Source organism: Scardinius erythrophthalmus, assembly GCF_964197995.2.
Source record: "Scardinius erythrophthalmus genome assembly, chromosome: 17".
Taxonomy (NCBI): Eukaryota; Metazoa; Chordata; class Actinopteri; order Cypriniformes; family Leuciscidae; genus Scardinius; species Scardinius erythrophthalmus.
Genome location: NC_138237.1, coordinates 18627171 through 19203886, shown reverse-complemented (window position 1 = coordinate 19203886; position 576716 = coordinate 18627171). Strand labels below are relative to the sequence as shown.

Genomic DNA, 576716 nt, shown 5'->3' with positions numbered 1-576716 from the left:
GTTAATATTAATTTCACCATTTATTAATACGTTATTAAAATGAAAGGTTGTATTTGTTAACATTAATTAATGCACTGTGAACTAACATGAACAAACAATGAACAGCTGTATTTTTTATTAACTAACATTAAAAAAGATTAATAAATACTGTAACAAATGTATTTCTCATTGTTAGTTCATGTTAGTTAATACATTAACTAATGTTAACTAATTAACCTTATTGTAAAGTGTTAACTAGGCTTGTTGCGATAGTCGGTGTTACCGGTGATACACGGTGTTTAACCCACCTACCGGTCATAGCACTTGACCACCGGCACCGTCCCCATCGTGTTGAAGTTTTAGCCTATAGTAATAAAGCACTTAATTCAGTTAGTGACTACGTGCCTTCGTAATTTAGCGTAAGCGGAACGAGCGCCGCAGTAAAGCAGCAGGTGTCCGATTTCATTTATCATTTGAGGAGAGTGAGGCGAGCTAACTGGTAAAGGATGGCGGAAGATCTGGTTTCAAAGAGAAATGCAAACGTGAGTTTAATTTTTATATTAGTTTTTTTTTGCACTTAAGTGTCCAGTGATTATTCAGGTAGGCTACCTTATTTAACGAAGTTTTTGATGTTCGTTCGTTTCATATTCGATGGTTGTGCGGTGTTTTTTTTTTTTTTTTTTTTTGCTGAAAAAGGCAGGCACTTTATTTAACGAATAGTGATTTTTTTTATATATAATTTCTTGTTTGATACTTGCGCGATGTGTGCAGTGGTTCGTTTTGTTAATAAATGCACTTTAAAGGTGTTTCATAAGTGCTTTTGTTTAGTTTTTACATGGTGTGTTAAGTTATTATTCATTTTGCAATAAAGATGTGTGTAATACAAGCGAGTGTCTTATTGTTTTGTGTATTTTTATTAAGAATAAAATAAATTAACCCATGATTAATTCAAACAAATGCTACTGAATTGCCGCTAATTAAAGTGAAAGTAAATTGAGACGTGTGCACGTCCGCATTTTCGGCCACCCGAAATCCCCGACACGCAACCCCGGTGACACCGGGATTACCGTTTTTTTTACACGTCGATTAACCGGTGGAAAAAATCCGTCACCGCAACATCCCTAGTGTTAACGTGTCATTTTAATAAATGCAACACGTTCCCAAAATCATGTGAAACAATCATGTTACATAATCGTGATTTCAATACTGAACAAAATAATCGTGATTATGATTTTTTCCATAATCGAGCAGCCCTAGTATATAGGCCTATAGGCAACAGTGTATGTGTTATCATTTAACCTATATTCTTGAACACAAAAGGCTTTCATGGCAGCAAACTGCTGCTGCGCTGTACTCTAGGTAACAAACATAGTACCAAATATTTTGAAATGTTTTAATATATTGATTGAATACAAAAAAAATTGGATTGCCTTTTGATTTGTAATGTTATTCTGAATAAAGGTATTATAATATTACTAACTAACAGATTTATGTATATAATAACTATATTATATAATTATAATATCATTAGTAATTACTATAATTAGTAATATTTAGCACTAATGCATGAATATAGATATTACAATATAGTATAATCCAGAGTAGAAATAGCCTATTAAATTACAAACAGTAAAAATGTAGTTATACAGTACTGTTCTGTATACTGTAAATTGCATTACATTAATATATTTTTAATATTGCTGTCAATCGATAAAAAAGCTTATTTGTTTCATAACTAATGTCAAAGTTTTTAATATATTTTTATATTGTAATAATTGAATCTCCAAATTGATGTAAAAACAACATAAAGACGGTATATTTTAAATATTTGTTTAATGGCATCTTTTTATACGGATGAAGGCCAGTATCACCGATACCAATACTGATACTGATGTCTCATTGAATTAGATTTTTTTTTTCTCAATTGTAGCCATTAATAATAGCTGTTCAACATTACAGTATAATTGAAAGATATCAAATTTAATATTTATTAGGCTTAATATAACACCGTGTTTCCCATTCATTGATTCATCTGTGGCGGCCTGCCACAATATCAACTTTGTCCGCCACAAATAGATTTCAGTACTTCCCATTAACCTAGAATGTGGCGCCCGAAAATCTCATAATAACATAAAAGGTCTTATGTTGTGTTTTGCGTCATTGCTGTCAGTGAAACAAACTAAAATTGAAAGCACGATAAATCTTTTTGTCCTTATCAAAAGACTGTCTCTTTGAGCTGCGCAAAGAGAAGTGCGCACTTCACTCAAGTGATCAGCTCAGTTCACAGTGAATGAATGCAGTGAACTCCATGGCCCTGTCCCAAATGGCACCCTAAGCACTCACGGTCTTCCTACGAGTCCACACTTACGTTACGTAATGCCATTTTGACTCTCGGGAAGAAGTCTGCTGCAGTGCTCGCATCAGTGCGGGCTTGGAAAAGTGTGCATTGACGGCGCATATCGACCGCAAAGGGGGCGCTCGCAAGCACCCTTCTGAAACCTAAATTGAAAAGTTTTCATTGTTTTGACTCATGTAACCTTGTAAATGGTGCTTTAAGATTTTCAGGTAGTTCTAACAGGTAGGACATAAATATATATTTTTTTCCCTTTTGCTTTGATTAGTAATGACTGTCTGTCATTACTAATCAAAGCAAAAGGGAAAAAAAATATATATTTATCACAGCAGCAGGTTTATTAGGCTGCTGCCACTTTAAGACCTGCCGCTGCTGCACATCACACAGATCTGATATGCATCCCCTTTTCTCACAACTCTAAGTTAATTTAAGACTTCATTTAACTCATTTGAGATTGTGCATTCGAGGATACTAGACAAAATGGGAATTTTGGCATAATTTTTTGTTTTTGTCAGTTCAAGTGCTGTCTGAAGCTTAATTAAACTGTTAATGTTTTATGCATTCATTTGATTACCACCCTTTTGATATTTTTGTATTGAATCATAAATCCAGATAAATTAAAACAATTTCTGAAAACAACATTTCGTATTATTGTAAAAGTAATAATAATAAATTAAGTTGATCAAGTTTTACGAATTCAATTGATTAGAAATGCTTTTTGATTGTTGAAATGTAATTAAACTATTAAAATGAAATCCAGAAAAACGTAAAACACAGAATGTGGGGGAAAAAAAATTAACATTTCATCATAGGGCCCTAAAAAATTATTTTTGTTCAACTTTCAATACATTTTTAGTTAAATTGTATAAGTTTCATGATTTCAATTAATTAGGCATGCTTTCTTGATTTTTTAGGATTCTTTGAAGAATAGAATGTTCAAAAGAACAACATTTATTTGAAATAGATTAAAAAAAAAAAAAAAAAAGTGAATGTACTGTCACTTGATCAAATGCATCCTTGCTTAAAAATATATACACGAAAGCCATTTTCTCCAGCTTTGAAATGGTCCAAATGTTAAGAACCAAACCACTTTTATAACAAACTCAGTAGATAAATAAGCACGGCATGAACATTTCTACATTCCAATTTGCAGATCTGACTTGTGCGCCAATTCAGTGCTCGAGCATCGCTGTGAAATGAACATAACTACCCTCATAATAACCACACCACAAAAACGGAGCTGTAGCCAGAGACATTCACGCATTAAAGGTGACACTTGATTCTGGGGTCACAGAGCACACATAAAAGAAACTTCATAAGAAGCTCAGCAATAACTTTAATGCAGCATAGGACAGTTCATTCCTGCTCTAAAGGACACCCTGGGAATGCTATGCTGAAATAAACTATATCTCCCTAGGCCTAGAGTCTCTTCTTTATGTAAAAAGCACAATAACTGTCTTTGCTGATGGACAAATCTGACAGGGACATCAGTGGATGACAAAAATGACTGAAAGCAGCTTATTCCCAAACACTACTGCGAGTCCATCAATGTGCTCTGAGTGACCGGATTACTGAATATCTGTTCAGGGAGTGCATAAAAACACATGATTACAGGCATTTGGGGCTCGGTGTCTGCTATTCTATTTTAAAGACGAATAGATTATTTTACAACACTGTTTTAATGCATAAGAGTAACCATGTTTTTTTTTTCAATAAAATCCATGTTTTGTAGTTTTTGCTTCAGTTGGTTTTTATATTTGCTTCAGCGTAAAACTTCACTGTAATCAATGGCATAGCGTCTGGGCATGCACGTGCAAATGGGCCCGGGCGGATTGAGGGTCCGCCCAGGGGAACCTTTTAATTAAAACGAGAGAATTCCTTTTTAATTCATGGCCACGATAAATATATTTTTGTATTCATGTCATGTGCAGAAATTTCCAGTTTCTCCGTAATTTCTTGTGCATTTGTTATTTTTTGCACACCGTGGTTGCCGTAGAACTACGGCATCATTTTTTTTAACGAGTCGACGCTACATGACTGTGCCAAATTAAAAAAGAAAACATTGTGAGAGGTTAGTGGAGAGATACAACAAAGACTTCCACAACAGTTGTTCACATTCCATACAGCCTTTAAAAGACAAATCTCTAGGATGAAAACAGTTCAAGATTTGGCCAGTTTTTTTACTGTTGAACAACTATCACATTTAGCTTCAGCATCATGTGCACCGTTTTAGTTCTCTTTTTTACCATTCCGGTTCCTTCCACGAAGCGCTCATTTTCAAAGCTGAAGCTAATAAAAAATTATTTAAGGAGCACCATGTCGCAGAACAGACTACCGGGACTAGTAATTCTTTCCATTGAGAATGCACAAAGCCGTGAATTAAACACCAAGGACATCGTGGATGAATTTGCCTAAAGAAAGGCCTGGAGAATGCAACTAAAATTAGTGAGTAGTTTTGTGTTTTTACATTTTGGGCCACTGTGCTAAGATCGTTTGCATGTAGTAGTTTAGTATTAACATTGGCTGAGTCTTGGTTATTTTTGACTTTTTTGTAGTTCCATTCTAGGGTGTGTTTCCCAAAAGCATCATTGGCCAACTATGATCGCAATTTCCATTGAACTCTATTGGTAACGACGGAACTTGCGACCATAGTTGGCTTTGGGAAACGCACCCCAGGTTGTGAAAAGTTGTAGGGTAAAGTGTGTTTTATTTATGGTATTGTTCGGTATGGTATTTTCTTGATAGGCTACAGTGAACATCTATAAATGTAAATATTTTTGGCATATGGACCCGGGACTAACTTGCTATGCCACTGACTGCAATACTATGTAGATTTGCAATACTGGTTCTCTGCACATGCACAGTATCTACTTAACTAATGCGGCACTCTACACCCATCTGTCTAGCTCATTTGTACAAAACCCCTAACTGTAAACAGTCTGTGATTACTGACTATATTTTAGGGATGAGTCACAATAGTCCAACAACCACCTATTTAACACTATTTTGTTTCTTTCCCTGCCATGGACACAAGTAATAAACCACTTGACTTGACTTAAGATTTATAAGGTAAGGCTGCTCTGTTTTTTGGCACATATTGCACAAAAAAAAAATTTTATCCTAAAATGTTTCAAGGGAATCCAGATCATTAATAACAGTTAAATGCAATTCTAACCTGCCTTTGATACTTACATGAAAACTACAATCCCTGTGGCAAGTTAGCAAATACAAACACCATTTTTAATCTGATGTTGACCCAAGACATGCCACTTCCAGAGTACTGAGGAATTCTTGCCGTGTGGTTAGATGAATCGCAGATCACCCCAGCGGGCCACCGTACAGCATTTCACCAGACACAGAGATTACAGCCTGACCTATTTTGTTTTATTAGGAAAAACGAATCCTTTTGACATAGTAGGTCAGAGGAGCCAGTACAAATGGCTAAATTTGTTTCATTGTAAAACAAACATTGCCTGTATTCACTGCCTTTCACATTTGCTCTTCAAGTGTGACCTGATAAAATAATATTAATAAACACTAAGGTAGTGTGAAGGGGACAGAATGATGAGTGTCAGCCGTGCTGATATAAAGCCCCGGCGATCTTAAATAAGTAGATGAAACGGGGAGTGAGATACAAATTGTAATGTACCCAATGATTCAATGTCAGACCACAATAAAATGACAAGCACAAAAAATAGGCTAGCCAAGCGCTTGTGCATTGGCTGTAATGAATGGACTGAAACTCCAAAAGATTGCGTGCACATTTATCTTTTTGTCTGCATGCTGCGACTCAAAGCTACAAAAAGCTCTGAACAATACAAGCTGTGAACAAAGAGAACTATCAAAGAACAAATTGTTATCCAGAAAGAAGAGTCAACAATTTCCAAGCCATTTAACATCTTCAATGGATCCAACAAGTTCAATTCTTGCTGGATGGACTAAATATGTAATCCAGCGTCTTGAGATTTCCGAAAAATGAACAGACCAACCTCCAAGCATTTGACTGTAGTGATTTCTGAACCAAAGAGTCATCTTTTATCTTCATGTGTACTGCAAGAGGAAAAACTCATTGGTGCTTATCAGAGAGCACTAAATCCTTATTTGTACAGCTAGAAAATGAATGGATGTGCCTCCCAAGGGACCTTACTTTATGATAACATATACATTACATATCTCCTGTCTCTTGATGGGAATAGATATATTTTGAGAAAAGAGCAGCGATTAACCTTATACACAAGACATCTGAGTGGGTGAATTGGTCTTAATGGTAATGCTAATGGGTGCTAGTAATCTCTATTTAATGAGAACTTGCTCAGTGTGAGCTGCAATATAATGATGAGTTAAACTACTCCATCATCAGCAGCTCTCCAACAAAAGATGGGATGTGGGAAGTTGTGGTGGTGCTGTGTTTCAAAATTTGACCCTTTGGTTCATCAGCTGTCTGCAAAACAATTTAACAGTCACACTGAGCGTTAAAAAACAGTCTCAGCTTCCACCAAGCATCAAGGCGCAACTGCATAATGACATTAGAAATAATGTTCAATGAAACAACTCAATGATTGAAATAAATTGCTTTTTTGTCTGCCTCTAAAATTAAAGGAAACAAATAGATAGCCTAATACATAAATATGTAAAATGAATATTTAATATAATCTATTTATCTGATAATGTAGATTAAGATATGAATTAATAAAAAACTTGTCTGATGTCTGAGAACTGAGAAATGAACTGTCTGAGATCTACTAAAATGCAATTCAGTGTCTGAAGCATTTTTTAAAACATGTTTTGTTTGTTTTGGGAGATACATGGAGCGGCTGATTGCATGACAATGAATTCTTGGGGATTCTCTTACTCAGCAAAGAAGCATCCCAGTTTGGCCTCTGTACAATAAAGCATCCTTGTTGGATATTTCACCCAAACAAAGAGCAATTTAGAAGAAATTAGGATCAAACAACTCATATGCTGGTCAGCATGTATTTTGCCTTCGTGGCCTCCATTGTGCAGAAACAAGGGAATGTTAACAGAATTTTAATCAGGACACAACTGCCTTTATTTACTGAAATACAAACATAATTTAATCCATGAGCCATGTTCACAATGGGTTTGAATAGGGCTTTTGTCTTTGTCAAAGTCAATGAGTTCAATGATCATCTAGTGGTTGAGTTTTGTATTGTTTTTAGCATCTTGACTCATCAATCATTATCATCACGTCTGTCAAAGTGGTGTTTAGGCTGAGGCACAACCTGACCTTTGCTTAAAGTATATTTCTCCAATTCAAAACATCCAATCCAGACGACAATTTGTCTCTCCCTGATTTTCTATTCATGACACGCACAGTATTTCATTTTCAGTCACCAAATAATTGAGCCATGCCATAAACTTAGCAACTGAGCGAAATGGTATAATAGAAATATACACCATATGACACCATAAGAATGTGTCATCCACTCACACAAGTATAACAAAAACATTACCAATAACACCAGTAATCTCTCTAGATACAGTCCAAACTGAAAGAATTAAGAGAGCATAGTCTCTCCTTGTGCTGTCATTTTTACAGAGCAAAGCAACCAATCAATAGTGAGGCGGGCATGGCAGATTCCAGCCGTAATCCTCAAAATATTCTTATGTGGATTAGCTTCTCCCCCAGCCATTTTCATTTTCACTCTGTAAGGTATTAGTCTGACAGCCAAGTGGAGCAAAACAAATAATAGACACTTCAAATGGGAAGAAACGTCTAATAACAGCAACCTGGTTAAGCTGCTGCTTGCCTTTCCTCTATTTCCATATATACTTGTTTGCTGCAGGCCCTAAACAAATGATATGTGCTATACATTGTGTACCAAATGTTCATCTAATTTGAAAGCAGTATCACTAGCTAATGGAAAATTAAGGGATTCCTTGAAATTTGAGACTGTCACAGCAGGGCTGTTAAGCATAAATCTCTGTCCTTTACATTCAAAGACATTGTGTGGAAACACAAAAGCACAATTAAACAATGCTTTAAGCCTCCAAACAATGGGCACAGAAGAGATTCCAAGCATTTGGAGTCAGAGGGGTAGTAAGAGTAAATTGATGGAGATTTTGCACAAGTTTGGAAGCAACAGTGATGGTTAGCTGGTATATAGGAAATGCTAGTTGACACATTATAAAAGGCATTTAAGTAATTGTAAGGGTTTGTTTTCTCTAGAAGTGAGGGTGCTAATGCAAACACAGTTCAAACCCTTTATCATATATCATATCATAATATTTTGCTACAGTCATGTAAACACAATAAAACCACACTGTTATACATTCAGACAAGAGTCAACTGTTTAATGAGCATAGATATGCCCCCTACGTAATATGCCAGAGTTTTTGTAAGAAATATTGACTGCCACCTACACACAGTTGTTCAAGTAATGATAGACTAACCACAAAAGGTTTGCTGAAATAACTGTATTACTCATCATCACATTATACTAACTCCACACTACAGATCAAATAATAGACGATATTGTAACATGTCGATTTCAGAATGATTGCAAGATCGCAATAATAATGTGTCTATTGCGCAAAAATCATTCTATGAGAAAATCAAGAAACTTGATAAGAAAACCGGTTTTTCATGCTATAGCCTAGCCTATCTCTGTACGCTATCGCTGGCACCAAGCACAGCAACGAAACGCATAAAGAAAGGTAAGGGTGAAGAAAGTCCCTTGTTTTGACACGATGTGATTTTCCAATCACAGACTATTCCTACAAAAGTGAAAGCAGCTTTATGACTGCACACGTTGTCCGAGCATCGTTATCCGGAGGGATAATAGACACCTACACTGAATACGAGCGACTCCAAGTTACAATTGTCGCAAAGGGACAAAACTACGCTTCCGAAGCGATGCTTATTAGCCCATGCAGCATCTGAGCAGAGGCAGCACGAGCATCGACCAAGACGTTATTATTTTACCAAGCGAAAAGACCTGCACTTGTTGACTACGTTTGAACACTGCGACTTCTGTTGACAAGAATGAATAGCCTATAGCCTACTATATAAAGAATAGTATTCTATAAAGAAAGCGGACATAAAATATAAGAGCGGGTAAATCAAAGGTCAGTCTGTTACTTAGAGACTGCGTTGAGTGACGGAGGAAAATCTTGGCAGTGCCACGAGCAACAAAACATCTCCTAAGCAGCGAAGACCATGCGAATTATTCTAATGTTTTCCCAAAAGTGATGTGTTTGTTTTAACCACAGCCCCTAAAGTTTGGATATTTATGTATCGAGAAATGAGAACAGTACAGAGAAACAGCGCGCGGATGCAGCCAGTTTAGAGCGAGCGGTCACACTCATATGCGCTACTCTGACTTAAAGGGACAGTTCACACAAAAATGACATTTCTGTCATTTATTCACCCTCATGTTGTTCCATGTGGAGTCCCAAAGCTGTATGACTATCTTTCTTCCGTGGGGCACAGAAAAAGACGCAAAAAAAAATGTTAGACTGAGAGCCTCGCGTCATTCACTTTCATTGCATCTTTTTCCATAAAATAAAAGTGAATGGTGACTGAGGCTGTCATTCTGCCTAACATCTCCTTTTGTGTTCCACAGAAGACAGACGGATTTGAAAGAACATGAGGAACAGAAAATGACGACCATTTTAAATCTTAGGAGAACTGTCCCTTTAAAACAAAAACATAAGGTGATAAACAACGACGTTAATGCGTATTCCTAAACTTATTCCTTAAACTTAAAGGAACTTATTTACATGCTTATGCGAGCTGCATGAAGCCGAAGCATCGCGGTCCGTGATGCTGCAACTGCTCCATCTTTTCACAATCCATTCCAATGACTTGCAAACTCGCAAGGACTCAAAAAGACTGCAATAAAAAAAAAATGTGATTCGAGAACCACAAACAAGAACAATGTCACTTAAAGAAAGATACACTGATAAACAAATCCATTACAATAATCCACTGGAACAGAAGCTGTTATTTCAGAACGCTGCTTTGCGTTCAATAAAGCTCCGTGTATGTTCCGCTCTCCAAAAGGCTGCTAATAGTGATAACATCTTTACAATGTGTCTGGTTCTAGCTTTACCGCAACTAATTTGCTGGTGAAACAATCTCAGTTCATGTAAGGAAGAGAAACAACCCGCTTCCCCCGCACGAGAGAGAGACCCGCAGCAAAAGCAACTGCAGACTTTATCGCGTCAAAGTTAACAGAAATGACCAGAAAACCCACATTTCACACGACCGCTTCAGTTTCGACAACACGTATCTAACTTTGTAACCCGTCGGTACTTTGAACTATCACTTTCAATCAAGACGCCACACTGTGTACAAATCTCCACAGGCGGCGAATGTCCGTCGAGCTGGCTCAACCATTTTTGCCTTAAAATACAAGCAGATTAAAAGAAAACCACAGTTCCTACCTGTATGGATAGCTGCCGAAATGGTGAATAAAATGAGGAGAGTAGCGAGAGATCCGTTGCTCGTGTTCGCCATGTTGGACACCTGCTTCATTCTGAAGCTCCGGAGTGAGTTGAGCTTCACCTAGAGCAACGGGAGCTGCGCGTTATGAGATGCTGGGAAAGGGCGGGAACAAACACCCATTCAAAAAGAACGTCAATGCATTTAATACAATCTTTATAGCCTACTGTACCGGGTCTCTTGATGTTATTGAACAGATTTTTTAAAAGACAAATTTGTTTGTTTCTGTAAAAACACCCTGTTGATCAGAAGAAAGAGGCTTCCCTGCCCCTCAAAAAAGAAAGTGCAATTGTAACTATTATAGTTTTCGGCAGAATGCCATCAGTGCAGTTACTATACAGTTAGCCTACCGTGTTTATTGTTAATAAAACCATAACTTAAACATATTTACCATTGTATCAATATGTATATTTTGGATATCATTCAAACTCAAACTATCATAATAATAACATAGCCTAATACATTTTTCAGTTGTAGCCAACTAATACCACTGCAGCTAACTATAACACAATATTTAAGTAGGAACATGGTTACCATGGGTGTTCACAATGTGCAACAGTGTAAGGTCTTTAGAGAAAAAGGGTGCCTCTAGTGGCGTTACCTCTGTCTCTTTCGCTTTCTCTGAACATATGCACAGACATAAAAAATCTTGAATGGAAGATTGGAATGGAATATATATTCCATTAGAAATACATATATTTAGGATCAAGGATTAAATGTTAACCGTGTTAATTTGGAAAAAGGTGCTGTAAATGCACTCAACTTTTTGAATGACATTGGAATGTAAAAAATTATATGATCAATAAGTTATGGCAACATATGTTATTACATTGCTTTAACTCATCAAAATAAGTTAATCAATTTAATAACATAATCAATCAATATTTTTTAAAGACAGTTTAATGTAATTTAAGTTGAAATGACTTAAACATCCAAGTTGATTTTACTTAATTTAAGTAAAATCAGCAACATTTTTTTTTCAATGCAAGTAATGCAAGGGTTTGAAAAAATGAAAGAAAAGTAAAGAAATTGATAAAAAAAAAAAATTGGAAATAAAAGTGAAAGTCTTGACTATGACATTACTGGAAGCACTGTTATTAGGTGTAATCAGTTCAAAAGTATTCAGAGAAAAAAAACTTCCTGTTAGATATTTCTTCCCTCAATATGAAAGAGACTTCTCATCAACATAATTATGTTGACTTTTTAATATAAGTTAATTGGGTGCTTTCTCAAATTGACTCGCAGTTGGAGCCAGGGTTGCAAATTGATAAGGTAATCCAGGTAGCTCTACCCTTGGTGGCTCATTATGCTAATTCACTTGGAAGGCTCACAGGGCAAGTGCTTTGATTTTCTGGAGATGAACAGGAATTAAAGAAATGTTTATACAAGACTCACATTTTGATGATACACCCTAATACTTATGGCTGAACATGCTTTTCCGTGTCTTCCTGGCTCAAATTCTTAGGGCATAATGACTGATTGTTCCTGGAAAAAACAGATAAATTTAGAAAGACTAAAATAGATGAAGTGCTTCCTCTTGAAGATTTTCTCCCTTAAGTTTTATTTTATAAGCATATAGTTCACTCTTCTTTAGTAGACAAAAGATCAGGGAAAAGTTTCTAACATTAAGATTTCTAAAGTTTTGTTGTATGATTAAAGGTAGGATCAAAGCTAAAACTTAAAATGTTATGCAGTCATGAGATACATAAGCACTCTTTCATATAGCTATTTCATATATGCTCTGTTGTCAGTGATGTAAAATTAATTTTAGAGTACACCTTTCCTTTAAAAAATATCAAAGCCTGGGTTAGATGAAAGAAACCCCCAAGAGTGGACAACAGACTTCACAATCTTATGTCAGAGCCAAACAGTCATGTTTTGACATTGCTGTCCTATAGGTTCTTTTTCTTAAAAAAAAAAAAACAGAAAAAAAAAAAAAGAAATCAGTATGAAAGCTCTTTAGTTAATGAAATCTTCCTGTTATTTATTGATTTGCCCCAAGGGGTTTGTTCTTGCTTGCAAATAAGTGATATTCATTTGGTATCAACACTAGAGTGCACACATTGTCCCATGATACTGTCTCAGCAGGGCTCCTCTATAATTATTCATTTAACGACTTTCTCAAAGCACATGATTGTGACGGGAAAAAAGGTATTAACCCTGTAATACCCAAATATAGAAAAAAATGAGCAAAAATTTTTTTGACCTCCCAGATATTGTTTTAGGAGGCCTCTGATGTAGAAATGAAAGCGTTTTCCGATTTTTTACGTTTTAGTAAGTTTTTAGGAAAATGTTGTAAATTTGCAACGTTGGCCATTGTTGGGAGCAGAACTTCTGTGTTTGTACTCACTTTGTCTGAACAGATATACAGAACATTTAAGCATTCATTTGCAGGGTTGATTGCTTACTTAGCCCCATAACAGTATATATCATGAGTAATAACCACACAACAATCATAGTTTTATGAATAAGCATTTATTAATAAAAAATATTGGAAAAAAAATATTTACAAAACTTTTCGTAAAAAAAAAAAAAAAACTGTGGTTTGAAGGCAGTCTGTGTTCACTTGCAGTGATAGTCCCTAAAACAGTTTTTTTTCATCTGTTAAGCACAGGCGAACATTGCACTTGCTACACAGTGTGTTTGTGTATCCATCATAAAAGACCTTTCTGCGCTGGTGGCATTCTGAAATGGAAAAAGTAAAAAATAATGAAGTTAAATATGTGAATAATACATATGGGTCTTACATTGTAGTAGATAAACTGAAAGAATAGACAGGGTGGTAGACCATGTGGGTAGAAATCTAAGTATTCCCATTAGCATGCCCATAAGTATTATAATTTCAATGAAGTGATAATCAACATTTCCATTAGCATGCCCATAAGTATTATAATTTCAATGAAGTGATAATCAACATTTTACTACATTCAAACAATACTGTCTATTGCAGCCTATTATGCTCTCTACTTATCATACTAAAGGAACACATGCATCCCCCCAGAGCACTTACAGGTTCACATTCAAGACCATTTGCACCTGTCCGGACAATGCAACAGAAATTCCCAAGAATTCCAGAACATTCAGAATCTGTTTTTCTATCTCCTAATGCTACTAACTGCTGCTTGGGCAACACTGAGAAAAAATGGCTCAGGATCATTTAGAAGTTAAAAAACAAACAAAAAACTACAAAGATACAGGGAGTTTCAAATACTGCTATAGATGCTGAAGTTCCAAATATCCCATACAATTTATTCACGTGTTTAATAATGGTCTAAGCTAAACTAAGTAAAACAATTAACAGAAAAACACATTTAGAGCTTAGTTACAATGAATCACTACATTTCTACTAAAATTTTTTTTTTTTTTTCAATTTGTGATCATTTGAAAAGTGCAGTGTCCTTATGTAATGTGTAAGGTGCACAGGCTATTTTGACTACCACTCTGACCCAACGTTGTAGAATTACAACATAGACATAACAAGCTCTAAATCAAATTTGATGAAAGTTTTCCAAAATAACTAAATATGTACATGTTCTAGACATTGAAATAAACACCCAAAAAAATATTTAAGCAATTTTACTTACTTTAATCCTGACAAATCCAGTCATGCAAAAAAAGGAGATGAGCTCAGCGGGAAGTTTGCAGGTAGAGTGAGTTCATAGCCAGATGACCGAACCTATAAACACTTCTTCTATCCAATAGCATTGTGAGGACAAACAATAGGACCCATTAACTATGTAAATGTGGTTTTGAGAGAAAAAAACATTTGCAGGCATTTTTTCTGAATTGTTAAAAGTGATGTTGTAAATTTGCAACCGTGGGTCTTACAGGGTTAAGGATTTGTACAGTAGACACATTTGGCTTAGGGGTTGACTATATATTAAAAGGGGTTGACACACTATATTAAAATATACTATATATTACAAAGCAGTATTAGTCTAATAAATAGGCCTATGTGCAAGATAAAATATATTCTACCCTCATTAAAAAACTATAAAACAGTAGCCTATAAGGATTAATCTTAAGCTTCACATTGTAGCCTAGTGTTTATTAGTATAACTTTAATATAATTATCAGATTACCTAGTGAGAAACAGTAAAACAGTCATTTTTGGGGGCTCATCTAAAACATTTATACACTCTAAAAATGTTCCTTAAATGTTCTACAGAAATAGGCTATGTGGCATTGTATTGATTATCCCTGAAAATAATTAGCTGTAAAGTGGACTTTATTTTATTTTATTTATTTATTTGTGGTGGATGTTGCTTTGTGCACCGGAATAACTTTTAGTTATTCAACGTAATATAGGCGTTGCCAATAGTGTCAAGCACCTGTTCTCAGGTGAAACCGCCTAGTGCTTTTTTTAGACTGTTTCAGGCTCGGTTTTAGTTGATGGACTCTTGACATAATATGGAGACGGGAAAGAGCCCGACTGTTATTCTGATTATTTATTCTGCAAAATACTTGCTCAGCAAAATGCAAACAAGGACACAACGTCACCTCCCCTCTTGCGCGTACCTCGTGCCAACATTACCCCACGTACACTGTTGTAACCATCATGAAAACAACGTTGAAATATTGGTTATAACTTAACGCATATACCCAGCTAACACACTACACAACGTTGTCAGCCGAATTCCGAATCCAGGAATTTCACTTTTCCGGTTGCCACAACCTAACTACCTAAGTTCTGCTGCTTTACTTATGGCATGTATGCAGAAACAGAGTTTAAATTTGTTTGTTTAGTTACTATTTTAATGTTTATGATCACTTTAGTAAAGTATAGACTAGTACACTTAGGCTATAGTAGTTTAACTTCTGTAGGTCTTCAATGGTGTGTTAATGTTAAACATTTAGTCTATACTTCGTTCTAACATAATCAGAAAGATCTAGGCCTGGAATGTTTTTTGTAATAAAATCATTTAGCTACTTCTGTCATTCGGGTATTTATGCACAAGTGATATTATCAGTCTGAAGAGCAGACAGGAAATGCCAAAGCTTGGTGAATCTGATCCGAACATGTCTGTCCTCATCTTGTAGAAACTTAACTTGACTGGATAGGAGCAGGTTGGAAAGTTATGCCAGATTCCACTACGCACAGCATCTATTTCCTATACTGCTCTTGCTCTTAAAGTGCTTGGAGAAATGTGACAGAGACATACAGGCCCTTAAACGACAGCCATCGTTTAACACTGACTCAACTTGAAACAAGTTGGTTTCTGTTCAGGACTTGTGTCCCCAAAGGAATCTGAAAGGGAAGGCTAAAGTAACTGAGGTGATATCGGGAAGAAGGGGGGATCATAGAGGGAGAAAATGACAGTTTCCTCCTGATATGTGCTGTCTCCAATATGAGGACATGATTTAGGAAAGAATTGTGTCATTCAGTGATTTCTGCTCCAGTCAAAGTGTGTGACAAGTAGAACAAATTACCAAGGTGTAACAGAGAGTGTCTGGACACCTGCACATGCCACAACATTCATCACTGTCAGAGAGAACCAGTTTATTATGAAATGCACAAATCATTAATCTGTGGTGGGCACAAAGGTTTTCTGTACTGAGATAATGAGGATAACAGTCGCTGCCGTTGCGTAGTGTTTTACGGAAATCACAGCATCCTGTTGTTCATTCATTGCAGAAGCTTGTGATCGCACATCCGCATGGATCATTCTTCCACAAGTTTGATAATGCGCTGGGTGGAGGTGCCTGTTGTTAACCGCGTCCCCTGAGAAGTCTGACCAATGTCATTATTATTGTTTCTTTGCTCACTTTCCTTCTGTGTCCTTTTTTCGTCTCGAGCTATATACCCTATGTCAGAGTATGTGAATATGTGTCTTTATGGACCTTGTTAGGTTGCTTTTTGTCTTTCCTGTATTGTACACAACTGCCTGTGTAACTAGGCTGAGGGCTCAGGCTCCCTGTGGCATATTCACAGTGTGTCTGGAGGCTAGTTATCTAGGCAGCTTGTGGCTTTCTCATGATTGGCCCTGGTAAGCCTGACACTACTGTAATTTCACATTCTTAGCCTTATTAGTGCATGTAGAAGTTTTCTTGTTAGCTTGTTTTATTTGCATCATGTTAATTAACTTCATTCATGTGTGTTTGTGCATGCAATTTTCTAAGTGCCACTGTTTGGGACTTTGAAGAAACAGGCCTCATTAAATTAGTTGTTTGTCCAAGCTTAATTTCTGCTTAAAAGTCTTTATGTTGAGATTTAGATCATTCTTGTTAGCATTTATACTGCCTTTCAACATTTGTCCAAAATTCTGCTATTAAAGCAACCTTGCAGAATCCCACAGTCTAACTTTTTTTTTTTTTTTTATCTTTATGGACTTTTCCTCTTTATAGCATAGCAGGGTTGTGTGGTGTTCAGAATTTAATTTAGAATATAAATTAAAGCCTTTAATGAAACAACAAAAGACAAAGAGAAAATCCCTCACTGCTAATGAGTGAATAACTTTTGTAACTTTAATTGTAAGGATTGACCTGTATTTAATACAGTAAAGACAGTAATACAGTTCTGTTTTACATTTGATTACTTTCTTCATTTCCTGAAGTATTTTTAAATACTACTGTTAACTCTTCCTCCGGCACTGGTGAGGTTTTCCGTCATTTATGATTATGACACAACTCTTCTCCACCATTGTAAGTGTTTCCACTGCTATACGGTTGGGAGTGCTATTATCTCGATCCAAAAACAAGTGATTGAAGATCTAAGTTAACCCGATCATCAATCATTCAACAGCATAAATCAAAACTATAGCCTAGAAATCTAGAAACACCCTAGCGGCAGCAAAATTTATTTTGCAGCCAGTCTAGCAACTCTCTGTTGACTTTCGGAGCTGTAAAAACCTAAATTGGGTCAGGCCAATCACATCGATAGAGTAGGCAGGGCGGGCTTAACATAATGACGACAGAGTTGCGACGGTTCCCTGCTACTTGAAAACAAAGAAGAGCTGCTGCTGACGAACAGTCTTTCGAATCGGCTTTGGCCGCGACTCTGGAGGACTTGGAGTTAAGTTTTTCTTTGAGAAAGAGCAAAGAACGGCACTTAAGTCATTCTTAAAAAAGGAAGATGTGTTCATAGTTTTGCCGGCTAGATTCAAAAGTTGAATCTATCAACTAACGTTAGCTCCGCTGTTGGGAAAACGCTCTGGTTGGTTGAAGCGCTGTCCTATTCAGCGTGCAGAGTGAATTTGAAAGACAGCCGTTTATCCCGCCCCTCGAATTCAGCTGTGTCTATGGTGAGTTGCCAGACCTAACATCTTGATGTAGGTCTGGCTTGCCAAGCTATCAAAACTACCTAACATTACCGAATAAAATATCGAACCCATTAAATGCTGGTGAGGAAAGAGTTAAGCACTGTTCATTTGTATATTTAATCTGTTGTATTTATTATATATATATATGATAATAATGTGTGTATGTGTGAGTGTGATTCTTCAATTGTGTGTGAATTTTGTCCAACACTTTTTTTTTATAGGAAGAGAAATGATAGGGTGAAGGAGAGATCAGATTATGACACACATTTTCAAACTCAGAATGTGTTCTGTCATATGCATGGCTTTGAGCTACAAAACTTAAGTTAATTTTGATTCCTTATTTCTTAGGAATTAGTTACCAAGGTTGGCCTGTATCTCTTATAATTCTGTGCTGAATATGTTACTCAAATTTTCAGGTGTTTTGTTGCATAAAATAAATGTGGGTGGACTGTATAAAAGGGAAGACTATATAAAAAGGATTTAATAACCTCATAGGCGAGCACAGCTTAAGTGTTTGCATTGCTTTGGCAGAATGTGCCGTCCTTAGACATTGAAAAATAGTTACTGCTAAGATTACAGCTTGACAGCAAGAATTCAACCATTTTTTGAGCATACCTCAATTCTCAGAGCGTTGTAAACTTCAGATTCAATACAGGTTTGTTGGTCCTTGAGTCATATAATCTAGCAGTGTTGTGTCAGCGGTGTAAGAAAGTGAATACTATTCCTCAGAGGTTTCACTGCAGAATTTAAATGACCTTTTTGTCCTTTCCCTCAACTAGGTTAATTATTTTATAATAGTGTTGCAAAATGTAGAGCCAATAGAAATGTGAAATGTATTGATTCCCTGTCACTTTATCAGCTTTGCCGAGTTAAATTCATGCCTTATCAAAACACATCCCTGGTAGATTCATTTTCTGCTCCATATCTTATATTTTCACAGTTGCACCAAACTAAAATGAAATCATAATGCATGCTATTGTATTATAAGTATTGTTGCAAATAAATTCCACTCTCTCTGACTGTGCTGATGCACCTGCATTATTGACAGAGGGGTGAAGACATGTAGGTTGACCCACTGTCTCTGTAGAGGAGTAGTTCACAGTGTCCTCTTGTAATGTGGCGTTGTGAGGTCAGCAAAAGTGCAGGCCACTGTCACTCTGATGGGAGGTCAAACCACGCACGTGAACACCCCTGAGAGACTATGTGCTTCATGAACAGGTTTGTTGCACATTATGAACTCTGTGAGAACAGGATGAAAAACACTGCAGCAAAAGAGGGTGTTTCCACAGCTAGCTCTCGGAGCGGTTCAGCGTGTATGTGAACAAACCAAGTGATCTCAGACCCCCTAAAGGGAGTATACGGTTCGTTTGTGGGTCTGTTTGTGGTTCGATTACTTTGTGATATGTAAAAGTGATGAGGTCCCGGTCTACTTTGCGTTTTGTTTCAACATATCCTATACTGCTTTTGAAGAAATACCGTACTATCGTGCTACAGTGTAGCCTATGCAGATCTGGCGCCTCGGTCCCAACATACTGTACAACACGAAATACATTCACTTCACATTACGCTCACGTGACACTCACACTGCAGTTATTCGCAGTCATGAACGTGAATAATTTGCATGCATAACATTTAATTCGCGTGCTGTTCTAAGCGCGTACACACGAAGCGCGCACACTCTAGCTTGCAGCGCGGGAGTACTGAGCTAAGTTATCTTTCGCGTCTTGTTGGACTTAAACGGTCAAATACACACACAAAAATAGGCTACATAAACACAATCAGTTCTGTCTAAAGTGAAATGCATGCTGCGTGAGCTCTTAAAGTGACAGCAACCAAATAATACACATGCTGCCGCTAGTCAATTAAAACAACAAAAGAGAAAATCCCTCACTGATCTTCACTGAAAAACTTCAGTAGCTTAAATAAAAATCAATGTATCATTTTTATAGTGAAGTCTATGTAGCATTTTATTTTTTACATGGGTTTATTCAATTTCGTATTTGAATGGTGCTGTTATATAGCCTACTGTGGCTGAAAAAATAAAGCACTGTTTATTTAATTTGTATAGTATGTTTTGTATTTGTAATGTGCAGCTTTGTTGATGATGAAAATATGATGAAATAAAGATTTTTATCTTCACCCACTATAGCCTACATGCTCTGTTTTTCATTTTTCTGTTCAATTACCTTGCAAGGCTTAGTTTTAAAATAGGGACATAAGTGTGGCTGTACTGCTCAGTCACTTGCAAAATAAGTAAGTAAAAACAACATGAAAAGAATTGTAATAAAATCATGAATCGTGATTTTCCTGAAAAAAATCATGATATGATATTTTTTGCCATATCGGCCACCTGTAAAAGAGGGTATAACAGAAGAACAGCGTAACAGTGCCACGTAAAAGTAAAAATATATATATATATATATATAAACACAGAAGTAAATGAGCACCCGTGACAAAATGCGCTGAAGTGGGGAGTCTGATGAAATTAAGGATTCCTGTCCCTTCTACGACAACCTTGTGCTAGCGCATGTGCTTGTCTGACAGATGTTGTCAAAGGTGGAAGTGTGCACATGCAAAATGCAGAGAAAGCTGGGATCTGAGTTCTATTGAGGTTGTGGTGTGAACAAGAAAGGGTCAGAGATCACTTCAATGCAGAAGAGGATCAAAAAAGGAACCGGGTTTTCTTTTGAGTCCACTACATTGTGAACACCAAAAGGACTGAGGTCATTTTCGGCTGGTTCGCTTTCTGGTTCACTTCTTTTAAAACAAACTATATGTGAAAACACCCAGAGTGTCCAGGACTTCAGTGCAGAGTTCAGAGCCGTCCATAGTATAGCAGTCAAACGCAAATGTGATAAAAGTAGTGATATGCACTCACCCACTTTACTTTACCATGCGAAAATGCTAGCACCAAAAATCTAGATGGCCAAATGTATATTTATTTTAGAAGAGCTAAAACGATTCTGGAATTGCGAGCATTTATGTAAGTCTCACTTGACCTGGTCTTTCAAATCGAGTGGCTGCAGTCCACTTCACCCTCATCTTGAGTGTCAGTGTGAGAAGACATTTTGCTCTAATAGAGGGTCCACATAAAAGACAGTTCCTGACCTCCATTTGCCTCTAAAACCCACCGGACACTCTTTTAAATCAGAGAAGGTGCTGACCTCCTGTATGCCCTGACTTAAAGAGGCACTGTTACTGCTAATGCAACTGCTCAGTCACTCAAATATGTTTCTAGTCGGTGCATGGATGATGAAGCACACCTTTAATTGTAAGTCGCTTTGTGTTCAAATGCATACATATTTAATCGAAATTCTGTAGGCATTACTTACAGTAAATGTTTCAACCTGATTGCCAACTAGATTAAGGTATTCTTCTGGATATAATGAATTCATATTTTGAATACTTTGAATTATAAATTATATAATCCACATTGATTTCATTTATTAAATTAAAGCCTCCTGCCTAGAGAATGTTTTTTTTTTTTTTTTTTTTTTTTAATGAAAGGCTGCTAAATCTAAAGGGCTTTGTTTATTTCAGCCAATATTTTACTTGCCTTCATGTTCATGAACTTTGGAGAGGGTCAATCAAGTTTGGTGCTTCTCCATCCTGCAGTACACTTCAGAGACAGATCTAATAGACAAAGAGATGAAAAAACATTTTGTTCCTGCCACAGACTGTGTTGAGTGGCAAGCTGCTCCTCACAGCCTTCCGGTGCTAACAGCCAGATCCGTCAAGCCAGGCTGATTTCCACACCGGAAAAGAATGACAGTGTATGTAATTCCCAACAGGAGAGCGGGGACCAGGGGCCAGCGTGTACTCTGACTCCAAGTTTCAGGAGGAATTAATGCTTAAAAGACCCACAAATCGCTCAGACAGGATGCTCTGGCATCTCCAATTTGTCCAAAGTAAACAGGAAAATGAGAAGAGTGGCTGGGTGATCATGATCTTAATTATCATTCTGAGACTGACGTTTTATGATACTGTATGAAGCAATGAGTCGGTATCTGCTTTATAGTTTTTCAAATAATATTGTCAAACAGACACAAAGGTAATCATTATTGTTTCAGGACATGTATTCCTAACCCTAACCCTAACCCATGCAGGTTTTAAAAAGTATTATTATATTTCCCCCCAAGGTCCACTTAAAGGAGAACTCCGGTCAATTTTAACATTGAGCTCATTTTTTTGTACATTTGGAGTGCTGTCAGTACAGAGAACAACGACAAAAATCGGTGTTGCCTAAACTGTGTTATCCTCTTTTTAAAATTTGCACCCTGTTGACTTCAATGGGGCAAGTTTTAAATCTGCTTTTAGCCTCTTAACATCCTTGATGTGTCATTACAAGTGCACAGGTCATGTGAGTGATTCCTTCGGGGTGAACGCGGGTTAATCTGACTGCAGTAGATGTGAAAGATATGAATAAAAATGATGTTTATTCAGCCAGCGCACATACCTGTATTTACATCCTGTTTTTGGTCGAAGTCCATAGTAATCGATTGTCGAGTTCACGCGCATAGGTTTAGTACCTATGATCACGCGCGTGAACTCGACAATCGACTGCTGTGGCCTTCGACCCGAAAACAGGAAGAAAATACAGGTATGTGCGCTGGCTGAATAAACATCATTTTTATTCATATCTTTCACATCTACTGCAGTCAGATTAACCCGCGTTCACCCTGAAGGAATCACTCACATGACCTGTGCACTTGTAATGACACATCAAGGATGTTAAGAGGCTAAAAGCAGATTTAAAACTTGCCCCATTGAAGTCAACAGGGTGCAAATTTTAAAAAGAGGATAACACGGTGTAGGCAACACCGATTTTTGTCGTTGTTCTCTGTACTGACAGCACTCCAAATGTACAAAAAAATGAGCTCAATGTTAAAATTGACCGGAGTTCTCCTTTAATTGGAATCATTCACCAATAATAACTGTGTACAATTGCATTCTTATGTGTGGAGAAAAGGTTGTAATTTAGGATCACTATTTTATTTTGTCTACTCAAGTACTTGAAAGAAGCTCTCGCTAAGCCTAATTCTCTAAAATAAGTATAGGGTCACATAGTTATTCGATTTCTTTACATGTATAATATTATTTATATATTTCTGATATTTTTGACATGAAATTTGCGTTAGTTCTAAATGTTATCCTAAATTTATAAGTGCAAACCTATTGATGAATCATTATGCATTACTCTGTGCCCTAGTTTAAATATTTTCGGATGATTAGTGCATTCAATTTACTAAGTCTTTTTTTAAAAAAAGGCGCAAAAGTGATCTTCTCTTTATTAAGTGTATTTCTTATCTTGTAGCTCTGTTTGGTGCAACTAGTGGTGTAGACAATACACACTTTACCTTCAAACTCTGCAGTTAAGCACTTCTGTTCTGAGCTGTAGTGAGGTGGTTTGTGGGATTGTGATGTTATGCAATGTGATATATCTACCCCTCATAATCATAGTTTCTTTGAGACTATGGACCGTCACTCAGGCTTAATTTGACAACAAAGTAAAAATAGACAATGACTCAAAAGCAGTGCATCAGGGATCCTTTTTGTGATTGTGTGTAATAGGAGAGCTCTGATTTTAATTATGCGACTCATAGATGGGATCAATGGCTAAATCAGAGAAAGTATACAAATGGTGGAAATATCAAGAGACAAAAAAAAAAAACAGTATTGAAAAACTAAAGACAATTCTCATTATGTATTACGACACAAAACATTAAACTCTGCAACAATGTTTCATGAAAAGTAACATTATGCTACTATAGAAGTAATTACAGCAGTCATATAAAGCATCAGACAGTTTCTGAGCTAATTGATGCATTCATTACGTTCCTTTTGGAGGTATGAATGGGCCATCAGTATAAATTGACATTGCTTTTTTGGTAGGGCCTTTGCTAATTACATATCTACATTATCTAAGTCTTATAGACCAAGTTAGATTATTGTATTATTTATCAGGGAACAGCTTGTGAGGTTCTAAATTTAAAGCAAATGCAGTCTTTATAAATTGATGGAGCTGTAATCCTCAATGTAAAAGCATGCCTCTCTCCTTGTGGAAGCATTTTTTCCCTTTACTTGGAGTTCTGCTCTGTAATTGGCAGTGTAGTGTGAAAAAAAACATGTTTATTTAATGACTTTGTAGAAGGTTGAGAATCCCAGATCTATCCTTGATTATAATCCTAGTATACCATGAAAAATCTGTTATGTGATTCCTTACGGGAACAGAAATTTGTGTAGCGCGCAACGTAACTGACGTGCTACAGCCAGTAATGATGTTCAGTATGGGCCACAATGATCAGAAGTAAGGAACGTCTACTGGTGGGAGGAAATGGTGAAACAGCTAAGTGAATAGTCAACAATTTTGTTCTGATTCAGATAAAAGATTATATTGAAAGGAAGAAATTGTCCTCTTTGTAGTTTGTTTCAATTAGATTAACCACATTTGAACAATTAATCAATGACAGTCAGAAAATCTAAAACATTGTCATCAACTCTTTTGTTGTTTCTTCTAGGATGAAACATTCAACAGCTTAACAGCTTCAATTCAATTTGATGAAGTTTCACACTTTTCATTCAATGTGCAAATAAAGTAAACTCTCAAAAACCCATAATTGTGTCTTTCCCTTTCACCTTGACCAAAGTAAATTACAATAATAAAACAAAATATTACATTCAAAAACCCAAAATGTACAAAAATGAAATGTAATTATATATTCAATTTGACGAAACTTCCACTTTTCTTTTCAAAGCAAACAGAATTCATGAATCAAACGACTCAATTGATCAGAGTTCGCGAATCAAATGTCTCAGTTCAAACAGTTGTGTAACTCTCTTTCGATCATTTCAAGTTCCAAAAAATAAAGTCTCTCCTTTTCGAAAGCAAAAATCAAACAAATTCGACGAAATAGAGTCTTTCGTGTCCAAAAAAACAAGAAAAAAAATTTGATGGTTTCAAAGCACAGTTCAAAGTGGAAACGGTCCGTGGGCAGCTAGCTCGCCATTTGTGCACATATAGGCCTAATAGTGTTGTTTAATCAGACGATTCCTCTCCAGGAGATTATATTTGGCACAAAGCAGGAAACTCTCGCAGGAGATCAAGTTCACTAGAAAGAAACACAGAACACAAAACAAAAAAAAACCCAGCCAAAGCGAGATAGAATCACTATTTCACACAAGGAAGATTAATAATAGTGCTTCACTCATGAGATCCGCTCAATCTATTCTCCTCCGATTTCCACTTCACTCTTCTCTCTCTCCGACGACAACACTTCAGGCTGACACATCCAAAGTCCAACTTTCCAGCTGCACTCGATCACAATTTCTTAAAAGATTAACGTTTAGCGCAAAGAGTTTCTGGAGAAATACTCCGTAGCCTACTGCTGTTTCGTCTAATGGCTCGTTTCCACTGAGCGGTACGGTACGGTACAGTACAGTACAGTACGGTTCGGGTCGGTAAACCATGAATCGGCTAGCGTTTCCACTGCCAACAGTACCCTTATTTGATAGGCGTGGTGTAGCCTATTCCGGAAAGAAGCGATCGATCGTCATTTTCGCACGAAGAAGAAAGCAACATAAAAAACACTGGATGACATACAGCAGATCTTGTTCTTGCTTCTCGGCGTGTTTGTCACAAGAAGCCAAGCGCCGACATTAGGTGTTTCTCAATAGCCTGAACGTAAAGTTCGGACTTGCCAAGTCCGACTCAGGAGAATGAAGCCACCTTTCCACTGCACACGGCATTCGCATTCGATTGTCGCATTTCGCCCCCTGGTGTCAATCGCACAGAACTTTGAAATTGGTTGTGAAGCAACCGTTACCCTCGGCTATTCACAATTGTACAATGAATGATTTTAATGAATGTAATGCATGCATGCATGAATATAGCCACACAAAACAAATGACCCTCAATACATCTAATATAAAAATAGTCGATTTTATAGAGCTAATCAATATAAATACTGATTTAATAATGATACAAATATTTTTTTCAGCCATAATTCTTACTAACTGTCATTTTGCAGGAATAGCGTTTACATTAATGTATTAAAATATTGGTAATTCTAGCTTTGCGCTCATAGTTTTGATTAGAATACATCACATCCGGTTAACCGGTCGCATACGGTCTAGCCGCAGAGGTTCAGATATTTCAACGCACCCGAAGCTCAAATCGGATCCAAAATTTCCGCATACGCATATGATCGGAACTCCCCGCAGCTCCCGTACGACTCTCCATTGGAAATGAATGACTTCCTTGTAGCACGCGCAAGTGACGATCCTCTGTCAACCAATCAACGTTCTACAGTGAGTCTAGCTTCGCCCTTTAGTACCGTACCACTGTGCTAGGTACCCCAACGGAAGGGTACCTAAAAAGTGGTACGGTACGGTTCGGCATTTTGGTACCATTCACAACTTTTGACAGTGGAAACGGAAATAATTGCGTACCGTACCGTACTGTACTGTACCATACCGCTCAGTGGAAACGAGCCATAATAGGCTCTGATCTGACTCTCTGTCGTCTGCTCATTGCTGAAAGCAGCGCCGGTGCTACCTGTGCGCGGGCTTTATAAATGTGCTGCTACTGTCAAGCCACCCACTCACGGTCTTAAATACACAAACTATTTAACTATAAACTATTTAATAGAGTGGTATATAAACTGTCTTTACATGGTTTGCACGATGAAACCACTGTAGTTTACCGTTTCTTTTTTTTTTTTTTTTTTTTTTTTACAGTGAAAACATTTTTAGTAAAATACATAGCCTACTGTGAAACGTAGGCCCATTGTAAAATACATGCAATATTCGGTCATGTTTCGACCTCGTCTCAGTTTAGCTCAATAACATTCAAATGTAATTTCCTGTACACAGTTCTATTATCACCATTATCATTGGTTTCATTACAGATGCATCATGCACCATTCAATCATTTTAGTTTCTGAAAACCCCCTGGTACCACAGTGCACATCATGTTGCACTTTATATCACTGTAGACATGGACAGCTGAGTTTTCAGAGGACAGAATCGATGCTCTGGAAATGAGTGACATGCAAATGTTTCTTGCACATGTTGATGTCATGAAACTAAAGGTAAACTGTCAAACTGCATCAAAGGAAAGTAGGCTACATATAATGTGCCAATGTGTCTTTTGTTTTTAAATATGGAAGGGGTATAAAGGGTTTTCTTATTGTGCTATTTGTATATTGTCTATTTGTACATGTTAGTTAAATGTATATTGACATTTACAATAAAAAGAAAAAAATTGCATCATCTTAATGTTTTTTGTTTGTTTGTTTTTAAAATTGTATAGACCTGATAGTTCCTTTGAATCTTTGATGGTCATTAGCTTTGCTGTTATATTAAAACAGTCTTTGCCTACTTGAATGCCAAATAAATAATATAACATAATATTTTGATGAACGCAAGCTGCAAGATATAACTTTTGGGGTGAAATTTTGGTGGCGTTATATCACGCAAGTGCTTTAACAGCGTCAATACAATGCAAATGACCTGCTGGAAACATGTTTCCGGTTAATTTGTGTCGATTGCAAGTGGCGTCACAGGCAGAGGAAGCGCTGGTGTCTGAGTGTGCAAGTCTGAGGTCCTGTCCCAAATGGCGCACTTCATGAGGACTTTCGGTCTCCTGGACTTAAATTGCGCGTGCTCACTGAGTCTACGAGTCCGTATGGCTGTCCCATTCAGCATTTTAACGCTCTGAAGTGTGCTCAGCAGCGCCCCCTTTGTACCCTCGAAGCGGTCTTCCGCGAAGCCCGCATAGATGCAGGCTCCACACACTTTAACTACCCAGGAATCCTCGCGAAAGGCCAATCAGACAACGGATGGGAGAAGATTTCACTCACGGACAATTTTTGACATGGCTAAGAAGAAAATATTACGTTTTTTATGACCTAGATGTACATTTTACCAGTTGTAACCTACAGTTTATAAAAACATTATGGTCATCGAGCAGTGGTTGATATCTCAAACATAATAATAGCGCGTTGAATAATATTGCATTATGATTCATTAAATAAATAGAACCAATGTCAGGGCTTTACTGAGTCATATAAACACAGTATGAATATTGAAACCTGTAAATTCATCTGAAACTCATGCACATTTTCATGATGTGTTAAAATTGTAATCTTAGTGCAAATGGAACAATATGTATTATTATGTACAACTGTATACATCATTTATATAAGCATGATGTATCTATTGTCTAATGCCTAGGTGGCATGCATAATATCAAAATATAGAACTGTAAAATTAGGCTAGTGTAGTTGACATGGAGATAAGACGTCGGAGCACAAAAATGTGATTTCTCCTTTCCAACAACAACCAGACCGTAATTTCCGGCGTGACGCTCGTGTCTGTCCCAAAAATACCTCTCAATGTGCCCTCGTGGACTAGCGCCAAGGGCCCTATAGGTCTGCACTACATGACGTCACCAAAGTGTGGACTCTGAGGAAGTCCACAAGTCCGGAGTGTGCCATTTGAGACAGGGCCTGAGAGTGCAAGTGCAAGTCTGCAGCCAGACACTATTGCTACTGTTGGCTCACAGAGGTGTCAGTCACTGCAGCACAATGTGTGATTGGGTAAATCTCTTTTCCATCTAGAACACTTTTTGTTTCCTTTTTTTAACTTTTAACTTTTTATTGGTAGCCAGTGTTACCCGGGTTACACTTGCATTACATATGAAGTTGGTACAAATATTCAGTGATTCTAATTATTGTTGTTTTGGCAGAAATATTGACAATAAAACTCCAAAAGTGACTGAATTATTCACATCCAGAACAAAAGGAATTTAAAAACAATTTTGCTGACAAGTTGTGTATTTTCCAATGGAAAGAAAATAACAAATAATTACATTTCACATGCTTTATAGACTTTTTTTGTGTCACGTACTTGTGTCGCAAGGCTCGCTGTATTTGCTATTCATTATCCCCATTGCCTGAAGAAAGAAAGCATTCTGAATAGAGGTTTGTTGAATTTTGATGGCACCATCTGGAAAAGTGAATTTTAAACAGAGCACTGTTCATTTCAAAGGACAAAATGTAAAAATGAGTAGGGTTCGAGAGGAAGATAAGTCCTTCATTGTCAGACTAGATCTATCTAAATTAAATCAGTGCGTTCATTGGGAAATTCTTGTTGAAATGTGGAATGTGACATTTTCCTACTTTATAACAGCATGTTTCTAAGTTGGTGGGAACGGATCATGAATACAGAGCAAAGAGATGTTGAAATGAAACGGTCTTCCATGTCCAAGCTAAATGACTTGTCTTGTGTTATGAGATACTTGATGTTTGACAAAACTTTTTCTGTCACGACAGCGTAGTAGTAAGAGCCTTTATTGATGGATTTACATATATATATATAATAAATCATTAGATATTTATTTTAAATGCTTTGAATTCCTGTACTATTGTTCAAAATGTTTTGTTTTGTTTATATATATATATATACTATTGTTTAGAATGAATACATAACCAGAAAAACTAGTTTAATTACAGGGAGCCACTTTTTTTGGTCCCTATTACATGTACACTTGAAAAGAGCAACACACTTTTTGTTAGTTTTCAACTTTTGGAATCTGACAGCTCCTTAGCTCTTGTGGCCTCATGGGATAAAAAAAATGTCCATTGGTTCCACACTTCAGATTCTTAGCGGATGCAGTAGGTCATCCGGGTTTTGTTCACCTACTGTATCATGAATACTGAGCATTTTTGGATATTATGCAATATTAAATGGTGCAAAAGTAGTTACAAAAGTGTGATAATGAAAAGAAAACAGAAAAAAACATTTCCGAAGAGCTGGCACATTGTCTCAAACTCAGCTCCCAGTGGTGTTCACCTTTACAGTACAAGGTAAACCTAGCATGACTACCATCTTCTAGTTAAATCTGAGCACTGATATACTGTATAATATAAAAAGCTGTGTGTTGACAGTCACATCTTTTTCTTTTTATTCTGCAGCAGAGCTGCGGAACATAGAGACAAATGAAATGGTGGCTAACAGGAAGTTAAACAGGAATTTTTCTCAAGCCAATGGGCCTGTTTACACCTGGTCAGTTCATGCGTGTTCTCTGATTGGATAGCTATTCGTTTGTAAAAAGACCAGTTGTAAATGCCCTCCGAAACACTTTTAAATTCGATCACTCAAACTACTTCATGAGGTGGTTTGAGACGCATTACAGACTAAACTGGACTTTTGTGTAAAGTGTAAAGGCATCTGGTTGTTATCACCATGAACGAAACTTTACTAGTACCAGTTTGCAACAATTATTAGTTAACACTAAGTTGTTACCAACAAAATATTAGTGCATTCCTGGAACTGGGCGTCGTTACATCTTTATGCATCGCTTTCTGCCAGGACTTTTACGGGCTTTTCCCAAATCACGGAAGTGACCTCGACGTCTGGGTTAGCGGTAGCATAAGCCATCAGGCAAGTGTTATTTAAATAAACTCCTGATGTACTTAACTTTCCAATGCCTCGTTTTATGAGCACAGAGCCTATTTGTACTACTGTAGAAGTTTGGTACCATGTTTGGGCATTATTAGTGGGGTAATTTACGAGATACAGCCTAGGATCCATTAGCGCCTGCACTAAGTCATTCGGCTGATATCTCTAAATAAGCTCTAACTTTAATAATGTTCGACCAAGGGAAAAAAACGCTTCTGGGGGGGTGTTTGGCTCGAGGTCATGGTGCAAAGGACCCTAGGTTGAAATTACTCCGAACCATCCCTTTAAATAATAAGAATAGTTGTTGTTGTTGTTATTTGGCTTTTTGTGGCTGTTTATTGTTTTGATGGAAATTTAACCTAATTTAATGGAATATTTATCAATTTTTTTAAGAAAAACACATCAGGAATAAATAGGCATAATTAGGTCAAATTAATGATTTGATTTGAGTTATATATTGTCAAAAAACTGAATAATAAATGTGTTTGACTAAAGTCCCTTGTTTTTAATTTCTTTGAATTGTGATTCAGCAAATTCCTCTTCCTGTCATTTCAATTCCAAATAACATCCTGTGGAGCATGGAATATTCCAATTCTTGCTTATGAACTGAAAGGAAGCCAATTCTTACATTCTGAATATTGCTCAACTCTGCGTGACTGCTCTAATCAAGACTTTCAACAAACTAAAGATCTCTACAGTTCCACAACTGTTGTTTTGAGCTAAAGCCTGAAAGACAAGCACTTCAAACACTTTTTACAAACTAAATGCACTGATTCAAAACTTGCAGTAATGGGTTTCTCAGTTATTTGCTGAAGTTATATGAATCAAATTAGAATAAACAGTAAGTGAATGTACTTAAATGTAAAAGAAGAAAAAGACCGAAAGCAAACTGGCAGTCAGAAAGAACCCATCACCTCAAACTCATTAAAAACTAGGAACCAGCACACACGCCTGCACCAAAACATTCTTTTCATTATATCTGAGAACCTGTGGTAGCCTAGTAGGGGAGTTTTAGACAGCCTAGGTTGTTAACTTTATAGTTTTCACTTGGACCCCATTGCAGTTAATTACTCAAAACCAAAGTGTGGGTGAAAAAGCAAGAATATAATGTCAGAGAGTCCGTGTTTACAAGCATAGTGGTTTTAATAGCTGTAAATTTGGTCTAAGGTACTACACATTCCCTAGGTCCTGCTGTGTCAATTTGCATTAGCCTATAGAAATCAATATAGGAAGTACACAAAACCTGAAAAAAACATTACTGCTTGATTGTCTTCTAAGAAAATCTGAATATTTGCACTAGAAAGCTGTGGATTATCATTAACTTGAAATTATGTTTTCATAAATTAGATCTATAATGAGCCGTGTTTATAGAAGTTTATGTAAACACATGAGCAAAGAAGAACAGAATGTTTAGGAGCTAATTGGAAGGTCCTGGTTAGTGAGCATATCTGCGCCCACATCTAGTTATTAAAAGTTTAGTGTTTAACTTTAAGCAACTACTAATTAACTTTTTACACATTTGCTGAATTCAGCCCACATATTTATCTCTAATTCCATCTGCCAGTAGTGATCTAGCGTTCCCCCTTTGACCAGGTACATCTGTGCGCATGCCAGCATCGCCCCAGGCAATGGAAATGGCTCGGTCACTTTGCTAGCAGGACATATGAAATGATAACCTCTCAAGCCCAATCCAACAAACAATGCTTGCTACCCAGTAAGGGATGACAATTTCTCCTTATCCACACAAAACCTGAGATCACCCTCCCTTCAGCACTGCTCATCTTCTCCCTCCTTTCACATTAGTTGTCAATAAACCTCCCAATGGGGTAATTTGCACTTTAAGATCGGTTCCTCATTTTTTAGGAGAAGATGTTGATGCGAATCATTCCTGTGCATAAGTATTATTATGCATCCGTTAGTAAATTAGCTAGCGAGTCGGGAAACATTTAGAGCCAACATAATTCCCTTGTCAGTCATCTGCCGTTTTTTTACTATGCTAAAGACCCACAGTCCATTTTCCATCTGCCTCTCTGAGTCCTCATACAAAACAATGAGTCCCAGGGTAGCCCCACTGACTATGTTATCAAAGACGTACAGTATGCGAATGTAAATGCACAGTTCATTGCCGTTATGACAAAGCACAGAGCGGATTGTAAACAAATAAACCATGCGCGCACTGGTATTTTGGAAGAAGCAGGATTCTTGGTGTGATAGGGGTGTGGAACTGTGTTTGGAGTTTGTCTCATGTTTACTCTTGGGGCTTTTGTGCTTCTTGGACATCAGCCACAAAAATATGTGGCTATTGTTGGTGAGCTGCAGCCATTGTTCAAAAGCATTGTTTTGCTTATCCTTGCTCTTTCACCACTATGCTTCGTTTTCAGTGACCGTTTTTCTCAGATTTCAGTCCCTGGATCCATCCTGCTGTCTGTTCCTTTTTATCCGTTTAATTCCCTAGCCACTCTTCAGGACTTTGGAAATCTTGCTTCAGATAGGCCGTTTAATTAAAATCATAATTAAAGATGATCTAATCGAGAGAACGCACCTGCTGCACTTCAGGAACAGTGAGCATTGGATGGATTACAGTTGCTAGTGTTAAGTGGTACCTTGTTCCTAATTGGTTTTAATGGCAAATGCTCTGTGAGAATCCAACACCATTCTATGGATTAATTTATATCACTTGGAATCTTAATTTAATCTTGATCACAACACACTTGAAAGCACATCTGGGAGTTTGGATTTAAGTGAAAGTGCAGAATTATTATTTATTTATTTTTAAGGAACAGCCAAACAAGAAAACATATTGCTAGTCTAACTCTGTCCTCATATACAGTATGTGCATTTTATACTTAATGAAGTTTTTTTTATTTATATATACACTGCTCAAAAAAATAAAGGGAACACTTAAACAACACAATGTAACTCCAAGTCAATCACACTTCTGTGAAATCAAACTGTCCACTTAGGAAGCAACACTGATTGACAATCAATTTCACATGCTGTTGTGCAAATGGAATAGACAACAGGTTGAAATTATAGGCAATTAGCAAGACACCCCCAATAAAGGAGTGGTTCTGCAGGTGGTGACCACAAACCACTTCTCAATTCCTATGCTTCCTGGCTGATGTTTTGGTCACTTTTGAATGCTGGCGGTGCTTTCATTCTAGTAGTAGCATGAGACGGAGTCTACAACCCACACAAGTGGCTCAGGTAGTGCAGCTCATCCAGGATGGCACATCAATGCGAGCTGTGGCAAGAAGGTTTGCTGTGTCTGTCAGCGTAGTGTCCAGAGCATGGAGGCGCTACCAGGAGACAGGCCAGTACATCAGGAGACGTGGAGGAGGCCGTAGGAGGGCAACAACCCAGCAGCAGGACCGCTACCTCCGCCTTTGTGCAAGGAGGAGCAGGAGGAGAACTGCCAGAGCCCTGCAAAATGACCTCCAGCAGGCCAAAAATGTGCATGTGTCTGCTCAAACGGTCAGAAACAGACTCCATGAGGGTGGTATGAGGGCCCGACGTCCACAGGTGGGGGTTGTGCTTACAGCCCAACACCGTGCAGGACGTTTGGCATTTGCCAGAGAACACCAAGATTGGCAAAATCGCCACTGGGGCCCTGTGCTCTTCACAGATGTTGCAGGCAGCAGAACGTTCTCCATGGCGTCTCCAGACTCTGTCACGTCTGTCACATGTGATCAGTGTGAACCTGCTTTCATCTGTGAAGAACACAGGGCGCCAGTGGTGAATTTGCCAATCTTGGTGTTCTCCGGCAAATGCCAAACGTCCTGCACGGTGTTGGGCTGTAAGCACAACCCCCACCTGTGGACGTCGGGCCCTCATACCACCCTCATGGAGTCTGTTTCTGACCGTTTGAGCAGACACATGCACATTTGTGGCCTGTTGGAGGTCATTTTGCAGGGCTCTGGCAGTGCTCCTCCTGCTCCTCCTTGCACAAAGGCGGAGGTAGCGGTCCTGCTGCTGGGTTGTTGCCCTCCTACGGCCTCCTCCACATCTCCTGATGTACTGGCCTGTCTCCTGGTAGCGCCTCCATGCTCTGGACACTACGCTGACAGACACAGCAAACCTTCTTGCCACAGCTCGCATTGATGTGCCATCCTGGATGAGCTGCACTACCTGAGCCACTTGTGTGGGTTGTAGACTCCGTCTCATGCTACTACTAGAATGAAAGCACCGCCAGCATTCAAAAGTGACCAAAACATCAGCCAGGAAGCATAGGAACTGAGAAGTGGTCTGTGGTCACCACCTGCAGAACCACTCCTTTATTGGGGTGTCTTGCTAATTGCCAATAATTTCCACCTGTTGTCTATTCCATTTGCACAACAGCATGTGAAATTGATTGTCAGTCAGTGTTGCTTCCTAAGTGGACAGTTTGATTTCACATAAGTGTGATTGACTTGGAGTTGCATTGTGTTGTTTAAGTGTTCCCTTTATTTTTTTGAGCAGTGTATATATATATATATATATACACTATCATTTTGAAATGATTTTTCCCCAACCCAGGATCATTTTGGGTTACATATCTGCAAAATGATAATATTGCACTGATTCGTGCACATTTTGTGGGACTTTCAAAGCAAAATATTCAGTGAGTGCCTAGTGCTAAAAATGTGTTCAGATTTCTCCAAAACAGATGAACCTGAATGTGGAAAACTATATTACAATGGTTGTCGTACGTATTGCTAAAAGCTAAGAAATTAAATGTCTGGGCCCGTATTCATAAAGAATCTTAATGCAAAGAGTAGCTCCTAGTGACAAAATTCTAAGAAAATTCTTAGAAATGTGGGTGTTTACTCCCTAAAATTAAAGAAAAAATCCTAGTAAAGAAAAAAGTATTTCAGAAGGCATCTTAACCCTTAAAAGAGGTCTTAAGGTCAAAATTGTTAGGAGCACGGACGAGGACTTTTAAGAGGCTTAAGAGTTTCTTTAGCAGCGGAGAAAATAGCAGAAAGACGAAGAGGGAGAAGAAATGTGTTGCAGACAATGGATGACAGTGAGTGAATAAGACGCTATATATTAGATCGTGCAGGGATCATGTTTGTGACTGATCTTATTAGAGACGCGCTAACATCTCAGACACAGCGCAGAAATGCCATAGCGCCAGAAATGAAAGTAATCACTACATTACGATATTTGGCAACTGGGAAAATTCCATGTTTGATCCATTAAAACCAACATACAAACCACCACTTAAATAGACATGCCAGCAATCGGTGTAATTGGAAAGAGTGGAACATTTTTTATCATTCTAAGCCAATCAAATACCTTATAGGAAATGAACAGCATTGTAAATAAAATAAAAAAGGATTTATATACACATATATAATGTGTGTGTGTGTGTGTGTGTGTGTGTGTGTGTGTGTGTGTGTGTGTGTGTGTGTGTGTGTGTGTGTGTGTGTGTGTGAGAGAGAATGATCAAATAGGAAAAATTGGAAAGGCTTAGAATAGACCCTATACTTAAAATCACTTTTTTTTTCCTTCTTGGACAACCAACCAATCACAGTCTTCAAAAGATTGTGTCATACATAGCGACGGGGCAACCCCGCCTCCTTACTAAGATAAAAAAATGTGTCTTTTCCTTACTCAGAGTTGCTCTCAGATCGGTCTGAATCGCTTTTAAGCTAAGACTCCTACGTAAAAGTTTTTAAGCTAAATTAAGAGTTTTCTTAGAGGATTCTTAGAATCTATATAATGTGCGTGTCACTCGTAACTTTAGGACTCCTATTTTTTTTGACTAAGAGTAATTCACGAAGCATTTTAGCCCTAAAAGTAGCACCTAAGCCTGGGACAGCTTAAAAGAAGTCGAGAGGACTCCTAACTCACTAAGACCTATTCACAAACCGCTTTTTGTGGCATTTCACGTTGCGATGTTTTGAAATGCGTATGCATCGGCTACAGGAGCTTCCAATCGCGAGGGAACAATTTTGCATTGTAGGCATAACTAGGGATGCAATAACGCCACCAGCAACAACCAAAACTAGGCTACTCATTGCATGTAAACTAATTGTAACGTTTCATTGTGAATCAAATTAAAATGTTCTTCTCTTTGCAAACGTAGGCAGAGGCATATAGTGACAGATTAATTCAATAATGTTGCAAAGATATTGCATCAATCCATATGTTTCATTAGGCTACTAGGCTATTTGTTTTGCCTTACTCTTTATTCATTTAGGCTATTTATTCAGTTATTCATCATCTTCCGTCCTTCGCACTACTTGTGTAGTGCACGCATTCTCAGACCTGTCACCTGTCACTCATCATCGGAGGGGAGGTGTTTGGAATCATTCCCGCGTTACAATCATCAGCCAATCAAGGTGGTCACTTCAGTCAAGCTTGCGCATGAGTAATGACGTCATAAGGCGGGCGTAAACGGTGCGATTTTTGCTGTTTTTACGAGCTCGCAGATGATTTTTTTCACTCGGGAGAAATCGAGTGGAATCGGTGATGCTCGCATGGTCGCGGCTCGCAGCGTGTGAGAGGAATTACGAGCCGAGCCGAGCACGTTATGAGCACCTCCCCTCCCGATCATTTTTAAATATGTTTAACCCTCTGGGCTTCTTCGAAAACGGACGAAGCCTTAAAATTTTACTTTACTTTTTCCCAGGATAACCAATCAAATATATTTTTGTTTGTTATAATGTTTTCTGATTATTATTTCGATTTTTTTGAATTTTTTATGATACTTTGCATTAATTATATAATTTTTATGAGCTATTTTTTCCATAAGAATTAATATATATATTTTTATTTTATTTTATTTTATTTTTCAATAAATGCAACGTTTCACATCAAAATAGAGTGCAGGCCTAAAAAAAATATATATTTTCAAGTGAGAAGAGCGCCATCTAGTGGCTTCAAAATGTATAAATATGTGTCATGTCCTATAACCGCCTATAGGCGGCCTATAGCTTTTTTATTTTTTTATTTGATTTATTCCCATTCGGAAAGAAAAAAATTAATTACTAAGCAACCACTGAATGGAACAACACAAATTATATATCATTTTAAAGCTTAGGATCTCAGGCGCCACCTAGCTGCAAAAATATTCATTACCATATTTTTCAAAAATCTTGCCTTGATTAACACAAAGTTGATGTCATTTGAAAGCTTAGAGTCTGAACTTTACAGTGAATGTATTCAAAGAGTAAAAACTCTTAAGTATTGCTGAGTTATTTGCTGATAGATAGATTTTTTTTTTTATAATCTATAAAATAATGTACTGCAATGTGTCAAAAACATCATACAGCTCATGAAACATTCTCAGATAATTGAAAATGGCACTTCATTTTTTACAGCATATTATTACAATTAAAATGAGCCCAAAATTAACATAATCTATTGCTTTTATGACAAGATATTCTTCATGGAGAAAAAATTGCCCATGAGGGGGTGTCAAAGACTGTACAAAAAGGCTATCTCTTTTCCAAATGCTGTAACTTTTGATTCCTTTATCCAAAAATTATTTATTTTTTTATCCAGATGCAGCTAACATGTAGGGGGACTTCACTAAAAAAAGAATTTTCCTCCTACCTTATTTCCTTCCTGAGTTATTCCATGACAAATAAGAAAGATATGCAAAATCATAATAAAAATTATATATATATTGTCTTTTATCTGCCGTTTCTTGGCAGGACAATGTCCAAATGTAATGTAATTTATATTTTCAAAAAATTTAAAAAGAGTTCTTTCAAACGATACCTACCTTTTGACTCTCCTTGCTATAGTTTTGGTGTTATTATGATTATATAATTTTTATATAGTTTGTCTTATTTGCACTCTTGATGTTTTAGAGTGTCACCCCTTCATTGCTGTACACTTTTTTTCAGCACAGTGGCTGATCTGTAGCTTGTACCACCAAAAGTTTCTCTGAGTTTTCCTATTTTTTCGTATTTCCCATTCATTTCCTATGTCGCCCGTTTTTGACCGGGAGGAAGCTAAGTGTGACTTTTTTTTTTTACGACCCTTTAACATATCAGAATCATCTCCTTGATTTTTTTGTGTGTTCGTGTGTGTGTTTTGTAGGTAATACAACAAAAGTCACCAAGTTTCACCCCCATCCGATGAAGCAAAAAAAAAATGTAACAATTCGAACCTTTCAAGTTTTCGGTCGTTTTCGGACGAAGAAGCCCAGAGGGTTAAAAAATTCGGGGAGTCGGCCCGATTTTCACCAGCTGTCCCCTATTGCTAATCATACACAACCACGTGGGGCTATACCTCAGTGGCAGCAACCATACAGCGTGCGCATACACTGTCACACACACACACAACACACACCTCTCTCTCTAGTTTTTATGTTGAAAGGAATGTCTACTGTTCTCTGCTTTACAACAAATCTTTTGCACACACATTTCTGTCATTTTTTCTATCTGAAGCTTTGCCTACATGCAACATTGACGGTCTCTGTGTTTAGCGCGAAAGCTCACGTGATTGCTGCCGGCTCGGGATAAAATTCGTGCAGGACAGTCGTGCCATGTACCAGCTGCTTTGACGCGATAATCAGTTAAACTGACTCGCAACGTGTGCAATATCTCACGACCTCCCGAGTGTCCGATCCTGGTCCGAACTCGCACCGTGTACGCCCGCCTTTAGTTTAGTTGTCGTCATTTTTCTTTACTAAGAGTAGGTCTGAAAGGCGTTGCGAATAACTTTTAAGAGAAAGCTCCTAGCTAAAATCTTTTAGTGTGATTTAGGAGTACTCCTAGTGGTAAGATAAATTGCTTTGTGAATACGGCCCCTGGTGAGTGCCGCTAAAATGTTAACACTGGAATGTTATCACATTGTGTCTGGTTAGGACACAGTGACAAGCAATTTGTCGGCCCACACCAGACACGACTACGAGAAGCTGCAAAATCTATCAAAAATCACAGCCAATCAGAAGAGCGTGCACATGGGGGCGGGCTCTCTCTGCAAGCACACGTCTCTCAAAACCAAATGAATAAGTAGCCTACATGATCAAATTCATAAATATTACACCATTTTAACATTATTAAAAATACTGAGTGACTGAAACAATCTTTGTTATAGAATAATTTGTTCACACTGAGTTCACAAGATCTGAGATCCATATCCATTGTCGCTTTCAGTACAGCTATAAAAGGTGATGATATTCAAACTCACATTGCACGCTTTTTTAACATTACACAAAGCACATAAAAAGTACCTGAGATTATCAATGTCATAGGCCTACTTTGTGTGTTGTTCTACCCCAATGTAACAGAAAAATAGAAACTGTTTCTAAAATAGAATCATCGCGTATCACTGTCGTGGCTGGTTAGGACAAAAACTCTGATTGACATGGAATACATATATTTTGTCGCGGCGCGTCTGGTTAGGACACAGTGTAAAACCGGTACGTTAAACACTAAACCTAATCCTAAATGATAATGTTAACAAAAGCAAATGTGAGATGTAGCGCCCCCTACCCTTAACCTTTAATAGGGCAGAGCACCCAGGTTCTAAAAATGTCTCTGGACTTTATAATAATGTCCCTCCTATTACCCTAGTTGACTACTGTAACCCAGATTAAATATATTTATGCTCTTATAGTAATATTATTATACGGAATAGAAATTAACCCAACAGAGAAAAAACCTCAATCAACACAAAAGGTAGCCTAAAGGCCCGTACACACTGGGACGAATATCGGCGCGCGTTATTCGCCAGCGTTTCTCAACGCGTTTTTTGTGTTCACACCCAAGCGATTTTCGCTGACGATGAGCCGAGTGAACATGCAAATTCATTCCCTGACATTAGATGGCGCTTAATACCACTCCATAACAGTTCTGTTTTATCAAGATTTTTGTAGTCCCTGTCGCGTTTGTCACAGTTCTTTATGTTTCGACACCAACGAGACCAGCAGCTCTACATTCATCTTGCCTTGCATCTTCCTCGTCTTATTTCTTCCCGGCAGTGTTTAGACGCTACTCGGCATATATCTTCTTCACCATTACGTATGTGTGCTCGGCAAGACCGTTTAGTGTTTGAGCGCCCCCAAGTTGTGTTTTACTGTAACTTCAGAAGCTCCAGACACGTGAGCAAAAGCGCCAATCTCATTGGTCGGATAGTTTTTGACGCGGCGCGTCAAACCAAAATAACGAACCCGAGGCGTTTTTTAAAAAATGACGCTTTTACGCGTGGCGTTTTTCGCGTCGGTGTGCACACTCACATTGGCGCCCTTTGTTTAGTTACGAGGCGTTAAACGTCGGCGAATATCGCGCACGAAATTCGTCCCGGTGTGAACAGGCCTTAAGTTTAAAGAAGTTAACAATAAGATTTATTAAAACAAAAAAGGGAAAATAAATCAAATAAATGAATTGTGATTTAATAAAGACAGTAATGAAATAACAAAAGTCTGATGTGTATTTTACTTTTAATAAATACCTCTTAACAAAATACTCGTTAAGTGCTTTACAGTATAGAAAACAACATTTATTACCCTGCAATGAATGCAGTTCACCTTAAATATTATTTAATTACCAGAAATATCAGTAGACACTGTATGAATGAGATGGGGAAAATTAGTAGGCCAACCCCACGCCACACTTAGTTGGTTTCAATAACACTTAATAGTATACAACACCAACACTTAACTTAATAAAAATTAAGAATAACAGTAAATATAAAAGCGTGGGCGCACACACACACACACACACACACACACAAAAATTCGCGCTCAGCTGCTTCTGTGAACATAAAGCCCGCCTACTTTGCAGTGTTCAACACACACACATACACCAGTCAAAACAAACCCACTCCGTTGCAGGCCTGTAATGTTGCTGGGGAGCGTTGTGGCCTTGAAAACGGCAAATGGCCTTCACTCGAATGATCCAAAATACCATCACCTGAACGCCTGTCTTTTCAGGCAGATGAACTCCGCGATTTTCTCCGTGGAAAAGGCGGATCGTCTTGTAGTCTCACCGGTAGTCGGCCGAATGGCGGCGCGCTTCTCTCCACGATGGCAGCGGGGATATTTGGTGTGGCCTCGTCCAGTTGATCAGCTCTCAGAAATCAGTCTCATCCACGAATAAACTAAACTGAAATGACTCATTGCATTCAATAACCAGTTAGCCGTCTGGTTTTCTCGCTCTCGGTCACAAATAACAAACGAAGCTTTATGCTGCGCTTAGAAGCATAATAATATTGCATTAAACTCTTATACAGAGAATGAAATAAACTCAAACAAAACAAACCCTATATCACCTAACATGTAAAACAAACCCATCTTCAAAACCCCTAAACCACCTAACAAGTAAGTAGCCTATTAACACACGTGTTCAAGTCCTCCTAGGAAGTCGTGTTTACGACGGCAGGTGACTTGAACGCACCATTATTCAGCCGTTATATATCCTAATTTTAGTCTTAAACTCACAGCTAGAACTCTCTCTCACGATCGGCAAATCTTCCTAAAAAAAAAAAATCAATCAACAATAATGGGTCGGGGAGAGCGGGGCACAAAGTAACGCTTTTTGACTTTCTCAGTTTGTGTAAATCTACTTACAGTTCAGAGTATTTATTTTTTCCCACATTAATTTCCCACATGTCTAGTACAATTATGTGTTTTTGTTTTATTAATACAGTATATACTTTTTTTCTTGATATACCCCGAAAGAATGGAAGTGAAATGTGACAACATGCCCCATTGGTGGGGTACATTGTAACATGTGTGGGGCACATTGTAACATAACATATGACAGCTTAAAATGTTATCTGATCTAATAAAAAAAATATACAAAACAAACTAAAATATTTTCTAAATAAAATACAATTAAAATACTTTTTCATATAAAATAATGGCAATTTTTAATAATTAAATATAAACTCATTTTTGAGTTTTGACTACAAACACATGAAAACACAGCTATACAACATAGTTCAAAACAAATAAATAATTAGTAATTTCTGAACATTGACTCTCAGTCTTTATTCACCTTTTTCTCACGTTTTCTCAATAGAATTAATAAAAGTATAGAATATAATAGCATATTTCTAATAGGGGCACATTGTAACGCAGTGTTACAACATTCTTGTGGCCTGCGTATTCACAACAAGTACAAATTGCGATGCAGATTAACACTAGGTGATTTCCTATGCAGATATTGACTTGGGACTATATTAAGGGGAAGCACAGGCGAAGCACTGCTACTTGGGCGCAGAGATATCGCGCCCAAGTAGCAGTGCTTCGCCTGTGCTTCCCCCTAATATAGTCCTTAATATATAAGTCAATATCAATATCAAAATCTGCCTAGGAAATCGCCTAGTGTTAAACTGCATCGCTATTTATACTTGTTGTAAATACGCAGGCCACAAGAAGTAATTAGGTGGTTTTTTTTATTGTTTATATCACTTTTACTCAAGACATGCTGGCTGGCAACAAAGGATTCCATTCATTATGCTAAGCTAAGCTAGCGCCGACCCTGTCAAACTAAAACAATGCATGCACTGAGACAAAAATGCATTTGCCCACCTATCTAAATGTAGGAAAGAAGGTGAATAAGCCCTATTTCAAAAAACGGTGGAGTGTTCCTTTAAAAAAATAAATAATTTGAGCTTGTGCTATTTTGAACGCCAGTTATACACAGTCCGCTTATGTCCAGGCATTAGTGTGATCTCTTGGTTGTGACGGTGAGGGTTTCAACTGTATTCATATCTGGAAATCATCTTTGACTAACAAAGAGGACGTCAGTAAGGGGGTTTGTTTTTTTAGAGTTGATAGTGCCATTGTTGCATTGAATTCCATGATGGCCTGCTAACATTTAATCATTCTGATAACAAGAGAACATTTTGACCTTCAGCCTTCAGGAGAGGATTCCTATAAAACCTCATATTCAGCATAAAGTTCTCCAGTTAGCAAGCATGCAATTAAATGGCCTCACATTTCTGTCACAGTAACCTCTAAAAACATGCACTCAGTGAAAACAGTTCGCTGAAAGGAAACAAGGTTTCAGTGATTGGTACACCCATCAGCACACTTACTTGACAAACTCATGACTTTCATAGACAAGAAAGAAGAAAAAATAACACTTTTTCTTTTTTCTCAGCTGCATCCGAAATCGCATGCTTCCCTACTAAATGGTAGGTGAAAACATTATCTGATAAGAGAAGTATGTCTGAATTCACAGTATAAAACAGTAGGCAAAAAGTACCAGGATGGCCTACTACTTCTAGTGAGATTCTGAGTGTGCATACAATGTACACTTTACTATCCCATGAGGCCACGGGAGAGGATTTATGATTGACAGTGAAGCTGGTAGGTCACATGTTAATGACAGCATGGCGAATAGTATGTCCAGATTACATTCAAACTTCACACACTCATACTATATAGAATGTACTTTTTAGCGGTCGTGAAGTAATTACTTGTTCAAAATAAGTCCCTACTCGAGAGTAAGCAGTTTCTGATGCAGCATCTGCGTTACCTATGGTCAATGTTAAGATTACTTTTATTATGCAATAATAATATGCTGGCTTTCTTCAGGTTATCACTTTATTAAAATTAAGCAAAACAAATGGACAAATGTTTACTTTCACGCGCTGTCATGTATTTTTAGCTTGCAGTGGTAATCTCTTTAATGAGAACAAGAAGTTTAAAGCTTACAGGCTTCCATACGTCCACCACCTGCGGCATCTATTGGGATTTCTAACAGGTCTATTCTCTCAAGTCTGCATTCGATGTATCCTCAATATCAAGAACAAAACAGTACTTTCATACATCCTCTGTACTTGCTTTTTTGACTATTGGAATTGAACTTCGACGGTTGATGTAGTACAAGAACATAAGGGTGCAAGATCGCTTAAGAACACATAAGAAACGGCCAGTGTGATTTAATTCCTTTGTTTTAATAGCTATAAATAGCCAAGTATTGTGTTTGATTGGCAACATCCTGGTAAAAAAACTCCACTGCCCATAATTCTGAACATCATTGTCAGAATTTGCAGAAAGGAGAACTCCATTAAAAGAGCTCAGTGCCAGTAAAGTTTAAATATGTAGTATTTTATACCTAGTAACTATTAGTAAATATTTTTGATATTGCACCATTAAAGCGACAATATGTATTATTTTTTTCGCCTCTAGGGGTCGCTAACCTCTTACAATAACAAAGGTGTAGGTTGATGACGCATAAGCATTAAGCGGAATTATGGATCTTGTCGTCAAGATGATGGATCTAATAATGTTTATGGATGAGTGAATACATTGATGTTTTTAACATGACTGTGGTATGAGGGTCAATGACGTATAAGGATTTTCGACAGGCCAATTTTAGAATACAAAAAAATAAAAAAATACCTGTTGCAATTGTTCAAACATTAAGGATGTTGTGTACACAAATTCATATAAAAAATTAATTTAAGTGATTTTAGTGTCTTCATCTAGATGAATTGTCCGTAGCCTTAAAAAAATGTCATGTGGTGCGATCGTGATTTATCTTAAAATTAATTAATTTCCTTAACCTGCTTAGGCTACTTCTTTTTATTTTTCACAAGTTCTTAGTAATTAAAGTGTTTAGAAACCAAGTATTTGCATTTCTTTTGAGTTTTTGTAAATAATGATCTAATTTTGTGTTCTATAATTTGTGATTTGCTTTCTTAAATCTAGTTAACAGACTTATTTTTCCTGTAAATCACATAAAACTGATACAAATGTTTTAAAAATATCATTCACTAAAGCATACTGTATCAATAATTCATATTTCAGCCACAGAAATAAGATATTTTATTTTAAATTGAATACAGTGATTGCTTTTATTGGTCGCACCACATGATGAATGGTGGCTCCAAATGACACGAAGACCTTATATAGTTAAAAATCTGTTTAAAGAGATCAATGAACAATACATTTTATACAAAAAAATAGATTTAAACCAGATTTTATACAAATTTCACAGAATTTTCCTGAACACAAACATTTTATAATTTTTTTTATATATATAAAAATCACATCAAAAACACAAGTGCACCATTTCATTTAACTTGACTTAGAATTTCTATAAAAATTAGCATACATTTTTTTGCATAAAAATCTATTCCAAATGATACTAAATTAAAGTACTTTTTGTATACGTCAATTGAATATAAAAGCATAAAACTGCCAATCTAGGACATATCTATCATGGAAAACAGTCTGCAGTGGTCGGACCACATGATATTGATATTGACATGATATTGGCGCCATTGCTAATGAGAGACAGATATCAGCGCCACACGCGAGTCCCGCGGATGTAAAGGAATAAGGACAATTAATTCTACCAAACTATCCTGCGTTGTTTATTACTACTCACACAGGTCAGTTTATTAGACTAATTAAACTTGGGAGGTAATGCAGCGCTGTTTCACTTGGTCTAACAGTTACACCATCACACTAAACTGCATTTGAGTGTGTTGAATGTTATTCTATGTGTTAGTTTGTTGGCTGTATGAGACTAGCAGTAAGCTAGATCAACATTAGAATAACATACTGTACAGATCATATTCTAACATTTCATCATGTTGAACTATATAACATTGATTAGTTGTATGTAGCCTACATTTGCTCACCTGTCTAATAAAGTAGGCCTACATGTAACACTCTTGTGGCGCCTCTGTCAAGTCAGGTTAGTCGCGGACGTGGACCTCTCGGCATCTCGAAAACACCATGCTGATATTGATCCTCGTTTTAGTTTTCCTTTTGTCCAAAAGTCTGCTTGCCATGGTCCATAATGTTTGAACAAAACAACAACTGCGTGAGCGTGCCGCTATAGGCGTAACCCAGTTGTCCACGTATGTCACCATGGTTACTATGGCAGTAAGAGCAGAAACCGAGGGTAATGCCGATATGACACCATTGACTGGCGACTCCCACACACCTGCTCACACGTCCCGGTTCCTATGTGGCGGGGGGAAGAAATACGAGGGGTATAAGGGGGGTTTCCTAAAGGATTAAATAAATGAACAAGATTGTACAATTCACACTCCGACTACGCCACCCTGGGAATTTCACCCAAAGAATTAACATTAGCCCCTACAAAAGGCATACACAGGTTCGTATCACCAATATGAGTCAGAGAGAAGGGTCAACATACAAAAATATACTTTATTGACAATTCTTAAAAGAGAACAATAGTAAAATGGTTATGGAACACTTGTTCCAATTCAACAGGCTACTAGGGGTTTAAGATAACATCATGGCCAGGAACGAGGCTTACCAAGAGGCAGAAAGTCAAGCCACCCATGAATGAAGATCACTGCACTTCAAGGTGCACACACATACGCACACACACACACACACACACACACACACACACACACACACAGGTGTTAATACCAATCACAGCACATGGTGAGGTGGTCACAACACACGGTGAGGAAGATACCACCACCTAAATAAGCCAGTCCTCTGTCCCCGGTGCTCAAGTCCTGCCAACACAGAAAGATGTACATCAAAATACAATCACTTTAAGGCCGCGTTGCATAAACTCAATCCACTTAGTCAAGACAAAATAAAGAAAAATAATGTTGCCACTAATAAGTAAGAAAATTAAGTAGGCTAAATAACCAGTTGCTTAAAGCAAAGATAGATGGCAACAAAATACAAACAATTAGGCTATATTTCAAAAAGAGATCAATAAAGAAAACACCACAATTTATACAAAATTGCATATCAAATAAACAAATCTAATGCAATGGAAAAGAGCAAGTAAAATAAAACTAAAGAAAACCAAAAAGAAAAATGATCAGAATCAGAGAAAAAAGCAATAGACAATTCAGATCCCTAGGAACGATCCCAAGTCAAAAGGTCCACTACAAATAAAAAAAACATGAGTTGAAAACAAAAACAATAAACTGAAAACCCAAATCATTTTGGAAACAGAACAGCACTGCAGCCGTGAATGAACGCGAAGCACCCTGACTGGAATGCGGGCATGGGCCTTCACAAACCTACAGTACAAGCAAAACGAGACTGTTACTCTGCTAGATTCATTCTCAACCTAACGCATGAACACATAAAACTAATACCTACCGATCGTCGAGAAAACTAGTCAAAAGTCAATGCTTTATCTAGAGACAGTGAAACCGTAGCTCTCTCTGGCAAGGAACAGAGCAGAGAAACAACAGCAATCCAACTGCATTAGGTTCTCACAGCACAATGACTGAAACGACCAATTAAAAGGGCATTCTCTGATGATGTTCCAAGATGTTAAAAACGCTAAGCTGATCATAGACAAACAGAGGGAGAAATTAGTATCTACCGCACCGTCGGGTTTTTTTTTTCTTGTCTTCGTTCACAGTCTGACATATATTAGAAGCTATGTGTCTGTCATGGATTTGCACTGAATTGATTCTCAAAAATACGGAAACAAAGTGCGTTCCGTGTCAGTTCAATACGGAACAAGATTTTTATGTGTCAAATACGGGACGATTCCGTATTACGGAACGGTTGGCAACCCTACCCCATCATACAAATTTCAACCCATTTGTGAGCTCAACCTGGCAACCTACAACCCAGTTGTGCCGTCGATATCTGCGCAGGTATAGCCCATAGACTGTAGGTATAGCCTAGACGCGGGAAGTTGAATAAGCGTTACTGGTAGAAATGGGAAAAGACTCAGTGGTACGTAAATATTTAACGCAATTAAATATTTGGCTGCATGGCGTTACATTAGGCTATATGATGCGCTTATATTCTTGCTAATGCTTTCAAGCCATACCTTAGGCTCTTATTTTATAAAACTTTAAAAGCGGAAAGCGCATCACTCATTCCTGGGAATACATTTGACATCGCAGCATGACCTTGACGGAAATAAATTTCCTACGCCAAAAGAAGGCTACCAGAGAAAAAGTCTCAGCTGTGCTCAGATTTGTAAACCTTACAGTTGCTTTGGTTTTTCAATCCATACCCGTTTCACTCCAATTGGCTCAAAAGGGACACGACAAAAAATAGGGACACACGAGAAAGCCAAAATAGAATGCAAAATTTATTAACAAAATAGAACTATACAGAAAAAAAAAAACTACGTATAGCCTACAACGGTAACAGTGAACAAATTCATAATCCGTGCACGCTTTCGCAATCGTTGTTTTGTAAATCGTTCTTTCGCAATATAGTTGTTTGTAATATTCAGTTCATGTGAAAAAATGTGAAATACTGTTCCAATAGTTGAAGTTACACAACAATACTGATTGATTACATAACAATATTTGGATGTAATATTCAGTTCCAGCGAAAATCTGTTCCAGTTAATGGAGTATACACAGGTGATGTGTAATTCAGTACCAATAAACTCCACCCGCTGGAACAGTTTCTTACAGTAACTGAATATTACACAACATCACCTGTTCAGTTTTGAAAACTGTATCCTACTCACAGATTTGTGGACTATACCTTATTTTAGAAATCTGTTTTTCTGTATATTGATTTGTTGTGTATTGTTAAGATTAATACAACTGTATTAACTGAATTTTTCTATGATTTGGCGATGGGGTGTGTAATGTATAATGACATGAAACCGCATGTGGTTGAACTGAACCCCCCCCAGGCCTCCCGTATTTTGGTACCCAAATGTTGACAGTTATGAGTTATCTTGTACCTTTTGTATTTTTTTTTCTTAATTTTTCAAGTACTTTTTTTTTTTTTTTTTTTTGCTTTGAATCAACATTTGTAATGTTATAATTCATCTTAAAACTTGGTTTGAGCCATGGCTTAGAACTCACAAAGCAAAATGTTTTGAAATCCCTATGGAGAAAAAAAAACCTGAATACTGATACTGAATCAAATTTTCATATAGTTTGGTTCATGAACAACACAAGAAAAATAGGAACCATAACTATAGCCAATAGACCATGGCTTACTAATGATGTCAAATTAATGGGGAAATCTTTATTCTTTACTTGTCAGTATTCACTGTAATAAATGTCATATGATTAAACAAAAATGATTAAATTCCTTATCCCTGTTATATTAACTTTGAGTTTAAACCCTTCAGCTGTGCTTGACTCATTTTAATGATCACCTCGAGCAATTATCTTAAAACTTGTGCCATCTCTACCAGTCAATTAGGCTGCTGCTACAAAAACATTCCTGCGCGCTTCCCTGAACTCAAATTATAAGTGGATATTTGTTATAGACTTGAAGCTATGTGTGTTCAGTACAATTTCTTCCTTGTTCACACTCTTCAAAATACAAAATTGGCCCAGTGCGGCAGCTGAAACATTATTTTGGTTTTACAACAGTGACTTTTAAGCAAATTCCCTTCTGTGTAAAGTTGGTATGTGACAATAATTAAAATAGTCTCATATTAAGCTTTTTACCCAATGAGCTTTGCATGTTTCATTTTAACAGATTTTAAGTTTATTTTAATCATCAGTTTTTATTTATGATGAAAGTAGAGTCTGACAGTGTGCAAACTTCCCATGCTGTGTTTTTAAATCTTCTCTTTTTTCTTTTTTCTTTTTTTTCTGTTGAAAAGTGGAATGTGTAACTTTCTCATATCTCAATATTCAAAGACAGTTCTAATTTGACATTTGTAGATTTGTGGATCTGTGGCATTATAAAAACATGTCTTGTTTGGAAATCCTAATCAGCATAGCAACAGTGACTCAACCAATGACAGGAGTTTGGGGGCGGGACTGGCTGTTATGACTGACCATTATGACTGACCGAAGAACATACAAAGAGTTTATTTAAATAGCCTGTCAGCATAAGCTAATTATAAATTACAACAGATTTAACCTGAGATTAATATTAATAAATGTGAGTGAAATATACATGTTTTGTGTGAACGTGTGTGTGAAAGAAAAGGAAACAATGGCTGTGGAGGACAAAGTTGTATAAGAGCTTTTATTATAGATGACTCCATATTATCATTCAATGGCAATATTTTGTCTTCTGGATTTATTGAAAAGGCAGCCTCTCATCCCCGCATGGGGAGCATACATTCACAAACTCTGATACGGTTTGAAATAATCATTGCCAAAGGACTGGAGAAAATGAATTTTCTTTTACAATAAAACAGAATTTGAAGAGCCACACTCGAGTGAGGCATTTTAATACAGTATGGCTCATTAAACTCTGCTGACTTGGCCTGGGTGGCAGATGAACATTAGCTTCTCAACTCATAATGTGGAACTGCAGTCTTAAGGCAATTTGGGTGCTCTACAGACCCCATGAAGCTTCGAAACTACTTTTTTATTCTAGGCAGAACTGTCAATCATAATGCAAACTGAAAAGAGAATGACTTCTGACTGTAATTTACGCGCCACACTTCACTTCACGAGATGAAAATCCCATTTATGATTAATCCGTACAGTGGGAGAGATACTGTGTGTTTTGTCTGAGGATCTTTGAATAGAACGGTAAATATCACCGTAGTATGTCAACTCTTTTTCATCTGTCATATGGATTTAGATAAAAAAAGTTAGAAGTGACGGTTTTGGAAAGGAATATGACTCGTTTAACTACAAAAACACCTCATTTGTTGTCCTTATTCATGGGATGCTGCAAATGCATATCTGGATGAGGACACAGTCTGTTCTTGATCAATTAGCAAGAGCTTATTAACAAAACATTTTAGGTCAGTTTAATAATAATGTGGCTATTGTCAGCTTGTAGTGGACTATACACAAATATTTGATACTGTAAATAATTAACGGTCGGTCTTTGCACACTGTCCATCAAACAGTGTATTTGACAACAGAGAGCTGAACTTCGCTTTATTTACTGAAACCCTGGTGTTTAACTGAAGCCAATCCTTATCTCAAGTTAACATTTTATTATTGTGCAGATAATTGATCAATACAGACAGGCCTAATTGGTTCCACCGGAGCCAAGTTTCTATTCACATTAATGCCATTCTGTGTGAGTGATAGATTTTTTAAAACTTGCATGATCTTTCAATGAAAAAAATTGAAACCTAGTAAATAAAGATTATTTTTATGCCTCCCTAAATAAGTAAAGAGCTGAATTTCATTCTCCACCTGTTAGCTAACCCTATAAGGATTTAATTAAATGTGTGAAAGACAAATAATGGCTTGTAATTAATAATCAAATACTAAAATAAATTATTAAAAATGCATTTATTATGGCACACAAGCAATATAACATATTTTAACATGCTTGATTTGAACAGGGTTGCCATTTTTCTAAATGCAAAGATTATAACATGTATCCTTTGCAATTTCTCAAGCAGTTTGGCATTAAAGGGATCTTTCTATCTGAATGCTTTCAATCTGTTTTTATATCTCAGTATCAAAATGTGTCTCATCAAAAGACGCTGTAACATGAAGGAAAAAGTCTGTGTCATTTCACAACACGATAAAAATTTGATGTACACTGCCGTTCACTTTACAGATAGTCAAGGTTGGGCTGTTTACGAGTTTTAAGTCTATTTACTGTTGCATAACCAAATAAACAGTCAACTTTGAAATAAACTGTTTCCCGGAAGACTTGAGTCAGGCTTTAAGTACACAGAAATACTGTTTAATCCTATCTAAAGCACCGATTTAACATTACATTAACCCTGACACATTTACTGATTATTTTGGTTTTGAGTTATTGGAGGGAATGGAAGAGATCCAAGGACCAACACTAGAAATAGTTTCAATTAATGTTTTAAACAGACTTTGTGTTCTTTGTAGGAACTTAGCTTAATCCTAAATATGTGTGGAAAACTTCTCAATGTCCATAGTGGCGTCATGTTCTTGAATATCATAGGAAATCCAATTCGATAGCCAGCATGAAAGTCGTTATGCCAATTATGGCATGTTTTAGTTGACACCCAAGAGAATGAACTGTAATGAAACAGATGATGAATCTACCATCACGTCCTTATGTTCTAGTCATGCTTGTAAGCAGTGTTTTCTTTCAAGCTACAACTTATGTCACGCATCAAAAACCACAAGATATTTATATATAATGAAATGAGCTAAACATCCAATATATTTCAATGAATACAAGGACCACAATCATTTTTATTTTATTTTAGTCACATTTAAACTTCTTTGTTAAATGACAAATAGTTAGGCTTTTGTGTTGCTTTTTGTTTTGGGCTTTTTTTCACATAATTTTTATTTATGGAGGGGTTTTAGTATTTTGTGAGGAATTTCATGGAGGTTTCACTAATATGTAAAAAAAAAAAAAAAAAAACATTGATTAAAAGTCAGAAGAGTGACCTTGACCTAATCAAGAAATATTTTAGGAAAGGACAAATAATTCCACTTCTGTCAGTAGCCTAGCCACAGTCCCTGTGAGTTGCATGGCTTAGAGATATATTAGAGCTATTGATTCTTCATCCTTCACCAGCAGTATATGTGCAGTATTAATGCTAGAAGAATGACAGAGAACTACCTGGGCTATTTTGCAGGTATAAGAGTCTTTGTAATCATGAAAAAATAGGGCATCTAAGTCAAATAATCAATCATTCAACAACTAATTTTAAGCAGATTGTCATTACAGAGCACCGGCGGAGTGAAATGATGAATGAAGTTATAGTGCACTCAAGACAGTCACCATTAACTGTTTACAGATGAAATGTGTGCCGTATAGTTCCTGTTTAACCGTCTTGCTTCATTAAATTAATGTCTTGCATTACTTTGATAAAATCCTGTCATGTCCAATCTTTCATCATAGGGCTGAGAAGTTTACTCTAGCCACGCTTGCAGCCAGTATAAGGCCCCAGGAAGGCTTTATTGTGACATTTGGCTTGTTTATAAATCAAACTCTTCGCCTTGTGAGCACCCAATGTCCTTGTGGTGTCCGAAACAGCATAATGAAATACACCACTGGCTCTTTATCTTGTTCATAGACTCCAGTGGTGTCCTCCTTGTGTCATACGGTGTCAGTCTCAGAGACCTCCAATCATCAATACTGTCCTGCCAGAGAAATATAATAAAATAGTAGCATCCTGTGAGTACATTATACTCACTCCCCCTTCATCATTCATTCTACAAGTAATTCTGTAAATTACGGCATTAATTTAGACTAATTATGCCTGTTTATTCCTGACACATCTGATTAGATATGTTTCTTTATATATTTTTTTTTTGTTCAGCAGCGCTATCAAAAAAGTAGCACATGCAGCCATCAAAACATTTTTATTTTGCAATATAGCACAACCACCACTTCTCCATCATAATGAACATTTACAGCACTTAGAGCACTCTGGGAATTAAATGTTATTCCACCATTGTTCATTAATAAAAAAATGCCACTTAATATGGTGATATTTGTTATTCTTGGTACAAGGGACAATACTGGTGTGAAAATACTGGGAAACATGAATTAAGCGTATAAAATCAACAGCACCTATATCAGCAGCTTAACGAATAGGATAGCTTTAATTAATGTATAGTCGCTCACCTAATGAAGAGCTTGCGACCCATGATAAATTAACCTAAATGAGTGCACTGAAAGCCAGATGTTCTTTACTGAGTCAGTGTGTCATTACCCGGTTACACAGGGTAATACATCTTAAGTGTAACGTTAATATAGCGAACCCGCAAAGGTATCATCTAGCTGCAATTGGGATCCAAAATGATTACTGGAATGAACAAACAAACTAAACAATTCCGGTTTAATTTTAAAATAAATAAATAAAATTCAAAGTTTGGTGACATTATGAACCCTTTTCACATTTAGGGTCCTCAGAAGCGAAGTCATCATAGTTGGGCAAACTTCTAAAGTAATTGGAAACTATAATGCATAATATGTTTTTGTTCCCATTTGCTTCACTAACAAAAGAAACAAATCAACAATAACGATTCTATGGAAATAATATTGAGGGATTGATAACACTATACATTAATAAACAACATTAAAGAAAGACAAAGAACAGGAAAACAGAGGGCTTATATACAAAAGGAAGATCATTAAGGAATGGGGAACAGGTGAGACGCTAATAAGGACAAACAGGCAAATGGTGACAATGAAAACAAACAGAAGAAGATAATAAAACTAAACTGAACAGAACAAGACATGAATGTGACAATCGTGGTGGTCAGAGGAGAGAAAGATGTCAAATTTGCCATCAATCTCTCAGACGTTGTGTTAGAAACACCCTTGCAGCAGTTAATATAAGACAAAGGCCTGGTTTCACAGAGAGGGCTTACACTGTTAGAAAAATCTGTAGAAATTACAGTATTACTGGCAGCTACTTGCCAGTAACTTACTGTAGATTTAAAATTATGTTATTTACTGGCAACAATTTGTTCAAAATTAAATGAACATTAAACATTAACAAGTCTTTATCTTTACAGAATAAAACTAAAATAACATCCTCATGCAAAGCATTCTGGGAACCAAAATCTGAAGGAAAAAAACAGAAAAAGGTTGATGAAGATTTCTGGTTCCCAGAATGCTTTGCATTAGATTGTTATTTTACAATTTTATTCTTTAAAGACAAAGACTTGTTAATGTTTAATGTTCATTTAACTTTGAACAAACTGTTGCCAGTAAATAACATGAATTTAAATCTACAGTAAGTTACTGGCAAACAGCTGCAAAACTACAGCAAATTTTTTACAGTGTAGATTAAGCCAGGATTAGGCCTTAGTTAAATTAGGACATTTAAGTAGCTTTTAAAAAACATTAATGGTGCATCTTGAGACAAAACAATGGCACTGACATATTTTAAGATATGTCAGTGCAAGTTGCTTTCAGTTAAATCAGCTCAAACATGCATTTTAGTCTGGGACAAAGCTTTAGCCATGTCTGTAAAACTGAGGGAAAGTGTTTTAAATGTACAATATTTTTTAAGAAAATTAATTTCTAAAACTTTGCAAGATTTGCTAGATTTTATTTTCCATCGCTTTTCCATCATTGTTCATCGTTATTTTTTGCTTTTTGCTTGTCAGTTATCAGCAAATAATCAGTTTTCTGAGAAATACTCCATATGTTCTTTGCATTATAGTATTTATGTTTTGTTGCACTTGCTAATGTATTTTTTTATTACATTGTAATTTTACCTACTTTAAAGGTCCCATGACATGAAATTTTCACTTTCTGAGGTTTTTTAACATTAATATGAGTTCCCCTAGCCTGTATATGGTCCCCAAGTTTCTAGAAATTTCAATCGGTGTAAATCGAGCTTTTGCTATCTTTCTCTGCCTTTGAGAAAATGGAAGCTCAATCGCGCTGATCTTGAATCTCCTCCTTGTGACGTTATAAGGAGGAATGTTACCTCCCCTGTCTCTGCTTTGCCCGCCCAGAGAATATTTTCCGCCCATGAGAAAATGAGCTAGGAAGGAAGTAGGAACGCGCGCGCGCGATTTTAGATTGTCCACGAGAGATATCATGGCTTTTGAGCGAGCGAAGCATAACAATTGCTCAATAATTGGATGTACAAATGAACACCGAAGGGTCAATACAGAGCTGGGCTTGCTGAACGTCTGAAACTAAAGTCTGGATCACTCTCTTTGGCTCAGCTACACACCTCGGAACAGTAAGTCAACTAATGATATATAAGTGTGTTGCTTTACTGTTTATGTTTGCCTAGACTGTTACACGTAGAATGTGGCTGTCACATTAGCTATGCAGCTATGCAGTTTATGTGTGTGAATACACACACTGTAACGCGAGTGTTGTACACTTCTTTGTTATTTGGATAACCGTTTTCCTGTTGGTTATACGGCGCGCGCGATATCCGCATTGCAAGATCGCAGAGCTTGATGATGTAATTGTAATAAGATAAATTACAGATGTTACAGATCTCTCATGAAAAGCCAACAGTAGGTTAGCGTTAGCTACATGATAATAACTGTAAACCATCCGAATAAAGTACCGTATCCAGACATAATTTAAACTAACCATTCGGAAACGTCCTGCTGGAGCCGCTGAGTTGCAACTTCTTCATCCGTTGCTTCTCCATCTGGATCAGATTCTGGGTCAAACTGAAATGCTTGAAGGACTGCGTGTCTCCGTGCCATTGCAATATATCCAATGTAAACATGCATGGTCCACCGTTGCCGCAGATGGTCAAGGCCACACCCACCCTCCACCTTGCGCCGCCTTTCTCCTCCTCATTAGTATTTAAAGCTACAGACACCGAAACGGCCCGTCTGAAGGAAGCTCATTCTGGGACTGGCTTATAGTGGCTATAATTCTGCACCGAGGCTGAATTTTTGAAAAGAGATTTCAGATACAGTACTAGGGACCACTAAGGCCTATATTAAAGCCTACAAAAAATAGCATGTCATGGGACCTTTAAATTCAAGGTCTGTTTGCAACCACAATTCAAATTAAATTCAAATTCAGGAACTGAATTGATTTTTAAAATGCATTCTCAATTCAATTCTGTTGTTATTATGCATACATAACACCTGCATATCAGATCTTAGACCAGCAAACTACTATTGTCTTCCTAAGACGTTGTCAAAAATGAATCAAAGATGAATTTTGCCTGTGGTATTGCTAAAGAGCCTATTGATAAAAGACCCCTTTGGGCTTTGAATATTGATGCAAAAGTAGTGATGCAAAGGTAAATTAAAGACCGAGCATACTTCAGGAATCCTCAGCCCATCACTAATACATTACGACAAGAACAAAAAAAACTAAAAAAAGATGCACCATAATGCAGCCTTGAAATAGCTTTTTCAATGATTTAAAAAAGGCCTGTGTTGATGGTTCCCTGACAGAAAAAAACATGAGGCACCCATACCCCTTCCTACTTTCGCCTGGAGTGATTCTGGCCCCTTATAGAGCTGCTGCTGTCCATTCAGCCACAAGGCCGGCACATAGTCAGTCATTTTAATTAACAGCAGAGGATGTGATGTGTCATCTATGAACAGAGTTGGGGGTGCTGCGTTTGTTAGCGATGTGTGCTTGAGCTTTAGTCGTCACCGGCCCTGTGTGGTTAAGAAAAGAAAATTAACCCCAGGGGAAAAGGGGTGAGAAATGTGTGTGTGAACCCTGGTCTCAGATAAGCCTGTCGAGCAGTCTCAGTATAGGATAGTTCAGCATCAATATAAGAGGAACAAATCATAGCATTTTTAGATACCGATGTTCTACGCCAAATCTGCATCAAGCTGTTAAAACGGTCTAAATGAAATTATTGACCCCGTAATTGAAAGCTCACTCTTAGGAAACAGCTCAATAATTTGCAAGTGTGATTCTAGCATATTCTTCAAGGTTATTTGGAATTATGTATTATAACAAAGCTCTCGTCTGCTATTCAAGCAGTACAATTCTGAGGTTATTTCACAAAGACATTTTTGAAATGACTGGCATTTAGTGCATTCGGGTTCAAGGAAATATTTCAGACTAGAAATTCACATCCCCCCAAGTTAAGCAAATGGAAAGCTCATTAAGCATTCCAAAAGCCAATTCTAATAATCATTGTAAAAGTACATATTGTGAAGGGCTGAAGGCTTTTCCTGTGCATTTTCAGGCAAGCAAAAATTGCAGACGGTTTCGTAGATAAATATGTTTGTTTTTCTACAAAAACTTGTTCGGCAACACTTGCAAAAATATCTGAATAATTTATGTATCATTTTTAGAAGCAACAAAAGCATTCTGATGCTAGAAATGTCTTTCTCCCACTACGCTGCACGGTAAAACTGTCTTAAACTAAATGCCTCTGAAGAGGGAAAACTTTTATGGCCACAGCTGAGATGAGACTGAATTGGTGTCATAGCCCATCTGGACAGGTTGCTATCAAGGAGGCAGAGAACAACAAAGCGGTGCTAGTAAAATCCAAGAGAAAGATGACGAAATCGAGTGAAATTCCATTTTGATTGATATGTAATGCAGCATGTATTCCAGAAATGGAGAACGGAGCCTTTTTCTGCTCAATGTGCTGCCCATACAGCCTGGAGGCATCTGTCACTAAGCCATTACTGTCCGCTGACAATAGTGGGTGTACAGCCTGCAAATCACTAGCATTACTAGTCACACAATCCCCTCTCATTTATTAATAATAACAAGAAATCTCTTGTAATTCAGCAATAATGCCGTATTAATGCGTTTTATTGGCAGGCACGATGAAACCACATTAGGATTCAAATCTTAATTTTAAAAGGCTTTGAATCTTTAAATGTAGAAGTTATTAAGAGTAAGCCATCTATTTTTTACAATACGAGTGTCAATAACCCAATTAAATCTCTAAGTTAAAAACATAATTTATCAGAAAATCCAAAGGTTTCAAAGTTTCAGAAGCAAGTGAATTAGACAGCATTGCAGTTGTGTTATGGCATAAACAGAGACCTAGTTTTTTATGACTCATACATGTATGATGGCAGAAAATAGCTTTAAAATCTTGACTAACTTTTAAAAAATGAATGCAAAAAACGTTAACAGTTAACACCTCAGCAGTAGAGGTCAACCGATAGTGGATTTGACCAATACCAATAACTAGGTTGGACTGCACTGGCCGATAACCGATTAATCAACCGATAGTTTTTAAAATGGATTTACTGAATGAAAATAAAATAGTGCTGAACTTTATTTCCAAAAAACAAACAAACAAAAAAACAGTACTATGTACCATACTTTTTAAATGGAATCAGATTATACATATTATTATTAATTATACATTGATCAATAGTGTTAGTTCATAGTGCATTAACTAATGTTTAACAGATGCAACTTTAAAATTTGAAAATGTATTACTGAAGTTAACACTAACAACGAACAAAGCATTTATTAACCTTAGTTAAAAAAGCATTTCACCCATGGGAACATTAATCTTTATTGAAAGTGGGTCATATATGTAGTCGAAATGTAACACAAATTTCGAATTTGGTGAATTCTTGACCGAGGAAAGACAGAAAGTAACTTTAGGGCGCATTTGTATGGAAGACAACAACTCCCACAATGCACCACATTGCACAGCTCCGCAAGCCACTCACACTAATCCAGAACACCGCCTATGAGGTATCCGCCTATCACAGTAATCACTCTTCCGTCTACAAGCCTAGCTACCACCAGAGCTTGAAATTCATTTCACACAAAATTTCTAGTTAGTTGGCAAACTCATTAGTGAATTACTCCTCGCTTGTATTTCTTTCGAAATGGTGAATTATTGCATGGTACCAGGATGTTCAGTCCGCGTCTGCGATAGGCAGGTCTTCTGCCTCGGCTGCAGAAGCCACAGCAGCAGCCGTCTCCTGTTCCTCCATCAGCTTCAGTTGCTCTTCGCTATATTGCGTCTCGTAAAGGTAGCCACGAACATCTGATTCGAGCATCAGACTTTCGAAATCCTCTTCTTCTACCCTGGTAATCCAGAGTTCTCACGAGAGCACAAGTTGAATTTGCTCAGCGAGTTACTCTGGTGTCGAGTAATGATTCATTAAATATGCCCCTCGATCTGAGCTGCACCAATCACATCGGGTTATCTGATATAGGCGGGCCAGAGGCGAGCTAAACAGATGACGACAGCGATGTGACGTCGAAGTCATTAGTAAACATTGCAAGATGGCTATGGATGAATACCAGTTGTTTGAAACGGCTTTGGCCACTACAATGAACGAGTTAGAATTGGCTTTTTATCTAAAACAGGAACAGAAGACGCCGCTCGAATCGTTCCTTTGCAAGAAGGACGTTTTTGCTGTTTTGCCGACCAGATACGGTAAGAGTATAATCTACCAGTTAGCTCCGCTGGTAGCTAAGCTTATGGGGTTTATTGTTGTGATTGGTCATAATGTTATCCAGTTGCGTGCAGTGAGATTTTCAAATGCACGCTTGGTGCCGCCTTTCGAGCTGGGCGATTTTCATTAGTCGACGCCAGACCATTAATCTTTTAGATTTAGGTCTGGATTTCCAGGCTACTCTTCTTCCATATCATATTGAATACCTCCTGCCATTGTCGTAACTTCACATCTGGCTCCACAGCGCCTGTTAGCTTAGCTTCCAAACAAGATGGCGGATATTGCTTTTAGTTTCTACAAGTGAAGTCCCACCCACTGATCTGTAATAGGACCGTAGCGTGAGTGGGTCCCACCCCCTGGAAAAATGAGGAACGAGTGTTTGTAGTCTCAACCCCTCTACAACGATATGGGACTTCCTGCTTAGAATGACGCAAAATGACGATTTTTACATCATAAGCAGGAACTGCAACACTGAAATCTGTTTTTCTCTCGTCTCAGGGGAAAATGAGGGAATAATGCACGACCATTCAAAAATATGACTGGGTTTCTAACGATACAAAGCTTAATGCAAATGGATGAAGTGTCCTTTTTATATTAAAACTGGACTCTTATTGTGAAGTGCTGCCATTTCATATCAACAGTCATGCTTAAAGATGACCATCTTTAAATGTCTACAAAAAGGTCATAGCATTGAAATTACGCACATATGTATGTATTCTCTCACACTTTATTTGCTTCTATTTTGGAACACCTGATGATTATCTAATCAAAAAAATAACAAAATATGGTGGTTGCATGAAAGCTTGCTCTGCGATTTTCTTTTTCTCCAGATGGGCAGTCTCTTTCATTTTCAAGATCATACAAAGATTTGCTAGAGGTTATCAATCGTGCTGTGGCCAAATTACATGTGTGGCCCAACCAGAAAAGGGAAGTGCTTCATAGTAAGCTAGACGAGCGCTTTTTTACCAGCATTTGGGCCCAGCCACCGAAGCGTAACCTCTCCTTCTTTCCTGATCTTCATTGCAAATTCTCAAAGTTGTGGAAAGCCCCTCGTTCACAACCCTGGCCTGTGCCATCGGCTGTTCAATGGCTGATCTGGTGGCTACAGAGAGGCGTCTGTGGCTCAGCCTTTTGGGGATCAGGGAAAAAGAAAAATCCATTTTGCTGGACACCCCGATCTCACCCTCTGGCCTGTTCAGCGACGCTGTCAGTACAGTCGTCGACAGGTTTCAAGCTGCAAAGAAGCAATCCGAGGCGTTCCGGCAGTTCATCCCTCGCCAGGTCTAGCTGGCTGGCCCTTCTTCTTCCCATCCTGCGCCCAGCTCCAGGATGGAGCAGAAGGCCAGTGTTGCGACTCATGGCCCCCCTCATTGGAACCTGACCTCAGGACTGTAATAGCACCTAAGCGTGCTGAGAAGAAAAATAAGCCCTGACGTCAGGCACCCCCTAGGGGAAGAAAGAGGGATTTTTCTCCCCGGCTTGGGTGGATTTTATTCTCACCATGGTAGGCAGTCTGAGGTTAGGCCACGAGCTTTACGTCTGTCAATGCCAGGTTCTGATGGGTCTTATGGCTGCAGCCTCCAAATATTATTCCATTGGAACATGACTTGACACAACTTGCTGCACATGAGACCTTTCCAGTGGTGGCTCGAAAGCAGAGGGTTTCATCCCTTATTAAAACCTATGTTTATGGTATGAGTCTTGCGCAGAGCACTTTGTGCCCTTTCTATCTGGAGGAGTCCCTGGTTTTTCTCCTTGGGTCCCTCTCTAAGAGTGTGTTTCCGTCCCAAGATCATTTCGACGGATGTCTTGCTTAAGGGCCTGGAAAGCTGTCCAGCTCGGGGTCTTTGGGAGGGCCCTCATCTGTCTTGGCACATCAACTGCCTAGAGATCTTCCTCCCAGACCTGTGGGGCTATCATGTGTTGGTGCGAACAAACAACATATCATTAGTTTCCTACATAAATCACCAGGGTGGGATGCGTTCGCTGGATGCCATGGTATAGACGTAGCCTATCGCTCTGCTTTCGGGAGTCTTGGTGAGGGTCCTTAATATTGGTAGCCCCAATCTGGCCGGCCCAAGTATGGTTCGCGGACCTTGTGTCTTTCTTGAAAGGCACTCTTTGGCAGTCTTTCACCCCCCACCAGGAGATTTGGAAACTATAGATCTGGCCCCTGAGGGGTACAGGTTCATGGATTCTGGTCTGTCTACTGAAGTTTTCGATACCATTCTCAATGCTAGGACTCTACTAGAAAGCTTTACGTTCCTAAATGGCGTTTATTTTCTTCATAGTGTCAGCAACACCATCTGAACCATTTGACTAGCCGGTGGGTTCCATACTGGAGTTCCTTCTGGAGCATCTGTCAGCTAGGTTGACCCCGGGACTCTTAAGGTTTATGTGGCCATTATTTTGGCTTGTCACAACCAGATCAAGGGGATGTCAGTAGGTAAACATGTTTTGGTGTCCCATTTTCTGTGTGGTGCCAAACAGTTGAGGCTGATCTGCAAGACCACAGGTTCCATATTGGGAACTTTCTGTGGTACATGAAGGGTTGTCTACTGCTCCCTTAAAACCCCTTGAGTCAGCCTCTGTTAAGCAGCTTCTCTTAAAGTGGCTTTTCTTATTGCTATTACCTCTCTCAAAAGGGTAGGAGACCTGCAGCCATTGTCAGTCGCCTCCTCCTGCCTGTATTTTGCCCCTGGTCTGGTCAAGATGATTTTGCACCCTAGGCCAGATTGCGTCCCTAAGGTGCCTTTCACTGTTTCATCCTGTTGTTCTTCAGGCCTTCTCTCCTTCGCCATTTGAAACTAAGGAGCAAGAGAGGCTGAACAAGCTATGCTCAGTTAGAGCTCTTAATATTTGCGTCCACTGCTCAGGCCAGTGGCGTAATTCTGATCAACTTCTTGTCTGCTTTGGAGGATGCAACCAAGGTTCCACTGCCTCCAAACAGAAAATCTCATTGGGTTTCAAATGCGGTCAGTCTGGCCAGTCTGGCTTCACCTCTAGGAGTCGTGGCCCATTCTACCTGAAGTGTTGCTGCCTCTAAAGTGCTAGCAAGAGGTCATCTTTTTAGGGATGTTTGTGCTGCGGCAGGCTGGTCCTCTATAGTGTGAATGTGGACTCGAGACCTTTTGGGGAGTCCTTCCTGTACTACAGTGCTTGTGTAACTTTCCACAACCTGTATGCAGGCATCCTCTCAGTATGGTGATGTGGGTATTATCATTCCCATTGCGTCAACATCATGACACAGTGTCGATGTTCCCTCGAAAGGGAACATCTCAGGGTATAACCCGGTTCCCTGAGAATAGAAAAGAGACGCCGCGTTGTACGCCTCCACGACTTCTTCAGACAAGTGAATCTGGTGACACTCTCCCACAGGTGTTATTTATAGAAATGATTACGCACTGTGATGCTTGACTTGCGTCACCTGACTTTGTCCTAGGCCAATGCTTTGGCATGTTCTACACGTGACTCAGACACCAGCACTCTCCGAAGACGTTCCCATTGCGTCAACACCATGCCGCAGTGTCTCGTTCCCATTCTCAGGGAACCCGGTTATATACATAACCCTGGGACAATCTATGTGTAAGAGTAAAGACATAATATATAACTTAATGTCATAAAACCTTTGAAGCTCCAAAAAAGCTCCACAAAACCAAAAAAGCTCAAATTGCAAGAGCATTGGTTAAAAAGGCTGACAATTTGTTCAATTTTAACTCTCTGACCTCATGCATTGTTTTCATAGCATGTCTTCCATTTCCATGTCTTAGTTGCTAATGAATGCTGTTTCCAAAGAAAAGTATCGACTGGACTATGTGGTGCCTTTGAAGGTATGTCCAAACAATACACTGCAGGATCAGATTTTTTATTTTTAAACAATATTTTCTTTCTTTTTCTTCTTTTCTTTTAACTAGGCAGAACTGGTTACCTCATTAGTCACAATATAAAATTAAGATAAATAATCCTGTCATATATAAACTCAAACAATAGCAGTAGTGGTAATAGCAGTAGTAGTAATAGTAGTGTTGTTTAGGTTGGCCTCCTTTTTTTGTTATTTTCAATCATTTCACTGGAGATATTTATTTCATGGAGTGTTTACTTGTACAAGTGTTAATGATTTAATAAAGAAGCATTTAAAAGTGTGAATTGTAAATTGTGAATTTTGTGTTTATTCAAATGTCACAGGTCATTCAATATATGATGGTACTTTTTAAAATAACTGTTTGTGGCATGATGCTTTCTGTGCTTAATGAAAAAACACGCAAATTATCTTCGCAGAGCGAAGAAGAGACTTGAGAGTTGGCAGATCTAATCAAACTTAATTATATGAACTAGTAATCAAGAATATTATAATTTAAGCTAATTTAAGTGCAGACCATGACCTCAGCTTAATTTGTCATTTCTCTTTATTCACAAAAATGTTTAAAATTAAAAAATGCATAAATTACATTTTTTAGTTAGATTTTTGATGATGGACAGCTCAGTAAATTAGATTTAGTATATGAGATTTACATATTTTTAAATAAATGTCATGGTTTTATGTGGAAGTGTTTTTGTTCTGATCTAATGTAATAATTGCTTTTCAGCTGAGATGACTTTATTTGTGGATTGATCTTTAACCTGACAGAATGCTTTGCTTCTGAAACTCATCGGTATACCTTTCAGAAAGAAAAAAAATATTTTCAAAAAGAATGTGACGCCTTGAAGATTTTAACATCAGCTCAAATCAAGCACTGAAAAATGGATTGCTGCAGTTGCTGTTGTCTTGCCCAATTTGTTTTATGGCCTGCTCTGCTTCAAATATCGAAAAAAGATCCAGAACAATCCTATCCAATTTTGTCAAAAAGATCACGTTCAGGGCCTGTGGAAAAACAGAGACATGCGTTTTGAACCTCCTGTGATAGGAACAGCTGACGGAAAACTGTAATAAGTTTGAGGCATAGTTCATAGTTACTGGAGATGGCTTTTACAAGGATATGTGATACTTGCTTTGCAACAGGGAGGTTAACAGTGACACCCACAAATATTATAGCCGGTATGCTCTCCATATGAGAAAAAGCCAACCTCTCCATTTACAAACACTCTCTCATTTGTCACTGTCAGATTCAGCCAGATATTTATTTAACACCCAATTTCATTTCAATTTAACTAATCTCAGCATGGTGCATCAAACAGAGTAAGTAAGACATCAATCTACTCTGTGTTCTCAGCCCAGCCTGTTAATTTAAAGTCTCACCTAAGTGCTTGCGTGATATTCCTCCCTGTTGGGAATTCATCAGGTAAAAGTGCGCTCTGTCTTTTATACAGATGTGTGCATGTCCTCCCACTGACCTTGTGGAAAATTAAGCATTTCATAAACCATTTGGAGCGTTTTGACTAAATAACAACTGACTCCTTCAATGCCACTCATATTCTGAAATATAAGCAAGATAAATTAGAGTATCTAGAAATAGTACAACCCATTTGATCATTCTCTTTAGAGGGCTGTTGGATTCTGTACTCCACACCATTTTGCTGTTCTAATCCAAGAAGGAATGACAAAAAGAACACACCATTTTCATATGAAAAAGATGTGCAAATATGTTTGTTCAGCTTGCTAACAGATAGTTCTTTGAAAGGCTGGTGGTCTGTTAGCCATTCAAAACTCGTCTTTCTATTATGCCTTATTTTCCAGGGTGTAACTTGCAAATAGCAGCACATTAAAAGTAATTCCCTTTTCCATCTTTAATCTGATCTTCCATGCAATGTATTAAACCACAGTAATCAAGCAGTTTTGTTGCCACAGGTAATGTTGCATCGTGGATAGAAGGCTCAAATGTATGCAGTTAAATTATAATACATTTAATTTTTTTAAATGTATGCATATTTTATTGAATTAAGAATTTACACAACCTAAAAAAACGTATTAATAGTAGTAGTAATGATGATGATAATGTTTATTATAATTATTTGATTCTACATATGTTAAAATACATGTACAAGGGAAATTGTGTGTATTTCTTAAAGGGATACTCCACTCTAAAATGAAAATTCTGTCATCATTTACTCACCCTCATGTTGTTTCAAACCTGTATGAATTTCTTTCTTCTGCTGAACAGAAAGGAAGATATTTAGAAGAATGTCAGTAACCAGACACTTTTTGGTACCATTGACTTCCATATATTTTTTTCCTACTATGGAAGTCAATGTTACCAAAAACTTTCTGGTTACTGACATTCTTCTAAATATCTTCCTTTCTGTTCAGCAGAAGAAAGAAATGCATACAGGTTTGAAACAACATGAGGGTGAGTAAATGATGACAGAATTTTCATCCTTTAATTATACATAAAATATCTTAATTTATAAAACACTATTTTGTCTGAAAGTTCAAATATTTTAATTTCTGTTACATACAATATTTTTAAAGAATTATAAAAAATTTTTTTAGCAAAATGGTGATTAAAATAGTATTAGATGATGTTTAACATGATTACAGTAGAGGATAATTCAACTTTCTAAGAATTTCAGGATAGTGTATTCAACAAGTGTCAGTGAAAACACCTGTTAATCAAATTGTGCTTGGATTAATTCTTAAATGCAAGAGCATTATGGGCAGAGAATCCACAGTTCACGAAGAACTAATCATGCTAAAGCATAAACAGAAAATAAATGAAACCTATCCATGGAAGAGGACCCATCACAACACATCCAAACAAAATGCTGCTTGTATTTGTTCTTCCATAATAGATAGCAATTGCAGTTGAAAAGCATGGAATTTTGTGCAGATGGAGAGAAAACAAACAATTATGAATGGCTATTAAGTGTCCAAAGACACCAACCATGTCATTGCATTTGGGAGAGAGAAAGCCAGCTTCTCCTGCACTTGACTGCTCATAAATGTTTATGGTCTTTCTCACTGACCCTTTAAAAAGTTCATCACGGTAAATTTACTCTGTGATTATCAAGTTCTTGTTGTTTTCCCCAGGCACAGGATGCAATTACTTGTCTTAATGGCAATTTTGATGGTGACCTTTTGTGCACACAGAAAAGAGATGCACAAATGACTTTACAGCTTCTTTTGGACAGATAGCTGAGTAACTGAGATGAGTTTACTGAGGTCTTCACACACCGCACAGTTTTGTGTTACACCTCATTTTCACTTAAAACCACAAAAAAATTGACAATTACACATTTATATATTGAAGAAAAATCAAACACTTGTATGGCTTAATTTGTCCCATATTCACTCGTGCCTTGATATCTTTTGCAGTACAAGGTGCACAAATTTCAACACAGTGTTCGAACAAGGTGCTTAAAGCACTTGAAGTATTCAAATTTAAATTTTTTAAATTTAAGTCCTGGAAAACCTGTGACAACAGCCATATTTATGATGAGGAACTTGAAAGGTGCTTGAATTATGGAAAGACAAATTAGTCTTTAATTAAAAAAATTGCACAAATACCATCTTTTCACACAAAATGAATGCTGCAGCCTGTCTGACTCTGATATAGAGACATTTTGCATGGCTTTGAGTGTGATATATTACTCATACTGTATATGATACTGGTTTCATTCTTCAGGTCAATCATGTAGGCCTAAATGGAAAAAAAAGATCAGTTTGAATGAGAAAGATATCTTTGTCATAGTATCCTTTCATTGATCAAGGGGATTTTCCATGACTGACATCGCTGGTCAATGGATTGATCTTTATGAAGCGAAGCATCAGATTCGGCTTCACGCCGGAGCCGCTTTGCTTGTCGGTTGCACGTTATAAGGTGTTGTTCAAAGTTAAAATGATTTCCTTGTTTACAACATTGCTTCATTCCAGAATGAATCAGCGTTTTTTAACGAATGGTCTATTAACTCACTCCTAAAGTCAGTCCCTTGCCGCAACCTACTGGCGTAACATGTAACCAAACCCCCATCATTAACATAAGACCGTTTCTCAATATAGTAGACTACGGCAAAATTATAATACAAAATATTATTTATGGAACAATAATAACTTTGTTTTTAATATATATATACAGTAAATATATATATATATATACAGTAAATATATATATATATATATATATATATATATATATATATATATATATATATATATATATATATATATATATACAGTTCATATATATATATATAGTACCAGTCAATAGTTTGGAAACATTATTATTTTTAATGTTTTTGAAAGAAGTCTCTTATGCTCATCAAGCCTGCAGTTAAAAAAAAACAGTAATATTATGAAATATTATTACAATTTAAAATAATTGTTCTCTTTTTTAATATACTTTAAAATGTAATTTATTTTTGTGATGCAAAGCTGAATTTTCATCAGCAAGTACTCCGGTCTTTGGTGTCTTATGATCCTTCAGAAATCATTCTAATATGCTGATTTATGATCAATGATGGAAACAGTTGTGCTGCTTAATATTTTTTTTATAACCTGAGATACTTTTTTCAGGATTATTTGATGAATAAAAAGTTAAAAAGAACTGTATTAATTTAGAATAGAAATCTTTTGTAACAATATACACTACCGTTCAAAAGTTTGGGAACAATAACTATTTTTTTTTTTTAAGAAATTACACTCAAAAAAAGAATTTTGGCCTCTTGTTAAAATAATTATTTAAAATAAGCAAAAGTAACACGATTGTTTAATATTGTCACAACTTAATTTAATTGTGTTCAATCAACCTAATTCATTTGTGTGAAAACTACATGAATCATTGTTGTTGACATCTAACTGGGCAGTGGATCTGTAGTTCCCAGCATGCTTTGCAAGGGACTGCATTAAGAGGGTAAATTTAAGGAAAAAAGTGTTATTTTATGTGTTTTTCAGTAAATGGAAAGATGTTGTTAGTTAATGTTAGTGTTTAATGTTCAGTTATGTTAGAAACTTAGAGGACTTTCTGTAATGTTTTTGAATTTTGTGGTTACCATTATGCAGAAGAGTGGCGTGGTAAGCCACCCATTGGTGGTAATAATAGATGTATAAATAGATGGTAACGATTTATATTGTTAGAAATGTTTTTATTTTGAATAAATGCTGTTTTGATGAATAAATGCTGTTAACGTTTTACTCAATGAATCCTGAAAAAAGTAATCCAAAAAAATATATTAAACAGCACAACTGTTTCCATCATTGATAATAACTATGTATCAAATCATCATATTAGAATGATTTCTGAAGGATCATAAGACACCAAAGACTGGAGTACTTGCTGATGAAAATTCAGCTTTGCATCACAAAAATAAATTACATTTTAAAATATATTAAAAAAGAGAATCATTATTTTAAATTGTAATAATTGTAACGAGGAGGCAGTGTCGTGAGGATCCATATGCAGCTTTATTAAAACAGAATGCAAGTTTAACAGGCAGGGTTCAATCACGGGCTTCAAACACAATGTAGACAAGGCAGAATCAAAGTCAGAGTTCAGGCTGGAAATCAGGGCAGGCGGCAAACACACAGAATAATCAAATGACAAGGCAGATGGGATCAGAATAGGCAGGCGGCAAAGTATCAGAGTCCAGTAAACAGTCCAGGTCATACACGGGAAATCACACACGGGATAAACGCTCAGAAATGTTTGCATGGCAAGACAAGACTTCGCAATGAGGAAGCTGAGAGAACAGTTTAAATAGAGGAGAGTCAATGGGAAACACCTGTGAGTGAAATCAGCCACAGGTACGGGGCATATGGGAAATGAAGTCCATAGAGTCAGTACTCAGGTGATGCTGACCTCTGGTGGTGAGCGGAGGGAGCCACAGAGGCTGAATTCGTGACAGAGCCCCTCCCCTGTGAGCGGCTCCTGACGCGAGGAGGCAAACGACGCCGGGGTCTTCCTCGAGGTCTTGGGGCAGGTTTGTCCGGGTGGTCTCTATGGAAATCAGTAGTGAGTGAAGGGTCGAGAACATCAGCAGCATTGATCCAGGACCTCTCCTCCGGACCATATCCCTCCCAGTCCACGAGGTATTGGAGGAACCTGCCCCGACGACGAGAGTCCAGGATTTCGTGGACCCGGTAAGCCTCCTGGCCGTCGATGATGATGGGAGGAGCTCTCTGGTCACCAGCCTCATCTAGGACCTCCTCTCCACTCGGACCACCAGCGGGCTTGAGCAAGGAGACATGAAAAGTGGGTGAGATACGGTAATGGTTCGGTAAGGCTAATCTAAATGAAACTGGAGTGATTTGTCTAATGATTTTGAAAGGACCCACGTACCTGGGACTGAGCTTCTTGCAGGGTAACCGGAGCCGTATGTCACGGGTGGACAACCAAACCCTTTGCCCTGGTTGGTAGTTGGGATTGGTTCGCCGATGACGATTGGCCTGTTCTCTGGTGCGACGAATGGCTCTTTGTAGGTGGACATGAGCACTGTTCCACGTTTCCTCACTACGTTGAAACCATGTGTTAATTGCAGGTAAATCCGAAGGTTCCCCAGACCACGGAAACAATGGAGGTTGGTAACCAAGAATGCATTGGAAGGGGGTGAGACCTGTAGATGGCTTGCGGAGTGAGTTTTGAGCATATTCGGCCCATAGCAAATAGCGACTCCAGTCGGACTGATTCTTCTGGCAGTATGAGCGAAGGAAGCGGGTGAGTTCCTGGTTTAATCTTTCCACTTGACCGTTGGCTTCAGGATGGTATCCGGAGGTTAGGCTGACATTAATGTTCAGTAGCTGACAGAAAGCGGACCAGACTCGGGAGGTGAACTGCGGACCCCGATCGGAGACGACATCCTCCGGTAGACCATAGAATCTGAACACATTATTGCAGAGAACTTCAGCTGTTTCTAGGGCAGTGGGGAGTTTGGAAAGAGCTATCAGTCTGCAAGCTTTGGAGAAGCGATCAATTACCGTGAGGATGGTAGTGTGGCCCAGAGAGAGTGGTAAATCAGTCACGAAGTCAATGGCGATGTGTGACCATGGTCTTTGTGGGATGGGTAATGGATGAAGGAGGCCAGCCGGTAATTGACGCGGAGATTTGGAGGTATTGCAGACGGTGCAATTCTGAACGAACGTGATGGTGTCCGATCGTATAGAAGACCACCAGAACTTATTGTTGAGGAGTTGCATTGTAGCCGTTATACCTGGATGACCGGAACTTGGGTTATTGTGTACCATTTGCATAACTCTTTGTCTTAGGGCCCGTGGAACGTACGTGAGGTTTGGTGGGGTCTCGGCCGGTGGTGGCTCGGTGACCTGGGCTTCTGCGATTTCGGTTAGTATGTCCCACTGAACAGGTGCGAGAATGATAGTGGATGGGATGATGGGTTCTTGATCTGGCGAGAGGAGATCCGACTCATGAAGTCGAGAGAGAGCATCCGCCTTGGTATTTTGAGAGCCTGGACGATAAGTAACTTTGAAATCGAACCTGGTGAAAAAGAGTGACCATCTAGCTTGTCGGTGATTGAGTCGTTTGGCTGATTTCAGATACTCAAGATTACGGTGATCAGTGAGAACAGTGAACGGATGTTTAGCCCCCTCCAGCCAGTGACGCCACTCCTCGAATGCTGCCTTCATTGCGAGAAGTTCGCGGTTGCCAACGTCATAATTCTGTTCAGTGGAGTTCAGTTTACGGGAGAAGAATGCACAGGGGAAAAGTTTGGGAGGTTCACCCTGGCGTTGTGAAAGTACTGCCCCAATGCCTGTGCTGGAAGCATCTACTTCCACTACGAATTCACGTTCGGGGTCGGGATGGTGCAGGATGGGAGCGGTTGTGAATTTCTCCTTTAATGAATGGAACGCTGCTATAGCTGCTGAAGACCAGGTTAGACGTTGAATGCCCTTCTTGATCATGGATGTCATAGGGGCCGCGATACTGCTGAAGTTACGGATGAACCGCCGATAGAAATTGGCAAATCCTAAGAAGCGTTGTAGTTCCTTGAGAGTGGTAGGTTGGGGCCAGTGAACTACCGCCTGTACCTTCTTCTCGTCCATGGCAACCCCTCCAGAGCTGATCACATACCCGAGGAAGGAGATGGTTTCTTGGTGGAACTCACACTTCTCTGCCTTGGCGTACAGTTGATATTGAATGAGACGTTTCAGGACTGCTCTGACGTGTTTAACATGCTCTTCGTAAGTTTCGGAGTAAATCAGGATGTCATCTATGTAAACAATTACCCCTTGGTTCAGCATGTCTCTGAAAACATCATTGATGAAAGCCTGGAACACGGAAGGACTGTTGGACAGGCCGAAGGGCATAACCAGATATTCGTAGTGCCCCGTCGTGGTGGAGAATGCAGTCTTCCACTCGTCCCCTTCACGAATGCGAATGAGATTATAGGCACATCGAAGGTCCAGTTTGGTGAAATATCTTGCTTGTCTGAGTTGTTCAAGTGCAGCCGGGACGAGTGGTAGAGGATAACGGAACTTGATTGTGATGTCGTTGAGAGAACGATAGTCGATACAGGGACGAAGACCTCCATCCTTCTTCTTGACAAAGAAGAAGCCTGCTGATGCGGGTGACGAGGAGGGACGGATGAAACCTTTGGCGAGTTCCTCCTGAATGTAGGATTTCATAGCTTCTGCTTCGGGTTGTGACAGTGGAAAGACTCTGCCCTTGGGAGGTTGAGATCCGGGGAGGAGGTCTATGGCACAATCACTGGCTCGGTGAGGAGGTAAGTGTGAAGCTTTTTCCCTGCTGAACGCTTCGGTTAGATCCTGATAGACACTAGGCAGTGAATCTGTTAAAGAAGTCTCGCTTCGTTTCTTGACCGGCATGTTGTGAAGACAGTTGTGAAGGCAGAACTCTGACCATTGAGTGATTTGTTTCTCAGTCCATGAGATAGAAGGGTTGTGCAGCTCCAGCCAAGGAAGACCGAGGATGATGGGATTTTGTGGTGATTGAAAGACAAACAGACGGATGGTTTCAGTGTGAAGGACTCCGGTGCTCAACTGCAGATCTTTGGTGGTGAACTTGATACAACCGGAGCCCAGAGGTCGGCCATCTAGCGCTGCGACTGCCAAGTGAGAGTCATAGGGAACAAGGGGAATATCATTATTATTGGCGAAAGACATATCGATGAAATTTCCTGCGGCCCCCGAGTCAATCAAAGCTACTGTTTCAATGATTCTCCCATTTATCTCCAGAGTGACTGCAATCTCTAAGCTGGAAGTGGATTTGGGAATTGCACTCACCACTGTGGGATTGCGAGGTGGACGAGTAGGACAGGTTGCTCTTAGATGTCCCGGTAATCCACAGTACAAACATAAGCTCTGTCGAATGCGTCTCTCTCTCTCCTCCTCGCTGATGCGTGTGACGCCAATCTGCATGGGTTCTACATCTGAATTAATTGTTGAATGTGTCATGGAAGAAGTGGACAGACGGTTGGTGCGACGAGATCGGAGGAGATTGTCGATCTTGATGGACAGCTCGATGAATTGTTCCAGAGATTTTCCCTCGTCGCGGCAGGCAAGTTCAGACTGTAACTCCATAGATAAGCCTTTACGGTAGTGTAACTTGAGAGGATCATCTGGCCACCCCGTCTGCGCTGCGAGAGTGCGAAATGATAGAGCATAATCCGCCGCCGAACCCCTTCCTTGCCGGAGAGATAGCAATTGCTCACCTGCTTCCTTTCCTCCCACGGAATGCTCAAACACCTCCTTGAAGCGTTGAATGAAAGCTCTAAATGAGGGGAAGGTTGTTCTATCCTCACGCCATACTGCAGTAGCCCAATCCAACGCTCTCCCCGTGAGAAGCGAACACACAAAAGCGATGCGATTCTCATCTGCAGGGTACAACATGGGTTGTTGATTGACAAACATGGAACATTGAAGTAAAAATCCCTTACATTTGTCTGGAGATCCATCGAATTTTTCTGGGAAGGCGAGGCGAGGGCTGGTGGTATTGGGGGTAGCCTGCGCCTGAGGTGGAGTGGGGGGTGGAGCAGGATCGCTGGGTGCTTGGAGACGAAGTGTTTGCAATGCCTTTACCAGTTCCTCAGTAAGCGAGGTTAATCGGTTGAGTTGCTCCTGGTGTGTGGCCAGGACTGATGCTTGAGCCTTGACCTCGGTGGTGAAGTGGTAGAATGCTGCTGGATCGAGTTCTGGCGAAGTCTTCTGTAACGAGGAGGCAGTGTCGTGAGGATCCATATGCAGCTTTATTAAAACAGAATGCAAGTTTAACAGGCAGGGTTCAATCACGGGCTTCAAACACAATGTAGACAAGGCAGAATCAAAGTCAGAGTTCAGGCTGGAAATCAGGGCAGGCGGCAAACACACAGAATAATCAAATGACAAGGCAGATGGGATCAGAATAGGCAGGCGGCAAAGTATCAGAGTCCAGTAAACAGTCCAGGTCATACACGGGAAATCACACACGGGATAAACGCTCAGAAATGTTTGCATGGCAAGACAAGACTTCGCAATGAGGAAGCTGAGAGAACAGTTTAAATAGAGGAGAGTCAATGGGAAACACCTGTGAGTGAAATCAGCCACAGGTACGGGGCATATGGGAAATGAAGTCCATAGAGTCAGTACTCAGGTGATGCTGACCTCTGGTGGTGAGCGGAGGGAGCCACAGAGGCTGAATTCGTGACAATAATATTTCATAATATTACCGTTTTTTTCTTTTTTTTTTTAACTGCAGGCTTGATGAGCATTAAGAGACTTCTTTCAAAAACATTAAAAATAGTAATGTTTCCAAACTTTTGACTGGTACTGTATATATATATATATATATATATATATATATATATATATGAATTAGGTAATACAAATAGCAATCGATCACAAAACATGGTTAATTTTCTTAAGAAGCAGTGAAAAGCTTTACAAAAGCGAGAGCTTACAAAAGCAACAGAAATCAAGCTGTTCACAGAATAAACGTTGGGGTTATATTGTTCAGGAGCAGCGTTTAAAATAAATTGTAATTTATCATCCCCTTTTTTTGTGTGTATTCCATGGGCGCGGATTATTTATATGAGGAACATTATGACTTCATAAGATCTGGAAAAACGCGTTGTTGTCCAAACGAGCCATTCGTTGCAGCTCTTGAAAAGTGGATTCTGTTAAATAAAATATCTCCCTTTTTATGGTCAAACAGCAACATTACACACTAACTAAAGTTGAAAAAGTGGGAAAGCATAATAGGACCCCTTTAAAATAACTTTTATAATAACTGATTATATTTTTTAAATGTTATTTATTGCTGAATTATCAGTAGCCATTACTCCAGTCAAGCCTGGCTAACGTCAGACCTCTTTCTCATTGAGACGTGGTCTGGGAACCACATGTTCATTTTCTCGTATTTGAGGCGTGGTTTACGAATGCCCAGAGCTGTTTATTGGGCGCTACGAATGTCTATCAAATGCGCCTGTACGTAGCTCATAGCCAATCGTTTCAATTATACCAGATGACGTATGTAGAGCGGCAGAAATTCGACGAGGAAGAAGACGAAATACTTAGAACACTATCTAAGGCTGCATCGAAAGGTAACTTCGCGTCTGATGCCATGTTGGATCCATAGATATAAACAAACTGCTTCGGTGTGTCGCATTGACGTCGTCGTCAAGTATTTGTTGTTGCAATTGTTAGTCAAAACTCACTTCTGGTCACTCTGGGACACTTTTTGCCTTGAAACATGTAAAATTTCTGACTCTGCTTCATAGTAAATCCACGGAGTAGTGCACCTTTTCTGTGCTCGAGAATATGGAGGAAGGGTTGAGAGCATTGCCATGTTTTTGCACCCGTAAAGTAACTGTTAACAAGTTAAGAGGCATGCTCTAGGGCACAATGACCATGGGCAAAAGAGCAGCATGGATATAAATACCAGCAGCCCATAAAGGAAATATCCCTGGTGTTCCACCTGCCAGAATAACACTCGAATTGCAGGTGGGAAGTCTTTCCCCCGGTGCACCATTGCTTTATACACTAAACCTACAGCTAAATCTATAGGCCTGCTGCCATAAGGGTTCAAATGTATCCTACCAGGAACAGTCACAAACCTGTCAAATGTTTTATCAGTAGCATTATACCATTCATCCGATGTGCCCAAGGCAAGCATTTTGAATGTGATTCTGCATGCATTTTTATGGTTCAAGTTGTACTCGTATAATTTTATAAGCATGTTTATACTTGCCTTTGTATAAATTGAAAGTATTTTTAAGGTGTTGGAAAAGAAAAAGTACTTGAAGTCTTTGTAGGAGTCTTTTGGGCTGCATTGACCACTCTAATGTCAGTGCTAAAGTATGGATCATTTTCTTATTAAGATATGTTTATCTATAAAAGCCCAGCCTGTTCATTATAATCCCACATTAATTCCTGACCTTTAATGGGGCTCCTCTGTCACTGAAATACGGGTCAATATTAATATCCACGTATTGTAAGGATGATCAGGTTCCATTATTTAGATCTCCCTTATTAGGAAACCTTTCCCTCCCTGCTTTATTGCATCATAAACTTATAATTTCCACATTTATCATGCTTGAATGATTTCCACTCCTCTAATTCCCAGGAAGATCAGAGGGCAGAGACAGAAAGGGGTTGCAGGCATGAGCGACCGAGTGAACGAATGAGCGAGCAGGCAGCATCGTGCTCGCAAAGAACAGTGCGTGTCTGTTATGTGTGTGCTGAACGTGCTCACATGACTCGTGTGCTTTCTGCTTGGTTACACTCTCACAGGTGCTTCACATTTCGGCAGTAACAGGAGTGGACGCGTATTAACTGTGTGTCCTGAGTGCAGGCCCATCTCGTTTCCCCCGCATTTCAATTTCAGGAAGAAAGAATGCAATGATGGACACAGAATCGGACAGGTTGACAGTGCGAATGCAGAATGGTGTCATCGGGCACTCGCCCCGTGCATTCGGAAGGTTATCTGACACTCTGCAGACAAGATGTACTCTGTTTTTAACTGGAGTCTGGTCTGGCTGCCTGTCTCAGAGAAAGCAACTTGAAGATTCGTACTTGAGCGTAAAATCTATTAAAATGGAAGGAGTTCAATATGACCTGTTACAACCTGCTGCCTCCGCCTGTGGATAGATAGCGTCACATTTAAATGTATTGTTGGCTCACTAGCTCATCAAGCTCGGCCTGCTTGCTAAAGTTGCTGTGTCAAGTTGCTGTAATGCAAAAGATTGGTTTTAACATTGATAGGGACATTATCATATTACTATACAGATGCTCAGAACATTGAAATGTGAAAGTATCTGAATTTTGATTGAATTTTTAGAATCCAATTCACTTTAATATGCTCAGTTGGCTTCTCACGATGTCATGAAAGAAAGTAATTATTAGTGATTTCATTAAATGAGTTTATGAAGCGAATGTATGATATATGTAGCATATCAGATGTTTTCTGTTAATTTAATACTAATAAAAATAAATACTACTAATATTTCAATGCTTTTTTTCATTAAAAAAATCTATCGGTGTCGGTCGATAATTAATATTTAATTGTGCAGGATTATATCACCTGTTTTTACATTTTAAAAAACAACATACATTTTTCATACTCTACATTATAGATCTGAGGTGGTATATTTACTTTGACGTTTAAAACATTGTTTTTTATTTTTAAGGTTTTATTTTTCATTTTTTACACAAAATTGTATAGAATTTTTATTGATCACTAAACTGAATGTTTGAAGTTTTATTGTTCTGTCTTTTTACGATGCCACTAAACACAGAGGGCCCTATCGTGCACCCAACGCAATTGACTTTGTACACCGACGCATGTATCATTCCTATTTTGCACCCGATGCACAGTGGACTTTTCCCTCGACAGACGCACGTCGGTAAATTAGGGAATGAACTTGCGCTCCCGGGGGCGGTTCAGCAAAAAGAGGAGGCGTGTTCCAGTGCAAACATTCCCTGGTGCTATTTTGCAGTTCCAGAAAACAATTCCGCCACAGACCAGGAAAAACCTAGTCTAAAGTCAGTGGCGCGTTCAGATGCTATTTTAAGGGCTCATGCTTGGCCATAATGTAGCGTGTGCACAACGTGCATACACTTTGCTTCTCTCATCATCACAAACGCAGCAGTTGACATTTTTGCAAACCATAAATAATTACAAGGAAAAATATTCCACATGAGGGAAATCATTGTGGTGTCCATGAAAATGTGAAAAAATAGGCATAAATCTAGCTTACACAATTACTCAAATTATTATACGCCTGTTTAACCGAAGCTAATTTGGGTGGGTTTCTCCCATCCCCATACAATGTCACCTCTCTGTCTTTTACGGCCCTGACGAAAACGTCGGTCTCCTCGGCTGTGAACTGCTCCTGGCGTGTGCCTGGCAAATCCGCCGTTATAATAGCAAACCGACATGGAACAAGCGCGCCTGCTCTTAAAGGGAATGTGAGATGATGCTCTCATTGGTTTATTTCACGTTACGCCCAAACCACACCTATGAGTAATGTAGCTACATCAGACCAACCCATTTTAGATTTGCGAGATCCGCCTACAAAGTTACTCGCGTTTCGCGTTTGATACTTGCATTTCAGTTCGTTAAAATAGGGCCCAGATAGTTTACCTGGGTAGGTAATTGCAAAGTTCTGCAGGTTTACTTCTACTGCTCATTGCTGGCTCTTGCTGGTTCAGCTGATATTTTCTTAGCACTAGAATCTGTCTTATTCTGATGTAACTAAGAATGTAGTGAGTATAAATGCCTCAGCTTCAGCAAAGTCCCATTAGTCACAACTAAACTGCTATTGGTAAGCTGTTCTGCAGTCCTTTATTTAACTTTGATTTGTCCATAATTTGATCTATATTTATACTATAATATGACTCACTTAAACTCTTAAATCTTTTGTTTCTGCTTTCTCAGTCAACCTGTGTGAAATCATTGTAGAATTCTTTCATGTTCTTTTATCCTCAGTCTTGTCATATATATATTTCTTTGCGAAGAGAGCCTATTGATTCAAAGCATAAAAACACTTGATTTGACATATGAAGTAACTGAGATGAACCTCTTGAAATCTATGCATTGTGAATGAATCGTTATTTTGATGAATTAGCCCTCTGGCTGGAGCGATCGAGATCTGAGTTTACCGCTGTTGGGCAGAGAGCCGGCGTTAGTGTGAGTGTTTTTGTAGCATAATGAACCGAGCCGTGCAGTCGCTGCAAGGTCATTGATGCACCACGGAGAATAAAGAGGAACTCTTGGCATCCTGTCCTCCAACACTGCAAGGGTAAAAACCTCCATAATTTGGCCGTCTATGCTGCGAGTTTGGTCCATAAGCTCTCAGGGGTTCTTTAGACCACCTGTCCCCCCTTAAAGCTTTTGATGCTGACTGGCATTCTTACATGTGAAAGTCAAGCATTGAAATCCATAAGGACATAACAGGGGTTGATGGGCATGATTAAAATTCATGAATCTTATTTCCTTCTCACATGCAATGTACTTTGAACTTCAAACTCGTTAAAGGAGAACTCCGGTCAATTTTAACATTGAGCTAATTTTTTTGTACATTTGGAGTGCTGTCAGTACAGAGAACAACAACAAAAATCGGTGTTGCCTAAACCGTGTTATCCTCTTTTTAAAATTTGCACCCTGTTGACTTCAATGGGGCAAGTACTAAACCTGCTTTTAGCCTCTTAACATCCTTGATGTGTCATTACAAGTGCACAGGTCATGTGAGTGATTCCTTCGGAGTGATCACGGGTGAATCTGACTGCAGTAGATGTGAAAGATATGAATAAAAATGATGTTTATTCAGCCAGCGCACATACCTGTATTTACATCCTGTTTTCGGTCGAAGTCCATAGTAATCGATTGTCGAGTTCACGCGCGTGATCATAGGTACTAAACCAATGCGCGTGAACTCGACAATCGATTAAGAGGATAACACGGTGTAGGCAACACCGAATTTTGACATTGTTCTCTGTACTGACAGCACTCCAAATGTACAAAAAAATTAGCTCAATGTTAAAATTGACCGGAGTTCTCCTTTAAAGATATACCTTAAGTAAAAAATAAATAAATAAAAATTTATTTTAAATGAAATGATACTCAACAGGCTGTCATATATGTCTCCAGAATATTACACAATTTCACCAAACTAAAGAATAATAATAATAATAATAATAAATAAAAAAATTGTGTTTTATTCAGACATTTATCATATGGAGAAAAGTTGTTAGTGCTTCTATTTGAACTAGTTCCAAATATGAATTATGAGAGGCTGAGAGTCCATATTAAGATAAAATAGAATTGTAGCATGCCACTTTCATTTGATATATGTGACCCTGGATCACAAAACCATTCATATGTAGCACGGGTATATTTGTGGCAATAGCCAACAATACATTGTATGGGTCAAAATTATCGATTTTTCTTTTATGCCAAAAATCATTAGGATATCAAGTAGGCTAAATATCAGGTTCCATGAAGATATTTTGTAAATTTCCTACCATAAATACATAAAACATTTATTTTTGTGAGTGAATGCAGCACAATCGCAAACATAAATGGACAACTTTAATGGCCATTTTCTCAATGTTTCTCAATGTCAGATTTTCAAATAATTGTATCTCGGCCAAATACTGTCCTATCCTAACAAACCATACATCAATGGAAAGCATATTTATTCTTTTCCCTGTGTGGTCCGAACCAGAGTTTGATTAGATCCTCTCACCCCACAGGTCTCTGTTCACATTGTACTGTTTGGTTTTTACAGTGTGTTTGCATAATTAAAGTGAGTACCATCATGAGTAGGCTACTAGCTGCAGCTGTTCATCACAGTAGCCAGGTAACGACTCAGTAGGGGAAAATGCCAGTTTCACTGTTAGTGAAGTATTTGTCCCTTTGGATTAGCCAACAAAACCTTGCACGCAGATAACAGCATTTGCGTTTATCAGCGGATTCATTGCAAGAGGTGCAAAGATTGAGAGCTTCTCCAATTAATTCAGAGACTAGCATTTAATTTTTACATCTTTGCATGCTACTGGTCACATTTATTAAATAGTGCTTTAGTGTAGACTCAAGTCTGTTTGGCATCAGTTTGGTTTGTCTTATTGGCGTGAAAGCATTTCCCCCCCTCTAAACTCACTGTCAAAGACAAAGTGTCTTGTAACTGGTGCAGTACCCTCACAAATACTTCATTGTATGTTATCTACACTACCAAGTTTTAGGGTTCAACAGTTTTGATTAATGGTAAGAAATGCTTCTTGAGCAGCAAATCAGCCAATTAGAATGATTTTTGAAGGATCATGTGACACAAAAGACTAGAGTGATGGCTGCAAAAAAAAAAAAATCAGCTTTGCCATCATAATATTTCTTATATGATGAAAAAGAAATACATTTAAATAGAAAACACTTATTTAACACTTATTAAATAAATGTAAATAGAAAACACTTATTTTAAATTAAACAATATTGCTGTATTTTTGATCAAATAAATGTAGCCTTGGTGCGACTACTTTTAAAAATATTTAAAAATCTACTGTACCTTAGTGTACCTCTTAAAGGTATTACCTTAAGTACTACGTGATTTGTACAAAATACTTTTAAATAGACTTTTGAAAACAAATGTCTTCTAGCAGAGCAGTAATATCTGGAAATATCCATGCATGCATGCACAATGTAACTACACCAGTGTGAAAAATGTACATTTAGCATTCATAATGTGAGTAATGCACAGCTGATCAGATAGCTAGATATTAACTCTCAAATGCATGCTCTAGGTTTTTTACATAATGCCTATTGTCTACAGTCTGCTCTAAACAATTGAAAGCTCTTTGAAAATCTTCGCTGTGTTTGCATAGTCAAGCTGTTTTTTATTTCTTAAAAATAATGAGATGATTAAATAAGGAGAATTGTTTTTTCTAATTGTGAGAATTTCAGCTGCTGTGGCAGGTGTTTGTGAAGTTTAGCACTCTTATCTTTTGGCAAGGTGAATCTTGTCACTCAAACTGTGAGGAATACGAGGAGGGTATTAGTTGAGATGCCAGCTCTGCTTGCCAGTCAACACTGAACCTTCAAAAATATGTTCAAGACTTAATCAGACCTTGAAATCGATTACTAGTATTTGATACCCTACACTCTTTCTGTTTCTGTTATAGTTGCAGTCCTCACTTCTGATTTGCATCCTGGTTTATTGTGGAAAGATACACTTAATGGATTTGCTTAATAAATTAACAGTTTAAAGGGATAGTTCACTTTGAAAATAAATTTTGGTATGTTTTAGCTTACCTCAAGGGCAGATGTAGGTGTCTTTTTTTTCCGCAGTAGTTTCAATTTGGATATTTTTAGGTCAAACCGTTCTTGTCTGTCAGTCATATAATGCAGGTCGATGGTCACTGTATCAAAACACAAGCACAGAGTCCAAATTAAAACAATTCCCCGTCGTCCAAATTAAACAATTCCCCATCGTAAGTACACATTGATGGCCTAAGACACGAAACGAGCGGTTTGTGTGAGAAAATGTACAGTATTTATATCTTTTTTACCTCTTGTAACACAGCACACGTCCAAATGATCTGACGGCGCAGGCGGGTATAGATATATACATAGATGTCGCCTTGGCTACGGTTTCGTTCCAATGAACTGCAGTAGCAAAGGCGACATCTAGTGTATATATCTATACCCGCTCGCGGGCGGGTATAGATATATAGACTAGATGTCGCTTGGCTACAGTTTCGTTCCAATGAACTGCAGTAGCCAAGGCGACATATATATACCCGCCCGCGCCGTCAGATCATTTGGACGTGTGCTGTTTTCAAGAGATAACAACGATATAAATACTGTTCGTTTTCTCACACAAACCGCTCGTTTCGTGTCTTAGGCCATCAATGTGTACTTATGATGGGGAATTGTTTCATTTGGACGATGGGGAATTGTTTTAATTTGGACTCTGTGCTTGTGTTTTGATACAGTGACCATCGACCTGCATTATATGACTGAAAGACAAAAACGGTTTGACCTAAAAATATCAAAATTGAAACTACTGCGGAAACAAAGACACCTACATCTTGGATGCCCTTGAGGTAAGCTAAAACATATCAAAAATTAATTTCAAAGTGAACTATCCCTTTAATGAATATTTGTCCTGAGAATTTTAATTTGTCCATAATGTTTTTAGTATGTGAAGTGTTCTTTCATTTTGAGTCAGTAGGTGCAACAAGCCGTCTGAAAAGAAACATGATTTATATAAAAAAACACTTAATATAAGCAAGAAAGCAAAAAAACTATTGCAAGTCTCAGCCTTTGCATTATGCCAGTTGTATTACGAAATTCAAACGATACATTTTGAGTTTGACACTCTTTAATGTGGTGTGATAGATCTTGGTGCGCATTTGTTTTTATTCTATGCTTTAGTACGAATAAAATTGTACAAATTCATAAAAAAAAAATCGGCAACTTAGTACACTTGGTTTCCCGTGAGATCGGGTTGGTTCATGCAGCAGCATGAAGTGCGAGTGAAATGATCATTGCTTTTGTAGGAGCTAAAATAAGGATTATTTTTTGTGTTAAATAATTAACTATTTCACCCAATGTTATTTGAGTTGACACCACCTAGGGGTTGAAGCGGGAGATGTAAGGCCTCTGGGAATAAAGGACCTGTGACTTCACCTGAGGGCGTGGCCAGAACCGGAAGTGACAGTCTTTGACCTCATGGCCTGACTCCATGTGAAACAGATCGATTCAATCCACTTGATATCTTCTCAATCCTTTATTTACTTGAGATTTAGATTTTTTTTAAACAGACTATTTTGTAATAAATATTATTTCAGTTTGAAAATCTATCCTGTGGACAATGGAGTCTTTTGGAAAGTGAGCGTCAAGCCTTTTTTTTTGTTCAGCCACCAAAGTGGACCATTTATCTGCTACAGCTTTCTCTAAATACTAGTTAGAATGAAGTAAACATGCATGACTTCAGCTTGTATGTTGAATGATGCATGTTTGATCTCGCATGTAATTGCCCCAATAAGTGTTTCAACTGCTTCATTACAAAGGAAAAAAAAAATTAGATAAGAGCATAACGTTAAAATTATAAATGTATTATAAAAGCTTTATATTTTTACTTATCCTGACATTTTTTATGAATTTTCTGGGGCGAAATCCAGTAATTGTATTTGAAACCCACGATTTGTTTGTTTAAAATAGAGATCACAATTCTCCCACGATTGCTCACAGAACTAAACAAAATAACATGTATTTTACTAGAGGTTCTGACAAAGTGATAATTGCTTCATTCTATTTAAAAATGTTTAATTAATTTGAATGTATTTTTTTTTTTTTTTTTTATGGTTTGAATGAATGATTCAATGACTCACTCATTAGGAGGCTACTTGGGCCCTGTCCCAAATGGCACCCTAAGCACTCGTGGTCTTCCTACGAGTCCGCGCTTTCGTGACATAATGCCGCTTTGACTGTCGGGAAGAAGTCTGCTGCGGAGCCCGCATCAGTGCAGGCTCGGCAAAAGTGTGCATCGAGGGCGCATAGCGACCGCAAAGGAGGCGCTCGCGAGCACCCTTCTGAGGCTTAAAATGACAAATGGGACACCCTATGGTCTCACGGACTTAACGGACTTAACGCATGCGACAGCCATTGTAAGTCCACAAGAACAAAAGTGCATATGAAGTGTGCCATTTGGAACAGGGCCTATAATCAGCGTTTAGAAAGAATCTCTTGAATGAATGATTCAATGATAAATAATAGTTTTTTTAACAGTCACTTTTCACCACAATATTTGGACGTTTAATGAACCTTTGAAAAGACATACGTCCGACACGTCCCGCGATCCCGTCATGGTTGAAAAAAAAGTTGAACGGATGTCTTTCGTCCTCTGTTATGTGTTAAATATTTTTACCGATTTATGCCGTCCTACTGCTACTATTTTTGGCCAGGGACACAACGACCAATGTTTGCTGCATTTGCAAATGTAGACTTGTTGAGACTACTTTTAAAAACATTTAAAAATTGTGTGTACCTTAGTGTACCTCTAAACTATTTTGTGATTTGTACAAAATACTTTTAAATAGACTTTTGAAAACAACTGTATGTCTTCTAGCATGGCATGGACATCAGTGAACTATACACTTTTATCCCAGTACTTCTGTTATGATTTGAATTATTGTTACACATAATAATACTGTGTGGTTAAAAGAGCAAGTGTTTGTGAAGCTGTTTCATAAATAACAACTGCTCTCTCTGTCAGCGGCAGTGCCAAAGCAGATTTGAATGTTCGCTGTGATCGTACTTGTCAAAGGTTTAATAGACATAACCGGATCATTGTCATTTAGGAATAAGATCCCATGAGTGTTTGAATCGAGATTGTGATCTTTTAATGATTAATCGTGCAGCTCTAGTGCACATAGAAATCTTTCCCCACCCTTGATTTGCAATGGGTTCAAGTGGTCATGTGGATTTGCCACGCTGCCCAACATAAAGTGAAAGGGTCTGCTGGCACTCCAATGCATTGTACCAAACAACATCCATTAGCCTTGACTTCATTGTACTACTTAATTGTGTGTCTGGCTAAAACCAAATAGAATGCTTACTGTTCAGGGTTTAACTAAGCTAACGTTTTTGGTTCTCTGCATTCCTCTCATCTCAAGTTTAACTGTGACCCATGCGGAACAGTCCTTGCTGTCAAGCTGACAGTGTCCTCTTGCTGTCACCCTTTAATCTCTGCTCCAGGTCTCTGTGCCAAATTGGATTCCACCTACGCAGACCCACCACCTGTTCTGGCCAACCATGATGTTGTCCTCCAACACCTGCTGACCCCTCCAAGCACTCAGGTCTGTCTTCAGATTCATTTCTGCCCCATTACTGCACTAAAACTATGGCGTATTTCCACCCTCAGAGTGTCAATAATATCTCCCATGAGTATTTCAAGTTAACATTTTGTTTGTGTTTTTTTTTAAAGAAGGCACATTTGCATTTGACAGAATCAGCAAACGTATCGTTACACAAACATCACTGTTAAGAGTCTCAAATATTGTCGTTTTTTTTTTTTTGACAGGTTGTTATAAAAATGCAGAATGCGTGGAGCATGACATTGGGAAACAGGGATTTACTGTTGCAACAACATGCTCAGCCAGCTTTTTATGATATATGAATCATGAATATATTAATATGTAGCCGAGTTTCACCCAAGAATATGCAAACTCCAGTGTTGAGACGAGAGAGAACATCTTTGTCATTATAAATCTACCTCTGTGAGATCTGTGTATCGCTTGTATATTATTACAACTCAATTGTAGGATGGAACAAGCAACATCTACAATAACCCTGAAATGTCAGCTTAACTGCATGTTAAAACTGGCCATGCAGCTAATCATATGCATGCTGCAAGATTCAGGCACACAATTTCCGCATCTCAAATCTGTTAATTTGTCAATGTTGAACAGCAGTGTTAAGAAGGATGTTTATCAGCTGAGGGGTTTATATCATGCAGGTAATGAACCATGCAGTGTGATCATCAAACACATAGTGCTGCCTGACATTTTTCAAGTCAGACTCTCACTGTGTTACTGGAATACCACTAAAGAGCCCTGGATCATGCTTGAAATATACTATGAGATATTCATGCTTGTTCCTCTCACGTACATTGCAGTAGTTATCCATCTGTGTTGCATTAGAATGTTCAGCAGCCTTCTGCCATTTGATGTAATCACTGTAGCAATGGACCTCAGGCTACTGATGCTCACTGTATCGGCAGAAATGTTGTTTAACGTGCTCTGGCGTGACAGTTTTGGAGGGAACTTTATGGAACTACTGCAACATTTCTTGCACTGGGTAGTCAGTTATACAGTGTTGCCTCTGACAGGTCATTTTCAGAAATATTTGACTGCTGAATGCTGCAATTGATAACCAAGAATCCACTATTCTAGAGAGCTGTGTTATATTTAAACAGTTATAGTTCCATTTCTTGAATTTGATTGGCCAAGCTGTGTACTACAAGCCAAACAGTACTGGGACTTTTTACTGTCACTTCGCTTTTCTGTGTTCACATGCTTCGGACTCTCTGTGGTTTTGTAGTTAGGATTTTTTCCAGTAGGTTACAACAAAGAAGTCTTTCTTTATGAAAGTCATTGATTCAGATTCTCAGTCAATTTGTTCAAACACACTGATTCATTTAGGAATGTAACAAGTAACTATCCTTGTGAGTGAGTCGTTGAATCATTCGCTCAACTGCTTGGTTCAAAAACACTCATTCAGAAATAAAACACCACAACTGTGTTGCACTATTAATTGCAAGTGATCAAATAAGATTTGCGTGTCCAGACATAACCAACCTATCTGCATAGGTTGCTTTGGTAATGATGTAGGAATACCCATGTACTGTATTAGCCTGACTACGCCAGACTTCGTACTTCCGCTCAATTTCAGTTCGCTTCTGTACTCAGTCTGAGATAGTGACCGTTTTCCCCGTTTTCCTCCGGCCTCAAAACAGCCGGCCAATCAACGAACAGAGGGCGGGCTAAGAGCCGTGACGTAGACGCTGATTGTACCGTGGATGCGTAGATTTACTTCACATAATCTGCAAAAGTCGTTCACAGCCATGTTCACTCCGGTATTTCGCTCGGTGGTTTTGTTTTCGCATCATACATGTGTCTACAGTGGAAGTTAGATGCGGCTGAGCATGCGCATAACACACGCCATAACCAAAAGTTATGTGATTGGCTTACGGGTAACCAATGATTTTAAACTTCAGACAAGCGCCCCCCGCGAGAAAGAAAACGCTTTTCAATTATGCCATGCCAGACTCTGTCTACGAAGCAAAGCGAAGTAGCAGAGTTTGGTATTACCAGGCTAGTACTGTATGTAACGAGGCTTTCAAAATGGATGCAGGAAAAAGGCGCATCATCTCTCTCTCCAAATAAGCGCACTGTTGATTGGGGGTGCAGAACTCCTTCGTCGCACAAGAAAATGCATAAAAGTTTAGACATACCATTTAAACACCTTTTGAATGGTTCCGGGATTTCCATCACCAGTTTTGATATTATCGTTGAGTGTTGCGTTTAAGTGATGCAAAAGACAGTTTGAAATTGAGCAGCAAGAGCATCCGGACTGAGATGCATCTGTAAAAATGTTATCGCATTCCAAACTACTTCCATATGGGGTTTGAATCAGAAAAAAAAAAGAAAAAAAAAAATATATATATATATATATTCAGATTTCATGTTTTTGTTTTTGTTTTTTGCCGTCCAGACTTTCAAAAACCCTTCTGGATAAAATCTGGATATAAAAAAATAATCAGATTTTTGCTGGTTGTCTGAACAAGGCCCAAGATCTAAAAAGTCATCATGCAGTTTTGTGAGATACAAATCATTCACCCCCTGTGTTCAAAATATAGCCTTGAGCATCCAGCATTTCTGAATTGGACATATGGTTATGAAAAAAGAAAAGGAAAAAAAGAAGCCTTTTTAATTTATCAGGATTTCTGCATGAATGGATCCTAAAATGTGAACTGCTTTTCATCATTTTATATCTGAATTTTCCCTCAGGGAGTAATACATAAGGCCTGTCTGTCTGTCTGTCAATCTGTCTAGCACCAGATACATCTTTATTGAGAAAAAAAAAAAAATAATATACAAAAAAATAACAAGACACAAAAACAACCAAGGTCATTGGTGATGAAGGTAACCTTATATTATAAATTAGTTACTACTTGAAGCTGCTTCAGATTCTGCTATTTCATTTCAATGTGACACGGTAACTACTTCCCTTATTTCCGTTTGTGTTATTTTTCACTTTTGATAACTTTACTATTATTCTGAAATGTGAAAAATACATCATACAGATTAAGGAATGAGAATACGTGTCCAGACTCTTGCCTGGTACTGTATATAACCTGTTCAATATTTAAGCCAGAAGGTTCTCAGACCTGCTTCTGTTCTGAAGTTCTTGACTTTCTTCTCTTCCAATTTCATTCAAACATTCCTAAGTAGATTGTGAAAGATTTTGGGTTTGTTTAAAATTACAGGCGGTTGTGTCAGAGCAGGGTCATAACTGAGCTCTGAAGGAATGTAGAAGCAGAACTGTAGTATAATAGTGTGCTATTTCCATCATTGCCCATTATAGTTTCATCACCATAGATACCCCCCCACACACGCAACTGTTTTTGTATAAATGTGAATTATGTGCTTAATGTGTATATATGACTTGAGAGCTAGCTAAGTCATGTAGATTTATGGTATCTTTATGTACTAACATACACACTATTATTAGACGAGCAATTCTTTATAGTTTCTTTCTCTCGATTAAATATTCATCTCTATGACAGCGAAGGGATTGAACTTGAGTTCTTTATTATTTCACACATTGACAGCATGCTGGTTTTTGGCTCTGGGTCAATGGAAAACACACATGATTGGGAGAACAAAGGAGAGCCAGTAGGAAAGGGATTAAAGGCATAATTTATTTTGAAAATTGATGCTAAAAATGGGGGTGCAATAATGAAGTGTTAATCAGGTGTTATATATATTAAAACTCATTCATATCAGTTAAAAATGGGGACAAAACAATGTATGTATCTGTTGTGTTTGGCATGATACAGTATGTAAATGATCTTGATGCATGATGCAATATCTTCTTGACTGATGCCTGTGGTGCCAGTGTCTCTCAGAGACATGAATACTGTTCTTTCTCTAGTTGTACAATGCTGCCACCTGCTGGTTAAGAAAGGGTATTGCTTGTCAAATAGTTCAATAGCTTTGAAGGGTGCATTTGTTAAAGGGTTAGTTCACCCAAAAATGAAAATTCTGTCAGTAATTACTCACCCTCATGTTGTTCCAACCGCGTAAGACCTTCGTTCATCTTCGGAACATAAATTAAGATATTTTTTATTAAATCTGAGAGTTGTCTCCCTCCTCCATAGGCTTTCAGAGGGACCGAAACTTGCTTGCCCAGAAAAGTTATTAAAGAGATTGTTAATATAGTCCAAGTGACTACAGTGGCTCAATCTTAAGTTTATCAAGCGACGAGAATACTTTTTGTGCGCAAAAACAAACAAAAATAACGACTTTATTCCACTATTCATTTCCTTCTCTCTGGGCCTCTAGTTGGTTCACGTAGTGTTTTTGCGTATCGCGTCTGTGTTACACGTCACCACGTAGGCTCACAATTGGCCGAAGCGGCTCATGTGTGTGATGCGTGATGACGTGCAACACAGACGCGCAGCGCAAAAACACTACGAGGTCCAGAGAGAAGGAAATGAATAGTGGAATAAAGTCGTTATTTTTGTTTGTTTTTGCGCACAAAAAGTATTATCGTCGCTTGATATACTTAGGATTAAGCCACTGTAGACACTTGGACTATATTAACGATCTCTTTAATAACTTTTCTGGGCCAGCAAGTTTCGGTCCCTCTGAAAGCCTATGGAGGAGTGAGACAACTCTCAGATTTAATCAAAAATATCTTAATTTGTGTTCCGAAGATGAACGAAGGTCTTACGCGGTTGGAACAACATGAGGGTGAGTAATTACTGACAGAATTTTCATTTTTGGGTGAACTAACCCTTTAACATTAGTTATTGACATTTATTACCATTAACTGGCAATGAACAATACGTCTACATAACTTAGTAGTCTTATTACATTTTTATTTCAACATTTACTATTTTTATTTAATCAGAAGTTGTATTGTTAAAGGGATAGTTAACCCAAAAAATGAAAATTAGCCCATGATTTACTCACCCTCAAGTCATTGTATATGACATTCTTCTTACAGACGAATACAATCGGAGTTATATTAAAAAAATATCCTGGCTCTTCCAAGCTTTATAATGGCAGTGAATGGCGGTTTCTGTTTTGAAGTCCATAAAAGTGCATCTATTCATCATAAAAGTGCTCCACACTGCTCCGGGGGGTTAATGAAGGCCTTCTGAAGCAAAGCGATGAGTTTGTGTAAGAAAAAGGTTACAAAGTAAAATAACTAGCTTCCGGCCAAACGGCCATACGCAGTCTACTTGCGCTTAAAGCGCAACTTACGCAACTTGTGACATCAGAAGTAGCATAGTTTGTCATGGCGTACATGGCGTAAACATCAGCAGTACGTCGCATTACTCGCATAAAGTTGCGCTTTACACTTAAGTGAAATCCATATGTTCGTTTGGCCGGAAGCTAGTTATTTTACTTTATAAAGTTTTAAATATGGATATTTTAATTACACAAACTCATCACTTTGCTTCAGAAGGCCTTTATTAACCCCCCGGAGCCGTGTGGAGCCACTTTTATGATGGATAGATGCACTTTTATGGACTTCAAAACAGAAACACCCATTCACTGCCATTATAAAGCTTGGAAGAGCTAGGACATTTTTTTTAATATAACTCTGATTGTATTCATCTGAAGGAAGAATGTCATATACACATAGGATGACTTGAGGGTGAGTAAATCATGGGCTAATTTAAATTCTTTGGGTGAACAATCCCTTTAACTGCAGAAGTTTGTTTCTGCTACAGAATAAATAAAAGGTAATTGCGACTTTTTAATCTCACAGTTCAGAGTTTTTTCTTTCAATTGCGAGTTTATATCTCACAATTCTGAGGGGGGAAAAAGTCAGCATTGAGAGGTATAAACTTTTCAAGAAAATTGCTCGAAATAAAGTCAGAACAACTCGGAATTGTGAGAAAAAAGTCTGAATTGTGAGTCGCAATTTACATTTTGTAATTGTGAGTTTATTTTAATAATATAAGCGCATGGTCTATGGCGCAAGAGGTGCAGAGGTGTCAAAAGTATTCACATTCATTACTCAGGTAGAAGTATAGATACTAGGGTTTAAAAAGACTTCTGTAGAAGTTGAAGTATCAACTCAAGCTTTTTACTCAAGTTAAAGTATAAAAAATAATTATTTCAAAACTACTTAAAGTATAAAAGTAATGTAAGGAAAAAAATCTCTCTCTCTCTCTCTCTCTCTCTCTCTCTCTCTCTCTCTCTCTCTCTCTCTCTCTCTCTCTCTCTCTCTCTCTCTCTATATTTATATATATATATATATATATATTTGACGCGATTTGCCCCGATTTCTCCCTCTCAATTACCTGACGCGATTTGCCTCGATTTCTCCCTTGCTTACCTGACGCGATTTGCCCCGATTTCTCGTTTCAAGTTAGAAAGACACCACAACGCCAATCAGTTTAGCGATGTGTATTCAGGAGGCGGGAGTCAGGTCTAAACCGTTTGTGTAATTGGCCAATTTTTTATTTTTATTTTACGACGACAAGCCGAAATTAAATAGGAGTGACGAGGCTATTTTTAAAATGTAAGGAGTAGAAAGTACAGATAATTGCATCAAAATGTAAGGAGTAGAAGTAAAAATTCGACTTAAGTCGTCTGAAAAATAATTACTCCAGTAAAATAGATACCCCAAATTTCTACTTAAGTAAAGTAACGAAGTATTTGTACTTCGTTACTTGACACCTCTGAGGAAGTGAATTTGTAAAGCGATATAAAATGTCTATAAAAAATGTTTTATAAAAAAATTAAAAAAAATTAAACAGAATGAATATTTTGGAAGTGAAATCTGAGAAGTGAATATGGATTATTGAATTTTTGATAATGAAAATGTGTGAAAGTTTTGAATTAAAATTTAACATTTTTTGATGAATTTCAGCCCATAAAAATGCAAGCCCTAAAATTACAATGCATTAAAATGCAAGCACAGTTAATGCAATGCATATTTTTTTCAAGTAGTGCAATTCAACAAGCTATTTTGTTTCAAAAACATTTGCCATTTTTTTACTTTTAAACATTACAGAATGTCATGTGTTCTGGCTGTGTGAATCACATTGAAATAAACGACTCTTATTATATCTGATAGATTTTAAACAGTATGTGGTAAAAAAAAATATGTTGCTATCTTATTGTCTTATTGTGATTCTTTATAAAATGTGGAAACCACAATACATTGGCTTTTTTCAGGATTTTTACACAGTTTGAAGACCAGCATTTATTTAAAATTAATTTGTAATGTTGTAAATATACACTCACCTAAAGGATTATTAGGAACACCTGTTTTAAATTTCTCATTAATGCAATTATCTAATCAACCAATCACATGGCAGTTGCTTCAATGCATTTAGGGGTGTGGTCCTGGTCAAGACAATCTCCTGAACTCCAAACTGAATGTCAGAATGGGAAAGAAAGGTGATTTAAGCAATTTTGAGCGTGGCATGGTTGTTGGTGCCAGACGGGCCGGTCTGAGTATTTCACAATCTGCTCAGTTACTGGGATTTTCACGCACAACCATTTCTAGGGTTTACAAAGAATGGAGTGAAAAGGGAAAAACATCCAGTATGCGGCAGTCCTGTGGGTGAAAATGCCTTGTTGATGCTAGAGGTCAGAGGAGAATGGGCCGACTGATTCAAGCTGATAGAAGAGCAACTTTGACTGAAATAACCACTCGTTACAAACGAGGTATGCAGCAAAGCATTTGTGAAGCCACAACACGCACAACCTTGAGGCGGATGGGCTACAACAGCAGAAGACCCCACCGGGTACCACTCATCTCCACTACAAATAGGAAAAAACGGATACAATTTGGACGAGCTCACCAAAATTGGACAGTTGAAGACTGGAAAAATGTTGCCTGGTCTGATGAGTCTCGATTTCTGTTGAGACATTCAGATGGTAGAGTCAGAATTTGGCGTAAACAGAATGAGAACATGCAGGGCCGGAGTGGGGCCACTTTTCAGCCCGGGAGTTTCAGGCCCAAGTCCGGCCCACTTTTTCCATGGTGGAATTCCAAATTAGCACTTTTTCTAAATTGGATAAATGAAGCAACAGTTCAGCTCTTACTATTGTGTAGTTTGTATTAATACCATGGGTTAACAAATAATGTAAAGGTTAAATAATAATTCACTTAGACTTTATAAGAAGCAATTGCGACTTTATTTCACACAATTCTGACTTTATAACGCGACTTTATATCACAATTCTGACTCTATATCTTGCAGTTCTGACTTTATAAGAAGCAATTGCGATTTTATTTCACACAATTCTGACTTTATATCTCGCAATTCTGACTTTATAACACACAATTGCGACTTTATATCACACAATTCTGACTATATATCTTGCAGTTCTGACTTTATAAGCAATTGCGACTTTATTTCACGCAGTTCTGACTTTATATCTTGCAATTCTGACTTTATAAGAAGCAATTGCGACTTTATTTCACACAATTCTGAATTTATATCTCGCAATTCTGACTTTATAACACACAATTGCGACTTTATATCACGCAATTCTGACTTTATATCTCGCAATTCTGAGAAATAAAGTCAGAATTGCAAGATGTAAACTCGCAATTGTGAGATAAAAAGTCGCAATTATCTTTTTAAATGTTTTATTCTGTGGCGGAAACAAAGCTTCCATACCTCCTGGCCTCTTCCTCCCATCCATCCTCCCTGACGTGTACCGTTACGGTAGGGCCGGCCCAGCTATCGGTAGGCGCCGGCGGTGCCGCGGTAGCCTACCTACGTTTTGGAAAAGACGGGCTATGGACCCAACCAACTCTATAGGAGGGGAGGGGAGAACTCCCTCACATGGCACAACCCATGCAGAGGCTGTGCGCTGCGGTGTCAGAATGCGAAACGTGTGTGGCCTACTAACGTGACATTGAAATGTGAAGAAAAAAAGAAAAAGAACAAAAAAACAATCCTCGACCGGCCCAAAAGTGAAGCGGCCCACCGGGAATTCTCCTGTTTCTCCCGATTACCCACTTCGGGCCTGAGAACATGGATCCATCATGCCTTGTTACCACTGTGCAGGCTGGTGGTGGGGGTGTAATGGTGTGGGGGATGTTTTCTTGGCACACTTTAGGCCCCTTAGGGCCAATTGGGCATCGTTTAAATGCCACGGCCTACCTGAGCATTGTTTCTGACCATGTCCATCCCTTTATGACCACCATGTGCCCATCCTCTGATGGCTACTTCCAGCAGGATAATGCACCATGTCACAAAGCTCAAATCATTTCAAATTGGTTTCTTGAACATGACAATGAGTTCACTGTACAAAAATGGCCCCCACAGTCACCAGATCTCAACCCAATAGAGCATCTTTGGGATGTGGTGGAACGGGAGCTTTGTGCCCTGGATGTGTATCCCACAAATCTCCATCAACTGCAAGATGCTATCCTATCAATATGGGCCAACATTTCTAAAGAATGCTTTCAGCATCTTGTTGAATCAATGCCACGTAGAATTAAGGCAGTTCTGAAGGCGAAAGGGGGTCAAACACAGTATTAGTATGGTGTTCCTAATAATCCTTTAGGTGAGTGTATGTATAATATATTATAATCAATTTAATGTGTTATTTTAAACAAAATTATTCACTTTGTTCATTAAAAAGGTCACAGTAATTCTGAACGGTAATGTACATTATGGTCATAAACAAATTAACATGGATAAATAAATGTCAGATAAAAGCTCATAAAAGTTTTCATAAATGTAGATGCATTTTTCAAAGGCACTTTAGGCCAATATTTCCCTTTTCGCAACAGTCACAACACAATTTTCCCCCATCAGATGAGTAAATGAATGAGCATTTCAGGCTGTATCAGAGCTGGTCTTTGCAGCTTATCAAGGCAGGCCTCATTGGCTGAGTAGGTGTGTCCTGTCAGTCAAACACAAAGCTCAGACATATGGCTGCACGGAGGCGGGAACTGACTGAAAACAGCCTTCAGCAGTTCCCCTTTTCGGCTAATGAGAAGCTGAATGCACTGCAGTGAGCAGCTTACACACAATAACCACCATATGCACCTCAAGGGAGGCGTGTCTTTGCCATCTGCAAAACAGAATATCTTGTGATAAACAAGTACAGCATTACTATTAGGCTACTATCACTTTAAGACCGGCACACATCTAATATACATGCATATGACATGCACCCAATTTTCTCTCAAATGTTTGCTTTCATTTTAGACATACAGTAACCAACTGTGTTTATATAAACCTTGTGTGTATTGACAGTATTAACCTAATAAGTCTCAAAGATAATTAGTCCAGTAATCTGGCTCTGTTTGACAGGCTTTGAAGTAAAGTGCGCTTAGTGGGTAATGCGCTCAGAAAAGCGTATGTTAGAACAGGCACGGACACGCACACCGGCACGGACACGCACACCGGCACGGACACACAGACACCGGAATGGACAAACCGGCACGGACACCCCGACACGGACACCTCTGCGTTAACGTGATGTGAATGTACGTTGCATTGTACAGTATGTTGAGATGGAGGCGCCAGAACTGCAACTGATAGAATGCACTGCAGCACGATCCTACAATATTTCTTCAAAAGCAGATCGTGGAGACTTTATCATCGTCCAAGATCAAAACTTGTGCCGGTGTCCAGATACACAGACATGGACACCGGCACGGACAACAACACGGACACACGGCAGGGACACTCTATAGCGATCTCAAAATTCCGGCCAGTTGATAATACTTAGAATATCAAAATCGACTGCTTATTTAGCACCAAACCTAACATTGTCCGGGAAGCAGACACACTCTGTCAGTTCAAAGCTAGACTAAAAACACATCTCTTTGACCTAGCATACACATAACACAATGTTAGGCTGCATAGATTAGGTCAGCCGGAACCGGGCACACTTCCCATGAATCCTGATGTACTTGTTACATCATAAGAAGAATGGCATCTACGCTAATATTAGTCTCTCTGTTTATCCCGAGGTTTAATATTAGTCTCTCTGTTTATCCCGAGGTTTACCGCAGTCCGCCAGATCCAAGCTTTATCCAGATCTGATGAAGGACCTGCGCCTGGACACTGTGACAGTGCAGTCCTGAAGTGTCAACTAGTCTCTCCCCTGTGAAGAACTCCCTCCCCTCTACCTCTCTACAGATAAAGCGTTGTCGGGATAACTCCGGTTTGCGTGGCTAAGCGGAAGCAATAAAAATTCTGTATTATAAATTTTAAGGCCAGACAAGTAGTTTGTTGAGGGTTGGTTTGTAGGGAGGGACTACCTGTGCACATATATTCACGCCTGCACACATATATTCAAACGTGCATACCTATAGACTGAACTCGTAATACGCATGTGCACACCATCAGCGTTCTCACGGGTTCGTGTTTTTGAAGTTTATTGCGACGGAAGTGAATCAATCAAAACTAACTTTAGCTGGACAATAACTTTATTCTAGAGCTGCTATAAAGCCAAAACAATCTCTGTTACTTTAATTTCCTATTATCAATGTAAAGCCGCTTTGGAACAATCTGCATTGTTAAAAGCGCTATATAAATGAAGATGACTTGACTTGACTTGACCGACATGGACACGGGCACGGACACAGGCACTTACACACCGACATGGACACTGGCACAGATACTAACACCGGCATGGACACACTGACATGGACACCGGCACGGACACGAACACCGGCATGGACACACTGACACGGACACCACCACAGGTACAGACAGTGGCATGGACATACCAACATGTACACCGGCACGGACACTGACACACCAACATGGACACCAGCATGGGTATGGACACACTGGCACGGACACACCAGCATGGACACACCGGCACGGACACTGGCACGGACACACCAGCATGGACACACCGGCACGGACACTGGCACGGACATGAAAACTGACATGGACCGGCACGGACACACTGACATGGACCAACATGGACACCGGCACGGACACACCGACATGGACACCGGCATGGACACTGACACCGGCACGGACACACCAACATGGACATCGGCACGGACACATCGACATGGACACGGACACGGACACGAACACCGGCACAGACACCGGCACTGACATGAACACCGGCACAGACACCAGCACGGGCACCGGCATGGACACCGGCACAGACACGAACACCAGCACGGACACCGGCACGGACACAGGGACACCGGCACAGACACCAGCACGGGCACCGGCATGGACACCGGCACAGACACGAACACCAGCACGGGCACCGGCATGGACACCGGCACAGACACGAACACCAGCACGGACACCGGCACGGACACAGGGACACCGGCACAGACACCAGCACGGGCACGGGCATGGACACCGGCACAGACACGAACACCAGCACGGACACCGGCACGGACACAGGGACACCGGCACAGACACCAGCACGGGCACCGGCATGGACACCGGCACAGACACGAACACCAGCACGGGCACCGGCATGGACACCGGCACAGACACGAACACCAGCACGGACACCGGCACGGACACAGGGACACCGGCACAGACACCAGCACGGGCACCGGCATGGACACCGGCACAGACACGAACACCAGCACGGACACCGGCACGGACACAGGGACACAGGCACGGACACACCGACATGGACACCGGCACGGACACTGGCACGCACACAAACACCAGTATGGACACACCGACATGGACACCGGCACGGACACACCAACATGGACACCGGCACGGACACCGGCAAGCACACAAACACCAGTATGGACACACCGACATGGACACTGGCACGGACACTGGCCTCGGCACGGACACACTGGCACGTTTGACAGGCTTTTAAGCACGCAAATTAAATGTTTAACTGGCAAGGCTTTAAAGGGGTCATCGGATGCCCATTTTCCACAAGTTGGTATGATTCTTTAGGGTGTTCATGTAAAGTTTGTAATATACTTTGGTTAATATTCCTCAATGGTTGTGTAAAACAACACCCTTTTTACCTCCTCAAAAACAGCTTTGTTCACAGTGACCTGTTTTGGTGCATGGCTCTTTAAATGATAATGAGCTTACTGCTCACCCCACCCCTCTCTTCCATGGGGGGTGTCGAATGGCTGAGGGCATGACATCAAATGGCTGACATCATAGTGCTCAGAAAATCCAAACAGCTTGATTATTGAGAGTGTTTAGACTTTTTGCACAGACACCGGCATGGACACACCGACACAGACAACAGCACGAACACATGGACACAGGCACGGACACAAACACAGGCATGGACACACCAACATGGACACCACACGGACACGAGCACCGGCACGGACACACCCCGACATGGACTCCAGCACGGACACGAGCACCGGCACGGACACACACTGACATGGACTCCAGCACGGACACGAGCGCCGGCACAGACACACCGACATGGACACCAGCACGGACACGAACACCGGCACGGACACACCCTGACATGGACTCCAGCACGGACACGAACACCGGCACGGACACACCCCGACATGGACTCCAGCACAGACACCGGCACGGACATGAACACCGGCACGGACACGAACACCGGCACGGAAACCGGCACGGACACACCGACATGGACACCAGCACGGACACGACACACCAACATGGACACCGGCATGGACACCGGCACGGACGTGAACACCGGCACAGACACACCTGCACGGACACACGAACAACAGCAAGGACACACGGACACAGGCACAGACACACCAACATGGACATTGGCACGGACACGAACACCGGCACGGACACACCAACATGGACACCGGCACAGGGACAGACACCGGCACAGACACACCAGCACGGACACACCGGCACGGACACACTGGCACGGACACCGGCACAGACACGAAATCTGACATGGACCGGCACGGACACACTGACATGTACACCGGCACGGACACAAACACTTTTTGAAGGTAGTTGTGTCCACACACTGCAAAGACACATTTATATGCAAAGACCATATAAAATTTAGTTTTGCATCCGGTGACCCCTTTAAAGCACATGCAAATAATGAACTTTTGTGAATTGCAGTATCCTGTGAGTGTAACTCGACCTTTGCGTTAAAATGTGATGTGAATGTATGTCGCATTGTACACTATGTTGGGACGTAGGCGCCAGAAATTAAAGCTTTAGCATAAGTTCTGCCGGACCGTCCAATCATGTTCAAATACTTGTAGTATAAAAGATCTGTACTTACTCATGTCTGAGTTTGCAGATGCTGACGCTTCATTCACCTCCATCCTCCCCACCACCACCAAGATGGTTCTTTCCCCTCCATCCTCCCCACCACCACCAGGATGGTCCCTTCCCATACCTCACAGGGGGTCGGCTGCGCCCCTGCCTTCGTCTTCAGGCAGGACATGCAGAGTCCGGACCCTCGGATTGCGAGCTACGGATGGGGCCTACACCAAAGAACTTTATATCATAATATTGTTTGCTGGGCTGTTAATAAATGTATAGTTGTTACAGTATTTATTCTCCCGAGTCTTTCTGGTAGAACTGCAACTAATAGAATGCACTGTAGCACGATACTCGATATTTCTACAAAAGCAGATCTAGAGACATTTTAGGCAAGGCAAGACAAGGCAAGTTTATTTATATAGCACATTTCATACACTATGGACATTCAAAGTGCTTTACAGAAAGGAATTAAAATAATCACAAAAACAAAAGCAAGGAAAATGAAAACAGTTATAAAAGAAATGAAAAGAGATATATGGTACAGTTATAAAATTAATTAAAAGAGTAAAAAGATATAGATAAACAAGAGATTTTCCCATGGTGATTACACTGTTTCTGTGGTGTTCTTTTGGCGCGCCTAAGAAATCTATTGGACATCTCTGATGGACCCGATTTTTCCCTAAAATCGGACAGGATGAGCTCTAGAACTGACTCACAGGGTAACCTCGGGGTCACTGCCCCATCAGTCCAAACCTCAAAAACCCATTTGTTCGGAAACTCTAGGAATGGAATCTATCCAGTCTGCACTCCACAGAACCTCGAGTTTAATCACATCAAACTCACTACTCCAACATAGACCCAGGCCATCAGCATGGTTTCATCTCTCTTACCCAATTCTCAGTGCCATCTGAGTTCAGTTTAGAATTAAAAGGAGGATGCAAAATAAAACACAGTGTAATCAGTCGGACGTACAGTAGCACATTACTCATTCAGTAAATGCACAGCTAAACAGATGTGTTTTGAATCTGGATTTGAATGTCGTCCACGATCAAAAATCCTAATATCGCACACTCCTAGTTTGAAATTTCCTAATTTCATGATATCAGTGTCTGGGTGGAAATAAGTATATGGAAATTATGTGCAGATGAAGTTATGCATAATAAATATGTGTTGTAACTCCATGTATGGTTGCTTCATGGAGAAGAATGGACATAGATAATGTGCTTGTGCTCCCTGTGATTTATAAAGTAAACACTATATAAGCGATGTTTTTTGCGTAATAGTGACAGTAATAGAGAACTGCTATTGACAGGTGAGGCAGTGTGAACTATATATGTAGGGGAGACCGGGGATGGTTGTAACACGGGTCAGTTGTAACAATTCCAATCTGTCCAATCAGGAACTAGTTACAAATCACCTGATTCACTTCGCACATCCTCAGTTTAGTTCTTATTCCACATGTGAAAAAGTAGAGCCCTGTGGCAGACACAGCACATGTTAGAGTGGAAAAAAAAATTTGAGATAAAAAAGTAACTTTTTTTACTTTTTTTGTTTTTGTTATGGGAATTTCTGCTTTGTAGTTAAACTCATCAAACTTTTATTATGTTTATTGTGTGTCTGTGTAGATATTTTCCATGCAAGTTGTAAGTGCTAATGTTTTGCCTGTTAGCTGTAAGGTGAGCTAGTTCATGGCTACATGACTCTGGGTTAGTTGTAACAACAAGACTCTGGGTTAGTTGTAACAACAATGAAACAAAATTTTTTATGGCAAATACTATAGACTTACAGTAACAACCATGCTTACACAAATAGAATGTTCAAGTGTTCAAGTTCATTTTATTATGGTCAATTACTATGACAGAGAAACAACAGAGTCACGCACGCATGCACGCACGCACGCACACACGCACGCACGCACGCACACACACACACACACACACAAACACACACAATGTTCAAGTGTTACATTTTATTATGGCCAATACTAACACTGGCAGTAACAAAAATGCTTACAAACAAACAATGTTTGTTTATAACCATTATAAATTGTTCAAGTTCAATTTATAATGGTCAATTACTATGATTGAGAGTGACAAACACACTGAGACTAAGAGTGAAACACACATCAGTTATATTTAAAAGTCAGTGTTGAATAAAAACCTTTCATAATATTTTTTTTGTCAAAATCCTTATTTCATTATGTTACATATCACCCCGGTGGATATCATAATGTTACATCTCACCCCAGGGTATGTTACAACTAACCCAGACTATGGGGTGAATTGTAACATTTCACTCCTCGTGTTTGAAACTAAACCATGCATTTTCTGTTTGTGTTGCAAAGACAATAGCTATGTCATTTAATAGCAGACACTTGTAACTAGTTTGGATCACATTTTGAACACACTGACTTCAAAGTACTTCAAGCTATAGACAGAAAGGTCAAAATTGTTACAACCATCCCCGGTCTCCCCTAAATGACCTGACAGCAAATTATAAGTGTTGTTACTCATTTTAGATTTCAAGAGATTAGCCATTCATAACCGAGGACATTTACTGTGTTTCATCATTTATTATCTATGTCATCCCAATAAAACAGATCAGATGAATGTCAAACCTTTTTTTCCCCATAGCTTGATTACATTTCTTACCCACAGAACGCGGCAGAGCAATAAATTACTGTCACTTTTCACTAGATAACAGACGACATCACACCACATGACCTCAGTATCACAGCACAATCCTTCAACAGCTTTTTGACATTCTGACAGCATTTATTCACATGTCAAACTCTGAAATATTGCTGCAATTCTCACGTCATGATTCCTGTCTTGTCTTCCCTTGTCTTGAGTGGACTTTTATGTTATTTCCTGTTCTGTGCCATGTTTTGTAGTCCTTTGTAGTTTTTCTTGTTGATTAGTTCATGATTGTTCCCAGGTGTGTCTTGTTCACCAATCTCCCCTTGAGTGTATATATACCCAAGTGTTTCTCATGTTCTTTGTCTGGTGTTGTCCTTCTATGGATGTTATGTGTGTGCTGGTTGTCAGTTTTGTTTACCCTCCTTGCCTGTGTCTGCATTTATCAGTTTTTCCTGGATTTACTTTTATTATGTTTGTTTGAATAAATGGTTGCTGCATCTGGATCCCACTTTCGTTCCTCTGAAACAACCACTGTTACATAACAGCTGTGTCACAGAAAGTCAGCTCAAATCCTTCCAAGCCATCGGCTAAAAGACTGCAAATCATCATTTGAAACATTTGATTAAATCTAATTTGCAGGTCAAGCATTCAATAGAAAGTCTCCCAGAGAGCTCCACCATTAAAATATACTCAATTTCTTTTTGACTGACGTGATGTTATTGTGTTGAATTTGAGAATTTAACACTAGATGGCAGCATGAATCCACTATTGAAGTGTAGATAAACACTGTTCTGACTAACATATATTGTTAAATTACAGGAGTATAAGGCCGTATTTCTTCTGATGTGATCTTAGCTGACAGATTCCCACATGCAACACTTTAGATTAGTTTCATTTACAGTACTCACCCTTCAATATGATTTTGTTGATTGTGAAAAGAGGGCACGCTTTTGAAACTGTTGGCTTCTATTCACTTTCTGATTTATTGCAGAAAATGGAGATTTGTTATTATACAAACTGTATAATATTACAGAGAAAAACAGTAATATACATGAATAAACTTGGACTTGACACAAATAGTTGCTTTTTATGTAGAACATGATGCAGATTCATCATGTGATTTTGTCAGTTTAAGCCAACTTACATGAAATTAAATGGATAGTTCACGCAAAGATGAAAATTCTTTCATCATTTACTCACCTTCAAGTTGTTCCAAACCTGTATGAATTTATTTCTTCTGCTGAACACAAAAGAAGATATTGTGAAGAATGTTTGTAACCAAACAGTTGATGGGCCTCAAAATACTATGGAAGTCAATGGGGCCCATTAACTGTTTGGTTGGCTGAAACAAAGGCAACTACCGCTCAAATAATTTAAAACATTCTATTACAATAGTGTTCTCATTATGTTATGTATATGGCAGATTTGTGCTGCACATCTTGCACTTTACTCTATTTTCATGATAAAAGTGATTCCAGGCATCACTGCACGCTTTCAAATCCATAGTTTCACATTATTTTTCCAGTCCGGACTGTATGTTGACGTAATCAGACCTCAGGTACCGCCCTGCCGAAGTCAAGGCGATCATCGTTTTCATGATCAATCATCACTGTCATGTCTGAATACTTAAGTACTCGTGCACATCCCTAATTTTCCCTAATAGGATAGGATTCAGGTTGAGGAACTAGTTTCACAAGAACAAATGAGAAAAAAATATGGTAACTAGAAAGCTAAAAAAAAGTATATGAAAAGGAAGAGCAGTATCTTGTTTATCATGGAGATGGTGTCTCCTCGGGTCTCATGTCCTGCCCATGGTTATAACACAACACTGTCTATGAAAAGCTAAAGAGGGAATCTAATCTCCAGAGGCTTGTACCTCACAGACCCAATTATCTGCGCCTTCCTGCCTCTGTGTCCCTCAGCTGCAGATGAGCACAGTGCAGCTGCACTGGAGATGAAGCTCAGGGAAGGACAAAAGAGACAACTGAGCTCTATTCTGATTTTACACTTTCTATTCAGTGTGTTTGAAACACAATACGATTTTAAATTATCATGTTGGCCAACTGGCCCTTTTTTCCCCTCGACTTTCATTGTGTTCGTTTCACTGTTTGCTCCATTCACATGCGTATTGAGCAAAACAAAAAAACTGAATCAGCTTCAGCAATTCACACAGAGCAACAGGTAAAATTACAAGCACCTTTACATAGCTTAAAGGTATAGTTCGCTTCAAAATGACAATTCAGATGACGTGGCTCGTCTGTAAGGCCAGGTAAAAATATTAATCCAAAACATAGACCTCTATAAATTGAATCAATAATAGATTGTAAATGTGTTCAGAATACAAATATATTTTTCAGATTTTAAAGTTGGAAAGTGAGCAGGATATGTTAAAATTTAACGTATGGCTTTGGCAGGCGTGTATTATTATACTAAGCAGGGCAATCTGCATCTGTTCTTCCTAGTGTATCAAATTAATGAAGGTATAAATCCTTTAGTTTAAATGTGCTCATGTGAATAGGCTAACCTTTTTATAGTTCTGCTGTGTTTGTTTTATGTTTGAGAATAGACATGGCTTTCTTTTCCTCACTGGAATTCTTCCACAACTTGTAATATTTTAAACAACATTCAGAGGCATAAATAATACATTAAGGCAATTCTAAGATAGCATTTTATGTGTGTGTCATGTGTACTTCAAGCCTGTCAATCAACGTTAGAGTGCAACCCTCAGGCTAAATAACGCAAACCTCTTTCTGTATTCTGCGTGTGTTCAGTATTTACAATATAAAGCTTACAAAATGTTTATCATATAGCGCTAGGACCCAGATTCTGCCCTACCTAAATTTAAGCTTGAGAACTGCTATTGCAATTCAGTCAACATTCACTCACCCTTATGCAGCGACATGCTAAAAGCAGTTATTATGATATGAAAATGTATAGATACATCTTCCTAGCATTATTCCCAATCATTTGCAGGATCCACTTCACACACACTTGATTTGGCACAAGTTTTACACCAGATGCCCTTCCTGACACAACCCTGAGAGTGCTGGGACACATTCACACAATTTGGCATATCCAATCCACCTAACCTACATGTCTTTGGGGGGGAACCGGAGCACCCCTAGGAAACCCACGCTGACACGGGGAGAACATGCAAACTCCACCCAGAAAGGACTCCTGAACTCGAACCGGGGACCTTCTTGCTGTGAGGCGACAGTGCTACCCACTGAGCACTACCATTCTGATAGGTCAATCACACCATCCAGCGGTATGTTATTCCCTGATAACAACTGGTAAACTGGTGTGTAGCATGCTCCACTTGATCATCCAAATGTTTTATAAGGCAAATCTTCAGGTCCGGGCAGTTCTAGCAACTGATCATCAATCAAAACTCTAAGGTTCCTGGCTGTCCAGGATGGAGTTATGGTTGAGCCTAGCTGAATGGAGAAGTTGTGATGAAGTGTTGGGTTGGCTGAGAACACAAGCTGTTCTGTTTTTGCAAGGTTGAGTTGAAGGTGATGGTCCTTCATCCAGCAAGAAATGTCAGGGAAGCTAAGATGCAAGCAGCTACCATCAGATCATCTGGCTGGAATGAGAGGTAGAGTCGTGTGTCATCAGCATAGCACTAATAGGAAAAGCCATGTTTCTGAAAGACAAATCCTAGTGATGACATTTAGACGAAGAAGAGAAGTAGTCCAAGCACTGAACCCTGAGTCACCCCAGTAACTAGATGTTGTGACTTAGACACCTCACCCCTCCACAACACCCTAAAGGACCTACCTGAGAGGTAAGACTTGATCCATTGTAGTGCGGTTCCTGAGATGCCTTTCGTCATGAGGGTTGACAGGAAGATCAGGAGCAGCAAAAAGATCCAGCAAGATGAGCACTGAAGATTTGAAAGCTGCTCTCGCCAGTTTCAGAGCTTCAATTTCCAGGAGGTTGTTCTGTGTAAGAAAGGTAGAGACTTTGTTGAACACTCGTTCAGGTGTTTTAGAAGTGCTCAATGAATGGAAGAAGGCATACAGATCTGTAATTTTCTAAAAGTGCTGGATTTAGGGTGGCTTTCTTAAGCAGTGGGGTTATCTCCTGCTTAAATGCAGTGGGAAAGGTACCAGTGTTAAGGGAGGTGTTGATGATGTGAGTGCGGGTACAACTGAAGGTGAAATGACTTGAAGTAGATGAGTGAGGATAGATGGAAAGGACGAGTTTGGAGACTTCTGCCTCCAAGTGTGGTGAGAAGGAGGGGAGACTGTGTTTGCTGTTAAGATGTGTGTGTCCATTTGTGGTGTGGAAAATTGGCTGCTGATGGTGGTTGTTTATTTATGAAAAATTTGGCAAAGTCATCAGCTGTTACGGTTAATGAAGGAGGGTGAGGAGAAGGATTAAGAAGAGAGGAGATGGTTTTTAAAAGCGTGTGAGAATCAGAAGATTTGTTCATTTTGTTGTGGTAGTATGTCATTTTAGCTGTAGAGACATTAGCAGAGAAGGAAGAGAGGAGTGATTGATACAAAGCAAGGTCAGTGGGATCTTTCAATTTGCGCCACTTTCTCTCTGCAGCCCTGAGTTTAGAACAATGCTCTCGGAGAACATCAGATAACCAGGGGGAAGAGAGGGTGGCGCGGGCTGGCCTGAATGAGAGGGGGCAGACATTTTCTAAACAAGATGTTAGTGTGGAGAAAAGAGCATCAGTAGCACTGTTAGTATCTGATGAGAGCTGATTGGGGGAAAAGTGTGGATGAGACCAAAGAAGATAAGAGGGAGGGTGAGTGAGTATACGCCGAAGGGTGACCTGGTGATGTGTGTGTGTTGTTTCTTGAGACAGGTTGAGGTTAAGAGTGAAGAGGAAGGGATCTGAGGTGTGCAGTTGAGTAACCAGCATATGGTCAGTGGAGCAGTAGCACGTGTAAATAAGGTCCAATTGATTACCTGATTTGTGGGCAGCCGCAGTAGACACTCCCTTGAGGTCAAATTAGGCAAGCAGATTGTGGAAGTCAGCAGCCTATTTCTAGGTGGATGTTGAAGTCTTCGAGTACTTACAGAGGAGTACCATCCTCAGGGAAGGATGAGAGTAACACATTCCTCCAAGAAGTTACCTAGCAGACCTGGAGGACGATAAACTACTACAAAATGGATTTTAATAGGGCTGGAGATAGTAATTGCATGTGATTCAAAGGAGCTAACAGACACGGTAAATGATTAAATCAATGATATGCACTTCACACACTGTGTGTGTGTTATTTATATATAATTTTATATATTTATAATTATATGTAATTAAAGGAACACTCCGACTTTTTGGGACTTTAGCTTATTCACAGTATCCCCCAGAGTTAGATAAGTCCATACATACCTTTTTCATTTCTGTGCGTTCTGTAAGTGTTATTTGACGCACCCACCGCTAGCCTAGCTTAGCACAAAGACTGGATGTAAATGGATAAGGTAGCATACTAATCCCAATAAGTGACAAAATAATGCAAACATTTTCCTATTTACATGTTGTGATCTGTATAGTCACAGTGTGTACAAATAACAAGGCTGTATGAGACAGAGACCATTTTTAATCATATAAATACTGGGAACTATATTCTAGGCGTAGGAGCACAGCTACTTGGGCGGAGTGATTAGCGCAGCACACGAGACGCCCTGTTGATGGTTCCGTAAACAAAACAAACGTGACTAAGTAGCTAGTAGCGAACGTGACTCGTGATCATGGCTGACTTTGAGGAATTGTCAGAGGAATTTTACTGGGTATCAAACCAAGATCCAGAACCATATAGTTTTGAGCCAGAATACACAGACGAGGAGTTACAAACTTTGGAAGCTGTAAGACAAGATGCCGAACAGATTGATGTCGAGGGGAGAATCAGAACGAACACGGACTGGTGGTGTAAATGTGGAACATGCCAACCTATGCTGACAGAAACTGAGTGCCTTTGTTGTAATGAATGGGACCGGGTATTGCCATCAATGTCAAGGCTTGATGACAATCAAAATATTTGCGTCACTAATGTTACAGTCCTGAGAGTTACATTTAGCGCCGCTCATTTGTTATTGAGCGATACAGTGTGTTCATGACAACACAATAATAACAATAAAGGGGATACACGGAGCCCCTATTCACGTAATAGTGTCACTACTAAGGTTACATTACATTAGCATGGCACTGTTACAGTATGGCTAATGTTAGTCATCTCAAAACATAATGGAACACTTACCGCAGCAACAGGTGATCCAATTTGTCCTGTCTTTATTATCGATGGGATGGCTGTATACTTTAGCACACGTTTCATGGTCCGTGTGGCAACTTGCATTTTTTCAAAATAGTCGTCTATAGTAAAATGTTCAGAGCAAACGAAATACTTCTTGATGCTGTTTACAGGTGTGTTTGGATCTATACCCAGAACAAGTAGCCATCTATTCATCAGGTCAGCGTTTTTGGTTGGAATTCTATGAAACATCCTAGTATTACCTGGTCTCCCCTGTTTATTGTTGCAGCTCTTTACAATACAGCGAACACCCATGATTGTAAACTATAAATTTACTATCTAGTAATTGCTGACTCTATTACTCCAACTCTGAGCGAACTCTCTGCTCCTCACCACAGGGCGTCTCGTGTGCTGCGCTAATCACTCCGCCCAAGTAGCCACTCCGCCCAAGTAGCTGTGCTCCTACGCCTAGTGAGAATATAGTTCCCAGTATTTATACGATTAAAAATGGTCTCTGTCTCATACAGCCTTGTTATTTGTACACGCTGTGACTATACAGATCACAACATGTAAATAGGAAAATGTTTGCATTATTTTGTCACTTATTGGGATTAGTATGCTACCTTATCCATTTACATCCAGTCTTTGTGCTAAGCTAGGCTAGCGGTGGGTGCGTCAAATAACACTTACAGAACGCACAGAAATGAAAAAGGTATGTATGGACTTATCTAACTCTGGGGGATACTGTGAATAAGCTAAAGTCCCAAAAAGTCGGAGTGTTCCTTTAAATATATTTGCATATTTAAACATTAGGCCTATATGTTCAAATAGAAAAAAAATATTTTAAATTGTAATAATATTATACAAAATTCAGCACTGGTGAGAATAAGAGACTTCTTAAAAAAACAAACAAACATCTTATCAACCTCAAATATTTGAACGGTATGCTAAATTGCCCCAAAATTGTATTTATTATAAAAATGTATTTTATGTGTACACAGACAAAGTCATACAGGTTTGGAACAAAACCAATATGAGTAAAATATACTTTTCACTTCTGGATGAACAATCTTTTTCAGTTACTTAAGTTCAACATTGATTTGAAATTGTTCTGGAAGATTGACACGGAATAAAGAACTATAAAATGTGTTTTACCTCATCTGTAATTACAGTATGTTTCTATTTGCATATATATAGAAAAACATTCCAGCATAGGTGTTATAAATTGCACGTAACTTTTAGACAACAATGCTTTTTAAATATATTTAGTTAGTATGCAAGTCATTTTTTGTTTTTGTGGTACTTGCTGTTATGGATTACGCAACCTTCTAATTACAGGTATAGACATCGGTAAAGCAATAATTGCTGTACCAATTACAGTTAACATCTGATAACTGTTTAGTAGACAAGTGCAGTGGTTTGATAATTAGATGAGAAGGAACAATGGAGTTGCATTGTTCTGATGTGCTATCGCTGCACATTGGAACGCCACTTTCAGTCTTTTACCTGTAACTCATTAGCAGAGAGATTTCCATACAGATTAGACAATCATATGAAATCTAGTATGAAATTATTCTCCCGATGTGAGTTAACTACACTATGGCCCTTGTTTAACTTGAGTCTCACATAACGTATGATATTACCTCCGAAAATATGTCCAGAATTGAATTATATGTGTTTGGATACGTGAAAAATTCATTCTCCACAGCAAAGCGTCAACACAGAGCTAAATCTAACCAGCAACACATGCATCATGATATCTACCTATGATAACACCTGGAAAAAAAGTTTGGTACAGTCACAAGTAATGTGAAAAAATTCATTTTGACGGTACACAGTGTAGTCTAGATCAGTAAAAGATTGAGATGCTTCCTAGATTTGACACATTCTGCTCAACTGTTTCCAATTAAATATATGTCCTGTATGAATCCATCTGTGAAACTCTATTAACCGTGTGCATTTCACATCATCAGATTTGCTTACCGCTTTTACTGAAAACCCCTCTAGTCAAACCGCTGTGAGCTATGGATGCTGAAAAAGTTGTCATTGCACCGAATAAATTACCTATCAAACCCAGTACATTGCTTCCATAGCCCCTGTCACATCAAATCATCCTCATATAGACAAATCCCTGAACACACACCTTCTTTCATTCTGATGTGCGGCAGAATGTCCAAAATCTGATTTATTGGTGTAACTAAAGAGATGAATACTTACTGAGCAAGAACAAAGTCTTTTTAAGGAAAGTCAGTTCAGTTGGTGACCATCTTGGTAACACCCCTGGGCACTTGTTTCTTGGTAGCAGACAGTTCAGCCAAAGATCTGACCTGCATAGTTTATTTTGGACAAGTGAATTACCAGGGTTGTTGTTATAGCAAAGACTTAAAGATGTTTCTCATTAATTTCTCATTATAATTCACTGTGGTTTACTGTGTTAATTGTGGGTGTTGATAGCCAAGGGCCTCTTGCTGCTAATTATACAATGGCACTCTTACAAATGTGTATAAAGCCTATTCGTTTGATTCATTTGTAAAAAAAAAAAACAAGAGTCAGCTCTTGGAAACCACACCATCACATTCACCAGCATATGCAAGGTTTGTGTACATAAGTACACATACAAAATCAATAATGCTAGCTAATGTGAAAGAGTTTGGTCTCCAGCTGCAAGGGAAGCTGAGGATGCCTGGCTCATGTTATGATGCACATATGCAAAAAAAAAAAAAAACTTTCATCCAGGCTTTTGTTTGGTTTGTGTGTGTGTTGAACAGGTGCTGTCATTACAGGCCTGTCCTCAAATATCACAGCAGTGCACACTCTTGTCCAAATGTGGCAGGTGCTTTTTCACAGGTCACCCAGAAAGGTCCCGCAGTCTAATGGCAAACACGACCGGAATCCAAACACACAGAGACATGCACTTTTAACATGCATTTATGTCCTAAGAACATTTCCTCAGATGTAGAGCCACCTGTTAAGGGTTGTAAATATAGTGGAAGACATAAGTCATGCATAATAAACAAGTAGATTATATTCTTTTTCTTTTTTTATCGAGTTTTTGCATAGAAATGGACCATTTTCACAAAGTACTGATGCTATAAGCTACTTAACACTGGTGTCAGTCATGCATATTTTTTTTTTTGTTGTTGTTGTTTTAAATTGATGACAACTTATTAGCATTTTAGTCCATTTACACTAGCAAAATGTTTCTTGAGAATTAAAGATGAAGCAAATATACAGTGTATCAAGTATTTGTTTTGCATAATTATCTCATATCAAGCATATTCATTGTAGATAATGTGAATTGGGCAACGCTCCACTAGCTTGTGTTGTCCTTAATGGAGGGTTTTCAATTTGATGGGTGTTATTGCTGGAGTATAACACAGACTAAATGTCAAAAACAAAAAATTAAAATGTGTTTATTTGTTCTGATGCCTTTGTGGCAGCTGGTGTGTAAAAAAATATGAGCAGATTCAGAGAAATATGAGCTGTGAATCATGCAGTATGGTATTATTGAATGTTATTGATTGACAAAGTTAACAGCATAATGATGCATAGAAAGTAATTATACATTTTGTATAGACCCCTTCACGGTTGACGTCACAGGAAAATTCTAAGTTCGCAGTGCGCATGTCGGGGTCAGAAAGTTCATTCCATCCCATTGAATTGTGTGTTAACCAGAGAATTTCTCGTCAAGAAAAAAATGCCTACTTGTTGCGTCGTGGACTGTTAAAATCACACCGGTTGTGGAGTCAAGTTTTTTAGGATTCCTGCAGGATCTCATCCGTTTAAAAAAAAAAATAGACGATATCTGTTCAGATCTATTTTTTTTACAGTCTATGGTTCAGATAGATACTGCTAACGTTATCTGCTAAGTAGGCTAGCATGACACAGGTCACAATTAATGCCAGATATCGAACTTCACCTAACTATTAAACCAGTCTACAGTTTACAGAAAACATTTGTTTACTTACCAGCTTAACTAACTTATACTGTTGTTGTCACAATAACGTTAACTGTCAATAACACAATAACACTACAAACACGAACATCTTTGATCGTAGCATTGTCCCTGTCTGCCCGTTTATTATATAAAAAAATACACATACTTAACAGTGTTAAATTTGAAAAAGTACTGTTCGACAGAGCTGCTTGGTTTGTTACCACATATCTGCGTGGTTCCTTGGCGATGAAGATCCACATTTACGGCTATCCAACACGAAAATGCAGCAAGCATTTCACAATAATTTTCTTCAGATAACTCCAAATTTCTCCCACACACTGGACTTGATTTTTGATGACTGTCGACAACTTTACAATCTCCACTAGCTATTCTTCTCTTTAACTCCTCAGCATCCATCTCGACGACTGCAAGCAGATCGCGCGCGCGCGCGCGCGCAGTGATGAAATTTTAAAAGTGAAAGATCCTGGGAGGGCGTGGCGCGTGGGCAAATAAACTGATGTGGATTTTAAATTATTTTATCAACTTGAAATACAGGCATATTTTTGTAGACGTGTTCCTAAAAATATGAATATATTTTTACGTTTGCATGTGATAGTTTTAAACCCGTGTTTAGACCCGTATTTCCCCCGTGTCCGACCCGACACAGTTGGATATTTTTCACTCGTTTGAGCAAAATTTGCAGGTCACCCGTCCGAACCCGTGCAGGACTCGTATCAGGCAGACAATCGCCATTAGCTAAAACAAGTTTATTATGGTTCTGTTCCCGTTCCTGTGATGGCAAAGACAGTGCATACCCTTGACACAATATGCCGGTCTATTAGCCGCACCATTTTCTGACCCCATGCTGCGCGCGCACCCAACCTAGGCGTTCGATGTTTACAAACAATGAAGGGGTCTATAGAATAGCTGTCCAAACAACAAATAAATTGGTAAATAAAAGCAATATAGGCATTACTGCAAGAATCTCTTGCAATTCAAATTCACAAGCAACTGTATAATGCTGTGGTATAAATTATTGACTGACCTTGGAAACAATCAATGAACCATGATGATAACAATGAGGGAAAGTTCAATAATGATCCACCAACACAAAAATAGGATGCCAAACAATCTGATGTTTTCAGTTAAGTAAAAGGGCAAAAAGGGGTCATTGAACACATCACTTTTAGTTGAATGCCTGTTTACCTCAATTAGCTTCCTGAACAAAATCATATCTGTGAGTGTAAAGGTGATATTTATATTCAGAAAGCAATAACACAATATAGATGTTTATAGAGGTATATATTAAACAAGGTGGTGACCACAGACTGTTTTACACATAACTCTAAAATACATGCTGATAACAAACATCACCTCATTATAAAAACTAGACAGCGTAAAAAATGTGTTGTTTTCTGTGTTTATTGAGAACTGTCATAATCTTTGGTAAGTTTACAAGAAGGTTCAATTTATTAACATTATTAATGCATTAGATTTTTCTAATAATATTTTTTTGCAGCATTTATTAATCTAGATTAATATTAATTTATAAATTGTTTATGATTTATAAAGGGTACTTTTGTTCATTTGTTAATTAATGTTTGTTTTTAATATATTCTTATTAATTTATACAACTTAAAAATGTTACAAATGTATATGTGGAAATTAACATCAAATTAATAAATTCTGTAAATGCATTGATATTGTTATTGATTATCATTATACCTTATGCATTATCTCACCTTAGCTAATTGAACTTTGAGGTGTTACTGAATTATTCATGACTTTTGCTTGGATAAAGAACACCCTTTAAGGCATTTATACTTGTCATTTAGTTATTAAGCGTACGCATAAGAAGATTTATAAATTATGTAATTGTATACCAGGACATATGTTTGAATACTTCTATATCATGGCATGCACAGCCGTATGCTAGCATCAGTAATTGCAGTATCTCGGTGTGCATGCTTGCAGCAAAAGCGTTATATTTCATCAAAGAGACGTGCGGTTTATGAATAGAGTCCAATTAATTACTTTCATATTATTTCTCCTCCCACCCCCGAGCCCCCCTTGGTAAGTTATATCATTTGCACAGACGATGATGATATGCTTTTCATATCAAGGAGTGGCTAAATTGGATCTCTTCTCTAAAAGGTTTCTGGATTCAAATTCATTTGTGTGGAGGGGAGGACAGAAAGAGGGAGTGTAATATCTAATATAGATTCATGGGTCTCATTCTCCTAACACACACTGTAAAACTCACAATACCGTGTCCAGTCAACACACTCGTGATATTCACAGGGAAGTGATATTCATTGTGGAAATCGTGGCAAAAAAAAATCTTTGTCTTTTAACAAATGAGCAATACAGGCTGGGTTATGCGTTTTAGGATTTTCACATATTTTGACCTCTAGGAGAGAGAAACACATGATGTTCAGTTGTTATAATGAGAATGAGAATGAGAAATTATGTCAGGTGGTACAACCAAATATTTGTAAATATATAGATTCCTGTGTAATCTTAGCAAAGAGTGTCAGTGACTAACACTGTTATTTTGGGGTTGTATTTTATTCATATTATTTCATAATTATTGCATACTAGTGGCCAGGTATATAGTATCTTTAGCATCCAATTTTACTTTTAAGGACAGAAAAAAATCATATACCAGTAAATGCATTCAACAACATAACTCACAATCTAGTTTTCAGCCATTTGTTCACTTTGACCTATTATTTGTTGGTTTAAAACAATATTTTACATGGTTCCACCACCTGATGGTTATCAGTTGTGCCACCTGACAACATTAATAATTACAAGGAATATGCTGAATACTGGATCCCACCCATTTCAATTACATATACAAATAAAATACATATGTGTTTTAGTCAACAGTCTCTATTGAAGTAAAAAATAGTAAATTAATCAAGTAAGGAATAATTGACGACGGGCTGTTCCTGTTCCTGACCTCAGGTCAATTATTCATCTAATCCCAAGCATCCCTAACAGAGAGAGAGAGAGAGAGAGAGAGAGAGATTGATTAAGCATTTGTGAATTACCTCAGTTTGTGCGCCTCTCAACAGTTGTTCGCCAGCAGCGTCTCTAATAATAGCAAAACTGTAAGTTTATCTTCTTCAAGGACAACGCCATTATTACCTCGCTGGTGAGAAATGTCATGTAGCTTTTAACTGTTTTAATGACAAAATCAGAGCAGTACTGACGACATATTTCTGTGTGAGTGTGTCTGTACTGTATGTGTGTGTGCGCATTTGAGTGGGAGACAGAGCGGGAGAAAGAGTATGTGCTTTCCGTTCATAATAAAAACGTAATTTTGTGGTTAAAAACATGGAAATAATTTGTTGTTTTTATCCTATTGTTTACTGTATTTATTTGCTTGGTCAGTGTCGTTGTGGATTTTGGTTCTTTTGTTGTTGTAGCCTGTAAGGACCTTTGAAATAACTGAAATCATTATGGAACAATGGATATTGAACTGTAATCGGGTCAAGACCTGCCTGAAACTACTTTAGCCATGCGTCTCCCTGAAAATAATTGCACACCTTAGAACGTTCGCCAACCAATCAGATTCAATCATTCAACTGCCCCATAGTATAAAAACAGAATAAATCACATGACATCACATTCGGAAGGTAGGAACTTGAATAGGCTAGATACACTAGATACACTAATAGATTGTGATTGAATAACAACAAAGTCATGTTTTATATTGATACAAAAATAATCATCAGCTTAAGTCAGTTGAGAATTTTAAATTAAAATATCAAAAATGCATTCATTCAAATGTTTAAAACATTAGCCCCTTTCACACAGCAATCCCGGTAAATTACTGTAAAATTGCCAGAATGACTTTACCGGTGAATACACATGTTGTTCACACAAGCAGTGGCATTCTGGCTTTTTTTTTTACCGGTAAGAGACCATTCACACATCGGCTCCAAAATACTGGTAAATTCTGTAATGGCAGTCATCAGAAGTGATCTTTAAACACTGTGCCGTTGTCTTCATCCGCCCACATGGAGAAGCGCTTTATTTCCACTATCTCATCAATTTGACAGTATTTTTCACGTCTGAGTGAAAGGCATAAGGGGATGATCAAACAGAACGCATTTTTGCTCTTAAAGGTGCTCTAAGTCATTGTCACGCGTTTTTTAGGCCAAAACATTTTTTTGTCACAAACAGCAAACATCTCCTCACTATCCGCTAGCTGCCTGTCCCCTGAACACACTGTAAAAAAACGCCGTCTCTCTAGACACCACAGGCTCCACAAACGGCAACAAAAACAAACTGGGCTCACCCGCACTACGAAACATAACAAACAGTGCTCCAGCCAATCACTGGCAAGAAGTATTTGGGGGGGGGGGGTCTGGGGGGTTGTGCGCGTACACATGAAGGGGGTGTGGAGGAGAGAGAAGCATGAAGAGGGAAGTTTGAATTATGGCCGAAACACGACCAAAGAGACGACGTTCCGATGAACAGAACAACGGTGGGACAAGGATAAGGAACGCGCGAAGTCCCGAATTTACATCGGAAAAAACCTTTGAAAGGTGGCGAGAACTCCGCCGGCATTAGGGATTAGCTCAGAGGTGTAAAAAGTACTCAAAAATGTTACTCAAGTTAAAGTACAAGTACTGAGGGAAAATTTTACTCAATTAAAAGTAAAAGTATCTGGCCAGAATCATACTTGAGTAAAAGTAAAAAAGTACCACACTAAAATTGTACTTGAGTATTAAAGAAGTAAAAGTAAAAGCAAGAATGAAAACTAGAGATTCTTGTTTAAGCTTTAAATCTCTAAAAACATGAAGTGAATTAAACACATACAAGGTTTTATCCTGCTTTAGAACTGTTTGTATTTAATTGTATTTAATTATCAAACTATAAGACTAATGCCAGTATGCAACATGCTATAAACAATCCACTAAACATACTTTTACCACTAAAAGAAAATAATTCGCTACGGTACGGCCACGGGTTCGCAGCTGAATCACGTTCTTCCTCCATTTTCTTTCACTAATTGACTGTTATAATTTTTCTAATTTCCAGGTCAAGGTGCTGTGCATTGAGAGCCTAAGTCCCGCCCCTCCGCTTCCGGCTCATGGGACCTTATTTTGAAAAAAAAAAACATGTATGGTAGTCAATGGCGAGAGACAACTTATCTTGTTATGAACTGTGCCCTAAATTACACATATGATGTTTGTCAATTTAAAAGATAATTATGAAAGTCAAGAAAGTCGCATAAATTGTCATAAAACAGAAGAGTAACATTTAGTTTTATGTGAAAATCGCTCAATGAACTACATCTCTCGTCTCGCACTATGTACGTCACAAGATCCGTTGCTCGTATGTGTGCAGTCTGGTACAAAACACTCAGGCATGACGGCGTTACGTTACGATTATAATGTAAGACTACAGAAAAAATGTCAGACGTTAGCTTCAGTAAAGTTAGCTTCATTCATTGAGAGAAAAGGTATGACGTCACTTGTGCGCCTTTTGGGTTTGTAGTCTTTGTAATTACGTATTTTCACTCTTATACCTCAGCAGTTTTACATCAAGCTCTGACTTTCTTGACTTTAAAATGACAAACTTTAAAATTTTAAATTGACAAACATCATATGTGTAATTCAGGGCACAATTCAAACGAGATCAAAATATTTGTTGTCTCTCGCCATTGACTACCATACAATATTTTTCCGAAATAAGGTCCCATAGTGGTCAACCGGAAGGGGAGGGACTTAGGCCCTCTATAGATGCACGAAGTCACTCCCAAAGGACCGATGAACACAACCAATTTCATGGAATGTGAAAACGAATCTCATTGGCAGAATAAATGACATTTAAATTAAACTGGGCATGAGCGCAACTCAATTGGTTTGGTAATAGCAAGGGAAAATAGAATGAAGTGATCTCCAAAAAAAAAGTACTTTTTGACTATAAATAAAATTGTAAAGAGTAAAAAGTACTTTTTTTTCTTAAAAAATGTAATTAAGTAAAAGTAAAAGTATTGATTTTTAATTGTACTCAAGTAAAGTAAAAATCCCCCAAAATAATACTTAAGTACAGTAATCAAGTAAAATTACTCAAGTATTTTACACCTCTGGATTAGCTATCCGACATTCAGTTGCTCTGTTTTTGCAGAACAGGTAAATCCACTTTTCTTTCTAAACTGACGTTCATGTTTGCAAAACCAACACAAGGATGTAATTAGCTAGATCTATGCAGTCAGCGTTAACTTTGGTGAATACAACATGTATGTTTCTAGCAGCGATAAATCTCTATTGTAAATGATCAAGCAAATTCACAATAGGGCGACAATTTGTGTAAGTTAACGGTTGTTTTCACCCACGGTTTGTTATGAATTTGAATGTTCATATATAGGCTATTGACAACTTTGACTAAATTTGTTTACGACGCCGCCGTTGTTTATGCTCACTGGGAAACGCGAAGCTAACGTTATCTTGCTATCATTGCGTCCTTGTACGGGAGCTAACATAGTTATAACCTCAGGAGGCAAAACGATTTTAAGATAGCCTAATGTTTCTCCTTTTTTGTATTTTGTTCTGCAATATATAAAAGCATTTATCTAACTTGGCGACATTACACATTGAATGAAGTATCAGTAAAACTTAATTTTGTAGTGACTATTTTGACTTTCCTTTATGCCGGAAGGGAAGGGGAGGGGAGGAGACGGGATGAGGAGGAGGGAGGGTCTAGCCAGCCTCCGTTTTGTTTGACAACAATTCGAATGTCAACGTAAGAAGTAACGTCTCCCGACATCACTTAGAGAACCTTTAAAAACACGAAACGCGCATAATAGTATCCAACTGCAAAGCCGCAATGCTGATGAATGGAAAAGAAGGGTGGGTCTAGAGCGCAACTCGTTGAAAAAGCTGCGAGACATGGCACAACAGTCAAATATGATTATCTTGGTCATACTGAAATATAAAAACTATTAAAACACTTACTGTAAAATGCGCTGAGTAATCATGTCATCTCCATAATAACTTTATGATTGGCCCAAAGCAGACTTACGTCAGAATGTTCTGACTTTGTACATAATCATACCGGTAGTCTTCATTCCGCATTTACACAGAGCACATGACCAGTAATTTAGGCTACTGGTAATGTTACAACTTCCCTTACTGGTAAATTGCCAGAACCAATTTACCTGTATTTTTTTTTAAAGGTCCTGTTCACGCATGATCTCTTACCGGTAATTTACCGGCAAAGACCGCAGTGAAAGGAGCTATTGAAAACATATAACTTTAATGGAATACTATAATTACTAAACAAGATTCATCACCTCTCTTTTCTTTTTGGAAGAATTATTGCATACATTTTTTAAATATATAGTAAGTTTGATAAAATCGCATTTTCCTAGTTTTACTTTGGTTTTACCACCTGACATGGAAAGTGTACCAACCTACCCATACTTGAAAGTAGCTATTTTTTATCAGTATTTGTGAGAGATCTACAAACACTCTGGTCCTCTGGATGCTGCATTATCATGCTTACTGTTATTACCTTGTCAATTCATAATAAAAGAGCCATGTTTGCAGTTGTGCCTGACATTTGAGAATACACAAATTTAAAGCTACTGATATGTATAAAAATGTGTGTTTATATGAAAGGTCTCAAACATAAAATTATGCCATAGTATTTTATTTTGAATTTCTTATTATTAAAACACCATTTTAAATGGTTCTCTTAGTCTGTTAATTTGTGTGGGCGGTTGCACCATCTGACATTTTGGGGATTTAAGATACCAAAACAACAAGATAATAAAATAATATGTATTATTTGAATTTCCTGAAACTAATTCAAACTAAATATGTTTTATAGAATAAAGTGATACATGTCATGAATAATTTTAAAAGGAAATAATACACTTGGACACAAAAATATGCCCGTCATGTCATTGACCCAAGTACACTAGCAAAGAGTTATAAGTAAAGTTTTTATTAGTAAATGCATTTTTTCCATTTTTTTTGGTCCAGTAGGTTGCAGTGTGACTTTTGTAAATGGCAGCAATCGTCTTTTCTTAAACGTCCATTTTGAATGGACATAATTTGCAACCATAAAAACCTTTTGGCTCAAGCACCTGAGAAGAATATAAAGGAATACAAAGGTCCACAAGAGCTTACAAAGTAATGTCTTGTGAAAGTCTTCAAAAGGTTACAGTGTTAAAAAAAGAAACACAAAATGGCACTTATTTAGGCTGACTGGTGCTGTCTGAGCCCAGAAATGGTCTGAACTCACTCAAGTGTAAAATAACACAGGTAGGATTTCAAAATTGACTGAGAGAAACTCTCCTGTAAGAGCTGAGTGGAAGAGAAAAGTGCTCTTAAATTACACGTGTTTGCATGAAGAGTTAGTGAAGGGCTTGATGTCTCACTAGATATTGATTGCCAACTGTAATTATGAGTCTTGTTGGAGATTTGGGGGCCTTGTATTTGTGGTTTGGGACTTGTTCAGGTGGGTCAATTAGCATATTGGTAATTTATAAAAGAAGTTTAGATGAAAGTTAACCATGGTTTATTAGAAATGTTGAGAGGTCAACCCATTTACACTTATAAATTATAAGTTAATTACTGTAGATCACTTCCAGGTCAAAGGTTTGAATTGTATAATGTCAAAATATGGACAGTAAAATACACATTTTCTTATGTTCCTCTATTTTTCTTTTCATTTATTGCGTTTATATATTCAGAAGGAGGAGGAGGAGGAGGAGGAGGAGGAGGTTACTGTCTGCTTTGCTTCCTCAGCAAAAACTCCTGCAGTTGTAATGGTAATTAATTACTGTTAGCTATTTCCCAAGTGTCTAGTATCCAAAAAAATTACTTGCTAAACTAAAAAGGTGAGACAGCTTTGTTATCTTAGAGAGAATTATCTATCTCAAACACAATCCATCAGCTTTAGCTCTGACAGGGAAGTCACTACAGGATGGATTATTAGTCCTATTGTAGTTATTTTTGGCTATTCTTGATACTGTGAGGTTATAAAAGTAGATTAGCTATTTAACTCTTCCATCTCAGTTAATATTAATATTATTATTGACAATAAATTAGCCCACAAACAAGCTTGTGTTATTGTGAGTATCCTCACACAAGCACTTGTCCAAGTGTACATCCATTGTTGTTGTTTCCATCTTCAACTTCTGTTGTTTTTAGCAGTTTCAATCTTGTAGTTCTTATTCTGGGGCTGGATTCACTAAGTTGTTCCAAACCTATATACGTTTCTTTCTTCTGCTGAACACAAAAGAAGATATTTTGAAAAATGTCAGTAACCAAATATTTGATGGGCCCCATTGACTTCCACAGTATTTATTTTTTCTTCTGCCCATCAACTGTTTGGTGAATTTAATTTAATTTAATTTGGTGAGTTTGGTGAGCTCTGTCATGTATTCCCTGTGTTTGTGGACTCTTTGGTTATTTCCTGTCTTGTGCCATGTTTTGTAGTTCTTTGTAGTTGTTCATGTTGATTCGTTTCTCCAGGTGTTTCCTATTAGCCACTCCCCCTTGTTAAGCTTGTTTCCCTGTGTGTATATAGCACTTGTGTTTCTCTTCTGCTTTGTCAGCTGTTGATGGTGCTCGGTCGGGGGTGTTTGGATGTTCTTGTTTTCTCTGTGTGTTCTTTGGATTGCTGCTGTTATTCTCGTGTGGACGATTTACCCATTTCCCATTCTGGATTACAAATGTTTTTGTCTTTTATTATTAAAACTGTGTGCACTTAGAGTCTCTTTCTGCCTCATCCCTATGCACCTGTTACAAATAGAATATAATTTAAATAGGAAGCTCACTTCTTCCACCATCTTGGATACATTTTTTTCTGTAGCTTGTTGCAGTACATTACGAGATTATTTTACCATGAAGTTTTGGAAGAGGGGATCTACATAGGCAGCTCGTGAAATTTAGAAACCGAGCATGTGTGTGTTCTACTAGAAAAGCAGGAAGTTGAGAAAGTGTCTGGGTGAAATTCTATGAAATGTTGATCAAATCCCAGAGTAGCCCTCCAGCCCGGAGAAGGGAAATAAGCAAGGTTTTTGCCTTGAACCAGCCATCTCTTGAGTAATGACTCTGTCTTATTTGTAGCACTGGTAAAAAGGATTCACTGCAGGGCTCACGGTTAGCAGGGCAGAGGTTTTCTTTTGGGAATTTGTGCAAATGAATGTATATTATGATAATTCTTGAAGCTTTACTGTGTGCAGAGTTCTCACAGAGGGCTTGCCATTTGGAGGGATGATATCCAGCTCACTTCAATCGACTCTGTGTCAGCTTGCTGAATGTATTGTGAAAAATGTATCAGTGTTTGCATGCTTTTTTCTTGTTTATGTGCTCAACTTCCTGTTGAGTCATGGGCACAAAATGTATGTGAGGCAGCATTATTCTCATAAAATGTGGTCAGATCTGGTCAGCCCAGGTCAGGTGACCTCAAAAATACCCAACATAACCCATTGCTATACTTGTAGGTTTCTGAGTACCCAAGTGAGCAAAGTGAATGACCTTTCTGAGGCTTTGATAAATTGCTAACCATTCTTTTCCAGGAAAACCACCTAGTAAAAACACCATCTGTTTCAGGTGGGCTGCACAAAATCCTAAAATATGTGGTCAGCTTCTTGGATGCCAAAAATGACAGATTTACTTGATTTAAACCAAACAATAACCAAAAAAGAGATCAAATGAAGTAAGCACCCAGATACGTTGGAGGAGTTATTAGATAGTTGGAGAGATATTAGATAAGCCAAGGGAGATTTTAGCATAGGAAAAATAATGAAAATTTAGTTGAATATTATTAGGGAAAAAAAAAAACTTATACATTTCTCATAAAGAAAACTTAAGACGCACATTGTATAAAAATATGGCATATTGTGTATATATTATTGAAAAGTTTTCACAGTAAACACTTGTTATGCATTGCAATTGTCAGAAAATACTTGAGACAGTGAAAGAGAGAATTCTATGTCTGCCTATTGCATAATGTATGACGTTTCTAATTCAGTTTAAGTGCACTTGGCTGAATTGGCTGCGTTTTCGGCTCAAATCTGCCATCTTCTCCTACTTGAATCTCTCACACCTTGACTGCAACAGATTTTTATGACTTATGATTAAGATTTATGTGACCACTGAAGGGAGACGAACCAATACCGAATCCAAAACCAAGGTCAAGCCTTGCCAATCACACCAAGTTAAGCCAGAGGTTAGAGGTCTGTTTGCTGTTGTTTTATTTTTCAGTGCACTGACATCCATAATGTTCAGAACAGTTGCTTTAAATCACTTCATCCAGAATGAGGAATATTCTGCTTTCGCCGCTCCCATACATTATCTGGTTCTGCGCGGAAAGCTTTATCATGTCTACATGGTGGGTTGTTTGAAGTGAAAACACCTTGGAGAGAACTGTTTGTGATAACTCAGTGTTGAATAGATGTTTCCTTCCAGAATGATCTATTCACATGACCTCCTGAAGTGAGGTTTACCGATGGTTTATCAGGCTCGGCTGGGAACACATCCAATGTCTTTGAATGCGGAAAGGGATACGCGACCACCACAATAAATAAACATGGACATAGTTTCAGACATTTATCTTGCTATGTTAGACTTCATTTCCTAAACTCCCCTCCACTTCTGCAAGAAATATTGTGGAATATTCTACAGTGTCTTTGTCAAAAATGAATGTGAACTTCAAGTAATCTTATCTTGGCTCTGAAGATTTCCGTCCAGTGTTTGCTTTTGCGAGGTGAGATTACTGAGTGTACTGGTTCCTTGAAATGCAAACCGGTTTAAACTTTGTATTTCAAAGATCTGGAGGGCAGATATCTTGTGGATCTGGGGTAAATATTCTGCCTCCAGTTACTGTGGCTTTGGACTAACAATATTTTTCTCAATATGTTCACTCAACTTCACTAGCTTGAACAAGAAGAATCATTTTACTTGTAAATAAATATTAAGCAGTTTGGCTTGTTTTTGTTAATGTCCTATGCTGATGTCATTACAATAGTTTTAGCAGATTTAATAGTAGTTTGTATTAACAACCCCATTCAAAGACCCTTACTATGATTTATTGTTAATGAGATAGTATACCTCTTATTTGGGACACACACACACACACACATTTAAAGGGTAAGTTCGGTATTTTACACTTAAAGCCCTGTTTACAGATCGTTTCTGATGAAATAGAACGGTTAAGATTAAAAGTTGGACACATGCTGCTGTCCCGAGAATTTTAGGTTTCTTTCGCTTTCCCCAAAACCTCTAGAATGGGTGTATAGGTGCACTGGAACAATACTTCATAAAACGCATTAAACTTTCGTTTACAAAGACGTGAAACTCACCGAGTGGTCAGGGTGTTCACTGATATGCTCACACAAAAATCGCTGCAAAAGATGCTTTCCAACAGGTGTTTTACCATTCGTTGTAAAACTGTGGATCTATTTTTCCAAACGTCTCACACCCGTAGATTCTTCCGTTGAGAGCTTGAATAATAGACACTCCAGCCCAGTTGGTGGCGATAATGCACCTTTGCCAATTGCAAGCAAACCACTGGCATTTCATTGAATACACAGAAGAAGCAGAAGAAGAAGCGGCGGAGTAATACCGTACCTCACACAGCTCGTCCAATACAAGTCAATGGAGTTGGACACAAACTATGATAAAACCTGTTGGAAAGCATCTTTTGCAGCGATTTTTGTGTGAGCATATCAGTGAACACCCCTGACCACTCGGTGAGTTTCACGTCTTTGTAAACGAAAGTTTAATGCGTTTTATGAAGGATTGTTCCAGTGCACCTATACACCCATTCTAGAGGTTTTGGGGAAAGCGAAAGAAACCTAAAATTCTCGGGACAGCAGCATGTGTCCAAATTTTAATCTTAACCGTTCTATTTCATCAGAAACGATCTGTAAACAGGGCTTTAAGTGTAAAATACCGAACTTGTCCTTTAACCTTATTTTGGAGTGTCAACTGTTGTTGTTTTTATTGGTCATGTAATAACTATGATGTTTGACATTAACCCATTTAATGTCGAATTAATTTGACTACTGGAAGTCTCACTGACATGGATGTACATTATCCTGTTACCATGGTTACATCAAGTCCTTATGTTCTCATGGCCATGGGATGTAATGCTCTTTGTGAATTCTGGTGATCAGTAGTTGACCAGCAGTGAGTTTAATCTAACAGCCCACAGGAGTAGAGCTTGAATGTCATCAAAAACACCTAACTCACCAGATGACAGCAATTGCCCTTCTGTGACCTTTTCCAACATTGATTCCTGCGTAACTTTCTTTAGACAGGTTTTTATCACTCTGGCTTTGAGGCATGTGCTATCTCGCTATACTCTCCCACAAGCTGATCAATACAGAGATATATATTTTTGGTTCAGTGAGGAAAAGACCTTGTGGGCACAAAGAATATGTCAGACAAAGTACCATTTGAATAAGGGAAATGTGCGGTTGCAGTTATAATTGTCCAATCCATGTTTACAGTTAAACATAGCAGATTTGAACATTTCATAAACATTTCATAAACATTTCCAGTTTTCTCCCTGAACGTTGATGTGAGTGCCTATGGCAATTCTCGATGCGTCATGAATGACCTACAATGGTGACGTTTTTCACAATCACGACAGACAATCAAAATACTGCCCTAGCAGAAAGGATATAGCGTGATATAAACACGTCTTGACAGCTTCACATTCTCTATATCTATCGCCTCGATGGCAGGCAAGTATTCAGTAGAAAAATCGCTCCTCTTCATTCCATAAGGATCACATCCAACTATGTTGTGATTTTGTTTATACCTTTCTCTTGTAATAGGGTCTAAACCAGCACTGTACGGACTTTCGTCCACTCTGCTTTTCACTTCATACCCTTCATCTGAATTTCGCGCGTCCTCGGAATCACGTGACTGAAAACAAGCTATATGTCACCTGTGCTGGCAAAATGCGTCGCAATCTGCACAATTATATCTCTATTGAACATTCTCTATTAAAAAAAAAACTTCAAAATGATGTATGATCGGTTGGAATCAAACAAAAAAAATATAATTACACTTTAACTAGCGTATAATTACACTTTACAAATAAATTTATTATACTTAAAAAAAAAATTGTATAGTTAAACTTAAACAAATAAATGTATAATAACATTGTAATAAATTGATAATTAGACTTTAACAAATAAATGTATAATAACACTAATAAATGTGTAATTACACAAGAACTAATATATATTTACACTGTAACTAACGTATAATAACACTGTAAAAAAAAAATAATTACACTGTTATAAATGTATATTTACACTCTAACAAATGTATGATTACACTGTAACAAACATATACTTACATTGTAACAAATGTATAGTAACCCATTAATAAATGTATGATTACACTTTAATAAATATATAATTACACAAAACAAACATATATATTTACACTGTCACTAATGTATAATAACACTGTAAAAATGAATAATTACACTGTTATAAATGTATATTTACACTCTAACATATATAGGATTACACTGTAACAAACGTATACTTACACTGTAACAAATGTATAATAGCACATTAATAAATGTATGATTACACTGTAATAAATATATTATTACACAAACCAAACATGTAATTATTCTTTAACAAATGTTTCAGCACCACGGACAGATTCTGCACATTCAGATGCTCCCAATATAGCCTACTGTAACAAAGCTGCCAACATTGTAAACTCCGAACCCGTGCATGAGATAGACTATTCAAAGCAACGCAATTTCTTCATATGTTTGCGATATAACAAAATTTTAATTTTAATGACAATGGTCATGTTTGTGCTTTTTGATTAGGCCTATTTATTATGTGCAACATTTAAATTAATATTCAGAAATGGGTAAAGTTACTTCTACCGCTTGTTTTTCTGATTAACTTTTATTAGCCTGCAAACCAAAATAAAATGGGCCTAGGCTAGGCTACTTGATTATTATTATTATTATTATTATTATTAAATTGGATGGGCTATCTCTGCTATTCTGAATTAACAGGATAGTTATTTTTTTTCTTCTGCAGAACAAATTGTATAAAAACGAATAGCATACAAATAATAATTTTTAAAAAATCATATAAAGATCAAGAAATCCAGAAAAAATGTTTAACAAAATTACGAAAATAAGGATAAATTATGTTTGACAGGGAACGCATCTCAAGGTTGCATGCACAAGCTCATGTTGCAGTTGGAGCAGTCATCACCGAACAACAGGCAAATAAAATATTAAGCTAATTAAAAAGTTAGAAAAGTTTTCTTTTTTTTTGTTCTTTGATCAACATTAATGGTAGCAGCGAGTATATGCTGTCAGTGCACTGATTCAATAGACATACTGTTTTTCTTTCTCAACCATTTAAGACAAAACCGACTGTTTACGGGGATATTTGAACTTGAAAAAAAAGTTGAATTTCCGTGGTTGAAACAACAATTCTTCTAATGTTTATTCATGTTTATTTATTAAGGATAATTGTGAGATATAATTGTGTATGTGTCCGTGCACTATAAGAGAGACGGCTCTATTCGTGCTTTGTGAGTGCGCAGCACAGAAAACAGAGGGCATGCAGACGTGTTCTCTCATGTCTTGCGCTTAAAGAATGCTATCAAGATGAACACCGTTCCTGTCCAGTGACACAAGACGGCGGCAAGCACCCACGCTATCTCCACTACTGATCACAGCCCATTCCACCCGTCATTGTGTTCATGATATTATTTAAAAAAACAAAAATAAATTAAAATAAAAAAAAGGCTGAAAAATTATACAAAATAGCACCTAAGCCACAGTTCATTTCACAGTTCACAAATAGCAAGAGTAATTACATCTAGCCATTCATGCACAAACTGTTCATTGCACACTAGCAAAAGTGTTTGTTTTTCAGTAGATGGCAGCAATATTCCACTAAACTGTGGAACGTTTCACGTTTTCGCCATGAATGAAACTGAGAAATGTAGAACTTCTTTAACGTGAATTTTGCATAAATTGTTGCTATTTTAAATAAACCTGTACTATAAATATCATTACTAAATTTGGCAAATAAATGTTAAAAATGCCATATATCCCTCCAAATCTGCAAAACAGAGCAAAGACATTAATAAAAAGTTATATTGCATACATTTACAGTAAAAAAAAAACTGACATGATTGTTACAAAATCACACTGTTTGGGGCCTCTGGAGAACTCGGAGCAGCTGTTTGCTTAAAGTTTAAGGTAAAAATAACTACAATTAATTAGCGAACATTACTAGTATCTTACTATAGTATACTATGCAATTAGATAAACTGTTCATTAATTACATCACTTTACCTCTGTCTTTATCCTCTTCTCTTCTTCTTCCCTGCACCAGACACTGCAGCAGTAGGCAGTTAACAAACATATGATTACACTGCAAAAATGTATAATTAAACTAACTTGTGATTACACTTTATCAAAAGTATTATTACACTTTAAAATGTATAATTAAACTGTAATAAATGTCTAATTACACTAACGAACGTATAATTACACTGTAACCAATAATTACACTGTAACAAACATATAATTACACTGCAACAAATGTATAATTACACTTAATACACTGACAAATGTATAATTACTCTGTAAAAATTCCTAGTTACACTCTGTAACAAACGTATACATACAGTGTAACAAATATATAATTACACTTAATACACTGTAACAAACATATATAATACACTGTAACAAATGTATAATTACACTTAATACACAGTAAGAAGTGTATAAATACACTTTAACGAATGCATAATTACACTGTAACAAACATATAATTACACCAACAAATGTATCATTGCACTGAAATATGATTAATTAAACTGTAACAAATAAATAATTACATATAGATGCCTGATAATACATTTCTCTGCCGATACCGGTAGCCAGTTATTAAGAATGATATCGGCAGATGCCGATACTCCCAAATAATGCTGCAAACTATACAGGGAACCCTCTCATGTGGTACACTATAATATTAGAGGTTAAAATTAACAACAGAGCTATTATATTCAACTGCTATTTATTTCAGAAAAAATATTTACACTCAAATAAAAGATTAAATGTTTGTAAAAAACTCAGTTACACATAAGGTAGTTTTCATAAACATAAACAAATTTATTTAAACATACATATATAATTACCAGTAAGCTTTTCTCTTCTCTCGCTTCAGTGATCTGTCACATCACATTTAAGAGCGTCAAAACTTTGAATTTGGTGATAAAATGTACAGAATTTGAAAGCTGAGACTTTGTTTCTTATTAGAAGTAACAGAGCACAAAGCTCTTTGCGATTATTGGATGGGAGGCGTTACAAATAATGTTTGATGTAGGGAAAAACTGCAGATCTGGCAACCCTGGCTTGAACCACGTCTGATTTATAGGGTCAAATAAACCCTGCATTAACGTTGCTATTTTTTAACTGTTAAAGAATTATTGTCGAATTAACTTGCCCTTAATTCAACACAAGAGAGATTTTCTTCACACAGTATGAGTTGCAGTCTGACACGTTTTTCCCCACCCTTATAATTGACAGGATATAACTGGCACTGATCACCAGCTGTTTTTTAACAATCGGCCAATGGCCAATGGCCGATAACAAAAATAATAGCTTTAATTGGCCGATACTGATTATTGGCCGATACATCAGTGCATCTCTATTTAAAATATCTGCTGTTTATTTTTTCCTGAATTTTTAGCATCATTATTCCAGTCTTCAGTGTCACATGATCCTTCAGAAATCATTCTTATATGCTGATTTGCTGTTCAATAAGCACTTTTTTTATGTAAATGTAATGAAAAATGTAAATGTGATGTAAAAAAAAGTTGAATATATTTATATTCTTTAATAAACAGAAAGTTTTATTTGAAATAAAAGTCTTTTGTAACACTGATAATGTTTTTATGTCATGGATTCAACACCCTTCAGCTCCACCCAATGCATCACACCTGTCACCATCACAGTATTTAAGCAGTCACTTTCCACACAATCACTGTCTGGTCTTGTTGATCTCTACTGCTCAACTTACCCAACTACCTACCTGTTCTGCTCACCTGTTGAGATCCCTGTTCATCAGTCTTCTTCAGTTCAGCTTCATCATCCACGAGCTAAGTTATTAAACCAAACCTCAAACCTCTTCAACCATACCTGTTTCTCCCTGTTGGTCTCTGCTTCCTATAAACCATCAGTGTGATTGCATTACCTGTGTTGTCCACTGACACTTTACCGTCATTTTTGGTTAATTTAATGCTTTCTTGCTAAATTCATAAAAAATAAACTAGTAATTCTATATGTTTTACTGTATATAGACTACTATTCAAAAGTGTATGCATTTCTCAGATGCTTCTATCTAAAGAAAATGAAAAAAAAAATCTTCCAATTGCGACTTTTTATCTCATAATACAATGTGAATTTATATCTCTTTCTGACAGTTGTGACAATGTCACACAACATGGTGACCAGCAACACTTTTTTTTCCCTAGCTGGGAATATGTGTGTTGTGAAACAGGCCTTAAACATGTCAAGGTTTCTGCTCATCCTTGGATTGACAGATTGGCTGTCAGAAGGCTGCATGAGCAGTAATCAAACAGACTGCTCCTCTAGCTTTATAATTCACAGCTTTTTACCATATCTCAATGCCACGCTGTCCTTCCCAACCCTTAAACTGTGTGTGTGCCCTAAGGTAAAGAAGATATCAGCTCTTCTCCTCTGTAACATTCTCATAGTCTGCTGTCACAAACACACGCACACGCACACACACATGCAACCTGAGTCTTCACCCTCCTCTGCTCTCAGAGAGAGATGCTTGTTTACTGTGAGTTGCCAACTTGTCCGTGAAAGACTCTGTTGGGAGTTTGCTGTAAATATGGTGACAGGCTGGAAGCACTTCCCCAAGAGCTGTTCTGAATAAGGGGTAAAAGAGATTGCAGTGGGTGTGGACAGAAAACAAAGTGAAGCCTACCCTGATGTGATGCCATTTTTAGGGGGTTCATGGAGTGTATCCTTGGATGTTTTGCTATATACTGCAGTTTGTTTATTTATTTAGCATATTACTTATGTTAAGTAAAGCATCATTATAAGTATTGCTTGTACTGAGGGTACCCTTTCACGTTACTCAAATAGCCTCAGAGTTGCACTTTAAGTGACCTTAGTTCGAGTCCTGACTCATCCTGTCAGGGTCACGATTTGGTTTTGTTTCGTGCTCTTGTTTCATGTCTGTCATGTGATCCCCTGTTTTAGCCATGAGATCCTGCCATGTCTTCTGTGTTGTCATGTTGTCATTGGTTCATTGTTTCATTGTTCACAGATGTCCCTTGTCTAGTCATTAGTCTAGTGTATTTAAGCCCTCATGTTTGCCATGTTTCTTTGTTACCTCTGTTTGGTGAGAGTTTGCCACGTTAAAGGGGTGGTTCGGGATTTTTGACATCGGACCTCATTTTTAAGTCAGCCTGGTTGTTATTCATCAGTGGAGACATTTTTTTAAAAAAATTATCCAGTCCTTATATTTGGATAGTTAGCCGATGCTAGGCTAGCGCGAGTCAAGGGTAGATGTTAGCCAGCCATTAAATACCGTTTTACCCACTCCACAGTGCACCAAACGCAAATCAATTATAACACTAGACTATCGATGCAAATGTACGTTGAGAGAATAATGTTAGAAATCAAACTTACCTTTCATCTCAATGATCCCAAAGGAACTAGTTTCTCAGCAGCTGCGGAATTTTACTTTGCTCCAGTTAGTAATGCGGCAAAAAGTAAACACAGAACAGAAGCGCACTACAGTGTGTGTAGTACATGTGTGTACCGGCTCACTCGGTTGCCTAGGTAATCAATATCACTCCGCTGCTGCTGTAGACAAGGCTTATGATTACAGGGAACAAATTATAACTAATGCAATGTGATGAAAGGTAAGTTTGATTTCTAACATTATTCTCTCAACGGACATTTGCATCGATAGTCTAGTGTTATAATTGATTTGCGTTTGGTGCACTGTGGAGAGGGTAAAACGGTTTTTAATGGCTGGCTAACATCTACCCTTGACTCGCGCTAGCCTAGCATCGGCTAACTATCCAAATATAAGGACTGGATAATTTTTTTAAAAAAATGTCTCCACTGATGAATAACAACCAGGCTGACTTAAAAATGAGGTCCGATGTCAAAAATCCCGAACCACCCCTTTAAGCCTAGTCAAGTCTTTGTTTCATGTTTGATCTTGTATTGAATAAACTGCACTTGGGTTCTACAGCTTGCCTTCAGTGGACTAACTTACACCACCCCATCCCTCTCTTTCTCTTCCACATTGTTTCCTGTTCACTCTATTCTCTACTACTGTATCTAAGGTTAAAATGGCAAAAAAATAAATCATATATATTAAATGATTCAATGCTGTATATACAAAGACATGCAGAAAACAAGATTTATTCTACCAACTGAACTGCCCCGCCAACCACACATAAAAATGATAGCATTGTCGTTTTGCATGGACAAGCCAAGCTTTTTTTTTTCTTTAAAAAAAATCTTGTTTTTTATTACTGTATAATTTCAAATGAAGTATACCTGTTCGTCTCTCATGACTGTAGTATTGGGTAGCAAATGTGCAAGTAATGATTGAAGACAATGACTCTTTCAATCTGCGCTGAATCAGTTTCACTGAGCACTGAAAACAAATCACAGCAGGTCTGGCAGACACTGGTTTATGAAGAAATGTCTAAAATATGTTTGTGAAATATGCAGGCTCCTACTGGTAATATTTCACTGACAGTGGATGAGACGGCAGGGAATGTTAATGGAATTTTCAATGGAGAATGGACTATATAGGAAATAGAGAAGAGACAAATACCTCATTGGGCAGGGTGTAGACTGGGCTTAGACTGGCTTTATAGCTAGATTTGTGATGTTTATTTTAGCCTTTTAATATCCATCTTCATACTTATGTATTTCCTCTGAAACTGTTTTATGCAAAGTTTAAGTTTAAAATGTCCAAATGCATGTAACATAGGATTTGATGAATCATTTCATTATATTATAAACCAACAAACTGCTGTATTTACAGAAAAATATATTTCACTAAAACACTATTTGAATGTTTTATTCATTGACTATTGAAGTATTCATTGAATACTTGAAATTAAACCAAACCCACCAACTTTGCAACTTAAGTTGAAATCAAAGATGATATTAACATTCCAGTGCCTACATAAATGTGTTTAATGTTTGTTTTTGTTTTTTTGGTACTTTAGGTTTTTTTTAACTTAAATTGCATTATTGACAGTGTTGTTAATTATATCACTAGCAAAATAAGCTCTAGAAGGACAAGGGAGTAGTTTCTGCTTTCTGATTTCACTTATTTGTACCCCTTTCTGGGAGATATCCTGCAAACAAAATCAGGCACTTGGCCATAGGAAATCTTGTATCTCACATTGCTGTGCGTCTTTATTGCCTCTCAAGTTCACTCATATATCTTGGTCCACTCCTACATGGCTCCACAAGGTATCTATGTCAGTTCAGGACTCATCATGGAATTTAAGTTCTGCATTAATGCTTTAGCTTATAAAGCCAAGATAGAGATAAACATTAGCACAGTTATTTTTAATATATTTTTCTGTATGTATCACTCAGCTTAGCTATTCTGAGCATGTAGTTGCCCAACAGTAGATTAGTTTTGTCTTCTATTTGTTTACTTGCAGTTTCAGCACACTGTCTGTACGGACCTGTGTCTGATTACTGCAGATTTCTACTCCACTAATTTGAAAATAGTGTCTTTTTACAGCTTACACTGGGTACAGCTGATGAAATTCCAACCATATTATGTCATGTAATATTTAATATTTCCTAACATACCTAACATAAATACTGTTTATTGCTAATTGTAAATTCAACATCACATTATGTTTAATTACATGCATATAAATGAGACTAAATATGTGCCCGAACGTGATGCATAATCAAGGTGATTCAATTTGCATTTCATCATGGGAGTTTGTGACAGCACAACATTTTCAATTTTTTCCTCCAGTGCGGCAGATTGCGTTCAACTGGCTGTTGGCGGTCAGTGTTGCTCATTATATCAGAGTAAGCAATAACTGTAATGGAGTGGTAAAAACAAACAATTGGCCAAAGCGAAATGGATGTTGGCAGCGAGCATTGCATCCAAATCTTGCGCAGCTATCATGTTAACTGCATTGCGCCAGACACTGAAAGCTCTGACTGGGCTCAAATTGTACAATTTCAATTTAAAACATCCCGAATGCATGCCAGTAGTTTTATGGAACAATTCCCCAACTATTTTGATCAACCACCCGCTCCTCTTCGCATAAAACAACAACAATCGTCAGCAGGTTTGGTGTAGCTTTAAACTTTATATGCATCAGTGGACTGGTAAAGGCAGAAATAGTCATCTTAATGACTTACATTATCAGTTATTAATTCTGCTAATTGAGCTAGATTGAGTTGATGATATTTTATAGCCTGGTGCCCAAGGCCTGACCGCTGAATGTTTACCTCTGCTTCAATGTTAATGCATGATCCCTCGAGAGCTCCTCAGCTCTGCTTAGATCCATCACTCTGCAGGAGCACCACAGACCTGGAGTTGGTCCATGGAAACTCTGTGCTTCATCTACCATGCGCTGCATCAGTTTTGAAGTCATTGCAGCAAACAAGGTATTTACATAATTGTCTCAAATTATAGGCAATTTAGCTGTTACTAACTTTTCCCTGTAAATTTCTCTGACTCTGCCTAGACCAGCACCAGATTGAGTTTACTCAAAGTTATGACCCAGTCAGTAAAAGGGAAAATGCACTGCAGTGTTTAATTAAGTCTGTTGTTAAATGTTGAGCTCCTAACATAAATCACGGTCTTGTTTCATCAGGGCAAAATTCTTGCTTCCTCATGCTTACAACTCATTAATGTAGTGGTCAAATCTCGAAAGTCTTCCTTTGCTTTTGTTTAAGCCAGAAATATTTCCCATCGTACGTCATTAAACGTTGCTAAGTCACTATAATTCTTGAATCACAAAAGATTTTCAACTTTGCATTAGTTTCATCGTGACATGTTAAACAGCTTTCAGAATTTCATCAGATGTCGTGGGCAGATGAATCAGTCAATAAGGAAGATGCAACAAATGAGGCAATATGGAGGCCATGCAAACTCCACTGATTGCTATCCTGCTGAGTCGCATGACAAAAACCCTGCAGTCTTACTGCAACCTGTTATTAGTTTTGGTTGGGGTTTCCCTCAAGCCTCACAATGAAATGAATTGGAAAATGATCCAGATGTCTCTCTGAAAATGCTGAGGCTTCTTCTTTGTGTCCCTAAAGGTAAAGTGGGTCATTTTTTGAGCTATCAAGTTAAAATGGACAGACAGCAACAAAGAACCTTTTGTATTTTGATTTTCCTTGAAGGTTGTAGTCACTATATATATATATATATATATATATATATATATATATATATATATTTTTTTTTTTTTTTTTGACAAATAGTGTGAGTTAGGGGCAGGACTATCAAAGCTCTATTAGTTTCTTTTGTATGTGGAACACAAAAAATTAAGATATTTCAAAGAATGTTTTAACTGTTTTTGGTCCAGTCAATGAGTCCAATGTTGTTCATCATTTTATAGACAAAAACATTCTTCTAAATATATCCTTTGTGTACCACAGATGCAGAAATAAGGTATCTTGAGAAATGTTAGCCATGGTTACTATCCTCAACAGCAAAGCTAATAAACATTTGTTAATCTGCTATTATATTCATCTAAATATTGCATTTTGGGTTAAAATGTTGTCAAACATGTCTTGGTTCACCTATTCTTTCACTAAAATGAGGACGTCTGAGTAACATAAACAAACCGTGTAGTAATTTTTTCTAAAGCGGCTGTATTGAAGAAGCCACACTTCACTGATCTGTACTTCCAGACTATGGAGGGGGTTCCCTGGTGTTCCTGGATGTGCTTCACGTTGAGGATGGGATTACACTCAAGTCTGATGAATGGGCCCACTGGGACCAGGAACTTGAGACATCTGGCGGCGGGGGTGGGGTGGTCGTGTGGAGTAGTCCCACCCCCCATCAGGCACCCTGACAGCCCACTGACAGATAACAGCTGCGGGGAAAGCCCCCCACCGCTTCAAGCTACTGTTCCGTGAGTCTGCAGTGTCATTTCTTCAGCATCAAACTTACTCTTTTTCAGAAACCTGCTATCCTGATGCAAGAAAAGTCTCAGTACAAAAATTAATTTGCTTATTTCTTTAATTGCAGTCATTATGTTGATGACATACGGGTCACTAACAATGATTTAAAATGCATTTTAATTATTCAATGTGCATTCATTTTGTCACGGCTATTTTTTGCTGTTAGAGGAGAAAGGGTAGTTTATGGACCACCTTTATTTAGGTGAGTTTATGATTTCACTTTATGATTTGATTCATCAAATTCGATTAGCTTTGTTCCAAGAGTGCTAACAGCACTGGGATGCTTCACTGTTTGGATCACTGAGTTTGCAGCTTTCCAGACCAGAGTATGTGATCAGTGAAGAGTGGACACAGTGCCAAGAATGTGTTTTTTGGAAGTCTGGTGTCTGTTTTTTCCCCCACAAAGTTTCTCTTACCAGTGAAGATGGAGGAAATGGAAAACCTGGAGTGGATATTGAGCGATTACAGAGTGGGTGGAGAGATGAAACATAAAAATATACAAACTAACTAGCCATTTTTTGTCTAAAATTCATTAACGTATACTAAATAATTGCCAAGATTTCCACAAAAATATTAAGCAGCACAACTTTTTTTTTTTCAGCCTTGATGTTTCTTGAGCACCAAATCAGCAAATTGGAATGATTTGTAAAGGATCTGGAGTAATGGTTGCTGAAAACTTAGCTTTGCCATCATAGGGGAAAAAAAATTACATTCAAAATATATTAAAATAGAAAACTATAATAGCTTGTAATAATATTTCACATTATTAATGTTTTTACTGTAATTTAATCAAACAGATGCAGCCTTGGTAAGACTTCTTTCAAAAACATTAAAAAAAAACTTACCCAAACTTTTGAACACTAGTGTAAGTTCCTTGATGATTATGCTTAATCAGTTTATTTAACTGCTGTAAGACTGTTGTACAGTATAAAGCAAAATCATGTTCTCAACTGGGCTGCTGTACTTTTCAATAGTACAGCTGTTATTCAGGTGCAGGCCCGATAATACAGGCAGAGTGCTGCAGGTAATCGCAGGCCTACTAATATTAAAGCCATCTTTCTTGTGTGACACTGCTTCAATGTATCTCTTGTTAATTTTATTCTAGTCCTATCTGGTTATGGGTTTAGTGCCTTTGGAGATACTGGAGCCTCTGGAGATATAAACCTGTAGCTGCCAGCTATCTTTTTCCTGCTTTGTAACAAGTGAGTTTTGTTGAATGTGTAGCTAAAATCAACTCTAAAACCACTAAACTGGAAGAAACTCCAAAACTTGAAACCGTAATGCAGTATAGAGCTGTAAAATCTAACAAAGGGACTGACAAGTTATTGTAAATCCATTCTATTTGTTGTGTATATTATTATGTGGCAAGCAGGGCGAGGCTGAGAGCCGTGAGAGAACGGCCCGAGGCCGGTTGCGTGACTGATGATGAGCGACACCTGCGTGCTGCACCGGTCTCATATCTCTCACGGCGGAGCTTCGGAAGCATAAAAGGAGGAGCAACGACAGTAAAGGATGAGAGCGGACCAGGCCTGGACTATTTTTGTTATGTTTGTTTATATGTGCCTTTACTTTCTTTTTGTTGTTTGTTTATTTAACATTATTAAAGTCTTTAAAGGGGTCATATAATGGTACATGCACTTTTACAAGTTGATTGTACTGAAATGTGTGTTGGCAGTGCCTGTACACAACCATCATAAAATGATAAAAATCCATCCAGTGTTTTTTTTTTTTTTTAATCTTCTTATATGTTTTCCCCCATCTCAAATTAAGCCGTTCGATTTTGTGACGTCACAAAATCGACGCCCCTCCCACGACTGTTAATTGACAGCAGCGTTTCAACACAGAGCCCTCGCTCGTGAGCGAGCTGTCAATCATAGTCCACGTGGACCGGCGCGTTCATTGTTGATACGCTGGAGCACTGTCTATGAGCAGAATGGCGTCTAAGCGATTGTGGTGTTCTGTTCTTGGGTGTAATAAGGAACACAGCAGTCATTTTGATGTTCCTAAATCCGAACCGCTGAAGACGCAGTGGTTGAATTTGTTTTCGAAGGGAATATTCCCCACGATCAACGTCAATGCTTTCATGTTTGCGCGAATCATTTCACACACCAGACTGCTTTACAAACGAGGGTCAGTAACGCTATAAAGCTGGTTTTGCTAAGAAGTTGCTCCAAAAAAAAGGATCGGTACCAACTATTCGTGTTCCTGCTGCACCTCCAGAATAACTGAAGTGAGTGTAACGTTTTATTAACCTTTATATTAATATTTATATTAATCTTTGCAAATCGCTTGCTGCACGCTTCACGATGAATGCGGCTGTTTACACTCAGGGTACATTACGGCATGTTTTCGATGTACAACGTTCTCGATATAATTCATAATCCCACGTTTATAATGAAAAACGCGTTATGGTTATTGTGTTATTGTGTTACAAACGGTGTAGGCACAGAACAGAGAGGCGGGGTGAGAAAAGCTCATTATCATTTAAAGACGCATGCACTTAAATGGCGTGCTGAAAACAGAGCTGTTTTTGACCAGGTAAAATGAGTGTTTTCTTACAATACTAATGAGAATTTTTAATTAAAGTATATTACAAACTTTTAATTTAGACCCTAGAGAATCATATTAGCTTGTAAAAAAAATGGCATTATATGACCCCTTTAAATGTTCGCCAGTTCCCACCTCCTTCTTCCCACAACAAAATACCTTGCTACATAATCATTATTCAAATTGAGCACTTTAAATATATATATATTATATATATAAATGGTCAGCATTTGTTTGGTTTCATAGGATTTGATAAATATACCCTCATTCAAGTAAAAAAATAAAATAAAATCAGAAGATCAAAAATGAGTCAATTCTAATGCTACTTCTATAACCAGTAGGGGTTTATATAGAGAGTATGCAGTATAAATGGTAGAGTTCATTTCCAGTTTCAGATATATTCTGATAATACATTTTTTCTGAGATGGTCAAACTCATATTTGTCAGGATCCTCAAACTTTAATTTCCTGCTTAGTGAGAGCAATGCGCTAGAGCCTAGACTAAACAGCCCCCTAAAGTTAATTTATGGATTATGTAAAACATCCTCTCAGCTCCTCTTTAAATTCGCTTTAAAGTCTCTGATTTATTCTTTTGAGACCCCCAGAATTCCACTTGTGTGCTATGGCCGTTGTCCCTCTCCATCCATCTCCTGAGGAAGTTCATTCATTACCTCTGATGATTTGATGTCTTCCAGGATAAAACCAGCATCTGGATTTATGTGTCTACTGGAAGTGAAGAGTGAGCTTTTTCATCATACCTGCGCTGTGAATGGCTGCAAAAAGTACTATAATTCTAGTTCGTTTATTGTTTATGGTCATTCTAAATAAATGAGACTGTTCCTCATGCGAGTTCTGCATAACTCTAGACTATGAAATCTGCTATGTGCTCCGGCAGATTATAAAGGCCTCCATTTCCTCGATGAGACAGGAGCGCTTTCATCAGAGATCGGCCATTTAATAAACATGCCATTCATATTATTTCAGTTAGCTTAACAAGAGGCACGCTCGGTCTGTAGCCCTTTTGTTGGACCCGGCGGATGTCCACAGAAGCAAAGCTTTATATGAAGCCCAAACTTGTGAACCGGAGTATTATCCCGCAAAGCCAAACACAGTTCACTACACCGAGCGGAAAATTTCAATGCTCAGTTGTACCAGATTACAACAAAACAGACGCCACCAGCCATTCAAGACACAGATAAATGCGTTCATAATTACCGAAGTGACATACAAATGCCACGATGCTCAAGTGTGAGGATTATGGGGTAGAATCCCTGGCAGAGCATGCTGGGACAGAGAACATTAGTGACAGAAAGGAATCGATGGGTATGGGGTAGACACTCTGCAGCCTGGGAATGCAGTCAGATGGCTCTGATTTCACAGCCCAGTGAGCAGGTTCCCAACAAACACACACAAAGTCGGTGTAAGCAGGCTCAGAGAAACTGCTGTCCCCCCATAATTCATTCTAATTACCACCCTGTCAGGGATGGTTACTTATCAGTACAGTGAAAGCTTATTATTGCCTTTCTCTTTTATCTATTTCCCACTGGCATACTGATAGTCTCTAGAACATTTCTAGGAGTTTAGAAGCCTCACTGGCTAACACCCTCTGCTGATTTCTGTGTGACAGGTAATTAGTATATAAAGCGCTTTATTTGAGGGACTGGGTTGTGCTGCATTTTTTATTTTAAATGGGTGTTAATTGGGAAAATTGCCAATGGTCGATTTAAAGCCTGATTAACAGGCTCTTGGTCTAATAGAACGTTTAGCAGAGCTTATGGTGAGTCAGGCCAAGTTGCACCAATATAGACTGCATTGTTTTTTGCTGTGCTTGTAACATGTCTGTGGGTACAATAACTAAAAATGCTAATCTGATTTGGACCTATGAGAGAAAATATAGATTTTGGTTTGGAAAGATTTGGTTTTGGATGGATGGAGGGATGGCTATTTACAGATACACAGACAGACTGATAAATAAGTACTGTAGGTACTGTATGTATCTATAGACAGATAGAGAGGTAGATATATATAGAGAGGTAGTAGTAGTAGTAGACAACTTTATTGTCCCTGTGGGGCAATTGGGTTTGCAAGGCAGTCGCAAGGCACTTTTATGACAAAACATCAGACATATGACACAAACAAATACAATACAATGCAATACACTATACTATACACTCCTGCATCTATCCAGGCCAACTGGACGTCTAGCTTATTTTGACAGATTTAAGGCTTTTATGGCTTGTGGTACAAAAGAAAATTTGGATCTGTTCTTGATCATAAGGGGTGGGAAGAAATGACGCCTAGATGGCAATAATTTAAAATGAGATGCCAACGGGTGTGTGTAATCATGTACAATGTTATTGTCCTTTCTCACCATTCTGTCTTTGTAAATGTGTTCAATGCTCGGTAATGTTATCCCAAGTAACTTGCTGGCAGTAGTAACTGTTTTTCTGTTTGTTTGTTTTCTGAGATTCAGTGGCATTTCCAAACCAACAGATAATACAGCAAGTTAAGACACTTTCAATAAAAGCAGTATAACACATTTGAAGCATTTTGTTATTGACATTATTTTGTTATTGACATTGACATTGACCACCCTTATTTACAACAAACATAAACTCCCTTTGGGTAGAGCTGTGCACAACTGTAAACAATATTGCAGTACATACTGGAACTGAACATACAACATGTAGTACTGTAATCATTCATGCACATCCAGACGTTCCTCTCTGTCTGGCCACATAATTTCATCTACATCACAGTGAATATCATTGCTTTTATATAGTTTTATATAAAATATAATGATATATCGAATATCATAGCAATTTGCTTGACAGATTTTGACAACTAGTTCAACATTTTTGTATGTAATGACTCAAGCAATGAAATGAGGATTATTAGTTTTATATGGAATGACTATTTAGCATTCACAAGTATAGTTAATTTTGACTGACATGACATAAGCAAATGATAATGTTATAAAACAGCAGAGAGTTGTATGAAAGCAATTGATGCATGTCCAAAAGCATTTGCAATTTGTTGGAAGGAATGAGAAACTGCTACTATGATGCACACAAATGACTTAATGTTGTGGAGGTTGAACTAACTGTTGTGCAAATGTAAATAGTGATGTGAGAAATGCACCAAAGCGACTGAGAAAAACTGTAAAAACAAGCAGTTTCTTTAAAAAAATGCATTCTTTGCTGTTTCTTAGTGTGCAAAAGTCAGTCCATGAGTCCCATTTAAGCTTGTTGTCCAGTACAATGCCAAGGTATTTATAGTTTGTAACAACCTGAATAATCTCCCCATTGATAAAAGTGTTAGTGGGTTGCTGTGACTTTCTAAAATCTATGGACATTTCTTTGGTCTTACTGGTTTTTAAAATTAAGTGTGACTTATTGCACCATTCTAAAAAGGAGTCTAAAACTGGCCCATGATCTACCTCCCCATCCTGTAGCAGACTCACTAGAGCTGTGTCATCTGCATATTTAATAAAGTGCCTGTTATGAAAAGTGCTAGTGCATGAGTTTGTGTATAAAATAGATAGATAGATAGATAGATAGATAGATAGATAGATAGATAGATAGATAGATAGATAGATAGATAGATAGATAGATAGATAGATAGATAGATAGATAGATAGATAGATAGATAGATAGATAGATAGATAGATAGATATTTATAGAGAAATATCAGATGGATGGATGGATGGATGGATGGATGGATGGATGGATGGATGGATGGATGGATGGATGGATGGATGGATGGATGGATGGATGGGTATGTAGGTAAGTATTTATAGACAGATAGAGAGGTAGATATAGATGGAGAGGTAGATATGTATTTGTTGATAGGTAGATATTTATAGAGACATATCTAAGATGGATGGATGGATGGAGGGATAGATAGATAGATAGATAGATAGATAGATAGATAGATAGATAGATAGATAGATAGATAGATAGATAGATAGATAGATAGATAGATAGATAGATAGATAGATAGATAGATAGATAGATAGATAGATAGATAGATAGATAGATAGATAGATAGATAGATAGATAGATAGATAGACAAGAGAGTGTGTGTAAGCCACACATGTGTGAAAACACCTCAATCCAAACTGATTTTTTATTTGTATTTTTTGACTAGTTTTGGGGAAATTCACTGCTAAAATGCAAAATACAGATCAGAGTAAAAAATTTATACCACTACAATAGAATTTAGTTATTTTGAAGAGGTGCATGCATGCATCCTTGAGCATTTCTTTTAAGTTTGTACTTGCTGAAAAGTTATTAGTGACTTGCTAAAGCGCTTTATTTATAACCGGGGACACTTCCTATAACACCTGATGTACTCGTTACATCATAAGAAGAATGGCATCTACGCTAATGTCAGTCTTTCTGTTTATTCCGAGGTTTACTGAAGTCAGCCGGATCCGGCCCGTATCCAGATCAGATGGTGGACCTGCGCCTGGATCCATCCACAACACATCCCTGAAGTGCCAGCCTCATCAGCCCTGTGAAGGCCTCATCGACTCGACAGCCATCGGCACTGATCCTTAACAAACTCGTCTCCATGCCAGCGTGATGACTCCTATTTCCAACCAGATGGAACTGGATAATATTCTGAATGTGCTGATCCAATCTGTAATGCTGCCTGAATCATAATCATACACTGTTCGTTCGTTGGCCAGACGAGAACTGGCCCCTGACTGAGCCTGGTTTCTCCCAAGTTTTTTTTTTTTTCTCCATTCTGACACCTGATGGAGTTTTGCTTCCTTGCCACTGTTGCCTTGGCTTTTGACTTACTTAGTTGTGGACGTTTAATATTAAACTATAATATTGATCTGCCTTACTTCAATTTTCTTCTAGAAACAAACTTTGTTGTATTATTTTCATGTTATCACTGTGAAGCTGCTTTGACATAATCTGTATTGTAAAAAGCGCTATATAAATTAAGGTGACTTGACTTGACTTGACTTGCAAGTATAATGATGTTGTCACATGCTACGTCTTCACAAGTTAGTGTTAGACTTTAAAGGGGGGAGGGGGGGGGAAATGCTCATTTTCACTCAATCTCCTGTTAATCTTGAGTACCTATAGAGTAGTATTGCATCCTTCATATCTCCAAAAAGTCTTTAGTTTTATTATATTTATAAAAGAAAGATAGGCTGTACCGAGTCTTTCCGGAAAAAACGAGCGGCTGGAGGCGGGCCGTGTGGGCGGAGCTAAAGCTGTGCTAACGCGCTGAGCTAACAACACACAGAGACATTTGAGGCAGTTTTACTCACCGCCCGGTTCCAACGCACGACCGCGAACCTTTATCATTGTGACTGCTCGATCCTTAAGCATTAGACGATCTGCAAATCCGTCGATCTGGGCTTTGTTTATAAAACAAGCATCCTCGAAATGCAGGGAACAAACAGTCTTGCACAACCTCCGTTGATGCTCTGGAAAAAAAAACTCCATCCACTGGTCCCTTAACGCCGGGTTCTTTGGGAATCTGTGCAGGGCTGTCTTGCCCTGGCAACCAAAAACCCCATTCTTTGGTGACACTGACTTCCCTAAAGCCGAGCATAGCGCTTTGATGGGCGTACTGCTTTCGCTCTCTCGCTCTGGTCTACGGTTGCGCACGCGCCCGCGTCCTTCCGGAGAAGTGCCCTTAGGACCCGTATAAGGAAATTCCGCTACATCTGACGTCACACATGCCCACACTCGAAAAAAACTTTCCGAAACTTGTGACAAACCGGAAGGAGCATTTTTGGAACAGAAATACTCCTTCAAACGTACAATTTAATTTTTGAAACTTTGTCCATGTTTAGCATGGGAATCCAACTCTTTAACAGTGTAAAAAACTCAGTATACATGAAATAGCATTTCACCCCCTCTTTAAAGCAGATTCACTTCTTTATGCTGAACAAAAAACAAAATGAGATGAGCACATTGTTTTATGGACTGTGATGTAAGTGATGTTACACAAATGGATTTAGGAACATGCATAAAATCCATCCATCTGTCCGTCCGTCTGTCTTTCTGACCATAAATATATCTGTCCGTCTATCTATAGTTAAGAAAAAAAAAATTCTTGTAAATAGTTTCTATTTTGTAAGCCTAATAAATGCTTTGGGTTAGACTACATGTACAGTTATGTATTATAGCATTCGCAATTAATCAAAGCTACATTTAAGTTCTTAGTATCACAAAAATAAAGCTGTGTTTTGCTTGGTGTCATTTGGCACAGCTCAAGCATTTTAACATTAAGCATTTATGATCATACAGGGACTTGGAGCTCATGCCACAATGGTTTAGTGCATTATTACATGTGTAATTTAGCAGTTCAGAGTAATTAGATGAGCCAGAATATAATGCCTTGCCCCCATCTGCTCGACAGCCTGATAACTTCAGTGCTTAACTCATTTGCCTATGAGTTGGAACTGAAGTATACATATGTTTTCAAGAGCACTGAAATCTGTTACCAGCAACTTTCTGCACAATGATGATGTTTACAAGGATTTTTATTGGTTATGAATAAATGCTTTTATTGACATGAATGAGAATTAGAAGGCTATATGCCTGTGATGGAAGGCATGATTAGAAAATAATTTGTTCTGTACAAGGCTAAACTTTGATTATGCTCAAGTCTATTCAGCTGGTGGGCCATTGTACTTAAGACTCAAGGCCTTGTTAGCTCTGAGAGATGAGCAAATATTGAGAGAAACAAAAGTAGGGCCATCATTCATTACCAGCCCCTCAGTAGCTCTCTACTACTGGCTCTCATCTTGAAACGTCCCCTGCAGGCTGTGCCTTCAAACACCATGTTCCTTGTTTATTGAGAAAGGGACAAGTTTGAAATGACAAACAGAGGGGAACAAATAGGATCTCATAAAAGCGCAGTGATTAATCTTTACATCTGTGTTAGAGAACAAAATAAATCGAGCAATGACTTGACGGAGAGAGGCACAAGGAAGTGCATCTGTCAGTCTTATGTCCTGAGCATAGTGGAATCAGTCTCAGGATTAAGCGTGCTATTCAAATATATTGTGAATACTCAGACAGTTTCATTGCCTGTCTTTAAACTACTATTAGCTATAAATAAACAGTATACATAGTTCACAGCCTCTTCCAGTGAATGAGATTTGAGGTTAATGAGATTTTCTTTGGGTAGTGGTTTGTTAAATGTCACATTAAGGAATAAGACACGCACATGTATTAGGTGAGCATGCTGTTTTTGTTCTTTATTTCAGTATCAGAATGTACAAAATACGGATCAAGTACATCAAATAAAAATACAAATAAAAATAAATAAAAGGAGAGATGAACTGAGATGAAGTACGATGGTTATTCAACAAATATCTATTTGTCTGTCTGTCTGTCTGTTGTCCATCCACCCGTCTGTCCATACAGTAAATATCTTTCTACTTCTCCATCTATCTCTCCTTCTATCTCTCTGTCTATCTGTCTGTCATCCATCCACCCATCTGTCTGTCTATAAATATTGATCTACCTCTACCCCATCTATCTATCTATCTATCTATCTATCTATCTATCTATCTATCTATCTATCTATCTATCTATCTATCTATCTATCTATCTATCTATCTGTCTGTCTGTCTGTCTGTCTGTCTGTCTGTCTGTCTGTCTGTCTGTCTGTCCGTCCGTCCGTCCGTCCGTCCGTCCGTCCACTCAATATGTTTAAATAACTCAATAACATTAGCCTCTTATGCTTAAAGTATACGTTTATTTGATCAAATATACAGTAAGAACCATAATATTGTGAACTATTAATGAGTTCTAAGAAAAAAGTTTATTCCTGTGATGGCAAAGCTGTATTTTCAGCAGCAATTCCTCCAGTCTTCAGTGTCACATGATCCTTCAAAAATCATTCTAATATGCTAAATTGCCTTTTCCTCTCTGGGTAGTTCTGAAAATGTTGATTCCCCGTCATTAGAGGAACTGTACATCAAAGTGAAGTATAAACAGTATGTTTATTTTCTTAAAAACTGCCCTTAATGAGACGTTCTGAAGTTTAAAACATAAACAAATTTTTCCACTGAAGAGCTGTAAACTCGGGCTGCCGTTTTCCTCCCCCATCACTCTCTGTGATAAAAGAGGCTAACTATGTCTGCATTTTTCTCTTTTCTGTAGCGTGGAGATGGGCAATTTAAGTTCCCTATCCTTAAAAGCCTCATTCCATAGTGTATGTTGATCCACCATAGCAGTGTGTGGAAGAATTTGCAATGCTTTCACCTCGGCGGATAGAATTCTGATTGAAAACGGAGATGGAGGAGCCCTCTTCTCTCTAACCTCTGACAGTTCATGGAATGCAGTTTCACACTCGGCTACAAATTACTGAGACAAGTCTGAAACAATGCTCTCCTCATGCAACTCCTGTCTTGTCTGTAGGGAATTATTGTTATTGACCTTTTCACGGGACAAAATCAGGGCATTGGCAAATCACAAACCATCTATCTTTACTTTCACCTCTATCACCAAAAAGAGATCTGAAACCAACAATAAGAACATTGTTGAGTCTTTAGATTTCTCCAGACTCATTTATTCACATAAATAAATAAATAAATAAATAAATAAAGAAATAAATAAATAAATAAAGCAAAGTCAAATGAGATTAAATATTAAACCAAAATAAAGAAAAATAAATTTAGTTAGCCATTGTTTTTTAATTGGCTTCATTAAATTATATAATATTGTATTAATTATTTAAATATAAGCCTACTGTTAATTTTCTTAAGATTCTACTGCCCAGATTTCTTCAAAATATTTTCTTTTATGTTTTACATAAATAAGAAAGTCGTATGGGTTTGTAACAACTTGAGTAAATTATGACAGAATTTCCTTTTTTTAATTTTTGGGTGAACTATCTCTATATTTTCACTATCAGAATTTAATAAAGTTTAAGCACCAGCTTAAAAGAAATTTGTTAAACTTTCACGCAATATTTTGTACGTAGGTTATTTTTTGAACGTGAGCTATTTTTTTATTATTCTTATAAAAAACAAAATGCAGTATATGCAGCAAATCAAATTTAAGAGCGAAATAGGTTGCATTCTATTTTTTGACCTATTTTTTTCTTGTTGCAGTTGCTTGAGGACGCTTAATAAGTGAACATATTGCGATTAAAAATAGTACTACCATACAGCATCACACATTCGCTCATTATCTCATTAAATGAGTCTGGTTAAGGGAAACAAATCCCGCATTTGAATACCGGTAACCATTGTCAAGTTTATAAGAATTCTTAATCCAAATAACCCCGGCAGTCCATGTCGAGATTTCCAAGCGCACCATCTGCTGTTTGTGATTTGCAGCGGCACCACACCGAACCAAGTGCGCGCACTAGTTTATGCCTGTGTATCCTATCCAGTGCGCTCCATACGCTCGCGCCGGCGGATGAATTCGTGTTGCGTGTGCTGCGGCTCTTGTCACTCATTCGCTGTGCCGCTCGGAGCGCATTCTGTGTCAACGGCTGAGGACCAATTCATGATATCACAGCAACCTGAAACAGGGACAAAGCATCGTAGTCATTTAGATAATTACTGAACCAAACTCTCCTTACATATTCTACACGGAGCCTACCTTTGGAAGAGATTGCAATGCTTCAGATAAGGGATCTCATTTGGACACTGCTTTTCTTTGGTTATGCAGGTAAGATGCACTTGTTTCAGTTGCACTGTTAGACTGTATCCTTTCGCATCCTTGTTTCCCCCGCTATCCCGGCGCGTTGTCTCCACAGCACATAACAGTTATAGTGCGCGTAAGGATGAGGATGCAAGGTAGTTCGCGCTGGTTCTTTCAGTGATACAGCTTTACGAACTGCCTCGGTTTATATCTAGCAAGCCGTCCGTTTCATAAAACAAACTCTGTTATTATCATCCCTGCCAAACTGGTACATGTTTCCAAACTGGCTCCAGTTATGTGGGAAATGAAGTCTCGCATCTCTGCTTAAAAAGAATAATACTTTTAAGGGGTGATTCTTGACATCCTAAGTGCGCGGAATCGTGTCGTTTTTATGGTTGTGTGGTGTGGACATTACTGCGCACTGGCTCCTTTGAGATTTGTGTTGGGGAGACAGAAAAAAACAACCAGCTGGTGCGTTGTGTAAACATATCACCATCAACCCGTCACAATGGCCGTTCGAAGTTTATTGTTTGGTATTTTAATGTGTGTTTGTGTGTTAATCCGTGTGTTTATATTCGGGATGGTCGCGGTGGTGCTAAGAGCGCTCGTGTTAACTTGAGCGACTTGAACATCTCTGCATTACCCTTGCATGAGTATCCTCGTTATTAGAGTTCGATACAAACATTTTGAAAATTATGTTACTGATTCACCCTCAAGTTGTTCAATACCTGATTACTTTCTTCAATGGAACCATAAGGAGATATGAGGCAGAGTAACAGTCTCACTATTCAAGCTTAATTGTATGGAAAAAGATGCAATGTATAGTCACAAACATTTTTCCTAACCTCCCCTTTTGTGTCATACTGCAGAAAGTAAGTAGCCTAAATCAAGCGGGTTTGGAATAACATGAGGATGAATAAATGGTTGAACTGTCCCTTTAAAGACTGAAGTTACACTTCTCATGCACGTATAATGAAATATCCAGGCTGTATAAGCAGGCCAGGCAACCAATTACAAAACCAAGTGAAAGTTTAATTTATGAGTGCATGCATAAAGAAGAATGAAAATCTGTTAATGATTTGAAAGCATTGATGATCATTTCCAGCCAATCAGACACTATGGCTTGGGCGGGAATGAATTATATTGTCACCCCTCCCCCTTCCCTCCTCCCCCAACCTCCCCCTCTCTTTCTCATGGCAAAACAGAAGCTTTACTTGGCATTATGCATAGATATTTGCAGTATGCACAGCATTTAAAAATAATAACGTGGCAGTCATTAATCATACTATTTGCCCAGATGTTTATTGACATCATCAACAACAACAACATTCAGTACCTACAAAGTGCAGTGGTTTTATGACAGATATGGAATATATATTTTACAATATAGTTTAATAATGGACAATGTAAGTCCATAATATATTTAGTCAAGTGCATGGTGAAATGGAATGGGGTTTTGCAGTTGTAGCCATTAGTGTTATGAGTGTTTATGATTTGTATGCATGATGCACAGGGATGATGTTATGTTTCAGTCGGTGGTCCTGTCCCACTGGTTGCCCTTTTGTCATGGCAGGACTTCACAAACCTCGCAGCAGGTTTGAGGTTCCTCCTAGCAGCTGTGGGACTTTGTCCTGGTGTGTTTGGCGTGTTATAGAAGGTGTCCCTAATTTGTGTGTAATTAGGGCAGGATGTTAAATAGTGCAGTTCTGTACATGGTTGTACTCTCCTGTGTCCTATTTGAAGAATGATTGAGTTTATGAATTTACCATTAATGTCTAGTGTGTTTTACTTTTATTTACTGTACAGTTATAGTGTTGGGAGCATGTGTGGGTTTAAACAGTGCTGTTTTGAGGTGTAACGGTACTGAACACCTGCATCTGTCATTCATTTTTTTTCTTTCCCTCTACACCACTCCTTATCTTTACATATCACTAAGGGATTGTTGTAGTGTAGACTAGAGGCACATACTGTTGGATGGTGCTGACATGTTGATGTTGACAGAGAGCTGTTTGTGTGTGCTGACTACAGATAAATATCCATAAACCCACATCACAAATAACTGTTTCTTCAGGCTGTGCTTCCTTCAACATATTAAAAGTATAAAGAGCCAAATAGGGAGTCTTAAAACGTCAGCCTCTGAAGTACTTTAAAAATAAATAAATTAAGTTTGGTGAGCTTTAAATATTGCACATGCCCCTGACCTCAAGAGGAGGGCAAAGTAGAAGATTAGTTAACACTTGAAGAAAAATAAAGAAACAATTGCAAGATGGTGAACATCTGGAACTCCTCCTTCTGTGGCAAGTTCAAAGCTAGTATGAAAGTACTGGGAGAGATTAAAATTACTCTGCTCCTCACTCTCCATCTTTTGGCTGAGTTACAGTAACCATAAGGAATATATATATATATACTGTATATATATATATATATATATACTGTATATATATATATATAGTGGTTCACAGGCATACCGTAATTAAATAAACTGATTTCAACTCAAGGACTGAATGATGATTTGTTATATAATTCATTTAACACTACTCTTAAAAGTCTTATTAAAATTGACCAGATATTGTATCTCCATGGGTAGGGGTCCACCTCTGAACCTCTCCTCTGAGAAAAAAAGTCCTTCTGTATGGACATTACAGGGTGAATTGTATAGTGGTATTGCTTTACTAAGATTAAGGCCAATGAAAACATAAGCGTCAAATCAGAGCTGAAAGGAATTGTGGTCTGGTACAAAGATTTGCCCCCATGCTGTAGGATCTCTGGATGTTTCTTCATTTAAAACATTAGGTTTTTTTTATTCTTTCATTCTATACTGTTCACACTGTGACTCCTCGTTGTAAAATGTATTAATTGTATTCTGCGCAAGCTGACTGAAATCCAATCATCACAAATGTTCTCCAGTTGTTTTCTATTTTTTTGCTGTTTGATAAAGATGGGCAGTCTATGCATATTAATCACTCTCTGAAAGGGGCTCAGACTGATTTGCATTGTGTAAGCTCCGAAGGCGTCCTGTAGAGTGTTGGAGGGAAAAAAAGAAAAAAAAGGAGGGAAATGAGTTTGGTTTTGTCATGCTGAAAAGCCACCCCCTGATCCCTGCAGCCCATCTCTGAAAGGATTTCTCCTAATTCAAGTAGAAGGGCCTCCTAAAGTCGCAGGCTGAGAGGAAACTTCGTGGAGTGTAAACATTGTCTTACACCCCCCACATTTACCAGAAACACAACTTTTTGCCGCTCTTACTGTCTGCCTTGCTCGCTCTAGTTGAATTGTGGAACGTTTAAGTGTGTCATTTCTATACCACTAATGGCACCAAACAGAACTGTAAAAATAATTACTCTTTTCACACAACATACCCAACACTCTGCCCATCTGCTATTTCACAAACAAGTACACGCCCAAAACTCACTGCATTGGATGAGTCAATAAATACATTTAAATTCATTAAATGCATAAATTATAATCGAGCTACAGTAAGTTTTTGCATTGTTGAGACTAGACGTGCCGGTATAGGGTACAGTAATATGATATATCATGATAATGAACATGCATGATATTATTATCATGGGCACTTCAAAATACAGTGAACAATCCCATCAACTGGTTAAAACGACACTGCTGTATTATGCGTCATAGAGGCATTCACACTCTGATGTAAACAAGTGTAACAGAGGCCAGCTAGTAAGAGCTGTGCAGGTAAACCTCACTCCCCTGGCCTCAAGAGGCGCACTAGCGACTGACGCTAGAGACTGCAGACTTTAGCATCCTTGTTAACGCTCCAGGCTCCTATGCCGGAGAAGCCGGTTTGAGTCCCGCTCGTAGTGGGGCGAGTAGAACTGGAGGGCTTACACTGGTGCCGTGACCTGAATGGGGGTGAGGTTTAGGGGGGTGAGTGTAAAGAAGGCCAGCTAGTAAGAGCTGTGCTGGTAAACCTCACTCTCCTGGGCTCAAGAGGCACACTAATGACTGATGTTAGAGTCTGCAGTCTTTAGCATCTTTGCTAGCGCACACGCCTTTCATGACGGAAACATTGGTTTGAGTCCCACTCGGAGCGAGGCGAGTAGAACCGGAGGGGTTACACTGGTGCCGTGACCCGGATGGGAGTGAGGTTTACGGGGGTAAGTGTAACAGAGGCTAGCTCGTAAGAGCTTTATGAGTAAACCTCACTTCCCTGGCATCCAGAGGTGCACTAGTGACTGATGCTAGAGTCTGCAGTCTTTAGCATCCTTGTTAGCGTGCCCGCCGCAAATGCGCCGGTTCGAGTCCTGCTCGGAGCAGGGCGAGGGGTTACTCAAGCCCAACACGGATGAGAAGTGGTGGAACAAGTGAAGGAGACGTGCTGAATGAAAATGCACATTCAGTTTCTGAAAGTTATGGAACAGCAGACATGCAGCAACTTGTAACTTGTTTCAATATCATGATAATACCGTATACCGTGAAAGCTTCAGCAATTATCGCAACATGAAAATTCGAGCCTGGTTGAGACATGGTTGAATTTTGAAGCATTAAATACAGAACTAAAGTCCCCAGCCAGAACTGAGTGCCCATGAGCAAAGATGACTAGCTGAGAAACTGACATTGAGATGAATGGGAACGCTAAGCAAGCATGTTCAAACAAACAGATTGCAGTTCTGTTTGGTGTCTTCAGGGGTGCAGAAATTACACCCTTCACCTTTAAGGTGAAGCTTGAAAATCCTTTAATCCCATTGAATGACTCATCTGTTATGATGTAATGCGTAGCAAGGGTCATGACATCATCGAAAGGTGACTGTGTTATAATATAGACTGCTGTATTTGAATGCACCGCTGTTGGTTCTTTTGCATGATGCATTATTTTTGATTGCTAGAATTTTAGTCTTGTAAAAATTATATTTGTAATATAATATCATGCATTTTGCTGAACTTTAAACATGGTCTAGCTGTTCTGTAGGCTTTTGTAATGGTAATAACATTCAGATGTTGCTGCCCAGAGACGTTCGTATCTAAGATTCAACTTTATTGTACCCCACTTCAAGGAATTTGGAGTAGGTTTCCGGTTAAAACCACCAAAAACAAAGTATGCGCATACTTTGAGTTCCTTACCACACTGTGTTCAAACAAGAGCACTTTCACAAGGTTACAGTTTCCATCTATTTGCAGTAAGCAGAAGAATGATAGGATTATTTTCACAGCTTTATCCATTCACAGTCAACAACTTTAGTGAATTTCAAGATGAGATGTTGTAAAAGTTTTGTTCTAATTTTGTTATGCCAAATTAATGCAAAAAGCAAATCTTCAAAATGTCGGGATATCAGAATGATTTCTGAAGGATCATGTGCTGCTAAAGACTAGAGTAATGATGCTGAAAAATCAGTTTTTCCATCACAGGAATAAATTACATTTCAACATATTTAAATAGAAAACTGTTATTTTAAATTGTAATAACCAACCCCAAACATTTGAACGGTATAGATTACAATGCAAGAGAATATTGTGATGTAGTGCATCACAATGGTTAAGCAGTCTATGTGGTTTTCATAAGCAGTCTATGTGGTTTTTATTTTTCTGGGGAAAAAATACAGTAAAATAATAAAATCACTATGACACTACTCACATGAATTCAAGTGTTCTTTGTGGGATTTTGAAAACTGATTTTTAACTGATGTAAATAATGAATCGCTTGCCTGTGAGTTCATCTTCAAAAAAGAACATTCTGGAAACCCTACAAGCACTGGCCTAAATATAAAGAATAATAACCTGAGAAGAGACAAAAGAGAGAGTGCAGGGGGGGTTGGAGGCCGAGAGCAAATACACAGTATAAACACAGTAACTTTGAATTATAGACATGGCTTGAAGTCCAAATAAAGCGGCGTGATATGAATATTTTTAGCACTTTTCGGTCTTAATCTTCATTTGAAATCTAAAAATATCCTCCTTCTCACTGTGTTTCCTGTCCGGTTGAGTGTTTTAAGTTTGGACAAGGCTGCTTGTATGTCTCCCACTGCTTATCAAACGCAGTATTGCATCTGATTCTGCCACAGGCGTGCTGATGTAATCAGATCAGACAAACCTGATTCTAATTTAAACTGCAGAGATTTTACAGCCTTCAGACGTATACTTTACTCACAGACCACCATTCATTGCAAATGTGTACGGCATTCTAGTGGTACTGTACCCGCTCTCATTACTAATCGATGTTCCCGAGCTCTAAACTACATGCATCCACATATTTTCTCTCATAGGCATCAACACAGTGAAAATGATGGGATAGCTGATGAATCCACATGGAAAAGAGCATTCTGGTCTCCTGGGCATGTTGCAAGAAAATACCATATTTCAAGCACAAATATTTTCTGCCAAGATGCTTTTTTTGAAAGTTGTGGTCAGTTTATTGGCAAGCTTGATCCAATGCATTGTTGCCCAGCATGACAGTTTTCTCGAGGGGGGATGAATCTGCGTTCTCTCAGCTGTGTGAAACCTCTGTGTGTTTTGACTTTTAATTTGCATGTTTTTATCCATAAATCTAGTCACAGATTGCAAATGTAGTAAAACATGGCCTTGACATTTGATTTGCTACTTGTATGAAATCGTAGAAAGAGACTCGGGGCATTCAGAGTGGTTCCACTGTGCAGTAATTCATTTCCTGCCAACAGTTTCCCAGTACAAAGCCATGTGGCTGTTGACATAATCAATTGCTCCCATAGTAGGCAATTCAGTTGAATATGGAGAGTCTGATGTCGCCACTGTGATTGCCTCCTCACCTTTGATTGCTTTTCCTGTGCTTTCGTTGTTCTAGTCATCCGTCTCTCCTTTCACCTGAATCAAAGTGGTCCTGCTTCAATACCGCTGTTGGGGAAGCTGCTTTGAAACTGTAGTTGGCCAAGCTATAAGCAACACATTATTTAAGATAGTTAACCTACAGTCAAGACACCCTTTTAGAAAAGTAGATAACTATACTAGGTAAGGGGAGACACGGCAGGCAAAAACATCGTTTTTTTTTTTTTCACTGGTCAATTTTGAGATTTTGGGCTATTTGTCTTCAATAACATGTCTTCTTCCAGACTTGTGGTGAAATAAGTCCAAAATACACATTTAGGTTTTTATTTTACTACACTCTGCCTATTTGCGTCTGTGGATTTCCCCTAAATTCAACAAAAGTTGGCGTTCTAAATCAACATGCTGCTCCACGATACGCTGTCTGCACCCTGTCATCACATATACCATTGGAAAGCTCTCTCTCCCCTGTACAATGTTGTCGAATCCAAATATGGTCATTTCCTTTTTTATCAGCAACCAATCTTGAAAGTACAATGGGGCATTTAACTCTAAAAGCGAAATATCATAGGCTGATGTCAATTTCTGACAATGTGATTCCGTTTGTGTGTGTTTTTGACTGGGGTTCTGTTAAGTTGAAGGCCATAAATACTGTGTTATAAGTTTTGATGTGGTTTGTACTTTGTATTGTTGTTGCTAATGATTTGTTAATATATTGTGTCTGTAAATAGTTGTTTCCACTAAAAAAGTGGGAAAATTGGTTTAATAGTTGTAACAGTTTAACTGTAAATATTTGTTTCCACTAAAAAGTGTCAAAATGTTTTTTTTATCATACTCTGAGCCAGAAATCTCCACTTCAGCAGCACTTACATACACCAAACTTTCCAGTTGTAGGTTTTTACATAGGGGTTTGTTCATATATCATTCATATTCTGATATATACAACATTTTATACCTAAAAATGGGGCGAAATTTTTTTTCTTATGGCTGTTGACAGTTTTTTTTTCTGATAAATGGAGTGATAAAAAAAAGACATCCAAAATCCTCTCTGTAAAAACCTTTGACTCTAATATGTCAACAAAATGAAACAAGAATTTTGAATTTTTATCCAATGTTCAGATTTCTCTTCTGGAAATATAGCCTATGCAAATTAGTTAATATTTAATTAGATAATACCTAATTTGCTTATTTAAACATAAATATTCTAAAAACTTGTAATACAAAAGATATTAGTCTTAATGTCAGTAATCAACTAGGGAAGTTTCATGCTGATATCTATTAGTTATTTTTCTTTTCCTATTCATCTGGGGTGTCTCCCCTTATAAAAAAGTAGGCAATATTTACATTCGTTCAGACATGAACTGGTCCCGTTTTTATGTGCATAGCAAAATATGCATTAAAATAATGTGCTTATTTATATTTATATGCACAGTTAAATTCAATATATAAATTAAATTACTCTTAATTTATCGAACTAAATCATAAATATAAAAGTATAAAAGTATCATTTAGAATTTATACAATAAAAGTAGTATTTGGTATACTGTACATTAGCTACATTATGGGCTCAAATTAATCTGTGATTCATGTATTGAACCAGTTCATTTCTGAACGAATCAATGAATCACAATGAATCAGTGACATGAGTGAAAGAGGACCGCTCAGAAGAGATGTTATTGACTGTATTTCCTTACAATAGAGCAGTGACAATTTAAAAGTATAGTGTTTTGCCACATTAATTGTTGAAAAAGTATCTTGTTACTGGCAAAACTCCTTTTTTATTTTACAGTATTGTTACACTACTAAAAAATATAGAGGTTTTGCTGCTTTTAAGTCAGTTACTCTCCATCACTGTAAAATGTATGGGATTCAGTGTTAGGGAAAGAGGAACGTTAAATCTAACAGTATAGTTGCTGTTTTTGAAAAATGATCGATAGGTTTGTCTCTTTGATTGCAAGGCCACTAACAGCCTTGATGTGTGCTGCCAAACATCCATAATATTTACCCTATTAATCAAGCAAGGTGATTTATTCACCCATCCATTCATTGTGTCTTCTTGTTTTGACAGGATTGAGGACTGGGGCCTGTTGATAGGCTAACTCCTGTAAAAGTCACTGTCTTTTCCTAGGAGTTTAGAGGTTTTAAGTGATAAAGAACAAAAACAGTCTTCTCGTCCTTTGACTCGGCTGGAGCGTAGTGCTCTGATCAACAAAATTTAAGGATTTAAGCAACGACAAAAAAAAAGTGTCTGCTCTCTCAACACAGTCATTTTTCTTACTCCCCTTGATCATGGATGTATGAAATTACCTTTGCTGTGTATGGAAACATTACTGCGGATAATGAATTCGGAAAATATGTTTTTATAGCAAGAGTTTACATTCTTGTGTGTATCCTGTGGGTTACAGTAGCTGAAGGGGCATCTGTTAGATCACTAGCACAAACCCCTTGGTTTTAACATCTGTTTAGGTTTTAAGAACAAAGGAAAGAGAAGCCAGAGATAACCGATATATGTTCTCAGTTCTGGCAGCAATGCATACCAATTCTTGAGCCAGCATTCTTAAGAAGCCAGCATAGGGTCTAGGTTTTCTTTCACTGTTTTTTTGAAAGGGTTACTTCAGACAAAAATGAAAATACTGTCATTATTTACTCCATCCTGTTATTACAAACCTGAATGACTTAATTTCTTCTTCGGAACACAAAAGATGATATTCTGAAGAATTTTGGTAACTAAACCGTTTTGGTGATTATTGTCTTCCATTGTATGGATAAAAAAATATATTTTACATTCCACAGAAGAAAGAAATGACAGTTTATTTATGTAACTATTTCTTTGCTAGATTGCTAAATTGCCACACCCACCTTTTAATCACTTTGGTCCAAAATCCTTCTCTGTGTAAATGTATATTATTAAATACCTTCTCATTGGCTTAGATTGTGTCATGCCATGATGCAGTTATATTACATATACATTGGGCCCTATTTTAACGATCTGAAACGCAAGTGTCAAGCGCAAAGCGCAAGTAACTTTGTGGGCGGGTCTTGGGCGCTGTTGCTATTTTCCCGGAGGGATAAATGACTCTTGCGCCCGGCGCAAATCTAAAAGGGGTTGGTCTGAAGAGCTTCATTGTTCATAGGTGTGGTTTGGGCGTAACGTGAAATAAACCAATCAGAGCGTCATCTCACATTCCCTTTAAGAGCAGATGCGCTTTTTCCATAGCGGATTGCTATTGTAACGCCGGATTTGCCAGGCGCGCGCCAGGAGCGGTTCACAGCCAGGGAGAGCAACGCTCTTGTCACGGCCGTAAAAGAGAGAAGTTACATTGAAATGGAGAAACCCACCCAAATATGAATAACATGCGCAATGCGCCACTGACTTTAAACAAATTTTTCCTGGTTAGTGGCGCAATTGTTTTCTAAACCTGCAAAATAGCATGAAGGAACGTTTGCGCCGGAACACGCCTCCTCTTTGCGCTGAACCGCCCTGGGGAGCGCAAGTGTATTTCCTAACTTACCGACGTGCGTCTGTGGAGGGAAAAGTCCGCTTTGCGCGGGTGCAAAATAGGAATGATACATGCTTCGGTGTACAAAGTCAATTGCGCTGGGTGCAAAATAGTGCCCTATATCTTTTGTGTTGCAGTAGTTTCAAGTTCACTATGCTTTGTTGTTATGAAAGATTAATCATTGATTAATAGGAAAGATTAATAATTTAAAAAGGAAAAAGAAACATTTTATATGTATATGTAACCCCTGTACTCGAATGGTGTTTCCGGCCTGGGAGGCAGGCGCCATAACAAGGATGCTAAAGACTGCAGTCTCTAGCGTCAGTCGCTGGTACACCTCCTGAGGCCAGAGGAGTGAGGTTTACTCACACAGCTCTTACTAGCAGGCCCACGTTACATATATATGATTGATCTCGAAACTATATATTAATCTTGATTTATATATTATTTATTTGTTTTGGATGGGGAAGGGAAGAATCATGACATGTCCTCTAACCATTTCTGACTTTTAAACAACATTTTTCTATTTTTTATTTTTTACATTTCAGTCTGAAAGGTCAGATGCTAGTAGGTTCTTGCTCTTACTTTAGGACTAACGTGATATTTCCATTTTAAAAACTCCTTTTCAGCTACAGTATAAAAGATGTGTCCTATCTAAGCTTAGACAGCACAGAGGCAGATGGTTTTAGGGTGTATTGAACTGATTATTTTTAAACTTGGTCCAGGTGGGGGGAATCTATGACGATTGAAAACCATTTAGTGCAGCATCAATGGATGTGCAGCAGATTGCTGTAAAGGCTGAAGGAGGTGATTGTTGATCTCTGTAGCTAGGAGGCCTCCTCATTTGTTTGTCTGTCTCTGGCTGGGACAGATGGTGTGGAGTGGCTGCGATGTAGAGCCGTGTCAGTAGAGTAACAACTGTGAGTTTAGTGTTATTCACCTCATCTCTGAAGCATGCCGTTGAGAGGAAAGCACAGAGCAACATTCGTTTTAACCTTCCCGTGGTGCATAAACAAGGCTGTCTAACAGGTGCTGGGGTCTAAAATGAATTGCCCATTCAAATTTTTGCACTTCTGCACCTGGTGTATCAGCATACAGACAGAATTAGTAAGAAACAGTTCACCCAAAAATGTCAAAAATTTAGATTAGGATCCAATTGTCACTATTAACTAACTATTAACTATGACTTTTGCCTCAGTAAACTCCTAATTACTGCTTATTAATAGTTAGTTAGGCAGTTGGGTATTAAGTGATGTAGAATATGGGCATGCAAAATAAGGCATTAATATGTGCTTTACCAGTACTAATACACTGCCAATATCCTAATAATATGCATGCTAATAAACAACTAGTTAATAGTGAGAATTGGACCCTAAACTAAAGTGTTATGATGTTTTCTTTTTAGGATGAATAAAACTGGAACAATATGAAAGTGAGTAAATAATGACAGTTTTGTAAATAAACTAGCCTATTTGCTTGTTTATGTATTTAGTTAGTTGTTCTTGTTAAATAATTTTCATTTTGGGTTTTAAACTATTTAAATAACGACCCAAATATTTTCTTCCATTTTAAGTTGCCGTACCTGCTACAATGCAGTTATAATATAATATAGTCTGAAGAAAGCATCTTCATTTTGTCTCTTAGATGTGCAACAATTGCAGTGCCATAGCACTGAAACCTAGCCTGGTTTGAGACGGCTGTAATCTCTGTTTTTCGCAATCTCCACATCTAGAAGCCATGTAACCTTCATTAATCATTCTATTAGAACTGCAAGTTACAACCGGAACAATAATTAAACATCATAGAAAAATGATGGCATCCTTAGGAAGTAAGTGAAGTGAGTTTCTCAAAGAGCTTCCGCTAGGTTGATCACACCCCCGCCGTAACTGGTGAGAATTCAATGTTTGGCGGGTGTGGCGGCAGATGCGGCATGGCCAGCTTCCCATGGGCAGGCACTTTTGAAGGCCTCTCATTAGAAGAGCTGCTCCTATTGTTTATGGATCCTAATGAGCATCACAGCGAGCAGCCAGGGAAACAAAGAGGGGAGGCATGGAGAACACAGACCTCGCCGTCAGAACAGAGCATGTCTACTCTTCCAGAGGACCGAATACATGCTTTTGTAAAAAATGAAGGCTCCTCATGGCTCCCTAGATCTCTTCGTCTCATTACTGTTATTGGGAAAGACAGTCTCCAGACAGTATTTTTGCCCAAGATGTGGAAAAGCCTTAATTAGTTTCCTTCCTAATGTGCTAATGCACCTCGGTGATGTCCAACAGCGACTTGAAAACCGTGCCTCATATACACAAATATAGTCAAGAGGCGGACACAGTTTCTGCAGTAATTAGTTTGTTTTAAAGCCAACAAACAAGCACTCACATTAGGTTGAAATAAATGTTTAATGTCGTTTGTTCTTCTCTGGAGACAGATTTGGTGAGACAGTGAGATTCTGGGGACAAGCAAAGACCGATTCAGTCAGATAGAATGCAAGTAATTTGGAGAAGTGAATTTTTGACAGAGATGTTAGAGGTTTGGTTGAGTTTTGTGACTTCAAATTAATTGAGAAATCGTAAAACACTGACTTAGGCAGTCATGCATAGTGCGCGACAGATTGATGCTATCAAATATTCTCCAGCCTCTAAGGAGCAGTTGGTATTACAAGAATTGTAGGGTAGGGAATATATTCACTAATTTCTTTTTAAATAACAAACAACATTATGATTTAAATGCACTTACATTAGGCCATAACATTTCCTAAAGAGCGTTTTAATATATTTGTTTTATGATCCGTCTTCATCTTGTGACAAGAATGGTGTTAGAGTTGAAAAGTTCAGATTTGTACAAACTATCTATTTCAAATTGATTCAACTCTGATTCAATGATTTATTTGAAAACAAATGTTCACTGAAGATGTGCCTTTCAAAAAGTTTTATTAAAAAAAAAAACATGTATACATATAAAATTATATATATTATGGTCATTTGGTAAACGATATGCATTATTTTTTTATTTTTTTATTAATTCAGTTTTTTTTACTAAACATTTTGCAATGATTGCTGTTTGGTCAGAACGATTTAATCAGATTTCTCACATTAAAAAAAAATATTTATGCTTTTTCAGAGCAAATGCACAAAAAGCAATAAATAAATAATATATATATATTTAGCTATATCACCCTGGACAGCCTGTTGTTGTATTAGGTTTCAGTGTGATTCATGATATGATCATCATTATTCTATTATTCATGACAGCTTTTCATCTATAAGCACTTAATGGTGCCAAATGAAATTTAGCCACTAACAAAATTGTTGATTTGGCCGCCTGGCTTCAATGCGTCTGGGAAATCTGTCTTGTGCACGGACCAGATGACCTCATGGTCAGAACTGCCCATCTATTGTGAGATTGAAAAGCGTCTGCGTAGATATTAGGTTTCTGGGCAACAGAGTGACAGCTGTGCATTTCTTTGTAATGGAGGGTATGCAGATAAAAGGGGTGAGTGAGAGAGAGACCAAGGGCTCAGGGTATGGATGCAGCTGTGTTTGAACACTCACATTACTGTTTCATCACTGAGAAGACTCCACCATAAGAAAAGTTCACTTTCATCTGTGCATTAATTGTTCCTGGGCTCATTTGAAATGCATTGTGAAGTTTTCCAGGAATATATTGTTACAATACTGTACATGTAAGCACTGACTTATTGTCAACAACGGTTGCAGGAAGAACAAAACCAACCGCTATGTGGAAACGTGACCGGACAAATGAACACTGAAAAGACTGCAAATTAAACCAAATGTTTTTAATTTGTTTTTCTATTTATTTATTAAATATATATATTTAAACATTATTATTATTATGGTTTTTGATTTTTCATATATCTGTATTTTCTAGGGCCACTGTTTTTGCGTATATAAGAACTGGGCTGTCGCCCCCTATACCCTTATTCACTATTCCCTAATCCCTACATTAGTCCACTAATATAGTTCACTTGAGGGGGTGAATGAAATGAGTAAGCGAATTCGGAAACTGTACTGGAAGGGCTGCCGCTTTTGCATAGTTTGTACTTGCGGTTTAATAATTATTTGAAACTTAGCAAACTGGCAGCTCCAGTAGTAAAATGAAAATATTTATCTTTAACTCTGTCATGGAAACTATGTATAAAACTTAATTAAGTTAATAATCAATTAAAAAAGGAATTTATACTGTATGATATTACGCTGTAGCCACATTTGACCAGCGATTTGGAAAATGGATGGATGATCCAGCTGCGGGCGCAATCTTCTGGTCAGATGCGGACTCTCACAGTACATTAAGGGTATTCTCTAGCCGTTGAGTGTACATCGGTTGGACACTCGTGCATTGGTGCATTGTGGGATTAAATGAGTGCCCTTGATAATGTCCACTATGGTTTCGGATACCACTACAAATTGCTGTCCCCTTCGAATAGTGCCCTATTGAAGGATATAGGGGGTGATTTTGGAGCCCTTGATTACCTGGTTCAGATCTGAACTCAGTTGGCCTCCCAGATTTACACTCATGATTTAATGCAAATAACAAAATATGCATCAAAGTGAGGATAAAAATGAATATATTGCCAGCCATTATTTAGACACAACAAACCCTCGCCAGGAAACTTTGCAGCGCCTCCCATGGGAGAACAACTAACTGCGTTAATTTTTTCCTGTCATTTGCTCCGATTAATTGGCAAAAAAAGATGTTCAACTTCTAATATATTCATTCATATTGTCTTGCAGTGGCTCCAGTGGAACAGCTAGTTTGGGCAGGTTGTTTTAGTGTATGAGAAGGTGGCTGCTCTTCCATGATTGATCACGGGGGCTCTTTGTCAATGCCACAGCGCATTGACAGCTCACATTTCATATGAAAGGACAGTATTCCCATTTCAGAGTGATAATAGATGGCTAGGAGATTAAGAATGACTGTCTTGTGCACCCTAAGCTTAATACTTTTTCTTTGAAAACAAACTGCGTCGTTTGTCAGTAATCTGTCATTAGAGCAGTCCGGCTCTAATGGACTTGGAGAGGGTTGGACTGCAGAGCACACAGGCCTTTCACCACAAATAACCTCATTAATCGTTGACCCTCGATTTATACCGGAGCTGGCAGGGGACTTTAAAGCTTTTCTAGGAGACTCCACGGTTGTCCTTCATTCAACTGTGTCATTAGGCAAACTCCTGGTTTCTAATCAGTATCCAGTGATGCACATTATCTGTTTGCCACTGTACTGTTTGTGTGTAGGTGTGGCTGTGTGTGGGAGTGTGGATGCTGCTGTGTAGGTGTGACTCTAGGTTACTATAGTAACCAAACAGGCATGCTGGCTCCATTGACTTGTGACATCATTCTTAAAGCAGAAGATGCTGATATAAATGCCACAAAATTACATTAGTTATTCTTTTTTGAGGCTTAGTTTGTAGTTATAAGTAAAGTCTTATGGAAGACAATAGTACGATTAAAACACTTTTTTTATTACAATGCAAAGCAGTTAATGCAAATAAAATAAAATAAAACTTAAATCAGCTTAGGCTAAAAAGTTCAATAATCTAGCCTTTAACCAGCAATATTGGAGATCACCCCTCGTTAGGGTATCAGGTACCATCTGAGAGGCGCTTACTCCTCAGTCTCTTATACTTATTTTTGGGGAATCCCAAATCCATTTCTTCCATCACCTTTCGCTGTCGCTTACACTGTTGTCTTCTTCTAAGCGCTTCTCCCCTTCTTCGCTGTAGATTTCATTACTTTAACCTCTGCTTGTGGTTTTAACTCTTTCTCTTCACCCCCGTGTGCCTCCTGTGCCGCGTCACCTCCTGGCTGGTTTCTACCGCGACCACGTAACTCTATCTTGGTCACAAGCCACTTCCTCTATTTATATTACTCAACTTCTGTAAAAGGTCTACCTTTATAGATTCAGAAGGAGTCAGGTAGGCATATAATATTCTCTTTTACGATTATATTATCTCAGGGTCTACTCTGATCACTACCATGCCCCCTAGGCCTACGGTTCAGGGGTGGGTTCGCCTTCCGTTCAGTGCACCACAGCTGGCTCTTCGCCCTCAGAGGACAGCTTATGCCTGCTCATGCACTCCCACGGCCCACACTATTTCGACTGGTTGGCAACCTTGACTGACTTTGTGAAATCCGCCAGGATATCGCTATACAAATTTATCTTTTTCAGACAGTAATTTCATGATACCCCAAAAGGATTCTTACTCTACAACAATAAAAAGACTGGAATAATACTATTCAGAGTTTTGAGGGCAGTCCTCATTCTTAATTTATTATTTCTTGCAGAGGCAATAGCTAAATACACCACTCTATGCCAGCTAAGCTGGAAGTTCCATGGGCCAGATACACAATTACATTTTAAGGCTTACCCTGTCTTTGTTCAATATATGCCCTCTCTCTAAGAAAATCAGGTGTCTTCTGAAAATCTGAAATCAGATTTTCCAAGATATGCAATTCTCTGCTTTTTATTATATCTTTTCTTATAATTTAGATCTTTTTCTAATGGTTTAGAAGAGAACACTCCAATTGACACCCTTCATTGACCTTTGGTTGTTGGTTACAAACAGTAAGCACATGCACTTAAGTTTCACAGATTTTACAACACGAATTTCACTCTTTTTTCTTTGTTCACACCATAATAAACAAAGGAAGTCAAATGGAGTTGTGCATACCCTACATATATGCCACTGATTATTTTAAGTACTTTCCACTCATATAACATTCAAACATTTTATATTTAAGCATATATGGCATTACTTTAAAAGCAAGCACAATAACATTTCTTTGAAACAGGCAAATAGCAATATCAATATCCAAAACATCATTAATGTCTTATGTTCCCTCACATTACTAATTATTACATTACATTATGTAAATTATAGGCCTATTTTCAATTACAGACAAAATTACCTTAGACAAAAGGTTATTAGTTTGCCTGTTTAATTTTTTCAGTCTTTTAACATTTCTATCCTAAAACAGCTGTAAAATATGAAATGTTTAGTTTAGCTACTTACCTCACACTTTATGACTGAAGCGTGGCACTGCTCTGGAATTTGTGTTCAACAGCTTCTGTGAACATAAGGCCCGCCTACTTTGATTTAATTGGTCTTCACGAATATTTTGACATTGTCGAGCGGTGATAGACCACTGAGGCAGCTCAGATGAAAAGATGTTCAATATACTTGCAGCACTAAAGTAGAGTTAATACTATATTAGTAAATTATTTCACAACCTTTATTTTGTACTCGACAGAAAAATTCTGTCAGAAGAGTTCTGGACCTCGGTGACCTCATAGCTGGCTACGGCCATGGGTATAAAACTGTAAAGAGCAAATACAGATCTTTCTAGATCAATACACTCCTTCCAACTGCAACTTCAAAAACGCTCATTGTATTCATTGTGAAGGATGACACAGCTGCTACACACTTATCATGGTCATGCTAAAAAGAAAGCAAATCAATGTATTCTTCTTTAAATCCCTGTTGCTCTGGAGATAAAAAATACATCATAAATGTATGAAATGCGTAATTGGAGAATTCAACTTTACAAGCACCAGCAGAGCTTAATCCACCTGCTTACATTCAAACAAAAACATGCATCACTGTTGACATTTTGCTAGAAAACATTGCACAGTATGAAATATTGTAGACACCGAATGCATTAGGAAAAATAAGCGAGAAATATCGCTTCCCTCAAGGATCAGGTTGCCGGCGCCAACTAACCTGTGCGTTACGCAGAGGTGCTTCTCTGCCAGTGCCTGGAGAGTACACAGACTCATGTGAGGATGAATAATTAACTGTTTTTTTCAGACCATCGACTGGGATGGCGTACAGACAGGGAGTCCTGCTGGGTCTGGGTGTGGCTTTGGGTAGAGGAAGGAACAGCCCTGTGGTTATGATAGTGGCAGGTGAGACTGTGGCATATGGCCTGGCGCCAGACTAGCGGGTGAGATTTACTCTCTGGGAGATTTACTTCGACTGCTCCGCAGGGAGATAGCGCAGACTGCTAGACCCGAGTCATGACCCCATATGGCCCAAAGGCTTTCACCAAACCTCACCTGCGACACACTGTCTGTTTGGCCCAGTTTGAGATGAGCAAAACACTGAACTTTGACACAGCGTGCAATAATACATGAACATGCAAATTTTTCAGTTTCATTTTTTTTAAAGAGGCTACATGCGATTTTCTGAAATTTAAACTCGCGACTGACACCTGTGGCCAAAAAACGGAACTGCTCTTCCTTTCTGCTCGCTCTCGTACGTGCACACTTCACAAGTCATCCGCTGCAAAGAAGTCAACATTATGTTTACAGAGGTAAGAACAGTCAAATACATATATTGTTTGAGAAACTAAGTTTGTTTGCTGACTAGCGGTGGTGGCAGAGTGATCTGAAACGTTTAACATGAACGCGCTTGACGTCACATCCGCAGACAGCGCGCGAAAAATCCAACCTGACCGAAAATAGGAAAAATGGGATACAGGCTTATAGGTGCACCCACTGTGAGCTGACAAGGTGTCAGTATGCTCATCAGGAGATGTTTGAGTCATAAATGGTCAAATAAAAATGTTATTGTTATGTTTATTTTGGGGAAAAAGTTGCATATAGCCTCTTTAAGACTATAAAAAATATCTAATAAGATTTAAGAAAGCAGAGAATGTAAATAGACACTTTACTTTTAACTTTATTAAAATAATACATTGTTAATGGTCTTTTTATGCATGTTTTATCAGTGAGGGCTTCTGTATTGGAAAGAAGGATAATAAAGTTGAATTAAAACATAATAATAATAGTAATCATCATCATCATTATCATTATCATATTCATAGTAAAATTTCAAATAATCATAGCCATAATAATTATTGTAATCATCATAATTTTATGTATTATTATAGTAGCTATAAATAATAATAATAATACATTTATTAATATGACTTAAATATTAATAATAGCCATCATCATAGTCATTATATATTACAATTTCAAATAATAATTACCATAATAATTATCATAATATTTATTTATTTATTATGTGGTTTTAGTTTTGTCAGCTTTTCAGAAGTGACTAACTGTAATACATAATAATAATAATACATTTATTAATTTGACTTGAATATTAATATTCACAATAATACTAATAATCATCATCATTATAGTCATATATATTAAATTACAAATCATAATAATAATCACTAATGCTATATTATTATGATGGTATTATTTTTAATTATATAGTTATTTTCAGCATTTCAGAAGTTCAAAATTAATAGTAATCATAAATGTATTAGTGTGACTATTTAAATATTACACTAATACATAATATTTTGTTGTATCATAGTTTTCTTTTTGCAGTCCAATCAAACCCCAAGCTTAAAATCAAGTCCTATCCTACATAATTTTCTTAAATATTCATTCCATTATGGAATATGACATTTAAATGCATTTAAATGCCATTTCATTTTGTCTTTAACTTTATGTATGATTGATTCCCATCATCCTAGATGGCTGGCTTTTGGGAGCACCGATGGGGAGCGAGAAAGCTCAGTGGCGGCACAGAGGCTGCCTGGCGCGGGCGGCACATTCTGAGTGTGCATGAGTTGTCTCATAGGGACAGCACACTCTCTCGGGCATTGCTTAGTGGGCATGTTTGCCCTGGCTTCTCACGCTACCTGTTATTAGAAGATACAATCAGCCCTCAGACTTTGAGCTCCAGCTTTATCGCTCTCTCTTAAGTCCATCTCTCAGTGGCAACCTTTCCAGCTTTCTCTACTAAGGGCTGGAAAAAAGAGGAATAAAACAGAAGATCTGGTGCAGAAAGCAAGATAGAAAGTCAAAGGGAGAGAAATTGAGTTGTTTGTTGATCAGGGACATAGAAACGATTTTTAAGGCAATGTAGAAATATCATATTAGGGCATGGGTATTGATTATCTTTCAACAAAGATGAACATTGAAGTTTTTGGATTTCAGAATAGGTAACAATGTCAGTATCGACTGCTTGAGGTAGACATGGTTGGTCTAATGTAGCTTCTATTGGAAGCAGATTATATCAGGGTTTATTTTTTCACCAGCAAATTTCTTTCTGTACCATGTTATAAAAATACTAAACTGATATTTTTTATTGTACAAAAAAAGTGTTTCAATGTCCAAATTTACTTGACGTTTGTAAAAAAAAAGAAAAAAAAAAAGAATTGGAACAAGATATTAATCATCATTTCATCATATTGATCCCTACTGTATATATGGTAGCAGGTGAAAATAATGATTAAACAATTATCAAAAATATGTATTTGATGATATATGTATATGATGATTTATTTCTAAATAGATTAGTCTAATCAGGCCAGACAAACATAAATTTCCCTGCTGGCCTGGCTTGGATTTTGCTGGTTAGTCCTATTCAAGAAAAAGTTGTCTGGTTAAGATCGTTGACCAGCATGATCTTTCTCATGGGATACTTATGATCAGGAAAGTCTTGACGGTTAACCTGGTTAGGAAGCCTGCTGGGTAAACCAGCATCCTATGATAGAGACCAAGGGATGTATGTATGTATTACAGAAACTTCCTATCTCAAGCCTTAAGTTATGAGAAGTTTACTGTTTTATATGAGATCTTACCTGAAATCCCCATGGTTACTAAACAGATAAGGTACGATTCTGAGTTAGGGTGTTTCTGTTCCCTAGATATTTGAAATTGTGTTTGCTATTATGATAGTTAAGCCCCAGTGCTGGATACATGGTACGATGGTTATTGAATCAACTGTGCCTGGCATCTCTTGGTGTGGAGATCTGGGGGTCTGAATCACGTCTTATCTCATATGAGGTTGATGAGCAGTTTATCCACAAACACTCAATGCGATCTGTGTCTAAACTAATTAAGTTGTCTGGCTTAATCAAATGTTTTGCCAATTTTGTGTCCTGCAGGAAAGCTGAGCACATTAACAGTGCTGATAAATCAGATGTTCAGCTGAGATACTGTTGTACAAGTACTCATTTTTACAGAAAAATCTACTCAGCGGGTCACTGTTTACCTTTTTGAAATGACTCACAATATGACGTGCAGCATCAGCGGTCTTTGCTGTTTGGAGAGAATGTTGAGATGACTGAGAGAATATCCGGATGGCTAAGAATATCTCCTTTGACATATTTATGCTGCTTGCATTGTCACGAACGGTGTAAAAATATATTTTAGAGACTCGTGTCTCGCTTATAGTTTCCCTCAGCCTGTTGAGTGAAGATTTCAAATTCCATTCAAAGTTTGGTGTCGGTGAGATTTATTTAAAGTGCCCCATTATGCTTTTTCGCATATTACCTTTCCGGCAGTGTGTAATATATAGCTGTTTGTGAATGTAAAATTTCTGCCAAGTTTTAAAGATCAAAGTGCATCTTGTCTTCTAAAAGAAAGGATCAATTCTAAACTGCTGAAACGAGTCGTCAGCTATTCCAGTTTCACTTCCTGGTAGGGATGCAACGATACCATTTTTTCAGAACCGATCCGATCCGATACCAAAAATTCTGAGTATCGGCCGATACCGATCCGTACCGATACCAGCGCAGTTTTTTTTAATCAAGTAGAATTTCTATAACTCTGTGTTGAACTGATAATAAGAACTGAAAAAAAAAACAAAAAAAAACAACTACAACAAAAAATATATGATCATAATATGACATAAATGCTATTATAAACTAGATTAGTGGATAATTCAGCAGTAATTAATCTAGATTTAATCTAGAAAAATCACGAGTGCACAATAATTGTATAAAATCTGAACATTTTGTGAAAAAAAAAAAAAAAGTTTAATGGGGAACAAATTAGAGACAATAAGTGTAACACTAAATCTGGTAAAACTTAGCAATTAATAGCAATATAGCAAAAATAGCAATTATTTTATATCCTACTATAAAATTGAGACATTTTTTAAATGTATAGCACAGCTGTTTAATGAGGTAACAACATAATAGATAGGACAGAACAAGAACGGCTATTGATAATCTTTCATTTCGTCACTGTATTATGATATGAAAGGCTCCAATACAGAGCGGCACAAAGCGCTTATGCGCATCCCGAGCGCAGAATGATGTGCTTGAAGCAACATGAGTCGCAGTGCGCAGCACGTCGAGTCCGCATTGAAAAGTTTAAAGCACAAAGAAAATACATATTGATGCGTAGTGTATTATACAGTATATTCAGTATAAGGTACAGCAATAAAGTCCAGCAAGATAAAGTTGTTTTATGCGAAACCATAAACCTTTATCTACAGATCAAGTATAATAATAGTAACATTGAATCATCTTGGAGAGAGTTTCATCGTGTTAACTGTCGTAACCGAACGCGCTGTTTGATGCTGAATGAAGAATGATTGACAGCCGCAGCTGAGGGAAACGTTTACATGATCTTGAATTTAACGACTTAAATATTAATTTATATCTCACATTATACTATATAATGGCTAATATTGTGCACGAAAACTTATGGTGCTTTATAATGTTTGTGTGCCTTTTGTGGGGCTTAAAGGGTAAGTTCACCCAAAAATTAAAATTCTGTCAGTAATTACTCACCCTCATGTTGTTCCAACCGCGTAAGACCTTCCTTCATCTTCGGAACACAAATTAAGATATTTTTGATGAAATCTGAGCCATGTTTCACTCCTCCATAGGCTTCTATGTGACCGAAACTTGCTGGCCCAGAAAAGTTATTAAAGAGATCGTTAATATAGTCCAAGTGACTCCAGTGGCTCAATCTTAAGTATATCAAGCGACGAGAATACTTTTTGTGCGCAAAAACAAACAAAAATAACGACTTTATTCCACTATTCATTTCCTTCTCTCTGGGCCTCGTAGTGTTTTTGCGCAGCGCGTCTGTGTTACACGTCACCACGTAGGCTCACTATTGGCCGACGCCGGTCATGTGTGTGTTGCGTGATGACGTGCAACACAGACGCGCAGCGCAAAAACACTACGAGGCCCAGAGAGAAGGAAATGAAAAGTGGAATAAAGTCGTTATTTTTGTTTGTTTTTGCGCACAAAAAGTATTCTCGTCGCATGATAAACTTAATGTAGTGCCACTGTAGTTACTTGGACTATTTTAACGATGTTTTAATAACTATTCTGGGCCGGTGAGTTTCGGTCACACTGGAAGCCTATGGAGGAGTCAAAATTCTGTCAGATTTCATCAAAAATATCTTAATTTGTGTTCCGAAGATGAACGAAAGACTTACATGGTTGGAACAACATGAGGGTGAGTAATTACTGACAGAATTTTCATTTTTGGGTGAACTAACCCTTTAACAATAACACAGAATAGTATAAGCACAATATCGGATTTGGATCGGCCTTGTCTGACGGATACCCGATCCGCCAAAAATGGCAGTATCGGAGCCGATACCGATACTGAGTATCGTATCAGTGCATTCCTACTTCCTGTTACATACCTATATGTAACAATGTCAAAAATTAGCATAATTCCAGCCTATAGTCTTCATTGGTTGCCAGTAAATAACATCTGACCCGCCCTCAAACATTGTAGTTAGCTGAGGCCTGAAAGAGTTTGGTTTGTGGTTTTGTCGAAAATACACCGTTTTCTGCTAATCCACTTTGCCAGCACTTCCAATGGATAAGGACTCACACTAGAATTGATACAAAAGGAAAATTGATACGGCATTGTTCGTATCACTGTGTATTAAGCGCTGAGAATGCCTCCAGAGCTGTAATTCAGGCATATAGGTGCCTTATATATAAATAATAGGCGCTTTGTTTCATACACGTGTTGTAAGCGGTAGACCAATCAAAACAGACTGTGCTGTCTGACCGAGAGAGTAAATCTTCAAGCGAACCATTTTCAGACTCTTTGAACGAGGTGATGTGCAATATATTATGAGAAAATTAAAGTGTTTTTGATCTTTGATACATGTAAACATATTATAGGAGAACTCCAAAACAAAATTAGGAGCCTTTAAAACAGCATAATATGGGGCACTCTTTTTAGAAGAAGTCTCCAATGTGCATCAAGCCTGCATGAACTGTGATGCATCTTTTTAGGATTCTTTGATGAATAGAAAGCATTAATTTTAAATAGATTATTTTTGTAACATTATAAATGTCTGTTGTCACTTGTAATCAATTTAATACATCCCTTTCTGAACAAAAGTATTAATTTCTTTTCTTTCTTTTTTTAAAAAAAAACCTTAAAGACCCCATACTTTTGAACTGTATTATATACGTATTGTATATGAACTCTAAAATTCAAGAATGTCCAATCTTGCTCATGGAGGGCCGCTTTCCTGCAGGGTTTAGCTTCAACCCTTATTAAACACACCTCAACTAGCTAATCAAGGTCTTCAGGATTACCGAAATCTCCCGGCAGGTGTCTCGGAGCAGGTTGGATCTGAACTCTGCTGGAAAGTGGCCCTCAAGTTAGCTCAGACCATCTCCAATGATTAATTATGCATGCTCATTTTCACTACTTTTACATTCAGGTTTCCTTTGCCGCCATCTAACTCACTTAAAGTTAACCTTTAAAGACTCTAATACTTTAATAACACTGTTAAATGCAATCTTTAGAAAATCTCAAAATGAATATGCATTTTTCATACTGTACATTATAATGTTGTAATGCCTAAATTCACTTGTAGTTGTTTTTTTTGGGGCGTGAAAACAATTATCGTTAGAATTTTAATATTTGTACATCCCTGGAGTCATGTGATCCATAACTAGTTGGCACAAACCCAGCGTAGCAGAACTAATCTAGTTGGTGCAACCCCCTAGGATGTGATAGAGTAGGTGTGACTCTGTTCTCTATCTTCTATACCTCTTTTTTCATGTCTCCCAGGAGTGTTGAACTGCATCAGGTTCTGTCCTAGCTTCTCGCTCCACTCCTAAAATAGCGACAAGGAGAAAACAGGAAAATGTGTCAAGGTTAGAGTGAAGAGATTAGCATACATGACTCTACTCCACTTTTAGTGGAAGTGATGAAGCATTCACAGCAGAAACAGAGCAGAGAAATTAAAAGCTGGAGCTTCAGATGAGATTTAACCTGGTTTTTAAGGAATTGAAAAAAGGAAAAGGAAGTGTGAGTCATCAGCACTCTGTGTCTTATTGTCGAGCAGGATAAACAGTATTAGCAAAGGGTTCATGTGGTTAGCAAGATCCAGTTAGCCCCTGCTGGTGTTGTCGATGTTGAAACTATGGCACAAATTACACACTGCAAATGTTCTCTGTGAGAAGAATAGATTGTATTTTGCTCAAGGTGTGCCGATAATGGAGTCCACATACGTGTGATACTCGCTCCTTGTGTGGTCTTAAGTCCCGCCACAAGTGTTTTGCTCTGAAAAGCGAGCCAAGGGAGTGTATATTCCTGCGGCCAGCCTGTTTGGACTGTGTGGAAAAGTTACAACTGTCAGCCGGATTTATTTTTCATTTGGGCTTTTGTGTCGGTCTTGGGAATTACTAGCTGTTTTTGCTTCAATTGCAGCTACTTTTTTAGCTTGACAACGCTTTGTTTTTGAGAGGTGACATTTATTCTCTGTTAGAAAATATACAAAGAAACTAGTGAAGTCTGATTTCCCCACGGTTTCCCTCTGTCTGTCTTTCCCTGATCTCTCTCGCTCTTTCTCTGACTCTCACTTTTGTGTTTGTGTGCCGATGTTAACCGGCATCTCCCTCTGGAAATGGAAGCCTGTTGGTCCTCCTGGGTCACAGTGGGTTGCCTGCACCCGTAATGACATTTTCATGGCTATTGTTCTTTTATGACCAGATGTATTTGGAGATCTTGTACTTTGAGATTTGAACTTATCCAGTAGAAGATAGTCTACATAGTCTCTGTAATACTGCTCTGAAAGAACTCTACTATTTAACATTTCATGCTCAGAGAACAAGAATAAACATTATTTATTTATTCTGTGAATGGGATAAACGCAGTTTTAACCATGTACATAAGGAGACAGTGTGCTGTGTGCATAAGCAACGGAGGCTTACAGTAATGACTTTCTTCTGAACTGCTTTCATGTGTGGCGAATGGGATTGGCTAGATGTCAAAATTTTGGCTTTGGTGCAATACCAGCCCCTGGTATCTTGGTAACAACTCCATTTATTAATCATGATAGATTTGCATATCATGCAGGGGAAATTTTATTCTATGTTTTATCTATTTACAATGGTATGATATATATATATTAAGTAATTTTAACCTTAGTACCACACTTTTCTGAGTTTTTTCCTTCTAATTCTTTCTGGTTTTCATTATCCTTGTACTCTACTAAAGCATTTTTATTGATTCTGGGCATCTTTAAGCAATCATATATTTTTAGACTGCTTGACTGGAGTCAATCTACACGCAAATTACTTCCCTGAGGCGTCAATAAAGTTGCCGGGTCAGAGTTACTCACCCGGTTGAATGGGATGGCTTATTTGTCTAGACTTGTGTAAGCAGAGTCCATATTCTAAAGACGTCACTTAGCAACATTAGTTCGGTGAAATTGTACGACTAGAATGAGAGGAAGGTAGTCTGTGGTTAAGGAACTGATTCTCGGCATGTGTTTATGGTCCCGGTGAATGTATACAGGGAGGGCCGTGCTCATAGTTGCGACGGAGGGGATTAAGTTGCTTTTTGGAATGTTTTGGAAAGATTTACGATTATTTGTGCAGCACGTTCAGATAGGTAGTTTAATCACTTTGTCTCTATTTGTGTTACTTTTTTTGCAGAGATTTAATTTCCCCCATGGCAGAGGAATTAGCTGCATGTATACTTGTGTTTTATGGACACTGTCCATGCACATATACCAAGGTGGGATTTTGCTTAGCAGGCAAAAATTGCTGCCAAATGCAATATATAGAAAATGAGGAAAAAATATGTCAGTGTCCACTATCATTACATTATTTCAGAGCAGCCACGGCAGACAGTGACTTTGCGGGAATACTAATGTCAAATTTTTGCGGTCAAAGTAATGGTCTGCTTATCTGTCTTTACTATGCTTACACAGTTTAAATGCATTGTGTAAAAGCACTTGTGATATTCTAAACTCGTTCTCAAATATCTGTCCACTCCTTCAGCAGTTGTTGTGCTGCTAGAACAGTACATAAGGATGCCTTTGAGGGCCTGGACAACAAGACGACCATTGAAAAGCAATTGGAAAGGACAGTCTTCATGCAGCTGTTGGCGAGACTGCTGGTGGTTGTCAGTGGCAGGCCTTGAACATGCCTCCCCCTGTGTTCACATTTTAGCCATTTTAGCTTTTCATTTCTGTACCTTGACATGGCGGTCACAACACTGTCACACATTGTCCATTAACAGTCTCACTGGAAGACACAAAGGGTACCTACGGTCTCAGAAGGACACAATGACTAAACTTTAAGTGAATGTTTTTTGCTCTTCTTTTTGTGTACTGGAGTGAAACAAGATAGGACTCTATTCCCTCGAAATCGGCCAATAGTAAGTGCTCAATAAGCAAAATCTATGGAAAAGAGTAATCACAAATTAGATCTTTTAATATTTCAAATATGTTTTCAGAGAGCTGTGGGATCAAGTTGAGAGAGCAAATGGAGTCTTAAGTTCCTAGATTTTCCTCAGTAATCTCGCATGTCTCTCCTATGGAGATTCTTAAAAAAACAGAAAAATGTGCGATATATATATATATATATATATATATATATATATATATATATATATATATACTGTATATATACTGTATATATACATATATATAGTGCTGTCAATCGATTAAAAACATTAACGAATTAATCGTACATTTTTCTGTAATTAATCGTGATTAATCGCACCTAACATTAAAGTTTTTTTATATATTTATTGTAATTTCACATTTAAACTTCAAATCAATATAAAAACAACATAAAGACCCTAGTGTAAAAAACCTACACCAAAATGTATTTAAAAATATATTTATTTCATACTAAGTGTGCTACAAATCCATTAATGATTCACGATTAACTGATTTGACAGCACTCATATATTGTATTATATTTTATGTGCGTGTGTGTATTTGTGTGTTATACATATTATTACTTAAAGCTGCATTCCATGTTGACTTTTAATGACATATAACTTAATACATCATTAAGTCCTGCATTGACCTTTGAGCAATAAACTTTTCCTGTAGGTCAATATTCAGAATTGCAGTACTAGCAGGTTTTCGGTTTGCTGCATCTGTCATTTTTCTCCAGATTGTTTTTGCTTTGCATTGCATTGCTTTACATTTACGCTCAGTGAATTTTAGTGTTGTTAGAACAATAATTTATCATTTCCCCAGTCAGGCAGGGCAGCCTTTTCATTTGCCAGAATTGTTATCTTCTATCTGATTTTCTCCCAGTGATGGATGGCAAGCCAATGCATACATTTGTTTTTGTATACTGTATTTTTTTTTTCAAATGCTTGAGGAGTTTACATACATATATATTTATAAGCTCATTGATGATGTTGAGAGCTCTATTCAGCTTGTAGGAATTACCGGCTCTTTCTAACAGAGTCAAAAGTTTAGATTGGCTCTGGGTTTCAAGGTTTCCGGGGCTATAAAAAAATACTCCAGTTCCTGCTGCGTAACCCAAAAAAATGGTCAGAGTTGATCTACACTTTTCTAGGTGCAGATGAGATTGATGGCATCTCAGTTTTCAGCCTTGTGTTTCAGTAAGAATTAATTTATAAAGGCATCTGAACTTTCTTTGCACCACTGTTGATCAGCATGACTTCAGTCTGATAGGACATACAGTATGTGCAGCACTCTCTGGATGTTAGTGCTCTGCTCTCCACAGGAAACTCAGTGTGAAAGGTGTTATGTAACCTGGCCGCCACAAAGGGTCACTTTAGCAGAAGTCTTTGCATGATAGGTCATTCACTGACATAGAATTAGGCACAGCTCTTCTTACAGGATGAAACAAGCACTGGTACTTGTTTTCACTTTCACAAATATATTACAACATTTTATATTGTGTATACATACATACTCCGCATATCTTGTCACCTAATTTGTTTAAATTATTTATGTTCTAAAATATGAACCAAAACTTTAGGCCAAGGTGCCACAATGCTCCAATTCCCTTTCTGCTTTTAAAACTATTTGTGTACTTTCTTTTATTTTAACATGGTGTTTCCACAGTGTGCTGGAGAACTGTGATAAATGCTGTAGAAGTCCTGGCGTTTAATCAGCACTTTAGAACTCCAGGGGCTGATCGGAGTCATCGGACCCCTGTCAGCCTCTTGCACTAGACCCTCTGTTAAAACGCACTCTGCGTTCAAGTGTGGTGTTCTGTGTCAGAAATGACCCATAAAGGTCCTGAGGGATGCCACATATGAGGTCTATGAACCGGACGGTGATGTGACACTGAGGTCCAGGGGATTCACAGTCTGACTGCTTTCTCTTACCCATTGCTGAGTGGGCTACGGTCATGCTATGAGAAAAGGATAAGTGCAGGAGAATTTCTTTTCTGGGTGAGTGAGGAGGTAGTTACTTCTTTGGCCTTCTCTTAAACACTGTTTCATTTTCGATGGACTCAGCTATTCTGCCCATCCAGTGTTCTGGCAAGCCACAATCAGCACTTTTCAAGGACAAGATCTACTGGTCTTTTTAGATGACAGGGGTCAAAGACCTCATTTGACAGCAGGTTTCAAAGCCTTTTCTGTCTGAAGATGTATGTCAGCCTCTGTATCCTCAGCATCACTGTTTTCAATCAAGTTTTCCTATATAGACACTCCCCCTGTCTGTCATTGGTCAGGAAAACAGACTTCCATCCCAAACTAACACTATAGTCATATAGTCATAATCATATATGTATGTATGTATGCATGTGTGTGTACAAATATAAGTATATTTTTTTATATATGTTTACATTGGGGGGGGGGGACCTCACAACATAGTTCAGTTCAAACTAACCAGGTACTCTATATAGAGAAAAACTCACACCATTGGTTGAGTCAAACTAACCAGGTATTTTTTATTTTTATAGATTATTTTTATGTTTATAAATGCAAGTAAAGTTAGCATTTTTTCTATATGTGTAAAAAGTTGCACTATTTATTTATACATTGTTTAATTTTTTTTTTACGTTTAAAAAAAAAATGTATTTAGTTATTTTTGCCTTTTTTATCAATTTATGGAAGCTTAAATAGGAAATGATAGGAAGAAGGGACAGGAACGTCATCTGGACACGATGTGGACCAGATCTGAACCTGTTTCCCCCTGCATAAGTACCATTGCTCATTGTGTCTGGATCATGTGTGCTAACCACTAGTTTTGACCCAGCATGCATTTTTAAAGGATGAATTACAATAATTGACAAACTGTTTTTGCATAATTGCACAATCTGAGCTTTTCACAAAGTGCAGCGTTAATCTATTATTTCTGGCAGTCCTCAAACTCTTAATAGCACTCGACATGTGGACCGGCCTGCTCAGACAGCAACAGAGATCGTCCAATTATAAGTAAAACAACGGAAGCTCTATTATAGCTCCTCAATTTGATTGAGTCCAGTTGCCATCTCACGCATAGTAATAGGTTAGGAGGCATTACTCCTAGTAGCTGCAAGTCAATAGGTCCAGTGAACTACAGCTTTTGCTGCCGCCCTCATGGTGTTGAGAATGACAGTGAAGTGTTCTAGCTCATGCTAATCAGTAGTATATTGCCGTGCTTTGCTGTGTGACATGACTGCCCTTGTGTTACCCTTCCCCTCCTCCCTCTCTACACCTCGTCAGTCTCTCTGAGACTCTAGTTGGCAGTTGCTCAGTGATTAATGGCAAAAATCTTCATCCACTCAGGGGCGCCTCATCATTTTCCGGCAAGGGTGGGGAAAAAGCCACTAACATGAATAAGTAGTTTTCAGTTAGTTAGTCTAATTATTCCATAAAACCTCTGAGGTTTCAGGGATGCGTATTAAAGAGAGACGCTTGGAACTTATTAAAAATTTAAGCTTACTTATCTCAACAGGAGTGACTTGAGCGGAGTGCTTAATTTGCAGGCCTTAATGAGGAAATGATTCGACTCTTGTCACTTAAAGTGCCTGTCAGCCTTCTTAATGGCCTTGTTTTCCGGAGGGCTTGAAGAGGACTCAAATTAAACGATGGGACCATCATGGTTCTTTGCCTTTTAATGAAATGGTGGCGGGTTGCTTTGCACAGCCAGCTTGCATTCAGGGATATCTGTTCATGCTAAAAACATGCGCTTGATGTATTTAACCCTTTAACACGTAAGTTCAAAATATTCTGGCTGCCCCCCCAGCGTGAGTTTTTCAAGGTGACCGTTATTTAGAACGTGTCACTTTATGGTTTCCATGGTGACACGTCATCGCTTGTCACGTGACACACTGCAGCCAAAACAGCGCTGAATTAATGATGATCTGCTTTAATGTCATTTTTCCTTTTTTATTCAAAATATTCGCAAATTTGTTAGCTAACCCAGAAAGAATACAAGAAGACTCCACAAACAATAAAAAAATTTAAACAAAGAAATCCCCATACAAAGTCAGTCAACTGGGTTCAGTGTTGTTTTGGACCCCATTGACTTTCATTGTATGCACAAAAACAGATGAAATATTCTTCAGAATATCATCTTTTATGTTCCACAGAAAAAAAGTCAGCCATAGGTTTAGAACGACCTGAGGGAAGACATTTTTTTATGTGAACTGTCCCTTTAAAGGCACAATATGTAACTGTTTTGCTTTAAAAATAGCAAAAATCACTATATCTATGTTACATATATTTTTTAGTTGTGTACTTACATTATCCCGACTGTTTCCAACAACTGTCAAACCAGGAGAAATTTTAAATTAATTCGAAGACACGGCACGTGTTTCCGTTTCTTTATTTCTGTTTTGTCGCAGTCAATGGCGTCATATCTGCGTTGTCCCTGGTTTCCGCTCGTACTGCCATGGTAACCAGAGCTATGAACCAGAGCCCTCTGATAGTAACCAAGGCGACAGACGTGGACCACTGTGTAGTTCGCAATGTCTATTTGCACGTTGTTTTTGTTTCGTTCAAACATTATGGACTATGGCAAGAAGACTTTGGATAAAAAATGAGAACTAAAACGAGAATCAATGTCAGCGCGGTGTTTTCGAGATGCCGAGAGCTCCCATAGACAGTATATAAACGAGAGCTCCACGTCCGAGACTTCGACCGCTCCTACATGTACTTTATTAAACAGGTGAGCACATTTAGCCTACATAAAACTAATCAATGTTATATAGTTCAACAATGATAAAATGTCAGAATATGATCTGTATGTTATTCTAATGTTGATCTAGTTTACTGCTAGTTTCATACAGACAAACTAACACATACATTTCAACACATTCAAATGCAGTTTAGTGTGCTAGTGTAATGTTAGACCAAGTGAAACAGCGCTGCGTTACCTCACAAGTTTAATTTGTCTAATAAACTGACCTGTGAGTAGTAATTCTGCACTTACGTGTTGTTCGGTAGAATGAAATGTCCATATTCCTTTTATATCCGCGGGACTCGCGTTGCGTGTGGAGCTGATAGCTGTCTCTTAGCAATCCCGAACTGCTTCATATCACAGTCATGATAAAAGCATTGATGTATTCAGTCATCCATAAACATTGTTAAATGACGCTGACGACAAGATCCATAATTCTTAGCAAATGTTGCGTCATCAAACTACGCCTTTGTTATTGTAAGAGGTTAGCGACCCCTAGCGGTGAAAAAAAATTACATACTGTACGTTTAACTCTACCAAATTCTCCAAGTGTGTATTATGGCTACTAAATCAACATTTCAGCCTGTTCTGCACTGCATGGCCAGGTTTGTCCCTCTGTAAATAACCTTTCAAAACATTCCATCCTTCCTGATTGGTTATGATTAGTCTGGAACTCGTAACATGCCAGCTCCTCTGTAATGAATTATACCAGGCAAACAGAAAAGGATATTAACTTGTATTGAAATTTTTATTTGCGGTCTGGAGTTCCCCCCCACCAATGCTGCTTCAGATTTGAATGACTGATCTCAGCATCTGGAAGCTTTTATAAATACATTTTTTTCCATTCATTTTTTGTTATTTAGAAATTTACTGAACTGTACAATTGTAAAAGATGTGGAATATCTGAATCGAAGGCATTCTCCAGTGGTTTGTTGTAAAGCTGGTTGCATGTGCAGAATCAAATGCAATATTTTTCGCTGTATTCTCTTTGCGTCTCAGAGGATATCACAGGATCAGTAGTCTGTGTTTCGGTTTTACTGGCTTCTGCTCTGCAGGCTCTCGTATTTATTTTCGGAGTGGATCAGAGGAAAAAACATCTGCGAGTCATTGAGACAAAAACGAGAGAGCCCTTTAAGTCCTTTAGACATTACACACACCATAGCTTCTGCTTTACTGCAGGAGCATGAATTTAAATATAGGCTAGTTCGTCCCAGGCTGATGCTAATGACCCTTACATTTTTTGAAGACTACAACCATTGTGGCACTGAAATTATTACTCTATTTTGCACGAATGGTTTCTTATTTTCTGAAACCAGAGCTTGTTGACAGGTGCTATTTAAGGGACGTTTGGAGGAATCTAGAGAAAGTTCATTGAATTGGCATTGGGCTGTGTGGGCCACGTAAGCAGTCATTTTCACCCCAGAAATGAAAATTGACATTATTCACTCATCCTTGTGTTGGTTCGAAGATGACTGACATTCTTTCCTTGGTGAAAACATGAATTTTGTTAGAATATCCTTGGGGATTTTTTTTAATAAATGGGGACCAATACTATCAAGCTCCAAACATGGCAAAAAAGTAATATAAAAATATCATAAAAGTCATCAATTTGAGTCATACACTATATTTCAAGTCTTCTTAAAGGTGCATTGCGCAAGTCTCTGAGTTTTTGCAGAACTATGCCCCCTCTGGCAGCAGGCGAAACTGCAACCAGAAGTGTGCACGCTCACGGACAAAAGTTTTCTTTTTTTATCTTACTTGGAGTTTGCGTTGGTGTTTGAAATGAACTACAAGCCGGTCTCTTAGAATCCATCTTCTACGGAGAATGGCGGCGAATACACAAACCTGCCAGACATAGCCAGGCGAGCGTGCCGTGAACGCGCATGACGTCACGCCCAGTCTAAAATTCCGGCCCGAATCCCTCTTATTTATTTTACTTTACAGGATTATAGAGACAATCTCAGTGATCAGAGAAGGGCTCATTCAGCCCATCAGGCAATTGTTTAAGCATGTATGGGTTAGAAAACGGGTATTTTTAACATGAAAAGTTGCTTAATGCACCTTTAAGCCACTCAGTAGCTTTAAGTGAAGATATTAATTCTAAAAAAAATTCGGTGTGCTGCATGTAGTTCACAAATCAAATCTGACACCAATGGCATTTTGTCACAAGACACACGAAAGCCACAGATATTAGATGTTGATTGTGTCAAATGGCTTCTGTGCATCATGTTTGTTGTCCATACAACTTTAGTTACCAATGTCAGAGCTTCAGAAAAGGAAGGTAGTCAATGAATCACATAGAAACTGAATTAATTGCAGGCTGTTTGGTCATGTCAACCATTTATTGTGCTTTTTTTTTTTTTGTCATTTTGGAGCCTGATAGACCCAGTCCTCATTTAATTTCATTATACTGAAAAGAGCTAGGATATTCCTCGGAAAATCACCTTTTTTGTTCCACAAAACAGTGAGTCATTCAGGTTTGGAACAAGTGAGTGAGTGAATTGATGTTGAGAGTGTGCAGTGTGAGCTTATTTGGTGTTGAATCGTGTCTCAGCAAAAATTACTGTCCGACGAGTGACCTTACTGTACTAAAGATTTCACAGATATGCTACCAGAGGATAATAGACAACAGGAAATCTAAAGTTTGTGTGGATTGCAAAAACATGGTCTTTTTCAAGGCACTTTTTATCCTCTATTTTCGCTGAGGGTCATCTGAGCCATTAAGGTGCACAAGTTCCAGCCCCAATGTCTCTTTATAGAACCATGACAGCTCTCTATTTTTAAACTAAAAACTTGTTTTAATAAAGACTAAACAGGCTGAAATTTACCTCCGAAGAGTAACAGGTCACCAAAAGCATAAGTTTCACTCCATTATTTCACCATTATTTGGTCATCTTCATTTTCTATTTATAATTAGGACACAGGGCATAAAGCTTTCTCTTTTAGGCAGTTTGTTATCAAATGTAAACCCGGAACACTGTTCTACATGACAGCTGTCTGATGGCAATCACAGGCATCCCTGATGGCAATCACAGGCATCCCTGTCTCAACACAAGCGGGATAAAAGACCTCAACACCTTTATTTTGTTTATTTATTTATTTTGCCACTATTCTCACCAATGGCCAATTCATTTCCATAAGTCTTGGTCTCCAACGGATTTCTGACAGTGAAATTTGGACTGTCTGCCTTGGCTTTTACCCAAGATCTCACTAGGATCATATCATGCAATCTGTTAAGCAACAGTCTTAAAATGCAGTCAGCATGAACTCTCTCCCGTAGGCTAGCAGCAGGGTGTTGTGCATGTTTGTCCCATCCCTTTGTAATACAGTCTTCTCTCTTTCTGTTGACTTAAATTGCATCAGTGTACACCAAGTTCTTCAACTAAATAAACTTTAAAAGTGCGGCGAGCATGTTCACTTTCATCCACCGGAGAAACAAACGTTTCATTTAGCTTCCTAAGACATTCAGCAAATTTAAAACTGCTGTTATTTGTGTTCTCAAGTGATACAGTTCAGAGTTAGAGTTGACATGCTGACCACATGAGGTCTTTTTAGATTTTGAAGAATGTTGAACTGTTTTTGTCAATACAGTTTAAGTCCAAAACCATAGTTAACCCCAAAGACTTTCTTTGTATGGACAATTTATTAGATTTTTTTTCCTCAAAATATCCTCTTTTGTTTTTCACAGAACAAAGAAGTCATACAGGTTTGGAACGACTTTAAGTAAAAGATGACAGATTTTCAATTTTTGGGTGAACTATTCATTTAAATATGAGCATTAACAGCCTTTAATAATGTAGAATGTCTCTCTAAAAACATGAAGTTTGATTTGACTTCAATAAATTAGATCGATTGTCTGTTTTGGGTGCTTGATGTCATGGTGGATTACTTTTTCAAGGATCATTTACCAGATCATATGTATATATCAATTTCAAAGTGACCAGATCTGCCCATATCTGCATAATACAAAGATAAACATTTACTATAACTGGGATATTGAAGTGTGAGAAGGATTTTAACTAAGATAAGTAAGACAGAGTGTGTCCATTAGGCGGTTGGCAGTCTGTTGAATATATTGTTTTGGGTAAGTGACTTGAAGAATTAAATTCATTGGCACAGGCCTGTTTAAAGAACCTCCATTACCCTTATCAGAGAGGAATGATTGCAATGTCTTTTCAAATGATTTAATTGAGTGATTCTTGTTGGATGGCGACAGAGAGATAATGGTTAAAAGTTTACGATTATGAATTAAAGAAATCTCTTTAATTAACTTAATCAAAAAGAGGAAAGTGTGCCTCTGTAAAGTTTGTCTTCAAACATCCATTAATTTTCACTCTCCAAGGAAATTTTTTGTTAATAAAAGTGCTCATATTTCAGAAGATCATTTATTTTCACTTTGGCATTCATGAACTTTTTATTTTGGCACCCAGAGTTCATTAATTATTGAGATGCTGGAGCACCAGCATGGCACAGTTCGATCAAAAGCACTCTGGACTGAAATCAGAAGAGCACCACCGATATCTTGCCGTCCCTTCCCCCTGTTCATTTACAGAGCTGATTATTAATCGTGATAACTAATTAGCGGCTCTCTCCCGTCTCGTTTCTCTGAAATCTGCCATCTTGTGTGGTGTCAGACCTCCAAATGAGGTCGGCTAAAACAGACGGGCTTGTTTAGCTCTTTATTGACCACTGATTTAAAAGAACAAGATTATCCACTACTGAGATTTGACTGCGCCGACAGCGGACCTCACGAAATCCATGCAAAGTTTATCATGGAGAGAGACTGGAGTCAAAAGAACACAGCCTGTTTGTTCTTACAATATGGAGTCAAGAATAATTATGATTAGAAATTATTTTGAGTGCAAAATGTAGCCGTTTTGTACGTTTGGACATTGTAAGAGCTGGCACCACTTCAAAACAGCGTCTGATGCGAACAGAGGAAGTTAACCCAGTTTGGTGCATGTGTACAGATTGCTTTTGTTGACATCAAAAACATTGTGTTTTATTCCAGATATACAGGCCGCATGTTCACAGAGCTCTCATAAAACACTACCTCTGCGGTTTTCATTGTTTGCTGTTTCAATAAACCTCCTGGTACTGTGTGATATGAGCGTTGTTGTATTACTATGGCAAAGCAGCTATTCTTTTTATTCCTTGTAGGTTGACTAAAATGGCATTAATGGTACATTTTATAGTGGTCTAAAACCCTTCCCTTCCTAGCTTTGGAGCCTAGCGGCTTTGAATCATATTTTTTCAAACATTTTCAATGCTACACCTGTGAATTATTTTTCTTCCTCCCTACTTAGGGTTTTCTGCCAAAATCTCCCATTTTCCCAGGCTCTTTTTCTTAGAGACAAATAATCACCCAGACTCCTGAGATGCACAATTATTCAGACCCCAGTGTTAAAGAAGCTACATTGAAACTGTGGTTTGCCAAGCTAGAAAGCTAATCATAATTCACAGGTGCTCTTTTCAAAAAATTATTTACTACACTATGAGGGTTCTGAGTGAATGAACAATCTAGGTGACTTATTTAACTTGAACAAATACATTCATAAATACATTTTTAACCATTTTTTTTATTATTAAAAACATACTGTATTAGTATGTAAGCCAGTGTGTACACCGCCGAGTAACAAACAAGTAATTCTTGTTTTTGTACTTGTAATTGACTCTATAATTTGACTTAATTTTCCACAATTGTATCTTTATATCTCAAAATATGACTTCATATCTCATAATTGCAACTTGATTTCTTTTAATTGAGCTTTTATTTCTCACAGTACAATCTCATAGTGACTATTTTACCTCACAAATTATGTTTTTGTTTTTTTTAAATAATTGTTTAGGTGGAAATGAGCCTAAACAAGTGTTATAAATCTGAAGTACTGTATGTAATTATTATAAAAGATGATGTAGATGACACACAGGAAGTCAAATCAGTAATTTTTTCAGAACACAGAATAAGATATTTTGAAGATTATGGGTAACAAAACAGTTGATGTTACCCATTGACTTCCATATATTATTTTTTTCCATACTATGGAAGTCAATGGGGCCTATCAACTGTTTGGTTACCGACATTCTTCAAAATATCTTCTTTTATGCTTTGCAGAAAAAAAAATTCATACAGGTGTGGAGCAACTTGAGGGTGAGTAAATTATGACAGAATTGAATTTGTTGGCTGAACTATCACTTTAAGGATGCTTAATTCAAAGTGGGACCACAATCCCTAATCCCAGTTATCACACTCCAGTTTGACCTCAACATATGGTGGCCTACTTTAAGAAAAAAGATTCTAGCAGGCATCAGGGACGGATACTTGTGGTCCGAGTCACTGCTGTGCAGCTGTCACAATGAACTATCAAAGTGAAGCACGTCTTGTGTCTCGACCAACGGCGCATCTGCATCCGCTCCATGAGGTCGCACAGAACCTGAGTATGCACACCGAGCTTGGGTTAGAGATGCTTGAGGATGGCTTTCATCCTGATTCAGTGTCCTCATCTCACTCTTCTTTTGAATGGAGAGTGTCTCTTAGCTCCGGTGGGGCCACGCACCTGAATTACAATTGAAATCTTTTAAAGCACTGGGTTTTATGAAAGACCCTTTATCTTTATCCAGCAGTTTTTATAATGAAGAAAGATATGAATAATAATAGCAGCAGAAAGTGTTATTTATTTCCAGCGTCCTTTCTGAGTCCATAGTTGAGTTGGTTCTCCATATGTCATGACACACGAAAGGAAATTCTTCATGTCAAATACAATGTTTAATTGAAGTGCTTTACCAACTTTTCCGCGTTCGCAGATTAGGCTATGTTGTGTAATTTCCCCAAATCTTGAACCTCTTTTGAACTTACCAGCACGTCCATTTCCCTGATAAAGTTGTTGTTACTTTATGCACATTGCTTTGAGTATGTTAACAAGTAGGGTTGTTAGACTGGTACAAAAAAATCAGGAGAACCAAAGATTTAAAACGCCACAAATTTTACACATATCTGTATCTGAATCCGATTTCTATTCAACACACTTCACCAGTTAAAAAATGTTCATTAAGGGCACCAACACTTAATTTGAGAATAAAAATGTAATGTTTTGATCAAGGAATTTATATATTTATTGAATTTATAAGATTTAGAATTAATGTATTTCATGAATTTAATTAATGTAAATAATATTTCATTAATTGGATGAATATTTTGAATGATTTAATCTAGCATTTCTATTAATAGATGAAATATTCCATCTCAGATTCTTGCATCTGATGCTGAGCATGTGAGACTAAAAAAGATTAAGAAAGCGCTTTTTGATCTCAGTGTCATTATTCATATTCACATAGCCTATATATTTGAGCAACATAGTTGTTATTTTCCTGTTTATTTATAATGTTTATGATTTGGAATTTTTGGAGAATTTATTTGTAAATGCCTTGTGTGATAACTTGTATATGCCGTTGGATGGTTAGTTGAAGTTATATCTGTCTGTACATGATAGATTTTGTGCATATTTCAGTTATAAGTTAGGTAAATGCTCCTGTTACACGTTATGCACAATTATTATGCATATTTGATGGTCAAACTATCATCTGTGTGTATTGAAGGGTTCATTTAGTGTCAGTGCAAGGTAACAATGCATTTTTTTATATATGTAATGGCAACATGTGTTGTCCGAAACTCTTTCAGGTCATGTTTATCCCATACAGGCCTCTTTGTGCGAACTTTGTCCCCTGCCCTTTTGCACTGCACATATTCACCAATGCTGTACTAATTACAGCTTGTGCACCGGGTCACATGTATGACATTCTCACATGGACCTGATCACCCCTCACATTTATTATGACCTGCTGCTCTGAAAATGTCCCTTGATGGACTAGCTGTGCTTTCTTTCCCCCCTTCTGTTTTCTGCCTGGTTACCCCCATCGCTCCTCCATTCATTCTGACTTCATTAGATGAATGAGGAAGTGTTTTGTGCTGTTGTCGGTTGGAATTCTCTGTGTGGTCCGTGATTGGTTTTGGGGCTCTGGATTCGTGTGGCCTCTTCATCACGTACTTGGCCCTTGTGTTCGATTGTGCTTTTTTTACTCATTCGATTGTTCAGCACACATATTGTTGAAATATGGTAAAATATTAAATATTAAAAATATTAGAGAGACTTGGAGGGACAGTATGGTCACAGCTAGGAACACAAAGAATTTAATCTATTTCTGTGCTCATGGGTCTGATAATTGTGTGACCTTTGTGCAGAAAGGTTGAGATGTAAGCTGAGATAGTGATAATCTTTTAAGCCAACACAAATTTAATTACTGACGGGCAAACAGCCTGGTTCTTCTCCTGACAATGTTCTGAATGCCTGCTGACAATAAAAGCATAACGATACCCTTGAAACTTTTTTAAAAAATACCGGAACTTCACTTTTATATTCGTCTGTCATGGTTGATCAGCCCGTCCTTTTCATCAGGATGGCGATGAATGTGATTATATGATTACTTTGCTTGAAAGCCATGTGTCTTGTTTTCACTTCTGTTCTCGTTGAGAGTGATTTATTGCCATGAATTATACATGAAAGATATCTCCTTGGGGTACCTCTGAGTGCAAGATCAAGACAACTGTTTAATTTCCTGTAGGCTAAGGTTTTGTCTACGTGAGGATTAGGGAACATAGCATGTTATTTTCACTGTATAATGTTTCATGTGGCAGCATATCAATTAATGTTTTTGTTCTTTCTTTGTCTCTTTTTCTTTTTCCGGCCTGGCCTCCCCCTGTGAAACACCTCTTCGGTGACTTACCTCTTTTAAGGTAAGGTATTAAAGTTCTCAATAATTGTACAAAAGCTAAATTATCACCATGTTTCTGTTGCTACTGGATAAAATATGTATGTATTAATCTTTAAATCCATCTTTAAAAAATGTCCAGAGCTCTTTTGGCTCTAAAATCAAAATAAATAAAATAACAAGTTACTGTATATTTTGAAGAGGAATATAAAGACTGTTTTAGGATCAGATGTTTTTTTTTTTTTTTTAGTTTTTTTTTTTTTTTTTGCATTGAGGCATTTAAGAACAGCACATTTTCCCCAGATTATCATTGCCTCCAGATTTAAAAAACAAAACAAAACAAAAAAACCTCTATATAAAATAAATGTTTTTATTTAATTCAACATAAAGACATTTTGACGAATTCGACTATCATGTATCATCTTTTCAGTTTAAATACATACAAAATAGTTTTTTTGGCATTAAAAAAAAGAGAAGGGATTTTTTTTTGGGGGGGGGGGGGGTTGCTATAATGAGAATAAGACTTTTTTTATTACTATTATTTGTTTGTTTATTTTTGCATAACACTAATGTGATTATTTTAAATTTCATTTAGTTTAGTTTTAATAATTTTGTGCATTACAGATAATAATCTAATTTTCTGTAAAATATGCAAATTTCATTTGACATTTTGGGATGAAATGTAACCTGGATGTGTGAGATTCACTCGTGTGCTGCACTTTTTTTCAGTGCTCATGACATATGGATTTTTAATTTAATTTAATTTTTTAATTAATTTTTTTAATGGAACTAACATCACAATGACCACATTGTGACATATTCTCTCACACACAGACGAACAGAGACAGACAGATCCGAGTAGCATAAAGTTTACGAACTCCCAGAGTTTTGTCTCTGTTTTAATGCTGCAAATCTGGTTGTGATTAACCAGCTCAGTGAGTATCTTGGATGCTGTCCATTAGCTGCCTGTCTTTCTAAACATAAGCATCTGCAAGTTGCATGGCCAGAGCCCTGCTCCCCTAGAGAGCAAGAGCAGAGGCCCACCACGCTGTCTGCTGACCGGGGTCAAGGGCAGGCCTGGAAAACAGTGGCAGCTACCTGTCATTCACCTGATATGTCACATTAGGCAGGAGCTGATGCATTAGAGTGAAGCAAAAGGCCTAATGAGAGAGAAACATGACCTTTAGTACACTCCCTTTACTCTGGAGGTTTCACTGGGGAGTTGGCGTCTTTTTTCAGCACTACATGCCTTGAGGGAAATGCTGATTTGCTGTTGAAACCATTTATTTATTGGTATTGTATCTTTAGTTATATCTGAATTCCTAGTTAAAGAAACAGAAAGGAGACAAATAGGTGAATATATTCCCGTAATCCTGTAAGCTAGTTCCTGTCAGCGATGATAAGTACGGGCATGTTAAGTACAATACTCCAGTAGACATGCACGATTGTACGTATTATGACAGTAATTAACCCTCTGAGGTCTGAGCTGTTTTCTGGGTCCTGGAGGTGTTCTGACATGCTCTGACATTTGTGCTTATTTCTGTTACTTGTGTGACATTTTCATGGCTAAAGTCTAATTACACTGTATTCAGCACAAACTCTGCTACAATAATATATCAGCAGCATGTATGTAAAAGTTTGTAGTTTTGAGATAATGACATTTATGCGTGGTTTGTGAAAATACAAAAAAAAATTCTCACTGAAATAAGGTCATGAAACCCATACTGATTATTTCTTCACAAGACTTTTGAAAATTGTATGACGTAGCCTAGAATATTTGCTCCAAAACTATGTGAAAATCACCCTGACTGCTCATTCAGATAAGACAATATATTGATTTAAATATATATTGGTTTTGTGTTAGAAAGCTTTATGCGGGAGCTCATTAATATGTAAGCTTTTCTCACCTGAGAAAGACAAAGAACCTCCCCTAACGGCCCTATTAGGAGCTATCAGGCCCCGATCATTCTGAGCAAGCTTGCACAAAGAATAAGGAGATTTAAAAAAGAATGGCTTTTAGATTTTTTAGATTTTTTGGATTTATTTACAACACAACATAATCCAAAGATACAAAACAAATGACAAAAAAGCACTCATTGAAAACAATTATCCAAAGACAGAGACCTTTGTGCCATTCCTAAAAACATTGTACATACCTTTCATTTCCAAGGTTTTGGATTTTCACTTTACCATGTTCATGTACAAACTCATGTGAATGTTGAAGTTAGCAGGAGTGGCATCTGGGCCCTGAAAGAAAAAAAAAAAAAAGTGAACAAACTGATATCAGGAGAAACTATAGGCCTGCACGATTTTGGGAATAAATTTGAGATTTTTCTGGTTAAAATTGCTTTTTAAAATTCACAGAATACACACATACACACACACATAAATGTTTCCAACAATATATAATGAACACCAGGTTTGTTGTGCCTTGTAGGCATAGTCTATGCACAGTGCTGCATAAAATAATAATAACAATAACCATATCAGCCTATAAATCTTCCAAAATATTTCAGTAACAACTAAGCTAGAGAAAAATATATTGATTATCATGTTACTTCTAATGTTTCCATTCGTTATGGTGATATGAAATGAGATAATAGTAAAAACATGAAGCCGTTTGGTGCTTTTCAAACGCGATCGCGATCCAAAATATGATACATTCAAACGCGATCACGCTCAAATATAAAACATTATGGTTAACTTACCATATACATATCTACATTTGAGCAGATATCCACAAACACAGTAACGGTAAACACGGGTCTAAATATTATAATATTCACCATATATCTAGCAACAGTTCAACTGCAATGTGAAATTTATGCAACAATAACAAACTAATATGTAAGAATTTCTTACCTTACATCTTTCTTGTCTTCAAATCGCGTTCTTCTTCTTCTGAGGTAATTCCAATGTAAGCTCACGGCGTGTCTTTCAAACTCGACGAAAAGCAGAGACTTGTGAAGTGTTTTGGTGTTTTGTTTCTGAGGTAACGAGCTACGTTCGTTTCCATGTGGAGATTTGCATGTGAATATCTTTTGCGCGAGTGGGCGTGTTCAAATTAAAAAATAATTAGGAAGCGTTTGAGAAGCTGGACATCTTGTTGGTTTTATACAAATTACTTAAACAGAGAATATTTGTTTTCAGTTTGAATCCGATCATTTAAAAGTGCACACTTAAATGTTTATAAAGGTATATGGCTCATAAATGTGTGACAAGTATTCGCTGAGTTTTGTTTCAGTTTATAGACGTGCTCAAGAAAAAAAAGTTTACCGCGACGGAGAGGCAGAACGCACACCCTGTTTATTTTCTTTATTTTACAAAAGCACAATGTTTTGATTTGATTGTAAGTGGACACCTACAAAAGTAAACATATCACAGATTATTTTTTTTATATTTCTTTTTTCTGTATGACCATAAATGACGGAGAAATTTAAGTTTATAGTGCTACAATGTGAAGAAAATACGGCAAAACGCGCCGACGCGTTTGCCGACCTCAGAGGGTTAATGCTCTTTGATAGAGGATTGGTGATTATTTGTAATTTCCAAGCACTCAAGGACTTGTGTCCATGCCTATCTCTCTTTGCTATCTATCTATCTATCTATCTATCTATCTATCTATCTATCTATCTATCTATCTATCTATCTATCTATCTATCTATCTATCTATCTATCTATCTATCTATCTATCTATCTATCCATCCATCCATCCATCCATCCATCCATCCATCCATCCATCCATCCATCCATCCATCCATCCATCCATCCATCCATCCATCCATCCATCCATCCATCCATCCATCCATCCATCCATCCATCCATCCATCCATCCATCCATCCATCCATCCATCCATCCATCCATCCATCCATTGTACTATCTATCGTATGCATTCCCTCTCTGTCTTTGTTAACAATCTGTTTCAGACTGTGCTGCCCAGATTGCTCTGAATCATCCTACTCACTGTTAGACAGTAATGGATAGGTTGGACTAGAGCCTTATATGTTTAACTTGTTCCAGAGCTGTGGAGGTGCTTGTTTTCGATAGTGTTTTTTTTTACCACAGGTTGAAGCACAGTGTCAGAGTCATCCTCAGTGTAAGATGCCACCTGAAAACGGCCGCCAAGTTCAGGAACAAACAACTGCACTAACGGCACTGAGCCAGACAAGCGCTGATTTGTCATCAACACACGCCTGTCTACGAGCCGCGCTGCCTGATGCTGGCTCTGCTGTATGTCACATTTGATAAAAATGCATTTTAAGCCGCTTGCCATCAGCTGCCACTTGCAGCTACCATCGAACCCTTGTTTTTTTTCAGTTTTTTTTCCCTACTGTATCAGTGTTCATTCAAATGCACCTAAAAAGTACTAGAACATTGAGTGGCCCTTGTAAAAGCTCTATAAGCTGCATGAATTTGTTTAATGATACCTGATGGCAAATCCTGGCTGCTAGCTGTTATTATTGTAGGCCAAATTGAAGAAAACTAAATAAGGCTACATAGGAAATCCAATAGCGTTTCTTATCCTATCCTGCACTTTTGAGCATTAGGTTTGCTAAAATGAGAGTCATTTGCTAAATTAAAAAAAAACACCAGACCTAGCATTTGAATTGTGTGTTTTTGTAGACCAAACGCTTAGTGGCATGTGACATATTGATCTCACATTTTCAAAAAGCTCACAGATGCATTTCCCTGTGGCAGATGCCTGTGGGTGTCTGGCAGCCATGTTATCAAGCACTTTCAGCAGCGAGAGTTCTCTAATTGGTATAGACATTTTAATTTGGCTTGTGACAGAACGTGAAGGCTATGGCATGGTCATTGGAGTTGTCACTGTTTGTACTGTGGTCTCTGTTAGTGATGCACTTACAAAATGAACACTTGTGTACCCCATAATATCACAAACCAGTGAAGTCTGTATGGGACTATAACAAATGAGGCTGATCAAGGACATTTGATGGGAGAGTGACTGTTTGAAAGAAGGTGACTCTGCCGATGTAAACACATGGATGTTGTTTATTACAACTCCAATTGTGTTTGGCTAAAAGAATAAAGTCCTATACACCTAGAATGGCTTAAGGGTGAGTACATTATGGGATAATTTTCATTTTTGGGTGAACTAACCCTTGAATTAATGCATTAATTATCAATACATTTAAGTAAATACACTAACTTACACAACCTAACCCAAACCAGTTTAATTGACCCTTCGCAAAGACCCGCCCCCCTTAGTTACTGTCGCTATGTCCGACAAGCTACGCTGCTCTCACGCCACACCATGTTCTCACGCAGTGAAAAATACATCACGGAGCAGAGAGGAGACTGACAACACGCTGACAGACAGGACAGACCAGGTTACTTTTCGGTTACTTTTGATATTAAACATATTAAACAAAGTCTCACCTTTCAAATTTGGTCATTTTTTAAAATAAATGTAAACGATACATACGTTTTTGTGGCTCTAAAATGTGTCTGACAGATCGCTGTGGAGCATCAGTTAAAGCTGCTCGTGAACCGATCATCTCTTCCTTCTAGTTAATTTATAGCATCAAATAAACATGAATGAACATAAGAAGGAATGTTGTTTTAAACCGCAGAAAGGCGTGAACATTCCGTTTTTCAAGTTCAAATCCTCCCATGTTAATCTGCTATCTCTCCTGACTGCTTTGTCGGACAAAATGGCAGATGGCGGATTATGATTGGTTAGATCGCCTGTCAATCAAGCTCCCTGCGAAGGGTCAATTGGTTTTGGTGGATTAGTCGACTAGTTCAGGCAAACCAGAAACTAGTTGATTTTACAAAAATGTCGTTTTGCACATCACTGGTATATTCCTTACACTTTCCACCTTGACAATGCTCAGAAATGAGAGATCCCTTGGGTGGTTGTTTTCTGCCATAGCCTACGCTCTTCTCTACTGATGACTATTATTTCACACTGTGCTCTGTGGAACTTCCAAATTGTCTCACTGAATACAAATAGAGAAATTTCAGAGAGCTCCAAATAGTTGACTTAAGTGTCAGTGCTACCCGGTTCTCTAATTTGACGTGTCAAAAGGCTTGCAATTGGTTGTGTAGAACGTCAGAGAGAGTGAAGGACGAGAATATTTAATGGCTCTGTCTGCTCGCAGAAGGATCCGCAGCACTGACATCCATCTATTTTTACAAGCTGTCCTCCAATTGGCCGCTGGGGGCTCGGTATCGGCTGGCTGGGACTTGTGCTAGTGTATGCCATATGTCGAGCAATTTTTGAAAGCAGGGTGACCTCTTTATAGCGAGCCGAGCTAATGACTCTTCTCCCTTACGGTGTGACACTTTCAGACATTTATTGCGGCCCTATTCCCGCCCTTTTATACCCTGCCCTAGCTCACCTGCCATTGAGAGCCCTGAGATAGAGGTCAGACATATAAAGAGTCTATAGTGTCCGCAAAACACAGCCTCACTGACATATATAAGCAGAGCTTTGGTTCAAAGACGACCACACTCGTGTTCCCAAAAACAAGAACCATAGTCCTACCCTCGAAATTACACAACAGCCCACAATTACAACCCTGAGAAAGCTTGAGTTTTAAAAAGAATTATGGGCGGAGTACTGCGTGAGGGAAGGAGTCCAGTAAAATCTGCTTGAGTCACGGATTTCACTAGCCTCGATTTGGCTTTCATCTCCATGCCATTTTTAGATCATGTTATTACTGGGGCAGTTCATAAGTTGCGCTCGCAGAAGACGGGCTTAAAGAAAATTAATATTCACCACAAGGTTTTGTCGCATTTTACCGCACAGGAATAAAAACAGCTTGCACGTTTTCCGTACGGCTGCCATTGGTGTCTCAGAAATCAAATTAATTACAATAAAGATGTGATTTATCGGACCATTTGATGTTGTGGCATCTATTTCATATTGTGGAACAGGATTCCTAAGTACAGAATGTGATTAAATGGTGGGGGGATGAAATGTAATTGTTTTACACATGGAGTATTAATATCTCGGCTTTAGCTCTGCCAGTGTTTTAATCTTCTTGCCGTTAAAATATTCTTAATGTAAGCCTGTACACTGTACATTATAGCTGAGCTTATGATAGGCCAGCATCCCAGACCCCCTTTATATTTGACATTAGCATATGTTTTTGGATTATAATCGGATAACATTTGATCATATTAGAAGCCATATGTAAATGCACCCCAGACAGATTGTGATTGGCTCAGTGAAAGCACATTCGATATAAGGTATAAATACTAATGCATTGTCAATTATTCGCATACAACTAGGCAATATGTAATACAGAGAATGTATTGAATGTATGTAATACAGAGAATGTACAAATAACTATTATCTGTGACTTTTGATGCAATGGATAGTAAGTTACTTGGACTCTATTTTTATGAATGAATGAATGTAACTAAAGACAACAGACATTGATAAATAATTTACACGTGGTCTGTTTTCACCAGGTGCTTAAATATTTCCCCCCCTCTTTTTCTGTATTTTTAGTCCCTATTAGAAAGATTAGATATTTAGACTATAATTTACTGTGGGGATTAGTAAATTAATTTATTTATTTATTTATACACAATACACCAGATGCATTCCTTCTATATTTTCCTCTATCCTTTTACTTAAAGAAGGCAGTTGTTCTGTTAATATGCATCAACTTTTGTAAAAAAAAACAAAAAAACATTGTAAACAAATAGTTTACAATATTGGTGATTGAGCACGTTTTACATGTATTCCTCCTTATTTCTGGTGTTGAGCACCTCTCCCTTTTGATTTTTTTTTTAATCCAAGGAAGCAATCTTTAATTTTTTTCCCTGACTTATTTTTTTAAACATTTATTTCTTTTGTATTTTTTAAAACTTGGTAAATGGCATATTTACATTTAGCAGATGCATTTACAGTAAGCGATATATTATGATAACGTAGTCTCTATGTACAGTAAGTGTTGTTTTTCATTTTGCATGAGTAAGTGCAATCGAATCTCAATCCTATTTGAGCCATGTATACCCTGACCAGAAACATTGAATTGTGTCTCTGCCTTTAAATAGCTGCGGTTCAGCCTATTCCTGGCGTGTCTGGAGCTACAAGTTTAAGCCTTTAGCAAGACCTGTTCAACCTGCCTTTATATTGTAGCAACATGTCAAATTATTCTCTCTATACTCTCCACACTCTTAGTTTTATGATACATGGTGTTTCTGATATTGTTATTTGTGGGGAATGTTTTACCTGGTTGCACACATGGATATTTTTCAGTTCTAATAGGTTTTGCCTCTTTAAACACTGACAGCAGACTTGATGACAGCACAGCACTGATGACTGATTTCACTACCGCCGTTTTTTCAGCATAATCATATATGCACATGTTTAATGCGTTTTTAACTAGAGGCCAGCTCGATACGAGAGGTGGAGAGAGTGGTTTCGAACATACGTGCTAGTGCACACCAAAGAGAGTGCAGCTTGGTTTAATTGCATCAAGGCTTTTATCAGACTAATAGAAAGCAGCTGCCTACAGGCTTGACAGGCAGAAAACTGTTTGACATTAACTGCTTGGTTGCCTGACATGGAAAGCTTAGACTGCTACGGGCTAGGTTATTCAGCGCCGCGGTTTGTCATTGCTCAGGCAAAGAGCATTACTCCAGAACAGCATCCAAAGAAAGCTGGAAGTCTTTAGTTCTTTATGTGTCACTGTGTGAAATCTTTCGAAGTTAAAATTTTCTCCTATCCCAGTTGGGATTGAAAGGGCTCGAAGGGATTCTGTCATCATTTATTCACCCTCACGTAGTTTTAAACCTGTGTGACTTCTTTCTTGTGTGGAAAAGAAAAGAAGATATTTTGTAAAATGTTTCAGTTTTTCTTGTCCATACAATAAAAGTAAGTGTGGTACATGTTGTTTTTGACCCCACTGAGTTTCATTGTATGGACAAAAACAGTTCTTCAAAATATCCTATTTTATCATTTTCATTTTTTTTGTTACTCTACACTATGCTTTTTGGTAAGCAGTTTGTACGTTGATTCCCCTGAAAACTGTGGACACTGAGCTTCTTAACTCTTTGGCTTTCCAATGCATTTACATGAGAATGTATGAACTTGTTTTTCAGCACACTTCTTAGGCAACTGCTAGTCTAGTTGATGGTTCATGTAAACATATGGTACTTGACTGAGGTGTCTGGGATCAGTCATCACAGATTAGCCCTTTCAGTAATGGTTTGAGAGGCTTCCACTCCTTTCAGATCAAAATACGACCTGTCAATGAATGGCTGGATGCTTCAGTGAACACTTAAATAAAGCTACACACATGGGTTAGACTGAAAGAGAAGGAGAAATCGAAGGAGAATGAGGTGGATGCTGGAGGTCCTGAGGGGTCTGCAGCCGTATGGTTTGAGCTAGGTAATGGTAGAGATCAATGTGTTGAAGGAGAGTCTGTTCTGCCATTTTGCACAGTGCTGAGAGGAAGTGGGAGAGACCGCCTCATCCATCACAGCTCTCCCCTCTGCACCTAATCAGATCCCCCCATCCCAATCCTGCTGAAACTCAATTACACTTCTGACAGAGGCTTTTACTGGTTCTCTTACACTCCCCTGCTTTGCTTTTGTCTGCTCCTGAAACACTATCCTTTACCGTAATGTTTATTCATGCATTTATTGTCGATACTTTGATCCATTAAGCCTTGGATCTGCACCTTCACCCCCTCTTTTATGATATTGTCATAAACAGATTTGCCATTAGCACCTTACAGACAGTACACTGAGAAAGATAACGTCACACTACGTCCTAACTACTAGATGTGAAGCGATAATCAAGTGATCAGATCTTATTTTATTTAAATATGTTGTTTTTGTCCTTACCAACGTATGTTATGTCAGTCAACATTTTTAGTTTAATTTTAAGTTACATTTTTACATTTAATATGTGTTTTATTTTATTCCGACTTTATTTCAATGAACAAAAACAATTTGTATTAGTTGTAGATTTAGTTTAAGGAACAATAATAACAATACAGTACACATAGTTGTTTAGCTGTTTTTCTTTCTCAATAAGCCTGGTGAAATATCTCATTCAATAGACATTTAAGAACCGTTACCAGTATGTTCCTTACAAATAATGGTCATTTTTGTTCTGTCACAATTTAGCTTGCAATATTGAGCAACATTTATCTTCCTTTCAAAGTGTTTTTTATAGGTTTCGAACCTCAGCGAAGACATTGTTTTGAGGGGACAAAGAAACAGACATGTGGTTAGTGATTGTCAGAGTGACCGTGGAAAGCTATAAATTTTCATTTGAAGGCAAAACAAGATCAGAATTTAGCTTTTCACAGCCTCCCACCAACAAACCACAACATAAAACTGATCTTTGCAGAATCAGTAAAGTCAAACAATGGAGAATAGGGAGTCAACACAACCGAACACGCAATGTTATAAAAGTAACGTCAACTCAGGATTCAGGATTCTTACCAAACTATGACTTTTTGTACTTGTTAATGTGCAAGAGGATTTCTAAGTATATTTTTGTGGCTAACAGTGCCACTGTATTTCTCAGAGTGAATAACAATGCTTTTAAGTGGAAATGGAGTTATTCGATAAACAAGTAAGAACAAGAAGAACTCCCACAAGTAGAAAATCATTCTCACTTTAATTTTCACCCTACATCAAGTTGCCTTATTCTAATAGTCTCAATTAATCTCTCGAAAGGTAATCCACCAACTATTGTCAGCACTCGCTAAACCTGCTTATTCAAGAGGAACGTTTTGCATGACTTCCATTGACTTTGTACCATTAACACTCACAGGGAGCAAATGCATTTTTTAAAACAGCAGTTTATTTATTTCCAGTACGATGAATAGAGCTGGAGCTCAGGGTGGGAAGGCATTTGCATGGAGTAAGATTAGGTTAAGCCACAGAATTGTGTTCATGAAGAAAAACTGAAAGCTGTTCCATTACTGAGTGAGATTTCATTAGCGTGATTCACGCTCGCCACATCACATGCTGAGAATCCAAGAAAATGAAGAACTTTCAGAGGTTCAAAATACAGGTTCTCAAGTGAGATGCCTGCAAACATGTAATTAGACTTTCAGCTTTTAAAAGTACAGAGAATAAACCAGAAAAATGTGCAACTTAGAGCACCTTCCTTCTTCAGACCTACAAGGAGAAAGCTGATAGACGATTACCTCATTCAGCTCCCTATGGTCTCAGTGAGAATTCGCTAATGTGAAATGCAGACGTGCAATAATGAAAGAATGACTATTTGAGGATGTATATTAGACGTTTTTCATATGCTTAGTACATCTCAGGAACATAGTTTTGGCAGGTGCAGTGATTTTAGCTGAAAATCGTGCGTATCGAGCATGCAGATCATTTAAAGTGCAAAACAGTAGAGCATTCCTTCATCCTGAATCATTCTGCTCCTTGGAGAACACATGGATCACTTTCCTGGATGCGGCTCAACAAATACACATCAGCCTATTTTAGCATCGACGTTCCACTTACAGTGGTCATCTGCATTGTGTTTTTTTCCAGCTGTGGTCTTGACCGTGGCACTGTGTCAGTTTTCCTACTCTTGTGCACGTTTAAAACATTTTAGTGCTCTTTTTTATCATCTTTTTGTTGGCTTGGAGAACAAAGCACTGAAATCTCAGTTTACGGACCTTAAGGTAACCCAAGCGGCTGTGCCCTCCCTTCTTTTTTTGTGTGTGTCTAAAGAAATTATACAAATACAAAGACAACCTTTTATCCTGGACAAATGTTAATTCTGTGGTCGACAATGTGCTGCATGTACTTTTTAAAATAAATGACAGATTAATATAACAATAAATATGTAGCCAGTCTTCAAAATGGACCAAAGCACCAAATGGAAATGAAATTTTAATTTTTTTTAGGATCTGCTGCATAATTTAAATAGTCTGACACTCAAAGGGCCCTATTTTAATGATCTAAGCGCACGGTCTAAAGCGCATGGCGCAAGTTCACTTAGGGTGTATCCAAATCCACTTTTGCTAGTTTAACGTCGGCACGCCAGGCGCACGGTCTAAAAGGGTTGTCCCTATTCTCATAATGAGTAATGAGTAAATGGCCATGGCAGATTTGCTATTTGCATGACGGAATTTGATAGTGGAAAGACTGAACGCGTCTTTAGAGTGCAAACGGAACTGCTCAAGCAGACCATCTACGGGACAAGCCGGATTCCACCATATCTTTATGTACACAATAATCTTTTACATTGTAATCCTTTTATTTTAAATATTTGCCATGTTTGTGTGCTGCTGTGTGTCCCTGTGTGTTTAATGAGCAGAGTGTACGCTCGTTGTATAGGCGCACATTAGGCCTACTAACGCGCTCTTTAAATAACAAAACAAATATTGCACCATTGGCTTTAGACCAGGTTTCAGTTGGTCAATGGCGCAGTCTATTTCTGTTGCCTCAAAATAGCAACGTGCCAACAATGCACCAGAACACACCTCGTTTTCAGACCAGCATGCCCATGGGCAAATGCATTCGCTATTTAAACAACTTGGCACAGGACTTGAAAATGATAACTGTGTCGGACTGACACTAGCAAAAGACTTATGCTTGGCGCTGCATTGCGCCGAGTGTATGATAGGGCCCACAGTTTTTTTACCTGACATAAGTGAACAAAATCAAATGAAGCCATATTAGCACTTTACATCTAACATTGATAGAAGTGTCTGTTACTGTACATACAGAGTTCTTCTCCTCTTTTTTTTTATTTTTTTTTTTATTCTGTCATAAGCCCATCAGGTAACTGTCAGAAATTGTGTTTTCTAAAAGCATTTAACCTACCTCAGAGGAAATTTAACCATTAGAAGTTTATCAAGTGTGAGTAACTTTTTTATAGTTGTAAACTAATCACAATAGCAACCAAAATATGTCAAAATTCATGTTTTATGTGAGGTAATATTTCACATAGATACAAGTGACACAATGATCTAATGTGCAAGAAAAAACAAAAAAAATGTATATTTATGTAATAGATTTATAAAAATCTATTTATTTAAAAAATATATGAATTGGAAATTGTATTTAAAAAAATATTAAAATATTGATTCAAATAATGATATTAATTATTTTAAGAATTAGCCATTCTAATTATGCTAAATGTTATTGTTTATAATCATTATATTTAGCTAGTAAAAATTGTCAAATCACCTGCTAAAGTTTTTGTGTGCACATTTATGGCTGTAACCACCTTTTGTAAATTTCATTGGGCCAAGTACACACACTTGAGCCACTCCATTAATGGAGAGACATTCCTGCCAGCAGCTTGGAAGACGTTACCTCAGTTGGATCACTCATCAATGACTTAAAACAGATTGGTGGGGTTTAGTTCAAGACTAATCTAATGAAAAGTCATGTAAGTGCATTATTGACCCCTGACCATTTTACTGATTTCCATTGTCTCTGACCAGAACACCATGGCCAATCTAATTACAGAGGAAGCGTAATGGACTTACATGCAGGGATTACCCTCTTAACACGATCAGCAGTATGGATTACCTTTTCTACATCTGTGCATCCTTGAAATTTTATACTGAATGGAACTGGATCTACCAGCATTTAAATTACCATTGCAGAGCGTCAAGATGTCCAGTCACTCAATTGTGAGCCATATTTGTGGTAAAAAGGTCAATTCAATACTTCTAAGTGGCTCGCCAGCTGTACAACGGTCCAGTAACTTTTCTGAACACAGCAAGGATAGATCTGCTGTTGTAGGCTTCTATTGAGCAATTGTTTTGCGTTAGTTTGGTTTTAGTAGAGCAATCATTAAGCATGAGTACAACTATTCTCTTGTCCTCATTTGCTGTCCTCTCAGATGGGTCTCTCATATTTATTAACGTCGGAGGCTGAACTGTAACTCTTAAATGCACAGGCAACACCAATTAATCCCAGCCTCTGACTGTTTTGCTGCACTATAAAATACAGCCAAAGTCAGATTTACTCTGACTCATGGAGACTGTCACCAAACTCCTATTTGTACTGTACTCTTCTTTTTACCCATAAATTTCTAAGCTGAGAGCATCTATAGCGTTCACCTTTGCTCTATTTACCTCCCTCTCTCTTATTTCCCGCTTTTTTCTTCTGGTGTCTGGACAGCTGTATGCAGCTGGTCTCTTTGTGTTTTTGCTAAGCTCAAAACGTTAGTCTGCAGAGAGTCAGACGGACCGTCATATCCGACCAGCTGTCAGACACATTGCTCAAGCTATTGTGGGGTTTAAAGGCAGAATCTGAGCCTTTGGTGAGTATAGCAGTCTCAGCAACCTTATGAAGCGGCCTTATGATACTTTGAGTTTTCCCAAAAACTTCCTCTACTCTTTTTTTTTGGCACAGCGATTTTTTTCTGTCATTTGATGATCTTCTTTTGAGCTTTTTTACAAAAATAGTACAGTATTTCAGCTTTGATGATTACATTCCGCTATTCATGAGTACAAATGACTTTATATTTGTTAAACTTTCCGTTTGGGTTTGATTTATAGTTACATTACAGAATTAAACTGTTATATTATCAAATTCTGTAAATCTGTTAAATATATTGGTCCCACTTTATATTAAGTGGCGTTAAATACTATGTACTTACATCAAAAAATAAGTACAATGTACTTATTGTGTTCATGTTGTATTGTAAAACACTTTTTCTGCTATTGAGGTTTGATACGGGTAAGGTTAGGGACAGGTGTGGTGGATTGGGTAGGTTTAAGGTGTAAGGGAAGGGTCAACTGTGTAATTACAAATGTAATTATATAAATTAATTAAAGCTGTAATTACATGCAGGAATTTTTAAAATGTAAGTACAATGTAAAAACATGTAGTTACACAATAAGTACATTTTATCAAATTATTAATTTCAATGTAAGTACATGCAAGTACATAGTACTTAAAGCCACTTAATATAAAGTGGGACCATCATTACATTTTGTTGTGGTACTTAGTCCTGGTATAATGCACAACATTTTAGTTGATGGTCGTTTATATATCCTTGTGTTGTAATTGACAGAACTAGGTGCTCCCAAATGTTTGTGTAAAACATCCTACGCTCTACAGCGACTGACGTATATTTCATTTAGAAACTTTTAGGACTTGGCTCATAACTATTGTCAATAGTTTGTGTCTCGTGCTGTATGTCTATTCTCTCTCCTTTCAGTCTTTTCAGAAGCACAAAGACATGTCTTTTTATTTATGGGTCCGGGTGGGCTGTTTAACTGAGGCAGTGATTTGAAGTCTTACTAGAGAGGGGAGTTAACCATGACTCTCTCTCTCCCTGGGCACATGCTGTCTGCTTTCTACAATCTTGAGAGCTACTGAGTGCCTGGTCAGCTCAGCGTATAGCAGAGGAAGCCGTCTTAGACATTTTTCCGTCATTTATTTACACCCCAGAAGATGTCAGATTAGAAGTTATGCCTTTGCATATTTCATGACCTCACGGCTTTTTCTAGGTTAGATTCAAGATTGAATTGCCCTGCTTTTCCTTCAGTTTATTACCAAAAGAATGTAAAATGACAGGGAAGATATAAGACGTAAGACAATCCCAGTGTGCATCTCATTGTTATGATAATGTCCAGCATTGTCCGGCTGTGGCCCCGGTAATTTTGAGGCTTCCTTGGCAACAGGCTGAATTTTATTGAATTGTTTTTTTGTTCCTCACACAAAGTTCTCATGTGGATTCAGAAGAATGTAGCTGAATATAGTGGAATATAGTGCATAAAGATAACTATTATGATACTTTTGTTTTGTTTTGTTTAATAGCCCCATATAGTTGCTATATGATTTCATTGTATATATTATATATTTTAAAATAATTTATTTTGTGTTCACACAAGAACGTCATGCAGGTTTGGAACAACATGAGGATGAGTCAATGATTTTCTTTCGATTTTTCACTTTTGAAATAGTATTTTTATATGGAGGACAGCATTATATATAGCCCTAAAATATGGCAAGATGTTTTGCAGTGATTCCAACTATTCTGACTTTTTCCAAATGTGAGAATTTGTTACCTTAGAATTTCCTAGGTTCGACAGCTTTGCAGCCCAGACTCTACTTGGGAATGGGTTTGATTCGAGCTGTCTGCCAGCAGCAGACAGAATACTGAGACTGAGTCTATTTGATCTTTGACTGCAAGGATACTGTTGAGTTTTTTTTATGAGTTTCCGCTGTCGTTTCAACTTTACAGCTGCAGATAGTTACCAGTTTCAGCGTCACCCAGATGTGGGTTATATTACGGAAGAATCCAACTGGAATAAATGTGTCAGGACTAGAGTAGTATGAGGATTTTAGCAGATGACACATGGAAATAAAATATGTGTCTGCTGCTGTGGTCTGGGAACTTGAAATGAGACGTTCCTAATCATTTCTCCAGCACACGATCTGAACGACCAGCCACTGCGTGGGCCGCTCTGAGTGCTTACCCTACGGGAACCCAGGCATATGAATGAAGTGGCATAGACTAGGCTGGTATCAAGGACTCAGGGAGACAGGACGTCATCCGAAGAGACTTGAAAACCCAGAGTCTCTTAACATCTGTCTAGATAGCATTAAAATTCCTGGGTACTAGCCTGATATAAGAGTGTCATCTGAAATACACACAGACATGCTCATGAATTTGAAGGTAATAGATCTAGATATAGGTCATATTAACTGGATAAAATAGAATAGTTCAGTTGAAAATGAAAATGATTTACTCACTCATGATGTTCCAAACCTGTATGACATTATTTTTGTTCAGTGGAATACAAAAGGAGAAACAATATTTTCTAAGCTCTATTCCATCAAATTACAGTGAATTGGGACTCCAGCTTTCATGCTTCAAAAATGGGGCAAAAGCATCATAAAAGTGGCCCATATGACTCTTCCGAAGTCATATGACAGCTTTATGTGGGGAACGGACTGAAATTGAAGTAATTGAAGAAAACAAATCTTGTGTCTGCTCTCCTTGGCAGAGTACATAGCAAGAAAGTGGCTATGTCTGATTTACAAACAAATAATTCTTTTGAGTCAGATCTTCTCAACGAAACCCTTTTGCAGGTGTACAGGGGCTTGAGCATTCAAGCTTCAAAAATTGTGCAAAAGCTTCATAAAAATGGCCCATATGACTCTTCAGGAGACGGACATAATATCTTTGTGTGAGGAACAGACTAAAATTTAAGTAATTAAGACCCGGTTTCACTAAGGGGGCTTAGACTAAGCCACGATTAGGCCTTATTTCAATTAGGGCATTTAAGTAGCTTTTATAAACATGCCCTAGAACTGGTGTGCATCTTGAGACAAAACAATGGCAGTGACATGTTTTAAGATATGTCAGTGCAATTTGCTTTCAGTTAAAACAGCTCAAACATGCATTTTAGTCTTGGTCTAGGCTTAAGCCTTGTCTGTGAAACTGGGGTTAAAATCTTAGAAGTGGCAAAGTAGCAATGTATAATTTATGAATGAATCATTCCTTTGAGTCAGATCTTTTCAGTGAATCTGTTAATCTGATAAATGATTCATTCACAAAACATTCTGGTTCATTAGTTCAAATCACTTGCAGGGGTTAAATGCTCAGTGATTATTGTCAGTCTTTCAGTCAAATTTCAGTCTGAAAGTTATTGTATGACTTTAGAAGGCTTGGAATATAGTGCACAAGTCATGTTGACCCCTTTTATGGAGCTTTTGTGAAGCTTTGAAAGCTTTAATCCACATTCATTGTGATTGCGTGGAAAAGAATAACCAGAGGTGCGTTTCCCGAAAGCATCGTTAGCCAACTATGGTTGCAAGTTCCGTCATTATCAACATAGTTCAACAAATCGGTGTTTCCCAAAACCATATTTCCAATGCACACTTGCAAACAGCATCACAAAGTTGTGTGGTTGGAACGACAGATCTTGACCTGTGGTTAGTATCTTGTTTGCGTGACATCCTAATAGGGCTGGGTATTGACATTGACATAATTTCACAATTCGATTCGATTTCGATTCACAAGCTTGCAATTCGATTCGATTTCGATTCGATTCGATTCAATATGGATTATTTTGGATATCAGGTACAATACATGGCAATTTTTCACAAGGAAAACAAATCTCTTAACTAATGCTGTAAACTATGGGAGTCAGTGATAGCCTACTAGGCTTCGTTTATAATATTGAAGGTAAAAATGAATTTGTACACAAACACTTAAATTACACTTTTATTTATTTTTATAATAATAAAGTTATATGAAATATAAACATTTAAATGGTGGCTGTCATAAAAACCTGCCAGAATTATTCAAACATGCATTACAAATTGAAGAATATTAAAAATTATAATGAATTTGTAATATGGTGCATATATTTAGCAAAATGCTCCTCTCTACAGTTCATTTTTCTAGGTGACTAATGAGTTTATGGTCACTGGATATGGTTTTTCTGAGGTAAATGTGACATTACATGACATTGTTTACAAGCTGATTTACTGACGTCTTTCCACAGTTGAAACACTGATTGAGCGATTTCATGTCACATGATACGGATTTCGATAATTTGTACTCTACCTTTTAACACACTTTCAGATGCTCATTCATGTTTATTTCGCGCGGTAACTGGTATTAAGGCGGAAGAGAAGATCACGTGCGCTCCGTGCTGCTGCTGCTCTTGAGCTGAGCTGCGCCAGAGCGATCTCACGCCACAGCGCCAAACGGTATTTATGTTTTTGAATTTCGTAAGAAAATGGACATAATTTGAAATCTGAGACTTTATTGGATGGGATGCGCTCTACAATGTTACATTCATTCATCAGCTGAAAACAGGATGACTAATCGATTCTTGGGATTTAATAATCAATATCGGTTCGTAAAAATGAGAATCGATTAAAATCGAGAAATCGATATTTTTTACCCAGCCCTACATCCTAATCTTGAGCCAAATAAGCAAGCTGACATTCAGTATATCTTTTATATCGAACATATACAAATGTCATTTAAATCTTTTAGTTTGTCAAGAGATTTAAATCACCTTTTTTGAATAGTGCTCATGTGTGCGTACCTGCTCTAGTACGTAAGAACGAGCCTACGATTGAATCTGGAAATAAAGCAAAATAAATGAGAAAACTTTGAATTAGTCATCAGATGCCATGTCCCAAATTATAGCAAAACATCTAGCATTAATTCAATCTGAAACTGATTCATTGAAAGAAGTTATTACTATTACATCATTAACCAACGTGGATGAACAACAAATTTGCGACAATAAGGTTTAGGGCAACAGTCGTGACTAGCTAGCTGATTTCTTCAACGATGCGTTGTACTATAGTTAAGCAGCGACTTATGTCGTTGTACAGGAAACACATCCGAGTTCAGTTTTCAGAATGCCCTTTTGTATTTTGAAAAAAATAATATGAGATTAAGTAAATGATGAACAAATTATCATTTTTGTGTGTACTGTTCTTTTAAAATGGTTCCTTTGCCTTGCGTTCCAAACATTCTTTCTCTTGCTGCCTTGTAGTCTAGTCAGCTTGAATTTGGATCACATCTTGTGACCACTGCATTTGCTGCTCTGCAATTTGTCAGCTATGTTTCTTCGATAGTATCACCTGATAATCATTTACAGCATGAAAGCAACGTGTCCTTCCTTTCCACTGAAGGACCCAAAGAGCTTGATCCCTAAACTGCAGGATAATTTGCATTTTTGCAACACACCTACAGTGTAGCACATCGTTCATTTTCTCAGAAGATAACAGCACAGAGGACTTAGATCGTTACATTCCTCACCCTGAATTTGATGTGTCTCCTTCAGGAGGACTTTATCGTACGACAACAGATAAAGAGGTCAGACAGATCCCAGAAGCACACAGCGTACAATTCTTGACCTTCAAGTGTAGCATTTTGCCAGAGCACAGTGTTAAATGAAAGTGTATAGGTGAGTGTGTGTGTGTGTGTTTGTACGGCTTCTGCTTCTGGACATTTCTTTTGTCTGTGTGGTACAGAAAAGGGGAAGGCATCTTCAAAAGCTCTCAGAGAAACCATTAGCTGGGTCATCTAAGGGTCAATAAACCCAGGACGCCCAGGAACCCCTCCGAATAAGGCAGTCACACTTGAACAAGGAAAAAGGGAGTAGTGATGGTAAAAACATCACAGCCATGAATTATTTTTGACCTGGCGCGATTCCATTTTCATTTGCAGTTTTCGTTAGCCTCGATTCCATTTTCATTTGCAGTTTTCGTTAGCCTTCGCTCTAGCGGTCAGAGTAAACTGTTTCATTCTCAAGCGGAGATATCATACAACGTTATTCTTGAATGGGCAATTTGGCATCATGAGCGTCTTTTGATTTCTAACTCCCATGCTTCCTGCAAAGGTTTTTGAAGCATGGCTTGTTCAGATTATACAAACTGAATAAAAAGCCTCATGAATTGTTAGTGCAGTTTGCAGGCAAAGCATCCCTGAATACACTGGGACCAAAGTGTTGTTCGATTCTCGGCTTACATTGTTCAGTATGAAAAGCCCAAAGCCGGGGTAACTCAAATAGAGACACCCTAGATTGGAGTAACTCCCCAGAGCATGCTTGACCAATTTGCTACATGTCTGGTTACATATGTAGCCATGAAATCATGGATTCTTCTTTTGCTAATCCACTGGAATGGCCATTTCCTTTAAATGGTTGTTAAACCCGGAAAATCATTACAGCACATACAGACTGGCACATGTGAATACAGATTCTGTACAGCAGAGCCAGCTGACGAGTGGACAGCATGTTCAGCCTCAGAGCAGACACGAGACACAAAGTAGGCCAATTCTCTGTGGAAAAGCTCTGTCTCTATCTGAAGCCTTGCTGACCATTTCATCTGCGTTATGCTGACAAGAGTCTTGAAGTGTCCACTCTATTTACATTAACATGAAGAAGCTAGCTCATCTGATTTCTTCTTGTTATTTCTGTTTTTAAACTTTTGGACTGGATATTACCTAATGTTTATATATAATTTTGTTGAATTAATAAGAACTAAATGTATTGTGTTGTCTGATACATCTTCATTTTGGATAACATTTTATTTTATTTTTAACATTTGATTGTATCCATATAATTAGTTAATGCAATGTTGATTTTCTACATAATATGCTAAAACATTTTTACATTTAGTTTATAAATAAAGTTCTATTTACTTTTTATAATATGTAGCAATATTACATATAACTGTTTTATTAGTTCATAATACCTAATGAATTTATCTTAACAAATTGAACTTAAAGTGCTATACATGTGCCAAGAAAATAAATTAAAGTACCTCTATTATAGATTTTTGAAAATGACCTTTCATATAGTGTGTAACATAGCTCTAAGTGAATGAAAACATCCTGCAAAGTTTTAAATTTGAAAGTGTGCCGTATATAAAGTTATTGTCTTTCAAATGTAAGAGTCGACTCTGAGTATAATCCTAAACTTGTGCTGTGTTCCCTTTATTTTACTGACGACTGCTTCTCAAATCTCGGCGTTCAATGCAGGATTCGCACACTGCTTGCTATTGAAAGATGATGTTCAAAATACTTCGTTTTGAGTTTTATATTGTTTTGGTTTCCTGCTAACTCTGTTAGCTCACATTATTACTGTCTTACTGAAATACTTCTGCTTATAAGTTGTGGGCCACTATTACCTAAAATTGTGTCTATTAATGCAGATTGTCTGTCGTTCTCACTACTTTGAGGAAAGATTAAGCATGGAGCAAGATTTGTTTTACCAACGTTTATGTTACATCAGTCATTCACGCTCGAGCTTGGCTAATGTATGCACTGTTATTGATGCAGTTTCCACATGTTCACCGAAATGAATTAAAAAATACAAAGTACAAGTGAAGTAATCAGTTTGTTGATGGAAATGCTCTTGTTAATGCTGATGGTGACGAATTACAGTTGCAACATCTCATAATGTACTTAAAACTGAGTTGTGTATCACTGAGAAACGTCCTGCTCGTTGGTAGAATCGACGCCATTGTTCGTTACTGTGTTTAGTTTACGGTGTAGGAAGCCTCAGGACAAGCAGAGCTGACGTTGTTATGGCAATGGGCGTTTTTGTTGCCGTACACGGTAGACCAATCATAACAAACTTAACTGTCTGGCCAATCAGAGCAGAGTAGCTCGCGGAAAGGAGGGATTTAGAGAGATTGATTCATCTGACGAGTCGTTTGAGAATCATTGAACATGTGGTGATGTGCAAATGTATATTATGATAAAATTAAACCGTTTTTTTACCTTTGATGCATGTAAACCTGTTGTAGGAGACTCCAAAACAACACTTTAAATAAAAAGAGCTCCAATCTGTGAATGCTCATAACAGACATTGTAGTAGCAGCATCAGATATAATCATATTAAACGATTAAATTGCCTTTATATTGCCTTTATTATACAATCAGTTACATATATAGGTTGCATATTAGTACCTTAAAGGTACATATGATTAAATAAAGTGTACATATTAGTATTTAAATGGCACATATTATTACCAGTGAATTACAAACATTCTGCCATCATTTGCTCACCCTCTTGATGTTCTTGTATGACAAACTTGTAATCTCTGTGGAACACAAAATAACATATTTTGTGAAGATCTTTTTTTTTTTTTACTCATTACATAAACACAATTTTTTTTCAAAATATCTTCTTTTGTATTCCACAAGAGATTCATACAGGTTTGGAACAACATGAGGGAGAGAATATTTTTTTTTTATTATTAGATTAACTATCCCTTTAAATAAACTTTAAATATAAAAGAAAAGTTTTTGCTTTCACGTATATTTAAGTCTGGACATTGACCAGATCATAACCATTTCCATGTGTTCGAGTAAACAAATAAATTCTACTAGATATCATCAGCACCTGCCTCTGAGGTTTTCATGGACATTGTAATCAACATGGAAAAATAAATTATCTCAATAGACTTAGTATGATATATCAGAAACCACAATGAGGAAAAAAGCTGCCCAGAGAAACGATTTGCACAAAGTACAGCTCACAGCTATTGGCTATTTTCCAGGAAAGCTCAGACAACTGCTTGTGTCTTAGTCGGCGTGTATCTTGTGGATCTGACTGTGCTCTATCCTACTCTACTTTTATGTTTCCTTATTTCAGAGACTGAACATTGTGTTTGCCTACCATCACAAAAGTGCAAACAACACTTACAGAGACTTTAGACAGGGGTTGTGGCAGTTGTCAGGCTTTTGACTTGACATTCTGATCCATGAATTCAGATTAGATCTCAACTGTGCTCAGATGAACAATATGCCGATCACAGGGATCCACTTAAAATCCTGCATAGAATTCAAATAGGAAATGTCATTAGTAATTGGGTATGCCGTGACCTTTTTTATCGGCAAGGTGTGCCATGGTTCTCTCCTTTTGCTGCATCCCTAATTGCCTTCTAGGGGTTTTTTTTTTCTTCCTGAACACCCACTCCAGAACAAGACAGTTAGAGATACCTGTTGAAGAAGCTGCTCAATGGATTTGGATTTTCCCAGGCTTCTTGTTTCATCGTATAGTCGCCATTCCCAGATTCTACAGGACTAGGGAATGGATGACATCCTGCTGCTTTATAAATTGTAATGTTAGCTGGAGGTATGAATAATGTTTGACACGTATGCTGTGTTTCAGCACACTGGTAGTGCATTATGGACTAGCAGTGATGTTGAAAGAGAACTTGAAGACAGATCCATCTTTACTGACAGGTCGGATCTGGATGGGTGAACCGTGATGGAGGCTTTGGGCTTAAGCTCACAGTCCTGTCTGGGTTGGATGTTGGCCAGTTAATACATTTACATTCAGAGAGTCTTTGAGTGAGTTTGAGTCTGAAATGTTGAATTTTCAGCCGTTTATCATCAGTTTTCTGGGGGGGGTTAGTGTTGCTTTTATTATTTCCCTCCATTCTTTATACTGTTTGCCAATTTGCACCTGATGCCACATATTGATTTTTTTGTAAGAACATTCAGAAAAAAATAGATGTGTTAGTGTGCAAATCGTGTGCAATTCAAATACAATATACAATACAAATTCAAATACAATACCTAACATTAACCAATAATAGAATTTTTGAATCATAAAAACAAGTAGAACGACAGTAACTGTGCATTATACAAAACATCTGTGTATTGGCAAAGCAGTACCATGTCCACGTTATACACACAAATGCTTACAAATCTGGATATGGCAGCATTTGTAAGTTTGACATTTTGTGGATCCACCACTTTTATTCATCTCAGGCTGCCTAGGGGTCATGACGCCCTTTCTAACATTGCTGAACCATTGACCTCTGCTAACCAGTGACCTCCATAAAACCTCATATTCGGCCTTACTTGTTGGCTTTCACAATATTTTTGTGTGTCCTCCTTGTTAATTTGAAAGAAATCAATGTTTAGATACTTTAAAATTCTTGCTGTATTCACCATTTATCATGTACTTGGTAAACAAAGTCTGTTTCCGAGTTCAAGGAACCCCTCTCATTTATTTGAAAGATAAAAAATCACTATTTATGCACATTCCTAAATTTAAAAAAGTCTGAGCATAACAATCGCCAGATTTAATCAGCAACCCTTGGACAGCCTTTAAAATAACTGAGGTTGGAAACTTGAGCCAAAGAAAGCATTTTTTATTTTATTTTTATACTAAAATTTTATCTCAGGAATGCATAAAAATAATAATAACTTAAACTTTCTTAAAATAATAGTGTAATCACAGTTGGTAATGGGGTGAGTCTGTAATTACGAGGCCCCCGTTCTAACTCACTGAATTGCAAACAATAGTATTAAATTAGTCCAATTTATTTTTGGTTTTCATCCAAGCATTATTTGAGGCTTTAATTGCCAAAAGAGAAAGCAAATCTTGAGAAATGCTGTTTTTTTCACTTTAGTTCTGCAGATGCTCAAAGGTATCTGCATTTTTGCTATTTAAATGGTGTGTAGATTGAAGTAGTTTCATATTATGATTTTGGGAAATGCATTTTATTGTACACTAAAGGACCAACAACACCTCCGTGTCTCTTTAAGGGCTGATAATCTACTTTGAATTAGAGCAGATTGGCCAATCGCAGTTTGTGTCATTGTGTCTTGGATGTAATTATCTGTGACAGGTGAGAGGCAGATGTGGCAGCAATGTCTCACTCTCTGGCTGTGTCTGAAACCTGAAAAAAAAAATTCTCAGGCTGGAGGATGGATGAGATCAGTGCACATCCGAATTCAATGTTTGTGAAACATCCTGTCTCCTGTCATCTGGTTGATTTTTGCTGCCGTTATGTTTCTAAAAATTCCTAGAAATAAGCCCTGTAGTCATTAAATTTTGGCTTGTTTTTTTTCTTCTAAAAATTAAATGATTTTCCTTCAGATCATTAGATTGATGTGATTATATAGTGCATTGTAAATCAGTCTAAAACATTTTTTTGAGTAAGACCATTAACACTTATTTCTAAACTAAAGAAATGCATGAGAAAAAGTCTAGATACATTATTTACTAGCCAGTCATCAAAGATTGTGACCCCTAAAGCTTTCCTTTCTACACCACTCCCTTTTTATATTGGTAGGAACTGCAGTGTTCTGTATTTCAAATGAGCACCTCACAGTAGTTATGGTACTGTTCAACTGGCTATGTATGTGTCGATAGATGAGTTTCATTTCTACATCACAATTTGAGGTTCTTCATGGCCAGATGTACTTCAGCATCTCCATTCAGTGCATATCACTTAGAGTGGTGTTTCTTATTCATTTAAGCCAGTCAGTAGAGTGTTTGCTCTGTAATAAAACACATGCCAGTGTTAATAAAGGTGCGTGTTGGAGACATTCTGTGGGAAGTTGTTTTGGTTGCTGACTGAGCGCCATGAACAGAGCAGATGGAGCGTATCTGTAAAGCAGATGAATGCGTCATATCGACAGTAGTAGATGTGTCTTCATTATAGTATTAAAACGTTGAAACATCATGAGGTGAGCATGTCTGTTTCTGGTTGACCGTTTCTCCAGTCAATTGCAAATATTATGACTACTTTATTGTGCTTTTGTGTTCTTTTTAATGCTTGAAAGTAGGGATGGACCATTATCAGAATTGTCTTCCACACAGATAAGATAATAATTGTTATACATGTTATGGCAAATAACAGATAAACAGAATAAATGGGCAGTATTAAATTGTGCACTATTATGTCTAAATAAAACAATAAAATCTTTAAATCCTATAAGCAAATTTACACATCACATTAGTATGAACGTAATAAATGAGATTTTTTTTATTTTTTGTAAAACATTCTCCAGTAATTGATATTGAAGATTAACTTGAGTGAGTCTTAGAAGAAAGAAAGAAAGAAAGAAAGAAAGAAAGAAAGAAAGAAAGAAAGAAAGAAAGAAAGAAAGAAAGAAAGAAAGAAAGAAAGAAAGAAAGAAAGAAAGAAAGAAAGAAAGAAAGAGAATGACATGAGAGTGGCCCTTGCCTGAACATCGGTCTGTTCTGTTTTTGTTACTTTGAGAGGCTGTATTTCAATCCGATCCATTAAAGCAAACAAACAAGAGACCAGATAATGAGAAACAGAAGATAGAGACAAACACTCAGGACACATTTGTCTGTCCTTGATAGTGATCATGTCATTTAGAAAAGTCTGTACCACTGGGGAAATGGCTGTTGAATTAAAGTGTAACCTGGAGAGCAGGCTGTGACCCTGGGGTCAAAGTAAAGGAAACACATTAGTAAGGGTCTGTTCTCTTTCACTGTTTCTAAACACAAAACATGTCCTGGGAATTAGTAACCTGATGGTTTGTGTTGACATTTTGACACTCAGCTTTTGCGTTTAAGCATTGTTTGGGGTCTAGCAGTTGCTGCTGAGTGATACAAGCTGTGCAGGATACACTGCAATTGTACCTTATTAAAGTAATTGAATACGAGGTAAAAGGGCGGCTGGTTTTACCTCAGCAAATCTGTGAGTATCCTTCTGGTGGTCTGCAGATGCCCAAATGATTGTAAGGACAAAAAGCCTTTAACAGATTTTGTGGAGACATTGAATATTACTTTACTCACTCCCTTTTGATTTAACTAATTTCACACTCAGTTGCCCAAAGTAAGAACATGGGATCTAATCTGTAGTCTCAGCTGTTTGTATCAATGACTGTCACTGTTAGAAGCTTTTTTTCTGTAAAATGCTGAGTGGTGAAGGCGTCATGCATGAGTGAATATCCTTGCCAAAAAGATCTGATTACAAAAATAAATAAATCTGTTGGGTATTGTTTATGTATTTCAATAAGATTTCTTTAAAAAAATACTAACTGTCATTTTTGTTTCTCTTTTCTTTGATCATGCACTTGCTGTCATCTGAACCTTTGTTTGCTTCACACGAAGGTAAGACTCCCTTCCTCTCATATTGCAGTTTGGGATGCAAAATACTCTGGGGGCCGTATCAATATATTGTTTTGTTTTTATTTTAAGTGTTTTATTGTTTTTTTTTAAGTAAATACTGGAAGCAGATCTATCTATCTATCTATCTATCAGAACCGTAGCTGTTTTTTAAACACCCAATATGTTTGTGCATTCATAATTGTATATTATTCAGCTACAGGGTGGCAAAACGACAGTATTAAATATATTAAACTCTCTCAATGTGAAAGTCTAGAGTTCTTTTGATCATTAGAAGAAAAATTCCACAGAAATCCCACAGGAGCCTTTGATTTAAAGATCAGGTAGGTGTGAGGTATTGTTTGGGTTGGATTTTTCTTTTTATTCTTGAGGAAGTGCCAGGTAATGATAGAAGAATTGCTTTCTACAGCTCCCCTGGAGCTTGACAAGCTGGATATTGGGTGGGTGTTTGGTGTTCAAAACATCCATCACATTTTATATGGTTCTGGTAATAATCTTCCTCTACTCTCTCTCCTGTGTCAGACACTGTTGTTTCAGTTTATCAGCACCGTAAAATAGACAGAAGAATTTTCTTAGATTGCATGCATTTGAGTGTGTGTAACTGTATTCGTGTTTGAAATATTTTTGAGACTCTAATGTCTGTTTTGTCCAAGCATCAACTGCCTTGATCGGTTTTAATTTGGCCTGACGTTCATGTCAGGGAAACAATTATAATCAAATATAACAAATCAGGCTTTAAAGGAACACTAAGTCCATACATACCTTTTTCATTTCTGTTCGTTCTGTAAGTGTTATTTGACGCACCCACCGCTAGCCTAGCTTAGCACAAAGACTGGATATAAATGGATAAGGTAGCATACTAATCCCAATAAGTGACAAAATAATAATGCAAACATTTTCCTATTTACATGTTGTGATCTGTATAGTCACAGCGTGTACAAATAACAAGGCTATATGAGAAAGAGACCATTTTTAATCGTATAAATACTGGGAACTATATTTTCACTAGGCATAGGAGCACAGCTACTTGGGCGGAGTGGCTACTCGGGCGGACTGATTAGCGCAGCACACGAGACGCCCTGTTGATGGTTCCGTAAACAAAGTAGCCACTCCGCCCAAGTAGCTGTGCTCTTACGCCTAGTGAGAATATAGTTCCCAGTATTTATACGATTAAAAATGGTCTCTGTCTCATATAGCCTTGTTATTTGTACACGCTGTGACTATACAGATCACAACATGTAAATAGGAAAATGTTTGCATTATTTTGTCACTTATTGGGATTAGTATGCTACCTTATCCATTTACATCCAGTCTTTGTGCTAAGCTAGGCTAGCGGTGGGTGCGTCAAATAACACTTACAGAACGCACAGAAATGAAAAAGGTATGTATGGACTTATCTAACTCTGGGAGATACTGTGAATAAGCTAAAGTCCCAAAAAGTCGGAGTGTTCCTTTAAAAGCTTTCTTAACTGTCTTGTTGAAATAGGATTGCAACAGTTCTGTATTATGAATTATTTTCAGTATGTAACAATACAATCAGGATATTGGGTGATGACAACGCATGTTTATTGGTATAATTAACCTTTGTGTGACTTTTGTTTACCATATAATATTATAAAAAAATAGATTTGGTTTGGTTTGTTTAAAATGTGAGTATTCAAAGGGATAAGTCACACAAAAATGAAAATCACAATTCGCCATCATGCTCTTCTAAATGTATATGACTTTCTTTCATATTTTAAAGTATGTTTCCACTGTTTTTGTCCATTCAATTAAAGGGATAGCTCACCAAAAAAATGTATTTCGTCATTACTTATTCACCCTTGTGTTCTTCCAAACCTGTAAAGTATTTTAAAGAATGTTGGTAAACAGACAGTTGACGGCACCCATTGACTTCCATAGTAGGAAAAAAAATACTGTGGAAGTCAATGGGCACCATCAAATGTCTGGTTACCAACATTTATTAAAATATCTTCTTTAGTGTTCAACAGAAGAGAGAAACTCTTACAGGTTTGGAAAAACATGACGGTTTGTAAATGATGACAAAATTAAAAATTTTGGGTGAACTATCACTTTAAAGTGAAAAGGGTCTAAAATAAAATCGGACCCCTTTGACTTTCATTGTATGAGCTAAAACATTTCAAAATATTTTATTTTGAGCTCCACCGAAGTCATGTAGGTTTAGAAAAACTTGAGAGCGAGTAAATGATCTGAATTAAAATTTGTGGATGAACTATCCCTTTAAAATGAGATATACATGACAGCTAAATGGATGGATCTCACGCACATTCTACACGCTTTAGGCCAAAACTTAGTGAAGCAACTCACGTCCCGCCGGCCGATAGAGCAGAAAGCCGTTGGTGCTTATTTATTTATTTCTGCTGCTTTTTAGTCTTGAAGATTTATGACAGAACATTTGCAACATTACTGAGGCTGTTTACACAGGCCAAAACGAGTGCTGAGAAGATGATATTAGTGATGAAAGGCCTGAGGTTTTCTCATTATACCACCGTGGTACAGGTCCGTGCTCGTGGGAATCTCTATGAGTCGTCTGCCGCCTACAACGTGCACTTACAGGTGCCTGAGAGGGGGTGGGACTTTGGCTGCTACTGCTCTGTGATTGGCCAGAGCCAGAGCAGATCGCCATCTGATGTTCTCGAAGGGTCAGTACGCGATAGTGTGGGTGTGATCACGAGTGTGTGACAAAGCAAATGTTACAAATGCACTCTCAAGGTCGGACAGACAGCATTCAGCACAGTCATCCCAGACATGCTTATCATTTACTCTAATGCTCACAACGCATATCCTTCCACAGGGGCTGAGCGGTTCATAGGGTACATTCACCAAGTCAGTATTTGGGATAACTTGGGATATGAAGGGGTGTGACTCTCAAATTGTCCTGTTCCTACATGAGAAACAGGAGTGATTGGCTTTGATAATCTAAACAAGAAAATATTGATTAAAAATTATTTAGATTTAGATTTATATAACTATCTTGTTTATTTTTATACAGTTATGTATATCTTTTATAACTTTTTATATAATTATTTATTTTATACACTATTGTTCAAACGTTTGAGGGTCAGTTCAATTTTTGAAAGTCTTATGCTCACCCTGGTTGCATTTATTTGATAAAAAATATTGTAAAACAGTAATATTTTTTCGTGTGATGGCAAAGCTGAATTTTCAGCATCATTACTCCAGCCTTAAAAGTCATATGATCCTTCAGAAATCATTCTGATATGCGGATTTGGTGCTCAAGAAATATGTATAATTATTTCAATTTTTCAATTTTGAAAACTTCGCCTTTTAATACATTTTTAGGCAAACTGTGATACAATTTTTCAGGATTCTTTGATAAATAGAAAGAGCAGCAATTGTTTGAAACAGAAATCTTTTGTAAGATTTAATGTCTTTACTTAAGACTGACTTTTGCCTTTTAATATTTTTGTGCAAACTGTGATACAATTTTTCAGGATTCTTTGATAAATAGAAAGAGAAGCAATTGTTTGAAACAGAAATCTTTTGTAAGATTTAATGTCTTAAGACTTTACTGACTTTTGATAAATGTATTTGTCCTTGCTGAATATAAGTATTCATTTAATATAAGTATTAATCTTACTGACTTTTTAACACTGTTACAAAAAAATACTATACAAAACACTATACAAAAAAGTGACAATTTAATTATGTGCAATTAGGATACATAAAATGCAATCTGTGATACATTGAATGTATCTTTAGCAAGACCAAAATGTTTAAATTGTCATTTCCACTACAGTATGTCTTTTGATATGTTAGAATTTTATGTGACCTAAGCATGTCCACTGTTGGACATTGTTAGTAGACAATGTATATAAATTGGTAAGGGTATGAAACGTTTATTTTGAGAGTTTACTTTCTAAAGATCCACAGGAAGTTGTCCATAGTAATACCCATTTATAACCCAATGCAGAATGTATAATTTTGCCATTCCCTGAACACGGAGAAGACTGATGAGTTACCAGAACCCCACAAACACACAAGTCAAAGAACTTAGTCAGTTTGTTTAAAGATTGGTGTTCATTCTCAGTTATAACTGAATTGTGAGTGACCAGTATTTAGCACTCTAAACAGACTGTCTCAGAGTTTTTTCTAGATTCCCCAATACAAAACCTTCTATTACTCTAGCAGCTATTGGTCTCCCCTTTTGTTCAAGACAATGGGCCGCTCAGTGCGTGACACGGCCGAGCTTTGTCTTTCTAGAAAAAGTGCTTCCCATGAGCGGGTCTCAGTGCATGAAGGCCTCCCGGCGCAGATGTTAGGAGTCTATTGTTGATCGTGATGTAGTGCTTGCTGAAGAGAGGGGTGAAGACCAGCGCCAGCCAGACGTGGAGGACGAGGGTGGGGGGCGTGCTGATATGATAAAGACAGCATTACCTCATCCCAATGCTGACCTCAGGGCATGAAGACATGGCTGTTCAAGGCACATAAAGTAAACCCCCCACGTCCCTCTGTGCATCATAACACCCCAGGGGGTCTGGGTATGGAAAAATCCATTAGATGACACAATGAGGAGGACTATAATAAAGACATCACTTAATCTAATAATAACAAGTGAAATGCCTTTCCCTGTCTCCTACCTGCACCCTAGCAACAACACTTCTGTTTAATTTCGTAAACGCAGAGGCTTCTTGCTACAGTGCTGGTGGAGGGTGGGGGTTGGGGGGGGGGGTTGGAAAAATACTTTTTGCAACCTCCTTTTTCCAAGATAACAGCTGTTATCTTACAGTCTTCTCCTATAGTGCCTGATGAGTTTGGAGAACACCTGACAAGAGATCAGAGACCATTCCTCCATACAGAATCTCTCCAGATCATTCAGATTCCCAGATCCATGTTGGCGCTTCTTCTCTTCAGTTCAGCCCACTTATTTTCTATAGGGTTCAGGTCTGGGGACTGGGATGGCCATTGCAGATACTTGGTTTTGTGCTCAGTGACCCATTTTTGTTTTGATTTGGATGTTTTTTTTTGGATCACTGCCCTGTTGGAAGATCCAAACATGACCCGTTATAAGATTTCTAGCACAGGCTGTCAGGTTTTGATTTTTTATCTGTTGGTATTTGATCGAATCCATGATGCCATGTATCTGAAAAAGATGTCCAGGACCTCTGGTAGAAAATTGGGCCCACAGCATTAAAGATACAGCAGAGTATTTCATTTTACACATGGGGTACTTTTTTATACCTGTATGAACCAAACCCATATTAAGTGTTTGCTGCCAAAAAGCTCTCTTTTTTTGTCTCATCTGTCCATCATCTGTTACAGTACAAATTGTGTATCGCGGCGGCCTAGCATTCACGTCTACATACTGTATGTGTATATGTATTTATGTATATTGTGGGTATGTCTCTGCAGTAAACAACATGTGGAACAGGCATATGACTACGTTTAAAGCCCAAATCGCATCATCACTGTAATAACGGGGCTGTGTCTTGCCACACAAGTGTTCCCCATATACTGTTGCCTGGGTAATAACAGCACACCCATCTAAGCCTGTCTTTTAGGGTTGGGCAACAGAAGTACATACTTGATATTCAAAGCACAAGTGGCTGGTTGCCTGTGATCGTCTTTGACTGAACAGTTTCTACAGCTACAACTGTCGATTATCATTACGGGTGGGGTGTCATGGGATGCATCGTAAGCACCATGTCAAAAATGATTATGTTCATGAAATAAGTTACAACTCCAGGTGGCCGGGACTTTTTATTAAGTTTATCAATGCGTTAATGGGACTTCCACGTAGAAATATTCTTTTATTAATTTAAGGTTAATAGACATAATTAACCTCCCAACCCCTTAAACTGATTTGTGTTTTTAATGCATGAAGGCACCATTTTTTTAGCATCCCTGATATATTGAAGGCATTTAAGCGAGAGTGAAATGTTTTGTGGATAGTAAAATGGAAAAATCTATCATTTTTTCAGGATGGATGTACTACACAGCAGGGATGGTGTGATAAGTACAGCAGAGAGAGAATGGAGAGAATGGAAGATTATGTCAGATGCTCTATCTATCTATCTATCTATCTATCTATCTATCTATCTATCTATCTATCTATCTATCTATCTATCTATCTATCTATCTATCTATCTATCTATCTATCTATGTGTAAGTATGTATGTCTGTCTGTCTGTCTGTCTATTGTTCTGTCTGTCTTCTCGTTACAATTGAAGTTACACAAATTTATTAGATTTTCAGTTGCAGTACTTTAATTGAAATTGGAAATCCAATTCTAAATGCGAACAACTCTAGAAGTGTTATGTTTGCAGGTTCTACGAGTAGGTTCTCGCTCCTGTACCGCAGTCGTATATAAAGAGACTTGCGCCACAGACAGTAGGAGGGCTTCCGGACATGGCTGCCTGTCTCAACAGTCGTCAGTCCTCCATGATAGATCGTCTAGTAGACTGGAGCCTGGAATGTGCCCCAGATTAATGGCCACCTAAGTTTAGCGTGAACAAATGGAGGAGGCTGCACAGTGTGAACTAGAAGTCACTGAGACTTCCTCACCTCCCAGACACAACACCGCCCTGTCATGGCATCCAAATTCACCGCATGGTCCAAATGCTGTCACTCTCTTGTTTGGTGTCGAGCTCTGTGCAGCAGATTAAATTGTAAGCTGAGTGGAATCTTGCAGCATTTGAGTGGCCGCCACAGCCTCTTAATAGCCTGACGGTCTAATCTTTCCTTTAAAGCCGTCTCAGAGGAGACAGGAAGTTCGTTTGTCAGGTCATAAATGAAAACTCAAGCACACTGGATTCATTTCCAACACCAAGGCCAAGTTCCTTCCCTTCCCCACCTCCCCCTTCCCTCCTGCTGCATGTGGCCATGGAGAGAAAGAAAGTATTTGTAAAAGTCTCCAAGCAGCTTTGATGGGCACAGTGGCGGCACAGCGGAAAGAGAGAGAGAGAGAGAGAGATGAGCTGACATGTCTGTCTTTCTCTCGGGAGCTTTCTGGAGAGCTGTTGAGTGGCCACACTGGTCCCATCTCTCATTGCGTAGGAGAGGTTTCAAGAGAAGAAAAAATAGGGTGAAGTAGATTTGTCCTCACTAGTGGTGTCATGTCCTCCCTGGGCCTGACACCTTGAAGTTCTCAGTAGGACGGTGCAAAAAAAAAAACAGAACAAGTGCAGGGGGGAAAAAAACAGCATTGTCAGAGAGTGGGCGATCCCATCAGCCACATGATGTGATGTATTGTTGTCACTGTGAGGACTCATGCAGCTTTGTTTATGCACATTATAAGTTAGATCAAAAGTTTGTTTCAAATTCAAATTCTGTCATCATTTACTCGCCCTCATGTTGTTCCAAACTTGTATGTCTTTCTACTGTAGAGCAGAAAAGAAGATATTTTGAATATTGTACTGGTCGCTCTTACTAGTAAGATGAAAAGAAACTGCTTTCAAGCTTCAAGAAGTACTCAAAAAATCTGCATTTCAGATTTAATTGAAATTTAAATCTTAATCTTTAGGTGTACATATTATAATGTCATAAATGTTAAACATTAAAGGTACACTTAGAGGTGGGCGATATACCGGTAGACTTGATTAACTGGTAGAAATTTGACGAATGTTAGAGATTTTGGATTATCGTCTCTATCGCGGTTACACTCATGTGATGTTGCTGTGCTACACTGTCACGAAAGCTTATCGTTTGCATGTGTTTTTAAGTATTGCTGTTTAAAAACAAGTGATTTTAAACCATTGAAGCGCAGAAAGCAGCGGAAAACAACTAATTTCGCTATATGCACGTGCTGTCAGAGAGACTGCTTCTCAGCACTGTCTGAAAGACGTGCGCACATAAAGCCGCCGCTCATAAAACACTTGAGAACTGAACTAATTGGTTACTTGGACTTGAACACTTAAAACACATTCTTATGTGTCAAAGTGACCATGTCTTTGCAAGTAAACAGTCATTTATGTCTGAAGGAAACGTAAACCGTTGAGAAAGAAAATGAGAATGTGATAGTTCGTAATAAAACAAGAATCAATATTGGCTTGGCTTTTAGGAGATGACGAGAACTAAGGGATTTGAAATGTTGTAAAGGGGCTGCCAATTAAAACTCGCCTTGGGGCTAATTTGGGTAACATCACATAACGTAAACAACTTACAGAGCTCTTAAAACGGGTAGAACGTCACGGGTTGCAGTCTCTAATTTACGGTTACGATATGGCCTGAACACAGCATAAACTCCTCTTTGTTCAGGAGACACTGTAAAAGTGTCTGTTTGTTTGTGGTGCTTGGTGACTGACTGTCTACAACTCTGCATAGCCTCATGGAACGCGCAGATGACGTGTGATGTGTGCGCGATCAGGGTGCCTGGAGGTATACATACGCTGACAGGCAGGCATTAGGACCAAATGCAATGATTCCACATTTTTTGGTCCTGAGACTTCCACAGACAATATATGTGCATTTATTTATATTAAGACCACTTATATTATTGACTGCTATCAGGATGTGAAGAAAGTTTCAACTAGGGCTGGGCGATATGGAATTTTTTTTTATCACGATATGTTTTTCCATATTGATCGATCTCGATTCTTATCTTATATAAACTAACAGCTGTGACAACTCACATCAAATTGCTTTGGCTGGACAGTGAACATCTCAAGTACAAAAAGAGTAAACATGGCCCTGGCACAAATACTACCTGAAAGATTAAGGTAGATCTCTAGAATTGTTTTATAAGTAGAATGAAATCTGAGCAAAAATTGCACAAATATGTAAACATAGTAAACCAAAGGCTGGGCGATATATCACATGAAATTGTTTATAGGCACATCTCGTCAGTAAAGCCGGTTCCTTGATTAGTAGTAAATCGCCATCACCTGCTTTCAGATGGAGCGGCATTTACAACACAGAGACGTAGTTAACTGACAAGCTGAGCCATATCGCATTAATTAAAACAGATCGCCTGTGATAATTAATGCGATATGGCTCAGCTTGTCAGTTGTCTGCCATATCCAAACCACGTCCACAGAATTGACGTCGTGTTACCTTTTTTTTTCAACAATGTCTTCGGTCTCGAGTTACGTAGTGATGTCGCCTTCACGTTCGGCATTATTTTCGCTGTCCTCAACTTCAGTTTCGCTCATTTTTTATCCTTTTTACAACTTGTTTCCCTCTCTCTCAGTCTCCTTCTGTTTACTGTAGCCACGCTGCTCACTGAGAAGTGGGCGTGTCCTACCGGCATACGGCAGCCGGCAGATACTGTTGCGCTTAGTTTTTCATGTGATATCGAATAATATGTCCCAAGCATATTATCGAAATCGTTCAGAACATTATCGCGATCCCGTATCGAGATCGAATTACCGCCCAGCCCTAGTTTCAACCAGAAAAAATAAAAAGTGTTTATAAATTATAAGAAATGTTAAAAATTGCCTACCCTACCTTTAAAGGGGGGGTGAAATGCTCATTTTCACTCAATCTCCTGTTAATCTTGAGTACCTATAGAGTAATATTGCATCCTTCATATCTCCAAAAAGTCTTTTGTTTTATTATATTTTTAATTAAAAGATAGGCTGTACCGAGTCTTTCCGGAAAAAACCGAGCGGCTGGGGGCGGGCAGCTAAAGCTGTGCTAACGCGCCGAGCTAACAACACACAGAGACATTTGTTCAACAGTTTTACTCACCGCCCGGTTCCAACGCACGACCGCGAACCTTTATCATTGTGACTGCTCGATCCTTAAGCATTAGACGATCTGCAAATCCGTCGATCTGGGCTTTGTTTATAAAACAATCATCGTCGAAATGCAGGGAACAAACAGTCTTACACAACTCTGTTTATGCTCAGGAAAACAAACTCCATCCACGGGTTCCTTAACGCCGGGTTCTTTGGGAATCTGTGCAGGGTTGTCTTGCCCTGGCAACCAAAAACACACTTCTTTGGTGACATTGACTTCCCAAAAGCCGGGCAGGGCGCTTTGATGGCGAACTGCTTTCACTCTCTTGCTCTGGTCTAAGAGTGCGCGCGCGCCCGCGATCTTACCGGATAAGTGCCCTTAGGACCCATATAAGGAAATTCCGCTCTATCTTACGTAAGACAGAGCCATACTCGAAAAAAACTTTCCGAAACTTGTGACAAACCGGAAGGAGTATTTTTGGAACAAAAATACTCCTTCAAACGTACAACTTAGTTTTTGAAACTTTGTCCATGTTTAGCATAGGAATCCAACTCTTTACCAGTGTAAAAAACTCAGTATGCATGAAATAGCATTTCACCCCCCCTTTAATTAAAATTGATTATACAGTTTTGTGTTAGAAACAGGCAAAATTCATTGCTATTGAACTTGAGGGTCTGATTCATGAACAAACATTTAGATGGGTTGTGGTATTTAAAAGACGGTTTCACTTTCATTATATTGAACATTTTTACCAGGAAACGGATTCATAAACAGATTTAAAACAACTTGAGGGTGACTAAGTGATGACAGAACTATTCCTTTAAGCTACGACCCATTTCTATAGGCATAGATTCCACTTCCCACCAAAGCTTTTATTTCACTTCTTTACATTAATTTAAAGACCCATTGAACTTAAAACACTCCCAGTTTTCAACACACCTCAATAGCAGGGTAGAAAAATGAAGGCTGTCCCTCCCCCCGGTGAGTTGGGAAGGTGTTGAAAGGGCCGACGAATGTATGGGAAAAGTCTTAACCTTGTTAGTGTAAGGATAAAAGAGGCTGGAGTGGGAACTGGCGCTACACTCTTTCACAGGCCTCTCTGTTGATTCTTGACCCGCTGCCTCCTTGCTCAGTTTGGGAGGCACACTAGTCCCGCGCCACTCTCTGTGTGAGCGTTAGGGGTAAATCATCTTGTCGACATTGACTCGTCTCCCTATGGTAAGTTCACAGGTTCATATTAAGTGCTGTCGTTTCCCTGGGCAAAGCCTGATAATTATGCCTGCTAGCTTTGTTGTTCATCAAAACAACCTGGTCTCATTCACCAATTATTGCATATGGTTGCGTACTCACACATTTTTCACATATTGTTTTCCAGAACTTACTATAAAATAAGACTTTTTTTATTATATATATATATATATATATATAGGTTGGGCCATTTATATGGATGCACCGTAATAACATGGGAATGGTTGGTGATATTAAAGTCCTGTTTGTGGCACATTAGTATATGTGAGGGGGCAAACTCCTCAAGATGGGTGGTGACCATGGTGGCCATTTAGAAGTCAGCCATCTTGGATACAACTTTTGTTTTTTTCAATAGGAAGAGGGCCTATTGAACAGCACATTGAACACATTTTATAAGTGGTCAGAAACTTGTAAATAACTCATGAACGAATAAAGTTACATTGGAACCAAGCACACCATTGTTTTTCTTGTGACATTACCAATAAGTTTGATGTGTCACATGGCCCTCTTCCTATTGAAAAAACAAAAGTTGTATCCAAGATGGCCGACTTCTAAATGGCCACCATGGTCCCCACCCATCTTGAGGAGTTTGCCCCCTCACATATACTAATGTGCCACAAACAGGACTTTAATATCACCAACCATTCCCATGTTATTACGGTGTATCCATATAAATGGCCCACCCTGTATGTATATATATATATATATTTTTTTTTTAAAGTCTTTAAATTTTAATCATAATTTTTGAGTGAACACACAGGGTTTTTTATACACACTTTTCTTACTTTTGAGTCTCCCCAGTTTTAAAAAAACATTTTAAGATGAAAAGCCAGAGAGGTAGTAAAATTAGAATCATTAATTTTAACGAGACCGTGTTTGTTTTAAGGTTGGGGAAAGTGGCCTATGGTTTATTATGGTGGTTCTCATCTTGTTCAAACAAGACATATCTTTTGTACCATCGAAGCAGCAGACCGGCAAAACAGAGTCTCATTCTCAGCCTTGAGAAAAATCGTATTAACCTAAGTGCTACCTGTCGGCACATCTCCCTGCGTCTGCCATGATGTTAAGAACCTCTCAAGCCCAACTCCTCCTAACGTCACAGTCCGACGCGCCTCCATTTGGCCCTGCTCGCAAGATTCATTACAGTGTCGCTCGCATTTACACACTCTGCTTCATTGCTACGTTCAGCAAAAGACAGGAACTGTCACATCATTTTTCTCTGCTGCTGCTAAAAACGCTCAGGATACCGCTACAAGCCATTTGATAACATAACAACAGTTGAAACAAGAGAGCAATTTCCTTGTGTGTCTGTTTTTATGTTCTAGAAAATATTTACGCTAGCAGCAGCGAATTTTCTCGTTTCGCTCTGACCTTTTCCAAAGCCCTGCGATTCTGTCAGCGGCCCGAGAGGTTTGCGACGCCTTGTTTCATTTGATCTCTTTTTAATCACTTTAATATAAATTGTGTCAACACGAACACTAGTTCACTAATGTAACACACTAGGGGAGTGAAGGAGATCAGAGAAGGGAACATAAAAACGTCCAAGTTAAGAAACGAGCGCTCTAAACTTTCTCTCAGAAGTCGTATATATCTTTCCCTTAAAGCGCCCATTTAAACTTTGCTGATGATTTGTTAGTCTGTTGAAAAATTGCCGGCTATTTTTTTTTCTTAAGTCAACGGCGGGGCCATTGTTATTCAATACGCGTGTTCCCGGCGCTCTCAGCTGCAGAATATGTTGTCATGACAACCGGTTGGCCTCATGTTGCTGATGCTGATCAAGACCTATGTGTGTGAGTGAGTGAGGGAGAGTGTGTGTGTGTGTGTGTGTGTGTGTGTATGAGGTGAGAGCAGAGAAGAGCTTTCATTTTGTTAAAGCCTGTGGGAGGGCCATCCGTGCATTATGGGTGATGATCTGCAACAATTGCCAGTCTTGAATAAAGCTGGATTTGGTTCCATAACAAAAGCGATGACAGAAAAAGAAACAGATTATTAACACTTTAAAGAGACACAGATCTGAGACTCTGAACTTCAGCTAAAGCAACTTGTCTGAAACTCAGCCTAGAGTATTTTATATCCGTAGTCCGTACCGAGGGTTTTTGTATGTTGCAGCTGCAGGGTATGTGTAACACTGTATGTTGTTCAGGGAAGAAGGAGGCGGGAACCAGCGAACATTTCACAGACTTTAATGATCATAAAATACCAAAGAGAAAGTAAAAGCGGCAGCCCCTCGTGGACGACTGTATTGTTTATTATTTTTAATATTGATTTATTGAAACCTCGCATTTCATATCCCTACCAAACACTTCAAATATTTTGCAGGGTATGATTGATCAGTTTTGCTGGTGCATTTCAACATTTACATTTATTCATTTAGCAGCCGCTTTTATCCACAGTGACTTAGAAACGAGATAAAAACTAGGACTAGCAATTCATCATATAGGCGTCAACAGTTTATAAAACTGAATTGAATTTGCTCCTTGTGTGTAATTCAGACCCTGATGTGTTGAATTTAAACAGGATTTACACAGACAGAGACATTTGCGGAATTAATCTCTGATGTTTGTCCTCATTAACAGTGACAAACAGACTGTCTTCTACAACAAGAACTAATGTGTGTGATTTATGTCACGTCAGTGGATTCATACCAGACCACAGGGATTAGGAAAGCATGACTTTCTGTTCCAGGAGGAAACTGCTAATAATTATTTGAAATGAATTGAAATGTTGTAGAAATGATGATGAGTTGCTTCCTGGCCTTGCGTTATAAGTCTGAGCTGCAACATGTTCAAATAATCCAAATCTAATCAACGGCACATTTGCTTTACTGTCAGTGCAGCCAATTACTCATCTCCACTCACTTTTCACGCACAAGAATATCGAATGGAAATGAGAGAATTTGATTTGTCTTCCAGTTCACTGATGGTCTCTGCTGTCAGTGAGCTTAAGAATTGAGGAAGAACTAAAAAAGGTTAAATATTGGAGCATATGGAGATGTTAAATAGACAATAAATGGGTCGGATGTGGATGTTCAGGGGCTTTAGGGTATGATCAATATGCAATATGCTAATGGATCAGGGGTGACTTGCTTTTCTTCTTTCATCACTGGCGCTACAGTTGGATGCTTTATTTATTCGTTCTGTCAGAACGATCAATAATATCTCATTCCACCCAAAGGCACAGAAGCAGATCATGTCTCCACTCTATTGTGAGCTCCTCATTTATTTCAGCAAAGAACCAAATCTGATGAAAAACCCACTCTAACTAGCACCAGTATTGAGCAGAATGCTTCTGCCAAAGCTCAAGTTTGTAGACCCCTCTCAGGAATTCCTCCTGAATGGGAGGACATGCATTTTGCGACAAAGAAAAGAAAGAAAAAAAGTATTGTTTAGTATTTTAAATTAAACATAATTTTACAGTATTTAAATATACTTCTTTATTTAAATCGGGTATTTTTTTCAAACTATGCATCCGTACTATTAGTCAGTTAATCAATTTTCACGTTTGATTTGGCCATTGATGTAGGTTATGCATTATGTATTGGTTATTGGCTTATTTGCTATCAGATGATATTAGATTTTTCTTTTTAATTTAGTGGTAATATTGGTAGTATTGTCAATATTGGATATATATTGACTGATGTATTTGATATATAATTGTACATCCCAATTTCCCCTATTTTTTACATTTTATCATCTTTGTCATCTAACACTCACTTAATGTTTATCTTTAACAACATAATTTAAAGGGGCATTTCACCCATTTGAACATTGTTTTTTATTTAAAGTGGGTCATATATGTAGTCCAAATGTAAAAGAAATTTTGAATTTGGTGCCTTTGTGACCGAGAAAAGACAAAAAATAACTTCAGGACGCATTTGTATGAAAGACAACAACTCCCACAATGCACCACATTGCACAGCTCCGCAAGCCACTCCCACTAATCCAGAAAGCGCATATCTGCCTATAAGAGAAATCACTCTTCCGTCTACAAGGCTAGCTACCACCAGAGCTTGAAATTAATTTCAGATTCACACAAAATGTCTAGTTAGTTGGCGAACTCATTAGTGCATTACTCCTCGTTTGTATTTCTTTCGAAAAGGTGAATTATTGCATGGTACCTGGATGTTCAGTCAGAACATTATGCGGTGCGAAACTAGGAAACTAGTTCACAACACAAACGTCCGTGTCCTCGTCTGATTCAGAGATTTCGTCCAGGAGAAATTGTCATCGTTGAAATTCTTTGCCGCAGACGGACTCTATCTCTGTGTTCGTAGCGGTTCGTAGTTGCATAGTGAGATCACCGGCGCCACCAGTCCGCCCTAACTCGAGCCAGTCCGGGCTCCTCGTCCACGGCAGGCAGGTCTTCTGCCTCGGCTGCTCTTCGCTATAATGCGGCTTGTAAAGGTAGCCACAAACACCTGATTCAAGCATCCGACTTCCGAAATCCTCTTCCTCTAGTCTATATCATATTGAGCACTCTCCTCCGCTATTGTCATAACTTTACATCTGTCTCCACAGCGCCTGTTAGCTTAGCTTCAAACAAGATGGAGGATATTGCTTTCAGTTTCAGAGAGTAAAGTCCCACCCACTGATCTGTAATAGGTCTGTAGCGTGAGCGGGTCCCGCCCCCTGGGAGAGATGAGGAACGAGTGCTTGTAGTCTCAACAGAAATCCCCCCCTCTTACACTTCCTCCTACAATGACGCAAAATGACGTTTTTTGCGTCATTGTAGGAGGAAGTGTAAGAGGTAAATAACAGATTTCTCCCGTATCAGGGAAAAATGAAAGAGTGTTGCACGACCATTCAATAGTATGACTGGGTTTCTAACAATGCAAAGCTTAATGCAAATGGGTGAAGTGTCCCTTTAATAACACTGTTGATATTTAAAATGGCTGATTTTAGTTTCTAATGTATGATTTTTAATTTATTTCGACAATTTAGTATAGCATTTTTATATCGACCATTTATTATCCATTGAATATAGGATACAATACAGTATAAATAAATATAAATTGACTTAATGGTAACAGACAGAATTTAATTGATTTGATTTATCTTGCACATATTTACTTAAGCCAGAAAAAAAAAAAAACATCACTCTCATTACAAACTTGGACAATATCAATGCATAATTTGGTTGTTAAAACAATTGTAACCTATTTGTTTACTCCTGATGGAGAGCAACACCTGGCTAGTGGCCTCAATGTAATTTGAGACTCTTGATTTAAATACTGTATTTTGCTACAGTGGGGTGTGAGTTAACAGCTCAGGGTTAAACAGTATTAATGGACACTTTGTGTTACTTCATAATGGAACTCATGACACTGTGAGCTTGGCAGGATAATAAAAAGGAGGTATGTTAAAGATAGACTAAGTGCAATGGCACCAATAACATTGACACTTAACACAGTTGTAGAAGCCATGTATCGAACACCTACTCACATTATTTCACCAGCCGAAAACCAACACAGAAGAATCAGAACAGAAGTTTTTAAACTGTGCCTAAAGGTCCAACAACTCTGTTCTTTCCATTACTGTGACAATCGCTCAGGGTGTTTTTTTATAGCTCTCACTTGAGTGTTTCGTTCACGCTTGTGTGGAAGGTATATAATGTCTTTCCTGTTGAGCTTTTGGCCTTTTTATCGATCTGTCCACTGCTCACGCGTTTAGAGATACTTGTCAGGGAGGCTATGGCATAAGCACCTCCAGAGGAAGGACCAGAGGGCGGTCGGAAAATACACGAGATCCTCTGAGATGTCAGAAGATGAGTTTTTGTGGAGTTCTAGTAAGTCTGCTCAAGGTTAAAGTTTGAGGATTAATGAAAGCAGCTGTTCGTTCTTCGTTTCATCTCTCCTGTCTTCTCACCACTTGCCCACAGAATGCAGTGGAGCAAAAGTAGAGGAGCTCATGGCAGCTCTTATGGAGCGTGACCGAATGTCCCCGAATCTCTGCAGAGAAACTCACACAGCTTTGAGAAGAGCTTTTTAATCGGTATCGGTTATCTTATAATGGCAAATTCAAGTTCATTATACTATGAAAATACACCGGGGGAATATTTGCCCAGAAGTCCCAGTTCTGTTTGAGCGTCACATTTCTGCATGAATCGTTTTGTGAATGTATTACACTGTAGACAGGCGTTTGCATATAGGCTCTTATTGAAGTATATATTTATATATATATAAAATCAGAGACCTTAAGAGGGGACAGGAAGTGTACTCTCATTTATTTTATTTAGACAGATCAAACATATAGAGAAGAACTTTTGTTAGCATGCTGTACTTCTAATTCTTCCAGGCAAATAGCACTGACATGTGTGACTAAAGCTCAATTTATAACAAGTTTAATTCACAAAGAAACCAGGTGTGTTTGTTTTTTTTGACAATGCAATGACAGCACTTTTTCTGCAAATCTAGTGCCTGCCTAAACTGGATTGCAGGTGCATAGCGAATATAACAGGTTTTCACGTTGGAATAATATACGCTAAATTGGTGCAACTGTTTAGTTAATTCGCCCCATGGTCTCTTTGAAAAGCTTGAAGGCTATGCTAAATAAGATCTTCTATAGCGCTTCCCGAGCTTCTTCCTCAGTCTTCTCTTGCTTTTCATCTGTATTTCTTATCTCTTAATCATATCTCATTACAGTAGAGGAAGAAAAGCTTTGAAGTCTAACACTGTGCTGCATTTTAAGCAGCCATGACACTTACTCCGTAGCGCAGCACATGAGGCCATGTTAACGTGAAACGACTGTGGTGGTATGTAGTGCTACCACACAGAGGGAGTTCAGTGAGCGCACTTCCCCTCTCTGCCTGTTTTTCTCACTTCAGACATGGGCCCAGCGGATCAATACTTTCCATTAGCAGCAATGTGATGATTGTGTGGGTTCAGTCCACAAAGGCATCGGCTTTAGCCTCTTTATTAATTACGAAACAGGCCGCTGCTGCCTCAACTGAGCGGTCCCTGCATTGGGTGCCACACTGATGTTTTGTGCACACCCACAAAGCATTGTAGTGGGTCAATTGGTTAGTTAGGGTGGAAAATATAAAGAAAATAAGAGTTTCTTTGCTATTTTTTTTTTCTTCCATGGTAGAAACTCTTTGCTCTATTACATGCTCTCAGATTGACCTCTGGTTAGATAAGGAGGCCATTCCACGGCTGAGATTGTCTATATAAGCAACATGAGTTGTAGAGCTCCCTGCAGAGCAGAAGATGCCTCTGTTTTTATGTGCTTTCTTACTGCACTACATTCCTTTTAGAATTTACATCTCAGTTATACCCGTTTTACCTTTCTCTAATGCAGAACCGCAGAAGGTGCTCTTTGAAAGTGCATAATGATCTTAATTAAACAACAGTCGCCCAAGGTTATAAAACTGCTGAGCAGCAAATGAACAGGGGAAGCTTGCAATCAGCAAAACCTCCTGCAAAATCACAATGAATTTACGGTGTACTGAGAGGGCAGAGTTAGTCTGAAGTGCAATTGTTGGCAATAAAAGAATAGTCACGTGGGTCGGTGCCTTTATGAATTGTTCAGGAAGAGGCACCATCACACTAGTCGTTTCCCTCCCTTCCATTCATAATTTCCATTCCATTTGAATGCAGATAAGTTTTGAGTTCCAGAAAGTTCAAGTTTGGTGAACTCTAGCCTGTGAATTCATTTGCTGAGAGACATGTGAGCAACATAGAATCTAGATTCAACATAGTCACAGATTGACCGCTGAACACAAAATTCTGAACTGCAGGATTGTAGTGTTGCAGTAAAACATTGTACAGTATATTTTAGTTTTTAAACCTATTATTATTAAGTATTTGTGATTTGTTTAAACCAAAGCTCTAGAGTTTGACATCATATCATGTTTGTTTCTGAATAAATTTGGCATTTTTGCCTTTATGACTGAAATCACAAAGTCCATTTTAATAAAGGTGCCCAATATTATCAATTACAATTCTCTTAAAAATAAGGGTTGCAAGCATTTCATGATTGGAATGCCTATATTTTTCCATTCAATCATGTTTTTCTTAACTGCGATAGAAACTAAATTGTATGCTGTTATATTGTTACAGACGATACTGAACAGTATAATGCCCACCCCTACGTTTAAAGATTGGTTGCCAGTTGGTCAGAGACTTTCTGAACTCAAATCTTACCCACTAGTCATCAATAAATTAGTGTGCACTCCAGCAGAAATAGAGAGCAAGCAATCCTTTACCTGACATGAAATCTCTGTGATGGAACAGTTTGGAAAAGGAAGAACAACGATTTTACAAGTTCACTTCAAAATTCACACCTGCCGAATTGGGAAGATGGACTTTAAAGCATTCATTTTTGTTATTTTTTTCTCCAACCTCTTGCGCTTATCCCGACTCTTTCTTTAATCACCACTTACAGATCTGTCAGTACTTTGAGTTTTACTGCCTTGTGTCTGAAGGTTCTGTGTATTTGCTGCTGAATGTATGCGAAAGACCAGAAAGTGCTGGTTTGATTACCTAGCATTGCATTTCTTTTTGACTGTACATTGAAAAGTATGTGTAGTGTGTAGGGACTGCTGAAGTCTGCTTGTTTAACTTTGGGGAAAATAGGAAGCGGCTGCACCATGATTCCTGTAGAATTTCAGTGAGAGATGAAAGCTTAGAAATGCAGCTTGAAACTTGTTTGTCTGCACAGACCTGAAATGGGAATATTTTCCAGCTCACTGTGAAGTATATTGCTTTGATCAGTTGGTCTCTCATCCATGTAGTTCCTCGTGGTTGGGAATAACCTCTTAGGTACATCCGTGAGACCCAAAACTGTAGGGAACTATTGAAAGATCCTCATAGCAATGGAATGAGTTGAATGAACAAGTCCAGGACCCTTTCAGAAGCACTCTGCTGATGCAAATGAAAGATGACATCTGCTGACAATGGAAAAATCACCTCCTAATGTCGGCAAAATGGGCCGTCCTGGGAAAAGAGAGTAATTTGGAGACAGCCTCGAAAGCGGTGACAATGACTCCTGCTGAGTAACGCATTGTACGTCCCCATTCGTTCGGCCACCATCCATTTATTGTTTGCGATGGCAAAACCTGTCTCTTATTTGTCAATGTTAGATTGCATGTTAGATTTCTTATTCAAGGATACAATTGGTTTGAAAGCAGAGACGTGCTCTTTTAGTTCTCACATTTCAGTGCCAGCATGCCCAGGTTTGCCGCCACATGGTTAACACCTCCATCTGTTAAAGAACTAAAAAAGTTCCCCAACTTATTGTGTTTTCACTGCGCTCGTTTGTTGTCATAATTCCCGCTTACAGAAAGCAGATGGGTATAATTAAAAACAAACCAGTGAAACTATTGAGGTATAGAGCACTAATCCAGCAGACATAGAAAACCATAATCCAGAGACAAAGAATGTCTTTTATCGCTTCAGGTAAGCAAGGGATAATAGCTTCTGTTTGTTTACGTTTACTGTCCGTCTTCATCTCCGGCTCCCCACATCCATTTATTTTTCATACTGAGCAGGTTTAGCTCAGATCCACACTGAGCCTGTGGAGTCGACGCTGTTTATTCATAACATCTGGAGACGCAAAATCTTCACAGGCTGCCTTTCTCATTCATCACCCAATGGTCACGTTCCCCTTAGAAATTCCCTCAGAGCCCTGAGTTTCCCAAATATTGATTAAATGATGTTTAGAAGTCACTCGACAAGGTCTGCTTGCTTGCGGCCCACTGTGATTTGGATGGCTTTCTCGATCTTTAATCAAAAGAAATTGGACTGAAGCAGGATTCTACAGAAGGTTACCACATTAATTTAGTCAATGAAATTCTTTTAAATTTGAAAATTAAATTATGCTCTTTGCAAAGGTTGTTTTTCAATGGCCTAATTGTAAAACCACAACTAAGGGTGTTTTGTATTCTTCCAGTAGCGGTTTCAAAATGCAAAATTGTGCATTCAAAATGATGGCTTCTTTTTTTAAAGATTAAAACAATTAAGTGTGTTTACATGGAGCATTGTATTCCGATTACAATCATTTTAAAAGTTCAATCTGAATGAAAATTCTCCATGTAAACACCTCAATCGCAATAAAAATGCATAGGTTTGAAAAGGGTGGGATAGACTTTTTCTAATCCGTTTGATGGGATATGTAAACACTTGATCGGATTGAAAACCAAAACTGGAAAGTTTTGCGCATGTGCATTGTGCAGTGACGTAGAAATGGCATAATGACATATGACGCATGAAACGAGCTGTTGTTGAATATACTAATGATGTGTCAATCTAAAATTCTCTAACAGTATATTTGAAAATATACAGAATAATATATTTTGTTAATATATTACAATATATTGAATAATACATAAAATACCGCTTTTCATATATTGAAAAATATGTGACAATATATTTACTAATATATCATAATGTATGTAATTTTATACTCAGTAATACACTTCATAATATATAGATGTATATGTAATCAGATATGGTACTACATGTGTAATATATTGCAGATAGATTTACTCATGCAACATAAATACACATATATAGAGAAATATATAATGTAATATATATATATTATAAATGTTTCATATTTTCAAGCTAGTTAACAAAAGCACAAGCATACCTGCATGTACTAAAGTATTTAGCCAAGAGACTACCTCTGTTGATGAGTGCACAGTCATTACTTTTAGAATTTAGTAATTATAGTCTTTATTGTGTTTGGCCAATCGTCTACCTAACCACAGACTCTACTCTTCTGCACAATGGTAACCCCAAAAACTCACACAAACCAGACACCCTTTTAAATTCCAAAATAATAGAACATTAAAAACTAACTGATCTCTCCCTAAATTAATATTGAGCAAAACACATTAAATAACACTTAATTTTCACATTTGCTGTCCTTTAACAGTCAGAAGCAAAGTATGCTGGGAACTGGAAATCTGTTGTAACTCATTCTGTGAATGTGTGTGTGTGTGTGTGTGTGTGTGTGTGTGTGTGTGTGTGTGTGTGTGTGTGTGTGTGTGTGTGTGTGTGTGTGTGTGTGTGTGTGTGTGTGTGTGTGTGTGTGTGTGTGTGTGTGTGTATATCGGTGTGTGTGTGTGTGTGTGTGTGTGTGAACATACATTCACATTTATATGGGAATATGTATGTGCAATTTATGTACACAACAAAGGATAAAACATTCATGTACATGAATGCTAGTTGCTAGAGCTAGTTTGTTTGTACTTACTCTGTAATCTGTTGTTTAATAATTTTACTGTGTCCAAACTGTTATCATAGTCATGAACATTGAATGTGATTGTCTTCCCTATTAGTTCATTTTCAGGTCGGTAGTTAAAATTTTAACTTACCCAAACTAAATGCGAAATCTTCACTGACCCTGAGGCAGAACAGTAATTCTGCATGCACACATACCGATTTGACAACATAAATGCAGCATAGGCCTGACTTTCCAAGTGACGGTTCCATCCTTAAGAAGTCCCTCTTTCCATCCGCTAGATTTGCCAGACCTGTCATGGACTTCCTCTATGTGGAGTCATTTGTAGCCGTGTTGAATGAGGCCTAACATTTTTCACTGGACCGTGTCCTGCTCCTGTTTTATGTTCAGATTCAAAACAGAGTCAAATTACTCATTTCCTCAGGACAGACATTACCCAAGCCACTAGAGAGTGGAAGGAGACTGTTCGCCAAGCTGCCTCTGTCTCACAGTATGCAGAGAATTCACTTGACTGTATTCACATCGGCTTAGTGGCATCAGGATACTTGCATTGCAGTTTTTACACCCTAAAGCTAGGTGTATTTTCCCTTCTGTCCTTTACAATTGTTGTGTCAGATTATATGTTGTGTCCCCAGTGCGATCTTGGGTAAATCAACGTCAGATTGAACACACTCAAGGTAATTTGTATTGTATAACCGGCCGGAAGGAAACATGTCACATATCATAACTCACTAGGTTTCTATGTTCCTATTGGTTCTTTATTAGACAGTTCAATGCAGGACTGAGATTTCTCACACTATCAGAACTTTATAGGATGCTAATAATCATTGTTAATTGGAAATTTGTGAGCATGTCACACTAAGTGATCCAGGATTTTGCCTTATGGTGAAAGATGTCTTGCGATCCTCTAAATTTGTCTCTGAGGCAAAATCATGGCGCACAGTGTGCATCCAGCTTCACTTGATCAATCAACACTGATATCTCGGAGTAATCTGCTGAAAAACTTTTTGGATTATACAGTGAGATAAATGACTGTGCCTCTGTTCAGTGATGATAAAGGCCGGTACAGTGCCTGCAATCTTATCAGACATGTATGAGGATGTTTGCTATTTTCTGACAGCACTTCAGGGCTGTCAAGATGCACACTGTGAGCTGTCTTCTAATTAGATTTTGCCTTAATTTATTTATAAACATATCTGCAATTTAAATTAGCTTAAAGTATAACCCATAACCAGTGTGTGAGCATGACTTTGAAAAGTCATTTCAGCTTTGCCAAATTTATCGTATTTCCCAGCCAAGGATGACTAGAAAATTCAGTATGTATTTTCCTGAAGCACTGTATTTTCCTGCTTGTTTGGATGTAACAAAAAATAATTATTTTGTTTTTAAATTAAATGCATTGGCTGGGCATCACAGGAACCAAGATATATAGTCAGAGCCATTTAGTCTTATTGCATGTCAACCAAATTCTTACCAAAACACTCTTAATTGTTATAATTTTTATTCAAGTGGCTCATTTTGCAATGCTGCTTTTTAGTTTTCTTCTCCATTGATTTGAATTCCAGGTATTGTGAATTTAACTAAAAAAAAAAAAAATGTTTGAGATTATGTCAGAGATGAAAGTTCCACATGCTTTAGTTTGTGCTCTCTTTATAATTAAAAAAAACTATAGAGATCTCTAAGGAAATGTGTGGGGAGAGATCAATTAACAACGGAAAGATTTGGCAAAGACTGTAGTGCAATTAGTGCCGTGTAATGGGCATTTAATAAGCACCATGCCAACTGAAAGTAGGCTAATGCTAATTGAACTGTGCTTCAAAACACAGTTCGATATCATAGTCTTCACAAAGCTGACTAAACATGTCTATAAACATTTCTCATAGAACAACATGAGATAAAACGTGAGAAGAGAAGTCAACAGAAACACAGGTTTTAGCAGTTGAAATGGCAGCGAGTAACACCATCCACAGTAAAATAGCCACTTTCGGCATTCAGGCCTGAACATATTGTGCGACTGAGCCATTTGTTTTCACAGCATGCATTTAACTTTTCAGTAAATGCCATTGCGTGATGCCGGTACTGCAGGAGTGTTGGGAACATTATGGTACTTAGGTAAGGAAATTTGGATTGCACATCCTATCAAGGGTTATGTTATAGCATGCTACTGTATATTAAGTATGTCTTCATATGTGTATGTTATCTGTAGAATAACATAATATTCTTAAACATTGTGGTCGATAATGATTTATGTCATGATCCAACGCATTTTGTTAAACATGATTTGGTGAATACTATTAAATAAACCTATAATATATGAATATATGTAATAATATTCACCAAATCATATTTCATAAAATATGTGATAAATTGTGTAAATAAGTCAGAAGGTGATTCTGTAAGCATTTTGTTTGAATCAGGGAGTTCATTCAGTGAAGGGTTCTTCAAACTGATTCAAACTAATAAACCCAGAGTCGTTTCGATTGATTCAATTAAAATAATTGGGTAAGAGTCATTTGTTTTAAATCAGACTACACATTCAATTCAACCTGCAAAATCATAACTATGATTTTCTTTTCTTTTTTCTATGGTTCTGAGTATTCAGCTCCACAGGAAACACTGCCGTGATCTCGACAGAAAAAAATGAATCCTTTCCTGACTTTTTCATATAATCTTATCTAATAATAGGTTGTGTACAGTATATACTGCTCAGTATTCTGTGAGAAGTAAAGTGTTCTATTTAGAACACAGCCACAATTAGATTAGAATATCTGACACACGATATGTCAGAAAAACATTGTCATGAATAGGAGTATGTATTTGAGTAATATTGTATAGTGAGTACTGAACTCTTCAGTTCTTCACTTAATCTGTCTGTTCTGCAATAATCCCCTTGTGAGATTGTGTAGCACTTTAACAATGTGCGCAAATTTCCAGACATTGCATTTAAGTGTTTGCTTGCATATGGGAGGTCTTCCTTGCGAATGCTCGGTTCTTCTAACCAGAGGCCATCAAAAGATGCTCCACTAAAGAGGCTGGAGCGTTTGTTTAAGCACCCTACCCTGATTTCACAAGAATAATTAGCTCCGTTGCCATGGTGCATTGTAGGGCCCTGTCGTTTTGTGACCGAATAAGCACAATGACATCAGCCATCCATGTCCCAGGGGAGCAGAGGTCCAATGAAAGGCCTTTGTTTTCCCAGTGTTCATTAGTGTGGTGGGCGACACTTGAGGTCCCTGAAGGACTCACTAAATTGCTTCTGACTCATCAGAAACATGGAAAGGCCTTGTGTTTTCTAACCGCCACCTCGTGCCACAGCGAAGAGCGAGTTTTTCTTCGAATGTAGGGGACGAGAGACAGCTGCCTACTTGTTATCTCTAAGATGTTGCAATTTTTTGCTTACGCTTTAAACACAAGATGGTGTGTTGCCCCATATAAATAGCTCGCTGTGATTCGTCACTTCGTGTAGACATCAGACCATCTCCTGTTGATAAATTGCCTCTGCAATAAACAGATTATTTTTAGATGTGCTGCATCCTTCTTTACCCTTGCGTACTCGACTTCACATCTTTTTCATCTGCTCTGATGGTTTTGATTCATCTAATCATTCCTGACTCAGACAAAAATATAGAAAATCTTTCTGTCAAATTGAATCTTTCCCTGCTGTGAAGCTTGATAAACACTCACCATTCTGGGATTCATTCTGCACCTGTTTTGGGGTTTTACTGATAGAACGAGCACTCGGAAGAGAAAGGGATGTAAATAATTGTCTGGTGCCCGGCCGAGGAAATAGGGAATACGGATTCAGTAGGCCGGTGCTATTATCCAAAAAGATCACTTCCACAGCAGATGCGTGATCTTGACACATGTCATCATGTAATATGTGTGCACTAGCATGTTTTATTGAGAGTATGTGATCAATTGTATAAAGGCGCCTATATGCTAGAGAAAGAGAGCTTTCTGGATAGGAATGTGGAATGTTTAAATATTCTCTAAAATTTTAGGTTGATTGACAGCATGTCACTTTTGCATATCTTTGCGTTTTCTTTACCTTTCTTTGGAAGCCTGTTTCAATCTTAGTTCGTAAGATAAAAGAGGTAAGATAAAGTTGCATTGTGATATACAAAATTGTATATGGGGGGGGGGCTTTAGACTGTGCAATAAATAAATTTGCATTTGTGAGATGTAATGTTACAATAATAAACATCCACACCATCCTCACTGAAATCAATGGATTGGCAGCATTCTGTGATGCAGCGTAAACTGTGTAAAAAGTGCATGAGAGAGAGAGAGAGAGAGAGAGAGAGGTTGGAGTCTGGCCAGAAAAGCTGAATTGTGTCTTGTTAACATATGAGGTGAATTTATGGGGGAAGGGAGGAAACTGTGTGTGTGTGCTGGTCTACAATTCTTGTTTATGGTGTGTGGATATCCCACCTCTGAAAAATAGTGTCCAGAGACGAAACAGAGAGGCTAATGAGATGCAGATGAGGACGGCTTTAAAGTGTCTGGGAATAAAGTAATCGTATCGGAAGCTGTGGAAGTTGCCCGACCACAGACTTACTCTACATACTTCCCTAAGCAGTCATCAAGTGCGCTCTGGTGTACCATATTTCACAATATCAACTTTACTCAAATGCCAATGCAGCCCACATGATTGAAACGTACTGAAGACAAAACCAATCATGTGATCTTAGTCCTGCATTTTTGTCAGTGTAAATTATTCATAAGTTCTTAGTGCAGTGTAGATTTTTAATTAAAAATCAGATAAACGATCACTGTTTACATACGTTTTCTCATTTTTTCCTTTGTTGAGTCAGACTGCCTCGGTCGGACTTTGAATAAGCTATCTTAAGAACAAAATGACGAAGCTTGTTATTTTTCCATTGATTTGGGTTTATAATCTTATCTTGAATAAAGCTGACTGAGAAGAGGGTTTAGCTTTATTGTGAGGATAATCAGGCCGCTTACTCCAAATCTGCTCTCTTTAACACTGTGGGGTGAAAAAAAGGCCCTCATGTCTGGGTTGCCCAGATTTACTAAGGGTTTTAGGGCTGCATTAAGTTGCTGTTGAGAGTGTTTCTTCAAGTACAGGCACTCGTAGGTCTCAGGGGTTTACTTTTTTTTTCCGGCTTTTAAAAAATGCTTTTTGTTGGTTTGCGCTTAAGGTCTCATTAAACCTTTTTTTTTTTTTTTTTTTTTTTTACAATGCCTTCTCGATTCATTTTACTACTTTTATGTATAGTTATAGTTATGTATAATTATAACTGTTTTCTAATTTTTTATATATTTAAAAATGTAATTCGTTCCTGTGATGGCAAAGCTGAATTTTCAGCATCATTACTCCAGTCTTCAGTGTCACAAGATTCTTCAGAAATCATTCTAATTTGATGATTTGCTGTGTAATATTTTTGTTGAAACCTTGATCATATTTTTTCAGTATTCTTTAATGAATAGAAATGTCCAAAGTATAGCATCTATTTGAAATAAACATCTTTTATAACATTATAAATGTCTTTATATTATAAATGCCCTACTTATTCTACTGCAGAATTGCTGGTATAAATGTGAGGTTAATCAACTACAAAAACTAGTTGTTTACCTCCAGTGCTCACCATCTATAAACTCACAACAGTAAGTTTATGCCACACTATGTAGAAATGAACTTTTACTAGCAGTGAGACACAAAGGTTTGTACCCCTATTTTGGTGGTGTTTTGATGAATTCTCTTAGACTTGCTATTGTTACTCACAGTGGGGTTTGTTCCCTCTTCGTGACAATTGACGGAGCACAAATGGAGAAGAAGAATAGGAATTAGGCATAATGGAAGAGTGGCGCCCAATTCTGCCGCCCATTATGACGGTTCACGAAGGGCTGAACTCTTCATAGTGCTGCTGTGTGTGAAGCAGCTGCTGTTGTGTGTCTGTTCTTCTTTCTACTCTACCAAGCATCCTTCATCCTTCTTGAGACTTAAGCTTTGCTCACACCACAAGCACCCAATGCCAAACCCCCCATCATCCTATTCGCTACACCTGCCTCCTCCCTGCTCCATCCTAACATCCCTATTCAGAAAACACAGGACTGCCAGTACTTGGAAAATGGCAGGATCTGCATTCACCAGATAGATCAGGTGGTAGGCATTGTCGCATGCAACAATTCCTTTGAAGTAGTGATGCAGAAGTTATACCTTGAAGCTTGTCTGAGATTATCACCTTCTTCTGTTTTCATAGAGAGAACAGCATGATTAAATTCATTTGTTATTCCATGTCTGTTTGAAAACTATACTTTGTTTTCAAACCAATTTTCAGCATGAAGTTCTTGCTAATTACAATATCAATGACTTGAAATTAAAATGACTTTGATATTTCATACCTTATTTAGGAGTGTAATCAGACACATCTAATTGAATCAAATGAATCATTTGATCTAATTCACTTGCACTGAGGTTTACAATGTATAAAACTTTAGATACTGTAAATCCTAATAAAATTGTATACCTCTGAAACATGAAATCCCCAAGCAGCACTATAAGATGCTGTGATATATTAAATGTTGAATAATGTACAAGGGCAGTTTGAATCTAAACCGAAATGCACAAGGATTCCAGAAATGTGCAAGGAATCAAAATTTTTTTTTTCAACATACAGCATAACTCATAGACTGTAAAAAATATGGACAAAGTGTCTGTGGCGTCACCCATAGACTTTCTGAAGAACGGTTTTGAGGCCGTTTATGGGGGGTATGGGTGGCGCCCTCTTGGAAAATCTTGGGAAATCCTAATGTTCAGAAAGGATACAGAGGTGGTATGATGTGTTGTGTCAGATCATGGCCGAGACGTCAAATTTCAGGAATTCCACTCGGGGCAGCCTATGCTCGTTATCAAGCTGTCAATCAAAGTTAACCACGCCCTTATTTGTCATACATTTTATATTTAAATACGATCTAAACTAAAGAGTTAGAAAAAAATTCACCCCCCTCACAGTTGTCAGGCACTCGGAACCTATCGAAAAATACAATAAAAGTCCATGGGACCAACCTGTAAAAACATTAATTTATGCTGTGAAAACAGACATTTTAACATGGGGGTCTATGGACATTTGTTCCCTTTTGGGACCTGCCCCTAGCGGATTTTCGATGTATTGCAGTTTTTCGCACTTCCGGGTAGGCTTCATTTTTCAGATTAGAATGTTGCCGCTTGGCATAACTGCATAAAAAATGGGGAAAGAGGAGTCTAAAAGAGAGTTTCTATTTTTTTTTTTTTTATAGACAATTTATATGAAGTAAATTGAAGAAAAAATCTCAAATCTAATGTCTTAATAATTGATTAGTCATTCTTTTGCTTTAACAGTGGTAATTTAGTTTCTGCAAATCATGCTAAACCTGATTGTCCTACAACTGTTCATTTCCAGGTTTAAATAAGATCTTTAATCCCATTTTCTGTGTGCGCTCAGTTTTGGACCCCCTGTGTGTGTTAATCGTATCCTGCCTTATGCAATTCACACAATTAGAGCTTCCAAATGAAAAGAAATCATTAAAAGCTTCGTCTGTATTTCTTGAAACACATTAGCTTGAATAAAGACGACTGGGCTTCTCAACTGCATTTAAAGCAAATGCCACCAAAAGGGGACACCTGAGACCAATTTTTTTTTCTTTTAAATGAGACTTTAACCATGGTATGAAAGCTGCACTCCACACAGCTGGTGAGCAACAGAGATGAGATACTGGATAGATAGCTGTAACACAGTAGGAGATATTATTCAGCGTAAGGGCTTTACTGAATTGGAGGTTTGATATACCTGCGGCAAAACAGCTGCGTCCCAGTACCGCACTGAAATGTCCTCCACCGTTTGCTGTGGTAGTGATGCTCAGAGTGGAGGATATCAGGTAGCACAATTCTTTCTTAAGCCAGCTGCACCAGATTGGCATGAAGAACCTAGACAGCTAATGCAGTCTTCTACCTGTAGATGATTAAATGGTTCAGGAGACTGAAAATTAATTGCGAGAATGCAAAGTGAACCTGCTGTTTCTAATCTTGCTGATTAATTATTATTTAATTATCGCCCCGAAAGAGGTGCTTAGCGATGGAGGACCAGGAAGCACAGTTTAATAAAAACAAAAACAAGCAGTGTCTAATTAACTCCAAGCAAATCTACCATCATCCCCCAGTCAAAAGTACTGGAGCTTTAAAGTTCAGACAGGGTATGTCATCTCCAGATGTATATATGTATAAGAAATACAAAATTTCAATGTAAAATAATGCTATTGCTTTGAATTTTCTATTCAGCAAATAATCCTGACCTTTTTTTAGCACAATTTCCAAAAAATATTGATAAAAATGTGAAAGAAAAAATTAGCGCCATATTTTATATATACCAGTGTATATATTTTACATTATATTAATAGTTGGAGTGACATGGTGGTTAGACAATGACAGAATTTTAGTTTAAAGGGTCATGAAACCCCCCTCTTTCAGCTCAAGTCTAGCTCAAAATCTTTTTGAAAAATGCTACTTAAATGGGCGTGGTGGCTGTGAGAAGAAGGGAGGGGGAGTTGGTGTGGTCAAAGCCAGTGGCCAATGCATATCGACCGTCACTGTCAGTGGTAAAACGTGAGGAAATGCTAGATTTTTTATAGCTGGCAAAGTTAAAGTCTAATGAAATACACTGACACCTTATTTTTGTCCTTAAAAAGTAACTGAATGCCCTGCTACACATATTAGCCTACTACAGTAATCATTCTATTTAAAACATATACATGTACATGCATATCGGCCATTATAAAATATATATTTGTTTATATACACTAACACTATAAATGCATATATTTGAAAATAATAAATTTTCCGCTTAAAAAAAAAAAAAACGTTCCGTAAATAGCCTAGACTACGCGCCCCCTAAACCCACTAAAGATGGACAATGAATGTGACATAAATTTGCACAAACTAAGCATGCGTTGATGTATTATCGAAATATCTACATTTTAATAACAAGTGATTATTTAACAAAAAACAAGTAAAAACGGTCAGGGTTACATTTAGACACAAACACACACACACACCTCTGAAGCGATAGAAAAGTCCTCGGGACCGCATCACTAGCAAGACGAAACCTGCATTGGTGTACAAGGCTGAAGTCCACCATTCTCCAGTTGAATGGTTGCTACACACACATATAGTTTAGATGTGCCCGTGGTTGATGGCCAACCAACCGCCCGCAGTCAGAGTCCAGCCCTGGCAGCACCGCGGGGAAAGATGCACTGGAACTTTTGCACCATGAAAACAAACGCGCGTCCCATCATTGCCTCTCTCATCTACTACGCGATATCACAGTTTGACATGTCTGTCTTTGGAAAGATCCACGTGGTATCATGATTAATTCAGTGAAGTGTCTTCTCATTGGATATGAAGGCTCAGCCTCATTAATAATTATGAGAGAACGATGAGTCATCAACGGACGATCCGTACAGAAAAACGTCACATCCTGTGACGTGGACTCGATGAAGATTTCAAACCCGGAAGACGAAAATAGTCTATACAAACTCAAATTTAACCATTTATATCCTATTATTCAATTTTACAGATTATAACATTGTCTTCTATGGTGTTCAACACACCTACCTCTGTTAAAATCTCAGAAAAATTGGTTTAGGGTTTCATGACCCTTTAAAATTAAAAATATTTTAATTTAAGATCTGCAGTTGGTGTGACTAACTTGGATTAACCGAATTTAGAAATGTGAAGGTGTGATTTCTGCTACAGAGTTTAAAGAGTTTAGGTACCTTAACTGTGCAACTTAATAATCAAATATATTTTATTTGTATTTGAAATCCACTGAATGGCCATGACTCTTCTGGTTTCACATATAGATTGAGCTGTGTTTTTGCCGGCGCACTGCTGTGCTATGTCGTGTATTTGCTCTTTGCACTCACCTTGTTGCAGAGTCTGCTAGCCATCAACAAAATGACTGATTTGTGTCAGGACTTACAGGCTTCATGCAGGCATCAGTGGTGCACTAACACGGTGGGGTGAAAGCGAGAATAGAGATTAGTAAAAGAATTCATCCACTTCTCTGAGTCAGTGGGGTGAGGATTTTCACAGCAGCCGCTTTTTCAGCCTGCAGTTTGAAGCGAATGATGGATATTTTAGGGCTTGACGAGGCCATTTCCCCCAGTTATGAGTTATTTCATGAAGAAATGAAATATTTTCTTCTCTTCACATGTGTTGGAAATTCATGCGGTGATCAGGGGCGTAGAATTGATTTGAAAAGTGGAGAGAGACATTTTAAACCGTATCAGCCTGACTCATGAATATTAATTAGCTGATATTGTTCAACCAATAGTGGAATCTACTTTACCACCCTATCTAACTATATACGGGTTAACATGCAACAGTTTTTTTTACAACCGCAATTTTGTGTCGTCACTTGGTCCTGAAGCAAAACTAGTTGAGAACCACAGAAGTAGTTAACCGAGCCATATCTAGTAGTGAGTGATCATTGAAGCATCTGTCAGTTGCCATGTTTCCATTACCCTTCAAATTGCGCAAATTGAAATTGCGAATTGAAAATACGCCCAATGGAAACACGTTAATAAAAACTCCGTTTATCGCAAAAAAGTTTTTACGCTCACATGACGTGGTTTTTCAGGCAATTCAAAAAAGAAATATTTCGCAAAACTGCAATGGAAACAGTTTTTGGGCGTTTACAGGTCACCTGACATAGATAACGACGGTATGTTTGGACAGAATACGAGATAGAGTTCTTTATTAAATTCATATAAGACAAAAGAATTACAGGAATAATGGATTCTAAACCTCAAATAAATGCCACAATCAAGACCTCGATCCAGAGAAACACCCAGAAACACCTCATATGTGCTGCTCACAAGTATAATAAGGGTCGTTCCTTACCATTAATGCTTGGAAAACACACATACATCTCCTTCGATTAATAATAATGGCTAGTGCAGTGGCTGGGATATAGTACATAAAACTACCAACGTCCGTTGCCATGGTTTTTGGAATGATTTTACTTATCGCGAGAGGAAAAAATGTTTTAACAAAAGTTTTAGTCGCATAACATCAGTTAATGTAAATGCCGTCATTCCGCAATAGTTTTTTGTCGACATTTAGAAAAAATCGCAAAAGGTTTGCGCAAATCTGTAATGGAAACGCGCCTATTGAAGCAAATCTCTGGTGTTTGTACAGTTGAATAAATGCCCATTTTCCTTCCTGGAATGACTCTGACTAAATGAAAATGCATTTAGATTTCAAGGTGGTTTGAAACCCCTCACACCAAAAGAAACAGGAAACATCAAAGAAGGCCTGGGTAGAGTTAAAAGACCAATCAGCCAGTCAATCTGTGAATTGCAAATTCAATAATTCAGAGGGAAATTACTCCAGCAGAGGGAATGTGAATAATTTAGAAAATTATGACTTAAAAGTTCCTCCATGCGAGTGGTTAGGATGATTAATTCAACATCTGGACTAATAGAGATTCAGTCAGAGCTTGATTTACGCGGCACAGTGCTTCTGCTCTCACATGGCGTCTTTGTGTCATACATCCTTAGTCAGAGCGCCTCACTGTAGGCTATGAGCCACTGAATATGCTTCAGTGGCAGTTTAAAGAAAACAGTGGGTAATCTCCGTTCCTCAGCATTCATGCACCATTCAGCGCTTTAACATGCAATACAAGTCACTCTGCTTAGCTTAATGCTCTATGACGGAATGATTTGATCCTATGATAATTATAGGCAGCATATGCTGTCCTGTGGTTGCTGAATGATGGGATGCTATGCAAATTATCTTCCCTAGAATGGGTTTAGATCCTTAAGCTCATTAAGTCATGGTCTATAGCGGTGGTTTTGTATCAGAAACCAGATTTTTCATGATTACATCATTACCACATAGTACCAAAAATGTGTATTGTTCAGAAGTAAACGAAATGGTTTAAAAATCACAATGAATAAAATTAACATAGCATTAAATAACATATTATATATAATACTCATTGTTATTTTTACTATTGCTGTTGAGGTTTTTATGAATGACTGTATCTATTTATTTAGTATTATTGATATTTTGTTTAACATTGTTAATTGTATCCATATATGAATTGTTACATTTTAATTATTAAATGTAATACTTTTTAAAGAATTGTTATATTTAATATTATTATATTTTAGATTTTCATTTTGAATTTAATTGTATAAAATATTCATTAATAATAATTAATAATAATAATAATAATAATAATAATATTGTTGTTTATTTTTATTTAGTTATTTTTTAATAAACCTTCCTAGTATTTTTCATTGTTGTCTTCTTTATCATCATCTTCTTCGTCATCGTTGTCTTCTTCTTCTTCGTTGTCTTCTTCATATATATAGTCTAGTCCAGGTCATGTTTTAATTTACTTTGCATAATTTTGTTTGTGCATGCCATGTATGCATGCAACCTATCCATATTGATGTCTCATTATATTTAGTTTTGTATTATTGTTAGAATTAAAAAAAAAATGCATGTCGCATATTCCAAAAAAAATCATCAAATGTAATAGTATAGTGCTGCATTCCCTTGGATTTACTTTTTACTGAATTTGACTAAGTTTGACTTTCAATGTTTTGTCCACTACAGCTTTGAAATGGGTTTCTTTTCTCATTAACAATGATGTCTGACCTCAGTCCTATACAGTATCATAATAGTGCCAGGTTTTATCCAGTCATGGCTGATTCCATCAATATCCTGCTGAAAATATTTCTTGTGTAGAATGTAGGCAAAAGCATTCAGAGAAATCAAGACATTTTCAGGCAAAACATGTATTGATTCTGCTTCATTTAGAGGATATTACAGAGCAACAGTGAAATGAATGAAGGTTACAGTTGGCCAGACACACATTATGGCTCCGATTGATGAGATTTTTTTCACGACTAGAGAAATCGATGGCTCACTCGTCTCAGAGTGAATGTGCGATCTGTCATGTAGAGAGAATGCAGCAGTGATGTAGCGCTTTCCCACGCTTTATACGGACCTGCCAACCTGCCTTATAGAAGCAAATGTCATTGTATGACAGAGTTGTCTGCCTGAACTACCTGAATACTTTAAAAAGTGAAAATGTGCAGCTTTTACCTAATCTGACCCTTAAACTCATACTAAATCATTACAACAATTGCTACATTTTTAAGTTACCTTTTTATAGCGTATACATCAAGATGTCTCACTCTCTAACAACATTTAATACACATAACATCACATACACATATAACAAGACAGCACTGTAGAGTGTTGCAGTAATGACATTTTTTGGCCAAAATTTTCCATCACCCTGGTGTCCTTTCATAAAAACCCAACAGGATTTTTCCATTGGCTTTTAGATTGCGGAAAATAATCTCGGTGGCCAGTAAAAGTTCACGATTCTTAGACGTTTTTTTCCATCGTGATAATCGTCACAAGTGACTTGATTTTGAATCCTAAACAGAGTTGTCTGAAGTAAAAAGCTAAATGTAGGCTATAAACGAACTACATCATGATTGCATGACTGAAGTGTCACCATCACCAAGTGTCCGACAACTCTTTCAGTCTTTATTAAAAAACATTTGCTTTAGAATAGTTTGCAAGGGCGTGATTATAAACACAATGAGGCTGTGAAAGCAGACTAGTAAGTAGATAAACTTACCTGTTTAATGTGATGACGTGTAATGGCCTGACAACCTCTGTAGTCCCATTTTTCCCATTTAGTCACCTTTTTCAAGACAAGTAAAAGCATTTTATTACTCATTTAACTCATACAAAACACCCACTGACTTAAAAGATGTGTCAGCCCTGCAGCACTCCACCATTAAGAATAATGGGCTGTGTCCAAAAACGTAAAAATGCTGTCTTCAGAGGACGCATTCCAAGGGAGGATCACTGTAAAAAAAAAAAAAAAAAAAAAAAATCTGTCTTAATTTTGTAAAAATATGCAATAAACTTAGATGTTTAAGTCATTTCAACTTAAATTACATTAAACTGACTTAAAAAAAAAAAGTTGAATCTTGTATAACTTCACTTCCTGTCTCCTTAGATACCTTCATTTGATCGATTTATCAATCAATTTACGAATTTCTAGCGAGAAATTACTATTGTAGTAATTAAATATTTTCTTAGTTATAACCAAAGCTCTCTCTAAGCTCTTTTGTGGTAGATAATTAAACCATTACACTGCCTTAGAAGTCTGTCCGAAATCAGTTTCATGAGGTACCTTTGTGCGCAAACGCCGCCTGCAAAGTCATTGCCTGATAGGGCAGCGAGGCAACAAGTATGCTGCCTAGGTTTTCAGATGCAGCCATAGTGTCCACTTTGATCCCTATAGATGCCAATTTCACATTACACCATGCTGTGTTGCCCCGGTGTGCAGGGTTAAAAAAGGCAATTTACTGGAAAAGTCTATAGGCTAGACACATACCCTAACAGGGACTTTATAGCTTGATCTGAAAGAAGACACAACAGTTGTTCAGAACATTTCAGAAGTATGCTACTGTCAGTAAATCTCTCTAATGTGTGTGCCGCAACAGCCGCCAGCCCCTTTTAGAGGTGAGTGGGTGTATAGTGCATTGACTGGACCCTGTTAGGGCACCGACACAAAGAAGCAAGCGCGCGTGGAGCCCGAGGCGTCCGTTCTAAAGTTAACCGGGGCTCTTTCTGTTTCTGTTGTTCAGCACAGCGCCGGGAGATGTTCCAGATAAGGAAATGAATGAGTTTGTCTTGCCCTGTGTTTCATCAGTATGTTGTCTATTGTTCCTGGTAGATCTGTCATCTCGCTATCGTTTCCCCCGGAGACTTTCTCTTTATTCCTCAGTCTCAGACCAGATTTTCTCTTAGCCGAGGCCGCGTCTTTCAATACGATTGCGGGCCTGAACTGAAGTCAGCCGAGACTGGATGTGACTCTGATAAGTTGATTGTTGCATTTTGTGAAGGTTGTTGCTGACTTTTAATTCTCAGCTTTGCTGAGCTCGTTGATTACATAAAAATAGATTGGATTATAGGTATTGCTTTTCCATGCCGTGGACTTCATTGGTTAGATACAATGCAGCAGGTGTAGGAACTACACTGTGTGGTTTTATATGCACTCTTACACCTGATATGAAAAAGTTTATGTGTAAATGCGATTCAAAACAATCACACGTTTTGAAGTTGAAAATGCATGTGGCCACATTGCATTTGTATTCCAAGCACTAATCTATGCTAATGCGTCTCCGGATAGCAGTGAAAGACTGCTTACTCATCTGTCAATCAACCATTAGTCAACCACAGCTGCTTGTCGTAAATAACAATGAGTGTTCTGCTTGAAGCATCACATTTTGAAGCAACAGCAATTTATTTATTTATTTTACTTTATTTTGTTTTTGTTTTATTTGTTTTTTATTTTGTATTTTGTTTTGGTTCAGTGTATTTGTGTTTTGTCTTTTTTGTTTTATTTCATTATTTGATCTTATTTATTATTTACTTTTGTGTTTTTATTTTGTTTTTGTTTTGCATTTGAGTTGTTTTTTTTTTGTTTTTTTTTGCTTTGTGTTATTTTTATGTATATATATTTGTTTTATTTTTATTATTTTATATTATATATATTATATTTCTTTATTACAAAATATATTATTCATATCTTTCTTTTTATTTATTTTTTGGTCTTTATGTTAAACATGTTTAAACTTGCAGTAACACGCTGATGTAGTGACGGACATATGTAGTCGTATAATCAGAGACTGTCCCCTCAAAATCCGATCACAGGTCACAGGAGGCACATTTGATATGCATGTACCAGGATGATGCATCTCGTCTGGCCACTTATGATCAAATCCCCTGAGATGAATCTAAATACAGGTGCAACAGGGCCTTAGGTCAATTATTTGAAGACAACATGAGCTCAGGTGCTCTGTACTGCAGATTCTTGATTCTGCTCACATAGTCGAACAAACAACCAAAAACCTGAATAACGTCTGCCAACCACAAGGGAATTCATTATTTGGTTATAAATCTTTGAATAAAAGAAAACAATTATTCTTCTATGTCTAACAAAGAGCTTTTTTCTCATAGTTTCAATTACAGTATGCAGCCCGAGGGTGCGAAGATGGTGAAATGAACGTGATGGAATTGTAAACCTAAGGTTCCTCAGAGAGTCAAAACAAACATTTTTAAAGCTTCAGTTCATTTTGTAGTCTTATCTGGATGTTTATCTCTATTCTCAATGTACAGTCACGAAATGTGTCTGTTTGGAAAACACTGTGTTTGTCTGCGTAATTTTTTCTTTACAGAAATTTTTCCCTTTTAACAAAACCGACCACCCAAGAACAAATCCATATTGATGCTTCACTATCAACTGTATGCTTGTGTTGTAATACTGCTTAAAGTGTGCAAAACCTCACTCTTTCATATATTTGATTGTGATTGTCACATTATTATGCTGTGATAAACCATAATTGACTGTTGTCCAGACAACCGATATCCTACATACAGTAGCTGTGCTAGTTTCATGTCTCTTATATTACTCTGTGGTCGCTTTCTTCCCACATAATGAAATAATTTCACTCAAATCAATATTTCATATCTCTGTATGTATTATTTGATAAGTAGCTGGATAATAAGGGGGTAATGCACAGTCAGCCAACAATTTTCACACAATAAAACATTTTGGGGTGATAGAAGAGCGATCACCGTTTTTTGGGTGACTCAATCACTTCAATCCCTTAATTTTTGTCATGCTTCAGTTGTATTCTTGTGGGTATAAAATAACAAAAGAAAACAAACTCACTATTGAGTCAAATTTACAGTCACCCTTAGAAACCCCCTCGCAGCAGTGTTTACTATTTTTTTCCCCCTTTTCTGTCATTTAAAGCTAGGGTAATATAACATGAAGTGCATTGTTTAAAATGTGCATTATTTTTAAATGAAAATATATGTTTAAAAAAAAACGGCCAGATTTACAGATAAAAAGTTCCATTAATTGTTAGGATTTTTTCTTTTCTCTCACAGATTCAACCAGTTCTTTTAAAACTCGCTGCTCCATTAAGGGGGATGTTGCTCAGAGATGCACAATGTTGTTTGGAAGTTGTATATCAATATCAGCACCACGATATATCGATGTATCAATATCGAATATCAGCACCACGGCTGTATGATCACAAGTGGCACTCGCTCTACAGCATCATACCTGTGTGATTAGTCCAACTCGCACTGCTCCAGCGTCACTGGCATGGAAGCGGGCACACTAACAAGGGGCGCTAAAGACCAGAGCCTCTAGCATCAGTTGCTAGTGTGCCTCTTGAGGCCAGGGGAGTGAGGTTTACTTGCACAGATATTTTACTAAACTCATCTCCCTAAGCCTCACTCCCATCTGAGACACCAATGTGACTGGTCCTACTCGCACCACTATGAGCGTTCACCGGCATGGGAAGCCTAGCTAAAACCACACTGAAAAATGTAATATATAATATAACATCAAAATATGATTTATTTTAAAGACCCTTTTCAAGCAAGACGTTTCACAAAAGTGTAACACATTTTGTAACTGCATGTGCGTAGTTACTCTGCTAGGACAACTGTGTGATTCCACTATACTGTGTATATTAAGTTGTATATTAAGTGTAAGTTGGAAACAAAGCTTAAAAGATTTATGGTGTGGTATTATATGTAGAGACTGTACAGAAGCTTTCTGGGCTTCAGCTGCTGTGGCTCACTGACCTTGAGTTCATCTCCTGCGATCCACATGGATCACTTATGCCTTTTCACTCGCCTCTTGTTCTGACGTAGTGAAGAGGGCTGTAATGTTTTATATGGGGAGGAATCTTATTCTACACCTTTTCAAAGATCTTTGTTAGAGTGATGTTATGCTCTCATACACTAATTATTCTCTCTCTCTCTGTCTCTCTCTCTCTCTTGCTTTCTCTCTCCTAATGGATCCTGCACCTGATCTACCCTTTGGCTGGTTAAAGGTAAGTCTCAGTTTCACCAATCTTTTACTTATGTGAATAAGTGTCCTATTCAAATGCTGCACTGATCACACAAGGGAAGGTAAACAAAACGCTGCAGTAGGGGAAATAAATATAAAAGTACATGCTTTAAATGTTCTTATTTTTTTCCTGAACATAGTATCAAATACTAATTATTATAATAATTATTTCCAGTTGCTTTACATAAAAATGTGCTTTTATTAATGTGAAGGAATAGCGTACTTCACTGCAAAAAAAAAAAATTAAATTAAAATGCTTTTCTTACTTAGTATTTTGTCTTGTTTCCAGTCCAAATATCCAATAATTCTTAAATCAATATGCATTTACTATATAAGTAAAATGGCATAAGATATTATCTCTTGTAAGTGTTTTTTTCCTTAAAACAAACAAAATGATCTGCCAATGGGGTATGAAAAATAATCTTGTTTCCTTCTGAATTGTTATTGGATATTCGGTGGCATTCATAAATGTGCCACATACAAAGTCATGAATTCATAAATAACCATCAGTCTGCGTTTGCCAAACAGTCCGCTGTTGGCTGTGGACAAGTGCTAAAGCTTTGCCACAAAAACAACACAGCAACTTCATTTTCAGCTCTGGCTCTGTTTGTTCACACGCTTGTCGGGTCTTCTCGTTCTCATCATACAAAAAATAAACAATATTACACTGACACAAAGGCAGGACTCAATTAATTCTGATGCAAGAGAACAGAAAAGATGAGAGGAGAATGTGAGAAGGGAAATATGGCTCACTCTTTGTTCTTTATCTCCCAAATGCTTGCCATAGCGGCCCTGTCTCTAATCTCCTCTTTGTTTCTCCCTTTTTGTCCCTCTATTCATTCTCTCTCTTTATCTACAGTTTAGGAAAATCTGTACAAAAAGAGAGCACATTGCAACTGTGAAATTCAAACTAAAAAAGCAAACACAAGGTTTTACCCAAAGGGATATTCCAGTCTCTACGTATTTTAGCCTATTTCAGGCAACAGCTCACGATGGAGTAGGTGTCTGTTTTTGAAGTCAGGTAAAGAAAAAGCCATTGCAAAAGAAAAGCCTCCCTCCTCAAGCCTTTTGTTTCTCCATCATGACTTGCGTTGATGAGCACTTTGTTCGCCCACTGTCTGTGATGCAGAATGCTTTTGTAGTAACTAAACCACGTCGGCCTTTACTGTACTGGCTGAGAAACCCAAGACGTTCTCCAAGCTTTTCACAGTGCAATGCCATCATTCTTGGCATCAGTCAGTGAGTTTCCAGCATTAAAGGGATAGTTCACCAAAACATGTACATTTTGTCATCATTTACTCATCCTCATGTTGTTTTAGACCTTTATGTCTTATGTGGAACACAAAAGAAGATCTTTTTTTGTCCATACAATCAAAGTTTATGATTTCAAGGGTAGTACTTTTGGGCATCAGGTCAGTTTTTCTGTTTGGCCAATAAGTGTCATGAAAAAATCACATATTCCATACATGACGGTCCGTCCATGCAGATGATCCAAGCAATGCGAATTGAATGCTGACAGGAGAGTTTGACTTCAAAGTATGCAGGTCTATATCCAGTTTCCTGCTTTTGTCAGTATTGTTCTTATGAATTGTCTGTCTACTGTATGTATTACTGTTGCCTGGTCTTTATTTGAGAGCATATGATTCCCAGTGTGCACAGATTTACCAAATTATTAAGTGCACTGTTATCTTTAAATTAAATAGTGTGATGATAAATGTTGGCCATCGACCTCCCTGCTCCGTAAGATGTCAGCATTGACTACTAGTCCAATTAGTTGTTTTGGACCCCATTTATGTTCATTGTATAGACAAAAGCAGTTTAAACATTCTTCAAATTATCTTTTGTGTTCCACAAGAAGAAAATAAGTCTGGGTTTAATTTTTGGATGCCCTTTTCCTTTCAGTGTCTATTGGACTACATGAGATTGGGTCCAGCTTTATATCTTAATGACATTAAATTTGTGAGAGAGCAACTTTTTGCAGTTTCACATTAAGAGAGCATTTCTACACCGTAATAACTGCACGAAGGGTGCATTTGTACTAGTCATTTTAAAAACAAGCGACGCTGACGGTGCTCAACTGAATAAGCAGATACGGACCACAGCAGGCAGAGACTGCGGAGCATTTGAAGTTTATTGAATCCCTGGATCGCCTTTGATGTGTAGGCTTTGAACACAATTCCAATCTGTATTACATAAATGGTTATTTGGTGAAAGATATTTCAGGGAGCAGCTGGAACGATAGCAACTCTTGACCCAGACGTGACCCCTGTGGGGGTTAGTATTGCCTTTGTATGGCAGAAATCATCTGATATCATTGAGCAATTCCTGAGTTGTTTTTGCCGGGGGGTTCTTTCTTATTGGTGCCAATTGTTAGCTTGATACCATTAATTTCAGAGGATACTTGTTAGATGATGAAACTGTGGAAAATACTACAATCAAAAAATGCAATAAATAAATAAAAATTAAAAAATGTTATTTTTTTTGTTTGTTTTTTGTTTGTTTTTTTATACCAGTATTCTCCTCCTCCACATTCCAAGCATTTACATTGCAGTGGGAGAATAAATACAAAGCTGTAATGTATTGTAATAATGAGATGCCGAACAGAATATGACATCCCTCAGCTGGTTGCCTTCAACCTCCGCCACGTTAAGCTGTCTTTCCCAAAGCTGTGCTCTCGCATCCTATTCATAGTAGGATTACAGGCGTGCAGGAGGGACGGCGCAGGAGGGAATGTGTGTGTAGGGGGTGGGGGGTGGGGCTGGTGTTGCCATAGAAACGCTCCGGCAGGGATGGATGGGATGAGGATGGGTGGGGGTCGGTGGGCGTGACCGTCATAGCAGCCACTCTGTCATCGAGCTGACAGCGCGAGGTCCTTTTTTTTAAGCTAACCACTGCATGTGGAGCAAAGCTTCTCTTGTTCTACCTTTTCTGCTTTCTCTTGATTCATCCCGACCCCACCCCCTCCCATTCTGGCCCTTACATTTCAGCCGAGGGCAAACCGACCTCCGAGCCATGAGGAAAATAGAAAATAGGTAGAGATATTAAAAACAGATGGCATGCACCTGTGCACGAGGCTGTCTGAATTACTGCTGCCTGAAATGCTGTGATTGACAGCTCTTCATGCTAGGTTGGGCCATATTTCTATGTGTGTGTATGTGTTTGTGATTTGTCAGGATAATCTGTTTAGTATTGCACGGGCCTCATGTGCCATGTAAGGTGTCTTCTAGATCAGCCTACGCAGAGTAGAAGCAATTTCTAAAACTGCCTCTATGGAAACAGAGGAATTAGCAATCCTGGAAAATTGGTCTGAGAAAATCAATTAGGATTTTTAGACTCCTGGCAACACTATAAGACGGTTTTGGACACCAAACCACCCCAGTACAGTTAATGCATCGCCTGCCGTGGCTCTGAAATATTTTCTCGAATTGCCAGTCACTCAATATGCAACAAAAGTTTTAAGTGTGCTCGAGAGTGATTTTGGCAGCCACAGCAGCTTCTGTTTTCTATTCATCAGACCATAATAATAATAGCCGGTGGGTCTGTAGCTCATCACAGAGTAGACCAACTGTTCTCTGTGAGACAGATGAGATGTCTGTTTTGCAATATCAGATAGTATCTCTCCAACTGGTAGGCATACTTTATTTTATGTTCTCTGAGATTGCAAGAAGTGTAAACAGAGCCTAAATGGTTTCCGATAGGAGAGCAGATAAAAACAGAATTGGGGATATTTGAATGATTTGAGTACTGTACCTTCTAACCATTAAAAAGAAAAAGTTTAGGATGGATAATGGTAGGTATCCCTTAAGTCTTTTTTTTTTTTTTTTGAGATTTCAGTTACAGTACAAATCTATGATTGCACCAGACTTTTGTAAAAATATAAATAAATAAAAATACAGAATGCATTCACAGTTGGAGTCATTGGCTGTCTCATTCATTGACAGGATGAAAACTGAGACAAACCAACCCCAGATTTGAGGTTAGAGACAGGGCACCGTAATATTTTAGCTCCCTTCTGCAAATATTAGATATTTTGTTTAGTGTTGACATATACTATAATGCCCCAGTTTACAACCCTATAACTGGAAAAAGTTATAGGGTAATTTGTAATGCATTGACTTAGGATTTATAATCCTACAGGTATATGCATTTGACTCTTAACCCTCAGAGACCGACAACAGCGAAATGCTGTTGTGGGTCTATATAACTGTAGCTTTATGGGGCTGATTTTTTTGTTATTCATATAACAAGACTCATATCTTAGATAAAGTGTTCACAAATTATAAAAACAAAAAATCGACAGCCTAATGAAATGTTATTGAGTGTCAGAGGAATGCTTTGAGGTGAACATACTAAAGTTTCAACCTTCCACCCAAAATAAAACATGCATAAACATCATGATTTTTATAACCAGTTACTTCCTATAAACACATTCAAGGGGGCCAAAATAAAACATTAGTAAAATCAATGCGTGTGTCTCTGAGGGTAAAGATGTTTTATGTCTCTCACTTTTTCAGCTTTCTTTTTCATATAGCTCTTTGAGTAAACAGACCCTAGTTCTTTGTGGATCAAAGAGAAGAGCCGCTTGGCGCGAGTGCAAAGTTCTTGGTTTATGGCAAAGAAACTTGAAAACAAAAACAAACAAGCGAATCTCTCCTCCACCCCCCACTTAATTTACAGTGATGGGGAATATTCCATTTTCGAGGACGACCTCTTCATACAGAAGAAGAATAAAGCTATGGAGTATAGCTCCCCCCCCCCCCCCCCCCCACACACACACACACACACACACACACAAATGGCTTTGGGATTTAGGGAGTGCTCCACATATCCTTGAAAAGGGGTTAAATTTAGCAGATATAGGAAGGAGAGCGAGAGAGCAGGCTGTGCAGTATTTTAACATAAATGGTTCTACAATGCAGACCACAAGGTACTGTATGCTCCTTAAACTGGTTCCTATATAGGTAAACTCTAGCAGAAAGAAGACATCCTGTTTATAAAAGATAACCTTTTTACTTCAGCTCGCCTCAAATGGCCTTCCACGGGAGTTTCTGATTCTCAAGGCTCCTTGTATCTCATGGACATTGTAATCTGACACACACTGCCTGCAGAGAAACTGATGAAGACACTAGAGTCCAGCACTGCTATGAATCTGAATCTGCTATAGCTATTATGTGATCTTGTGGTCCGGGGTGAATGTAACAGACCCTATTCACATCAGCGCCATCTTTGATTTTTTTAACGGGAAGTAAAACGAGGCTGTGAGTGATTAAGTGGGTTGTATTGTTATTTAATGTGTTTTTTAATTGTTCTGTTGACGAAACAAAAAACTCTGGACAACAAGTGATATAGGAGCTTTATACAGCTTTTTGCAGCGGCTGCCATTGAAAACATGGCAAGTCTATGACATACATGTCATGGCGCTACTCCGAATAAGGTATGGTTTAAGACGACTTTACTTCTAAATAATAATAAATAAATAAAAACATGTTTCTTTCATGAGTCAAATGATTCTTATTGATGGGTTCTTTCTTCAAAGTCACCGCACTGTCAAACATCCTTGCAGGAGCCCACCTGCAAATATCTTATGTAAATATTATGTATATTTATACCCTGGTTGGCGTTTCTTTGTATTCAATTTATAATTATGCATTCCGAAGACGCTGGTTAAAATGTGAGCCTTGTGCGCTCCTGTCAGCATTGCACTTTTCCTGTATGTCATATCAGCACAATGCTTTAGTCAGGAAGCGGTATATCATCCAGCCACATAGCAGTCGACATTTCCATCATCTTTTGTTTATATTGAATAGAAATGGGAAACACATTTTGGACTGCGAAAGCTGTCTGGGGCAGATGAAAGGAAGATGAGAGAATCTGATCTAGGTGTGTGCAGTGACTCGGTTTGGGACAGATGAGAAGTTCCAGTCCCAGAGAGACAGAAGTGTTTGATGAAAGTTTGTTGGATATGTGTGCTTTGTTTCATATGTATGTCTATAGGATAGCTGTCCCCCCACTGTTCCCTAGCTTGGAGACGACAGTAGGCAGTAGCTTAAAAACTGCCCCATGGGCTCTTTGTTACCATGACAATGCCGAGGGTAAGGAGAAGTCACAGCAGAAGCCTTTGCCTGTGTCTGCCAGCGAAAAACCTCTTTTCAACACTTTACACTGAAAGCCCTAGATAACCACAAATATTCCGCACAATAAAGGATTTGGAGAAACAGCATGTTTTGGGAACTCGCTTCTGATTAGCAACAGATGCTAGATGACAAACTCACTAACATAAACAAGAGGAAAAAGCAAACCTTGTATACAAACTTTCTCCGAACTCTTGGAATGGTTACATTCTTTTTCAGCACTATTTCTGAGTTCCTGCAGCAATTGGGACAGATTTCTTTTGAGAAGTTTTCTTGCCCTTGTCCTTTTGTTGTTGTTTTTCTTTGTTTACTGTCTTGTATGTATACATTTACTAGCTTCATTGATGATAAATGTGATCCAGCGCAAACACTCTTTTGGCGTTAAAAAACTACTGTCAGGATTTACTAGAGACATGCATATGTACAATTAACGCTAAAATATAGTTGTTTTGCGGCTGACGTTATCGCATATGCAATTGCAGGAGTTTCCCTTTCAGACGCACAATTTATGGGAGGAGAGTATTTAAATGAATCATGCAAGGTGATTTACTATGGTTTGTGCTTGTCAATTTACTGGTATTTACATCATTTAATGGACAAAAAAAGCATGTCTTAAATCAGACGATAATTTGCACTGCTCTTGGTAGATTACACTCACCTAAAGGATTATTAGGAACACCTGTTCAATTTCTCATTAATGCAATTATCTAATCAACCAATCACATGGCAGTTGCTTCAATGCATTTAGGGGTGTGGTCCTGGTCAAGACAATCTCCTGAACTCCAAACTGAATGTCAGAATGGGAAAGAAAGGTGATTTAAGCAATTTTGAGCGTGGCATGGTTGTTGGTGCCAGACGGGCCGGTCTGAGTATTTCACAATCTGCTCAGTTACTGGGATTTTTACGCACAACCATTTCTAGGGTTTACAAAGAATGATGTGAAAAGGGAAAAACATCCAGTATGCGGCAGTCCTGTGGGCGAAAATGCCTTTTGATGCTAGAGGTCAGAGGAGAATGGGCCGACTGATTCAAGCTGATAGAAGAGCAACTTTGACTGAAATAACCACTCGTTACAACCGAGGTATGCAGCAAAGCATTTGTGAAGCCACAACACGCACAACCTTGAGGCGGATGGGCTACAACAGCAGAAGACCCCACCGGGTACCACTCATCTCCACTACAAATAGGAAAAAGAGGCTACAATTTGCACAAGCTCACCAAAATTGGACAGTTGAAGACTGGAAAAATGTTGCCTGGTCTGATGAGTCTAGATTTCTGTTGAGACATTCAGATGGTAGAGTCAGAATTTGGCGTAAACAGAATGAGAACATGGATCCATCATGCCTTGTTACCACTGTGCAGGCTGGTGGTGGTGGTGTAATGGTGTGGGGGATGTTTTCTTGGCACACTTTAGGCCCCTTAGTGCCAATTGGGCATCGTTTAAATGCCACGGCCTACCTGAGCATTGTTTCTGACCATGTCCATCCCTTTATGACCACCATGTACCCATCCTCTGATGGCTACTTCCAGCAGGATAATGGACCATGTCACAAAGCTCGAATCATTTCAAATTGGTTTCTTGAACATGACAATGAGTTCACTGTACTAAAATGGCCCCCACAGTCACCAGATCTCAACCCAATAGAGCATCTTTGGGATGTGGTGGAACGGGAGCTTCGTGCCCTGGATGTGCATCCCACAAATCTCCATCAACTGCAAGATGCTATCCTATCAATATGGGCCAACATTTCTAAAGAATGCTTTCAGCATCTTGTTGAATCAATGCCACGTAGAATTAAGGCAGTTCTGAAGGTGAAAGGGGGTCAAACACAGTATTAGTATGGTGTTCCTAATAATCCTTTAGGTGAGTGTACGTTGGTAATTTTGGAAATGATCCGGCTGCGTCTGTGTTCTTTAATTTGCGTGTCGTCTGTAGATCACATGCAGAACTTTCCACTCCAATCAGTGCTTTTTTTGGAATTGTGCTCTCACGCTATTTTGCCCTGTTTAGTAAATCTGGCCCTAAGTATGTGTCCTGATTTCCTTGCATATTTTTTAGTGATATTTTTAGAGTTAGTTTTTTTTAGCATTCTGTGCGTATTTAAATTCATCCTTTCTAAAGTGCCACTGTTAAAGCCATCCAGACATCTGTGCCCATTGCATTCGGATTTGAGCATCTTATGCCACAAGTGTTTTTTATTTTGACGTTGTGTAAAGTATGTTTATAGAAATGTATATCAAGACCACTCTATTCTTTTTCATTTCGCTGTGCTGTTTATCACAGAGTGAAAATTTTAGGGAATGTTACAATTGTGATTATTTAAAGGTGTGTAATAAATAATGAATGACTGAAGAATTCAGGGCATCCTGAATTCACTGATAAATTGAGTCGTTCAGCCCACCGCCAAGTCCCTATTGGTGACTGATGCTGTCTCTTGCATTCAGTTAGGAAAATAAATGAAGAACATAGTCCTCCTGCCACTTGGAGAACTGTTCAGGTTTTTTCATTTCTTTCTTTTTTATTGCATTCAAGCTCTTTGAATGTTAAATCCGCCACGTCTTCATGGAGACTAACTTGTCTCATTTGTCACTTTTTGAGTGTGGCATTAAAACACTCATTTCAAAGACCAGCACACAGAACTGAGCTGAATGCTACCGTCCTGCCTTTTTATTTTCTCCTTTCTCTCCCAATTCCTCTCCCTCTCTTTCTTTTGCATTCACTCCCTCACGTCTCATCCTTCTCCGGCTCCCCCATCTGAATTTCCACTTCTATCCAGGGAGGTTAACAGCATGAGGAATTCAACATAGTCAACCCGTATCTCTAAACACATAAATCAGAAGTCTTCACTCTTAAATGGATTACTGAATCCGGGGACAATTTTAGCTTCTGGGCTCTCTTCCTGCTAGACTCAAACCCTGTTCCCTTTGAGGCCGAGACGTTTGACTGACAGACTCAATCTGGACCGGCACATTTCTTCACCTATGCTCCCAGCCCGTGTTCTTCTGAATAAGCTTTCCACTGGCCCAATTTCCAAAGCTCTCCATTAAAATGCTCCAAGTGCAGTCTCACTATTACTTACCCGGGATGAAATGATAATCATGGCGTCTTGTTTACATGGGTCTCTGCCCTTGGATGACATCCATGACTGCACAGAGACAGCTCAGGGCTTGCCAGGCAATCGGTGAGTTTGTGAGATCTGATGGCCTTTTCTTTCTAAATGACGCCATCTGTTCTTATCATCAGCCTGCTATTGTTTGATAAATTATCCTCCCTTAGGGGTTCCTTTGGTAATGAAGTAATCTTGCTGGAGGACCAAGTGGAGTGACCAATGTAGAGCAACAATTTTGTTGGGAGGAAGGTTTTGTGCTGTCTTAGAAGGTGTGATGATGTGTGTATGTCAGAGGTGACATCTTAGTGTTCACACACTGTTCTACAACAGTGAGATGTGCTTTAACACAGGTCGCAGTAAATGAAATCAGGCCAGGAACTGGAATATCCAACTTCACAGCTCAGCTCTTTATGTTTAGATATTTCTTCCAGGGTCTGAGGATGGAAATAGTTCACATGCAGCCAAATAATAGTCTGTCTCTGGAAAATGGAGGTGGGGTTTAGACCAAGTCAAGTGACTCTACTCGGAATGCAAGCCTTATTTCTAAGCTTTTAACTCAGTGGAGGAAGGTACTGCGGTTTGTGCCTGATATGTCAAATTTAATTATCCCATAGGGGAATTTGATTTGCAGGAAGAAATTTAAAACAGGATACCATAGATAAATGCATAGAAATATGTAAATTATGACATTAACTTGATTACAACCACAGATTTACTACACATTTAAGTAATTGAAACAGAGATAAAGAAATTACAGTGGGTGAAACACTTTCTGTCTATCCTGCAGATTCAGTTTTGTAATTGCTGTGGGAATCAAAGAGTTGCCTGATCTTTCAGTTCACGGTGCAGTGCTCTAAAACGTCATCCAGAGGGCATCAATTCAAACTGGTAGCCAGGGAAGTAGATGATGCTGTTGGCCCTTCCTGAGGACAAGCCTCCCAGATTCACACTCTTTATTGGTTATTAAAACCAGTTTCTTTAAAATGAGTCAGTTGCAAAGACTCAATTGCCACAATACAAAAAAAGATTCAGTAAAACTGCCATCAGCCAATTAGTCGATTTAAAAATTGATAACCATCATCATAAATGAGCACATTACATTTTTCAACTGCCCATTTTTTTTTTTTTTTTATGTTTCTATGTATTTGCTTTACAATAATGTTATTGAAGTTATTTTTCTTTAGTTTTATTATCATTGTGGCAAATGTATATATATATATATACCCAGATTACAGAAACTTTCATTAGATTATATTTACCAATGCCAGATTCACTTTTGGAGGCTCTTAAAAGCTTGCCATTGACATTTGAATCCCAGGATCGTTTCTGGTTAAGGATTTAAAATTGCATGCATTCTTGTGATGCCATTAGCTTAACATCATTACATTTTCGTGTGGAGAAATAACAGATCTCTCCAGGTATAATAGACCTCCTTAGTCAAACCCTGTAAGGCTGATCAACCTGTCAGGCACTAGGAAAAGCTTTGTATATTAGTACGCCCCCTACAGATGTGCAGGGGAACTGTTATTTTCTACAGTATTACAGTATTATGTTCTCTGAACTAAGCTCTCAATATGAAACACAGTACGACTGGGATATTAATGCACAGGGTGGCAAAAGGATTAAATGTATTTTAAACTGTATTATTCTTTTATTTCCCTTTATTTTATTGACAGAAAGGCAAACTCAATGCCATTACTCATGACAAGTCATGGCGGTGTTCTGTGAGATGGGAAATATAGTTGGCAGTTCATCAGAGATCATGTTCAGTCCGTAGAGCCAGTCTTGGCTACGCCTTCCCCTGATGTCCTACGATTTCAAGGGCATGACACCACGTAAACAGTTTTGTGTGTTCTGCAGCTGTTGTCAGGAAGCCCCTGTGTCTCCTCCTACCTGCTGTCCTCATTCCTTACAGCAAGAAGCCTTCTTATGCCATCAATTATTTAACAATCAAATATCCTTCACCTCACTAACAAGCAGCTTACTGTATTCAGAAATTCTTTCATTACATGCCCCTGTCTGTCATCAACACGGCATCATTAGACATTTTTTCCAACGCAGGGATGGAACATGGATACCCCTAACAAAGGTACACGTGTGTATGGGGTTTAGAATGGAAAATGTCTTCTGGGAGGAAATTAGGAAATGTTGGTGAGGATTTTTCGACATCTGCTCGCTGAGCGCTCTGGCACCCTCTCTTCTCCGGTTGTCACGTGACAGTCGTCACTGATGGCATCCTGTTGGTCCCTCCGGTGAGACGCAGGAGTCGCAGTGAATAATACAAACAGAATCCCCGCACCTATTCAAACTGAGGGCGTATGTGTCCCCTCTGATTTAATCTAGCTCCCACAAAAATGTATATTTCATCAAGTTAAATGATAAAAAGTGACTTTCATACGTGATGATACGATGATACATCAAGTTTTTTTTGGTTTATTAAAAATAAACAATTTAAATATTTATTATTATATATTGTTTTGTGTGTTTTGTATATATTGTGTGTAAAAACTTAATGTGCTTGTTTAAAATGCAACTTTACATGATTCGTATTTATGTAATTTATTCATTTATTAAATAAATAAACCAAAGTAAATTCCAGCTGCACTTGATATACAGCAGTTATGTATTTTAATATTTTTTATAATTTAAAAATACATGTCATGTATTGTGTAGTTGTATATATTTATAACATTTAAACATTTGTTTTTTGTTATATATAATTTTTATTTTAATAATATTTTATGATGTTTTTTTATTTAAAATACTAAATGTTCTTTTCCAAGATAGATAGATAGATAGATAGATAGATAGATAGATAGATAGATAGATAGATAGATAGATAGATTGATATGCATCTTTGATAGTGCTAACAGGGAGCCTTTGTGGAGGCATATACTGAATTCATGTGCCTGGATTTTATGGTGCCAGCTTCCCTCCTTGACATGATAAATCAGATCATGATTACACTCCTTCAAAAGGAAGGATAAGCTTTTAGATAGGGTTTTTTGCCACAAATAGCTGCAATAAATGCAGATGCAATAATCTACCGAGGTAGTGGCGAGAAAATCATAAGGTCATTGCAAATGGCAGATTCCCCTAGTACCCAGTTATTCTGCGGTAATCTGTGAATGCAGATGGCCGGGCACGAACCGGTTGTGATGCTCTGGTTCATACAGGTAATTTGATGCATTTATATGGAGATTGCTGAACCAGCCAGAAGAAAAATAGTAAAAAATTATGAATCAAACCAGCACGCAGAACAAACCAAATGCGTTTTAGCTCAGTTATATGGGCTCCCTGACTGCATTCGGTCAAACCTGTTTATGATACAGCGTAAAAGACAGTCTGTAGAAGTGTTTTCTATTGATAGTAATGAGACCGAGTGCATTTTACGGCTTCAATACTTTTACAGCCTCGTTAAGTTTAAGAATGTGACAAATGGTACATCTCAGCTGTCTCAGTCCCAATTGGCGCTCTTGTTGGGGCTGATGGTGCATTGTTATCATCACATAGGTGAATAGGTGGTTTGTTATCAGTTGCGTGCGCACGCTCAATCGTGTCCATGATTCAGTGCCGAAAAGCTTATGCTTACGGTGAGAAATTCTCAGGACGTAGATTTGCACATTAACGTTGTTTGTCACACATGGTGGCTAAACCAACTGGAGTGATGACTCTATTGTCTTCGGGTTGTTGTCATTTTAATGGCCAGGATGGGAAATCAAGCTAAATGAACTTCATAACTGTGAGTGCAATCAACGCAATTATCCATTTTGATTGTCACCAGACACCCTCAAATTAGATTAGAAAATATGCAAGTTGCTCACAGTGGTCGCCTGAGTTAATTTGCCAGTAATTTAACAATCTTGCCATTTTAGTGCTCTGATCATTATTGTAACTTAACCGATGCGACCTCTAGCTATGCAGAGACAATGGAAAGCCATAGGAATGATCAGGCAGTGTGCAGCCATCGCTCGTGGACTATTAGTCAAATATAATTTGCTCTCCACATTTATTTCATTTACGCTGGTGTGCGTTTTTCCACAGTGGCATTAAATGCTCTCCAAAAGTCCTCGATTTTATCAGTTCTCCAAACCTTTATACAAAGGGCACCGCTCTGTTCAATTTATTTTGAATGGGAGATGAAAAATGTCTTTCTAAGAGATCAGTGACAAGATTAAATATGGAGGGATATCTTCTTGACTTGTTGGCTGACTAGCATATCCATGATAATGCCTCACAGACAGACCATCTATTTCAATTCAACCCAGCTAGAATGCTTTCACTCACTGAGCTGTCTGATTTAGACAGGGGTTGAGTGAAAAGCAGTGTGCCCATCTAAATAACTAAGTTAGTGCAGAAGCAAATGAAAACGTACTAGTGTGAAGAAATGCACAGCCTTACAAAGCGTTTGGGCCTGAATTTGATATAAAACTAAATATCAAACAAAGTGACACTGGCAAACCCCTGATACTAAAGCTTTTCTCAAAACTAACTTCACTTTCAGAATAAATAGCAATTGAATATAATAGTTTGGACTTGTAATGTACCTGTATAGTTTCCGGTTATAGCGCAAGCATTTGACAGCATAAGAAAAATGCATAAACTGTATCATCATTCTGGAGAATCGGTATTGGTGCAGAAATTTTTTAACGGTGCACCCCTATAATATTGCTGGACATTTTAATTTACATTTGTATGTTTTAATATGGAGACTGAGGATATCATAGTTTGTTTGTAAAACCTCTACATTGCGCCTATATGTTTTTGTGCCTGTACTGTACCTGTTTTATGCTGGCAGTCTCAAGGCTGTCTGGTACCCGAATCAATGGAGGTCTACAGGTTTGTGTGTCCTTATCAGCAAGAGAAAAGCTTTGGGACTGCGACTGGCATGTCTGCCGCAAATAAACAGCTCTCAAATCCATTTTACGCAGAACAACAAAAGCCTATGGCACCTATTTCCTAGTCCAAGAATAAACTGCTCAATGTGTTTGCAGTGAGATTGTAATTAAGCAGCTTCATTCGAAAAAGTCGAACAGAGGAAAAAATGCAAAAGGTGACAAGACACATTTGGCTATGTTATTTTTGTTTCTGCCCACACATTCCCATCCGTATACATCTAACCTTCAGATAACCGTCGATTCGGATAAACACCTTCATTTGTGCATGAAAAATCACCTTACAAGACTGAAGGCAGCCTGATTGAAGAACAGTGAGAGGTTCTGAGATCAATACTGTTAATATTTTCTCATTTCCATGACCAGTTTAAGAATCTTTTCATTCCGCCATGGCCTTTGGTAATGGTTTTATCTTACGGAGTTTGTTTACAGCAATTCGTTCAGAAATTGCACCACAACAGTCTTGCGCTTAATGAAAAGCAAAGAACCTGCAGGGGCTCATCATCCGCTTAGTAAGCAAAGATTTGTTTTCTTCATTGTCCCATTTTGAAGAACAGTATGCATTTACTTGAGAACTGTAAACAGACTCTTATTTCTTGTATTTAGAACGATTGTGCCTAAATGATTCAATTTAAATGCATATTTCTCCCAATAAGTCTCCTAAAAAGTCTCCAAAAAGCCAGTGGGGTCCAGTGTTATGGACTCATGACTTTCATTGTATGGATTTAAAAATATTCTTCAAAGTATCTTTGTGTTGCGTAGAAGAAAGTCGGTCATACAGGTTTGGAACGACATGACGGTGAGCAAATGGTGTCAGCATTTTCATTTGTTGGTGAACTATCGCTTTAAGCCTACCAAAACACAAAACTAGTGGATGATAGACCCCCTTGGACAACAAAGTTAGAACAAGTGGCCCATTCTTTCTCTATTATGATTTGAAACCCATCGGGGAAGCACCTTAGCGGAGACGCTTCACGCCTGAAGAAATGTGGTGGATAAAAAAAACACAAAAGTTAAAGCGAAAATTTCCAGGGGCCCAAATGTAAACATGGAGCACACCTACAATCACCTTTCACTTGCAGCAGGAGCGCTGCTCTCTTCACCTTTTAATGACATGGACATCTGCCAAAGCACTCACTCTCCACATTCACTGCCGTTGATTGATGACATCTGGGCTAGACTGGCGGAAGCAATCATTCTGAGGAGCGACCCCACAAATCACGGAGTGGAGTGCTGCAGAGGAAGTTCAAGATGCTCCTCATCCCACCACTAACCGTGAGCTCCACAAATCTCAGGCACAAAGGAAAATAGAAACTGAGGAGGCTGACTTTTTAATGCTTCCCTTAAATGTCAGAGGCAATCCTGTGGTGCATGAGGGAGGCAGAAGAAATATAATGCTGCATGAAGATTATATTGCTGCTGTTCTCTGTGGTGTTCTAGACACTCAATGAGTCAGTCACAACATGTCGGATGTCTGGCCAGGTAAACATAAGGTTGTGGGTTTGAACCAACAAGGGGTGATCTCTGAGTTATCACCTGTTCTGGACAAAAAAGAAAAAAAGTGTTCTGTCACTCCATGTCCAAATTTAAGCTGTCTGTGTTTACTCTGTTGTTTTTATTGAATCGGCATCGACAGATCTCATTCTGGATAATCGGTATTGGTGCGTAAATGTTGTAATGGTGCATAACATTGCAGGACATTTTTATTGACATTTGTATGTTTCAATATGGACATTGCGCCATTGTTTGCCTGTACTGTACCTGTTTTATGGTGGCAGACTCAAGGCTCTCTGGTTCCCAAATTAGTGGAGGTCTACAGGTTTGTGTCTCCTTATCAGCAAGAGAAAAGCTTTAAGTATGAAAGAGATTCAGAGTAGGTCATTTCTTTATTTCTTTGTAATAATAAAAGAGAGACCTCTGGGACCCTGATTTGCTAGTCCTTGAAAATCCGAAAGAGCTCAGAGATATAACCAATGGGTCTGATAGTTTGGTATTATTGTTGAGTTCAGTGCTCGTTACAAAGTAACATTAATAATGATTTATTCCATTATTGGTACTGTGCATGTGCACAGCAATGTGCACTCTTAAGGGAAAGTTCTCTTCAAAAGTGTTAGTATAACTATCCCTTTAATTTGAAGCAAATTTAAACTTTAAAATAACTGAAAATAATTGGCTGTTGTTGATGCAATAGACTTCATTCATTTTATTGTTTATCAAGTCCCATGTTAAAAAAAGAAAATAAGCAAAAATATTTATTTTTACGTATGTGCTTAATTATTTTTATAAGTGCTTTTCTTAAATAAGTTCTACATGCTTCTGTTGTATACTGTACTATCTAAAATGAGATATATTTCCAGCAATAGTTGGTGTGATATAAAAGTTTTAGCCATGATTTTAGCCATAACATTTTAGCTATGCCACTATTTCAAAAGCAAAGTATTTGATTGAAATAATCACATGAATCTTTTCCAATAACGTCAGCGCGGTGGGTCATCTGTTTTATTTAGCTGGAAGTGTCACTGTTGCGAGACTGTGACACATGGCTAAATCATAATAGACTGTAGAAGGGGAATCAATGATTGTATTTGTATTTGTGACGTTCAGATGAAGTTTGTTTAGACTGGTATTCTGAAGCCCAGCAGCTGTTGAAAGTCACTCATGCGGTAGTTTCCATTCTCAGCCATTCCAGTTGGATATGACCCAAAATCTTTCAGTCTTAGAATAGAGCAGAATCTCACTGCTTGCGGTATCCTGGAATGCCAGGAAAACCCTTGACTGAGAACGTCAACGCCCATATGTTGAGCAACGCCATTAGTCATCCCCCTCTCTCTCTCATTAGCTGAACAGGAGTCTTTGAAGCTATTAGGAAAAATAGAGGCTTACTCTGGTCAAGAGTTTTATTTATTTTTTTCATCTTTGTTGAAAAGATTTCTTGAGGTTTAGGATATATTAGTGGTATTTTACTTCCATACAATTTTAAAGTATTGACAACTTTTATTGAGGGTCTTTCTTCAAATATGGACACTTTTGGCCTTTTGGAATTTTGGTGTGTTCAAAAATAGGAAGTTGGGAAGTCGTGTTTAGGACGTCAGGTGCGTTCAAGTCGTTTTTGCCATAGCAAGATGGTGGTGTACCTTCTCTTAATTAACTACACAAAAATACAGCAAGGTTTTTAAACTCTACTTCTAGAAAATGAAGAAAAAAAGGATGTCCATCAGGTGTTTTTTATTTTTATTTTGTGTTTTTAATTAATTCATGAAGCCACTTTAAACTTATCGTTACATATTATATTGTTATATTACAATGCTATATTGTGTGCAGCAGATTAGCTTATTTTGTTGTAAATAATAAATCCTGACAATGTCACTGCTAAATACATAGAGTATTGTGGTATTCCGCCATTTTTCTTTCTGAAACACCCCCAACTAGTAAAGCTTAAAGAAAATCCAGAGCTTCCCACTCGTATTCATGACTTTGTGGTAGACGATCTTTCCGACTTGACGTGAATGCACCATTTAACACTTCTGGACTTTTATCACACAGTCTAGTGTTAAAATGTTATCTTTGCATTCATAGTGGTACTTTAATTGAAGCCTTATATTTTACATGAGCTTGATTTGTTTGTCTATTAGTCATGTATATTTAGTAGGCTTTTTGGCTGTTTCTCAATTCCAAGAACGCAAAGAACGGACTTGCGTTCTTGGGGAGACCGGTCTTGCCAGGATACCTTGAAAGAACAAACTCAAAAGGATGCAAGGACACAAAAAACCATCCTTGTGAGAATTGAGATGTGCTGCAATCTTGTTGTTCAACTCACCGTCCCATCATAGTACTGTATAGCGGCCAATGTATAATAAATACAACATAACATCACAAATAAATATTATAACCTTTTAAAATATTTCTTTCTTTTTTAATCTAGGCATTATTTTAATATAATTAAACATCCTTTTATGGTCACACTTTAGTTTACGGTCCAACTCTCACTATTAACTAACTATTAACTGTGACTTTTGCCTCAATAAACACCTAATTACTGCTTATTAATAGTTAATAAGGCAGATGTTAAATTTAGAATTGGTAGGTTTAAGGGATGCAGAATAAGGCATTAATATGTGCTTTATAAGTACCAATAAACAGCCAATATCCTAGTAATATGCATGCTAATAAGCAACTAGTTAATAGAGAGAATTGGACTCTAAAATTTTACCCATTTTATTTTACTGTATGTATTTGTGAAAATGAGTATGTATGTTTAAGGTTACCTATGCTTTGTCAGTGTTAAGATTCTTTTTAATATGCCAATAAAATACTGCAGGCTTTCATCAGGTCTTTATTATCTCAAGTCCGCATTTGATGCATCCTCTATATCAAGGACAAACCTGGGTACTTTCATGCATCCTCTTTACTTGCGTTCTTGAGTATTGGAATTGAACTTAAGCGGTCGATGATGACGTAGTACGAGAACACAAGGCAAGATCGCTTAAAAACACATATTGAGAAACGGCCTTTTTGTTTTAGTATGAGTATTGAGATTAGACCAATCATTTCCTGATTTAATGCTAGATTCCTAGTTCATTAGGGCCCAAATACATTGCATTTTCTGTAAAGCTGCTTTGAATGTTTTTATTGTGAAAAGCACTATACAAACATGAACTGAATAACTTCAAATTGTCAAATTACTAACAAGCCTACTAAAAATATTTATTTGAACCCACAGTAATGTCGGAGACGTAGTGTACTTAACCTATTAGCTGTACATTTGTAATTAGTAGAGGTTTCTGCTTTCTTAGGTGGCCTTGTTTGTAATTCTAGGTCTTAATTGCATGTATTTCTGTGAACACATATCAAAGGGAAATCTTGTTTGTCGGTCTCATCCCCTTCCTCTCTGGGAATAGAGGTCCTCTTTTCATCTCCGCACGGAAGCTTGCATGCACGGATATGCACATAAACGGACACCTGACTGCAGCTCTTTCAGATGATACAGGTGATTACTCATGTGATTGGTATCTAAAGCGTTTTGTATTGTTGAGTGGCACAATAATTATTTTTCTGTCTAATTTAATGATAGACTATTTACTCTTTATGGATTCTTCTCAACCGGTAATCGATTGGTACATTTGGGAAGATTTGGAGAGCTTCCTCTCTTTGTAGAATCCATAAGTTTTTGCTTATGGTTAGTGGATGGAAACGGAGTTAAGAGAAGCAAAAACAAGGTTTCCCAAGGCTTTGTGTTATCTCGGTTATTCAGAAAGGACTGTGTAAATAATGATATGGCAATATGCATTCATTGGGTCTCAGTGGCAGACTTTTATTTTTTGTTTGCTCTTTGAAGGATTGTATCCTTAGAGAGCCGGCATGACATGTGATGTAGCTGTTCCTGAAACTCACTCGCTCTTCGATCTACCCTCACCAACTAAGTCCCTGAAGCATATGGGTTTGTTTTACTAAGTGTCACTGTGAAACCTTGAGAAACAAATTCGAACTAGAGAAGGAGGCAGGAGGCAGCAGAAAGTGAATATGTGAATATGAGTTTATTTTCTGTCTATGGATTTGCTACATTAAAGAAATATTATGTGTTCAGTTCAAGTTAAGCACAATCCATAGCAGTAGTGGCATAATGTTGACTACTAGAAAATGTATTTTCTCTTGTCCCTGCTTTTCTATAAAAACGCAAATATCTAGGTTATAGTGAGTCACTTACAATGGAAGTTAATGGGCCCATCCTTAACATTCCACTGTTTACTAAAAAAATTGTTAAGTCAAATGTTGTACCTGTTAACATAAGTTAATACACCGTGAACTACGGAAGCCCTGAACTGCAATGTAAAAAAAACAGGGCTGTCAAACGATTAATCGTGATTAATCGCATCCAAAATAAAAGTTTGTTATGTAAAAACAAACTTATTTTGGATGCGATTAATCGTTTGACAGCCCTAAAAAAAAAAAAAAAAAATTACGAGAATAAAGTCGTAATCAGCGTTTCTATTAACCGATGTTATGCGACTAAAACGTAATTTTTTACTCATGATAAAAAAAAATCATGGCAGTGGATGTTGGTAGGTTTACGTATATCTCAGCCACCGCACTAGCCATTCATTTTAATCGAAGGAGGCGTAGGTGTGTTATCCAAGCATTAATGGCAAGGAAAGCCCCTTACTTGTGAGCGGCCGCGAATGAGGTGTTTCTCCCTCCTATCTGCTTCAAGGTCTTGATAAATTGTGGCATTTCCTTGTTGTTTAGAATCCAGTATTCCCGTAATACATTGTCTTTTATGAGTTTAATGAAGAACTCTGTCTCGTCTTCTGTCCTAACATACCACGCCATCTATGTCAAGTGACCTTTAAATGCGCAAAATCTGTTTCCATTTCAGTTTTGCGAAATATTTGTTTTTCGAATTGCCTGAAAAACCACCTCGTTTGTTAGCATAAAAACTTTTTTGCAATATATGGGAGTTTTTGCGAAATTGACATGTTTCCATTGGGCGAATTAGCAATTTGCAATTTCAATTTGCGCAATTTGAAGGGTAATGGAAACACGGCTATTGTTTGTTCATGTTAATTAATGCACTTATTGTAAAGTGTTGTCACACTCTAAAATGTCAAATGGCAAGTGTTTTAAACAGTTTACCAGCTCGAATAATACACAGGCTGTAGCAGAAAAGTTATATAATGTAAAGTTAAATATATGTGCTTTTATACTATTTTGATGTTAAAGGCGGGATAGTTCAACTAAAAATGAAAGAAGTCATTGAAAGTGACTTCTGTGTGTGCTGTGCTTCATTAATCGCTGCATTATTGACAATAGACAATGGACCTTTTTTTGCCTGCTAATGGGAGTGCAACCAACTGTTTGGTTACCCATATTTTTCTAAATATCTTCTTTTGTGTTCAGCAGAAGAAAAAAACTCATAAATGTTTGGAATAACTTGAGGGTGAGCAAATGATGATGGAATTTTCATTTTTGGGTGAACTGTCCCTTTAAATTGCTGTAAGCTTATCATATTCTGACTAGCTCAAAAAGTGTAAAGGTGCACTGGCAAAAAAGGTCCATTGTCTATTGTCAGTAGTGTAGCGATGAATGAAGCACAGCTCACACAGAAGTAACTTTCAAACCTAGCTGCTTTCTGTTGGTAAGTGTGGGTGAATCTTGTGACAAACTTAAACACTTTGTGGAATCTGCATGGTGAAATGTTTCACCCTCACACAAAAAAAGTTTGTTTGAGCATCCAGACTATCCTGACAGATTGGGCTGCTGTTGTTAGCTCCTGATGCTAACCTGAGACAAAAGCCTGCCTTTGCCTCAGGCAGTGGGCTAGGTTGTAGAACAGCTTTCATAACACTGCATTTGCAGATCAGGAGCATTTATCAAAATGTCAATATGCAAAGTGAGGGCCTTTTGCTGTGGCTAATGAATACAGCAGACGTGGGTCTGAGTCTCCGCTTCCCTAGACAGAGCCTAGATCTACAATTAAAGACCCATCGGCCTTGTCTCTTCCTCCATCAATATATGCTTTGACTGGACCTGCACACTCACGAACCACGGTACTTTATGGCCTGTTGCCAGGCAACGGAAGAGAGGAAATGGGCTCCTAGACCTGATAGGTCACTGTTGAAGAGAGGGCCATCCAAAGCAAGGATCTATCTGCTCGATAATGGACCAATCTCTCCATCCCTGATACCTGAGCCAAGAAAGATAAATTTTGCACAGCGCACATTATTTCTATATAATTATGGTTTTAGATATTATAATTATGGCTGTAGATTAAACAGTAATTTAGTGTAATTATTTATAAACAAATCAATAATGCAGTAAAATATTTTTTTTAATTATTCTTTATTTGCACACAAAAAAAAGACAACAACAACAAAACAAAACACCTCGCCAAACCAGAATGAGAGTGGGCAGCACAGAATGAATATCTTTTTAACTATTTAAGTTTCTGACACAATGTTTTTTAATATATTATATTTATTCCTTATTCTTTTTTTTTTGCAATTCATTTTCTGCAAATGTTGATATATATGTGATTAATTGTAATCTGATTAATTTATTTGCATATTATATAATTCAATGCAATATATATATATATATATATATATATATATATATATATATATATATATATATAATTTTAATTACTAACATCCCTAATTATAATTTTAATTGGTAGGGCCTCTCCCCATATATTCATGTTAAACTCCTTTTTATTATTATTTAAAAACTATTTTCATTTTTATTTACCAATCACTATTTTGAGTTAAAGGCACAAAATGTAAGATTTTTAGATTGAAATATCCAAAAACCATCAGAGCAATGTATATATATATAGTTGACTTGTGCACTTACAATATTCCAAATGTTTCCTACAACGTTTAAATCAGATATTTTAACCAGGACAGGCTAACTTAGCATAATCAGAGAGAGCTTTCTCCATCATACAGTATATTTCAAAATTAATTGCATATCATTTAGCAACACAAGTCATCCAGCTTTTATTAATATGATATTCTAATATCGATATAGATTACTGCAAAGTGCAACAAGTCTCTCATACCAGCCACAGAGCAAATGCACAGGGTAACATTAACAACTTACCACACACTAAAATGTACTTAGTTTGATTGTTTTAACAAAGTAAAACAGCGCTGCGTTACCCCACATACGCAACGAAAAGAGCAGAAGCGGCCAACTGCAGCATAAGCATAATAAAAGCTCCGCTGGACTCCCGCGGCTCCCAACCCGCACTGCTTCATACCACAGCAACTTTAATACAACTTTAATACGTTAGCTCATCCATGAACATGATTTCTGCCAGAGTCTGTTTGATTACTTTCCATCTGCTGTGGAGGTGAAGACAACAACTCCCATTATTCCACGCTCATTCTCGGCATCATCTATCTACGCCTTTGTTTTGAATAAGCGACCTCTAGTGGCGAAAATTACATATTGTACCTTTAACAGTAGTGATGGAACAGACAACAAAAAACACTTTTCCCAATCAGCTGTGGCTGCAGTTTTTTCCCATCAAATCAATATCACCATGATATGAAAGAATATTTACCCAATAATTCAGGGCCTTTCCCAGGGCCTTGATCTATCTTAACTTTACCGTTGTGCTCCTGTGATCAGGCACGCCGAGAGAAAGAAGTCAGTTCACATTAAATTAAATGATGAGGGGAAAAAATGCTTCTGTTAGGCTTAATTGTACCTTTGTACTGTAGCAAAGAGATTGGTCTAAGTTCAAGTACTCTCAACTGCAGTTAAAACACATTAGATAGTGTTAGCAGTGCTCAGACAGGTGAGAATTGCTATCAGCAGTGACCTACTCAAACACATGGAGCTTAATAATAATACACGCTTGCTCTGTCACACAATATTTTGACAACAATTAGCATTACTATTAGAGGGCTAGACCATAAAAAGAATAGCATCTCTTTATCCATTTATCTCTCTGGGTAATATTGAATTTAGTTATGTCTGAGCATACTGTATGAGGTAAGGTCTGGCTTCTTCTTTTTTACGTTGATCTGTGGCTTTTTTTTTTCTTCTTTCTTTTCTTTTTTCTGCATTTGCTGTTGAGATAGGACACACTTGAACCACTTATCTGAGTCAGATTAAGCCAATAAAAAATTATGGTCTGTGCTTACCTGCGTAAAATGATGAAAAACTGCCTTGTGCATGCGTTTTTTTTGGATGAGCCCTTATCAGTTTAAAATTGATAATGATTAGGTGTGTTTTGTTGCTTAGAAACATACGGATCTCCACCAGTAAGCAAGAAAACAATGCAGGGTTGCAGTATGTTGTGAATAAGATTCAGTTGCATACTGCAAGGAAAAGTTAACAGGTTCGGTCACTGGGGACGTTACAGCCAAACACATAAATCTTATCAGACAAGTCCATGACCCAAAAAATGCCACCATTGCTGGAGTTGATCAATGCCAGGCTTTATATCTTGCTCTAAAATGGTTTGACTATTCAGAGAGTCTGTGTGTAGTTTCCACTGAAAGGGACTATCTCATGCTAAAAGGGGCAGCTCTTTTTTTGCACTTCATTAGTTAATTAGAATACAGGCACACTGGCTCTATTGTGCTCACCATCCAGAAGGACAGACAGAAAGAGAGGAAAAGAGACAGACCCCTGCACTTCTATTCTCATAAATGCACCTCCAAGCTTTGAGAATTCAGTGACCGGAAAGACTAAATCATAAAATTCATTACGCGTAGTCATTCTTGGGTATATTGATTTAAATTGGAACATTTTCTATGTATGTATGTATGTATGTATGTACAAAAGCCTCTAAGTGCCATCTGAAGTTAAGTAATTTCACTTAAATGACAATTAATAGGTAATTTGCATTGCCATTTAAGTGAAATTATTGAACTTAAATATACAAGCTTGATAAAAATGATCATTAGAACAAAATTTCAGATGGCACTTGGAGGCTTTTGCATCTGAACTCTTCATATATATATATATATATATATATATATATATGTGTGTAAATATATATGTAAATATGTAGATATATACACACACAAAATGAATTTGTCAAATTACATAATTTAATATAACCTTTAGCAAATCCCATTTTTTATACTGTGCTTTATGTTGCCTAACTTAACTTCTAGCATTTAAAATTATCGTTTTTATTTTTTTGCGTTTATTCTTTTATTTGTTTAGACAAAATAGTATTTTAATTAATTTTGGCCATGTATCTATTAAAATGGACAAAATATTAAACAACATGAAAGTAAATTTCTGTATATATAATTTTATATAAATCTCTGTGTATAAAATTACTTTTATAAACACATTTATATGCCCATCTATTGTCAATTCAAATGGGCCTAAATAGCCCATGTGTTTCTTTTTCTTAAAAAAAAAAAAAAAAAAAAAAAAGAGTAAGACTTTGTCATGAGAACTCCCTTAATTGTGTTTTTAGAATTCTACCATAATACATTTTTCAACAATGATTTAAATCTTTAATGGTGCACATTTTCTAGCTCAGCTGATGCCTCAGGCAGATTGTCAGATAGAGAATGATGTTGTTGAAAGCTGGAGTAACTCTGGCAAACATAATGAAAGCCTTTGAAAATGACCCAAGTGCTCTTCACAGATGAAGCCTCTGACAGACTGCTCTGCATGCATGAATCTGGCTGCCGCTCCGTAGCTTGTGTCAGATGTGTTTTTTTTTTACCCAGAGGCAGCCAGAGGTTCTTTACCTGCGTTTTATCTGTTCTGAACCCTGTCAGGCTCTCTAAACACACCAACTTGCTCAGAGACTCTGTAAACTCTGCCCTGTTAACCCAGCCTCAGAACCCAGTTCTGTGCTCTGCCTCATTAGTAACCCATTAGAAGGACACTCTCAGGCCAAGGGATTTATGGGCTATTCTCCGTAAGTGAAATTGCATCCGTGTGCGTCAGCGGTGAGCGCAGACATGGTGGTGGAATGTCTGAGTTCGATCCGCACAGCCTGACAAAGGAGAAGGGCATCAGTATTCCAGGTGTCTGCCCACATCAAAAGGAATTCAGCAGAGCAGGGAGCTGTTTGATTAGCCGGCATCGATACAGCTTAAGATTTTAGGCTGCTTAAGACAGCTGACAGCGAAACAGGATTTCTTTTCTCCTTCTTAGTGTTTTACTAGTCTTCTCATGTCTGAGTTTGCAACGGTTTGTGCCTGCTGAAATTTTTACCGATAGGAAGAGTGCTCCTAATAGTGTGGACGCTTACCCTTTAGATCATGAAATAGATTCATCTTTTGTCTTCAGATAGAAGCCTATAAATCCCTTATATGGACTAGGAGCGGCATTATCAATTATCAATTAAAATAGCATTTAAATGAATAAATAAAAAATGAATTATTGTAAATAAATAGCAATAAAATAATACATGTATAGGCATATTTAAAACTATATTTAATTTGCTTAAAATATTAATATAACAATACAATTATACAATAATAAAACATTTTTATGCAATTTTTAGATTGCATTTTTAAAAAGCAACTGTGTTTCTTTAAATTCTTAAAAATGTAAAAGTTCATTGTCTGCTTTAATGTGTTTAGTGGTTAGTTCACCCAAAAATAAAAATTCTGTCATCCTTTACTCACCGTCATGTCGTTTCAAATCCATAATGCCTGGTTCAGACGACACGATTTTGGCACAATTTGTTTGACGTAAAGTGCCGTAGGGATTAGTAAATGGCACCATTGGTCCGTTTAGGTGTGTGCGGAGGCTCCGCCTTCTCTCAAGCGTGCAGCACATAGTAACATAATTATCTCTCAGCTATTATCGGCTTCAGATGTTATATAACAATATTTCGCTGCTCATGTATTTCAAACTTTGTTTACCTCTAAACAAAGAACGAAAAACCGGGTCTCATTGCCCTCAGAGGAAATCAAACTGGGGCAGGTTTACTGGTACCAGACATGGATGCCCCCAGACAGCCATGAGAATGAAACTCAACTAGCATTCTCTTCCACTCGCAGCACCAATCATAAAGAATAAAGCTCAAATGTGTTTTCCCTGGCTCATCATTAAGAGACCTGAGTGGGGTTGAGGACAGAATGGGAGCTAAAAAGTCTTAGGTCTAACGGTTCTCTAACTCCAAGCAGAGACCCTCAGGAGGGTTTGGTATTTTGGTATTAAAAACAGACATTTCTGTCCAGCCTTTTGTGAGATTCTTAATCTGCACTATTGCTCCATAAGCAAAATGAAGACCAGCAGCCACATAATTGCTTCCACATTTTAATGAATCATTTCTTTTTGTATCATCCTTTGAAAAATAAACTGCTGCCTTATCAGAGTAGTTCTTCCAAAATTGAGTTTTTAGATCCAAATCTTAAGCCGGATCATGCTTACAGGACAACAAAATGACTTCATAGCATCCTGTCTAGTTTTGAATGATTGAAAGAATCAGATACACATTTCCCGATTCCGATTCACCTTGGTTGTTCGATGAGTCATGTGTTCATGAATCAGACATTGCACTCCATGTTGTTGATTAATTAAAAAGAACTGACTCAAAATGAAATGAATGAGACTACACTGGTTGAACAGTATGATTCTGATTTAGTAAAAAGAACCCAAAGCGTCATTTGTTTTGTGATTCTGACTAGACTGGTTGCTCTGTATGTTTTTGATTTTATAAAAAAGGCTCAAAGAGTCATTTGTTTGTGAACATCCCTGAAATGCAGGTCGCGATTAATTGGAAAATCAATATTTTTACACAGCCTTTTTTTTTTTTTTTGTCTTTCTATATAAGCATAGTAGCATGCGTATGGGGGTCAGAGTGGGATTGCAGTGTGCTTACAGTTGTTGGCCGGTTTCCATACACCATGTCTGGTCTGAAAACAGGATGGTAATTAGCCCGAGACTGGCACAGCTGACAGACTGCAGCGTCAGACACCCCAGCACCCTTCAATCCCCCACCACACGGCTTAGTCAGGATTACCGGACATACCATCACTCTGCCCGGTACTCCTCTGTCTTCATCGCGCTGAGGGACATGGAGAGACCACGGTCCACAGCGCAAACAAATTACACGCTCAGCTAAATGGCATGCTGGGTGTTTATTTGCAGGAGAGACACTCTCAACGGGGTTTACTAGGAGTTTAGATTGGAGGAACCGTTGAATTCTCAATCCAGACAGAGGATCGTTTTGTTGGTTAAAGTTGTAGTTAGCTTCACAAACTGACGTTATGAGACCAGACATGTGCTGCTGGCTATTGAAGTGGTACTGGAGTTTGGGAATTGGTCTGCATGGGATGATCTCTGAAGGAGGAGTTTTCTGCCTCAACTGGCTCGATGCGATGAGCTCGCTCAGAACATTGCAATTGTCTTTGTGCAGATCAAAGCCTTTTCAATCTGACAGGACCATTTTCTAGCTCCTTGGCATCATTCCTTTTCGAATTAAATTTGATTTTAAGTAGCAAAGTAGCCTTGCTAATGCAGACCTACTGTACAAGACGAGCAGGTTTGGGAGGGGATTCATAAGGATGGCTAATCTTCCTCTAGTGCAGCAACAGAGCACCTGTTCTCAGTGACTTTCAACAGTAAGTCAATTAACTCTAATTACAACTTGTGGCTCAAGGCCCCACAGTGAGAGGAAAGACATCAGGACGATCTACAGCCACACACTGAACCCTGAGACATTGTCTTCTTCCCAGCAACCTGCCTCCAACCACCCACCTCATAAACACTATCATCCTCTTCTGTTTAATTAGGACTGCTCCAACTGATATCACACCGCGAGCACACTGCGTCTGGCTTGCTCATTCACAGACAGAAGTGTGCTGTACATGTGATACATTGGAAAAGCAAAATACTTCACTATAAACCTGTTCTTTTATTCTTTCTTGAAGCAATAGTTACAACTTAATTTAAAAATGCTGGCTGATAATAAATGAAAAATAAAACACAAAAACTGGAATCTTTAGCAAATTTCGAAATTAATATTTATTTTATACAGTACATTATAATATTGTGATTGTAAAATTGTTCAAACTTAGCATTTAAAAGGATTTATTTTTTTGTTGTGTTGTTTTAAATAAATAGATAAATATATTTGTAAAAAATAAAAAGAACAGAGCCTCTGCCTTTTTATTCTAGCTTCATGCATTCTTTTTGATCAACACTTGAATGTGGGTAAGTTTCATAAAAAAAGCATCATTTTGAACAAAAAGCAGTTTTTGTCTAAGGGGCCGTTTACTGGCCACTTCATGCGTTTTCTTAGATCGGATTCATATCCGATCGTGAAAAGACCAGGTATAAATGCCCTCCGAAACGCATTCGAGACGGATTTGAATCCGATCGCTCAAACCACTTCAGGAGGTGGTCTGGGCCGCATTCCAGACGAAACTGGACAAGTGTAAACGCATCTGGTTGTTGAAACCACATATGTAAATTGTACTCCTCCCAAAAATGCTAAAAAATAAACATGTGAGAGCGTTATATACAGTAGGCTATATTTAATGTTATAGCCAGATATGACGACGCTACTGGAACACGCATCGTCGCAGATGAGAAGCTGAGCATCTATTCATTAAGCCAACTTGCAAACTATCGCAAATCAAAGTGAAAGTAAGTCGCAGACGCTTAATACACAATCATCATCATTTAAAGTAGAGAAACCAATGATCTTACCAGGGGTGTCGCCGCTCTCTCTTATTGCGGTCTTTGATTTTGAAATTTTAGCTGATGATCAATAAAATGCAGCTCATATCTGTTGCTTTCGGTGACGTGCACTCCATTAAATCTGCATATAGCGCAGGAATTGAAGATCGGATTTAAATCCGTTTCGCAAAAACACATTTATGTGACCAGGTGTAAATGGATTCGTTTTGATAAATCAGATAGCTATCCGATCTGAGAAAACGCATGAAGTGGCCAGGTGTAAACAGCCCCAAAGTCTACATTCAGATCAGATTCAGAACTGTAATCAAAACATAGATTTTGTCCATCAGCACCCCCAAAGCTTCACAGTCCTATACCTCATCCTGGGTTGACATTTTATTTGGTAACGTTAGGCAGTGTTGATTTCTATACTGTAAAATGTTTGATGATCGCGTTATTTTACATGTGCGCTAGTGTCATGATTCCTGTCTTGTGTTCTCCTTGTCTTGTGTGGACTTTTGTTATTTCCTGTTCTGTGCCATGTTTTGTAGTCCTTTGTAGTTTTTCTTGTTTATTAGTCTCTCCAGGTGTTTCTAATTAGCCCCGCCCCCTTGTTATCTTGTTTAGCTTGTTTATTTAAACCTCTGTGCTTCAGTTGTTGCTTGTAGTCCGCACAAGACAAGGAGAACACAAGACAGGAAACATGACAGCTAGAATAATAGATTATTCTATCGCTTGTTTCTTCTTGTTCTTCGCTTGTGTTTTGGACCAGAGGTTCTGCACTCTTTTAGATAATGCGTAATAGCGACCCCTACCGTATAACAGTGAAAATATGGATTGCCGTAAATTTCCATCAGTGGCTGGGAAAGAGTTAAAAGAAAAATGGAGAGAGTGAGAGAGATTTCCTCAGCCCTGTAATTGATGTGTGATCGCCAGTCAGAGAGCGAGTTCTATCTCCCTGATATTTAGTCACCCATATCTGAATTAAATACAAGGTCTGCTTTAGTACACTGCAGGCAGTGCTCAGTCTCTGTGTGGTGGGAGGTGCCCCTCAAGTTTCAAGCTGACACTGCAGACCGTGGGGCATCTGCACCATTAAAGGTAATAACATATGTAAATGAAATGAACTTGTTTTTGGCAAGGGATATTCAAGTCATTTGAATTTGTGTTAGTCACACGTCGTGGCAGCCTCTGAGCGAGTGGTCTAATTTATCATCCCGGAGACGTGCCATGCTTTTAAAGAACACATTTCACTTCACAGTTATTATATAATCTGTCAAGATGATAATCCATAACATGACCATTGCTGATGGCAGCTGATGTTTTTAGCAGGAGGTTACTGACAGTTAAAATTAGCTTCAGCTAGTTAGCTGGTTTTAGCTGGTTAAACTATTCAGCCAGCTGGTCTCCCAGTCTGACCAGCTGATAAGTGCCTAAAACTCCTTTACAACCATTAAAACAGACCAGCCTAAACAACTTTGAGAAACCAGCTAAGCACAAGTAGTTTTAAGAGGTTTAGGGGTTAGCTTTCCAACAAGAATATACAACAGGGCTGCCAACTCTCACGCATTGAGCGTGAGACTCACGCAATTGACACTTTTCACACGCTCTCACGCCACACATCCATTTTCTCACGCACAGAAAAATTGCGGAGCAAAGAGGTACTTTTAATATTAAACTAATTCTCAGCTCTTAGATTCCGTCAATTTTATTACGAAATTCAGACAAAAATACGTTTGGCGCTTGTAAATGTGACGTGACAGATCGCTGAGCGCCTCAGTTCAAGTGCACGTGAACCGATCATCTGTACAACTTACCGAAAGTATGCATAATATCGACCAATTAGTGTTTTTCAACCACGGAAAGAGGTCAATATAACAGCAGGAGAACAATTATGTCACATAACGTTACATTTACCTCATGAAAGCCATTTAATGACCATAGCATGTTAATTGAATAGAAAAAATAGCTAGAGATATTTTGCTGAGCACTATATTACATATTTATTATATATTTACTTATGTCATTAGATAATTGTTATTATAACAAGAACTGCATTATATTTAATTTAATTTGTTATTTTTAACCTTTAATAATACCAGATTGGGCCCTCTATGTTTACAGCATTAGGTGAGATTTTTTTTTTAAATCAAATTTAAAATAAACATGTATCTAAATTAGTCAATATTGAATCAAAATCGGAATCAAATCACAAGAATGGAATTGAAATCTTGAAATTTTTGTCAAGCAACAATAAAAACTGTATCCTACCAGTCATTGTACAAACATTGTAACATGTTTTCACTAAACTTCATAAAATTCTATTTAGTTACCAAATGTTTTGACAATCACAATTACACTTATTGTGATGCAATATTTGTTTTTACATTCCAAGCTAAACTCAAAAGTTGGCAGCCCTGATATACAACAATTTTTTCTTTAAAGCAATAGTTCTCAATCAGGGGACCTCAGAAAACTTCCAAGGGGGCCTCAAGAGGACTTAAACTAATATTTAAGTAATAACAATGGTACATCATGAATTCAAAAAGATTGAGAACCACTGCTCTAAAGTCAAATGTCATCATTCCCACAATCACAAGCATTCAATCTTCAAGTGAGAGCAGCAGGTCAATAGCAGGGGGCCTTATTTTGCTTTGTGGTTCTTGAAACGGATACTTTGCTCTTGTTCTGCAGTCATGCACTTTGGTTGCTGCTTTGCCGCATGCCATCACCTCTGGAAGAGCATTTACACATACTTCTGAGGCGAAGGTCGACAATACTACTTACTTTCTAGATCACAGCTGTTTTATTTATGCTGCCCTCTGGTATAATAGCTTTTTGATCCTGGGATAAACACAGAATATCTCCTCGAGAGAAGACATGTAGCCCTCTTAGACATAAATGAAGCATTTTTTGGTGTGGATTATATATGTCACTTCCTTTGTCAACATGTATAGGCTCATACTTATGTTGGCTTTACGCTGTCTGCTTGTGTTTGTGTGTGCATGCCTATAATCCTATTAGCTTTATGGATTTTGGCATTACATATAAGCTTTCTCATCAACACTTGTTGAACTTCTCAAAGTAAAGCATAACATCACAAATAATTAGTTTCATGTGAGAGGCTTTGTTTATTCAATTGTCTGTCTCACACGTCTCTTTAATCAGCGTGTAATGGACATCTGTTGGTTCTCCATAGTGTGGACCTGGAGTGTAATTTCTCTCAACAGTTTCCTTTACGTTCAGGGCTTCTGTTTTGATTCAGGGCTTAATTATTCAGAGACAGTTTGGATGGTGCAAATGTAAGTTGTGGGCGTTTGTAATTGTTTTGAATGTTGTTGTTGTTGTTCATTGTTTTTGCTCTTAGTAAGTTAGCGCAAGAAAGCCAATGTTTTGCGAAACTTTGAGGGACGGAACTGTCTTAAATATGAGAAAAGTGGGAGGTTACTGCTAGTCACTTAAATCCTGCATTTTTTCGGATCACAGAGTGTTAAAATAGAACTTCAGAGCTATTCTCCCATCTGTTCTTACAATATGGTGCCGTGTAACCTTGAGAAAATCGCAAAACAGTTGGCTATGCCTTTTTCCCTAAGCTATTACTTTTTGTAATTGCCTTCAAGTCAGACTGCTTTAAAATATAAATAAAGTACAAGCTTTTAAGTTAATAGGAGGTTTCACGATCTTTTTTTTTTCAGTGTGAAACAGTATAACGACTACAGAGTCATTACCACAGCTTGTTAGTCTTTTTTATTTTTTATTTTTTTTGTCTAAAGACAAAGTTAATGCTGCATCCTCTGCACATCATGCTTGCATAGACTGAGACAAATACTGGAACTGAAATATTCGGCGCAATCGGACCGGATGATTAGAGTGGTAATGAGGCCATCCAATAACTTGCTCTCACCCTGAACGCCCTCTGTGTTGGCATCAACTGGAAGAGTTCCACCTAGAGGGTATCCCAGGCCCTCCAGTTTCCATAGTAACTTGTGAAAGGGCCCCACATTGTGGTGCATGAAGTTTTCGGAGTTCAAAGTTGACATGCCACCCTAGAGATACTGGTTTCCTTCAATGACTGGTTGGGTAAGAAGTGAAAACAGCTGTTCTCCATGGAGTTTCTCTGTTTCATTTACTGCCAACCTCAAATTAACCACACAAGCTTCACTGTATTAGAAGGAATACATGCTCATAAATGTAGTTCATCACAGAAATCATCAGACATGGATGAGCACAGGAAAGAACAGATAGTGAAAGATATGCATATAATGTAATATTATATAATTTATTACCGTTCACAATGTTTGGAGTCAGAACGATTTTTTTTAAAGAAATTAATTATTTTATCCAGCAAAGACACATTCATTTGATCAAAAGTGGCAGTAAAGACATTTATGTTACAAAAAATGTTAAAATAGTGTCAAAAAATAATAAATGTTGTTCTTTTCTTCAAAGAATACTTTCTATTCATCAAAGAATCCTGAAAAACATACATCACGTTTTCCACAAAAATATTAATCAGCACAACTGTTTTCAACATTGATAATACGAAATGTTTCTTAAGCACAAAGTCAGCATATAGAAAGATATCTGAAAGATCATGTGACACCAGAAGACTGGAGTAATGATTCTGAAAACTTATCTTTTCATTACAGGAATAAATTACATTTTAAAATATATTAAAATATATTAAACAGTTATATTATATAATTTAATGATTAATATGATTATATAATTTATTGCAAAAAATAAAAACTCATATACATATCTGTCATTTGAACAATTTATAATTCAGTAAGTGCTCTGGCTGATTCAGCGAGTTCATTCAGTGAAATATTTGACAGACCAGATCTGAGTCAAAGCAGTCATGCTTGAGTTGTTCGTCATTTTGAATGATTCATTAAAAGTGTCATTAGTTTATGACTGGACTGGACTAGAGTCACATTATGTTCCAGGTGGTATCTTATGTGATGAAATGGTTCATTTTGATTATGTAGCTGTCATATTGAGCTGTGTGTTTAACTAAACGTAAACTATGGGATGTGTAGAGGCTAAAACAGACACTTAACAGGTTTATGAAGATTACCAAATCATTAATCACTGACAACCTGAGAACAAACCGGAATGGAGAAGTAGATTCATATTCAGAATCTCAGATGCACCTCACATAGAGGCATGTCATATAAAATCATGTCTTGAAATGTGTTTTAGGTTGAACTCAGCAACTCCATGCTTTGTACCAGGTGTATGTGTGTGAATGTGTTTGAGTTAGCCTTAATTCTGCTGAGAAGGAATGATATCGTACATATCGGAGTTTGCCCATGCTCTTTCATCTTCCCTTCATAGCTCGCTTGACGTGGAATTTCAAAGCACCTTATACAGAATGGCAAAAATAAACTTACTGTCAGGAAAGTTTTTCTGTGGGAGAATCTCTTTAATCTGGCCCACAGAAATTTAAGCTCTCCCCGAGTTGACACCCAACGTCAGGCACACGTCAACGTGCGGGCAGCTCATCTCCTCCAAGTCTTCGTGAAGCCTCTGTGATTAATAGTCGTGTGTTTTGCCAACATCAGTGTCTCTGCCTCCGTTACACAAGAATTAATACACCATGTTTGCTGGCATGTTTCGCCAGAGTACGGAGATGAATTGCTGCAGCTGTGTATTTGCATGAATATAGTGATTTAATGTAGAGGATGTAGCTTTGTGTCAGACACAAACACATGGATTGGTAACACATCAATGAACTTGGGAAAATGCAGAGCTGTTTTCATTAGCCGTCAAAGACTAATACATACATTTCATAGAAAACTTGACATCTAATAAATGCGGGATTTTACTAGCAGAAACATGTGATCGTAAGTCAAGGGAAAATAGGAGTGGATGTAGATGTACAAAGTAATATTTATTCCTCATTTGAAAGATAGCATTGTAAGATAGCTATAACCCATATTCAAGATGTTACGTTTGATATGTGACCCTGGACCACAAAACCAGTCTTATGTGTATTTTTTCTAAAATTGAGATTTATACATCATCTGAAAGCTGAATACACAATCTCTCCATTGATGTATGGTTTATTAGGATAGGACAATATTTGTCCGAGAAACAACTATTTGAAAATCTGGAATCTGAGGGTGCAAAAAAATCGGAATATTGAGAAAATCGCCTTTAAAGTTGTCAATTTCTATTGGCGATAGTGCTGCATCCATTCACAAAAATAAATGTTTTATATATTTAAGGTGGGAAATTTACAAAATATCTTCATGGAACATGATCTTTACTTAATATCCTAATGATTTTTGACATAAAAGAAAAATCTATAATTTTGACCCATACAATGTTTTGTTGGCTATTGCCACAAATATACCCGTGCAACATAAGACTGGTTTTGTGATCCAGGGTCACATATGTTCAGGCTTTTTGGGGGTACAGTTTGAAAAATAAAGCTCTTTCTTGCTTCTTATTGCTTTATAAAGTTGCCTCAGAAAGGTCTATAGTACATGTAGAAAGCTATTTGTTAGCATTCCCATTCATCTCAATGGCAGTAGCTTGACAGGACCATGCTAACCAGCCAAACCTTTACAGCTTGGTTGGCCAGAGCTAAATACTGACAGTTTAGCAATATTAACTCACTCTCCTTATGTGGTGGCTAGTTCGTTTTCATTTGTATTATTAATATGCTATATTCTATGAGATGAGATGATATACTGATTTGCTAAGTGAGTTATCCATGAAGATTCAGAGTGAAAGTGCACGGAGCATGCTAGAGGATCGTGCTGGCAACACAGCGAGTTACCACCTATAAGGCTGAGCTGTTTCAGATTTATTTTGTAATTAGGCTTATCGATTTGCCGTCCTATTGTGTTTTATGTGTTCATTTGCCTTCCTTTTGCTCCCAACAAGGACACAGCGCTGCATTTTTGCTGTATTGACACACGCTACACAAGGAGTCCAAACATTTGGCTTCATTCAATATACAGCCTCAAGACTGCATTACCAAGTCAAAGAAGTTCAAATAACAATATCATCACTGTACCGGATTTCTCATGGTCTGCGTTTATTTATTTTGTTGAGTTGTTCAAGGCGCTCTAGTGTTTTTGAGTGGAAATTGGACTATTTCTTAAGCGGAAATGCTTTCAGTGAACAAACAACTTAAGTCATAGGCAAGTTTAATATGTTGGCCTTTTCCCTCCTGCTCATAATTTATTTTTATTTATTTTTTGTACTTTTTACACAATACATGGATAAGGTATTGGATTACAGTTTTTTACTCAGATTAAGTATATACAGAGACTTTTCAATCTCAAGGACCAACTAATATAGCTGGGGTACTGAAGGCAAGCACTTAATACTTGATTTGGTTTTGAACATATTTTTCTTTTAACAATATGTGCTGAAAGTGTAAGCGCACTGTCTGGAAATTCATTTTGAGCAAACAATACAGAACCACTGTTTCCTCCCACAGTATTTTAATGTCAGTGAATATCTCTAGGTGCATTTCATATACAGACACAAACAAATAGGGATGGTCTTTGCTTGACTGCAGATACTAGAGCAAATATTCACACAACCACACATGACACTTTCTATCTTGGAACATGATGATGAAATACTGGTCTGTAGGTCTGTGTTCACGGTTGTCGAGGTTGGCAGATGTTTACATTGTCCTTGTTCTGCTACTGAAATACCCTCAATTCATTTAAAGCCTGACATATTAAATATAAATGTAATACACATATACACTTCAAGGGCCCTATTTTAACGATCTGAAACGCAAGTGTCAAGCGCAAAGCGCAAGTAACTTTGTGGGCGGGTCTTGGGCGCTGTTGCTATTTTCCCGGCGGGATAAATGACTCTTGCGCCCGGCGCAAATCTAAAATGGGTTGGTCTGAAGTAGCTTCATTATTCATAGGTGTGGTTTGGGCGTAACGTGAAATAAACCAATCAGAGAGTCATCTCACATTCCCTTTAAGAGCAGACGCGCTTTTTCCATAGCGGATTGCTATTGTAACGGTGGATTTGCCAGGCGCACGCGAGGAGCGGTTCACAGCCGAGGAGAGCAACGCTCTCGTCACAGCCGTAAAAGAGAGAAGTTACATTGAAATGGAGAAACCCACCCAAATTAACTTCGGTTAAACAGGCGTATGATAATTTGGGTAAATGTGTAAGCTAGATGTATGCTTTTATAATAAATTGTCTGTCTATCTATCTATCTATCTATCTATCTATCTATCTATCTATCTATCTATCTATCTATCTATCTACCTATCTATCTATCTATCTATCTATCTATTGTAATAATGTATGATTTGCAAAAATGAAAACTGCTGCTTCTGTGTAGATGAGAGAATCAAAGTGCGCGTTGTGCACACGCTACATTGATTATGGCCAAGCATGCACCCTTAAAATAGCATATGAATAACATGCAAAATGCGCCACTGACTTTAAACTATTTTTTCCTGGTTAGTGGCGCAATTGTTTTCTAAACCTGCAAAATAGCATGAAGGAACGTTTGCGCCGGAACACGCCTCCTCTTTGCGCTGAACCGCCCTGGGGAGCGCAAGTGTATTTCCTTGCTTTGCGCGGGTGCAAAATAGGAATGATACATGCGTCAGTGTACAAAGTCAATTGCGCTGGGTGCAAGATAGGGCCCCAAATGTAACGATAACCAGCTGGAGTGCCCTCGAGAGCCACCAGAGGGCGCTCCACAATAGACTAGGATCACTTCCTCATAAACTACATTTCCCATAACTCACTGCCCGGACTCATCAGCACTCATCATCTCATTCACCTGTGTCTTATCATCTTGTTTCACTCACACCATAAATACCTGGTTTTCACATTCACTCAGAGCGAAGTCTTGTTTTACTGTTACTACATTTCTGAGCGTTATTTACCCGTGTTTGATTCTTGTTTTGCTGACCTTGGACTGTTTCACCGTTTCCTGATCGTTTCTCTGCCTGGCCTGACTCGGATTGTTTATTGGACTCTGATTATTGCTGCCTGCCCTGACCTCTGCCTGTTATTTGGATATTCTCTGTGTTTCCTCCTTTTATCTGTTCTCTGTTGATGACCCTGCCTGTACGACTACTCTGTAAATAAACTGCATTTGGATCTTCACCTTCGAGTCTCGGAGCCGTTTCGTAACACCAAATGTTTAGAGCCCGTTTTTAAATGTTTTTGAAAGATGCTCACCAAGGCTGAATTTTTTTTGATCAAAATACAGTAAAATTAAAACTTTGATTAATTTAAAGTAATGTTTTTTAATGCTACATTTGTATATATTCCTGTGAACAAAATCAAAGCTGAATTTTCAGTCTTCGGTGTCAGATGATCCTTCAGAAATCATTCTGATATGCTGACTTTGTGCTCAAGAAACTTGTTGAAAACATTTGCAGTTGTGCTGCCTTATGCTTTTATAAACATACGAAGAGTTCAGATGCAAAAGCCTCTAAGTGCCATCTGAAATTTTCTTCTAAAATGATCATTTTTATCAAGCTCATATATTTAAGTTCAGTAATTTCACTTAAATAACAATTAATAGGTAGTTTTCATTGCCATTTAAGTGAAATTACTGAACTTAAATATACAAGCTTGATAAAAATGATCATTCTAGAAGAAAATTTCAGATGGCACTTAGAGGCTTTTGCATCTGAACTCTTCATACATTCTCTTGCTTCATTGCATTTAGGATTTTTGAAGCATTTTTTTTTATTAAAAAAACTTACTTGTGAAGAGTTTCAATGTCAATAAAGGTTGTGTATATACAATGTTCTTGCTATAATTACATTTACTTAAATAATTTTATTTATTGTACTTATTCATAAGAATTTATTATTTATATTTATTAGTCATATTCATATTAAATTATGAATAATAAGTAAAATAATGTAATTATAGAACATTGCTGTTGATAGTGTAGGCTGCAGATTAAAAAAAAATCACCCACTCTAAATGTATCTTAGTTAATTAAGTCGTATTGCTCAATGTAAATTCAAAAGTTTTCCTGGACTTTTATCAAGGTAGAAGAATCAGATGTAGAGCACTTTGGGTAAAATCTGATTTATTACATGCAACATGTTTCTAATTACCCATGATTGCAGTGTGTATAAGCGAGCTCTGTGTTGCAGAATGCCGCTGTTCAGATCGATCTCGTGGTTTAGTTCTTGGTCAATTCCTCTCTTGTTGCAAACATCAGGAAACGAAACATTCTTCTAATTTTTTGATAGATTATAGTGTTTATGATTGACAAGCTCAATGGCGCCGCATGCCTGCAGTGATTCTTCTGACAAGAAACAATCAGATGTTGTTTGTCGGCAGGTACATTTTCACTTGAGATGAGAGAGCGGTTTGCCTTCATCTCTTTTTCTTGCGACGTGATGGCATCTATCGCTCGTGGAGCTAACGGCTGCTTGCTGTCTAGGCTCATCTCATTCACCGCTGTAGAAACAGGAAGATGAAATGTATCAGCCTCATATCGGGAAACTAATATGCCATAATTTACCGCATTACGGACCCCAACTGCACACGAAAAAGAAATGTCCAGGGAGCTCCATCAAGTGCTTTCCATTAAACTGGAAAATTGAAGCTTAAGGTACCATTATGAAATATCAGTGTAGTTCAGAACCCCCAGGTAATTGTGGGTGGAAAACGAATTTGCGAGAGACCTAGTGTATAATTCATCTTGTTTCTGATAGTGCATAGCCCTAGCCCTATTTAGTCCAAGCATTAGCCTGCCTAACACTGAGGTTTTTCAAGAAGCGCTTGTGACAGTTCTTGGGGTTACCATGGCTACGGTTTATTGCACAATGCTCTTGTATGCCAACACCCCGTGCACCCATTTCTGTACCGTGGTAAATACTCCTCTCCGCCTGCCACATTAACAGAGCTGGAAAAGTGCCAGCGCTATTGACGTGTTGTTATCTTCAGGTCCAAAAATGCACGGCCCTGTGCTCCTCGTACACCCACTGACAACATCCTTCCCAGGAGTGCGTTTTAATTGGTTGGCAGGCCCAGTCACTGGGGATGTACAGCATATGCTGCTGCTTTTTCAAGACAGAAACTGTGATTTTATGTAAACTACCTTAGTAATTAGATAACAAAGAAAAATACTTCGGTTAGGATGTGTAGGAGGAACATGTACAAGTGTGTATGGGTATAATTTAAGAATGGGTCATGATGAATGATCACCAATTACACTAGGCTTCATAGACCGAATATCAGGGGATTTTAATTGATAGTTAATATACACTACCATTCAGTAGTTTGGGGCCAGTAAGATTTCATGGTCACACTTTAGTTTAGGGTCCAATTCTCACTATTAACTTACTATTCCATGACCTTTGCCTCAATAAACTCCTAATTACTGCTTATTAATAGTTAGTAATGTAGTTGTTACGTTTAGATATTGGGTAGGATTAGGTATGTACAATAAGGTCATGCAGATTAAGGCATTTATATGTGCGTTATAAGTTATAAGCTAATATCCTAGTAATATGCATGCTTATAATGGTGAGAATTGGACCCTAAACTAAAGTGTTACCAATTTGATCATTATAGTTATTATTATTATTTGAAAGAAATTAATTTGTCTATTCAGTAAGGACACATTACATTGATCAAAAGTGACCATAGAGGCATTAATAATGTTGCAAAAGATTTCTATTTCAAATAAATGCTGTTGTACTTTCTATTCATCAAGGAATCCTATAACAACTTGTCATTTTTCCACAAAAATATTGAGAAGCACAATTGTTTTCAAAATTGGTAATAATGTAAAAAATTGTTAATATGTTTCTGGAGCACCAAATCAGCATATTAGAAGAATGATTTCTTATGGATCATGTGACACTGAAGACTGAAGTAAAGGCTGCTACAATGTATTAAATTCTTTACAACATTACTGTTTTGCTGTATTTTTGATCAAATAAATGCCGCTTTGGTGTGCATAAGAGACTTCTTTCAAAAACATAAAAATCATACCGACCCCAAACTTTTGAATTGTTGTGTACATTTTTCAAGTTCTGCTTTCAAACTTCTGCTCAAAAATGTATTATACATGTATTGATGTTGTACATCTGATGAAATGATAACAAAGCATTTTGGATTAATAATTCAGGCAACCGACTAACTAGTTGATTTTAAAAATCCATAGTTTTGCACATCCCTTGTGTGATTGGTGTATAGTATGTGGGTTATTTCTGAAATATGTATTCTCTGTCTCTCTGCCTCCTCAGCTGCTTTGCAAGTGGGTATCATTCCGGCCCAGGGAGAGATCAGCGTGGGAGAGTCCAAATTCTTTTTGTGTGAAGGTAGGAGGATGACCCTCCTGTGATGAAACATATCGGGAGTCACGTCACATTTAACCTTCATGAAGTGCTTTTGATTTCAAACCTGCCTTCACTGCTTTGTTCAATGCATTTAAACAAGCCCTTTCGTTCTGATTGGTGCCTGGGCAAGGTTGACTAAAGCTTTGATGTGCTTATTTACAGCAGATACATTCATTGACCTGTCTGACTTTTGCAGTGAATCAATTTGTGAATTTTAGTCCTTGATTTGCGGTACAGAGTGAAATGTAATGTTAAGGAATGATGGTAGATGAAAAGCTAAAACAACTTCTATTATAAATGAGGAACACCTGAAATATTCAGAGGGTGAAAAAAAAGTAAATGTGACTTATTTACAGCTATATTATTTTTGGTTGTATTATTTATGTGTTGTTTAAGATTTGTTAAATATTTCACTGCACATTAACCATCTAGAGCAGGGGTGTCCAAACACAGTCCTGGAGGGCCTGCAGGACAGTTTAGCTCTAGCCTGCCTCAACACTCCTACCTAGAAGTTTCTAGAATGCCTAGAAAGACCTTGATTATCTGGTTCAGGTGTGTTTAATTGGGGTTGGAGCTAAACTCTGCAGGACAGTGGCCCTCCAGGAGCAGGATTGGACATCCCTGATCTAGAGCAGTGGTTCTCAATTCCAGTCCTCGGGACCCGCTGCTCTGCACATTTTGTATGTCTCCCTTATTTAACACACCTGAACCAGATCATCAGCTCATTAGGAGAGACTCCATGAACTGAACTGAGTGTGTCAGATAAGAGAGACATACAAAATGTGCAGAGCAAGGGGTCCCGAGGACTGGAATTGAGAACCACTGATCTAGAGTGTGTCCTTCAGTAGCACTGGATGATATATCAGACATATTTTTGTTGCAGATATAAAATTAAGCAACATCATTAACGTTGACATTTTTATTGTGCTTTTAATTTCTAAAGAGCATGATTCATGATTGGGGAGTTTGATTCAAACTGTCTGTCAATGAATAGATTCAAAATTAGTGATTCAGTGTGATTTATTCATATATTCAAATGTTAAATTCATTGTAAAATCATGTTAAATATATGAAATTTTAAAATATTCAATGTAACAGATACTGTATATGAACATGTTGTAGAGTAAGTAGGTACATTTGTTTTAAGAAAGTGGTTTGTTATATTTGTGCATGTTAATGATTAAATATCATTCTAAAACATATAATACATGCAAAATATGGAAATGTAATATAATAGTGTGATTTTAGCTATATTGTCCGACTCTGTTCTTGAGTCAAATGATCTGTTTTGTGGAGGATGGATTTTGCATACACTAATGCCACACAGATTAAGATTAATTGAGTAGACAGGCCGTTTAAATGCATTTAAAGCAAAAGTGCAGTTTGCCTCGCAGCTGATGAGCTGACGGTCGGTCACAGTGTCTTCTCTCTATCTGTCTGTCTCTGGTTTCAGTTGTTGGAGATGCTAAGGAAATAGACTGGTTTGCACCCAATGGGGAGAAGCTTGTGCCAGGGAGACCAGACATCAGCATCAGCAAAAGTGACGAGTCCTCGTCGACACTCACAATCTACAATGCTAACATCGACCATGCAGGCATGTACAAGTGTGTGGCCAAAAGCGGGGACAAGGAGTCTCAGGGCACTGTCATCGTAAAAATTTTCCGTAAGTAAGATGTTTGTGTTTTCATTTCAAGAGGTCACATGGAATCGTGAGAGATAAGGAATCAAATAGTACCGGACTCATCAGCACCCCCCAAAGACAATAAATCTTCTGACAGTTAAAACAATATTTAATAATGAAACAACAGTACACAAATAATGAAAGCATAAAGTTGCTACACGTCAATTTCACATCAACCACGCATGTGGTATAAAGACGATCAAAACCGAGGACTGTTATTAGTCTTGACCGATGCTGAAATATGTTTTATATGTCTTCATTATTTCAAGCCCAAAATGTTTGAAGCTTCATTAAAATGAGTTAATCCTTCTGTAGCTACTGTGTTTTTGTCTATATTCTGTTTTTGGCAAATTATCTAATTTAATTATTATAATAAATGTATATAAATATAATTGTTTAATTATTAAAAATTATATTTAATTATTAAAAATTTATGTAACAAAATATATAAACATGTATTTATAAATATATCTTGTTAAATGAAATATTCTATAAATGTTATTTATTGTAAATATTGTTTTTATTTAATTATTGAAGTTTTAAAAAACTTTTTAAAACTTTTATTAAAATTTGTAAACATACCACTGATCTATATAATGACATGTCATTCTATATAGATCAGTGAAACATACTCAAAATTATATATTTCAGAGAATTTATCTTTATTAATTAAGGGTTGTTTTTTTTTAAACCAGGAATATACCTTAAAACTAGGTATGCACATTTTCTTCCTGAAAACAATCTTTATATCTTATGCATCTTTTCTTTTCAAGCTTTTACTAGAAAACAAGACAGAGATGGTGATTAAGAAAAGGATTTTTGTAATAGTGGCTTCAAGGATGATCTATGAAGTGCATTTCAAATGTCTTTTTCAGAGAAACTCACTTTCCAAAACGCACCATCGCCTCAAGAGTTCAACGAGGGGGATGATGCTGACATCATCTGTGACGTCATCAGCTCTCCACCCCCATCTATCATCTGGAAGTATAAAAAGACAAGAATCCAGCCTGAGACTGATGGTAAGATGTACAGTACCACAAGCAGATCTCTTTCATTCCCCTTATGTCACCCTAATATTTCTCTATCTTCATGTATCTGACGTTTTTAAGAATCTCCCATCCTAACTTTCATATTTCCTGTCAAAAAACATGTGTGAGCTCTATTAGCACTGTGACAATACAGCAATAATGAAATTTTCAAGTACTCAAAGTTTGATGCTGTTTTCATCTGCACTGTTTTGTTTGTCGAGTCAAGCCTCATTCGGATGAAACTATTTTAACCTCTGAGGGCTCCTCCCTCAGAGACCACTGGAAGAAACGGTGACCGCAGTTCTCTGCTGTGAGACGTGAACTCACAGGCCTCTTTTCACTTTTCACTGCAAAACCACTAATTGTAGCGGAGATGAAAACCAGACTGCTCTATGTAAATAACACATTTTCCACATTTCTCTCATTAACCTCTTCTGTGCTCTTCTTTTGTTTGACTGATGTTCCTTGTAGTTCAGATGAAGTATAACACAAAACACTCTATCTACTGTATGTACAGTAACACACTACTCTTACTATTACTGCAGTATAATATTTAAAACCAAAAAAGTGGGCATTGTCCACAGTATACTGTGTAGTGTGCACTAAATAGTAAGCAAGTATTCAATTTACAACATATCTATGCTAGAAAGCTGTGCTTTATCTTGCTGAATTTGTGTTTTTCATCATTTTTAATATATCAGTACTTTTTAGTCTCCACGGAGTTGAAATATTATATGCACCTTTACTTTGGGTCTTGAATACAGATAGCACTGCAGAAAAGCCCATAAAGATGATTTTATGTGGGAGAAGATGTGCAGCGAGTCATTTTGCTGCCCAGCATGTAATGAGAGGCTCGTTAACATGGTCTCCTTATCTTACTCAAGAGTAATTACAGTCTCATTTTGCTTCCTCTCTCACTTTTTCCTCTCTCTGTTTCCATCTCACACCTACAGTCCGTTTCAAGGTCTTAAACAACAACCACCTCCAGATCCGCGGCATCAAAAAGACAGATGAGGGTGACTACACTTGCGAGGGCCGCATCATGGCCCGAGGAGAAATCGACCTTAGGGTCATTAAGGTCATTGTCAATGGTGAGGACTCAATCTCAGAGCCACCTGCTCTTTTACCTCACATGGACACGGGAGCAGAGAGTCTATACACATTTACACCAATTGGATGGTTCTGCTTTGGTAGTTGCATTTGAAAGCAGTACATATTAAATAAATGAATTAAGTGAAAAATGTATGCCTAAAAAAAAGAAGAAAACAATACAAAATTTAAAAAAATAAACTTAATTCAATATTTTTCCATTGATTATAATCTTATTTTGCTTAAGTACATTTACGATTTTTAGATATTTTTTCTAGAAAACAATACATAAATGCTGATTTAAAAAAAAAAAAAATGCAGCGTGTAATGGAACATGTTCTCCCAAAAAGAAAAATCTGTGATTGTATCTCCTTCAAGTTGTGCTGAGCCCATATGCTGTTGTTCTGTCTCGGGAACATACATGAAGAATGTTTCAGAAATCTTTAAAGGATCTCCATAATAGCAGTACTAGGGAAAAAAAGCTTCAAAATTGACAAAAAGCTACTATTAAAGTAGTCTAAATGCACTGTATTCCAAGAATTCTGAAGCCAACCAATCACTTTACGTGACATACTGAAATTTTACTTTGTTATTTAGTGATGACTTGCTTCAGAAAACGTTATCATTTGTTATATATTTATAGTTTATGTACAGTTTATAAAAGCAGAGTACTCTTTTATCCAAAGCGACCAAAGAAACAGAGCAATTCGTCAAGGAGCCAACAATATTCATACTATACAATGCCAGGTTTATTTGGATTATTGGATTTATTTTGGATAGAGCTCCACATTAAAGGGAAATGAGCTCCACCAGAAAAAAAGAAGCATGTTTTTGTCAATTTTAGGTAATCTATATCTTTAAAGTCAGTATTTACCAGAATGTTCTTTTCACCTTTCTCGTTTTCTCCCAGTTCTGCCAAGTATCAGGACCCGCTACACTGAGCTTAATGCCACTGCAGACATCAACCAGGCCGTGACGTTGGCCTGTTACGCAGATGGCTACCCAGAACCCACTGTCACGTGGGCACGGTACGTGTCATTTCTCACCCACTCCATTTTAGCAGCCCCTTTATCTGTCTGTGCCAAAACAGCACCGAAAAAGTTCAGCCAAATCTCTGTATTGAAAGCTAAGCTTTTCCCTGAATCCAGGGTGGGAGAGGGATCAGAGTTATTGGAGCTTGTAAACTAAAAGTGCTGTGAATGGCAGAGGCACCATTTCATCCTTTCAGCTGCCGTTAGCCGTGGCAGCTAAGGCAGCTGGCAGCTTTCAGTATGTCTTAACTCAAAACTCCAGTGACTTCTTTAACCAAGTCGTGACTGGTGCGGGAATGAGAGGACAAGATTGCATCAGGTCTGAGCTTCGCCTCGGAAGAAGGAGGGATAAGAGCGCTCACCACAACCTCATATATTTCAACTCCTTCACTGACAGTGCTGTCATTCGGGGGCCATTTGAAAATGTCACTCAATTGCTGCTGTTACAAGCAAAAAGAACAGGTATTTGGATCCAAACTTTGCATGACTGATTTAGTGTCACAGGGAAACATCGCATACAGCATTCTTCCAAATAAAAAAGCCCATCAGACATTATTTACAGCTTTTATATTGGCTCCGAGACAGGGACGTGTCAAGAAACAGAAGATGACAAAGCAGATCTGCTTATATTTTCCTAGCTTCTTCCTGGACTATCAGCATCATGAGAAGCTGTGCACTGCAGGATGAAGAATCAATTTCATGGGCAGGCACACTTTCTCTCTGTATTTTCTGGTGTATGTGGAGATGCGGCATCATGTATTCATGACTTTGAGCAAGTAACAGCTCGAAGGCCAAACAGTAAACCTATCCTCTCTTTCTTTCTGTCTCTCACTCTCTCTCTGTCCTGCAGAGGTAATATCGTGCTGGAATCCAATGAGAAGTACAGTCTGAATGAAGATGGGTCAGAGTTGACCATCAAAGACGTCAATAAGCTTGATGAAGGAGATTACCAATGCATCGCTAGAAACAAGGCTGGAGAGAAGGGTGATGAAGTCACACTCAGTGTGTTTGGTAAGTGAAAGAATTCTGCTATTACCGTTGGAGCTGAACTGAAAACAAGTGTTTACATACAAGTTACCAGGAAAATGTTCTCTTCATTAGGACTGTACTATAAATCAATTTAAAATCAAAAACGTGTTATGGCCTTGTGCGTTTACTGAGCTGTGAAATGTTGCAATATTATTAAATGAATATCTAAACACTGTATGCACTGCGTGTTTAAAATTTGTGTCATCTATAATGTTGTCTACTACACTATGCATAGGGCTCATGGTGTAGAGTTTTCAGCATCACAGAGCAACTATACAAGTTACTATGCTAATCAAATGTAATGAAATGACACAGGCATTTTGTAGCATTTCATCAGAGAATAAGCTGCATATTAAAAACTATGGTAAACTTCACACTGAAAGGTCTTCCTTCAGTTCCCTATCAGTCGCTCACGTTCAACGTTACGTCGACGTGACGACGTAATTGGGATCACTTCAGGGAGCCCTATCATCTTCTACAGAACGAGCCAATGAACGTTGGCGTGCATGAATCGCGCCACGCGCCCTTTCCCACAACGCGGGTATAAACAGGAAACGGGCGTACGCACTCATTGTCTTTCACTTCGGAGCCGAGGTTCCTGTTCATCTCTGAATCTGGAGACTGCTGTTGTTCGTTGAAAACCCTACAGACAGTGTTGGTGTGACGGCGCGAGCAGCGAGTGGCCGCAAACATTTCTTTGTTCAAACAACTGCAGTTTTTACAGTAAGAGAGCTTGTGTCGGTTCAGTGGGCGTTTACCATCAGTGTACACAGTACACAGCGGGCATTCCCTGGGTGCCTCAGCAATGTGAGAGTTCACAAAGAGCATTTTTTCTTTCACAAAAAGAGTGCGTTTCTGGATGCGGTCGTTCCGCCAGTAGATGGCCACAATATCTGCCTCTCGTGTTTGGGCATTCAGCACGCTGAGACAACCTTTGTGAATAGTTCCTGTTCCCATTGTGGGAATATGACTTTGGCAGCGTTGAGATTGAGACTTGCTTACCTCAAGGGAGGTACAGTCCCCTTGCCTATGCCCCGATCTAGTGCCTATTCTGGACCTCAGAATAGGCCTACTTCGGCGCCTAGCCAGGGTGATCTGAGGCCATGTCCACACTAATACATTTTCGTTTGAAAACGTATATTTTTCTCTTCGTTTTGGCCTACCATCCACACTGAGACAGTGTTTTTATTAATGAAAACTACAGATGGTGGCCAACCAGAATGAGACTTTTACCGCCGCCGTTCCCGCGGCGGCAAAATTGGGATGTGTATTTGCTGCCTTTTACCGCTGAGTGGCGCTGTAATCACAGACTTCAAAAGTGTCAGTTTATTCTCTTTATGACGTAATCTGCCGCGGCAATAATCTGAGCTGAGGTCACAGATAAATTCAAGATAAATATTGTGGTTAAACGAATTCAAATTCATTAAATTTAAACAAAGTAGACACACGTTAACATTGTGTGCCCAGTTTTTCTATAATTTAGAAAGGCTATGTCAATAGGTTACTTGTCATTTACTTCGTGTTATTTTAATGTGTTTGTAGATTTATTAACTGACACATAACAGTGAAATAAATTAAAATAATTTACCGTAAAATTAAAACATTTTCAGGACTTGCAGTTACCCGATGTTAGTCAGTTTAAGCATTCTTTGTTATATTCAGAATTAAATAGGCTTACATGTTGTTATGATTATCATTTGAATTCTTTAATAAATAATCAACCACAATGCTTATTAGCCTACTGCCGCAGCAAAAATAAACCAGTCGAATTTCAAAGTCGTTCGCGCACAGCAGCAACTGCGGCATTTTAAAAGGTAAGTTTCCTATATGTTTATTAAAAAAAAAAACTTTTTTCATTATTTGAACAAAAATGAGACTGATTGAATATGTAAAAATATAAACAAACAAAGCAGAGAATAAAACAAACTTTTAGGGAAAAAATATAGGCCTATTATGCTACAACAGAATTGGTTAACATTAATGAAAGCAAAATATGTAAAAATACATTTCAAACAATATAAAACAAAACAAATTCGTGGCCGAGTGGTAGGCTATAACGTTCAAATCCCGAACAAACATGGGCTACTTTTTTATTAATGCAGAAAGATTTGATAGTTCTAAAATACTGCTACACCATAGCCTATTGTTTTTTTCTCATAGCCTATTTTAAATATTTTATATTTATAAAATAAAATTACCATTAATTTCCATTTTACATTAGGGACAATTTTTATCCAACAGAATGGCTGAATTAACATCTGCATAATAATAATAAATAAATAAATAAACAAACAAACAGCACATGGTCTTGTAAAAACACTTTTTAAAAAATTTTTCGACACATAATTTCGAGACAGTAAATTGCCAATGTTAAAAAAATAAACAAATAAAAAAGAATATGACAAACTTTTAAAACAGAGAAAATAGTTTATCTAGGCTATTCAGACGATAGCTCTGTGGTCAATGCAATAACAATAGCCTCTCGGAGCTTTAAACGATCTGAGATCGAATCTCAGTGTAGCCGACAGTGTTTATGTTTTTCCGTTCTTGATGCTTAAATATGCATCTGTTTATTAAAGTCAATCATCTTGTTTAATTATCAATTGTACATTAGAACATCAATTTGCTACATTCCAGTTAAGCCGCTGCAAAGACGACACATCTGATGAAGGAAGACTGTCAGCCGATTGCACCAGAAAATGAAGATGATGAAGCTCGTCTTTAATCTGCTAAATTATTATTTTTTTGTGTGTGTGAATCATTCACGAGATTGAGATGACTGACAGTGATACCCGGCCAAAGCAACGGAAGCAACATTTTTCAAAACAGATCGAACAAATCAGAAAAATACTTTCAATACAGCATTGCTTTCAATTAAAAAATAAACAATGAAAATGTAAAAGAAAAAGAAAATTAATTAAGTTTGAAAACCCATCGCACATTTCAAGGTATGAATAAAGTGTCGGGACAGTTTATTTATTTAAACAGGGTTGCATCGATGCGATTTTATTCCCTTTGTGATGCAAAATAAGAAACGCAGAATCTTATTCTTGCAACATTTTAAATTTCTATTGTCAAAGAAATTGCAGCTATATTAAAAAATTAAAACGGTACAAAACGAAAAAAGTTCAAAGCAACATAAATTAAGAACAGGCGTTTTTCTTTGCCTCTCTGGCGCTGGGTATTTTTTTAGTAAGTTTGGTCTCCCTCACTGCGCGGCGGGTCTTTCTCGAAATTAAGCATTTCAGCGTAAAAAAACACCATACAGCTGATAATACTGTATATGTCGCTGTGTGTCATCCACACAAATCACGAAAGAAAAAACTGTAACAAATAGCTTTTGTTCCTTCAAAGATACAACACGCCTTGCTGAATTCACCTTACAATAAAACGAGGTGGGTCGCGAATTAAAGAGCTCTGTATCTGCTTAATTGAAATTGTGTGTGGAAAACCTTTAAATACAATCAATAAAACTACAATATATAATTTAATAAGATATAGGGCCTACTGCACATAGGCTATGGACTTTTGGAGATTTTGAGATTAATCCTTAAAAGAATTTTGCCTTTGCTTGCTCAACAGGCTGGCTCCGACACTCTCCATATGAAAGAAGGAACATTAACACCTCTGTCCTGCACCCCCACGATAAAGCAACTATTGCCATCTCCAAACCCCCCCACAGGCTAGCTGAGTTTGCAAAACAAAACAAAGAGTTTGCCACTCGTCGTGGTGTGCCCAAACACTTAATTATAAACTTCAATATTTCATTCAAAACAATCTCAAGACGCTTTGTGACATTTTGAAAAGCCGTGGATGCATTACTGCCACTATGAACGCAACAGAATACTGGTTCTGATTTTATTGTTTGTCGTTTAAACGTCATATATATATATATATATATATATATATATATATATATATATATATATATATATATATATATAAAAAATTTAACAGAACTGCTTTTGAAATTACCATTGGAATTATTATAGGCTACAGAAGTAAAGTCATTGTATAATATTTGCTCCTTAGTGTAAAATGGATGGTGATTTTATTTTGTAAATAGACTATAAGCAAAAAAAAAAAAAAAAACTATGTTTTAGAACTAGACAAATCTCTCTGCGTCAACAATAGACTATACAATGCAATTATAGGCTAATATAAAAAATTCAGTAGTCCTAGTAAGTTCGGGATTCGAACCCGTGTCATCTAAATGATCGTAACATAAGTTCAACCACTCGGCCACGATTCACTCGTTGTGACATGGCCTAACGTTCCAGTGTGTGTTCGCTCGCACGAGCGAGAAGCGCTCTTCATTCAAATGAACGCGCCGCCGCGTTTGTCGAACACTAATTCAACATGCCAGAATAAAACCTGGCTTTAGAACAATGCATAGCGCCACTCGTCGTGGTGTGCCAAAAATTGTACAATCATTTAGTTTCATTTATTTCAGTGTTAATGTTTGAGTTAAAAAAATCCTCTACAAATTAAAGTAACACAAAGTCGGCTATAAGAGTCCTTTATAGGCTACTAAAAAGCAAAGGGCTTACAGTCTTAACATTTAGGCTACTTTGCTTAAATTCGATACATTTATTTTCAGTAGGGCCTAATAAATTTGTAGGGATGTAATTTCAGTATGCTTTACCAACGCTATTCAATTAAAGTTCCAAGAGGTCTGGTATATTTCCTTCAGCTGACAAGTGCACAGCAAAAATCACAACTTGTGTTTGCTGCGAACGCAAGTTATTTAAGGTGTCTCAACTGTACACAGTCTACCCTACAGTGTGAATTCGTTACAAGGTTTCATTTAATTAAATTAATGTGCAGCAATTTGTACAAATAGAGTCTATAGGCCTACTATACTGTTGTAGCCATTAAATAATCTCATTTAGTATCATATTTGTTAAAATATTCTAATGTTATTTTTTTCCATCTATGTTGAATATGAAAAGTGAACAGCACGAGTAAGATAGGATGCATTATATCGAGAGATGGATATGGAGTGGGTCAGACATGATTTTGACCACTTCATTAAGTTTTGTTTAGTAGAAAACCTTTCTTTAAAGTGAATTTCGTTTTCTATAAATTGTATCTTAATTTTAATACATTTTTCATCAACCCTTGCCTGGATTTAATAAGTAAGAGAAGCAAATATAACAGACACTAATCATGGAGGCGCCCGCGCGGTCACGCATTGCACGTCAGCTGGAGCGCATCTCATCCTCCTAACTTAACGAAACTCAGCGTATGCCTCACACAGACATGATAAATACATCAAATACACAAAGCTTGAAATGTCTTCAAACAAAATAATTAAAAACGAAAAGAAAAAGGCTACTCTCTGATTATGTCTTTATGTGAATTTCTCTCTAGGTGCGTTCACTACAAATATGGCGATCGTCAACTTCATCTTTGCAGTCGACACTGTCAGAAAACACTAGTTTATTGATAAAAATCAATGCACGCATAAAATACACATCTTGCTTGTTGCACGCACACATAGGTTATTATGTCGAAAAAATTAGATATTATGTTGAAATAACATTATTAATACATCTTTTAGAATATTTGATTAAATGCTGATTGTTGCGCTTGTTCGATTTAATACAATTAAAACTTTAATTGTGATAATTAAAATAATTGAAAATTAAATATTTAGTGGCCAAGTTTTGCTAATTTATTATATAGGCTATTATATGCCTATTGCCTATATTAAGTAGGTCATATTAAGACAAGGCATATATTAAGTTATTTTAGCTGTTATGAGAAAAATAAATCTAACGAAATCTAAAATCTAAATCTAATAAATCTAAAAAAAAATTCTAACGCCAATTCAACATGCCAGAATAAAACCTGATTTTTGAACAATGCATAACGCCACTCGGCCTGGTGTGCCAAAACACTACATTTTAAACTTCAATGTTTAATTCAAAACAATCTCAAAACGCGTTGTGACGTTTTTTTAAAGCAGTAGCCAAGCCAATATAGATTAAGGGCATTGAAACCAGGATCTCTCAAAAATTATGCCACACTACTCCATGTATTTTTTTTTTTTAAGGACTGCTTTTGAAATCACTATAAATTACTATGCAATTGTATCTCTCACGAGAGCGATACAATTGCATAAATGAAGAGAGCTCTTCATTTATCTAATTCCTCAATAGAATAGTAAAAATATTCAGCGTCATTGCTCCTAATATCGTCTCTATTTTTAACTTTTGATTCTATTTTTTCAGTTCTAAAATTGATTCTATCTTTGGTTCTATTCTGTTGTAGCCTAATAGGCCTATTTATATATATGAAAAATATGCCTATTAGGCTTAGGGTTTTATATTTAACCCACTTACATTTTAAAATGCGGCAATTGCTGCTGTTTTGCACAATGTCCCTTTGCGCCACCTGGCGGTCATTTCGGGAACGACTTTGAAATGCGGCTGGTTTATTTTCGCCGCGGTGATTTTGCCGCGGCAGCTGGCGCGGCGGTAATAGGCATTCTGGTTGGGTACCATCTGTAAGCTTTTTTGAATACGCACTCCAAAGTGGATACATTTGAAAACGCTGTTTTCACGTTGTAGTGTGGACTGTGAAACCGGTGGTATTTAAAAACGATGACGTAAATTTAGTCATGTGACGCATATTGTACCAATAGATATTCATGTTTATACCAGTATTGTGCCTGTTATGTGCTATTCACTTTCAAACTGTTGCTAAAAATATTCTACATTGCATACTCTTCATATCACAGTCCTGCAAAGATGACAGAATTTACTCACATTTGCTGTCCTGCGGCAATACATGAGAGCAGTTGTGTTTTAGACCAAACATATGGTGACTGCGTGTGACCTGTACCGCATCAGTGAATGGTGAGATATTTTACTAAATAAAATTATCCTGTCAGAAGAATTGCACGATAACTTCATTATTTATTTTTTTCCATCTGAATCATATCAGTGATCTTTTGTGGGGTTTTACGCATGCGCAGTAAGGTGAATTTAGCGTTTTCAGGCGTTTTTCAAAAGTTTCTCATCCACACTGAAACGTCCGAAAAAAATGCCTGAAAATGCTAGTGTGGACGGAGAGCGTTTATAAACGAAAACGCCATTTTCAAATGTATCCAGATTAATGTAGACGTAGCCTGAGGATTACCGTGAGGGCTTCCGAGGCAATCTCTGTGGGTCCCTCACGCCTCACAAACGCTGCCGCCGTTGGAGCCTCTAAAGGAGTGTGCTGGTGGCCGACCTTTGGAGCTCCACCTGACGACCAGATATCGGAGGGGGAGATTCAGTCCTCTGGAGATGAGGATTTAGCTGCATTACCCCCTTCGGGGAGTGTAGCGTTGCCCGAGTCCGATCCAGAATGGGTGGCTATGCTTTCTTGGCCCGCCGAGAAGGTCGGACTTGCGTGAAACCCTCAACCACGTCCCGGATGTGGACGGCGCCGTATAGTGCCAGAAGCCGTCCTAGTGGCTCTTTCCTCCCCACCACCCTCGATGGCGTCCAAATTACCCCGCACTGGTGCCAAACTGTTAGAACAAATGTCCAGGCATTCTGTGGTCACCACAGATGCCTCTGCCACCGGCTGGGGGGCCAAGTACTACGGGCATGCAGCTTTAGGTCTGTGGACGGAACTGCATTGGCACATCAACTGCCTCGAGTTGTTAGCAGTACATCTTGCGCTGGGCTGCTTCAAAACACTGCTACTAGGCAAGCATGTACTGGTCAGTACGGACAGCACGGTGACCGTAGCCTACATCAACCGTCAGGGTGGTCTTTGCTTCCGCCGCATGTCACATCTAGCCCACCATCTCTTCTTTTGGAGTCAGAAGCATCTGAGGTCGCTTCGTGCCATTTATATTCCGGGCCTACTCAACCGTGCAGCCGACGAGCACTTGTGGCAGCAGGTGCTACCAGGAGAATGGCGACTCCATCCCCAGGCGGTCCAGCTGATATGGAGGTGCTTCAGGACCGCACAGGTAGATCTGTCTGCCGCCCCGGAAACTCTATGTCTGGTCCCTGGACGGAGGTTCTAGGTGACATACCCCAGGCGCCTCTATGCGTTGAAGTGGAACCTGTTGGGTGGTGTTCTTCTCACCAGGAGAACCCCCAAACTTGCTCGATCAAAGCTGTGCTTTCCTTTCTGCAAGATGGGTTGGAGCGAAGGCTGTCTCCCTCCACCCTAAAGGTGATGATACACAGGGCAACTTTTTGAGCAATGTTGCTGGGCAATCTTGCCGAGCGATTGTTGCTTGGGCACTTTCCCATTGAAAATGGGCAATAAATTTCTATCTGGATAATTTAGATCGGTCGTGTGCCCTGTGTCTCATCTGGTTGCCCGTTGACGGCAACATTTCCCGGCAACATTGCTCAAAAAGTTGCCCTGTGTATCATCACCTTTAAAGTGTATGTTGCTGCTATCGCTGCACATCACGATGCAGTTGAGGGTGATCGTCAGGTTCCACTCTCTATACCCTCTTGGGATTTGTCTTTGGTCCTTTCGGCTCTTCAGAGACCACCCTTTGAGCCTTTGCTATTAGCCGAGTTAAAAATTCTGTCCTGTAAGACAGTACTCCTGGTTGCATTGGCCTCCATCAAGAGGGTAGGGGACCTGCATGCATTTTCTTTCAACGAATCGTGCCTGGAATTCGTCCCGGCTAACTCACACATGATCCTGAGACCCCAGCCCTTATACGTGCCCAAGGTTCCTACCACTCCCTTCCGGGACCAGGTGGTGAACCTGCAAGCGCTGCCTTCGAAGGAGACAGACCCAGTCCTGGCTTTTCTCTGTCCCGTTCGCACTCTGCGCCTATACGTGGACAGAACGCAAAGCCTTAGGACCTCAGACCAGCTCTTCGTCTGTTACGGAGGCCAGCAGAAGGGAAAGGCTGTCTCCAAGCAGAGGATGGCCCACTGGATAGTGGATGCCATCGCCTTGGCTTACAAAGCCCAAGGCGTGCCTTGCCCGCCCGGGTTGAGAGCCCACTCCACTAGGCGCTTCTTCGCTGATAGATATCTGTAAAGCTGCTGGCTGGATGACACCATGTTCGCTAGGTTTTATAACCTACATGTTGAGCTGGTTCCTTCCTGTGTGCTCGCTTCAACCAGCCAGGAACACCGAAGTTCCCGCTCTAGTGTCGGTTTGCTGCGCCACTCCCACGTTTTGCTCTAGCTGAGTTCCCCACATAGGCAAACCCTGTAGAGTTCCTCCATACCCCTTCGGCAGTCAAATGTTGCAGAGTGTCCGACGCCATGCCTAGTGCTCGTATGCTTGTGTAACTTGTGCTAGGTTGGGTTCCATATGTTGTGATCTCTGCGATGATCCCATATGTGAATTCTTCCACGACCAGCTCCCTGCCCTGAGCCCGTTTCTTTCCCTTGGCAGAGTCCGCTCTGCTGTCACTGCCCGGTGTTGCCTCCCCCTTCTCAGGCTGGAGCCACCCCAGTGACATTCCATATGTTGCACTGCCGCAATGACACGCTTTCCCAGTGTTATCCAAGAGTTCCACTGTGTGAGGTATAACGGAACAGCAGTTTGAACTCCCTCTACACAGGCCTTATGCCCCAGTCAGTTGGGGGTCTGAGAGTCTTGCGTAGGGTGCTGGATGTGGCAGCAACCGTGGCATTTTCCATAGGGATTCCAATTACTTTGTCATGTCGATGTAATGTCGAACATGAGCGACTGATGGGGATGGGTTACGTCCCGTCGCCACTGTTGCTGACCATCGCTGTAATGGCCGTGACGATCTCGGCTCCTCAGTGTAAAACTATAAGTGCGTGCGCCCGCTTCCTGTTTATACCCACGCTGCGGGGCAGGGCACGTGACGCGATTCACGCACGCCAACGTTCATTGGCTCGTTCTGTAGCCTCTCAAAGATGATAGGGCTCCCTGAAGTGATCCCAATTACGTTGTCACGTCGACGTAATGTCTCCCGTTCCCTCCATCAGGGATCGAGGGTTACATTAGTAACCAAGACGTTTTCTTCCAAAAATAAATGCTATACATTGTGAAAATTAAATATATTTTCTGTGTATAATGTATAAAAATTTAGTTGTTGCTGTTACTATTATTATTATTAGTAGTAGTAGTAGTAGTAGTCATAGTATTCTGTAAGGATTAATAATAATAATAATTAGAATTAGAATTGTCTGTACAGCATAGAAATAGTAAACTATAATACAGCAATATATATATATATATATATATATATATATATATATATAGATAGTGTACATATAAATGTAAATCTTTATGTATATATAGTTCTGTATAATAGTTTACTATTTTATCATTATTATTATTATTATTATTATTATTATTATTAATCATTTATATAATTATTATTTATACTTATTATAATTATTTATATAAGTGGTTTTCAACTTGTGGACGATATTGCAGGGGGGCACCATTTACTATTAATAAAAATAATAATTTTGTTAATATATGCAAAAAAATCTAATTAAATATAAAATGAAATAATAAAATAGCTAAAAATAATTATTAAACTGTTAATCTCGCTGATTGGTTGTGTTAAGAATAAACCACCAATTTATCTTTCATACTTTTGCTGCATACAGTTACTGTATGCTACAACAGACTTAAACAGGGACAAAATGGTTATCAACAGGGTCGCTAAAAAGGACAAATGTAGATGTTTCTTCATCTACAAATAAGGATAAATTTTCAGCAATGCCTGACATCAAAATAAGCTAAATGAAGAAAATACAGTAGTGACCTAGCGGTAGTCTTCACATGTATGGGAGTGGAGAACAAGCAGCTACTGCTCTGTGTTGCTGAAATGAAGCTTTACATTAATTAGCTTATTTTAGCTTTACTTTACATTTTTTAGCTTTACACATTATTTTACCGGAATGAAATTCACGTCAAGCCTGATCTCCGTTTGCAACTTTCTTCTCTTCAGCCACAGTGCTTAGTAAATGCTAGACAACCACAAATATGATTATACGGTCTAATTGTTATGTGTTAGAGTCTTTTGAGGCTCAGTCAGGTCCAGTTCCATGTGGGTGCTAGAGGGTGCCAAGCACCCTCAAATGAAAGCAAGAGCACCCTCAGGTAAAGCTGTAATAATAGGATACTGGCAAAACAGATTTGGCAAAAGTTCCAGTGCGTATTTATGTCTGTGCTCTAGAGAGCATCAAATGTTTCCATTTAAAACGTGCTTTTGCAGTGTTGAGCAATGTAGCCAATCACAGACATATTTCTGTTGATTTCTTGAATGCAATGGCCAATCAGAGGTGTTTAAGTTAGTTAGAATCTGGTGAAAATGCAACAGCAAAGGACAAAGATCTGCAGACATATGTGTATTAAGAGCAAAAAAAGCCCTCATAAAACCAACGCGACACAAATAGTCAGTAAAATTCTTGTAGCGGGCCACGGAAACGGTAACACTTTACAATAAGGTTCATTAGTTAACATTAGTTAATGTATTACCTAAAATTAACTAACAATGAGCAATACATTTGTTACTGTATTAGTTAATCTTTATTAATGGTAGTTAACAGAAATCCAGCTGTTCGTTGTTTGTTCATGTTAGTTAAAGTCCGCGTGAACCGGAAGTTGCAAACGACTTTTCTCCAGTGTTGTGACGTATTTCCCAGTGAAAAGGAATATTGAACAGAGGGCTGGGTTTTACTCTAGTGCTCCTCCTCTCCATCTCTCGCTCATAGCAGACTAACGGTTTGAGGGGAGTGGTTAAGCGTTTCCCAACCCAAGCCATCAAACCTACATCATCAGCCATTCCAGACCGGAAGTAACTTTTCAGACTTCGATTAAAGATTACGACGGCAAATTTTTTTTTTCTGTGTATTAACTTGCACGAATTAATTTTTCACCACAAGACTAGTAATATGTGCTAACAAAGTAAATAGGGTCAATTTTGATTTCAGTTGGACTTTAACGGTGCATTAACTAATGTTAACAAATACATCCTTTGATTTGAATAATGTATTACTAAATGTTGAAATTAATATTAACTAAGATTAGTAAATGCTGTAGAAGTATTGTTCATTCTTAGTTCACGTTAACTATGGTAGTTAACGAATGTTAACTAATGAACCTTATTGTAAAGTGTTACCAAGGAAACTTATGTGTTTGGTTGTGTGGAAAAGGTTGAGAACCACTGATTTATATACAGTAAATAATTATAATGAATAATTATTAAATATATAAATAGTATCTTTAAATGGAATACTATATATTTTCCAAAAGCTCTAAATGAAAGTGGACAACAACACAATCGCAACTAAAGAGGACAATCTTTTATGTTCAGGGACAATGTGACTATTAAGAGAACTGAATTATTTTTCACTCAGTTCACTTTCTGATCAACTGAACTGATTTGAGTTTGGTTCTCTTAGGGAGAACAAGTGTGAATGCTCTTAAAGAGTAACAATTGCAGTTGGAAAGAGGACTCATTTTGAGGCAAAAAGCCTAGCTTCCTAGTTTATAGTTTAAGCACACTGTTGAACCTGAGAACTGATTTCAAGCCTTCGTATTTTATCATTGAGATCATATTTGCATGAATACAAGTTCTGAAATGTTTATTTGTTGCAGTTCAAAATGCAATCACAATATTTGTATTGCCCATCATGTAGACGTTTTCTCCAGCCACCATGGGCACTGCTTCAGAGTGCTTAGATTAGAGCCAAAGCAAATAAAGTAAATCAAAGTGCTACTCCACTGCATTCATTAAACAAAAGATCCTCTTTTGAATTATAAAATAAAGCAATGTGTTGATTAAATATTGAAAATACCCAGCCAGTGCTCATCTCATCAACTTAAAAGATTAGTTCACCCAAAAATGAAAATTCTGTAATTATTCACACTCATGTTGTTCCAACCCCGGAAGACTTGCGTTCATCTTCGTTATTTTTGTTGTTGTTTTTTGCGCACAAAAAGTATTCTCGTCACTTGATAACCTTAAGGTTGAGCCACTGTAGTCACTTGGACTATTTTAACAATGTCTTTACTAACTTTCTGGGCTGGCAGATATCAATTACCTTGCAGCCTATAAAAGAGTGAGCCAGCTCTCAGATTTCATCAAAAATATCTTAATTTGTGTTGCGAAGATGAACGAAAGTCTTACGGGGTTGGAACAACATGAGGGTGAGTAATTACTGACAGAATTTTCGTTTTTGGGTGAACTAACCCTTTAAGAGCACAGTTGTGGTATTACAACCATTGTAAAGGCTCAGTAATTGCACAAGAGAAAAATCATTGTTTGTTCTCCTTTAGGAGAGTCTCTGTAGTCTGTTTTGAGTTGTTGTTGTTGTGTGTGTTCAACAGTGCAACCCAAGATCACGTTCCTAGAAAACCAGACGGCCTCTGAATTGGAGGAGCAGATCACACTAACTTGCGAGGCCACAGGTGACCCCACTCCCAACATCATCTGGAGCTTCGGTCGTCGGGTCTTCACCGAGAATGAGCAGGTGCTGAGGTTGAGGGATCAGGGGTCAGTGGGCAAAAGGCTTGGTATTAAAGGTCTACGGCTCGAATATACCAGTTGGAACGATATAACGGTAGAAATTTGAATACATTTGACTATTATTTCTATCATGGTTTAGAGTGGTACAGGAATAACGTCAGAACCCGGAAGTCTAATTCACCACTGGCTCCTTTGAGATTTTCTTATGGGGTTTTATAATGGGGGTTTTCAAGTTATGAGTAAAATAAAGCCTGTGGTAAACAAAACTGGATTATACTTTGATTGGATGATACTTTGATGTTTTTAATCACCCCGCCCAAGTAGCAGTGCTTCGCAGTGCTTATGAGAATATAGTTCCCAGTATGTATAGGGTTTGAAGATGGCTGTGTCTCATGTGACCTTGTTATATGTACACGCTGTGACTATACAAATGTAAATAGGAAAATGTTGGCGTTATTTTGTCACTTATTGGGAGCAGTATGCTAGCTGGAGCCATTTACTCCAGTCTTTGTGCTAAGCTAGCGGTGGGTGAGTTAGATAGAGTTACGCACGCTCGGAGATGAAAAGGGTATATATGGACTTATCTAACTCTGGGGGGATACGGTGATTAAGCTAAAGTCCCAAAAAAATCGCAGTGTTTCTTTAACATTAAAAACATAGACAGTAGCAGGGTAATTAGGATGCTGTTGCTTTAAGACCGAATGCACACACGGATTATGAGTGTGTTTGCATTCACTTAAGACATAAAAATGACTATGTTTGCTGCCTGGACGGCATTTTATGACAGAATTTTGAGTGAATTTGTCCATTTAAGTGCAGGAAGGCACGAGAGAGCTCAACTTTGAACGCTGTCTCACATGGCTTTCAGGGCGTGCGGTTCGGATCGGATGTTTGCACACAGCGCGTGAGTAACGAATTCCCTTTCTCGTGTTCCAGCCCTTATTTACATTAGAAAGGCAGAAACTTTCGTGATGGTGCATCTCTGACCCGTCAGCTATACAGAGCGTTGTTCACGTTTGTTCACGTTCATGTTGTTACAACATTGCATTGTTAGAATTCAAAAAAAATTTACTGGCCAACTGGTGAGTGACACACTGACACCATTAATATTCTCAGCAGGGCTGATTTTTACTTGCATTTGGCGCTTGGTGAGTGTTAACTTTAGGCCCTGGTATTATCTAGTTACATTTTCGTACATTTCGTACAAACGTACATTTTCAAAAATTAACATTACTACTTCAGAATTCACGTTCTTTCTATGGGTTTGTGTAATTTACGTTGTAGAACAAAACGTCTAAGTATATTATGTTTACGACAGGCTTTAATTTTACACTTAAATAAAAAAAAAACATTATAAAACCTCTCAGGAAAATCTTGAAGGAACCACCAGTAAATTGGACGTCTGGGTTATGACGTCATACATGCATCACTCTATTGAGTGGGTGTTTCAGTCTTTTTACAATCAGAAAGTGCTTGTTTAAAAAAAAAGAGTGGTGTCTCAAAAGAGACTCCTTTTGTTGTTACTGTTGCTTACAGTGAGACTTTCTTTCCTGCACCTGTTCTGCTAGTTTCAAACAAGGATAGAGAACCGGTTGATATACCTCAGGAATTATTAAGTAACACCTGCAGCAACCATGCATTTATATATATTAATTAAATGTGGTTGCCAAAAAGGTTTCTAGAAAGCCATGGAAGCTGTACTGAAATGCCTAATGGAAGGCTTGTTTTAGAATAAAAGCAAACGTTTATCATGTTCAGTTAAACAGATGTTCAGTTGAACAGGTTTTTTTTTTTGTTTTTTTGAGAAGACATTTATGAAGTTACAAAAGATGCTTTGGTGAGCATAAGATACTTCTTACAAAAATATACAAAATTCTTACCCCACACTTTTGATCAGTAGTATTAGTTGTTAATTGATTATATTATTCATGACTGTTCAGAATTTTTCCATAAAAATCTGTATATTGTGTATGTTTATACAAAAAGGCCAGTTAGTTAGTATTCTCTGAAGAGGCGTGTTGTCATTTCATCAAAGGACAAATTGTGTGTAGCATATTGCGATTGACCAAAATGTAAAAAAAAATATCAGGTTATAATTTCTGATTTAATCACCCTGATTTAAAAAAAAAATGCAGTGTTTGCTCTAGAGGTTTCAAAACAACACCATACACATTTTTAGGAGTTTTCCTGATTTCTGAAGGCCTATGTTAGTGAGTAAAAGACTTTTTATGTCTCAGAAGCAGCAGGCTCACCAGCGCTCGGTCTCTCTGCCACTCCGCTCTGCTGGAGTCTGAACTTCTCTGATTTAGTCAAGCAGGCTATCTAATTAACAGCCTCAAAATACTCCATGTTAGTTCATATTTCATCATAGTACAGCGAGCAGGATTCATCGACAGCTGCTTAAAGCTCTTACTGCTCTAACAACTTCAAACTTTGTTTCCTCTTCCTATTTCTCAGAAAAAACTATCCTACATATCCAGTCTTAGTTAGGGAAATGTGAGGTTGTTGTTAGTGGGTTTCGGCCCAGTTGGCAGTTGTGAAGTCCAGGCATGTTTACAAGTCTCTGAAGCCTCAAATCTTTTTTTGGCAATACTTAAACGGAGTGTCTTTTTACACTTAGTGCAAATAGCCCGCCTTGTTGGCAGAGGCTATTTACATTAACTCCAAACACACAAAATTACGGAAGACGCTGCATTGTCAACAGTCGCAATAGCGTTCAGGAAAGATGCGTGGCAGAAAGTTTTGATGTAAATTTGATGTTGAATCCGCCTTTTGCTCGCTCTCACTCTACTCCCTTTTCCCATCACACATCAGATCGGAAAGGCATTTATTTATTTTCAATAAAAATTAAGAAAATATTCGCAAAGTGGATATATAGTGTCTAACGTGTGTTTAATAATAAAGTGTTTAGGGTTAGGTGTAGTTGTAGGGAGGGCTTTATTGTCAATTTAATCATTTTAATTAACATTAACATAATAATTTACACTCTATGTTTTTGCATACCGTGTAATGTACAACAACACTGAGGTGCAAATGGCATCTAAACAGCATCTAACTATTTACACTTATTGCAATGAAAATACTGCTATTTTTATATAGTGTAAATAGAATCTATTGCTTCTTGCACTTAGTGTAAATAGAATCTATTGCTATTTAAACTTAGTATAAATATCATCTATAGCTAAGAAAATATGCTACTTTCACTTTGTGTAAATAGACGCTGCCATACTTTAATTATACTGTATGCATCAAATCCACAAGGCATCATGGGAATCAATCCTTACATACAATCCTTCATGTATTATTAGAAAATGCCTCTGGTCACCCTGTTTTTATGCCAGCAGTACTTGGGAAGCGACCGGTTTTCTCTCCTCCTGCTGTAGGGCTACGTTGTGTAGGTGGACTATGAAAAAGCACCTTATGTTTATGTGTACTGTACATCTGGTTCACTATGAAGATGATATTTGACAATAGCCCACCAGATTGCATCCTTCCTTGTGTTTGCATTGTATTATCTCGTGCTAGTCAAGCCAATATTCATAGCTGTCAAAGAAAAAAAGAATTCCAGCTGTACAATGAAGGCTTTCTTCGTTTATAATAATTTTTATTGTTGGTCCTCCACTCAGAATGCCAGATGGATATGCTTTTTTAAGAAATGATCACAGTCTTGGTTTGTCATGCTGCTCTGAATTGATATTTGACTCTTGTGTGACTTCCATACTTCTCATGAGCGTTTTGCACTTGTAGCAACTTTTATCCAAGCTTGTCGTTGTCAGTAGGTGGATCAGCAGATATGTTCCAAAAAACTACTAAATCAAGTTGGTAGCTAGTATTTTGTTTGACCATCTTGACCAGCTCTTTGACTAGTTAATATCCAGCTTAGACCATCTAGAAACCAGCTACTATGTTCAAAATTGCAAACTATATTAACCTGGATTTTCTTGCAGGGTTTTTTCTAGCAGTTCATTAGCGCTGATATTGTTGATATGCACTCGTCTCTCTCTCCTCATCTACAGGATGCAGTGAATTGATGCTTTCATTTTCCATTTTCTCATTTTCCTCATTCTTCCAGAAGAATTAAGTGTTAACACTCACAAAATCATTGTTGATCAGGTACTATCACAACAATTTGCATCAGAAAATAGTGTATGAGTGTTCACACATATATGGTGTAAATGGCTTCCAAAATTAAAGTTTGCATGAAACGGAGGTTGACGTAATCTTTTCTTCCCTATTTTGACATATACTGTATCAGAGTCAAACGGCTTCTTGAACAAGAAAAAATGTCGGGCTGGACTTGGGGCTGATTGATTGATTGGATCGTTGTGGTTTGCTATTGTGATGTCATGTGAGTCATCAGAGAAGAGATGTCATTTCAGAAGGGAGAAGTTATTTTGAATAAATATTATGTGCATATGAGTGCATATGAATTTTTAAAAACGATATGCACAGATACATTGTTTATAATAAATACAACAATATTCCATACATTAATCTTTTATTTTATTTTGATGTTATGGTGACTAACAGTAACTGAAATTGAAAAACAACATTAAAACACATAATAAACGTAAAAATAAATTCCATAACTGTCAAAAAATATATGTAAATATGTATAATTCAGTCTCATTGGAGTAAAAATATTTTCAGCAGTAAAACTATCTATGACCAGTAAATTTTGATCTGTGGCTGATATGGGTTAAAAAATGATACATTTGGAGCCTGTGTATGTATGTGTAAGGGATAATCTACAGCTAGGTGTGCATTACATGATTTTATAATTTAGCTATTAAGTAGTGAAGCTATTGTATTGCCAAAAGTTGCGGGGCAACATTGTCAACGAGTTTCAGTGCTTCTGTATTTTTCTGTGTGTTCGCTGACTGGAACTACCTGTGCATTCAACAATTCCAACCAATGAGAATCGAGTATTCAGACAGATCGTGCTATATGTATGCTTATATCTTTTGATGGCCGCCCGAGGATTGCCTTAAAGTGAAATGTGCAGGCAGTGTGTAATGAGGCGTACCTTAAGTCAATGGGGCCTCATCACCGCTTTCAATAAATGAAATGCGTGATATGTAATAGTAAGTGTGATCTGTGGTTATTGTCACGTAATGCATAGTCCGAACAGCTTATATAACAGGAACACCACCAATGTAAAATAATTTCCATTGATTTTTTTTGCTATATCTAAATAGGTCCTCGGATAGGCAAGAGAGCCTGAGGGTTCATCTCAATGAGAACAGCCTGTAATCTGTGAATGCGTCCTCGCTAGTGCTTCGAGCTAGAGTGAACGCATCAAGTATACGGGCAAATGATCGATCGGTGTCAGTGCACTCGTCCACATTCATGGTACTAGTAATGTGTATTATACAGTGCTATGCATAAGTTTAGACACCCATGCTAAAGTTGACTAAAAAGAGGAATAAAAAATCATCTTTTGGAAATTGAACTTAATGCCTTAATTTAAAAAAATAGGAAAAATCCAACCTTTAAGGACACCAATTTTCTTTGTGAATGAATAATGTATCGTAAATAAATAAATGTTCTTCCTTAAAATACAGGGTGCATAAGTCTGGACACCCCTATGTTTAATTCCCATAGAGGCAGGCATATTTTTATTTTTAAAGGCCAGTTACTTCATGGATCCAGGATACTATGCATCCTGATAAAGTTCCCTTGGCCTCTGGAATTAAAATAGCCCCACATCATCACATAGCCTTCACCATACCTAGAGATTGGCATGGTTTTATTTCAGTTAGCCTAATAGCTGGTTTGATTTGCATTGAGAGATGATCTTATGGAAAGTACTCCATAAAAAGGGGTTAGAAAATGAGAAGAAAATAGCAGTTTAGAAGAATTTTATTCTCAAGAATGTTTCGTGAATCTTGCCCCAGGGCCTTTAGTAGGTGAGCTGGTGTGTTAATATGGATTGATGAGTCATAAGTATGTCTGCAGTCTACTTAAATCCTCTGTCTCTAATATGTGTTCTGTATTCCCAACCACAAATTTCCAGCATCTGAATAAGTCAGAAATGCACAGAAACCTCAGAGAAGTCAAGAAGCTGTGACTACCAAATGAGCCATGTCTGAGTCGGACTGGAACAGATTGGTCTCCCCTGAACTCTACGAGAAACTACATCATGGAAGATTCTCTGTCTGCTTTTTGTTCTGCCTGTTGGATGAAATGAGAGTTCACAAAGATGTCACGTTCTGACAGAAGAGGCACATTTTTGATTATTCATCCAGAAGGAAAGGCCATTAAAGGAATAGCTAAATTAAAAATTAAAATTCTGTTATCATTTGCTCACCCTCACATTGTTGCAAACCTGTACGCTGTTTGGTTTATCAGCTGAAAACGAAATTAGAACTTTGATTCATTTTCCCATACATCGAGAGTTCATAGTGACCACATCTGCCAAGCTCCTAAACAGACCTAATACACAATAAAATAATGACTGAAATTGCTACAACAGACCTCAGTGCAAGTCATTATGCACTGATAATAGTCATATTCACTGCACCTCGAGAGCACCTTTTAAATCAAATATGGAACAACACTGTAAATGTTTCTTGAGCATTAAATCAGGATTTTAGAATGATTTCTGAAGGATCACGTGACACTGATGACTGCTGAAAATTCAGCTTTGCCATTACAGGAAAAGATTACATTTTAAAATCGGGGGAAAAAGCTATATTATACTGTCACGATATTACTGTTTTTACTTAGCCTAGAAATCTAGACGCACTCTAGCGGCAGCAAAATGTATTTTGCAGCCAGGGTAGTCTAGCAACTCTCCATTGACTTTCATGCTGGAAAAACCTAAATTGGGTCAGGCCAATCACGTCGTGCATAGAGTAGGCGGGGCGGGCTTAACATAATGACGACAGAGTTGCGACGGTTCCCTGCTACTTGAAAACAAAGAAGAGCTGCTGCTGGAGAACAGTCTTTCGAATCGGCTTTGGCCGCGACTCTGGAGGACTTGGAGTTAAGTTCTTCTTTGAGAAAGAGCAAAGAACGGCACTTAAATCATTCTTAAAAAAGGAAGATGTGTTCGTAGTTTTGCCGGCCAGATTCAAAAGTTGAATCTATCAACTAACGTTAGCTCCGCTGTTGGGAAAACGCTCTGGTTGGTTGAAGCGCTGTCCTATTCAGTGTGCAGAGTGAATTTGAAAGACAGCCGTTTATCCCGCCCCTCGGATTGAGCCGTGTCTATGGTGAGTTGCCAGACCAAACATCTTGATGTAGGTCTGGCTTGCCAGGCTAGTTTTTACTGTATTTTGATCAAACAAATGCAGCCTTGGTGAGCATAATAGGCTAATATCTATAGCTATAGAAGCTAAAAAATGTGTAAGAAGAAAATTCTTTGTTTGTGTACAGAAATAAGCAACAGCAAATGGGTGTGGAACGACATGAGAGTGAGTAAAAAAAAAAAAGACAAAATTTGAATGAACTATCTCGTAAAAACAATAGTTACTCAGTGTTATGCATTGAAGATCACATGAGTCAAGGGACTTAACATTAAATGAAGATGAGGACTTCTGTGGAGTCGCTGTCCCTTCATTTATAATTTAAGCCGCTCTCTCTGGGACCTAGTGAGCTGTCCTTGACACAGCTACTGTATGAATCATACAATCAAAAGAGGCATTTCAGGGCTGCTAGCTTATTGTGGAGTCCAGTGCCAAGCTGCCCTTTCTCTAAGGATAGTTTCTTAATGGCACCCCTGCTGATCTGAGGTCAGTACGGTCCATGCTATGCTCTGCTAATGCTTTAAGCAGACTACCCTGTGTCTATGCACTCAGAACCATTAACACGCACCCCTGCCGGGATAACCATGTTGCAGAAGCACCTGCAAAAAAACCTTTTAAGATTTGTTATTTCTCTTATGTGACTTCGAAAGTTTATTTTCATGGACAGATAATCTTGCTGCCCTTTACAGATCAGTGTCATCCCGAGGCTGTTTATATGCATGCAGAGAGTAATAAGACAGAGGTTCTGTTTTAAAGGTCAACAGGAGAGTTCGTGACCAGGATTGTGTTTTAAGAGAAGAGGGTCGACCTGCCAAGATAGCTGAAGCAGGTGCCAAACTCAAGGTTTTAACCCCCTGTAACCTTTTGACAAGCTGTCATTGAGCAAGTGATTAAATCAATAGAGGAATAAAGGATGTCAAGCCACTGTAAAACAAGAGTGGCCTGTAAATTCAGATGGGCTTGTTGTAGGAACAAAGGTTTAGTTGTCTAACACTATGTCAGTCATATTTTCAAGTGTCATTTCCTGTAGTTCAGCCCAGAGTCTGATGATAAGCTACTGTCTGATGCATATTTGACAAAAAATGGCTAGCTCACAAGTTCTTCTGTTTTTTTTTTTCTTTACGGTTTTCTATGCAAGCCCGTTACCACCTTAAAGAAAATAATAAGGTGATTTACTAACAGCTTTCTCCAGCGCAAACCCTCTTTTGGTGTTAAAAAACTACTGTCAAGATTTACTAAAGACACGCAGTGTACAATTAGCGCTGAAAAGGCGTGGCCTGCGGCTGATCTAATTGAATATGCATTTATAAGAGTTTCTCTTTCAGACGCAAAATTTATGGGAGGAGAGTATTTAAATGAATCATGCAAGGGGATTTATTAAGGTTTGCGCTTGTCAATTTATTGATATTTGTGCTATTATTTACCACCCAAAAAAAGCATGTCTTAAACCAGATGCTAATTGGCGCTGCTTTTGGTAGATTGCATTGGTCTTCTTGGGAATCATTATGGATCATTATGGAAATGATCCGACTGCATCTGTGTTCTTTAATTTGCACGTCGTCAGTAGATCACGCGCAGAACTTTCCACTGCCATCTGCGCTTTTTTTTTTCTTTCTGCGCTCTCATGCTAATTTGCCCTGTTTAGTAAATTTGAGTCACTATTAGAGCACAAATTCTGAGTATGGGACACCATACTTGGCTACACGCCACTTCACTTTCCCTTTAACTTTCAATTAGGAGAAATAGTTAATAAATACAATTTTACTCTGAGGTGGAAACAGGCTTTCATAGTTTTTCATGCATTTATGCACATTATTCCTGTCAACTGTGATCACTTCAGATATCAATCAAACTATTTCATCCTTTCTAAGTGGGCAGTACTTTGTCAGAATAAGCTGCAAAGTTGACCAGACAGATGCAGTTATCCAAAGTCTGGCAACATGAGACTACTTTTAACTGTCATTCGACAAACGACATATTGTTTCACTTAGAGACAAAAACCTAGGTGGTTTAAAAAAAGCTGTGCTTTGTTCAAGTGAAACTAACTGTTTTAAATATTTACCTGGAACTCAGCAGACTACAGTAGTTTCTTTAATCACAAATTATTCTGCTTGATCAGTGTCAGATTTCATAATGAATCCTGAAATCCCACTTATCTGCGACAGATTTCCAAACTGTGTGATTAGCGGTTGAAATAATAGAATGCTGCCTTCATGACGAGCAAGCTTTCATGGAATCGTTGTCATTCTGTCATAAGTCAAATGGGTAGGTTGTCTGCTATTCATGTCTGTTTGATTTATCAGTGGTTGGAGTCACGTCCTCAACAGCCTCTATTGTGAGTCATGCAAATTCTCGGCGATGCAATTCCAGATGGCAGCGTCATTGATTGATTTCTGGTTAACAAATGAGTGGAAGGTATAAAAACCTTCACTGAAAACTACTCATCACTGTCCCGTTCAAAGAATACAGGGATCTATGTTGTCAAATGGAAGAATGACTCTCGTTAAGGCTCAAAGCTGCTGCCTGTGACTTATGGGACATAGACGAAATGAATGAGGTGATCACAGTTAGCATCACAGGCAGTAGATCTTGGATATATTGCTTTGGTGTCAAGGTGTGCATCGTTTCAAATGTATTCCTATTGTGTTATTAATTATTGATGGACTGCCATTATTGCTGTGGCATTTTGATGGGATGGGGGGGGGGGTCTGACCTTTCTCATCATTAACAAGATCATATGCATGTCACCTGGATGTTTGAGCATCCACTCATGTTTGAGTCATAATATGATTTACTTGCGTGCAAATGGCCTATATGTGTCCTTTTCTATCCAGTACGATTGTTGTTCAGATTAAAAAATAAATTGGCACACTTGATGTTTTGACTATGTGCCTCTCGTCGTGTGTGACACAAGGTTAGTTCAAGGTCATATATATATATACATGGGCGACAAGAAATGCATCGGGGGCAAGAAAAAATCAAGAGTTTTTTGTAAATGCATCAGCAAATTATTCACTGAAACTTTTAGCAAACGAGTTTGAGTTTGCTTGTTACTTGTTTATTTACCTTCTTGTTTATTTACTCATGTATTTAATAATTTACTTAAAGACCCCTGTGGTGAAAACAAGAGGCGGGGCTAATTTGCATATTCATAGAACCACGTATACCTAATGAGGCAAGGATGTAGAGTTACATTTAAGCTATTTTAAGGGAAGCTATTTTAAAACTCGTATAAATATGTAATTTTGGGTGATCAAAGATGAGTTTTAAGGGATAAAATTATTGACTACAGGAGGACTTTAATTTATTATCTCTGGAAATGACGCACACAAAAAGTGAATCATTGTCCATCGTTTTGCGAGCAACTGGTGATAAAGAAAGATGCCATGTCGCAATATTAAAAATATTTTTCCATTTTAAACAATGATGGCGAGCCAGTGGATATCATATCACGCCAGCAATGTGCAATCTTTGTGTGAGAGTTATGCTGGTGAATAAGTCTCAAACCACAGTCAATTATTCACTACAAACACTAACCCAGCTTTTGGCATCTGACGCTGCATTAACAGCGCATATTCTCTCAGAGACGATAGGAGATTAATCAAATTGACTTTCTTTAAATATTGAAATATTTCTCTTGTGGCCCATAGTGGAAAAAAATTGGATTTTAATGAATCGAGAAGCATTTCGTGTTGATTGTTGAACAAGTTTCAACAACAAGTTGCGCTATGAAATTATTGTAGTAATTGTTATTTTAGTAATTAAGTGTAGTATTATTTTAATAATACACGTAGCCTAATAATAATTAGGTAACACTTTACAATAAGGTTCATTAGTTAACATTAGTTAATGTATTAAGTAACATGAACTAACAATGAGCAATACATTTGTTACAGTATTTATTAATCCTTGTTAATGTTAGTTACAGTTTTTCTCAGTCGCTTTGGTGCATTTCTCACATCACTATTTACATTTGCACAACAGTTAGTTCAACCTCCACAACATTTAGTCATTTGGGCACATCATAGTAGCAGTTTCTCATTCCTTCCAACAAATTGCAAATGCTTTTGGACATGCATCAATTGCTTTCATACAACTCTCTGCTGTTTTATAACTTTATCATTTGCTTATGTCATGTCAGTCAAAATTAACTATACTTGTGAATGCTGAATAGTCATTCCATATAAAACTAATAATCCTCATTTCATTGCTTGAGTCATTACATACAAAAATGTTGAACTAGCTGTCAAAATTTGTCATTTAAAAAAAAAAAAAAATCCTGAAAAAGTCTCCTAAATTGAACAATTTGCAATTGAGCAAGAGATGATATTCGCTGTGATGTAGATTACTGTAAATTATGTGACCAGACAGAGAGGAATGTCTGGATGTGCATGAATGATTACAGTACCATGTATGTTGTATGTTCAGTTCCAATATGTTCTGCAATATTGTTTACAGTTGTGCACAGCTCTACCCAAAGGGAGTTTATGTTTGTTGTAAATAATGGTGTATTTTTTCTTTGCACAATGCTGTGAACAAATTAGAATTGCAAAGAGCATATATGCAGTAAAAATGTGAAACATACATATATTCAGTGTCTTGTACTCAGTTACCTCATAAATACAGTAATGTGTAACTTTACTGTATTTTTCAAATGGCTGTGCAAATAGTATTTAGTGCTGTATTGAGCATTTTCAGGTAGTGTCACCAAGATCTGACTTTTATCATTGGAAAACATTTACAGAGTAAACTGTCATAATGAAAACACGACTAAGCCATTTGACTATCTTGTTCATAAACGATGGACTCAGGACTTTTTATTTTGATGACACTGACACTTTCATTGACATAAATACTTGCTTTTGAGGAATGGGCTATCCATTTTGAGCAAGTGACACGCTTTTGCAGGTTATCAACTAGGTTTTGCAGTTTGTACTATTTGTTTTGAGAACTGCATTAACTGTTGTGCAAATGTAAATAGTGTTATGAGAAATGCACCAAAGCGACTGAGAAAAACTGTAAAGTCATTGACTGTTCATTAACTAATGTTAACAAATACAATTTTTGATTTAATAATGTATTAGTAAATGTTTAAATTAATTTGAACTAAAATTAATAAATGCTGAAGAAGTACTGTTCATTGTTAGTTCATGTTAACTAGGTAGTTAACTAATGAACCTTATTGTAAAGTGTTACAAATAATAATTATTATTTTTTTAATAAATAATCATGCATGCCCGTCCACTACGCCACTGTGAAGGGTTAAACGGCATCAACGGCACCACCTGCACGGCATCAAAGACCGTTTTTTTTTTTTATCCAAATCCACATGAATGGCCCGTTCAATATTCAGTAGCCTACTGCAATCTCATGGTGTTTCTCATGTGTGTTTTCAGTCGGTGCAAGCAAGAAAAATTTCTTTCACATGATGTGTTCATCGGCAGTCAGGATTAACATAAAGAGTTTTCCAACGTTTACTAGACAGTAAACTAGCTTTGAACGAGCCATTCATGTGGATTTGGATCTCGCTATGGACGTGCGCTCTCTGTGAAGGCCTGACTAGCTGATGGCTCACATCGGGAAACTCCATGACAATAAATATGTCGCCCATTTATCATACACACACACATAAACAAATACAAAATAAAAGTCAGTTTATTATTTAGAAGTCTATTGCCTGTGGGTATGGTACAAGTACTAAACAATTTTTTGATTTGATTAAAGTCAAGTTGTCTTTGGAGCTTCACAAGCTGTCTGCTCTGAAAAACGTGCATGTGTGATGCCTATCTAATTGAGCGCCTGCTGATTTTTCTTTTTAAGGCTTTTTCTCATTTCTGTCATGTTTTGCTTTACATGTATCTATCCTCCCAGGCTTCATGGACTCGACCTGAGAAACACAAGGTAGGGCTGCTTCAAACCTAGCCAGGATGCTCACTAATACTAGAGAAGTCCTTTATCACTCTAGAACATCAAGTGTTGGCTCTCTTTTACCCTCGAAATCCTGTAGACACACACACCCACACACATCACGTCTAATGAAATGGCATCCCTCGTTTACAATGAATGTCATTTCTTTTCTTTATAGGCAGCATATTGCTCTTTTTTTTGGATAGCTTATATAAACAGAAATTGTGACAATCCTATTGGGTCTTTCTAAGCTGTGAAGTTTTTATTGCTTCTCATTTCTTAGTAGAATAACTGAGCCCTTTTTTTCCTTTAAGAATTCCCCTTGGACAAACTTTCTCAAGGGACTGAGGAAGAAAATAAAGAGAGGGTGTTAAAGCAAGGGCTTCAAGCCTTGAAACATGCCAGGTACTTCTTTAGAGAATGAGCCAACACTCAGTGTTCTCCCATAGACTCAGACAGGGGAATGTAGCAGCACTAAAGGAGACACTAACACAGCTATAACCAAATCCAGCTTCAGACAGCACAAGCTTCTGTTAACATAAATATACTAACCATCACTTATGCCATACTAAAACTCGTACGCCACATGTCAGAGATGAATAACTTAAAAAGTCAACGTGAAACCCAATTTACTTCTGTAATGTGGCGCATTTGTGTTAAACAGGATGCATTTTGTAGACTGTATTTTATCCATTTGTAGTTGGGAAAAGAAGATGCATACCAGACTTTGGGCCCTATCTTGCACCCAGCGCAATTGACTTTGTACACCGACGCATGTATCATTCCTATTTTGCACCCGCGCAAAGCGCGCTTTTCCCTCCACAGAAGCACGTCGCTAAACTAGGGAATGAACTTGCGCTTCCTGGGCGGTTCAGCGCAAAAAAGGAGGCGTGTTACGGCGCAAACGTTCCCTCATGCTATTTTGCAGGTTTAGAAAACAATTGCGCCACTAACCAGGAAAAAATAGTTTAAAGTCAGTGGCGCGTTGCGCATGTTATTCATATGCTATTTTAAGCGCGCATGCTTGGCCATAATCAATGTAGCGTGTGCACAACGCGCATACACTTTGATTCTCTCATCTATACAGAAGCAGCAGTTTTCATTTTTGCAAATCATACATTATTACGATAGATAGATAGATAGATAGATAGATAGATAGATAGATAGATAGATAGATAGATAGATAGATAGATAGATAGATAGATAGATAGATAGATAGATAGATAGATAGATAGATAGATAGATAGATAGATAGATAGATAGATAGATAGATAGATAGATAGATAGATAGATAGATAGATAGATAGATAGATAGACAATTTATTATAAAAGCATACATCTAGCTTACACATTTACCCAAATTATCATACGCCTTTTTAACCGAAGTTAATTTGGGTGGGTTTCTCCATCCCCAACCTCCCTGACGAGAGTGTTGCTCTCCTTGGCTGTGAACTGCTCCTGGCGCGCGCCTGGCAAATCTGCCGTTATAATAGGAATCCGCTTTAGAACAAATGCGCCTGCTCTTAAAGGGAATGTGAGATGACGCTCTGATTGGTTTATTTCACGTTACGCCCAAACCACACCTATGAATAATGAAGCTCTTCAGACCAACCCCTTTTAGATTTGCGCCTGGCGCAAGAGTCATTTATCCCGCCGGGAAAATAGCAACAGCGCCAAGACCCGCCCACAAAGTTACTTGCGCTTTGCGCTTTGACACTTGCGTTTCAGATCGTTAAAATAGGGCCCTAAATGTTTTAGCTAAAATCTTGCCTGGTTAATGGTGAACAGCGTCCAAAAGCTTGCATGGCCTAAGTGACATCAGTGGAAAGGGAAAATACATTATGATTATTAAGAATAATCATCCACAATACACCAGGAACTTGCATTAAGAAGAAAGTAAATAGGTGCGTTTTGATTTCATGTTGACTTAAGCTGTAGATGCACAGCATGAGCAAGTGATTGCATTCTTGAATCTGAAATGTTACTCTTTTACTTGCTTTATTCATCTGTCAGAAAGAGAATTCATCTGTGTTCTGCACTGCTGATTAAGAATGATTCAGATGCATATGGATTGTGTGGGAAGGACTGTTTATCTGATCTGCTGAGATGAAAGGCCGCAGTTATGGGATTGCCCACACATCACTTCATGTTTTTAATCCTCAGGAGTACAGATAAAAAGAAACATGGTTCTTTAAACATGCGCTTTTCCTCTGAGTCAAAGACAAGGAAATTACTGCATCAAGAGTTTTGGAATAGTTAAGAGTTTGCGAGTTAAAGGCTAAAAATTCAGTTGTACAATCTTTTTACATTATAAGCACTACTGACTCGAGTGTTGTGTGACTGACAGGCGGCTGCCTTTGGATGTTCATTGCTCGCACATACTGTGCGCGTGCGCTGCGAAGTGCATTCATGCCTCCACGTAACGCTTCATGCAAGAATGGTCAAATGCACTTCTTGTTCATAAGGCCCATCATGCCGAGGTGTTAATGTAAACACAGTTGTTGGAAATGTCTTTAGTGAACGCATACAGGAGGAACAAAAAAAATGATGTGTGATGTGCCAGAATATCAAATACTTTTGCCTTGAAATGTAAATGGATCTGCCATTATTTTTCTACTATTAATCAGTCACGAACATGAACTGGAAAAAGAGAAAACCACTGCCTGCTCACAGCTGGATAACTTTAGTAGCTTTAATAAACCCTCTACAATCAAACGTGAGCACACAGTTAAGCCTAAAAAAGTAACTGTTCTGTTCATTTCAGACATATGAATATATGTATATATATATATATATATATATATATATATATATGAATCTTGAATAATTTCACTTCCATTGATTTCTACAATTCTGATATTTTGACAGCCCTTCTAGAAGTTAATATATAATTTCCTCTCTCTAATAGTAAGGATGTCGGTAACCGGTATTTACGTAATACAGTATATGACCTTTTTCTAATTTAATTTTCATTCAATCTTGGAATGTCCGTCCTGCTCACTGTCTAGACTTTTACTCCTGCAGACTACATCAGGGCAACTATTTCTCAACATGTCTTGTATCAATTCAAGCTAGGCCATCTTTATCAAAAGTTCAGATTTATTTTCATCCGCATTTGGACACACTGTGATCCATCTTGTCTGTGCTAGCGTGAAATGTGAAGTGCAGGACACCGTTTGACTCGCTTTCCTCACAGACAGTCAGCAACACCATTTTTAACGTTGTCTCTATGTCAGTGCAGTCATACAAATATGATTGCCATCACCTACTATTTTCTCCTAAGGGAAAATAAAAAAATCCCTTTTTTTCACACAAAAGCCCTTTTAATGTGAGCTCTGATTTTGATCCACCGTTGGTTGTCTGATCTTTCAGGAAAAACGGATGGGCAGAATGGGGCTTCCTGCGTTCTCTATTAGGCGAGATAAGATACGCAGCGGCCCGCGATTGCATTTCTGTGCTGAAACGTAAGCCGAAACATTCTCTCTCTCTCTCCTCGCTTCTGTTTTCTGCTACATTTGACAACCGACGAGGAGGTAGAGGCACAAAGTGATTTGCCGGAAGCGTTCAAGGTTAACGTTCAAAGAAATCGTGAAGGTTTATATGCAACCAGCCCTACGTACACACATAAAACAGGAGAGTCGCTGCGTATGCTGGCTTACTGTCAATTACTATGCAACGGGAGGGGACTCGTTCGACAGACCTGCATGCTAACAGCCCTCTGAACGTGAGGCACAAGCAGGATGGAATTTATGGTCGAGACCCTGGTTGTTACTTAAAGCACTCAATCCCTCAGATCGTGACTAAGCCACCACACCTTAAATCAAGTTTGGGAATTGATTGGATTTCAGCGCCATGCACACTCCATTCCGCTCGCAGTCAAATTTCTCACTGACCATTGAACAGGCACTTTATAAATGAAGTGCCACTGCAGGTTTCAGAAACGTCTTATTTCCCGGCTGCCTTTTTCATGCTGTCAGGGGACCGTCTGTGGCACTGATGAAAGGTGCACGCTAATGCTCACATTTTGCAGTAGCTTCACTTAGAAAAATGTGAATCATACACTGAGCTGTTTGCAGTCGATGCTCAAAACAGCATTCCATTTTCAATTCAGTATGCATGTACATCCAATAACAAGGTCGTAGCATAGGTAAAACAAAGTACGCTCTGCTAAGCCCGGAAAATGTAGAGCGCATCCAGCTCTCACACTCACAGGCTTATTTTATTCATTCTGCTGCATTGAATACTGCTTATGAATGTCAACAATGCTTATTGTTAATATCAAGGTGTGACAGCTACACTTTCTTTCTCCCTAAATGTCCTGTAGCTAATGAACGGGATTGAGTATCCATGTGATTATCGTGGCTGTTGGCTTCAGCACAGGAGCAGCTCATGTTTGTTAACTGAGTAATATGGTGTCAGCTGGCATGACTAATAAATCCATTTAAACCTGTCATGGAAGAGGCTGCACTCTCTGATTAACATGGGTCACATTATCCAAGTCAGATGCACTCAGTCAATTAATTTTCTTGTAAATTACATCAGTGTCATTAATCTGTGGATTTCCATTTGATTTCTTCTTTTGGAGTTTACAATGTGGAACCAACACTAATGTACGTATGTGTAACATATGGTTAGTTGACGCATAACACGTCCATGGACTTTTTTTCAGTCCCATTCATAAGGTGCTCAACTGTAAATGTGTAGCCAATTAAAACGAGAGCCAAAATAAATATTATATCATTTATAATTATTATAAATATGGAATAATAAATAACACATATATTAAAAATATTTTTTTTTAAATTGCCTCAAGTTGCCTTAAAGGAACACTCCGACTTTTTGGGACTTTAGCTTATTCACAGTATCCCCCAGAGTTAGATAAGTCCATACATACCTTTTTCATTTCTGTGCGTTCTGTAAGTGTTATTTGACGCACCCACCGCTAGCCTAGCTTAGCACAAAGACTGGATGTAAGTGACAAAATAATGCAAACATTTTCCTATTTACATGTTGTGATCTGTATAGTCACAGCGTGTACAAATAACAAAGCTATATGAGACAGAGACCATTTTTAATCGTATAAATACTGGGAACTATATTCTCACCAGGCGTAGGAGCACAGCTACTCGGGCGGAGTGATTAGCGCAGCACACGAGACGCCCTGTTGATGGTTCCGTAAACAAAGTAGCCACTCCGCCCAAGTAGCTGTGCTCCTACGCCTAGTGAGAATATAGTTCCCAGTATTTATACGATTAAAAATGGTCTCTGTCTCATATAGCCTTTTCATTTGTACACGCTGTGACTATACAGATCACAACATGTAAATAGGAAAATGTTTGCATTATTTTGTCACTTATTGGGATTAGTATGCTACCTTATCCAATTACATCCAGTCTTTGTGCTAAGCTAGGCTAGCGGTTGGTGCGTCAAATAACACTTACAGAACACACAGAAATGAAAAAGGTATGTATGGACTTATCTAACTCTGGGGGATACTGTGAATAAGCTAAAGTCCCAAAAAGTCGGAGTGTTCCTTTAAGGTCCATTCACTTTAAGACGGTGAACATGATTTCACCAATACAACATGTTCCTGGATCAGCATCTTTGTTGAGCCTGGAACAACGCTCCTATCAACCAATCAGATTTGAGGAACAAGTTTACAGTTCATGTCTAGTTTAGGCTTACAAGCAGGGTTAGGTGCTGTGTTATTCATCTATCATTCCCCTCAGATTTTAGGGATAACTTATGGGTAGGGTTAAGGCCTGTTCACACCGGGAAGAATTTCGAGCGCGATATTCGCCTACGTTTAACGCCTCGTGACTAAACAAAGGGCGCCAATGTGAGTGTGCACACCGACGCAAAAAACGGCACTCGTAAAAGCGTCATTTTTTAAAAAACGCCTCGGGTTTGTTTTTTTGGTTTGACGCACCGCGTCAAAAACTATCCGACCAATGAGATTGGCGCTTTTGCTCATGTGTCTGGAGCTTCTGAAGTTACAGTAAAACACAACTTGGGGGCGCTCAAACACAAAACGGTCTTGCCAAGCACACATACGTAACGGCGAAGAAGATATATGCCGAGTAGCGTCTAAACACTGCCGGGAAGAAATAAGACGAGGAAGATGCAAGGCAAGATGAATGTAGAGCTGCTGGTCTCGTTGGTGTCGGAACATAAAGAACTGTGACAAACGCGACAGCGACTACAAAAATCTTGATAAAAGAGAACTGTTATGGAGTGGTATTAAGCGCCATCTAATGTCAGGGAATGAATTTGCATGTTCACTCGGCTCATCGTCAGCGAAAATCGCTTGGGTGTGAACACAAAAAACGCGTTGAAAAACGCTGGCGAATAACGCGCGCTGATATTCGTCCCGGTGTGTACGGGCCTTTAGGTTAGGTTAGAGCAAAATTTTCTTATGAAATTTCTCCTTATTTACTTTTCACCTGTCAAGAAAATGTCATGCTCTTGAGAAAACAACAAATGTAATGTTCTTACATTTCATTTAAAAAAAATTAAATAAAAATAATAATAATAAGTGTGGCATCTTAGGGCTTTAGTTGGAAACTGTACATCTTAAAGTAGTTCCTTTAGCTTGTCACCATTTACTTTTTAAACACTTTAGTTTGCCTTCACTTCATTTTAAATGGTTATGTGGTGTGACAAATGAAAAGTACAAATATTCCATGTGGTTCTCAATAAGCATGAGGTCATAAAAGCTTTCATGTTTAATAAGCATGAAAGAATTAGCAGGGTAAAGATGTGAATTCGCTCCTTTTGGAAGCTGATCTGAAGGGCCTTTTTAGTTGCTTTTAAAATTTAGTGAAACTACCAAGAAAGCTAGAAAGAAAGGCTTTGAAATGCAAACAACACAGAGCCGCGATGAAGCGCATGCCGTGTTTTCATTGTAACAGCTGGAACTCCTATTGATTGCCGAATTCAAAGCCTCTTCAACCATAGGATCTCAGATCACCATAGTAACCAGAGATGGGCAGCAGAGTAAATGCAGAACGAGCTAAAGAGCATGCGCTCGTGTGCGGGATGGAGTCGAGGAGGAAAACTGTTAGCAGATTGTCCCAGCTGTGCTGTTTAAATAGGCTTTGAGGAGAAAAGGCTTTAAATTGGCCCCTGCTGTGTGGTCCACTTCATTATTGATCCCTGCCTCACTGTCTCCCAAAATACCCCCCTGAGCCCAAAGACAGAGGCTGAAACAAAGAAATACCGTCCCTCTTCCATTCAACTGGCGTCTGTAGTTGTGTGAAGGAATGAAATAAAGAATCTGGATAATTTTTCATTGAGGAAAGGAAAAAATGTCATAATTTTCTCTCCCTCTTGTCTTTCCAAACCTGTACGATAGACCTAAAGTTGTTATTCACTGGAACACCTTTCCTTGGTTTAATTGAATCATTCTTTTGAGTCGGATCTTTTCAGTGAATCAGTCGAATGATTTCTGCTTCTTTCATTAAGAGGTAAATGTCAAGATTTTATTTGAAATTCTTACATTTAATTGGTTTCTCATCCCAAATAACTTGGAATATATAGAAGTTAAATGGACTACTTTTACAATAGTTTTATGGTTATTTTGTGTCTGTTCTGAAGCCTCAGTATGTCGTCTTTTGTGTTTTATGCTGTATAAGAATGTCACAGGTTTGGAACTAACATGAGGGTGAGAAATGATAACATGAGGGTGAGAAAATGATGACATTTTTCATTTTCATTTCATTTTTGGGTGAACTATCACTTTAAAGGCCCCCTTGTGCCTCTAGCACTGCCATTTAGGTTTAACTTTGACTGATTTCCTTCTGTTTTACATATCTTTTTCTTACTCTCACTCTCTCTCTTTTTATTTTTTTCCCCTAGAGTCTGGATGGTAACGTGATTGTACGCAGTGATGCCCGTGTGTCCTCTCTGACTCTAAAGTACGTGCAGTTCACCGATGCCGGCCAGTACCTCTGCACTGCCCGCAACTCCATTGGTCAGGACATCCAGAGCATGTACCTGGAAGTGCGCTGTAAGCTAAACACTTAACTTCTTTCTTTGTCCTTTGTAGGTTATTTGTCATGTGGTCAGGGCAAATGTGTCAAAGCTCAAAAAGTGGACATTTTGTGTTTTTTAATGTTCCTTTGGTCTTTCTTGGCTACTACCCTGCTGAAAACACCAGCAATACTGTGTTTTGGATGCTGGATCTATATGTTTAGTCCAAATCCGATTTTTGTGCATATCCGATTGGAATCCAATCATATTTAGCAAGTGTGAACGGCGAAAAAATCACATGAAATGCGCTTTTTACAAATCCGTTTTAAACTACATTCATATGTGGTTCTAAATCCCATTCAATTCGCATTTCTGGAAATCCGTTTTAGTCTGACCGCTCTAATCGGATTTCGTGTGGTTTATGTGACTTTCTCACGCCACGTAAAATGTAAACATATCAGACGTTGTTATAGGAAACATGCTGAAAGTCGCTGTAGAAATTTTACATTCGAAAATAAACAAGGTTGTGTTGCAGTGCAGGTCGAGCAGAAAATTACATTATAATGGAGACATGTTGAATTTTAAGACTGGCGAAGATGACAGCATGAAATAAAGCAGCCATACCATCCTGCTAAATTTTAGCCGCTGTCTAAGAAGACGCAGTAGTCCAGTGCGGTGGCTACACATTGTCATGCTGTAAAAAAGACAACATCTGTATTGAAAACCCATCCACATTGTTGTTGTTGTTTTAGACGTATACCTACTAACGCAACGTAATTTCCATAGAAACCAATTCAGATATTCCAGAAAACGAAAGAGTGCCACAGGACACACATTCGATCCAAACAGTTGCGATACAGTGCGATTACAGTCAGTAATTTAGATAAGATTCCAATAGGATACACAAATAATCAGATTTGGACTGACATTGTGAACATAGCCTATAAGAGTCTTAACTAACTAACTTTTAACTTTTTAACCAACAGTAGATCAACCAGCTAAACCCGCCCCAGACCAGCATAAACCAGCTTACACAGCATGGAACTGGTCTTTTCAGCAGAATATTCAAAGATGCTATTCAGTGGATTTTTATGATATGAAACAATCAGTCTTTTTTACTTCTTTTTTGAGTTTATAACAAAAGAAACTGATAGGAATAGATGGTTTGAGGGCGCTTTTTTTACTGTATGTCTGTTTCAAACAAATTAAAGTTGATTTCCAGGCTTATTTCTTACAGTTAGAGCTCTTCATATGAAATGAAATACTGCCATCTTCACATTCTTAAAACTCAATTTTCAGAGCAAACGCTTATTTTTATCAGATTATGTTTACTGCAGTTGGCTGAGTGCACTTTTGTGCCATTTTGCCAGGTAGAGAATTACAGTAAAGCTAGCTTTAAAGTTATTTTCATCTGCTTGTGCATTTTAAAGCATTCCCACAATCTAATTCAGAAAAGTGGGAGGGAGTGAAGCTTGAAGTGCAATGAAAGCCTAATTGGATTAATTTTTCTTGCCCCAAAAATCTTCTCCCGTTCCTGAGATAGCATCACAATGTGCAATTGATAGAAATTGTGTGGAAATGCAGTTTGCCACAGCGCGGTTTGTGAGTAATCAGCTTCTTGGTTGAGTGCATGGAGCGTTTCGCAGTAATTAGCGATAAGAAAAGGTGCTTTGTCTGCCTCAAATGATCCTAGATGAGATTGTTCACTCCCATACTCAGTCGGTCTGAGCTGGAGTCTCTTTCTCTGTTTTATTTCCCACTTTTTACTTCAAGGTTTCATTTTAAAGAGTTTTTTTTTTTGCTTGATTGTTTATGTGTTGTTTTATTGAAATAGAGCTCAGCCTCAAATTAAAAATGGAGTCTCAGGCTGGCAGCCAATAGGAAAGACATGCCGAATTCTAGCCATGTCGAATCAGTAAGCATCTTAATGGAAAGTTTTGCCGTTTACTTACATACTCAATAAAAACGTGTTCCACTAAAATTGCACATGAAATCATTTCGAGCCTTACATTTCCTAATATTCATTTCAGCCACTGTTGTGATAAGATTTAATTGCCTGTTTCATCCAAAGAGAGACATTGGGGTGTCCAGATTATCTAAGCAGCGGTGTTGCAGCCTGTGGTCCTCAGATAGCGATAAGATTTGAGTGGATATGTTTCTTATCGCAACAGCTTTATGGGAAATGTGATTACTCAACTGCATGTATCAATCCTGGAGTGGAAAGTCTAGTTAGCCAAGGTGAGCAACAGTCACAACAGACAATAGACTTCATGCTAGAGCTACCGCCTGCTCTGTAATAGCAGATATCAGAAATTGCAATTCTGAAAGGTAGTTGAGGGGATGATGGTTAATATATGCCAGCTGGAAGCCATCATATTCTTGCCCCAAGGTCTTTCTCTATAACAGTCCTTGTGTTGGTTGCACTTTGCTGACACTGCGTATAATTACAGATGCTCCAAAGATCCAAGGCCCTGTGGCGGTGTACACCTGGGAGGGAAATCCGGCTAACCTCACCTGTGAGGCCCTCGCTCACCCGGGCGCCTCCATTTCGTGGTTCCGTGATGGCCAGATGCTGCCTAACGCTAATACCACCAACGTCAAGATCTACAACACTCCCACAGTCAGCTTCCTAGAGGTACTGCATCACCACTCAAACCCATCAGCCTTTAGATGCCCCCTCATTAAAGTTTCAACACTAAAGACATATTTGACACTAATAATTGCTTTCTGAGCTCATTTTCAGTATACTTCAGCACTCTGTAGCATTTGATATTAAATCATAGCAATAGTGCCTGCCAATACTGCATTGAGCAAACATGATAATTATTGTTTTTTCTGTTCTTTGTTTATGTACAAAATAGTGCACACCCATATCTGCCCACAAGTGCTGGGAATATAATGACTTGTTTTTATTGCGTGGCAGAATAATTCATGTCATTTAAGCTTCACTTTTTGATTTTGGTTTCGCATTACTGGCCGATAACATTAATTACAATAATTAAGTTAATGTCACATTGTGAATGACCAGCCTTTCTAGAAATGTTAAACCTACCAACATCCGTTGGCATGATTTTTGGAATTATTTATTAGGAAAAAAAGTCGCATAACATCGGTTAATGGAAACGCCGTCATTTCACAATAGTTTTTTATCGACATTTAGAAAATATCGCAAAAGTTTTGTGCAAATCTGTAATGGAAACGTGGCTACTGTCTCTGTTCCCATGGCACATTTTGCTGTTGAAGCTAATGGCAACAGTACGCCCCCATTCTTTCTTTCTCTCTCTCTCTCTCTCTCTCTCTCTCTCTCTCTCTCTCTCTCTCTCTCTCTCTCTCTCTCTCTCTCTCTCTCTCTCTCTCTCTCTCTGTCACTCAATAATTACTATTAATTATTACTGCTATTGCCAAGGCAATGAGCTTCCCTTAACCAGCTAATGTCTATATCATGCTAGCTAAATCAGAAGAGAGGTGGTGCCTTGACGTGTCTTTTTTTCTCTGACAGGTCACTCCGGTGTCCCAGAACGACTTTGGCGATTACAACTGTACGGCTACTAATGTCATCGGCACAGAGTCAAAGGATTTAATTTTGATTCAAGCAGGTTTGTGAATGTTTAGAGGATGATGAACAAAATTAGTAACTGTTTTACACTTATGAATCAATATCAAAGGTTGAAGTTCTAATTAGCTGTTTACAAATCATTTCTCACAAAGGGTGTCTTAACACAGGAAAACCACTTCTAAAATCCCCCTTGGTACCCATTCATAATACACTAGGTACGCGAAAGGTAAATCTCCTCCAGACTGAGATGTTTTAGCTTTAGATCAGAGCCTGTGCTCGTATTTTTCAGGCTGAGACTCTTGGGTAATAAAAACAGCAGGGTATAATTTTCAGGCTGCAGATTTGACGGTTAAATGCGACGCTACCTCTGATATTTTTGGTGCTCTGTAAAGTGGGGCAGATGTGAAATGGTGTGGAAGGCAGTGAGGTGATTATTTAGTCTCAATGCGATGAGGCAGTGCAGGAGTGACGCCTCTTTTCTACCTCACATGTTTTAGAGCCACCACACTCCCACAGCCATAGTTTTTACTGTGCGATAAAGTCACATTTCTCTAAAAGTGTGTTTTACTGAGTAAATGTGTTCTGTGAGGGAAGGAGATTAATTTTAAAAATCATGTATAGGTTATATTAAGTCATGTATAGTTATATTGTTAGTAAATCATTTTGTTGAGGGAAAAAAATCAGTTTTATGCAGGGCTAACAAATGAAAAATGCAATTCAAGCAGTTGTTTAGTTCACTCTAAGCAGAATCAGTATTTTAACGTTTCTGTTCATGCATTCCCTCAGTAATATAATCACTCCGAAAATGATTTGATTATAAAAAATACCGGCTAGTAAGGTTTTTTTTATTTATTTTTTTATTTTTACAGAGAAGATGTCACTGCAAATGGGAGAAGTTATTTTGATGAAAGATTTCGAGGGCACGTGAATTTAAGAAAAATAATATATAAATATATAAAAATAATAACTAACACAAAAAGTTAGTTTTGATTTCATGGTGACTTTAAGACTTCTACATAAATACCTTTTTACATGAGAAATGAATTTGCTGTGGATTTGCTGATTGCATCCAATATAGTTTATAAATGATTTGTCCTTCAAAAACAGCTTCTTTGTAAATCCTGCATTACATTTTGACAGCATTATAAAACAATCTACACTAAAACGTGACCCTCAAATTGTTAAGATCTTAAAGACTTAAATGATCAGGGAGCTGATCACAAAAAATGATCAGATTCATGTTTCCAACTTTGGGATTGTTGGGGAGGATATGCAGAGCATCAGACACAGCCAGGGCCAGCTCAAGGTTTGGCAAGCTTCCCCACATTTAAAGAGGAGCGTGTCTAATTTCAGCGACTAAGCGGAATTGCAATTTTTTTTTGGGGCAGTGTTTGAAACTTGTTTGAAAACAGTAGTTTGCCCATTTATGTACCCGTCCAATGTTTGAAGGTTGCAGAAGTTCAAAACAAGCCTTTATAGCTTAGGTATTTTTTTTTTTTTTTTTTTTTTTTACAGTTAAATTACAGTTTTCATAGTACATCAAACTCTTCTGAAGTTCAAAGAAAATTTGATTCCTCATGATATGACCACTTTAAACAATATTTTGGTTTGTCTGAAAGATATTTTACTCGTGCTTCAGGGGAAAACTGTTCTGGCCACTGCAATAACAGTTCCCTTGGTGAACCGTTCCCCAAGCCCAAAACAATTTTTCATTGTTTCAGTTTGTCTATTGCCTCACTCACATTTTTGTGGTGCCCTGCTTGTGTGTGCAGAGTAGTACACTAGTTATATTCCAGTGTGTGCTTAAAAGTTTGTGTGTGTGTTCTCTAGATGTGCCTTCGGCCCCCTCTATCGAGCGCTTGGAGCCTTATTCCAGCACAGCAATGGTGGAGTTTGATGAGCCTAAATCCGATGGAGGAGTGCCTATCCTTAAGTACAAGGCTGAATGGAGGATAGCAGGCCAAGACTGGACGGACAGAGAGTATGAGGTTGAGGATGGTAAGTGGCCAACGCACACACGCACACATGCGCTATAATAACATTTATTTAGAACTGGAGGCAATGAAGAGAGAAAAACAAGATAGATGAGGCTTTTGGGAGGCTTATAAAAGCTTTCCCTCATTTGTATGAAGGTCAAGCTCTTGATTCTACAGCATTGTTTTGTACTGAAATGACTACAGATTCTCAGATGATTGTATTAAGACAGGGATTTTAACTGGGTTACATTGTTTTTAAAAAGATTGTCCTAAAGCAGACATGATGTGGCACGGTCACACAACTACAGCCAATCAGAACAATGTGTGTTTGCACACTTTCTCGCACTCCGTAGTGTACTCCTGATGGCTCTTTTGTGGTTTTCCTTGGGCAATTTGTACCGAAGCTTGATTCCACCAAAATAAAATAGGGAATTGTGAGATTTAAAATAAGAAATTTTGAAATAATTACATTGTGAGATATGAAGTCACATTGCTAAATACAAAGTCACAAAAATGATTAATAAAAGTTGCAATTGTGAGATAAAAAAAAATCACTTTATGAGATTTAAATCACATATCACTTTAAATCACAATTATGAGTAATTATACACAATTATAAGTTGCAAAGCGAGATAAAATACAAAATCACAGTTGACAAAGTGACAATTTCGAAATAAATTCACATTGCAAAATACAAAGTCACAGATATAGTAACAAAGTCACAATTGCTAGATATAAAATCACATGGCGAAAAAGTCACAATGGCCAAATATTGTGGTAACATTGTAAGAAATGAAGGAACGATTGCAATAAAGTTGCATTTACATTAAAGTCCTCAATAAAGACAAATTAAGTCGCAGTTGTGAGCTGTGTGGTTGCAAATTAACTTGACTCTCAGATGGAAATGGGCTTTCATAGATTTGTCATGTGATATCTGATGTTTCTTAGGGGCTGTTTACACAACACCGTTTTCAACTAAAAATGTAAAACTTTTAATGCGTTTTGGCCGTTCGTTTACACGACAAAGGCGTTTTGGGTGGCTGAAAACACAAACTTTTGAAAACGGGTTTCAAAGTGCACGTGCAAGTGTAAACAACAAAAACGCAAATCTCTGAAAACAATGACGTCATGCGCAAGCGTATTACATGTTCAATCTATAATGTTTCAGCGCCATCTAGCGGCCAGGCAGAGAATACAGCGTTTTTAGTCGTTTTCGTGGATCTGTGTGAATGGGGATCGTTTTCACAACGGTGTTGTCCGTTACACGGAAAAATCAAAGGAAAAACTTCTCCGTATATCATATCGTTGTCGTGTGAACGTACACTTAAAGTCCGCGTGAACCGGAAGTTGCAAACGACTTTTCTCCAGTGTTGTGACGTATTTCCCAGTGAAAAGGAATATTGAACAGAGGGCTGGGTTTTACTCTAGCGCTCCTCCTCTCCATCTCTCGCTCATAGCAGACTAACGGTTTGAGGGGAGTGGTTAAGCGTTTCCCAACCTAAGCCGTCAAACCTACATCATCAGAGAAGGAACGCCATTCCAGACCGGAAGCAACTTTTCAGACTTTGATTAAAGATTACGACGGCAAACAATTTTTTTCTGTATATTAACTTGCACGGATACATTTTTCACCACAAGACTAGTAATATGCGCTAACAAAGTAAATAGGGTCAATTTTGATTTCAGTTGGACTTTAAATGCCTCAATCAATCTCTCTGAGGTTTGTTCATGTTTGAGGTTTAGCATTCATGAGGAGCTGGATTTTGGTCCAGTGAGGTTTCATTGTGAACATCTGTCAAAATGTAGTGTTGCTTGTTTCTGCTACAGCTAGTTAGGACAGAAATTTGGATTAACAAGGAAGAGCTTTTACTGCTTGTCAATTTGTCGCTTCGCGCCCAGTTAAGATGCTGTGTTACACTTAGAAAAGAAAACAGCGGTTTCTATGACGCAGAAACAGCCACCCTCCTTCAATATAATAACTAAACACTTTCCACAGCTGCTAGCCATTTCAAATTGTGGCAAAATAACCTTCCCCGCTGCCATAAAAAACCCTTTCATTGGCGATATTGCTTGGCAAGCATGAAACGCAATGCAGAGTTGAGCAAAAATAGAATGCGCAAATGTGAGAAAGGGACAGGGTTCACTTGAATGCTAAATAAGAGTGCTCAGAGCAGTTGTCACAGCCTGACATGTGCTCTGTTTGTCTGTGGGTACTGTCTGTCTCTCGGGGTGGCGGGGGGAGAGATGTCAGTTTGCTCACTGCTGACAGCCTGCTCGCTCTGCCAGACCTCCTTGGGACATTCGTCAGAAACAAGCCTCACACACACAAACGCAGCCTTTCACGAATCAGTCTACAAGCCACCTACACACACACAAACCCCTGCTCAGCCAATGTCTTTTTGATCACTCAACCTTTTGTCAGTCAGTCTCTAATGCATTAGACTGGCATATGATACAGGCATGAAACGGTCTCAAACACGAGCTACCAGATTGAATGAGTAAAAAGAAAATTTCTAGTCATTATTGATGAATGATTGATGTATGATACCAAAAATGAATTCTTTTGAAATTGTTCTTTTTAGTGATTTAGTCTGATCACTCAAATGGAGAACTTTTGAAGTTAAATTGTGGGTGATGTTATGAAAAACTATAAACCACATTTCATAATTTATAACATAACTAAAAACATAGTGATGAACAGAGAATATGACAAGCAAGTTTCTTCATTCCCCATGTTTCTTTAAACAGTTACCATTAAAAAGTTTGGGGTCAGTAAAAAAAAAAATGTGCAGGGGGGGAGGGGAGGATAATTATTCAAACTTTGGTTCCACAAGGATGCATTAAATTGATCAAAAGTGACAGTAAAGACGTTTAAAATGTTATAAAAGATTAAAATAAATGCTGTTCTTTTGAGATTTCATCAAAGAATCCTGAAAAATATTTTTCATGGTTTCCACAAAAACATAAGCAGCTCAACAGTTTTTAACTGTGATAAAAATTATTATTCTTATAATAAATTATTATTATAAGAAACATAAATTGAGCAGCAAATCAGCATTTTAGAATAATTTATGAAGGATCATGTGACATTGAAGACTGGAGAAATGGATGCTAAAAATTCAGCTTTGCCATCACAGGAATGAATTACATTTAAAATATATTAAAATAGAACATTTATTTTTATTTTTATTATTTATTTTACTTTTTATTTTTAAACCCCAAACGTTTGAACGTTAGTACAAGTTAATATTTGGATATTTATATTTTAGACAAAATGTGGCCAGTTATTTTGTTTACTTTTGTTCCAATAAGGATTGTCCAACCTAATTAGAGGACAAGAACTAATGGTTGCATTTTATGAAAATTAAATGTAAGATGCTGCACGGCGACCGCTGGAAAACCTCTGAGTAATGACTATAATTGAAGAATTAGGTTGTTGTTTTTTTGATCAAACTGAAATATATTTTAGAACAAAGGTGAAACTCAAAATGCTTTGCATGGTCTTCTGGGAAAATGATGGGAAAGTGATGACTTGGCCCACACAGTATCTTTGGCTACAGATCTACCCACAAAAAGTCCCGCAGACTTTCTCAGATTTAGAAAACTCATTATTCATTAAGTTTCACTCACCACTTACCCCATGTGTATTTGTTTAGTCCATATTTACGCTTATCGGTTATACTTTTTTCTCACTGTATCTAAATCCATTCTGCCCATTTTCCCTTAAAATCTGGATTTTTTAAATGTATTTTTTTGAGCCTGTTCATTGCGAAAACCATTCAAATGAATCAGTTTTCTATAATGCAACAAGTCATGTGCTGGGGTAACATGGGCCATTTGATAAGGCAAATTGGTATGTCATATAGGTTTGGGATATGCTTTGTTAAAACTAGAAATATTGAATCATTTTTATGTTTTTATGTCCTATATTTCATTGGAGCTCTAAATCTGTCCAAATCAGGTCTCAACTTGATCACTATTGTTGGGCTGAAGCCAGAGACCACATACGAGGTCAAGATATCAGCCATCAACGGCAAGGGTGAAGGAGAGAGCAGCGCCCTGGAAATCTTCAAAACCCAACCTGTCCGTAAGTGCCTCTGTCTTTCTGTCTTTCTCTCTCTCAGTCCCTCTTTATCATAAGACCCTAGCACCCTCTTTTCCCATCAACCCCCCTTCTCCGTGCAGCAGCAGACCTCACTACCCACAATGCATCCCTGCCCTGGACCCTTCTGGATCTCACTCCCGGGAGATGCATTGCTTGTCCTGCGTGTACTTCTCTATTTATATGTGGATGTGCGTGTTCATTTTAGTGTGTGTCCGTGTGTTTGAACTATTTCCTGAAGACCATTGTGTCACTGCAGCTTCTCACCTAAGCAGTGCTTCCCTGTGATGTGGCACACCTCCCTGTCTGTACAGCTCCTCTGCCGGCTGCCAGCATGTGCCGGGCAACAGCTGTGTCTGTGTCTGTTGAGAGCTGTGTGCTCTGTTAAGTGTCGTCCATGTTGATTGGGCACTCTTCTGTAGAGCAGATAATGAAACCCTCTTTAACCTCATATCCACGATCAGATCAGGATCAGACTCTCAGGGATTCTATTATCAATGATAAGATCTAATCTCAAAGAATCTACGATACTTTGCATAGATATTTTGCATTTGTACAGAAGTATAAGTAACAGTTGAAAATAATTCCAGATGGTATTTCTCATGTTTCACTACGGTTCTGCTCTAAATATTCACTAGATGTGCTATGAATCTAAGCCTGTTTCTGCCTCAGATAAAAACAAAGTAATTTATTTTAATGACTCTATTTCTAACATTTGTGATTCTATCATAACTTTAGATCTCATAATTGTGACTACATCTCATAATTGCAACATTTTATCTCATACGATTTTTTATAATTGTAACATTAAACCTCAATTTTGCTTATAACTCACAATCATGCTTATTTCTCATAATTGTGACTATTTTTCATAATTGTGCCGTTGTAACTCACAATTCAGACTATAGCTCACAATTGCAAATATTTAAATTGCAACTTTATTGCCTGGATTCACAGATCACAGACATTAACAGGCATGGTTTAAGATGCATGTTTGAACTGTCTTACCACAAAGGAACTTGCAATGACAGATTTAAAAAAAAAATTGTCAGTGCTATTGTTTGTCTCAAGATGCACACCTGTAATGTTTTTTTCTAAGGCACATTAAAAAAAACACTTAAATGCCCTAATTGAACTAAGGCTTAACCCTGGCTCAATCTAAGTCCTGTCTGTGAAACCAGGCCTATATGTCACAATGTCACTTTTTTATTATTTGAAACGTTATCTCACAATTACCTGTTTAAGGTGGAAACAGGCTTCCAATAGCTATATAAAAATGAAGTGAGGCGAAATTTGACGTTGGTTTGCAGAGTTTGATTGTAGAGCTCTCCACATTAATGAAACATCATCCTTATTTAGATTTTGCAATGAAGTTTTCAAAATTCCTACAAATCTACTGGTTTAATTACTGCATGTCGCACGAAGCCGTTGGATCAGAATGTTCCACTCAGAAGCAGATTAGAAAAAGTCAGTTTGCAAGGAATGTGGGATGAGCAGAACACAGTTCTACTTTGATTATTCAATTTCCTCTTGCACTCGCAGGGATTAAGTGACTAAAGTTTAAATTGCAGAAATAGTTTTTTTCCTTGTCGCTTTATTCATCCATTTTATTGATCCAATTCAGTTGATCCATCTAAAAAGCACTTTGTATAACATTACAAAAAAGGATTCCTGCAGCAATAAGCTTGATTTCCATTTCAGTACCCAGAAGCGTTGGAGGGAATCTTACAAAAATGGGTAACAAGTTAAAATAACACAAAACAAGACTTGTTTATTCTTCTTTTGCGAGTACAATAGCTCATGGCAGGAGTGAATTGCTCCATTGATGTAAGTCAGAGACAGGCTGACATGAATTCTTATCTTATTTTTCCTTATCATATTTCATCTTTTCTTCGACACCCCCTGTTTTCACAGTCCCCATATTAATGCCTGCTCTCATTTCACAACAGCTAATTGGGTCACCCAGTTTTGCCATTTTGGGACTTAGAAATTGGAAATTGGAAATGTGAGTCAGCAAGGTGATTTTCTCACTGCTTTATAAGATGAACCTAAAATGGCAAATTGGATTTGGCCTCCTCTCCATCTTATACATTCCTGTTCTCATGTTCATGATTTTTTTTTTTTGTTATGGTTCTCATCATGTTTTCCATCTTGTTTTGTTCCACTGGACATCAGGCTTCCCTTTCAAAAGTAAGTGTTCCATCTCTCTGCTCTCTTTCTTTCACATTTCTGTTTTGTTTTTTCCATTTGCTTCTATTTCAGCCATTGCAACATTCCTGCCAAATCTCTAGTAAGCCTTTAAAGAAGGTAGTAAAAGCTTGATAGAAAGTTTAAGACTCCATGAAATGTGTTATAGATTGCAGTCTTCTTTTCTGCTTTTGAAGGAAGGTTTGTGTATGGAAGGGATCATCCCTTTTTAAATAGCTAATAGGCTGTTACTTTGTCATGAACCTTGATTTGACCTTTAGTCAAATGGTAATTTTAATTGACTGAGAGGGGACATTCTCCTTCTAGAGAGCATTTGATTGGACAAAACATTGCAGGTCGTTGGATGACTCAGTCATATTTATGGTGCTAAAAGTCCATTTTATCAACTATAGGATAGCTGTGGACATGGACTAGACGATTCATGAATTTCATGGGGTTTTTAAGAATGTATTGAGAATTAAATTAGTCTATTTGCTTAAAGTGGACTCTCATATCTCAGTGCAAATTAAGTTAAACTTTCTGAGGGGTTTTCACTGAATTGAAAGAACTTTGTAATAGGTTTTGATTATAGTCTGTGCTTTAGAGAACTGTGACAGCTCACTTTATATCTGTTGCTGTACTTTCCAGACGGAATTCCATTCTATTACTCAAACAAGGATAAAGGTTTGCTATGAGATAATTTAGACCAGTCCTTCCAGTCCTGAAGGCTTAATTGAGAAAATTGCCTTTTTTCCACCCAAAACCTACAGTAAATATGCACCTGGTTCAACTCCATTATGCTACATGGAGGAATTAACATTTGATTAATTGAATCAGGTGTGTTAGGTCATGCCTTGAAACTAAATTTGTATGGGCTCCCTCGGGTCTGTTGATTAAATTTCTTAAAATGCTAGCATGTTAGAATAAAAGATTGCTGTTGGTATGTAGATTTCCCTCAAGTCAAAGTCTGTTTCCAGTTATCTCTCCATTTCCCTTCGTAGTACTTCACATAAATCCCACAGAAGTCTCAAAACAAACTATTTATTTCACACTCATAGGATAGGCATGACCTTGTTGTCTAATGTTGGTGTTTATTTGGTCTTTAATAAATGGCTTTGGGTTTTTTGGGGATAATAACTCAACACATAGTTTGTGTGAGGGTGATTGTTTTGCAAGAGGCAATTGTAAAACATTAAAACTGTAGAATGACTACCGTTTGTTTATGCAACCAAAAGCAAACAAACATAGTGATTAAGCTGTTGCTAATTTAATTGACAGTATTTTCTTGTTGTGGCTCTCTATTGTGATCATTACACAGTGGATCGATGGGCAAGTCAGAGACCGTATCTCGTAATGGTAGTGGGATGTGGTCGTGTTCAGATGAGATTGATGGCGTTGTCCGCTCTTTCTCCGGAACTATACCTGCGTGAATTTAAGAGGTGATTGGCGGCACAATGATCCAGACACTCCAAACACTTACTAATCATTTATCAATTTGTACATGACAAACCGAGACCGCCGGCAGCATCGACACATGTCAAATTATGAATACCCACATCTAGTGACAGTCCAGATTGGGTTTATTTGTCACGAGTTTCCAAACCAAAGCGGAAATCACTTCTGAAGCAAATCTTCTAAAGAAATCCTAACAATAACGGAATGTTTTTGCGAGCTTTCTTTTTTCTCTTTGAATATGAACAATTATAATCAAGTCGTTTATCTCGGAAACAATGAGTCTTGCTATATCTAGGAGAGACAATGACTTCTTGAAGCAATAATTCACCCTAAAATTCTATCATTTACTCATCCGAATGTCTTTCCAAACATCTATGCTGTTATTTTCTCAATGTCCCTGCTTAAAAAAGCAAAGACCAGTCTAAGTTGGTTTGCTGGTCTTAGATGGTCCTCCAGTTTTGCCCGGTTGGTTTCTTGGCTAGTTTTAAAGAGGTGTTGGGCACTTTTCAACAACTAAACCAGCTAATCACAGATTGGCCAGGCTGGGAAACCAATTTAAGCTGGGGGGTTTTAGGATTTGAAAATATTTTTCTCCATACTTTGGCAGTTTATAGTAACTACTTGCCTAAAAAGTGGCATAAACATTATTCTGAATGACTTCTGAAGCTGTAGCTTTGTTTTACAAAGAGATCAACATGTAAGTTATTCACTCTTAACCCTCAGGGGTCTGAGATCACGCCGGCGTGATCTGCTCGATTTTTTTCCTTATGAGTTGATTGAGACCCGAAATTCTCTTTTGACTTTGATTTTACAAAACAAGTTTCATACATCAATCGATTCTGTTAAATGTGTATTATTTTTGTGTATACTCACAATAAAAACAAAGTGTTGTGCTTTTTGCCAAATAAAGAAAAATAAACACGAAGCGAGTTCTGCCTTCTCTCTGTCCGTGTAGTCCATTCTGAAACGCGTCCGAAAATGAACTGTAGCTTAGCGAATACTCAGTCAAACAGGCATTCAGACACACAGGCATGAAGCTTGAATTCTCTACTTTTTAATGAAGTAATTTATATAAAAAACAAATATTCTCATCTTGTGAAATCTGTATTAAAAGAGAGCGATTCCAGTCGACCTCATTAGAGCTAATTCAAATGTAATGAGACTCCGCCCACAGAGAGCGCACGCTATTCAAACGCAAATGGCTGAGGTAATCCACGCAATCCTGTGAACGCCCCTATCATCAGCACAAGAAAACCAAAACACCAGTTTATTCAGAACATTACTTGTTTACAAGGCAGCGCTGTGAGGAATAATGAGGAATACGAGGAATACGAGCTGAGGAATACTAGTAAGTTTTTCCTTCTCAGGTTTCTGTTTATGAATGAATGAACGGCATAGATGCGCGCTGTTTACCACAGCTGGCAAAAAACAATATTACGTGACAGTTGACTTTCAAACATTCACAGATACCTCAAAACAGAAAGTACAAATCCTTTCTTTAAAACGAATTTCGTTTTGTATCAATTGTATCTTAATTTTAATATTTTTTTCATTAACAAATTTCCTGGATTTAAAGTAAATATAGGCTAGCAATCACAACATAAGGTGCTTGAACTGGAGATCATCAACCAGACCGTAGCCTACTCGCCTCACATGTCTAAAAAATGTGAAATATATTTACATTTACAGCTGGTTCTAAACAAAACCATCCAAAACAAAAAAAAACTATGTAGCCTAATAAATGTGCGTTTCTCCGGTGCGTTCACTAGCCTACTGCGAAGATCGCGAGTCAATAGCCTATCGTATTTTTTTTAGTTTTTTATTTATTTATTGCACAAGTCATACATAAATTCATTCATTCATTCATTCATTCATTATTACATGCATGAACGAATAAAAGAAAAGAAAATCTTATGATACCTGTCGCTTATTTGTGCACATCAGAAAAATAAATAAAAAACAGCTACTTTATAAATGGATCAACCCCAATCCTCACCCCAAACACCAAATATTTTCAGTAATACCTATCTTTACACTTAATTATCATCATTTTAAGCGTGTGTAAGCGTATTTCATGAAAACAACGTTACAGTCAGGTGAAATATGAAAGACAACATTTTGTTTAGTAGATTTGGGTACAGTTTTTACTGTAGAATATACTGCCTCGTCAAATAAGCTTTTGTTTAGCAATTTCTATATATAAAATAGCCTAATATTTTTGTCAAAAATAAAGTCATCAACTAAGATGTTAGCTGTTTCAATGTTGGCTATATTCAAAGTAATGAATACATAGATAAAATGTAGGCCTATATAATCTTTTTTTTACAAAGAAAGAGTACACTTGAAATATTGTTGAAATTGTAATTATTGTTGGAATTGTAACCTTTTTAATAAAATAGCAAAACATATTTACAAGATAGATGTAAGCAAAATCTTAAATGGTCCTTGCATTGTGGCTCAGTCAGTTGTCACACCTGAGTGAATGGCTCATCATTATGCAGAGTGGGTGGTAATTCAGGTGAAAACCACTCCTCGTTCACGCCCCCCTCGCATATTGGCTTTCCAAGCAAAACCTGTTTTACATCAATTTAAATCAATGTATGGTTTTATGTGAACGATAAAGCAAGACTATTTTCACATAATTTTGAAGAAAAAACTATAGGCGATGATATCCTTTAGTCAAAAGTCTTATTGCCACATATTTAGTATGTGTTTTGTGGCCTTATTTCTGCAACTTTCATTTTTATTTTTTCCAATAACCACGCATAAACATTATTCTCTTAAAAATTCAAACATATACATGCATGTTGATCAGATATTTTGGTAGCCCTGTTTGTGCTATATAGAGTGAATTTACACCTTTGCCATTAACATGTTTATAAATAACTGAAAAAAGCACAAATGTCAGAGCATGTCAGAACACCTCCAGGGCCCAGAAAACAGCTCAGACTCCAGAGGGTTAAGTTGGCCATTTAACTGACATTGCAAACAGCAAGTTGGAAATTATTTAGAATAGCTCCTTTTGTGTTCCACAGACAAAAAAAAACATGCAGGGTTGGAGCAACACAAAGGTGAGTAAATAATGACCAAATTGAAATTATTTGGGTGAACTATTGCTTTAACAGTTAGGGAAGTATGACAGATTTACTCTATCTATTATAAAGCAGCAGCATGTCTGCAGAGAGTGGCATAACTTGACGTAGATGGAGCTTCAAGTAAGATGTACGGTAGTTCTCGCAGGTGCTTGTCAGAGATTTATCACCAGTGGCCATCCTGCAGGTTCAGCCAATAGAGTGCCCAGAGCGCTGAAGGAAGAGGGGAATGACACAAAAGACTATGTTGCCAGTAGCGTGAGTGAGTCTTTCTCTCCTCCAGAGCAAAGATCCATGCCTCTTGCCTCCACAACCTGTAGAAATTGTAAAAGAGCACTATAAAATTCACATTACTGCGGTATGTGCTGCAGGGACTTGCGATTCAAAGCAAGAGAGCTCCCTCTCCATTTGATGTGCTATGAGCGTGAATGAGGAGGCTGGAATTGTGTATGGAGATGGAGTGATGACAAAGCTAGCTAGGTCTGTCACGTAAGCGATAGAGGCAGGAGTGATGGACACCTCTGGGAGTTTTCTGATGGATAATGCCACCTCTGCGGCTCACTGCAGTAGGGTCATCTTGGGTGACAGCTAAAATATTCACAGAGACAAATAGGGACTCTTTCCATGACTGTGTGCCAGGCTTTCTGATTGCTAGCCTGTGTGCGGGTCACCCCGCTCCCAGAGGGCAGGTAGACTCCACTGAGCCTTATTTGATATGAATGTGATCGCCACAGACCGCAAAGGATCAGAGAGCACCGTAGCAGGGACTGCACCTTTGGAGACCTATACAGTGGAAATTGCCTCTGATAAGAAAATAGTAGATTATACAAAGTTAAAGGAGGTCAGCTCAGAACCCAATGCTAAATTCAAAGGCAAATTTAGGCATTTAAACTGCTGTGTAAAAAAAGAAAGAAAAGTGTCCCGCTGTGATAACTGGTTTGACAATGTCTTTTTTTTCTGCATTCAGTATGCAAAACTTAAATTTTTTCTAATATATGAAAAATGTCACAGTCAGTAAGCAAGGTAACATACAAATTATTATTATTATTATTTGTCATATGGTGATGTTTAGAGCTAATCTTTTTTTTTTTTTTTTTTTTTGGAAGTTTTGCGTTTGGTGAGCTAATAAAATATTAAAACTCAGTCAAATCAATATTTTGTGTACAGTTATTTTAATTATTCCATCCACTATCGAGTACTCGCTCTCTCTTATTTCATACAAATGCAGCTGCTGCCATTTTGCGACTATTGTTTTGTACACTGTTGGATTATAAGATACAAACAGGTACGATTTTAAAACTGTTTTCCTCTCAAATAAATATCTCTTATCCCCATAATTATTTATGTGGCGAAATGCTGTTTAATAAGTGGTATGACTGTACAGTATCTCTTAAATGTCTGTCTAGTTTGAATTGCCACGCTAGCAACTACTCTCTGGAAGCTTTGCGCTTAAAGGGATAGTTCACTTTGAAATTAATTTTTGATATGTTTTAGCTTACCTCAAGGGCATCCAAGATGTAGGTGTCTTTGTTTCCGCAGTAGTTTCAATTTTGATATTTTTAGGTCAAACCGTTCTTGTCTGTCAGTCATATAATGCAGGTCTATGGTTACTGTCTCAAAACAGCGGGTATAGATATATACACTAGATGTCGCTTGGCTACGGTTTCGTTCCAATGAACTGCAGTAGCCAAGGCGACATCTATGAATATATCTATACCCGCCCGCGCCCTCAGATCATTTGGACGTGTGCTGTTTTCAAGAGATAACAACGATATAAATACTGTTCGTTTTCTCAGACAAAACGCTCGTTTCGTGTCTTAGGCCATCAATGTGTACTTATGATGGGGAATTGTTTCATTTGGACGATGGGGAATTGTTTTAATTTGGACTCTGTGCTTGTGTTTTGAGCCAGTGACCATCGACCTGCATTATATGACTGACAGACAAGAACGGTTTGACCTAAAAATATCAAAATTGAAACTACTGCGGAAACAAAGACACCTACATCTTGGATGCCCTTGAGGTAAGCTAAAACATATCAAAAATTAATTTCAAAGTGAACTATCCCTTTAAAAACCTAATAAAATAATTCGACTCAGATCAATATTTCGTTTCTAATTATTTACTTATGTGGCAAGTAGCCGTGTAATAAGGAGGATAATGTACTTCCAGCCAGTTGTTATCTCAGAATAAACCCCTTCAGGCTGATGCAAGACCTGATCACCCTGTCTGTGTTTATTCTGAGATAACAATCGGCTGGATGTACATTATCCCTTACTTGTACTGTATCAGTTCTGTCTCAAATACAATCCAACGTGTAGAACCAAACCTCTTTAATAACACTTTATGTAATCAGAATGGGAGATAGAAACAGTTTACATGGCCCTTCATCAGATTGTGCTCAGTAATTTAGTACCCCTGAGAAATGCATTACATTAGGTCTATTGCCTAGCACATCTGGTGGTGCTCAGTAGTTTATCTGCATCAGTGCCAGTGAATACAGCTCTCACAGATAGAGAGACAGGCCAGCGACCTAGCAGATGGTCCTCGTCCTCAGGTGAAGTTCTGGAGTGCTTTAATTTTGATCACCGGCATTAACACCCCCTTCCTTCCCCTTGACATGAAACACTTACGATATGATAATCCTTATTATTCTGCAGAGCAATTTTCTTCTCTGTCTGAGACTCTCTGTGTGCTTTGAACCTCACCCTCTGCTCTGTGATATCTACAAAGCATTACACAATGTTACTGCCCCTCAGCGTTTCATCAGACCACAACGGATAATACAGTCCCATTTTAGCATGCATTTTCTAATCTGCAGAGCGGTAGACCAAACTGAAGAAAAGAGTGTAGTGTTTTGTGAGATCAATAAGGCTGCAGTAATTAGTTTTGTGCAATTCAAAACACTGGAAATCAGGGAGAAGTAAGAGTTGGGCTCCAAAATATTCTCTTGAAGCTAAAATAAATTTCGTTTCATTTTTTTATCGATGTGGCATTAAAGGGATATTCACTCCAAAATGATAATTCTGTAATAATTTACTCTCCCTCACGTTGTTCCAAAGATGTATGTACCATTATTTGTTCTGCGTAAATGGAGTAATTTTGTAAAAAAAAAGTATCAATCCTTTCAGTGCATTTACAATGATTGTGAACTGGAGCTTTTTAAACTTGAAAAAGGTGCAAAAACATCATAAATGTGGGTCATGTGACTTCTGAAATCATATGATAGTTTTGTGTGTGATGTACAGGGTGAAATTTAAGCTAATATTCATGTAAAATATATTGAGTTTTCATGAGAGAAGTGATTGGTGAATGAATTTTGAGTGAGATCTTTTCATGATCTGTTCTCAAGTTCAGCTCACTGAATCAGTTATTTTGTTGCAGTATTTAACAACTCCTATGGTTTTAAGATTTTTAGTGAATACATTTTGTCACAAAGTTGACTTTGCATATAGCACACAAGCAGAGCTTGACATTAACTTTCTTGCTCATCTACCACTGTGGCTAGTGGTTTTCAAAAGTTGCTAGCCACTCAGCATTTTCACTGGCCATAATTTTGACATCGATACCATGGGCAAAAACTGCCATAGATATTTTTAATATTATCTCATAATTTGGCAGCAGTTACAGTATATTAGGCTGCTGTCACTTTAAGACCTGACGCACGGATCCATTATACTGTTAGACATGCATTTTCTTTCTCAACTGTTTACATTCACTTAAAACATAATGGACTGTGTTTACATGAATACTCGCCCAGACTTTATGTGTGTTTAATAAAAGCAGTTTAGTACTGAGAGGCAGCTTTATGTGCACGCATTTTGGATGTGAGCACAAAATCTGTGGGAATAAAGGCTTTTATGGTGTTTTACGTCATTTTGGCAACTTTTAAGCTCCAGTTCCAATCTGAAAAGAGCAGTCAGTACTTTATTAAAATTTCCTTTTGTGTTCCAATTTTGTATTTTGCGAATCAACAGTAGAGCGAGTAAAGTACATGATAAAAATGTTCATATTCAACTGAACTGATCCTATAATATGATATTAGCACTTCAGACTCTTTTTGTCACCAAGTATCTACAAGTTCCTTGAAATAAATTCACAACTTGCACAGAAAGAAAGAGATTAAAAGACAGAAGCTCTGCACTCTTTAGTCAAACAGTCTTTGAAACTCTAACATAGTCTGTCATCTGTCAGACACTCAGCTTACAAACAGGCTGTGCCACTACCTAATTGCGTTAAGCCTAAAAGAGGAAACAGGGGATATTTCGCCCCCATCATATCATTACCTTCCACTCAAAGTACTTATCGTTTAACTCCAAGGCTCTGAGGTTCAGCTCAATGAAAGTCAACCTTCTCTCTCAGATTAGATGGATGAGAGTATATTGAAGGTGATGATGTCTGAGTCACTGGCACTAATGGACTTTCAGGAGAATATCGCACTTTGAATCGAGCTGTGTCTGCGGCTTGAGACGGCTCTACTGTCATGGATCAGATTGGCCATGACATTTAAAAACAGGTCGTTATGTGCGTCTTGATCCCGGTAGTATGTGGAATGTTAGTACTGACTAGCCCGACAGACACTCACCATCGGCTTAGTGTGGCATGGCCCTTCAGTGTCACGTGATCATTCATATCCTTCTTATTAATATAAATGTTGAAAACAGATGTGTTGCTCAAGGCTCTTTTTTTTAAACAGTGATAATATAATATTAATTTGATGACAAGACATTTTGAAAAGAACATTTTTTAAGTAGATTTTTTTGTAACAACTGTCTTTACTCTCATTTTCGATTAATTTAATGCACGCTTGCTGAATAAAAGTATATATTTCTTTACAAAAAAATCTCTCACAATAATCTTATAAATGGTAGTTTACGTAGGATTCATGAAAAAAAATCTAACTTCTAAACCAACAGAGTATATTTTATAATTATATTTCAAACGTTGCATTTAATTCCTTTTAAAACTAAGTCATGACATATTCCAGTAAATGTTTCAGCGTTGTGATGCCTGTGTTTTGTACAATTAAAATGACAATCTATTTGGCATAATCATTTTTATTAGACTCATTAGACTTAGTTGCCCACCTCACATATCCAACTGGACAACTAAAGTTTAATCAGATTAAATCATTTTAAATAAAATTGTGCCATGCACATACATTTTATTCATTGCTGGGATCCAGATGGCATCCCAGTAAAGCCACTGGTGTTACATTTACACATTATTCTGGCCACATAGTTGTGTCTCTATACTGATGCACTTTAATTTGGGTCACGTGCACTTCTGCCTGGACTGGTTGAATGTTGCTACGCTGTGATGTGCACTAGTTGCTATGAAGCTGTTGCAACAGTGGCTCTGCTATCAGTGCGGCAAATGAAAGCACATCTCACCATGTTCTCACCATCTTCCAGTGTCTTCAGAGACTCCGACTTCTATTCCTCCAACCACTGCCGACCTTAGTGAGTATGCCGACTGTGTGCAGTGTCGTTTGCCACTCTTTATCCGCCTGCTACACGTTTGTTCGCCTCACCTACTGTAGACCATTGTTCCTGAAGTCAACACCGCTGATGTTCGCAGTAGAGCGACAACGCACGTCTGTGATAGAGAAGAGAGACTGTATAGATGTTAGTTGAGGACGGGGGAAGTGAGACACTGAGATTGTGCTCATGATCCTCAAGCCTTTGTAGAGAACCATCACTAACTTCCGCTTGTAGACCAGCTCACCTGTCTAACATGTCACTGCATGGTAGACATACAGAAGTATGACATGAACCAACATGCGTTTTTGTGCTAATGGTTATTGGTTTATAAACTCAATGATGTGTGCTGATTGTTTTATGATATTGGATGTGGAGAAAGTTGCATAAACAGCATGAAACATGCAGTTCTCTTATTGAGTCTCTGAGATATTAATTAGATGTGTTGCATACTTCTTGAATGTGGAAACTAATGGAGCTGTCTTCCCAACATTAATCATAATTGTCAACATTAGCATTCTTAGGAGTACACATCTTCCCTCAGAGATGCAAGAACGTAGTGTGTTTAAGTGCCAGATAGTGATGGCTTATGGATCACATTGGACTGGGTTCAAATTTACAGACTTGCACAATCAGCAAATTAACAACAGATATCTCATTGTATATTTATACTGTATACTGCACAGACATCTGTGTATTTGATGCTTTATGTTTGCTTGTCTGTTTCTATACAAGTGATTTTTGATCCTAAACACTAAAACATGCTCTCTCACTTCCCACAATCATGTGAGAGATTCTGAAAAGTGTTTGTCTGAAAATAGAGTTACCATGACACCACGAATTACACCTGACCTCTCAACAAACAGGCCGCAAATTGGGAGGGTCTGAAAAGGTTTTTCTGAGAGACAGCTATTCTGTCTCATTCAGCCAGATAAATGACAAGGTAGGAGTAGGCAGTTGTTTGACTATTGTCTGCTTAGTTGGCATTGAGTGGCAGGTTTAAGATTGCACCAAACTAAAACTTTCTTTGGATGTCAAAGAAATTAAAATATAATAGTGTTTTTAGGGTTGTATGAGTAGATAAGCAAACAAAAGATCTGTTCTTTTGTATGATAATGAGTCATAATCAGCATGAAGATTTCAGACTTTCTAAATTGCTTGACAGCTACAGTATGTAAGGAACCCTGGTGGTTTGTGAATGTGAATGTGTGGTGCTTTTTCTTAGTCTTGGTGCGTATGTTTATGTGTAATGTGCCAATTTGTTCTTTTTAATTGGTATAGTTATCTGTCTCAGATTGCAAACTTAAACACATATGTATACAGAAAATGGGCAAAATTGATTAGCTTTTATTTGTTCTAAACAAAATAGATTAGTTAAATTTGATCTTTTCACCCCATTTTCAATTAAATGTAAGTATAGAATTTGTGTAGCACTTTAAAACAGGTATAATTCCAAAGTGTTAGTGAGTTAGCAAAAGGCAATAGTGGGGAGAGGAATTCTTTAGAAAGCTATACCACGTATATAACTATTCTTGAAAATTATGTGCATTGCGAGAAAGATGAAAATGTATTTATTTTTTATTTTTATTTTTATTTTGTTTTCTAGAGTATTTGCAGTATTACTCTCTCTCTCTCTCTCTCTCTCTCTCTCTCTCTCACTCACTCTCTCTCAAATTTTCTGTAATAAAAACCTATTTTAGCAGATGTTCTTCCATGAGACTTCCATTCATGCATTTTTACATGCAACTTTAAGTGTCTGAAGGTGTACATTCAGCATCATATCTAGTTTAGTTTAGTTTTTCCTCTGCCCTTCTCAGCTGCATTCCTGAGCTCATATATGCAAACAGACTGAAAGTGCTGATCTAGGATCAGTTTTTGTGTTTTTATATCTTTATGACTAATCCTAGATCAACATTTTATAGTATTGTCTGGACAGTCTCTACCTCATCTAATGTCCATTAGATGATGCAGGTTTCTCTCTGTACCGTCTACATCACCGAGATTCCTCTGCCTTTGGCTGGCCTGCTCTGTTTCAGATGGTTTTTACTGTACCATTGATGCCATTCAATCTGCACAAGCATTTAGTTCGATGTACACTGCAAGAGAGCTGTATTTGAATCCTCTTATCGAAAGTACCTCTCGCAGTCAGGAGAAAAACTGCTCCTGCTGAAGTGGATTCATAAAGCAATTTGGACCCTGTTCTTACCCTGAATAATTTCAATGGGATTCAAGAGAGATGATTTAAGTACTTTGATCTGAATTTGTATTTCAAAATTACTGTCCGGGAATTGGTTTATGGATCTACAGACTCTGTATCTAATGTTATAGAGAAGTATTTATGTTTATAATTTGTTTTCTTTTTGTTGTTTGTGTTCCTGTTTGTACTTTTTGGTCTTAACACGTTCCATGTTTGTATAATTTTTTTCAATGTTTTGTATTTTCCATGTGACCCCTCCCCCTTCCACTTTCCTTTCCACCAATCATGTGCGTGCGTATCATGTGACTTTGTCATATGACTCTTGCATGGTGCTGATGATGTCGTCTTCGCTGGTGAACAGAAGGTAACTTTTTGTTGATTTATGTTTTGTTTTAGTTTTTTTCATTTTGGTCCAATTCCCATTAACAGTGAGAATATAAGACAAGTTAATGATGGGAAGATAAAGGAAACACCCACTCAGTACCATCAGGGTTTATGAGCCATTTCATTTTTGAGTCATTCATCCTTCAGAAATCTCACACCACCTACTTTATTTGGCTTTTTGAAAACCATCAGCCTCTCAGCCTAGACAGTAATACCAGAAATGCTCTGCATGTTAAACTTTTTATTGATTTTCAATTTATATCTTAATCTATTGACTTTCATTTTTACCTTCCCTCTCTTTTTAAAAGAAAAATAACTTTTTGAGAAAATCTCTTTTTTTATTAAACGGAATACCTTAACAGAGTGGCATAAATACTGTATAAAATACATATATATTTTGTTTTTGACATCTCACAAACTCATTTATTAAAAAAGACATCTTTTTTATTTGTACAAATTAGCATAAAGAACATCAGTCATTTGCACATCATGTGCTTTATATAATAAATTTGTGCTGTAGTTGCAGTGTGCCTAAAATGTGCATACCACAGACTAACAGATGCACTGACGTTCTGCTAATGCATGAATACATTCACACGCACTTCTGCTCTCTGTCTCTCGTCTGTATACTTAAAGCCTCTCATGCATGTCCTAATTGTACGTCTTTGTCTCAATGTATTTGCTCACTGTCCCTGTATGCTGTTCTTGGCAATGCAAAAGAGGAACAGCTTCACTTCCTTGTATTTGAAGACAATAATTCTACTCTTAATTTTTTCACCCAAACATTTTTAACGACACACTTGATTTGAAATGAGATGCTGTCTCTGTCATTTCTCCGTAGTATATTTCAGTTTCTATTCCTGAAATGTGTCAAGCTAGGATAGCAGTTGTTATTATTAGTAGTCACGATCGAGTGGCACAATAATCCATGACCCTTGAAACTAAACTTATCCGCCTTCAGCATGGTAGAGCATGTTTGCCTTCTTTCTCTCTGTAACCCTAATCTATCCCTCTTTGTCCTCTTAGCATCTGGAAATCCTTCAGCTAACTGGAAATGATGACTGGATCTCAGATAACTTGTTTAAATGTCATCACTCCTGCACTGCTTGTCTTAAATTAACTTGTCTTCATTTAAATTGCAGCATCCAATTACAAACTTTAATCAAGCTTCAATTCATCATGAAGGAAACACCTTAGGCCTCTACTTTCATGCATGCTTAACTAACTGCCTGATGGTCTGAAATGTTCAAAAATGCCTCTATCTTAAATTAAACTTAATTACAGAAGACTACAAAGAGATTTATCATGAAATGAGGCCATAACAAATTACTACATAGAGGTTTACGGTTTCAAGTTTACATAATTCACGTAAATCTTTGCAGAATCTATTTTTGTATTTAGTACTGTACTGCATACATATATTCTACAACATGAAATGGTAACTTAATTTACACAAATTATCCGGTTTACAGGTTCTTTATGTCATGTAGTGCCGCCTTGAGCCATATGACTGTTTGAAGTTTTTTGTAAAAGTTTGGTCTAAGAGGTAAAAATGAATCTCAACATCATGAAGCCACTGTGAAGAAGAACTCGAATATGCAGAGTATGCTGGGAAACCAAAGAACTTACAGGACCTGGAGAACGTTTGGGGTTCCGACTGTAAACCTTGTTCCCTTAGAAGGGAATGAGACACTGCGTCGACTACAACACTTTGGGGAACGCTCTTAGTGTAACGCATCTGAAGTATGAATGAAGCTAATCCAATCCTGATTGGTGCTGCGTCATGACGTAACAAGTGACGGCATACACGGAAGCTACAAAGGGACGCCGCCACACAACAGAGTTAGCTTCTGCAATGAAGCAAGTCGCTCCCAGGCAGGGGAAGGCGCAGAAAGGGACGCAGTGTCTCATTCCCTTCTCAGGGAACAAGGGTTACAGTCCTAATCCGAGACGTTCCCTTTAGAGGGAACTCGAACTGTGTCGACTATGACATTTTGGGGAACGATTACCCACTATGCCACAACAAGCCCTGCCTGTCCCAGTGTAAATTTCCCTAGAGGGGAGGCTCTTTCGGTTTCGTTCTCGAACCAGACAATACTGTTTTAATATTTATTTATTCGGTCTTGTAATCTACACGCTGCCTCGGCAAACGCGAGATTCGAGCCGCTACGATATATTTGGTTTTCATCCCTCGAGAAGAAAGTCAACAGGTGCGAGGCTGAAACATCCGGCAGCGCACGGATAAATGCATCGAGATGTTTCTCAATGAACATTGCCAGCATCCTCAGGAGCTGATTGTGAATGCCTCGCACCCAAAAAAGTATTATTTTACAGATCGCGTGTGTCCCTTTTATTGCAGACCCGTAATCTACACGCTGCCTCTGCAAACGCGAGATCCGAGCCACAGAATCTTTATTGCAGAGTAGACCTGTAATCTACGCTCTGCCTCTGCAAATGCGAGATCCGAGTGACTAGATTCCATTTTGCAATACATAGCCTACCTTAATTCTTATGGGACAAACAACACCAAATAGGACAGACAGTTTGACACAGAGCGCTTGCTGAAGAGCAAAAAGCTAACTCTGTTGTGTGCCGGCATCCCTTTGTAGCTTCCATGTATGCCGTCACGTTACGTCATGATGCAGCACCAATCAGGATTGGAATAGTTTCATTCATACTTCAGATGCGTTTCGCTAAATTGTCGTGGTCGACGCAGTTCGAGTTCCCTCGAAAGGAAACAGTGGGCAGCTTCACTTCACAAACCTGAGACTTAAACCCTGCTATCACAAAAGACTACAAAAATCATTGATGCTCGAGACATACAATAGTAGAAACCAAGAATATGAACCGAGCAGGATCAACTGTGCAAATTCATGTTGTCTTGTGGATTATATTATATTTGTCAAGAGAAAGACATCTCTAAGTTTCACCAAGGCTACATTTATTTAATCTAAAATACAGTAAAATTGTGAAATATTCTCACAGTAAAATGATTTTAAAATGCTGATTTGCTTCACAAGAAACATTCTTATTATTGCCAATGTTGAAAACAACATTATAATTCATTATAATTGCATTATGTTTTACTGTCACTTTTAATCAGTGTATTGCATCTTTGCCATTTAAAATATATTAAAATATTTATTTAAAAAAACATACTGACCCCATTATAATATATTATTTGAAAAATAAAACAAAACATAATTTTTATGATCCATGTTATTTTGCTCAATAAAATGATAAACATCTTGCAGATTCTGCCAGGAGAATGTAAACTTATGAACAGAACTGAAACCAAACCATCAAATTTAACTTATGCATTATATTTCTAAGGTCAAACATTCAGATATCTTATTGCCTTGACCAAAAGATTCATCTCATTTGTCATGTTTTGTATATTTGGTGGTGTATATACACAGTGTCACGTCAGTTCCTAATAAGGACTCTTGTATAGCAGCTATTTATGATGATTAATGGGAGCAGAGCGCTGTGGCCTCCTCCCAGGCTCCTCTAGTGACACAGTTAGACAGCTAACATTCCAAACAAGCGCCCACACATGCGCATTTCCTTCTCCCTTCGGCCCGCTGATATTATTAAATGTAATGGCTGAGAATCTCCAATCAAAGCATGGAGGATAATTAAGGGAGTTCTGTCATTAAGTAGTGGGCAAGTGGAGATAACAAGCTCCTCCAGAGACTGCATTATAGCAGCACTCTCTCCCTCCATCACTGCCACCAACACAGGTCCAGCTCTCATTACAGCCCTCCACATGCCCAAGCGACTCAGCTCCACATTTAAAAGAGCCAAGCACTTTCATTAATGTTCCACATTTGGAAGGATAGGAGGCAGAAGTTTTTTGGCAGTAAATCATTATACTGCCAAAAAAAAGCCTCTACGATGAGATGTCTCAACAGTTTAACCAAAATTGAGAACAGAGGAATTGAGACTTTTATAAGGGACTCAACTATAACGTGTTACATCACACCCTTTGATCTTTAATTTTACCAATTTTTTATTTTATTTTTGTGCATAGTTTAGACCATGCACAGCCATATAACATCCTTTTCAATTCTCCCAGCTGGGTCAACACTGTAAATTAATTGTAAGCTAAAATTATCCAGGTGGTTTAATTAGCTAACCTATTTTTGCAATTCATATTCAGAGATAAAGAATACCTTGTGGATTACAAAGTCAGCTGTTAATGGATAAGAGGACGTTCACCTGTGGAAATGCACCTGGGTTAAGGGCACATTTTGAATTTGTGCTAGGGTTTTCTAACAGCTTTTTTTTCTGGCCATTTTCTTCTCAGGGGAACCTAATCCTCCTAAACTGGAGGCTAAGCCACTGTCCACAGGCAACGAGATGAAGGTCTACTGGATCAAGCAGGATGATGGGGGCTCTCCTATCAAACACTATTTAGTGCGCTACAGAGCTGTGAGTATGATTGGACACGAGGGAACATACTTGACTTGTCCAGTCATCAGAATTATTTATACCGCCATTGCCTTTAGGTAGGTAGCAAAGTTCACTGGTCAGTGATGTATAAGAGTGTCCACCAACAAAGAATGGGGGGGGGGGATTGAATTTATAGAAATAGAAATTGCCTCTCTGTATTCATGATGGTCTCATATGGTTTTGAAAAATGTTTATAACATTTTCAAAAAAAGAAAAAAAGTCAAATGTAATGATTCTAAAAATGTCATGTGACATAACAAAAAAGTTGTGTGTTGTTGTTTTTTTTTGTTTTTTTTTTCTAGCCAAATATAAATTAATTCGGAAATATTGGGGGGGAAATCACTCAACAACCTAATATTTCATAACCTGAGCTAATCTTGCCTTGGCCAAATTATGTGATATTTTAAGTAATTATTAGATTCCAAAAGTAGAAAGCGTTTACAAAAATTATTTAACAGATTTGGATAACAGGGAATTTTATAATGGTTACTTTTCTGAAATTAGACATCCTCGATGACGTATGTCGCATAATTTCTGAAAAGTAACCATATGACAAATGTGACGAAGCAACAGCCTCTGAAATCAGACCCAGCAACAGTGATGAGGGTCTGCAGAGTTCCTCTCTATGATATAATTTCCTGTTTATTATTGTTTTTGTTTTTTGCATGTTGGTGGCACCATATGACTTTAATTTGGCAGACATTTTCAAATATTATTAAGTTTTGTTAATATTTTCAATATTTATATTCTTTTCAATTATTATATTTATTTAAATGTTTATGCATATATTTATAAGTAATCATTTTAATGAGGCTTTTTTTCTTAAAGGGGGGGTGAAATGCTCATTTTCACTCAATCTCCTGTTAATCTTGAGTACCTATAGAGTAATATTGCATCCTTCTTATCTCCAAAAAGTCTTTTGTTTTATTATATTTTTAATTGAAAGATTGGCTGTACCGAGTCTTTCCGGAAAAAAACGAGCGGCTGGGGGCGGGCCGTGTGGGCGAAGCTAAAGCTGTGCTAACGCGCCGAGCTAACAACACACAGAGACATTTGTTCAACAGTTTTACTCACCGTTCCAACGCACGACCGCGAACCTTTATCATTGTGACTGCTTGATCCTTAAGCATTAGACGATCTGGGCTTTGTTTATAAAACAATCATCGTCGAAATGCAGGGAACAACAGTCTTGCACAACTCCGTTTATGCTCAGGAAAACAAACTCCATCCACGGGTGCCTTAACGCTGGGTTCTTTGGGAATCCGTGCAGGGTTGTCTTGCCCTGGCAACCAAAAACACACTTCTTTGGTGACACTGACTTCCCAAAAGCCGGGCAGGGCGCTTTGATGGCGAACTGCTTTCACTCTCTTGCTCTGTTTTACGAGTGCGCGCGCGCCCGCGATCTTACCGGAGAAGTGCCCTTAGGACCCATATAAGGAAATTCCGCCCTCTCTTACGTCAGACAGAGCCATACTCGAAAAAAACTTTCCGAAACTTGTGACAAACCGGAAGGACAATTTTTGGAACAAAAATACTCCTTCAAACGTACAACTTAACTTTTGAAACTTTGACCATGTTTAGCATGGGAATCCAACTCTTTAACAGTGTAAAAAACTCAGTATGCATGAAACAGTAATTCACCCCCCCCTTTAATTATTATTAGAATTAAATGAATTCTTACTTGAGAAAATAACATGCTAATCAGGTGTATTTCAAATCAATGTAAGTGTGGTGAATTGTATTTTTGAAGAAATTAGATCCAGACAAAAAAATAAATGCCATTGACCCATATGTACCATCCGTGCTTAAAATATGTCAAAATCTGTGTTCGTAGAAACATCGGCAGGAATGGAAGCCAGAGATCCGCCTGCCCAACAGCAGCGAGTACATGGTTCTGCGGGGTCTGGAGTGGAACACGGAATACGAGGTCTACGTTGTGGCCGAAAACCAGCGAGGACGATCTGATCCCGGCATCCTCTCCTTCAGGACCTTGCCAGAACCCACCGCCATCCCAGGTACGGCCCACCCCCTGACCCTGAATCACAGCCACTGCCAGCCAGAGCAGCCAACAGCCCGACCGCCTCACCCCAACCCCAGTTAACCCCCATCCCACTAGCAGGTCTTGTTGTGGATTACACAGGCCACCCTTGTGTCAATTCAGGTTGTGGCCTGACCTCCTCTAGAGAGTGATTTGACACAATCTAAGAGTAATAAGAGTGCAGAGGTATAAATGTCTGTGAGAGGTGAAGCCTGGCGACCTTTAGCTCCTCTCCAGAGCCCTGACTCCATCTGCCAGCCTCCCCCTAACTCTTGCAGCCAGCGTTATTGCTCGTCTCAGAGCGATTGCAGATGATATCAGTGGAGATGAGATTTTCTATTTGGCACTCAGGAGGCGAAAAAGCCACAGCAGGTCCGTAAAAACCATCCATCCCCTCCAACTGGGCTCGTTTGGTCTGCGCTCCGATGGCAGTGCTGTGTTTTTGTTTTCTTGTGAGCTGCTTCCCCACTGTAAAAATTGGGCCTTAGATCATCCCTCTCTCTCTTTCTCTCTGTTCTTCAATCTTTTTTTTCTCGCGGCTGAACTAAGGCTCAGTTCAGGCTCATTGCAGCAGACCGATTGAATTGGGCTGACTATCTGCCCGCTCTCAGTGGGGATGCATCCTCTGGTTTTGCATGATGACGCCTCAACAGGATTAATGGTTTAATGCTTTACTGAGGACCTAACAGGCATCTGCCGGTGCATGGCCAAGAGACCTGCTTTTTCTCATCCGCTTAGTGGGAAGCAGCCATATAGCAGTGGGAGCTTTGGATCTCGGAGCACTTGTGCAAGACAGGTTCAGATGGATAGAAAAGCTTTCCTTTGTCCTCTTTCCCATCTCGCCACACTTACACTTTGTAGAGTTGTTAACCTCAATGTGTAACATGTGGGAGTTTAAAAAGCGGCTTTATTTTTAGCCTAACATCTGCATTGCCTCAGATAGAGCAGCTGCCATTAGAAAAGCTGGTCCAAAACCAGCTGCTCAGACAGCGATTCACGCTTCCATATCGTCTTATTTTCGGACCAGTGTGCGTGAGGCAGGTCAGAAGCACGTGGAACAATCTGGGACGCTGTTATTATCACACGAGTTTGTCAGGAATTCAAATAGGGAGGCAGTGGATTTTGGTGCATGGTACAGGGAGCGGGTTGAGCTCAACCCTGGCCGCTAGACAAATGCTGAATCTCTACTTCCTGTAATCCAAATCTCCCCAGCTACAGTTGACATGGAGTAAAAGCTGTTCTAATACAATGCCCATTAACGTGTGTGCAGTTTAAGTAACATCAAGAAAACTTATTCAGTCATCCAGAACAGTATTACAGTGTATTGCATCATAACCCGTTTGTTTCACCTTGTTTTCTGACTGGGCAACATTTCCCTGGTGTTTGCAACTCAAAAAGATGAAAGCCTGTTTCTTTCCTAATTTTTCCTTTTTCTTGATTTTAAATTAATTAGAATTCATTTGAATGTAATTTTCTGGAAGCACTTGTTTAAAGTTGAAGTGTGTATTTTTTATTTAAAATAATATTGCAATACTTCTCTATCACTGCTCAATATGCAGAGACTACTATAAATAAGCCATTCGTAGATGGATTTTCCTCAAAAAGTGGAAACACAATTTCAAAACATTGCTCCAACATTGACCGACCGCAGATGGGGGAGTTTTGGGGACGCTGCTAGCTCAGAAATGAGACACTTCACCTTTAAAGGAAGATGTACCCAAATTTGTGATAAATTTTAGATATACAGGTAATGGCAAATACCAGGAAAGTTGCCTGATCCGTGTTTCTTGATTGTATGTGTCTTCGTGTCCCTTATCATTCCATATTTCCCATCACCTGGCTATCGTTGTCCTTTCATTCTCGTCTTTGCTGTCATTTGCTGTGCTTTTAACATGCTACGGCCTTCTTACTTTGGTTTTTACTAACTTGCTTGAACTTTCCTTTGATATTCTTTTCTAATCTTGATTAACCTTTCAAACTTATTTTTCTGTATTTGACCTATTCTCTGTCTCTCTCTTTTTTCTCTCTCCCGATTTCTTTCCCTGTTTTTTCCTTCCCTCCCTCTTTCCCTGTTTCTGTCTCCATGTGTAAAATCGGACATCACCGGACCATCGCATTTTCAAACGTTTCGTTTCCATTTTGGCCATTTGTTTCTTTTCCTGTGCACTGTCCCTGGTGTCTTTTTTTGGTGGTGTGGGATGTGTGGTCTCAGCAACCCTTGGCTGCTCCTCTGTGACGTACGCTCTCGTCACTCTCATGTTCTCCATGCTGACTGTGCTAGTGCTCTCATAAAGTGTGGCTCGCCAGAGGAGAGGAGCCCCGTCCACTCTTCAGCCGCACCCTTCAGTTTTCTACGCCTTCTGATCCTCTCGCAGGCTAAACAAACAAACAAAAAAGAATATCAGTTACATGTTATCGGAATTAAGCAGAGTGTTCGGTGCTTGTATCATTCTGTTTTCTTTTTTGTTTCTTGTCATTTTCAGTTTCTTATTAGTTTTATGTTTAAGCAAGGCAGCATTGGTGGGTTTGAAAATGTGTTTTTCAGACCATAGACTTTTGGGAATGTTGTAGAAAATCTTTCCCTATCAAGAAGATTGATGTTAATCTCGATATAATTATTCTAGGGCCCATTTAGGAGAAGTCCTTTCTGATCACCTTCATTAATTTTCAGTTTCTTATTTGTATTATTATTTTTTATTATTATTATTATTATTATTTTCATTATTAAGATATTAACTCATTTTGGAAGGGTGTTTTAAGGAATAGGCACCAAGTGTGTGTGTTGACATGAAACGTGTATTTTGTGACAAAAATGTACATAATTTTAGATGATTCAGAAAATATATACTTTCTGTAATGGACTTTTATTTACATTTTCTTCTCTGCTTCTTACTTGAAAAGCCCATTCAAAACTAATGCTTCTGCTGTTAAACTCATTCACGTCAATAAGTGTCATTTTCAACAGTGTGATTTAATTATGTTCTGTAATACATTTTTTTGTATACACATACCAGTATGGTGTCATGCAGTAATCATTGTAGGTTTTAAGAAAATATGGTAAGCTAGATGGATTGTTTTTAACAAACACAACATGGTTTTGAAATCTCGAAATCTCGCGGCAGCGGGTTGCATGGGACCGTAATGCGTGACTGTTTCATGTGTTTGTCCCATGATGACATGGTGCTCAGTGTCAGTTCAGAGGGACCCACAGAGCCTTTTACTTTTAAAGGGCAGTAGTGTTCTTCAGCACTTATTGACCATCTCTTCTCTGAAATGCTAAATTCCTTAAGGCTGTTTTTTCTTGCTTAGACGGGATTTAACATAAACGACCCCCAGACTGAATTTTAATGCGAAACCCACAAGCGTTCTTGTGTGCATGGCACCGCCTCCGTTGTAACCGTATCAATCAGTTTTGAACATTAGCGATGGACGAATACAGGCATGGATGCCGATTGACCTCCAGCCGACTGTCCGTATTAAAGAAGGTGGTGGTCAGTTTACATGTCAAAGGCTGCCGTATGCCATCGAGAGCTGAGATATGAGTGCCATTATTATGCAAGACCTATGCAGGCATTTCCTGGGAGGGTGTCGAGTTAAGTGCAACTAATGTAATTAAGTGTCATACATTAAAAAAAGCTCATATATAAGGCAGGGCTATGAAAAGAAATGGGGGTTGTTTGTTCAATAAAATGGAGTAGCATTTGTTTCCCATTTTGGAATGGATTCTCATGGTAATAAAGTGATGCGCCCCGGAGTTTTGACTCCTGGAAACGCATGTGCCAATCAGTTTGTCGGGCTCATCATTCATATCCAGGTGCGTTTCTGTCCTTAATCATTGTGTGTTGGTGCTAGGTGACATTTCATCAGAAAAGCAGCACCTCGTTTGGCCCGTCTGGAATGTTTGATGCCACCCTGGATGGATCATCAGCTTCGTTCAGACTAACAGAACCAGAGGCAAAATGAGCTGAGAATCCAAACTTGGCACGGGCAGAAGTGCTGCTTGTTCGCACTTATCACTGAGAGTGACTGGAGATGAAGGCAAGTGTCAAGTCTGGAGGTGAATAACCTGAGAGTCCTCGGAACAGACTGCACATTTGTAATGACCGCACCGCGAAGGTTAAAACGGGCTGCTAGCGATAAGTCACATCCAGCAAATGCGTCTGGAGCATTGAAACCGTAGTTAGTGATCTGTTGCAGATTTTCGCAAATTGTTAAAGGAGAACTCCGGTCAATTTTAACTTTGAGCTCATTTTTTTGTAAATTTGGAGTGCTGTCAATACAGAGAACAACAACAAAAATCGGTGTTGCCTACACCGTGTTATCCTCTTTTTAAAATTTGCACCCTGTTGACTTCAATGGGGCAAGTTTTAAACCTGCTTTTAGCCTCTTAACATCCTTGATGTGTCATTACAAGTGCACAGGTCATGTGAGTGATTCCTTCAGAGTGAACATGGGTGAATCTGACTGCAGTAGATGTGAAAGATATGAATAAAAATAATGTTATTTCAGCCAGCGCACATACCTGTATTTTCTTCCTGTTTTCGGTCGAAGTCCATAGTAATCGATTGTCGAGTTCACACGCATAGGTTTAGTACCTATGATCACGCGCGTGAACTCGACAATCGATTACTATGGGCTTCGACCGAAAACAGGAAGAAAATACAGGTATGTGCGCTGGCTGAAATAACATCATTTTTATTCATATCTTTCACATCTACTGCAGTCAGATTCACCCGTGTTCACTCTGAAGGAATCACTCACATTGGCTGTACACTTGTAATGACACATCAAGGATGTTAAGAGGCTAAAAGCAGGTTTAAAACTTGCCCCATTGAAGTCAACAGGGTGCAAATTTTAAAAAGAGGATAACACGGTGTAGGCAACACCGATTTTTGTCGTTGTTCTCTGTACTGACAGCACTCCAAATTTACAAAAAAATTAGCTTTATGTTAAAATTGACCGGAGTTCTCTTTTAAAGCTGCACATTTCGATTTCAATCCCAGTGTCTCTCTTTTTCTTTTTTCTTTTTTTACCCCATTATATGTAATATTCAATCAAAGTTTGGCAAATTAGCATGAGCTAGCATCTAACCCCTGCTGGTAGGTGCCATAACTACACAATTCAGAGGACAAAAGCCTATTTTTGCATCGACGGCCATTCAAAAGTTGCCACAAACTTTCATATATTATATTATATTACATTATATTACATTATTGCCTGTTTTCCATCAGCCAATCAGCATTGTCAATACATAATTTGCCTGTGGTTCTAGTGTGATTCTAGTCACATGACATTTACAGTTCAGCTCAGGTGATTGGCTAAAAAAATCTGTCCAGAATTGAATGCCTGTGATGAAGGTTGAATGCTAACAAATAACTTTGCCCAACCTCTTTGATTCAACCCAATGCTCAACTGTAACATGCACTTTCTTTGTTCAGAATGGGATAAGGTTTGGAATATGTGGAAACGGCTGGAGCATCCAGAAGACCTTTTATGCACAGTGCTGAGTCAGCAGAGCTGGGTGTTTTGGACCGGTGTGGGAGCTCAGTGTGCCTTTGTGCTCAGATGTGTGCCGTGATTTATCACACTTGTTAAAATGCAGACTGAATCTCAGGAAAACAACTGCAGCCCACTCCGCGCCCCAAGCTAGGAGAAGTGTTTTTGGCCCTCTCCTGGCTGGCCGGTAGATTAAATCTGTCAGCTCTACCTCCCGTTACCCAGCCTCCGATACACTTCCAAAGAGTGTGGTGACTGCTGCCATGGCTAGATTTCATCACAACGTCTACAGCACCAGATTACCTATCATACATGTTTCTTGGTTAAAGTTCACATTACATTTTGGTTTATTGTAAAAAATATATTTTATGTCTTGAGCAGAGTTTTCTGAGAGCAGTACATCATGTTTTGTTTTTGTTTTTTTTGTAGCCGCAGGTTGGGATGAGGTGTTTTTTTCTTTCTTTCTTTTTTTTTTTCTTAGAACAGTTTTGTCTAATGAATTTTTCCTCCAGGTCTCTGATAAGTGCATCCATAATTCATGATCTCCTTGATACATGTAGATGTGTTTTAGGTCTTTTGGGTGTTTTATATGGTTCCATCAATGATTTAGGACATCTCATTAGAGACAATTCATACCAAGCTGCCTAGAACTCGACATAAGCCTAATGGCAAATTCACTCAGTTTGTTCATCTTAATTGATGGTATGGCTGTATAGTATACTCATAAGAATACTTGAATAAAGTGCCAAATGAAGTGTTAGGCTAAAAATACACTAAGTTAGCTCATTTTTTCTAGCCCAAATATTACAGTATATAATCAAAGTTGTATGTAGATATATATATATTACTGCTTTTTTAACAGTAGATTTTTGCTTTTTACTTATCTCAGTTGTTTATATACACACATACTGTACAGTGCTATGCATAAGTTTAGACACCCATGCTAAAGTTGACTAAAAAGAGGAATAAAAAATCATCTTTTGGAAATTGAACTTAATTCCTTAAAACACAGGGTGCATAAGTTTGGACACCCCTATGTTAAATTCCCATAGAGGCAGGCAGATTTTTATTTTTAAAGGCCAGTTACTTCATGGATCCAGGATACTATGCATCCTGATAAAGTTCCCTTGGCCTTTGGAATTAAAATAGCCCCACATCATCACATAGCCTTCACCATACCTAGAGATTGACATGGTTTTATTTCAGTTAGCCTAATAGTTTGATTTGCATTGAGAGATGATCTTATGGAAAGTACTCCATGCCAATCTCTAGGTATGGTGAAGGCTATGTGATGATGTGGGGCTATTTTAATTCCAAAGGCCAAGGGAACTTTATCAGGATGCATAGTATCCTGGATCCATGAAGTAACTGGCCTTTAAAAATAAAAATCTGCCTGCCTCTATGGGAATTTAACATAGGGGTGTCCAGACTTATGCACCCTGTATTTTAAGGAAGAACATTTATTTATTTACGATACATTATTCATTCACAAAGAAAATTGGTGTCCTTTAAGGTTGGATTTTTCCTAATTTTTTTTTTTTTAAATGAAGGCATTAAGTTCAATTTCCAAAAGATGATTTTTTATTCCTCTTTTTAGTCAACTTTAGCATGGGTGTCTAAACTTATGCATAGCACTGTATATTTTATTTATTTGATTTGATTTTACTATTATAATCTGTCAAAAAGAAATGTGTTTACGTTTTGTATTGGCCTCATCGTCATCTTCATAATCGTCATCTTCATAACATCAAAGTTCTCTTCCCACATCTGAATCAAATATTTCAACACAGTATGATTTAATAGAGCATAGTGAAAGCATAGAAGAAGACTGAATCAATATGAATTGCCACAGGTATACCGATGTAGCATAAAGATCCATATAGTCGATGTTTATTAAACCGTTTTCATTATGCGTTTTTTTTACTGACTCAGACCATATGTGTCTGTTCTAGTAGATCCTGTATTTATCTTGCATTTTCATTGTGTAGCTTGTCATTCCTGGTAAGTAGTCTGTGTTTTCATGGTCTGAAAATACAGTTCTGCTTGTGTTTGTCCGTCTCATCTGATCCTTGTTCCTTTAACAAGGTGTTTTCTTTATTTTCATCAGTATGACTGTGTTTGCATATGTTTACGCAGGAGTTACCCCGTAAGTGAAGGCTCTAAAAAGATTATCTTCACCATTCCATGCCAGTGCAATTTCTCTGTTGAAATATGTGCATGAATATGAACAGAGCAAGCATTGTAGTTAATGTTCCGAACAAGACTGCTGAAGTTCTGAACAAAGAGACTTAATCATTTCTCTGAATAAGCATGCTGGGTTCATTTCCATGTGAGTAATGAATGCCATGCTTCAGAATAACACTGTATGTGATGATATGTTGTATACTGTTTTTAACACAGGGAATGCATCCCGTTTTGACAATCTGTCACAACCGAAACATCATGGGGGGAATTCACTAAGAATGAACGGATGGCGTTGTTTATTTGCACATGCTTGTTGTTTTAGTGATTCTGATTCTATGAAGCAATTATGCAAATCAGGTAATGGTGCAAACATGCCCACATAATCTGTGCTATTTGCATTGCGTAGTTTCTGATCTTACTAGGTTGTGAAGGGTGTATCAGACAACCCTGATCTGGCATTCTTGTCTGGAACTCTACAGAATGGTTTTACTACTGTGATCCAAGCACCTCTTTTTTAAAATGTGAAATGGACTGATTTACATGCATTTGGACATACGCCCGGTTATATTGCTTTTCTGCATCGCTTGATTATTTGATTCATTACTGCTGCTTTGATTAATAGAAAATGTACACAAACAAATAAAAATCTGTTTATCGCTCATGGAAGGCTTGACATTACCTTTTGTGAGGTTCAATCTAAAATAGTTCCTAATTTACATAGAAAGGAGGGCGTGTTTGCACTAAAAACAATGACTTGAAGGGGAAGTTCACCCAAAAATGACAATTCTATCATCATTTACTCACCCTCATGTCATTTCAAACCTGTATGTATTTCTTTTTTCTGGAATAAATCAAAAATGCCTCCTTTTTGTCCACATAATGAATGTCAATGGGGTCCAGTGACTTTCATTGTATGGAGATGGAACAGTTGAAACATTCCTCAAAATATTTTCTTTAATCTTCCTCAGAATAAAGAAAGTCATACATGTTTAGAAAGACATGAGGGTGAGTAAATGATGAATTATCATGAATTTGGTGAATTATCCCTTTAATTTAAATACAAAACAGCACATTTAGTACCTGGTTAACTGGATTGCTGGTGGTTAGTGAAAAAAATTCGCCCTTTTGTGGTTTCTATTGGTGTGTGCTGGTTTTATTCTTAACTGCCTTCAACAAACCAATCTCTACAACTTACTTTAAAGTAGTACAACCTATGTACAAAATAGATTTTATATAAATGTAATGTTTTTTCTAAATTGCGTAGATCACTATGGCACTGTGGAGACTCACAATTTAAAGCCTGGCATGCAAATGACATCTTTTCGATTTGAATTTCTCCTCTTCCTCCTTCCCAAAGAAACCAGCTCAGGTTTGGGCACCGGGGCTATCGTGGGCATCCTCATCGTGGTCTTCATCCTGCTCCTCTTCGGTGTGGATGTCACATGCTACTTCCTCAACAAGTGCGGCCTCCTCATGTGCATTGCTGTCAACTTCTGCGGCAAGTCTGGGCCCTCTGCCAAGGGCAAGGATATCGAGGAGGGAAAAGCCGCTTTCACGTGAGCCTGTCTTTTCCTTCCCCTCTCATGTGTGTGTTACCTTGTCCGATAATGCCATCCATAACCACTCTACCATCTTTATCGCCCCCATCAGCTCTACAGGAGGGCTTGAGGCAGGGCTGATTGTGACATATCAGACTCCATGAATGAGAATGATGTGAATATTGGCTCATGGCAGCAGTGTTAAGATAAGAGGAGAGGAGGAGAGGTGCATGCTGGTTATGAATGAGAAGATGCCTATGGTTACCATTGCTATTTTATAGCCATTGAAAATTCTGTTTCAAGAGAACCTAGTTCCACCCTTTTATGTAATTGTATTGCACCCATATACTATTTATAACATATAACAGTGCAATCTAAGTATATTTATATTTTTAACCATTTTTTCTGTTAGAATAAAAATAAATTTAGTTAATTGTTGTTGTTAAATTATCATTTTTCTTTACTTTAACTGGTAAGAGTTTCACAAATATGATACATAAATATAAAACATATGATGCTAAAAGTAGCAATTATCATGTGTCAGAATAAATATTCTTCATTTGCTCTTACAAAAATGATACATTTTGAGTAAAAATGACAATAGCCTTTTTAGCACCATATTCAATAAAACAATATTTTTTATGAAGTAATATTTTTTCTTTACTTGAACTGGCAACAGTTTCACAAACATGATATAAATGTATATAAAAACATGGTTCTAAAACTGCTGTTTATCATTATGTCCAAATAAAACAAATTTAAAATTTGCAATATAATATAATTTTTTCTTTACCTGTCCTGCCAGAATTTGTACAAAATTGCTACATTTTAAATAAATATGATAATAGGTTAAGCACCATATATATTTCCCCGCGAAATTTTCCGGCTTAAAAAAAACAAACAAAAAAAAAACACGGCTTTCCGTGTTTTCACTGTCATACAGTAGGGGGCACTATTAGGCATCTTCTGAAAGAGTACAGAATCTCCAGATCAAAAGAAGAAACAAGCGATAGCATATATAGGTGGATGAATATGTAAAATAAAGCAATCATCAACATAAAAAAAGCATATAAATCAAAACTGCCTAATGTTACCAAATGAATTGTTGACCCAGGACGAGCTATAGTACTCTGCAAGCTTTGGGGGGTGTTGATGGACTCGATCTACTCCATCTATGTTTTTGATCGTCATTTTAAATCCGATTCAGATACAGATTCATAGTCTTTGACAGAAACATGTTGCTTTTTGATAAAACTCCTGTTATTTCAAGTGTTGATAAAACAAAGAATGCAATGAGAATGAAATATGCTTTGATATATTGCATGTTCAGATATTCATACAACAAAATATTCTGGGGTCCACAAAACCTTTGTGAAAATGATCAAAAATGCTGGTGCTGGCTTTCAATAATTTTTTTTTAAAAATGCTGGCAGGGAAAGAGTTAACTCTATGACAGCTATAAATTAAAATAAATACACTTTGTGCAGAAAATAATGCCATGTGGTGCGAGACATACTGATTTTTTTAATAATTGTCAACCCATTTTAACTGATACTGCTAATTTGAACAAATCCTGTTCTGCTGTATGTTAGCCAACAATGTTCAGTGCATGTTTGTGAGCCATAAACCCTCTGCTAATCCTGGTGTGTCATCTTTTACAGTAAGGACGAGTCTAAGGAACCCATTGTGGAGGTAAGGACCGAGGAAGAGCACACACCAAACCATGAAGGAGGAGGCCCCACCGAACCCAATGAGACCACCCCTCTGACGGACCCCGAGTGAGTCCCTAAAAACACACACTCAATCCATGTCCGATCTTTTCTTTAGGTTATAAACATCCCTTTCAATGGTCTCTCTGTGGTAGTTTGATTCTTTAGATACTACACACTAGGGCTGCACAATTAATTGCAACGAAACTGCACGCGATTTGGCAAAGGCTGCAATTATTTTATGCGCAGCTTGTCAGTGCACAGCGGCTGATCAGTAATAAATACTGCTCTATCTGAACGCCAGAGGGCGCTCTCGTGCAGACACGCCAAATATGCCCCGCCGCAGAAGTAGATAACGCACATCATTCCAGGAGATCCCTATCGGCATCATACTATCACTGTAGCTGAATAAACAGAAGATTGAAATGCTTTGATTGATTAAACATGACTTATAAACACACGACTGCCTTATTCTGTGTAAGAAGCCACATCATCTCACTGAAGGATGCTCAACTGTCGTTAGGAAGTGAGTTTGGAGTAAAAGCATGTTATTAAATGTTGTCTTTTGTTGGACAAGAGGTTCAGAAATGCTTCTCATGTTTGGAAAGATGTTTGTTGCTTTTTCAAATGCACGTTATAAGTGACTCAAACTCATAGTGCTTTCAGATGGAGCAGCGTTTACAGAGTGATCAGTGACAAGCTGCGCGTACAAAATAATCGCTGCCTTTGCGATTTCAAAATCACGATAAGCCAAATCGGTTTAAGTGCGATTACATGGAAATTGCGATTAATCGTGCAGCCCTACTACACACCCGTCACTTTTTTGCGATTACCTAACATGGTATGTTTTATTCTGATATGCATGTTGGACTTACTTATGTATGTCTATTTTGCCTTGGCTTTCCTTCCCTCCCTCCTCTCCCCCACCTTTTTCTTTGTGTGGATCTCTTTTTCCCCCGTCTCTCCTCTCTCTCTTCCCGTTGTCCTCACAGGCACGCTGCTGACACCACAGCAACAGTAGTGGACTTGCTTCCCTCTGTAACCACTAACTCAGACCCCGGCACTGACAGTCCTGCTAGCGATAGCACCACCCTTACCTCGAGCACCGCACCTGCGGCCGACCCTAAAGCGGCCCCTAAACCTACTCCCCAATCCAGCACCCCCAAACCTAGCGTCACCTCTCCCACCTCCCCGCAAGCTGCTCCTGCAGCTGTGGCCCCTCTGGTGGACCTGAGCGAAACGCCCTCCAGTCAAACCTCAAAGTCCTTAGAAGCCCCCCAGCCGTCTGATTCAACCCCTGCAGATCTGGCCAAAGCTGATGGCCAGAGCCCGGCTGAGCTGGCCAATCCCCCCCAAAGTAAGGACTCTCAGGTACTGGGAGGAGCCCACCAGACCACAGATAGTGACCTTGTCAAGCCCTCCAGCGACTCCTCCAGCACACCGTCCGCACCCAACCAGGACGAGTATGGCCACCTCTAGATGTCTAGTTGTGTTTGTGTCCCTGTCCTTAACCATCTCCAACTTCCTCATCTGTTTTCTTCGTCACCCCCTCCCCTCCTCCTCGTATAACTCACTCTTTCTTCTCACTTCTTAATGTCTTATCAAAATTTCATCAGGTTCCTCTTGCGTCTTCAATCTTGCCGTATTCCCTTTGGTATTCAAATGAGAGACGACTTGGTACGCTGAAACAGCTTGCGCGGGTTTATTTGCACCTCAGTAAAAAACTGTTCAGGGACGGCGCTTCAAAACACACCAGCATTATGAATGTGTAAAATCGTTCTTTTGGTTGTGTGTTTCAGAGCGAGCTAATTGATTCCTCCATTATCGCTGGCAGAGCCTCACAATGAGACACGCAGTAGCAAATGGCACAATTCCACAGCTGATGATTTTAAATGATGGCTTTCAAAGCTGAAAAGGACAGTGAGAAATAAATTAGCAGCCTTAATGGTGCTATTGAAAAAATAGCATCTTAGAGAAGGCTAATGTATGATCATTGTAATTACATTAACACAGCAGACGAGGTGCAGTGTCATTTGTGGCTCCGTCGGTGAAATGGCCAACTTCAAGTGGCCAGCTGATGGACAAATCTATTCAGAAAAGTTATTATTGGTAACAAACACTGAGGGGGAAAAAAACAGCAGTGAAAAATATTTTCATTAAAGGTACACTATGGAGGTAAAATAACACTGTTATAAAACTACTGTACCTATTTTAAGAACGGAAGTTTGTAAAGAACAAAAAAAAAAAACTCTAAAACTACAATGTGATGTTTAATTATAGAGAAAATTACTTTTACTTCATTTTTAGATTTTAGATTCCCAGATGATCGGATTCAATAACAATCTCCAAATTGGTTTATTCTGTCCAAAATAATCACAGAAAAAGTGTGTCTGATTTGTCGTGTAAACATCATTCACGGGTTCAGTTCACTTTTTGCATATGATATTTAAAGGTTTGGGGTGAGTAAGATCTTTCTATTCATCAAAAAAGTTTGGAAAAAAATTTTCACAAAAATATTAAGAATATTAAAAATGTTTCTTAAGCATCAAATCAGTATATTCGAATGATTTCTGAAGGATCATGTGACACTAAAGACTGGAGTAATGATACTGAAAATTCAGCTTTGCCACCACAGGAATATTATTATATAAAATATGAATATGAAATATATTAATATATAAAATATTACATATTAAAATAGAAAACAGTTATTTTAAATAGTAATATTTCACATTACTTTTTTAAAGCCGAACTCGGCAACTCTAGCGAACTCTAGTCACTTCTTCGCTGATTTTCCCTTTTGTTGTCGCATGTTTTCCCCACGAGCTCCCCCTACAGCTGTGGTGGGGCGTATATTTCACAACACAGTCGTAAAAAACTCACTTGCGGCGGCCTCCTCCCCCTCTCTACCGCTGCTCATGTGCGTTTGTTTTGATCGGAGCAAGCCAACTGTATCGCGTGGAGCTATGTCTACCGAGGTGGGTAATCTGGTAATACATCATACATGCGTGTGTGTTTATGTCGAATTGCCGTAAAGCAATTTGTGTTTCGCGCTCGTTCTCGTTCTCGCTTTCGCTTCTCACGAGACTTCCAATTTCTATCTTGCCGGGACGGTAGTGAACAAGTTGCAAGGTTGGTTTTCCGCCTGGGAACGCTGGGGGGAGCGGGGAAAGTCACCAATATCACCAGAACAGGTTGTTTAACCATCCAAATGATTTCTAGACAGTTTTATTAAGTTAAAAAAGCTACCAAGTTCTCCTTTAAACTTTTTTATTTATCAAATAAATGCAGCCTCTGTGAGCACAAGAGACTTCTTTCAAAAACGTCCTTACACACCCTAAACCTTTGATTTAGTAGTGTAAATATGCAATGGCCTGCACCACAATAATAAACCAGCAATCTTTTGTCACTGAAAACGATGTTTTTGTGAAACATTGTGAAGACTTATTTTGTTGATCCAAATCTCAAACAAATCTCTTGAATATATTCCAAAGATTATCTGCCATGAACTTTGGCACATCCGACCTGGACTTGTTCTCCATCTGACACAACATCTGTGTGGATTTGGTGCATGAATCTGTGAATTCACCACAAAATGTAGCAACATTTGCATCATATCAGTCCCTCTAAATAGCAGTGGTTTCATTCTTTCATTGGTGCATATTACAAATCTAAATGAACATTTCACATCTGACAGATTCAGTCCTGCTAGCTTTGTGGAAGTGCCAAATGGACCCAGAAGTAGCGACGTCTCCAGACTCGCGCGAATCAGCCTCCTCAGAAGCAGAACGAGGAGCAAAACTCTCTCGCTCGGTTGCAAAGTACAGAGAAAATCGGCTGTTAAACAGTCAGCCAAGACTTCCAGCAGGGAATTAACGGGAGCATGGCGTTTGTTAAATATTTACCAGAGGCTGTTTTCCCCACTTCCATTTGTGCTCTGTAGTTTGCACGTTCTATGAATGGCCCAGCCGTCCCAGTCAGCATGTCAGGCTTGTTTTCTCTCTCTTTCAGCTCGGCTCTCTTGTCTAATTTGAGCCGGAACACTCCAGGGAAGCTGCCTCTCATTGGCTGCCACCTGGGCTTATTGGCTCCATCTGTAGATATTCAACTACCTGAGCTCTTCCCTGGTTTTCACAGAACCTGCAGAATATCAATGGAACTCTCATGGTGTTGAGTTTCCCCCCTTTCAAGAATGAGGGTTTGCTCTTTTTAAAGATATTTCGCAGTGGATGCAAACTGACAAATGACAGATCGCGCTTGTCCCGTTCTTCTAAGGTTTGCTCGAAATGTCAGCTCACTCAGAAGGAATGATGATGCTTTGTGTCTGCCACAGTCGTTCGGCGGGACCCTTCACACTTGGCCGCTCTTCATAAGAGCCCAGAATATGATCAGATAGCTTTATCGTGATGAGCGTAACGACACGCGGGCGGGCGGACAAACGGCGCAGACCTCGGACACGGTCAAAGCAGCCTGCTCTTGTGTCGTACCACCAAGATCGTGTAGATTGTAACGCGAGACGGCCTCACTCCGCTACGCACATTCTCTTTTTCACAAAGCCTCTCTGTGACTTTGCCGTATCCGAGAGAGCTCGACGCCGCCACCGTTGGTCCCACGCCACCGCGTGAAAGAAGCTGCCGGCTGTCCGGGCATGTTTGACGGATATAATGAACAGTCATTCACAGCTGATATCAGCCCTACAGCAGAGCAGGTGTATTAAAAATAGGACTGAAGGGAACGTGTTAGAAATGCGACAGGGACTGTCCCTCACGATTCCCTGCCAGCAAAGCTCATCTTTAATTTTCATGGTTCATTATGCATTTATGAATGATTTGGCACACCAGTACAGTCAATTCCATTACAGGAATTATCAGCCCTCGGAAAGAATCAGCCTACTGCGAAATAATTTAAGTAAACTTCTTTTTTTTTCAAGACCCAGTATGTGCTCTGTCAGCTCCCTTGAGAACAAATGTCTATGTGCCTGTAAAATATTCAGTAATAGGCTGTTTGCAGCTGATGATTTTCATTTATTTATGATTTATTATTTATTATTATGCGTTTTGCTCCAGCCCGGCCCCAAGAGACAAGTGCTCTGTGTATCAACAAACTATTACACAGGCAATAAGCGCAGAGGGAGAGGTTAACATTTATTTTGTTTATGAGGATTGTCTCTGCAGCAGATGGGCAGCTCTGTCCTGCTGTTACTGTCCCAGCCAGCTTTATCTTACTCTATATTATGAATCACACCTGCATGCACTTTTCCTCTGTCTTCATACATGCTCATGAATAATATTTGATGTTAGCGTAAGATAACCAAGCAGATCCTGTGAGCTGTGAAATCGATTGGCTACACTAAAGTCTTGTCCCTCAAATCTTAAAGGGACATTTCACCCGAAAATGAACATTTGTTATCATTTATTCACCCTCATGAATGTCAAAGAAGGTGTTTAATCATGTACTTATTGCTCTTTTCTATACAGTTACACTGACTGGAGAATGCAGCTTTCAAGCTTAAAAAAAGAAGCATCATAAAAGTGATCCATATGACTCATTCATTATACACACTACTGTTCAAAAGCTTGGTGTGAGTAGGGATATTTTTATTTTTTTGAATGAAATTCATACTTTCATTCAACAAGGATTAAGTGACAGTAAAGACTTGCATTGTTACAAAAGATTTCTATTTCAAGCAAATTCGTTTGAACATTCTATTCATTAAAGAATCCTGGGGGGGAAATGTATCATGCTTCCACAGAAATGTTAAGCAGCACATCCGTTTTCAACCTTGATTATAATAATAAGAAATGGTTTTTGAGCATATAATCAGCATATAAGTATGATTTCTGAAGGATCATGTGACCGACTCGAGTAATGACGCTAAAAAATCCGCTCTGCCATCTTAGAATTAAGTATATTCAAATAGAAAAGATTTAATAACTGTGTTTTTGTTCAAATCATTGCAGCTTTGGAGAGCATAAGAGACTTCTTTCAAAAATATCAGAACAGTTTAATTCATTGAACCGATTCATCAGCAAGATTTGACTCATACCTTCACAAATCAAGACATTGCTTCTTTCATTATATTGTATAGAAGGCCTAGGATATTTTCAAAAATCCATCTTTTGTGTTCCACTGAAGAAAGAAAGAAACTCATTCAGGTTTGGAAGAACATGAGGGTGAATGAATCATGACAGAACATTCATTTTTGGCTGAGCCGATCCTTGGAAATAGTGTAACGAGAGGAAGACACTGCTGATGAACTTCTCTTTTCTGTTCCCCCTCCCCAGTGGAAAAATCATTGTAGATGACAAAAGCAAAGCGCCAGAGACAGAGGTAAAGAAAACTCCGGCGGAGGTGAAGACAGTCCCCAACGAAGCCCCTCAGACGAACGGCAACGAGAGCAAAGCGTGATCCGGACTGGGCGAGCGCACAACAGTCGCAGACAGACAGAACCACACCACCACCACCACCACCACCACTTCTCAAAAACAAGGGTTTCTTTCTTCAGTGTCTTTGAGTTCACAGAACAAAACACGTCTGTAGATGTATAGAGCGCCTAAAGAGTTTGCGCACATGCCTTTTATTTTTTACTTTTCCTTTGTTATTAGTATTGAAACGTGTCTTTCATAAACGCAAGAAGGAGAGATTCTTCAGCTCTAGTCTCAGTCTCCTCGACCTCAGTGTCTTTCAAAGATGTTCAGTATGAGAAGTTAATCACAGTGAGGAACCATAGATTTTGCCTTCACACATTCAAACCACAGTGCTGTTTCAGTTATGTTTCGTCTTATTACATGCAGTATTGCCATCGTTATTGTCTGCCACATTATAATATTTTTTTGGGAACAGTTTTGAATTTTTACTTGTGGTTAAGTAATGTACAAAAGCAACCGCTATTTTATTTTATTTTATTTTTCACATTGTTTTTTTTTTGTTTTCTGAGTTAGCGATAGATTTTTAGCATGCTTGCTTTGCCGAATTATTTTTCCATATGTCCTTTTTTTGTTTGTTTCATTCCAGCTCTGAGTGTTTACAGCATTTTACTCTGATATAACACGCCGTTTGCTTCTCTAGCAAAGCCGACACAAAAGATTACACAGCGTAGAGGTCTGAACTAGCGGTTAGGGTTTTACAAATCGCCATACTCTTTCCTTATGCGTTCTTTCTTATTACAGCGCATCCCATTTCCCCTGAACCTTAGTGTTTCTTCCATTTACTTCAGGTCTTTAAAGCAAGATTTGAGAGTCTAAGAGGACTCCCGCAGTTATCCTCGCTTAAAAAATGTCAAGCAAAGTCCTTTAAAAAAACATTAGAAACAACCCGGAGCTCTTAGATATGGATCGAACGGCTCCTTTAGAGAATTCAGTACAAGCATTGCTGCTGCGTTAAATACAGATACAGCTGTTGCACTCACGGCCTAACTAAAACACCAGGCGCACTGCAGTGCGTAACGCTCACGAGACGTCCCGTAAGATGTCTGCCTGTTGCTCCTCTGGCATTTGCCCAAATATTAGATAAATGTTGCATTAAAATGATCCGTGCCCCTTTGATACTGCTAAAAAATGAAAATGTTTTGATTTTTATTTTACTTTTGTCATGTCTTAAATAGTCAAATTCTTGTTTTGATTTTTTATTTAAGCCATAGTACTCCGGTGTGGATCGTAGCATAAAGATATTCAGCCTGACTTTTTTTTTTTGTACAGTGTTTCTCATTCTTTAGGCTGCAAGCTTGTGCACTGTGAATGCGTGAAAATCCTAGTGTGAATACAGTGTGTTCTTTGTAATAGAATAAAAAAAAAACACGTTTCCATAGGTTGTGAAAGCCGTAGCTGTTAGTTCAAATGATGTTCATCATGATAAGAATAAAAAAAAATATACAAAATGTACAAAACAACAACAAAAACCACAGTGGCAGCAGAAGTGAAATACGAACACAAAAGGAGTTGGTGCCTTCAATATAAACATCCTCTCGTATGCAGGCCTGCGGTCTCTGTGACAACATACCCCGACGCTGTCAGATGGTCCAGATCTGTAAACTGTGAAAATAATAGTTTTGTTTTTTTGCTCAAATGTGTCGTCACTTGGTCTTTTGGGTCTGAGGGTGTAAATGGATTGTGGTTTTCTTCAAATTCTCAACAACTTGCCTCTATCTAACTGATGCAAAACAAGACGTATATATATATATAGGCCTATATATATATATACACACATTTATAAATATATTCACATAGAAAACTGTCTCAATGCGTTTTGTCTCATATATAGGCGCCCGAGGGTTTGCCTGCTCACCCGCCATTTAATTCCAAAATCACTTGTTCATCCCATTCGGTGAAATGCCTATTTTTAAACCTGAAATAAGCATGCGATGTATTCTGAACTGGATGTCATTGGTGTTAAGGTTACCGACTGAATTGCTAACTAACTGAAAATGTCAGAGCATTATTTGTTGTACATTTTTTCTGAATGTCAGTGAACTCGTCATTCGTACGTTCACTGTTGTCACTTTTGCTTTTACATGAAGTGCTTTCATGCCGTTGGGCGGTAACACGTTTTTAATAACTTTCATTAAGTCGTTCGACATCATGTAACAAATCCGTAAGTTCACGAAACAGATATATAAATAATCGTTTCATGACATTTCAAACTCTTTGAATGTACGTTTGTGTTCTGTTAAGCATTTGTAATGTAATTATTAATAATGAAAGTTGTTTGAACGTGTTTCCAGCAGGATTCCAGTTTAATAAGCATCTGAGAGGCTTGTACCGGGAAGCATACAACCTCTTGTGATCTCTCTCTCTCGAACGAAAAAAAACAAGCTTTTGATTCATGCTGCCATTTAACATGGGACCAATTTTACTTGTACGTTTACAGTTTACCGTCGCAATCATGCCACTTTAAAGACAAAAGTCTGTTCAAACGATTGTTTCCGAAAGCATTTTATCTGAGCAAATTACACCTGTTTCCCTCATCATCTCGCTCTCATCTCAGACCTTTATAAGACATCCATCCCTTCATACCCTACGAGAGGCCCTTCTCGCAGCTAGGCCTATACAGATTTTTACAAATCAAATGTCACTTCCACCTCTCTCTCTCTCTCTCTCTCCCCCCACTGCCACTGCTGTAAATACTAACCAACAACAATATCTGACTTCATTCTGTCAAAATTCTTGTGTTCAATAAAATGGGAAAAATATTTGTCTGTTTCCACTGTATTATTTCACATGCGCTTCTGTTCTCTGCTGGATAATGGCCATTGAAACTTTAGGACATAATGAGACTATTGTCACTGTTTTCATAAGCGTGTTTCATAAATGCATTTTAATAGTTTCATAACTGTTATTTTAGCATTGATACTAATATAGTAATTATTCATATTTTGCAGTAGCTTTCATTTTTTTATATATTTCAGCTTTAGTAATCTTATATGTGCTTTTGTCATTTTGTATATATTTCTTTTTAGCTTTATTTTTATTTCTGTTTTAGTAATGTCAGTATTTTAGTTGCCAAAGCAACATTTTATGTACATTTTTATTTTATTTCAGTTAATGAATGTTTTTTTTTTTAATAGTTTTAACAACACTTTATATAAATTTGTTGACTGGATTTTAAAAATGGTTTAATATGTATGTGTTGTGCTGTTTAGAATTTGGCTGAAAATCCTAAAATAGGCTGTTTTATTGTGACTACTTATCCCCTATTGTGTGACCTTGGGGCACGTTGTCACAAAGGTCAACGTGTTTAATAAACTGTGTGTGTGTCCTGGGCAATTACAGAGGAAATGTTATTTTTCACATTTCAGAAGCGGATAAACTTCTATAATGGTGAATGAGAGAATACATTAAATATATTTTTGTGTTCCCATTTGCTCAAAATAGCAAAAGAAAAACTCTACAATAGTGTTTTCACAACGTTCACAAATAGGGGGGAAATAGAGAGAGACTGATAATGGCAGTCAGAAGAGAGAAAGATGTCAATTTGATCACAGCCGCTGTTTTAGAAACACCTCACCAGCAGCCTTAACTAGTTTTTGCTTTATTAATACAGTATATACTTTTTTCTGGATATACCCCGAAAGAATGGAAGTGAAATGTGACAACATGCCCCATAGGTGGGGTACATTGTAACATGTGAGGGGCACATTGTAACATGACATATGACAGCTTAAAATGTTATCTGATCTAATACAAAAAATATACAAGACAAACTAAAATATTTTCTAAATAAAATACAATTAAAAAACTTTTTCATATAAAATAATGGCAATTTTTAATAATTAAATATGAACTCATTTTTTTGAGTTTTGACTACGATAACAGGAAAACACAGCTGTACAGCATAGTTCAAAACAAAAAAATAATTAGTAATTTTTGAACATTGAATCTCAGTCTTTATTCACCTTTTTCTCACGTTTTCTCAGTAGAATTAATAAAAGTATAGAATATAATAGCATATTTATTTCTGATAGGGGCACATTGTAACGCAGTGTGACAACATGCCCCGCCTGAACAACTGGGATTTAAACCCTGCTAGTTAGCGAAGCATTAAAGAACTATCTCAACTGTTAAATAACATATTGGAGATTAAAAATTTACAACGTAAATTAAATTACGTTGTGCCCCGCGCTCCCCTAGTACATACATTTGAAAACGAGTCATAACTATAAAATAAGTTATGAATTTAAATGCTGTTTATGATTCTTTTCTCAGAGTAAAGGAATAAGGAAGGCACGAGCGCCTCATCGCCACCAGAGAGCGCACAAGACCACGTTACTTTGACTTTCAACACATTTAAAGAAGCTCTTGATCTGAATTCTTGATCTTGAAGCTTTAGTACCGGTGAATAAACTACAGTAAAAGTAGTTCATGATTTGCAATTTGCGTCTAGAAAGCCACATTTCTCAGTCAATGTACAATCAATGTATTGTGTGGTTCTCTGATAATCTGGTAATTAAAAAAAAAAAAAATGAGGAAATACACTTTTTGCTTTTTATGTGGATTCATTCGCTGTTAATCTCCGTCAAGAGTCCACATTTGTACTGGGTTGAGCGTATACGATATGATCCTTCATTGAGCATTTGCACTTGCACTTTGTTGTCCACTGGGTGGCACTAAAGCATCGCGCTAAATCATGTGTCGCAGACTGCCCTTTGACTCACAAAAGGCCCGTTTTATTAAAAACATAAAAGCAGTGTTTTGACATATTTTGTGTATGTTTACCATATTCGAACAACGGGTCTGTTTCACCTCGGATCCAGTGAAAATGTGACAGTAAAATAGGAACTGGATGTAACATCGCTTTCCTCTTTGGTTAGTCCAGAAATCTGCTTCTAATTCAGAATGGCTTTGATTAGTTGCCTGTTTATGTAACATAAACAAAGTTAAAGGCTAGAGTCCAAGATCCAAAAGAGTTAGGTAGGCTGCAAACTTTTATCAAATATCACGCTGTTCTTAACTATGGAACATCATCCTATGTCATTAGCATTAACATTCACTGCTTGGTTTCTCATTACAGTACTTTGTTGTTGTTTTTGCAGCTAGATATAGCACATGCATCATCACAGTGCTCACAAATGGAGCTCCTCTGTGACTCAGGAGTTTCTGAGGTCTGGTCGTCATGCTGGGAGGTATTCCAGAAAGCAGATTATGTGACACACCTGTATATTTAAGGGTAAGCAAGCAGATAACCTAGGCTTTTGGTCTAAAAAAGTAACTTTGAGTAGCCATAGCAACTTATGCTCTGAACATAACCTGCTCTGGATCAGGTTCTGTTCCAGGATTAGTTTACTTCAGTGCTATCAGCGCATGCGTGCAACCTATATGAGGACTCCGGCAGGCATACTGTACCCCCCTGGAGAAGATGTTGAGAATAGTGTAGGTTTGATCAACGCCTCAAATGAGTTGTGACCAGAGTTGTATAGTTCAGGGGTCAGAAAGTAGAAGTCCTGCCATATGTGTATTCCACTCAACTTTATTAGGTAACCCTGTTCAGTTGCTTGTTAACACAAATATCTAACCAGCCAATCACATGGCAGCAACTCGATCTGCTGAAGTTCAAACTGAGCATCAGAAGGGGGAAGAAAGGTGACTTTGAACGTGGTTGGTGCCAGATGGGCGATCTACTGGATTTTCACGCAATAGGGTTTACAGAGAATGGTCAGAAAAAGTGAAAATATTCAGTGAGCAGCAGTTCTGTGGGTGAAATGCCTTGTTGATGCCAGAGGTCAGAGCGCTCAACATGTTGAACCTTGAAGCAGCAGAAGAACACCGGGTGCCACTCCTGTCAGCTAAGAACAGCAAACTGAGGCTACTCACCAAAATTGAACAAGAAAAACGTTGCCTGGTCTAATGAGTCTTGATTTCCGCTGCAAAATCCAGATGGTAGGATCAGAATTTGGCGTAAAAAACATGAAAGCATGGATCCATCCTGCCTTGTTTCAACGGTTCAGGCTGGTGGTGTAACGGTGTGGGGGATATTTTCTTGGCAGCGTTTAAATGCCACAGCCTACCTGAGTTGATCATGTCCATCCATTTATGACCACAGTGTACCCTTCTTCTGATGAATACGCGTCATGTCACAAAGCTCAAATCATCTCAAACTGGTTTCTTGAACATGACAATGAGTTCACTATATAAGGCCTCCACAGTCACCAGATCTCAATCCAATAGAGCAACATTGGCATGTGGTGGAACGGGAGATTCGCATCATGGATGTGCAGCCGACAAATCTGCAGTAACTTCTTGATGCAATCATGGACCAAAATCTCTGAGGAATGTTTTCAGCACCTTGTTGAATCTATGCCCCGAAGAATTCAAGCAGTTTTGAAGGCCAAAGTCTTGCTACTAGCAAGGTGTCCCTAATAATGTGGCCAGTGAGTGTATTTTGAGAATGACTATCTAATTTCTGAGTTGGATTATTATTCACCTCTTAAAAGGCTCAAAGCCAGGTTAATTCAATTAACTTATGTAAATGATCCTGGCAGGTTCCACTGAATGCTGTATTATAGAAACAGACTCACCGGGGGAGCAGAGACCCCCATCGATCGGTTCTGATCTGCGTACCTGGAACCTGTGTAAGTTGTCATTATCTAAAGTGCCAGTGAGTATTCGGGTATTTGCAATGAGTTTCTAAATCTGAGACCCGTTCATATCCAGTGTTACAGAGGAGGCAGATGAAACTTTCTTAGACATTACAGATTATCCGTGTAAGAGTTCAGTTTTATCTGATTAGTATTCACACTTTGTAAATCAAAGTCAGTAAGATTACGCTGGTTGTAGAGCTGGAAGAACTTGCTTGACGTTGTTTAAAGGAGCAATATGAGGCAGGCTTGTGTTACAGCAGCTCTTCTGGTCCTGGCTCACCTATTTACTGAAATCTTTGCAGCAACAACCAAATTTGAAGAAATAGATTTCAATTAGGAGTAAAGATTCTTCTGATTTTGACACAAATTAAATATCCAATAGCCGTGTATATTTTGCATATGATATTACACTGGCCTAACATTGATAAAAAAATAAAAAGTCGGCACATCAAAGCTCCAAAATATGCAAAAAAAAGTAATAGTGGACTCACCCACGGGTTATGCTTCGAGCACACAGGCTTGAAACGTAACTCGTGTGTGAGTCCAATATTAAATCTTTTGCATATTTTGGAGCTTTGGTGTGCCGACTTTTTTCTGTTTTTTATTATTTCTTTTGTCGAGCACCCAACCCTGAGCATATTTTTGCCAGTGATGTGCGTGCGTGCTTTGGTTTTATTTTTTTTATCTAACATTGGTTAACAAATTGATTTGACAAATTATAAATGATTTAAAGGGGGGGGTGAAATGCTCATTTTCACTCAATCTCCTGTTAATCTTGAGTACCTATAGAGTAGTATTGCATCCTTCATATCTCCAAAAAGTCTTTAGTTTTATTATATTTATAAAAGAAAGATAGGCTGTACCGAGTCTTTCCGGAAAAAAACGAGCGGCTGAAGGCGGGCCTTGTGGGCGAACCTAAAGCTGTGCTAACGCGCCGAGCTAACAACACACAGAGACATTTGAAGCAGTTTTACTCACCACCTGCGGTTCCAACGCACGACCGACCGCGAACCTTTATCATTGTGACTGCTCGATCCTTAAGCATTAGACGATCTGCAAATCCATCGATCTGGGCTTTGTTTATAAAACAATTATCGTCGAAATGCAGGGAACAAACAGTCTTGCACAACCTCCGTTTATGCTCTGAAAAAAACAAACTCCATCCACTGTTCCCTTAACGCCGGGTTCTTTGGGAATCTGTGCAGGGTTGTCTTGCCCTGGCAACCAAAAACCCACTTCTTTGGTGACATTGACTTCCCAAAAGCCGAGCATAGCGCTTTGATGGGCGTACTGCTTTCGCTCTCTCGCTCTGGTCTACGGTTGCGCCCGCGTCCTTCCGGAGAAGTGCCCTTAGGACCCGTATAAGGAAATTCCGCTACATCTGACGTCACACATGCCCACACTCGAAAAAAACTTTCCGAAACTTGTGACAAACCGGAAGGAGCATTTTTGGAACAGAAATACTCCTTCAAACGTACAATTTAATTTTTGAAATTTTTTCCATGTTTAGCATGGTAATCCAACTCTTTAACAGTGTAAAAAACTCAGTATGCATGAAATAGCATTTCACCCCCCCCCCCCCATTTAACAAAGATTTACTAATGATCACACAAAAAAAAACTATAAATGTGCTTTCCTGCATGCACATGCACAGCTGAAACCCCTGAGCTGCTCATAAATCAATGTACCAGCTTGTTGCTTTTTGCCATCCTATACATAAACATGTACAGTACAAACATTTCAACATTTATCCATCACATAAACAACTCAATCTCTGCTTTCCACAATACTTGTGCTACTGTCGTTGCTAAATCAAGCACATGGATTTATGGTTTAAGGATTTCTATTTCATCCTTGAAAGCAGCTCCTTTATTCTAATCTATAATAGTCTCAAATTAAGTCTGTTTCTATCATTATTCTGAGTTCTGTTCAGTATGTCTTTGGTTATCAGATATAGTGTATTTTTTATTGTTATTTTAGTATTATATAATCTTCAGTTTATTACTTTATTTTGAATATTTCACCATGGCTTTCCTGTTAGTCACATGCCTTATTGGGAAATAAACTCTTAAATCTAGCACTGCTCCTCCTCCTCCTTCTACCTGGCCCATACAAGTTCTTCTTGTTCTCACAGAAGAATGCTGTTGTCCCATCAGATTAAGCATGAGCCGCAGTCGTGGCCAGTCCCGTCCCTCTCTGGCAGTCGGCAGACAAGATTATGTAATGCTGGTCCCTTAAATGGTTTGGCAATTGCCAAACACATGACATATGGTCTATCAAAAGGCTGATTTTAATATTTCCTGTTTAGATGCGCTCACTCTAAACTTCTCAAGATGTTGATGCAATGAAAAAAAAGTGGCTTTCGAACATTTATTTTGGTTGAATCCACTGCCATATGGTTTAACGTGGCTTTCTTCTGGACCGGGGCCATTCGCGAAAACATTGGCATCACTTTTATCTCACTCTCTCTCTCTTTCTTCTTCAATAACAGCCAACACATACCAGCAGATTAGAGGCCCCTATAGTCCTCCCTACCCCCGGTACTTAACAATGGTGTTAGCTGGAGCCATACAGCTGGTCCGGCCCTGGGTGGATCTCACACACAGCCTCAATCTGAGCAACATGCTTCCTGTTACTGGAATTATACTGTAAACACTTGCTGTTTATGGCTGGAAAGGATAAATCTGACGTTTGATCAAATCAACACTTGGGCGGTTACCACTCATTTACATAACACGGTAAAAAATTAGAGGGTCCTTGTTTAAACGGATGAGACAGGATTGAATAACACTTTTAAATGACATTTTAGACGGACCTGTGTGTTGGAAGTAACTCTGCTCGCTGCTTGGAGTTCTCTGTTTGGTTTTGACTGCTTGCCCAGGCCCACGCTGTGAAAGCCAATGTGCATTCCAGCTGAGAACATTCTGCTTCGTATCCTCCTCCTTCTTAAATCATTCTCCTGTCATAGCGTTCGGAATTATTTGCTTCTATTTTTCATTCCAGTTCATCCACGTCAGTGGACCTCAAAGTCATCCTCTCTGCTCTAGCCCTCAGAGGGATCTGAGAACGGCCGCCACCTTTTAACCCGAAGAACTGAAGAAGATCTAGATGGAAAATACATGTCGGTCTCTTGTAATTCAGAGTTTTAAAGTCCAGTTTGACAAATCAGCTATTATAAATCAGCGTGGTATATATACCGTCAATCATTGCAGCTTGCAATTCATTGACAGCGATGCAGAAGTCGTAACTCACACAGAAACGAGAGACAGTCCAGTATACTTTGATATATAGCATCTCCATTAAATGGTGTGTTCAACATCTGTTAGAAGACCAGCTGGTACCCAGGAGAAATAGCAAGCAGGGGTTTCTTTTAAATTAGCCTCTGTTCTCTGTACATGAGCCTAGCTGGATTTGTTGGCCCCTTTTATCTCCCTCCAGGTGTAACTTTAAAATGACATAAAAAAAAATAAAAATCTAAAAGTGTTTTATTGTTATAACTTTATTTGCATCAAATTTAATATTTAAACGTTCTGGGGAAGAGTATTTGGGGAACACCAGATAACCTGTTACACTCTCAAAATAGGAAGTATAATTGTACCTTTAGGGGTACAATGGCTTGTCACTGGGGCTGTTCCCTCAAGGGTACAATATTGTACCTTAACCTTTAAAAGAAACGGTACATACTACATATATGTAGCTTTTAATGCTTTTTGACCCTCAAAAAGGTACATATATGTACCTTGAGGTCCAATAATAAGCCCTATGGGGTACGTTAGTGTAGATTGTACCTTGGGGGACAGAAATGGACTCCTACTGACCCCCTATTTCTGACAGTGATATACTGTAAGTGTAAAAGTCCGTTAAAGTTGCAAACGACTTTTCTCCAGTGTTGTGACGTATTTCCCAATATTGAACAGAGGGCAGGGTTTTACTCTAGTGCTCCTCCTCTCCATCTCTCACTCATAGCAGACTAATGGTTTGAGGGGAGTGGTTAAGCGTTTCCCAACCCAAGCCGTCAAACCTACATCATCAGAGAAGGAACGCCATTCCAGACCGGAAGTAACTTTTCAGACTTTGATTAAAGATTACGACGGCAAACATATTTTTTTCTGTGTATTAACTTGCACGGATTAATTTTTCACCACAAGACTAGTAATATGCTCTAACAAAGTAAATAGGGTCAATTTTGATTTCAGTTGGACTTTAACTGTTCACCATAACTAGCAATATCGCAGAGCAAGTAAAGTCCTTTCTCACGAATCACGATTATGGCCGACAGTAGCCACAGCTTTGCTGCACGATTCAGACCAACAACATGCAATCATATATACAACATAACAGTTCACTAAGCAAGACGTTAATATTCAAAAACTTAATATGGTAACACTTTAGTTTAGGGTCTATTTCTCACTATTGACTTGTTGCTTATTAGCATGTATATTACTAGGATTTTATTGCTTATAAAGCATTAAATGGCTGTTTATTACTTATAAAGCACATATTAATGCCTTATTCTGCATGAACTTATTCTACATCCCTTTATCCTACTCAATATCTAAACTTAACAAATGTCTTACTAACTACTAATAAGTAATTAGGAGTTTATTGAGGCAAAAGTCGTAGTTAAGAGTTAGTTATTTTAATAGTGAAAATTGTGTGACCCACAATATTGCCGGTTACTTTTTCTGTTTTTGCTACGCCAAAGAAAATAGTTGAACGAATTATTCAAAGGATCCACTTTTAAGGACCGTCACTTCTTTGGTCTGTTTATGAAAGCGAAAACACAGGATTTAGCAAGTAACTAAGTAACACATTTACTTTTAAATTTACAGCAAAATATCTGAGTTACTTTTTTATGTAACGCAAGTTACTTTGTTTTTCCATTTATTAACTGGCATCTCTTCAGTCCCCAAATCATTTTCTCGTCTTACTTACTCGTCTCACAAAAACAGATTCAGCATTCCTAAATATGAATAAAAACAGTAAAATGCAAACTCAGAATACTATAAAAACCTGCAATAATTAAATATGTTAACCCCCTGTGGTGAAAATCAAGCTTTTAATGTTGTTTATGTGTCTATGTGGTGTTTTTAATATGCTTTAAGACAAACCGTGTGCAAATTCACAAGTCAACACCATTGCGGAGTATTTTCTCCTTAAAACATTTCTCAAAAATGCGGTTTGAAATCGCAGGTGTTTCTGACGTCACAAACTACCTTGTAACCAATCACGTCAACGTGTGATCATCAACGAGTGGAGCTCTGAGCTGGTGTGAGTGAGTGGAGGCGGGGCTAATTTGCATATTCACAGAACCTCATATAATTGAATGAATCAGTTGAGCGAATGATTCAAATGACTCACTTATAAGAACAATCATTTATTTAGTTCCTTAATGAATCAGTGTGTTTTTAAAAGAGTGAATGAACTTATTAGGACAGTAACTTGTTTCGCTTCAGAAGGAATCAGTGTTTTTGAACAAATCTTTCTATCAAAATCTTTAAAATTACCGTAAAATCGTAAAATATTTTTTTATGGAATTTTGCCGTGTTTATTATAAATGATTTATCTGTACACATCATTCGTTTTTTAATTCATGTGCCCTTGTAATCTTTAATCAAAATACTTTCCCCTCGCTTTTGCAAGACGTTTCTTGCATCTTTTTACTTCTCTGATGATGTGTTTACTGGCGTGAGGGCGGGACAACCTGTCACTCACATGACATCACAACAATAGCAAACCACAATGATCCAATCCAATTCATTCCTAATGGACAAAATCCCACCCTACATTTTTCCTGTTTACTTTTCCAGAGAGAAAAGAATATCGCAACTTACATTTCATGCCAAGTCTAATCAAAATAACTTCCCCTCTTGCAACAACATCTTTTCTTCTCTCTGATGATGTGTTTACTGACAACCTGTCACTCACATGAGATCGCAGTCCACTTAGTGTTATATTGATGTAACCTGCATAAAGAGTCCCTGAAAAATCCACACCACTAATAAATATACTAACAGTCTTTCTGGAACAGGAAGATCCAAACAGTTTTTTTGTGTGTGTGTGTGTGTGTGTGTGTGTTTTTTTAAGTGATCCAAACAGTAGAAAGTCCCAGCAGCGTTGGACTACATCAATGCTCTTGGAACGCCATTCAGCCAATCAAATTCGAGTACTGGAACTAGCTGTTGCATAATAAGATTTACAGTTTTTATTTTTTAGCTGTGCAGATAATGATTTTCTTTGCAGACCTGCAGTGTAAATTAAAGTGAATGCTAATAACGTTAATTCTAAATTATGTTCAAATGCTCCCGTGGGCTGCAGCAGAGTTACTGTACAGTGAGAAATGTTTATAGTGCATCCATTTGCATTATTGATGGGAATGAGGCTCATTTGAATATCACTGGACACAGACCCAGCCTAGTAAATCTACAAGACTCCGCTGACTAATATGTTTAATTAGAGGTGATATATTACAGCTTATTAATTATTTACAGAAACAGCAATCATGTCTGCAGTCATAGGGACAAAGAAAATGAGGATCCGTAGAATAAAGAAGGTGAGGTAATGAAGGTGCCAAAATAAAATGGAACAAATGAGAAACGAAGAGCTGGTGTGCAATGCCGAGTATTCCGCTCTCTGTCCTTTCTGCCATGACGTTTCTCGGTATGTGCCGTAGATCTGAAGGGAATGCAGGAGGAGAGACGTGAATCCGATATCCTTGAGCGGTTAAAGGCCTGTGTGCCTCCGAAACCGCTGTGAAAGGTGGACTCGGCACTGGAGAAGAAAAGCAGCGGCCTCGCAGGGATTAGCCACAGGAGATTCCCTGTGGATAGCTGTCCCTTTTTTCCCAGGGACACTGTAATATGATTACTCTGTTGTTTGCGCCCGGTCCAGTGGTTAAGCACTATGGAGAGGACGGTTCGGCCACCTCCAGGATGGACAATGAGAGAATTTTTTGGAGGGAAAGTTGGAATTCTGCTTGACTGAGGACAGCTGGGGTCTTACACTTAGAGAGGAGAGATGAGGAAAAAAAGTGCCCTTTTCTTTAGCTGAATGAAAGGCAGCTGTATGGTTGCTGTGTACCACTGCGATCAGCAGAGGTGCACCAGGCAGGGTCAGCAGGGCTCTTTGGATCTCTACAGAGGCCCCGGGCTCCCCTCCTGCACCCCTACTGTTACACAGAGGAAAGGCATTCTCCGACAGACGTCATCGCAAATGTTTATCTGTACAAATAACAAACAGTTTTCCTTGTTGCCCTTTTGAAAAGCTCCGGGACGTGTTGTTTGCGAAAAATAAATACTGTTGAATTTCGTCACATGTGTTTCACTTCATTCCAATTAGTGAGTGTAAGCACACACAATCCAAGGCAGCAACCAAATGTAATAGTTTAAGAATCGGGGTCTTGATCGAAGCTGGTTAGAGCTCTATCATGCTGCTATATATTTAACCTCTTATTTGAGGCCTTGAATGATGGAGTGTGTGATTTTTTATTTTCTTCAGGCGCAAGATTGCTGTGAGCGCAAGCCTTAGTCAGCGCGGTTTGTTTGACAGGCCTGTCATTAATCATCATTGGCATTGTTTAAACTGTATTGAGTGTCCAGGTCTTGTTCAACACGGGGACAATAGTTTCTCAAAGCTGCTTCAGACCTGAAAGAAAGTTTATAAAACTTCCACCCAATTGAAACTGCAGGGAAGCTCCTTTTAAAAGGGGTTAGTATTCATTAGAACACTCTGGTTAAGGGCCCAGGCCGCTCCCATAAAAGGAGGCAAACCACCCAACAACCCTGATGGGAAAGTGCACCTACTGTATGATGGACAGCACATTCTCATCACTTCTGATCATTTTGAAGCAGCACAAAGGTGCTTTCTTTCCTTTCATATAAGTGATGATGTCCTGCCCAGTGCTAAATTTAATCCGAGTTTTACTACCAATGACAGTAATCAAGAGACATTTTTCTATTTAAAGCTCTTATGATTAATGACTCTTATGAGTGTATGAAATATTGAGATGACCCCCTGAGTACCTTGCAGATTCAGATCATTTGGTATTATCAGTCATTAGGATCAGATGAGCCTGTTATGGGGAAGAAAAGAAGATTGAAGAATAAAGATTAGGTGTATGGGACAGAGGTCAGTAATGAAGAGACGTCGAGCACACGTGAATCGACATATGATGTGAAAGAATGACTATCTGTAACTCAGTTATGAATTGAATTTGTGTCAATGAAATGTATGACATAATCATGTCAGAACTACAACATGAAGACTGATGTACGTGTATATGTATGTGATATTTGTTTAATAAATTATTTTATATTTTTTCTGTTATGTCAATTTAATGACTTTATATGTTCATGTTAAATGGATAACAGCATCAGGGAACTACAGTAAGTTAATTTACTCTATACAGAAAAACTGTAGAAGATCTAACCTTACATAAAGTGTAATTTTACCATACCTTTTTTATGTAAAAAGAGCAAATCATCTTATTATTTAAACTGAAAAGTCGTAAAGTGACATTCCCAGAATTCCCTGTGTGACACTTCAACATTGATGGTTTTTAACTGTATTTATCGTTTCTTAGTTTGTTGTTATGTACATTAGGGTTTTATCATATGTTGTTAAATGAATGTTTATTGCATTATTTGGGTGTCATGATGTGTTATGGTGGTGTTTAGTATGTATGACACTGTGCACCTTCTATATATTAACCTCAGATTGTGGAAAGGCTACTTGTGATGAACTTTGATCATCATGTGTCTTTCTCTTAACCTCCAGTGTTTTAATGGTGGATGCAAGCATGTTAAAAGTAAAAAAAAAAAAACAGATTAAAATAGCAACATGTCCTTGTTAGTTCAGCAGAAAAGGTCCGCTGGACTTACAGTTTATAATGTTCTTTTGTTTGTCTTTTTGTAAATGACCGTTTTAAACTGTAAAATGCACTGTTTTTTTTTTCAGGAATATGTTTACATTTCACCACATTTTTACTGAAGTATTCTGGCAACCACAACAGGTTTTTTTTTTTTTTTTTTCTCGGTAAGTCTGCATCCCATCTTGCAAATACAAAATAATAATCAGTGGCTGGAATGTGTCTGTCCAAATATATAGAGCAGTCAGAGATTGTGAGATCTGTGACCTCTGAGAATGAGATTCTTGTCACTTGAAACCAAGGTTTACCAGCACAGTTCTATTGTTCGGCCTGCTGATACCACATCAGTATTGATCAAGGGATCACCTTGTCATCTAACCAAACCGGTATGAGGCTGGAGGGAGAGTGGTGGCAAATATGCACTCAGTAGAGTAAACGGCTCTGTCAACGTGACTATTTCAATCCATTAACAAAGAGAATGCCAGCCATTCTTCTTAATGAAAAGTGTGATTAAGTGGTGTTTCTAAACAGATTTAAGATTTAAAGTACTAAAAATTTCAAACAAATACAATAAAATCAATTGCATAATGAACCTATGTTATTTGGAAAATGTCTTAAATGTAAGCCCAACTCTTAACATTCAGTTGGCTCAGATATGTTAGCCTTTATGCATGATAGCATACCTACGGGATGAAAGGTTTCAGAAGGAATGTTTAGCCATGCACAGGGAGGGGCATTTTGTACAGGAGAAAATCCAGCCAAGGTCAGAGGTAGGGGTCAGAGGTCATGGGGGCAGACCCCCAAAGCACAAGACACCCCCAGGATTAAACAAGTGTAAAAAGAGCCTATTGAGTCAAAGCCTTGAGTGAGATTCACAAAGATCCACTGTTAGCTCATATATACCTCTCATGAGCAAAACCTTAAGGGCATGTCAGTACCACACCCCAGTACTTCACTAATGATGATTTATATATGCGAATTTGAACTATGTGGATAATAGGCAGCAAACATCTAGTGCATTCAGAACCATTTCAATGGTGTTATGCATCGTATGTGTACTTGCATATATTCAATTTTAAGTGTCAGCAACTGTATGATGCAAAGCACTGATGACCAAGGCCAATGAATTGTACATAAATGCAATTATTTTGGTAAAGAACATCATCTCATGTATTTTTATAATGTGTGACTTGACCAAGGGGTTAAGTTTTAGAGTTAGACTGCTAAATATGAATCATTTTAATGTGTGCTACATATAAACATATGCATTTTATACATTCTTGGAATTACTTTACAGATTTCACTATTTTCAAACCTGTGTTGGCTTGTGCTTTCCACTTTTGATTATAAAAATGTCTGTATAATTTCAGTCTTATCCAGTAAAATGTGGATTAGATGGAGATTAGGGCAGTGTCTTTGTATTTATCCCCAAGTAAGCCAGCACACAGCATGCAGCTCAAAGGTGATGGCACTCGATCTCCCATCTCCCGCGCAGATTCTCCTCTGTTTCCCTCCATTTTCAGGCTGTCATGCTCTGCAGACAGGCAGGAGAAATTGCACTGAAAATATGAGTGACAAATAGCTGATGGCAGTTGAATGAGAACATTCAGTTTGCCATTTTTTCTGAAAGGTATAGTCTGCATGGTTTATTTTGCCTAATACTATAATTTAGTCTATTTTGTATTAAATTCAGCATTTATCATTCTAACAAGATATGCTGTTGACTATAAAAACATTTAATTAAACATTTAAAAAATGCATGTAAGATTCTGAATGACTGAATAAGTACAATTTACAATAAAATGAGTGATATTGTCTGTATATCTATTAAATCTTTTTTAAAACATCTTGAATCTCATGTGTCTGCCATTCAGTAATTAGAATCATTTCTCTAATGATCAATTTCTTTTCTCAAAGAGGATAAACGACTTTTAAATAAAAAAAGAGCTTGTCTTTAAGTAATTTTCACAAAGGAACTGAGTTAACTATAGCTCATGGCTGTCATACTGTTTTATGGATTTTGTTTATTGTGTTCTTATTGGTAACACTTTACAATAAGGTTTTATTAGTTACCATTAGTTTACTACTTTAACATGAACTAAGAATTAACAATACCAGCATTTACTGTCTTAGTTAATGTTAATTTAGACATTTACTATTAAAATCAAACGTATTTGTTAACATTAGTTATGCACTGTGAACTATAACATGAACAAACAATGAACATTTGGATTTTTATTAACTAACATTAAAACAAAGTTAACTTAAAAAAACATGTTCATCATTTGTTATCACATCATTTTTTTTCTTTTATCAAATCAGCTCAGCTAATTTACATGGTTCATATTTTAAGTTTCTGTTGATTAAACCAATCTCCATTGTATTAACTCATTTTTTTTTATTTCAATGAACACATTTTTTTTAATGCAGCCAGGTTACTTACTTTTTTAAGTTACACCAACAATAATTTTCTACAGTGTGTAACAAATGTGTTGCTCATTGTTAGTTCATGTTAGTTATAATGCATTAACTAATGCTACTAATGTAAGACCTTATTGTAAAGTATTACCTTATTATTAGTATTTATTTGGGTCTATTTATTTATTCTGAGCAGAATTAGAATCTGGTGTTTTATTGGCTCAAACACACAAGAAGAAATTTGGCATGGTAACAAAAGTAGTCTAAAATCTTCTAAATAAAGGTTATTTATTGGCATATAGGGCTCCATGAAGAACACTCTTATGGAAACTTTATTTTTAAAAGAGTAGCCTACTCAGAAATGTAACAGCTAGACGAGAATTACAGTACAAAAAAACATTTACGTTTACTAACATAATTATACAGAACTTTGCTTACATGAATGTGTAAAAAATAGTGGATTTTGCACATATTGGTTTGCAAAGGTAGGCTATACATATGAATGTACATATCGCACCGAGCTTTAATATTTCAGTCGGAGCAGAGCTCATTGAGAAGAAGTTAGTCGGCTGTAGAAGTAGTAGCAAAGGTGATGATGCTTGAAGGTTAATGATTAAAGTCCAAACGCTGTGATAGATAGTGTCCCAGACACGCTGGCCTATATTCGACAGCCCCCTAGGTGTCTCACTTTAGCAGTGTTTGTCAGGACTCCGGCGAGGATGTGCGCTGACGTCACCGCAGTGTTGATTTGCTAAGCGGCGAGCAGAGAGGAGTTAGTGCGCGCGCGAGAGAGAGAGCGGGTACTGTGAACTGCGTTACTATGCTACAGTCCTAATAACCGCACGCTCGGAAGCCAAACGTGCAACACATGTGAGGTGAGTACAGGCGCGCACCTTTAAAACACCCACAGCTCCTGACATACCCCTCTGTCTGTGTGTTTTCACTTTAGGGAAATGTTCACATTGAGAGATAATCCGCGTTGTGTTGATCAGATGTGTTTTGCGCTGCATCACATCAAGTTACAGTGTTTCTACTGTTGCTTCAAGTGAAGGTGAATTGTGAGAGTGCGCCGAAAAAGTAAAAGCGTGGCTGTCAGCGTTGTGCAGGCTCAGGGCAGCTGATGGATATGGCTGTTTATGTTCATCTTTACACATGTGGAGATGTTATGTTGACGTAAGCGTGTGTTTTAGTATTCGGGGGACGTGAGGTCTGCTCGCGCACCAGACAGTGACGTGCTTCCATGTGCTTTATTCTCAGCGTGACCGCTTCAAATTGAACGTTCAGACAGTTTAAATATGCCATAACTGAAGAAGTTTGTCGTTGATCAAACAGCTATCGGGTTTTTGATGATTATTTTGGTTGTCAGTAGGTCTGATGATCATTAAATCAGCGCCACCATGGAGGTGCGTGTCACTGTCTTTCAAAATGAATTGAATTGTATGGTTTTTGTTTTGTTTTTTTAAGTGAAATTACTTTTTTGTATTTCCTATGCTTGTTTTATTCCAATATTGAAATAAATTAGTAAACCCAAACGCTATTTTGCTTGGCCTCCCGATGTGTATCTATATGAAATTACAGGCGGGTCCTTTAACTTAACGTTAAATTGATTCACGTGTGAACAGTCGAATAATCATGAATTGATCAGTCAAATGAGCTCTGCCTGGACTTTTCATTGATCTTTTTTATCGTATATGAGGTAGATAGCTGTAATCACAGCAGTAGTTGAAAAAAAAGGAATATGTATTGGTCGTTTCTTGACTGTTGTTTGAGTTGTACAGTTCGCGTGCGTGAACTGGCGTCATTAGTGCTAGCATCTCATCAGTTAACTGCACTTCAAAGAAACCGTATTCATTTCTCACTTATTACTCGTCCTCCTGTATTCTCAGGTAATTTAAACGGCGTCAAATCCCTAGAATAGATTTATCTCATGTCGTCTTTTATCATAACTTTCCCTTATTTGCTGTCAGAGACGGTACATTTACAATGAAAAAGCCCGTCATTCACCGCTAAGATCATAGTGTTTGACATGAGGACCATTAGCCTGCTCTTCTCTGGTGAGGCTTTTTGTTGATCAAATAAAAGTGGGAAGTATTACATGTCTGACTAAATCTCCCGTTTCTTATCTTCTATTTTAATGTATGTGATAATGTTATTAAAGGGGTGACTTCCTCTCCGCTCTTACCAAATGTTACCGGTGGATCTTCCTCGGATTATGTTCACTCAAAAGTGATCTTACTCAAATGCCACGGGAATGTTTTTGTTATAATATAGTGTTAGGTTGTTGAACAAAGTACATTTTAAACGTCAAAGTATAGCTAGGGTGTATTTTTATTAAGTAGCCTAATAAATTGTGATAATGGTGAAGTTAAATATTGTAAATGTAATGATAAATGGCCAACCATGAGATTTTTTGTAAATTGACAAAGTACAGTTTTTGTGCGTTGATGCTTTATCTTTTAAATATGATATAGCTATCTGATAAATCAGAAAAATGACATAGCCTATCTGTATATAATTTACATGTTATGGAGCATGGACGTGTATTTTAAATAAAAATGGCATTTTGATGCGTTTTAGGAGCTCTGAGCTGTTTTGTGTCATCCTCTGTTCCAACTATTCCTGGCAACAGCTTGCCTCACTCTCCATGCTCCGCTCAGTATCCCTGTCTGTGATGAGAATACTGAATAAGATGCCATTTCATTTCAGGAGGCTGTTGATGGGCTTTGTGAGGCGAGCTCGAACACATAGAAACAAAGGCTTGATTACTGTCAGCCTTTACTAGCACTAAAGCCAAGTTTCCCCAATTCTCATGTGGGCCACTTGTCGTTTTGGTTTATTTTGTGCGATTTGACAGACTTGTGGTCGGATTTTGCACTTGTTTCTTAGGAATCTGTTGCTGAAATATTCATAAAAACAATTATTTCTTTTTAACAGAACAGAGTGCACTGTAAATATAATTTATGGCATTTTTTTTTATAATGGGAAAATTAGAATGATGGATGTTAATTTAGAAACAAAGAATAAACATTGAGACTTTGTTGCATCTAACTGTGGGCCTCTTTCATCTCTTTCTAGATTGACCTTATCTTGTTTACAAAGATAACTGAACAGACTGCTACGTGGAAAGAAAGACTCATGAGTTGGCCGTGTGGATTTCAGAGACGTTATGGATTTGACTAAAATGGGTATGATCCAGCTCCAGAACCCCAATCACCCCAATGCCCTGCTGCACAAGGCTAATCAAATGCGCCTGGCCGGCACACTGTGTGACGTGGTCATCATGGTGGACAGCCAGGAGTTCCATGCTCACCGGACCGTGCTGGCCTGCACCAGTAAGATGTTTGAGATCCTATTTCACCGCAACAGCCAACATTACACTCTGGACTTTCTCTCACCAAAGACCTTCCAGCAGATTCTGGAGTATGCCTACACTGCCACGCTCCAAGCTAAAGTGGAGGATCTGGATGACCTGCTGTATGCAGCAGAGATCTTAGAAATAGAGTATTTGGAGGAGCAATGCCTGAAGATACTGGAGACCATCCAGTCCTCAGATGAAAATGACACTGAGGTCAACATGAACGATGGCGGCAAAGAAGACGATGAAGAACGCAAGGGACGGCACGGCAGGAACCTGGCGGGTTCGAAAAAGCATTCCGTGGAGGAAGGCGGCTACGTGTCGGCTGCCCAGCAAGCACTTGGGCTGCCAGGAATGGTGGATCAGAGTCCCTCGGTCTCCACCTCCTTCGGCCTCTCCACCATGAGCCCAACCAAAGCAGCCGTGGACAGCCTAATGAGCATCGGCCAGTCCCTCCTGCAGAGCACCATGCACCCCGGCGTGGGTGCCGAACATCCCCTGCATGGCAACTCCCACCCCATGATGGGAGAGATCAAGACGGAGATGATGCAAGTAGATGACAGCGGAGAGCATGAGAGCTCTAAAGCCATGGAGTCCAGCGCCTCCAGCAACGGCGAACGCAGCGGAGAGTCCGACAAGAACCGCGACGGGCCCGGCACCCCTACCAGGAGCAGCGTGATCACCAGTGCCCGTGAGCTGCATTATGTCAGGGAGGAAGGTGTGGGTGACCAGCAGGCTGAGGTCAGCCAAATGGGCTTGGAGGCCATGGCGGGGATGACCGAAAAACACTTGGCGTCACTCTACGGCATTCCTCCCAACCACAAGAATGAAGCGATGCTCTCTATGCCCGCCTCCATGGCCTCATCCTTGCACATGTCCCCAGCCCTGGCCATGTCCATGGACTTCAGTGCCTATGGGGGCTTGTTGCCTCAGAGCTTCATCCAGAGGGAGTTCTTCAACAAGCTCGGCGAGTTAGCTGCCGGGATGAAGCCTGATGGCCGCGTCCCGAACGAGCGCTGCAACGTGTGTGGTGCCGAACTTCCTGACAATGAGGCCGTGGAGCAGCACAGGTAAGCTGCCGTTTTCATTTTGTACATCAAGTTGGTGTGCGTAAAAGCATGTTGTTGTTTTTGTCTCCACTGGCAAAGGCAGGGTCCCTAATTCAATTAGTTTACCGCGCTCTGTGAAACAAAGGACCACAAGGTTCCCATTTTTAGAAATGCTTTTGATTAAAGAACTTGGTTGCAGAGAAATGTTAGTGGAAGATGAGTCATGATGGTTAACTGTTGATTGCTTATCATCTTTCATGCTGGAGGTCAATTTGCTTAACACTCTGCCTGCGGTGGATATGAGAGAGAGTGATTGCAGAGCTGATTTACGCACGTATATGTTTTCCTCTTGCTCTGCCCTTATCAAGAAAAATTGCTCTTCAGCTTAAATAACATTTGAAAGGAGTGAGGGAAAAATTGTTTCAATCAAGTTGCAATATAACTATTTGAAACAGTTTAAAATGTTGCATGAAGAATCACTCATACAGTTAATTCATCTTGAAAATTAATGTATTCTATAAACAGAAAATACAGTATAAATTAGGTGCCAATTTGCCAGTAGTAATGTTGACAATTTATAATAAAAAAAAATTATCTGTAATTTTTTTTTTATGAACATAAGAAATTGGTAAAAAACATTAATTATAGGCTTTTGACATGCTCAGTAGTTCAGTAAATGTGCTTGCAAGTTTATATTCTTCATCTTTACTGTAAGATGTCATTTTCAGATATATTGCCATAACTGCGCACACTTAGAGACAAGGCATTCCCAGTGTAGTGAAGAGAAAAAATATTTTTAACTTGGTTCCTTTAAGTGGGCTGTCTGTTTGTCACGGCTCCCAGGCGTTGGGTGCTGATCACTTCCAGGCCTGTGTTGGTGGCTGCCTTAGTGGTCCTGGAGAGGCTCTGGCTGAGCCCATTAGCTGCACCTGGAGAGGAGGCAGGCTAATGGGAAGCAGCCTCCCCACCTACCCCTTGACCCCCATGGTGTGGCCAGTGATGAGTAGGCCAGCCTGGGCCCCAGCCACCCGGGACAAGGAGGGCCTTATTAGCTTTATGAGTAGAGCAGACTGTCCAGCCCAGGAAATGAGGAACTGTGTGTAGGACCTGGGCCGACCTCCGCAGCGTAACCTTTTGGCCACTTGACTGGCCTCTGTTTTTTGTCAGTGTGACTTGTGGGGGTGTTACAAGGAGCTGACATGAGGTGAGGAAATCCACGGCAGACGTTATCAGCTTTTGAAGGCTGTAGCCGCACCCTTGTTGCACAGAGTGTTGCTGTCGACTAGACAAGGCTTGCAGGATTCATACGTCGAACTTATTTGTACAATATTTTAGAACTGGACAAAAAAATTTACATTTATTCAATTTGTCATAAGATCCAGCAATATTCATAGTATAAAAGCTATGATTGTTGTTACTGCACTTAAGAAACGGCTTATGACTCGAATGAGGAGCTGAATGTGTTTATTCTGTCATGAAGGAGGCTGTTCAGTTGCTGCCTAGCGGAGAGAATTTTGATGGGATAAAAGATAAAGTTAAAGTGAGCCAGTCATGCACATCTTGGAGTCAATTGCTGTGAGGTGCAATAAGATTATAGAGCAGCGACTGTATGAAAAGGCATTGAGGGAAAACAGCACATGTGTCTCTTCTGAGAGATATTGATTATGTAGGTCCTGCCGTAGTCTGCAAACCATAATACGTTATTTTGATAACTGCGTGAGTTTTAGTGCCGCTTGTTTAAAGGATTTCAGTAGATCCGCATACTGCGGGTTTCCTAATGACAGGCCCAGGATTGAGAAAAAAATGGTTTGAGCGTTCGTCCTTAATCTGTTGGAATGCACAACGGTGAAAGTTCATCTGAGGATTCAGTTTCAGTCCAAATATTCATGCGTCTTTGGAAGTGCTCAAGATGGCATTAATAAATCCCTCTTAATTACCTTCATTATTCACTGAGTGAAAAATGTTCATTCAACCTTATGAACTTTAAGGTTGGTGTTTATCTTTCAACAGAATAATTGACAAGCCGTGTTAATTTAAAAGTTCTCTGTGCTTGTGAAACATCGAAGTAAGCGCGTTGGCATGTCAGATGTTGACTAAAAAGGATGCAGCAGTTGTCGAAACATCCAGTGACATGTAATTGAAGTAGTTTTAAAGCAGCACTGTGTTGAGATTGAGATCCAAATTGTTATTTGATTCGGTACATTAAAGGTTCTTAAGATGGTCACGTTTCAGTTTTAATTTACATCATATCTTCACAGTATTAAATTCACTGCTTCAAAAAAACATTCTAAATGCCGCATGCCAGTGATAATAGAATCTAATGTCAAATCATAAAAATTCTGATTATATTAGATCCTTCCCAATTCTTATTTTAGAGATATCGGTTAGATGTACTTATCTTGGATAAGGAAACCTTACTTTCTTTTGAAGTTGCAATGATCTTCCTTTTTTTAATAAAAGGAATGAGTGTCAGATTTGCCATGGTGAGGTTTCCTTTTTAAAGTTTTTTTTTTTCATCACAGCTCTTGACGGCTTGCAGCAGACGGGGCGGCAGCTCTTGTGACTAATTACAGATTATTTTGCAACATCTTGTGCCAGGGTTCCAGCCATCTCTAGCTCTCTACTTGAAAAATATTTCTATTTGAGAGTTCATTTAGGGCAAACAGGTCAAGCTAACGTCTGTAATTGTTTCCAGATTAGGCGCAGGGTTTTTCTGCATGTAGATGTGTGTGTGTGTGCGCGCATTTGGGAGCGAATGCATCAGTAAGTGCTTGTTTCCTGTATAAATTTAGTTTGCTGCATTCATTCCCCATTGCCCTGGGTTATGTCATAAAGTTCTGAATATGTGCATCGTTTCCAAAACCATGCGAGTGTCAAGACTATCCTATTAACTAGACCACTGGAGTAATCTTGTAATATCTGGAGTAGATGAATGTCTGAGGGTTACCTAAATGAACATGTTTATTTGTATTTCAACCACCCAGAGTTCCCTACAGGAGCTAAATCGAAGCACGGTAGTAGATTTTTTTTTTTTTGTAGAAAAAAAAATGTACATTTTGCCAAGGAAAACAGTTTGTGGTCCTTTGACGCATGGAAACTTATTACAGAAATACTTCAGCAACCTGCCAAAAAGAAAATAATCAACATGCACAGCATCGAAAAAATTCAGAAAGAAAGAGGGAAAAAATACTGCATTTTATCCGCATTCTTTGGACCATTTGGACCACCGTCTATGTGAAAGAGATTGACGTAGATCATTTTTGAAAGCAATTGATGTTTGGTTCTTGTTTATGGCAGACAGGTGGAAGACGGTTGAACGTAGTCAAGTTAGCATAGGTAGTGCTAACTGTGGAGCTAGATACGGTGTTTAAACAGGAGGCAGGGTCTTATCTGTGCATATCAGAGACAGTGATAACCCTGTGCTCTCCTTTCCACTATACCAAGAGCAGATGGGGATGATAAGTCCTCATGGTGCTGCAGAACGAGATAACACCAGGCTGCAGTGAGGTGAGAGGCACCTCACAACTTTCCTTGTATGCTCACAAGTGCAGCTGAATCTCACCACATAGCTGTAACTCTCCTACCACGGCTGTTCCATGGATATCTGACAGCATGGACTTGATGTTCCGTTTGTGTTCTGCTGCTGTAGCGTTAAGCAGTGAGCCGCTATAATATGGTGTATTTTGTTGTCCGCCCCTTGAAATTCAGCAAATCATTTTTGATGTTACCAAAGTCTCTTTAAGGAGATAGTTCACTCAAAAATGAAAATTCTGACTGTCACCATTTATTTACTCTCATGTTGTTTCAAACCTACTTACATTTTTCTTCTGTGTAAAAAAAAAATATATAAAGCAGGGCTCTCAAGTTTTACCAAAAGCTTGGAGTGAGATCACATGCGGTTAGGGGAGGAGCCCTAATGGAGCCCCGCCCCCATATGTCCCCGCCCCCCAATTTGACCCATTGTTCATAATTAACCAGCCCAAATTGAAATTATAACAATTGGTAAATCTGATAAATGACAGAGCAATTCATCACATCCAATATACTCATTAATGTTATATTTCAAAATTACAAATAAGTTATACAAAAATATAACAAATTGCTCCAAACAGTTTGAAAAAACAAATCTTTTTGCATTTTGAATGTGTCTAGTCAAAATGGTATAATTATTTATTGTGTGGTGCATGGGACATTGTGAACAAATGACATATTAGAGTATTATTAAGGTGTGTGTGTGTGTGTGTGTGTGTGTGTGTGTACACAAGAGTACACACTCCAGCTTATGAAATGTGTTTTGTGTTTGAAAAATACAAATGCAATGGCAATGATTAATGTATGTTTTCACAGGATATAAAATATTACCCAGAGCACTCTGCTTTAATACATGTAGCCTTAATGTAACTAGAAAGACTATTAATACAGAATAATATATAATTTAAAATAAAATAAAATAAACTAATTTAAATGTATTTAAAATAAAATGAAGAAATACATCTTCATTCCTTCCCATACCCACTAACATTCCCTTAATTTAAGAAAACGTAAGCTAGCCAAACTGAGCCAAAGCTTCTGGCCTGGTTGCAGAGTAGTTGTAGAGTTTTTGACTGCAACAATAATAATGTATACGATGGGCTATATATTAAATGTTCTAGCCTAAAAATGTTAGACGAGCTTTCTTCCAACTTACCTTCTCCATCACGACGTGTGTTCACGCGATGTTGTTGGTTACCTAGTAACGAACGTACGGTGGCCGAGAATGTTCCGTCAACTTCCGTGTGTTCGCGCATCTGTGTTGCCTTGTAACAAACGCAATCTGGCCGAGATACGTGCTGGCGGCAGGAAACTTCACTTTGTGTGCCTGCGCCTCGTATACAACGTTATATATAAAGCTCGCAGGACAACTTGGTTGACATTGCCTTTTCAGCATGAGAAATACACGGTGTGGCGTGTGAGCGTGTGAACTGGTTGAATTGCGTGTGTCTCACGCCCAATGCGTGAGACTTGAGAGCCCTGTATAAAGCCAGCCAAAACGGTTTGGTTACAAACAAAATATCTTGTGTTCTGTAGAGGAAAGTAAGTCCAGTGTTTCCCACAGGATTTTGTTAAACTAGTGGGTGGACCTTGGTCCCTCTAGGGGTTAAATTAAAAAATCTGGTGCACTTTGAGAGTTTAAAATTAAGAGCTCCAAACCATGTTCAGTGTGTCTGAAAAAGTTTGTGCTTTGACTTGTACCTGAATCTTAAAGAGGACTCTTATTTTTAGTTGTGGTATAGTGTCTTAGTCATTACACTACATACTACTACTACTACTACTACTAATAACGTTCTAATATTATTCCTATGACAGTAACAGCCATATATTGTAAAACAAATACGCTGAAAAATAAAATAAACTTTCATAATTAGTTTTGTCCTAAATCTTATCCATGCAAGAGATAAACCCGCGAGATTTTATTTTGACGTAAACTGCAGTCGAGCTTTTATTTTGGCGGAACACAAGTGTACAAACGCTATGGGCAACTATGCAAATGTGAAAATGTGTAACTGTGTTCCCAAATGCACACTGATTTCAGCACATGCACAGTTCACTGCATTCATTCACTGTGAACTGACATGCGGAGCTGAACACATGAGTGAAGGGCGCACTTCTCTTTGCCCAGCGCAAACAGACAGTCTTTTGATAATGACACGAAGACTTATTGCGCTTTCGATTTTAGTTTGACAGCAGTGGCGCAAAACATGACATTAAAGAGCTTTTATGTTATTATGAGAAGTTTAGTATAGTATATTTTAGTATAGTTTAGAAGCATATTTTTGGGCTGCTACAGTCTAGTTAATGGATGGGAAGCACTGAAATCTTTTTGTGGCAGTCAATGTTAAAATTGTGTTTGGTCATAACAAATAAATCAATGTAGGGGAAACAGTGAAGTCATTCAGGTTTGGAACATCATGAGGGTGAACAAATTTTTAGGTGAACTCTCCTTTTAAGACAAGACCATTTACCACAACCATCTTGGTAACACCCCTGGCCAGTGGTTTACTGTGCAGGGAATATGCTTACAAGCACCTATTTAGGACTGAAATTTCAGTTATTAAAATTGCATAATATATTTCAAATTGGTAATAAATTCTGTCAAAAAGTGGCTTTTTTTTTTACACAAGTTGTCAAGATTGCTTTTTATAAAATAAATGCATCATTCTTATGCAGTTGTTAAGCCAAGGGGAGCCGAAAATGGCTTTTGATTCCGTAGTGTCATTAAAATGTTGTGTGAATGTGCTAAGAACAATACAATTACAAATAATAATAATAATTAATAATAACAATAATATTGCTAAAATTATATAGGCCTAATAAGTCTTTAGGTCAGAACACACCACAATTATCAGCCATCGATGAAAATCAAAAGCTTAAAAACATTGCTATCATTAATGTATGTTCCTTAAGAGAAATATAAAGCCAATAAATTAATATAGTTGATATACCATTATAAGAACTGAGGTCGATTCAGCTCTCGTCGTGTCTGAGAGAATTAATGTGCCGTGCCGCGTCAGATGCCTAAAGCTCAGTCAGCTTCTACTTTCACTTTCGGTGAATAATTGACTATGGTTTGAGACTCATTCACCGGCATAATTTTGCAAATTGCATGTGTGATATCCACTGTGACGTGACATTTTTCTTCATCACCAACTCCAACTTTGCTTGCAAAATGATAGAAAAAAGATTCTTTTTTTTGCGAGATAATAAAATGAAGTAAATAAGTAAAGTCATGATCAAATAAGTAAACTATTACAGCAACCCCCCCACCACACACACACACACACACACACACACACACACACACACACACACACACACACACACACACACACACACACACACACACACACACACACACACACACACACACACACACACACACACACACACACACACACACACACACACACACACACACACACACACACACACACACACACACACACACTCACCCACACCCACCAGCGATAAAATCATGTTCTGGCAACCTCACAGGCTAACAATAGGTCTATGAAAAGATGACTATGGAACACATTGCCCAACACTAATGTACAGGCATTATAAAGATCCTGGAAAGACAAAACCCTGCAAGATATTTTTGAACTTGGACAATTTATCCATTCAGCTTGCCTTAACTGTGAAACATCCTCCATGCCAGCTAATTTGATAGTGTGGTGTTTAACTCTGGAGCTGTATTGTAATTAAGAATGATTGCAATTAAGCCAAAGAGACTTCAAACAAGTGGACCCTTCACTTTGTCAAGTTAGCCAATTAAGTTTCTAAAACTCCTCATGGCTGCTCTGAAAATGGGAATAATGCCCTCCAAAAATGATTTGGACATTTTCATACATTTCTATAACAAGAAAATCTGTCTTGTTAAAATTATGATTCTCATATCTAAAAAATTTGAAATGCTTATTTTATGTTTGAGATGAGTTTTTTTGATGTTTTAAGGATGAAACTGTGAGAGTCACTGCCTAATTAAACCTACTCTCTTTCTCATCCTCTATCGTAAAGAAGACAGCTAGAGGAAATCATATAGGCTAAGTAATGTGAATTCGCAGGTTTTCGTACTGTTGTTAATTTTATTTTACAATTTTAGTTAGCGATGAGTGAACTATATAAAGGGATGGTTCACCCAAATATGAAAATTCTGTCATCATTTACTCCCCCTGAAGTTGTACCAAACCTGTATGACTTTCTTTCTCATGCTGAACACAAAATATGATATTTTGAAAAATGTTTGTAATATATGGGCCTATATGTGGGGCACCATTGACTTCTATACTATATGTATATCATTTATTTTCATTTATTTTCTATACTATGGAAGTCAATGGGCACCATAACTGTTTGATTCCCGACATTCTTCAAAATATCTTCTTTTGTGTTTTTGTGAGAAAATCATACAGGTTTGAACAACTTCACGGTGAGTAAATCATAACAGAATATTCATTTTTGTGTGAACTATCCCTTTAATGTCTTTAAGAAGTCTGTGTATCTGTATTTTTCAATGCTTTTTGTTTCAGATGCTAGTATTTGTCTATGCAGCCCACATACGGCCGCAGCTGGCAGGCGCCCAATTATGGACAGGCTTTAAAAGCCCCGCTTGAACTGTAAAGATTTACACCGCCACCCCTCTGATCTGGAATCTGCCTTCTGTCCTCACTGTCAAGACAAGAGATGTATCGATTAAAGACTTAACACCAGGTTGCATCATGTGTATTGGACTTGCGCACCTTGACTACAGCTCTGTATCTTCAGAGCCTCGCTGACGTAAGAAGTTAAGTTTGTTGTTGATTCTTGTATCAGAGCAGTCCATCAGGTGAATTTCGCCACCAAACTCTTATTTGATTCACTTCTGTCCGCTCGTATCTGAGGCGTCACCTACACTGGGCTCGGGTTCGGTACTCCAGTGTAGAAAATAAAGAGACTTTTTCACTCGCTCATGAATAAGGAATAAAAGTAAACAGACAGGCAGACAGCTCTGCCCCATATTATTAAAGCGATAGGCATCTGGCATGCCCAGTAAAAAGACATGACAGTTGCGCACAGGGCTTTTTTTCACTGAGGTGCTTTTCACTGGCCGCTTTCTTATCTGTTTTCTACAACTGGAGATGGAAGGATTACAGACAGAGCAGGGCGCTGCAAGCCCACTGCGGTGCCAGGTGGCACACTAGCCGTCTGCGTATATATCTGAAGCCATTCTGCTCCACCACACATGTAGATGTGCGTATACATGCACAAAAAATCAGATTTAAACAGTAACCGTGGAGATGTAGATGAAGCGAAAGCAGGCTGGTTGAGATAAGGTCCTGGTGTTTAATAGAAGGGGCCTTGTCTTGTTGGCCCTATTCTAGTCCTTTCTCACTTGTGTAATTGGTCAGAAGTCAGATTCACTGCTGGTCCAACTCTTTGTACATTGGGCTAGATTTGATAGGGAAAAAAAGCGATAGTTGCTATACTGCCATTTGTTTTTCTTAATGCCCCCTAAAGTATTTTAAACAAAAATACATTACACTACTTATATTCTCAAAGAAAATCAGCCGCGTTTTATCATAGGTCCCTCTTTTCAGTAAGTACAGTGTTTTAATCCCATCAATATCCCATTAGCATCTGGTTTCTGGCTCCCGCAACATGAAAGAAGACGTGTCGGTTCCCCCTCGCTAGTTCTAAGGCGCTGCCGAGCTCCGTATACAATGAAGGTCTGGAGCAAAGGGCCAAGCCAAGCGTGCACGAGGGCTGTGTGAATGCACTGCTGGGGCTCTGGAATCCCCTGGAAGTATCAAATCAGAACCTTCCTAAGGCTTCCACCGAGAGGGGCTCTAATTAGCTTCTTTGTTGCCTGTTGAATGGGGTGCCAGAGATTGGCAAGGGGCCCCCGATAGAGTGATACAAGTGTGCTATGGAGGGGGTCATAAAATACCCATCACATTAGATCTGTGTGATGTCGGACCAGGTAGGAAGCGGCCAAGCTGCACGTTACAGGATTTGTTTGTGTAAAATGAAATTACAAGCATGGTTGTTGTTAGTTGCTTCAAAGCAAATCCACTGTAAATCCATAAAGATGGTTAAAACTATGATGCTAATGAAGCTAATCTTTTTTGCATAATGTTTACATCTGTTTTTTAAAAAGAAATGAATTGTGCTTGCATTGTAAAAAATAATGCAGAACTTAATTAGCATGTTTTGTGCATTTCGCATCTTTTTTGAATAAAGGTGAGGAAAAGGTCCATTGTTTTTTATCAAGTTTAGTGACGCTTCTGTTTATAAACACGTAAACAGTTGGAAGCTAATTTGAGAAGTTTGCTTGGGGAAATCTTCGGTTTTCCTGATTGTGTGGATTCCTTATGAAATAACTGGATTTTGGAGAGCAAAAATTCACAGAACCACAGTAAATGTGACCAACTAAATACACTCTGGGTTTTTTTCACTGTAGCTGCAGTTCACTGCTTAAAAGTGCTATTATTTAGTGATTTTATGTATTATTATTTACTGCATTCGCCTCCTTAGTGTTTTCTCTGTCTCTCTGCCCAATCTCTTTTCTTACACTCTCTAACTTCCTGTCTTTCTTCCTCTTTTTGCAAAGGGTGGAAATTAAGTTAGCGGAGACATAGCCTAAAGAAGCATCCCTCTCTCTCTCCTCTGTTATCTCCTGCTGGAGGCATTTGAGAGATATGGGATGGCAACTCTCAGCGAACGCAGAAAGCCAACCGGCACGTTTTAAGCCATGTTGTAATCCAGGGGGATCAGTTGGATAAATGCTAGAATAAAGCTCAAACCATAATTGATTAATGTATTTGCTGACTGAAGACGCCTGCAGTGATCACTAGCTGGACAGGATGAATGATTAATGGCTTGGCCTTAAGAGAGCTTGTTTGAGTGAGAGGCTGTGCCCTGCACTTACATTACCAAATACATCTGAGCTGTAATTCAATAGAAGAGAGATTATTTCACTAAGCACACTACCTTCATTTAGCTCCAGATTGAGCGATGCCCATCACTAAATCGACATTGTTTGGCATATGTTGTGACCGTCGTCGGGCTTTCTGCGTCACTTGCGAGACTAAAAGCATTTTAGAAAACTAAAATGTCCCTGTAACGTTTTTAATTACCTCAATGTCTGTTTCTCATGCTACAAACAGCCAATATTCTCTGTGACACACACTTTATTTCTCTCCCCGTCTGCTAGAGACAGACATGAAACCGAAATGTTTTTGTTGTTTTTTTTTTGCAGATGAATTGATATGGTTTTCTACTCTGCGTCTCAGACTATTTTTGACCCGTCACCAAAATTGCACTTGAGTTTTATTGGCACGTTACACGGAGAGCTTTCTCTCCCTTTAGTTCAGGCTGAAGTGTTTTTGTGTTCCCTCACTGTCTGGGAGTCCAAAAGCCATTCCATTTACTGGACTGATCACCAGGGCTGCCCACTGTGACACGTCATGACTCACACAGCATCATTTCTGCTGTTTGTGTCCGTGGCAGAAGGAAACTGATGATGCTGTCAGGACATGCTGTACACCATTAAGCGTGGAGCAGAGCGGCGGCTCTCTTGCTTCTCCCCTACATGAGCCACCACTGTCTCGCCTAGCAATTTTGCACCCCGTGCTCTCTGTTTGACCTTCCCGTGAAAGAAAACTCACATTGATCCTGTCTTTGGGGGTTGGCAGCGTCTTTTAAAGAGCCAAAAATGCATTTTGGCTGGGATTTCACATGTTGTTCAAGAAAAGCTATTGTGTCAGCCTGACTGTCTAATGCATGTTGGCTCGCTTTACACAACCTGGTCACTTTACTTGTCATTCAGTTGGTCTCTTCCTGTCTAAGTGGGAGTTCTCGGCCAGAATAATCTATATTGGCGACCATAATGAGGAGACCGTTTCCTGCGAGTTAAACTGTGTGGCTTTTGCGAGACTTAAGAAGAGTTGGAGTCCTCAACAGCTGTTGGCGTCTTTATCAGCACATCAAACCTTATCTCAGAGGCTCAGCTTCCTGCATCCTCACGCATGCATCAGAATAACTTAGCCTCTGACCTTATTCCACACCTGCATCTTGTTCCTCACCGAGCCTGAGCTGGATTTCACCATCAATGGTAGGGTCACCTATCTGTGCTTCTGCTCTTCCAAATAAGACTATTGCGGTGCAGGTTCTCAAGATGTGGGTTTTGTGTTACGTTGTGGGAAAGAAGCATTCGTTGCGCTTGTATCATTAAGTGCGCATTTAAAGAATGAAGAAATGGAGGTTCGTCGTGGGTTGGCGAGATAAAAGGCTGTCTTGTAGAATGTAGAGAGCTTGGTCGAGAGGTCTGACGGTGCTATTTTAAATCCTGACTTGGGTGTAGTGCTGAGAGGGTTGGGGTCTTAGAACCATGAGAGCTTCCATTGTGAAAGGTTAGCCTGTTACAGTAGAGTGGATGCAGGGGTCTTGCCACAGACAAAGGCGGGGTCAAACAGGCCCCCATTATTTACAGTAGTCCCTTTCATTGCCCAAGTGAAACTGGAGCCTCCAGGGGCCTCATGGGAAAAGCAGTGTTTTTGCTCAGTCAGGCCTTCAAAAAGGTCAAAGAGCATCGTGGGTGGGGTGAGCTGACTTCCAGGCCTTCATAGAGGGTCTTTTATTGATCAACAAAGAATCTGTCAAACAGGCAAAGTTTAGAATAACAACAACGGCAATAACACATTTCCATGGTGGGACCAACTTGTTCTTTAAGAAGGGGAGAAACATCAGTGAGATCATGTCTGATTTACATTGGTTGGTTGACTGACTTCTACCAACTATTTATTTATTTATTTATTTATTTAAATCTGTGTTTATGTACATGTTTAAATAAACACAAATTAAATTAAAATAATTGTTGATGTTGTTTTTCATTTATTTTTACATTAAATTAAAATCATGGTTCTTTTGGCTTTGTGTGATTGGCAGTTCCTCAGGGAAATTAATCGCAATTGGACCACAGTGTCTGCAACAGTGCAGCTCCACATATGGTTTTATATTGTTTTAGTCATGCTCCATGGAAAAAAGAGACATGTTTTGTAATATTAGATGCCATCTTGTTGGACTCAATACCCAAAGTGTTCTGAAACCAATAGTATTTGTTTTCTTTCATTAAGTAAGGGAAAGTAGCCCAGCCAGCGCCTGGCTCCACTCAGCTTTATGAAGGAAAAAAAGCACCATCTGCCAGTAGAATCCCACATAATCTTGGCGTAATCTTGACTTAAATGTTAAGGATGAGAGCGAGAGTGTTCAAAGAGGGAGCCCTACATACAATACGCATAACAGAACAGTCTGCCGGAACAGATTTTATTATTTTTAGGCACACAATACGGACAGGGTCAGAGTTCATGGGGCAGAGGTCTGCGTGCGGGAGGTAGGAATGGGAGGGTCTCAGGGGTCCAGTGTTGACCCCAACCTCTCGGGCCATTGTCCTGAGGAGCACAAAGGATGGTCATCCTCCAGTTTGGCCTACCTCAAGCTGAGTTTGACAGAGGCTTTGAATTTGGTTGACACAACAGTGAACAATCAAAATGGTGAAAGAGCTTTTTGTACAAACTCAGAAATATATGCTAATAAAAATAGCCAAACCTTTTATTTTGCGTATAGCTAGAAATCTTAGCAATATCACGCCTGTGAAATTATTTTAAGATGGTGTATGAAATGGTATACTTTTTATGATACCTTTCCCATGATTTCCCCACAAACACATAATATACCTGTTCCTCTTTAATGGCTGGCACTCTCTCTCTCTCTCTTACTTGTTTTCTTAGAATTTTTTGTAGTGTTCTTCAGACTACACTAGAGAACCAATAACCTGCATTAGGAGCACATCACTCTCCATCCACCTTACAGAGTTTGCTTCAGGTCGGTGGGCTGAAATAGAGTTGTGCTGTGGAAATACTGATGTGAGAGCGTGAAGTGGCCACAACTCCTCTCCCCCTCTTTCCTTTGTCTCTTGGTTTCTTGCTCTCCCACTATTGTGATGAGGTAATGGGTCCCTCATTCTGCCCCTGTCAGTTGCCTTCTGTTGTCTAATGTGTGCAATGGTTAAAAATAAACCTTTGTAAACTAGTTAGTTGGGGGAAAAGAAAAAAGAGAGGCCCAAATTCAAATCCTCTGAGTGAGCTATTAACGTCTGCTGGCAGGGAAGTCCATATGCTTCCTATAGATGTGTGAGAAAGGCGAAGATGGGGAAACCCTGAACATAAACTGTACTAGCATGTATGGGTGTCATGACTCCAGACCGCAGTAAGAACTATCGGTGTGATTACTTTGATTATTATTAATAGTGATACAATTATCATCATTGCTAAAATTTTCTTACATTGCCTTTCTAAAGGCTTATTGAAATTAAACAAATTGTATTTGTTAAATTATGTATTTGTTAAATTGTTACATAGCCTACATTTTTTAGTGGTGATGGATGCTTGAAAATCTCTGAGAGGTAAAATATTCAAAAGGTCAAAATGTTCTTTGGAAAGCAAAGCATAGCTTTTCGGGGTTGCTAAAATGAGGTAACCATGTCCATTTTCCAGGCCAGCGGGATTGGTACCGTTCCCTGAATTGATTCTGTTACCAAAAACAGCTCTTTTTTTCTTTTTTTTTTTAAATGCACGTTTATCCGTCAGAGTCTGTGAGTCATAGTTACAGCAAAGTCAGCAAAGCTTTTTATGGTCTTGCTGATAAAAAAGAAAAAGTTTCATAAAAAATGTTTGCGTCACATTGAGTGGTTTCGCCATTTTAATGTTTTTACATTCTCATTGACATTGCTGTGTGGAAGAGAGCAAACATAGTCATGGCTGATCATCTCAAAGCTGTTGTGCTCTGGCTGCTGTAGTTATGTGGGTTGGAGAGTGTCACATTTTCTTCCTAGATATAGAAAGCCACAATCCACTGCAGTAGTTGTTGTAGAGGAACTGCGAAATCACCCAAAGCTAAGGAGTTGATAAAGATTTTTTATAGTGTCATGGTTCTGAACCTTGCCTGTGTTCAATGTGTTTGCTTTTCCTCAATGAGAGGCAAGGATCCTCAGCCTTGAGATATTAATAGTGACAATGGAACTGATTTAATGCATATTACATCACCAGCTGTGGGTTTGTTAAAATCTTTTTATTAGGTTTTGCAAGAGAGAAGCATTTTTTTTTCCTTTCAAATGAAATAAACAAATTATTTTGGACATTGAGTGCATTACACTGTGTCCTAACCAGATTAGGGATAAAAGCGACTTCTTCCATTTAAATCAGTGTATGCAAAGTGTTTATGACTTTCCAGGTGAAATTAACTTTCACAGAATTCACAGACGCAGAAATGTCCAGGTAAATGGTGCTGTGGTGCAAAGTTGGACAGCTGCTGATCACTTATTTTTCCCCTTCCCTTTGATTTCCACCCCGTCTCCATTTAAATTAGAGAGAAGGGTGACAGAGTGCAAGCTTTTAGGAATTTTATTGGAGCAATGTGACATGCCTTCAGAGGTGCTGTATCTTGTCCCTCACCTCCAGTCTCTGCATTATTTGTTGACTTTTTGTGAGCTTGTTTGTTTTGTAATCTCTGTCTTTAGTATTATTCACATGAATAATTGGATTCATCTTTTAATTGATCTTTGAGTTATAGTTATTAACATAGGATTTCTATGATTTCATTCACATTTCTGTAGCTAAGTTGCTAGTGTCTGTTGTGTGGATGTGGGCATTAAAAACGGCAATGGGCTATGGTCTAAATTCATAATGAAGATTCAATGGGCATTGGGCAACACAAGAAGTTATTTTTTGGTGACAAGAAGGATTTTTTCCCCCCAATATTTTCTGCATATTTTTTGTATATTTACCTTTTATAAATGCCAATTTTTTAAAATCTTATTAAATGTATGTCATCTTTCATGTCAAATTCTTACATTTTATCAATACATTTAATGTTAATAATAAGATACTATTGGACTGTTACCAATCAAACTAAAGGATTTACGCTGCAAAATTACAACTGCAATGAATAATGTTATGAGATTGTTTTAAATACATTTTTGGAAATACAAATAAGAAATGTTGGAAAATCACTTAATGAGGGAGTCAGTGAGTCATTAATTTAAACAATTCGTTCAAAACGCTAAAGCATTCAGTTACAAAACACAGCTGAGTGTTACTTTGACAATGTGCAATAGTTCTGCTTTGATCTTTGTTTGGAACTCTTTTAGTTGGTGAAATAGAACAAGAACAGTCAATATTTGCAATCGTGATAACACGATTAAGGGAGCTGTTTAGACAAATATTATGTTACTTAACTATATCATGTTATAAATAAATAAATAAATAAACTCAACATTTTTAATTTTTACCGTAGTATGTTTCTTCTGAGTGTCTTGTGTGTGCTGTTACGCTCATTTGTTTTGATCTCTCCAACGAAAGTCTCTCACAAAGAGATAGGCAGCGCGACCTTGTTACCAGAAGTACACTATCCATTATCAATCACTGTTTACACTGTAACAAAATCAGAATCATTCTTAAGTTTCAATGCTTCCCTAGTTATTTTTTGTCACTAAAGTTTTAATCAGGCTAATTGTCTGGTTGGGAAAGTAAAATTCTTTCACTTGCCCCTTCAAAAAATGTCCTTGTCTCGGACAAGCGTCAATGTTGAGCCCTGTATATAAAATATATTTACCTGAGGTGTGTGAACAGGTTGGTGGTATGTATTGCCCTAGTCTTGAGTAGCTAGACCTTCAGATTGACGGCAGAAGGTCTGGACTCCATCACACCTTTCATTGGTTAAGGACCACCCAAGAGGACGTTTGACTGACATGTCACCTAACCAATCACAGTTTGTTTTGTTCCACGTCATATTTAGGGGCGTGAAAATGTAAAGTCTATGTCCCTACAATAACAAACCGGCTTGCATCTAATAAATTAATTAAAAATAAAATAAATCATTCAAGAACATTATTCAAGTTTACTGCAACAATGGAGCCGCGAACTTGACAAATTTTTGAAAATCCAGCTTTTAGTTGATCCTGATAAGCACTTATGGCACTTTTCCATTACCAGTACCAGCTCGACTCGCCTCGTCTCGGCTCGGCTCGCTTTTCGCTTTGTTTTCCATTGCAGATAGTACCTCCACAATAGTACCGGTTCGTCATAGCAACGCCGCAGGAAACTGCCGTGACTTAATCTTCTACGCGAGACACACCCGCTACCCACACACACAGGACAATGGAGGAAATCGAGTGTATGCTGTTTTTGGATGTTTTGTTTTTGCTGTTTTTTTTTATTCAGGATACTCCGTCTGGCGCGTGCAATGATGACACAGTGAATAGTGACGATTCTCTCTGACCAATCAGCAGTCTGCTGTGTTTTCACGTCACATTTTAGTAGCCTCAGCTCGCCTCGCCTCAGGTCTTCCTACGAGACCGCACTTTCGTGACATAATGCTGCTTTGCCTGTCGGGAAGAAGTCTGCTGTGGAGCCCGCAACAGCCATTGTAAGTCCACAAGACAGAAAGTGCATATGAAGTGTGCCATTTGGGACAGGGCCATCTCCTGGACATTCTGTAGAATTCAACCAATCAGATGGCGATTTGGCAAAGTGTTTCAGTTAAGTCTGCCATATGCATCAGACACTCAGCCAACGGTCTGTGGGCGAGACTAGTATTTCCCCCTTTTGCGTCCACTGTTGGTCCTGCAGACTGGGGTGATTTAACAAGTCATCTGGAATCCAAAAACTTCCACTCTGGCGAGCTAACTTTCTTGGAGCGCAGATAGAGTGGCTTGTCTGTTATATCCGACAACATGCTTTTACACGGCAGTAGCAGTTGCATCCTGTCTGCTAATTTTATGACAGGTGGCAACCAGCGTTAAGGTGTAATATCGCCACCTACTGTATGTTGGGATGTCAATCAGATTCTGGCACTGGATTCTTTAGGTCATATTATCGTGTACTAGCCTGGCAAGCCAGACCTACATCAAGATGTTAGGTCTGGAAACTCACCATAGACACGGCTCAATCCAAGGGGCGGGATAAACTGCTGTCTTTCAAATTCCCTCTGCCAGCAATAGGACAGCGCTTAAACCAACCAGAGCGTTTTCCCAACAGCGGAGCTTAGTTGATAGATTCAACTTTTGCCATATCTGGCCGGCAAAACGACGAACACGTCTTCCTTTTTTTAAGAATGACTTAAGTGCCGTTCTTTGCTCTTTTCTCAAAGAAAAACTTAACTCCAAGTCCTCCAGAGTCGCGGCCAAAGCCGATTCGAAAGACCGTTGTTCTCCAGCAGCAGCCGTCATTCTTTGTTTTCAAGTGGCAGCCGTCGCAACTCTGTCGTCATTGTTAAGCCCGCCCCCGCCTACTCTATACACGACGTGATTGGCCTGACCCAATTTAGGTTTTTGCAGCTAGAAGGTCTATTGAGAGTTGCTAGACCCCCCTGGCTGCGAAATACATTTTGCTGCCGCTAGGGTGCGTCTAGATTTCTAGGCTAATCGTGTACTATTTATTTAAAATATTATGGTTATTGCCAATATCAGTTGGCTATATTGCGACACCCCTAATTAACACGATGACGTTAATGCGAAAATTACAAAAGATTTCCATTTTAAACAAATATAGTTTCATATCAGGCAAATTCATATGAAATCATCTCATAACATAGTTGTGTTTTCCTGTGAGATCAGGTTGGAATAATTTTGCATTTTGAAGTATATTAAATGGATAAAAGTTCCTGTAAATTGTAATATAATCACAATTTTACTGTTTGGACAGATTTTTATACAGGTTTCTTTCAAAATAAAACACACACACAGGATTAAATGTGTCTGGATAACAAATTTACCCACCCCTCTCTGGGAAAACGAGTCCTGTCATATTAGGCCTTTTGTGCTTTAGTGTTTTGTTTGTCTTTTCTTTTTTTTTATTAGGAAGTTTACATTCAATGCATGTTTGACCAACATATGTTCGACAAAATGGAGCGAACAGATGTGACGAAATATTTTTAGCCCTGGACAGTTGGGTTTTGTCACTGAGACGAAATCAGCAGCTTTCCTCAGTGGTGTCAACACGTGCAGGGAAACATTGCTTTTTCTGTCAGCATCACTGATCCTGGTGTGAGGACACTGCTCTGTGCTTCACGTGCCCACAGGGCCAAATTAAAAATTTGCAGTAGGTAGACGGAGCCCACGAAGAGAAGGAGGGTCAATATTAGATTTATCACCTCTCGAAACATTTGGAGAAACTAACCAGAGGGCTTTCTGCTTGTCGGCTGCACTAAAAATAAACGCCACATGTGGACCGCTCTTTCTCTCCCTGAAGGGCCACTCCTGGAACTGTCTGTGGCTGTGGCACTCGGCAGACCAAAAGATAAAGGAGGGAGGGACAGGAAAGGTACTAAACCCAGGGAAAAAAAGTCACCTCTTAGACTTGCGTTTTGCACTGTTGCTGTGGATTTCTTTTTAAATCCAACATCATCTAAGATATGGGTATTTTTTTATGCCAAAGCCAGCTGTCCATCATACCATGTCATATCAGAAAGACCATCAGTCATGCAATAAAAGAACAGCCTTTTCATATTTTGCTTGAATTTACATGGATCCTGATAATGCAGTAATAACCAATTCTCAGCATTGTGTGTATCCTGTTTTCTTTAAATGGCTTATGAATTAAAACCAAATGAGGTTCAATTTCCTGTAGGAACAAGGAGCACATACCGAACTGTTGATATCAACTGTATTAATTTTTGTTTTGTTTTTTGTTTTGGTGGGTGGATCATTTGAACTTGAGCAATCACTGGTGCTTAATCACTCACACATCCTTCATAAAACTAAATAACTCTAATGGAAAGCCCAGTAAGACTTTTATATGACTTTAGTTATCCAAAAATACTTATTTTATAGGCCTGTAATTAATTCTGAATGCTATTTACTACACCAATTAGGCACACAATATGTGAGTCTGAACTCTGAGATAAGCGGCGTCCCATCCTGCTACAGACCGAGCTGTACTGTGCCCCGGATCGTCGCATCTTTCTTGCGGAGTGAGACTGTGCCAGTTCTGAACTGGCACACACTGGGGGAAATTGATAGCACCTGGGCATGAATGCCGTAGCATAGTGGGTCGTCTTATCTCGGGCCAATTTCTCCTACCTCACTCTCCAGATGAGAGCGGCTGTGTTTTTCTAGGTCAGTCTCTCTGTGCCCAGAGAATAGGGCTGTGTTTTACCCATTACTCCTAATATGATCACTAATATTTTTACTTCTGCCCAGCCCTGAGGTAAGGGTGGCCTGAATAGTAAGAAGATCTAGATCAGCTGCTCTGTGTGTGTGTGTGTGTGTGTGTGTGTGTGTGTGTGTGTGTGTGTGTGTGTGTATATATATATATATATACATATACATATATACATATACATATATATATATATATATATATATATATATATATATATATATATATATACATATATACATATATACATATATACATATATATATATATATATATATACATACATACATATACATGCATGGTATGTATGTGTATATGTATGTATATATATGTATGCGTGTATATTTTAGTTAAAATGCATATCTTTTGCAACAATATTCAAAAGTTTTCTTTCTTTTTTTTGCGTTCTTGCATCTTTTACATTTTCTTGCTTTTATTCAGCAATGATGTTAAATTGATAAAAAAAAAGATAATAAATATTTATATTGTTAGAAAAGATTTATATATATAAAAAAACTGTTCTTTAAAAAAAAAATTATCAATGAATCCTGAGAAAAGAATCACAGGTTCCAAAAAAATATTAGGCAGACTGTTTCCAGCATTGATAACTGAGTATCAAATCAGCATATTATGATTTTTGAAGGATCATGTGACACTGAAGACTGGAGTATTGATGCTGAAAATTCAGCTTTGCCATTACAGGAATAAATTATATTTTAAGAATATTAAAATAGAAAACTTATTTCATAATATTACTGTTTTTCTTTTTTTAATCAAATAAATGCAGGCTTTATGAGAAATAAGAGACTTTAAAGAACATTAAAAATAGTAATGTTCCCGAACTTTTGACCTGTACACTAAGGGATAATGTAGAGCGAGGCGGTTGTTATAGTGAATACAACCCCGACAGGCTGATCAGGACCCCGACGCGAAGCGGAGGTAGCCAAATAAATTTGATAATTTGACACAAAATGTTGATTTAAAAAGGAGTTTATTGATTTAAAAAATGATTGTATTGCTTCCGCTAAAGAAAATAGTCCGTTCCGTCTCTACGGTTAGAATCCTACGTCCATAGCAACGCTCTATTTTTCATGGCAACGGTCTGTTATACTTCGCAGCAGTCTGTTATCAAGAAATAATAGTCCGCATTCTACATTAGAATTCAACCAAGCCATGTAATATTATGCAATAATGTAATAATAAGCCATATATATATATATATATATATATATGTATATATATATGTGTGTGTGTGTGTGTGTGTATGTGTGTATATGTGTGTATATATGTGTATATATGTATATGTAAATATATAAATATGTGTGTGTATGTATGTAAAATAGATTTTATATATCTCATTCTGTCATGTCCCTACATTGATCTGAGAGTAGTTCATGGCTGTACACTCTGAACATTCTTCCAGTCACAAAGGAGATGGCATGTTTCCTTTAATGGCTAGCATGTGTAAATTTGAGTAACTTTTTTCTTTCCACTCGCCCCTCACACTGACGAAGGTGATAGACAGGACATTCCTGACTTTCACACGTCTCTCACAAGCTCTCAGCTTTCCACAACAATCTCCACTCCCCCTCCCATAGCTGCATTTTCTCTCTTTTTATTTGGACACAGACACAGAGAAAAGAACCAAGTCTAGAGAAATTAAAACAGGCAGGTGTTGTGAACCTGGGAGCAATTTGAATTTGTTAGCCTTGGCTGTCCTTGTTTAGATGCAGTCACACTAGACTGTGTGTTACATTAACTTCCAATCACTTGAGCAGTAGTCTTGTCTTTCAGTGTGTTCCAAGTTTAATGACCTCTAACTTCATTTGAATCACGATATCAAAAAGATGTTTGACCGCTAGACTAGAGGATAACACATATTGACCTTTTGCCTCAATACAAAGGATACAAACTTCAAAGCTGAATGGTTTTGCATCTGTGTGGTTTTTGAATTTACTTAATGTATAATTTATTAAAAACAAAGGCTCTAGTATGTCGCATCATAACCTTTTGGCCATTTTCACAGGGTCTGAAGTAATTAAGCAGCCTAAAGTCTAGTGTGACCGCACCATTACTGAGCGCAGCGTTCAGGAAGTGAGGTAAGGCTTTTAGAGCCACATGGATGGAGAGATGTTTAGATTTCACTTGGTTGAAAACCACAATGTCACACTACAGAACATCACGTACACTATCTGTCAAGTGCCTAGACACACTTTACTAAACGTGTTTCTTAAAAAGAAACTCCCTTCAAATGCTTTTATTGGCTTGGCGTGTTGCTTATTCAAGTTTCAGTTTATGTCAGACTCGAGCTCTTCATTGATAATATAGTATGGTTTAATTTCCTGTTAGTTAATCACAGTACTAAATCACATCCTTAATGTAGAAAAGAAAGAGATACTGTGTTTACCCTTAGTAGAGTGCTGGTATTTTCAGACTTGTAGGTAAACCCCAGCATGCACCACTGTGAGCTCTGATTCCTTTTCACATTCAAGCAGAGCACCGTCACTTTTTAATTAAGGTGACATTTTGCTCTGCTGCTGGGATCAATGCAGGCAGATCATTCCTAATGAGCAATGACCCTGTCTTTAATTTAGTGCTAACAGTGCTTCCTCATAAAGAAATGTTATGATTGTTTGTCCACAGACGGTTTGAAATGAGGCGCGACTCGCTGATTTGGTCAGGAGGTATTTGTGTGCGTAAAATTAGTCTTGGAACATGGCTAAAGAATAATTTGTGGCAATTATTTCATCAGTTTGACAGGTTTCTTTAGTTCGACGTGCGCTGGGATATTGCTACCGTTTTCCGGCCTTTCTCAGAATAAGGCTTATTAAATTTCACCATTGTCTTAATGTTAAAATACCAGCCACAATTATGCCCACGGATGCCTTTGTTTGCCATCCAACATGGTGCCAACAGGACACACGCCAACAGTCTTGAAAGAATCCCATTTTCAAGCGCTAAAGATGTCTGAATAATTATGCTGCCTTTGTTGTTAAAACAAGAGGTTATTGATGCCAAATCAGAACGTTTCGGACCACAATTCTTTCCCGCTGTTTAAGAAATTCATGAGTTGGAAATATGTGCATACTCAATTCCTCAGTGCGTCGAGACCAATGATCACTATTTATAGCTCTCTCTCACCTACATTGGCTACTTGCAACAAATTTCATAAGAAGGCTTGTGAAAAATAACCACCTTTTTACTGTTTGCATGTGTACACACGTGTCTTGTGAACATATGTCGGTGTGCGCAACCACTTCCTCTGTTAGTACAGCAGCGCCGGGTTTACTGACAGACTTGTCATGAAAACAAAAAAAAGGAAGGGCTACTAAATAAAAGGAAGACCTCTAGTTTTTTTTCTCCTCAGTTTGTGCATTCTTAAAAATAGCAAATGGACGGACATGGCACAAATGTTTGCACGCTCACATGAGCTTTCGACGCATTCTGAGGGTTTTAGGAAACAGCTCGTCGGTTCTGCCTAGAGGAAAGGGATAAGGTCTATCTAGAAGGACAGATGATACACAGACGGAGTGATCTTGCGTTAGTCGCTTGATTTTCCAGTCAGGTTCTCCTTTCCGTCTCGTACTGTTCCGTCTGATCTAGATTAGAACAAGAAGCTCACTCTACGGAATACCAATTTCTTTTATCCACTTGATGTAATTTTGTGTTTAGGCCTGCAACACCTAATTAAACGAGGCAGTATTTTTACGTTACATCAGATAGGAGACTGCAGTGAACTGGCTTGTCCACGCCTCAGACTGCTGAAAAAATGCAGTCTTCACCCTCGCCGTCTTGAATGCAAGATAATCACGGGGTTGATACATAAATAGACACCTTACGGCAAGCGTCGAGTTGCTGGACGACCCTGTGACCTCTTTTTGAGATTCAATTGACTTTTCTGCAATTGACGTTCGTCGCAATGCTCAGGTGTTGTTTAGTGACAAAGGTCATTTATTCAGACAGTTGAAAAGCCTTTAAGCGTTAAGCTTGACGAATGAGCCTCCAACAGCAAATGACTGTCATAGTCCGGTTTTACTCGTCTGGTTGCAGGATCCCGCTCGGTTGGCCTTTACAGTATCTGTTTGGCCAGAGGCTGGTATCAGCCACACACAGGATGCTTTCAGCGCTTATCTGGCCTTTTAGGCTGACTGTTGAGTGCTAGGGCTGACCTCTGACCCCAACCTTCCCCTCCATAAATTCCTTCCTCTTAACTAAAGCAGTGGAAAGTTTTTTTGGGTTTTTTTCCTGGGTTGGTTTTAACAATAGGTTGTGTGCACAAACATCATGCATCATTCTTAAGACTGGCTGTCCGTAAAAGAGCTTCATCATGTGCACATGCTTATGTCAAACTGAGAATGCCTGGTATTCTCTTTCAAATATTTATTCGAGGTTGTTTTTAATGCTAATGTATAGATTTTTAAAGATTTATTAGTTTGTGCTGAGGATAGCCCCCTCTGCAGGTGAGCTCTTTCTTCTCTTTTTCTTTAACACATTGGCTTCCTGTCGAGCGGTTGGGGGGCAGCTTTTTTTCAGCCTAGAGGGCACTACTGCCTTCAACATAGCCCACATCCTTGATTTTTTCATTTTTCTTTTTTCTTTTTCTTTTCCTTCCCCAAAACCTGCCGATTTTTCCCCCGCAGCTTTCACTGTCATCACCAGCTCTGATGGCTTTATACGCCCATGCATGGCTCTGACCGCAGACGCTGAAGTTCTTGTTTCCAAACTGCACAAAACTATGTCGGAATCAGCATGTGATGATGATTTTCATCACACTTTATGAATAGAGCGACTCAACCAAATTAGATTCCCCGCCATTCTTCACAATCCGTCGTTGCATTAAGAGTGTCTGGAGTGCAGTTGTTTTTCTGTTTGGATCATTTGCAGTCTCCCACCGCTCTGGGAAACAGGACCCCATGAACACATTGTGTTTGCTTAGGGTTTTCTTCCCTCATCCTCTCTCCTCCACCCTAATAACCTTATTGTAAATAATGTGTTTTGCCATAAATATTATTTGTATGTCTGCAGTAGAGAAAGATGCCTTGCTTGTGTATTTAAAATAAAAAAACTCAAGGCTATCATTTCTTTCCGGTTTTCAACTGCTGAGCCCAAGCAGCAACAGTTAATGTTAAATACCCCAAACAGACTAGAGAATAGAGGCAGTTTGTCTGAGGTTAACCTTTAATCTCCCAAATTAACAAGAAAACACCCCGGCTCCCCTGCTGATTTATAGTGATGTGGTCTTTTTGGGGCAACAGTGTGTATTTTTTAAAGAAGGATCTTCTTTTTTTTTGGTAACAACAAGTTTATTTTGTAAAATGTGTCATTGGGTAAGCATGACACTGTCAAAAAATATTTTTCAAAGTTTTAAATAAAACAGATTATTGGAATGTTTTACGAGAAAATACTATTTCAGTCTTTCAATGTCAAAATTGCACATTTTATTCAATTTGTTACTTTGTGTAATTATATGTGAAATTTACTTGCAGTTTCTGAGTGAAAGTAAATCCTACACCATTTTTTTCAGTGCACTTGTCAGTTTTAAGTCCCCCTGTGGTAAAAAATCAAGTTTTAATGTTGTTTATGTGTCTGTGGTGTTTTTATATGTTTTTAAGACAAACTATGTGCAAATTCATAAGTCAGCATCATTGCGGAGTATTTTCCCCTTAAAACTGCAGTGAACCCAAGACAATCTCAAAAATGCGGTTTGAAATCGCTGGTGATTCTTACATCACTACCTTGTAACCAATCAGGTCAACGCGTGATCGTCAACGAGTGGATCTCTGAGCTGGTGTGAGTGGAGGCGGGGCTAATTTGCATATTCATGGTTCCGTGGTGTATACTAAATGAGGCAAGGGTGTAGAGTTACATTCAGGCTATTTTAAGGCATGAAGACATTTTTTAACAGGAAAAAAAAAAACATTTCAATATGTCATTTTGTTGATCAAAGATGATTGACTAGAGGGGTTTAGGTTTGGTTTTATTCATTTCTTGCACTTGAATTGTAATTTCTTTTCAGGTTGCCTAAAGAAGGGCTAAATGATTGTCTGTTTTAAATAGAGCAAAAAGCCCATGTGCAAGGAAACTGCACTTGAATGCTCTTGACAATGCTGTCGTTAAAATGCACATTGATTAATTAATTAGAATCCGTTATTTGCAAATTGACTGTCTGAGCTGATTATCAAATCCAGCTTCTTTATTAGTGGCGGCGCAATTCCCCTGCGAGTGCGTGTGAGGTCCTGAGCGTGCGTGCGTGTGTATTGATGCTTTAACTGGAGAGCGGTCTCTAGAGGACCAATGGGGCTCCAGGTGGAGGAACGGCTCCTGTAGCCCTCTCCAGTCTACCTTAATCAGACCGCCACCCCCTCCAGCATCTCCACAGCGCTCTGTAACAGCTGCCCGGCAACGGGAGGAGAGGAAACGATAAACTTTGCGTTGAGATTTGTGGTGCATACTGATATTTGAGGAGCTCGGAGGGGGCAGAGACGCATCGCTTTAAATTCAGCTCACATTATGAGATGGAATAAACATCGGCTAGTGCATTTTCACTCGCATGGCATTTTCCTAATGATCACGTTATTGATAATGAATCAGATTGAGCTGTAATGTGACATTTAAACTTCGCTTCCTCCAGTGTACTGCCTTCAATTATGTCTGGTTGTGCACCACTCATACACTGAATTATTTAGATTGTAACTCCTTATACCTGCTCTGAATGAGTGCAGCCAATCACAATTGATAACAGTTGAAGTGATGGTTGACCCTTCTGGAGCAGATGGATATCAAGGTCCTGGCCAGTGAATGAAAGGCTTCTTTGGGTTGGGTGTGTAGGGCCATTGTGGCCAGTGGCTTTGTCCAGATGGTTCACATACCTTTAGTCATGCTTTGGGTGAGGAATGCACTCCCTTGGGAGAGCTCACAGCCTAGAAACGAGGCGAGCATAAACATCCTTTCTTCCATCCATAATCCCGTCTTTGGCACAAGGGGGGTTGGGAACTTTTTTTTTTGGAGGGGGCAAATGTTTGTTGTGCTTGTTTTGAAGGGCGTTTTTTCTATATCTCCCTTCCTCTGCCCATCTTGAACCATTTTGGATGACGTGTTATAAAAAAGGCTTATAAAGCAAGCGCTCGGAGGAAAAGCCCTTGATTGTGATGCAGTCATCTCAGGATACTAATCAGATCGTAAAAACATGTTCTGCCTTGAAATGTAATAATGCAATTGCTCAATAAACGTGCAAAACAAAAAGCAGCCAATCGACCTGCGGTGATTTTTAGGTTCCTTAGTTTTTGTTTATTTTCAAATACATTTCAAACTATTATCCGACGTAAAAACGTATTTTGGAATGGAAGGACGTTCGTGACTAGATGTCAGACATTTTGTATAAAGACAATTGTCTATTTAAAGTTCTCCCCAGGCATTGGAACAGAGTTTGGCCTGTCAGCAGCTCGACAGAGTGTTCTTGCTTCCCAAACTTTGCATTGTTGGGCATTTATAAAACCGGGTAAACAAAAACCTTTCCAGCATGTTTTGAGGAGGACGTGTTTGCTTGAGCACAGTGTTTTGTTTTGTTTTTTTGAGGTTTTCAGATTCAAGCCAGGGGAAAGAAGTTCTAAATAAAAGACAGAAGAAATGTATTTAGACAAAACAAGAATGAAATTACTTGGTTTACAGGAAAAGGAGTCTGTTGTTGATGGAAGCTTAAAAGAAAAGCAATCCTGTAATATCTGCCTCAATTATGGTTGATCTCGAGTAACATTTGTCTCCTATTTAAGTGAAATACAATGGATTTATTTGATTTGTGCATTTTAGACTTAAAGTGATCATACTTAAGATGCTTGAAATGATCGTTCCCTGTGACTGCTCTGGCAGTTAATGTAATTTCTCATCAAAAGAACCGTTTGCTAACGGCTCCCCTTCTGTCCACAGGACGTTTCTGCACCGCATAGTCGCTTTCCCATCTCAAACCGCTGAACCCCCTCCTGTGCTTTATGAGGAGTATGTCCAAACCAGTCCTCTCCTCCAGGTCCAGCAGTGTTCCTGCATCTGTCGCCACGTATCCCCGCTTCAATCGCTCTTTCAGTAGGAAGGCTCTCTAACAGCTCAGTATCACACTTTCATTAATCAAAGACACTTCCAGTGTCCTATTACAGAAACACAACTACTCGCCCTGTCTGGAACCGACAGCTCACCAATTCATCTTCCAGGGGAAAAAAGCCGCCCAGTGCCTACCTGTTCAACTGAGCTGTTAAACCCACAGGAAGACCCTTTGAAATTGTTTTCTCTAGGTCAAGCAAACAACAAAAAAGGCAAATTGCTTGTCTCAAGTAACACAAGAGGGATTTCTTTTAGTGAGGGATGGTGGGGACGTTTGTTAAAATGCTGATTTAAATGCGTCGGTCGGAGGACTTTAAAACAACATCACTTGCGTGAAAAGCGCCATTTGACCCTCGAGCCCCTGGAGAGTGCATGGAGGGCTGAATAACATCAGTACTAACCTGTTGAGCATCTCAATGGAGAATAACACATAGCACTTAAGCGTGTGCGTTGTTTTCCAATAGAAATTTCTAAGCAACCTTAAAACGAGACATTTTTTTTTAATATGAGACTTGTTTTATTCATAAACCTCAAACATTGTGTGTGTGCATTTACATGCATGTTCTTAACCCGATTACGCTTAATAACCCAACAATGCACATGATCTTGTAAACGTGTTAACCCATTTTCCTTTATCGGAGTAGGGTAAAAAAGGGCTTAAGCGTAAACTGATCGTCACAGCTAGATTTTTGCCCCTTACACTGAAACGCATTAACCTGATTTCTGTCGGCTTATTTGTGCGCATGTGTGATATGTGACAGGAACACGTCCTTACTGCAAAACGCTCCCTCTGTCTGTCTCATCTCGTGCAGCAGAAGAAGTGGCACAGTCAAAATGCTGCATCACAGTTTTTAATGCTTTATTTAACATCACAACCGACATAAGTAAAATGCTCGCACTCAGATACGCAAATTATTACGTTTTGACGTCACTACCTGGAAATAACCTGATTTATTAATAATGTCTTGTAAAAGCGGTTTACTTACTTTGTCAGGTTATTGGTTCGCATGTAAACCCAGACAACAGGTTATTTCAATAAGCAGATTTTTGTGTGTTATCAGCGGACTGGCGTGCATGTAAACGTGCTCACTGTGTAACATTTATGTTTAAAACTTTTTTTTTTCCAGAAGGGAAAAAAAAAAATTTAATTCAAGGAAATTATTTGGATAAGTTTTTCTTAGTTTTGCTTTAAGTTTTAAAGATATTTAAACTTTTCTAGAGGAAAAAAAAATGATTCAATGATGTTTTAGGATAGTTTATTAGTTTTGTGCAAAATAACTGCCTTGAAGGTTGTTGTCCTAACAGAGTTTGATACTTTGATTCATAATTTTTCATTCATGGTTTCAAATTTATATATTCATGAACATTAATTTCATACCAATAATTATGCTATTGTAATTCCTGTATAAAAGCATGTATGCCAGCTCTATTTTTAATTAAACAGTCTGTGCAAATCCACATTTTCATGGTTTATATGCTGCTCCTGTGCACAGAAATGGCAACAGACTTCTGCCATATTCTTGGGAATTGGAATTTTAGTCCATGATTTTCCCATTTTCAGAAATGGAAATCTTTAGCTCAAGGCATACATTTTAAAACCGGATAATAATGCATATGTGGTGTCATACAGTTAATGAGATGATAGATGCAGTAATATATTTAGGAAAGCTTACAAGATCCCTCCAAAATCTCATTTTGTATGTCATGTTGGAGATATATCATGGCATACATATCCAGGGGAACCGCTCATTTTGAGATTTTGCCTCTGGGGATCAAATGAACATTTCAGATGATATAGCCTGGTTTGAGTAATGGGTCTTCAGTTCTTTTATATCATATCAAAGACAAAAAAGTTTCTGAAACATAATTTTTACGTGCCCCAGCTATCCCTAGTCCTACTTTCATTTCAGATCCATTTAATATCCAATTATTACACATCTCTCTTTTTTTAACGGCGCACCCTGCAGTTGTTTTATCTAGACTTGTGTCTGCTGGTCTATGCTTAAAAGGAGGTTCTTCTCCATTCTGAGGACCTTTTATACACAGACAGTGTGATTTGTTTATTCTATACATTATGACAATGGAGTGTGTTAGTGGGGCGTGAATCAGAATGAGCTTGCGAGTTCTCCCGCAGAGACTGGCTGCTGTTGATGGGCATAATGAGGAGAAACATGGCCCGCAGAAAGCTCAATCCCGCCGCATACTGGATGGCAAATGAAGACATATTGAGGCATGGGGGATTCTAACACTCGCCGCTGGGCTATTAATTACTCTTTTGTTGCATGCATCTGTTGAAAGACATGACACCTTACTGAGGATGGAGTGTTTGATGAAGCCGTGCAGCCACTACAGCGCTCACCACTCCTCAATGTATTATTCATGGTCTTCAGATGCGTGGAACAGATGATGCTGCTGCTTTTTTCCTATTTTCTTGTTTAGTTTCTTCTGTAAAACAAGATGCATTTATTTGAAGCAATATTATATAATACTTGTTTTATATATATATATATAGTTGTATTAATTTGCTCTTTTTATTTATTTTTTTTATTTTAATAAATTTGACTACTTACTGTTTACCAAAGAGATAAGAAAAATAAACTTCAAGATATTTTTTTTTTAAAGTCTTAATTTGTAATCAGATGCATTTCTGGGTGAGATGCAGGATATCAGGTTATTTGAGAAAAACAAATGTGATTTTATAAATAAAATGATTAATTTTATTGTTCAGTTTTGCTTCTCAAGTAAATCTATGTTTTTAAAGGATGCTTAGAAATTTCTTCTGGAAAACAAGACTATACTGATTAGGAAAACGATATTCGCTGCGTTGTTTTTTTGCTCTGAGTTGGCAGGTGGAGGCGCACATTAAAAGGCCTTAGAAAGACTTGTGTGTTTTCGATGTACCCGCATCTAGCCACTCAGAGTGTGCAGTTATTGTACCCCTGCTGAGATGTGAAGGATGAAAGAGAGAGAAAGACAGGCTGATGTGTCTAGCTGGACCTCGCTCTCGTTCTATCTTTCTCTCTCTCTCACACAAAGCACCCAGCTCAGGAGTGACAAGTCATCCCAGGCATTCATGCTGCTGATAGTTATTAGTTTTGTACAGAAGTCTGTTTTGATTTCCCCTCACAATGAGAGGCAGCGCGCGACTGGGTCATGGGAGCCGTATTGATTTCTCCTTACGCTCTCATTCCAGAGCTAAGGCTCCTTCACCCTGCTTTCTTCGTTTGCTGACAGCAGGCGGTCAGTAATGAGGCCTGGGTTGGACCTGAATCACACGGCCATTGCTTTCTCCATCCCCTTCAGTCCCACCCTATGCCTTCTCCTGCTCCCAGCACTGTAAATAAGCATCAATGGAGGTGTTTGCCCCTTGCCACTGATCCGAGACACATCTGATAGCTTATCTGGCAGTGGTTAAGGTTTACATTTCAGTCAGGATGGAAACTGTTCAGCTTAAAATATATAGCTTTACTCCAAGAGCTGAATAGACTTCATTGAGGATGTGCAGCAAAAAATGCTTTCCATCAGTTTAAGTGATGATATCTCTCAAAACTCTGTGGCATTCTTAAAGAAAAGGCTTAAATTAATTAGTTAGGCTACCAGCTAATATAATTTTTACTTAACGCTCCAAACCATTTTTAAAAAATATAAAGTCACATCATGTTGTCTAGAAAGGTAATTAGGATCTGACAAACATTTTATTCCACCCGACATTCCTTGGTGCGCAATAAACAAGTCTTTTCTTATTAATTCTTCTTCTTCTCCTCCTTCTCCTAAGTCCTTAGGATGTACTGGAATAGACTTTATAGAGTGCTCGACTCTTGCATTGCCAAAACAAGGTCTTGACCAAAAATGTATGCACCTCTTGATGGAAGTAACATCACAACATTTATTTCCATCAAGAGGTGCATCAATATTTGCGCTAGACACTCCATCAATTAGGGTTAAAATAACTGTTCCCAAACACACAACAATCTAGAAACACTATAATAATCACAGCAATAATGATCCAGTCATAGACTTACTAACACTTGAACTCCAAATATATATTTATTAGTGTTAGTAAATTGGTTCTTGCTATGCTGGGCAAAATGTGCCTCACATTTTTCTAATGCAGTTTGCTGGGCACCATGCGCTTCATAAATGCGCTCAGCTGAGCTTCGCACACTGGTCTATTTAGTAAAAAAATAAAAACAATTGTGCAGAGGCGACACAAGTCACCAGACGGGGTGGCACGAAATCTCTATTAGAGCCATTATCAATGTCCTGCATACAGCAGAAATCTAGTATGGCACACATTCTTGACATTGCCATGTTTTGTGTGCTTCCATTCTATTCTGCCTGACCCCTTCTCAGCGTCTCTCTTTCAATATCTCAGTGTGTCTTCACACCTTTATTTCCTCCCCTCCTCTTCTTCTTCTGTCTTCCTCTGCATGCTAGCTGTTGATGGCGCTTTCTCGGTAAGAGGCTGGTTTGTGGGTGAGTAACAGGGACGGTGACTCTGCACGTAGCAGGGCTCGGATGCCGCTCGGCCGTGCCAGACGGGAGGCTTGTTTACCGCAGGCAGAGGGATGCTACATCCTGGCTATTTCAGAACACTGCTGTTCTCGAGCAGGACGGAGGGTGGGGGCATGACTGTGCAGATACCTCATCTTGGCAGGGTACATGCATGCGTACACCTGAAACCCCCCCTGTGGCCCGGGCGAGGTACAGGGCGGTATCACGACACCGAAGGGCGGAGGTGTTTACACAGTCTGGTGTTTCTGGGGTAAAGTTCAGCCAAACCACGCAATCGACCAAATAAAAGCATAAATCAAACCAAATCGAAAGCTAAAAATCCATGGACCACCAGCGAGCCCCCACTTGTCACTGTCTACGGATCGTATTCCGCCTCGAGTCGTTGCGTAACGCTCTGAAAGCAACAGCCAGAGCTATCGTCGACCATCCTGCACAAGCCTTTAATGTCCTTTTTTGTGCCTGTGCCCAGACAACCTAACCCGTCTGTTTACAAAGAGTGCCATAGCAGGTGGTGATAATGATGATATGAGTTGAGGTTAAGACTTTTTTTTTTTTATGGTGATGATAATACATCTGTGCTCTGCTTCACAGGCTGTTCCTCTTAAATTTTAGCATCTTGTTTTTGCACATTCCACCTTGTACAAGTTGTTATTTAGTTTCATCTTTATTAATGTAACAGGTGCCAGCTTGTTAGAACAGGAAGAAATGTATTTCTCCTGGAGCATGGCAGATATAAACTGGAACACACAAGAGGGTACAAGTATTTGATGTCATCTGAACAGGGAATAAATTATACAAGACATTCTGGAATGTTTCTTGCCTGCTTCTGTCTTCTTTTTCAAAAAGAGAAGACCTAAAGTTAGACATCCTTGAGGTTTCTGCCACTTGATTGAAGGTGATGCCCATGAATAATGCATGGCGGAGGGAACTCTCGTCTGGGGCTTTTTATAGAGCTTGTGTGCGCTAGCCTCACAGATCTGAAGATCAACAAATGGCAACGGAGGAAAACAAGAACATAACAGACTGCTAAGGAATGTTGAGAAATGAAAGAATTGCTATATTCAGAGATAGAAAGAGGCTGGCGTTGTGATAAAAGGAGAAGAAAAAGAGGATTTGGGAGCTTGCGCTGCCATTTAACCTCACACTCTGCCAGGCTTAAAGATGTCAGTTAACCCAGCGCTTTTCTTGTTTTCTCCTTTCCGCACTCACTCTCTCTCTCTCTCCTTTTCTCTCTTCTCGGTCTCATTTTTACCAAGAAGCGCAAACCCTTGATTAGCCGGCACAGCTATTATTGTAAGTGTCACAGGCTTTCAAATCACAGAGCTAATCACTGAACACAGACCTGATATATTTGCAAACATGAGTGTCCTCAAAAAAAAGAAAAAAAGACTCCTCCTTCTGTCACCATCAATAACCTTAAACGTCACGGTATCCCTTTTATTGGCAAATGCGCCGGTCATAGCGCTCTAGTTTGTGTCATTAGGTTAATGACAGAGGCTGTCTTGTAATGGCTGCCAGTGAATGAGGCATTAGGTGTGAATCCTTTCCCCTGAGCTGTTGTTGAGGGTGCAGGTATAAATTGTGGATTAGAACAGGGGGAATGTGTCTCTTTTTCCCAGGTAGCGCAATTAGGAGCGCCGGCTTAAGCCCGCTTCCTGACAGAGCTCTTGTGTGCAGCTAATGCGCCACAGTTCTGCCTGTTGACTCCACAGAAAAGAGGCTTCGAAAGGATAATGAAAGGAGTGCTGTGTCGTTCCCCCGGACAACATAATTGAGCTTTGTTCAACGCCCCAGTCTCCCAATACACCTTCGCTGTCTTGTTTTTGAAGAGACCCCCCTCCCTTCTCATAGAAGAGTCTGGACTACATCAAGCTTATTTAACCTAGTCTCCACGGTGTGGTTCAGCCACCCAGCATGGGATGTTCACCGAAAAACAAGATTGATCCACAAAACGAGGCAGGGATTTATTGATGACATAGGCCGTGAAAAAATACAAATAAAATGCGGTAACACTTTATTTGACAGTGTCCTTGTTACATATGTTACATGTACTTATTATAGTAATAACAGTAAATTATGCATAATTACATGCAACTAACCCTCAACCAAACCCTAACCCTATAGTAAGTACATGCAGTTGCTTAATATTACTCAGTACTTAAATATATAATTACACTGTAACAATGGCACCTTAAAATAAAGTGTAACCAAAAATGCTTATGGCATCTTTGGTCATTTCTTGCAACAGGGCTATGGTTTTTAGCCTAGTGAGCTGCCTTGCTAGCTACAGCCTACTTGGCTACCTTCTTAGTAAGCATTAGTTCTCCTGATTTGGAATGATAAGCTAATGGTTCTCTAACAAGCAAAAGACATAGCACACAAACAAATAGTGTGTAAAATATTCCACATTCAGTTCGACTGAACTGTTTGTGTGTGTTGTAGGTAATGTTGTTTTTTTATTTTTTTATTTACTTAGAATTGTATGAATAATAATAATCATGACTTTTGTTATTATTCGATTAATTTATTTCGCTTTGTTTGCAGTGTTGGTTTGCTGTGTATATGTAACATTTATTTATTTGTTTGTTTTATTTTTATTATTATAATTTAATTTATTTAGTTATTGAGTTAGATATTTAGAATAATTTAGCTTTGCCATGTTTTTTAGATTGTTGCAGTGTATTATGGGATTGCCGTTCTCTCTCTTCAATCTGCCATAAGGCCCTGATATACTCGTAGCAAAGTTCTTTTTCGTTTTAAATTTAGTGGTAAAGAGAAGTTTGTAACAAAAATGACAGCAGTGAGAAAACTGCAGTTAAGAAAGCATCTGATCATGATCCGATGTGGATATGTTTGCACCAGCTCTGCAGTACAGATCTCCAGTCAAGACGCGTCACATTTATTTATATTGCACTTTTTACAATAGATTGCTTTTAAACACTTACACTTAAATTTCTACTATAAAGCTGTCTAGTGTTTTTCACTTCAAAGAGGGTGGAGCCCCAGAGCGCTTCTACTTATTACCTAATCGCCGCAGTCCAATGGTAGTTCGAAGGCGTTTACCAGCCAGAGCATATTTTTCCAGAAAGTTCCCTTAGGCAAGCTGTTTCGAACTCCCGAAATGAACAAAACCAACAATGTTTTGGCCTGATTTTGTTCGAAATGATGTCACACCAGTTTGTTCTTCGATTTAGTTTGAATTATATTGGGTTTTTAGCCTGGATAACGTCAGACCTCGTCTCATTGAGACGTGGTCTGGGAACCACATGTTCATTTTCTCGTATTTGAGGCGTGGTTTACGAATGCCCAGAGACGTTTATTGGGCGCTACGAATGTCTATCAAATGCGCCTGTATGTAGCTCAAAGCCAATCGTTTCAATTATACCAGATGACGTATGTAGAGCGACAGAAATTCGACGAGGAAGATGACGAAATAAACTTGCGTTCTAAACTACTTAGAACAGTATCTAAGGCTGCATCGAAAGGTAACTTCACGTCTGATGCCATGTTGGATCCATATATATAAACAAACTGCTTCGGTGTGTTGCATAGACGTCGTCATCGCCTTGCTGCTCCCTCCCCGTTCTGTGATTGGTTCCCTTTTTGAGGGAAAAATCTGGTCCATGGTGTCCAGGCTGCCTAGCAGCGTGAATAAAATCGCGCTGCGCGCAAGGCAGTATGGGGGAAACCCAGGCTATTGGGTTTTTAGAATTTGGCCAAAAGAAGTTTTAAGGTGCGGCCACATCTATCGTTGTTTCAATAGGGTTCCACTCAACCTGGAATTTTGTGCAATGGTGAAATATTTTGCAACTCCTTAAAGTCGACTGCTCGGTTTGAAAGTGACTTCTATGTTTTATACATCACTACACTATTGACAATAGACATGCTTTGCCCATAAAATTTCGCAGCAACTTTGCTCAGCTAATTCTTGGTTGTTATTTGGAAATGGCCCGTTAAATGTTTTGATTGCCTGCCATTTTCCTCTTTCACACAATATGTTGTAAATGTTGTCTATTCTTATCTGTCGAGCTGTAGGTGAAATCTGTTAGTGTCTGTTGGGATGTGTGTGTGTGTGTGTGTAGTGGGAATCGTAATAAAGGGAGCCATCCTCGTCTCTCTCTTCCTCTCACACTGTCTCTCTTTCTCTGCCTGTATCTCTCTTCAACCGCTACTCATCTATGCTTAGCACGAGTCTGCAGTATGTGCGAGTGTGGCTGGAATTCATATGAATGTCTCGCCGCAGGGAGAGAAGGCCGAGTCATTGATATGTACAGGAGGACTCCTGATAAACAGCCCGCACCGCTGAGAATTACCCAGCCATTTGATACATTCCGATCATGAAAAAAAAAGGCTGAGAAAAAAAGATCTTGAAACAAAGGATAGACATAAAAACAGGGTTGGTAAACAGTGAGAGAGACTGGCAGTACTATGTAATTTTCTGTCAGTCAAAATAATATATTCAAGCACAATTGTATCTTATAGAGCGTAACCACATTGTGTGTGAGAGAGAAAGAGATAAAGAGAGCGAGGGAGAAGTGGCGCACGGCTCATAAACGCAGTAATGGCTTTTCATGGATGCAGTTGCAGGGGTTAAGGGTGGGCTTATCTCGAACAGCTGAAATTTGGTTGGTTTTTGTTGTTGATGCTGTTGTTGTTTTTTTTTGTTTTTTCGCCATCTGATTCGCCATTGTCTGGCTCATTCATTCTTAATGGACTGGAAAAGACTGGGGAAAAGACATGCTGGTAGTCTCACCGAAGATTGCTAAAATTAAGCAGATATACCGCAAACAGTCAGTTTAGCGATGTCTCATCCCTCAGAAGCGAGACTAAACTGGTTTTGCGTCTTTTTTTCATATTTTTCTCAAGTATTCAGTCTTTAGTAGTGCTCCATTTTTATTATTTCATATGCAATGAAGTTCAATAATAGGGTTTTATTTTAATCATAACATAGCATAATTTGAATGAATTAAAATAAACATTAAAAATGTTGTGTGTATTTATATGCATATACTATTATATTTTATTATAGTATATATACACTATTGTTCCAACATTTGAGTTCGGTAAGATTCTTATGTCTTATGCTCACCAATGCTGCATTGGTTATTACAGTAAAAACAGTAATATGGTGAAATATTACAACTTAAAATCACTTTTAAATTTTAATATATTTATAAATGTAATTTATTCTTGTAGTGGCACAGCTGAATTTTTACCAGCTGGTTTTCTTTATAAATTTTATGCATCCAAAAAATGTTTTACTGACCCCAAACTTTTAAACCGTACAATTGATACGTTGCTTGAATCATACTTTTTCAAAATTTATTTACAGGTTTAAATTAGATTATCATTGTGTTCTTGGACTGTTGGGCTCACTATATGCTTTGCTGTCCCTGTTGAACACAATACATTGTTTTTCTATTGACATTTGAACATTGTAATAAAGCATTTTATAGCCGAGGTCAGTCAACTGTTCTTTACTAAAGAGGGTCTTTTGAAAAGTCAATTAACATTAATCATCATTATGTTAATGTGGTGGCAGCGTGGTGTCAACACCTCACTGAAATCTCTATTAAGCTCAAGTGCAGCAGTGGATTGACAGATTGGCCCCCCATCCCACTTTCTCTTTCCCTCTCTTGTGCATTGTTGGCCCCCTTTGACAAATACCTTAATCTGAGTGTGCACATGGGCCGGCATGCCTTTTAGGGATTGAGTGGGACCTTCTAAAAGCAGATGAATGAGAGGGGCATGGTTGACTGCACGGGCCAGCTTCTCTGTTCCCAGGAACAGCCTTCAACTCTCCCATGATTTTCTTTGCATTATCATTTCTTTGGCCTAGTGCACGCAGCCTCTCGCAAGCCCCTCCACCACAGATGTTGATCCTGAGCCTAGTGGTGCTTCAACCAGTTTCATCAGGGCGGAGCCAGACAGATGAAAGACCCTGGATAAAAAGGATAAGGTGGATGACAGTAGACAGTAGAGCATACTTTATTGTTGTGAGAGGTGTGAGCATTCAGCATCGAATCAGCTCCTTCAAATTGCCAACTACTCCAACTAGTTCAAATTGTTTTTTTTATTATCTTAAGTTTTGATATAGGGCTGTCACCGTATCAGATTTCCATTACATGATTAGCATGGCCAAAATAATTCGCAATAACGATATTATTGTGATATCAAGAAGTTTTGGAAGAAAGGAAGGCAAAGAGAGAGTTTCTTACTACAACTGTTCAAAAATGCATAAAAAGAATGTAATGTTGTGACCCCCTTCTTTTTTACAGAATCCAAAAAGTCTGTCATCTCTACCTACATGATTTTGTGTGGCAGTAGTATCTACACTCCATCAACATTGTCTTGTCCTGTCTAATGACAAGTGGCATCTAGCATTAAGGTGGAATACGGCCACCTACTATGTTGGAAGGTCAACTGGCCTTGGATTATTTACAATATTATCATATTGCAGTATTAATTGACATGATTAAATTGTTTCATGCTTTTAAATATCACTGTTATTGACAATACTGGTGTATTGTGACATCTATATTGTGATATTTTAGCATCAGTGCTTCAATTAGTTTGCTGACAGCACTTTAGCCGTTTGGATGTTACCAAAGGCTTTAGATATACAAAGACGGTGCACTCATATTACGTATGAATGGCAGAAACTGCAGTGCACAATATGGCAGATTAAGTCCCGCCTTCTAAATAAAAGAGCCAATTGTTGATTGATAAAGTCATCGTGTCACTAAAGCTACCATTAAAAGCTCCAGTTGCCATAGAAACCTGAGACTTGCGCTTAGGACTGCACAATGTCTGGTCTGAAAAATAAGCTTTTTTATCGCTATTTGAGCAGAATAAATAGCATTTATGCAGCGCTTCATGTCAGACTTTGTTGCTGATTTGAAATGTTATTTAATTGTGAGTTCAGCAAGCAGTTCCCCCATTCAAGTAGATTTGACTTGGTCTTGGATGCCCGAAATAGCTTCCCGGAGGCGTTGCAAATGTGGACATAGAGTGAACAGACTTTTCTTGAAAGGGACTTTGGTTAAACACTTTCAGAAAAGTTTTCATTCCATTCAAAAATTCATCCTCTTTAAAGCATCACCTCTACAGCCATACACATTCGGTCTTTGGGATTTGTGGTGAATCTCATGCTGATTTTGAATGTCCCACCATGAGTGTTGCATTAAGACATCATGTGTCTTGATACCCATTTCATTCCATTGCACTCTATTTAGCTATTTTTAAAATAAGGGTCAGGTGAGCCCAAACATTGTCTTACTCTTATTAGACAGGTACAGTTCACACTCTAAAAAATCATTGGTTATTTCAACCCATGTTTAAGTCAAATATGGACATACCCAACCGTTGGAAACTTAACTGTTGGGTTTGCCCATATTTGACCCAAACATGGGTTGAAACAACCCAGCAATTTTTTTAGTGTGTGCCCAAAAATAAATTCTGTCAACAATAAGGTTGAGTAAATGATGGCAGAATTTTCTTTTTTGTGTGAATTTTCCCTTTAAGACTGAACAGTCAAGTAGTCATTTTAGGCATCCAACTAGTCATTGTTAAAAATATGTAGTTTTACCTACTTGCATGCCTTCTAAAACCTATTATTTTTTAGGATTCCGGCCTGCTGGGGGGCAGAGAGCGGGCCACACCGACAGGGGAACTCCTAGCTATGATGTACAGCCTGGGGTCCGCTCAGGAGTGAGAAAGTTCAGGTTTATATGGGTCGGGCTCTAACAGCTCAATAACACAGACCCGTAATCTACTCAGGTTTCAAACACAGGGCTGATTTACGAGCCAGCATGCCACTCCGGCATTGAAATGAGGTGTTCAGCATATGTTTTGTTGACATAAATTTAAAATTTATTGCCGTTGTCAAAACTGACTGTTAGACAAAGTCGCTTATTAACTGAGTAAATGGCTTGAGAGTTTTATGCCTGCTTTCTTAATGACTACAGTCAGTCTGTTTCAGGCACACAGAGAGCCACCCCTCCCTTTTCTCTTCTGCTTACACACACACACACACACATACACACACACACACACACACACACACACAACCTACAGTTTCTGAGACCAGAGCACAGCTGGTTGGAGAGGCATATATATCCCATAAAATCTACAGAGGCTTTACTTCTGGTTGTCCAGAAAATAGAACTTGTAGTAATTGCAGGGGCAGGTGACCCAGCAACTTTGCCTTTACGACAGGACTGCTGCCGCACTCTACGCTGGAAGCAGGTTTGAGCATGTCATATCCAGGGTCGCCCTCGCTTCCCAAGCACCTGTAAAAATGAGGCACAGATAAAACTAATTACCTCCCTCCGCTTTTAAGCAAACCGTGATATTGCATGTAAACGTCTTACTGCTTCAGTTAATGCAAAAATCTTTATTAGGATTGGAACAGAGATGGCAAATACAAGCTGATATGTATTTTGATACTATCGCTAATAACCAATATATGACCAATACTATTGACTACCAATATATGAACGACACTATTTTGTCTGAATAAATAATAAATTAAGCACAAAAATTAAAATTAGAAACAAAATTAAACTTTCAAACTAAAAAATGTGAATTTAGGCATCACAGTATTATACTGACAGTATGACTTTACAATATGCAAATGCATAATCATTTTGAGATTTGGTAAAGATTACATTTAAAAAAAAATAGTTTTTAAAGATTGAGTGATAGATGATGACAAAGTTCATCTAAATGTAAAAATAGGGGAAATATGCATGTGCAATTAAATATTCAATTAAATTTGAAAGTTTTAGTAATTTTGTTGTGTTTGTCATTTTTATCATTATTTTTTAAATTTCTATTATTTTTATGAATTTTTTTGTTTTATTTTGTTTTTGTAGTACATGAAGTTAAGCAAAAATGAAAATGAGAAACTAGCTGTAATAAAATAAAATGTGTTTATTTATTATTTATTTTTATTTGAAGTAACAAAAATGTTTTGTATGGTTTTAGTTTAACTATAATAACCCTGGTACATCCCTGGAGATATTGTGCATCCCTAATTGAAAGTGACATTTGTAAAGGTAGTAACCGTTTTGTCAGGTAATGAACTTAGCATTAGATGACAGCAGAAGTCTCTTATTCTAATGTAAAATATGTAGTGTAAGTCAACCCTTCCTGCCTCAAGTAGCCGGTCTGCCTTCTCTCAGCTCTCAAACATCCCCTCAGGGCTCGGAGGGTCACTCCGCAGTATGCGCTCTCTGTCAGTCTCTAATCAGTAGAAGCGCGCTCTCCTCAGACCTCAGGAGAGGGACAATGGCTAGATTGAAGGCACACAAAGGCCTTTGAGTGTTCCCCCTACAGTATCTCTGTATTGTGCCGCATTAGCCCAGATCCCAAAGGTGCACAGACCCCTGGCTTTTCCCAGCTCCCTCTCGCGCACTCACTCGCCCGCCCGTCTTTTGAAGTGCCCTTTATCCTGGAAGGCGTTTACAGGCCTTTTTAATTATTTGCAGCTTGCCAAAGGGCTTTGCTGCTTCATTCTTCTCTTTGTTTGTTGGGTCTCCACAATCCCCATCTAGAAGACAGCCATCAGGATTTTGGATGCATTGCAAGTTTTCTCCAACCTCCCCCCCTCTCTCTCTTTTGTTTATTTTCTGAAGTCTCTTTTGCGATTCTCAACCTCAAAATGGTTTTCCGTCGTGTTTTTTTTTTGTTTTGTTTTTTCGCTGAGGCTAAACCACACTTCCTTGCTTCATAATTCTTGCCACTTTTTCTATGTTCTGCCAACTCTTGTTTATAAGAACAGAGAATAAAAGCTTAAATCATTACGACCCAGCATGTGACGCTGATTCACACAACTTCAAACAGAGAGGTTGTCCGATAAAAAATAGTTTTTTGGTTTGTGCGTCTTTTTAAAAGAATCAACCAACGAATCAATTGAACCAAACTGCTTATGGATTTAACTAGCATGAAAATGACACTGTTTAATGAAAGGAAGCCTGCCTATCTATGTAGTATGAATAGAAAGTGAAGAATACACATCTTTGTTCCTCTTTAAAGATGTATACATTTGGCACTAAAGTGCAAACAATGAGCTAATTACCACTCTGGAAACAATTACCAAATGCTGTAAGCATGCTAATAAAAACCAATTCAGTTCACCACTTGCAGCAAGTTGCCAGTGTTCTCGTGGCATTCTTACAAACCTCGTTCTTTGAGCAGCCTTACTCTACACCGCAACCCATAAAACCTCTTACCTGCCGTGACTGAGTTTCATACTCCTAATGGGTGGCTGTGACTAGCTTGAGTTTGTTAGTTCATCAGTGTTGACTTTCGATCATTTCTACTGGCTTATTAGCAATCGGATGTGATGCATCTGAGGATTAGTGCAGTTGAAAAGATGCAGATGCTCGGGATCTTTTGTTGTCAAGCCTGAGAAAGTCACACATGGGCATTCACGGGTTGATTTAAATCCACACATGGGTTATGGACCAAAGCCAGAATGCTAATTGTAGAAATGGTAAATACACTACAAAATAGCCAGTCTGCACCAGGTTTCAGACTTAATCTAAAGGACAGTGAAACAAAAGGACATCTTTGTCTCTTCCTGTGCTCAATGGAGCGCCATGTGGCAGTACTGACTCACTTGGTGCCCTAGGCGAGATAAGACCATGGCCAAAGGGGAAAAAATAAAAATTTTGACTACTATTTCTCCACTTTTTTTGATAAACATTCATTTATTTATTTTCTGTTTATTTATTTAATTTTAGTAAAGTAAAAAAACAGAACTTTTATCTTAATTCATCAAAATGGCTTTTAAAATTGTCCACTTGACTCAAAATTCAATGGGGGCACATGCTTCTGTGTGTGGCTCCATTCTGTTAGGTTAATCTTTCCTCAATCCAATAATTGAAGAGAACAAATGTTTCACTTTCAGCTCATGAAAAGTTGACCCCCTGTTTGAAATGGGCCCTGCAGCCCGACTCAGCCGTTAAAGTAACTCTTATCTGAGAGCTCATTGCCATCTATATGTTCCTGTTTAGATAAAGAGCTCCTTCATCTCCACTCAGGGAACTGAATGAATGAACAATAGGTCTTTGAACCCTCATGTGCCATTGATAATTTTTGCTTTCAAGGCATTTCACGATGTCTAGTGACAAACTTAAATGTATTCTGATCATCTAATATGGGAATAATCAGCTGAAGTGTTTGATGAGAGGGAGATGTGCAGGTTTAACTTTGACTGGTTGCAAACACTGGTTTAGTTCTCTCTCGAGATAAACAGCGGTTTTACTAATTTTTTTCTTTTCTTTTCTTTTTTTTTCAAAAACAAGACCCTATGGTTTTAATACCCTCTGTCTTGTTATCTGGTGTGGGAGGAGCGAGGAATTGTGTGGTGAGAAGTAAATTCCCGTCTGTTCTGTCTTTGCCATTTAGCAAACTATTCGAATCTCATACTGTAGTATACCCAGGTGCTTTGCCTGATTTTTTTTATTTTTTGTGTGTGTGAGTAACATGAACAGTGTTGGCTGATGTTATTTTGTCCTGTTTCTCCCTGCAGGAAGCTGCACAGTGGAATGAAGACCTACGGATGTGAGCTTTGTGGCAAGCGCTTCCTAGACAGTCTGCGCCTAAGGATGCACTTGCTGTCTCACTCAGGTATCATCACTAATGTGGATGCTTCTTTTTTTTTTTTTAGGGTTGGTGAAATTCAGAATATTTATACGTTTGATATTTGAATTGGAATTTAAATTGTATTTACTGTACAGGAAGAGGAACTGATTTGCAATCAATAGAAAGTCACCAGATGGTTTCAAATAATTAAAAAAATCATAATAAATTAAAAAAGTACTTGCAGTACTAGTTGGGGGTTGGTGTGAATGTTTTTTTATTTTATTTTTAATTTTTTTTAAAGAAGTCACTTATGTTCATCAAGGCTGCATTATTTGGTAAAAAAAATACAGTAAACACATTAATATTGTGAGATTGTATTACAGTTTAAAATAATTTTGATATATTTTAAAATGTAATGTATTCCTGTAATGGCAAAACTAAATTTTCAGCAGCCATTACTCCATTCTTCAGTGTCCCATGATCCTTCAGAAATCATTCTAATTGGCTGATTTGCAAAACATTTCTTATTATCATCTATGTTGGAAACTGCTAATATATATATATATAGTTTTTACATTATAAATGCCTGTTACTGTCACTTTTGACGAATTTATTGCATCCTTGTTGGATAAAAGTATTGATTTACTTAAAAAATCTTACTTACCCCAAACTTTTGCAAGGTAGAGCATTTCTATTTAATCTTTATGTAGTATCCTACAATATCTTCCTCTGTTTTCAGCTGATTTCTGGAGGTTGTATGTGTTTTTTTTTTTTTTTTTTAAGTCTTTCCTAGTCTTTAGTGAATCTGGGTTTGTCTATAAAAGCAGTGGGACTCTGGGTTTCCAACCCAGGCCAACAGGAATCTCCCTTCACCTCCTTCTGCAACTGCCAAATTCACAGACCAGTGAAGTCAAAGTCCTTACTGCACACCAGACATGCACAATGGTCAAATTTTGTAGACTTTTTGCCCCCCACCCCGTAGAGCGCTCTCGGGTTTATGATAATTAAGAGCGAGTGCTGTGCCGAGGTAATTGATTCTACAGTAATTAGGGGTTTAGATTAGATTAGTTTAAAAAAAAACTTTCAGATTACACATCCAAACCTTTCTGCCTTGCACCAGTGGAAAATTTTGCTGTCAATATCTTCATATAGTGAGATGAGATTGACTTTTTGTAGGGACGTTTAAAACCATGTGGAGTGGAGAGATGAGTGACATCTCACGCTGGGACGCCCAATTCAATTCATGCACGACTCAGCATGGCAGACTCTGCTCTAAGGAAATATCTAATGTTTATTTTAGAGGCTGTTCAAATCCCAAGATGCTTGTTCAATAACAGACTCTGTGGAGATATTGTAGTACTCGTGCGCTCATAATGGCAGCCCATGGAGCACGGAGCACGGTGACATTTATGAGAGCTGTTTTGCAATGAGACAAAGAGGCAGAGTCTGAACTCCGATGAATACCTCTGTTTGGTATTCCGCACTGACCCGCAGATACGCCTGTACTCGTGCAAAAGTATGTTCTGTGTCATAGTAATCCAGAAATCCTTATGGGAGCCTGGCTTGTGCAGTTTGGATAATATGACTGCGGATAATCCTGCGCTCAGAAGCTGGGTTGCATGAGACTGTGGGCTAGAGAGCGCTTCAAAAAGACCTTTGTAAAGCCACTGACTTGCTCAGTGACTCTCCAAACAGAAGGACTGAGTGTCATTCGGTGTGGTGTTAGTGTTTGCGGGGCCTCACACTGCAGGAGTTTGCTGTAGTCTGAACATCTGTCGCTGCGGCTCAAGAGTTTAAGAGTGTCAGTTCTCTTCCGATTACACTGTCCCCCCGCTTTAAACATCAACTCAGATCTCATTTTCTCAAACGACAATGGTTTTTTTGGACTATGTACAACTCGATTACATCAAAAATTGTTCTTTCTTTTACAATGCTGCTGCTGCTTCCGTTTCTTCTGCTGCTGCAGCTTCTTCTGTTGCTTCTTATGCTGATTTTTCCTCTGCTGCTCCTTCTGCTGCTTTCTTTTATCCATTGCTGCTGCTTCCTTCTCTCCTTTGCTGCTGCTGCTTCCCTTTCCTCTTGTTTTTGCTGCTGCTTTTTACTCTTCCTGTTTTTACTCATCATCTTCCTACTCTCCTTCATACTCTGCCTTTCCTGCTGCTTCTTCCCCTGCTTTTCTTCATCATCACCTTCTTTTTCATCTCCTTTCCTTTGCTGCTGCTTTACTCTTGTTTTTGCTGCTGCTTCTACTTCTTCCTCTGATGCTGCTTTTACTCATGTTTTTTACTCATCATAATCTTCCTCTTCCTCCTCTTCTTCTTACTCTGCTGCTGCTTCTTCCCCTGCTTTTCTTCATCGCCACCTTCTTTTTCATCTTCATTTGCTGCTGCTTCCTCTTCTCCTTCTCCTCCATCTTTATCATCAGCTTCTTCACCTTTTAATCCTCCTTCCTCAACTTTAAAAAAATAATATTAGAATAAGCTATTATGCTTAAAGCCTATTATCACATCAAACTCAGTTGGATTTCAAGTTAATTTATAGCGCTCCCCAAATCCTTGTGAAATGATCTCAGATCCCTGAAACAAACATCTGATGAGGGGATCTGCACGAGGTGGCTGAGCGTGGCCGTGTTCAAGCACTCTGCCACACACAGTTTCTGTTTTTCCCCTTTATTTACATCACCCTTGTAAGCCAAAAATGAGAAATATCGGTAATCACAATAGAAGTTTTACATTGAAAACGGCACAAGAACCAGTCTTAATTCCTTAAGATCTTTACCAAAAAAAGCAGTCTCAGACAGCCTCCCTCAACAGGCGGAATAAGCGAGCATTGCGAGGCGGCTTATTTTTAGTGCATCAAAACAGAGCACAAATAACCCCTAGAACAAAACAGTTTTAACGTTCATATGCTCGATGCTTGACGCATAGCGCTAACCTGGTTTTTGTTTGTAGCAGTCTGGCTCTTGAGAGCTTCACTCTTGTGTAATGCTCAAGCTTTTCAGTGGAAACACTTTTATAGACAGACAGAGTGGCAGAGAGGCAGAGACACGGCGAGGCTCTTTGATTGTTGTTGTTTTTTTTGTGTGTGTGTGCTTTGTTCTTTCATTGCAAACTTTCTGTTTTTATCCTTCCTGTTCTGAGCGGTTTGATTTTTATCAGCGCTCACAACGGTGACACTAAGCAAGTGGCTTTGCCCTCCACCTCCTCCGCTCCCTCATCTTCAGGAGAAGGTGCTGAAGAATGGGATTAGGTATGTCGTGTGTATTGCGGTGTACCATTTCAGTCACACACACACACACACACACACACCCCTCGCTCCTCTCTGTTGGTGCACGCCGTCTCTGTTTGTTTTATTGTGGACTTGGCAGGGCGCCAGTCTGGGCCGCCTGCCACAGCCCAGGGTACAGTATGTACAGTGAATCTTGCGCCAGTTTTTTTTTTTTTTTTTTTTTTCTTTCCTGTGTTGTCTTTTTTCAAATTATTGTCTGACGGCAGTGGTTGTGGTGGCTGTTTTGTTTTTTTGTTTTTTTTCAGGGGCTTGTGAGGCCTCACGTCCTGGCGTTTGGGTGGAAGTGCACTGCGGTGAGAGGCTGATAATGGAAAAGTGTGTGTGTTTTTTCTCTGGTTTAAGGTCAACATGGTCTGGGAGCTGCTGGGTAGTGAGGCAGCACAGCATTGAAGCAAAAAAAAAAAAGGGGGAAAAAAGTGACTCAGCCATTTGGAGCACGACTAGGCTATTAGTGTTATGTGAGCTTCCCTTGTGACTTCAAAGAGTGCAGAGCGTGGTCTGGGTAGGCTAGCCAAGGGACATATTTTGATCCATTTTTGGGGAGGCAAAGCTTTTCGCTGGGATTACAGATCAACATAGGCTGTTTGGCATAAATCTTCCATATTTTTTTTTACTTAATTTTTTTTTTTTTTATCTGCAGCTATAACAGAATGTAGCTATTAGAGGTCAACAACTATTGTATTAATATAGCGTAATTTGTTTTTAAATATCGGTTTTATATATTGTGTATTTTATTCATATTTTCAATATATTTTTACGTAATTTTTACAATGTCTTTTCATCGTTTTGTTTTTTTCCTCAGGGTTTTCCATAACTAATTTGTCTAGCTTCAAGCTGTTCGGAATTCATAATTATTATTTTTTTCTGTAGCAATAACTGGCTGTAGCTGTTAGAGGTCAAACAACTATTGTATTAATATAACATTTAATAAAATGTTTATGTACTGTGTTTTTATATATTTAAATATGTATTTAGAAATGTATTTTTAATGGTTTTTCTAGTATGTTGTACAACTTGTCCATGTCGGCTCATTTGTCTTGCTACTTCAGCGTAAGATATTCAGCATTTATCGTAATATATATATTTTTTATCTGACGCTATAATCGTCTGTAGCTTTTGCAGTTCCTTAGACAAAAGGTCGACAACTTGAGGTGAAGTAACTTGTGGCAGATAACGTGGATAAAAGGCAGGCTCATTCTTTTCTACCTACGTTTTTGGGCAAAACTTGGTGAATTGAACTGTCCACACACATGCATACATGTACGGTTACACTTGGGGACTGTGTGAACACTCTCATTAGCAAGCCGAAGTGCCTGGTCCAGGCTGATTAAGTCTGTGTGTTATTCTCCAGAGGGCCCAGCCTGTGGACCTCACTTGACTTCATTAGCTCAGTAGACTGAGACAGGTCTAACACAGCAAGACCCCTTGTACACTATCCAGCAGCTCGGCATGCGCCTTTGCCATTGCAATCACACATAACTGCCAACATGGCTGTTTTTTTTTGTTTTGTTTTTTAATAAAAGTAGTTTGAAAAAGACTTTGTAACTCTTCCGTAACATAGTCATTTAGAAGAAACCGGAATCGTTTTCCTGGCTTTTGTGATCTATCAGCTGTTGCTTACAAGTTGACTTGCAAGCACATGGGCTTTTCTTTCTTTTGATGACAGCGAATTAGCCGTTTCAATTATGGCTGTTACTTGGCCCACAGGCTGTTGTTTAGCTCCATTGTTGCCGAGCTATTATCTTCGTTGTGTAGGAGCTTTTGTCTGCCCATTTCACATTGGTTTCCTGGTTCATGTCCTCAGCTGCATGTGTTGACACTGCGTTTAAGCACAGGAGCAGTTCTCAGATCTGTGTCCTCTCTCTTCAAGGTGAGAAAAATACATTTTCCTGAGCTGCTTTCATTTCTCACACTAGCATAATCTGAAGTCACAGTATGCCAACATTTGCCTTGTGTGTAATATGAGCCGTGGCTCTCAGTTTTCTTAAAGTTTGGACGTTAAGTGGTGACCCAACTCAGTATTGCTTTAATAATATTAATATAACAGCAGCAATAAAAATTAAAAATGTTTTTTTAATTATAATATTTTATACCATAAAATAAAATATTTTATTTAAAATATTATATTGTTAAATTGATTTATATATTTGTTACTTTATATAATACAATAAAAAAAACATTATTTTTTTAATCATTATTAATTATTTATATTATTTTATATATTTACAACAATATTATTATTTTAGCACTATCATAATTTATTTTATATAACAATAACATTATTATTATTATTATTATTATTATTAGTAGTAGTAGTAGTAGTATTACTGTACTACAACTAGGTCCTGTTGAATTATGTGCCACATAAATGCCTCATCTCTATACTGTAGCAAATAGTTCACCACACAAAAATCATTATGGTCTACACAAACCATTGCAAGTGTTTAAATGTCTTCTGGGATTTTATTTTCTGTTACTTGGTTTCATTTTGTTCATAGTTTTTTTATACAACTTGCCCATGTTAACTTTGACCAAGTGACAGGTAGATTATTTTTTTTCATGTTATTATTTGTTTAACACTGGTCTTTCTCTCTTGTCCGTGACCCTGTCAAAAACAGACCTGTGAGCCATCTTTGTTACCCTCCAGTTGAGAACCACTGCATTAGGCGGCTGAATAGAGTACTGAAAAATGTGAGGCATGAAGGGAGAGGAAAAGAGAAGACAGCATCTCTCTCTCTCTCTCTCTCTCTCTCTCTCTCTCTCTCTCTCTCTCTCTCTCTCTCTCTCTCTCTCTCTCTCTCTCTCTCTCTCTCTCTCTCTCTCTCTCTCTCTCTCTCTCTCTCTCTCTCTCTCTCTCTCTCTCTCTCTCTCTCTCTCTCTCTCTCTCTCTCTCTCTCTCTCTCTCTCTCTCTCTCTCTCTCTCTCTCTTTCTGTGTCAGAGAACGCCGGGCTCCCACAGTCTGGCCTCTCTCTCTCTCTCTCTCTCTCTCTCTCTCTCTCTCTCTCTCTCTCTCTCTCTCTCTCTCTCTCTCTCTCTCTCTCTCTCTCTCTCTCTCTCTCTCTCTCTCTCTCTCTTTCTGTGTCAGAGAACGCCGGGCTCCCACAGTCTGGCCTCTCGCCAGCTCTTCCCTCACAGTGATGACATCATCAGCTGCCGGCAGGTCTGGATGTTCTGCCAACATTCCAGAGCGTTTATGATCGCTCGCAGATGTGAGTCCAGGAACATACTGTACCCAAACTAGAAATTAATGAAACTTGACTGCTTTCCAAGCCACATATTCCAAAATAGAGAGACTGCAAATGGGACAGGAGGAGGGGTGGGATGGAAGAAAGGGCTCTAAATAAAGAGTGGGGGGAAAGGGGGAGAATGCCCCGGTGCTCAGCGCTCTCATGTAAATTCTTCACAGCAGCTGATAAAGGCCCCGTCTCACCCTCCTCCTGTCCCTCCCTCGCTCATGTGCAATAGTCAGGGGAAGACGGGCTGCATGGATAAATGGCCTGAGCTTCTGTTTGGCAGTGTGCCCTAAGTTCTCTCTGGTGGTTTAAACCCATAATACTTTCCCTGACCTGTTGATGTACATTAAATCCCCATTTAAAACAGCGTTTGAATTATGTGCCACATAAATCCTCTGTTATAAGGTCCAGGAGAAATGATTACACAGGGAGGTAATGGCTCAGTAATCGTTTGACAAGTTTACATCCCATCAAAAAGCTGACAAGAGTTTATTCCCATGATGCCCAGGGGTGAGCTGTAAGGCCTTTTTTTTTTCTCTTCCTCTGATGGGCCAGACATGATAAATGTTAATGTCTGTGGTTAATGTTTTAATTCAGGAACATACATACATACATAGATATATAGATGTATAGATATATAGATATAGATATTTTTAACTTTATCGTTATCGGCCAGATAAGAAAATTTGCCTGATTTATTAAAGCAGGTAAATAATGGATTTCCTTCAGCTGAGACACTTCAGTTACGCACTGTTCGCCATGATATGATTGGAATCACTTCAAAAAAGAAAAAAATGCAGTGCAACATGTGCAGCGCAAGTCTGTCATATGGGCTACATAAAATTATAAGTGCTTGCGACATAGCTTTTAATGGTGAGACTTTTGTTTTAGTACTCAGAAATTATATAAACTTGGATTTGGATTTATCGGCCAATATGTGACCCTGGATCACAAAACATGTCGCACGGGTATATTTGTGGCAATAGCCAACAATACATTGTATAGGTCAAAAATATAATTTTTTCTTTTATGCCAAAAATCATTAGGATATTAAGTAAAGATCATGTTCCATAAGGATATTTTGTAAATTTCCTACCGTAAATATATAAACACTTATTTTTGTGAGTGAATGCAGCACAATCGCGAACATAATGGACAACTTTAAAGGCGATTTTTCTGCACCCACAGATTCCAGATTTTCAAATAGTTGTATCTTGGCCAAATACTGTCATATCCCAACAAATCCATACATCAATGGAAAGCTTATTTATTCAGCTTTTATATGATTTTTATGTGACTGGTTTTGTGGTCCAGGGTCACATATATCAGTTATCGGCTTTCAAATAAAATTAATTATTTTAATATTATTAATTAAAATTAATATCTAATTGAAGGCCAACTTTGATATTACAATGCATTTAGTAGTAATTTGTTACTCTCAAGAGTAATGGAACATTTTGGTCCTGCATTGGTTATTATTGAAATACACATAATTCTGAAATCGTCATATTTGGAATATGTCTCAATACTTTTTATGCCTTTCCCTGGACAAATGAAGAAAAATCGCGATGCTTTTTTTTTTTTTGTATATGATGCTTCCATTTTTAAGGATATTTGGTATTTGTTTCATTCCTCTGCCTCTTTTCATTGCAGCCATCATCTTGTTAACATTTTTCGATTAAAACATGGAATAAGCTCACACCAGCTATAATACCCTGTAAAAGATCCTGATCTTAGTCCTTTGTTGTCAGGTATTGCAGCTTTAAATCCCTTTGGTTGCTAAGTAGCAAGTGCCCCTGTGCTCTAATGGGCTGATTTGGTATTCAGCTCAATGCCGGGTCTTATTTTTGTATGCGAGACAAAGTGTTTTGATGGAGGGTGATTGCAGCAGCGTCTGGAGGCTGTTTGGGAGTTTTATGGGCTGTACAGTACACCGTGTGCCTTCTAAAACAGAACACAGGCGATTGAATTTTGGATTTGCTTCATCATTTCTCTCCTCTGAGCAGCCTCTGTCAAAAAGGGAGCGTAGCTGGAAGGGCACAGATTAATTTGTTCTGCTGGAAATGAGAGCTGTACAGCAAAACACACAACACGCAAACATGCAATATGCGCGCGCACAAGAACTACAGCAAGGAATGCATTTAGTTCCTGTGTGCTGCCATTGGAATGGATGGGTGGCTGTGAATTGAAATGAAGCCACTATTCCAGGATTGGTGAATGCTGGGATATTGGTGGGAAGGCAACACATAAATTGACTGGCATAATGATTTGATGTGACACCTTCATATTATTATATGTATTTATCTATATTTGTGTATTTTATACTTAGATTTTTTTATTATTAATATTAATGTTTTAATAAAAAAAAGTACCCCTTTGAGTAACCTTAAATAAATAAATACTGGTTAATATGACCAGTATTTATTTATTTATTTCATTTTAAATTTGTGGTAAATTACTTTTTATTTTTATTTATTTTTTATTTTATTATGGTTATCATATTAAGGATATTGCAGTCAAATTTGTACACATTGTGGACCGCGTTCTTAATGGTGTCTGACCAAAAGGCCCATTTATTGTTTTACTGCACTAACAAACATTGGACGCAATCCAATCTAGAAAGCTGTTTTTAGCCGTATCTCAGTTTTATATCAGTTTACATCATGGTAAATCTTTATGGCGCAATTGCTTTCACCTCACTGATAACTCGGCTTTGTTGACATACATATGAGGGAATGGCTTGACCTAATCAAGATTTCGTCACTCATTCACAACAATGGCTAATAATTAATCAACATCAGAATGATACCACTCTGCAAGTCCTGCAGATCTAACCGCACACATCAGTCAAGCTTGATTTGCGGGCATTTTAGGTCATGCTGATTTAAACCAGTTTGGTAAAAGAGCTGGAATTCCACCACAAGATTTCCAGCACTGGCAGAGTCCCTGGAAAAAATGATGATTTGTTTGTTTATTGGGTTTGTTTGTGTTCAAAGATCAAGGCTTTGATTGCAGCTGTGAGCCAGTGGTTAAAATGCTGTGGTGTGTTGTTGCTGGTAGTGTGTTGGAGGGGGCTGCTGGAAAGGGAGGGGGGGAGGGGGCTTCTGGAAGAGGGGGGGGGGGGGGGTTGTAAGGGGAGGCTAAATTTAAATTGTAATTGGCCGACTTCCACAAGCTTGCGGGCATTTTAATGAGTCATAATAACTTCATTTAAAACCAGCTGAGCAGAAAATAGATTGGAGAGGAGCCTGTGGCCAGTATGGATTTGTTTTTGTTTTTTTCTTTCATCGTTGAGGCCGGACCCGCTCTGCCAGGCCTGATGGGCCACTGAGCAGACAGGACATCCTTTGTGGATTTATCATATCACTGTCCACTTTGCATTCAGATCATATTCGGACAGTTCCCACCATCATGCTCCATATCGAGTGCCGAGCAGTCGGACAGTGCACCCATTCATGAACCATTCATCAAAACTCATGTCACTGCTTTAGTAGACATTCTAAGAGTCTTTCTACAATATTAAAGGGATAGTTCACCCTAGAATTGATCTGTATGACTTTTCTTTCTTCTCCTGAGAACAAATGATATTGTGAAGAATGTTTTAACTGTTTTAGTCTACACAAAAAGTCAATGGGGTCCAAAACAATAGTTGACCCCGTTGACATTCATTGAATGGAAAAAAAAATATCTATATTTGATGTGCTGCAGAAGAATCAGTCATATAGGTTCGGAATGACATGAGGGTGAATAAATTATTTTTGGGTGAAATCGCTTTTAAGACTGGAAGCTGCAGGCGTACATTTGATTTTAAGTCTCTAAATTGGATGTTTTTATTCGTGGATAAAGTTATTTACTAAGTGTCATTAAAGAACGAAATCTCGTAGATGTGAGGACATTAACGGCACCTTCTCCGTGACGTTGTTTTAGATTAAGATTAAGAGGGTCATCTGCTGCTAGAGTTTAAATGAATGGTGGAATGTGTTGGCACGCTCTGTGCCAGTCCAATTGAGTTTGAGTGAAGCGAGCGGGCACACCTCTACGGCAGAGGCTTCGTACACACTACTGCAGGTTAAAGAGGGGCCCTCTTGCGTGAAACACACATTCAAAGCCATGCGCGCGCACAGTACTGTCGAAACCCTTCAGTGCCGCCACCCACCGATGCCTCACCTGGCCTTTATCTCAGCTGAGGCCATGAAGACAGAGTGTGTGCTCTTGTGTGATAAATGCCTGAATTCTGCTTATCCCATTCAAACACATCGGTTACCGCCTGCCCTTCTCTCTCTCCCCCCGGGGGGCTTCTTATTCGAGACCCTTACATCTTATATCCTCCGTGTATAGACGTGTACAGCATGTTTCCATATTTTCTTTGAGTAAATGTGGCAGCAGTGAGGTTTTTATTTTTTAATGCTTTGACGCCTAATGACATCTTCTCCGCCCCCTTAGCACGAACAAAAAAAGGTCTTATAAGCCGAACTGTTTAAGTCACCTAAGAAAATCCTGTTATTCCTCTGTGTATTTGTGGGTCAGTACAACATAGAGAGCATCATTGCAAGTAGATGTATGCTGGATGAAATATGATTTGTTTTCTGCGTAATAGCAATAAAAGTAAATACTCTCCAAGGCACGTTTTTTCATCGTCTTGCGTTAGCTCGGTCGATTGCTTTGGGAAACTTTTAGATCAATTTCTTAGCGCAGATTAAAAAGCTATGAATCCCATTTATGGAAGAGCTCCCTTATGAAATGCTCTTTGAAACTTTCATATTTTGGCTGAAGAGTGAATCAGACGCTAAGCAAAGATCTGCCGACGGCGCTTTCATCTAAAAGAAAAAAAAAAAGATAAAAGCAGTCCCATCTGGAAGTAGCCAGGACACACAAGGGTTGCTTTTATGCTATCCATTCCACTGGGAGGTTCAACATGAAAAGCAGCCGTGGATATTGTGTTATTACTGTTGCAAACACGTCTGTGGATCAGAATACTAATCCCGGGCCGTCCAAACAATTTCAGCGCTGAAGAAAAACACCTCTATCTCAGGCACTTTGAAACTGTCTGCGGCGACACGAGTAATTAATGTTTAATGGGCATCTACTGACAGGGCGAAACCTTCTGAGACACTGTGGGGCTATTGTGAAAAAAAAGAAAAAAATGTTCTCTGGAAAAGTATCATATTATATAACTTGTAATGGTGCTTGAAGTGCTTCCAAAAAACAGCTTGTTAAAAAACAGAAGGTTTGCAGCTAGTAGCTATATCAATATCCTGTTTAGTCAATGCAGATTGTAACTGTGATTGTACAGAAATTGAATGTGCAGATGCAGAGCGAAAGAAGATGAAGAGGAAGTCAGTGGATCTGGAACGAGTGTGAGGACGTTGTAAAAGGTTTTAGTGAGGAAGTTAAAGGGGGTGTCGCGCAGTTGACGTTTGTGTAGAAAAGAAGTTTATGGAAGTAACTTTTTCCTCTTTTTTCTTCTGCCATCACCCTCTTTCTCTTCCCCTTTATTTTTTTTTTTAAATCAAGGATGGTTCCTGCTGTCTTAAAATTATTAAAAATCTTGTGACATAATGGAAAGAGAAATCAGGGCCAGCTGGTGTCATTTGGCATGCTGAGCTAATGGTCGTTTATTCATGAAACAAAATACGCCACAAAGTTTGCAATTGGATTGTTTTCCAGTCTTGAATCTGAAGCTGATTAACTTTTTCTTCGTAGACGAATCCATTTAAATCAAGTGATAAACAAATGTAAATGACTGTCCCTGAGAGCTGTTAAACTCACTGTTTGCTTTTCCTTTTGTTTTTTTCTGTTGGATTTCTTATGTGCACCGCGTTCCGTGCGGTTGTTCCTTTTGGTCGATGTTGGAGTCACTCAAACTTGCCGCCTTATTTGCTGTTCTTTTGAAAAGTAGATTTTTTGTGTGTGTGTTTTTGGAAACCGTAACACCTCTTGCATGCTGTTAAGTGTGGAATGGTTTAAAAATGACCTGTACTATGTGGTTGCATTCTAGTTGCTGTCCCATAGGTCGTTGTGTAGCCTGTCGCCCCTCCCCCACACTCCTGACCTGGACCTTAATAAACTAGAGAGTGCCTTTGACAATGTGTGACTTGAAAGCAGGAAATAATGGGCACTAAATGTTAAATCTTTACAGGTTATTGACCTGTGGAGCATACATGGGCTCTGTTAACTATGTGCAGCCTGACACTGACTGCCTAGCACTTCTGTACCACTCATTTTACTGTGCTAGCACTTTGCCAGTTACTAGTTAGCATTTCTCACATCGCTGTCACAGCTCAGGACCGCTTTAAGTACTCAAACCATAATTTAAAATAAGGCCTAGGATTTTTTTTGTTTCCCAATTTGATTTCATATCTGCTTTCTTATCTGCCTTGAGACACATTCACTCTCTATTTCACTTTTCACTTGACATGCATTCACTCTCTATTTCATTTTTCACTTGACATCAGTGGGTGTCAATTTAAAAAAAAAAAAAAAAAAATTAACCCACTAAATGCATTTAGTTAGTTTATTTTAGTTTAATCAATCTACTCATGAACCTCTAGGAATTCTACTAGTGGTCCATGGACCACATGTTAAAAACCACTGTTAAATTGATATGGACCCATCCAATTATATTTCAGGACCTGGATTCACCCTCCCTGCTCATGAAAGGCAAATAAGGAAAGAGCAGAACCGGCCTCCCACTGCTCTGCGCGCAGCAGTAAAGGCATTTACAGCACTGTAAAGACGGCTCAATTGTCGCATCCAGTGGTTGGTTGAAGTTTCGGTGGTCGTTTGGGGAAAGGGTTCACCGCATGGTCAGGCTCTCAGGTTCTCCTGTGATAAATAAAATAGGGCTGGAGGTATCGCTCTGTTTTCAGCCAACCTCACAGGTATTGATCAGGCAGCAGAGCAAAGGCAGATCATTTCTTGCCCTTTCTTTCTCGGTGTGCATGCTAACTTTTTATGTAACACCTTTTTTATTCTTTACTTCTTTCACATTTACAGATTTTCAAAATCGACTTGTCTCTGGGTTGCATGAACATTTAGTCGAGTAATGCCGTTTTAAAACATGCAACTTTCATGGCACGAGATGCTTAAAAACAGCCAGATATGTCTGTCTCCATGCGTAGTCATCTACTGTATCATGACCCACTACTCTTTACCTTTATAATATGCCTGGTTAGTTGTTGTATAGTCAAGTCATCTTCATTTATATAGCGCTTTTAACTATGTAGATTGTTCCAAAGTGGCTTTACAGAGATACAAGGATAGTTTAAAGTAACAGAGATTGTTTTTGCTTTATAGCAGTTCTTGAATAAAGTTATTTTCCAGCTAAAGTTAATTTGATTGATTCACTTCGGTCGCAACAATCATTAGTTATTAACTTAGGGGCCGCTAACACAACACCGTTTTAACAGGAAACTCAACACAGACTTTAAACGTGAAACCTGTGAGAACGCTGATGGTGTGCACATGCGTATTATGAGTTCAGTCTATTGGTATGCGCGTTTGAATATATGTGTAATTTCCTACAAACCAAGCCTTAAAAAACTACTTGTCTGGCCTTAACATTTTGATACAGAATTGTATCATTTCGGGGTAGATTCGCGAACCGAATTTTCCCAACAACGCTTTATCTGTAGAGTGGTAAAGGGATCCTCCATAAGGAGAAACTAGTTGGCACTTTAGCACCCCGCTATGACATCGGGTCCAGGTGCATGTCCTTCATCAGATCTGGATACAGCCTGGATCCGGCAAGCTGCGGGTAAACCTCGGGATAAACAAAAACACTAAAATTAGCGTAGATGCCATTCTTCTTATGATGTAACGAGTACATCAGCATTTATGGGAAGTGTTCCCGGTTCCTGTATACATGATGTAATAACAATTTACAATAAGGTTTGATGAATTTGTTAATGCAGTAGATGTCATGAACTGAAAAGGAACAAATTTTACATCATTAATCTAGATAAATGTTATAATATTATAGTAAATAGTATAATATAGTAATATAGTAAATAATTTTATTATAGTAATAGTAAATATAAATATAAATTTTTTCATTGTTAATGGTTATAGTATTTGTTGGTTAAATATACAATGAGAAATGTTAATGTATTATGCACTACCGTTTTAAAAGTTTGCAGTGAGTGTTTTTTTATAGAAATTCATACTTTTCTTCAGCAAGGATGCAACAAATTAATCAAAAAGGACAATAAATATGTGTAATGTTACAAATGATTACTATTTCAAAATATAGCTGCAAGCAGCAATTATCGGGGCCAAGCGCAAGAAGACGATAAGACCTGCAAACATGGCTGGGAGTGTCATACCAACTGCAGCAAGGAGTAACTTGAAATGCATAATTTTTTGTCGGCATTGTCTGAAGATGATCTGGTTACATTTTCGTGAAAATCGGAGCAACTGTCTAGGACGTATTCGAAAAAAAGTAGGTTTTTCAAAAAATTCAAAATGACGTATAGGGTGCAAGCGAATTGTCTTTAGCCAAGGAATTAGAGGAAACAAGATGTTTGTTTTTAGCTTTTATGGGTCAAAAGTTATTAGCATAAACATGAGTGAAGCTTTGGACAGTTGGTGGCGCTAGAGGGATTGAGTTGGAGACTCCAAATTCGCTCTGGTGACTTTTCAGACTGTCCTCTATCAGTGTGCCAAATTTCATAACTTTCCCGCAAGCGGTTCTATGGGCTGCCATAGACTGCCGTACGGAAGAAGAAGAATAAGAATGCTAACAATTTCAAGAGGTGCCCTACGCACTTTCAGTGCTTGGCCCCTAATAAATGCTGTTCTTTTGGACTTTCTATTCATCAAAGAATCCTTAGTTTTCACAGTTTCCACATGAAAAAGGTATTAAAATGGAAAACAGTTTTTTTAAAGTGTATTCTTTTTTTAACTATATTACAGTTTTTATTGTATTTTTTTATCAAACAAGTGCAGCCTTGGTGACCTTGGAGACACTAAAAAATATTACCGACCCCAAACGTTTAAACGGTAGTGTAATGTGGAATTAACATCAAACTAGATTAATCGGTACTATAAAATTGTTCTTCATTATTAGCTCATGATACCAAATGCATTAAAGGTTTAGTTCACCCAAAAATTACATTTCTTTCAATAATTACTCGCACACATTTTGTTCCAAACCCGCAAGACCTTCGTTCATCTTCCGAACACAAATTAAGATATTTTTGATGAACGCCTGGCGCAAGTTCACTTAGGGCGTGTCCGACTTTATTCAACAACAATTTCTTCTCGTCCGTGTCAGTCTCTGATGCTGTTCACTTAGTAAACACAGTGCAGCGCTTCCAGGTTCTACGGTTGAACCACTGTATTCACGTAGACTATTTTAACGATGTCTTTACCTTTCTGGGCTTTGAAAGTTTTAATTGAAGGTAATAATTTTGCAATCTATGGAGGGGTCAGAAAGCTCTTGGATTTCATCAAAAATATCTTCATTTGTGTTGCGAAGATGAACGAATGGCATACAGGTTTGGAACAACATGAGGGTGAGTAATTAATGACAGAATTTTCATTTTTGGGCGAACTAACCCTTTAACTAATGTTAACGAATTAAACCTTATTTTTAAAGTGTTTCCAAAGTAATTAATAACCAGGCTTGGACTTGACTCCATATCATGTACTGTATACTTGCCAACAACACCTTGTATATGTGCTGGCATCAATGCAGTTGGCAGCAATTCTGAGAATCCCACCTCAGTTTTGGTGGCAGCTTAAATAGAGGCAAATCATGGTGAGATGCTAGAGGCTCCACTCATTTCCTGCCACTTCACACCAGGCTAACCCTACAGGTTCCTCCCCAGCCCAGCTCCTGTTTCCTCCACTTCTAAAAGCCCTTTGTCCTCTAACTATACCATTGGGAAAGCTGCCCAGAGTCATAATTTAAGGGACCATGGCCTGAAGAAAAAAAAAATAGAGGCGAGAAAGGAAGAGGAAAACACGTGGAACCTTTCACCTTTTGTTGCAGTGGAAGGGTTAGCCTGCTGCACACCAGGGTCATACACAGGCATTATCCTGTTGCTGATATTTGTTTTGTTTCTGCATGTGGATTGGACGGCATGTGTTCAAGAGTCCCACACACTGCATAGGCATCCGTCTGCATGTTACTAATAGGTCTCCAGCTTGTATGTGTATGTGCATCTTTGTGAACTGAAATGCCCTGAGTATATCTGGGGCTAGACAGCTGAAATGACTGTGTTGTACATTGAGAGAGAGAAAAGAGCTGGACTGAGTGTGACCTGCCGGCCAGATAAATTGGTCTACTGGCAAAATGGATTAAGAGCTTTAATGCAGGCTAAAAAACAAGTGAATGAATGTGCAACACTGTGCTCATTTTGAGCAGATAAATTTAGAAGCGTCTTTGATGTGAAAGTGTGTCACAAGTCAAGTCAATATTTGTCTGCTTTGGTCTGTCCCGAGACGTCCTCTGTCTGCGCACCAGACCGTGAAGCTATCAGAAGAAGCCTAGATATCCTCAGTGTTTATCTCCTTTGCTATTCTTTCTGTTCTCTGTGAAGGCTGTATAAATATTAACCAGCTGACTTCTCTTCATTTTCTGAGCGTAATCTACTGTATAGTATCTGGAAATTAAATCTGTGCTGCTCTATTTCTCGAGCTGCGTGTCTGTGTAAACGGTTACAGAAAAAAAGGGAAAATCTAGAACTGTTAGTGAAAATCAGCGCATCTATATGTAATTTCGTCAGATATCGTCACGTGAGGTGACCCTAGTTAATCACGTTTTAAAGTGTCTTTTGTTTGCAAATAACAAGGCATCAAAGCTTTGGTCCAGTGCAACACACAATGATTTATGAATGGTTATTTTTAATGATTCAATTTAAACAATTCATTAAACATACTTCCAATGAAGTTAGTGGTTTGAATCAGACTCATTTGCTCTGTGAATCGTTCAGAGCCTTTACTGAGTTCTCAACGGACTCCTTTACTGAACTGTGAACCATTTTTTCAATTATGTCTGATTGAAAATGAACACGGAGCCATTACTGTTATGTGTACAATTAGATTTGTCAGACTGAACATAAGATTAAACATAACATAAAATATAAAATTCATCAAATGTTACAATAAAATAACAAATAAAATTTGCAATAAAATATTAGTCTTTGTTCATCAGTTTAAAAAAAAAGTATACACTAGTACTTGTCTCCTGCAATGCTTTTACAAATACCAGCTGATCTAACATTGTTTTTTGGTGTGTGTGTCTGTGTGTGCATATACGTACATGTAAACACTCAATCCCTGCAATAGATTTTGATAAACAACAGCGCTTCTGAACAACCATCCATATCAAGCGATTCTGTACTTTGGCAACTAAGAGTCAGTTGGCCCCAAAATGCTTCATTTTAAGAGCCAGTGGCTCACCTGACAACGCTATACAAATATACTCATCCATGCGTCTACGCCGGCATGCTTGCGTGAACGTGTGCATTTTTAAAAGGGGAATCTGGCAGTCTCCCAGCATTTTTGTCTTGGTTGATAAAAAAAAATTTGCTCTGCCTGCGGTACACATCTAGTCGTGAGGGAACACACAGTTCCTGGCTGTCCTTTCCAATTGGCAGTCTCCGTACTGTTCTGTGACTGATAAGAGGACAGTGTAAATAAAACTGTACAGCACAGCTCGTTACCGCTAAAGGAAAGGGAGAGCACACTGTCTGTACTCATTGTTCTGACGGCACTGTTTTTCCTTTTTATATGGATTTTTTTAGCTCTTTTTTTTACAGAGTGTGCTGTCTTATATAACGCGTTTGTGTAGGCTCACCGAACAGCAAGGGTATTTTTTTGTTTTTTTTGTTTGTGCTGTATTTGTCTACTCATGTTCCTGCTTCTAAGCGACAAGGGGGGGGCGTCTGATCAGAGTGTGTGATGAGAATCCACCTTTATAGCATTAGACAATGTGCTTGTTCACAGGTCTTTCCATTACAGCTGTGCTCTAGTATCACTCTCTTCAGGGACTCATCAACAAAGGCAGCACGGCCCCACTGCTGGGTAATCTGAAGCTGGATGTTTGCCGCAGCTCCCGTAAAAAAGGCTTCGGTTGCACTCGCTTCATTTTATTCATGTGCACGGCCGATGCAAACAAGACTGATCGACGCGGCATCCTCCTCGGAAACAGTGAATCCCAGTTTCAGTTGTGCAATACGCTCAGAGAAGGGAAGTGAAAAAGGAACGGGGCCCTTGGCACGTGGCACCTCTCCTCCACTTGTTGGGAGCCACGGTTGTGTAAGGACCCATTATGTCAGGTTCGGCATCGCTGTGGCAACTTCAAGAGAAGGAGGGAGGAAGTGGGAGTTGCTAGAGAGCGATTTCTCTTTTTTTTGTTTGTTGTTGTTTCTTTTTTTGCTGGAAGAGGCAGTTATTTCTAGCTCTTCCTCTCTCTTTTTGGCTTTGGTGGGAAGGGGTTTAAAAGTGGGGTATGATTGCTGCCAAATTTGAGGAAGGTGTTTTTTCTTAACACATTTTTTCTCCTCTTTTTTTTCCTTCTGTCATGCTTAACAAGAAAGTCGCTATTGAAGGGAGAGGCTAGAATTTATCACTTTAATTCCATGACTTTTGCCGGGCCTGGAAGCAGGCTCCTGCTGGGTGGCTGGATGTTGTCACCCCCTGTGAGATAATGACCTGCTTCAATAAGCTGTCGTTTATGTTGTGGGGTGGGTTGTAGGGTCTGGCTTCTCCCTCTCTGCCACTTAAGGTGGTGATCAATGTCCCGCTGGTCCTCTATCTCAAGCTACTTTAGTTATTGGACCTTCCTGCTTCTTGGCCAAATGTCAATCTGTCTGTCTGGTGTTCTGTCTGTGTCTGTCTGGTGTTCTGTCTGTGTCTGTCTGTTCCGTCTGTATTTTTTGTCTGTCTGTCTGGCATTCTGTCTGCCTAGCATTCTGGCGTTCTGTCTGTCTGGTGTTCTGTCTGTCTGGCGGTCTGACGTACGTTCGGTCTGTCTGGCGTTCTGTCTGTCTGTTTGTCTGTCTGTCTGTCTGTCTGTCTGTCTGTCTGGCTGGCTTTCTGTCTGTCTGTCTGGCGTTCTGTCTGTCTGTCTGTTGTTCTTTCTGGCTTTCTGTTGTTCTGTCTGTCTGTCTGTTTTGTCTGGCTGTCTGTCTGTCTTGCTGTCTGTCTGGCTGTCTGTCTGTCTGTCTGTCTTGCTGTCTGTCTGGCTGTCTGGCTGTCTGTCTGTCTGTCTGTCATTCTGTCTGGCTTTCTGTCTGTCTGTCTGTCTGTCTGTTCTGTATGGCTTTCTGTCTGTCTAGTGTTCTATCTGTCATTATGAATTTCGGTTGATTTTAATTTTACTTCCTTACATTCAAATTGCAATTCTGCATCCTTTTTGCTACTTGAATTCTAATTGAATTCAAAATTAAACTTATATTGTCTCTAAACATTCAATTGACTCAACACTTATTGCAGAAGGCAAGATACAGTATTTCATGGTTGATGCGTTAAATTGAGTTTGAATACACCAAAGTAACAGGTTCTGAGGTTTGTCTTTCACAGTTCCACTATATTTGCAACATTTAGTGGCATGATGGGACCGCAGGTACTGTAATAGTGGTGTTTGATTTCTTTAGCCATTTAAGAGGAACTTGCTTGTGCCACATGTAAAAGTTTATTGCTGAGTGGCATCATCTGCTACAGAAAAAAAAAAAAACTTTCCTACTGACTGAGAGTACTGTACGTTTTGTAACTTTACAGTGGTTGCGAAATGGACTTTGGCTAGCTTTTTTTTATCTGAGCTATGACTTCCTGTTGTGCCTGTGAAGGTGGTAAGACACAACAACGAAAGCTGACAGCTCTGTTAAAAATTTCAAAAACTCCCATTTGATTGAGCAGATAAACTGTGTAAATGGCAATGCAATACAGTGTTTCGGCTTATTTCTGATTTATAGATCAGATGGTATATTAACATCCTGTCGTCTCGCAGTTCCTCCTTGTGTCCTGTTGCAACATCAGATCTTGCTATGCAGATGTCAAATGCATGGCTTCTTGTTTTTATTTTCTATTTTCAATTGTTTGACAACGTTTGTGTGATTTTTACTGAAAGAGTGCCTTGAATGCTAAATCCCTGTGATGATGCATTGCTTAAAATGCACAGTGCACACAAAATCAGCGTCTGGCATATGTATCCTCCAAAACACATTGTAAACACTGTGTTTTTGCCAGCAAGTTTTATTGAAGCGAATCCAGCAGACTTCTAACTCACAAGCACTGAATCATTTCAACTATTCCTGGGGTTCAAATAAGAGCTATGACACCATGCAGCACTTGAGGACCCCCAGAAGGATGTAGATTGAATAACTTATGCATTTGTTTGTTTTTTTCTTTCTTGTAGCTGGTGAGAAAGCCATCGTCTGTGACCAGTGTGGAGCTCAGTTCCAGAAGGAAGATGCTCTAGAGGCCCACCGGCAGATCCACACAGGTGCAACACAAACACCAATCCACACTGCACACATCAAACACACTCAAACGTGCGCTCTGCTACTGTATGTGGAAGTTTGTCTTTGAGGGCTCACATCCTTTGAAAGACATTTGCATTTAATTAGAGAAATGAAAGAAATTATTACGGTGCCTAAATTTCTAGCCTAAATGCATGCCTTGGATTTGCATGAAAAAGGATGTGGCAACTGACCACTTGGTGGCGCTATAACAGGAAAAAAACATCAAAATGGCTCTACCCACTTCACGGCTTGCGATGTCTTTGTCCGTGGTTCCATGACAGTCTATGCGGACACTGACGTATCTAAAAAAAAAAACATGTCCGCCATTGGCCAATGAAGTTCGAGCAGCTATCAGACGAGGTTAACGGAGGGCGATCGGAACCAAACTCGCTGGGCCCGTTTGACTCACGGCCCTGGAGGCCTGTGAGAAATTCGAAAGAAATCGGCCACCAGGTTGCGTATCGCACGATTTTTCATTCCTCATTCTTAGCTACTTTGCCTCTAGGACCGCCGCTGTCAGTCAAATCGTTCGTTAAATATTGGAGATTATTTCAAAAACCTACTTTGGCGAACTAGTCCTAGGTTTTTGGCTCAACCTCGCTAAAACCACGACAGCACAATTCTCGGGACTCTCTAGGTCTATAGTTATCTAAAAAAATGTTGAACAAGCCAAAAACACTACATTTCCATGATAAATGACCTGAAAGTGCAAAAAGCTGTCTTTTTCATCTCTGATGTACTTGTTAAAATGCTTGATAAAGTTTTTGTAACCAGCAGCTCAAACATCAAGTGCTGAGACCCTATAGTTTTTTTATTTATTTTTTATGCCTTTATTGGGCCCTATTGTTATTGTTCATTTTTCCAAGGATCAGCATTCTCCCCTAAAAGTGATCGGGCAGACCAAACCTTAAGTCGTAGAGACTTGAAACTTTGGTAGCTGGTAGTACTCACACCGCCTGCAACGTCACCAAGGCCTGCCCTGATCGGCCTGATGGGGGCGCTACAGCAGTCAAAAGTATGAAATGGCTCATAACACCTAGACCATTAGGCACAGGCTCAAGTGTCTTATATCGTTGGAATCCTTGGCTGAAGACGGACAAAATGTATGCCTCGATTTGCCCGTCCTTTGGCGACAATTTTGAGTCATTTTGGATTTTGTGAAAAACCTACTTTTGCGCACTAGTCCTCGGCTTTTGCCCCGATCGGAACCAAACCAGTGCAGCAAGATTCTCTGGAGTCTGATTGTCTATAATTATCAAGAAAATGTTAAATTTCACTGCACAGTCGCTAGGGGGTGCCAAAATGTTCTATATGTTAGCGCCCATATTTACAAAAATTTAACTCATGAACGGAACTAGATATTTTCAGCAAACTCGGGACACGTGTATGAGCTCAATCTGAGGTCACTGGAATAAAATTGCGACGATTTGCCACTTGGTGGTGCCAAAAAATATAAAAATGTCTATAACCACCCAACCATTAGCCCAAATGACTTGAAAATTGGCATGCGCTGTCTTTGCACGAGGTGCCACGATAGTCAATGAGGACATTGGCGTATCTCAGAAAACATGGCTGCCAATGAAATTTGAGTAGCTATCAGACAAGGTTACCGTAGGCTGATCTGAACGAAACTCAGTGAGCATGTTCGACTCATTGCTCTAGAGTTCTGTAAGAATTTTGAAAGAATTGTTCAGCCCCTAGTTGGCGCTAACTAGTTTTATGCCTCTGTAATCACGTTTTTCACACATACACATTGCTCCATTGACAAAATAACAGCTTAAAAGTAATGTCAAACTAATAGCTTTCTTTTGTGAAGCAGGTGATGTATTATTAGTTTAATTCATTATAGTAAAACTGTGATTCTACAACATAAGAGCCAGCAGTTTTGTGACAAACAAAAAAAAATATGAAAGATTTAACAAACAGTTTGTGCACAAAAATTATCATCTATGGCATCACTTAGACTCACACAGACATCAAGAAGCAGCATATAGATCTCAGCAATGGTGATAAAAGTATTCGTGCTACAGTGCATGATGGGAGTCTGGGCGAGTACCTGTGCTGGTACCCAGCATGCACTGCGACATGAAACTTTTAATGTCACCATCGTTGAGATTCATATGCTGATTCTTGATCTCTGTGTGAGTCAGCATAATACCACAGAGGTTTTTAAATCTGATTTTCACAACAATGGGTCTTACAGTATCACATTTCTACTATAATTAATAATACAAAACTAATAATAGATCACCTGTTTGAACAGTGATTAGGCTCTGGATAAGTTCAGTGAATCAAGTCACTAAATTGTGAATTTTATCATCAAAACACAACCATCAACACCTGATTATACTTTCTTTTGGCTTTTGTGCCACAAGAAGTGTGTTTCATAAACACATAGTTACAGCAGCCAGAGAAAAACTTGTATTATAAATTCAAGGGTCAAGAGCCCAACTAAAGCAAACACTGATCTCCATCATGATAACTTTAATGAAACAATAAATCATCAACATTTAAACCTCTGTTGATTCTCAATAACAACTTCTGTAGACGCGTGACCAAAATAAAGTCAAACTGGATAGTAATAAGTGTAGCTGGTAATGCTGTTTGTGGAGTTGTTTAATCCTCCTCTGCTGAGATCTTGAGAGATTTAACATCCTCTTTTATCTTCAGTTGATTTTATCTAAGGCTGTGAATGAAGTCAGTTGTAGTTTCTGTGTTTCTCTTTTGTCATTTCTCGTTCCTTTTAATGATTTGCTTGTTAGCAGCAGGTGTTCTTCACTAATGCTCAATCATCACTTAAAGGGATAGTTCACTTTGAAATTAAATTTTGGTATGTTTTAGCTTACCTCAAGGGCATCCAAGATGTAGGTGTATTTTTTTCCGCAGTAGTTTCAATTTTGATATTTTTAGGTCAAACCGTTCTTGTCTGTCAGTCATTTAATGCAGGTCTATGGTCACTGTCTCAAAGAGCATGCACAAAGTCCAAATTAAAACAATTCCCCATCATCCAAATTAAACAATTCCCCATCGTAAGTACACATTGATGGCCTAAGACACGAAACGAGCGGTTTGTGTGAGAAAACGAACAGTATTTATATCGTTTTTACCTCTTGTTTGTTTTTTTGTAACTTTAAGTACTGCAAGCACTGCAAGTACTGCAAGCACTCTGAGTTCATTTAAAGTTTGTAATTTCAGTGGTTTTACTCAGTATAGTGAAGTTTCAGTTATATAAAGTATTTGAATGCAGTGAAGTTTAATTGTGTATTAAGAAATATCCTTGTTTTAGTGGACTCAATTAAATAAGTTCAGAGTATTCATAACTATAGTTTTTTTATCAAATTAATTGAATTGAGGTAATTGGTGTCCTCAAATGTTTTGTGTTAGCTGAACTTGTTGGGTTTTACAGTGTGTGGCTAATCGCTACACCTGTTTAGAATGTATAATGTAAACATTCTTTATTCATATGAAAATACTAAAATATGAAAATCACACACAAACCGTCAACCATCTTACTCGTGTGTTTATTAGCTTATTTCAAGTGTAGAAATGTTTCTTTGGTTCGTTCTTCACAGAGCACAGGGCAAGGAAATTTACAGGACAGCGTCATGCAAAGGGCAGGATTATGGTTATGTTGACTCTCGTTCAATGATTGACCGCTGTAGAGATCAAATGAACGTGCGACGAGTCATAAACTGATGCAAATTAGGAAGATCATAGACAGAGCTCGCTCTGAACGCTCTTTCAGCTTGCATAATTCAGTGGGAAATAAATAAAAAGGGTATTCTATATGACAAAATATTTTGCAAACGTGGTAATAAATCAATATTTCTCCAAATATGCACACTTTTGAACTAAGTGCCCTAACGGACGCTCTCTGCATATATGTGAACAAATAAACCGCAGTAAGACATGAGTGAATTAATTAGGGCTGTCAAAAGATTAATCGCGATTAATCGCATCCAAAATAAAAGTTTGTGTTTACATAATAATAATATGTGTGTGTACTCTGTATAATTATTTTGTATATATAAATACACACACATGCATGTATATATTTAAGAAATATTTGCATACATATACTGTATATATATAATTTATATTATATATAAATATGATTTTTTTTATATAAATTACACATTTATCTTAAATATATACAAGCATGTGTGTGTATTTATATATACAAATTTAATTATACACAGTACACACACATATATTATTTAAACACAAACTTTTATTTTGGATGCGATTAATCGCGATTAATCTTTTGACAGCCCTAGAATTAATATGAGTGTTGATATTCTATTTCAAATATCATACATTACAGATTGATTATTTTGCAATCCTGACATAAATGAAGAAATGGATGTCACTGCAACCTAGTTTTATCATAAACAGAGGTCAAATATTAAAGCTGGAGTCTTTAATCTTTCTAATGATTAAAAGAGTGTGATGTTTTAAAATGCAGTGAATGTTTAACAATAATCTGGGGCCATCTGCAATCTTTGCCTATAAAGGGGTTAAATATCTATATCTAAAACACAAAACCACCACACGATAGCAGAGGATAGCACTCATTGGCTCTGCTCTGCTTTGCATTTGAAATCATATTTAAACTTTATAAAATCATTAAAAGAACATTACAAATGACTTTGTCATATTTTTGGCTACCTCTTAAATTGTTCATTTTATGCATCATATTTTGCAATATCATATGATTGCAATGACACCTGAAAATTATATTTTAAATGGGAGGCCTGAAATAAGCATTTATTTAACTATCGTTTATTTCAAATATCTATATCTATAACAAATTGTGTGTGTTAGCTTGTTTAATGGAGTTAACATGGAAAATGTGCCGTGCTTTAGTGGAGACAAACTGACACTTTTAAAACAGATACATTTAAATGAAAGGAAACTAATGATTGGTCCTCTGCTGGTTATAATAGTTTTTTTTATAACTACTACTTAACTTACTACATTAACTACTTACTCATGTGTTTCTATAATTCATATTTAGAAATTATAAAATCACTATTGTAACATTTACAATCATATTTTATCAAAATCCATCACTTCATATCTATTGAAACATTAGTTTTGACAATTGTGCTACATTATGAGTAATGTGAAACCTGAAAATGGTGTTTTACAGAGGTGTTTTACATCATATATTTCAATTATCTGCATCTAAAACAAAATGTGTGCATGTGTGTGTAAGCATGCTTAGTGTATATTAAGTATTATTGTTTAATGTGTTTTAGCATATTCTCCATCATGGATATGTTATGGTGTCAAGCTGTCAGTCCTACATTTCAGGTTGACCTAGACCTTAACAGCATAGTTGGCATGAAGGTCTTAAAAAGCTTGAACCCTGTTAATTGCTGCTTGCAGCTATATTTACAAATGCAATGACATAAATGAATTACAGCTGTAATTACATGCTGGTATTTTTAAAATATAAGTATAATTTAAAAACATGTATGTACACAATAAGTCCATTGTATCAAATCATCAATTTCAATGTAACTACATAGTACTTAAAGCCACTTAATATAAAGTGGGACCGTTTTTTTTTTTTTTTTTATAAGATTTAGCTCTTTTGGCGAAGGTTTTGTCCCCAAACATTTGCCAAGCATGCACAAGCAATGTAATACAGAATGTCAGATTGTAAACCATTTGCGTTCTAGGACAAAAAGTTAGCTGTGTGTGTTTACTTGCAGAACATGGTAAACAATCAGCAACCTTGGTTATTTATAAACGGATAAAGCTTTGAGTCTCGATCATGTGTTTGAAGAGGTGTCCAACTACTTCTTGGGATATGCGGTGACAGATAAACGTTTACTGGAGGAGGTGAAAGGCAAGCCACCAGCTACGGAGTAAAGCTGGCAACCAACCCCAACAATTACGCACGTACATACCTGCTTGTCATTCTATTCGTACAAATTATTAATTACGGGAAACAGGGCAGTCGTGGTCAGGCTTGGTTAAATCTTTGTTTACTAGGTGCCTTCAAAACAATGTTGTGGCATGGAAGGAAGACCTCTCCGGTTTCCTCCTCTGCTTACATTCTTGGTGGCAACCTGAGTGGGGTATGCGCTGGTGCAGCTGACCCTGATATGATAACCTCTTCTGGGTTGCTGGACACAAGAGCTGTGCTGACGCATGTGGCCCTCAGTACACTGCAATGCTATGACTCCTCACTTTCCACACAGCCCTCGCTATCTGCCCTTGGGAGAATGTTCTAGCACAAACGTGTCTAGCACTCTACAGCATAACAGTCTGGCTTGTTTAGATCAGTTTGAGTATAGAAAGCACCATTAATTCATTACGATACACCCATGAGGCCTTGAACCACCTTTAGGAACTAGGTACTTGAGATTGACATAATTATTGTACAGTCAATAATACAGCTTGTCGACTTAAGCTTTCATACATGAGTGGACATACTGTAGTTAGGCAAAGGTTTTATGGCTGCCAAAATGCCATGAGTTTAAAATTCACACTCTTAATCACTGATATAATAGTCATTTTAAACCCAGTTCATTGTGGCTTCAATATTTGACTTCCGCAAATACTCTATATATGAACAAAGTTGATGTTTTTCATACCTAGACATTGTTACAAAAGATTTCTACAGTATCTCAAATTCTTTTGAACTTTCTGTTCATCAAAGATTCCTGAAAAAAAAAAAAAAATCTATCACAGTCTCCACAAAAATTGTAATCAGCACAAATGTTTTCAACATTGATAATAATAAGAAATGTTTCTTGCACACCAAATCAGCATTTTAGAACTAAATACTGGAGCAATGGCAGCTGATTTAGCTTTACCATCACAGAAATAAATAACATTAAAAAAAAATATTACAAATAAATTACAAACTAAATCTGTTCAACAAACAGTTCAAATTTTTCATTTAGGAAATAATTATATCTAAAATCTAGTTAAAATAATAAAGGCAGGTTTTCAACACATTGAATCAGTCATCAATGTTTTGAATTCATTCATGGACAAGAATGAAACTTACTTAAACTGTGTTTTTTTTCTTATTAAAAAAACATGGTTATTGTTAGTGCACTCTTAGTATTTCAGCATTTTTATCTTCATATTTTAATAAGCAGTATGTTTTAATTGAAATCATTTTTGTACATTTTTCTTTGCTTTTATCGTTGACTAAATCAAAATATCCTTTGTTGACCATTTTCATTTGTAATATCATCAAAATTAACACTGACTACTAGCTTTTTTTCCCTACTGAAGTATTGCTATTAAAACATGTCTTTCTGTTCTTTTTGTGAGATTAGTCTAAAGAGTAAACTTAATTGGCAAATGAATGCACATTGAAATCATCGATATTCACGGATTCACAGAATCATTGTGAATTTATCACGAATATCCAATATACCGAGCCCAGCTCGGTCCTGTTCTCAGAGCTGGTTGGGTCCACTTTGTGTTATTTGACAGACATGCGTAAAAGGCTTGCCGTGCCCTCACTGACCGGGCCTCCCGAGAGCCTTGACCAATATGGGGGCCATTGTAAATAGGGGTTAAACAGGGCTAACGATCAGAGAAAGGAATACCAGTGGAAAAGCCTGGCTAAATATAGATTTGGAGTCTGGAGTTTAAAAAAAATGGGCAGTGAAACTTGTCTTCCTGCCAGGGACCTGAACAGCAGTGAGGCCAGCCTCCCCTGTGGCTACCAGGCTTATATTTTAAATGTGCTATAACGCATGGCTAGTTTGATACGCTGGCTTTTTTTCCCACAGTCCCTCAATATGCTCACCCATATGCTTCATTTTCACAGCCTAGATAGACTTGAAGTGGGTTATTGGGAGATTTTATGTCATTCGCTTCATGGTTTTTTTCTCCTCCTGAAAACGTCACAGCAGACGTCCACATTTTGCTACACTCCGAGGGTGGCGTAAGGGCCGCAACAGAAAATGTTTACATTTCAACTTGTTATCTCCTACTTTTAGCCAGATCTGAGTGACAAAACCTTGAAACGAAGCCAATTCTGATTTTGCTCTGCCGTCCACTTATGCTTATGTTATGCTCACAGTGTTACTTAACAGGCCAAAAACTGCATCTCTGTCCCCACACCATCCCCAGTGGATGTGTAACTCGCAGTTGTGCCCTCTTTATAAATAGTTAACGGCTGTTGGCGTGGTGGTGTTTACGATGGACAAAGTTTTCTTGTCGTTGTAAACATCCAGGTCTCGGTTTTCAAGTTGGCAGCTTGTCTGGCAAAAGGCTGAAGTGCAGGGAGCAGCGGTCATTTCCTGTAACGCTATCAGGAGAAAAGCCCATGAAGTCGACCTGCATGCATGAATGACGAAAGAAAAGCCATTCATGGAAAATCAGATGCCGTAATGATTGAATAACACGCCAATAACAAAACGGCAACAAAATTAGGCACGATGGAGTGAGTCCTGACTGATAGGATATTGAATTTAAATTTGCCTAGTAAAGAGAGAAACAGTTTTTTTTCTCCACCTGCATACAGTGTGTCTGTCAGATTATTTTTATATACTTTAATTCAGCAAGGATACATCGAATTGATCAACAGTGACAGTAAAGACATTTATAAAGTTACAAACGATTTCTATTTCAAATAAAAGCTGTTCTTTTGAACTTAAAGTTGCTCTAAGCGATGTTGGGTGACGTCACTTCTTGTTGACGTTTAAAGTATTGTCAAACAAAACGGAGGCTAGCTAGACCCTCCCTCCTCCTCCTCCTCCTCATCCTCACACTAACCCCCCAAATCCTTCTTGTCGGTTATTGGCTGGAACAGTTTGTTTCGTGGTGCGGGTTAGCCTAGTTTGTTTTTCTTGCCGTTTGTGGAGCCTGGGGTGTCTACAGAGACCAGTGTGTTCAGGGGACAGGCAGCTAGCGGATGGTGAGGAGATGTTTGCTGTATGTGACAAAAAATGTTTGGGCCTAAAAAACGTGTGACATCGCTTAGAGCACCTTTAAATTCATCAAATTATCCTGAGAAAATGTATCATGGTTTCTCCAAAAATATTAAGCACCACAACTGTTTTCCACATTAATAAGAAATGTTAGAATATTACAATGATTTTTTTTTTTTTAGAATAATTTGACACTGAAGGCTTCAGTAATGGCTGCTGAAAAATCAGCTTAGCCGTCATTATTAAAGCCGTCAGATTAAATTACATTATTATAATGGAAAATGGTTAAATTGTAGTATTTCACAATATTACTGTTTTTACTCTATTTTGATTAATTAAATGCAGCCGTGATGATCATGAGACTTGTCACACAAATGCACATTTTTAATGTATGTGAGTGTGTTTGTGTATGTGTGTATAAAAGTCATTGTTGCCAAGTATGTTCAAATATTTTACTTGAGTGCTAAAATATCTCAAATGTAGTTAAAATCTTAGTTAAAAGACCTTTTGTTTAGGCTACTTGTTTGAGTTATAGATGGTCGGCACGATTCCTGCCTCATTCCAGTCTAACACCGCCACTTCAATGGATCCCTTTGTAGGCTCGTCTCATTTCTGTTGATGTCAGAGAAATCAGCTGCTGTGATATGTTGATTGGAAGAAAAAGGGGCCCTTGTATACAGCCTGTAGTATTTTAGACTGATAAATCGTGTTTGTTTCGCCTAATTATTGACATGTTCTATTTATTTAGCATTTAATTGTCCTCTGTGAAGCAGGAACATAGATTGGATAGCATTTGAGGCAACTGAAAAAATGGCTCGTAATACATGTATACCTGAACTTTACAGTGTGGCTCTTTGAATGACTCGGATCTGTGTTGATGGCATTCCTTGGCGAGGTGTTTGCCGCCTGTGACGTCAGGGGCTTTTAGACAGTTGGAGAGGTTGGTTAAGGCGCATAAATGGTCGCTCGTGTTTGGTGCCAGGACTCTGAGAGAAAAACAACATCATGTGCTGTTGTTGACGCACAACCCCAGTGCTACTGGAGTCTCAGTTCTGACCTACTTTAAAGGGCAGCCCAATTTGAAGAGACTTCAACTCCACAATCACTTATCTCAAGGGACTGCAATGAAAAATTCACTCATAAATACTGCCAAAGGGGTCTTTGTGTGTTTTTGTGCATTTTAAATAAGGGGTATTGACTTTTACAGAGTGTGAAACGGCATGTCTCTTTTCAATCTGAAGCACTGATATGATATCTAGCCGAGAGATGTGCTTTACCACACACAGCGGTGCTTTATTTGCTGTGACAGTTTGGATGGAAGATTTGAGATGAGGGGGGGGGGGGAAGTGAGTTCCAGCGTTTCTGCAGAAGCTATGAAACTCCGAATTGTGTTTTGACAAAACTATTATCAGGAAACTGACCATGAAGCTCCTGGGTCTTCTCAATCAGATCTCTATCAATGAATCAGTTAGGCTTCCAGGACTTTCCAGCTCAGCGATCCACCTCAAAACATCACATCCATTATTAGTTTACTATTCACAGAAGCTGTTATAGACGGTGGTGTAGTTGTCACCTTCTTTGAACTGGCCGAGCAGCTGACTACATGTAAATCCACATATAATAGCAACGGCTCCCCCTTCCCTCTTGATTTCCTCTGGTCCTTTTTAAGTCTTGTGTTACAGGGAAAATATGCAAACCATTTTGGAGAGAGAACGGTGGATTTGCTCGGTGGGAACACGGCGTGACTCCAGTGAACCAGGCCACAGAGTAAACACTTTCTTCTCTGAAGCCAGAAATAGTTTTGACAGAGCGAGAGAAAGGAATAGAGCAACACGGCTGTGTTTTGGCACAGTGAGAAAGAGAAAAGAGCGCTTTTTCGGGTTCCCTCGCCCCCCTCTGACACTTTCTCTCCCACATCTGAAAATATCCCCGAATAATATGCCCAAAGGATTCCACTTCTCAACCCCTCCACAAGCTTGTCACTCTCACAAATGGGGTCGGTGCCACCGGTAAACACAGGTCACGCCATACCCCTCTATTAACTCAATCACACCGCTACTAGTAGAACGGCTGTTAGGCATTTAGTTAATTGTGACGTAATTAACCTGTCAGTGTGCATTAAAGTTGCACAAGCCAATTCATATGAATGTGGGCTGGTTTGAGCGTCCTGTTCAATTTCCACAAAGGCTATTTTGTATGCTCTGGTGCTCCAGAAGTGACCAGAAGCATTATGACCATGAGGGGATGTGTGCCTTTGAGAGTTTTCTTCATCTGGTAGTTGAAACCACATATGTAAATTTTACTTCTCCCAAAATGTTAAAAAGTAAAAGTGTTGAGAGTGTGTTATAAGCTATATGACATTTTATAGCCAGATATGACAACACTACTGCAACACGCATCACTACAGATAAATATATCTCACGCTTAAAACACATTAATCTTCATTAAAAATAGTGAGACTAAATATTCTTACCAGTGAATGAATAAAAGGCAGCTCATATCTGTTGCTTTCGTTGACGTGCATATTTGCATGTAGTGTGGGAGCTGAAGATCAGATTTATATTAGTTTTGTGGAGACACATTTATGTGACCAAGTGTAAATGGAACCGTTCTAACAAATCAGATCTATGTGACCATGTGTAAACAGGTCCTAAAACTATATATATATATGTGCATGATGCCTCTGAAAGTCACATTCAGGACAGGGCACTTTCAAGAAATACTCTCAAGACGATTGCTTTGATCCAAAAGTGTTTTTCAGTGTTATTTTTTTGTACAGGACAGTGAGCCCTTGCCTGTGTTGTGGTAGTGTTTGTAGGTGAAGGCTGATGGGTTTGGATCGCTCTGAGACAGCATGGCATCAGAAATGGTGTCCATGTGCCGGTCAGCTGCAGCTGATTAAATGACTATTAGCTGTGCCAGACTCTATCCCCATATCTCATTCTACATCCATTACTGAGCAAGCTGTCCCACTCTCAAGCGGAGGACCCATCTGTCCGAGCCCCACTGACCGCCTGCACCCAGCTTGGTTTACTGTAGGCCTTCATTATCCTCATTGCAGTTTGGCCGTAACTTGCTATTATTTGCATTCTAGTCGTGCCTGAATGATGTGCAAACAAACTTAATTTGCCATCTTTTTTTAGTGACAGCATGAGAATGATCAAGTTTTTGTTGGATTAGTACAAAATGCACTAATTTTATTTGAACTTATATCACTTTGTAATTGAGATTTCCGCATGAGTAGCAGCTTTCCATGAACACATGATGTCCTCATAACTGTTTTCCCTTTCCTGTGATATGAAATCTGTCAGCACTACCCTTTGTGTTTAGAGCTCACATGGTAAATAACTTTTAAACCCAAAAATCATTTGACCACCATGTCAATTTAGCTTTTCAAGCTCTATTCAGAGGGCTGTAAGATTTAAACGAAAAGACTGAAAATGATTATCTGAATGTGTTATTTGTGGGATTTTGCCGTTCCAGCAGAGGCAGCGGCTTAGACCCTGTTTGACGCTTAAATCCTTTGAAGTGGTGTGTGTGTCCTTACGCCAGGTCTATTGAACACAAGCTTTTTATTTTTTTTACCCTCCTTTCCCAAAATACAGAGGGCACAAGTGCTTGGACTCTGTATCAGTGACCAAATTAAATCAAGCGCTGAGCGGCCTGGCCTCTCTCCCTTTTTTTTCACAACTAATTTTTTTCCCTAGATAGGATCTAAATGAGTTTTCCAGTGGGTGAGATGCTCAGTTGGCTGATAGATACCATGTGCAGACGTGCAGCCAACACCCAGAAGTAATCATCTGCTGGCAAGAATGTTTAGCCATTAGGTGAAGTATAAATTCCCACAATGAGCTCCACTTTTATCAACTGACTGAGTCGGCGTGAGCGATTTGCTTGGGAATATAGGCCGGTGGCCTTTCTGTGAGGACCCACCGCAGTCGACGGGCGGCACTGAGGGTCACCGTTCCAGCTTAGTAGGTACAGTGGGGGGGAAACAGGGATTTGTAGCATCTCTGCATGACGGCCGCAGCGTGCATTGTTTCTCAGTGGAGATTTGACAGAAAATAGTGATGTCTAAATCCGTCTGGCATGGCGTTGGGGAAAAGAATCTCGACTAGAGAGAGGCTTTGATGCGCATTGTGAGGAGAGACAGCAGCACATGTCCAAAGGAAAATAAAAGTTTTGTGGAGAGATTACGGACTCCTGTAGGCCCGGTGATTCACGTGCTGTAAAAGAAGCCAGCAGGAATCTCCCGATCTTGTCCGCCAAACTCACCCGAGATGGGACGCCCCTGCCCACTACAATGAGACTCATCCTGTGTTGAACAAGCATTACCCGCCTCTGTTCTGAATGCATTGTATCTCAGTGCTAATAACCATTGGTAATTAAATGCTAAGGGCGAGGTAGGATATGAAAAGGAGGTGAAAACAGTGATGTACAGGAATATTCAGCTATGATTAAAGAAAAAAAAAAACGTACACACAGCCCCTTTGTGATTGAGTGTCCCATCTTGAAGTATCCCTGTAATGGATTAACCCCCATCCCACGAGTGGCCTGAATAGACAAGGATTCACTGGAGACGCAACAGAGCTACTCCACAATGGGCCAGTCTTCTTTTGTTCCTTCAGCTTTTCGAGTAAATCCCCCCCCCCCCCAAAACCCTGTAATTAGATTTGAGCTGTTTGCAGACATCCCAAAAGTGATCTGTACAAAGCATAAAAAAGTGTAACCTTTAATTTACAGTGCAAATACTTTTCCATTAGCAATGGGGGATTTGGTGGGGTTTGTTCCCCTGAATGGAGAGAGGGAGTGAATGGAGGTGGAAGACACTCTTCTGTTACTTAATTGTGAACTCTGAGATTAGTGTGAACACTTCCAACCTTTCACCCCAAACAAAGGAAGCGATCAGGTCTTGTTGCCTAGTGACACGGTCTTCACACTGGTACAATTTAACCAGTGAGCTGGTTCTCACTACCTGCGCCTGTGTAATTGATGGAGCAGCGAGTGAATGATTCCATAACAGCTTTTGCTCTTCGTCTTCATTTCTGGACCTCAAATGCCTCGTTATACAAATACCTTCATATTCTTGGCTGGAGTATTGACCTTCATATCTGCAGTTATGACCATAAAAAAATATTTTAAAAAGATAAAAAAAGATATATTCCTCTACATGATGGTACTTATTTTAGATTTTGAATGGCATATAAATCCATAAACTCATTAACATAACAAAAAAAAAAAAAGATGGCATATGATTCATTTTTATTTTTATTGGTTTGTAATCTGTATTAGCCAGAAATAACTGAGGTTATGCTATGTGGTTTCTAGTGTGTTTTCGGTGGTTGCTAGGTGAATGCTTGCTTGCTTGCTTGCTTGCTATGGCCCACCCACAATCTGATATTTTGGTTCCTAGATATGGTCTTTTATTTATTTTACATGTTAAATTGGCAGCCATATTGCTTATATTAAGGTATCAGTTATGTCCGTAGCACACATGATCAAGGTTACGAACCCAGGGCTTAAATTTCAACACGGAATTGCTGGTATTGGGCATAATGTTGAATGTAGGTTGAGTAATTTAATCCACACAGATTATCTGATCAAATCAGTAATTTGAACACTTTCTGTGAGATGCAATTTCACAAACAGCGTGAGTGATTCAGCAGTACCTTGTCTTCTCTCTCTCTCTCTCTCTCTCTCTCAGATGCGCAAATGGCTTCATATCACCACACCACGTCTGCCTTACAAGCGAACTGCACGCTGCGATACAAGATTTTGCTTGCATTTCAGGAAAGTTGACTGAATTGTCACTTGCCAAAGCGGGCCAGTGTTGCATCATCACTAAAGTTTATCATTTGCATGTCTATGTAAGTCTTGCCATTTTAAACATGCTAGCAATTTTAATCCATTCAGTATCTGCTTCCACTCAAAGCAATCAAAAAAGAAGCCGCCTCTTGTGGCTTATTGTGCTTAAATGGTCAAATACACCAAAAATTATCTCAAATTCTCCATCTTGGTGAGTATCCTCATAAAGACTGTCGGTTACGTCTTAAGTGACCATAAACCGTTGAGAAAGAAAACACGTGTAACAATATAGTGGATCCGTGCATACAGTCGTTTTTACACCTGGCTCGTTTGGAGCGTTTGTTTCGGAACCTGGTGCGTTTTCTCCCTTAGTTCGGTTTGTTTAGGCATATACGAACACGGCAATCACGCTCAGATCCACACCAAAACAATCGCACCGAGATCGCCTGAACGAGGCGGTATCATAATTCATAACGGGAAATGTAAAAAGCAGCTTGATTGTCTGATTCTGTGAGTTTTTATGATTGAGAATCAAAGAGCGACTCTTCATCTTAAAATGTTGTAATTGCTCTTCTCCACGCATTGCAAGAATGCTGTCCAGACGAAGCCTTGAATCCAGCTCTAACTGCATTATAAATTAACTTTGACCAATAAAAGGATAGTTTTAGTCACATGTGACTTGCATAAGCACTTTTTGGTGCACTTTTAAATGTTGCCTTGTGAGAGCGAACCAAACCAAGTAGAAATTGCAACATTGTAACCAATTAAGTCCGAACAAGTTTCGGAACAAAGAAAGCGATTTACAGGTCTGAAAACTTCAAGTGACAGCAGCCTAATATTTCTACTGTTGTCTGTGTCATTAATGTTGATCAAACAACAAAAGAAAAAAGAGAAAATCACTCGCTGCACTTGACTGAATAACTTTTGCAACTTTAATTATAAGGATTAATATGTTTAATTTAATTTATACATTGACGACTATCCAGTATTATTTTACATTTGAATAAAACTGTTTCATTTTTATTTTATTTTATTTTATTTTATTTTATTTTTATTCTTTTGCATTTATTTGTGCTACTGCTTGTAATTTTTTTATTACTCGCTGTTTACTGTTTTTTTTTTTGTTGTTTTTTTTTTTTAATTCAATTCCCTGTGGTGTTTGTAAGCTATTGCACAATAAAATTACCCCATTGTACAAACACAAATAAACAAACATTCAGGTGAAAATATAATTGTTCTTGTTTTTTAAAGAATGTCTTAAATGCCCAGTATAAATATCCCCCCATAAGGGTGTGACCTAAGGAGGAAATTCCCCCCATTTTCTCAAAATGAAATTCAGGCCCTAAGCTCCTACTGCTAAGCTCCTAACCCCTAACTCAAGTATGAGCAATAAATATATGTAAGTTCTTCACAATCAGTTTTCTCCTGTTTCCGCGGTCCTCTTCTACTGCCTCTTCCCCTAACGGAGTGGTGGAAGGTTGGAGCCATTACGCCATGGAGGCTTGCCCTTATCAGTTAATAGCAGGTTTCCAGAGACTAGGATTGTTTTGATAGATGACACCTGGTCACTCACTCACAAGTCACACAAAGCAGAAGAAATGAAATGCTAGGCTAGATAAGATATCAGTGAAAATACTCAACCATTGATTGCTCAGTCATAAAGGGTGGGTTCACGGCGGTCCGAGTTAATCTTTCCTCCTGTTCTAAAGACACAGAACCCAGAGCAGCATTGAGTTCAGATGCAGGTGTGAGTGCCTCAGTTTGGTGCGTTCGTGTTGAAAATGAATGGAATTGTCCTTTATCCACATCTGTGGTGGGAAAAAAAAAAATTTCGGTGTCCTGCTGATATAATAAGATGTTTGGATGTTTCTGTTTACTTGGGAGTTTTTTTTACACACACACCCACAAAGAGAAGAATAAAGGAATGCCGTTAGGGTCTTTCATCCCCCCCGTCGCCCTGTAGGAGTGGGTGTCTGTTTACAGTCCGGCTCAGAGGGTTGGCTGTGCGGCCCGGTGCTGACCACAATCCCAGAATGTGATTGATTATGTGGGGTTTATGCCATTGAGAACCTTTCAACGGCTCCAGGGGTCATGGGGTCGTCTCATCTGCAAATCTGCTTCCTTTTGTACAGTGAGACACAAAAAAAACCTTTTTCTTTACCCTGGGAAAATGGGGGATGGGAATGTCAATTAAACAACTCTGTCTCTTTCCACTTATGGCTTTTTTTTTAAACAGACTCAGTCTGAAAATTCACATAGCAATTTTCTTTAAAGCACTTGTTGAAGAAATTTTGGCTGTGTAAGAGGAATGGTGATGTTAAAAGCATTATAATAGATACCTTCAGATATGTGCTTATATTTACAGAGCTGGCAGCAACAGGAAGCTAGATTAGAAAATCATGCTCTAATATGTAAAGGATCTTACTGTTCAATTTAATTTTTGAATGTATTTTGATCTTGTTTAACTAATTCCTAATCAGTGACAGATTTCACAGTTTAAGGAGACCTTTTGTCAGATTTTTGCAATCATTTTCTATTATCCTAAATCTAGGTTGCATTACACCCAACTATAAATCTTGATAAATAGAGAATGAGAATGCAGTTAGTCAGAGCTTCAGGACAGTGTAATTTAGAAAATGTGCCAGTCCTTGGCTTTTAGGCTCAGGTCTTTGTGGTCATACGCCCTGGATTACACTTTAACCCCAGGGAAGGTCTCTAGGCGAGGTGAAAGGCCAGTGCCCCCGTTTGGAGGGAAAAAAAAGTCCTCCCGCTCGCTCTCTCTCCTCAGGAATGCAGTATCTTCTCACCCAATAAGCTCGGTTAGGGATTTTAGCGCTGATAAACATTCACCTGAGACCCTCAAGAGTCACACCCTGGGCGCAAGGTCTTGTTTGAGATTTCTCTCTGTTGTAACAAACAGATTGCGGCACGCATTCCTCATACAGGCTTAGTTTCTATCCACTCTCGCAGAAGGTGGCGCTTCTTCTGAGTTGTTTAGGTGTATGTGCCATTAGGTCTCCCAAAGGACCCCAGGGACTCAGACTAACCCTTCAGAAGAATGTGTGGTGTACAGGCCGGTCCGCTTTAAGATACAAGAGTCTTATCCTGTGTTTGCTGTAATTTGCAGGGCTCAAGGTCTATGAGATATATAGCCCTGAGAGAGGCCAGAGACTCCCAAAGCGCGCCTGATTTGTGGCAGGCGGAGTGAAGGCATTTGGGTACAAACATTGATAGTAAAAAATGTCTGTAGTCTAGCTGATGTGTATTTAATCAATCTACTCTGTGCGTTTAGTTTATGTAAAGTCACCCTGTTCATATTAAACCAACAATAGCAGAGTATTACTCTTGGTTTTCTTCATTTTTTTACGAAGCAAGCCACTTTCCGGCATCCGAATGAAAGTAAAGGGTCAATTCATGTGAAACGAGTGAGAAACTTGCCGTTTAACGAGCAGTTTTCATGTGTGGAATAACACGCGCTCCTATGTTATCCATACGCTGAGAGGTCATCTGAGGTCGGTCTGCATCTTAACTCAAAGCTTGTGTGGCTGCTGCTTATGAGGGGCAGGTAGAGCCCCCCCTGCTGGACATCACACAGGTAGTGCACTTGACATCATACTCACGCTTCTAATCCTGTTCTTATTTCCTTCTTTATCAGTCGCTTAATTTTTTCTTAATCTAATCCACTGACTTTATTTTTGTACATTTGAATATGTACAAAAGACAAAAAGTTACTTCCGCATTTCAATACAGCATGTTAGTATAATTGCAATCAAACAATCATTCGGATACTTTGTTAAACCACCATGTTAATCCTACGTTCGTTTATGAACCACATCCATTAATATTTTTCCCCATGTGGCTCCAAATAAAGCAAGCATAATTGAAACCAAGTAGTCAACCTTGAATATGACAGATAAAGGTGCACACTAGATATGTTGTGCGGCGCCATCGATTTGATTTGATTTTGTCACTCTTGCTGTGTTTCTCTGTATCTTTTGTCTCTCTCTCTCCTCACTCGCTGATTCATTCTCAGGTCGACAGTGGCACATGGATGCAGCGCATTGTGAATTCACGGAATGACATTTGTGACCACGGGCTCTTTGAAAAATCGCTGTTCTAGTACCTGACTGTCCGTTAATATGATTCCAAAGCATATCCCTCACATATAAGAAGTCGGTGTAAAATAAAAATACATTTTTTATGATTGAAAAGGAGAGACTGTATATAACAGTTTTCGTTTTTGTTTATAAGCAAGTGATGTGCCAGGGTTTTTTTTTTTTGCTGCATGCTGTTGGGATGCTGTTTTGCTTGTATGTGCTTGGAATAATAAGATATCACCTTAAGATCTTATTTGACGGCACTCTGCGCTTCTGTCCCATGACAAATGCTTTGATGATAATCAGGCGGCAGGATTGGAGGTCAGCCAGGATCTCATTGGGAGTGACCCGTGGTTGGCGAAATCTATCTGTCAGACTAGTTCCTCACATCTGTGAAAGATGTTGTTTGTGTGTGTTTTGTGAAATGTGTTTGGGAATGCAAAGCCTTCGTTCCTTTTTAAAAGCTCATTACTGGAGAGATAGTGAATTAACAGGTGTTAACACACAAAATAAATGACAGGCTGATGAAAGCATCTCCTCCAGTATCGAATGTAAATTAATTAGATTGTATCTAAATTAAACACGCCACAGAATCGTCATGGGGTGACGGGGCCTATTTGAACATTTCGGTGGGCTTGAGTTTTACGAACTGATGTTTTTTCAGTCTGTGTTTTTTGCCGTTTGAAGTGCTAAGCTCCTGATTATTTTCCCACGGACCCTTTTAAGCATCTCCAGTTGTCTAATGCATCCTCTAATGTGCTCTCACAATGAAAACATCTTTTCGTTTATTGCTGTTTTTTTTTTAAGCCCTCCGATTTCACCAAGGATTTTTACCTGGGAGTGTACAGCGCACGTCTGCTGCGCTTGGTGGCCGCAAAGCCAGATCAATTGGCTTTCTAATGGAATTAAAAGGAGGGTTGAAGTGATCGAGGCAGACCTCTATATTAGTTGCTTCAAAAGCGTTTCCCCCAGGCCCCTCTTTTTTTCTTTCCTCCCCGAGCACTGATGCCGCTTGATCGACACACACTTAATCTATAAATAAAGTCTTTTCTTTCTTCACAAAGACTTTGCGGTTTACTGTTTGTCCTCAAGGTCAGGGTCAGGCTGTTCTGAAAAGACATGTCCCAGTGATCATTAGGAAAATAACCTGGTCCTAATTGAGACGGGCAACTTCTGTCAGCTGTTTGAGGAAAGAGACTTTGAATTTCCCTTTTTCCTGCGCTGATTTCCCTTGCTGTCTCTTTTTTTCATTCTCATTTGCAGTGACTTGCTAATAGACAAACAAATGCATGTTGGGAATAAAGGCTTTAGCACCTGCTTCTATTAAACTGTCAGTACATATTTTTGTGAACTGATAAAAAGTATGGTACAGTAGTCGAGTTCCTCCGATAACAGAAATGCTTACGCTCTCGGCGAGCGCCTCATGACCTTGATACACTTGTTTTCCCGAGCGATCTTGAGACGTTTAGTCACAACATTGTTTCTCATTTCATTCTGTTGTTTTGTTTACGGTGCCCGAGAGTTGGAGAAGACACTGTTGCCCTATAACGCCACTGGCCTCCAATTTATGGAGCATGTTGATTGCCTTCCATTTTCTCATTTGAGTCTCCCTATGACAGAGAGAGCCTTCACAGTCGCTCGGCTAAGCATTCATTCTTAATGCTGAATTTAAAGCGCGCAACCCTGTAAAGGAGCCCAACAAAGCGAACTTGTGCGCGCCATCGGGAAGGTGATTTCGCTGGGCAACAGGCTCGTTCATCGGCCCTCATTTCCTCTAAGAGCTACACAAAAGCCTACATTAAGCTGGAAAGAGGCATGCCAGTCCTATTATTCTTAATACCTTTATCTATACGTGTTATTTGGCCAAGCTTCTCCAAATGCATTTAAATATTATTAACATTGGCTGCTTCATTTTTTTCCCCCTCTTTTTTAACAAGCGGATCATGGCCCACCACCCCCCTCCCGTAATGTTTTTGTAGCCGCACGGCTTTAGAGTTCCATTCTCATTCCTGTCGTCTCAGAAAACAAAACAAACTCCTGTTCCTGTCAGTTGGGTCGGAGATAGGGGCAGCGGTGGGGTGGGGGGCAACAGTGAAAGGTGGTGGGGGTGCAACAGCTAAAAGCCTTTTGTCCAGTGGGAAAGACTGTGTCAGCGGCCAGTGAGAAAAGGGGCTCCGGTCATTTGGCCACAGTAAAAAACCAAAAGTGTAAAGATTAGGGACGTAAGGGGTCGAGGTAAAAGCCTATGACTAATGTGGCTGGTCATTCACAGCTCTTGCCACATTGTTTGTCCACTGTCCAGATGGTCACTGGGAATAAATCGCAACGAGAGAGGGATTGCTAGATTTGACTTCCTGTCAGATTATCGTGTAGTGAGGAAAGTCACTTGCCTTTTATTTTTCACACTCTCTTTAAATCAGCATTTCAGACAAAAAGTCACCCGTGGTATAATTTTTTTCAGTAAGAACATGTTTCGTCCACTAAAGCTGTTTCTATGGCAGACCACCGTATGAAGTCAAAACTTTGGATGCGACTACTACTATCTATATACACTCTATATATATTCTCTCTCTCTCTCTCTCTCTCTCTCTCTCTCTCTCTCTCTCTCTCTCTCTCTCTCTCTCTCTCTCTCTCTCTCTCTCTCTCTCTCTCTCTCTCTCTCTCTCTCTCTCTCTCTCTCTCTCTCTCTCTCACTCTGTCTATATATATATATATAGTTTGGCATCAGCTAGAATTGTTTTATATTTTTTAATTTATCCTCACTAAGGCTGCTTTATTATATATATTAAAATACAGCAAAAATTCAGCATTTATATATTACAATGTACAAATATGAAATATTTATAGTTTTCAATTTTAATATATTTTAAAATGTCATGATTTGCCTGTGATGGCAAAGCTGAATTTTCATTCTTCAGTGTCACATGATCCTTTATAAATCATTCTAATATGCTGATTTGGTGCTCATGAATTATTTATATTATCAATGTTTAAAACAGTTGTGCTGCTTGCTAATTTTATTTGGGAAACCATGATGGAAAAAAAAATCAGTTTCTTTGATGAATAGAAAGTTCAAAAGATCAGCAATTATTTGAAATAATAGATCAAGTTAATAAACCTAAATAAAAGTATTAATTTCTTTAAAAATAAATGTTACTGACCCCAAACGTTTTAACAGTATGTATATTTACAGTTTGTTTGCCTGCTAAACTAATTTCAAGCATTTGGGCCATAAGACTTTAGATCATAGTATTTAAGATCATGTGAAACAAAATTCAGTCTTGTCCAGACTTTTGTACAATAAACTTGACACTTGAACACTGAAAGCTGCACAGAGTGTCAAATCGCTCTTTATTGTTGTCATCTCTTTGATCACTGGAAGGTGTGAGATGTTGGGAGGCAGGAAGATTTGCAGACAGGATGACGGAGGCTGGTACTGCTGAGCTGCAGGACAGTAAGGCACCCTTGTAGATCCTAGAGGAAAATAGCATTGTTGTCCGTTTATCCGCACGCTCACATCTGGCCACTGCTTGATGTAAATCTATCACCTGCGGTGACTGCATTTGCTGCAAAAACCTGGATGCATTTTACACCCAATCAGGTTTGAGGTTGACCAAAAACGTACCAGTTATGAAGAATTGTATAGATATATCACATTTGATAAGACCAAAGTGCAAACTTTATCGATCACCCAAAGCTTGTTTAGCAATTACTGAATATTCCGTATTCTATTCATACATGCAGATTCAAATAAGCTTGAATGTCTGATATGTTGAACAGATTAGTAATTCGTCTTAGCATTGACATTGATTAAACAAATCGCGTTAAACCGTCTTAAAAGATTAGCAGGCGTTCCATTATGAGCAAAAATAGATAGGGATCAAAAGGAATCGACAACGGTAAACAAACATTTTACCATTTTAAGGAAGGGGGGAAAAAACAGGACCCTCAAATTACCTTCCCAGTGCAGATCTTCTTTATAGTGGCAGTTTGTCATTTGGTGGAACAGTATAATTTATTTTCATCCTCCTGATGTGTTTCCCAGTAATGGCTTTGCATAGAGACCGTTTCTGCATACGCCCAGAGGGGAAAAGCTCACACACATGCATACACATACAGACTCTCTCTCTCTTACTGTTCTTCCCCCCTCAATCACGTCGAATAACACCACACAGCCTGGTTTTCAAATGTGGAACATGTAAACATCAAGCCTTATTCAGTTCATTCATCATCTGCATGCATCTAATATCCAGAGTACAAATTAGTTGCCAAGCACTGAGAATGTCATTAAAATTCAATAGTTTTGTGCTAGGAATGTTTATCCTGCATCTTTTGCATTTTATACATTAGCTGATTTTTTGTGTGTAAAGATTATTCACATGGAGTCATAAGAACAGTTTTTTGGTCAAAGCAACTGTGTTGGGTTGGTAGCACAGAGTGACCCCTAATGGCCAGAGTGCAGTATGGCAATCCTGTGCAGGGCTCATGTGTGGCGTATGAGGGACACTGAACTGACACCCTTGGCAACCACTCGCCCGGTTGCCACGGCCAAGCAAGCAAGCAAGCAATTCGGAAGCCAGCTGTACTGCAGGAGCTGTTCCTTCTCATTTGCAGTTCATTTATCTCCCATCTCCGCAAGCCTCGCCAGCACACACACATACACACACAAACTCCCACTGGTAACCTCATCTCCATTGTGCCCAATCAACTGTGGAAAGTAAATGGCATCTCTCTCCCCCTTTTATTCATTCAAAATAACTCGCACATGCACACGGCATTGCCGCGGCCATGCCTCATACAAAACCACAGATGTAGAGACACTAGCTGATATACACGCATACAATAGAAATTGCCTCTGAAGCTCCTGTCAATAAACTATTGTCAGATGTAGCCTGCAATGAGTAAATTACATGCATTACTAAAGCTGTGTATGACAGTCGCTTCGCTTACACATGTGGTGGCTGCTACGTATCGATTGTTATATTTAAATTCAGCAGCTGTGTTTGATGAACGCATGTGTAAGGGAAACACTTGTGTGTCAGCTTGTCAGATGCAAAATCATTTGATGAAGCATTTAGGAAATAAACGTAAGAGCCCCCAAGCCAAAAGCTTTGTTCAGACAGACAGCAATCGTTTTTGTTGTTGTTGTTGCTGCATCTGACTTGAATTTTTTTGACTTTTTGACTTGAATTTTTGTTTGTATATTGTAAAAAAAAAAAAATTATATATAGGCACAATATACCCATAGATACAATATGCAGTATATTTGTCAACAACAAAACCTATATATATATATATATATATATATATATATATATATATATATATATATATATATATATAGGCACAATATACCCATAGACACAATATGCAGTATATTTGTCAACAACAAAACCTATATATATATATATATATATATATATATATATATATATATATATATATATATATATATATATATATATATATATATATATATATAGGCACAATATACCCATAGACACAATATGCAGTATATTTGTCAACAACAAAACCTATATATATATATATATAGGCAAAATATACCCATAGACACAATATGCAGTATATTTGTCAACAACAAAACCATTTTTTTATTATTAATTTATATCTACAGTTTGTAAAGACATTCATAGCCAATTTAAACAGAAATATATATTTATAAAATATTGACTTTTTTATTGGGTTTTTATAGAGTTTATTTATACAGTTTTGTAAAGACATTCTTACATGCGCACAGTTTCTATCTGTCTGTAAAACTAGTATTTAAGCTGAAGTATTTACATTTAAAATGTTTTGAAGGTCATTTCAGTCAGACATTACTAATGGTCATTCACAGTGCTCTTCTCGATCTAGTTCGAGTGGTAAATGGACGAATGAGTGAGCTGTTTCGGACGTGACATATGCATGAATGTGTAAATACAGTAATGCTTCTGTCAGATGTATTGAGTTGAGCACACCGGCGAGATGTCATGATGGACATCAGCAGAGGCATGATTTCCAGATTTCAGTCCTGTTTGACAGCTACTCTCTTCTGTCGGTGTCCTGCTGACGCTTAAGTCATTACTATGGCAACCCATGTGGATATAGCAGATATTGACTTGTCTGACTGTCTGAACAAACACCTCTGATTTCATCACTTGCACTATGACAGCACAGACGCTAAAGAAAAACGAATCTGATTTATGTGCACGGTGAACACGAGAGCACGCGAGAGTCACACAAATCCAGATTTCTGCGCGTGTCGTCGGCTTCAGAGAGCAGATGAGCTTTAGTTATTATGGGGACTCATCAGCACTGTAAACTTGAGAGAGCTCCAGACATCCTCCAGACACTCTCACCTCCTTGGTATGAATCGTCCGTATCTCATTCCCTGCACTAATTCCAATTTAATTGCCAGTGGCCTGAAGCCTCCTCAATAGGAGTAACAAATGGTTTGATTTTGTAGACTTCATCAGACTGCATTTTAAATGCGACACTCACCCCGTGCGAATGCCAATGAAGCAGAGGAGAGGCTGCCTGTTTACTAATTATCCTTTTTCTTACTGGGAGCCGCACTGCAAGGGTTGTCTGATTAAATCGGATTTGTGGGATAGGGGGGAAAAGCAAGCACGGTCCTCTGCTTTGTAAACGATCCTCATGCAAGGCAAGGGCCAGCCGTGCACTGTAAATTCTGCTCTCTTAAAGGGACACCGTGTCTTTTGTAGACCTAACGCAGGGGTGGGTCCCCTCGTAAATTCCTCCCCTTACTTACCCCCCCTCAGCGTTACAGTGTTTATGATCTTTTATCACTTCATCCATCAGGGCAGCAGGATGATTCAAATAGCGGCTCTACAAACACGGACCATGATGTATAGGCTATGGTTGCAAGTCTCACTCTTAATATAATTTAGCAGCAGCTTCTCGTACCTTTATGGAAGCATTCAACAATTTTCACATTAATTTATGATATTTCATTTTCTTTTTCCTTTTTCAGGAACAATTAATGTTTACATCACATCCCTTTCTTGTATTATTGTGCAGAAGTTACGTTGTCGTCATCACAATGATGGAAGATTGGATGTACGATGAAGCGATTTTATCACCCTTGTCCTATGTTAAATGTATAATGTTTAAGTGTTGTGGCTATAATTTTTTAACTGTGTATTTTTCCAGGCCCATGTATTGTACTTCCAATAGTGGTGTCACGATATACCTGTATTAATAACTGATCCGTGATGTTTAAAATATCTTGACAAATAATATTGTTGATATGTTAATACTGCACATAGAAACAATTCAGTGGCAGTAACTATTTGCCTCAAAACTGGTTGCCACCCTTCATAAAATGGACAAAAAGCAGCTAGTGACGACGGCGAAGAGTGTATTTACTACTGCCGCACAAAATCATGAAGATTGCAACAATATTTAACAATGTTGTGATAGCCCTGAGGTATCATAAGTATCTAACCCGAACCTTTCCTGTAATCATCTAGAGCAATTAATCGACACCGCAGCCCCATAGTCGCTTTTACTGAATCCTCTTTGCAGGCACGTTGAGCTAGTGTTGAAAGCTTACTTAATTATGAAGAATCTGCCTCCAACACCTGTCAAAGTCAATAGGGCCAATTTCTTCCATGTGGGTTTGTGAGTGATGAAGACATTTTCTCTGTCTAAATGGACACTGGAGAAACCATATGGTTCCATGACATTATCTTGAGGTAATTAATATGGCTTCTACAATGACATCTGGTGGCATTAATCTATCTGAGAACGCGGCATCTCGCCACGGCCGCCCGACACGAAAGTGAATTATCTGTAACTATTATTGGTGCAGAGTCTGGTTCGGTACCATCCCCTGAATGGGAAGTAATATTTTTGGAGGTTTAACGCAGGTTGAACCGTCCTCATTCTTTCCTTTCGAAGCATCAGTTTAAGGCTTTTAAATGCAGTCTGCCATTGTAATTCTCATTTTAAAAAGCCACCACTAGAGATGAAAACCTGTAAAATCAAATAGCGTATTTTACACGTCCCCCTGTCGGGTGTCATGTATTTGTAAGGCAGACCTTCGGAGACCAATGACACTTTGATAGTAACACAGAAAATGTTATTTTGTTTCTCCCTCTCTCTCTCCCTCTCTCGCTGTCTCCCGTCTCACCATCTCTCCTCCTGTTAGATCAATAAACAATTCATTGAAGCTCTTTTCTTTGCTTTTCTTGTCAGAGGCACAGAGGCGTTTTGAATGCATTAAGGCAGCGCTCTGTGCTGTCACACGCTCTGTATTCCAGACCAAAGCTGTCAGTCGTTGCCCTCCCTTCCTCACCAGCCCCCTCTGAAAGCCTCAGGCTCCTCTAATGCCACATTATGCCCAGCCACTCTCCCGGATTACATGGATGTGCAGTCCTCCTGTAGTCTGGGCTCATTAGGTGTCAGCCGGAGTGAGCGAGTGAATACCCTGGTCGGAGAGATGCTGCAGACATATCGCATCACGCGCACATGCGGCTGCTGGAACAGCTTGTACCTGTTGACTTCCCAACAGCCTGTAGCACTCAGTCATAAAAACAGTCATGTAACATCTCTATATCTATCAGTCTCTCTCTCTTCGGACTCGAAACCAGATTCGAGCAGGAAAAAAAAGTCAGGAGAGAAAAGACCAGCGATAATCAATTATCTTTCTCTCCAATCGCTCTGAGTGCAAGACCATGGAAATGAATGGGTCAGAAAGCCTTTATATATGGCTTTACCCCTCAGACCTGGAGCCCTTTGGTAATGCGCTCCCTATAATGCTCACATTTATACATCCCAATTATAATTAAGATGCAGTCCCCATGAAAATCATTACACTGCTCGAAGGGGTTCTCGTGACTAATGTTCTCAGTTTGCCGCACTATACACAGATATGCTCGCTTGCAAACGCAGTAGGAAATGGTAAATTTCTCTTGATAGCCCCATTTCACACTGAGCCAAAGTTCTGTTTTGCACATTATACTAATTGTGGGACTAAATATTTGGGCTTTCTTTTGAGGCTATGTGCACCCCCCGTGTACGTTAAAGGGGTTGTATAGTTTTGGCACCAGTCTAACCATATTGTCACGCCCTCCTGAGCCCCTGCTAGCACCCATTGTCCCCAGGCTCAGCGGGGCTGCCAAGGCCCCCTCTGCCCCGCAACGCCCGGGCAGCCCTACCCCCCACCTGGCCCAAACATTTACCCCCATGACCCCTGCTCCCTTCCTGCTTTCAGACCTGAACTTCTCTCACAAGCTTCACACATACCACACAGTCTTAGTGTACATATACTCCATGGCTCTGGCTTTCCAGGCACTCATGTATGACACAAATCTGTGTGCTTTGCTGACGCATCTAATCTGTCTGTCTGCCTTTCTGTCTGGGTGTACTCTTTGTACATGGTTCTTTATATATATATATATATATATATATATATATATATATATATATATATATATATATATATATATATATATATATATATATATATATATATATATTTATATTTATATTTATATTTATTTTTTGAGCACCTAATTGTTATTGGGGGTGCTGTTAAATGCATAGGCCTATATTTATTACACTATTACTCTGAGATTCTGATTATTGCTGTAATTGTTTTCTTATTAATATTATTTGAAATATTATTGTGAATTAGTTGAGTCAATTTCTCAAAACTCAAATGAGTCACTGAATCATTTATTCAAACAATTCATTCAAAAGCACTGATTCATTCAGAAAAAGAGCATTGGATAGTCTTTGAAGGAGTCATTGAATTGTTAACTCCACCAATTTGTTCGAACACACTTATTCATTCAGGAATGGAATCCATGACTGTCTTTGAATACATCAGTGCATCATTCATTTCACTCAAATAATTCATTCAAAACATACTGATTCAGTTAACACGCTGTCGTTGATTGTGGTTTGACTTCATATGGCACCATTTTCTTCATATGTCACCCATCTGGTGACTGTACATTTATCCCTCACTTGTTTGTATAAGAGTGTGTAATAATATAAAACCGAAATCCAGTACTCTACCAGAAAATGCCCATTGCACCACTGCCATCATTCGCTGTTGATTCACATCACATCAAATATACATCAGATCAAACATCAACATCCTGCATATTGTGTGCTCATGTAGTTAGTGCATATTCCAAGTGGAGATGCAGAACAGGTGTGTCATAATGCCAGGCTCTTCGCTGAGCAACAGGTGACATCACACCTCACTGCAGTGGCAATAGACAGAGCAGCAGGAATTGTATTCCATCAGCACCGGCGAATTGAAACGCAAACTAATTGACTTTAGTCTCACCAGCTTAGAATGGCACTCCTTCTCCATGTGGGGTTTCTCAGAGCTGGCTTCGGCCCTGTGGGAAACTCAGTTACATCGTCTAACTCTCACATTAAGTTTTAATCACAGCCATGTTCAGTTTGTTTGTGTAAAAAACAGTTGCATTTGTTCTGTACTGAATTCTTAAATGAAATAATAATGGTTGTTTGTATATGAACTTTAAAGCCATCCATTCTAGTGTACCCCTCAAAGTACTTTTAGCACATTTATGCATTTTTTTTTTTTTTACCAATCAGATGCTCGCTAGAATGAGAATGTCCCTCCCCCTGCAAACAAATGTGCATGGCTATAATGTAACCAAAGCCCTTCATTACTGTATGTCTTGCCCAGACTCCCTGTTGCAACAGCAAATAAGTCAGCGCAGAACAGAAACATGCTTTTGTCAAGTGGTTTCATTGGGTCTCTAGGTGATTGTGATTGTCTAAGTGTTATGTAGCATACTATGCTAGACATGGTTATCTTAGTCAGGGATGATGCAGGCACACATTCTCACACCCACCCTAGAGTTTGGAGGTGTTTGCAGTGGTGAACACAAGCAGAACACCCCCATCACCTAAATGCTGTGGCACACCCGCTGTTAAGTAATGGCCAGTGCTTCTTCAGGGCCATTAACTTAAAACTGCGATGGAGCCAAGAGGCCCTTATAAATGGACACAGGAGTGGAGGTAAATTATGCCAAAATTCAGGCAGCAGCAGCCAAAGCCAGTTCTCTATCCAGGTGTCACTTTGTCCAACTCAATTTTGCACTGTAATAGAGGCGAGTGGGTCAGCCACTTCTCTCTCTCTCTCTAGTTCTTTTTCTCTGCCTTACCCTTCAGTACCTCACAGAAGAGTTTCTCCCAGCTAGGCCATTTACTTGTGACGCTCTTTACTTCACACCGAGGAACACTTAATTCCAGCTAACACCAATCACATGGACACTGCACTTCCCTTCATGGCTGCCGCTTTATCAACTGTCCCCCCTGCCCTTCTTCTGTTCCCAAAATAGTGTTCTTTCTTCAGTGGAAGTGTTCTTACCACTTGAGAAATATGATGCATCAAGGGGTGAACTGTAAGATGTGTTGTTTGACCGGTAATGGAAACATAGTCCACCTTTGGGATTGTTTCAAAAATCGAATTATATCCTTAAAACTAATATGCGATTATTCAAATTTTATTTTTAATTAATACTTATTTTCTAATTAATACTATTCAATAAGGACACATGAAGTGATTTAAATACATTTTTAATGTTACAAAAGATTTATGTTTTATAGACATGAAATAAACATCACTTACTTTCTATCCTTAGACATTTCTAATTATTTGAATGAAATGAAAATAGCATTTTATGTAATTGATCTGAAATGTGGCCAAATCTCCAAATATTGTACCATTTTAAAAAAAAAAGACATGGGCCCAGAGTGCATGGTCACTGATTGGGCTTTTCTGAGAGGGGAATACTTGAAATGAAAAGTGGGTGAATTATCATCATTAAATCTTTCAGTCTCCACTAATGTGGGATTTTAAGAGCAATCACTGGTGATGTGGCTTAGTCTTTCCCTCCACCTCATCCAGACCCTTGAGCACCCTGGGTCAGAGTCCACCTAACCTCTCGCATTCCTCAGAGCCTTTCCTCCCTACCCCCTGCCCTCTTTCCTCCTGTCACCTTGTCTTTCATCTCCCTCCACCCGCCCCCTTGAAAATTCGCTTTTTGTGTTTCTTTACAGCCTTCAGATTTGCCATGAACCTTCCTGAAGCAAACTTGCATTTCACAACCCCAAACTTCTTTGGGATTTTCTTCCTTAATCAATGCCCCCCTCGTTTTCATCGATAAACCGAGAGACGTAAGGAGTCATTAAAGATGGAGACGGCGAGAGGGGGAGGGAGATGACTGGGCCGAGAGAAAGCCAGAAGGAAGGCTTGTCAGTATTTATTTGCAGAGAAGCAGCAATTTAGCTGCACTGTCTGAGATTTAAGAACAGGAATAGTCGTTTCTCTCGCTCACCTCAAACTCCTCCTCTCATCCTCTCAATCGCTCCCGTTTTTTTCTCCAGCAAATGCTGATTGATCGAGCTTTATGAACATGAGACTGGGGCTCCTCATAGATTTTTAAATTAGTGGCAGCTTTGCCCCAAAGATGTGTTATCGACTCATGAAATAGAAGCGGAGCTTAAAACACTCCCACTTTCCCCAGAGTTTTCTAAAGCCTGATAATTGAAAAAAGTGTGAAGTGTGAGTCTGTGTATTAGAGTTAAGCAAAAGAGAGGGAAAATTGTTCACTTTGCACCTTTATCTCTTTAAACGCATGGGTATAAGTCTGTTTTTTTTTTTTTAGGAGGAGATTTCAGTGATTTGGTCATATTAATTCTAGGTATCTAACAGCTCTAGTCTTTTTTTCCCTTTCAGTTTATCTGTCCGCTGACCTCTTGTAGCTCTGTATTATATGTGCATCTCACCCTGTGGTACTGAATGAGATTCTCCTATTGATCCACTGAGACTGAGTGTATTTTCTAAATGAATCATTGTCTCTTTCAGCTTGATTGTCCAGTTTTTGCTGTGAACATGTGATTCAGAAGAACCAGAGTTTCTGCGCAACATACATCGCCAAACTAATTTGCAAAAATAATGATCGTTTTCTAAAATGGATCAGACAAATAGAAAATACTCAATTAGTTGGGCCAGTATTGCTGTGTTTAGCTAGTCAGGACACTTTAACATACAATGCTGTAAATGGTGTTGTACATGCATGCTAACATCTCTCTCTGTCTGTTCTCAGGATCCGATATGGCCATCTTCTGTTTGCTGTGCGGGAAGCGCTTCCAGACGCAGACGGCTCTGCAGCAGCACATGGAGGTCCACGCAGGCGTGCGCAGCTACATCTGCAGCGAGTGCAACCGCACATTTCCCAGCCACACCGCACTCAAGCGCCATCTTCGTTCGCATACAGGTCTCTCATCAGCTCTATACTACTTTAGTTTCTGTGTCTTAACGTCACGCATTTGTGCATAAACCGACAGCCTCGGGAGCCACATTTTTGGAATGAATCAGAAATACTAATTTGATTCTTTAAAGGTTTATGCACATCCGTCAAGCCAAATGATTATACACGCTGAGATGTGATTCACCCTGTAGAGTGTTTAAATCAGGATCCTGGTACAGTCATTGTGTCGGCTTTTTTCCCCACCCGTCATCTCATCACCTTCTGGATGGAGGTGGATGGAATGAAGATAGCAGGCTGAAGTGACATGTCATTTAGCGAAAGGCCACAGCGCTGTGATGGCTTGTGACAGCGCAGATATCACCCTCCCCAGTCGTGCTAGCCCTGCTATAAGCCGGTTTCATCCCCATGTGGCCAGGCACGCGGCTGAGCAGATGCGACGACTCGGGAACGGTCTCCATTACTGTCTCCGAATATGAGACGCTGGAAATGAATCCCATTTTCTCCAGAAAGCCTTTTTCACCCTTCGTCTCTGACCTTAAATAACAGTCTGATGTGTCAGAGTTGCTTTACTTGGCGGCAGCAGGAATGAATATTTGAAGCGAAAGAGGGAGATGAGCAAAGCCCGCCTGTTTACAGGCTGCCCGGCCGTTATTGGGCGGCTGATGGTACAAGACGGCCAAGCGCTTACTGTACTCACTTGTCCTCGTCCGACTGCACATCGGAGCCGACGCTCCCGCCTGCGCGCATAAATGTCAACGGTCTGCTTTGCCGCAGACGAGGCGGAGGGATATAGAGGCTGTGACGCAGCGTCGCGCTAGTTTGAACCCAATTCTCTGTGGGCGTGTATTAAATTACAATGAGCGCTAGCAAGCACCCCGTTTAATGTGATGTGGGGGCTTTTGTCAAGAAGCTGAAAGGGAAAAACTGCTATTGGCACTTGCAAAAACCACCGAAAATAAGTCTCTGATTTATTTATTTTTTTAAAGAGGACAAAAAGGAAGAGACTCTGCTCGCGTTTTAAATCTCCTTTGATCTTCTTAATCTCATTCACAGTGTATTTTTTTAATGCTGGAAACTGAGTCGCAGATATGATAAGCACTGGATATTCCTCAGAGCCGTGTTTCCCAACCCTTTTATCTTATTCATTCCCACAACACCATCAATAGGGCTCAAGTACCATTTCATCAATACCACACCAGAAATTTTAAACTTTGAAATTGTGTACTTAGTAGTATATCATCTAGCATTAACGTAAATGCAATTAAAGTCACCATTATTACATTGATTTACTTTAATAACAATCACTACTGTTTGTTACTCACCAAGTGGCCTATATACAACTTAATTTGCCTTTCAACTATACTTTCTCAAAAACTTTTAATTTTGCAGATGTGAAGTTAAGTTCATAAAATGTGGGTAACTTTGTTTTTGGAATTTTAAATTTGTACTTATGTTATACATGCAATACTTTGGTTTCTGTGCTTTGTGACGAGGAGGGTGGGGAGGGAGAATATAGTTAATGGTTTTGAAACGTCGTCCTCAGAAATCTGCTATTCTCCGATGTCACAGGAATAAATTACATTTTAAAATGTATCAAAATAGAAAACAGTTATTTTAAATTGAAATATTTCGCAATATTGCAGTTTTCACAGTATTTTTGATCAAATAAATTCAGCCTTGGTGCATGAAATGAAAAGTGCACTAAATACATAAAATTGTAGAATACTATATAATAATTTGACAGCCCTTATTTTTTAAGTGAGCAAAATCAATGTATTTTCTGGGATAAAGTACAACTTTGCTGAAACAATGGTGCGATAGCTCGACGTATCCCTGATTTGGTGGTATGCAGTGGTGCCCACTCAAAAAGAACTTAAATGAGTGATTATGGCCCACACAGTCATTACTCAGTTATTCAAACCCAGTCATACCTTGTCCTAAATGCTGATGCGGAACCAATTTTAACAGGATTTCAGAGAATGATTACACGCGTTTCCGCTGATTTTAGAGAGGAATTTTTGTTCTTGAATGTACTTGCTCATGTACGTTTACAGGCGCACACAGTGTGAGCGAACGCTGGCATCCATTAGGGCTGATAATCATGGCAGCCCCCTCGCTCCCCCCCCGATTCCGCATGCTGCCGGCCGTGCCTCGTTAATATTCCGTTGTTGTTCTGTGCTTGTGTTTTATTCGGAGCCCATTTTCCATCTGCGGCGGGTGTTTTGTGTTCGCAGCTGTGTTTGATAGTGCAGCCCAGTCGAGACCCTGGCAGTGATGGATCCTTGATTTACGCTGCTTAGCGCATAATAAACTCGGCCCCTGCCTTAACGTAAGCCTTGGCCCTGCCAGGCGGCTGGCGGTGCCCGCAGACCCCGGCCAGGTACGCCACCGCAGCAGTCCCCTGGGGCATGGGGACGCATGTGGCAGCCCCCAAGCTTTCCAAATGTCTTTCCCGCCCTCTTTGTGCCTCGCAGCCACCAGACTTACACACAGACACAGAAAGGAACTGAAGAACACGCAGTCGGTGACAGCATCTTGATCTATCACCTTGTATCTTTACTGCCTCAAAGCTTAATGTATTCCAAACAAAGCAAAGCCGCCAAACAGAATTTGATAAGCAAATTGCCTTCTGTTTATAGCAGTGACATGCTCCATTTACATAACAGGTAGCCTAAAAAGAAAAAAACACCAGGCGATATGAATTTGTGCCTTGTGGTATCGAAAGAGAGCTGTCACAAATTATTTTGTCAAATAGAGATTAAAGATGCTTTCACCAAAGGGTAGAAACAAGCCTGCGGATTTAACTCATGGTTAGTTTTCTGGAGGCTAGCGCAGATGTCTTCGGTTGAAGAGCCAGCTTAGGTGCAATTAAAGTCAGGTGAATTTGGTGTGATTGCTATGCTCGTCGCGTGCCGGAGAGTCAGGGAGCGTGATGGATTGTGTTCTCTTCTGCGGAGGAGGCATTTTGAAGCGCCAAATTTCTTTCAGCAGCTGATAACTCCATGCACACAAATAAATACTGTCACTTTTATTGATTTCTGAAATGTATGGGTATTTTTTTTCTTTACTGTTTCATGTCGTCGTCTTTTTTTTCTCCCTGCATTTTTTTTTCTCTCCCATTACTTGCAAAGCGAAGGCTGTGGAGCCCGAGCAGCCGTGTAAATGTGAGGCGTTTAGCTGCGTCTCGCCACAAAACGTGCCTGAGGAAATTGACATTGTCTGGTAACGGGAGGCGGCGAGAGTCTGAGCATGACAGTACATAACGAGAAATGCAATTTATTCCCAGGCACGGTGCCGCTCGGACAGCCAGATAATGAAACGCGTAGGTCATAGACGATGACTTAAACCCTTCGCACAGAAGTGAAATGCATTAAATATGGGGAACATTACACGCCTGGCAGAGTCGCGCATCTGTACGGACAGAGAGTGATATATGGTTAGCTGATATGGAGACACAGAAACGCAATTAGTGCAGAGAGCAGAAAAAGAAACACCCCCGCATATCATAATATCACTGATTACTGACCTCTGAATATCCATTACAGAGCAGGACGATACAGGCGACAGACAACTGGTGATGGTGTAATGGCTTAATTTAAAATAAATATCATAGTCCAGCTGTATAATGCTTTGTGAATGGAGAAAAATCACTTGTGCTATTGTATAGGTCTTTTTTTGTTTTGAAATTTTAGAAAGTTTTCTTTTATTTAACTTTTATTCTTTAATTATTATTTTTTTTATACTTAAATGCACTTTTTATTATGTTTTCTGACATTTTAAAACATTATCATTTTACAGCCTTTTGTGTGTTTATCTGGTTGAAATTAAATGTGACTGATACACACTGGATACATATAATACAATCCATTGTATTATTTCCAATGATGTGTATCATTGTAAAACAGAGTATAAAGTCAGTGTAAACACTATTTCTTTATCCCTATCAAAACATAGTTTGAGTATCAGCACAACACCGCAACATTGCAATTTGTTGGCACTAGGCGTACAGAAATGACACCTTTAAGTGTAATTTAGGGGCGAAATAAGGTGATTATTGTTTATGATTAACTCACATGTATCATACTGACCGGTCCTCTGTTCAGCAGGTGACCACCCGTTTGAATGCGAGTTCTGCGGAAGCTGCTTCCGAGACGAGAGCACGCTGAAAGGACACAAGCGCATCCACACCGGAGAGAAGCCCTATGAATGTAATGGCTGCGGCAAGAAGTTCAGCCTCAAACACCAGCTAGAGACCCACTACCGTGTCCACACAGGTACTGTGCACTGCTTCCTGTTTATCAAGCCTAAAGAATTGAGAATGTTAACATTATAGGCCTCCCTGGTTTTTAGTAACACTTTTGATCCAGTAACATGCCCTGCTTAAATCACGTTAAGCGCTACAGAGGTATGTCGCAGCTTTGTGTTATCCTTGTCAGCAGGTGAGCATCATATCTGATCTTTTAACCAGTTCTGCGGCCGATGCCAGTCTAGGCCATGCCTCTGTTTGGCTTCAGACCTGTGTAAAGAGCCCCCTTTCCTCTGTTAAGGTGATATCTGATTGATTCTCACGTCTTGGCGCTCTGTAAAGCCCACACCAAAGGGCAGGCCATTTCCAGTGCTGTCAGCTCGCTCTTTGACAAGGGGATTAGTGCGGTACTGTAGAGACCAGGTCACACAACGGGCACCAAACTGTCCCCTCCTCTCTGCCGCTCAAAAAAACGATACCGTTAAGCCAAACTATCAAGAAAGCCTGTCAAATAATTGGCTTCTTTGGGGTGGGGATGGAGCAAAGCCTCGGCGGCGAGCACACAGCTCCCGAGATAACAAGAACAACGACAAGCTCACAGTCAAAGGCCACCGCATGCAAAAAGGGAGCCGCTTGATGAAGCATCGACATTGGCAGCACCGCTGGCTGTCGATGGCCAATCAATAACCCGGCTCCATTTGCAATTCATTATTGCCTGGTTATCTGAGGCTGCCCTGTTTACAGTGCAGTTAAAGTACACTGACCACACGTGCATGTATCACTGGAGTCCCGACGGTTTAATGACCGTCTCATTAGGCCATCCGCATACGCAAACGCAGACGGACGTGACATTGCTCGAACCTCCGAGGTCAAGGTTCCTCAATCCCTCCGTTAAACAGAAGACCTGAGCAAACAACGCAGAGACTTTGCATTTCCCAGGATGCCTTTACCCAACACAAGCATTCTTCAATCCTCAACTTATCAATGCTTTCCCTAGTGACATTTTTAAAGGTCAACGTTTAGATGACTTATTTTCACTGTCAGGGGAAATGTGCTGCGCTTTGCGTTACAGTCTCTTTAAGAGGTTTCTTAAATAGCAACTTTCTGAACCAAAGACAAATCTGCTGTTTAACTATGTGGTTATTTTGTCCTATGCAACATTTACTGCTGTTTTTGTTTTGTTTTTTGTTTCTCAAAATTGCTGCAAAATTGTCATACACTTATTCTGTTTTGAGAAAAAGAGTAATATTGTAAAATGTTATAATATATTAATATATTTCAAAATGTATTTTGTAATTCATTTGATTTAGATAATTAAGATGAATTGTCAGCAACCATTACACCAGTCTTCAGTGTCTCGTGATCCTTTAGGAATCATTTCAATATGCAGAGGGAACTTTTCTTTTTATTAGCAATGTTGGTTGCACTTTATTTTACATGTACTTACAGTGTAGTTACCTAAGAAACTACTGGTTAATATAAGGTAACTGCATGGGTTCAGGGTTAGTACCTAGTTATTGTAATTGCTATAAGTAGATACTATGTACATGCGTAACAGGACTCTAAAATAAAGTGTTGACTTCAATGCAGATGAATATTCCTGTCTGTTCACAAATATAAAAGCAGAACCCAGTGTACAGCATCTCTTGATGTGTCTTGCAAAGTCTTGACATTTTGTATTCTCTGTGCAGGTGAGAAGCCGTTTGAGTGCAAGCTCTGCCACCAGCGCTCCAGGGACTACTCGGCCATGATCAAACACCTGCGCACCCACAACGGAGCCTCTCCGTACCAGTGCACCATCTGCCTGGAATACTGCCCCAGCCTCTCCGCCATGCAGAAGCACATGAAGGGCCACAAGCCTGAAGACATCCCCCCGGACTGGAGGATAGAGAAGACTTACCTGTACCTCTGCTATGTCTGAAGGGGGGGAGGGGAGGGAAGGGGAGTGGGAGGGCGAGGGGTTAAAGCACCTGGAAACACAGTCAGGAAACGGACGGATTTGTCGGATGGCAGAGGCAGAGTGAGAACGGGAACGAGAAAGACAGAAATCTTACCCATCAGTATCGCAAAAAAAAAAAAGCATCATGTTGTAGCCGTTTGTCCGTTCACAGCACGGATCATATAGGAGGTTAATTCTCTACATGTCCGCTTAATATACTTAAATATGTCTCATATCAGTCAAACGACACACTTCAACAATGATCCCTCCCCTTCGTAAGGACGCCCTCTCCTGGTACACCACAGTAGTGTGAACGAGACACAGTGTTTATCTCAGTGCACGAAGCACTTAGATCCGTGCCAGTCAGGTACTCCACAGCAAATATGAACCGTCATGTTCATCAGGGTCATTACTGCAAACTGGGACGTAAGCTTCCTGCAAAACGTGTTGCCCAGCTTGACAGTCAGTGCGTAGATCCCTCCTATATGATTCACATTCATTAAGGGCTTATTGGTTTAACCAGTGTACAAATCAGCTAAGCTCTCAGTACTCTACTTATCAATGTCATTTCACTTTTTTTATTTTTTTCCTCTCCTCTCGGCATAGCTTCGTGCCGCATATTACAAGCTAACTTCACGACGACAGTTTTTGTTTGATGCTGATTTCTCAAGCGCCACATTTCAAGTACATGTTCACGTTAGCTCTTTCTTTGCGCCCAAGTCTGAAAAGCAACTTGGCAATACATACAGAACATCCATTACACACTAGACATCTAATCAACTGTTTATGCTGTTGTTATAGAGACCAAAATGATGACTAAAGCTGCTTTTGTCAGTGGCTTGTAGACAGAGCGGCACTGTGACGTACAGGGGCTCGTCCGCACATATCCGTGTGTTCGCAAGGCTCGGGAACGCTGGGAGGAAAGAACAGAGCAGATCAACTCTTTTGGTTTGATTCCTATCGCTTTGTCTGTGTTTCCTATTGTTACCTTGATTTATTTCAGCACATCGTACTTGAATTACCTCGTTTTTTTTTTGTTTTTTTTTGTGACCTCATGTGCTAGTGTTTTAATTTTTCCTTTGTATATTTGATCGTTTGCTTTGCGTTTGTCCTTCGAGCAGGGGAGATATTGAAGCGGCGTGCGCTTTTAAGTACTTAAGAAATTAAGTGCCATGGTGAAGAGAGATTATTTGTCTTTTGTTTATTTTCTTTGCATTAATATTACCAAACTTGGTATTATGTTGTTTTTTTTTGTTTTTTGTTTTTTACTAACCCTGCTTGTTGAAGAGCTCGTGGGTTTGGTTGTTTTTTGTAAGCTACCTCTAAGTTTTGTTTCTTTTGGTTGTTTCGTTTGCAAAAAGCAAACGTTTTGCGTTTTGCATTATCGCAACTTCATCTCACGCTTTCAAGTGTTGTATGTCGGAAGCGAAGAATATGAAAGGGTAAGATTTGCTTATAGGAAAAGTGGATTACAAAAAAAAAGAAAAAAAAAGTCATAACTTTCCCTATCAGCCCCCCCCCCCCCCACCCCTGTAAATGTTACCTTAAGAGCAGAAAAGAGATTTCTGAAGCCTTAAGTTCGGGGTCGGAGTTGATCTGGGAGGTGCGTATATGGAACAAGTGAAGTGTAGTACTTTAAAGTCTGAAAAAAACAAAACAAAATGTTAAACTTGAAAATATGTGAATAGAATTGTAGTTTTGTAATGTGAAAAAAGAAGGTTCACAGTGCGTGAGCCACCAAGAACAGGTCATATACAGCAGTGCATTGTGCGTTGGACAATTGGGACTGCAAGTGGTAATCAAAGATGAAAGGAAGGAAGGAAAAAAAAAAAAACTCAAATCCTGTCAGTTGACATGTTTCTTTGTATGAGTGTAGTCCTGAGCAAGAGCCAACAGAGGCCATTTGATATATAAAATTGTGATATTTTTGTATTAAGTGTCAGTCCCTTTTTCCATTTGTTGAGGTTGCTGCGGGGCAAAACTTTGTAGTTCTTTTTTTATATCATTATTCTCTGGTTTGAATCGTTTGCCTTGCTCCTCTTCTGTAATGTTGGACAGTGCGTGATCCTATAGTGATAAATGTTGCTTTCTGGATGTCAATACATTGCAGGTGAAGGACTAAATCAGCCACATTCTCCTTTGTGAAAATAACAACAACAAACAAAAAAAAAGAGGTGATGCCAATGATCAATTCCATTGCACACGATCTCTCAAACAAAACAATCAATGTTGCCAACGTTTTGTTTTTTACTTGAAGTGACTAAAAAAAAAAAAAAGAAGGGATGGGAAGACGCATCAAAGGAAACGTAATTGTTGTGTGTCTTGCCGTTGTTTTCTGGAAAACACTGTGAGTTCGGGCATCTTTTGCCCCCTGTGAGAATTTTAAAAAACTAGTAGCTCCATGAAATAAGGCAGAAATATATATTTTGTTCTGTAAATGGATAATGTCGACTGATGTTAAATGGGTAAAACAGAGTTTTGCTATATGTGGCAACAATACGAGATATTAAGTCACATGCTAGTGTAACACTTTGATTTTGTACTTTGCTTTGAGTGTGTGTTTGAGGCTGAGAGAGTGTGTATTGTGTGTGCGCGCGCTTGAGAGCACGTTAGTGTCAAATGCACTAATCTGAAAGTCATGTTCTATGCCACTTTTCTCTCACCATGATTAAAAAAATACTGGCATTGATATAGTTCTTCCCTCAATGTTCTTCGGATGTTTCTGTAATATCTTTGTGCCTAAATGAAATTGTTCAACAAATTGTTCCACATATATCTGCTTAGTTTCTGTATTTTCAAGCAAATTATTGGTGTCTTCAGGGCTCCAGGGGTGCCATGATGATCGATTCACGTGTTTTAACAATTCTCATTTGGTCTATTTTCAGTGGTTCCACTGGCGACCGATCGAATGCAACAAGCATTGTAGTGTTTTCACTACCGTTCCAAAAGACGAGCTAAACATTCCTTGGATAGGAATATGTGCGTTTTTCACAATGAATATCCTGCTTTGAGGGGGAAAACTTAATGTTTGAGAATCAAACTTGCTTTTTTTCGTTTTTTTTTTTTTTTTTGCCTCAGCAACAGGTTTGCTGGTTAAACCTTTCAACGACGTCCCTTTAACATTCGGCGAGTTGTTGATGGATGCGTTTGTACTGCCCCTACTAGACATGTCTTATTTGTTGTTTAAAGTACTTATGTTAAAGAAACGGTTCGCCGCGCGTCATCATTGCATCCCTGGAGTTGGCTCACTGTGTTCCAGTGTGGTGTTCTAGAAAGAGTAGCCATTTCATGCTGTGTTGCCATGCATGTGCCATTGAGGTCAAAACTAAACTGTTTGAGTAACAAAGCACCAAGACGTTGTCTTTTTTTTATATATTAGCACTGAGGACCAATCGCCCTGTCGGACCAAGCATAAAGCTTTTTATGTATCAAATCGGTTTCTCTCTTCCCCCTCTCTCTACTGTATCCCCCTCTCCTTTACTGGCTTGTCTGGGTTTTCTTTTCTCCCCCATTGTGACAGCACAAGTGCCAGTCCTGTTGCTCTTTAAGAATATAGTGTTTTGTTTCTTTTGTTTGTTCTATTATTATTATTATTTGAATTGTTATAGTTACGTCTACCTCAGCACCTAATCTTAGCCTAATCTTAGAAGGTGCCCAATTTTTTTTTTCTTTTTTTTCTCTGTTTGTTGTCAATTGTACACGTTTTTATTTGCATTAGAGCTTTGCAGCGGTCCTTTTGTCTTTTCCAGCAACATGCTATTTTTTGTAGCACTACTTTCTGTATGTTGTGCTACAGATATTGGCATCAGTTTCCTGATGTAGTCTTTCTTTCGGTGTAGGATCAGACACATCTCTTTGTAACATTTCAGTGTTCTCTGATGGAGTGTGAAAAAATAAAGAATTTAAAGAGATTGAATGCTGCAGGTTTTCTTCTCAGTGTTGTCACCAAGTAAATTTTGTGCCTTTAATAGTGAAAGATATTTTTTACATCCTACTAACAGTAGATTGTTTTTGTAGTGTTTTTTTTTTTGTATTTTTTTTATTTTTTTTTATTTATGAGTCTCAAAATAACGATGTTCAGTTGTATTCCTTAAATCTGCAGTTAGAAAAAAAAAATAAAAAATGGACTTAAGTTTGTCTGGCTTTTCATCTGTTCAACTCACAGTTATTAATCCTTTATACAACAATTTAAATATTTTGTCATTTATTCACCCTCATGTAGTTTTAAACCCATTTGATGGACTGTCTTATGTGGAACACCAAAGGAAATGTGATGTGGAATGTTCAAGATGCTCTTCTTTATAAAATAAAAAGTGAATGATGACCACAGCTGTAAAAACAAGATTACATAAAAACTTACATTTACAGTCTGTTTTCAAAAGAAGCAGAAATAGCATGGACTGCTGCTCCTGGTCACCATCCACTTCTATTGTATAGAAGAGAGAAGCGTGAACAATGTACAGTACCAGGGTATATACAGAAATTCTTAAGTTGAATTTAATAGCTTTTAATACCCTTTTTAATACCTTCACAATATTTTTGAATACCAGCACGACTTCAAGCTGCAACTTTAGCGGTGTAAAGTGAAAAGTAAAGGTTTTTTGTTTGTTTCAAGTCAATAGATTTTGATTCATATGAGAGAGAGAGCAAGAGTGGAGAGAGTGGCTCTCTCTCTCTCTCTCTGCTCGTTCTTTCAGTTAACATGCACCCTGTCACAAGCGCACCAGTCATCTACATTAGGCTACTCACTGATCAAATAAGGCTTTGGCGGTCGCCAAAAAATTTTCAGTGCAGGAAAAACCCTCTCTTAAATGACTGAAATAGAAGCGAACTCGCAAACAGGTTTGGCAGCAAACCAGCCGGGTACCCAGTTTGTTTCTTGCGCCGCACGCGAACGAACACCACGTCACATGATATCGCTCAGGTCCTACTCGCAACATAAATAAATCAACGTGAATTTTTGGAATTTTAAAAAGAAAGGCCTGCACTTAACACAAATTGAAACTCATAGGCCTAGTTGGATGGGTTCGAAAATGTAATACCTCGTCAGATGACGTTTATTACTTTGTAATACTTTTTAATGTCCTTAATTTTTGGCTAATTTCATTTACTACCTTTTAATACTTTTTACAACCCCGCGGACACCCTGAGTACATGCAGGCTTGGAAACGACATGAGGGAGTAAATGATGACAGTGTTTTCAAATTTTCTCTTTAAATCACCTGAAAATGTCTGTTCTTCATTTTGCTTAATTGCTGTTGTTCATTATCGGCGTCTTGAAGCCTGTAAAACAAGGTTAGACAGTTTGATTAAACATTACTCGTTGGCAGTGTTGAGGGAAACGCATTACAAGTAAAGTTACGTAATCAGATTACTTTTTTCAAGTAACTAGTTAAGTAATGGATTACTTTTAAATTTACGACAAAATATCAGTTACTTTTTCAAAAAAGTACAGCATAAAAAATAGAACTTTTGTTTTTATTATTAAAAAAAACAAATAAACTCAGCCAAGGTGAGAAAAGGAATTGCAAAAGTAAGAAAATTTAACTAATTAATGAATATTGTAATGCATTACTTTTAAAAGTATCTTCCCCAACACTGCTGATTAGTCTGATTCAGCCTTATTATTTTTTATTGGGGGAAAAAGTGAGTAGGAAAAGCCTACTAAATAAAAGCTCATGGCTGATACATTTTCATTTAGCACCACCTGCAGCTGAGATGATGGCAAATATCCTACGGACTTTAATATTACAGTTAAAGAGAGTAGGGGGGACAAAACAAGACGGCGATCTTGATGCGAATACATTATCCGATGAATCCTTAAGATAGCAAAGTGGAGTCACAGGTAGTGTATCATTAAGAGAACAAGTTCTGTGTCTTCACTGCCTGCTCTCATTACCATTCGGAGGGAAATAGACTGAAACAAAAGCAGTCTCTGCTTCTCTTTTATTCTGGGGGGAGACAAGCTGAGAATACAAACCTCAGTGCTTTAGTGAGTCTGCCTGTGTTCATTACATAGAGCTCTGTGTTAATACCAGGAACCATCTGAGCAAATAATGGCAATTCGCTGCTATGCTAATGCTCCCTCTGGTATTGTATCTGTCTAGCACTCTCTCTGTGTGTGTGTTTGAGTTATGATCCTGTTGAATTATTGTAAACAGCTGCCAGTGTTAAGGCTAGACACACAGCGAAAGCTCAGCCTAACTGCTGGCAAATTTTTGTATTTATATTTTTTTGTATTACGTAAATGAAAACAGACAAGTTTTATGTGATCACAAATTACGAACTTATTTATTCGTGTACTGAATACTTTCCACATAAATATGGAATATGTATATATTATATCATAAGCAGTGGTTCAGTAAGTTCTTAGTAATTACTTAAAATTACTAGCTACTAATTACATCTTCAGCAGTGTAATTAGATTCCTGTACTGTTAAAAAAAAAAGCATTACTACTTTCTAAATCCCATATCAACCTCGACCAGTTATAGACCTAATATGCGCCAGAGAAACGAGGGCGCCGCCATCTTTAGAATATTGTCTTTTAACTTCCGTTTGTTGGGTGATTCTTCAATTAGGGGAACTTTTATGTCCCCAGGTTATACATTCATGTTAAAAATACTATATTATAAAATAAATAGTTTAGTTATTTCAAATATGTATTGCACCGCCAAAAAATGTTATACACTAAAATCAGTATTTTTTCCATTTTAAAAAATGTTTTCATCACTAATATTTGGCTACTCAGGCCTTGTCCCCAACCCAGACTTTAAAACTTATCTGCTCTGAAAATGTGATAAAATGTTATCAGTTCATTAAAAAATCATAATATATGTTTAAACAATAACTTAAAAAGGCACTTGATGCATAATTTGGGTTCATATCTGTGCAATTTGTGAATATTTTTAACAATTTAGTATTTACTGTCATTACCGCGACAGTCTATGATTACAACAAGGATATTTTTGAGGGTAAGACTTGTTTATGCCGTAACCATGGAAATGAAGACTAGCAGGGGAGCACATGTCAGCCATGAATGAACAGTGATATTTGATGTCTGAAAAGTAAGTAATTTAATCATGAATTCCTTCTGATCATGGAGTAGACTTATTCAGCGTCATTACCATAAATGCTGTAGCAGCAATATTTTGATAAATAAATATATTTATATTCACATGATTTATGTGTATTTAAAGTTCTTTTTGTACTAGCTGTTGAGTGGTGTTAGCAAATCCATGACCTGGCATCTTTTTTCCTGAAAAAAAAATAAAAAATGTCATTACCGCAACAGGTCATTACCAACACACAACTTGTTGTGATGGTAATGACAAGTGATGGTGGTAATGACATGTTCTGTGTCACTATCTATATCATATTATGTGTTTATAAATTAAGTTAAAGCAGCATAATAGTGTGATTTTACAATGAAACTTAAGTGAGATGCCTTACTTCCTAAAACTATTTTTTCTTATTTTTTAACCAGAATGGCTCCCAAGAAATCAACTGAAAGGTCTAGAGATTATAGAAAAAAAGGAAGATCCTGTAAAATATCAGCAGTACATTGACAGAGAAAAGGAAAGATACAAAAGAAGAAAAGAAACAGGAAAGCTTAAAGTAATCTCACAACTTTCAAAACGGGAGCAAAGACAGAAACGCAAACAGTGGAGAGTTAACCAAAACAATAAAAGAGCCAATGACAAAATTCGACAGGAAGTACAACACTATGTAGCTTCAAACACCTCCCCAACATCTCCAGACATCCCCCCAAGATCTCCAGTGCAACAAGGTCAGAACAGTGAACATAAAACAGTTTTAAAAGTATGTTTGCTGTAAATTAAGCAACATGGCGGTAATGACATACTGTTCTGGTAATGACATAGTTTTTCTTCATGATTGAAATAAACATGTTTAAGTTGATGGTTGTGCCATATTTATATCTCCTCACATCTGTCCATTTATTTCAACAACACTCACCAGAAGTCATTATTTAAGCCTTTAAATTTGCTTTATGTAACAGTGCACTTTTCATTTATGTCATTACCAAAACACTATGTCATTACCAGTACAGTATGTCATTACCGCCATGTTGCTTAATTTACAGCAAACATACCTTTTAAAACTGTTTTATGTTCAATCTTAAGGTTCTACATGAAAAGCCTAATGAAATACTCATCCACCTATTCAAAGAAAAAACATCTAAAATTAATTTTCCAGAAATTAAACAAAAGTGTGCTTTGATGAACACAGAAAAATACATTTTGATGGTAAGAACAAGAAAATATATGTAATTTGCTGAATGGAAACATTTTGTTTTTTATACGTATTTTTGAAGTTTAACAATGTTTGCAAGATAAATGAGTTTAAATGATCTCCTTGATACATTCTTTGCATTATGAGACTTTTTGATGTTGTGATGGGAATGACGTTTGCAGTGCCAGTTGGCAAATAGATATAAAATTATATTTAAGCTCAGTCGTGGCCATTATTATATCTTTACATCAAAGCATGTAAACATTGTCTTGATATAATTCTAACAAAATTCAACCAAATTTCTCCTTAATTACAAGATTGCATGCAGTACTACTACTGTAGTAGCAACAAGCATTTGAAGCATTTTATTAAACTGTGTTTTTTAGTTGGTAGTTGGTAGATCTCATTGTGTTGATCATTTTAAAAGTAGATCAAGCAAAAAAGTGTGGGCACCCCTGCTATACAATATAATACAAGTTCCTCCATCACTAGACGTCATCTCACTGTTGATTGGTCCCTGCTAATTAGCAGTAACATTAAGAAAATTCGTCCATATAGTGTATTGCCATTAGTGCAGCGATGCACAAAGCACATTTCAGAGGACACTTTCAAAACAACCAGCTTCTGTTGGGAAACGCGGCGAATTCGTGGAAAATCTTGAACCATTGCGAAATCTTTGTTAACCGCATTTACAGTGGCTAATGAAACGCTGCTATCTTTTCACTTCTAACTATCTTTGTAAATCATGTCCCTCATATATAGCACACAATGCTACCTCAGAGTGCTCAGCTAATGAGACTTTTAATTAGGTCTATCTCTTTAGATGAAACTGATTTTTTTTAATGATCGTCTGTGAAAGACTGCATGGTTCGGATCAGATTGTCTTCGCTTTGGAAGTGAAGCATCGTTAAGGGCGACGCCGTTGCTGCTGGCGCCCAAGACCGCCAGTTTTCGGCAAAGGTCACGTGACCTTCTCCGCGTGAATAGCTTTTGTGTGACGAGCAGGGCGTCCTATCTTTGGTTGCTCTTTGACCCAGATATGATCTAATGCACAAGGGAAGTTTAGACAGCGAAAGACTGAATGGTGGACGTGGTCTTCCCAAATCCCTTCAATTGTGTTCCCAGCTAAGCCGTGCCTGCGGGTGCGAGCAGGCCCAGTGGACGACCTCCAGCACATGAATCTGCAAAACAAGTAACGGCCTACAAATGCCACTTGAAGCCAGTTGTTATGACTGTGCATGGCTTTCAGGAATTACACTGCCAACTTCACCGTGCCAACATTCCGTTCTTGGTTGATAATGAAATTCGTCTGGCAATGGAATCCTATTGTGTGCAGACTGTAATATTACAGATACCAGTGAAAGAATGTAATGTATGTGTAATGATGTCCCTCACATCAGAAGTGTCTTACCTGCATTACATGGCCTTAGAAGCCCTCTGCTGGTCAAAGTTGAAATGTAATTATGATCATATTAATCATAATGACATATTTATTTAATTTACATCAAGACCGGCATTTACTAAGACACACATCAAGCTCTTGTTCTTTGTAAAATTCAGGACTGTGGTGAGCAGAAAGCAGGATGGAGAGATGTGGCCACATTGATTGTATTGGGATCAATGCTCCCATTTACTGTCTAACTGATTTTTTTTTCTTCTTTAATTATGTAGGGTGTCGATGGCATTTATCCAATCACCCCAGGCCTGCTGAGTGCATTCCCAGTGAGGTGAAAATCTTTACAATTAGTACATTTAGTGTCACGGGCAACGACTAAAACTCAACCGCCCTTAGGCTGGAAGAGAGGGAACACAATACAAACACGGTCAAACATGTTCTCAAGACATACAATACAGACACTTTACAGGATGTTTTCATTTCAGTAACAGGATAGCATATTTTTTTCACAGTACTACAGATTTGATCAGGATAACAGAAGAGGATATTGGAACCTAAATCATAGATTGTTGTTTTCATGACAATATAAAACCAAAATGATTTGGGTTCCAGCATTTAAAAATGAAGCGTAGTCTAGCATACACTACCATTCAAGTCATGTCGTTCATGCTTTTTAAAGAAGTCTCTTATGCTCACCAAGGATGCATTTATTTGATCAAAACTAATATTACGACTTTAAAACATCATTTTAGCATCATTACTCCAGTCTTCAGTGTCGCATGATCTTTCAGAAATCATTCTATATGCTGATTTGCTGCTCAAAAAACATTTCTTATCATCAATCATCAATGTTATGAGTTGTGCTGCTTAATATTTTTGAGGAAACCGTGATACATTTTTCTCAGGATTCTTTGGTAAATAAGTTTTTTTTTTTTAAAACAGCATTTATTTGAAATGAAATCTTTTGTAGCATTATAAATGTCTCAACCATAACTTCTGATTTATTTAATGCATTGTTGCTGAATAAAAGTATTCATTTAATTTAAAAACAAATCTGACCCCAAACTTTAAAGGACAAGTTCGGTATTTTACACTTAAAGCCCTGTTTACAGATCGTTTCTGATGAAATAGAACGGTTAAGATTAAAATTTGGACACATGCTGCTGTCCCGAGAATTTTAGGTTTATTTCGCTTTCTCCCCCACCTAACGTTACACAATGGCAGCCTATGGGCACTGGAACAATCCTTCATAAAACGCATTAAAATTTCATTTACAAAGACGTGAAACTCACCGAGTGGTCAGGGGTGTTCACTGATATGCTCACACACAAAAAATCGCTGCAAAAGATGCTTTCCAACAGGTGTTTTACCATTCGTTGTAAAACTGTGGATCTATTTTTCCAAACGTCTCACACCCGTAGATTCTTCCGTTGAGAGCTTGATAATAGACACTCCAGCCCAGTTGGTGGCGATAATGCACCTTTGCCAATTGGAAGCAAACCACTGGCATTTAATTGAATACACAGAAGAAGCAGAAGAAGAAGCGGCGGAGTAATACCGTACCTCACACAGCTCGTCCAATACAAGTCAATGGAGTTGGACACAAACTACGATAAAACCTGTTGGAAAGCATATTTTGCAGCGATTTTTGTGTGAGCATATCAGTGAACACCCCTGACCACTCGGTGAGTTTCACGTCTATTTAAACGAAAGTTTAATGCGTTTTATGAAGGATTGTTCCAGTGCCCATAGGCTGCCATTGTGTAGGTGGGGTGGGGTGGGGTGGAGAAGCGAAATAAACCTAAAATTCTCGGGACAGCAGCATGTGTCCAAATTTTAATCTTAACCGTTCTATTTCATCAGAAACGATCTGTAAACAGGGCTTTAAGTGTAAAATACCGAACTTGTCCTTTAAATGGTAGTGTATGTTTGACCTCGACCTGCAATTAATCTATACAAGGAAGATATTTTTTTCTTAGTATTGAAATACTTTTAAAAAAAGACAATACACTGCTAAAAGTGAGTTATACATGCATTTGATATATGTTTTAAAGCTTTGTCTGAGTTTCCAGCTTCTTTCTTTGGCTTCTTTTGGAACTATTTCCATTAGCGGAGGGAAAAAAATAACAACCAAATAGCTTCCCATAATGTATCTAAAATGTGAGTTGTTCATTATTTCACTTCTTTTTATGTTTTGCTGCTGTATGAAAGGAATATCACACTTGCAACTGTGCTGTTGTACTGATTATTAGCAGATATAACAATCATACATGTATTCTGTATGCTTTTTTCATTGACTTCAGAGCATTCATCTGGTAAGAACATCAGTCTACAAGTAATAACTCTTGATTTGAAAGCACATTTCTCCTCTATGGTGCTCAAGTTATTCTCTTGTGAGATAACAATCACATTACCAGCACTTAAACTACGTCAAACACTGCGTTTACTTTAAGCAGTGAGACAGAATCGGCGCCTTCCCTCTGTGACCCGCGTCTGTGGTCAGACGGTCTGCCAGACGGACCACAGTGTGCCTAAAGTGATGCTGTAGGCCAACACGGTGAGCAGGTAGATGCGGAACAGCAGGACGTCCAGTACGTACCCCACCTGCAGCCACTCCTTAGCGATCTCCCTGCTCTCATCCTTCTTCTCCATGAACTGACGGATGGTGGTGATCTCGCGCAGGATGCCGTCCATGACGGGAGGTCCGGTGTCCCGCGTGGACAGGCTCAAGCCCAGGTTTCTCCCGGAGTCTCTGGATCCCTCGCAGCTGTGGTGGTTGCAGTGAACCGCTTAAAAACGAATCACAGGTGAGTTTCAGAGCTTGTTTAATCTGCAAAAACAGACCACCTGGAAGAGCACTGGATCTAAACCTTTATATTTGAACGTTTCTATAAAGATGCACTTAGAACAACACTTGCATTATGAAAAGAGCAAATCCTTGCCCAGGGCAAGGGTTCCCAAAAAACCTTTGTCTGCCTAAGACATAAAATATTTACCAGAAGTACGCCCTGAGATTTTAGGTTAATAGGCAAGACACCCCAGATGAATAGGGTAAAAAAAAAAAATAATTGTTGACTGATTACATTAAGAATTTGCAAAAAAAAAAAATTGTATTACAGGTTTTCTGAATTAGCCTATCTTTAAATATGCACTATTTTGCATACGTTTCTACAACAAAAAGCTGAACATTGGATAAAGCCAGTTTTGACGTATTTGAGTCAAAGGTTTTTACAGAGGGGATTTTGGATCATTCCATAAATGAGACCCTGGACCACAAAACCAGTCACATGGGTCAATTTTTTGAAATTGAGATTTATACATCATCTGAAAGCTATAAATAAGCTTTCCATTGATGTATGGTTTGTTAGGATAGGACAGTATTTGGCCGAGATACAACTATTTGAAAATCTGGAATCTGAGGGTGCAAAACAATCGAAACATTTGAAAATGGCCTTTAAAGTTGTCCATTTATGTTCGCGATTGTGCTGCATTCACTCACAAAAATAAATGTTTTATATATTTAAGGTAGGAAATTTACAAAATATCTTCATGGAACATGATCTTTCCTTAATATCCTAATGAAATAAAAATCGATAATTTTGACCCATACAATGTATTGTTACCCGTGCTACATATGACAGAAATCAGAAAATACTGTCAACAGCCAGAAGAAAAATACATTCTCACCATTAATAAAATGTATAAAATCTGGCAAATTATATATGAACATAGATATATAGGAATAAAACTGTATAGTTTGGTGTATGTAAGTGCTGCTGAAGTGGAGATTTCTGAACAAAAAACACTTTTCAGAAAATGATGTCCTGCTGTCCTTCAGACGCAAATAGATAAAGTGCTCTATCAGGTACACTTAAAAGTGTATTTTGGATGTTTTCTTTCCACTAGTCTGAAAGAACACTTTGCGAAAAGCCAAAAAGCCCAAAATGTCAAAATTTAAATAACCCTTTTTTAGCGAATGGAAACCGTTGCTAAGGTAGGATTGGTCAAGAGGGGCTTAGCGAAGGGTCAGTTACCTGTGTTCATGTTGTTCTCTTTGTAGAGCGGCAGGTCGGATCCCTGCGAGAGGAGCGAGCAGATCTTCCTGTTGCGAATGCAGAGCAGGACTGTGGCCTTCTCCAGCACCAGGTGTTTGACCCACTGCGGGACACGGGACTGAAGGTCCTGCTTGTGCACCAGCCTCACGATCAAAACCGACTCGGTCAGACTGATGACCAGCAGCGCCATGCATACCACAAAGTACACACCTACACTCAAACACACAGACATAACACACCGTTACTGAGCAAAGCATGCTATTAATGGCCAGAAACACAGAATGTAGCATATGCTTGCAGAATGTAAGAATTAAAATATTGAATATTTCCTTATTATACACCACTATTCAAAAGTTTGGGGTCGGTATGATTTTTTTTTGTTTTTGAAACAAGTCTCATGCATTTTTTTTTTTTAACAAACATAGTCAAAAAGGTAATGTTGTGAAATATTATTACAACTGTTTTCTATGTGAATATGTTTTAAAATGTGTTTTTTCCTGTGATGGTAAAGCTGAATTTTCAGCATCATTACTCCAGTCTTCAGAGTCACATGATCCTTCAGAAATCATTCTAATATGATGATATGCTGCTCAAGAAACATTTCTTTATCATCAATGTTGAAAGCAGTTGTGCTGCTTAATATTTTTGTTGAAACTGGGATTTTCTCTGATATTTGGATGAATGGAAAAATCAAAAGAACAGCATTTATTTGAAATATAACTTTTTATCTTTTTTCTTTTTTTGTGCAAAAATGCAAATGTCTTTACATTCACTTTTGATCAATTTAATGCATCTTTACTGAATAAAAGTATTAATTTAATAAGTAAAAATCTTACTGACCCCAAAATTTGGAAGGGGAATGTGATAACTGGCCTTATTTTATACAGTAACTAAAGAAAAAATAAATATATATAGAGTGTGGTCCAAAAGACCCCTGACCAAAAATACTATATATGTGACCCTGGATCAAAAAACCAGTCACATGTTGCACGGGTATATTTGTGGCAATAGCCAAAAATACATTGTATGGGTCAAAATGATCGATTTTTCTTTTATGCCAAAAATCATTAGGATATTAAGTAAAGATCATGTTCCATGAAGATATTTTGTAAATTTCTAACCTTAAATTTATCAAAAATGTATTTTTGTGAGTGAATGCAGCATAATCGCCAACATAAATGGACAACTTTAAAGGCGATTTTCTCATTGTTTCGATTTTTTTGCACCCTCAGATTCCAGATTGTCAAATAGTTGTATCTCGGCCAAATATTGTCCTCTCCTAACAAACCATAACATCATTGGAAAGCTTATTTATTCATCTTTCAGGTGATGTATAAATCTCAATTTCAGAAAATGTACCCATAAGACTTTGTGGTCCAGGGTCACATATATATATATTTCTTTAATATTAAGTATATAACTCTAGCTGCATGATCTCCTCAAGTTTGTGTACAACATGATGACAGATAGGAGTGAATGCTGACCATGTATATATAATCACATGATCAATTTCACAAATTTCCAGTGTATAGGATCTTAAATATTTCACATTCATTTCCTTTACATAATGTTTCTCTGTTTTAATTTTTTTCAAAATTCTAAAATGTTTATTTCCTGGCTTAAATTAGATTTTGAATTTATGCTAAACGTGTCAAGATAATAATATTGCTGATTTTCCCAGAGTCACGCTGGTTTATTGCTGTATTCACTTGTTTAGATGAGTAGTTCTCATGGTCTTTCACAAAAAAACAAAAAACAAAAAAAAAACCTTGCGTGCCCTCTGTGGGCTTTAGTGTGTTTGACAGCATTAGTTTTGCAATTGCATTTGAACCTGAAACCTCTGTAGTGTTCTCGGCTGCTCTCCTTATCTCTCAAATTAATCAGTGTATTTCTGCACAAGCTTCCTCACAGCTGCAGTTCTATACTGAAAATCAATAAACATGCGGATTGACTTCAGTTGAAACACTCAAGAAATCTCTTGTTTTCGGTCTGCGCAATTCCGCCCAGCTGAGAGGAAACTGTATTGGATCACACAACTTGCTTAAAACAATTAATATGCTCTAGATGCAGTAGACTAAATTCAAAACGTCACCTCTCTCACATAATTATACGCTTCCTCAATCAGGGAATACAGAATGAATGATTGAAATGCATCAGGTCATGTTCTATGAAACAGAAAGACCTCATTACCAATGAGAGGGGTCCCTATGGCAGTCGCTGGCAGAGTGTCTGAGACGATGATGAGAAAGACAGAATAGCCCAGGAGCAGAGTGATCTTGAAGGAGACTCTCTCTCCGCTGTCTGGAGGCAGGTAGAATCCAACAATGTCCATCACCATCAGGAATACGCTGGGCAACAGGAGGTTGACCGTGTAGAACAGAGGTCTGCGTCGGATCACAACCTGGCGATTAAAGAAAGAGACGCGTTTCCTTCTGGCAATAATCCGATGATCTTTCTCACTTTGTTTTTCTTTCACGTTGGCACTAATTTAAAAGTGCTTTCCAAAAGAAATGTGACCTGACATTTGGTGCATGTCCATTTAGTGGTACACTACCATTCAAAAGTTTGGAGTTGTTAGTATGAAAAAAACAAAAACAATTCAGGCAAACCAGTGTTATTGTGAAATATTACAATTTTGTTTTATATTTTAATATATTTTAAAATGTAGTTTTATTCCTGTGATGGCAAAGCTGAATGATCCTTCAGAAATCATTCTAATATGCTGATTTAGTGCTCAAGAAACATTATTATTAATGTTGAAAACATTTCTGCTAGTGGAAAGATTGAGACACCTTTTGTCAGGATTCTTTGATGAATTCAATAGAAATAGAAGTTCAATAAAAATAGAAATCTTTTGTAACATTATAAATGCATTTAATTTGGATGCATCCTTGCGGAGTAATAATTAGTATAGTCATAATATCTTTCATACTTCCGCCAGCCTTTTGAACTTTAGAGTTTTGGGCAGTGTTCAGGTAACACATTGTGAGTTACGTAATCAGATTACCTTTTTTCAAGTAACTAAATTAACTATGTATTACTTTTAAAATTTACAACAATTGTATTTTTATTTACATTTTTTTTTTTACTGTCTATGATTGTAACACATTACCTGTAACTTTCCCCAACACTGGTGTTGAAAAAATTTGTTCTGTAGCTTACCGTTTCTTTTTCTTTTTTTCGCAAATGTTACTGTATTTATATGCCGATACATATTTATCCGTAGTTCATTTTTAATTGGTTAAACTTTCACTTTAGAATACTGTTACAAATAATTAGTAATTCCTTCTGAAGGATTTGATAATACTTGAATTATTACCAATGTGAACATGATCTTCATTTTAGGATTAATTATACATTATGCATTATTCATGTGAATTATGAACCTGTATATAGTAGTTCTTAGTAGTCCTCTGGGAGGTATGAAACAATTGTTATTGATTAGTTAATAGTGAACTACCTCATTCAACTGAGTGCTATTAATAACTAATTTGTTACTTGGTGTTTCTTTGTTGTTATAGTAGTTTCTAGAATGTTAAAATTGCATTGCTCATTTGTTCCTGTGTAGTTATTCATTAACGACGGAACAGTATTCTAAAGCGTTCCCCTTTTTTCAAAAGCAAATGCTAATGTGTGCAGTGGCTTAATTTGGTATTATTACGTTACTCACAGTAAACTTCATTTCGGCATAGAAATCATTATAATCTATGCTGAACATGTTGTATGTGGAGAGGACATGAAGCAGCTCCCATTCTCCCTGGTTCATGAACACACGCTTGTCGTTCATTACTTCCTCGGGGGTTCTTATTAGTGTGATGTTGATGTCTTCAGCTATGGGATGAGATAAGGTTAAAGGTCAGTTCTTTCATCTTTTAGGAAAAGCCATGTAGCTTCTTTTTATTGTGCTTGAATCATTTCTGCAATAATACATTAGAGCATTCTTATTTCTTCTGTAAATGTGGTTTTAGACTTGGAATCTTGGAAAACTGTCCATTTTGTCAGTGATGAATCTGAATGATCTCTCTTGAGCTTACTCATGTTCACTTACTTGTGTGCAGCCAGCTCTGGAAAGTCAGGCTACATTTTTGGACATCATAAGGAAAGTTGTAGATATTGAGGGAGCAGGCGGTCACCACCTGGATAGGCTTATAGTTGCGAACAAGCCCGGTATTGCCTACATAGACGTAAGGAATATCAGGAGACTTTCCTACATCCACGCTGCAGGGAACAAAGAGATTGTTTATAAAGGACTGCTGTGAAGAGCCCACTGAGATGTTTCAAAAGTGTCTCATTAACGTCTCAATACTCACAATTCATTGATAAGAATATCTGGAACCCAGATGTTGGCAGTGGGAATGGAAATCTGTTTGACTTCATCAAATTCTTCAGGATCCCACGTAAGAAACTCATCTATCCATTGCTTTTGAAGTGAGAGAAATGTCAAGTAAGTTAAATATCAAAAAAGAATCAAATCAAATATTCCTCAATTAGGTAGGCCTACAACATAACTGTTCTTGTTTAATTTGGAGACGGAAATGAAAGTTAAAGCATAATAACTTGTAAATCGGTTCATGAATCGGACTATATACTGTCACGTTGTAAGTTTTTAAATCACTAAAAATAACCGTTCAGTCATTCTGTCAAACGAACGTTTGCTGTTTAACGTACGTTTATGGTTTACTAACAAGAAAAAAGTCATTTTGGAGTCGGTTTTGTCGTAGCTTACATTGTTGATACACACAAAAAAGACCCGTCTTGTATGAGTTAGTTGTTCGTGAAACACGTTGTACGTTTTTCATGTTGTTTATCGAAGTTACACTGCTCGCGCTGTGAGTTGTTGATTCACTAAAAAGAACCGGCTCATAAGAGTCATTCCTTCAGGAATCGGATCACCGGTCGCGCTGTAAATTCGATTCAGTAGTCAGTGTTGCAGAGACTTGTAGTGCGTGAAATTAATTAAATTAAATTAAATTAAATGAATATTTTCAACCAACATACCTGTCTGTACCAAACATATGTTGTCAAGACCTGGTTCTTCTCATCCTGTGTGGCACAAAAATACACAAAATATTTAATAAATTATTGAATAAATGATTAGTTTGCATAATTAATAGACGTTTGAGAATTCTACCCACCACATTGAGGATCGCATAAACCATGAGGTCAATTGCCACCGTCGTTGACTGTCTCCAGTCGCGCACTGGTCGAACTCCTTTCTTATATCCGGCACTTAAAAACTCATTTAATCGAACCAGAGTGGCATTGGCGAAGCGCCCAGTGTTACTGCTCAGCTTCTTCACTACACCGAGACAAAAGAATAGTCACTATCACTTTTACTTAATTCAACTTTAGCTTCGGCATTAGAAAGTTTAAAGACAGTAATACGCGAAAGCATGTCGATTAATTGCAATAATTGATAGTGTTTCAAAACCTGTCGAGCTGCCAACAAATACAGCAATTTGGAGCATCAGACTTGATGTCTAGATCGCCACTGGGTTTTGAGATGAGGCAATTTAATGTGAAAGTACAGCGCTCGTTTGTTTTAAAGCTCAAACGCGAGCTGTTCTTATAACCAAAGTAAAAAGTTTGAGAAAAGTTACCTGAGCAATTGACCACCGTCCCATAGATACAAACGCAGAGAGCTGTCCAGAGTGCTGAACGCTTCATTGTGCCGAGCTGTTTGGCGTTGTCCTGGGTTCTTCTCGCAGGCTTCTAGCCTGGTGCTGCTTCCTTCCAGTGATGCTCTCTTAGCTCCATTAGTTATCTCTGAGCTTTCCAGAAGCGCTCGGGCTGTCATTACAGCACTTAGTCCACCCTCCCTTCTCTGCATCATCATCCCACAGTTTAGCCAGGTCAGAAAGCACTTCAGCTTGTCCCAAGAGTCACATAGGAGAGAATTAACTATATAAGCATGGCAAGCATTCTGTAATCTTGAAAAAAATAACAGATAGAGTACAATTTATTATACATATATATTTATCAACTGTATAAATATTGTGGTATACAGTTGGTATAAACATGATACAGGTGGTATAGTTCAAATTAGTCAATTTTGTGAGCACTATCTTTGATAAGGCCTCGCCTTAAGAATAATATTTTAAATATAATAGGTTAAACAGCATAAAGTGTGTTTATGTTTTTCCCTTAACAGCGGAGGGCGCATATTACAGCTACCTTTGACATTTCATGGTTCGTATTTCACCACCAAGTTCAAGTCAATTTCCATGAGCACTTAGACTACTACATTAAACTGTGATCTAATACTTCGCCCAGCCATGATGAGACTTAATTAGCCTGGCAATAGGCAGGTGATTAGATTTGAGTCAGGAAAATATTATCAGAATTTTGATGAGGAATTGAATTATGTATTCTTTTTTTTTTTCTGACTGGACAGGCAGCTCTGAGAAGCTCTGTAATGAAAATGTACTATAGTGATAGTGACGTGGAAGTGATTGTGGTTTATTTTTCAGTAAGGAAACTGGAGCTTGATATATGATTATGTTACAGGGAAGGGTTCTTCACTCTCATTATGTGTGATGTTTCAAAGAATGCTCTTTAATCTTTTTTTTAAAGGATGTATTGCTACCTGTTCTGGCCCTTAAAAATGACATCTGTAAGAGTATATTGTCAGATTTATTCAGATATTAAATCAGTTTAATAAAAATCAGTTAATTTAGAAATGGATTTAATTGGAATTAGGATTTAGATTTTTTGCTTAAACAGGTTTTCACTGCATTTACATTAGTAATATTTTTTTATTTGACCATCCAGGACAGAAATGCTGACATTATAAATGTCAATAATATAATAAAAATAAAATAATTTATTTGGAGTTTTAACAGAACAAAATCTTAAAACATCTCAACAATACAAATTATTTTACAACATTATTTATTTGCAAGCATTTTTATATTTTGCAACAGTAAAAAATATTACCAAAGCAGTTATAGTAAACTGTTTATATAACGTAATCGAGCCAACTTAAGATTCTACATTTGAGTTCCACTCCATCTCCACTTGAATATTTAACATTCAAAATTATAGATACCATTAACAAACCTTTTAAAAGTATTAACATGAATAAACACCTCCATTCTTATGAGTGGAGATTTAATATCAGAGAGATGTGCTACAATTATTAAGAGAAGCATGGAAGAGAAAGACAATAAATACTAATTGGTACAATAATTTGTTTTCCTTTATTCTACTCAATACAAACACATACAACAGAAAGAATGCTTGCTTGCAGCCAGTCTTTACGATTTTTACATCTGAAAGAAAGTTTTACAATAATCTCCTTAGGAAACTGGTCAAATTTTTTGTTACAGTGTCAATCTGCAGAAGCACATCTGAATTAATGTGAATAGTAGGCATCAATTGCAATTAATTGTTTGATACTTTAAAACTGAAACTGCACAGCTGTGGAATCTGTCACTTTGCATTAACTCTTTCTCTTCTCGTCACACCTCTTTTTTTCAGGCAGAGCTCCAGGTTCCCCAGAGCAGCAGAAGAGTCATCACATAGATGAACATAAACATCAGGTACATGCAGAAGAGGAGCTTGTCCACTTTCAGGCACAGTTCCACCCAGTAAGACTGTGAAATGCCCTCACTGTCCTCCTCCTGAAGGTACAGTCTGAGAGACACCACCTCCTGCAGGATTTTCTCCAGTGAGGAGTCACTGTTTGAGACATCTGTCAGGGAGAACAGGTCTGGCTCTGGAGAGAGATCAGACTCGTAGCCTAAATCAAAGAGAACAAACCATTTAGAATCATGTGGTATATATATAAATATATATATATATATATATATATATATATATATATATATATATATATATATATATATATATATATATATATACACACACACACACACACAATAAATTAGATATAATATGTATAGGTATAATATTGTGAAGCTTCAAAACGAACATTGCAACAATATTACAGTGATATTGATAGCCTACGGAAGTCCTCTGAGGATATTTTCACTAACTTGCTTCAACAGAAAAAAGAGAGCGTGAATTTACAGTGTTACGAGAGACATAAAAGTAGCACCTATACAGTGTTGCCATGGACAATGGTGAGTACGAACCACTGATTTTCCATATAGTTGGGTAAACTTCTATAGTGGTGAACGGCAAGATATAATCATAATTTTTATATAAAATGTATTTCCATTTGGTTTAAAAGCAAAAGAAAGAAAATCGGTTATAGAGTTCCCACATCTTTTCAAAAGAGGGAAAAATACAGAGCGATTGATTATGTTGGTCAGAAGAGGGAAAGATTTCAAATTTGTCGTCACTCCCTCAGCGAGTGATATAACAAATATATAACTTTATATATATAAGTTATATATTTGATTAATCTAGATAATGTTAATTTTTGAACAAACTTTTGGTTGTTAGTCCATAGTTTATTATATATTTTTTTAAATGTATTATTATTATAAACTGTTATATAAGAATATTCAGTATTACCTAAATGTTAACAATGCAGTATTAGTACTGTTAACATTAACAAATGAATGTTTATAACTAATGTCAACTAATAGAACCTGTAAACAACATGATGAATGGATAATGTTCTCTCTCCTACCCCCTGATTGGTCCATATCATCCAGTGTCTTCATCGAGGTGAAAGCGCTCTCGATAAAGCTCTGGTCCATCGAGCCGTATTTGTCTAGCAAGCAAGCCGATATGGACATCTCCTTGACTTCGTTCTCACTGTAATGCAAAAGCTTCACTACGAAAATGGACAATGACAAACTAAGCACCAGCAGCGCCATGCAAACAGCAAAGAAGACCCCTATGGCGAAAAAAGCAGACATTGTTGTCAGTGACGTCAGAGTGTTGTTAATAGGGAAACATTGTGATTAGGAAAAGCTCTGGCTGTACTATACCAATGAGGGGTGTTTTAATGGCTGTGGCAGGGATTTCATCCATCAGATTGACTCTGATTACAGTGAAGCCCAGGAGAATGCTGGTCTTGAAAGTGATGCGAGTTCCACTGTTCGGAGGCAGATAGAAACTGATGACATCCACCACCATGAAGAAGATGCTGGGGATGAGCAGACCTACCACGTACAGCAGGGGGCGCCTGCGGATCAGCACCTTCAGAGAGAGACAAGAATGGCTGGGATCGAACGCTCTCTGGGTGATATTTATTTCATCACTTGCCATCAGGAACAAAAAAAGTGCTCTAGGAGCAGTCTGAAATGGCTGTGTCTGAAGAGGAATACATAACAAGCGTAAGCCTTCTCGCCATTTCCTGGATTTGCTAAATCGGTCCAATTTCTCATTCTAGAACTGAAATTGTTTTCCCACACCTCAGCTCCCCCTGAGAACCGAATCTCACTGCCATTGAGCTATTACCCCTCGCTGCCCCTCATCTGGATCAGGACCATTCATTTCACTTTCCTTATCTAAGGATGCTTAAGCTTTCACAGTACAACAAAGAGCAATTTCATACTGACTTAAACATGTTCCCCACCCATTTGCCCAATGAGTAAAAAACACAAATATGGATCTCTAAATGGCTTCGTCAATGAGCCGCAGAGCAAAGGTAATCAAAGAACACAGCCGTTTCCATGGTGTGCCTATCTTAGTGGAACAGGGTGGATTGCCCACGAGTGTGAGCTATTGGCCTATTTCTCCCACTGAACACGACGTTCATTGATCAAATGCCAGAAAGACAGTCTCATTATCATCATCCTTGCTGTGTGTTGTCTGCCGCTAAGCCTCATCTATTAGCATTAGTGCGAGTCCGCTAACAGCCATGCAAAGGTTGGAGAAGGGTTGTCAGACTGCAGGCTGTCAGTACTCTAGTGTGTCCGGCGGACTGTTACGTGCTAATGTCTCGGTCAGCCTCCAAAATTAACATTTGTCGAACACCAAATTCAAGTCAAATTTGGCAGTGATAAGTAAATAGAAAAGTACATTGAAATATGATTTAATTTTAGAAATGAAAAAAAAATGTAATCATTAAATTGAAATATATTTTGAAATTATTTCAAATTAAATCACATTAGATTTTAAAGTCGCAATGTGAAGGAAGTAGCGACATATCTTGATGTGCATTTGAGTGAAACGACAAAAAAAAAAAAAAAAAAAAGTAGTGCCGAGACTGGTTCTGTCCATCGGTTGTTCATTCATTGAATGTGAACTTGGAGTCAACTGTAATAGATTTTAAGTAGACAAAATGATTGTCTATTAATAATAATAACTACAAAATCTAACTTTACGTAACGCGACATACAAATCTCAAATCGCAAAAAATAAGTAAGGGATAATGTATAGAGAGGCGGTCGTTATAGCGAATAACAACCCCGACAGGCTGAACAGGTCTTGAATCAGCCTGAAGGGGTTGTTATTCGCTATAACGACCACCTCTCTATACATTATCCCGCTTATTACATGGCTACCTACAAAATAAATAAATAATTTGACACGAATTATTGATTTAAAAAGGAGTTTATTGATTTAGAAACGATTGTATTGCTTCCGCCAAAGAAAATAGTCCGTTCCGCGTCCATAGCAACGCGCTGTTTTTCATGGCAACAGTCTGTTATACTTCGCAGCGGTCTGTTATTAACAGACCGCATTCTACATTGGAATTCAGCCAAGCCATGTAATGAGTAAGGGTTAATGCAGGTATTAATGGACGACGGCGAGGCGTGAACTGTCCGACGCGCAGTGTTGCCTCCGCCGAAGTCCATTAATACCTGACAAATGGACACCTCGAAGGGCATTAACCCGCTTATACCATGGTCACTTGCCAAATAACACATTTTTAAAACATTAGTTTATATTTTAATTAGTTTTACAATCGAAATCTAAAGTTTTTACAAACAATAACTTGGTTTCCCTGGTTACGCCTGACGGTTTATTTACTAGGTGTCCTCTATCACTTATTGCACAGCTCTATAAATACATTTTATATTAATTCATTTCATTTCATTCATTTATCCGCATTGTCGCACTCACGTAAAGCGATATACATTATAGTAAATCCCAACTGCTTGATTAAATCATCTCAGGTTCAGAATGTAAATTTTATCACCCAGATCTAATCTAAAGATATACGGCTATTATAAACATGAATGTTTTCTGATTTACTGTAAAGCTGCTTTGAAACAATGTGTAATTGAAAAGCTGCCATTGAATGTCATTTTTACTGCTTGAATAAACTCACATTAAACTGAATCTGCGCGTAGTCTCTGTCCTCTACATTCAATGTCCAGTAGTGAGAAGGGACAGACAGCAGCTCCCATTCACCATCATTCATGAACTCACTTGTGTTGCTGGCGATTTCCTCAGCAGGCCTCCATAGAGCTAAATCCACTTCACTCACTGTCAGAGAAACACATTGTGTTAGAATTAAGTATTTATGTTGGCAGGTGTGTGAGAACCTCATTTAAAGTGTCAGCTTTTAAAAGATTCTAACCAGGGCTGATCAAAAACACTCAGTAATCACAGCAACTCTCATTATCCAGAGACCAGCTTGTTTGTAAAGGAGTGAAAGCACGAGCTGTGTATGAGCGAGTCATTTACCTGAGTGGAGCCAGCTGCGAAAGGTCAGAGTGCAGTTCTGCTTGTCAAAGGGAAAGGCATAAATCTCCAGGTGACATGCTGAGACCACCTGGATGGGTTTGTAGTTTTTTACTGTTCCTGAGCAGTTGACATAAACATATGGGATGACTGGGGATTTGCCAACATGGACGCTGGAGAGAGAGAGAGGAAGACATATGATGCAATGAGAGTATAACTCGACAAAATTCGTTTCCAGGAAACAAAAGGAGCTTGTGATGTGGGCAGGGGAGATGCATCTATCATGTACATACAATTCACTTATGATGACATCAGGCACCCAGATGGCATCCGAGGACAGCGATATTTCAGTGATTCCATCAAACTCTTCAGGATCCCAAACGAGAAACTCATCGTTCCATATCTGCAACATTAGAGTAATGTGGTTTACTGTTACCAACTAGCAGGTCCCATGAGGAAGATTCAGATTTCATGCATTTAAATGCATTATTGTGTGTGTTTCTGCTGGACCTGTCTCGAAATGAAATTTATGAAACTTCGTTGTTAAAATTTAACGTAATAACATTTTTGTATGTATTGGTTTATTGATATTATTCAGAATAAAAGTAAATGTTCGGGTTAAAGTCAAATGTCAAACATTTTTTAAAAAGCTACCATAAACAATGCACATCCGAATATTTTAATCTGAAAGTTTATGCTATACAACCATGCTGCTGATTTCATTATGAATCATTACCACTAATTAGACAAATTAATTGATACTTACTTGGCAATACCAAATGCTGGTGGTAACTTTCTGAGTCTGTCCGTCCTGTGAAAAGGCAGGCGCAAAATGACTTTATTATATTGACATGGGAAGCAGACAGACTTTAACACCTGTGCAGAACGTCAATTTAGTTAACGACTTCTAACAGTGAACACTCCTATGCATTGCATAGGGGAGCGCGGGGCACAACGTAACACAGGGCTAGTTGTAACACACTTGTTTTAAATACTTCCACACATGCTAGGATGACGAAACTTGGTGCATTTACTAGTTGCCATATCAACACTATATAGAGAAAAAATTGCGCCAAAATTATTATTTTATTTGGGAAGATATCCATAGACATTTATTAAACCATAGCAAAAGTAAATTTCTTACTTAAGTAAATTTTTCATCTCAATTTTTTGTGTTTATTTAAAATTAGACAAATCTGATATTATTTTAATCTCCAAGATATTATTTAACAGTTGAGATAGTTCTTTAATGCTTCGCTAACCAGCAGAAGACACTAGCAGGGTTTAAATCCCAGTTGTGCAGGCGGGCATGTTGTCAAAAAATTAGTTAATATTTAATTATTAAAAATTGCCATTATTTTATATGAAAAAGTTTTTAATTGTATTTTGTTTAGAAAATATTTTAGTTTGTCTTGTATATTTTTTGTATTAGATCAGATAACATTTTAAGCTGTCATATCATATGTCATGCTACAATGTGCCCCTCACATGTTACAATGTACCCCACCTATGGGGCATGTTGTCACATTTCACTTCCATTCTTTCGGGGTATATCCAGAAAAAAGTATATACTGTATTAATAAAACAAAACCACATAATTGTACTAGACATGTGGGAAATTAATGTGGGAAAAAATAAATACTCTGAACCATAAGTAGATTTACACAAACTGAGAAAGTCAAAAAGCGTTACTTTGTGCCCCGCTCTCCCCTATAAAAAAACTTAACGTGATAGATGTATATGCAATATTGATCATACGTTGAGCAATAAACTGTATCTCTCTAAAGGTTAAAATGTACTTACCACATCCAGGACCGATTTGATTATAAGGTCAATGTAAATGGTAGTTGGTTTGGTCCAGTTCTGGACAGGCCGAACTCCACTGTTGTATTTGCGAAGCAGTAACCTGGTGAGTTGGTTCAGAGCAGATCTCTTTGGTTTCTCTGGGACTAACTCGGCCTGTGGAATAGCTGTACAGAAATGTTAATAAGTGCAGATCCTGATAATGCTATAATTATCAGTATGGATTGCCAGCATACAGAATTCAATCACATTCATTCCATAAAATTCACAGCAAGTTCAACGTTCACTGAAAGGTCAGATGTTTCTAATTGTATTGTATCCTTTGAATAATAAATGTTAATGCAAGTAGCTATAACTGAATGATTGTACTTAATTCAATAAAAAAGAAGCAGCACTGGACTTACCTGACAGTACCAAAGATAGCAAGAGGACAGGACTCATCCTGGCAATTAAATTCCAGGAACTTCAGAAGAAGAAAAATGCAAACTTATTCAAATCACTTTCCACAGCCTTTGTCCCAGCTTTTAAAATGTTACCCAATTACAAAGTGCCTTTTATTCCAGCAGAATGCCATGGAGCATCAGAATGGTCGTCGTACACATGACTGCAACAAATGCACAGCAGCAACTTGCTCACCACTCTAGCAAATTGATTTTCCATTATGATGGTAAGAAGATCTGGGTTTAGTGAATAGGATGTGTACTCTGACTGCTCAGTTCATGGACCCTATATACTATAGAGAATAACGGGACATGCTACATACATAATCACAATTATGCAATCAACTATTATCTGTAAAATCGCCCAAAAACACATAATTTATTTCTTATTTTGAGCTTTAGCAGGATTGTAATGCTGCTTTTATTGAATTGGTGCATACTTTAACAAAATCACTGTAATTTGTTTTGCAATGACATTCTTTGTCAAGAAGTCAGACAGTTATCAAATAGGCTACACAATAAATAGAGTGACATGTAGCAAACAGCATTGCATAAGTTTTTCATGTTTTCAACAGGTGTTCTAAAAGTCATCCCTAAATTAGTGCCACGTACACTAATCTGTCAAACAGCAGCAACCTCTACCCTAAATAACATTTTTCTTGCTTTTTATTATTAGTTTGGTACTCAATATTTTTTTTACTTTTTTTTTTTCAAGGTGTAGGGACAACAGTAGGTTGTATGTGGAAAATGTGTCACCATATATAAATTATTTTGATATTGTAAGACATTTTTGAGTAGTATTGTAACATACGTAGGCAAAATATCAGATATGATGTCGGTTTATATGCTTTTGGGGGGCCGACAAAATCTAGGCTAGGCACTAGTATAGATTTATTATTGTTTTGTTTACATACCCTAACTAAGCGTAGGCTACTAGTTACTGGGCAACAGTGTCATAAATTAAACAAAATGGCTGAAAGTATGTAACTAACGTTATATGAAATGAAATCCATAGAGGCCTTAGTAGGCTAAATCGTTAAATACATTTTGGGAAACCATTTATTTATTTATGTTTAATCCACATTACCTCCGTCTGGATGAGACTTTCATGATTAATGGGTTCGTGGGTTAGATTAGAATTTAGAAAACGTTCACAGAGGATTAGTTTCAATGTACCAAGCGCGCGCACGACGATTCCCAGCACGCGCTTGAGTTGAGTTGAGTGAGTGTTTGTCCCGCGCGGCGCTTGTGTGGGTGTGGGTGTGTATGTGTGGGGGCATATGGACTAGGTCAGTCTCTGGAGTCAGGGCGAAGCAATCTGGAGAAATATATATTTATATATATATACATAACAAGTCATTGCCATGAGAGTTGAACAGGATTTTGAACATGGGGAAACGTCTGAAAACTCGGTGAGTGTGTTGCATTCTAAAGAACATGTAGTCAAATTAGAATTGTGACAATGCTTGTGTTAATGAGATCTAGACACAGCAGTGACTCTCACTGCAATATTTTCCCATTTAAACTGTTTTTTTAGTGGCAGACTGACTCTAACAGACCTGTAATTTTAATAAACTTATAGTTATAAAGTATGTTTTTTTTATCCTAATCAAATACAATTGGAATTTCTATCCTAATTTGGAACCAATACAGGTTCCTAATAGGAATTTTCTTATTGAAAAATCATTAATCCAAGCAGTACACAAAATCCAATAGAATAGAATTTCTGTTAATCCACTTGTTTGATTCTTAGATGACTTTCATTCGATCCCATTAGGATTGTTTCCAGATTATGACAGACACTCCACTAGTAATCTTGTCCAGATTGGAAATCTGTTTTGAAGGGCTTAATTTGAAATGTTTTTAATTAGTTTCTTTCCCTTAAATCCAGAATTTAATCTTTAATGTTATCCAGACTGAAAGAATAGGAATTACTGTATGTTTGCTTGTGTCATTCAAGCTCATGATAAACACAGGCGCTATCTGTGTCGAAGGCCCAAAATAGAGCTCTGAGTGCCGCTCACAGGCCTCCAGCTCACCATATATGTCTCCTGCTCCCTGCCTAGGGTGACTGGCTGCCTCCACAACCATGCTAACATTCCCACCTGCTGTCAGAGTTTCTTTATATAGGTCTGTAGCTCCTGCATCTATTATCTGGGCCAAAGACTTGTTTTTTTTAAATAAATGTTTACATGGCACATGCTACAGCCTATTTTCAGGTATACTGTACTTGGAAAAAATCTAATCTGATATGGATTTAATGTACGATAGACATTTTCATGCAGGAGACTTTCATAAATGTTGATCAGGCCAGCTATAGACTCCTCCAACCCACGCTCATTTGACACCTGAGTCAGAGATGCGGTTATGCCGGGTGTTAAATCCAAGTGCAAATTACATCTCATATCATATTCTTGTTTTTAACTTATCGGTTCACACCTGCTCTTTTTTTTCTGGAACGGATCCTGTTATTGAGTTGTTAATTGCTCAAGTGAGGCCTGTTATCACAAACAGAAGTATTCTCAATATGCCTGTGGCAAAGCATTTGAATTTTTTGATCCACAGAAATTAAAAAACAGCATGTTTGCTTGTCTTTTTCAGAGCCAAATGCTACTTAACCAGCTCAGAGAGATTACCGGCATTCAGGATCTGCAGGTTCTCCAGAGCGCCCTGAACGTATGTTAAGCACAGCAGCACTTATCCGTGTGTTTATAACACAAGCAGCAGATGTAACGTTATTGACACGGATATTAATAGAAAATAAGCCAGACAAATGTTTGTAAATATGTAATTCATACCATGCGCAAGAGTTTCCCTTACTTTCATCTGTGAGGGTTGGGTAACCTAGATGTGGTACTAAAATAAAGCATGCGTGTCTGATGACCTTAAAGCTAAATATTTAGTGCCCGAACTCATGTTCTTTTGTATTTCACTAGTGATGACTAATTGCGAGAAAACTCTTTATCTAGGCTAGTCAGGGAGACATGACCCATGCCATTGGGCTTCTGACCAGCCAGCCCACGGAGGAGGAGCACATGCCCGAAGATCCCACTAAAGCCAACAATGAGAGGAACACCTCCAATGCACAGAATGGTGGGCTGAAAATGACTTTCACGTCATCACATTTTCCAAAGATGAATTGATTAATATAGCAGTCATAATGTTTATTTATGTAATTGGAATTGTTCTCAGGTTCTGCTAAAGACGATCTGCAGACCGCCATTGAGCTCAGTCTTCAGGAGTCCCAGCAGGCTGAAGCAGAGCGCCGAGAGCTGCACAGGTTCATTCCTGATAGGGTAGACTGGGGCAATTGTAACATTTTTACACTTTTCATCACAAACTCATAGACTGCTTCAAATGTACAAGTTATCTCCTTTTGACATAAGAAAAATGTGCGCCAAAAGTACACTATCTTTTAAAGTATGGGGTCCGTGAGATTTATTTATTTATTTTTCAAGAGATATTAATACCTTTATTTAGCCAGGACACATTCAATTGATCAAAAGTGACATTAACGACATTTATGGTGTTACAAAATATGTCTATTTCAAATAAATGCGGTTCTTTTGAACTATCTATTCATCAAAGAATCCTAAAAAAAATAGTATATTTCTGAAGGGTTATGTGACACTGCTGAAAAATTCAGCTTTGCCATCACAAGAATAAATTACATTTTAAAATATATTAAAATTGAAAATAATATTTCACAGTTTTAATGTTACTATGTTTTTGATCAAAGCCTTTTTTTCAAAAACAATTTTTAAAAATCTTAGCGACCCCAGACTTTTGAAACGTAGTTCATATGTCACCCACTTGTGCCAGAAGTTATAATCAACTTATAATCAAAAGGACTAGAACATATTATAATATTGAATCAAATACTAGAAAACAGTTGATTTTAACAGTGGTTGGGGAAAATTGTAATAGATGATTATATTTACACGCTGAATCTCAAATAAGAGCACTCCTTAAAGTTATATCATTGCTTTAATACATTTTAATAGTAATGAATGATTTTCACTATTATATTATTCATATTTCTACTACATGTTATTTCTGTGTCTGTTATACACTATTATATAGTACTTTTTAACTGTAACAAATTTAAAAATACATTACAAAAAATACATTAAGTAAATGACAATTTTTAAATCTCTAAAACTATGTTTTGATCAGCTGACAAAATCTAAAACATTCCTTCAGCTCGACATTTTGATGAAGTAATGTTTATTATGTGCTTTGAAAGATTTCAGTTTTTTTATCTGTTCAGTCTTAAATTCGATTTTAATGCCATGCTACAATTAATGTTAGTGTTACCTCCAAAATAATTTATGTTAACTTTTAACCAACAACCTGAAGAATGTTTAAACTCAAAGGCATCAAAACTGAAGGACATTCTTGGACACCCCCAAAAATATTTCTCGAAAATAAATTTCTAAAATAAAATTTTAAAATAATTAAAAAATTATTTCTCGAAATAATTTAAAGACAAAGTTTAAACATCCTTAGCTTAAACTCCTTTTTCCCTGGCAGAGAGAGAGAGAGAGACTCACTCAAACCTGAACCAATTTAGAGCTTTACAATTCCCCCCTTCTCCTCTACTACAGTGATTATTGTGAATTTAAGGATCATGGGCACAGCAGTAACTATCAGAATCTGGTCTTGACTGTCTCACCCACTCCTATTTCTACTCTAGGGCTCTTGAGGTTAGTGCAGAAGAGAATGCGGCCCGCATGAAAAGGAAGAGGTGTGAGGCATCTGGAGAGAGCTGCAGCCCCGCCGACTGGATCCGACAGGAGGACTGTCCCGTGGGTATCCGTAATGTAGGAAATACCTGCTGGTTCAGTGCTGTCATTCAGGTGTGTGAAGTTTTTAATCACCAATTTTGCTTTGAGACGACAGAATAGGAAAAATTTCCAGCAAAATTAGATTGTTGTGCTAGTTTGCATATACAGTACTGTATGTAAGCTTCCCTTTTAGGATGAGTTTCACATGGCATACATGCTGAGTTGTAAAAGGTAATTGTGAGTGCTATACTTCATTTTTACAGACTGTTTGAGAAATCGAATTCCAAAACAAAAGCACTGCTGTAAGTGTTCTCGTCTGACCTGTTACTATATGATCGGATCATATTGTGCCAATTACATTAGTGGTGTTGCTAATGACTGGAGAATAGAGAAGATCAGGTGGAATGTCTTTTTTTCTTTTTTTTTTCTGACTGCAGAAGTGTCTCAGAGCTGTAATTTTATTATATCCATTACCAGACTGAATTTAGCGAGGCTTCTCAGATGTCTGTGTTGAAATATAAGCCATCACTGATATTGATAGATGTCTGAGCTAATTAAATAGAGCATTGTTTTGATGATAAAGAGAGGCATGAACTCATGGAGTGAGTTTATGGCCAATAGACAATCTTTCGTTAATACGTACCGTAATGCAGTTTAATGATGTCATTTGAAAGCAGTCCCAGCATGGATATGAATATCTCTAGTACAAATACACTATCGTTCAAAAGTTTGGGGGCGGTAAGATTGCATTAAATTGATTAAAAAAGACTTTTACATTGTTACAAAAGTTTTCTTTTTCAAATAAATGCTGTAACTTTCCAATCATCATTAAAGAATCTTGAAAAAAATTCATCATCGTTTCCACAATAATATTAAGCAGCACAGCCGTTGTCAACATTGATAATAATAAGAAATGTTACTTTTTATGAGGAACAAATGCACCCTGACCTCACAAGACAAGACTTTTCTACACATGACAACAAAATCAGCAACAACTGTGTAAATAAAACTGTTGCCACTGTTCATGGCCTAGTGCATGCTGGGAAGAGAGCTAATGGGACTAAACAAAAAAATGAAATTCTCTTGTTTTTAGTCTCTGTTCCACCTGCCGGTTTTCCGTAGACTGGTGCTCAACTACTGCCTGTCTGAGCGTGTGCTGGAGAAATGCAAGAGTCATTCAGTGAGTAATCTGCCAGATGAGCATGACTATCATTTAGTCTTTGTGTAGAATGTTGGGTAACACTTCATTTCAATGGTCCACTTTAGACATTCTATTAACTATAAGTAACTTTGCATGTCAAGTAACAGTCATAAGAGTATTATTAGACTGTCTTCTTTATATTTGCTATAGTGCCGGGAAAAATTAATCGCGATTAATCGCATCCAAAATAAAAGTTTGTGTTTGCATAATATATATGTGTGTACTGTGTATAATTATTTTGTATATATAAATACACACATATGCATGTATATATTTAAGATTTTTATTTATTTATATATAAATTATTTATATTTATATATAATATAAATTATGTATAAATGTATATACAGTATATACATGCAAATATTTCTTAAATAAATACATGCATATGTGTGTATTTATATATACAAAATAATTATACACAGTACACACACATATATTATGCAAACACAAACTTTTATTTTGGATGCGATTAATCACGATTAATTTTTTCCCAGCACTAATTTGCTAACGCTTTATTTTGAGACATTCTACTTCCAGCAAAATTAGATAATTGTGCTAGTTTGCATAATACTGTATGTAAGCTTCTCTTTTAGGATGAGTTTCACATGGCATACATGTTGAGTTGAACCTGAACCCTAACACCTAACCATAACTTAAGTCTACTAACAGTCTAGAAACTCAAAATATTGTTATCTGAACCACATTAATTATCTAAGTGGATTTGGCTAAAGTTAAAAAAAATTGTGATAACGAATCATGAAAATATTTTTTTACAGTGCACACTGTATATGATCAATAAGTTATATGTTATTACATGCTTTAACTCATCAAAATAAGCCATTTTCAAACATTATGTTATACAAGATTCAACTCATTTTTTCAAGTCAGTTTAAAGTAATTGTTGATTGTAAGTTGAATGTAAATGTAAGTTGATTGGACTTAAAAATTTAAGGCAGCAACTTTTTTTTTACAGTGTACAGTCTACTAAAACTCTAATGAGAGTTAGTTGAAATGTAGTTGCAAAGTTACTTATAGTCAGTAAAGTGTTTAAAGTGGACTATTGAAGTGTAACCGAGTGTTGTATTGAATGTTGAGGATATATTACATGTTAAATTAAAATGTAATGTAAGTTATAGTTCTCTTCTTGTCTGCCTTGACACCAGTATTCAAATATTGCTCAGCATCAATAGCAGATCTAAAAGACTGTGGATTATTCGGACTATATTTGTGTTGCAGGAGAAAAGAAACATTGCCTTCATGCAGGAGTTGCGCTGTCTGTTTGCTCTGATGGTGGGCTCAAACCGTAGGTTTGTAGACCCCTCTGCAGCAGTCGAGCTTCTCAGGGATGCGTTCAGAACCAGTGAGGCACAACAGGTACATCATTTGAATGATATGATTCACAGCTGTTATGTCAGGGGCTAATTATAAAAATGAAACAGTTGCAAATGATGCACTAATAAAAGGTGTCTTGAAATGTTTATCATTCACAACAGTTTATGAAGCTATATAAGAGCTTCTTCTAAGTAGAGACTGTGCTGTATTCTTGGAAAACAGTGTTTATTTTAAGGTTGCTTATTGTAGGATGTCAGTGAATTCACACACAAGTTGCTTGACTGGCTCGAAGATGCGTTCCAGCTGGCTGCTAATGGAACGTAAGTTCATAAATCATAAATAATAATAGTGCATGATAAAGTGAGAGTGGCTAAATTTGAATGCTCGAAAGGATTTGTTTAACCCTTTATTGAATGAATTATAAAAGCATTTTTAAATGCATGTAAAAGCATAACATAATGTAATACAAAAAAATATATTAAAATCATATGATATGCATTCAAAATTCTGTAGTGCTGCATCCCTATCCACTGCATCCGTAATCCATTCCAGTTTCATAATGGGTTTTGTGTGTGTTTTTGTTGTAGGGGTCAACAAACACATTAAAGCAATTCATCATAAATTGTTTTAAAATGAACTACTCACTACGAAATGTGAATGATATTTTTGATGGGTGGAAAATTAAACTGTATTTAAATAATAGTGAGACCAAGAAAAAGCTTTTAATGGTTTATTTAAAATCATTTTATTGCCATTTTATATGCATCATGTGTTTGCAACATGAAGAAAATGTGTTTGTTACCCTGAGGCAACATCTTGCTGTGGAGGGTTAATTAATAAATGGTAATGAGTGTAGCATTTGTTGAAGAATGATGAATAATTACCCTATAGCATATTTGGTTGCTAATGTACTTGCCAGGATTTTTTTTATCCCCACAATAAAACATGGCAGCTTTTATTTTCAGTAACCCAGAGGATAAACAAAACAACCCAATGGTCCAGCTGTTTTATGGTACATTTGTGGCTGAAAGACTTCATGAAGGTAAGATAATGAAATGTCTCCTGTAGTTATTCTGTGTTTACCACTCTCATTGATTATAGTTGTGTAATTGTGTGCAGGAAAGATTGTGTCCAACATTGAGCAATTTGGACAATACCCTCTCCAAGTGAACGGCTTCAACAATTTAGACGAATGTTTGGAGGGCGCCATGGTTGAAGGAGAGATCGAGTCCCTTCATTCAGATCAGACGATCTCCTCTGGCCAGGAGGTCAGTTTCTCCACATGCAAATATATAGACTGCTGTCATTTATTAAAATATTATTTTGAAGTATGAACATGCTACTTTTATGAATTCAAGTATGTCTTTTTTTTCCAGAGGTGGTTCTCCAAGCTGCCACCAGTGTTGACCTTTGAGCTGTCCAGATTTGAGTTCAATCAGTCTTTAGGGCGACCAGAAAAAATACACAAAAAACTGGAGTTTCCCCAAGTGATCTATATGGACAGGTTAAGATCTATCCATCCATCCATCTATCTATCTATCTATCTAAGCAAATCAATGCTAAATGGCAAATTACTATTTTTTGTGTGCAGATACCTCCATAACAATGTTGATCAGACCCATGGTAGAAGAGGAGAGGTCAAGAGACTCAAGGACCAGTTAACAGTTCTGCAGCAGAAACTTGAAGGGTATGTTCAAAAGCCAAATAGAGGTCAAATCATGGTCAACATTGCGAGTAACCTTTGATATTGTTCTTTGGGGTTTATTTTAAAATTTTTGAAGACAAAAACTATGACTTTATTTTTCAAAGATATAAAAACTATGGCTCAGGGCCAACCAAATACCCCCTGGCAGACATGTTGCAGTATGTGCTGGAGTTTGCCACCACGAAACCCACAAATGTGTCTCCAGCCTCGCCAGTACCTACAAACCCTCCCGTACACACAGAACCCAGCTCAGGTGACAGCAGGCAAGGCTCGCTTTCCTGTGTTCTTCTTCATCGGCTGTGTGAGAAATCGTTTGTCCTCCTCTAAATGTTTCATTTCTTGCTGTAGTCAGACAGAACCAGATGATGCTGGCTCGTCAGATGGTTCGGGCTGCCCGCAGACAGCCACACAGAGAACTCCCATACACAAGCCTTTTACTCAGTGCAGACACCCCATGGAGATGCCACTGCAACCAGCCCCCCACAGCGTGACCGAGGAGGAGCTGTACTTCGTCAAGGGCTGCTTACAGCGCTGGAGAGCAGAAGTTGAGAACACCATAAACGGTACATCCTTCACTTAGTGAATGTTGTTTTTCCCCGTAAGCTTGAATCAATGTTTTTTTTTTAAGCCTATAGTGAGCTTCCTTATTTTAAGATGTCATAGGTGCCCTCTAGTTGCGATGCGTAGACTGTCCTAAAAGGTAACGCATGTATTTATCAATATGCTGATTTGCCGTTCAAAAGTTTGGGGTCAGTAATATATTTTTTTGTAAATAAATTACAACTTTTATTCAGCAAGGCATTACAGTTTTTCCTGGTCACTTTGGGCACGATTCTCAAATGAGAATGTTTTTCTCTCAAAACAATAAGTTCAGATCTCTTAACAATTAGTTTCGTGTTCACATTAGATTTGAATTTCTCATTGATTTAAGCAAATTGCATGTGTTTTAGTACATGTGTGCAAAAGAGTAAGTACAATTGTCTACAATTTGCACAATAACTATATGCACATGGCTTGTTGAGTTTATTTTCAATGAAACTGTCAAACTCTTCACAACTTCTAAACCTTTCTTTTATCGTATGAGCCATCATGCAAAATTATCCATTCAGTAGTCAAAATCTGTCGGACATGTATGTATATTCAATATCTGACGAGTGTTTGTAATACCTGCTAAATTAGCTAATGGTCTTCCATTGTAATGAAATAGGAATCACAATTTCACCAATCAACCAATCAAGTCTCAAAAATCTTTCTAAAAAGCTCAGTGTGATACACAAGAGCATTCAGCTAGACAAAACTGACATATGCAGTACAAAAGTGTGTCAGTGTCAACAAAAAAGTAGAAAAAAACATGAAAATTGTATATAACAAATATTTCCATGGTGAAAAAACATCTAAACATTTTTGATCAGTGTGGCTCACAAAACACTTTTTATTTTGGTGGTATTGGCCAATTTAATCACACAATAACTATGTATTAAAGCATGAATTAAATGTTTTGGTTGAGTTACTACATTTAGCAGACATGCATTAGAGTCCTGATGTTCTAGCAAACAGTTGTGACAATTGAGCTGCAGTTTAGAGAATGTTAAGACTGTTTCGAAAAATGTGCCAAAGCGATAAAAAAAAATGTAAATTGATCAAATGTGACAGTAAAGAAAACATTTTTAATTCAAATAAATGCTGCTGTATTGAACTTTCTATTCATCAAAGAAACATGCATAAATGTATCACAATTTCCAGCTCGACTGTATTTTAAAGTGGACATCTGACACTGATGTCTGATATTTTTTACTATCCCATGAAGCTACAGGAGAATTTTAGATGTTAAGTTTAGACTTAAGAATTTTAGACATCTAAATTTTTAGATGACAATATGGCAGATGTCGTATGTCTGGATTGTACTACACACATACTTAACAGAGTGTACTATTTTTAACAGTTGAGAAGTTCTTCATCGAATGCAAATCAAATCTGTAAAAATATAAATTTAAAATGGCAGATAGTTTAATAAAAATGTAAAAAAAAAAATCACTGAAAATTAATTTAGTACTGAATTGATATAAATGCTTTTAATAATTAAAAACGGACTATTTTACCTAAAATTGACAACTATGTGCTTTATATATTTATGCTTTTATTATATTGTGTCGCCAGTATTGGAATCAATTAACTCGTGTCTCCCATGCACTTTGCGTGCTGAGCGCTATTTGTTTGACACAGTTCTTGTTGCCAATTGCCACAGAAGAAAACTGTCTATATGTTGTTAGTGAGGCAGCTCACTAGGTTTTGGACCTGAGCTGTAATGTGCATTTTCATTTTTCTGTTCTGAAGGCCATCATTATTCACAAGCAGTTATCCTAATGCGTTTGTGACTGTATCAGGATCCTGGCCTCAGGCGCAGTGTATTGATCTGTGTTCTCTCCCTGTGTGCAGAGCTGAAAGCCAGCATTGACAAGGTCAGCCAGGCCCTGGAGGGCATGTACTCAGATAACAGTCTGTGTCAGGTAAAGTCTATATCCTGAACACTCGTTGGTACTTTAATATTGACTGAGCCCTTTCAAGAAATTTGCATGACACCTCAATGAACCCTGACTTCATATTTGATGCTTCCAGGTGCCCTACAGACTACACGCTGTGCTCGTCCATGAGGGACAGGCCTCCGCTGGCCATTACTGGGCATACATCTATGATCATGCTCACAAACGCTGGCTGAAGTACAACGATGTAATGGTGACAGAGTCGACCTGGGAAGAGCTCGTTCGAGACTCGTACGGTGGCATGACCAACGCAAGCGCCTACTGCCTCATGTACATCAATGACAAGCTACCATACCTCATAGCAGGTACTTTCCCCATGTGCCTCTCAGATTACGCAACTGCGCTCAGATTTTGCTGAAGCAGATCACTCACTTGATTTAAGGCATTGGCCTTAGCTCCGATTTCTTTCATAAATTAATGTTGATTGCTTTGTTGGCACACTTTGAGCATAAGAGAGTGTCTGCCAAGCTGTGAACATCAAAAACTCTTCCTAATGGTTTTTATTTTGATTAATTTTCCTGATGTTTTCTGTGATAAATTGCTATGAATATTTATATGATGTAGGGGTGAACATTTAGGGCCAGATTTACTAACTGCTTGCTCCAGCGCAAACCCTCTTTTGGTGTTAAAAAACTACTGTCAGGATTTACTGAAGACACTCGGTGTACAATTAGCGCTGAAAAGGCGTGGACTGGGTTATTTTTGCGGCTGATCTCATTGCATTTTCATTTATAGGAGTTTTCCTTTCAGACGCAACATTTATGGGAGGAGAGTATTTAAATGAATCATGCAAGGTGATTTACTAAGATTTGCACTGGTCAATTTACTGGTATTTGCACCATTATTTACAGTCCAAAAAAAGCATGTCTTAAACCAGACGCTAATTTGCACTGCTCTTGGTAGATTGCATTGGTCATTATGGAAATGATCTGGCCATTTTTACATCAAAATGCAGTAACCAAAAAAAGCATAAAATGGATGTTGCAATTGTATTTTCTTTACCATTGTGAAGTATATCTATGGAAGCTTGTTTCCGCCACAAAAAAAAAAAAAAAAGATATTTGCGACTTTTTATCTCACAATTGCGAGTTTACATCTCGCAATTCTGACTTTATTTCTCAGAATTGCGAGATATAAAGTCAGAATTGCGTGAAATAAAGTCGCAATTGCGTGTTTTAAAGTCAGAATTGTGAGATATAAAGTCAGAATTGCGTGAAATAGTCACAATTGCGTGTTATAAAGTCAGAATTCTGACTTTTTTTCTCGCAATTGCGACTTTATATCACGCAATTCTGACTTTATATCTCAGAATTCTGACTTTATATCACGCAATTGGGAGATATAAAGTCATAATTGCATGATATAAAGACGCAATTGCGTGTTATAAAGTCAGAATTGTGAGATATAAACTATTCTAAGGTAAAAAAAAAAAAGTCCGTCTTTTTTTTTTCCCTTAGAATTGGACTTTATATCTCACAATTCTGAGAAAAGATGTCAGAATTGCGAGATATAAACTCGCAATTATGTGTTATAAAGTCAGAATTCTGAGATATAAAGTCAGAATTGCGTGATATAAAGTCGCAATTGCGAGAAAAAAAGTCAGAATTCTGACTTTATAAGACGCAATTGCGACTTTACATCTCGCAATTCTGACTTTATATCTCAGAATTCTGACTTTATTTCACGCAATTCTGACTTTATATCTCGCAATTCTGAGAAATAAAGTCAGAATTGCGAGATGTAAACTCGCAATTGTGAGATAAAAAGTCGCAATTATCTTTTAAAATGTTTTATTCAGTGGCGGAAACAAGCTTCCATATATATCTGAGTGAAATGACTCAAACAAGAAAAATGTAGGGCAATGTAAATTTAAATTTTGATTTCATAGTGACTTTAATTATGCACTCTGCATAATTCGTAAAATTCCTTGTAAGGAACTGTCCTATCATCAGGGAACTTTTTGCCACAATAATGAACATTATTTTTTCTTTCTTATGAATGACAGAAGACACAGACGATGAGACAGGGCAGGCTCTGAAAGGAATGGACTCCCTCCCGGCTATCCTGAAGCGCTATGTTCGGGAGGACAACCGCTGGTTCCAGCAGGAGCTGAGAGAATGGGAAGAGCAGTTCTGCCAAGCCCAACGTGAAGAAGCACAAATCCAAACACACACTTCCACTAACACAGAGGAACCCGTCCCAGAAGAGCCACAAAACCTAGTGCAAGAACCTGCCCAACAACAAACAAATGAAGTGTCTGAAGAACCACCTCCAGATTCAACACCAGCACCTGTCCAGGACAGTGAAGGTCAGATCCTTTTTTCTTCAAAAGGTCAGATGTTTTCCATGTATCTGTTGCAGGTATATTTTCAATGTCTTTTCCCTTTCCAGAGCCCATGGCCAATTCAGCAGCTCTCAGCTCGATATCATCAGAGCCCAGTGAGAATGTGGGAGAGGGAAGTGAAGAGGATGTCACCAGTAGCCAGACACATGGCCCGCCAGATGAACAGAAGCCAGATCAGAGTCAGGTGAGGACGTTGAAGCGTTATTTGAGATGTGCAAAAAGTAGGTCACATATACAACACTAGAGGTTTTATGTACAGTACATATGGGTCACAATCCATAATCTATAAACATTTAAATGAAATGTACATTAAATATTAATAAAACAACTTTTGCAATTTTTCACTGTAAACCATAATTTTATATTTACAAATAATTTCAACAATATGTTATTAAACAATGTGTATTTAAATACATGTCTTGTTAAATTCAATATATCTTTTTACCATAAATTAAATTGCAATTTATACTTTTAGTTTTTACTTTAAAAAAACATGTATTTTGCCTGTGAAATGTACTTAATAGAATATTACAGTAAAATTACATGCATTATATTAAATAACAATTTTTCACTTTAACTGCATATCATAAAGTAACTTAAATAGATAAATAGCAAACCAATTACAGTTTACTTTATACTCTTTATATTCTTGTATTCTCTCTCTCTCTCTCTCTCTATATATATATATATAGATATAGATATTTAGAGTTATGAACATTTTAGTATATTTGTCAGGAATTTCGATATAGGAAAGGTTTTTATACATTTTTATTATTTAAAAAAAAAATGTTTTAGAGTATTAGTTAGTATAAGATGTTTGTGTATATTTTGACAAATATGTGCATCACTATATGTATGGTGCGATTATATGGGAGAGGAACTTGTAGATTTACATTGGTGGTTAAATCACTACAAACTTGTTTGCTTGTACTTGCCTAATGTTTAATGTTTTGTCTGTTGTGTCGCGAAGCTCTGGTATTTTGTAAGAGGATACGTTTTGGAAAGGGATGTGGGGATAAGGTTCATCGGACAGCTGAGAGCCTTCCAACATTCCTCAGTCTTTCTGGTTGAAGTCCCATGTGGGGTTGCTGGGGACAGTGTGTCAGATAAGAGCTTTAAATAGAGCCGGAGCTCTGTGCTTCCTGCATGCACCATCAAAATCAACTGGATTCCTAAACGATTGTGGAGAACATGTTCCTGATGCTTCTATCTACAGGCAATTGTTTAAGCGCTGTGTGTTCTTGGCGTCTAGTCTTTAGAAAGAGTAATCTTGGATATTATTGACTCAGTATATGGGGTTAGAATGTCGATTCTGTACTTAAGACTTATTCTTCTGCTGTTTCTCTCTTTGACTCGTTGATTTTATTGGTGCTCCTGATTTACAACTGTGCTGATTTGTTTTCCTAGGCCTTGTCATAAATGGTAGTGATAGGACCTCTAGTGGTCAGTGTCTCATATTGCATTCAAGGGTATTTATAAGCAAAATAAGGTGATTAACATTACTTGAAGGGATTTTTCTACAACATTCTACAACATGCATTACATGTAGTCATACCACAAACATGAATTTTGAATATGTTTTTTTTTTCCATAAATTTTGAATGTTTAAAACAAAACGTGTTCTGCAGCAAGTCGCTACTTAACGTCTTCAATGGTTATCGGATGAATTGCATGTTTTATCCATCAAACACCAGTGTTATTTTAGTATCATTAATTTACTATTATAGTTTTTGTTAATATTTTGAATTATTAATATTTTGAATTATTTTTATATTTTCTGTTTTCATTTTAAGTTCTGTGTTTTTATCATTTTTATCAGTTTTAGTAATTTAGATTTTTTTTATGGTTTCAGTTTTATGTTAATATAGTCCAGTCATTTTAAGCCAAAATGGGGGTCAACCTTGAACAAATTGCAACAGAAGCAAACTCAACTGATTTTGTATCCTCAATATGTCCTGAGTAAGGAAAAAAAAGCCCTGAAGAATCCCATTAGGGGAAAGTTTCGAAAAAGACCCAAATATAGCCTATTCATACGCCTAATCATTCTTCTTCTTACGTGAATAGGGTAAAAATTGTAAAATCACCATGAAAATTACTGAGTTGATTACTTACATCAAGACAAACAAAAAATGTATAACAAGTTTTTTTTAATTGTTTGTTAACATGGGCAAACAGTGCATAATCTAATTATGTATGTGCTAATTTGCATAAATACCACAACAGATCTAAACATTGGGATAGCCAGGTGAAAATATCTTGTTGAATCTTGTTGACACATAACAGTAAAATACTTCATGTTAAGGTCTGAATGGAACCCATTTAGGCTACCCATGAGCATTAATACATAGAGGCAGGAAGAAGTACTTTAGAAACCAGCCTTTATTAATTTTTAAGAGATTGGGTTTGGGGCTATTTGCAATTTGTAAAAAAAAAAGAATGAATAGGCTATATTTGGGTCTTTTTCGAAACTTTCCCCTAATGGGATTCTTTTGGGGGGGGGGGGGGGGTCCTTACTCAGGATATATTGAGGATACAAAATCAGTTGAGTTTGCTTCTGTTGCAATTTTCAAACCTTTTTTCATAAAATGACTGGACTAATAACCCAAGTACATAAACCCACATCTTATTGTGCATGTGGCCAGTACTATTTTCAAACATTCAGACTAGTCCATGTATTCAAGAATTAAAAGGAACAAATGAGGAACAATAAAATGCCTAGTGCTGTCGTAAAACTCTAGATGGCGTAAGGTGATGATATTTACAGCGTTAACTACTTGGCACAAGCTGATTTGTTCATGTCACATCTGCAGCCAATGAGCTTGCTTGCTCAACTTTAAATGGCTGGTGACCATTCAATATAGCAGTTTGCTGCCGCTTTCAGAGCTCGTTTAAAACCCTCCACCTTCCCCAGCTCCACCTGTATAAATCTGCTATGGGTAATTTATATGTTACTTGTGTGGCAGCAGTATGTCTTACATACTCACAACAGTGTATCGCCGTATGTATTGGCAGCAGCAAGTTCCTGTACTAAGCAATAATCTACAACAACAGCAATAATCAACAGCAGCAGCAGCAGCAGAGCAGATCTATTCCACCAAGACCAAATACATTAACGTTGTCATATCCATTACCATGCTAAAAATCTCCAGAGAGTTGTCATGATAGAAATAAAATACATTTCCTAGTCCAGCTCATCGTCAATCTCCGCTAGACTCTTTAAAGACAGCCAAAAGAGTGTTTTGAGGGGGGGAAACAACTATCAGAGATTTGCATTTCCGCTGTTTTAAAAACCAATTAGAAATTCCTGAGGGAGACCATGGTGAATTACACTTCCTGGTTTGCCTACAAATTGATGTAATGAGTGAACATCTCTAGACTATGGTAAGTGAATAAGATCATTGACAGTCACTCAACAGCCTCTTTCTCTCTGTTTTTCAGCAGCCTGTGACGGATTCAGCCTCTACAGACAGAGCTCAGAGGTCAGAGGTTGAGGTGGAGGAGCAGGTCATCAGTGATGAGGCAGAACCAGACAGCCAGACAGAGCCAGAGGCCTCGTCCGCAGAGGAGAACCCAGCAACGGCCACGCGCAGGCAGCCTGAGAATGAAGTTTCTGAGGTAGAGATACCCAATGTAGGCAGGATTCTGGTGCGCTCTGATGCAGATGGCTACAATGAAGAGGTAAAGGATTATTCCTCTGGTTCCATGAGGAATGTAAAATGAGGCTACTTATTAATTAAATTTAACATCAATGTTTTCCTCTGTTCATCTGTAATGGAATAGATGATGCTAACACCAGCCATGCAGGGTGTCATTTTTGCCATTGCCAAGGCAAGACAAGTTTTTGACAAAGATGGGCCTGAAGCAGGACTCATCAAGGTATACAAATTAAAATGCCTCAATGCAACTGTGTCTGAACAAACTAAATGGTGCTACTAATATATATATATATATATATTTGGAAATCAACTAATGCATTGATCTCTCTCATTGATCTCTCTATCAGGCGTTCCATGAGGAATTTTCCAGATTGTATGAGCTGTCCCAGGAAGAGACCACACCCCAGCAAGACCCTCGACTCCAGCATGTGCTGGTTTACTTTTTCCAAAACCAGGCCCCTAACCGTGTCATTGAGAGGACATTGCTGGAGCAGTTCGCGGACCGCAACCTGAGTTTTGATGATCGGTAACTACACATTTTCTTTTAAATCAGTGACTTAATGCAGTATATTTTTTATTGGAAAAAGTTAATATTGACTAATTGGACTAATCTAAACTGGTACTTTCCCCTTGTAGTGCCATCAGTATCATGAGAGAGGCCAGATCTAAACTTCGTCTCATTAAACCAGAAGATATGGACATGGATGAGTACTTGGTAAGGCTCACTTCTCTTTTTACTTCTTTAATTTAAAATGTATACTGCTGTTTAAAAGTTTGGGGTTAGTACGATTTTAAACAAAGTAATACTTTTATTTAGTAAGGATGCAATTGATCAAAAGTGGCAGTAAAGACATGTATAATGTTACAAGATTTAATGCTGTTTTAATGAACTGAACTCAAAAAATGTATTACGAATTCCACAAAAGCATTGAGCAGCACAGCGATTTTTAACATAGATAATAATAAGAGATGTTTCTTGAGCGCTAAATCAGCATATTATTATGATTTCTGAAGGATCATGTGAGTAAGGATGCTAAAAATTCAGCTCAGGAATAAATTACATTTTAAAATAATTGATTAAAATATAAAATAGTTATTTTAAATTGTAATTATATTTCACAATATTTCAGTTTTTACTGTATTTTTGATCAAATAAAGCAGCCTTGGTGAGCATATGAGACTTCTTATAAAAACGTATAAAAACTAAAAACTGTATTTTCTTCCCTCTCCCCCCAGCAATGGCAGGATGACTACAGCATGTTCAAGACAGTGTTTGCCTACCTGTTGACAGGCCTCGAGCAGTATCAGAATGGAAAGTATGTAGACTCATTGACACCAGAAAGGGCCTGTGCATTGCATTGAAGAGTCTGTAAGTCTACAGCATTGATCTTTTCCATTGCAGGACAAGAGAAGCTCTGAATTATCTCGCACATGCACACCAGGACAACTCAGCCCTGCTTAGGAAAGGAGAGAAGAAAGGAGTGGATCAGTCGCTTATAGCACTTTACAGGAGAAAGTGTCTGAAAGTATGTCCACTTTAATAATCCAAAACATACACTACCATTCAAAGGTTTGGGGTCGGTACGATTTTGGAAAAACGTATAATCTCCGCGTTGGATCAAAAATACAGTAAAAACAGCAATATTGTGAAATATTACTTAATATAATGTTCTAATTTATTCCCTTCATTGGCAAAGCTGAATTTTCAGCATCATTACATTCAGTGTCACATGATCTATCAGAAATCATTCTAATATGCTGATTTGATGCTTAAAAAACATTTCTCATTATTATCAATGTTGAAAGCAGTTGTGCTGCTTAGTATTTTAATGGAAACCGTGATACATTTTTATCAGGATTCTTTGATGAATAGACAGTTCATCTTTTGTAACATTATAATTTAAATGTCTTTACTCTCACTTTGATCAATTTAACGCACCCTTGCTGGATAAACGTATTCAATTCTTTTTTTTTTCTTTTTTTTATCTTACTGATCCCAAATGGTAGTGTATTGTAAAGACATTCATATATACTTATATAAGCACAATTTTCTCATATGAAACTTCTGTGAATGTGTTACACCCTGCAGGAGCTGAATGAGAACGCAGCCTCACTCTTTAAAAGTCAAGATGAAAATGACGTGGCAGAGGGAGTGACCATCATGAACGAGTGCGTCATCCCTTGCATGCACCTCATGGTCAGAGACAGTGTCAGCCAAGAGGATTTGGATGTCATAGAGCTGATCAGGAATTGCTGGTGCTCCTACCTGGGGCAGGACATGGATGGTGGGCTTCCCCCCTAAAAAATATATATATTTTGTATATAGACCATTTCAATAACTTTCTTAGCTCATGTTGTTGTCGTTGTTCATATTTGTCTGTTATTCAGATTCTCTTCAGGAAAAGCTCAGCGAATTCCTGCCCAGAGTCCTGGACTGTTCTGCAGAAATGGTGGTGCTTAAAGAGCCCCCCAAAGTGAGGAACTCCCCCCATGATCTGTGCAGCCGTCTGACTGCCGTCATGGAGTCCATTCACAGCTCCTCAGTCGTCATCGTGAAGTGAAGTCGGACATGACATTATGTGAGGCAAGGTTGAAAAAAAAAAATAGCACGGTACAGTCACAAGGTGATCTAACCTCTGTCTTAGACTGAGCTGGATTTCATTTTTGCTGCACAATGACGCTTTCTGTTTCGCACTGCACACATATTGACTGTGTTCTGAATTCCTTGAAGGGGGATCGATTGGCTGCTCTTGGTCTTTGTAGACGTTTGATCTCAGGAAAGATCAAATAGATGACATTTTGTAAAGCTAGGTTTAATGATAGGGCAGCGAAGGTAGTGTACGTTTTTACCCTGTTCTTCTTTTCACGTGAACTGTAGACATATAGCGTGAAAATAGTCTTTTATAGAGATTTGCTGAAGCCACTTTATTTCAGTCTACACTTAGCTGAACATCCTCTATGTATTCTTTCTTTGTACAGTAAAGTTGTCTGATTTTCCACTCCTTTGTCCTACCCCTCTGCTACCTTTCAATAAAATTTTGATTTCTCACTTTGTTGCCCTGTCCTGAGTTCTCGCTTTCTAGCTGTTGTTTTTCCACCTTCTGTTCTTATTTTCCATTTCTTTTAAGTTTCTTCTAAGTTCTCACCACATACTCATACTGTATATAATGGGTGCCATTAACACTGTACATTTACTGCAGCTCCACTGAGAATATTCAATTATTGTGGGAAAACACAGGCATGTCTGTGAACACTTATTTTTTACTTGTTTTGTGTCGTGGACCCCATATATAAATTTTTTTTTTTAAATAGATTTTAAGATATTTTTTAAGTACATTTTGTTTCATCATTATATATACATGTATGTATATATATATATATATATATATATATATATATATATATATATATATATTGTACAAAATATATTAAAATAAGATTGTAATTGTATTTGAAGAACATTTTTATTAGCTGGGCTGTGTATAAAATATTCTCAAAAGAGTACAACACTAAGGACAAGCAATAATCTTTGCTTTTAAAGAATCGTTTTACCTTATTCTCTTAGATTAGAAGCTTTCAGAATGGCATGTTACTAAAAATAACCATATACAAAGGGTAGCTACAGTTTTATGCATTTATTAGAATTGTTCATCTACATTGAGGTAGTGGTATTGTTTTTCTTTAATTACGTCTCTTTGATTGATTTCCTTGAGCAGTGTTGACTTATTATGTCTATACAAGACATGAAAATGGCAAGTAATTTGAAAAAAAAAAAAAAATCAATGGCACAAAGTCAAATTACTATTATATTCGTTATCAACAGAAAAACTTGCATTTGTTCTCATCTCTTTATTTTATTATTTTTTTGTAAAATCATATTTGTTACCTAACCTGACTGTGTTTTTCCATCCAAAACTGAACATGCTGTGTTAGTAAATAGAGAATGAGTCACAAAATAAGAGTAAATGAGGACAATTGTTTTTGTACATCTGCATAAAATCTTTAATCTTCTGAAATACATCACCACAACATTTCTTCTTGTCTTCTCCCTGGATTAATTTAGAGAATCAGACTTAATCTCCTGAGTTTAATTAGACTTCGAACACGGCCATGATTGTGTTGATACAACAAAACGCTGCTTAGCACAGTGGATACATGGGAAGAGTACTGTATAAGAAAGATAAGATGCATTGTAAGCCTATCACAAGCACGTCATTATACAGTCTTATCAGGAATAGACTCTTCTATTACCCTAAACAAATGAAGAGGCTTTTCATATGAAGGGAACAGCAATATATAAGAAAATAATTCAATTGATTTATAATACTAATTCTTAATTAAACTGTTTGTTTGCATCATAGTGAATTAAAATAGAACAAATAAATAAAATAAATCTTAAAATAAATATTTTTTTCTAATATTTTCATAAAAGCAAAAAGTCCCAAGAAGCCGTGGTTTACAGTGAATTTAGAACAGCTAAGGAGCGTTGAAATCCCCATTAGCTGTTCTAAGTTCAATGTAAACCACGGCTCTACAGGGCTTATTGCTTTTATAAAATGATTACAAAAATATTTCTTTTAAGATTTCTTTTATTCACACAGATGCAGTGGCGCGGTAATACTGATGCTGTGGTCACAGTGGTTGAGTAATTTACAACGGCTTCAAACAGAGCTCAACCATTCAGAATCAAGGACCGGAACTATTTGTTTTATAACGGCTAATTTTACTCCTCAAATAAGAAAGTTTTCAAAATCTTTGTTTGGGTGTTATACTTCTGTGAGCTTCTGTGAGAATACTTCTCAGGTGAACATTTGAAAACTTTCCTCTGTCCTCAGGAAGAAGGCACGTGCTGTCTGTGATGGTCTACACACACCTCCATCTGTAACAGAATTGCTTTCAGGTGCAATGGCAACGTCCACCACTGTTTCTAACAGCGAAGCACCTACTTCTCCTTGATCGCTGGAATTCTCACACACCCACAGTAGGTAATTGACTAAAGGGTCATTCCATTCAATCAACACACAAACATAAATAGTGATGAATGCCAAAATATTAAATGTCATGGATTGACAATGACAAACGACAATTTTCACCTGAGATTTGGAGCCAGGTCGGCAAAAATGACTTAAAAAAGATGGCAGCATTATTATTTTATTTTTACACAGAAATTGGTTGGTATATTAATAAATTCTGTTGACATTCGCAATCTTTGTTGCATTATATGCCAATGGCGACAGTTCAAAAATGGGGAAAAAAGCACTACTTATGTTTTTTTGCCCTACGTTTGCAAGTTAAAGGCCTCAAGAAGTATTAAAGATCTCTTAATATTGTTTTAGATTCTGTTTTTTAACAACATTTCCTTATAGAATCTTAATTTTTAAGGAATGGTTCATTTCCAGAGATATGGGATTTCAAATCTGGCCCCAATTGGTGAATTGCACACATTTTCAGTGGTCCAAAACCAAATGTGGGTCACTTTGCATACAGCTGATACAATTTTCATTTATAGAAGAATATCTGAAGAACGAATAATGAAATGTTGTAAGCGAATAAAGGGGCAAACTTGAGCCACATTCACTCTGATGATGTCTAAATGTCTTTGTTATATCCCAGAAGGCAAGTTGGTCTGATATGAACAGCTGCACACACATGGCCTACAGCAGTGTCACCAAATTCTGCAAGGCAGCATTACAGGTTAATCTGTTCCTCCCTTTATTTCACACCAAATATATTTAATGTTACCCAAATACAGTCTGGTGATACCTAAACATCATTATATTTTATATAACAATAATTTATTTATATACTTTTTTTTTGAATTGTATATCTGAGAAAGCATTTTTGGTTGTTATATAAAGATTCTAGCATGTATGATTTAATACGCCTTTTATGGGTCAATGACATGGCCCAAAATGTCCCAAAAAGTCCCAAAATGTCATTCGGGTAACTGTCCCGGCTTAAAATCGGAATACAAAAATACGACAAAAATGTAAAAAATATAAATAAAAGTATTTAAAATCTACTTGGGCATAATTGTACTGATGTTTTCAATGATACCTACAAATATAGTGATAATACTACGCTTATTTACATTTTTATGACAGAAAGACTTTTGTCTCCAAATTGTGATTTCTCGCAATGTCATTCCTGGATAACAGACATCAATGACCATTTTGGACCATAATACATTTTGTATCAAATAATAATTTGTATCATAATATTGTATCAAAAAGAAGACCCTGAAGTAGCACCAGAACATGTCAGTAAGCGTCTCTTAAAATGTTGATTTTTTTTTACCTTTTCGGTCACTGGTGCACTTTGTAGCAATATCATGTGTCCTTTTGGATAACACTAATAAAACATTTATAATGTTTTTATATTAAAAAACTATCTATTTGATCTAAAAGATTACCTTAAGTGATGATAGCTAAGTTGTAGTTTTCCATAGGTGGTTAAGTTAGTGCCTGATTATAAGGAAAAAATATTTGTTTTGTCATTCCTGGATAACAAAAAACTCTGTTAGCCAGGACATGTCATCCGTTACATGACATAAGCATAATCTAGTTTTTAATTAACATTTGTAAACTTTTAGGCATAGTTATTATAGTTATATTATTAACATTAACATTATTTACATAATTTTTTTTTTTCATTCATCTTGATTTCATATGATTCAATGAGTCACATGGGTCATTATCATTGAATTGAATTTTGTAATGTTAATGGTCAAATCATGAATACGGTAATGTAATCATATTTATTAATATATCAACATTTTATTAAAGCTTTAGTATAGCTTCTGGTGTTTTAAGGTCAATTCTGTCCTCCCAGATGCCTCTGTCTAATAAAGAGAGGCAGAGACGGTTCAGAGCCAGGATAAACGCAGATGCAGAAGCTAAGGCTGAGTATCTTGGAAAAAAGAGAGCAGGGTATTATAGTGATGACTCAGTGGAATGATAATGTGTCAGGAACAAGCAAACTTGAAATATTAATTGAAATAGGTTCACACTCATTTGCAATAAGCCTAAATGTTTTAGCTGTATAATGTGTTGGACTATACCCTTGGCCATTGTTTATGAAGCATTATAATTTTACAGATTTACTGTACATTTTACAGATTTTTAAATCATTTTAAACTTGTCAGTTTCTCTGTCTTTGTTTCAAGTTTGAGTGGTGGAAAGAAAAATGATACTGAGGATGGTTTTAAATGGTAATCCTGAAAAAAATATTGCAGAATGTCCTTCTGTCTAACAGTATGTCATTCTGGCTAACAATGACACAGGCAATTAATTTATCCCATATTTGTGTGTTAGATTACACAATTCTGTTTTTTTTTTTTTTTTGTTAGTTAGTTAATGATAAAACAAGTCTTATTTACTTTATTGGAAAACATTTTTAAACATTTTCCAGCTTTTTTATTATTTGGTTCTGAATTTTGAGTTATCAGCAGCCAAAAATGAGCTCATGTCTATATGAAATCCCAAACTGATTATAGTAATTGTGATTAAAATGTAGTTTTCAGAGCACTAATTGTTTGTTGATATTAGTAAATTTATATAACAATGGTAGAAATGTAATTCATTTAAAAATGCATTACGTTACTAAGGAATGACATTTTCATGGGGGAAAATATGGTTCTGATTCATCAAAAAATGGTTAATTACATTCTTGAAATGTGTACATGCCATTGCATTACATACACAACACTCTAATAAGTTTAGATTAGAAAGTCCTAAAATGTGTTTTTTTTTTTTTTTTGTTTGTTTTTTTTTTGCCAGTTCGTCATTCACCCTTATAATAAGGTGCTTTTCTAATGGTTTACCAAGAATTCACTTTGATAACAAGCGAGCACTTCTTACCGCGTCTTTTTAAATCGACGACAGCTTTTTTTTATCTTCATCCAACAGTCAGACTCCCAGCATCCCTTGCGCGCGGAATGGCGGGTAGTGGTATGAAGTGGTAAACTGTCCTGCTCGTTCACCCTCCTGACCGACCGTAACCGTCATGTCGTCGTTTGTGACAGAAGTGCTCGCCAGCTCAGGTAAACTGGAGAAGGATGACCTCGCCTGCAAAATCTCCAAACTGTCACGGAAAGTGGAAGAAACTAAGGTAAACAGTGAGGTCAGCTAACCTGCTGTCAAACCCGAATTTAACTTATAAAATACCCGAATATAACGTGTAAAATGTAACCCGAGTTAACTTGACGATAAAAGGAATCAACGTTAAGTTGATTTGCTCTGTACATTTGCATCTCTTTGGTAACGTTACTCATGTTAGCATACATTGACCGTTAACCAAAGCTCTTGAAGTGCGACTAACGCCTTTCTCCTGAAATATGAAGTCTTTTAAGAATTATAAACGTTTAATAAGATTCGTTGTACAATGAACGCAGTGTCCATTCGTGTTTTAATAGTGAATAGAGGGGTACTGATGTGACTTTGGTAGGCTGACGTGTCATGCTGCTGATATCATTGCTTGTCAGTGCCAGTCTGAGCTCTGACTTCAGACAAACTGATGTAATGTTGTTGACCTCCTTTTACGCAACTATGTGTTCTTTTCTGGTCTTGAGACATTATTGGCCAATAATATCTGTCTGGGTTCTGATTTCTTGCTATCAGACTTGCCATTTTGTGTTTCATTTTTGTTTTTGGACTTATGATATATGTCTCTAGCAAGATTATCTTGCATTCAGAGTGTTTTTTTTTTCCTGTAATGTAATTAATAAGCAAATAAATGTCTTATGTTTCATATTTGTTATCTGAATTGGTGAAATCCAGTTGTTTTCCATGTGTTATTGTAGAAGTATAACACTGGTCTCCATCAAACATGTCATACATCAAAACCTGTTATGCATTTAAGTTTTTATTTAGTAGCATTGTGTGTAGCATTGTGTGTTTCGGTGTAAGAGCTTAACCCTCTTTTGTCCATACAGGAGGAGGTTACAGACATGATAAATAAAAAATATATTGAGTTTATACCCAGTATGGAGGGAGCAGAAGAGCTTTTGGAGCAGGTTGAATCCGTTTCCAAAGACATTGATTTATTGAAAAGCTGCATTGAGAATGAGGTACTTTATTTCACTATTAATAAACGATTACGGTTCAATCGGTTCAATTTCTAATAAAAAAGAGTGACTCTTATAGTTGTTAAACATGTCAACTAAGTGTTTGCATTTACAGGTTCAGCAGAACCTCCATGATGCCGTGACAGAGTATGCCAAGCTTAAACAGCAACTAGAGAAAAACACTGCCGTAATAAACCTGCTCCAGCATCTCCAAGAGGTAATGCTGCTGGGATTTTGTGTATGCTTAGAGGATTTTCTAACCATAAAGCTAGATTTATGTCTCAAAGAATGTGCATGTGTGTCTTGTGATGTAAATGATTATGTTAAAAAAGAAGGGGGGAAAAGCTCACAGTAATTTGCTTGTTTACTTAAGTTCAGGCACATGTTTCGTATAACAGGAACATTCTCTCATTATTTTAATATGCTTTTTAAGTTTGACACTGCAGTAGAGGAGTATCACAGGGCCTTGCAGGAAAAGAATTATGTGGTTGCAGCCAAGCAGCATGGAACAGTAAGTCACATTCAACAATAAATTCACATTACCAGTTTGTGAATTTAACAAGTCTATTTAAAAATAAACCAAATTTCTCTGAATAATTTGATTAGTTTATTGGCATATCATGTAACTAATTTGATTAACATTAGCAGCCCTGTGAATTACTGTGCAAAAACGTACTGTGCTAAGGGCTTAATTACATATTTTTACTTATATTATACAGGCACGAGCAAGTGTTGATGCCCTGAAAGCTTGGAAAGACACCGAGTTGCCTTTAGTTCGGGCCCTCAGCTCAGAGATCACAATACAGAGAGAGAATCTCATCCACCACCTTGGAGAAGAGTGGAAGAAACTGGCAGTCTGGAAACTTCCTTCCACTAAAAGTAACTCTCTTTTTTTACCTTAAATTCATGATGTAATGAAAATTTGCCCTCTATTTTCTAAACGTATGTTATTGATTTTATTGGGAACGATTTTGTCCTTGCTTGTTTCGTTTCATAACAAAGTTCCTACACATATTTTATAAAAAAAAAAAACTATCTGTAAATTTTTCAGACCATATTTAAGACAAATGGTTCCTACAGTATTATTTTCAGCATTATATTTGGTATATAGTACAGTCATCTGTAATACGTTTATTTTATATTTTTTTCATTGGTTTTCACAAAGTGATAACATGAGAAGAACCTAAAACCCTTTATAACCTGCATATATTCACCTCTGACTAGGGATGTGATGGTGAGGTAATTTTTACAGTGCGGCTGCAATTGCTTGAGGCTGGCATCATTATTATTCTTAATGAAAAACACAACAACAAAACAGTACAATGACAAACTTGTTTAAATAGGCGCTTTATATTTTGCTTTGAAAACAAAACTTTCGCCATCATCTTGTCAGTCAAGAGTGAGGCGAAATGGGCTGAGTGAGGTGAAATCTAACTCCTGATGTGCTGCGACTCAGCAAATGCATTTAGTTTTTAATTGGAGTGTCTGTTCTCTAACTGAACTAAATTTTTATTACTATAAAAAAATCAAAAGCATGGTTGGGGGCGGTGCCACGGTCGACAATTGATAACCGGTGTTGCGGCTAAACACAGGCATAACACAGACTCTCGCAGCAAGTCTACTGACACATCAGTTGGATTCTTTAAATGTGGTTTGGCAAATTTATTTTATCATTTTATATTTTAGAAAACTGAATAGGGGATACAGTCTTAAAACACAAATATTTTTCCATACTTGGTTGCCTTTTTTCTATACTTATCCAGACTGGAAATTACCATTATTTTCCAAACTGCATAGGAACTCTGTCATAATTTTTTATAAAAGTTTAATTTGATCTTTCAATGGAGCGTCAGATTTCTTCAATCGTTTAGTCAGCTTAAACCCGCCTCTTTCTTAAAATTGAACACAAGCTCGCAATCAGATCTGCCTCCTCCCAATAAACAACCGATGGATAGAACCAAGTCCCCGTCCTACAGTTTTTTTGTTTTTGTTTTTTCAATAATCTGTTTCACTCAGTCTGTTTCATCGCAATTTTAATCAGAGACTTGTTCTGTGTCTCGGATACATGTTGGTGTTATCAGAGTAGAGAAAAGTGATTTCTTTGAAAACATTCTGCTTTGGTTTGCTGGTCTGATTTGTTTTGATCTCCATATTTTAGCTGAGCTCACTGGCGTGAAATCTTTCCTGACGACAGCGCTTCATTTGAACAGAGGAGGATCTAAGGCGGATGAGTCTGTCCCACATGCTCTTCTCCTTAGCATTCTCCAGGCCCTCTCCATTCAAGGAGAGCTTCATAAAAAGATTAAACTGTTTGGTAATTCAACTCACTTCACATTTAGTTGTATAACGCTTTTCACAAAACATGGTTTCACAGCAGCTTTACAGAACATGCATGTGTCTACATTACAATTTAGAGTGATCTGTTATCAGAAGTGACTGTGTCCAAATGCATATACAAATCATGCAGTTAGCTAACAATGTATTAATTTAAGGCATAAACAATGAGCTCATTTAAGTCATTACAAGTTGTGAACAAAATGATTACAATATATAGATGGTAAGAATAAGTTTTAGTGTTACAGCCCATTAGTACCTCTGCATTGCTTTGTCTATATTTTGGCCTGTTAGTTGACTGCCTGACTCTTTGTCAATCCTTTAGGGCAAGTGTTGTTTAAGTACATGCTGAAGCCACTAATCATATACCCCTCGTTGATGGTGGAAGTGAGCAGTCAGCCGGAGCAGGGTGCAGTCCTGACCCTGCAATGTGAAGAGACCAAAGCAGAGCATCCAAATCCCAGCCAGGTTTACAACAAAGTGCTCACCGTGCTTAAGACGCTACACGGAAACCTTTTCGGTACGTCCAAAAAAAAAAAATCTGAAGAAGTGGTTCTGTTTACCACACAGACATTGTAGTCATCACTAATTATAATGCATACACCAGGGACGTAGACATGATTTCAGAAGTGAGGGGGACAGAAATTTCAAGTCTAATACCAGTTTATTTACTGACCTTTGTCTAAATGACAGGTTTAATTTTTTCTTATCTCTTGCTTTTAATTGGCTAAGAAATCAAATGCAGTGCTGAATAATAACCAATAATTTGTTTTTTTTTCCCTAGGATTGGTTTAGGTACTACAAACACTTGTGCATTAAGTCATCATGGATTTTGTACGATGTAAAAAAAAAAAAAATCACAGAATAAATCAGAAAATATATTTGATAGATTATGTCATAAGCACTGCATTGCATCATAAAGTTCTAAAAATACCCCAAGATGGCTTGAAAAACACATACAAACCATATATCGTCACAATCATGTTTGTCTTCACATTTCATCAGTCAAATTGTTTCTGCTTTCTCTGCTACAGTGATAGCTGGATGCCTTTGTCCATGTAAGGGATTTCCGGGAACATCATAAGTTATTACTTTCTGTTTTGGACTTTCAATATGAAGTACTTGTATTTTTAATTAATTAACGTCATATATAATTAATTATATACTTATATATGTCAAGCATAAATTGCAACACTCAGTTTTATACAATATACTGTATAACATGGGGTGCCTAGCCTGTCACTTTATCCAACAAGTGGTCTAGAAAAAGGTTGAAGACCCCACACTAGACATTGCATTGCTTGCAGTAAGCTGATGATGGGGTTTCTGTTGTTTTCTTTCTTCAGATGTGTCTATCGACGAAAAGAAAGTGTCTGAGATTTTAGGAGACCTGATTTGGGAGGAGATGTCAGAGTGCATCATTCGTGAATGCTTGGTTCATTCCATACCGACTAACAGTAATCAGCTGGCCGAGTATAGCGAGGTAAGATTGCAAGGGTTTGTCAGCATGAAAACTGCATTCTTTGTAATACAATATTCAATTGTGTTCTCAGGTCATTAAACAGACAGAGGATTTCGAGAGCAGTCTGAAAGAAATGGGGTACCTCGCAGGGGACTCGACGGACCTCCTGAAATACGCCAGGAATGTCAACTGCCACTTCGCAAGCAAAAAATGCCAAGATGTCATTGTGGCTGCACGAAAACTGATGACTTCTGAGATGCACAACACAGTGAAAGTAAGACTGTAAATTCTCTCATTTTAATTAAGCTATAAAAGCTTTTTGTTGACGGCCTTTTGTGTGCTCTTTGTGGTCCAGATCACTCCAGAGTATAAGCTCTCGATCCCTAAACTACCGAGTCCCAGTGGAGGAGAGAAGGAGAGGAAGGAGGCGGGTAAGAAAAGTGCCCATTACGATCAGCAGAGCCTGGAAAACGAAAAGCAGTTGAGTCCCAGTACTCTATGCCTGCCTGTGTGTCGCATTAGTGAGTCAGTGCAGCAGCTAATGGACTTGGCCATACAAACTCTGTCTGAGGCGGTGGGCAGCTCCCCCCAGTGGTATGTAGCAGGCAGCCACTACAATAAGCACAGATATTGGGTCCATGTTTAAGCTGTAATTACGGAGCTACATAAATTTGGTCTTTTTCTTTCAGTGCAGTCCAGCTTTTCTACACAGTTCGAAACATATTTCACCTGTTCTATGATGTTGTGCCTACATATCACAAGTGAGTTGATGTATTTTTATTGCAGTATTCTTGGTATACTGGGTTTTGATTTTAATGTGGTGCTGTTTTTATAACTTAGGGACAACTTATTGAAGTTACCTCACTTGGCTGCCATCCAGCACAATAACTGCATGTTCATCGCTCACCAACTTTTAACCTTGGGTTTCCAGTTTAAATCTCACCTTCCTTTGAAAGATGGAGTGTCTTATTTTGTAGACTTGGTCCCAGGTTTCAGAAGACTAGGTAAGGGCATGCTTACATGTTTTATGATACTGTTTAGATGTTTGGGGTCCGTAAGATAATTATTTTTTTTAATGAATACTTTTATTTAGCAAGTATACATTACAATTGATCAAAAGTGACAACAAAGATGATACAAAAGATTTCTATTTCAAATAAATGCTGTTCTTTTAAACTTTATATTCATCAAAGAATTGTAAAAAAAAAAAAAAAAAAATGGTTTACACAAATATGAACTGAACCATTTTCAACATTGATGGTAATACTAAGATATTTTTCTTGAGCACCAAATCATCATAATACAATGATTTCTGAAGGATCATGTGACACTTAAGACTTGAGTAATGGCTGCTGAAAACTATATAAATGGTAGTGTACTTAAGACGAGGGTTTTTTTTTTCTTCTGTTTTTCAACAAGGTGCTCGGTGCTTTGTGGCACAAATGAACGTTCAAAAAGCTGAGATGTTGGAGAGACTGTCCACTGCACGCAACTTCTCCAATTTGGATGATGAAGACAATTACTCTGCAGCCAGCAAGGCTATCAGACAAGTATGATCAAACAACACAAATTATTTTCTGAATAGGCTTTTGCTGCTTAAATTTAGGTACCAGTATATTAGTATATTTGTGCATAGTGTTCTTGTCACTGGGGTTTTATTGCTGTTGTGAATTTTAGGTAATTCATCAGCTGAGGAGGTTGGGAAAAGTTTGGCAAGATGTCTTGCCAGTAAACATATACTGCAAAGCCATTGGGACTCTCCTCAATACTGCAATATCAGAGCTGATTAATAAGATTATGATGCTGGAGGTAAGGCAATACATAATGCTGTTGTTTTTTGTTACACCACCAAACTATTTGAGGTGTAACCAAGGGCTGTCATTCCAGGACATATCTAACGTGGACGGTGAGCGACTGCGAACACTGTGTCAAACCATTATAGAGGAAGGGCCACTGGTCTTCAATCCATTGCCAGATGAAAACAAGAACAAAAAATACCAAGAAGAGGTTCCAGTCTATGTAAAGAAATGGATGACCTTAAGAGAGATCTCCATGGTTTTAAATGCTAATCTACAGGAGATAGTGGACAGGTCATACACTTACTTAATCTTTTAAATTTGATTCATTTTTAGGAGTCTGTCTGTAACTCTGGTAACAGTTTTTTAGTCATTGGGAACATTAGAATGATATATTTTGTTTATATATGTAACGGAGCTCACATTTAAAAAAAATAAAAACTTCTTTTTTTTTTTAGGTGGGCGGAGGGCAAAGGACCTCTGGCAGTGGAGTTCTCCTGTAATGAGATGAAGAGCCTCATTCGTGCCCTGTTCAAGAACACTGAGAGGCGAGCAGCGGCCCTCGCTAAAATTGTCAAATAGACATCCAAAAGACCAATGCACTTCCAACGCCACATAACGCTACATGGAGCTTTTCCTTACATATAATGTGTTCTCTATTTTTCTATTATGCTGAAAAATGCTTTACAATAAATGCTGTTCTAAGCACGTGCCTGTTCTCCTACCTTATGTTATCAGTACCAGTGACGTGCGGTGATGTCTTAAAGAGGCTAGGCACTGAGTTATGAAAGCCAGATTACCTGATTTATTGTTTAGGCTAATAATACATAATAACAGTAAACGTTACACACAAGCGCGGCATATCAAGAAATGTACAAATCAGGATGTATCTCTCTCTCTCTCTGTCACACACACACACGTCTCTCACACACACACACACACACACACACACACATACACGCACGTCACACACACACAAGCGCAGCACACAGGCACACACCGGTAACAGTAGTTTATGTCCACTCCAGCATTAGAATGCAACCATTATTAATCCTTATTGTTGCACAACGGCCAAAAGTAAAAGTAAAATCACACACTGCTCAATTGAATATGAAGGCAAATGGCTTGCATTAATTCAACCATATTTATCAATTCAATATTAAGCCCAAAATAGTTTTTGACTCACCAATCGGTAGATTATTTGTAGCCTACATAAAATTCATCCGCCGCCCTTTCCTCGTGAAGACGTCGATCACAGCTTTGTAAAACTCGTCTTTACGGGCCTTCAGTTTGCAAAGTCTCTGGTTCTCAATTTAAAACATTAAACTCTGTCATGACGGCCTTTTAACTCCGGTGCAGTCATTTTGGCTTTGAATTTGGCGCGGGGATTAGGCATGTAGGCTAGCTGTGGTGTAACGTTAATGACGTTAGCTGCGCAAATGTCCAGTAATATCTCGATTTTAATTGGTCCATGTCTGATATGTTACGGAGATGTTACGGGCATACCATATTTACGTCCAAAGGCACAGCAGAGTTGTGCTTTTTTACGTACATGTTAAAGAATACAGGATCGAAGTGCGCATGCGCAACATGGGTTTTTCGCTTGCCGTCTGCAATGAATGGACAGTAAAAGCACTGCTTATTCTACGATTTGTTTTTTATTTGATTATGCGTAACTGCTACATTTGTCATCATAACACACATATTGCATATATAAATCACAAGAATAAACAGTAAAAATACAAATACAAGTTTATTATTTAATAAACAATTTTATTTTTGAATTTTGGCAGGGTAGGCAGTGCCTAGTTTGCCTACCCAGACCGCACGTCACTGATCAGTACATGAATTAATACTTGAAAAATACCTCAATAAACTCCAGCAATGGCACATTACATAATCTTGTTTTAGGCTGTCTAAAGTTTTTCAGTTTACAATTCATCCTAAAAAGAAAATTGTCCCGTTGTTCCAAACCTGTATGTCTAAAAATCTTTGGAACACAAATGAAAATGTTAGGCAGAATGGTATGAACTGACAACCTCAGTTAACATTCACTTTCACTATATTTTTTCATATAATAAAAGAGGATTGTGACTGAGGCTTTCATTCTGCCTCACATTTTACCTTTGTGTTCAATGGAAGATAGAAAGTCATACGGGGTTGGAACGATATGAGGGAGAGTAAGTTTTATTTATAGTTAAATCAAACTTGAGTTTCAATACAGGATTTGTAGTTAGGGAAAGTTAGGAATTTTTTTTTTGCCAATCTGCAAAAAAAATTCTTACCAATATCTTTTTTTACCATGTGTTCCTATAAGTGTCTAGTAACGCCTCCCAATTTATCCACGGCCAAATCCTCAGGGAAACGCCTGGAGAGGCAATCAAAGTTGGGGTGCCCAGACGGCCTGGGTAAAAATAATGATTTTTTATATATATATATTACCTTTTGAGATGACTAACTAGGGGTTTTTAGGGGTACCGAATCTATCCCAGCCATTAGTTTTGAGTAAAAATGACTCCAAGTCCATACAAAAACCACATAAAACTGGTTTTATTGAACAATTACAAAACAAAACTTATACTAAATCGGTTTAAGGCCTGACAATACAGGTGAATAGAGTCACATTTTTAATAGCCTTACTGTCAATAGCCTTAAAAAAATGATTTGATCAATGACTTTTCTCTCATACTCCGAGTCCGAAATCTCCACTTCAGTAGCACCTATATACACCAAACTCTCCAGTCTTGTACCTAGTTATATTATGAAGACATATACAGAGGGATTTGTAAATATATTATTCCTAGCCTGATTTATATTACATTTTATTCCAAAAAACATGGCAAAATAATTTTTTTAAGGCTATTGGCAGTATTTTCTGATTTACAGGATAACAAAAGTAGATATCCATAAATCCCTCCGTAATTTTTTTCCCATCTAATATATGAACACAATGAAAAAATAATTTTTAACCTGGCTTTATCCAATACTCAGATTTTGTTTTTTAAAAGATATGCAAATTAGCACATATTTAATTAGATATTGCCTAATTTGCATATTTAAAAATTAAATTACAGAAAACTTGTAATACATTTTTTTTCTCATCTTAATATAGGTAATCAACTGGGAAAGTTTCATGGTGATATCTGCTAGTTAAAAATGTGACTCTATTCACCTGTATTGTCAGGCCTTAAACCAATTTAGTATAAGTTTTGTTTTGTAATTGTTCAATAAAACCAGTTTTATGTGGTTTTTGTATGGACTTGGAGTCATTTTTACTCAAAACTAATGGCTGGGATAGATTCGGTACCCCTAAAAACCCCTAGTTAGTCATCTCAAAAGTTAATATATAAAAAAAAAAAAAAAATTCATTATTTTTACCCAGGCCGTCTGGGCACCCCAACTTTGATTGCCTCTCCAGGCGTTTCCCCAAGGATTTGGCCGTGGATAAATTGGGAGGTGTTACTAGACACTTATAGGAACACATGGTAAAAAAAGATATTGGTAAGAATTTTTTTTTTGCAGATTGGCAAAAAAAATCCCTAACTTTCCCTAACTATTGTGGAAGAATGCAAAGT

The 576716-nt window shown here is 38.1% G+C and overlaps 7 protein-coding genes across 13 annotated transcripts in view; 4 read left to right on the top strand and 3 right to left on the bottom strand.

Moving 5' to 3' along the window:
• The window catches only part of cadm1a (cell adhesion molecule 1a), a 309154-nt gene extending 298279 nt beyond the window's left edge, over window positions 1-10875 (bottom strand). For both annotated transcript variants that reach the window (XM_081391324.1, XM_081391325.1), the window contains exon 1: window positions 10742-10875. In XM_081391324.1, coding sequence (XP_081247450.1) covers window positions 10742-10832 — 91 coding nt within the window. In that variant the 5' untranslated portion in view covers window positions 10833-10875. The remainder of the gene's footprint in view (window positions 1-10741) is intronic.
• A 138032-nt stretch (window positions 10876-148907) lies between these two features.
• On the top strand, window positions 148908-390632 carry ncam1a (neural cell adhesion molecule 1a). 2 transcript variants are annotated; one of them, XM_081391322.1, is made up of 18 exons: window positions 148908-149083; window positions 299090-299164; window positions 300636-300845; window positions 301739-301882; window positions 302845-302982; window positions 303891-304008; window positions 304862-305022; window positions 318343-318485; window positions 339496-339646; window positions 342060-342244; window positions 343109-343205; window positions 344996-345163; window positions 349103-349228; window positions 368348-368472; window positions 370328-370508; window positions 379569-379767; window positions 381411-381527; window positions 387743-390632. In XM_081391322.1, exons 1-18 carry the CDS (start codon window positions 149032-149034, stop codon window positions 387864-387866), a joined length of 2514 nt encoding a protein of 837 aa, XP_081247448.1. In that variant the 5' UTR covers window positions 148908-149031; the 3' UTR covers window positions 387867-390632. The 2 variants fall into 2 exon arrangements, with proteins under 2 accessions (XP_081247448.1, XP_081247449.1); XM_081391323.1 differs by lacking the exons at window positions 379569-379767; window positions 381411-381527; window positions 387743-390632 and adding an exon at window positions 372744-373181.
• Window positions 390633-406527: 15895 nt separating this feature from the next.
• On the top strand, window positions 406528-515676 carry zbtb16a (zinc finger and BTB domain containing 16a). Of its 2 annotated transcripts, none has more exons than XM_081390189.1 (7): window positions 406528-406689; window positions 408890-410239; window positions 454094-454191; window positions 475034-475120; window positions 507072-507242; window positions 511343-511510; window positions 513174-515676. In XM_081390189.1, the coding sequence occupies exons 2-7, from the start codon at window positions 408981-408983 to the stop codon at window positions 513401-513403; spliced, it is 2013 nt and encodes a 670-aa protein (XP_081246315.1). In that variant the 5' UTR covers window positions 406528-406689; window positions 408890-408980; the 3' UTR covers window positions 513404-515676. The 2 variants fall into 2 exon arrangements, with proteins under 2 accessions (XP_081246315.1, XP_081246314.1); XM_081390188.1 differs by having other exon boundaries at window positions 511340-511510.
• Window positions 515677-525568: 9892 nt separating this feature from the next.
• htr3a (5-hydroxytryptamine (serotonin) receptor 3A) lies at window positions 525569-532791 on the bottom strand (the record flags this gene model as incomplete). Its single annotated transcript, XM_081390854.1, has 9 exons — window positions 525569-525858; window positions 527104-527334; window positions 529315-529525; window positions 530795-530955; window positions 531173-531342; window positions 531435-531544; window positions 532123-532167; window positions 532260-532423; window positions 532725-532791. The coding sequence occupies 9 exons, from the start codon at window positions 532789-532791 to the stop codon at window positions 525569-525571; spliced, it is 1449 nt and encodes a 482-aa protein (XP_081246980.1).
• A 1513-nt stretch (window positions 532792-534304) lies between these two features.
• Window positions 534305-542155, bottom strand: htr3b (5-hydroxytryptamine (serotonin) receptor 3B). Of its 2 annotated transcripts, XM_081391084.1 has the most exons (11): window positions 542005-542130; window positions 540882-540940; window positions 540478-540644; window positions 539441-539485; window positions 538968-539077; window positions 538678-538847; window positions 538319-538476; window positions 536028-536238; window positions 535724-535933; window positions 534591-534865; window positions 534305-534395 (listed from the first exon to the last, which is right to left on the bottom strand). In XM_081391084.1, exons 1-10 carry the CDS (start codon window positions 542025-542027, stop codon window positions 534600-534602), a joined length of 1419 nt encoding a protein of 472 aa, XP_081247210.1. In that variant the 5' UTR covers window positions 542028-542130; the 3' UTR covers window positions 534305-534395; window positions 534591-534599. The 2 variants fall into 2 exon arrangements, with proteins under 2 accessions (XP_081247210.1, XP_081247209.1); XM_081391083.1 differs by having other exon boundaries at window positions 534305-534865; window positions 542005-542155.
• On the top strand, window positions 542136-561534 carry usp28 (ubiquitin specific peptidase 28). 2 transcript variants are annotated; one of them, XM_081391081.1, is made up of 26 exons: window positions 542136-542329; window positions 543519-543593; window positions 543887-544010; window positions 544110-544197; window positions 545614-545776; window positions 546798-546884; window positions 548145-548282; window positions 548490-548560; window positions 549206-549282; window positions 549360-549508; window positions 549617-549744; window positions 549832-549927; window positions 550050-550208; window positions 550294-550508; window positions 552382-552452; window positions 552562-552790; window positions 554491-554793; window positions 554877-555013; window positions 558271-558507; window positions 558610-558705; window positions 558833-559011; window positions 559122-559200; window positions 559722-559801; window positions 559888-560011; window positions 560575-560770; window positions 560874-561534. In XM_081391081.1, the coding sequence occupies exons 1-26, from the start codon at window positions 542282-542284 to the stop codon at window positions 561044-561046; spliced, it is 3522 nt and encodes a 1173-aa protein (XP_081247207.1). In that variant the 5' UTR covers window positions 542136-542281; the 3' UTR covers window positions 561047-561534. The 2 variants fall into 2 exon arrangements, with proteins under 2 accessions (XP_081247207.1, XP_081247206.1); XM_081391080.1 differs by having other exon boundaries at window positions 558268-558507.
• A 4849-nt stretch (window positions 561535-566383) lies between these two features.
• On the top strand, window positions 566384-575039 carry zw10 (zw10 kinetochore protein). Of its 2 annotated transcripts, XM_081390977.1 has the most exons (16): window positions 566384-566594; window positions 567418-567552; window positions 567665-567766; window positions 567983-568060; window positions 568269-568428; window positions 569708-569863; window positions 570209-570403; window positions 571230-571366; window positions 571437-571619; window positions 571701-571939; window positions 572035-572106; window positions 572186-572349; window positions 572765-572895; window positions 573023-573154; window positions 573233-573435; window positions 573600-575039. In XM_081390977.1, the coding sequence occupies exons 1-16, from the start codon at window positions 566490-566492 to the stop codon at window positions 573721-573723; spliced, it is 2316 nt and encodes a 771-aa protein (XP_081247103.1). In that variant the 5' UTR covers window positions 566384-566489; the 3' UTR covers window positions 573724-575039. The 2 variants fall into 2 exon arrangements, with proteins under 2 accessions (XP_081247103.1, XP_081247102.1); XM_081390976.1 differs by having other exon boundaries at window positions 573023-573435; window positions 573600-575037.
• The last annotated feature ends 1677 nt before the right edge of the window (window positions 575040-576716 follow it).

Bases quoted from the DNA above. Each gene is read 5' to 3' on its own strand.
- ncam1a (XM_081391322.1), top strand. From the start codon at position 149,032: ATGCTTCAGATAAGGGATCTCATTTGGACACTGCTTTTCTTTGGTTAT. The intron at 301,883-302,844 runs GTAAGATGTACA...TCACACCTACAG, and splicing joins AATCCAGCCTGAGACTGATG to TCCGTTTCAAGGTCTTAAAC. The intron at 318,486-339,495 runs GTGCTGAGGTTG...TTTTTCCCCTAG, and splicing joins TCTTCACCGAGAATGAGCAG to AGTCTGGATGGTAACGTGAT.
- zbtb16a (XM_081390188.1), top strand. From the start codon at position 408,981: ATGGATTTGACTAAAATGGGTATGATCCAGCTCCAGAACCCCAATCAC. The intron at 410,240-454,093 runs GTAAGCTGCCGT...TTCTCCCTGCAG, and splicing joins GAGGCCGTGGAGCAGCACAG to GAAGCTGCACAGTGGAATGA. The intron at 507,243-511,339 runs GTCTCTCATCAG...TCCTCTGTTCAG, and splicing joins CCATCTTCGTTCGCATACAG to CAGGTGACCACCCGTTTGAA.
- htr3b (XM_081391083.1), bottom strand. From the start codon at position 542,027: ATGAAAGTCTCATCCAGACGGAG. The intron at 539,486-540,477 runs GTAAGTACATTT...GCCTTTTCACAG, and splicing joins TCAAATCGGTCCTGGATGTG to GACGGACAGACTCAGAAAGT. The intron at 538,477-538,677 runs GTAAATGACTCG...TTTCTCTGACAG, and splicing joins TCGCAGCTGGCTCCACTCAG to TGAGTGAAGTGGATTTAGCT.
- usp28 (XM_081391080.1), top strand. From the start codon at position 542,282: ATGAGAGTTGAACAGGATTTTGAACATGGGGAAACGTCTGAAAACTCG. The intron at 558,706-558,832 runs GTATACAAATTA...TCTCTCTATCAG, and splicing joins CTGAAGCAGGACTCATCAAG to GCGTTCCATGAGGAATTTTC. The intron at 559,802-559,887 runs GTATGTAGACTC...TTTCCATTGCAG, and splicing joins GAGCAGTATCAGAATGGAAA to GACAAGAGAAGCTCTGAATT.
- zw10 (XM_081390976.1), top strand. From the start codon at position 566,490: ATGTCGTCGTTTGTGACAGAAGTGCTCGCCAGCTCAGGTAAACTGGAG. The intron at 571,940-572,034 runs GTATGTAGCAGG...TTTTTCTTTCAG, and splicing joins GTGGGCAGCTCCCCCCAGTG to TGCAGTCCAGCTTTTCTACA. The intron at 572,107-572,185 runs GTGAGTTGATGT...TTTATAACTTAG, and splicing joins GTTGTGCCTACATATCACAA to GGACAACTTATTGAAGTTAC.